The 555,426-nt window shown below is 55.1% G+C and overlaps 29 protein-coding genes and 1 pseudogene across 39 annotated transcripts; 16 read left to right on the top strand and 14 right to left on the bottom strand.

The window, feature by feature from the left end:
* Window positions 1-14,221: 14,221 nt before the first annotated feature.
* Window positions 14,222-15,238, bottom strand: FUT2 (fucosyltransferase 2 (H blood group); the record flags this gene model as incomplete). Its single annotated transcript, XM_081106837.1, has 1 exon — window positions 14,222-15,238. The coding sequence occupies one exon, from the start codon at window positions 15,236-15,238 to the stop codon at window positions 14,222-14,224; it is 1,017 nt and encodes a 338-aa protein (XP_080962963.1).
* Window positions 15,239-24,407: 9,169 nt separating this feature from the next.
* On the top strand, window positions 24,408-29,757 carry NTN5 (netrin 5; the record flags this gene model as incomplete). The annotated part of the gene is made up of 6 exons (XM_081107346.1): window positions 24,408-25,035; window positions 27,969-28,157; window positions 28,271-28,420; window positions 28,827-28,880; window positions 29,085-29,165; window positions 29,399-29,757. The coding sequence occupies 6 exons, from the start codon at window positions 24,408-24,410 to the stop codon at window positions 29,755-29,757; spliced, it is 1,461 nt and encodes a 486-aa protein (XP_080963472.1).
* Window positions 29,758-39,034: 9,277 nt separating this feature from the next.
* On the top strand, window positions 39,035-44,822 carry CA11 (carbonic anhydrase 11). 2 transcript variants are annotated; one of them, XM_081106914.1, is made up of 9 exons: window positions 39,035-39,643; window positions 39,731-39,805; window positions 40,799-40,911; window positions 42,320-42,505; window positions 42,701-42,796; window positions 42,983-43,055; window positions 43,378-43,532; window positions 43,738-43,903; window positions 44,694-44,822. In XM_081106914.1, exons 1-9 carry the CDS (start codon window positions 39,577-39,579, stop codon window positions 44,717-44,719), a joined length of 957 nt encoding a protein of 318 aa, XP_080963040.1. In that variant the 5' UTR covers window positions 39,035-39,576; the 3' UTR covers window positions 44,720-44,822. The 2 variants fall into 2 exon arrangements, with proteins under 2 accessions (XP_080963040.1, XP_080963039.1); XM_081106913.1 differs by having other exon boundaries at window positions 40,769-40,911.
* Window positions 44,823-45,721: 899 nt separating this feature from the next.
* Window positions 45,722-51,213, top strand: DBP (D-box binding PAR bZIP transcription factor). Of its 2 annotated transcripts, XM_081106915.1 has the most exons (4): window positions 45,722-45,991; window positions 46,944-47,354; window positions 48,957-49,168; window positions 50,712-51,213. In XM_081106915.1, exons 1-4 carry the CDS (start codon window positions 45,853-45,855, stop codon window positions 50,925-50,927), a joined length of 978 nt encoding a protein of 325 aa, XP_080963041.1. In that variant the 5' UTR covers window positions 45,722-45,852; the 3' UTR covers window positions 50,928-51,213. The 2 variants fall into 2 exon arrangements, with proteins under 2 accessions (XP_080963041.1, XP_080963042.1); XM_081106916.1 differs by lacking the exons at window positions 45,722-45,991; window positions 46,944-47,354 and adding an exon at window positions 47,444-48,283.
* Window positions 51,214-51,391: 178 nt separating this feature from the next.
* Window positions 51,392-60,584, bottom strand: SPHK2 (sphingosine kinase 2). 2 transcript variants are annotated; one of them, XM_081106911.1, is made up of 7 exons: window positions 60,567-60,584; window positions 59,230-59,375; window positions 54,731-55,205; window positions 53,810-53,959; window positions 53,617-53,711; window positions 53,410-53,525; window positions 51,392-53,031 (listed from the first exon to the last, which is right to left on the bottom strand). In XM_081106911.1, exons 2-7 carry the CDS (start codon window positions 59,260-59,262, stop codon window positions 51,936-51,938), a joined length of 1,965 nt encoding a protein of 654 aa, XP_080963037.1. In that variant the 5' UTR covers window positions 59,263-59,375; window positions 60,567-60,584; the 3' UTR covers window positions 51,392-51,935. The 2 variants fall into 2 exon arrangements, with proteins under 2 accessions (XP_080963037.1, XP_080963038.1); XM_081106912.1 differs by lacking the exons at window positions 59,230-59,375; window positions 60,567-60,584 and adding an exon at window positions 56,522-56,729.
* Window positions 60,585-61,001: 417 nt separating this feature from the next.
* RPL18 (ribosomal protein L18) lies at window positions 61,002-64,821 on the top strand. Its single transcript, XM_081107837.1, has 7 exons — window positions 61,002-61,161; window positions 62,278-62,364; window positions 62,692-62,799; window positions 63,185-63,283; window positions 63,880-64,003; window positions 64,192-64,261; window positions 64,706-64,821. The coding sequence occupies exons 1-7, from the start codon at window positions 61,159-61,161 to the stop codon at window positions 64,779-64,781; spliced, it is 567 nt and encodes a 188-aa protein (XP_080963963.1). The 5' UTR covers window positions 61,002-61,158; the 3' UTR covers window positions 64,782-64,821.
* A 1,898-nt stretch (window positions 64,822-66,719) lies between these two features.
* On the top strand, window positions 66,720-75,503 carry FAM83E (family with sequence similarity 83 member E; the record flags this gene model as incomplete). Its single annotated transcript, XM_081106835.1, has 5 exons — window positions 66,720-67,187; window positions 68,133-68,300; window positions 68,685-68,809; window positions 72,674-73,118; window positions 74,696-75,503. The coding sequence occupies 5 exons, from the start codon at window positions 66,720-66,722 to the stop codon at window positions 74,969-74,971; spliced, it is 1,482 nt and encodes a 493-aa protein (XP_080962961.1). The 3' UTR covers window positions 74,972-75,503.
* SPACA4 (sperm acrosome associated 4) lies at window positions 70,865-71,504 on the bottom strand (the record flags this gene model as incomplete). Its single annotated transcript, XM_081108313.1, has 1 exon — window positions 70,865-71,504. Exon 1 carries the CDS (start codon window positions 71,321-71,323, stop codon window positions 70,865-70,867), a length of 459 nt encoding a protein of 152 aa, XP_080964439.1. The 5' UTR covers window positions 71,324-71,504.
* Window positions 75,504-75,789: 286 nt separating the features above from the next.
* Window positions 75,790-87,623, bottom strand: SULT2B1 (sulfotransferase family 2B member 1). Its single transcript, XM_081108025.1, has 5 exons — window positions 87,160-87,623; window positions 84,126-84,252; window positions 83,628-83,722; window positions 78,694-78,874; window positions 75,790-76,004 (listed from the first exon to the last, which is right to left on the bottom strand). The coding sequence occupies exons 1-5, from the start codon at window positions 87,355-87,357 to the stop codon at window positions 75,811-75,813; spliced, it is 795 nt and encodes a 264-aa protein (XP_080964151.1). The 5' UTR covers window positions 87,358-87,623; the 3' UTR covers window positions 75,790-75,810.
* A 65,775-nt stretch (window positions 87,624-153,398) lies between these two features.
* On the top strand, window positions 153,399-172,812 carry LMTK3 (lemur tyrosine kinase 3). The gene is made up of 15 exons (XM_081107660.1): window positions 153,399-153,507; window positions 154,406-154,539; window positions 154,761-154,911; window positions 155,871-155,947; window positions 156,418-156,536; window positions 159,397-159,484; window positions 159,827-159,975; window positions 160,607-160,691; window positions 160,776-160,897; window positions 161,028-161,177; window positions 161,678-164,202; window positions 167,253-167,659; window positions 168,910-169,045; window positions 169,358-169,495; window positions 172,303-172,812. The coding sequence occupies exons 1-15, from the start codon at window positions 153,432-153,434 to the stop codon at window positions 172,317-172,319; spliced, it is 4,374 nt and encodes a 1,457-aa protein (XP_080963786.1). The 5' UTR covers window positions 153,399-153,431; the 3' UTR covers window positions 172,320-172,812.
* Window positions 172,813-176,994: 4,182 nt separating this feature from the next.
* On the bottom strand, window positions 176,995-184,699 carry CYTH2 (cytohesin 2). 2 transcript variants are annotated; one of them, XM_081107671.1, is made up of 12 exons: window positions 184,507-184,699; window positions 183,579-183,726; window positions 183,411-183,477; window positions 182,296-182,414; window positions 181,149-181,229; window positions 180,570-180,682; window positions 180,323-180,471; window positions 179,736-179,847; window positions 177,754-177,830; window positions 177,576-177,647; window positions 177,327-177,481; window positions 176,995-177,244 (listed from the first exon to the last, which is right to left on the bottom strand). In XM_081107671.1, the coding sequence occupies exons 1-12, from the start codon at window positions 184,523-184,525 to the stop codon at window positions 177,157-177,159; spliced, it is 1,200 nt and encodes a 399-aa protein (XP_080963797.1). In that variant the 5' UTR covers window positions 184,526-184,699; the 3' UTR covers window positions 176,995-177,156. The 2 variants fall into 2 exon arrangements, with proteins under 2 accessions (XP_080963797.1, XP_080963796.1); XM_081107670.1 differs by lacking the exon at window positions 184,507-184,699 and adding an exon at window positions 183,966-184,258.
* Window positions 184,700-189,110: 4,411 nt separating this feature from the next.
* On the bottom strand, window positions 189,111-192,064 carry KCNJ14 (potassium inwardly rectifying channel subfamily J member 14; the record flags this gene model as incomplete). The annotated part of the gene is made up of 2 exons (XM_081107669.1): window positions 189,111-189,698; window positions 191,354-192,064. 2 exons carry the CDS (start codon window positions 192,062-192,064, stop codon window positions 189,111-189,113), a joined length of 1,299 nt encoding a protein of 432 aa, XP_080963795.1.
* A 6,334-nt stretch (window positions 192,065-198,398) lies between these two features.
* On the bottom strand, window positions 198,399-205,248 carry GRWD1 (glutamate rich WD repeat containing 1). Its single transcript, XM_081107668.1, has 7 exons — window positions 205,053-205,248; window positions 204,730-204,847; window positions 204,386-204,545; window positions 201,104-201,317; window positions 200,830-200,972; window positions 200,259-200,456; window positions 198,399-199,369 (listed from the first exon to the last, which is right to left on the bottom strand). Exons 1-7 carry the CDS (start codon window positions 205,237-205,239, stop codon window positions 199,052-199,054), a joined length of 1,338 nt encoding a protein of 445 aa, XP_080963794.1. The 5' UTR covers window positions 205,240-205,248; the 3' UTR covers window positions 198,399-199,051.
* A 1,297-nt stretch (window positions 205,249-206,545) lies between these two features.
* Window positions 206,546-246,162, bottom strand: GRIN2D (glutamate ionotropic receptor NMDA type subunit 2D; the record flags this gene model as incomplete). The annotated part of the gene is made up of 12 exons (XM_081107661.1): window positions 206,546-208,908; window positions 209,104-209,336; window positions 209,532-209,719; window positions 228,501-228,661; window positions 230,787-231,016; window positions 231,226-231,351; window positions 233,715-233,868; window positions 234,806-234,974; window positions 235,742-235,953; window positions 236,151-236,265; window positions 241,278-241,897; window positions 245,698-246,162. The coding sequence occupies 12 exons, from the start codon at window positions 246,160-246,162 to the stop codon at window positions 207,571-207,573; spliced, it is 4,011 nt and encodes a 1,336-aa protein (XP_080963787.1). The 3' UTR covers window positions 206,546-207,570.
* Window positions 246,163-253,722: 7,560 nt separating this feature from the next.
* KDELR1 (KDEL endoplasmic reticulum protein retention receptor 1) lies at window positions 253,723-261,773 on the top strand. Its single transcript, XM_081107677.1, has 5 exons — window positions 253,723-254,032; window positions 254,642-254,742; window positions 254,927-255,085; window positions 259,588-259,840; window positions 261,046-261,773. The coding sequence occupies exons 1-5, from the start codon at window positions 253,942-253,944 to the stop codon at window positions 261,078-261,080; spliced, it is 639 nt and encodes a 212-aa protein (XP_080963803.1). The 5' UTR covers window positions 253,723-253,941; the 3' UTR covers window positions 261,081-261,773.
* A 2,676-nt stretch (window positions 261,774-264,449) lies between these two features.
* SYNGR4 (synaptogyrin 4) lies at window positions 264,450-273,083 on the bottom strand (the record flags this gene model as incomplete). The annotated part of the gene is made up of 4 exons (XM_081107676.1): window positions 264,450-264,683; window positions 264,976-265,115; window positions 266,134-266,371; window positions 272,991-273,083. The coding sequence occupies 4 exons, from the start codon at window positions 273,081-273,083 to the stop codon at window positions 264,450-264,452; spliced, it is 705 nt and encodes a 234-aa protein (XP_080963802.1).
* A 1,389-nt stretch (window positions 273,084-274,472) lies between these two features.
* TMEM143 (transmembrane protein 143) lies at window positions 274,473-297,090 on the top strand. Its single transcript, XM_081107667.1, has 8 exons — window positions 274,473-274,507; window positions 274,841-275,081; window positions 276,600-276,704; window positions 285,803-285,997; window positions 286,966-287,096; window positions 288,678-288,957; window positions 295,413-295,602; window positions 296,141-297,090. The coding sequence occupies exons 1-8, from the start codon at window positions 274,485-274,487 to the stop codon at window positions 296,338-296,340; spliced, it is 1,365 nt and encodes a 454-aa protein (XP_080963793.1). The 5' UTR covers window positions 274,473-274,484; the 3' UTR covers window positions 296,341-297,090.
* A 493-nt stretch (window positions 297,091-297,583) lies between these two features.
* EMP3 (epithelial membrane protein 3 (MAM blood group)) lies at window positions 297,584-301,568 on the bottom strand. 3 transcript variants are annotated; one of them, XM_081107679.1, is made up of 6 exons: window positions 301,227-301,568; window positions 300,942-300,998; window positions 300,265-300,357; window positions 299,926-300,028; window positions 298,640-298,780; window positions 297,584-297,836 (listed from the first exon to the last, which is right to left on the bottom strand). In XM_081107679.1, exons 3-6 carry the CDS (start codon window positions 300,340-300,342, stop codon window positions 297,667-297,669), a joined length of 492 nt encoding a protein of 163 aa, XP_080963805.1. In that variant the 5' UTR covers window positions 300,343-300,357; window positions 300,942-300,998; window positions 301,227-301,568; the 3' UTR covers window positions 297,584-297,666. The 3 variants fall into 3 exon arrangements, with proteins under 3 accessions (XP_080963805.1, XP_080963806.1, XP_080963804.1); XM_081107680.1 differs by lacking the exon at window positions 300,942-300,998 and having other exon boundaries at window positions 300,265-300,430; XM_081107678.1 differs by lacking the exon at window positions 300,942-300,998.
* Window positions 301,569-305,373: 3,805 nt separating this feature from the next.
* Window positions 305,374-318,041, top strand: LOC308530906 (outer dynein arm-docking complex subunit 1-like). Its single transcript, XM_081107673.1, has 5 exons — window positions 305,374-305,438; window positions 306,005-306,085; window positions 307,859-307,958; window positions 308,187-308,376; window positions 317,451-318,041. The coding sequence occupies exons 1-5, from the start codon at window positions 305,414-305,416 to the stop codon at window positions 317,751-317,753; spliced, it is 699 nt and encodes a 232-aa protein (XP_080963799.1). The 5' UTR covers window positions 305,374-305,413; the 3' UTR covers window positions 317,754-318,041.
* Window positions 318,042-325,789: 7,748 nt separating this feature from the next.
* Window positions 325,790-333,226, top strand: ODAD1 (outer dynein arm docking complex subunit 1). The gene is made up of 8 exons (XM_081107666.1): window positions 325,790-325,971; window positions 326,214-326,348; window positions 327,151-327,233; window positions 327,350-327,518; window positions 331,434-331,597; window positions 331,684-331,787; window positions 332,034-332,112; window positions 332,202-333,226. The coding sequence occupies exons 1-8, from the start codon at window positions 325,803-325,805 to the stop codon at window positions 332,667-332,669; spliced, it is 1,371 nt and encodes a 456-aa protein (XP_080963792.1). The 5' UTR covers window positions 325,790-325,802; the 3' UTR covers window positions 332,670-333,226.
* Window positions 333,227-337,802: 4,576 nt separating this feature from the next.
* On the bottom strand, window positions 337,803-348,895 carry ZNF114 (zinc finger protein 114; the record flags this gene model as incomplete). The annotated part of the gene is made up of 3 exons (XM_081107345.1): window positions 337,803-339,608; window positions 340,857-340,983; window positions 348,749-348,895. The coding sequence occupies 3 exons, from the start codon at window positions 348,893-348,895 to the stop codon at window positions 338,560-338,562; spliced, it is 1,323 nt and encodes a 440-aa protein (XP_080963471.1). The 3' UTR covers window positions 337,803-338,559.
* A 7,878-nt stretch (window positions 348,896-356,773) lies between these two features.
* On the bottom strand, window positions 356,774-368,904 carry ZSWIM9 (zinc finger SWIM-type containing 9). Its single transcript, XM_081107665.1, has 4 exons — window positions 368,890-368,904; window positions 367,594-367,878; window positions 365,252-365,564; window positions 356,774-359,647 (listed from the first exon to the last, which is right to left on the bottom strand). The coding sequence occupies exons 2-4, from the start codon at window positions 367,866-367,868 to the stop codon at window positions 357,515-357,517; spliced, it is 2,721 nt and encodes a 906-aa protein (XP_080963791.1). The 5' UTR covers window positions 367,869-367,878; window positions 368,890-368,904; the 3' UTR covers window positions 356,774-357,514.
* A 1,662-nt stretch (window positions 368,905-370,566) lies between these two features.
* LIG1 (DNA ligase 1) lies at window positions 370,567-404,036 on the top strand. Of its 2 annotated transcripts, none has more exons than XM_081107662.1 (28): window positions 370,567-370,633; window positions 371,802-371,888; window positions 375,299-375,440; window positions 378,689-378,818; window positions 380,574-380,669; window positions 382,379-382,486; window positions 383,546-383,665; window positions 383,870-383,945; window positions 386,261-386,287; window positions 386,429-386,509; window positions 386,778-386,834; window positions 386,915-387,087; window positions 389,674-389,840; window positions 390,275-390,351; window positions 391,190-391,281; window positions 391,495-391,594; window positions 392,436-392,521; window positions 393,118-393,233; window positions 394,123-394,218; window positions 394,479-394,589; window positions 395,370-395,441; window positions 397,513-397,657; window positions 397,781-397,863; window positions 399,525-399,677; window positions 401,528-401,581; window positions 402,233-402,376; window positions 403,595-403,687; window positions 403,813-404,036. In XM_081107662.1, the coding sequence occupies exons 1-28, from the start codon at window positions 370,617-370,619 to the stop codon at window positions 403,900-403,902; spliced, it is 2,793 nt and encodes a 930-aa protein (XP_080963788.1). In that variant the 5' UTR covers window positions 370,567-370,616; the 3' UTR covers window positions 403,903-404,036. The 2 variants fall into 2 exon arrangements, with proteins under 2 accessions (XP_080963788.1, XP_080963789.1); XM_081107663.1 differs by having other exon boundaries at window positions 370,574-370,633; window positions 382,382-382,486.
* A 7,306-nt stretch (window positions 404,037-411,342) lies between these two features.
* CABP5 (calcium binding protein 5) lies at window positions 411,343-420,381 on the top strand (the record flags this gene model as incomplete). Of its 2 annotated transcripts, none has more annotated exons than XM_081107683.1 (6): window positions 411,343-411,405; window positions 413,230-413,257; window positions 413,994-414,137; window positions 415,347-415,456; window positions 416,786-416,933; window positions 420,356-420,381. In XM_081107683.1, 6 exons carry the CDS (start codon window positions 411,343-411,345, stop codon window positions 420,379-420,381), a joined length of 519 nt encoding a protein of 172 aa, XP_080963809.1. The 2 variants fall into 2 exon arrangements, with proteins under 2 accessions (XP_080963809.1, XP_080963808.1); XM_081107682.1 differs by having other exon boundaries at window positions 413,227-413,257.
* Window positions 420,382-424,679: 4,298 nt separating this feature from the next.
* Window positions 424,680-446,096, bottom strand: ELSPBP1 (epididymal sperm binding protein 1). 2 transcript variants are annotated; one of them, XM_081107674.1, is made up of 7 exons: window positions 445,917-446,096; window positions 438,804-438,892; window positions 432,898-433,035; window positions 432,323-432,469; window positions 429,794-429,952; window positions 426,427-426,591; window positions 424,680-425,079 (listed from the first exon to the last, which is right to left on the bottom strand). In XM_081107674.1, exons 2-6 carry the CDS (start codon window positions 438,871-438,873, stop codon window positions 426,434-426,436), a joined length of 672 nt encoding a protein of 223 aa, XP_080963800.1. In that variant the 5' UTR covers window positions 438,874-438,892; window positions 445,917-446,096; the 3' UTR covers window positions 424,680-425,079; window positions 426,427-426,433. The 2 variants fall into 2 exon arrangements, with proteins under 2 accessions (XP_080963800.1, XP_080963801.1); XM_081107675.1 differs by lacking the exon at window positions 432,323-432,469 and having other exon boundaries at window positions 424,685-425,079; window positions 445,917-446,091.
* A 496-nt stretch (window positions 446,097-446,592) lies between these two features.
* Window positions 446,593-457,656, top strand: LOC308530912 (binder of sperm protein homolog 1-like). Its single transcript, XM_081107681.1, has 6 exons — window positions 446,593-446,959; window positions 451,387-451,407; window positions 451,778-451,798; window positions 455,130-455,159; window positions 455,964-456,095; window positions 456,790-457,656. The coding sequence occupies exons 1-6, from the start codon at window positions 446,893-446,895 to the stop codon at window positions 456,951-456,953; spliced, it is 435 nt and encodes a 144-aa protein (XP_080963807.1). The 5' UTR covers window positions 446,593-446,892; the 3' UTR covers window positions 456,954-457,656.
* A 22,738-nt stretch (window positions 457,657-480,394) lies between these two features.
* LOC308530647 (binder of sperm protein homolog 2-like) lies at window positions 480,395-488,569 on the top strand (the record flags this gene model as incomplete). Its single annotated transcript, XM_081107344.1, has 5 exons — window positions 480,395-480,447; window positions 480,493-480,533; window positions 480,759-480,899; window positions 481,662-481,817; window positions 488,487-488,569. 5 exons carry the CDS (start codon window positions 480,395-480,397, stop codon window positions 488,567-488,569), a joined length of 474 nt encoding a protein of 157 aa, XP_080963470.1.
* Window positions 488,570-489,156: 587 nt separating this feature from the next.
* On the top strand, window positions 489,157-501,432 carry SULT2A1 (sulfotransferase family 2A member 1; the record flags this gene model as incomplete). The annotated part of the gene is made up of 6 exons (XM_081107342.1): window positions 489,157-489,289; window positions 489,973-490,181; window positions 492,799-492,925; window positions 497,444-497,538; window positions 498,082-498,262; window positions 501,320-501,432. The coding sequence occupies 6 exons, from the start codon at window positions 489,157-489,159 to the stop codon at window positions 501,430-501,432; spliced, it is 858 nt and encodes a 285-aa protein (XP_080963468.1).
* Window positions 501,433-518,530: 17,098 nt separating this feature from the next.
* CRX (cone-rod homeobox) lies at window positions 518,531-521,570 on the top strand (the record flags this gene model as incomplete). Its single annotated transcript, XM_081107672.1, has 3 exons — window positions 518,531-518,630; window positions 519,841-519,992; window positions 520,923-521,570. 3 exons carry the CDS (start codon window positions 518,531-518,533, stop codon window positions 521,568-521,570), a joined length of 900 nt encoding a protein of 299 aa, XP_080963798.1.
* Window positions 521,571-530,339: 8,769 nt separating this feature from the next.
* On the bottom strand, window positions 530,340-531,672 carry LOC308530644 (large ribosomal subunit protein uL4-like; annotated as a pseudogene). The gene has a single exon. The product of its transcript is annotated as a large ribosomal subunit protein uL4-like (transcript).
* Window positions 531,673-555,426: the final 23,754 nt, after the last annotated feature.

Here is a 555,426-nt window from a genome sequence, read left to right as displayed (position 1 = left end):
AGAGTTAGAAACATCCATGAGAGAGAAACATCGATCAGCTGCCTCCTGCACACCTCCTACTGGGGATGTGCCCGCAACCAAGGTACATGCCCCTGACCGGAATCAAACCCGGGACCCTTCTGTCCGCAGACCAATACTCTATCCACTGAGCCAAACCAGTTAGGGCGGGAGACAGGTTTTATTTTTATTTTTTTTAAATGTATTTTCATTGATTTCAAGGAGGAAGGGAGAGGGAGAGAGAGAGAGGAACATCAAGGATGAGAAAGAATCATTTATTCATCGGCTGCCTCCTGCAGGCCCCACACTGGGGATTGAGCCGGGCATGTGCCCTTGACCGGAATTGAACCTGGGACCCTTCAGGCTGCAGGCCGACGCTCTATCCACTGAGCCACACTGGCTAGGGCTGTCTTGGGGCGTTTGATCTCTCTCTGGCCAGTGGAATCCTAGGGGCGGTCTCAGGGGAAGGTCTTAACAGAACATTCGTGAGCTTTTTAGGTGCGTCCTTCAAAGTGTGGCTTCATCCACATGTGGGTCTAGAGCCCTGGTTGGCAAACTGCGGCTCGCGAGCCACATGCGGCTCTTTGGCCCCTTGAGGGTGGCTCTTCCACAAAATACCACACGCAGGAGCGCCCGTACAGTGCGATTGAAACTTCATGGCCCATGCGCAGAAGTCGGTATTTTGGGAAGAGCCACACTCAAGGGGCCAAAGAGCCGCATGTGGCTCATGAGCTGTGGTTTGCCAAGCCCCAGTTTGCCTACCACTGGTCTTGAGGAGTCAGGTTTATTTTCTAGTTGGTTTCTTTTTTTTGTTTTGTTTTAATCTTCACCCGAGGATATTTTTCCATTTTTATTTTTAGAGAGAGTGGAAGGGAAGGAGGGGGAGGGGAGAGAGAGAGAGAGAAAGAGAGAGAGAGAGATGTGTCAGTTGGTTGCCTCCCATACACGCCCTGACCAGGGCGAGGGATTGAACCTGCAACCCAGGTACTTACCCTTGACTAGGAGTCGAACTGGAGACCCTTCGGTGTGAGGGCCGGTGCTCTAACCATTCAAACACACCAGCCAAGACTGGTCAGTTTTTTTGAAAGAAGGTCATCAGCCCTAACCAGGTTGGCTCAATGGATAGAGCGTCGGCCTGCGGACTGAAGGGTCCCGGGTTCGGTTCCGGTCAAGGGCATGTACCTGGGTTGCAAGCACATCCCAGTAGGGAGTGTGCAGGAGGCAGCTGATCGGTGTTTCTCTCTCATCGATGTTTCTAACTCTCTATCCCTCTCCCTTCCTCTCTGTAAAAAACCAATAAAATATATTAAAAAGAAAAAATCAAAGCTTGGATTTTCTTTTTAAAAAAGGTCATCAATAACATCACTGAAGAAGGACGGGGACTGAGGCGGGTCCGGTCTGCAAAGTGCACACCATCTGCTCCTCGCGTGCTGGGTGGGGGAAGATAAGGCCTGTGATTCATCAGCTGCCTGGAAATCGCTCGAGTTCTTTGGCCTTGTTCAATTATATTGTGTCAACTTCCCTTACTCCGCTGGCCCAGGAACCCCCTGGCTTCCGCGCACCTGCCTCAAGCTGCGTGTGGCTGCAGGGGAGTGGGCAGCAGGGCAGGGGACGGGCCCGCTGGCTGTCGCGGGCCTGGGTTCGAGTTTTGGCCGTGCCACAGGGAAGCCGGGGGGCTGTGGGTGAGAGGGTGGCGTCCCCCCGCCTGGGAAGCAGCCAGCCCGGCTGCAGAAGGCCCTGTGGCTCAGCAGGGAGGCCTCGTGGGAGAGGCCCCGGGAGGCCGGCGCTCAGAGTAACCCACCCCGGTGCCACCGAAGCCCCTGTAACGGGCGGTGATCACAGACAAGGCCCTGAGCGAATATGCTCCCCATTTCCTGAACTGACACCTGGTTCCCAGGACGCCCGCCGCCCCCCCACGCGGCGAGGAGGCCCCGCCTGTCCTTCGGGAGAAAGGCCCCAGGGACGTGGCCCAGCCCGGCTCCCGGGGAAAGGAGCTGCCGGAGAGACCTCAGATGGCACCACGTGGCTCAGTGGTTAGAGCGCCCGCCTCCGCACCTAAGGGCCTTGGGTTCGAATCCCCGTCCAGGGCACGTTCCTGGGCTGCAGGCTTGCTGCCTGGCCCCAGTGGGGGTATCTGTAGGAGGCAACTGATGGATGTGTCTCTCTCACATCCACGTTTCTCTTTGTCTCTGTCTGTCTCTCTCTCTCTTCCCCCCTCCCTCCTTCCCTCCTACTCTCTCTAAAAATCAATGGAAAATATATCTTGGGGTGAGGATGAACAAAAATAAAGACATAAATAAAATAAAAGCAGCTGCACGAGAGACCTCAGGCGACACCACGTGGGGAGAACGACCCAGACGATCCATGTGAACTGTGAGAAGAGCAAGTTCTGCATTGGAAACCATTCTGTTTTGGGGTGGTTTGTTACGCAGCATTAGCTAACTGACACACCTCCCACAGCGGTGACAGCTCTTTGAGGGTAGGAACCATGTCTGACTTGCTCCCTACTGTGTCCCCCACTGCCTAGAACATTTCCGGGAAGATAGTAGGTGCTCTGTACATATTTATTGAATGAATGAATGAATGGATTTTCAGAAGTCCATGTCTTGGGATGATGTCATGATTCCAGTAACGGCCCACCAGGCTCTATGTATGTATCTACAGCAGCGGTTCTCAACCTGTGGGTCGCGACCCCTTTGGAGGTCGAATGACCCTTTCACAGGGGTCGCCTAAGACCATTGGAAAACACATATATAATTACATATTCTTTTTGTGATGAATCACAACGCTTTCATTATGTTCAATTTGTCACAATGAAATTGGGGGTCACCACATGAGGAACTGTATTAAAGGGTCGCGGCATTAGGAAGGTTGAGAACCACTGATCTACAGTGTGTGTTTAGGCGGGGTGAATACATGCTACTCACCACCTCATTTCATGACCAGGGTGGGGGACGCCAGAAGTGAAGAACTGTCCCGCATCCCCACGACTTTGGAACACTTTGCCAGAAGTGCCTGTAGGAGAAAATGTTGTTGGTTAAGTATCTGAGCCCAGGACGTGCTTCGCTTATTACCGTGGAATCAGAGGGCCTGGGTGTGTGGGAATGTGGGCGGGGTGCCCCCTGTGACCGCAGGGAAGGGGCGTGGACACTGCCGAGGAGGATGAACCGCTGGAGACTCCTCGGACCCCTGCCGTGCGCGGGCGGCCTCTGCCTGGGCCAGGAGCCGCTCAGCGAAAACTGAAGGCTCCTTTCGAACATTCTTCTACCTCCGCCATCAAGGTTACCTGTGGCCTCGGCCAGCAGACGGGTGCCCTACAGGGTGGGAACCGGGACTGGACCACCCTAAGCTTATCTCCTGGAGCACAAATGGGTGACTTTTTAAAAAAATATATTTTATTGGTTTTTTACAGAGAGGAAGGGAGAGAGATAGAGAGCCAGAAACATCGATGAGAGAGAAACATCGATCAGCTGCCTCCTGCACATCTCCTACTGGGGATGTGCCCGCAACCCAGGTACATGCCCTTGACCGGAATCAAACCTGGGACCCCTCAGTCCGCAGGCCGACGCTCTACCCACTGAGCCACACCGGTTTCGGCAATGGGTAACTTTTGAAAGAATGTTTTATGGATTTAAATCGCACAACATGCACAAACTTAGCACAGGACAGCAAAGTCCTGCCCCTCCGTTTCCCACACGTTGCCAGTCTTGTCTGTACCTCACCCACATTTAACGATGTGTAACAGCCCTAGCCAGTTTGGCTCAGTGGATGGGGCATAGGCCCTCGGACCGAAGGGTCCTGGGTTCGATTCCCGTCAAGGGCACATACCTCCCCGACCCGGGTCCTGGTCAGGGTGAGTGCAGGAGGCAACCAATCGATGTGTTTCTCTCACATCGATATTTCTCTGTCTTTCCCTCTCTCTTCCACTCGCCCTAAAAATCAATGGGAAAATAAACCCAGGGGAGGATTAACAACAACAACAAAAATGTATAACAGCTTGCTCTCCTTCCTGGGAGCTCACTCCAGCCTTTCCTTTCCCCCTCTTCTTCCCCTCCTCTTCCCCCACAGGCACATACCTCCTAAGCTCGAAGACTTGCACCCAGGGGAGCAGCGCACAGTGGCCGCGTGTCCCCTGGGACTGCAGGGCGCCTGAGTGGCCCCTCGCACTGAGCCTTCGGGCAGATAACGAGATTGCGTCACTGCCAAGTGCTTAGGATAGCAGTAACCCACACGACAGGAAAAGCGGACACAGCTCTAAAGCCAGATCGGAACCTGTGACCCTTGTCACTCCGGAGCCGAGTGAAGGCCTTGAACCTGTCCGCAAGGTTTCTCTGTCTCTCCCAGGCACTGACAGCAGCCTGTCACTTGTGACTTTGTAAAAATATGTTTTTATTGATTTCAGAGAGGAAGGGAGAGGGAGTGAGAGAGAAACATCCATGATGAGAGAGAGTCATTGATCGGCTGCCTCCGGCACGCCCGACACTGGGGGTCAAGCCCACAACCCGGGCATGTGCCCCGACTGGGAATCTAACCGTGACCCCCTGGTTCATAGGTCAACGCTCAAGCACTGAGCCACGCCGGCCGGGCTCACTGTGACTCATTTCTCAGTGAGCAAAGCAGCCAGCTGCTGGTTATTTTTTAATAACAGCTTTTTGAGAGCGATAAAGACTATGCAGAACTTTAAGCAAACCTGGCAGGGTCCACGGGAAAAGCGGGGACTCGCAGAATCCGGAGCCATCACGAGAACCCTGCAGGCAGAACCCTGGTCTATGGTAGAGCTCTGGGTGCCAGCTCCCCCTCCTCTTCGCCCCCTTTTCCTTCTGTTATCACCCCTCCATCTGGTGCCCAGGCTGGAGTGTGTGCACGGAGTCACCGGCCGTGTCTGCGTGCCCTGGGCGGCCACCCTTCCCTTTTCCTGAATAAATCCTCATTGGTGACGAAACACCTCGTTGATATTATTTCTCAGTCTACAAGATATCAGCCACATACTATGAAACTCACCCATTTAAAATAGACAATTCCTTGGTTTTGAGCTTCTAAGTTAAAATGAGTGCCTGAGCCAAACCCGTTAGGGCAATGAGTGCCTGAGACAGGCTGGTAAGCCAGGACAAGCAGAACAGGGAAACTGGGACAGAGAGTTGAACAGTTTGCAGACATCCAGTAAACCCTGTCTTCCCTAACCGAGGACACTTCAGATGGCTGAGCTCTGGCCTGTGTGGGTCAGTGGTTAGAGCACCGGGCTCTGATTCAAGGATTTTGGGTTCGATTCTCAGTAAAGGGGTCAAGGGAATGTCCCTGGGCTGCAGGTTTGATCCCTGGGCCCGGTCTGGGTGTGTGTAGGAGGCAACCAATCAATGGGTCTCTCTCACATCTCTCTCCTCTCCCTCTCCCCCACTCTCTCTAAAAATCAATGGAAAAAATATCCTGGGTTGAGGATTAAGCCCCCCTCCACCCCCCCAAAAAAGTAAATTACTTACACTTCTCCCCAACCAGCGGGTAAATAGCTTAAATCACCCTACTCAGGGAGACAGAGAGCAGAAATCCAATTAGTGCCGTTTGCCGACCACACCCAAGGACAGATGAAGTTAAGAGAGTAAGTTTCATTTTGGTACCGCAGCATAAAGCTGATGATTTTTTAAAAAATGTTTTTATGCCCTAGCCGGTTTGGCTCAGTGGGTAGAACGTTGGCCTGTGACCTGAAAGGTCCCAGGTTTGATTCCGGTCAAGGGCACATGCCCGGGTTGTGGGCTCGATCCCCAGTGGGGGGACTTGCAGGAGGTAGCCGATCCATGGTTCCCTCTCATCATGGATGTTTCTCTCTCTCTCTCTCTCCTTCTTCCTTCCTCTCTGAAATCAATACAAATATATTTTTTAAAAAAGCAAATGTATTATTCCACCTCCATGTAGTAAAAAGTATACTTACTTGTACAATGTTTAAAAAAAATGTCTTTATTCATTTCAGAGAGGGAGAGGGAAAGGGAGATAGAAACACCAATGATGAGAGAGAATCATTGACTGGCTGCCTCCTGCACGCCCCACCCTGGGGATTGAGCCCGCAATGGGGCATGTGTCCTGACCGGGAATCGGACTGTGGCCTTGTTCACAGGTTGACGCTCGACCGCTGAGCCACACCGGCTGAGCAAGCTGATGAAAATTATACTGATCCTCCCCTGCGACCTCCCCTAAATGCGGGGCCTTAAAACCCCTCAAAACGAAGGTCTCCCCAAGCTCTCTCCCTCCTGGGAACATGCGTGTGCCTCTCCCCTCCCTCCCCCTCTCCCCCTCTCCTTCCCCCTCAGGCCTGCATCTCCTAAACTCTAAGGGGCCCCAGGAGGCTTGCAACCAGGACGGCAATGGGCAGCGGCAGCTCATCCCAGTCACCCCCCCCCCCCGAACCTGACCCCGAGGCCCCCTGTCCTCTGACTTCTTAGTGAGACAGAGCCACCCAGCCCAGCTCACTCCCCCACGTAGTCCCTCTCCTCTTATCCCAGGCCCCTCCTTGTTGTACTGTCCCCAGCTTTCCTAAAAATCCTCTCAAACTCATTTGGACTCACAGTGTGAAAATTTTCTTGCACAAAGTCAAGAACCCACACACTGAGGGCCGGCCCTAGGCAGACCCCCCCAAGGGCCAGGCCCCTGCCCGGTAACAGGCGAGCTGCGCACCCACAGCCACCATCAGCTGTAATGCGTTTCGTCATCCCCCAGAGACGCCCCGGGCCCAAGAAGGGCTCGCCCCCTATTTTCTCTCAGTTCCCACCCTCCCCGCCCTCGGCAACCACCTCCTGTCTGCGTCTGCCTCTACAGACCGGCCTGGCCTGGCATTGCCCGCGAGGTGCGGTCCTGGCCGGCATTGTTCTGCTCCTCAGACACGTGCAGCCGCGCGCAGGGGCCACACAGCTGGTGAGCGTGGGAGCCTGGAATCGGCAGCGTGTCCAGAGTCGCTGAACCACAGAGTGGTGTGTCCTCCCCGAGCGACCACGTGAGCACATCCCACGCGGGGCTCCGTGAACGGAGCGGAGTCCGCGAGGGAAGGGGCCTTATCTGCAACTTTCGGGGATGAGACAGGACCTCCCAGTGTCCGCTAAGCTGCGAAATGAACCTTATTCAGCAACGCAGCTACCCTGGCTCCCTCCCGCCCTCCCTCCCTCCCTCCCTCCCTCCTTCCTTCCTTCCCTCCCTCCCTCCTTCCTTCCTTTTTGATTTTAGAGGATGTTTATTGAAGCTGGGACAGTGAAACCAGAAAGGGCTGGGGGAGTGACCTGGGCTGGGCAGCTCTGTCTCACTAAGAAGTCAGAGGACAGGGGGCCTTGAGGACAGGCCCAGGGCGTGTGTCTGGGATGAGCTGCCACTGCCCATTGCTGCCCTGGTTGCAAGCCGTGTGGGGTCCCTTAGAGTTTAGGAGATGCAGGCCTGTGGGGGGAGAAGGGGGGGGGAGGCTTGGAGGGTGCTCCTGGGAGGGACAGCAAGCCTTACTGGCTCCTTTCGGTCAAGTTCAAGGGGGTGGAATCCCCCAGGAGTCCATTTCCGGTTGGGTTCAACACCTAGGGTGACCCAAGGGGCCAATTCAGGCCCTGGCATCTAGTTAACAAGCTGGAGTTTCTTCTAGAGCAGCGGTTCTCAACCTGTGGGTCGCAACCCCTTTGGGCGGTCAAACGACCCTTTCACAGGGGTCGCCTAAGACCATCGGAAAACACATATATAATTACATATTGTTTTTGTGATTAATCACTATGCTTTCATGATGTTCAATTTGTAACAATGAAATTGGGGGTCACCACAACATGAGGAACTGTATTAAAGGGCCGCGGCATTAGGAAGGTTGAGAACCACTGGTCTAGAAGAAAAAAAAAAAATAACAACTCTCAGGTGATCTGGATGGGCCAGAGCTTGGAGAGACGGAGTTGGGGGCGGCCCGTTGCCATGTCAGGTCCACACCTGCACAGCTCCTGGCAGCTCCCCAGGTCCAAGCAGGTCACGCCCGCTTGACTCAGCCAGGCCTGTTACCGGCCACTGGGAGCCACGATCTGACCGGGACACAGGCCCTGGGCCAAGGCAGCCGGAAGGCTGTGTGTGGTCTCCGGCCGGCCTGCTGAACCCGGAGTCACAGCGGCCCAGTGCCTACTCAATCCCTTCGGTAAACATGCCTGACACACCATCCACTCCCCGGGCTTGCTGTAACAGCACAGTACAAACGGGGTGGCTTCAAAGAATAGGACATGTTTCTCTCACGGATCTGAAGGCTCGAAGCCGACCCGTGTGTGTGCCGTGTCGCCCACCCTGCCGGGCGAGGGCAGGTCCTGCCCGGTGAGGGCCCGTCCCGCCGGGTGAGGGCCCGTCCTGCCCGGTGAGGGCCCGTCCTGCCCGGTGAGGGCCCATCCTTCCGGGTGAGGGCCCGTCCTGCCCGGTGAGGGCCGGTCCTGCCCGGTGAGGGCCCGTCCTGCCCGGTGAGGGCCCGTCCTGCCGGGTGAGGGCTGGTCCTGCCGGGCGAGGGCAGGTCCTGCCGGGTGAGGGCCCGTCCTGCCGGGCGAGGGCAGGTCCTGCTGGGTGAGGGCCCGTCCTGCCAGGTGAGGGCCCGTCCTGCCGGGTGACGGCCTGTCCTGCCGGGTGACGGTCCGTTCTGCCGGGTCAGGGCCCGTTCACTCCGGTATCACCTCCTTTTCCTCATCGCATCTGTAAAGACCCCAGTTCTAAATCACATCACATCCTGCGGTTCTAGGGGGTTAGGATTTCAACATATCTTTTTGGGGGGACACGATTCTACCCATAACAAAGGCACACTGGGCGCTGGAGACCGTCCGGAGCCCTGGCGGTGAGAGCTCTGTCTTCGGGGACCTGACAGAGCGGGGGGGGGGGGGGGGGGCGGGGGGTGGAGGTCAAGGGCTCGCCATCTTCTGCTTTGGACTCACACCCAGGAAGGAGCTCGGTAAATATTTGTGGAAGGAGTTAGTGCGATTGATTAGTGGCCGCTGCTCGGCTTCTGCTGTGGTTCCCATAAAGCACAGGCTGTGACCTTCCTCTTGCCAGTCAGGCAGGTCGCACAGGGGGACGGGCTGCACCCCCGTGTGCAGATGAAACAGAACTACAGACGGCATGTCGCACTGCGGCGCCCGGCTCCTGGCAGCTGCCACCAGCCGGGCCCCTTCTGGGGGGAGACGCATGGAGGACGGCCGTGAGGACGGGTCTCCCGGATCTTCCCCGGCACCGCCTTCGCCCCCGGATGCGCAAGAAGAGCCGTGCAAGAACCTGGGGCTCGGCTCCGCAGCCCTGGGGGCTGGGCTGTGGCCGCTCCTCGGTTTCATCCTTTTTACTTTTATGTTTAAAGATATTTTGCCGAAGCCGGTTTGGCTCAGTGGCTAGGGCGTCGGCCTGCGGACTGAAAGGTCCCAGGTTCGATTCCGGTCAGGGGCATGTGCCTTGGTTGCGGGCACATCCCCAGTGGGAGATGTGCAGGAGGCAGCTGATCGATGTTTCTCTCTCATCGATGTTTCTGGCTCTCTATCTCTCTCCCTTCCTCTCTGTAAAAAATCAATAAAATATATTTAAAAAAAAAAAAGATATTTCATTGCTTTCAGAGAGGAAGGGAGCAGGAGAGACAGAAACATCAATGGGGAGAGACAATCACGGATCGGCTGCCTCCTGCACGCCCCCACTGGGGATCGAGCCGGCAGCCCAGGGATGTGCCCTGACCGGAATGGAACTGCGATCTCCTGGTTCGATGCTCAACCACTAGCCATGTGGATTGGGCTCATCTTTTTTTTTCTTTCTTTTTTAAAGATGTTTTTATTGATTTTTAGAAAGACAGGGAGGGAGAGGGAGAGAGAGAAACGATGTGAGAAACATTGATCGGCTGCCTCCTGCGCGCCCCACACTGGGGATCGAGCCCGCAGCCCAGGCACGTGCCCCGACCGGAATGGAACTGGCCATCCTTTGGTGCATGGGAGGACGTCCAACCAACTGAGCCACACCGGCTAGGGCTCGGCGAGTTCATCTTTGTCTATCAAGTCTACGAGAAATATCGCATCCCTTCACTATTTTCTGTGAGTCAACTGGACTTTGAGAACAAATCGTTTCACTCAGCTGGCAGGAAATTCAGCAAGCGATCTCCGTCTGAGCCAAATGCCAGCGTGGGAATTCCTCTGTAAATCACCCCAATCCCGGTGGCCTCACTCAGGGTCCCGGCGGGAGGAGTCTGATAGGATGATTGGCAAAGGTGTGGGTAGGTGGGGTGAGGGGGTGGGGGTGGGGGGGCACTAAGAGAGCCGCTGCGAGCTGGGAGCACCTCTAGGTCCACAAGGACAGATCCGAGCTTCACTCTCCTTTCTCCTCTGAAACTGAGCTGCAATCCCACAGCCAACAAGAAGCCAGGGGGTGAGGGAGCCCACAGTCACTGTCTAGTCAGTTCGGGCTACTGTGACCACAACCACAGCTTCCTCCCAGTGCTGCAGGCTGAGGCGTCCAAGGTCACAGTGCCTGCAGACCCACTTCCTTGTTTGCAGACCGACTGGCAGAGAGAGAAGTTACCTTTTGTGTGTCTCTCTCTTTTAAAATATATTATTTATTTCTCTATGTATTTTAAGATATATATATATATTTATATGTAAATTTTTAAGATATATATACCGATGTCAGAGAGGAAGGGAGAGGGAGAGAAAGAGATAGAAACCTCAATGATGAGAGAGAATCACTGATCGGCTGCCTCCCGCACACCCCCCGCTGGGGATTGAGCTGGAAACCTGGGCACGTGCCCTGACCGGGAATTGAAGGGTGACCCGATTCGTAGGTCGACGCTCAGCCGCGGAGCCATGCCAGCGGGCTGTGTGTCTATAAGGGCAGCAGTTCCACTGTCGAGGCTCTACCCGCACAGCCTTATTATCATCTCCCGAAGGCCCCACTGGGGATTGGGGCTCCCACCTGTGGATGTGGGGCGGACACAAACATTCGGCCCACAGCACATGGTCCATCAGACAGCCCGCCAGGCACAGAGCAGGGCGGAGAAAGTCGGAGTAGAGACTTGACTGACAGGAAGGGACCCCACAAATATTTCATTGAAATGTGAGGGACAGCTGCCATCCATGTCTGTACACCAACGTTGTTGCATTTGAACTTGACCGAGGGCCAGGCTGAGGACTGCGGGTCCTCTCTCCTTCTGGCTTGAGTCTCTCTCCAAAAGGGATAATCTGGGGAAAGACTCTGGCTAAGGTCAGTCATCCGAGGAGCTGGGAATGGAGGGAAAAGGAAGGGGAGTGAAGCCAGTCCGACTGTTGGGGGAGGGCTGGGCGTGGAGGTGGGAGCCTGTAGGACCAGCTGTTACGGGCTGAATTGTGTCCTGATCCCCAGGACCTCAGCCTGGGACCACATTTGGGGACAGAACTGTTATAGGTGTGATTAAATTAAAATGAGGTCAGGCCCTGGCCAGGTAGCTCAGTGGGTTGGAGCATCATCCTGATATGCCGAGGTTGTGGGTTAGATTCCCAGTCAGGTCACATACAAGAATCCGCCAATGCCTGGCCAGCATGGCTCTGCGGTTGAGCATCGATCTATGACCCAGGAGGCCACGGTCCGATTCCCACCACATGCCCGGGTTTGGGGCTTGACACCCAGTGTAGGGCATGCAGGAGGCAGCCGATCAGTGATTCTCTCTCATCATTGAGGTTCCTCTCTCTTTCTCTCCCTCACCCTTCCTCTCTGAAATCAATACAGAGATATTTTGAAAAAAGAATCTACGAATGAATTAATAAATAAGTGGGACAACAAATCAATATTTCTCTCTCTCTCTCTCTCTCTCTCTCAAATAAAAAAAGAAATTTAAAAAACTTCAAATTTAAATTAAAATGAACTCATTAGGTGGCCCTAATCCATTATGACTGGTGCTCTTTAAGAAGAAGAGATCAGGACACAGGCGTGTACAGGGGGAAGACGTAAAACAGGGACAACTTGGCATCGATAAGCCAAGGAGAGAGGCCTGGGGCACACCCTCCCTCTTAGCCTCAGAGGAAACTAACCCTGCTGACACCCTGATCTTGGACTTCCAGCCTCCAGACGGTGAGAAAATAAATTTCTGTGGTTTCAGCCCTCCCCTCGGTGGTACTTTGTTATGGCGGCCCCCAGGTGGCCCTCAAGGATCCCTGCTTCCTGGTATTCACCCCCTTGTGCAGTCCCCTCCCACGGAGAATCACTGCCTGTGTGATCAATAGCGTAAGACGGAGTAACAGTGTGTGACCAGGTGAGGTTCGGTTGCAAAAGGCATCGCAGTTTCTACCTTGGCCTCTTGGGTTTCTCTCTCTGGCGGAACCCAGCGCCACGCGGTGAAGACACTCAAACAGCCCCACGGAGGCTCACACCAAGAGGATGTGACCGAGAGCGAGAGCCAGCACCAATGCCAGCCGTGAGAAGGGATCCCCCGGCCCCGGTCAAGCCTTCAGATGACAGCAGCCCTGGCTGGCACCTAACGGCAACCTCACTGGGCATCCCAAACGGAATCATCCATCTAAGCCCCTCCCACACTCCTGACCCCCAGAAACAATACAAAAAAAGTATTACTGTCATTCTACGCTACTGGGTTTTGGGTTACTTGTTACACAGTAATAGATAGCTAATACAGGACCTCCCTCTCTACTCCCCCTCCCCCTCCCCCTCCTCTCCAACCCTCCTCCTGCTTTCTTCATTGTCGGCCCCACACCTTGACGACGCCATCAAAGACTCAAGCAAGTAGACTGAGGCCCAGAATGGCTCTGGGGAGCTGAAATATTATTAATACACGAAAGAAGAGGTGCCCTCCTCAGACATATGCACAAAATGGGGATTCAAAGAAATAAGACACTTGAAAAGCACTTAAAACGGGAAAGAGATGTGATCTAAATGCTTTCTAAACCAGGGCAATTGTTTGGTGGAAATTTTAAATGAGTATAAATGATTGTTGTTAAGAGTTTTTCTTTAATATCCAAAAAGGAGAATTATACCAGTAAAAAAGACTGGTTATCTCCACACTTCAAAACGCACTGAACACAGAAAACCAATCATCATTAAATTCAACTTTGGTCCATATTGGCGTTTCTCAGAGTGGATGAAGTCCTGGGCACAGCAGTGCCCAGCGGGGAGGGGGAGGTCACCTGTGCACACAGCAACAGCTGACCTGGCCATGGTCTCCGTGGCCCTCTGGGTCTCTGTGGACCTACCTCACAGGAGGGGACGCCGTCCACCTGGCCACCTTCACCCTGCCCCGTGCCCGCTCCCGCATGAGAGCCAGGTGGACGGCGCCTCCCCCACCCTCCCCCACGCTGCTTCTGTGACCTGTGGATGCGGTGTCTTTGCCAGTCCTGCCTGAGTCCTGCCATCGCTGTGAGGCCCTCCCCCCACCCCCAATTCAGGGGACTCCCTCGCCACCAAGGGTATCTCCCTGAGATTCAGCCCCTCAAATCCTGTTTTCTCTGTCTTTTCATAATAAAAGGCTAATATGCAAACTGACTAAATGGCGGAACGACCAGCCGCTATGACGTGCACTGACCACTAGGGGGCAGATGCTCAATGCAGGAGCTGCCCCCTGGTGGTCAGTGTGCTCCCACAGGGGAGTGCCATTCAGCTAGAAGCTGGGCTGACGGCTGGCGAGCGCAGCGGCGGCGGGAGCCTCTCCTGCCTCCACAGCAGCTCTAAGGATGTCCGACTGCGGGCCTAAGCCGTCAGTTGGACATCCCCTGAGGGCTCCCAGACTGCTAAAGGGCACAGGCCAGGCTGAGGGATCCCCCCCCCCACCCCCGCAGTGCACGAATGTGGTGCTCCAGGCCTCTAGTGTCTTTTCATAAGGCCCCATTAAACCCGAAGCCTGAATTCTTAGCTGCCAAAAACACCCACTCCCCTTTAGTTGAGGGCAGGGATGGCTTCATCGCCAAACCCTCCCAGGAGGCAAGGGCAAAATATCTGGCCTCTGTGCTCCCAGAGCCACAGAGGAGAGAGCAAAACTCGGCTCCCATCTCCTGGCCGCTAGCACTCACCATGTTTCCAGGCTCTTAAAGAACCGAGTTCTCAGGAGCGGCTGCCGAGGTAGCTTCTGTATTTCGTCCATTTCCCAGGTGGCACTCTAAGGCACAGAGAGGTTAAGTCACTTGTTCGAGGTCACCCAGCCGAGAAGAGCAGCCTGGATTCAAACTTGGGGGTCCAATTCTGAGCCCCTGTGCTGGACCCCATACACCGCCTGTCCCCCGAGGATGAGGGAGGGACACGTGCAGGGCTAGGGGCTGTTTTCTCCGGCGGGCCCAAGGTTGGCGGCGATGCCCACCCACTGGGGCAGGAAGGCCGCCTGTGGCTTGAAGATCGTGCGGAGGCGGGAGTGGGGCAGGGTGAAGTTGGCCAGGTAGACGGCGTCCCCTCCTGCAAGGTAGGCGGCCCAGACCCCGAAGGTGCCCACGGTGAAGACGGTGTGGTTGCACTGCGTGAGCAGCGCGAAGTCCTTGGCGGGGGAGCCCTGGCGACCGTCGCCCGCGAACACCACGTCCCCGAGGGAGCTGTTGATGTTCCGCCGGCACCAGGCCATGTCATCGCTGGTGACCACGAAGACGGGGGCGGGGTGGCGGGCCCGGAACCAGTCCAGGGCCTGTCGCAGGTACCCGCGGTCGGCCAGCACGCCCTTCCACACCCGTGGCATGACGTGGACGTAGTCCCCACGGCGCACGTGGACGCCCACGAAGGTCAGCTGTGGGGCTCGCGTGGCCTGCAGGCCCCGGAGGAACCGCTGCGCCGTCTCCCGCACGTGGTCGTGCAGCGTGAACTCGCGCAGGATCTCGGGGCGCAGGTGGTGGTAGAAGGTCCAGGAGCAGGGGTAGCCCGTGAGGCGCACGTACTCCCAGGGGAGGTGGCGGTACTGCTCCTCCATCCAGTCGTTGAGGTGGTAGTTGCGCCAGGGGATCCTGCTGGCCACGGCGCCATGCAGCACCGGCAGGGAGATCCTGAAGATGGGCGCCAGCGCGCTGTGCATCTGGGCGGGGATGAAGGCCGGCCGCCCGTTCATCTTGGCCAGGGCGTACAGCGTGGCGTACTGGCCCATCTGGTTGCCCAGGCGGCCTTGGGAGTTGATGGTCCACATGCCCCCCTGGGGGAGGTGCCTGGGGCCTAGGACCACGAGGCCGCGGGAGGCCCAGGGGGCGGGCACCAGGGCCAGGCGCTGGAGGCAGTGGAAGATGACCGACACCACAAAGACGAAGAAGAAGAAGATGGTGGAGAAGGAAGGGCGAGTGGTCCAGGATCCCATGCTGGCTGCGGGGGGAGAAGGGACCCAGGTCAGGAGGGGTGGCTGGGCACTCCTCTGGGTCTCACTCCTCCCCCACCAGGTCATACATGTATTCACTCACTCTCTCATCCTCGGGGGCGCTCAGGCCTGGGTCCGAGTCCCAGTCTGGCCCTCACTGGCGCTGTGTGACTTTAGTCAAGTCACTTCACCTCTCTGAATCCAGTCTCCTGAACCGTCTGACAGTGCCCATTTCTGACCTTACCCCATTGCACATGGTCCGAGCTAACAGGCCACCTCACTAGGTTTGCGTGAGGATTAAAGGAAGTGGCATTGTCATTTGCAGGCCGTGCCTGGCACGTAGGAAGTGCTCGCTAAGTGTGTAAGGCAAGTACTGCCAGGCTACTTACTGGTGCAGCTGTGCTCTGGGACGTTCACAGGCCAGGAAGGCGGCACAATAGGAGGTCAGGAGCGCAGACAGCCCAGGTTCAGGGTGGGCTCTGCCTCCCGCTGGCTGGGCAACCCTGAGCACGTCACTTAACTCCCGAGGCCTCAGTCTGCCCCTCAGTACAATGGGGTCGCCCATAGCACCTCCAGGAACTGCGCCCGAGACCCCGCCACGGTGAGGGCTTCCTGTCGCTGCTGGTGGGTGTGGTGGATTCATGCCGGTCAGGCCCTTCCCCCTTCCCTGCCCTTGAATCCGGGCGGGCCTGCCACTGCCTCGGCCAATCAAACATGGCGGAAGTGAGGCTGTGCCTTTTCTGGGCCAGGACTTAAGGGACCAGCAGTTCCCACCTCCTGCTTCTGTAACATTCTCTCTGCATTGCTTTAATATTAAGGTCTGGGATGAACCCATTTTATGTTTTGGGTAATGACTTCATTGAGATGATATTCAAATATTCACTCATCAACTGTGTGCAGCCCTGGCCAGTTGCTCAGTGGTTAGAGCACCAGCCTGCGGCCCGAAGGGTCGTGGGTTCAATTCCCAGTTAAGGGCACGGGCCTCAGTTGTAGGTTCATCCCCGCCCCGGTCGGGGTGCTTTTGAGAGGCAACCCATCGATTTGTCTCTCATGCTGATGTTCCTGTCTCTCTCTCTCTCTCTCTCTCTCTCTCTCCCTCTCCCTCCCTCCCTCCCTTCCATTCTCTCTAAAACTCAACGGAAAAAACATCCTCAGGTGAGAATTTTTTTAAAAAGTGTGCAATTTAATGGCCTTTTAGTATATTCAGAGTCGTGCAACCATTACAATTTTTAGAAAAATTTTATCACCCTGAAAAGAAACCCTGTGGTCCTTAGTCATCCCCCCAATCTTCCCACCCTCCCTGCCTCCATGCTTTAGCTGCTCTATATAATTCATATAAATGAAATAATTCAATATGTGGTTCTTCGTGACTGGCTTCTTTCACTTAGTATCATATTCTCTCTTTTTTTTTAATATATTTTATTGATTTTTTATAGAGAGGAAGGAAGAGAGATAGAGAGTTAGAAACATCGATCAGCTGCCTCTCACACATCTCCTACTGGGGATGTGCCCGCAACCCAGGTACATGCCCTTGACCGGAATCGAACCCGGGACCCTTCAGTCCGCAGGCCGACGCTCTATCCACTGAGCCAAACCGGTTTCGGCTCATATTCTCTTTGAGAGGGTGAGAGAGAGAAACATTGATGTGAGAGCAAAACATCAATCCTGCCGCCTCCTGCACACCCCGTACTGGGGGCCGAGTCCACACCTGGGTATGTGCCCTGCCTGGGAATTGAACCGGTGACCTCTAGGTGCCCAGGACAACGCCCAACCGACTGAGCTACACTGGCCATCGTGTTCTCAAGGCTCATCCATCCTGTCACATGAGCCGGTACGTCACTGGCTTCTTTTTATAGCGAACTACTATTCCAGTGCTCGTTTGTTTATCAGTTCATCAGTCGATAGACATTTGGTTGTGCCCCCTTTTGGGCTCTTATGCCTAGTGCTGCCGTAAACACGTGTGCACCAATCTGTGTGGGCCGACGTTCTCACTCCCCCGGGGATTCACCCAGGAGTGGGATTGCTGGGTCACGTGCTAACCGGTGAATAGTTCCAGCAGGCTGTTTTCCACAGCAGCTGCCATTCCATTCCCAGCCGCGTGTGAGGGTCTGATTTCTCCACACCCTCTCCGCACTCGCTAACGCCCGTCTATGTGCCCACAGGAAGTGTGCAGTGCTCTCTCCTGGTGGAGCCTGCACGGTGGAGCCGCCCCCATCGCCTCCCGACTCCACCGGGCTCTGCTGGGCTCCGTGAGCCGCGGTTTCCTGTCCTTGTAATGGGATGAGTTACCTTCTTCAGGAGTTGCTTCTTTTTTTGTTTTGTTAATTCTCAGCTGAAGATAGTGTTCCCCATTGCTTTTCAGAGAGAATGGAAGGGAGGGAGAGGAGGAGGGGAAGAGAGAGAGAAAGAGAGAGAGAGAGAGAGAGAGAGAGAGAGAGAGAGAGAGAGACAGAGAGACAGAGACACAGTGTGATATGAGAAAGACACATTGACTGGTTGCCTCCCCCTCTCGCCCCAACCTGGGGCAGGGCTCGAACTGCAACCGAGGTACATGTCCTTGACCAGGAATCGAACCCATGACCCTTTGGTGTGGGGGCTGGCCCTCTAACCACCAAGAAACCCTGGCCAGGGCAGGAGTTGCTTCTTTTTGAGTCGGTCTCTCCTCCAGCTCCCCGTGGGCTCCCAGGTCTCCAGTGCGTCCTGATCCGCTTTCTCCCCTCCACCCCCCGCCCCTCCACTGTGGTCATCCCAGTGGCTACAGCTCAGGCGTCCCCCAAGCCCCTGCAGAAGCCCTAGACTGTGCAGCCTCCACTCTGGGTCAGCTGCCTTCCACCTCGCCCATCTCTACTTCCGCTGGCTCCCTTGAATGCTGGGGCTCTGTGGGCCTTGCCTCAGTTCCCCTCCTATAATCCAGGGCTCCTCCCTTGACTAATCTGACCATCTAGGGCCCTCCTTGACTGAAGCATATGTGGCCTGGGTTCCCAGCGAGGTCAGCTGGCTCTCAGCACATGAGGACTAAGTATGACATCACACTCCTTCCACTGAGGTGCACAGATTGTTCCCGAATTACTATTTTTCGACTTTACAATGGTACGAAAGCAATACGCCTCCAGTAGAAACCATACTTCCAATTCGGAATTTTCATCTTTCCCCGGCTAGTGATATGTGGCAGGATACTCTCTCATGATGCTGGGAGCAGCAGCGAGATGATTTTGCCCAACTGCAGGCTAAGGTAAGGCTGGCTAGGCTGAGCTATGATGTTTGATAGTTTAAGCTATTTTTCTTTTTTAAAAAATATTTTTATTGATTTCGGAGAGGAGAGAGATAGAAACATCAATGATGAGAGAGAATCATTGATGGGCTGCCTCCTGCAGGCTCCCTACTGGGGATGGAGTCTGCAACCCAGGCATATGCCCTGGCTGGGCATTGAGCCCTGACCTCCTGGTTCATAGGTTGACGCTCATAGGTAGTTTAAGTCTATTAAACGCATTTTCTTGAATTTTATCGGATGTAACCCCATCGTCAGTCCAGCAGCATCGGAGCAAGAAACGTCTTGCTTGCTGCTTTAGTTTCCCAAACAGCAAGTGAAACCTGCCCCAGAGCCCCTCTTCTCATTGGGACAACTCTGTCCCCATCTTTATCTCGCTGCCTGCCCTCAGCTCCTGCCTGGGTCCCCACGGGGAAGGCTTCACCTCCAGCCAGCTCACTGGCCCTGGGCTCCTGGGGCGGAGGAGCCAGCTCAGGACAAAGGTACCACCACCCGGGGCCACCTCCACGGTGTGTGGTCCGTGCAGTCACACAGGCCCTGACCGCAAAAGGGCCCTGTGTTTGGTTTAATGCTCTGCTCTGGGCCTCTAGAAATTCTCGGTAAGTTTGAACAAGGCATCCACGGTTCCATCTGGCACAGGGCCGTGCAGATCAGGCAGCCAGACCCGCTGCCACGCTCAAGAGCTCCCTCTCCTGGCTGCTCATCGGCTGAACAACGGAAAGGCCGAGGCAAGCAGGGAATGGAGGCTGAGGGCTGAGGCGCCTGGGGTCCCGCCACGCCCAGGCTCGGGTCTCAGCGCTCACGGCCCTGGGCTACAGTCCTTACAGCTGCTTCCCTCAGGGGTCCTCAAACTATGGCCCGCGGGCCACAGGCAAATACAAATATTGTATTTGTTCCCGTTTTGTTATTTTTACTTCAAAATAAGATATGTGCAGTGTGCATAGGAATTTGTTCAGTTTTTTTTAAACTACAGTCCGGCCCTCCAACGGTCTGAGGGACAGTGAACTGGCCCCCTGTTTAAAACGTTTGAGGACCCCTGCCTCAGATGGTGGCAAACCCCCACCCGAACTGAACTCATTAGCGGACGAAATCTGGCCTGACCCCACGTGCGGCCATTTGTAGGCGTCTCTCAGTGTGAATGCTGGGTGTGTGGCTGCAGAAACAATAACGTTTGCTGAGGGATGCTGTCAGACGCAGCCAGTGGGCTACGTGCACGCTGCCCCCGTACCCCACGATGGTGCCAAAACACAGCTTCTAGAATGTCTGGTCCAAAGAGCTTCAGATACGAGACTGTAGGCCTTGGCCTGTCTTCGCTCCTTCAGTCCTCACCACCGCCCAGGAGAAAGGTGCATTTTATGCCCATTTCACAGATGAGGAAACTAAGGCACAGAGAGGTTAAGAAACTTGCCTGAAGCCTCACAGCTAGGAAGGAGGCGGAGCCTGGACTGAAACCCAGGCCGTGTGTTTTAGGGGACTGTGCTCTCAGTTACTGTCCTGGGTTTTTCGAGCATGTCCTGAGGGTGCACACGCTCCCTGGGTGACACGGAGGGTTGGACCTGCCTGCCTCACAGGGCCTCTGCTAGTTCTGGGTTGGGTCCCACCCTGCTGAGCCACCTCAGAGCTGTGCCCTGGCGGGGCCTCTCTCCGTTCCGGGGCGCTATGAGGGTGATGTGCCCAATACTTGAGGAAACCGCCCACCCAAAGTCTCCTTTCCGACTTGGGGGGGATGGTTTCCTCCCCCTCTGGCTGCTTCTGCCCCTTCCTCCTCCCCGGGCACCTTTGTGGGTACTAATCCCCTCAGGCAGCTCAGGCTATTGAGAATGGAAAGGAGCCCTGGCCGGTGTGCTCAATGGTTAGAGCATGACCCGTGCACCAAAGGGTCATGGGTTCAATTCCCAGCCAAGGGCATGTACCTGAGTTGTGGGTTCACTCCCAACCCTTGTCAGGGGTCAGGGATCAGGGGTCAGGGGTCAGGGGTCAGGGCACTGGTTGCTGGAGGCAACCAGTGAGACATCAATGTTTCTCTCTCTCTCTCTCCCCATCCCTCCCTCACTCCCTCCTTCCACTCCCTCTGAAAAAGCAATGGAAAAAAATATCCTCCGATGAGGGTTAACAACAGCAAAAAGGAACAAAAGGGAGGACAGGAATAGCTCCCCTCCGGATAACATCAGCGTAAGGAACCTCTGTCCCTCGGTGGGGAGGAGAATGTGAGACCTAAGCCTTACCCTTGCATCTTCTCTGGCAGCAAAACCAGCCTTTGCACCGCCCGCTGCTCCCCTGCCTGGGCTGTTCCTGCCCCGATGCCACGCCGATGCCCGATGCCCTTCAGGTCACAGCCCAAACGTCCCCTCGGACCCCTGACCTTCCACCATGTTCTAGAACGAATGGTTTATTCCTTTCCAGTAGCGACCTCTCCTCGCTCGAGACGGTGAGCCTGACATGGACGGGCTCTGTGCGTGTCCACCTGTGCTCACCTGTGCTCAGTGTCTGCACAGGGGGGCCTGCTGCACCTCCTTATCCTGTCACTCACACCCCCACTCTCAGGGCCCACGTCCCCCTCTGACTTCAGGGTGCCACAGCCCCCAATCCCTTTCTCTGGCAGCTAACTCCTCATTACAGTTTACTTTCAAATCCGAAGTCCCACCCTCGCTGGTTTAGCTCAGTGGATAGAGCGGCAGCCTGCGGACTGAAGGGTCCTGGGTTCGATTCTGGTCAAGGGCACATGTTCGGGTTGTAGGCTCGATTTCAGAGAGGACGGGAGAGGGAGAGAGAGATAGAAACATCAGAGATGAGAGAAAATCATTGATTGGCTGCCTCCTGCGCGTCCCACAACCCAGCCATGTGCCCTTGACCAGAATCGAACCCGGGACCATTCAGTCTGCAGGCCAATGCTCTATCCACTGAGCCAAACTGGCTAGGGCTAAAAATATATATATTTTTAAAATCCCAAGTCCCTGTCCTGGCTCCTGCCAGCCAGCCCCTCCCCCGGAACCAGAAGCGCGGATTGCTCGGACTGCACCATGTGGCCTCCCGCGTCCAAGGCAGGCTCTGGACAGAGGTCCGGACCCCTGTCGGGTCGGGCCCATGCGGTGTCACAGTCAATGCCGAGGTCCTGGAGGCCACAGCGGCACATCCCGGTGCCTCATCCTCCCAGGCCCTAGCTTTTCTCAGTGGAGGTGATGGACAAAACCATTCAGTAGGTAATAGAGTTGACAGCAACATTTGCATGACAATTTCACGACTGGAGCCGAGGCCTCGCTGGAAACTGGCCCTGGGGGAGGCTGGCTTTGAGCTCTGTCCTCCTCAGGGTCCCCACTTTCAGCTGCTAGAGCCACTGAGGCCCCAAGCATGCCAGCCTCACCTCCGTCCCCACCCTCAGAAAGCAGCTCACGGCTTCGGGTTCCCCAGCGGCCACTCCGAGCCTTCCAAGGGCCCCGCGCTTTAGGGCTTGCAAGCCCCTGACCTGACCGCTCCGTTAACCCACAGCTGACAGAAGGTTCCAGAGGGAGGAGGGGCTGGCTTGGGGTGACGTCCCACCTCAGTGTGAGGGGCCCTGACCCACAGCACCGCGTGGTGGGGCTGAGCTGCTGGCTGTTCCCGGGGGCGAGTGTGAGTGTGCGGAGACCCCAGGCCCGGCCCATCCTACCTGCCCGGAGCCCCCTCCTGGGGGTTCGGTCCCAGGGCGACGGCTCTCAGGGCCCACGCAGGCCGGGCGGTGGTGCGGCTGGCAGGGGTCCCTGCGGGGAGAGGGAGGCTGCGGTTGGTGAGGGGATTGGGGCAGGGGGGCGGCAGTGGTGTTGGATTCTGCAGCTCAGCTCTGAGCTCCCGCCCAGAACCCCCACTAGCCGGGGGCCTGAGAACAGCCACTCGGCGCTCACTCCCGAGGGCCCAGGCCGGCGCTGCTGCGGGAAGGCTGGTGAGGAGGACGTTCTCTGCCTGGGCGCAGGTCTGACCCATGTCAGGGGTGAAGGGCGGGTGCTTGCAAACCAGCAGGGGGGCGCGGGTCGGGGGGCGGAGGGCGGGGGGGGGGGGGCGGGGAAGGAGCCTGAGGCCCAGATGGACCTCCACGCTGCCTGGGGTCCCTTGATCTGGGTCTTTTGGGAGCACAACCAGATTCTGTTCCTTAAAGGGGCTGGAGGTGGGCTCCAGCTTCCAGGAGGGGTAGGGGCGGGCCATGTGGGTCCCCGGTGGGCAGGGGTGGCTTCTGGGTTCCTCAGGGGCAGTGGGGGGCCGGGGGGGGGAGCTCACGGTCTGGTTGCCCAGGGTGCTAAGGGCCTGAGCCACCCAGGCAGGGCAGGAGAGCTGGGAGGGGTGCGGGGCCAGGCCCTTCACGCGCTGGTGCCCAGGGACTCGGGGCAGATGCCGAACGCCGGCCGCCAGAGCACAAAATGGCGCCAGGCTCCTCTGAAGGGGCGGAGGGTGGTGCCCGTCATGGGGGGCGGGAGGGGCAGTCTCTGCACTGGGGACACTGGAGACTGTGAGATCGGGCTGAGGGAGGCTGGGACCCCACCTGCACCCCCAGGTGCCCCCCAGACTCCCAGCCCGGGTCCCGATTCAGAGCCAGGGCACTGGGCGGTGGGGCCCAGAAAGGCTCCAAGACCCCAGACCTGAGTGGGCCTCACTAGGGGCTGCGCGCCCGGGAGGGGAGGGGTGGCATCCCAGCACCAAGTCCGTCCCAGCTGCCATCCTGAGGTCTGGACTTCTGGCCCCATGGACGCCCCGGCCTGGCCCTGCCGCGCTCTCCTCCCTCAGCACACACCACCCCAACATCTGTTCCCCCATCTGCTCGGGGGACCTGAGATCAGTGTTGAACATGGGGGCTCAGATGCCTGGACCCTGAGGCCTAAGACGGCAGACGGCAGGCTGAGCCGATGGGAAAGTCCTCAGACCCCAAGCCCAGGGCCCTCCCACCGGGCATCCGGGGGGAATCTGCCATCTGCCTCCCCTGCCCCTCAGGGCTCCGCACCCGCTCCTCACCGCCCCCCACCCCCACCCGCCTGTCCTCGCCCTCAGCACGGTTCTCTGGGCTGGCACCTGGGGGGAAAGGGTTAAGGGCCGTGGAGGCTGGGGGTGGGTGGCGGGGAGGCCCAGTGGTTTGGCGATAATCCCCTCCGTGCCCCGGGTGTGGAGAACAAGGTTAGGGCACCACGTGGGAAAGGGCCTCACTCTGATCCCTGTGGGCCGGGGTCTGGCCTCCAGCTTCTGATCGCCCGCCCGCCCGCCCGCCCGCACCTTCCCTCCTCCCCTTCCCACCGCCAGGCCTGGCCGGGTCTGCTGGGCTGTCTGTGCTCTGGATTCCAGATGCCTCAGCCGCAGCCTGTCTGCCTGTCTGTCCCAGCCCGTGGGCGCCCTGGGCCCTGCCCGACTCCCCGTGGACGCTGGCTGCCCGGGCCTCCCGGCCTCCCCTCGGTGCCTGTGTCTCTCCGCGGCTTGCTCTCCTCTCGTCTGTCTCTGCGGCTGTGCCCTGGCCCGTGGTCTAGTCCTTTGTCTTGGAGCTTCATCCATTTCTAAACGCCCCTCCCCGGCCCAGCTCTGACCCACTACCCTGATCTGATGCCCTCCCTCAGGCTCGCCACCTGCCCCCCTCCCCCCGTGCCCTCTCCCCAGGGCCCCTGCCCCCCGACACTGACAGATCACTCTGGGGTGTTAAGCTACGGATTAGTTCAGGCAAAATTCTCGATTTTGCTTGCGTTCTTTCCCCTTCGGGCTGTGTAAACAGTAATTCTCCCCAGATGGAACTATTTTCCTCGCTTAGAGCAGCCGGGAGGGGCTCGGGCAGGGCTGGGTGGAATGCCGGGGTCTCGGGGGGCCTGAGGGAGCTGGTGGAGGCTGACACTTGAGGACAGCCGGAGGCTCCCAGCCTGGCCCCTCCTGTCCTCCCCAGGTACTTGCCCTGCTGGGACCATGTCCGTGACCTTCGCCCTCTTGCTCCTCCTGAGCCAGGCCACCTCAGACCCCTGCTACCACCCGGGGGGCCGCCCCCGCTTCTGCCTCCCACCCGTGACCCAGCTGGCTGGCGTGGCGGCCTCCTGCCCCCAGGCCTGCACCCTCTCCACAGGGGCCGAGGGCAGCAGGGCGGCCTGCAATGGCAGCCTGACCCTGGCCCTGGGGGGCTCCTTCCTCCTGGCGTCCGTCAGCCTGCGCTTCTGCACCCCAGGACCCCCAGCCCTGGTCGTGTCGGCCGCCTGGGCCACGGGGGGCCCCTGGAGATCGCTGTGGCGCAGACCCGCCTGGCCTGGCGCCTTGGGGGGCCCCGAAAAAGTGACCTTCCGTGCCCCACCAGGCTCTAAGGCCAGCGTGGTGGCCAGTCACCTCCGGGTGGAGTTTGGGGGCCGGGCAGGGCTGGCAGCAGCTGGAGTGAGAGGACGCTGCCAGTGCCACGGCCACGCCGCCCGATGTGCTGCCCGTGCCCGGCCCCCCCGCTGCCGCTGCCGCCACCACACCACCGGCCCCGGGTGCGAGAGCTGCCGCCCATCCCACCGAGACTGGCCCTGGCGGCCTGCCACACCCTGGCACCCCCACCCTTGCCTACGTGAGTCCTGGGCCCGCTCTCCCCAACCTCACCCACCACCAGGCCCACGGTCCCTCGTCCCTAAGGGGCAGGATGCGCTCCCGCCCCAGAGCTGCCTGCTCCTTGCTTCTCCCCTCTCTGTTCTCCAGCTGGGGGTCCCCTCTTCATCTCCCCCCACAGCCTCCCGCTGCCTGCCTCGCTTCTCTGCTGCCTACCTGCCCAATAGGGGCTCCTGCTCTCCTTGATCCTCGATCACAATGATAATGATAATGACACGAATAAACACCCAGCCCAGGGCCTGGCTTGCTGCAGGGGTTCCGATAGCACCTACTGCAGCTGGCCCTTTCCTGACGCGTTCATTGTGCAGCTGTCACCCGCTACGTGCCAGGCAGGCACTGTCATCAGGCCCATCTTACAGATGAGGAGGCTGAGGCTAGAGTTGGGAAGTCCCTTGCGCAAGGACACACAGCCAGTAAGTGGCCGGGCCAGAAGCTGGGCTGGGGGTCTTGGCTTGTCCCTGCCAAGCTCCTGTCCGGCACTGTCACACTGTGTTCTCGGGCAGCAGACAGGACTCGCATTCCGGCTCCCCTGGTGTGATCCTCGCAAGTGGCCTAACCTCTCTCTGCCTCCGTTTCCCACCTGTAAAGTGGGGGCAGTAACAGTATCTCCTTTACGGGCGGCAGTGAAACTTCAACGAGCTCATTCATATACCGGGAGTCCTTAGAGCAGGGGTGGGGAACGTCCGGCCCTCGGGCCACCTAAGGCCTGAGAAATCATTGGGTCTGGCCCTGCCAAGGCATCAGGGATGAGTTCACTGAATGTCTGCCAACTATAGCAGGCTGGTTTTTAAGTCGGTAATATCGCATGGCCCGCGAATGATGTTACACATATCCAGTGGCCCTTGGCAGAAGAAAGGGCCCCCACCCCTGCCTTGGAGTAAAGCCTCCTGGGGCACCTGGCACCAAGGAAGAGCTTGCGGGGTCTCTGTCAATGCTGCCATCCCCCAGACACGGAGGCGAGGCCTGCCCGCATCCATCACCTGCCCTAAGTCTCACTGCCAGCAAGTGCAGCCCCCAGCGCTCCCCAGGCCTGGCCCCTGGCCCCTGGCCCCTGGCCCGCTCAGCGCCTTCTCCCGCCTGGTGCTCCCAGACTGCAGCTCTGAGTCTGGCCCCCCCTCCCCCTTCCCTGCAGAAGCCCCTCCTCAGAGACAGCCCCCCTGCTCCTCCCACCTCCAGCTGGCAGCCCTTGCTAGCTGTCTGAGGCCCTGGGAGGTGACCCCACTCCACTGAGAGATACACACAGAGGCACAAAGACACACACACACTCACTCCAATTCCCTGAACGTCCCTCCCTCTACCTCCCACGTGCTTTGCCCTTTTCACCCTCTATTTCTTCCTGCAATGACTGACCTACAGACTGTCCATTGTCCTCAGCTCCCACTCTATCCTCATCCTAACGGGGGTCCTCCTTGACCCTCTGCCCCCACCACCTCAGGGCCTCTGTTCAGTGGATCCATTCCCACCAGCCAGATCTGAGGGAGGGAGGGGAGACTAACTTGGCCTGGGGGTGCAGCGGGGCTCATCCTGGGCCTGGGAAGAACCTGGGAGCAGGCGGAGGCTGTCCCTCTGCGAATCACACCCCCTTCCCCTCCACCACCCCCCACACCAGGCTGAGCAGGGCACTGCCCTCTGCACCTGAGTACGAGACCAACTGTTGTGACGGAGAAGGGTCCAGACAGGATGGGCTCACTCCTGTGGTGAAGCTCCAGGCTTCCCGGAAGTGGTGGCCCGAACCCCTTCCCCACCTGAGTTCTCCCCAGGGGAGTGAGGTGATGCGATCACCCTCTCGTCAGAAAGGACCCAAAGGAAACTAACTGCCCGATGACCAACTGAGATCCCCACCGAGCAGGGGGGAAACCGAGGCTCAGAGAGGCAGCGTCAGCTCCCCAAGAACACACAGACACCCCGGCTCCCCGATGACCTTCCCACTGTCCCTCTGGGTCTCGGACTTGCCAGCCCAGCCTCTCCACCCTCCTGGCGTCCACAGCCCCTTCGACCGCTCCGGGGAGTGGTCCTCGGACCCCCACATCAGCATCGCACTTTGGGATGTTTGCTAGAAATACAGACCCCTGGGCCCAGCAGAAGCCCCGGGGCTGGGCCCTGGAATCTGCATTGTTCATTTTCACCGTCTCACCCGGGAATCCTGATCAACAGTAAGATTTGAGAGCCACTGCCTTCGGACACCTGATCAGGGCTCCCGGGTCAATGTCCACAGTCCTCACAGAATCCTGTGACCTATGTAGGAGCCCGAAGGCCTGGGTTCCAATCCTGCCCCCGACCGCCCCTTAGCTGAGTTACCTTGGGCAGGTGCCCTCACCTCTCTGTGCCTCAGTTGTCACATCTGTAAAATGGGGATGGTGATAGCGCCGGCCTCACAGAGCTGCCGCGAGAATGCCACACACCTGGCACCTGGCAGCTGGCACCTGGCACGCGGAAGCTCTCAACGGGCAGGTACATGCGGTGTGTCAGGCCCTGAGTTAAGCACTTTATATCTATTAGGTTTCATTTAAACTGCACGAAGCAGGTATTGTAAGTGTCATTTTTCAGCAAAGGCAGCCGAGCTACAAAAAGGAGAAGTCAAATAAATGCCCAAGGAACACAGTGGGACATGAACACGTAGGGTCTGACTCCATAGCCCATGCCCAGAGCTGCCACTCTGTAAGGCCCCTGGTTTCACACCATCGAGGTTCATCAGTCCCCTGGGGCTTACCCGGCTCCGGAGCCCCCATTTTAAAGACGAGAATAAAGAGGTTCTGAGACCCAGGCTTAACCAGGTACCCCCACCAGGCAGTCCCTCTTACGCTGTAGCCTCAGTCAGTATCCCGAGGGCAGTGGGAGAAAACTGGGGACAGGGAACAGAAAGCCTGGGTCTGACGGGCCCCATCTCGCTCCCAGCCTGTTCCTGCAACCAGCACGCCCGCCGCTGCAGGTTCAACTCGGAGCTGTTCAGGCTGTCGGGAGGCCGGAGTGGCGGCGTCTGCGAGCGATGCCGCCACCACACGGCTGGGCGGCACTGCCACTACTGCCAGCCAGGGTTCTGGAGGGACCCTGACCAGCCTATCACCAGCCGTAAGGCCTGCAGGGGTGAGTGCAGACCGAAGCCCAGCCTCGGCGGGTCTGAGGCCGGAGGGGCTGGGGAACAGAGAGGGAGCGTCTAGGGCCCAGACACCCACATCCTAGATCCTCTCTTCACACAGCCTGCCAGTGCCACCCTATTGGGGCGACGGGCGGCACCTGCAACCAGACCAGCGGGCAATGTTCCTGCAAGATCGGGGTCACCGGCCTGACGTGCAGCCGCTGTGGCCCTGGCTACCAGCAGAGCCGCTCCCCCCGGATGCCCTGCCAGCGTGAGTCCTGAGAGGCCACCGTCCTGCGTGGGGTTGGAAGGAGACATCACAGATCTCCAGTGGACAAAGCAGGACGAGGGCTGGGTCCTGGGATGGGGGCGAGAGGCAGGAGGCCGGACTCTGGGTTCCGGGGGGAAATAGGGACTGAAAGTCCAGCCTCCTCGGTCGGTCTCAGGGTCTCAGTGTCGGAGAGGAAAAGGCTGGGGGCCTGGACTCCTCCATCTGAGGGGGGCGGGGCTGGGGGTGCAGATTCCTGGGTCTGAAGGAAGAAGGTCCGGAGAGAAGGGCAAAGGGCGCTTGCCCTCTTATGCCTGAACAGCTGGACTCCTAGGGGGTGGGGTGGGGTGGGGATGGGGGTCAAGTGGGGCAGGAACTAAGGTCAAATTTCTCCTCCGGTCTCTCCTAGGAATCCCAGAGGCAACAACCACCCTGGCGACGACCTCCAGTGCTTACGGCTCCGGTAAGACAGGCGGGCGTGGAGACCCCCACCAGCAAGAGGGGCTGATGGGGCTCCCCAGTGGGGACACGGGGGTGGCCCATTGAGCTCAGTCCCGGGGTCTGAGCACCCCAGCTGCCCATCAAGATGGAATGCGGGGCTGGGCAGGGACAGAAGGCTGTGGTCCCGGCCTCGGGAGCCCACGGCAGACAGCCCGACCCTCCCCAGACCCTCAGTGCCACAACTACTGCAATGTCTCGGGCACCAGGGTACACATGAGCCTGCGGAGGTTCTGCCAACAGGACTACGGTGAGTGATGGGGAGAAAAGGGCCTGCGGCTGCAGAGGGGCCCGGATGACACGCCAGCCCTGTCTCCTCTTTCCCTCTGTTCCTGGCCTCGGCCCCATCCCCACAGAGACGCACCCTTCCTGATGTGACCCCGGAAGCCCACCCTCAGGTCCCCGCCCCTCCCCATCAGAACCGACCCCCGGGGCCCTGGAGGCTCCCCCACCACCCAGGCCTGACATCTCTCCGCCGCGCAGTTCTCCACGCGCAGGTGCGGGCGGCAGAGGCGGAGGCGGCGGGCCAGGCCTGGCAGCGGCTGGCCCTGCACGTGCTGGCCGTGTACAAGCAGCGGGCGCGGCAGCCCGTGCGCCGCGGCGGCCAGGAGGCCTGGGTGCCCGGCGCCGACCTGGCCTGTGGCTGCCTCCGCCTGCAGCCCGGCTCCCACTACCTGGTGCTGGGCAGCGCGGCGGGCAGCCCCGACCCCGCGCGCCTGGTCCTCGACCGCCACGGCCTCGCGCTTCCCTGGAGGCCGCGCTGGGCCGGGCCGCTGCGGCGGCTGCAGCGGGAGGAGCGAGCAGGCGGCTGCCGCGCCCTGCAGCCTCCAGCCCCGGCCTAGCGCCCCGGAAGCGGCGGCCTCGAAAGCCAACGGGTGCGCTAAGAAGAGCCCGGGAGCAGAGCCTTTTACCTCGCCGGAGAGGGTCCCTGAGCCAATCAGACCTCGCGGTGCCTCTGACGTCACTGGCCGGCGCCGGCGCCGTGCAGGCGCGGAGGCCTCTTCACCCAAGGCCGCAAACGGGACCTTTGGTGCTCCGGCTGGACTTTTGGCCTGAGTCCCGTGAAACTTGTCTCCTCAATAAAGTCTTAAATCTTGAGGGATGTTGGCTGCAGACCCCTGATCGGTGCCGGGATGGGATCTGAGGGGCAAATGAAGTAGGCGTCGAGTAGAGCTGCGGGGCCCAGAGATGGCTGCCGCTCCCTGAGAAAACAGCCAATCCAATGAAAGAGATGATATGACGTCACTAAGTGCTAGGCAGATTGTGTTGCCTAAGAATTGGGTAAAAGCGAGGGGGTGGGGACAGTGGCTGGAAAAGGCGGGAATGTGTCTTTTCAGGATAGCCTGACAGCTTTCCGGAAAGTTCCAGATTTAGGAACTTTCCGTTCCAGAAGGATCTCAAGATGGTTTCTGAGAAGGGAATAAAAAGACTCTGAGTAAATACCCAACAATGGTTCTGAGTGGGGTCCACCACATCTGGAAGCATAGACTAAGGCCCAGTGGTTCTCAACCTGTGGGTCGCGACCCCTTTGGCGGTCAAACGACCCTTTCACAGGGGTCGCCTAAGCCCATCCTGCATATCAGATATTTACATGATGATTCATCACAGTGGCAACATTACAGTTATGAAGTATCAACGAAAATAATTTTATGGCCGAAACCGGTTTGGCTCAGTGGATAGAGCATCGGCCTGCGGACTGAAGGGTCCCGGGTTCGATTCCGGTCAAGGGCATGTACCTGGGTTGCGGGCACATCCCCAGTGGGAGATGTGCAGGAGGCAGCTGATCGATGTTTCTCTCTCATGGATGTTCCTAACTCTCTGTCTCTCTTCCTTCCTCTCTGTAAAAAATCAATAAAATATATTTTAAAAAAAAAGAAAAAAAAAAGAAAATAATTTTATGGTTGGGGGTCACAACATGAGGAACTGTATTTAAAGGGCCAGAAGGTTGAGAACCACTGGCTAAGCCCTTTCCCCGAGAGAATAGCCAATTGCAAGCCACAGAGTAGTATGACATCACTTGGTGCTAAGCAGAATTCCATCCTACCCAACAACTGGGTACCTACAGGCCACAGGGATGGGGTTTAAAAGGCCGGACACAGTAAATACGATGGAATGGAAGGTTGTCATGGCCTAGGATCTTCTCTGCCACCCTGACCTCTGCCCCCTGCACGTAAAGTCAACAACACAATTTCCATTTGGGTGACCTTTGCAGGAAAGCCACTAAGAGAGTCCTTTGAGGAAGTCTCAGAAGAAGGGATATGACTTAAAGCCCATTTGGGCTTAGGGAACAACCCTGTTCCTTCCTTGAGAGAAAGTGGCCTCTCAGCCAATGGGGAGCTAGGGTGGGCCATAGTGTTATAGAGAGAATGGGTCCTCCAGCAATAAATGTCCGGGGTATGCTCCTGACAAGACTGAAAAAGACAGGACACAGCCTCCAGGAGGACACTGATCCCCAAGCTACCGATAATCTGTACCAATAATAGCCTAGGTGGTCATCATGCCCTCACGTCACAAGATGGCTGCGTGAGGCCTGGGGTTCCTGTGGCTCCGTGCAGCGTGGAGGAGGCAGGTCACAGTGGAGGAGGTGGGTCGTGGCAGGGGAGGGCAGTTGTGGGCGATCAGGCTGGCAGGCTGAGCGGCACTCCCCCCTGTGGGAGCACACTGACCAGCAGGGGGCAGGTCCTGCATTGAGCATCTGCCCCCTGGTGGTCAGTGCACGTCATAGCGACTGGTCGTTCTGCCATTCGGTCGATTTGCATATTAGCCTTCTATTATACAGGATAGTTGTCTTTCTTTCTTTTTTTTTTTTTTTAACCATTTCTCCATCTCTTCCACTAGAATGTGAACCCCATGGGAGCAGGGATTTTGATTTGTTCATGGCTGTATCCCTGGTATCTAGAAAGGTGCATGACACATGGTATATGCTCAATGAATACTTATTGAGAAACATCAATGAATGGTCTAATTTGCAACCCAGATGAACCTGAAGTGATGCCTCAAACATCTGTAGTGTTAGGAGTCATAGTAAACCCCAAGTAACTGTGGCTTAAACAAGACAGAAATTTACTTCTCTCTTGCATAGCAGAGGTTTGGAGATCGTCAAGCCACCAAGAACTCACTATCTTTCCTCTCCACCATCTTCAGAATGGCCCTTGTCTTCGCGGCCCAAGATGACAGAGAGTGCTCCCGCCATCATGTCTGTATCCTTGCAGCAGAAGGAAGGAAGGAAAATAAATAAAAGGCCAACACAGCTGATTTATAATGATATTTTCCAAAAGCAGCTACACCATCCCTCTGTTCTCATTGTCCAGAAGTTAGTCACATGACCAGACCTAGCTGCAAGAGAGGATGGAAACATAGACCCCAATGCTGGGCTCTCTTGGACCCGGCTAAATAGGCTGTTTCGATAACAAGGAAAGAGAAAAGAAAGGATATTTGGAAAAAATTAGCTTACCAGGTTTATGTCAGGCCCTCAACCAATCAGAATCCAGAATATACTACAACATCATGGGGTGCTAGGCAGAACAGTTTTTGGCGTTTGCGCAAGGGGTGGGGGAGGGGGCGGGAAGAGAGGCTAAATAAATATTTGTTGAATAAATAGGCAGGTCTTATTATTTTTCACATTATACAGATGAAGGACTTGCGGTACCCAGGGGGACTCCACCTTGAGATGAGGGCAGGGATTCAAACCCTGGTGTGTTTGGCCAGAATTATTATTATTATTTTTAGATAAATTTTTAAAAAAATGTTATTGATTTCAGAGAGGAAGGGAGAGGGAGAGAGAGATAGAAACATCAATGATGAGCGAGAATCATTGATTGGCTGCCTCCTGCACGCCCCACACTGGGGATGGAGCCCACAACCTGGGCATGTGCCCTGACCGGGAATCGAACCTTAACCTCCTAGTTCAGTGATGGTGAACCTATGACACGCATGTCAGAGGTGACACGCGAACTCATTTTTTTGGTTGATTTTTCTTTGTTAAATGGCATTTAAATACATAAAATAAGTGTCAAAAATATAAATCTTTGTTTTACTATGGCTGCAAAGATCAAAAAATTTCTATATGTGACACGGCACCAGAGTTAAGTTAGGGTTTTTCAAAATGCTGACACGCCGAGCTCAAAAGGTTCGCCATCACTGTCTAGTAACTAGACAGGGGTGGGCAAACTTTTTGACTGGAGCGCCACAATGGGTTCTTAAACTGGACCGGAGGGCCGGAACAAAAGCATGGATGGAGTGTTTGTGTGAACTAATATAAATTCAAAGTAAACATCATTACATAAAAGGGTATGGTCTTTTTTTTTTGTTTGTTTTATTCATTTCAAACAGGCCAGATCCGGCCCACGGGCCATAGTTTGCCCACGGCTGGTCTAGTTCATAGGTCCATACTCAACCACTGAGCCACGCCGGCCAAGCTTGGCCAGAATTCTTTTTTTAAAAAAATATATTTTTTATTGTTGATAGTATTACAGATATTTCCCCCTCCCCCCCTCCCCCCACCTCCCTTGGCGAGAATTCCTAACCACCTCTTCAGTGAATCAACCAGCTCAGAGAGGTGAGGGGTCAGCAAGCAGCTGGCACGCAAACTTAGCTGTCTAGAGCTGAGCTGTCCAATACAGTAGCCCCGTTTCAATTCAACGTAACTAAAATGAAATAAAATTTAAAATGTCGTTCCTCGGTCGCATTCGCCACGTTCCAAGTGGCTGGCGATGAGCGGGCTGGGCGGAGCCGAGGCAGGACATTGCCACCATCGCAGGAAGGCTTGTGGGTGGCCTTGCTCTAGAGGCCATGTTCACGACCATCACAGACTCTGGAGCCAGGCTGCCTGGGTTCCCATCCCACCCCTCACTTTGCTCATCTATAAAATGGCGATGATGGTGATCATGACAGGAAGCAACCCACGGGCATATGGTGAGGGTTAGATGAGTTAATAGCGTACGTCATGGGCCTAGAGCAGTGCTTGGTTCAGAGTAAGAGCCTTTTGAGTTTGTTGTTCTTATTTAAACACACAGTGGCCACATCTCTCCCAGAAGAAGAGAGCTCAGGAGGCTAGAACATGATGGAGAAGAACAAGGAAAGAGGGTGGAAGAGGCCAGGGGGGTGGCTGTGGGAACCACCCAGGCCTGAACAGCCTGGCCCTCCTGCCTCCCACCCAGGGGCTGGGAAGGTGGGAGATGAAAGTGAGGAGCAGGCGAGCCCCATATGTTCCTCGGGACCCAAACTTTGTTCCCAGCACCCGAGACGAATAGGCGTGAAAACCACATCTGGGACCCACTTCCGGCCTGGCCATTCCCTCGGGCACCGCGCCCAGCCTGTCTGCGCACTGTAACGGAGGCGGCACAGGTGGCGGCCTGAGCGCAGAGGAGGCCCCTGCCCACCTCAGCACGGCCAGTGGCTTCCTGCAAGGGCAGGCTCCCAGGTGCAGCCAAGTCTGGGAGGCATTTGCCCAGCAGGGAACTGGGAAGAGCAGTTAGAGGCAACCATTTCTGCAGAGGCCCCGAGGCCAAGGGGCCTGGTATGGCAAAAGGGGAGAGATGAGGCTGGGAACTGGGGGTGTCCAGATCGGGGCGGGGGGCTCTAGGCCCAGGCTGAGGGCCTGGGCTTTTCCTCAGGGGCACTGGGGAGCCATGGGGCGTCTCTGAGCAGGGGCGGGGCAGAGTCAGCTGTGTAAGAAAGTGATACGGACAGTCACTGACGTGGATCAGCTCACTGGAGAGCCCAGGGAAGGCCTTGAACCCAGCCTGGAGGTCAGGGAACTCCCCTCAGAGCAGGTGACATCTCAGGTAGGCCTTGAAGGACAGGAGGAGGATTTGGTCTTGCCTGGAAAGGCTTAGGGTGGGAACTTTGTCCAGCACCCTTGGAGCTATGGGGTAGCTATGGCTAGGGAGAGGCAGGCTCAACCCTAGATGTATAAAGACCACTCTGGCCCTGACTGGTTTGGCTCAGTGGCTAGAGCATTGGCCTGCGGACTGAAGGGTCCCAGGTTCGATTCTGGTCAAGGACACATGCCTGGGTTGCAGGCTCGATCCCCGGCGGGGGGCATGTGGCAGGCGGCCGATCAGTGGCTCCCTCTCATCATTGATGTTTCTCTCTCTCTCTCTCTCTCTCTCTCTCTCTCTCTCTCTCTCCCTTCCTCTCTGAAATCAATAAAGGTATACTTAAAAAAAAAAAAGAAAAAAAAAAAGAGCACTCTGGGGTCTGTGGAGGGTAGACTGGACGGCGAGGGAGCCTGGAAGGGGAGTGAATTGTAGGCAGACCCTGTTTTCATGCACTGTCAGTTCACCGTCTCTCCCTCTCCTCTCTGGTTCCTTCATTGTCTCTGCCTCTGAGAAAGTCCATGTTTTTCTTATTTTCTCCCATCCCTGGGGTCGGCTGCTGTAAAAAATTACCACAAACGGTGTCGCTTAAAATAACAGACATTTATTCTCTCACAGTCCTGGAGGCCAGAAGTCCCAAACCCAGGAGTTGGCAGGGCCAGAGCCCGTCCGAAGGCCCTATGGGCCTCCTTGCATCTCCCAGCTTCTGGTAGCTCCCGGCGTCCCTTGGCTCGTGGCCGCATCACCCAGACCGTCCTCACGTCACTGGCTCTGTCTCCAATCCCCTTCTGCCTTTCTCTTAGGAGGACCCTTGTGACTGGATTCAGGGTCCACCTGGGTAATGCAGGATGAGCTCATCTCAAGGTCATTAACTTAATTACAGCTGCAAAGACCCTTTGCCAAATAAGGTCCATTCACAGGTTATAGGTGGACGTATCTTTTGGGGGGAGGGGGTTTGCCCATTCAGCCCACTGCAGCCCATTCAAGTCACATCCCTCTCTGAGCCTCGGTGTCCTGTCTGGGTAGTGGGGCTTATACTAGCCCCACCGCGTCGGGCAGCTTTAAGGGTTGAAATGAAGCCTCGGACCGAGTGCGTGGCCCAGCCCCGGGATCTGGGAAACTCGGTCAGGGCGGCTGCCGTTTCTTTCTGGTGGAGAAACGTCTCCTTAGAGCTGGGCACTTCTGTGGGTCTCTTTCTGCCACTTTCCCCAGCTTCTCTGCACATCTGTCTCTGTCATGTTCTCTCCATCCTTCTTTCCCCCGTTTCCCTTCCCTGCTCCGCCCTTGCTAAGTGTAACTGGGCAAGTCCCCGATGACTTGGTTTCCTCATCTGTAAAATGGGCAGCTGTGCGGACTACAGGAGTGGCTCAGAGCCATGCTGTTTTGCCGGGTATGCAGCAGGTGCTGGCTGTTATCATCGTCATTGTCATCACTGTGGTTTCCTGGTCTCGCCTTTTTCCCGTCTCCACAGCGCCCTCTGTCGCTCGGACTTATTTCTGCGTTTCTGAGTACCTGTCTCACCAACCTCCGGGTCTTGAATGGTCTGTCCCTGCCCATGGCTCTGTCTCTCTCCCTCTCCCCACCTGTGAGGGTCTCTAAAGAAGCCCACACAGCCCTAGTCGGTTTGGCTCAGTGGATAGAGCAGTGGTTCTCAGCCTTCCTAATGCCACGACCCTTTAATACAGTTCCTCAGGTTGTGGTGACCCCCAATTTCATTGTTACAAATTGAACATAATGAAAGCATAGTGATTCATCACAAAAACAATATGTAATTATATGTGTGTTTTCCGATGGTCTTAGGCGACCCCTGTGAAAGGGTCGTTTGACCCCCAAAGGGGTTGCGACCCACAGGTTGAGAACCACTGGGACAGAGCATCAGCCTGCCGACTGAAGGGTCCCAGGTTCAATTCCAGACAAGGGCACATGCCCGGGTTTCGGGCTCCATCCCCACTGGGGGGGGGGGTGCAGGAGGCAGCCGATCAATGATTCTCTCTCATCATTGATGTTTCTACCTCTCTCTCTCTTGCTTCCTCTCTGAAATCAATAAAAGAAATATATATATATATATTTTTAAAATATATTTTATTGATTTTTTACAGAGAGGAAGGGAGAGAGATAGAGAGTTAGAAACACTGATGAGAGAGAAACATTGATCAGCTGCCTCCTGCACATCTCCCACTGGGGATGTGCCCGCAACCCAGGTACATGCCCTTGACCAGAATCGAACCTGGGACCCTTGAGTCTGCAGGCCGACACTCTATCCACTGAGCCAATCCGGTTTCGGCAATTTTTTTAAAAAAGAAGCCCACATATTTTTAGACTCTTCCTTCCAGAGGAGTCTACTCTCGTCCCCTCTGAGTGTGGGTGGGACTCAGTGACTTTTTTCCCATGAAGGAGACTTTTTTAAAAAACATATTTTTATTGATTTCAGAGAGGAAGGGAGAGGGAGAGAAGCATCGATGATGAGAGAGGATCATTGATGGGCTGCCTCCTGCACGCCCCCTACTGGGGATGGAGCCTGCTACCCGGGCATATGCGCTGACCGGAATCGAACCATCAAACCATGACCTCCTGGTTCATAGGTCGATGCTCAACCACCGAGCCACGCCGGCTGGGCTGTGTGTGACTTTGGAGATCAGGTCACACAAAACATCTCTCCCCCCCACCCCCACCCCCCATGGCTCACCCTGGGGAGCTGGCAGCCATGTGGTGAGGACGCTCACGCAGCCCTATAGAATGGCCCCTGTGAAGAGGAGCTGAGGCCTGGGGCCCAGGCCGTGTGGAAGAGCTTGGACGTGGACCTTCCAGCTCCAGTCAGGCCTTCAGGCGCCTGCAGCCCAGCCCACAGCCCGACTGCACCCGCCAGAGACGCCCTGGCCGGGACCACCCGGCGAGACTGCTCCCAGGTTCCCCACCCTCGGGAACTGTTAGACGATGACGAATGTTTGTTGCTTTAAGCCAGCAGATTTGGGGGGTGATCCGTTATGTGACCATGGATGACTGATATACACCTTTCTTTCTGGCGTTTTCTCTGTCTCGCTCCATCTCTGCTCTTTCTGGGTGTCTCCGCCTCCTCCACCTCTGGGCCCTTAAACGTCCATTTCTTTCTTTTTTTTAAATTTTTTTTTTTTAACGTCCATTTCCAGTTCTCCATCTCTGATGCCTCCTTCTGCTCCCCTGAGGCCCGTTTGTCTGTCCCATCCCCAGGCCCCGCTCCCTCTCTCTCTGGGTCGCAGCCTCCGCCTCCCGGTCCTCCCTGTTGAGATCTTTCTCTGCACGAGTGTCTCACCTCTGGCCCTGGACCGAGGTTTTTTATTTCCCTGTCTCTCTTCAGTGCTTGCTCTGCCCTCTGTCTCCCCATCTCTTTTCTGCTTCTGCCTCCGCCCACCCCCTCCTGCCTGGCGGCTGGTGTTTCCCTCTCTGCCCCGCCGGGGTCCCCCTGCTCTGTCTCTAACTGTATCTCCACGTCTCTCCGTGTCTGTGTCCTTTCTTCGCCTCCATCGGTCTCTCTCATTCCTCTCCCCTCATTCTGCCTCTGTCTCTCTCCATCTTTAATCCGCTCGCTCAGCGAGTGTCCCTGTCTCTCGCCCTCCCCGCTCTAGCCTGCCATCTCCCTCCGACCGCCTCTCCGCCTCTATCTGGGCTCCCCTTCCCTCCCGCAGCCTCCGCATTCCCCCTTCCCTCCCCGGCCTCCCCTGATCCTCCTCCCCCTCCCCTCCCCCTCCCCCTCCCCCTCCCTCTTCCCCTCCTCCTCCTCCTCCCCTCCCCTCCTCCCCCCTCCCCTCCCCTCCTCTCCCTCTCCAGGTCTCTGCCTCCCCCTCCTGGTCAGCGGCCCTCACCGCACCCCAGTGTCTCCCAGGGGATCCCCGGCCGGGTTAAGGCAGCCCCTGGCGGAGGCCGGAGGGGAGCCCTGGGCGGGGGCTCAGACGCTGGGTGCGGGCTCCAGCCGGTGTCTCCGAGAGCGGGGGCACCCCGATCCTCCGGGGCCAGGGCGCTGAGCACGCCCACGGGGGGCCTCTCCCAGCTCCACCTTAAGCGCCCCCCTTCCCCCTTCTGCGGAGGACCGGAACGGCCAGCTCCGGCCCCAGGTGTCCGGGCCACCCCCCCCACCCCCCACCCCCATCCCCGGCCCCAGCGACCCCTGGAGGCACCCTGCCCCTTGGGCGTATCACACACACACACACACACACACACACACACACACACGCACACCCCTACCTGCCCGAGGCGTGTTCGCTGCTGTGAGAGCACCCGCCCCGCAACAACCACAAAAAAAAAAAAAAAAAAATTAAATAACGCCGAGAAAGGGAGGGGGAGGAGGGAGGAAGGGACAAGAGAGAAGAGAGAGACAGAGAGACAGAAGAGGCAGGAGAGGGGGAGGAGGGGGAGAGAGAAGCTTGCAGGGGGGAGGGAGGAGGTGAAGAGGGGGAGAAGGGAAGAGGAGGCAGGGGGAGAGGGAGGAGGAGGAGGAGGTGAGAGGAGGATGGGGACATGGAGTTAGGTGGCCTGGGGGAGCTTCATGAAAAGAGCCAAGAGGGGGTGTGGGTTAGAAAGCGAGAGGCAACCTCAGGCAGAAGCAGAAGGCAGAGAGCGGGGTAGAGAGATCGGGAGGCGGCGGGAGGCTGGAGGGTTGGCGGAAGGAGGAGAGACACAGAGGGGAGGAGAGGAGTGGGTTTGGGGGCCTCCGTCCCTGGCTGGCTTGGCATTTGGGGGTCCGGGACTCCCTGTGGGGAGAAGAGGGAGGCTGGAGGTCCTGGAGGGACAGGGTCCCGCCGACAAGAGAGGGAAGAGCCGAGAGAGGGGCCGGGCGCTGGGCAGGGGTCGCCCAGAGGCCTCCCGGGGATGGGCGGTGCGGCCAGTCTGAGCGCCCCCCGAGCGCTGGTACTCTGGGCTGCCCTGGGGGCGGCAGGTAAGGCCTGGGGTCGGGGCAAGAGCCCCGAAGGGAGGGGCGGGGCGGGGGTGCCAAGGAGAGGGGTTCAGGCGGCTCTCTCCGCAGCTCACATCGGACCCGCACCTGACCCCGAGGACTGGTGGAGCTACAAGGAGAATCTCCAGGGAAACTTCGTGCCAGGTGCAGCCAGGGAGGGGGCCCAGCATCCTTCCTGGGACCCGGAACCCTCTCCTCCCTGGGAGTCCCAGCCCCTCCCTTCCTCCCCCAGGAGCCCAGCCCAGCCTCGGAACCCCAGTGGCTCACCATGGGACATTATACATGCGCATTTCAAGTAGTGAGTGGGAGTGAGTGGAAGGAGAGCGTGTGGGGGTGGAAGAGTGAGTGTGTGTGTGTGTGTGTGTGTGTGTGTGTGCAGGGGAAGAGGCAGGCAGGTCCTGGCTCCCGCTGGCAATCAGAGGTTCAGTGCCCCCCTCCCCTGCCGGGTCCAGCCCTCTCTTGCAACTCCTCTCCCCGGTACATTATTACCCAGCTGTGCGGCAGGGGAGAAGGAAGGAACTACAACTCCCATAGGCACGGGGGGCAGTCTGGCATTGGACGAATAGGCTGGCAGCCCTAGAGCCTGCTGGGAGTTGTAGTTCCTTCTCCCAATGACTTCATTTAAGATAGGTTTGATCAAGGAGAGGATTGGAGGTGTTAGAGCAGCGGTTCTCAACCTGTGGGTCGTGACCCCTTTGGGGGTCGAACGACCCTTTCACAGGGGTCGCCTAAGACCATCGGAAAACACATGTATAATGACACATTGTTTTGGTGATGAATCACTATGCTTTCATTATGTTCAATCTGTAACAATGAAATTGGGGGTCACCACAACATGAGGAACTGTATCAAAGGGTCGCGGCATTAGGAAGGTTGAGAACCACTGTTTAGGGGGTCTTAAGAAACTCCTCCAGGATTCTTCTAGGACCCAGGATTCTGGATCCCAGCTCCCTTCTCCCTCAGACCCAGGAGTGCAGATTCCTAGGCCTTCCTCTCCTGGGATCCAGGAGCCCAGACCGCGGCCTTCTCAGCAGATGCCAACATTGGGATCCAGTCCCCATTTCTGACTCCCTTTCCTCCCTGCCCTGCCCCTGCCCCTGCCCCCAGGGCCTCCCTTCTGGGGCCTGGTGAACGCAGCCTGGAGTCTGTGTGCAGTGGGGAAACGGCAGAGCCCCGTGGATGTGGAGCTGAAGAGGGTTCTGTATGACCCCTTCCTGCCCCCACTGAGGCTCAGCACTGGGGGAGAGAAGGTAAGGGGCCTGGTGGGAGGGGTTGCCAAATCCACAGCGGTGGGTGTGCATGGAGGCGGGGGTGGGACACTGAGGTGGGAGGCCGGCCTTGGGGAAGAAGGGGTACACCTGGGCGGAGAGGCCCCTTCCACCCTAAAATGGATCACCTGTTCTTTTCTCCCCACACAGGGCTAGCTAGCCTCCCCATCTCTGTAGAAGCATCGGTAAAACAGGTTTCCTGTGCCAGGCATTGACCTAAAAGCTTGTTAAACCCTCTAATCCTCACAGCAACCCCATGATATAGGTGCTGCTATCCTTATTTTACCGATGCACAAACTGAGGCACAGAGAGGTTAAGTTATTTGCCTGAGGTCACACAGCTAGAGTGCCAGCACTGGGATTCAAACCCAGGCAGCCTTGTCCCAGAAATCGACGCATGCCTCTTGCCCACTTTGCAACACCGTCTCTTATAAAGGCCAGCACCGTTCTTCGCTCACCTGCCCCAGCTAAAAGCCTCAGGGCCATTTCCCATCCTGTTCTCTCCTTCATTCCCATTTCCACTGTGTCCTTTCAGTCTCCCTGCTGAATAGCATTCAAAGCTTTTCACTTCTTGTCGCCTCCGCTGCCCCCACCAATGTCTTGCAGCTGGACGGGTGCCCTGGCCTCCTTGCTGGCCTACCTCTCTGCCTCCTGCAATCCATTCTCCACCCCACAGCTAGAGAGATGTTTAAAAACACAAACCAGATCATACCTCCCCTGTTCAAAATCCTTCTATCAGCATAAGTAATAATATATAAAATATATAATGCCCCACCTAGCTCTCATCACCATTCTCTCCTTTGCTCATGGCTGTAGGCCCACCGGTCTCTTCGCTGTCACAAAAATAGTCCACCTCCGGGCCTTTGCACTTGCTGTTCCCTCTTCCTGGAACGCCCTTCTCGCTGCTCTTTGCAATGAACCCCTACTGCCTTTTCAGGTCTCCATTCAAGTATCACCTCCTCATGGAAGCCTTACCAGACACCGCCCTGCCCCTCCCCCCCCACGCCCACCTAGGCCAGATTTCCCATTATACTTTCCCAGCACGAGAACAGGATGTAATTAATTAAGCAGTTACTCCTGTGAAATCAGTATTTGTTGTCTGTCTCTGCCCAGTCAGAACATAAGCTCCATGAGGCCCAGGAGTTTTTGTCTGCTTGTTCATCGTTCTCTTCCTGGCATCCATGGCACATAGCAGTAACTCAATAAATCTTTAATTAAGCAAATTCACCAACACTGAGCGCCTACCACGGACCAGCACACAGCCTGGAAAGTCGTAGGGGCTCAAACTATGCTGAATGGTTAAGTGATTGTCGGAAGCAGGAAATGTAGGAGCGGAAATGGGGGGCAAGAGATCTCTCTGTGTCCCATGTCGTCTTCCGTCTCTCCCACAGCTCCGGGGAACCCTGTACAATACCGGTCGCCACGTGTCCTTCTTGCCTGCACCCCGGCCCGTGGTCAATGTGTCTGGGGGTCCCCTCCTTTATAGCCACCGACTCAGTGAACTGCGGCTGCTATTTGGAGCACGTGATGGAGCAGGCTCTGAACATCAGATCAACCACCAGGGCTTCTCTGCTGAGGTGCTGGCCACCGACCTCTGACCCTTGCCCTGAGTCACCCTCACCCTCTCCTTGCCTCACCACATCCTCCCTACCGACCTGCCCCCCCCCCCGCACTAATCCTTAACCTGACTTGGGACCCCCCAAAGGCCCAGAGCTGCACCCATTCTCTCCTCCTTCTGCTGGGGAACCCCACTCCCTGCGTTGCCCTCCCAGGTGCAGCTCATCCACTTCAACCAAGAACTTTATGGGAACCTCAGTGCTGCCTCCCGGGGCCCCAATGGCTTGGCCATTCTCAGCCTCTTTGTCAATGTGAGTCCAGGCAAGATTCGGAGGGAGGGAGGGAGGGAGAGAGGGAGGGAGGGGCTGGGCACCTGGAACCTGGGGTCTGAGGAAGAGGGAGGCTGGGGGCCCAGACTCCTGGGTATTGGGGGAGGAAGGGCTGGAGGGCTTGGACTTCTGGGTTCCTACCTCCTCACCTCACGTACCCCCACACAGGTGGCTGGCAGCTCAAACCCATTCCTCAGCCGCCTCCTTAACCGTGATACCATCACCCGAATCTCCTACAAGAGTAAGTCCGTGGTGCATTAGTGGGGGTGTGCACATGATGGGGAGCTCAAGTGGGGAACCCTCTTTTTAAAACAAAAATTTTTATTGATTTCAGAGGGGAAGGGAAAGGGAGAGAGAGATAGAAACATCAACGATGAGAGAGAATCATCGATCGGCTGCCTCCTGCACGCCCCACACTGGGGACCAAGCCTGCAACCCAGGCATGTGGCCCCGACCAGAATCGAACCCGGGACCCCTCAGTCCGTAGGCTGGTGCTCTATCCACTGAGCCAAACCAGCCAGGGCTGGGGAACCCTTCTTCACTCCGGCATAATATGCCCACAGATGATGCCTACTTTCTCCAAGACCTGAGCCTGGAGCTCCTGTTCCCGGAATCCTTCGGCTTCATCACCTATCAGGGCTCTCTCAGCACCCCACCCTGCTCTGAGACTGTCACCTGGATCCTCATTGACCGGGTCCTGAATATCACGTCCCTCCAGGTGACCCTCTAGCCACCCTCCTTCCCGAGGTTGACTGGAAACTCCAGGGGGTCAGAGGGTCAGATGACACTTGGTGCTGGGGTGGAGCTGAGCCAGGCCCCTCCGATCGGCTCCCAGGGGCGGGGCTTCCCGTGTGACGTCACCAGGACCCTTCCCCCTGGTGGATTCACTCCCCGTTTCCTACTCCTCTCCCCTCTCTTGGCAGATGCACTCCCTGAGACTCCTGAGCCAGAATCCTCCATCCCAGATCTTCCAGAGCCTCAGCGGTAACGGCCGGCCCCTGCAGCCCTTGGCCCATAGGGCCTTGAGGGGCAACAGGGACCCCCGGCACCCCGAGAGGCGCTGCCGAGGCCCCAACTACCGCCTGCATGGTATGGACCAATCTGCACCCCCACCCACCACCACCACCACCACGTCTTGGTCTGACCCGCCTATGTGTCTCCCTACGGTGTGTCAATATGATAAAGTCCTACCCTCCTCTGCTGCTTCCGTATGGTCCAGCCTCCTGAGTTCTCGCTCGCTCTTACTCCCTCCTCCCTGTGTGTCCACGTGCTACAGTCCAGCTCCCTACCATACACCATTGCCGGTCCATGATTTGTCTTTCCTCTCCGCTGCTTGTAACGTGCAACTTGGTATATAACCCGACACCCCTGGCTGCTTTGTGGTACGGTTACCTATGGGTCTGTGGGTTCCTCTTCCAAAGCGGTGGAATCCGGACCCACTTCCGGTTCCCACGTGGTGTAAACCCCAAGCTGTTCCATAATCTGACAGCTCCCCCCCACCCTTTCCTGAGAGTCAATATGGTTCAACCCCCTTCCCTTCCGACTTCCTCCGCTCCCTTCAGCCCTGAGATCTAAACCGCCACCTCTCTGGCTTCTCAACATGGTACAGTCCAGGGGGTCCCCCCCCGCCCCCCCTTCAGGAATACCATCTGGTAGTTCAGCCTGATGCTGACACTGAGCGTCCCCATGCCACCCTCCTGCCGCCTCGCTGCGGCTCCGCCGACTGCCGGGCCATGTCTACCAGCTTCTCCACCTGGTACCTTCCGGTCCCCCCTTCTCAGCCTCCCGGTGGTAGAGCCCGACCGGCCCCGGCCCCTGCACAGCCCCGGCGACTGTGCCCCGCAACTAACGTCCTCCATCGGTATCGTCTGTCTTGCAGTGGATGGTGCCCCCCACGGTCGCTGAGGCTCCCCACCGAGGATTGCGCCTGCCCTTCCCAACCCTACCCAAGAGGGGAGGGGAGTCACCCCCAAAACAAAGCTATTAAAGGGACAGAATACTTCCTGTTTCTCAGTGGTCTGATTCGAGGCGCGGCCGGGGGTTGGAGAATAGCCCCCTTCTTCTAGAAACCCATCTCCCGTCTTCCTGAACCCCACTATTCGGGTTTTTTACTTCCTAATTCCCAAAACAATCGTTTGGATATGCGGCTCCATTAAGCGGCGCCTCTCCCACCCGCCCCCACCCCGTACCCACTCCGCGGGTCAGGCAGCACGCGCAGAGCCATGTGCTTCCTCCTCCTGCCTGTCTCATTGGCTCGAACTGGGTCACGGTCCCGCCCCCAGCGCCGTCTCCCATTGGCCAAATGTAGGTCAGGGTCCCGCCTCCCACGAAAAGGCGGGGCAACTTCACGCCCCGAGCCCCTCCCGTATCCCGGGCCTTGGCGGAACCACAGCTCCCATTGGCTGAGCGTGCCGAGGGGTAGGGACGCGATTGGCCCGTGCTTTCAGCCCGAGGGAGGCACGCGGCTGGGGTGCATGGCCCCAGAGACGGGCGGGGCCGGGCGGGCGCGGGCGGGGGCCGAGAGGAGGGGTGCTCGCTGTGGCGTCGGGTGTTTTGGTTTGGCTTTTTTTTTTTTTTTTTTCCGCGAAAGAAGTTTGCTTTGGCCACGCCTCAAGGCTGCCGCCTCCTCCTGCCCCCTCCCCCGCCCCTCTGCGCTCACCTCTTGGTGCAGATTGCAAAGCGCCTTCCGCTGAGAGAGCTGCAGATTTTGCAAGAGCCAGGCTCGCCCACCTTATGGAAGGAGCGCCTTGAGTCCCCTTCAGCCCTCCGTTGCAAGGAGCTGGCCGTCGGATTTGATCCTCCCCTCACCCAGACTGCATGGTCTCCCGGGACCCTCTAGAGTTGCACGTTTCTGCAGCGAGGACTGCAAATCCCCGTCGCGCCTAGGATTTGCACTGTTCTGGATACTGGAATTTTGCAAGCTACGCTCGCCCGCCCCTGGGCAAGACACTCGCCCGAACCACAGGACGGTACCGCTGACGGCAGGCCAGCTCTTCGCCTCTCCATGAGCCCGTAAGCCTGCGGGCAGGTGCCCGGCGATGGCGCGGCCCGTGAGCGACAGGACCCCGGCCCCCCTGCTGCTGGGCGGCCCGGCCGGGGCCCCCCCGGGCGGGGGAGCGCTGCTTGGGCTGCGGAGCCTTCTGCAAGGGACCAGCAAGCCCAAAGAACCAGCCAGCTGTGAGTTCTAGCCCCCACCTCGCCCAACTCAGACACCCTTCTCCTTTAGGGACTCAGGTGCTGGAGGAGGAGGGGGGTCCACAGCTACCTTCTCCGTGCGGGGAATCCATCCTCCCAACCTTTACCCATGTCACTTAAGGTGTTTAGGTCCTCAGATCTTTCAGGACCCACGACCCAAAAGTCCCGGCTCCCAAGCCCGTCTACCGCGAGGACCCAGGAGTCTAGGCCTCCCCCGCACCCCCGACCCCCAGTGTCCTCCTCCGGGAGGGCCCAGGAACCTAGGCCCTAACCCCCTGTTCCTTTGGGTTCCGAGAGTCTGGACCCCTGAGGTCCAGGGAGGAGAGAGGGGGTGTGTCTGATGCTCACACGGTAGTGACACGGGCTTGGGCGGGGCCTCCTGGGGTCACATGGAGCCTAGGGATGAGGAATGTGCCCCAGGAATAGAGCCCCTTCCTGTCCCTTGCGGAGTGTGGGGGTAGGGAGAGGGGGTACAGGGCGCGGGGGGGGGGTGTCGGGTAGGTTACAGAGGAATCACAGAGCTGTCTTTCTTCTCTCACCTGCCCAACCCTCCCCTACCTCTGTCGGAACTTCCGTCCCTCTTCTACGTCTGCCCCTTCCCGGGTCTCTGTCCCCATCTCTCTCTGCATCTCTGGGTCCCTGTCCCCCCTCTTTCTGAGTTTCTATCCCTCTCTCGATCTCTGTCCCCCTCCCCGCTGTGGACCTGCGGCCCCCGTCCCTGACCTTTCCCTGTGGGTCTCTGTCCCTCCCTGGGTCTCTGTCCCCACCTCTTTCTGGGTCCTTGCCCTCCGTCTCCGGTCTCTCTGCAACCCCGTCTGGGGTCCCCCCTTTCTCTGGATCTCGGTCGTGTGGGTCTCTGACGCGGGGCCTCTTCTGCATCCCTATCTTCCTCTCCCCCCTTCCCCGGACCCTGCCCTGTCTTCCTGGCCCCCAGGTCTCCTGAAGGAAAAGGAGCGCAAGGCGGCTCTGCCCGCAGCCACGGTTCCCGGGCCGGGCCTGGAGACGGCGGGCCCGGCGGATGCCCCCGCGGCGGCGGCGGCGGGCGGCGGGTCCCCCCGGGGACGCCCAGCGGCCGCTCCGGGCCCGAGTCTGTTGGCGCCGCTGCTGTGGGAGCGGACGCTGCCGTTCGGCGACGTGGAGTACGTGGACCTGGACGCCTTCCTGCTGGAGCACGGGCTCCCCCCCAGCCCGCCGCCCCACGGCGGCCCGTCGCCGGCACCCTCGCCGGTGCGCACGCCCGCACCCTCCCCCGGACCCGGCTCCTGCGGCTCGGCTTCCCCTCGCTCCTCGCCGGGGCACGCCCCCGCCCGGGCCGCCCTCGGGGCCGCCGGCGGCCACCGCGCAGGTGCAGCGGAGGGGGCGGGGCCTGGGTGGGCGAGGCTTCGTCGACAGGGGGCGGGGCTTCGTCGACAGGGGGCGGGGCTGTGGACACCCGGCGCCGGTCGGTGGGACCCGGGCCGCGCTCCTGGATTCGGAGTCCTACCTAGTTGAGAGATGCGGGGAGAAGAATCGGATTTTGTGTCCCCTAGGGGGTCAAGGGCTGGGTCTCCGGGACCCATAAGAGAGGAGGGACTTGGGGCCCCAAATTCCAGGAAGTCTGCCCAGTGGGGCGATAGTGTGGATTTCTCTGTGGGGCGCCGGGAGAGGTGGAGCCGGGACTGGGGAGCCCACAACACCGGAGTTATTTAGTGAGAAGTGGACTGTACCCCCATATTCCGGGCCCGGAATGGGTGGAACTGGGATCGGACCTAACTTCTAGACCCTCTACTGGGGAGAAGGCGAGGGCTGGGCACAGACTTCGTTTCCCTACACATAAGGGACTGTCAGCCTGGTTTCGGGGTCCCCCCCATTGGAAAGGGCCTAGGGCCCCGGGTCCTGCACTCCAGAGGGGAGAAGGCCGAGGAACTTCATTCCAGGTCTCCCATGGAGGCGAGGGCTGAGCTTCTTATATTCCTGGAAAAGGGGGGGGGGCGGGATTGCAGAATCGTGTGCACCCCAGTGGCGAGGGGATTAGGGCGCAGGGGAGAAGGTCGAGGGGGCCGGTTTTCCCGTGTTTCCCAGAGAGCAGGGGGGACTGAATCCTCGGAGGTTGAGAAGTTCGAGCCGAGAGACCCGAAGGAGCGAGAGGAAAGGGGTGCTCCCTCTGGCATCTTGGGGTCTCCAGGGTCGGGCAGCCGGTCGGTCGGTCGGGGAATCCCGGACACACCTGCCACGGGTCCAACCTCCGGGCAGAGCCAGGGCCCTCCCCCTGCCAGCCGCACACTCCCGCGCCACGTGAGTCCTCTCCTAACCTCCTCCGTGCTCCGCGCACGCGCGGTCACGCGCGAGGGGGCGGGGCTTGGGGAACGTGAGGGAGCCCCGGCGGCTGGCGGGGTGCGGAGGAAGCAGGCGCCCGCACGTGACTCGGCCCTGAACCGGTGTCCTCGGCTGACCCCGCTCGCTCGCTCTTAAAGGCGCAGGCCACCTGCTCCCCCTTGAGCCAACCTCCTGGGATCTCGGAGCCCTTTCTGCTTCCCTTCCCTAACGCCTGGGAGCTAATTGTTCTTTGAGAGGCTCTTGGGGTCTTTTCGGTGCCTTGGATTCCATTTTTCCCGGACAGGTCTAGGCATTGGCCAGGGATTTGGGAAGGATTCAGGCTGGCGGATGGGGAAGAAACTAACACGGACTCTGAAGGTTTTAGCAGCAATAGCCCAGGCTCAAGTATAACTTAGGGCAAGTTAAGTAACGATTGGGCCTCAGTTTCCCTGTTTGTAAAAGTGGAGTTGGTTTCATTATTTCTAAGCCTCCTTATGGCTTAGGGAACCTTCCTATTTATATTAGGATTGATGCCTGGCGAGCTATGGTAGCCTTCCTTGTGGTGGATATGATACCTGCCTGGAGGGTAGCATCTGGGAACCTCCTTCCCAAAATCACTACGCACTCAGGGGATACATTTTATTTCCCAAAGGCCTGACCTCTCGGGACACACCCAGCCCTGTGGACCCAGATACCGTGGAGGTGCTGATGACCTTTGAACCTGACCCTGCTGACTTAGCCCTGTCAAGCATTCCCGGCCATGAGACCTTTGACCCTCGGAGACATCGGTTCTCAGAGGAGGAACTTAAGCCCCAGCCCATCATGAAGAAGGCGAGGAAGATCCAGGTGCCAGAGGAGCAGAAGGTGAGCACCGCCGGATGTAGGACGCGGGCTTGGCCAGCACAGCCCCCACCGCCAGGGTCCCTCACACTCAGGATTAACTCTCCGGTTCTCCTGCAGCCCAGGGCCAGTCCTCCTTGGCCACGGGATGCAAGGGGGCAAAGTGTTGGGCTTGAGATTTATGAAGATGGCGTAATTAGGGAACACAGACGTAGCCAGCCCTGCTGGACCCAGTTGTACAGATTTGGACCCAAACCTTTAGGTGGGGCAGGCAGGCTTCAGGCTGCTGGGCTCAGTTGCTGAGGACAGCATTTTTCAGCAGTGGGTTATCAGCCTGTCTCTCATCAGCCAGCCAGGCGAGGGCTTGTCTCTTGATCTCTGATTTGAGGCATCCTTTGGTGTGATTGCATCTGCCTAGGATGCAGACTTTGTCAGCTCTCTAGGCCTCATTTCCTGGGTCTGAGCTGCCTCGTTGGCGAGAGGCCTCAGGTTCTGATTGTCAGCCAGGACCACATTCCGATTTGGGTGCTCTGGGCAGTGACTCATCTTTCTAGCATTCTATCTCTTCCAGTTCTGGGGTCTCCCCCAACGGGAGGTGTCTGGGCTTCTCTCACAAGACTTGGCCCTGCCTTCATGTAAGACACCACTGCTCGAAGCAGCTAGGACGGGCCCACAAGCCCGATCCAGAGCAGTGTTTCTCCTGCCACGGGGTCCTGTTGCTAGGGACTGGATTTGCCCTAGCACGCAGGAACTCGGCTTTAATTAAATGGGGGTCAGGGGGCATGTTTCAGAACTCTGGGTGCTCCTTGGCAGTGAGGAGGAGCCCGCCTTTGCAACCCAATTCTAGGGCTGAAGACCCCTGGGCATAGTCTGTGGGGAGGGCTCAGCATAGCTCCCTCACTAAAGCACAACTGGGACCTGCTGGGTGGGGGAGAGAGGGCGCAACTCCCTGGCTTATTTCTATTCAAGGCCAGTTCAGAGACCAGCTGCAGTCTTTGGGACCACTTAGACTTTACTTTTGTCTGATGAGGAGGGATGAAGTTGCCTTGGCAACCAGGGCCAAAGGGACCAGCTTCCGGGAGGACTTTATCAAATCCCGGCACTGGGGAGGCTGGACTTTCCTTAGCAACCAGGATCTGGAAAGGTGATGTATAGGGCAGTGCTTTTCACCCGGATCTCACACCCTGAAAGCCCTGTTGCTAGGGAACAAGCATCCTTAGCAACCAGGAGCTAACTGTAGCCCTTTGTCAAGTGAGGAGGGTGGCGTCTGCTTTGCACTCTGGAGACTTGAGGCCCAGTTGTTGGGGGTGGGAGGCCTCTCATGCCCTAGCCTTCGCTAGGGTCCCGCTCTCCTTAGCAACCAGGGCCCGAGAAGGGCAGACCCTTGGATACCCGTCTCGGGGGGGACCCGGTGTCCTTGAGACCCCACTGCCGGGCAAGCAGCAGCCGGGAAGTTCCTTTAGATCCCCTCAGGTCCTTGAAGGAACAAGCAAAGCTGCTGCTCCCTTCTTCTTCCGCCGTGGCCGGGCCCCTCTGGACCAGTGCTTCTCCACCTCTGCACCCCCAGGACGAGAAGTACTGGAGTCGGCGGTACAAGAATAACGAGGCAGCCAAGCGGTCCCGCGACGCCCGGCGGCTTAAGGAGAACCAGATATCGGTGCGGGCGGCCTTCCTGGAGAAGGAGAACGCCCTGCTGAGGCAGGAGGTGGTGGCCGTGCGCCAGGAGCTGTCCCACTACCGGGCCGTGCTGTCCCGCTACCAGGCCCAGCACGGAGCCCTTTGAGGCCGCGCCCCCCGCCCCCCCACCCGGCGGAGCTCTCCTCCGCCTCACTCAGACTTGCGCCCTGACACCCCCTCTCCTCCCCATCCTGTGGTCCACGGGCCGGCCAGCTGGGTGCCCCAGGGACGTGATGATGCAGATAAATACATTTATATTTTTAAGAAAAAGCGAGCCTCCCCCCTCCCTCGCGGGGGCGGGGAGGGTCCTCTGTGTGTGCCTCCGGCACGTCGGGGACCCCACCCTCCCACCGCCTCCGTTAACACTATCCTGAATAAATCTTGATAACCCCAGAGCCAGCTGTCGTGGGGAGGAGGCAGCTCCCTGGCCCCGGGGCCAGGCCAGGGGGTCACACTGGCCGCGGTCTGTGGGTTCGTCTGGGCTCCGGGCCGTGAAAGGCAGGAGCTGCTGCAAGTGCCGACCCTGACCCCCTCCCACGGGCTGCCGGACGGAGGCAGGGGCGAGGGTCTAAGAGGAATGTAGCGACTGCCTTTATTGCATAGACCTTTTCAATTGCTTTGAAGATTGGGGTCTGGAGACGCACAGGAGACAGAAAACGGTAAATGAACTTCCCGCCCGCGCGGACGGGGCGGAACCTTAGTGCAAATGTGAGCGTTGGCCCAGGGGAACCTGCCCCTCCTGGCCAGTTCAGTGGAGGCACCGGAGTGGACAGGGCGAGACCGGGCCCTGGCGGGCCAGCCCGGACGCGGTACGAGAGGCTCCGCTCCCAGCCGACCTGGTCTTCCAGCAGCTGGAAGCGAGGGTCCGGACTGAGCTGCGCCCTCATTGGCCAGGCACTACCCTCCCGGGCGGGCCCACTTTCCTGTGGCCCTAATGGCCCTCACCCCCCTGGCATTCGGGCCACCCTCTAGCATCACCACTGGTCCCTGGGAGGCGGGCACAGTCCTGAGACAGGGGCTCCCCTGCACGTGGGGCCTCCGACCTAACTAGCAGCCAGGCCCCGCCCCCTTGGAATGTAGGCCCCGCCCATTAGCAGGCTCCAAGTTTCGAGGTTCAGGGCTCTCGCCCAGGGCGGCCTGGAGGCCCAGTGAGTAGCGTACCTAGGCCCGGATGCACCTGAGCCTGCAGGGGCCCGTACTCCACCTGCTCCCCATCCACCGTGAGCACCCCGCGAGGAGTGAGCGGCTCGAGGCGAAAGGCACGCGCTGCGGCATAGCCCAGCTGCGGGCAGCCCAGGCTGAAGTGGCTCCCGCGCTCCATGGCCAGGAAAAGGCGCAGCAGCGCCGCCCGCGAGATGCCGCCGCGCACCCAGCACAGGTGCACCAGGCCGTCATCAAAGCGCGCGTGGGGGACGGCCACGAGGTCAGCCCCCAGGTGGCTGGGGGAGATGGCCAGCATGAGCACAAAGTCCCCCTCCAGCGTCACCCAACCTGGGGGTAGTGGGGTGCCCAGGGGAGGAAGCAGGTGGTCTGGCGGGCCTCCAGTAGAGATGGCGACTGGGTCACCATCAGGGGTGGGAGGCAGTAGCCCAGAGGATGCTGGCATTTCGGGTGCCCCCTCGGTGATGGGTGAGAGTAGAGCTGATCTGGGGGAGCCAGGGGGCGAGGGCAGCAGTGGGTCTGGGGACAGTGGAGGATCCCCAGCGCCGCCCCAGTCCCTGGCCAGCTCTGGGCCTCCACCATTGAGTGACAGGACGGGGAGTGGTTCCGGGGAGTCAGGGGAGGTCAGGGCAGGCTGAGGCAGTGACAGGGGCAGGTCAGACACAGAGCGATGAAGGGGTGAGTGGGCCACGGTTCGAGCTGGGACGGGGGCCAGGGTCAGCTCTGATTTGGCACGGGGCAGGCCATGGGCGGGGGCGGGTGAGGCAGGCTCCACGGTGGCAGGTAGGTAGGAGATGCGTCCACGGTAGGTGTGCAGTGCGGCAAGGCCCAGCACCGTGCCCAGTGTGAAGCGGGCACTGCCCAAGGCCCTGAAGCGCTCACTCTGGATGTCCACGTCTGACACGAAGCCCCAGGCCACAGACAGGAAGGAGAAACAGCGGGAGCCCGAGGCCAGGGTCACAGAGAGGAGGTCCAGTGGGCGGCAGCCACCCCGGCAGAGCAGCAGAGAGCAATTGAGCAGCAGGTCAATGCCCAGGGCCTGCTCAAACCTTCAGAGCCAGAGACGGATTGACAGTGAGGAAGAGTAACAGGGTTCGGGGGAGAAAGAGTGCAGAGTGGGGAGGAGACAGGCAGACGGCAAGGGGACCAGGCCGGCCTTGTCCCCAGGCCCACCCACAGCCATCTGGCCACCTCCAGATGGACTCTTCTTACTGGGCCAGGTTCCTTCTCCATCCATCCCACAAGCACTCACTAAGTGTCACCTGTGTCCCAGGCACAGTTCTAGGCTCTGGGGATACTGGGAACAAGACCCGCAAACATGCCAGGCTGATGAACCTGACAGTGGACTGGCAGCGGGAGGGGAAGATGTGCCCGGCCCTCCTTCAGGGTACCCCCAGGCTCACCGGAGGCAGGAAAAGTCCACCTACCCCCCATGCTGGTTCACAGCTCCAGCCAGTGCGTTGCCAGAGCCACAGGGGAGGATGCCCACGGGCGTCTTCATAGCCTCTTCCCAGTCAGGGCGATCGAGGAGTCCATTCAGCACCTGGAGGGCCGGAAACCAGACACCTGGGTACTGATCCTGGCCTCCACAGCCCCCCTCCCCCAGGGCTCGGGGCCCAGGCCTCCTGCCCTACCTCATACAGCAGCCCATCTCCCGACACTGTGACGATGCCATCCCACTCGCTCAGGCTCAGTCCCTGGACCAGCTCCCGAGCATGGTTCTGTCGTTCTGATGTGGGAAACCAGGAGGTGAGGCAGGCTCTTCCACCCCCAGGACTCGGGAGTTCGGCCCCAAGCCCTCACCTTCCGTCCTGACACCGCCCTTACCTGTCTGGATGAGGTTGAAGGACAGCCCAGCTTCGGAGATCATGGGCAGCACGTGGTTCTTACACAACTGCCAGGCCAGGCCCCTCCCACCAAAGGGATTGACCAATAGAAGCAATCGGGGTGGCCTTGGCAGAAGATGGGAGGTGATTTCTGCAGAGAGAGGGGAAGGCGTCGGTAGAGGCCAGAGACCCAGACCCCTGACCTCAGAAACAGCAACTCCAAACAGCCCCCAGTAGACGGCTGGGGGGCGGCACCAGAGCCTCGTTCTTTTTGCCTCCCAGGCTTCACGTGCCCACGCCACCCCCTTCTGAGACAAAGACAGGGCTTGGGTGTCTAATCCCAGTGCCCTTTGGACCCACGTGTGGGAGGAAGGAGAGCTCCGTTCCTCACCAACAACACCCAGATCCCAGATCAGGTTGCTCCACTCTGCGAGGCTCCATGACTGTCACCATCCCTTAGGACCGTCCCCCAGGCAGCCAGCGGGACCCTGGAGGACCAAGTCCCACCAGATGGGGACTCTTGAACCCTGACCTTCCTGTGCCAACTGAGGCCCCTCGGGTGGGGGTCCTCCGCCTGAAAGCCTTCTCTGGGCCCCCCTCGGCTAATGCTCTGGCTGCCACTTCTGGGCGCCCTGGGTGGTGACTGATCACGTCTCGGTCTGCTGCTCTCATCGGCCCGGGAGCCTCTGACTCACCCGTGGTCGGGACCCGTGGAAGGGGAAGGAAGAGACAAAACCTAGCGAGAGAGCAGCAGACACAAATAGCTTCCTGCGGCCCGTGCTTTCGTTCCTCCTGTAGCCTAAGCCCGTCTGGTAGCACTTCCATTACAGACTCACAGGCATTCCACAGACACACAGAAAAGTAGACAGAGATGCCCGCAGAGGGAGATGCGCAGAGACTCCGAGCTTGCCCGGGACCTCACCCCCGTTCCCAGGCAGCTGCAGTCCACGGAGCAGACACGTGAGGACGGTGGCCCAGCGCTGGACCTCGGCCCGGTTCTCCTCATAGGTGGCCGCCCCGTCCGCCCCAAAGGTACGCGTGGCCCTGCGCCGGCCCCCACGCCGGCCCCGAGGATACGTGTAGATGCAGAGGTAGGCCGCCGGGTCAGAGGGGCTGCGGCTGCGCAGGGTGCAACAGCCTGAGACCTCGGCCAGCAGGACCAAGCCGCCCCGGGGCCTGGCTTCGGGCTTCGGGCGCAGCCGCTGGATGTGCAGCGCCTGTGGTGTGAGAGTGAGGGCGAAGCGTGGGCCTCGGGCTGGGTAGGAGCCAAACTCGCCATGCAGGAGTGGAGTGCTGGTGGCCAGGGGTGACAGCGGCGGCGGGGCCATGGCTCCAGCCCTGTCCTGGACAGTCCTAAGCCTGGGGCCCCAGCTCCAGCTCAGCTCCTGCTCTGGCGTCTGTGGGAAAGAAGGACAAGAGTCAGAATCCAGGACCCCTACGTCAGGTAGAGGAAAATAGGCAGGGCCTGTGGACAGGGAGAGACAATGAGGAACAATCACAGGTGCACCGCAGACAGACAGGCCCAGACAAGTGTGGGGAGACCCCGAGGCAGCAGGGAAGGCATCGGTTGGACAGGAAAGCCAGCATCCCGGAGGGTCCACACCCAGGCATGCAAACATTCATTCATTCATTCATGCATCCCCTAAATAATTATTCAGTACTCCCCATGTGCCAATCACAGTGCCAGGCCTAGCAAACACAGCAGGGAGCAAAATGGACAAATCCCGCTGCCTTCATAAAGTTTATGTTTTAATCAGAAAACAGAAAAACAAGATAGAGAAAGACAGTGTGTTGGATGATAAGGGCTTTGGGGGAAATCAGGCAAAAAGGGACATGCAGAGGCAGAGAAAAACAAAACCCACACACCAATCACCTCCAGATGGAGAAAGGAACAAGGGAGAGACACCTGGACACGAAGAAAAAAAAGGGGGACGAGATCTGAGAGCCAGAGAAAGGCTGAGAGGAGACAGACAGCTTAATTAAATGAAACCAGGCTGATGCAAGACACTAAGGGGAGCGAGAGCGTAGGGTCGAAAAGACAAGGGGGGGAAGAAAAGAGAAGACAGAGGCAGGAGGTAGAAGATGCCGACACCAGTAACGACTGAGAAAGGGATGGCCGGCGGAGGGACCAAGGAGTCCGAGAGCCACAGGAGCCACATGCAGGCACCTGCAAGGGACAGGGTTTCCGAGCTGGGCCCTGAGCACTGACCTGGGCATCTGGCTGCCTGCTCTGCAGGGAGGGACCCGGAGCCAGGCCTGAGATCCCCTCCCCAGCGGCTCTCCCCCTGCCCTCGGCCTGGCTTCTGCCGCCTCCGCCTCCTTCCTCACCTTTGTTCCCCTCTGCCCCGCCCACCCAGCCACCTGCCAGTCCTGCTCCTCAGCTGCCCCAGACACACCCCCATCTGTGGCCTCACCCTAGGGAGTCACCTCTGCCCCCTGCCCTGGCAGCTCCCGCAGGCTCCTCCACCCCACCCCAATTCAGGTGCCCTAGATCTCCCCCAGTCCTGGGTCCGAGTCCCCTGTCTCTACTCCGCAAGTCTCTGGCCTGGTTTCCATTCTCCCCACCCACCCCCGCAGGTACCCCAGACCCGGGCCTGGGTCTCTATCCATAGGTCTCCCAATCCATAAGCCTGAGTCTTTGTCTCCGGTTCCCCATGTCCGGGGCCTCCTCTCCCCCACGCCCCTCCCCGATTTCCACCACCCGGCCCCAGACCTGGGTTTCCATTCCTGGATCCTTCAGCCCCGGTTCTGCTTCTCCATCTCCATCCCACAGCCCTGGTACCCCAGTCCCGGGCCTGCGTCTCTCCGTTCCTCTTGGTCCCACGGCCCCCTAGACTCGGGGCCCTGCCCGGACCCCCGCAGCCTCCTCCCAAGCCTGGTCCTCCTCCAAGCTGCCCCTCCAGTCGGCACCCACCGCCCCCATCTGACCCTGGGGTGTGTGGGGGGGGCGGGCGGGGAGTGTGGCTCCGCTCAGCCAATGGCCTTGCGGCTGGCCTGAGACGCACCAATGAGGGGGCTCGGGGGGCGGGCCCAGCGACGAGAGGCGGAGCGCTCGCGAGACCCGCTGCCATTGTAGTTGAGGGCACGAGCGCACCTCGCCGCTGTCACGACTCCACCGCCAGGGACCAGGCGCCATGTTTGTTGAGGGCACAGGGGCCGGTCCAGCCAAGGGATTTAAGAGAGAGGTGGGGCCTGGAGGGAGGTCTTTAGAGGCTGATAGAGGGACGGACCCTAACCCGGGCAACAAAGACCCAGAGGCACGCAAAGGGCGTTAGTAAGAGACCCAGAGGAGCAGTGCGAGGCCATGGCGGACTTGGAGAGAGAGTGTTGTCTCTTAAGATAGAGTCAGCCCTGGCCGGTGTGGCTCAGTGGATAGAGCGCCGGCCTGCGGGCTGAAGGGTCCCGGGTTCGATTTCCGCCAAGGGCACATGCCCGGGTTGCGGGGCTCGGTCCCCAGTGGGGGCGGGGGGGGGGCGCGGCTGCAAGAGGCAGCCAATCAATGATTCTCTCTCATCACTGAAATCAATAAAAATATATATTTTTTTAAAAAGATAGAGTCAGGCAGACACAGAGAGATAAACAAAGACAAAGACAGTAGAATTAAGAATGTGCAAGGTTAAGACTCAAGAAAACCCAGAAGCCCTAACCGGTTTGGCTCAGTGGATAGAGCGGCGGCCTGCGGACTGAAGGGTCCCGGGTTCGATTCCGGTCGAGGGCATGTACCTTGGTTGCGGGCACATCCCCAGTAGGGAGTGTGGAGGAGGCAGCTGATTGGTGTTTCTCGCTCATCAATGTTTCTAACTCTATCCCTCTCCCTTCCTCTCTGTAAAAAAAATCAATAAAATATATTTTTTAAAAAAAGAAAACCCAGAAAATGACAGAGAGAGAGGACTGACACTTCTGGAATGAAAACCAGGGAGGAGAGGCTCTTTAATTCACAAATTATTAATAAGCCATAGGGATGCATTGTATAGCATGGGGACTACAGTCACATATTGTATTAACTCTGTAGGAGTGACAGGCGGTAACTGGATGTGTGGTCATTTTGTAATATGTGCACCTGGAACTAATGTAATACTGTATGTCAACTTTTTAAAATGTCACAAACTATTTACCTTGGGCCCAAACCAGAGTGGCGCAGGACATAAACTTCCGCCTAGTGAGTGACTCAGTTACGTGACAAGACAGAGACACGGAAGGAAGATGGGAGATACAGTGTCTGTGAGACCACTAGGTCAGGGGTGAACAGGGAGGGAATATTTTTTAAAAAAATGTTTTTATTGGTTTCAGAGAGGAAGGGAGAGGGAGAGAGAGAAACATCAATGAGAGAGAATCATTGATGGGCTGCTTCCTGCAGGCCCCCGACTGGGGATCAAGCCAGCAACCTGGTCGTGTGCCCTGACCGGGAATCGAACCCGGGACCCTTCAGTCCACTGGCCGACCCTCTATCCACTGAACCAAACTGGCTAGGGCCAGGGGAGAGAATATTGAAGGCTCAGAGGCTGAGAGGAACCGAGACCAAGAGACAGAAAGCAAAGATGTTGACAGAGCCGAAACCGGTTTGGCTCAGTGGATAGAGCGTCGGCCTGTGGACTGAAAGGTCCCAGGTTCGATTCTGGTCAAGGGCATGTACCTGGGTTGCGGGCATATCCCCAGTGGGAGATGTGCAGGGGGCAGCTGATCGATGTTTCTCTCTCACTGATGTTTCTAACTCTCTATCTCTCTCCCTTCCTCTCTGTAAAAAATCAATAAAATATATTTTTTAAAAAAAAGAAAGATGTTGACAGAAACAGAGAGAGGCAGCCCTGGCCGGTTTGGCTCAGTGGACAGAGCGTCGGCCTGCGGACTGGAGGGTCCCAGGTTCAATTCCGGTCAAGGGCATGTGCCTTGGTTGCGGGCACATCCCCAGTGGGGGGGTGTGCAGGAGGTAACAAATCAATAAAATATATTAAAAAAAAAAAGAAACAGAGAGAGGCAAAGATCTGGCGAAGGTGAAAGAAATCAAGGCAAGAATAATATCGGGAGATGTAGAAACAGACAGAATTGTAGAAAGAAAGGCACCTGCTAAAGGAGGGAGGGGCGGAGCTTGCTCTCTAGAAGGAGATGAATGGAGGAAGGAGTTCACTTATGGCCCACAATGTACCTGGTGTTCAACCCAGAGTAGCAACAGCACCAGGTAAGATGCATGCCTGCCAAAGGACGACCCAGAGAGAGAGGAACAGAAGCCCCGTGAGACCGAGAGACAGGGACACAGCACTTGAGCTTGGGGCCCAGGGAGAAAGGCAGGCAGACACACGGACCAAAGAGGCTGGGACTCAAAGACAGAGAACCAAGTTACAGAGATGAGGGCACAGGGAGGGGCCAGGAGGAGGAGGGAACTGTCCCCTGGTACGGTGACCTTGACTGTAGATAGACCCTTACCTGGTCCACACTCCTCTGCTGGGAGATGTCCATTCGCCTGCCAGCCCTCTGCTGTGTTATCGACAGGACGCTGGGCCTGCGTGGGAGGCCATGGGAGGGTGGTACCGTCAGGAGTCAGGCCTCATGGTTCAGCCCGGCCCTGGGCGCTGTGGAGGAGAAGTGAATAAGTAGGAGTATCAAGGGCAGACGACAGGAGGCCAGGCTGGATGGGTTTGAAGCCCAGGGCCTTTCCGAAAAGGGAGAAACGGAGAAGAGGTCAACTTTTTCACTGCCCCAACCAGTTCATCATGTCTGGGCCAATCAATCAATAGGGGTGGAGCCTATTTTTATTATTTTTTTAATCCTCACCTGAGGCTATTTTTTTCCACTGATTTTTTTTAGAGAGAGGGAGAGGGAGGAAGGGAGAGAGAAAAACACGGATACTAGAAAGACACATCAATTGGTCGCCTCCCACTTGCGCCCAAACCGGGGGCCTAGGGGTTGAACCTGCCACCCAGGTATGTGGCCTTGACCGAGAATCGCATCTGTCACCCTTTGGCCCTTGTGCTGACGCTCTAACCACTGAGACAAACTGGCCAGGGCCTAATTTTTATTGAGCACTTCTTATGTGGGAAGCATTGTCCCATGCATTTTTACTAACTTATACAACGCAGGAGAATATCCTATGTGCCAGGCCTATGGTCACCCCCTCTTTGTAGATAAGGGAAGTCAGGCACAGAGAAAGTTAAATGAGTTCCCCAAATCACTGTTATTGGAATTTTAATATTCCTATGTCTCTGCTCCTCCCTGGATCTCCTTTTCTCGCCTCTTTCTAGGTCCCCTCACCCCCCCCCCCAAGGCCAGTGTTTGTCCACTACCCTTCTGGGTGCCTCTTCCTTCTCCCCTCTAAGTCAGCGGTTCTCAACCTGTGGGTCGCGACCCCTTTGGCGGTCCAACGACCCTTTCACAGGGGTCGCCTGAGACCATCCTGCATATCAGATATTTACAACACGATTCCTCACAGTAGCAACATTACAGTGATGGAGAAGCAACGAAAATAATTTTATGGCTGGGTCACAAGGTGAGGGACTGTATTTAAAGGGACAGAAGGTTGAGAACCACTGTAAGTCTCTCCTCCCCGCTCAGAAATTTTTTTTTGCCCATCCCCACTCTCGACCCCACCCCCAAGCCCGAGACCTCAGTCGGCCTCCTCTGCGCTCCAGCACCGTGCACATCCCTCACCACGAACCCGCTGGGCCATTTGAATCTCTCTGGCTGAGAAAAGCCGCCCCCCCCGGTGGCAGAGGCTGCAGAGGGATCAGGGAAGGGCCCTCTGGGGGCAGAGGGAGCAGCGACACCTAAAAGGTAAAAATGCAGGCTGGGCTGCAGCAAGGAAGATCTCGGGTTAGACCTCCAGCAGGACTTCCCAAGCTGCGGCCGCGCCTGGAAGCACAACACCCGATAAGACAGTCTGATAAGGAAATGACCCGAGTGCGGAGTCAGAGGTTTCCCCGCGGTCTAGACCAGCCCCTCCTGCCCCGCCTCCTCCTCGCCAACATTCTTCCTGCCCAGTCCTCCTGAAGTCACAGAGAGGTTGTCGGCTTCGGGCCAGAGAGTCCCGGCGCGACCAGTCCTCCCAGGTCCGCGCGCGACATCTGTCTCGCTCCCAGATCCCTTTCTTCCGGAAGAGCATCGAGACCAGGGCCTGGGTAGGGCTAGAGAGGCCCCGACGTGCTGGCCCTTTTTCCTCTTTGGTTGTCCCGCCCCCCCCCCTTATTCCGGAAACGCCTATCTAGCCGTCCGTCCGATTCACCATAGAGAAGCCCTATTCGCCTTAGCGTGCCGGGGCGCGCTAGTGTGACGTCACGTAGGCGCCGCTCGCTGCAGGCTTTCCCCGCCCACCCGGCGCCGCTCTCTCTTTCCGGACCTGGTGGAGCAGAAGGCGCCATCATGGTGAGTGCGCTTTGAAGGCGTCTGGGGCTGGGCCATCCGCCTCCATCCACCGCGGTTTCGGGCTGGGGGCGCGCCAGTAGAAGGCAGGGGCTCTGGGGGATGTCCGAAGGAGGCGATTCCCGTGGTGGCGGGGCTATTTCGGGGCCCCCGAAGAGCAGGGATGCGTCAGTCCTGACAGCGTCCACCCCTCCCGTATTTCCCATGATAGCTCCCATTGAATAGATGCCCGAGGTGAGGTACGAGGTGGCTAAGTGATACCACCGGGGTCGAAATGCCAGGAAGTGGCGGAGCCAGGATCCTAGGCGCTGGTGCCACAGCCATTCAGCCTCCGGCCTTCTGCCGCCCCTGCCCGGACCTGTCACTCCCCAACCCGAAAAGCTGGGTTCTGGGGGGCTGTCGAGCGTCCCGAGCCCGGGTTTGGGGACAGGCAGGCCTCCGTGCGAGTCTGGGCCCCCCGCCCGCCCTGTGATCTGGCTCCCCCGGCCTGTGCCCGACTTGCCCCATCTTTTTAATGGGAGCACAGCAGTCCTGCCTCTCAGGTTCGAGTTTGGGGAGAGGTTGTGTGACGTGCTCACCATGGACTCGTGCATAAGTGTTGGTGAAACGGCAGCTGGCATAACAGTCTGCAGAGGAAACCTCCCCGAAACAGGCCGGGGGATCGTGGCCATGGTGGCCCTTCCTGCGTTTTCTTAACGCTCAAGTGGGGACCTTCTCAGTAAAGGTTCCTCCTTAGCGCCGGCCGGTGGTGGGACTGTTTTCTTCAGCCCTTCTCCATGCGTGGGAGCAGCATCGAGAACTTACGCGCCTTATCGAAAAAGTCAAGTTATAAAGAAATAAAAATGTTGGCTGAGTCAATGTGGCTTCTGTGTTAAAACTTACCGCAACGGGCTGGGTGCCACGTAAAGGCTTTGCATGTAGGATTAGCCCCTTTGTACAGGGGGGTCCTTTTGAAGTCCAGAGATTTGGAGCGACTTTCCCGGGGGTGGACCTGGGATTTGTTGTGTCTGCAGGGACGGGGGCTCTGGCTCCCTCTGGGAGAAAAGCATTGGTAACGGTCACGGGGTGAGTAACCTGCAGCTCACAGTGGGGTCTACGGCCCCCCCCTTTACCCTGCAGGGAGTCGACATCCGCCACAACAAAGACAGAAAGGTTCGGCGCAAGGAGCCCAAGAGCCAGGACATCTACCTAAGGCTGTTGGTCAAGGTGAGGTGGGGCCCGGGGGCCCTTGGGCAGGGCCACCCCAAACCTGCAACGTCCAGGGCTTCCATGCTCGTGTCGCTCCGGGCTCACATCTCAAGAGCTTCTGGAAGTTCGTGCTTCCAGCTTCTGTGTTGTGTACAGCTGGGGGGTTGGGGGTGAAGGGGGGTGAGGATTTTCTGGGGCCCTGACCAGGATGGACCTGGGCTGGCTCTCCCTGGAGCTCCCTGAGATCGGGGAAAGCCAGAAGGCATTTGTTTGGCCCTAGAATGTTGGGAGGCAGGGGAGTCTGGCCTGGAAGTTCTCGTTCCTCATTTTCCCTTTTCCCTCCAGCTATACAGGTTTCTGGCCAGAAGAACCAATTCCACCTTCAACCAAGTGGTGCTGAAGAGGTTGTTCATGAGCCGCACCAACCGGCCGCCTCTGTCCCTTTCCCGGATGGTGAGGGGCTGCCAGGGGGACAGAGCAACTGGATTGTGTCTGGAGCTGGGCTCTGGGAGGGAGGGTGGGCTTGGAGCTCTGACCCTCGGGTTATAGTTCAGTTCAGCTGGCTTGGCTGCTTGGCCTTGTGAGGTGGGGTGGGGTGGCTACAGTGGCTTCATGAGGTCATCCTGAGGCTTCGGGTCATGCAACACAAGTCTTAGATGTCAAGGACCCTCCTGGGGGAGGTCTGTTGAGAAACCTGGAACCTAGCTTAGGCCTGTGCTAGTGTGAGAGATGGGTGAGGGTGGGCTTAGGGCCAGCTGTCCTGGTCCTTGGTTGCCTGAAGCTGCGGGATTGGATTCAGACCCCAGGCAGGACTTAATGTGGATCTCCTCCCCCAAAGATCCGCAAGATGAAGCTTCCTGGCCGGGAGGGCAAAACTGCCGTGGTTGTAGGGACTATAACCGATGACGTGAGGATCCAGGAGGTGCCCAAACTGAAGGTGAGTGGGGAGGGGCTCTGAGTGGGGTGACGTCCTGCGTCCCTGGGCAAGCCCCTCTGGGCGCTGCTGACTGCTGGCTCTTGAGCCAGACAACCTGGGTTTGAGTCTAGATCTTTCTGTCACTTTGTCATCTTTGGACAAAGTCCTAAACCTTTTTTCTTTGTTTAATATGTTTTTTATTGATTTCAGAGAGGAAGGGAGAGATGGAAATATCAATGATGCGATCATTGATTGGCTGCCTCCTGCATTCCCCACTCTGGGGATTGAGCCTTCAACCCAGCCATGTGCCCTTGACCTGAATCAAACCTGGGACCCTTCAGTCTGAGGGCCAGTGCTCTATCCACTGAGGCCCTAAATCTTTTTATGCCTCAGTTTCCGTAAGGCGTAATGGCTTTGAGTTGCTGCCTTCTAAGGAGTTTCTGGAAGTAAAGTGATAAAAACAGCTGTTGTCCACTTGGGTTGCTCCCTCTAACAGGAGTTATAGGGCTGAGCAAGCAGCAGGGCTTCTCTGTGGGGCCAGGGCAGTGAACGTAAGTCCCAGCAGCCCCTGGCGGCCATGCGGCGGCTCTGGCTGGACCTGTCCTCTGTGCCCCTAGGTGTGTGCCCTTCGTGTGAGCAGCCGCGCCCGGAGCCGCATCCTCAAGGCTGGGGGCAAGATTCTCACCTTCGACCAGCTGGCCCTGGACTCCCCCAAGGGCTGTGGCACCGTCCTGCTTTCTGGTGAGCGATGCTTAGTCTCCATGGCGGGGCCAGGTGCCCGTGTGAGTGAGGGGGTGAGCCGTGTGACCGCTGACAGACTGGGACTTCCCCACCCCACCTCCCATCATCCTGAGCCCAGGAAAGGGCCTCGTTGCAGGAGCCCTGGGTGCTGGGTTTCTGCCTGATCTGCCCCTCCCTCCCTCCCCCAGGTCCTCGCAAGGGCCGCGAGGTGTACAGGCATTTCGGCAAGGCCCCAGGAACCCCCCACAGCCACACCAAGTGAGTATGCCAGCCTGTGCTTCAGCCCTGACCCCCGCAGTGCAGTCGAGGCCTTGCCATGCTTCCCTTTCTCGCACCAGCCAGCCTCGGGCCTCCCTACAGCTCCCCGCCTCGTCCTACCCACTCGCCTTCCAGACTCACAGCTGTGCTCCCTATGCAGCTGGTGTTAAAGGGGCAGCTGGTGTTCAACGGGCAGCTGGTTTAGGCCGCGTTGGCATCTCCCAGGTGGGGTCTGCATTTTACCCGCCTCCGGGCTCTCAGGTTGACCCCCAGGACCTGGTGCTGGCTTCACCCACTTTGCCATCTTGGCTTCCTGCAGGGCCAGGCTTGCCCAGTTGGTATCAGTACTGGGCCCCCTCCTGTCCTGTGCTGCTCTGCTAGAGGCAGCGTCACTGGCGGTGTCCCCGCTACCATCGGCACTGACCTCCTCTCTCTTCCCCGCAGACCCTACGTGCGATCCAAGGGCCGGAAGTTCGAGCGTGCCCGAGGCCGCCGGGCCAGCCGCGGCTACAAAAACTAACCCTAAATCCTATCATGTTATTAAAGGTTTTGGATGCTGATGGCCTGTGTGTGTTACTGGGGGTGGAGTTGGGGGGTGAGCCTGTGGGCCAGGAGGCGTTCGTTCGGGGGAATTGGACACCCGCGCAGGTCTCCATGGAGACGAGCCCCTCCTCCGCCAGGTGCTCCTCCGCCAGCCTTCCTTCCGCCTCCGCCTGCGGGCGCCCTCTGGCGGTCAGGTCTGCTCAGCTGCTTCAGGGCCCATGCACCTGTTGGACCATTGCAGCCCGCTATTGAGGAGGCCCCGCCTCCTTCCCAAGAGCCAGGTGTCGGGTGTTCCTGCACCTGCTTCCTGGGAACAGCCACACCCCTCTTAAAGGACCCGTGGTCCCCTCCCCTGCACTGAAGATACTGGCAGGCTTGGACAGGGAAGTGTGGAGGTGGGGCTGCTGTGGGGGCAGGTGAGGCACCCCCTTTCCTGAAACCTGAGTCTGGCGGGCCTCTGGCCTCGGGAGGCAGCCTGGTGAGTGCTCCCGGGTCGGGACCTCATACCCTGGCCCCCACACCCCAGGCCTCCCCGGGACCTGCGTGGGCCCTCCCTGTGTTTACACAAGGGGCTGGGTTCCCAGGATGCCTGGGTGAAGCCTGATGAAGGAGGCCAGTCGGCCGGAGGAAGAAGCAGAAATAAGCTCAGGCTTGAAGACCCGGATTACATTGGCCTCCCCAGAAGGCAAGAGGAGCGGCAGGGGGTGGCGGGCTGGCCGGGCAGGAGGGAGAGGGGACCTGGCTTTATTCCTCTTCCTTCTCTTGCAGGGCTAGTCGCTGTGCCCTGGAGGAGCGGGGCATCTGGGTGCTGGGATTGGAAGGCGGGGTTGCATGAATTGGGGTCCACAGGTTGGGTTAGGAGCCTCAAATGACGTAGAGTGGTCCTGTCCAACTTCCATTAGGCATAAGTATGCAGTCAGCTAGCAGGAGATAGTGGAATTCAGGCCCCCAAACCAGGGATCAGCATAGATCAGAGGACAGGCAGGGGCACCCAGTCCCGGGAGGTGGCCCTATCTAGGCTGCCCTCAGGCTAGAGGGGTTGAGGAGGTCATGGGCCGGTAATGAGACCCCCTGTGGAGCGCTCTCCCCACTAGTGGGTGTGAAGACCCACCCACTGGGGAGACCGAGCTCCTGGCTGGGAAGGGCGATGCCCAGGCTGAGGGCTTGAGTACATTTCCCCAGAGCTCAGGAGGGTCCAGAGTGGTCAGCCGGTGAGAGCTGTGAGCTAGCCAGCCAGTTGTCGGGAGAAGCATCCCCTGGACACAGCGGGGAGTTCCACGGGGTGGTCAGGCATTGAGCCTGTTGGTCTTCCAGCCAATCGAAAGGACGGCCAGAGGGTCAGTTAGACGTGCTGTCGGCCGGGGGGACACAGGCAGCCCGCTCTCCCTTTGGTGAGAGACACTCAGGTGGTTGCAGCCAGGCAGGTAGCCTGTTGCCTGGAGATGGCCAGGCAGTAGTGGGCCTTGGGCCAGGACAGGTAGGTGGTCAGCCTGACCACGCCTGAGCCCGCGGGAGGGCCGGTGGGCACCGTGTGGCCAGCAGGCTGGAGGCTGTCGTGTGCCGGAGCAGAGATGGGCAGCTGACAGGTCACCGAGTTGGGAGACAGTGCCAGGTGCTCAGCCAAACCCACATGCAGGACCACTTGTGGGGGCAGCCAGATCGTCACACAGCTGACAGCAAGGTCGGATGGCCGGCCAGCCATGGCGGCTGCAGGCTGGCGGGCAGTTGGTCTGAGCAGCGTCGGTCGGCCGGTCATTTGCGCAGCCTGATGGTCAGGACAGCACAGTGAGCCACTGGATTCCTCAGCTGCCCTGCAAGCCTGGCATAGGAAGCTGACAGGAGACCCTGATGGTCAGTGCCTGGGAGACGGCCACACCCTCAGACACCCAGCCTCAAGGTCCGCCCCGGGGCCCCCATGGCGGCCTCGCAGCTGGCAGCCCTGGAAGGAGTGGCGTCGGCGGCCGGGGAGCCGCCCCTGACGGAGACCAGCCCGGGCTTCCTGTATTCCGAAGGCCAGCGGCTGGCGCTCGAGGCTCTGCTGAGTGAGGGCGCCGAGGCCTTCGAGGCGTGTGTGCAGCGCGAGGAGCTGCGGCCCTTCCTGAGCCGGGCTGAGCTCCAGGGCCTGGCCGCCGCGGCTGAGGACTGGACGGCGGCCAAGCAGGAGCCCGGCAGCGCCGAGGGAGCCGTGGCCAGCGGGGACCCCCGCAGCCTGACCTACTGGCCGGGACAGTCGGAGGAGCCGGTGCCGGTGCTGCGGCTGGGCTGGCCGGAGGACTCGGGCTGGAAGGGCATCACCCGGGCGCAGCTGTACACCCAGCCGCCGGGCGAGGGCCACCCGCCCCTCAAGGAGCTGATGCACCAGGAAATCCAGGCCGCCTGCAAGGTGGGGGCAGGGCCTGGGGCGCCTGGAGTCCATTCCCCAGACCCAGACATCCTCCCTGCAGCTCCCGGCCCAGGAGCACCATCCCCTGGGCCAGGGATTAGCACCCAGGCCCTCCGGGGACTGTCAGGTTCACATGCCCGGACCCAGGAGTCCACACCCCCAGACTCCGTCCTCAGCCTCTTAGATATGAGGGACCCCATCCTCAGCCCTTACACATCCATGCCCCTTGGGCCTAATTTTGATCCCTCTTGTCTCAGTCATCGACCCTCCCCCCCTTCCCCACCCCCAGGGAGGGCCCGGTTGTCTCCCCTGCGGCCCCCTGGCCGGCCCCTTTTTATTTAAAAGGTTTGGTGTTTGCCAGGTCCCACGCCAAGTACCTTCCCTGGGTTAACGTGTAATTCTCACAAGGGCCCTGTGAGGTTGGGACTCACTATGCCCATTTAGGAGATGGGGAAACTGAGGCATGGGACGTTAAGTCTCCCGCCTGGAGTGGCCAAGCAGAGACTTGAACCAGGAACCAGAGCTCAGGGCTCATCCCCACACCTTCTGCCTGCAAGACCCAGGTCCCTGGCAGCCCCCCAGCCCCAGAGCTCCCCTTGCTGACCCAGCAGATCAGCCCTCCCTCCGCCCCTGGCTCCAGGGCGCCCCCAGGACCCAGGTGTGCAGGTTCCCACAGTGCACTGCGTTGCACAGGCACCCAGCCCACGCCTGGAGCAGGCCCAGCTCGGGGACCCTGTTCACCACTGTCGACATGATGACAGTGGCGCAGCCGAGCCCGGGGGTTCCAGAGAGTTCTGCCCCTTGTTCACGTGCAGGCTCTATGTAAACATCCCACAGAGCCGGGCCCTTAACCTCAGCCCTCCAGCATCTCACCGCTAGGGCCCCACCTTCTGAGGGTCCCCCAAGCCCCAGGCTCCATCCACAGCCCCTCTCCCCGCCCCCCAGCTGGTGGCCGTCGTCATGGACATATTCACCGACCCAGACCTGCTTTTGGACATGGTGGATGCTGCCACCTGCCGCTGGGTGCCCGTCTACCTGCTCCTGGACCGCCAGCAGCTGCCTGCCTTCCTGACCCTGGCCCAGCAGCTGGGGGTGAATCCCTGGGCCACTGAGGTAGGGCCTGGCGGAAGGGACCTGAGTCCCCATCCCCCTGGTGCGGGGGGCAGCGGAGGGAGACCCGTCCCCGGGGTGGGTCCGGGGGCAGCGGAGGGAGACCCGTCCCCGGGGTGGGTCCTGGGCCAGCGAGGTGGGTGCCAGTGGAGAGGGTCCCCAGGGATCTGGTGCCCATGGCACTGGGGGAAGCAGGTGGGCCTTCCCACAGGGTCCCTCTGAGTTGGGGGAACCCCCAGGAGACCCCTGAATCCCACGATTGGTGGCCCTGGGGAAGCTGGGACAGACTCTCCACAAAGTGATGGGGGGGGCGGGCAGCCTGGAGGACCCCCCAGGTGGAAGTCTGTGAGGTCTGCCTCAGCGAGGCTGTGTCCCCCCACCTCCCAGAACCTGGACATCCGCGTCCTGCGGGGCTGCAGTTTCCAGAGCCGCCGGCGACGGCAGGTGACGGGCGGGGTGCGGGAGAAGTTCGTGCTGCTGGACGGCGAGAGGGTCATCTCAGGGTCCTACAGGTACAGCCCTCACCCCACGTCCTGTCCCCAGTCTCTGAGCACGCGGATCCCCGCCCCGCCTCTGGCTCCTCGTCTGTGAAATGGGTCTGAACACCTGCCAGGAAAGGGGTTGTCGTTGGGACCGGGCTTAGGGTTGGAGCCAGGCCTGGCCCCCACCCGGGCCCTGCTACTGGCCTGGCTGGTGGCCTGGGTGTGTCTTCACCTCTCTGACCGGCTTCCTCTCTGGAGAATGGGGCCTGCAGTGTGTATGTAGGACTTTCCAAACCGGGAGGCCAGGCCTGGAGTCCCAGGCGGCCTGGGTGAGTAACGCCACCTCTCAGAGTGTCCGGGAAGGAATGAGACCTGGTGTGCCAATGGCTCGGTCCTCGGGCTGTCGGATGGCCGGCCTCTGCTCTCTTTGGGATCCGACCGCCCCTGGGCCCTGGCTCTGCAGCTTCTTAGCTCTGTGACCCGGGGCCTCCCCCACCTTGAGGAAAGCGTGGATAATGAGCAACCACCTCACTGGGTCACAGCATGGGGGGGCAGGGGCGCGGGGATCTGGGACAGACGGGCTCAGTTTAAGCCCTAGCTCTGCCAGTTACTGGGGGTGTGACTTTGGGCACCTGACTTCACCTCTGTGTGCCCCCTGCTCACCAGAATGACACGCTGAGTGACTTTAGGGCAGGGGTGGGGAACGTCCGGCTCTCGGGCCGTAGAAGTCCCTCAAAATCATTTGGTTTGGCCCTGCTTGCCACAAGACATTCGGGGAGAGTTAATTAAATGTTTGACCAAATATAGCAGGCTGATTTTTGTTTTTGTTTTAAATTCAGAGAGGAAGGGAGAGGGAGAGAGAGACAGAAACATGAATGATGAAAGAGAATCATGGATCGGCTGCCTCCTGCACGCCCCACACTGGGGATCGAGCCCGCAACCCGGGCATGTGCCCTGACCGGGAATCGAACCGTGATCCCGATTCATAGGTCGATGCTCAACCACAGAGCCACGGCGGCCAGGCTAGCAGGCTGATTCTTAAAAAATATGGTTTTACTGATTTTAGAGGGAGAGGAAAAGAGAGGGAGAGAAAGAGAGATCAAAACATCAGTGATGAGAGAGAATCATTGATCTTGATCGGCTGCTTCCTGCACACCAAAGCATCAAATCATTGATTGAGCCCACAACCCAGACCTGCGCCCTGACCGGGAATTGAACCGTGACGGCCTGGTCGATGCGGAACCATTGAGCCACACAGGACGGGACGGGCTGATTTTTAAGTTGAGAATTTTGTGTGGCCCGAGAATGATGTTATAAATATCCAAATGGGCAGAAAAAAGGTCTCCCACTCCTGCTTTATAGAGTGAGGTTTCCCGGCGAAGGTACTGCCTCTCCTGGGCTGCATCCCTGGCCTCCATCCAGTAGATGTCGGTAGCATCCCCCGTCAGGAACCTTTGCCAAAGACCCTGGTGTGTAGCCTTGAACATGACTCAGGCTGACTCAGAGGACTCGTTACAACCCAGATTTCTGGGCCCCACGCCCATCCAGCCGGCCTGGGCTGGGGCCCGAGGATTGGCCTTGCCGGCAAGTTCCGGTTTGTCGGGGACCACACCTAGAGCAGCACCAGGGCCAGGACTGAGACCTTCCAGAGGGAATCTGCCTTCCCAGCTTCACGGGAGATTCGGTGGGAGAATGGTCCCTGGCACGGAACATAACAAGTGCTTCCTACACATCAGCTGTTGTTTATTAATATTATTTTGACCGGATTTCATCGACTCTAAGGGACCACAATGAAAGGGAGCATCCTGATCAAATTGGGGAAAGATATGGCGTCTTAGAAGCAACGAAATGCAATATTACAGCCAAACCCAGGGGCGCGTCCCACCGCCAAGCCAGGCTCTGGTGTGGCAGAGCCCTGGGTCCTGGGGGGGTGGGGGAGGGGTGGACAGCCGAGAATGGATGAAGCCAGGGCCACGGGGGGGGGGGGGGGGGTTGTCTAGGGCCTCTGGCCTTTGATGGGGGGAAGGGGGGAGCAGGCAGGGGCACAAGGAGCAGCAGAGCCCGGGGTCCTGCCCTCCGCGCTGGTCACAGTCCGTGAAGCAGCCGCCGGGCGCCCAGCGCCAGGCCGGTGGCGGCCCCCGCCCGCAGGCCGCCTGCAGGGGTGGGGGCCCCGTTGCACAGGTTGCCGTCGCAGCATTTGGAGGTGAGGCTGTAGGTGACGCCCTGGTAGGTGACGGGCTCCTCGCGGCCACACTGCGCGGACTCCAGGCAGCCTTTGTTGATGACGGGGCCAAGGTCGGGGGCCGTCCCCTGGCCCATGAAGCACTCCTCGTCGTCGCCGCAGGTCATGGGGATGCCGGGGCAGTCGGAGGAGTCGGTCAGCTCACAGAACATGCAGTCCTTGGCCCCTGTCGTGCCGGGGGGCAGAGCCAGCAGCAGCAGCAGTAGCCAGCCGGGGACCACGGTGGCCTGGCGGTGGAGACAGGGCCCGAGCCGGGCCCTGGGCGCCGGGGACCTCCCGGAACAGCTGAGAGACCTCCGCATGCCCACGAGGCCTTTGCCCCTGGTTCTGGCCTCCCAGGGTCAGCAGCTGGAGTGTCCTTGGGTCGCCACCCTCCGCGTCCCTCTCAGAAGCTTCGTCGTGACCGCGGTCTCCAGCCCCAGGGTCTCAGAAGCGTTCCCGGGACAGAGACCAGCCAGCCGCTGCTGTCCGACCAGCCTTTGTGGAGCGGAATGGGGTGACCTCACAGACCCCCCCTAGGGTTCCACTGGCCACTCTGGGGGTGAGGTCATGGGTGGGCGAGGGTGTCACAATCTGAGGGGCAGGTTGGCCCGCTGACCTGCCAGGGATCAAGGTCACAGCCACCCTGCCCAGGTAAGAACGCACGGCCCAGCCTTTACCGTCCTGGCCACTCGGCTGACGGCCCTGCTGGGTGCCGGGAGCTGCGCCTGCCGGGTGCCCCTGCGAGCCCATTTCTCAGATGAGCAAACCAAGGCTCAGGAGGAGAACGTGGCGTGTCCAAGGCCCTAGAGCCGGGATTAGAGCCCAGGTTTATTTAATCCCAAAGAGGGCATTTATTGAGCACCTGCTGTGTGCAGGACCAGTGTTTACAATATTATTTTTATTGATTTCAGAGAGGCAGGTAGAAGGAGTGAGAAACAACAATGATGAGAGAGAATCATTGATCAGCTGCCTCCTGCACGCCCTACTACTGGGGATCGAGCCCACAACCTGGGCATGTGCCCTTGACGGGAATTGAACCTGGGACCCTTCAGTCTGCAGGCCGACGCTCTATCCACTGAGCCAAACCAGCCAGGGCAAGCCCAGTGCTTTAGATAGCAAGCGCCGTGATGGCAGGACTGGGAAGGGCACGGCTCACCGCAGATCCAGGCCTCTAGCGCTGGGCATGTGCTGGGCACGGTGCAGGGAGCTCGACCCACGTTCTCTCCTCGAATCTTCCTGCGTTTTAGCTCCAGCTTCCAGCTGAGCAAACGGGCACACGGAGCAGGCACAGCCAGAGCCTGGCACACAGCCAGCGCTTAACACATGGGGGTCACCACAGGAAGCAGCTGCGTCTCAAAACAGTCCCCGTGGGCGTCAGAAAAGGAACCCCATCTCGTTTCAGAGGGGGAAACCCAGGCAACCCTGTGCGAACCGGCAGAGCCCAGGTTTAAAGTCAAGTCTGAGTTCAGATGATCATTTAACTTTCTTAATGCGTTGTCCTCACAGGGAAGGCGGTCCCATTCTACAGAGGGGGATGTTGAGGCCAGAGGGCGGCCGGCTTTTCCTGAGGGCCTGGTCACACAGCCTGCCCTGTGAGCAGGTTGGGGACGGGTGATGGGGACTGGATCTCGGGCTGAGCAGAGGTCCTCACCCCCTCTCCGTGCCCCCAGCTTCACATGGAGCGACGCACGCCTGCACCGCGGCCTGGTGACCCTGCTGACGGGCGAGATCGCCGACGCCTTCAGCCGCGAGTTCCGGACACTGTACGCGGCCTCCTGGCCGCTCCCGCCGGCGCCCACCCCGGGCCCCTTCGTCAGCACCCTGGGGGGGCTGCAGCTGGCCCGCGGCCCGCACAGCGTGGCCCGCCGCCGCTCCGTGGCCCCCGTGTCGCCGCCGCCGCCTGACGTGTCGCCGCTGACCCAGCGCCTGGCCGCCTGCCGAGTCCTGGACAGAGGCGGGCGGGAGGCCCAGGCCGTCCCGGGGCCTGCGCTCAGCGACATCCTGAGGACCATCCAGCGCGCCCGGCCCCCCAGCGGCCCTCCCGCCCGGCCCAGCCGATCCCTGTGGGACCTGAGCCGCCTGTCCCAGCTGTCGGACTCCAGTGACGGTGACGAGGTGAGCCCTGAGACCCGTGGCCACCTGAGAATGACAGCAGCTGGTGGGGGGTGGAGGCGGCTAAGGCCATGAAAGGGGGAGAAGGGGCTTGCTGGTTCAAGGTCATCCCATTGGGCTCAAGGGCCCTTACTGTTTTCCGCGGGCCTACTATGTGCCTGGCCCCCGGGAGGTCGGGAAGCCAAGCTGCTTGCCTGAGTTTCTAATCACAGGGCGTTTCCTGAGCCCACACTGTGTGCTGGGCAGGGGAGTGCCGGGCGGCAAGGAGCAGAGACCCCCAAGAGCCCGGGGTGTGAATCCTGCCATGATAGACCAGCCGTGAGAACCGGGGCGGGGGTGGGGGTGGGGTGGGGCGTGGCGGGGACTTGCCGTGTTCTCATCTAGGAAATGGGCTGAGCGGTAGCTTCCTCCTCAGTTTGGTTGGGAGAAGGAGTCAACAGAATGAAATAGAGTCACATTCGCTCTTTCACTAGAAATTCCCCAAATGGAATTTATTTCACAACGTCCTCATCCCAGGTCAGCGAGGCAAGATGCTCACCGTGCACATTGTTGCGGAGGGGAAAGCTGAGGCCCAGGGAGGTTGGGTAACTTGCCAAGGTGGAAACAGGGGTCTTTCCTGGGCACCTTCCCATGCGCCAGGCCCCAGGCCAAGCGCTTTCACAGAAGTAGTTACATTTAACCTTTGCCACAGTCCTCAGAGGCGGATGTTATTGCATCTCTCCACCCATCCATCCATTTCACAGATGGGAAACTGAGGCACCGGGGAGGCTTGGGACTCAGCCCTGGTTGCCTCCCGGGTGGGGCTTTGACATTCTCTCTGCCCTGGCTTCCCAGATTCCAGTGTCATGAGCTTAGAGGGGACCCTTCTCCCCCTGCTTAGACACTTGGGGTTCAACAGGGCCTGCCCAATTCTCTGGGGGACCCTGGGCAGGGCCTCCCATGTCCCAGGCTGTCAAGGAGGCTGTTGAGAAGGTCAGAGCAGAGCCATGTGGGAGAAACAGGCCGACCTGGGGGCCAGGATCTCTGAGCTGTACCCCCTCTGAGCTGTACCCCCTCCAAGCCTCAGTTTCCCCACCTGCCAAGAGGCCGGTCCTGAGGGTGAGGGAGAAGGAGCCCAGGAATTGCCTCCCTCCGTCCCAGGGGAGAAGGGGGATGGGCAGGGCAGGGCCAAGGTCCTCGCCTCCACCCGGTCCTCTGCCGCCCTCACCCAGCATCACCTCCCTTGGCAAATATTTGCTGCCCCCACCCGGGCGGCTGCTGGCTGCTTCCTGTTCCTCCCCAGCTGCAAACTGCAGGGTCGGGGGGACACACCTCCTAGCCCCTTGGGAGCTCCGGGGGTCCCAGGCCTCCCAGCTCACCTCCCTCTGGTTCTGGAGCTCAGGGGCCTTCTCCCCTCCCCTCCGTGTCATGCCCTCCTTCCCTCACCTCCCTCTTCTGTGTCTTTCTCTCTCCTGTCTCATCTTCTTCCCCTTTATCGTCTGTCTCCCTCACCTCCTCCAGCTTTCACCTCCCTCGCCTCCTCCCTCCCTGGACTCAGCCCCCAGGAGCCTCCGCTCACCTCCTCCTCTCTCCCTCCACAGCTCAAGAAGTCCTGGGGCTCCAAGGACACCCCAGCCAAGGCCCTGATGAGGCAGCGGGGCACTGGCGGGGGGCCCAGGAGTGAGGTGGACTCCCGTCCGCTGGCCAGGCCCCAGCCCTGGGGCGGCCCCCTGCCCCTCATCCCTGCCGGCCGCCTCCACTACCTCTCCCCGACCCGAAGGAGGTTTGGAGACGATGCTGCACCCACAGCCCTGGAACCTAGGGGTGGCCGGCAGCCAGGCTGGGCCACCCAGGCAGGACTCAGGGGGCGACCCTGACAGAAGCCAGAGCCACGCCGGGCTGGACGACAGTGCCTCCCGCCTCATAGTCTGGGAAGCAGGGGGGATTTCCCCCCAATGATCCTAGAACTTGGGCAAGTCCCACGCCCACCCCAGACCTCAGAGTCCCAGTCTACAAAATGGGCAGACCGTCTGGAGGAGCTGGGATCCCAGAACATTGCACATCCTCCCCCCTCCACCCCCCTGCAATGTGAGGACTTCTCTGAGGGGAGGCCTGGCGGAGGGCCCCAGGCTGGGCTGTGCGTGGGGACCCTGGGGGGCGGGGTGTCCCTGGGGCCACCTGCTCAGAAGCCCGGGCAACTGAGCTGGGTTCAGGGGAGGAGGGACCTCAATCCAGGGGGCTGAGCTGAATGAGGAGGGACTCAGATGGGGGGGGGGGGGGGACACGCCTGCTGGGGGCGGCTCAGGGCCCTGGTGACGGGCTGGGCAGGTGCTGGGACAGTTTTATGGGCGCCGGGGGGTTAGTTGTTGGGGCTCCCTTTGACCTCTGCCCAGAATAAACCTGCCTCCTGCCCACAACTTGCATTCTCCGCAGCCTAGTGGGGGACCCCGGGGTCCCGGCCACTCCTCCCTCAGATCCAGGGGTCCAGGCCGCAGCACCCCGACTCTGGGAAGTCAGGCGCCGGGCGCTATGGGGCTTCTGAGTCACCCACCCCATCGGGGCGCCAGGTGGGGAAGAGGGCCCCGCCCTCGGGAGGCCCTGGTGCCGGTGAAGGGTCCCCGCCCGGCCTCGCGCGCCCCCTGCCGCCCGCCCGCGGTATGCCACCGCCATAGCACATCGAGGAGCCGGCGCAGGAGCGATGCGTTTATTCTCGGGGTCACGGGTGCGGGTGCTCGGAGGCCTGGTCTGGGCTGGGGCTGGGTGCGGGGCTGGGTTCGGGGTCCGGACTGGCATCCTCGGGGTCCTCGTCCCAGGGGAAGGTCGGCATCCCCCGCATCTGCTCGCGGTAGACGCGGTCGAAGGCTTCGCTCTGCGCCACCGTGAAGTGGTTCTTCCAGTCTCCGCAGACCCCTGCGGGGAGGGGGGCGGGGTCAGCATCCGGAGCGTTGCCCCGACATCCCAGCGCCCCCTTCGGCCGGAAGCCCCGCCCTCCCCCCGCCCCGCCCCATCTCCACGCCGCCCCCTCCCCTCCTGTGGTTGCTGACTCACGCCCGCCGCCTGGACCTGGCAGACCCCGGGCACCATTCTTGCCTCCTCTCTCTTGGGGTCCCCCCTGCCCTGCTCATCCCGCCTGCAGACCTCTGTCCTTCCGACACTGTACCCCGAATCCCTTAAATCTCTGCCCAGAACATCCCCCCGCCCCACCCCCACCCAGCGCTCTGCACACCCTGCTCAGCCCCGGGGGCACCACGTCTGCGACCTGCCACTAACCCCAGGGCGGCTGCAGCCCGGGCTCTGCTCCCGTCTCTGCGCTGGCACCGGGCTGCTTCCCGCGCTCGCGGCGCCAAGCACTGTGCCCCAGGTTTGCGACAGAATCGCTGGGGTACAGCAACCCAGCCGGCAAGGGATCCCCCGGCCTCAAGTTCCTTCCTTTCTTTTTTTTTGTTTTTTAACTCCTCACCCAAGGGAAGGTTAATTGATTGTTGTTGTTGTCAATCCTCACCCGAAGATATTTTTTCCATTGATTATTATTTTTTTATATATTTTTATTGCCCTAACCGGTTTGACTCAATGGATAGAGCATCAGTCTGCGGACTGAAGGGTCCCAGGTTCGATTCCGGTCAAGGGCATATGCCTGGGTTGCGTGCAGGAGGCAACCCATCAATGATTCTCTCTCATCATTGATGTTTCTACCAGTATCTCTCTCTCCCTCTCCCTTCCTCTCTGAAATCAATTTTGATTTCAGAGAGGAAGGGAGAGGGAGAGATAGAAACATCAATGATGAGAGAGAATCACTGATGGGCTGCCTCCTACACGTTCCCCATTGGGGATTGAGCCTGCAACCCAGGCATGTGCCCTTGACAGGAATCCAACCGTGCCCTCCCGGTTCATAGGTCGACGCTCAACCACCAAGCCACGCCAATTGCAAGCCTCAGGTTTCTTATCGTGGGGCTCCACCCCGTCCCTGAAATCCTGGGGCCAATGTCACTTGGTTCACATTGAATTTTAGGTGCACATATCACATCTTACATGACGCCCCTAATGAGCTGAATAATGACACCCCCCTCCCAAGGTGTCCGCATCCTAATCCTAATCCTTGGAACCTCTGAATGACCGACCTTTTGTGGCAAAAGGGACTTTGTAGATGAGATTAAGTTAAAGGCCTGGAGATTGGGGGAAAGACCCTGATTATCCAGGTGGACTTCATGAAGTCACAAGGGCCTTTGTAAGAGGAGGCGGGAGGGTCAGAGTCTGAGAAGATGCTACGCTGCTGGCTTTGGAGATGGAGGGAAGGGGCCAGGAGCCAAGGAATGCAGGCGGGACCTGAACTGGAAAAGGCAGCGGCCGGTTCTGCCCTAGAGACTCCAGAAGGAACGGCCGGCTAACACTTTGCTTTCAGCCCCAGTGAAACTGACTTTGGACATCTGACACCCAGAACTACAAGGGAATAAATGTGTGTTGTCTTAAGCCACTAAATTTGTGGTGTTTTGTTATAGCAGCCGCAGGAAACTAATACACTTCCACCTACAAATGTAATGCAACATTTGAATGTTTATCTAGCCTCCCATGGCCCTAGCCGGTTTGGTTCAGTGGATAGAGCGTCGGCTCACAGACTGAAGAGTCCCAGGTTCAAATCAGGTCAACGGGCAGGGACCTCAGTTGTAGGCTTGATCCCCTGACCCCAGTCAGGGCATGTTCGGGGGACAACCAATTGATGTGTCTCTCCCTCTCCCTTCCACTCTCTCTGAACAAAATAAAATAAAAACCAGCCCAGTCAAGGTGGCTCAGTGGTTGAGCATCTACCTATGAATCAGGAGGTCAGGGTTCAATTCCCAGTCAGGGCACAGGCCCAGGTGGTGGGCTCGATCTCCAATGGTGCAGGAGACAGCCGATCAATGATTCTCATCATTGATGCTTCTCTCTCTCTCTCCCTCTCCCTTCCTCTCTCAAATCAATAAAAATATATATTTTTTAAAAAAACCAATGGGCCCTGACCGGTTTGGCTCAGTGGATAGAGCGTTGGCCTGTGGATTGAAGGGTCCCAGGTTCGATTCCGGCCAAGGGCATGTACCTTGGTTGCGGGCACATCCCCAGTAGGAGGTGTGCAGGAGGCAGCTGATCGATGTTTCTCTCTCATCGATGTTTCTAACTCTCTATCCCTCTCTCTTCCTCTCTGTGAAAAATCAATAAAATATATTAAAAAAAATAAATAAATAAAAAAACCAATGGAAAAATATCCTCGGGTGAGGATTAACAACAACAACAACAATAAATAAATAAATAGCCTCCCGTGGGTTCAGAGCTGGCTGTGGTCTTTTGTTCCCATTTGCAGCTGGGGGAGGGGCAGGAGGGGCGGGGAGTGGGGGCGGTGGTAGGCCTGGGGAGACAGGCACACCCCCAGCACCTGCTGTGTCCGCCCCGTGCTAAGCCCTGTGTGTGGCGTCAATCCTGGGCCCAACAGGACGCAGTGAAGGCATTTCTGTTGGGAGCACCCCCAGGTGACAGTGGGGAAACGGGAGCCCAGAGAGGTTGAGGAATGCGCCCGAGCCACACAGCCAGGCCGTGGCCTGGGGAGCGTGGAACCCCAGGGGCCCCGTACCTTTCCGGAGGAAGGCACCATGGCGCTGGTCCAGCAGGCTGGGGGGCAGCAGCGAGAAGTTGGACATGGTGTTGGCCTTCATGGCATCGAAGGCCGAGTGAGCCACGACGGAGCCCAGCGCCTCCTCGCCCAGCTGCCGGCCCAGGAACTGGCAGACACGCTGCACGGAGCCGGGGAGGTCCTGCGGGCAGGAGAGAGGGGTCAGGTGGGAAGGCAGGACGGGGGGAGGGGGGGGGGCAGCGGACGGAGGGGACCCAGGCAAGGACAGAACGCCACACCCAGACTTGTCTGGGTGACTCCACCTCTTTGCCTCGGTTTCCCCAGCTCCAAGCCAAGGGGTTGGGCTGTGGCCTCTGAGGGTTTTGGGATTGGGGAGGGTGCTGTGGGTGGGAGGGGAGGGGTGAGGCTGGGTCAGAGGTCACAGCAGGGGGCAGGGGGTAGGGGGCAGTCCAGCCCCTTATGTAGAATCCTCCTCCTTCAGGTTAGAAATGGGGCGTCAGCCAGTCTGTGCCCCAAACCTGCTCCTCCCCCAGGTCCCCAGCCCAGAACGGCCCCAGATTCCTCCAGATACACAGCCAGACTCTCAGCCGCCCCCCACCCCCCGCCGCCGCTCCCCTTCCCGCGCTCCCCTTCCCGCGCACACCCCTGTCCTGGCAGTCATCAGCCCCTTCCCTCTGCCCTGGACTCTCCCTGCCATGTCCCCTCTGTGTCCCTGTGGCCCCGGCGCTGGTCAGGCCTGATTCTCTCCCGTGGACTCTTGTCCTGGCCTCCTCCCTGCCTCCCTGCCTCCAGTCCCCACGCCCAGGCCCCAGCCTGCTCCCAGCCCCCCTGTGGCTCCATATGCCCTGACACAGTTCCAGTCCCCAGGCCTCACTTCCAGGGACCGGTGCTCCCCACCCCCTCCTCCTGGGACTCACCGTGCCCTGCACTTCCTCCCTGTGGCCCTGGGCACGGGGCTGCCAGGCAAGCCCTGTGCCACCCTCCCCCCTGGCAGACACCCCTCCAGACGCAGCACCAGTCTCTCCTCCCCGTGACAATGACGGTCCCAGTCCCCGTGGCCTGAGCGCCTACTGTGCGCCACGCTCTGCTCCGAGCCGCACCGGTACATCTGTGCCAATCCTGCCCACGGCTCGCCGAGAGGAGTGAGTGTCCGGCATCAGTCCATGGAGGCCCAGAGCGGGGAGACACGGGCCCAGGGTCCCGCAGCCGGGGAGGAGCTGAGACCTGGGCCCCAGAGCCCGCAGTCCTCCCTCTGCCTCGCTGCCTGGCTCGACCTGCACCTGCCGGTCGGCCTCCCGGTCAGCTCTGCCAGCCCCGCCAGCCCCGGCCCCGACGTTCCAGGTCATTCCTGGTTTCATAACCACCCACCCCTTTCTCCTCTTGAACCACAGGCTCGGCCCAGAAAGCCTCACACGTTGGCAGCTCCTCCCACCCAGGGGCAGCCCAGGAGCTCAGTGGGGCTGCGTGGCCCAGTTTTGGGTTCGGAGGATGGAGCTGGATGGGAGAGAGGGGGCGGGGTGATGCCGAAATCTTTTCAGGGGTCTTCCCGTCCACAGAAACGAGCCCCGGGGGCCCCAGGGAGGAGCCCTGTGCCCCAGCCAGGTTCCCACTCCCTTCGGGTTATCAGCCCCATTTCCGCCTCTAAATCTGGGACAGCCCTCGCCGGTGTGGCTCAGTGGATAGCGCATCGGCCCGCGGACTGAAGGGTCCCGGGTTCGATTCCGGTCAAGGGCATGTACCTCGGTTGCAGGCTCAACCCCTGGGCCTGGTGAGGACACGTGCAGGAGGCAACCTAATCGACGTGTGTCTCTCACATCAACGTTTCTCTCTCTATCTGTCTCTCCCTCCCCCTCCCACTCTCTCTAGAAATCCATGGAAACATATCCTCGGGTGAGGATTAAAACAGAAAAACCTGGGATGCTAACAATACTGGGGTGAGCCACATACAATTACCAAGTGTCGGCCGTTCCGTGCGGCTCAGCCCCGGGTGGCGCACCCGCCTGCGCTTTGTGAGGGTCAAATGAGAGGATCGTGCGCAGCCTTCGGTGCCAGCCTCGGCCGTTACTGTTACCACTAATCAGATAGGCCCTCGCACGGAGCCTGGTCGCCCTTACTTTACACACGGTACTGGCACCCGGGAGAGAGAGAGAGATGCCTTCGGGCTGGAGCAATCAGGGAAGGCTTCCTGGAAGAAGAGGCCATGCAGCGTGCCTACAGCTTTGCCCGGCTGCAAGGAGGATGCGCTGCGGCTTCTGACCTGGTCGGGGGTGACAACAGGCCGGTGCCAGGCGCTGTGGTCCTCACAGTGGCCCCGTGATCTGGCGTTTCCCTCCCACTTTAAGGACGAGGCCTCCGAGGCTCTGAGAGGTTTTAACGGCTTCACTGACACCGGGATCCAGGCTCTTCCCACATGAAAAAGGGACTGACAGGCCCGCCTGGCGAGGCTCCCTATGGACTCTAGAACCGGGAGGTCACGGTTCAGTTCCCATTTGGGCTCGATCCCCGGTGTGGGGCGTGCAGGAGGCAGCCCGCCCATGATTCTCTCTCGTTATTAATGTTTCTCTCTCTCCCTCTCCCTCTCCCTTCCTCTCTGTATTAAAAAAAAAAAAAAAGTAGCGACAGAACAGAGAATACAAAACACACACGAAGAGAGGGGGCGAAAGGGGCAGATGGGGGACACCTGTGATACTGTCAAGGATGAAAAACGCCAAGTGCGCGCGCACGCGCACACACACACACACACACACACACACACACACACACACACGAAGGGAACATGTCAGGCCGTGGGTGAGGGTGCCTCCCAGGCTCCTGGGCTCTCAGGACAAACCTTCGCTCTAAACCTAGCACAGCTGGGCACGTGCACGGTGGGTTGTCCCACCTGGAAGCCCAGCGCATCCTCCTAGGAGCTGGGCAAAACCGTAGGCGCACTGCATGGCCTCTTCTTCCAGGAAGCCCTCCCTGATTGCCCCAGCCCGAAGGCATCTCTCTCTCTCCCGGGTGCCTGTCCCAGGTTATGTCTGATGGGGCCCAGACAGGGTCCCAGTCTAACTCCCAAGGGTGTTCCCTTCCACTGCTTCCCTCTTCCTTCCAGGTCACAGCCACCCACGAAGCTCACTTTCTGTAGCCGCAGTTCAACATGAGGTCATTGCTCCTATGGCCTCCCCTGCTCAGAAGCCACCTATGGCTCCCCCCGACTCAGAGGAAAGCCGCAGTCCTCACTGTCTGCCTTCATTCCCCCCCACTACCCCCTCCCCCACACGCACACACACTCACTCGGCTCTGGCCAGGAGGCCTCCATCCAAGTACATGCACGCTCACCCCAGGGCCTTTGCACTGGCTGGTCCCTCTGCCCAGGACACTTTCCCCAGGTTGCCCGCGGCTCCCTCTCCTCCCTTAGATGGTCGCTGTTGTCTTCTCTTGGGGGCCTCCTCCTCCACTTTTTTTCCCCATAGGCCTCCTCCTCCCCCTCCCCCTTCTTTTGTTTTTTTCTTTTAAAATATATCTTTATTGACTTCAGAGAGGAAGGGAGAGGGAAAGAAACATCAATGATGAGAGAGAATCATTGATGGGCTGCCTCCTGCACGCCCCCTACTGGGGATCAAGCCCACAACCCAGGCATGTGCCCTTGACTGGAATCGAACCCGGGACCCTTCAGTGCACAGGCCCATGCTCTATCCACTGAGCCACACCAGCCAGGGCTCCACCTTCTTAAAATCCCGCCCACACAGTCCTGGCCCTTCTCTCCGCCTGCCCTTCTCCAGCTCTTCTCCCCTCGGCCCCCTAGTTTATCTCTGTCCCTGGTCCCGCTCCCGCTCGCGGCCTCAGGGACCCGGTTCTGCTCACTGCTGTGGCCCGGTACCTGGTGCATCATCCACCGTGGAGGAGGCCTTACGGGAGGGGAAGTGGGGGGCGAGAGGAGGGGAGGAGAGGGGGGTGCTGGGCCAGCACAGGGATAGGGGGGCGGGGGGGGTGTAGGGGGACGGGGGGGTGTAGGGGGGCGGGGGGGTGTAGGGGGACGGGGGGGTGTAGGGGGGCGGGGGGGGGTGTAGGGGGATGGGGGGGTGTAGGGGGGCGGGGGGGGTGTAGGGGGACGGGGGGGTGTAGGGGGGCGGGGGGGGTGTAGGGGCGGGGGGGTGGTGTAGGGGGGCGGGGGGAGGTGTAGGGGGGCGGGGGGAGGTGTAGGGGGGCGGGGGGGTGTAGGGGGGCGGGGGGGGGTGTAGGGGGATGGGGGGGTGTAGGGGGGGGTGTAGGGGGACGGGGGGGTGTAGGGGGACGGGGGGGTGTAGGGGGCGGGGGGGGTGTAGGGGGGCGGGGGGGGTGTAGGGGGATGGGGGGTGTAGGGGGGTGTAGGGGGACGGGGGGGTGTAGGGGGCGGGGGGGTGTAGGGGGCGGGGGGGGGTGTAGGGGGCGGGGGGGGTGTAGGGGGGCGGGGGGGTGTAGGGGCGGGGGGGGTGTAGGGGGGCTGGGGGGTGTAGGGGGCGGGGGGGGTGTAGGGAGGCGGGGGGGTGTAGGGGGCGGGGGGGGTGTAGGGGGACGGGGGGGTGTAGGGGGCGGGGGGGGTGTAGGGGGACGGGGGGGTGTAGGGGGCGGGGGGGGTGTAGGGGGGCGGGGGGGGTGTAGGGGGGCGGGGGGGTGTAGGGGGGTGGGGGTTGTAGGGGGGGGTGTAGGGGGACGGGGGGGTGTAGGGGGACGGGGGGGTGTAGGGGGCGGGGGGGTGTAGGGGGATGGGGGGGTGTAGGGGGGGGTGTAGGGGGACGGGGGGGTGTAGGGGGACGGGGGGGTGTGTAGGGGGGCGGGGGGGTGTAGGGGGACGGGGGGGTGTAGGGGGACGGGGGGGTGTAGGGGGCGGGGGGGTGTAGGGGGACGGGGGGGGTGTAGGGGGGCGGGGGGGTGTAGGGGGGCGGGGGGGGTGTAGGGGAGGGGGGAGTCACCTCCTGCAGCTCCTCGTAGGTGATAAACAGGAAGTTTTCTTTGCCCTGCATCCGAATCCAGCCTTTAATGTGGTCGAACCAGGAGCCGAACTGCACTGCGGGCAGAGGGGCGGAGGGGTGAGGGCCAGGCAGCGGGGCCCCCGCTGGCGCTCACGGTGTGTGGGGGGGCGCCTGACTAGCCCCCCTTGGCCCAGGCCTGGCCCCTCGGAGCTGGATGCCCCCCCCTCCGACCCCTGACACCTGGTGCCCGTGTCCCTCTGTCCCCCTGTCCCCCTGTCTCTCTGTCTGCATCCCTTTCTCTGCCTCCCTCTGTCTCCGGTGCTGTCCCTGCAGCTCAGCCTCTCTCTGGCTCCCTCTCCCTTTCTGTCGGTGCCTTTGGTTCTCTCTCGGTCCGGTCTCCTGGTCTCCTCTCTCCCTCTCTCTCTCTCTCTCTCATCCCCCCGCTGCCCCTCTTCCCTCTGGGCCACAAGGGGCTCCCACCCCCGCCCCCGTCCTCACCTTCGCCTTTGAGGAAGTTCTGCAGGAACTGGTCAGGGGTGCCGGGGTCCTTCAGCTGCCCGGCGATCTTGGAGTAGTGATAGAGCGACACGGCCACGTCCCGGGGGTTCCGGCCCATGTAGATGACCTGCATGTGGTGTTGGGAGAGGAGAGAAGGCGTCTGTCACGGCGGCCGGCCCCCCGGCCCCGAGGCTGTGTTTTGAGCTCTGTTCCTGGCCCTGCAGCAGGAAGGACTCAGGGTAGACTTCCCAGGGGACTTCCCAGCTTCTGGCAGCTCAGATCCTTGCACCTCGTCCCAGAGATGGGGAGCGCTCCCTCCAACCGCATGCTGGGGGGAGGGAGGGAGGGAGGGAGGGGCTGTTTCTGGGTCAGGAGGAAGGACGGTTTGGCTTCAGGGGACAAAGCAGAGGAGGAAAGGCACGGAGTTCAGGATGGGGGCGATCAGGGTGAGAGGCGTGGACCAATAGAGGAGGGACGCCGCCCCTCCTTCCTGTCCCCAGGGCCAAGGCCCCAGCCTCATCCTCTCCTGCCTGGACCTCCGCCCCAGCCTCCTCCCTGACCTCCGGCCTCCACACAGCCGCAGAAGGTCTTTCTTCACCCGGTGAGGACCCCGCCCTCCTGGGTTCCCAGTGCCCCAGGACAGAGTCCCAGCCCCTGGGCCTGGCATTTGAAGCCTCAATTCCCTGTCTCCAATCTGTTAACCAGGTTTATATTCTACTAGAGGCCCAGTGCACGGCATTCGTACATGGGGGAGTCCCCTCAGCCTGGCCTGTGCCCTCTCGCTATCTGGGACCCCTTGGCAGACATCCCCCGAGGGGTCCTTAGCGCTGAGGTGGAGGCAGGAGAGGCTCCCACCACCGCTGCTGCACTCGCCAGCCGTGAGCCCGGCTTCTGGCTGAGCGGTGCTCCCCCTGGTGGTCAGTGCACATCATAGCACCAGGTCATTCCACTGTTGTATCGATTTGCATATTAGGGTTTTATTCTATAGGATGAGCATCCCCTCTTCCAGTCCCAACAGACATGCCCTTCCCTGCCAACGATCTCCTTTCCCAAGACCGAGGTCAGCCACATGGTGGTCAGCCACGTGCATATGACCAACCTCCAACAAAGCCCTGCCCGGCCGGCGTGGCTCAGTGGTTGAGCACTGACCTATGAACCAGGGGGTTGCAGTTCGATTCCCGGTCAGGACACATGCCCCTTGGCGGGCTCGATCCCCAGTGTGGGACGTGCAGGAGGCAGCCCGTCAAAGATTCTCTCTCATCATGAATGTCCCTATCTCTCTCCCTCTCCCTACCTCTCTGAAATCAATAAAAACATATTAAAAATCAACCACAACAAAAAACCCCGGGCCCCATGGCTTGGGTGAGCGTCCCCGGGGGCACTGCTCCGTGCTGGCCGCCACGCATCATCGCGAAGGGCCTGGGCGCTGTTCATGCGAGTCCACGGGGAGAGGCCACGGAAGCTGGCACCACGTCTCTGCTCACCCCACAGGTCTCCACCCTTTCGCTAGGCTGACCGTGACTGTGGGTCTACCAGCTTTGCCAGCTTCTGAGTCCCTCTAGTGAACCAGGGAGCCTGAGGGGGGCCTTGGGGACCCCTGGATTGCAGGCCCCATCTTGTCTCTATCTGCATTACTCGTCTACCTACCTACCTACCTACCTACCTACCTATCTATGTATCTATCGTCTACCTACCTACCTACCTATCTATCTATGTATCTATCGTCTACCTACCTACCTACCTACCTATCTATGTATCTATCGTCTACCTACCTACCTACCTATCTATCTATGTATCTATCGTCTACCTACCTACCTACCTACCTACCTATCTATCTACCTACCTACCTACCTACCTATCTATGTATCTATCGTCTACCTACCTACCTACCTATCTATCTATGTATCTATCGTCTACCTACCTACCTACCTACCTACCTATCTATCTACCTACCTACCTACCTACCTACCTACCTACCTATGTATCTATCGTCTACCTACCAACTATTTATTGTCTACAAATTGCAAACATCTGTGTCCAGCCCAGATCTCTCCTGTCAAACCCAGATTCATCTCTCTCACTGCCCACTGGCAACCTCCACCTGGACGTGCAGAGCCCCCAACATCCCTCCCCGCCCCCCGCCTCTGCTCCCTGCCCTCCCCATCTCAGTTGGTGACAGCGCAGCCCCATCCTCCCACTTCCTGAAGCTGAACGCCCTGGAGACACCCTTGACTCATGTTTCTCTCACACCCACATCCGATCTGTCGCCACATCGTCCTGGTTCACCTGAGAAAGCCAGCCTTTCTGCTTCACCTCCGCGGCCACCACCCAGGGCACCTCCCCCCTGGACTCTCGCCTCCTCCCAGCTCCTGCCGCCTTCGCGGCGGGCAGTTCCCCTCCTCGCCGCCAGAGGGCGCCAGTGAGCACCGCGGTCGGCCCCCCGCGGGGCTGGCTCAGCCTCCCCGGCCCCTGTCTCGCTCACCATAAGCCGCAGCCAACGCGGCCCTGCGCGGGTTTGGCCCGGTTACCTCCCTGGCCTCATTTCCACTCCTCCCCACCTCCCTCGCTCACCTGGTTCCGGCCACACAGGCCTTCCTGCTGGTCTTCAGACACATCACACCCACCAGAGGGCCTTTGCACCGACACCCCCCCGCCCCCATTCCCCTGCCTGGGACCTTCTTCCCCCAAACACCCCCCTGCCTTCTTCCTTCACCTCCCAGGTCTTTCCCTCAAAAGAGACATTCTCACTGCGAACACCCTTGACCACCTATAACCGCAACCCCCACCCTACCTCTAACCCTCACCCTCTGCTCTGCGGCTGTGAATTTTTCCATCTTGGACCTATTCAAGATTTTCCTTTTCCAGCCCATCTGTTCGCTGCCTGTCCGCCTTTAGAATGCGGACTCGCATTTATTTTTATTTTTTTTTACTGCTGTTCTAGGTCAGGGCCAGGACGTAGTAGGTGCTCACTTAACGATGTGCCAACCTCATCGGTTAGCTATGTCCCCCCCCCCTCCTCTCCCTCCGGCCGCACCTTGGCCTTGGAGTTGAAGAAGGCCTTTGTGAAGAGCTGGATGGGGAGGTGGGAGCTCATGAGGCGGGGGCTGGACTGGTCCGAGAGGCTGAAGGCTCCCATGATGGTCTCACACCAGGGCGCCCGCTTCCAGATGGGCACCGAGCGGATCCAGGAGGGGTCCCCGTCCTTGACGATCAAGCTGAGGATCTCGATCATCCAGTTGGTGCCTGGAGGGAGCAACGGGGGCAAGTGAATCGGAGGTGGGGACGGGCGAAGGGGGGGGAGGCGATGGGGCCGAGCCCGGCTCCTTTCACTGCACAAATGGCTGCGGGTTTCCGCACAACCGGCGGGGACGGGGTGGAGTTGGTTGTCTTTATTTTCAGAGCAGGCGACAGCTCGGAGAAATAGGGTCGCCGGCCCAGGTGGCGGAGCCGGGCCTCGGCGGGCACGTGGCGGAGCCTGGCTAGCCCTCCGTCCAACCCCGTTTCGTTTTCCTGCGGGGACTGTGTGGTTCCTGCAGCTGTGTGGGCCCACGTGACTGAGCTGTAGCCAAGGACATGCAGGTGGCAGTGACGTGCGGCCGGTGCCAGGCCTGGCCCACTAAAACCTCCCACGTGACTGACTCCCCCCCCCCCACCCCCGCAGAGATGCCAGTGGAAATTGAGGCTCCCAAGGCAGGCAGAGCCACAGCCCGAAGGAGCCAGGCCACTGGGATACACCCCCCCCCCCCACTCACACTTCCCTCCCTGTAGGACGAGAAATAAACATCTATTGGGCCCAGCTTCTCAGGTTCTGGGCTTATGTATTAGGGCCGAAGGACTCGCTAATACATGGGGCGGCGGGGGCGGGGGGGGGGTGGTAGGGGGAGGAGGGGAGCTGGAATTGAATCCAGGCGTCGACTTAAAAAAATCTCAGCTCTTTTCACTGCCCCTTCTTGGGAGTCACCCCCAGATTTGGGGGGGGGACGCGCAAATGACATGTAGGAGGAAGGGGCCTCATCAGTGATCCAGTTCACAGGCGTGGATTCTGGGAGACCACAGGCAAGTCAGACCAGAAGTGATGATGGTGATGGTGATGCTGATGCTGCTAGCAACCGCCTCTCGTTAGTATTATGTTGCCTGGGCTTCTAACAGGGACCCTGGGCCAGTTCTCCGGGCCCTGCCTCTCGGCTCCAGATCCCCTCTCGGGTGCCCTGTGCTGAGATGCTGAGATGCTGAGATGCTGAGATGCTGAGATGCTGAGATGCTGAGATGCTGAGATGCTGAGATGCTGAGATGCTGGGGCTGGACCCCGCTCCCCGCCGCGCCCGCCCCGCCCGCCCCGCCAACATTTCTCCTCTGCCGCCGGCGCAATGCCCAGGGCCGTCAGTAGAGGGCGCTGGAGGAACCCTGCAGACAGAGGATGGGTCTTTCAGAGGCTCCTCTCCCGGGCTGCGTGATGGACAGAGGCCCGCGCTGCCAGGGACCCGGGGACACTCACTGTCAGCCCCCCCACCCCGGCCCCCGCCCCCCCAACGCCCGGCTGGGGTGGTTCAGTGGGTACCGGTTCCTGCTGGGGTGATGGGAATGTTCTAAATTGGACGGTGGTGATGGGTGCCCAGCTGTGAATATCCGGCAGCCACAGAATTGCACTTTAAAACGGGTGAATCGGCCCGGCTGGCGTGGCTCAGCGGTTGAGCACCGACCTATGAACCAGGGGGTCACGGTTGCCTTCGCCCCTTGGCAGTGCCACCCCCTGTTGCCAGGGAAGAATGCTTTCTTGGTGGTACAACATACGGAACGTGAAACTGGCCAGCGCTCCCGTTTGAAGCGTACAGTTCGGTGGCTTTAAGCCACTCCCTGTGGGTGCCAGCGTCACCACCGGGCACCTCGGGCACAGCCTGCTGTCTGGGGGACAGGTTGCCACCGGGTGCACGGAGGGACCTTGGCCGTCTCCACCACCATTGCCAATGCACAGCCCTTCGACCAAGCAATTCCGTACCCTGGAGTTTATTCTCCATAATAAAAACAAACAAACACGTGTGCAAGTGTGTACGCGTGCACGTGATGCCTGTGCGAGAAGGGGGATCGTGCATACAGTTCACACCGTGGGCCCAGCCGGCGTGGCTCAGTGGACAGAGCGTCGGCCTGCGGATTGAAGGGTCCTGGGTTCGATTCTGGCCAAGAGCACATGCCCGGGTTGCGGGTTCAACCCCCCAGCAGGGGGCGTGCAAATCAATGATTCTCTCTCATCCTTGATGTTTCTCTCTCTCTCTCCCTCTCCCTTCCTCTCTGGAATCAATAAAAACATATTTTTTAAAGAAAGCTTACATTGTGCTAAAGGCAAAGGATTGGAAGGTGGTGAGCGCGCGTCAGCGAGGAGCTGGTGGAGACGGACCAGGCCAGCGTGACGCTGAGTGAGAGAAGCGGTCAGAGGCCGCGCAGTGTCCGATTCCAATGATTTGAAATTTCCAGAGCAGGCGAACCCGGGACAGAAGCGGATTAATGATCCCCGGGGCCTGGGGGCAGGAATGTGGGGCTGGGAGGTGATGGCTGGTGTGTACCTCTTTTCTGCGGGGGTGATGGGAATGTTCTAAAATGGACGGTGGTGATGGGTGCCCAGCTGTGAATGCCCAGCAGCATAGAATTGCACTTTAAAACGGGTGAATTGGCCCGGCTGGCGTGGCTCAGCGGTTGAGCGTCGACCTATGAACCAGGGGGTCACGGTTCGATTCCCGGTCAGGGCACATGCCCGGGTTGCGGGCTCGATTCCCGGGGGGTGGGGGGGGGCGTGCAAGAGGCGGCCGATCGATGATTCTCTCTCATCACTGATGTTTCTTTCTCTCTCTCCCTCTCCCTTCCTCTCTGAAATCAATGAAAATATTTTAAAATGGGCGAAAAACCTCGCTCCTCCCTCCCTCCCATCTTCTTTCCCCCTCCCCCTCCCTCCCCTTTCCTCCCCTTCCCCCTCCCGCCTCCCTCCCTTTCTTCAACAAACATGCATTGAAGGCTTATGATGTGCCCGGCCCTGTTTCAGGCTCAGAGAACCCAGCCCTGAACAAGACAAACGAAAACATTTGCCCGCATGGAGCTCAGATTCTAGTGGGAAACCAGAGGACAAATCAAGATAAAATATGCAGCTGCTGGCAGCATTCCATGGGGCAGAGGATGAGGAGGTTAAGGGGATGGAGAGGGACAGGAGGGGGACGCTCTTTTATTTATTTTTATTTTTTAAAAATATATTATTATTGATTCCAGAGAGGAAGGGAGAGGGAGAGATAGAAACATCCGTGATGAGAGAGAATCATTGATCGGCTGCCTCCTACACGCCCCCTGCTGGGGATCGAGCCTGCAACCCAGGCACGTGCCCTTGACCAGAATCGAACCGGGGACCCTTCAGGCCACAGGCCTACGCTCTACCCACTGAGCCACACCAGCCAGGGTGGGCGGCGGCGGGGGCGGGGATGCTGTTTTAGCCACGGAGGTCAGGGAAGGCTCCCTGGGGACCTGAGCGCTGACCTGGGGCAGGAGAGGGACCTGGGAGAGGGGTGCTCCTGGGGGGCGGGACCCGCCAGGACAAAGGCCAAGGCCACCCCCTTAGGAACAGCCCATTGTCCTGGGTGCCCCCCCCCCCCCCGCAGGTACCTGACTTGGGGTAGGTGACGATGAAGATGTCGTCGTCCTGCACCTCCGCGTTCTCCGTGATGCTGATGCTCTCGGGGGAGTAGATGCCCACGGGGAAGGGGATGCCTTTGTACCGGAAGTATTCGCCCGACAGCTTCTGTCTGCAGGAGTGGGGGAGACACCGTGAGAACGGGGAGCAGGGGAGGTCAGAGGTCGCCGGGAGGGTGCAGGGCCTGGGCCTGCCCGTGTCCAGCTTCACCGCTGAGGTCACCGGGACACACGTGGCAGACAGCAGACTCTCCGCGGGGGGGGGGGGGGATAGGGGGGGAGGGGGAGGGGGGGAGGGGCACCCCCTCCTGGTGGGACCTTGGGGAGGAGCTTTCTCCGTGTCTCGTTTTGGCATCTGTCCGGTGCCAATGGGGGACTGAAAGCCCGCAACAGCCCTGCGAGGTGACAATGATTATCATCCTCTTGTTATGGGTGAAGAAAGCCAGGCACAGAGAGGGTGAGTGACTTGCCCAAAGCCACACAGCTGGCGGGAGGTGGGGCACCTCCCACGTGCACAGTGGGGCTAAGGGCTTTCCAGACACGGACTCTTCACCCCACCTCCCAAGGCGGACGCTAAGGCCCCACCGCTTTCCCCAACGGGGAAACCGAGACCCAAGAAGCCAGCCAGGCCCCCCCGCGGCAGAGCCCCCCTGCCAACCCACACGCCCAGCCACTGAGAAGCTGAAACAGTATTTTTTTTTTAAAAAAAAAGAGAAAGAAAACTATATTTTTATTGGTTTCGGAGAGGAAGGAAGAGGAAGACAGAAACATCCATGATGACAGACTCATTGATCGGCTGCCTCCTGCACGCCTCCCACTGGGGATCGAGCTCACAACCCGGGCAGGTGCCCTGACCGGGAATCGAACCCTGGCCTCCTGGTTCATAGGTCGATGCTCAACCACTGAGCCACACCGGCCGGGTCCCTCACTCCAGCTGCCCTCCCAAACCACGGCGTGAAGCTGCCCGAAGGGAGATGGTTTAAGAGCTCCCTGCTTCCTCTGCACGCCCCCCTCCCCCGCCCCCCGTCCCCTCCTGTGTGTGCTGTGGGAGAGGGACCAGGGTTTGGGGACCCGACGGAGGTGACGTTGCGTGGGGGACACGCTTCGCTGGGCGCCCGTGGGGGCTGATACATTCACAGTCACGTCTGTGTGGTTGCAGCGAGCCTGCCGGGCGCGGGCCTGGGGCGTGAGGACCCAGGGCCTGGGATTACGGGGTCACGCGTTCCCGGGCTCCGGGCACCGCAATCCACGGCGAGGAGGCGCAGGGTGGAAGCATGTCAACCGGAAGCTGGCGCGTTCCGCCTGGGCTGTGCGGAGTGTTGGTCAGCTTTCCAAAGGAAGCAGGTCGCTGTCGTCTAGTCTTGTCACATTCTCAATAGCCAGTCCCTCTACCTAACGGTCTTGTCACCTGTATTGGTTCTTTTTCGTTTTTTTTAATTTTTGTTTTTTTATTGATTTCAGAGAGGAAGGGAGAGGGAGAGAGAGACAGAAACATCAATGATGAGAGACAATCATTGATCAGCTGCCTCCTGTACACCCCACACTGGGGATCGAGCCCGCAACCCGGGCATTTCTTGACCGGGAATCAGACTGTGACCTCCTGGTTCATAGGTTGATGCTCAACCACTGAACCATACCGGCTGGGCTGGTTCTTTTTCTTTCTTTCTTTTTTTAAAATATGTTTTTATTGATTTTAGAGAGGAAGGGAGAGATAGAAATATCAATGATGAGAGAGAATCATCAACCGGCTGCCTCCTGCACGCCCCACAATGGGATGAAGCCTGCAACCCAGGCACGTGCCCTTGACCGGAATCAAACCCGGGACCCTTCAGTCCGCAGGCCGACACTCCATCCACTGAGCCAAACCGGCTAGGGCTGGTTCTTTTTCTTAAGGAGAACCCTCTCAAAAGGATATAAGTCTCAGCAACCCTCTCCCCCTCCCCAAACCCAGATCTGCCCAGTCTTAGCTGCCACACTGCGTGACTGTCCATTTGTCCTTATAGTACACTTAGACAATACACTGAACTGAGGGGGGGAAATTGTAAGTAGGTTATATCGTCTGTGGATTTTATTTCAAGTTATGGAAGATAATGTTTCAACTCTTCTGTTGTATAAGGAGGGTTGGAGTTCAACCGCACAGACAAAAACTCAGAAACATGCCCTGGCCAGTGTGGCTCAGTTGGTAGGAGCACTGTCCCGCGCACCAAACGGTTGCAGGTTCGATTCCTGGTCAGGGCACATGCCTGGGCTTTGGGTTCGACACCCAGTTGGTGCATATGGGAGGCAACTGATCAATGTTTCTCTCTCACATCGATGTTTCTCTCTCTCTATATCCCTGTCCTTTCCTCTCTCTCTAAAAATCAATAAAAACAAAAAAAACAGCCCGGCCGGTCTGGCTCAGTGGTTGAGCATCAACCTATGACCCAGGAGGTCACGGTTCGACTCCCGGTCAAGGGCACATGCCCGGACTGCGGGCTCGATCCCCAGTGTGGGGCGTGCAGGAGGCAGCCGATCAATGATTCTCTTTCATCGTGGATGTTTCTATCTCTCTCTCTCTCTCCCTTCCTCTCTGAAATCAATAAAAATATATTTTTTTAAAAAAAACAAACAAAAAACCTTGAAACAACGTTGAACGAAAAATGAGGGACCCAAGAGCATCTGTCCACTTACGGGAAGTTCAAAGCCGGGACAAAGTGGCCTATGGTGTTAGAAGGCGGGTGCTGGCGGCCCTTGGAGGGCTGGGTGATTGTGGGTAGAGGCAGACCAGCGCTGGTTATAGATTGTGCCCACTTTGCAGAATTCATCGAGCCATTGCACGGCACTCAAGTGCGTTTTACTTTAAGAAAACACTCACTGAATGAATGAATGAATGAATGAATGAATGAATGAAGCATTAAAGGGAAAAAAAATACTCTTCCCATGAAAACAACTGCCTTTAACAAAAAGGAGGCGAGGGGTTGTGCCCAGTGAGGTCGAAAACCCAGTGGCTTGCAGAGGCCTTTTCTGTTAGTTCCTCCTTGTCTGCCCAGTTGACAGATGAGGAGACTGAGGCCGCTGAGGGCTGCGACTTGCCCAGCAAGCTCCAGTGTCTTTCCTGAAGGCCTCCCTCCCCAGCTGCGGAGCTCTGTGGGATGGGGGGCCATGGGGGGGGGGGGTCAGGTTGGAGGAGAAGGACAAAGCTAGAGAACTGTGCCCTCTGCCTGGGGTCCCGGGAGGGCTCGGGGAGCCTGGTGAGGCCCAGCCCGCCAGCCAGGGTTCCCAGAGGGGAAGCCGGCCTGTGCTCTATGGTCTGCTAGTGCAGGCCCCCTTGTCCCTGGCTGGGGCTGCTCCCCAGGGAGCAGGGAGGGAGGGCTGGCCACCTCAGAGGGGTGGGGGTGGGGACTTGCAGGCCCAAAGCGGTACCGGCGTGAATAAGAGTACTGTTCTGGAGCTGGGTGTCACGTGCTCTGTGCCTCAGTTTCCTCAACGGTAACACGGGGTAAGAGGAGCAGCACAGTGTCTTGGTTAACTGTATAAACCCTGGAGCCAGAATACGTGGCTTTGAAGTCCATGTCCCAGCAGCTGTGTGGCTGTGGGCAAGTCGCTGAACCTCTCTGTGCCTCGGTTTCTTCATCCATAAAATGGGAATAATAATAATAATCATTACCTCCAGGAAAAAAAAGTGCTTAGAACTGTGCCTGGCACGGAGTGAGCACAATATAAATGCTTGTTAGTTTTTAACAGTAGAGCTAGTGGGAGGGTTTAATGTGTCAATAGCCATAAAAATGATTGGCTCATGGTCTGCAGCAATAAATCAGGGCTAACGTTATTATTATACTCAAGACAGAGGCGACACTGGACATCGGGTGATTCAGAGGAGGGGCTGCTTAGCACAGCATGGCGTTTGGCACTTAGTAGGCCCTCATCACATCATAATGACTTTATTGTTCGGTGACGCTATCAGGTACCCCATAGGTTGAGCCTGGACGGTAGTCTTAGTGATGTCACCGGTTGCCAGGCAGATTTAGCCCCGCGGATGGGCGCTGTGAGGTCATCAGTTACCAGGCAGATTAACAGCTTAAGTGCCTGGGCCTGGGCGCTCTCTGTGCCTCTGGCAACAGCTCACACTTCTTTGAGCCTCAGTTTCCTCATCTGTCCCACGAGGAAAAGGCACTTTCTACCTCGGGGATCTAATCCTACCTGAGGGTTAAAAGGAATAAAAATGTGAAGCGCCTGGCTCCTGACAAATGCCGAGGAAGCCGACGCTGTGGTTGGCCGCCAGCGTCAGCTCAGTCTTTGATCTCCAGACAGACAGCTCCTCGGGGAAAATGTCCTCCCCAGTTTACAGGAGAGGGACACCGAGATGCCGACGAGGAAAGGATCCTGTGCCCTTCAGGGGCGCCTGGGTCTTCACTGAACGCTTAAACGAGCCGTGACCATCTCCAAACCGGCCCGAGCCACAGCCCAGGCAGCCAGGGCAGGATCCACAGCGCTGGGACATGGCCCGTGCACAATCAGTATGTGGCTGAATGAATGACTGATGAATGAGTGAATGAATCTGTGTGAGTGAATGAATGTGTGATGAATGAATGGATGAATGAATGTGTGCTGAATGCGTGAATGAATGAATGTGTGATGAATGAATGGATGAATGAATGTGTGATGAATGCGTGAATGAATGAATGTGTGATGAATGAATGAATGAGTGTGTAAGTGAATGAATGAATGTGTGATGAAGGAATGAACGAGTGTGTGAATGAATGAATGAATGCGTGATGAATGAATGAGTGAATGAGTGTAAGTGAATGAATGTGTGGTGAATGAATGAGTGAATGAGTGTGTAAGTGAATGAATGAATGGGTGATGAGTGAATGAATGAGTGTGTGATGAATGAATGAATGAATTTGTGTGGGTGAATGAATGAGTGTGTGAGTGAATGAATGAATGTGTGATGAATGAATGTGTGAATACATGAAGGGCTTTAGCAGGGAACAAGTGAAGGAAAGTCACAGAGCACTGGTTATGTCCTCCACCCGCCTCCCTGGTTCTCCGTCCCGGGCACTTTAGAGTCCTCCGTGGGGCCCTCAGAGACCCGCAAAGCCAGGCCTCCTTCCAGGCCAGCAGCGTCCACACACCTGTGCCCTCGGAGCGCAGAACAACCAGCTGCTCAACAAATAACCGAGCATCAATATTCACTGAATACGAGGCAAATGGGGGAGCGGCCCAAATCTCCTTGTACGTGATGACGCTACGGGTGAGAACATGGGGGTGCGGGGAGCGGAGCGACACGGCCAAGGCCACACAGCACGCACCAAGCCGGGCCGGGATTTGAACCTCAGTCCTCTAGACAGTTTCTGTCCCGGCCCCTCCTTGGACCCCACACTCCAGCTAAAGCCCCCCCCCCCCCCCACTCCCGCCAGGTACTGAGCACGATTCCCATCTCCGGGCCTTTGCACCTGCTGCTCCACCTGCCAGGGGTGCCCCCCCCCACCTTCCCCGCCTGTCTCTGTGCTTGTGCACCAGGGGGGCCCCGGCCGGATTCCTGCTGGGCCCAATCGCACGGAGTGTCCTGAACACGGGTGCTGTGCGCCTTCGCTCCCACCTCGGACCTCCCATCTGGCCCAGGGTGACCGTCCTCCCAGGGTCGCGAGCCGTGGGGTTCCCACACCGCGTCCGTCCGGGGCCTGGCGCGCCGCTGCCGCTTGATCGGAGCAGAGGAATGAGGAGGACACCTGAGCCGCCCAGAGGCCTGCGGCGGGCGGGGCGGGCCATGTGACCAGCCACCGGCAGGCACCCACGGAGCCTCCTAGCAGGTGCCCGGCCGCCCCTGCTCAGGGGACCCCAGGACCCGAGACTCTGAGAATGGCCCAGTGTGTCCACCCTCCGGCCTCCCAATCCAGAGTCCGCCCGGCCCTGGCCCTCCCTCTCCGGCCCCACTGCCCCAGTCCAGCTCCGGGCTCTCCTTGCCCCCTCGACCCTCAACCCAGCCTCCTCCCTCATCTCCTGGCCACCATTCTCTCCCTGCTGCGTGGCCACAGCTCCTCAGCCCGGAACTCAAGGCCCTACGTCGGCTGGGCCTGCCCACTCCTATGGCCTCCGCAGGCCTCAGACCCTGTCTGACTCCCCTCTGGCCCCAGCAGTGAAGGTGGGGGGTAGGGAAAGTCTATGCCAAGGACATGCATTATCAGGCTCCTCCCAGAACCCCGGGAGGTGGGTATTGGGAGCAGCACTTTGTGCCAGAAGAAATGGAGCCCAGAGAAGTTAATATAGTTCCCCAAGGCCACACAGCAGTCTCCAAAGGATGCCTCAGCACATAGCTGTCCTTGAGCTGCCACCCCTCCCTCTGCCTCTAGGACATAGTGTCTGTCTCATTCAGTGTCTTACCCCCAGTGCCTGGCACAGAGCGGGTGTGCAATAAATAAACCGGTCCCGGCTCAGGTCCCCTGGCGGCCGGGGCTCAGTCACCACTCCAGAGGCAGCCCTGCCCGCCCAGTAGGGAAGGAAGATAGGCTGAAGCCGCACAGATGTGGATCGGAACCCCAGCTCTGCTACCAACCAGCTGTGTGACCTTGGAGACGTAGCCTAACCTCTCTGGGCCTCCGTGTCCTCATCTGGAGAAGGAAAGGGAGGCCTCCCTGGAGGGAACTTGGTGAGGGTTGAAAGCTGCTTGCCTCTCTCCTGGGCTATGGCTGCCGTCTCCTTACTGACCTCCCTCCCTCCATGCTGCCCCCACGGTCAGTTCTCGCCCCGCCGCTGCCAGGGGGCTGCCAGAACCCAAGTCGGCTTCGGTCCCCCCTCTGCTCAAAGCCCTCACCGTGACTGCGAAGCCCAGCACCAGCTTCCCTGGTCCCTCCTGCCTTTAACACCCCCCCCCGCCCCCCGCCCCCCCCCCCCCGCCCCTGCTTACTCAGCTCCAGCCACACTGACCTCCTGGCCGCCACACTCCAGGCGGAGTCCTGCCTCAGGGCCTTTGCACGGCCTGTGCTGTCTTCCATTCAGGCCTGTGACTGGCATCCTCACAGGTCTTTGCTCCAACATCCCCACTTGTCACTGAGGCCTCCCCTGTCGCCCTGTTGACAACTGAACCCATCTCCCCCCTCCACCTGCCCCCTGCTTGCTCCCCCCCACCCCACCCCCTGCTTGCTTTCCCAAGCCATCCGTCACCTCTGAGAAGCTCTCATGGTTTACATATTACATTGAGTGACTGCCTTTCTTCACTTGAGAACAGCCCAAGTATCCGTCATCAGGTGAGCGGGTGAACAGCGGCGCACACGGGCGAGCCTACCTGGCAAGGACGAGAAATACGCCCCTCGGACACCCACCGCCACACGATGAGGCTCAAAGGCGCTGCGCTTTCAGTGGGCGAAGCCAGATTCAGAAGGTCACAACCTATCACCCCATCAATTTGGCTGTTATATGCCCTGACCGGTGTGGCTCAGCGGATAGAGCGTCGGCCTGCGGACTGAAGGGTCCCAGGTTCGATTCCGGTCAAGGGCATGTACCTGGGATGCGGGCACATTCCCATTGGGAGATGTGCAGGAAGCAGCTGATCGATGTTTCCCTCTCATCAATGTTTCTAACTCTCTATCCCTCTCCCTTCCTCTCTGTGAATAATCAATAAAATATTTTTTTTAAAAAATATGGCTATTATATATGGGGAGCTGAAGAATGGCCCCCAGGATGTCCACGTCCCAGTCCTGGAAACTGGAAGATGCTACACCAGGGGTCCTCAAACTTTTTAAACAGAAGACCAGTTCACTGTCCCTCAGACTGTTGGAGGGCCGGACTATAGTTTAAAAAAAAAAACTATGAACAAATTCCTGTGCACACTGCACATATCTTATTTTGAAGTAAAAAAACAAAACAGGAACAAATACAATATTTATATTTGCATGTGGCCCGCGGGCCGTAGTTTGAGGACCCCTGTGCTACACCCGCACAGGAGAAGGGCTGCGGCAGCTGCGATGTTGACGTGAGGGGGGATGTTGAGATGGGGAGATGGTCAGGGAGGGCCTGTAATGGAATCACAGGGGTTCGAAGGAACCGCAGAGAGAAGGTGTAATAACGGAGGGAAGTGGGGGTCAGAGAGGAGAGAGATTGGAAGATGCTATGCTGTGGCTTTAAGGATGGAGGATGGGGCTACGAGCCAAGGGAAGCAGGCGGCCTCTACCAGCTGGAAAAGACCCGGAAACATGCTCCCCCAGAGCCTGCAGGAGGAATGCAGGCCTCAAATGGAAGAGAGTGAATTTGTGTAGTTGGAAGCCACTCTGAGGTCACTTATGTCCACAGCCATAGGAAACAAATACAATGACATTTCCAAAAAGACATAACTATATGGACAGAGAATAGATGCGTAGCTGTGTGGGGTGGGGAGGGCAATTGGGGATGGGAAGGACAGGACTATAAAGGGATGGTGAAAAAGTTCTGTGTCCGGATTGTGGCGATGGTTACACACATCTACACGTGTGTTAAAATCCATAGAACTATATACCGCCACACATACACACACGCAAATCAATTTTACTGTGTGATTTTTCAAAAGAACCTCATCCGACAAACGCTTAAGGCCCACTAGCCATGATTATAGTCAAACATTCAGTTGGCCAGTGCCTCTTGGCTACCCAGGGATGTGCAGAGACGCAACTCCTGGCTGAGTTACCGCCTGCCTGGGCTTGGCTGTGTGGCCCTAGGCCGCGCTCAAGCCCTCTCTGGTCTCATTTGAAGGATGAGCAGCGGCAGGAGGGTAACCGGGACCTCTTGCCTGGGGGGCCGCCCAGCCTGCTGTCCAAAGAGAGAACTCCCCATCCCCAGGAGCTTTGCACTTTTTTTTTTTTTTTTTAAACCTGAGATGGGGCAAATGCTTCCTCCATTCAGCCCACAAGTATTTGTTGAGCAACTACTATATACCGGGTGCTGAGGGGATACAACCAGGAGGGCAACTGACGAAAACCCCTCCTGCAGTTGCTGTTAGAACAGCGGTTCTCAACCTGTGGGTCGCGACCCCTTTGGGGGTCAAATGACCCTTTCACAGGGGTTGCCTGACCCTTTCACAGGGGTCGCCTAAACACATCCTGCAGATCAGATATTGACATGACGATTCATCACAGTAGCAACATTACAGTGATGAAGTAGCAACGGAAATAATGTTATGGTCAGGGGCCACCACCACGTGAGGAGCTGTATTAAAGGGTCGCGGCATCAGGAAGGTTGAGAACCGCTGGGTTAGAAGGAACCATGAGATTAACACACAGTGTCTCCGTGGACTAAGACATGGAGCAGATGGTGACGGGGAAAGCGAAGCAGGTGTGGGAGGGAGAGGGGGTGTCTGGGGTGGGGGTGCGGTTTAGGTGAAGGGGTGGGGAGGGCCCTCTGAGGAGGGGACACTCCAGCAGCCCTGCGGGAGGTGAAAGGAGGGGCCGTGCGTGCAAAGAAGGGGAGCGGGTGGGCGCCTGGGCGCCTGCGGTCTGTGCGGGGCCGGAACTGCCCCCTCTTCCTGTGTGTGGCCCACCCTTCCGAGAACGCCTGTGGGGCCCTGACTTTCTCAGCGGTTAGGGTGAGGGTTAGGGGCGCCCGCTCACGCTCAGCTCGCCCCCCTCCTCTCTCCGGGGAGCGTTGCCCAGGCTCGCGGCCTGAGCTGGGTTCAACTCCCAGTCCTGCTTGGGCCAGCGCCCCCCCTCCCCGTCCCCCCCTTCCGCTGGGCCCCTCCGCTCGGGCAGAATGACTCACGCCTTGGCCAGGGCGCAGGTGCCAGCAGCTCCCACATGGATGCGGGTGTCTGGATGCCAGTGGGAGAGCAATTGGAGTAGCCACGTGGGCATTTGCTACTCGGGCCACCCCCACAAAGCCGGGGACACCCCTCCATGTGCCTGGCACCCATCTACCCCAGCCTCCTGCTGGCTCCCTTCTCAGCCCTTTTAATTCTAAGTAATTATTTTCTTTTTCTAAAATATATTTTTATTGATTTCAGAGAGGAAGGGAGAGGGAGAGAGAGAGAGAGAAACATCAATGATGAGAGAGAATCATGGATCGGCTGCCTCCTGCCCGCCCCCTACTGGGGACTGAGCCCGCAACCCAGGCATGTGCCCTTGACCGGAATCGAACCCGGGACCCTTCAGTCCGCAGGCTGATGCTCTATCCACTGAGCCAAACCAGCCAGGGCAATAGTAATTATTTTCTTTGTGTATTGCCTTCTCTCTTTTTTTGAGCTTTTTATTTATTGATTTTTACAGAGAGAGAGAGAGAGAGAGAGAGAGAGAGAGAGAGAGAGAGAGGCTTGCTGTTCCACTGGTTTACACATTCATTGGTTGCTTCTTGCAGGTGCCCTGACCGGGGATCAAACCCACAGCCTTGGGGTATTGGGACGATGCTCTAACCACTGAGCTACCTGGCCAGGGCCTGTTTATTATCTTCTTTAAGGATTAAAAAAAAATTTTTTTTTTAAAGAATAGATTTTTGAGAGAGAGAGGAAGGGAGAGGGAGAGAATCACGAACATGAGGGAGAAACGTCACCTGGCACGTGTCCTGACCTTTGGGTGCACAGGGCGACGCCCAACCAACCGAGCCACCCGGCCAGGGTCACGACCTGCTTCTCATCGGTCTCCGCTAATAGGGGAGCAGAAATCCCCCCTCGACTCTGCCCCGCCTCCAACAGCCAGCACCTGGCACGCAGGCAGCACGTCAGTATAACTTCTGGAGGCACACACGACCGTGACCCCAGAAACTCGGGGTACAGAGAGGCGCACTAGAGGAAATGCCCAGTGAAATCTACACCAGGGCGTTCACAACGACATTGTCTGCAAGAGGAACCTGAGCCGCAGGGAGACTGGATCGGCCGCCAGCGCGGGCATCCGGCCATTTCAGAAGGAGGTGTTTCTGTCCTGATAGGGGTTCGGGTGGCACACGCATTGCTCAAAGCGGGCGCTTGCAGATTTGTGCCGTATACGGTACAGGAGCACCATCTATTACAAGAAAAACCCATCAGCACATATTGGGGTCTATTTAACGACGTGCAGCCTGGAATGTTTCGGGGAGAAACGCTCTAATCGTGTCTGCAATGGACTCTGAAATGCAGCACCGATGAGCAGTACCGATGGATGCCCTGGCCGAGGGCTCAGTTGGTCAGAGCATCACCCCATACACCAGTGGTTCTCAACCTTCTGGCCCTTTAAATACAGTTCCTCATGTTGTGACCCAACCATAGAATTATTTTCCTTGCTACTTCATAACTGTAATGCGGCTACTATTTTGAATTGTCATGTAAATATCTGATATGCAGGATGGTCTTAGGCAAGCCCTGTGAAAGGGTCGTTCGACCACCAAAGGGGTCGCGACCCACAGGTTGAGAACCGCTGCCATACACCAAACAGTTGTGGGGTTGATTCCCAGTCACAGCACATGCCTAGATTTCAGGTTGAATTCCCCATCAGGGCTCGTATGGAAGTCAGCCAATCAATGTTTCTCTCTCTCTTTTTCAAATCAATGAGCATGTCCTCGGGTGAGGATTAAAAAGATAATGATAATAAGTGAAGACAAGACACACACAGGAAGAGACATTTCTGGCAGGCACGTGCACAAAAAGTGGTTACTCCGGGGATGGGCCTGGGTGGTTGTGGGAGCGAGGAGGTCCCACTTCATGCCTCTCTGCAGGTCTTGAGCTCTGAATCGAGAACACGGCACAGTGACTCTCATGTGCTTGCCCTCCGCCCTCTCGGCTGGTGGGACCAGAGCCCTCTAAGGAGGCTTGGGAGCCATGGGTGGGAGGGAGAGAGAGAGAGAGAGAGAGAGAGAGAGAGAGAGAGATAGAAACAGACTGAGCCGGCAACCCCGGGCCTGTGCCCTGACCGGGAATCGAACCATGACTTCCTGGTTCATAGGTTGACGCTCAACCACTGAGCCACACCAACCCTGCTTTATTCTTTTATCTTATTTTATTTATTTAGTTTTATTTTATGATTTTTAAAAATATGTATTTTTATTGACTTCAGAGAGGAAGGGAGAGGGAGAGAGAGAGAGAGACATCCATGATGCGAGAGAATCATTGATCAGCTGCCTCCTGCACGCCCCCTACTGGGAATCGAGCCTGCAACCCGGGTGTGTTCCCTTGACCGGAATCGAACCTGGAACCTGGGACCCTTCAGTCCACAGGCTGACGCTCTATCCACTGAGCCAAACCTGCTAGGGCTATTCTTTCTTTCTTTCTTTTTTTTTTTTTAAATATATTTTATTGATTTTTTACAGAGAGGAAGGGAGAGGGATAGAGAGCCAGAAACATCAATGAGAGAGAAACATTGATCAGCTGCCTCCTGCACACCCCCCACTAGGGATGTGCCCGCAACCAAGGTACATGCCCTTGACCGGAATCGAACCCGGGACCCCTGAGTCCGCAGGCCGAAGCTCTATCCACTGAGCCAAACCGGTTCTGGCTCTTTCTTTTTTTTTTATAAGGAAATTTATTTAGGAAGTTACAGAGGTCCTAGAAGTGAGCCAGCTGGGCTGCGTTTGCGCAGGAAGCAAGACTCAGAGGCCAAAGAAGGGCCCTTGCAGCTTAGAGTTTAGGAGAGAGAGAGGCAAAGGGAACTGCGGAGGGGGGGGGAGGCGGGGGGCGTGGAGGGTTTGGGGGAGACGGGGGGGGGGGCGCGTGGGGGCGGGGGGGGGGAGAAGAAGGGAAGGAAAAGGCGGGGAGGCTGCCCAGGGAGGGCAGGGGCAGGGCCTCTCCTCCACCTTCGGAACCACAGAACAATAGCGAGGCCACAGGTTACACCCTCCCGGGCGCCCTGCCTAGTTCTCAGTCACTAACTCCATCAGCAGCAGGACAATCTTTCCGGTCACCGGCCACCCCATTCTGTTTAAAACCGGCTGCACGACCCCCCACTTCCATTCTTTCACGTTTATTTTCCGCGCCCGTCGCGTGGCTCAGTGGTCGAGCATCAGCCTAGGAACCAGGAGGTCGCTGTTCGAGTCCCAATCAGGGCACGTGCCCGGTTGCAGCTCCATCCCCAGAGGGGGGCGTGCAGGAGGCAGCCGATCGATGATTCTCTCTCGCCACTGATGTTTCTATCTCTCTCTCCCCCTCTCCCTTCCTCTCTGAAATCAATAAAAATATATTTAAAACAATTATTTTCCTCTTGAGGGAGCGCACAAACTTCCACACCGGCCGGGCTTGAGTGGATTTTGACCAACGCGTGGTGCCCTCCGTGCCACCCACCAGGGCCTCGGGCACCCCAGTGGGGCTCCGTCAGCACCCACCCCAGCTCTATCCTCTGCCCTGAGCTGCCCTGAGCTGCCCGGCACACGCCCCACTGGCTGCGGCCGCCTCTCACGGAATCTCCTCTGTGCCTCTTGGCTCCCTGTGCTCAGCATGGCGTTCTTGACATTCATGCGTGTGTGTTTGCGGGTGTGTCAGACTTTGTTCCCTTTTATGGCCGAGGACTCCATCAGCCACGCGAAACTCCCCCCCCACTCCTGGGGATCGGGCCCGCAACCCGGGCATGTGCCCTTGACCGGAATCGAACCCGGGACCCTTCAGTCTGCAGGCCGACGCTCTATCCACTGAGCCACACCAGCCAGGGCCCTCCCGGTCTGTGTGCGGAACCTACGCTCTCATTTCTCTTGGGCCAACAAGTCGCCTCAAAGTGGGGGTCACAGGGTTTGGCTTAGCACCCCTTCAGGGAGGTTTTCAGGTCTGATTGGGTCATCCCCCCCTCCCCAGCCTCCCCAAGAGCCATGCAAACTTTTAAATGATTAAAAAAAAACCACAGTTGATATATGTCACTTTGATGATGACGGTGATGCTGATGGAGAAAAAAACCCAGCTAAAGAAAGGACTCACGACCTGCAAGCCCCCGGGGCTCCGTGACTGGGTCCCTGGCTCTGGCCCTCACAGCCCAGCAGATGCTTTGCACCCCATGTGCCCGCGAGCGGCCCCACCTCCCCAGGTCTCCGCGCCAGCACAGCCCGTGTCATTCAGTTCTCACTGCCAAGTTCTACCTGTTCCCGACACACTGCCCGCTCCGCTGCTCCCCGCACGGGGCTCTGAAGCTGCTGCCTTTAGCCTGAAGGCTCTTCCCAACCCTTCCTTTCTCTCTAAACACTCTCTCTCTCTCTCTCTCTCTCTCTCTCTCTCTCTCTCTCTCTCCCCTCCCCACCGTCCCCCCAGCCAGCAGACATTTATTAAGCTCCTACTATGTGCCTCTCCCTGCCCTTGGTGCACTCACGGCCTGGCCCCATCCTCCAATGGGACTTTTCCCGATGATGGAAACATCCATTCTGTGCCTCCGGCCACATGTGGCTACTGAGCCTTTGAAATGTGGCTGGTGCGACTGGTGACCTCTCCACCTTTTTTTTTTCTTCTTCTTCCTTTTAAAAACACGTTTTCAGAGAGGAAGGGAGAGGGAGAGAGAGAGAGAGAGACATCCATGATGAGAGAGAATCATGGATTGGCCGCCTCCTGCACGCCCCACACTGGGGATCGAACCCTCAAACCCGGGCGTGTGCCCTTGACTGGAAATCGAGCAGTGACCTCCTGGTTCATGGGCCGACGCTCAACCACTGAGCCACACCAGCCGGGCTGGTGAGCTCCGCTGTTTAAATGGCATTTAGTGATTATTGAATACTGAGTATTTCAATGACTCCTGCAACCCTGGCAGCCAAGTCAGTGGTTGGGAAACTTCTCGGGCAGGATTGGAATCACTCAGGCCCTGGAGGCGTCAGGGTGATGAGGTCTGAATGCAGACCCAGCCTTTCCGGTGGGAGTTAGCGGCCATCTGCGAGCATGCCATCTCCCAGCGTGCAGGGGAGGATGGAAGATACCTTCTTGGTAATGTTTGCTGTGGGTGGCATGATTCATGGCACTATCTCAGATAGTGCAGGTTCAATAAAATATAGAATTAAAGTTAGTTTCACCTGCTTTCTTTTACGGTGTGTGTGTGTGTGTGTCTGTTAGATAATGTTTACTTCCGGGGCTCATGCTACGCGTCTGTGGGAGAGCGTGGGTCTGGAGGGTGGACCAACAGACAGACAGACAGACCACAGACACGCTGATCCCATATGGGTGACAGGCCCCCTGGTGAAGGCTGTGGCTGTTCGGATGCACGACCCCTGGCCTCCCCTGTTTGGCTATGTTTTCTTTTTCTTTTTTTTTTAATGTTTTTTTTTAAATATATTTGTATTGATGTCAGAGAGGAAGGGAGAGGGAGAGAGAGAGAAACATCAATGATGAGAGAGAATCATTGACTGGCTGCCTCCTTCATACTCCCTACTAGGGATCAAGCCCAAAACCCAGGCATGTGTCCTTGACCAGAATCGAACCCAGGACCCTTCAGTCCACAGGCCGACGCTCTATCCACTGAGCCTAACCAGCTAAAGCTGTATATATATATATATATATATATGTAATTAATTTCAGAGAGGAAGGGAGAGGGAGAGAGAGAGAAACATCAGTGAGAGAGAATCATTGATCGGCTGCCTCCTGCACACCCCCTACTGGGGACTGAGCCGCAACCCGGGCATGTGCCCTTGATGGGAATCGAACCCAGGACCCTTCAGTCCACAGGCCGACGCTCTATCCACTGAGCCAAACCGGCCAGGGCAAGCCGTGTTTTCTGTGATGCATTGCTCTAAGTGTTTTTCCGCAGCTTGAAGCAAATGGCCTGCACCTGCGGACGATACACTCCCAGACAATTCGGGCGCGCCCTCGGCCTGACCGAGTGGTACGCGCCCCACCCCATCCCACATCCCGCTGTCTTCCAAGGATGTCCTGCTGTTCGGCAGCTCCCTGAGCTGGTGCAGCCTGACCCAGTCCCCACGTAACAGAACATACCCCGCCCTCGGTGCCCCGCCCTGAGAGGATGTAACACAGATTCTTAAACTCTCACAGCGCCTCTTGGCCTGGCTCCTGTTGGCGGGGACCTGACAACGGCCACAGAGGGACAGCCTCTTCGAGGCCCCTGTCTGACCCCTTTTCTCTAGCGAGGGCTTAACCGTGACGTTTCTGGAGCAAATCTCAGATGCGCCGTGCCTCCCTGGGCCTCGGTTTCCCCATCTGTAAAATGGGCTGACGCCGGCTGCCTCTGGCTCTCGGCAACCGCCCGGGAAGGTCGCAATTATTATCAATCTTCACCCCGCCCCCGCCCTGCCCGGCACCCCGAGTTCCTGGCCGGAGAGGAGTCAGGGGAATTAGAGAAGGAGGAAGGACAGCCGTCCAAACCCTGACTCAGCAGAGGGCCCGTCAGGCCCCGCCCCAGGCATCACCGGCCGCGCCCACTTCACAGATCCCGCGGGCCCCAGGGAGCGAGCGCATGGGTGGGACTTGAACTCAGGGTCGCCTGCCGGGGAGCTGTGTGACCCGGGCATTCTTATCGCGTGGCAGGTCCTTGGGTCCTGGCTCGGGTCCCAGCCTGGGCCCAACTCCACCTGCAAGCCCAGCCGCTGGCCTCCCCTCCCCCCAACTGCACCTCCTCCCTGAGCCAGGCCTCGCTGCCCCCTCCCCCCTCCCCCCTCAGGACCGGGCACCCCAGTGGGGCTCCGTCCGCACCCACCCCAGCTCTATCCTCTGCCCTGAGCTGCCCCGCACACGCCCAGCCTTGCCTTGGCCTTCGATGCTGCTGATGGGCTCCGGCCCCTTCCCCAGAGCCTCCCTTCGGCAAAATGGGCTGCCCAGCTCTTCCCAAGTGGGTCCTGGCTGTTCCCACGTCCCTGTCCCTAAGCACCCCCACCCCTCCCCGCCCCCAGAGAGCAGGCAGGAACCAAAACCCGCCTTCCCTCCACTCCCCAAGGCCCCAGTCCCTTGCAGAGGGGAGTGGGGAGAGGGGAAGGGGGGCTGTGAGCATCTTTTTCTTTTTTTTCCATCTTTTTCTAATTCTCACCAAAGCGCCTTAATTACTAGTGGCGGCCCAGGCCCCTCCCCCCCCCCCTCCCCGCCAGCCCGAATTCCCCCCGGGGGCCAAGGTCTTACTATTTATTTATTGCTTAGAGCCTTTTCCTAGCGCCTGCCTTCCCCTCCGGAAAAGCAGCTCTGTGGGGGGCAGGGCTGTGGCCATAAAGTCATTGGAGTGACTCTGGCTCGGGGGTGGGGGGGGGGCAGGAGGGAGGGACTGGGGTTGTAAAACCAGGGCTGACAACTTCAGTCATAAAGAGGCCAAGATCTGGAAGGGCCTGCACGTGGACTTCAAGATCAAAGGGGCGGGGGGTGGGGGGGCGGGGGGGCAGGGAGGAGCAGCAGCACAGGTTCGAATGCCGGCTTGGCTGCTTCTGGCCTTGACCCTGTCCGGAAGGGGCCGGTCAAGGCACAGCCCAGGGCTCCGGATTCCCAGGAAATGGGGAAGCTCTCGGACAACCCATTCAGCCTCCCTGTCTGGGCAGGGGCTGCCTCCCGGATCTGCCCCTCCCTCATCTTGCTCACCCTCTCATTCCTTTCACACCTGCCCGTCCTGTCCAGTCAGCCTGCCTCAGGGGAAATCCGGCTCCACCCCACTTGGCAGCTGTGTGACCCTGGGCAAGTCACTCAACCTCTCTGGGCCTCGGTTCTCTGTCACGAATGGGTGATCACGGTCCGTCTCCAATGGGGCTGTTGTGAGGGTTGAATGAGGTCAGATGGGAAAGCGCTGAGCGCAGGGAGGACTTAAAAGGTTCTTTAGGGCCCTGGCTGGTGTGGCTCAGTGGATTGGGCGTCGTCCCTAGCACTGAAAGGTTGCCTGTTCAGTTCTGGTCGGGGCACATGCCTGGGTTGTGGGCTCGGTCCCCAGTAGGGGGCGTGCAGGAGGCAGCCCATCCATGATTCTCTCTCATCATGGATGTTTCTCTCGCCCTCTCTCTCTAAAAATCAATACAAATATTTAAAAATAATTCTCTCTGGATTACTGTCCCTGGCTTTGTCCCCCCCCATTGGCCACGGAACCTGTCAACCATCCCTAACCATCTGTGCCCTGCCTACCTCCTGCGTCTAACATTTCCTCTTAAAATACTTATTTGTGCCTTTATTATTCCTTTTCAGTCTGCCGCGTGCATACAAGGTACATGGAACCCACACGACTCATCAGGTAGAATTGGTAACAAAGCCCGTGAACTAGAACATTCTGAGCCGTGAGTCTTGCTGGTGTCCCTGGGCTCGCCCTTGTCCCCTGGGCCTCTCCCCGCAACCCCTGCCCCGAATTAAATCCTTGTCCGTTGCTCGGTTTGGGGCGGGGGGAGCGGTTTTATCACAGAGGCCTGTAACCCCGAACAACATAGGGCGTAGCTTCTCTTGGGGGAGATGGGGACTTGGACATGGAGTCGCTCCTGCCGCTGCCCGGGGGGTCCGCTCGGACCCACAGCCTCTCGCCTCCCCCCAAGAGCAGCTTCCCCCCTCGGTGTCCCCCCCCCACCCGCCCGCCCCCCCGCGCCCTGCCCTTCCTCACCATCTTCTCATCCTGATCGCCACCCAGCAAGCTCCAGCTCAGAGGGTGCCGGCGCCTCCATTCATTCCCTGACACCATTCCCAGAGCTGTCACAGCCGCCACCCGAGCCCAGGACCGCCAGGTCCCCACGCTGGCCCTCCCTGGCGCCGCGGGGACGGGTTGGAGATGACAAGCATGACCAGGACTTGCCTGTGGTGGCCGCGTCTTAAAGTGCGAGCAGAAACTTGCCGCGGGAAGGAGCGAGATCCTCCCAGGCAATAGAAACTTCAGGGGCCCAGGCCCAAAGTGGGCGACCCAGGCCGGGGCGGGGGGATGGAGGGGCAGCCAGATGGGGCCCAGTTAGCGAGGGGGGTGAGGGCTGTGGGAGCAGAGTGGCGAAGCCACAGGAGAAGCCGGTGGTGGGAGCCTAGGCCCGCTCCCCCCATTTACACGAGGGCAGCTCTGTCTTGATCTCTGCGATGGATGTGGTTCCGTTTGGGAGCAAGATTCCTCTTGGCCATAGGTCTCCGCGTCTTAAAAATGTTTTGGAAACCATCGCCCTGGGCGCTGGGGAGCCATGGAAGGGGCTGGAGCTGGGGCTGGCCGGGTGAGATGTGGAGATTAGAAGAGACTTGTGTGTGTGTAGGGGGGGGGGGGGAACCCCTGCAGAGGGAACAGGATATGCAAAGGCCCTGGGGCAGGGAATGGTGAGGTGTGGCCAGGAAATTCAAAGTCAAGGGAGGTGACTGAGCTGGGAGGCCAGAGTGCCAGGGACCGGAGTGCCAGGGCTAGGAGTCGCTTGTGGACTGGGAGCAGGGGAGGGGCAGCTCTAGGAAGGACTGGAGGCGGGAGGCCAGGGCGAGGCTCCGGGGGCTAAGAGGAGGCCTGACTGAGCTGGGGCCACGGGAATGGAGAGAGTCAGGTTAGAGGGGAGTGGGGTTGGGCAGGGCCAGGCTGTGGGAGGCAGAGGGAGGACGTGGCAAGGACAGTGCGTGGGGGTCACCCTGGTGACCGCTGGGCCCAGCCCTGAGATGGCGACCCCGGAGGAGGAGCCACTCTGGGAAGCCGCGGAGTTCAGTGGGGATGTTGTGTGCGGAGGGGTCTGGGATGAGCCCCCAGAAGGGATGTGAAGGGCCCTCATGAGAGGCCTCCCTCCCTCCGGGTCCAGGGGATTCTAGAAGCTCGTGGAAAAGAAAGTTGGAAGCCCCCGGAGCAGCACCCAGGGGCGCAGACAGTCCGGTCCAGACGTGTCTTACAGGGGCAGGTTATTTGTGCCCATTTCTCAGATGAGGAAACTGAGGCTGCAACCACCCTAGAGGCGGGAGCCCAGGTGGGACGCTGCTTCTCTCTGGAGGAGAAACCGCAGAACCCGCGGGGCCCGGAGAAGGGAACACCCGGACCTCCCTCAAGCAGAGCTGGGACCAGCCCGCTGGCTCCCCCGGCCTGGGAGGCCCAGAGACACCATGAGGCCTGCCTGGATCACACAGCAATTAGAACCCAGCTGCTCCCATCTCTGGAATCTGGGGCACCGGGGAGGCCTCTCGGTGCCCAGCTTGTGGGTGAGGGCGGGGAGCGGGGGGCCGGATGCAGTGTTCCCACAGGGGGGAGACCCTGGCCTGGGAGCTGGAGACCATGTCAGCAGCTTGCTGTGTGACCCTGGGCCGGCCGCCGGCCCTCTCTGAGCCTCCGCTGGCTCGGCTGAGAAATGGAGCCACGGGGAGGGGGTGTCCCCGAGGCTGCTGAGGAGACAAGAAACCACAGACTCTGGGGGCAGACCGACCGGGCTCGCACCTGCTCCTGGCTGGGTGAGCACAGGCACTTTCCCTGGGAGCCTCAGTTTCCCCATCAGGAATGGGGGGGGGGTAGGGGGGGCTCTGACAGTGTCTGCCCCTCCCCAGGGAGGAAGGAGTCAGGCTCCAGCGGCGGGGAGTGCTCTGTCCCAACCTCCCCGATGAGATGTGGGGGGGCCGGGCCCCCGGACACACAGCCTAGGTTCTGGGACGGCCGGTCCCCCCCCCCCACACACACACACAGCCTCGGTTCTGGGACTCGGCTCCATCCTGACCCCCACCCACCTCTGCGCTCCCATCACCCCAGACAGAGCCGGAGCCGGGGTGCCTTCTGAGCTGCTGCGAGGAAGGGCACCCCGACTTGAGGGCTTGCTGGGGCGTCCAGGGAAGAAAGGGTACAACAGGTTCTCTGTTTCGTGAGCAACTACTGCGCCCCAACCCTCCGCTCGCCGCGCGCGCGCCCCGATCCAACCCCTCGGCAAACGGAGAGCTCAGCCCCGCGAGGGACGCGCGCCCCGCACCCCGGCCGGGGCCTCGGGGCCGCCTCGGTCCCCCACTCCCTCGGGGCGGCACCAGCGCCAGCACCCCGAGTGGCCGCGGCCGCCGCCGTCCAGCCGAGTCCCGGGGCTGAGGCTGCAGGAGGCCGGACCGGCTTGGCCCGAGGCCCCCGGCTCTCCCCTCAGGCCACCTCCTGGGGCGCGCGAGGTGGTGGGGCGGCGGGGGGGGGGGGGATCCTCACCCGATTTCCGAGATGTTGTTCTCGTAGGTGCCCCACAGGCCCGAGGTCCGGGGCTCGGCGGGCCCGTCCATGGCGGCGGGCGCGGGCGGGGAGGGGAGGACGTGCAGGGAGCAGACGGCGCGGCGCGGGACCCGTGTGTGCAGCGGCGGCGTCTGCCACCGGGGGAACCCGCCAGGTGCCTACCTCCGCGCCCAAGGGGAGGGGCAGCTCCCAGCCGGTTCTCCCAGCTGCTACCCACGCCTCCGACCGCGGGGAGAGGCCGGGAGGGAGCCTCCCTTCCCCGAGAGTGGGGAGGAGGGGTGGCGGGCCGGCCCTGGAGCGCGTGGGGCAGAGTCCAGGGGTGCAGCGTCTCCCGGCTCTGGGGCCTCCAGGCTGCTGCTCTGGGCTCGCTGTGCCCCCTGCAGCCTGTGTCTGCTCATCTGGCTAATCCCGTCTCAGAGACTTCATTCATTCACTCACTCACTCATTCATTCACTCACTCACTCACTCATTCATTCACTCACTCATTCATTCACTCATTCACTCACTCACTCACGCACTCACTCATTCATTCATTCATTCACTCATTCGTTCACTCATTCATTCACTCACTCACTCACTCACTCACTCACTCATTCACTCATTCATTCACTCACTCACTCATTCATTCACTCACTCACTCACTCATTCACTCATTCATTCTCTCGTTCATTCGTTCCTTTATTCGCTCAAGAAATATTGACTGACCCTTGACCGGTTTGGCTCAGCGGATAGAGCGTCGGCCTGCGGACTGAAGGGTCCCAGGTTCGATTCCCGTCAAGGGCATGTACCTGGGTTGCGGGCACATCCCTAGGGGGTGTGCAGGAGGCAGCTGATCGATGTTTCTCTCTCATCGATGTTTCTAACTCTCTATCCCTCTCCCTTCCTCTCTGTAAAAAATCAATTAAAAAAAAAATAAAAAGGAAATAAATGTTGACTGAGCGCCTCCTGTCTGTGAAACACTTTGCTAAGCGCTGGGACCCGGCTGGGCACCGCCAGGCAGATGGGGAGAGACACGGAGAGGCAGAGACGGTGAGAGACAGAGAGACCCAGGCAAAGACCGACGCACAGAGACGCAGGAACTCACAGCGGGTCAGAGACCGAGGGAGACACAGAGAACAACGGAGAGACAGAGACGCGGAGAGACAAGAGGGCCGGAGACCGAGGGAGACACCGAGGCACAGAGACACCGAGGCACAGAGACACCGAGGCACAGAGACACTGAGGCACAGAGACACCGAGGCACAGAGACACCGAGGCACAGAGACACTGAGGCACAGAGACACCGAGGCACAGAGACACCGAGGCACAGAGACACCGAGGCACAGAGACACTGAGGCACAGAGACACCGAGGCACAGAGACGCCGAGGCACAGAGACACCGAGGCACAGAGACACCGAGGCACAGAGACACTGAGGCACAGAGACACCGAGGCACAGAGACACCGAGGCACAGAGACACTGAGGCACAGAGACACCGAGGCACAGAGACGCCGAGGCACAGAGACACTGAGGCACAGAGACACCGAGGCACAGAGACACCGAGGCACAGAGACACTGAGGCACAGAGACACTGAGGCACAGAGACACCGAGGCACAGAGACACTGAGGCACAGAGACACCGAGGCACAGAGACACCGAGGCACAGAGACAACGAGGCACAGAGACACCGAGGCACAGAGACACCGAGGCACAGAGACACCGAGGCACAGAGACACCGAGGCACAGAGACGCCGAGGCACAGAGACACCGAGGCTCAGAGACGCTCCGACGTGGGAGCCTGAAGGTCACAGCGCCCCGTTGGACTCCCAGCTCCAGCACCTCCCGGCTGTGGCGCCTGGAGCCCGTCCCCTGGCCTCCTGAGCCTCAGTTTCCCCAGCTGTGAGAGGCGCCGTGTCACTGGCTGCTGTGAGGACCGGATGAAACACTTCTCAGGTGGCGGGCTCCGTAAGCCAGTGACCCCTCCGCTCTATCCCGCCCCCCACACCCGGCTACCCCAGCGCTGGTCTCCCCGCCCTCCGAGACCAATCTCCGCACCAACAGCGACTTCTTTTTGGAGGCGAAGAGGAGTGTGTGAGCCTCGCTGTTGTTTTATTTTTATTTTTATTATTTTTAAAAATATATATTTTTATTGATTTCAGAGGGGAAGGAAGAGGGAGAGAGACAGAAACATCCACGATGAGGGAGAATCATGGATCGGCTGTCTCCCGCACGCCCCCCACTGGGGATCGAGCCCACAACCCGGGCATGTGCCCTTGACCGGAATCGAACCCGGGACCTTTCAGTTCGCAGGCCCACCCTCTATCCACTGAGCCACACCGGCCAGGGCTCGTTGTCGTTTTGATGTCTGAGCAGCTAAATCTAGAAAGAAAAGAAGGGTTCCTGGGACCCTCCTTCTGCCCACAGAAGCAGCCATCGTGAATTAACATTTCGGTTGAATCCTTCTAGCAATTTCTCCTCGTTTTCCTAGTATGGGCCAGAGGAATCTTGGTTGAATGAGTCAAAACAAAAAACAAACAAACCCTATTTAAAATTCCATTTGCTGACCAGTTAGTTTGCAAGGTGAGCCCGAGGAGGTGGGTCCGACTCGTGTAACAGACACAGAGGGGGCTCAGAGAGGCGGGGTGACTGGCCCAAGGTCACACAGCATTGGCCGCCCTCAGTCTGAGGGTGGGCAGAAGACAGTCATCTTGGGGTGTCCTGTCCACTCAGCTCATCTGCCGAAAGGCCGGCCTGGAGGCTGTGGTGTGAGGACCCCCCCCACCCCCCCATGACTGAGTTTGAATCCTGTCTTGGTTGCTTTCAGTCTCAACCCTGCTGTTCTCATCTGTGAAACGGGCTCCCTTGCAGGGCGCGGGGGACCCAGGGGGCCAGCTGGGCCTGCCCGGGCTCTGGACTGCCCTGGCGGCAGGATGGTGGGCTGCGTGGAGACCCGCCCCTGGGTCGGGCCTGGGCCACCTCGCCCTTCTCCACCTTCAAAGACCCTTCGTTCCTGGCTCTGAGGAGGTGGCCCCCTGCTCTGTGCTTCCTGTGGGACCTCCGCTGACCTCTGTCACCTGGACCCCCCAGCTGTGGGGACCCCAGGGGGGCACCGTGCCAGCCAGAAGCTTGGAGTTCCAGGGGGAGGGAGAGTCTGAGGGGAGCAGAGCTCCCAGGTCCCCGAGGGAGACGGGAAGGGAAAGGCAGAGGCAGTGCTGGGGGACAGAGAGACCCAGGGAGACCCCATGGGGGTGTAGGAGATGCTGAGGGGAGAAGGCGGGCCTGGAGACTGTCTCGGGAGGATGGGACCTGCCGAAGGAGAGGACCCGGAGACCCAGGGAATGTACCACCTCCGGCCTTCGCACCTGCTGTTCCCTGCCTGACATGCTGTTCCCTGCCTGACATGCTGTTCCTTGTCTGACATGCTGTTCCCTGTCTGACATGCTGTTCCCTGTCTGACATGCTGTTCCCTGCCTGACATGCTGTTCCTTGTCTGACATGCTGTTCCCTGTCTGACATGCTGTTCCCTGTCTGACATGCTGTTCCTTGTCTGACATGCTGTTCCCTGTCTGACATGCTGTTCCCCAGCCACGGCCCTTCACCAAGTCGGCCCCTCACGCCCCCTCCGAGCTCTCCTGCCACTGTCTCCACCCCCCTCTCCTGTTTGACTTTCCTCCGTAGCTCTCACCACATGGACGTCCTGAACGGGTTCCTTCTTGGTCTTGCTGACTCCCTGCCTGTCTCCTCATCGGACGGTCAACCCCTTGGAGACAGGGCTCGTCCCCTGTTGGATCCGGGGGCAGTGCCTGGAAGCGTGCCCCGAACGCAGCCGATGTTCAGTGAATGCTGTTGGTAGAAGAAATGAGTCATCACAGGCTGATGGGGAGCAAGTGGCTGGTGGTCCGTGGAGGACCAGTTAGAGCTCAGGGAGTGGGCTGGGGAGGGTGAGAGGCCCAGGCTCCCAAGGAGGTGGCAAGGAGAAAAAGACGACACCAGAATAGCATCTTCCTCAGTGTCAGGAGGGGAGGGCCAGTCATGGAGGCCACTGACCCACAGAAGTGGATGGGGGGTTGGGCATCCGGAGGACAGGGAGCATCCTTCCACCCATCCTTCCATCCTTCCATTTATCCATCCTTCCATCCTTCCATCCTTCCATTTATCCATCCTTCCATCCTTCCATCCAACCATCCATCCTTCCATCCATACATCCTTCCATCCATCCTTCCATCCATCCTTCCATCCATCCATCCATCCTTCCATCCTTCCATTTATCCATCATTCCATCCTTCCATCCATCCATCCATCCATCCATCCTTCCATCCATCCATCCTTCCATCCATCCTTCCATCCATCCTTCCATCCATCCATCCATCCATCCATCCATCCATCCTTCCATCCTTCCATTTATCCATCCTTCCATCCTTCCATCCATCCATCCATCCTTCCATCCATCCTTCCATCCTTCCATTTATCCATCCTTCCATCCATCCTTCCATCCTTCCATTTATCCATCCATCCATCCATCCTTCCATCCATTCATCATCCATCCATTCATCATCCACCCATACTTCCATCCATCCTTCCATCCATCCATCCATCCTTCCATTTATCCATCCATCCACTCATCATCCTTCTATCCATTCATTCATCATCCATCCTTCCATCTTCCATCCTTCCATTTATCCATCTATCCATCCATCCTTCCATCCTTCCATTCATCATCTATCCATCCATCCTTCCATCCATCCTTCCATCCTTCCATCCATCCATCCTTCCATCCTTCCATTTATCCATCCATCCACTCATCATCCTTCTATCCATTCATTCATCATCCATCCATCCATCTTCCATCCTTCCATTTATCCATCCACCCATCATCTATCTCTCTGACTAATATCTGAGGAGGCCTCCTCTGGGTCAGGACCTGGCATTGCCTCCCCATATGAGATAGGTAAGTAAACACGGCTGAGAGCTGTGCCATCCAGCACAGGAGCCACCGGCCGCCTGAGCCTGCTGACCACTGGAAATGGGGCACGCGTGGCCCAAGGCGTGAACACTTCCGATCTTATTTAACTTTCATTTAAATTTAAAACCAGGAACAGTGTAAAGTGCTTCCCTTTGGTAAGACCACGTCTCAATTTAACTCTTGGAAACGGAGCATCGGCCTGGAGACAGCATGTAAGGTGTCCCACGAGTGAGTTCACCCTGATCACACACGGGAATGCGGGCATGTCGGATGTATCGGATTAAATACAACACATTCCTAAAACGAGTCTCACCAAACAGGTGAGAAAAAAATAAATGAAACATTCTTTACTTTTTTTAAAAAAAAATGTGGCTTCTAGGAGGTTGAGGATGACACAGGCGGCCAAGTCCCAGCTGAATAGACTGCTGGCCTGGGCAACTTCAGCCCGCTTGGCGTCCTGCCTGGAGATGCCCAGCCTCTCTGGGAGGTCCGGGCAAGGACGCCCCCGGAGGGACACTCGCCGGGTGAGGGCCCGCGTGGAGAAGGCATCGGTGGAGGGCCTGGTGCAGGCAAAGGCCTAGGGCAGTGGTTCTCAACCTTCTGGCCCTTTCAATACCGTTCCTCACGTGGTGACCCAACCATAGAATTATTTTTGTTGCTACTTCATCACTGTCATGTTGCTGCTGTGATGAACTGTCATGTCAATATCTGATATGCAGGATGGTCTTTGGCGATCCCTGTGAAAGGGTCGTTCGACCGCCAAAGGGGCCGCGACCCACAGGTTAAGAACCGCTGGTCTAGAGGCTGAAGAGGAGACAGCTGGGAAGTTTCCCCTCCAGGCCAGAGGGCCAGCTGGAGACATGGTGGGGCAGGGGGATTGGGGGGGGGGCTTTCCTGGGCCCTGGGGTGGGAGCTCACACCCGACCCTGGGGAGTGAGGGCAGCAGGGAGCAGTGGCACACAGGGCTGGGCTGGGCCGAGCCGGGGACATGCCCTCTGCCCCAGTGAGCTCCCGGGAAGATGCACAGGATCACCCACCACCTGTGGGCACCGCCGACCACCCACGGGTCCCCTTCGGCCTCACACCTCCTCGGGTGGGAAAGGGGAGCAGGAGGCGGAGGGTGGAGGTGGGGAGTCCGGAGCACAGCCCCCCGGCCCCGGCCCCATCGGTCCCTGGGCCTGTCTCCCGGCCCCAGGATGTGCTATTTTGCTCTTGGAGTTCAGATCTGGGCAAAGGGAGGTCACTGGGTCATGAGGTCTTATTTCCACAGAATCGAGGCCATTGTCACCTTCAGAGCCTGACCTTTCCATTAAAAGCTAGTCATTGCCAGGGATTCTGGGAGCGCTGAGGAGGGCAGCTCTGGCTGCTTAGAGGCAGACTTCCCAAGAGGGCAGAGCCTGGGGGCAGGGCTCCCAGAGCGTGGGGCTGGGACAAGGAATCTGAATGGAGGTGAGAAGCAGGGCTGGAGCTGGGGGCCTGGACTCCTGGGTCTGAGGGAGGAGGGGCTGGGTGCCTGGACTCCTGGGTCTGAGGGAGGAGGGGCTGGGGTCTGGACCCCTGGGTCTGAGGGAGGAGGGTCTGGGGGCCTGGACTCCTGGGTCTGAGGGAGGAGGGGCTGGGGGCCTGGACCCCTGGGTCAGAGGGAGGAGGGGCTGGGGGCCTGGACCCCTGGGTCAGAGGGAGGAGGGCTGGGGGCCTGGACCCCTGGGTCTGAGGGAGGAAGGAGCTGGGGGACTGGACTCCTGGGTCTGAGGGAGGAGGGGCTGGGAGCCTAGACCCCTGGGTCTGAGGGAGGAGGGGGCTGGGGGCCTGGACTCCTGGGTCTGAGGGAGGAAGGAGCTGGGGGACTGGACCCCTGGGTCTGAGGGAGGAGGGCTGGGGGCCTGGACCCCTGGGTCTGAGGGAGGAGGGCTGGGGGCCTGGACTCCTGGGTCTGAGGGAGGAGGGCTGGGGGCCTGGACCCCTGGGTCTGAGGGAGGAGGGGCTGGGGGCCTGGACCCCTGGGTCTGAGGGAGGAGGGGCTGGGGGCCTGGACCCCTGGGTCTGAGGGAGGAGGGGCTGGGGGTCTGGACCCCTGGGTCTGAGGGAGGAGGGGCTGGGGGCCTGGACCCCTGGGTCTGAGGGAGGAGGGGCTGGGGGCCTGGACCCCTGGGTCTGAGGGAGGAAAGCTGGGGGTCTGGACCCCTGGGTCTGAGGGAGGAGGGGCTGGGGGTCTGGACCCCTGGGTCTGAGGGAGGAGGGGCTGGGGGCCTGGACTCCCATGACCCAGGCAGAGATGAAACTGGGACACTGTGACAAATGGACCTGGGAAGAGGGTGGGCCGTGGGTGTCTGGGTCACGGGTGGGGGTGCCAGTGTCTCCGAGGCCATGGAGGCTCCTTTGAGAAGGAGGAGAAGACCTGCTGGGCGGGGTGGGAGGAGGGCGCTGACACCTGCCAGCCGGCACGACGGTCCCCCCACCTCCCCTCTAATCAGCGGGTCCATCTTGGGGTGCGCAGGTTGTAGAAACCTCCCCTGCTCTCCACCCTGATTACTCCATCCCCATCGAGGAGCCTGCCCCAGGGCCGATACTGAGACTGCAGCCCCAGCCCCACCCACACACTCACAGGCCGCCCCGCCCACCGGCTCCCGGCTGGGCTGGGGCTGGGCGGCAGGCCTGGTGGGGGCGGCCACTCCTGGTCTCCTCTAGGGGCGTGCATGGCTGGGGACCCCGACCCTGGGCTCGGAGGTAGACAGAGACTGAGGAGGGATGCTGGGGGCGGAGGGAGGGTGATCTGAGAACCTCGTCACAAAAGAAGAGGGGAACAGGTACCCAGGCAGGGGTTTTGGGAGGTAAAGTGTGAAGAACCCGAAGTCTTGGGAGCCTGGACTCCTGGGTCTGAGGGAGGAGGGAGGGGCTGGGGGTCTGGACCCCTGTGTCTGAGGGAGGAGGCATGGGCTGGGAGCCTGGACGCCTGGGTCTGAGGGAGGAGGCAGGGGCTGGGGGTCTGGACGCCTGGGTCTGAGGGAGGAGGCAGGGGCTGGGGGTCTGGACCCCTGGGTCTGAGGGAAGAGGGGCTGGGGCTCTGGACTCCTGGTCTGAGGGAGGAGGGGCTGGGGTTCTGGACTCCTGGTCTGAGGGAGGAGGGGCTGGGGGTCTGGACTCCTGGTCTGAGGGAGGAGGGGCTGGGGGTCTGGACCCCTGGGTCTGAGGGAGGAGGGGCTGGGGTCTGGACCCCTGGGTCTGAGGGAGGAGGGGCTGGGGTCTGGACCCCTGGGTCTGAGGGAGGAGGGGCTGGGGGCCTGGACCCCTGGGTCTGAGGGAGGAGGGGCTGGGGGCCTGGACCCCTGGGTCTGAGGGAGGAGGGGCTGGGGGCTGGACCCCTGGGTCTGAGGGAGGAGGGACTGGGGGCCTGGACCCCTGGGTCTGAGGGAGGAGGGCTGGGGGTCTGGACCTCTGGTCTGAGGGAGGAGGGGCTGGGGGCCTGGACTCCTGGTCTGAGGGAGGAGGGGCTGGGGGCCTGGACTCCCGGGTCTGAGGACAAAGGCTGGGAATGGGAGTCAGGTTCCTGGTCCCTGAGGCTGGGATGGACTGGCCAAGTGAGGTTCTGGGGTGGGTGGGGGAGTTGGACATGAGAGTCTGGGGTCCACAGGGATGGACCAGTGAACAAAGCAGCCGCCCCGCCCCCGCCTTCCGGTCCTCCTGGCTGCTCCCAGCAACATCCTCACTTATCCCCAGCACTTTTCTCTGCCAAGATGCCAGGACCTGCCAAACCAGCTGTGCCAGTTGGGCATTCGGGCATTCCCTCAAGCCCCCCCCCCCCCCTACACACACACACTCTTCCTCCAGGGCGGCCTGGGCCCAGCCCCGAGGGCGAGGGCGGTGAGTAGGTGGGCGGGAGGCCACCTCAAGTGGGAGAACAGGACATCCAATCACTGCTTCATCATCCGCCTCTCCTCCGGCCGGCCCTGCTGGTCCTGCTCATCCCTGCTTCTCCTCTCATACTGCTCATCCCTGCCTCTCCTCTCGTCCTCCTGCCCTGGCCAGGGGTGCTGCCCCACTTCCTCCTGGGGCTGGCACTTCCTCTTTGGCCCTCAGTCCCCCAAAACCGGCTCCACCCAACATCCAACCTGCCCTTTGTGCTCCTTGTGATTCATTCATTCATTCATTCATTCATTCACATATTCAGCTACTCCTACAGAACAGCGCCCATTCAGCGCCAGGCGCTGGGAAAACAGTGGTGGACAAATGAGTGACCCCCACTCCCCCAAGACGTCCTCCCTAACAATCCTGGAACCTGGGAGCATGGGACATTACAAGGCAAAAGGGACATGCGATCAAGTTAAAGATCTTTCTAGTTGATCACTTATTTATTTAAAAAAAAATTTTTTTCAATGTTTTGTATTGATTTCAGTGAGAGAGAAGCATCGATCGGCTGCCCCCTGCATGCCCCTTATTCGGGATCAGGCCAGAAACTGGGCATGTGGCCAGGCCAGGAACCAGTGACCTTTTGGATGATGCTCCGCCAACTGAGCCACCTTGGCCAGGCCCAGTTAAGGATCCTGATATGACGAGACGACCCAGTGTAATCTCAAGAGTCCTTATTAATGAAAGGGTCGCAGTTGGAGAGGGAGAAATGGTGATGGTGATGGACACAGAAGGTGAGTGATAGAGCCTCCCTCCCCCAGCTGGTGGGCGGGGTATGACGTAACCTGCAGCCCAGAAATACCTGCGTGACTAACCAGGTACCTTATATGGACTAGACATTGGACCACCCATCCACACCTGCCAAATACCCTAAGCCCTTGTCCTCTATGGACAATGCAGTAAGCCGCCAATCAGTGTGCGCTGTGTACACTAAGCCCCCACCCCTTCCCATTCCGCCCCTCAAAAGGCGTGCCCACCCCTGCACGTGCTGCTGTCCTCCCCTTGCGAGGCAGCCCTTCTCCTCTAATAAAGCCTGTAGTCCTGGTTTTCGGCCTCCGTCTGATCTTTCCGTCAGAATGAGAGCGATTTCGTGAAGGGGCACCGTTGCTGGCTTCGGAGACGAAGGAAGGGGCCACGAGCCAAGGAATGCAGGCGGCTTCTCGAAGCTGGAAAAGGCCAGGAAACAGGCCCTCCCTGGAGTCTCCGGCAGGACCTAGCCCTGCGGACACACTGATTTTAACCCTGTAAGAACCGCTTTGGGCCCCTGGCCTCCAGAGCTGTGAGGTAATAAGTCTGTGTTGTTTTCAGTCACTCACTCAGTGGCCATCGGTTACAGGAGCCACAGGAAACTGACAGCAACAGAGAAAGATGACAGGCCGTTAAAACCCACGTCCAGGGCAAGGAGGGACGAGTACTAGGAAGGAGATTTAAGCCAGGCAAAGGGGTTAAAAGTGCACCAGGTGCTGTTTTCTTTCTTTTTTTAAAATAAAATAAAAAAATTGTTTTAATTGATTTCAGAGAGGAAGGGAGAGGGAGAGAGGGAAATATCAATGATGAGACAGAAGCATTGATCGGCTGCCTCCTCCATGCCCCCCACCTTCCCCACTGAGGATCAAGCCAGAAACCCCCGGCATGTGCCTGACGGGGAATCGAACTGGTGACCTCTAGGTGCCCAACCAACAGAGCCACACTGGCCGGGACCATTGGCCGAGTCTTGTATGCGCCCTGACTGGGGATCGAACCTGCAACCTGGACGTATCCAGACGATGCTCTGACCGACGGAGCTGCCCGGCCAGGGCTGAATGACAACGTTAAGCCGAGGCGGTGAGATCTGAGCCAGCACAGAATTCAGAAGGCGGGACAGTGCCTCTCCGCCAGCAGAAGAGAAAGACGGGGTGGAGGGGGGGGGTCCGGGGGGGGGGCTGTGAGGGGAGCTGGGTCCGGGCCCACTTTGCCTCTGTGACCTGGGATTGATCCCCGATGTGGCAAGCGCTCTCCCAGCTCGGGACACCGACACGCCTTGCCAACATACAAACAGCCAGGGACACCCTTGTCATTCCAAGGCGGGGAGTCATAGTTTTACTGCATGTGTCAAACCCTGGCGTAGCGCTGACTCAGTGCCAGGCGCGGTGCCAGGTCCACGCAGCTGTGCGGTTCGTCCCCTGCCCAGCCTGGCGCTCGGATCATCCCCCACTTTACAGAGGCCGACGTCACTCGCCCACACTGCGGGCCTCGGCGGGGCTCGGGACACAAAAGGCGGTGAACATCTCCTGGTCCCCAGGAGACACGCGTCCTCCGCGGTGGCCGGGGGAGCCAGGCCTTGTCCGTCACAAGCCCCCTGGACACCTTTCCAAAGCCAGTGCCCAGGCCGGGGCCGTCGGAAGCCTGCGTTGTCCCGTGCAAGTGTCCGAGTCCCCTGTGGGTCGGCCGGCTCTGCGGAAGGCGTTGTGCCCACCCCCCTCGCCACGGGAGGCCCACTGCTCTCGGGACAGACCGGGAAGGCGTCACCCCGCAGAAGTTGACCCGGCGGTGCTCAACAAGGGGCGATGCTGTCCACCGAGGGGACGTCTGGTCCTGTTGGTGGCACTTCTGGGTGCCACAGTGTGACGGACGACCGGAGACAAAACCAAGCCACGCTTCGAGGAAGGGGGTTTTACCTTTTAATTCTGCGCAGGCCCAGAGCGGAATGTGTCTTTCAAATTCTGAGCCCCCCCAACATGGAGGAAGCTCTCTCTATTGACACTTTTTCCAGCCCTTTGTCTCCGAGATTTGGAAGGAAACTCCTGGGCCTTCTGAGAAAGACGGCCTGCGTGCTGGGAAGGGGCCATGAGGCCCCATCTCAAGGCCTGGCCTGGTGTCAGCACCGACAGCTCTGTCTGGGGCATAGTTTACGCCTCTCTGGATGGGAGTGGTCTTATTTTCCTTATTATTTCAGCAGGCAGGTGTTTACAAAAGCCAGAATAGCAGGGTTAAAAATTTCAACAGCAGTTTTTGTTTTGTTTTGTTTTGGAATATATTTTATTGATTTTTTACAGACAGGAAGGGAGAGGGATAGAGAGTTAGAAACATCGATGAGAGAGAAACACCGATCAGCTGCCTCCTGCACACCCCCTACTGGGGATGTGCCCGCAACCCAGGTACATGCCTCTGACCGGAATCGAACCTGGGACCCTTCAGTCTGCAGGTCGACGCTCTATCCACTGAGCCAGGGGTCCTCAAACTTTTTAAACAGGGGGCCAGTTCACTGTCCCTCAGACCGTTGGAGGGCTGGACTATAGTTTAAAAAAAAAAACTATGAACAAATTCCTATGCACACTGCACATATCTTATTTTGAAGTAAAAAAACAAATGTTTTCAGCAGGCCGCATGTGGCCCGCGGGCCGTAGTTTGAGGACCCCTGCAAACCGGTCAGGGTTCCAACAGCAGTTTTTGCATAAGATGGGTGCTTCAACAGGTGGGGGTAATGGGTCAAGGTCAGGGACACTGACCAACATCCCATGGGGCACAGGACGGCCCCTCAATGCCCTGGTACCGAGATGAGAATCCTGCTCTAGACGCACAAGGGCGAGAAGGCGCCAGGCTACAGGAATTTGAAAGGGAGAGACGAACCGGAAGGTGGGGCTCTTTTTTAAAATTGATTTCAGAGAGGAAGTGAGGAGAGAGATAGAAACATCAATGATGAGAGAGAATCATCATTGATCGGCTGCCTCCTGCACGCCCCCTACTGGGGATCGAGCCCGCAACCCAGGCTTGTGCCCTGATTGGGAATCGAACCATCGCCTCCTGGTTCAGAGGTCGATGCTCAACCCCTGAGCCACGCCGGCCGGGCGAGGTGGGACATTTTATACAGGACACTGTGCCGGGCTCTTCAACCCTCAGGTCGGGGACAGCAGCAGGAAGGCCACATGGGCCAGGCAGGTCTCTCTCGGAACGCTTGAATTAAGATTTGTGCGTGAACCGGTATGTATGTCACCCCACAAAACACACAGCTGGGAACAAACACACCTCTTACTAATGATATGCTCATTGGAGGGCTTAGGGGTGAAGTGGACTGGTTTCTGCAACCCACTTTGAAATGCATCAAAAAGTTCCACGCGCCCGGCCGGCGTGGCTCCGTGGTTGGGCATCGACCCCTGAACCAGGAGATCAGGGTTCGATTCTGGCCAAGGGCACATGCCCCGGCTGTGGGCTCGATCCCCAGTGTGGGGCGTGCAGGAGGCAGCCGATCAATGATTCTTTCTCATCATAGATGTTTCTATCTCTCTCTCCCTCTCCCTTCGTCTCTCTGAAATCAATAAAAACATTTTTATAAAAAGCTCTATGCATGTTCTGATATTGTGGTTTAGAATAACATCCATTGGCCTTTTCCCTCATTTCTGACACAGAGCGCCTAAAACCCTTGGAATTTCCCGAGTGATAAGGGCGCCTTTTATTCACAGCAACCCCTTTCCGACCACATCCGCGTTATGTGAATGAGGTGACTCTCGGGAAGCACCTAAGGGTGGGGGCTGGTTGCCAAGGGAACCAACCACACGGTTAGAGGGTTGGAATTTTCAGTCCCATCCCTGACCTCCGACCTCCGACCCCCGACTCCCGGGGAGGGGAGAGGGTCTCGAGGTGGAGCTCAATCACCAATGGCCGATGCCGTCATCCACCAGGCCTGGTAACAAAGCACCATTCACACACACACACACACACACACACACACACAGACACACACACAGACACAGACACACACAGAGACACACAGACACACACACAGACACACACACAGACACACACAGACACAGACACACACAGACACAGACACACACAGACACACAGACACACACACACAGACACAGACACACACAGACAGACACACAGACACACACACAGACACACACAGACACACACACAGACACACACACAGACACAGACACACAGACACACACAGACACACAGACAGACACACAGACACACACACACACAGACACACACAGACACACACACAGAGACACACACAGACACACCCACAGAGACACACACACACACAGACACACACAGACAGACACACACAGACACACAGAGAGACAGACACACAGACACACACAGACACACAGACACACACACACACAGACACACACACACAGAGAGACACACACACAGAGACACACACAGACACACACAGAGACACACACAGAGGCACACACACACAGACACACACAGACATACACAGACACACAGACACACACAGACACACACACAGACACACACAGACATACACAGACACACAGACACACACACACAGACACACACAGACACACACAGACACACACAGACACACAGAGACACACACACAGACACACCCACAGAGACACACACAGACACACACACAGACACACAGACACACACACAGACACACACAGACACACACAGACACACACAGACACACAGAGACACACACACAGACACACCCACAGAGACACACACAGACACACACACAGACACACACAGAGACACACACACAGACACACAGACACACACACACAGACACACACACACCAGGCCCTTCCCCAGGCCTGGCCCCCTGCCCCCGATCTCACTCTAACCCCAGCACCACACTATTTCTGTCGGGAAACACAGATAGAAAGGGACGGCTTCCCAAAGCCATCCGGCTGCTCCTGCGTCAGACCCTCTTACAATACACCCGGGACCGGTCGGCAATGCCTTCCTCTGAGTTCTGTGGGCCGCTCTCGCACATTAACCAGACCAGCGGAGGGGGCCCTGGAGGCTCCCCTGTGCCTGTCAGAAGCAAAGCACAGGGACCGGCCTGGACATACCACGGGCAACAAGTGCGAGGAACCAGCCCTCAGCCCGCGGGCTCTGACGCTGTCCCCAGGTGGGAGTGTCGGAACCGAGCTGGACTGCAGGACTCCGGCCGCTGTGGGGGGATGGCCGGGTGTGGGGGGAACCCCCACACAGTGGCGCTAGAATCGGTGTCTGAATATCACACACCCATGAGAGCGGCTAAAACTTGAAAGGCCTAGCCTGGCCGGTGGCTCAGTTGGTTAGAACGTCGTCCCCATACAGCAAGGTTGCGGGTTCGATCCCGGTCAGGGCACATGCAAGCATCAACCAATGAATGAGTGGAACAAACACCAAATCAATCTCTCTCTCTCTCTCTCTCTCTCTCTCTCTCTCTCTCTCTCCCTCCCTCTCAAACAAATAGAATTTGAAAGACCCAGGAGAGAGAGCAGTGGAGCTCCCCTGCTGCTGGAAGGGGTAAGAGTGGTTCTGCCACTTTGGGAAACAGTCTGTCTTGACCATGTTAAACACCACTCACGCGGGCCAGCAATCACACGCCTGGGTGTTTACCCAGGGGAAGAGGAAGCCGGCATGTCATGGTCAGACCAGGGCTCGTGCACGTGCTCACAGCTGCTTTGTTTGCTGTAACCACACGCTGGACACAACCCAAATGTCCGTGAGCAGGCGGAGCAGCCAACTGGCCGGCTTGGGCCGGGGAATGCGGCTCAACACCCAGAGGGATGAACTGAGGAGGCACGCGGCACCGCGCTTAGCGAAAGAAGCCACACAAACAATAAGCCCTCCATTCGACTCCACTTACAGAAAAGTCTAGAAAAGGTGAACTAATCTTCACGGACAGAAAGCAGGTGGTGGGTGCCTGGGGGTGGAGGTGGGGTGGGAAGGGAGAGGAAGGAGGAATTACACTGGGGCACAGGAGGCTTTGTAGGGGGGTGACGACGTGTTCACCATCTTGATTGTGGTGACAGCTTCACAGAGGGGTGCACGTATGTCAAAATTTACCCAATGGACGTACAGTAAGCTATATGTTCATTTCTTCTCTGTAGAGCTTTAAAAAAAATAAATGAAAACAAACTTGCAGCTGAAGCAAGATGGTGGCATAGGTAAACACAGGAAATTGCTGCCTCCCACAACAAATTCAAAAATACAACTAAAAGACAAAACAGACATCATCCAGAACTACAGGAAGGCTGGCTGAGTGGAAATTCTACAACTAGAAGGAAAGAGAAAAGCACACTGAGACTCAGAGGAGGTGTGGTGTGGAAGTAAAGTGCAGAGGTATGGAGGCGCATGCGGCAAGGGCTGGCGACTGAGGACACGGCTGTCTTTTTGAATCGGGAGGGAGCCACAAGCCCCCGACTGCTCTGAACTCCAGTTCCGGGTGAGTCTCTGGGGACCTAGACTCATACGGGGAGAAACTGGACTGTCTGGCAGCGGGCAGAACTTGGAACTCGAGGGCGGCTTTCTCTCAAAGGTGCTCGCAGTGATTACCGGGACAGTGAGACCCAGGGCCTCTTAGGGCTGGGCTGAGGATCAGCCATAGCTGCTTGCTCCGTCCTGTTGACCCCCTGAGTCCCCTCCCCACCCAGGCTGCGGCAGAGGCTTTTGCATATGAATGCCCTTGCCCTTTGCAATCTGAAAATTACCTAACAAACTGCAGCTGGGCCAGACAGACCCAGAACATCCAAAAGAAGGCCCAAGGCCCCACAGCAGCTTGCATTGCTTCACAGCTGGGCCTCATCTGGGCACCTCCAAACCCCAAACAAGGAAGGGGAATCTGCAGATCTCTCCGTAGCTCCTGCTGGGTAGCCTCAGGCAGAGGCTACATTAGCACCTCCTTAGATCCAAGAGTCAGTGTACTCAGTGGTCAGAGTGGGACCATCCAGATTACAACTCCTCAGATCCATAAGGGACACACTCAGGGGGCAGACTCAGTGAGCACCAAAGCCCCATTGAAGCAAGTCTTGCCCCATAAGGGTGTCTTCAGCACAGAAGTTCTCCCACCATAGACACAGCTGATTCTCACAGCCAATAGGCCTGGAGGTCAATTCCTCTCAGTGATACCTACAACAATCAAGGCTTAACTACAACAAGACTGTGCACACAGCCCACAAAGGGGTGCACCAAGAGTGTCCACCTCAGGTAATTGGAGAGGCTGAGACACTGGGCCCTATAGGACACCTAGCACACAAAGCCACTCTACCAACACAGGGAAGCATAAAAAATGCGGGGACAAAGAAACAGGTCACAAATGACAGAAATGGAGGAAAGAAAACTACTGGATATAGAGTTCAAAACCACACTTTTAAGGTTTTTCAAGAACTTTCTAGAAACCGCCGATAAATGTAGTGAGACCCTCAAAAATCTAGTGAGACCCTCGAGGTTGTGATTAAGGACCAACTAGAAATTAAGCATCCACTGACTGAAATAAAGGATATTATGCAGAGTTCCAATAGCAGACTAGAGGATCGCAAGAATCAAGTCAAAGATTTGAAATACGAAGAAGCAAAAACACCCAACCAGAAAAGCAAAATGAAAAAAAGAATCCAAGCATAAGGAGCCTCTGGGACAGCTTCAAGCGTCCCAACATCTGAATTATAGGGGTGCCAGAAGAAGAGAGAGAGCAAGATATTGAAAACCTATTTGAAGAAATAATGACAGAAAACTCTCCCTACCTGATGAAAGAAATAGACTTACAAACCCAGGAAGCGCAGAGAACCCCAAACAAAAGGAATCCAAAGAGGACCACACCAAGACACATCATAATTAAAATGCCAAGAGCAAAAGACAAAGAGAGAATCTTAAAAGCAGCAAGAGAAAGACAGTCAATTACCTACAAGGGAGTACCCATACGACTGTCAGCTGATTTCTCAACAGAAACTTTGCAGGCCAGAAGGGAGTGGCAAGAAATATTCACAGTGATGAATGCCAAGAACTTACAACCAAGATTACTTTATCCAGCAAAGCTATCATTCAGAATTGAAGGTCAGATAAAGAGCTTCACAGATAAGGAAAAGCTAAAGGAGTTCATCACCACCAAACCAGTATTATATGAAATGCTGAAAGGTATCCTTTAAGAAGAGGAAGAAGAAGAAAAAGGTAAAGATACAAACTATGAACAACAAATACACATCTATCAACAAGTGAATCTAAAAATCAAGTGAATAAATAATCTGATGAACAGAATGGACTGGTGATTATAATAGAATCAGGGGCATAGAAAGGGAGTGGACTGACTATTCTTGCGGGGGAAAGGGGTGTGGGGGATGCGGGAAGAGACTGGACAATAATCGTGCACCTATGGATGAGGACAGTGGGGGGGGGTGAGGGCGGAGGGTGGGGTGGGAACCGGGTGGAGGGGAGCTATGGGGGGAAAAAAGAGGAACAACTGTAATAATCTGAACAATAAAGATTTAATTTAAAAAAATAAATAAATGAAAACAAACTCATGAATTGAATGCTTTAGATTAGAAGCTGCACATGCCCTGGCCGGTGTGGCTCAGTGGATAGAGCGTCGGCCTATGGACCAAAGGGCCTGGGTTCGATTCCGGTCAAGGGCACATGCCCGGGGTTGTAGGCTCGATCCCCAGCAGGGGGCGTGCAGGAGGCAGCCGATTGATGATTCTTTCTCATCATTGATCTTTCTCTCTCTCCCTCTCCCTTCCTTTCTCTCTAAAAATCAATTTAAAATTCTTTTTTTTTTTTTTAGGTAAGATAAAGATAAACTCCCCACCCCGTAAAGAAGTCCTGGAGATGGAATGCCCAGCATAGTGATTAGAAGCAACAATACTGTATTATAAACGGCAAAGTTACCGAGAGACTAGACCTTAATTGTTCCCACCGCAAGAACCAAATCCTGACGCAGTGACGGGATCACGTGATGGGGGTGTTGGCCAAGCCGGGGCGGTAATCCTATTGCGATACATACATGTACCCGATCAACACACCGTTCACCTTAAACTTGCACAAGGTTTTATGTCAGTTACATCTCTTTTTTGAAAGTGGATGGATAGATAGACCTTGCCCTAGGCACCTTAAAAAAATTTAATACATTTTTATTGATTTCAAAGAGAGGAAGGGAGAGGGAGAGGGAGATAGAAACATGAATAATAAGAGAGAATCATTGATCACCTGCCTCCTGCAGGTCCCCTACTGGGGATTGCGCTCACAACCTGGGCACGTGCCCTTTCCTGGAATTAAACCTGGGACCCTTCCGTCCGCAGGCCAACGCTCTACCCACTGAGCCACACCGGCTAGGGCCCTGAGTACCTCTTCATCAGGCTCTTCACCTGTACCCTTCATCACATCCTTGGTAATACACGGATAAACTATAAGTAAAGGGTTTCCCTGAGCTCCGTGAGTTGCCACAGAGAATGACTGAGCCTGCGGAGGGGGTCATGGGAATTCCCGATTTATAGCCAGTTGGTCAGAAGTACCTGGGACTTAGGGGGATTGGTGTCTGGGGTGGGGGCTGACTCGGGGACTGAGCCCATAACCTGGGGGACCCACGCTCCCTCCGACAGCTCTGGGGAGCATCGGAATTAAATTGAATTGTTGGACATCGGCTGGTATCTGGAGGCTTGGAGAATTGGTTGGGGGGGCTGGGGAGCTTGGGGGGAGGTGGTGGAGGGACGGGGGGCCACAACCTCTGGTGAGAGAGGGTTGTGAGTGGAGCCCGAGAATTGGTCCAGGACAGTCCCCAGACAGCTGGTCTGGAGGTGTGGACCCCTCAGGGGGTAACCAGGGGCCACCTGATACTCTCTCCAGGCATGGACACGGGCCTGGAAAACAAACACTTACGTTCCCAGGCGGGCGAAAACCAGAATAGGCGCATTTCCTCATACCTCGACCTACTTGGATTTAGTAATTTAGCAATCTGACCACAGTGACTTCATTTTATTTCTTCACTCCGTTCCGCACCGCATTCCCACAGTCCCCTGCCCCCGTCCTGTCCCTCCCACACCCTGCCCCTGCCCCTGCCCCTGCCCCCAGGCCCTCCCAGGGCCCGGTCTGAGTGCCCCCTGTCCCCCTGTCTCCCCGCCCCCCTCTGGCCTCGCCGCCCTGGTTGGCTTAACAGTGGCCCCCAACAGAATCCGGGCCCGAGTCCCCAGAACCTGTTGTTCTAAAATTTGGATGTTAAAGTGTGCAGGTGATTGAGTGATGACAGGGAGTGTCAATCTTCTTGAAAGATGTTTGTTATTTACATTTCCCAGGCAGGGCCACAGGGGGGAGCACCAGGTTTGGCCCGTACAGAAAAGAGGGAGTAGGGATGGGGTGAGGTTTTGGGGGAGGCCTAGTTGAAGCCTTTATTGGGGTTCCTTTGGGAAAGGCAAGTCAGGGCAGGGTAAGCAGTTTAGAATTAGCTATTTATGTAAATTCTGGGGGCAGGGGGTGGGTCATAGGGGGGGTCTCTGGCACCTGATACCTGGCCCTGGATGACTTAGGGCAGGAGACATATTGGCTGGGGTGTGAGATTTATTTTATTTTATTTATTTTTTTAAAATATATTTTATTGATTTTTTACAGAGAGGAAGGGAGAGAGAGATAGAGAGTTAGAAACATCGATCAGCCGCCTCCTGCACATCTCCTACTGGGGATGTGCCCACAACCCAGGTACATGCCCTTGACCAGAATCGAACCTGGGACCTTTCAGTCCGCAGGCCGACGCTCTATCCACTGAGCCAAACCGGTTTCGGCTATTTTATTTTATTTTTTAAATATATTTTTATTGATTTTACTACAGAGGAAAGGAGAGGGAGAGAGAGAGAGAGAGAAACATCCATGATGAGAGAGAATCATGGATCGGCTGCCTCCTGCACGCCCCACGCTGGGGATCAAGCCCGCAGCCTGGGCCTGTGCCTTGACTGGGAATCGAACCGTGACCTCCTGGTCCGTAGGTTCATGCTTAACCACTGAGCCACGCTGGCTGGACTGGTGTGTGAGGTTTAGATAAAGGGGGTGAGTGGGGAATTTGGGCTCAGGATGGTTTGGTTTGCATCTGAAAAGCATTCTAGCAGTATTCATTTAATTGTTTTAAAAAATATGTTTTTATTGATATGTTTAGAGAGAGAGAGAGAAACATTGATGAGAGACAGAAACATGGATAGATCCGCTGTCCCCCGCACCCCTCGCCCCCAGGAATCAAGCCCCCAACCCGGGCATGCGCCCTGACCGGGAATCGAACTGACAACCTTTGGGTGCCCGGGGTGACATCCAACCAACTGAGCCACACTGGCCAGGCTGCTTATATTTTTTTAGGTATAGCTCTATTGTACATTTTAAAGTCAGATTTATACTATTTTGCTTTCATAATTTTTTCTATGCCTCTTGGCTTAAAGTGGGGTAATTTTTCAACTTATCATTTTAATTGTTTTTTAACTTATTGATTTGAGAGAGAGAGAGAGAGAGAGAGAGAGAGAGAGAGAGAGAGAGAAACATCAATTTGTTGTTCCACTATGGATGCATTCATTGGCCGATTCTTGTCTGTGCCCCGACTGGGGATTGAACCAGCAACCTTGGTGTATTGGGGCGATGCTCTAACCAACTGAGCTACCTGGCAGGGCTTGCAGTGGAGTCTTAAGCCAAGTTTTTATGGATTGTCTCCATGGAAGTCTGTGAACTTCCTAAATTCATGTGGACAAATCCCATCATTATTATTGTTATTATTGTAGTAGCATTCTGACTCATCTATTTCCAGATATTGTCTTTGTAAAATTGTGTTGTTAGTTCCTAGTCCCCCCCCCCAATTTCATATGCATATTTCACAGTGACATACAGTATGTATATCTATACTAATAAAACGGTAATATGCTCATTAGGCTGGGTCAACAGGACATCTTCTGGACGTCCGACTTCCTTCCAGACAAAGCCACGGTGGCGGGGGCCGAGGCTGAGGTGGTTAGGGGCGATCAGGCCAGGAGGGGAGCAAGCAGGTAGGGGTGAGATCAGGCCAGCAAGGGAAGGCAGTTGGGGGCGATCAGGCCGGCAGGCAGAGGTGGTTAGGGGCGATCAGGCAGGCAGGCTGGCAAGCGGTTAGGAGCCAGCAGTCCTGGATTGTGAGAGGGACTTGAGGGGTCCCAGATTGGAGAGGGTGCAGGCCGGGCTGAGGGACACCCCCCCCCCGCATGAATTTCGTGCACCGGGCCTCTAGTAAGTATGTATGCATCTATCTATCCCTGTGTGTATAAAGTCCCCTCTGTGTTGTGTATGTGTTTGCATATTCTCCTCTCCCTGTGGGTATATGTATAACAGAGGAGATTACGTACATCTGTACATTATGTGTAATATACACACATAGACACACACAAACAGGCACGGAGAAGGCGGCACCCTGTGTCATTTGATACCCTGTGGTTTTACACATGATTTGAAGCACAAATAAGCACTCCCCAAGGTGCCTCACGCTCTTCATAACTCTTCACGTCCACCCCGCGATCTCGGGGCCTGCGATTTGCATCCCCAGCCCCTGCTGTGGGGTGTTTGCGCCGTTCCCACTGGGGTTCCCACTGGGATAATCATGTGTGCGTTTTGGCTCCATTCCCCACCTCTGGTGCTGAGTCCCGGCAGGTCAGAGGACGTAGGCTCTTCAGTCTGCAGGTGATTTCCCTTCTCTGTGCTCCCCGTGCTGGTGTAGAGAGCTTGGCAGCTACGGTAAGCCACAGACAGCCCCAGCCGGCTTGGCTCAGTGGATAGAGCAGGGGTCCTCAAACTACGGCCCGCGGGCCACATGCAATACAAATATTGTATTTGTTCCCGTTTTGTTTTTTTACTTCAAAATAAGATATGTGCAGTGTGCATAGGAATTTGTTCACAGTTTTTTTTTTCAAACTATAGTCCGGCCCTCCAACGGTCTGAGGGACAGTGAACTGGCCCCCTGTTTAAAAAGTTTGAGGACCCCTGGAGCATTGGCCTGCGGAGTGAAGGGTCCCAGGTTCGATTCCGGACAAGGGCACATGCCTGGGTTGTGGGCTCCAGTGGGGCGCGTGCAGCCAATCAATGATTCTCTCTCATCATTGATGTTTCTATCATTCTCTCCCGCTCCCTTCCTCTCTGGAATCAATTTAAATATATATATATATATATATATATATATATATATATATATATATATATACCAAAGACAGAAAGAAAAACCAGTGGTGGTTCCATCACCGTTATTTGCTATGGGTCCAAATCATATAAAAATTATAGTTTTCTTCCATTTCTTGTTGCGAGTAGTACATTGCACAGCACTTCTAGGTCCTGCTTGTCATTACTTTTTTAATCCTCACCCGAGGACATGTTTTTATCGCTTTTAGAGAGAGAGGAAGGGAGAGAGAGACACACATTGATCAGCTGCCTCCTCTACGCGCCCCAAGTGGGGATCAAACTGGAAACCTAGGCGTGTGCCCTGATGGGGGCTCAAACCGTAAATCTTTTTTTAAATTTGTATATGGATGCCCTGACTGGTTTGGCTCAGTGGATAGAGCGTCGGCCTGTGGACTGAAGGGTCCCAGGTTCGATTCCGGTCAAGGGCATGTACCTTGGTTTCGGGCACATCCCCCGTAGGGGGCGTGCAGGAGGCAGCTGATCGATGTTTCTCTCTCATCGATGTTTCTAACTCTCTATCCCTCTCCCTTCCTCTCTGTAAAAAATCAATAAAATATATTTTTAAAAAAAGAAAAAAAAGAAAGGAAATTAATTAATGGGTTCAGAGTTTGTTTTTGGGATGATGAAATGTTCTAAAATTAACAATGGTGACGGTTGCCCAGTTCTGTGAATACACTAAAAACCACTGAGTTGTACCTCTTAAAAATGAATTTAATGCTATGTGAATTTTATCTCAATAAAACCATAATAAAATGTGGAAAAAAAGAAAGGAAATTAATTAGAAGAAATATTTTTTAATGTATATTTTATTGATTTTTTTTTACAGAGAGGAAGGAAGAGAGATAGAGAGTTAGAAACATTGATGAGAGAGAAACATCGATCAGCTGCCTCCTGCACATCCCCCACTGGGGAAGTGCCTGCAACCCAGGTACATGCCCTTGACCGGAATCGAACCCGGGACCCTTCAGTCCGCAGGCCGACGCTCTATCCACTGAGCCAAACCGGCTTCGGCTAGAAGAAATATTTTAATATCGCTATGCACTTTTTCTCCATAATAGAAGTGTCAGCGATGAAAAAAAATTAGTAAAATGTATATGAAAATAATATATAAATCGATTAATAAATAAACAATATCAACATGATATAACCACAAAGACATGATGTAAAAACAATAAAAACAACAAAAACAGGATATAAAAACAACATTGATAAAAACAATGGCTAATACATTGCTTATACTTATTCTAATGTCTCCCTGTACTGCACATTAAGAGTAAAAACACTTCCAGGTGCTGGACTAACTTCCCTTGTGATGAAGTATTTACAACTTTAACGTCGCACGCTCTTCGAACGCGAGAGAAAGCAGCACACGCGAGCTACTGGCCCAGAGAGCTTTATGTGTATTGCGCATGCAGGAGTCAACGTTTATTTTTACTTTTATTTTTTTAAAAAAATATATTTTATTGATTTTTTACAGAGAGGAAGGGAGAGAGATAGAGAGTCAGAAACATCGATGAGCGAGAAACATCGATCAGCTGCCTCCTGCTCATCTCCTACTGGGGATGTGCCCGCAACCCAGGTACATGCCCTTGACTGGAATTGAACCTGGGACCTTTCAGTCCGCAGGCCGACGCTCTATCCACTGAGCCAAACCGGTTTTGGCAACGTTTATTTTTAAATTGCCAGTGTGCGTCATCTGTACGGGCCGGACGATCACTTAGCCTTTTATATATATAGACTAATGGCCCGGTGCACAAAATTTGTGCACGGGGTGGGGGGGTGTCCCTCAGCGCGGCCTGCACCCTCTCCAATCTGGGACCCCTCAGGGGATGTCTGACTGCCGGTTTAGGCCCGGCAGTCGGACATCCCTCTCACAATCCGGGACCACTGGCTCCTAACCGCTCACCTGCCTGCCAACCTGCTTGCCCTCAACTGCCCCCCTGTTGGCCTGCTCGCCCCCAGCTGCCAACCCCCTTCCAGCCTGATCGCCCCTAACTGCCACCACCTCTGCCTCGGCCCCATCATCATAGCTTTGTTCAGAAGGACGTCTGGAAGGTCTCCTGGTCTAATTAGCATATTACCCTTTTATTAGTATGGATTATTATTTTTTATTGATTTCAGAGAGGAAGGAAGAGGGAGAGATAGAAATATCAATGATGAGAGAGAATCATTGATGGGCCGCCTCCTGCACGTCCCACACTGGGGATCGAGCCTGCAACCCGGGCATGTGCCCAGATCGGGAATCGAACCGTGACCTCCGGGTTCATAGGTCGACACTCAACCACTGAGCCACGCCGGCCGGACCACAATTACATTTAAATAGCTCACTGTGGACAGTGCAGCTCTAGCACAATAAGGAGCCCACTTACCGGTCAGCTGACACGCTGGGCACCGGCAGGCCAGCTGCTGTGCGGAAAGGGCCACAGAACTGTTGTAGGTTTTGCAGCCCCGATAGGGTCGCTGTCACCGCTCAGCTCTGCTCTCGTGGTGCAGAAAGAGTAGAGACAACACATAAACGAATGGGCATGGCTGTGTTCCAATAAAACTTTATTTACCGCCCTGACCGGTGTGGTTCAGTGGGTAGAGCGTCAGCCTGCGGACTGAAGGGTCCCAGGTTCGATTCCGGTCAAGGGCATGTACCTTGGTTGCGGGCACATCCTCAGTGGGGGGTGTGCAGGAGGCAGCTGATTAATGATGTTTCTCATCGATGTTTCTGACTCCCTATCCCTCTCCCTTCCTCTCTGTAAAAAATCAATAAAATATATTTTTTAAAAAAACACAAAAGAACTTTATTTACTGAGACAGGCCGCGGGCCAGGGTTGTCCTGTGGGAGGTAACGTGCCAGTTCCTGCTCTCGGGGGATGTGTGGCCTACGGTTTCATCCTCTGTTTGACTAAGGGCCGCCTTTGCCCCTCCCAACACCACCACCTCCTTCTCCTGCCTGGAATAGAGACACGAAGGCTGGAGCTGCAGCAGCCACCTGGGACCGCGAGCCAAACCTCGACGGAGGCAGCCACACACATGGAGAGGCGGAGCAGGAAGCTGGTAGAAGCTGGCCGGGTGCCCTTCTCTATCGTGAGCAAGAATCAAATGCTCATCCTGTTCATGCCCCGGTTCTCTCTGGGCTGCCAGCAGCTGCACGATCGTGAACTTGATCCCCTCTCCCAGGGTCCCATGCCCTCCCCACTCCACTCCGTGTGCACACCCACACCCGCGTCTTGTACTCTGGGTGCCCCCAACTGCTCCTGCCCTCTCACCCCTCCTGGCCTGGCACCTGCCGTGCCCTCCTCCCCGGAAAGCCCTCCGTTCTGTCTGGCAAATTCGCTTCCCTTAAGGACCCACAACCCCTGCCCTAGTAGAAACACTTACTTCCACCTCCGTCTGTCCCCAACATCGGTTCAGACTTTTATTCGCATCCTTAGCGTTATCTGAGCTTTTAAATTAGCAACAGAAATTGTAGAGACACACAGTAGGTACGAACACTTCAAATTGTTTTATTGATTTGACAGAGAGAGAGAGAGAGAGAGAGAGAGAGAGAGAGAGAGAGAGATGAGAGATGAGAGATTGAGATTTTTAAAAAATATATATTTTATTGGTTTTTCACAGAGAAGAAGGGAGAGGGATAGAGAGCCAGAAACATCGATGAGAGAGAAACATCCACTGGGGATGTGCCCGCAATCAAGGTACATGCCCTTGACCGGAATTGAACCCGGGACCCTTTAGTCCGCAGACCGACGCTCTATCCACTGAGCCAAACCGGTCAGGGCAGAGAGATTGAGATTTGTTCCACTTATTCATGCATTCATTGGTTGATTCTTTTCTTTTTTTAAATATATTTTATTGATTTTTTACAGAGAGGAAGGGAAAGGGATAGAGAGTTAGAAACATTGATGAGAGAGAAACATCGATCAGCTGCCTCCTGCACACTCCCCCTGGGGATGTGCTCACAACCAAGGTACATGCCCTCGACCGGAATCGAACCTGGGACCCTTGAGTCCGCAGGCCGAAGCCCTATCCATTGAGCCAAACCAGCTAGGGCCATTGGTTGATTCTTGTGTGTGCCCCGACTGGGGATCGAACTCACAAACTTGGTGTATCAGGACGATGCTCTAACCAGCTGAGCTACCTGGCCAGGGTGACCACGTCCTTCTTTAAAAAGATCCAGGGACCTACTGTGCACCGTAGTAGCTGTAGTTAGCTATGCTATTGCAGCGATTTTCAACCGGGGTGCTGCAGGAATTTTCAAAACATGTACTGTCTGACTCCTCAGCCAGGGACACTGACCTGTCTCACTTAGATTGTCCAATAAAAAATGACAGCAGCCAACACAGCAACAGCTGTCCGGTGGGAATGAACTTTTTTATTTTTGGTCGGATTGGCAAAAAATAGAATATATTTTTGGTGTACTGCGGGATTTTAGTAATTAGCGTATGTGTGCCATGAGATGAAAAAGGTTGAAAAATCATTGTTGTATTGTGTACTTAAAAATTTGGTAAGAGCAGAGATCTCATGTTAAGTGTTCTTACCACCAAAAATAAAAAAATAAAAATAACAAAAGTGTCCCTAGCTGGTTTGGTGGCTCAGTGGATAGAGGGTCGGCCTGCAGACTGAAGGGTCCCAGGTTCGATTCCGGCCAAGGGTACATGCCTGGGTTGCGGGCTCGATCCCCAGTGGGGGGTGTGCAGGAGGCAACTGACCAGTGATTCTCTCTCATCATTGATGTTTCTCTCTCTCTCTCTCTCTCTCTCTCTCTCTCTCTCTCTCTCTTCCTCTCTAAAATCAATAAAAATATATTTTTAAAAAAATAACAGAAGTGAAAACACACACACACATAGGGACACACTGGGAAACTTTGGGAGGTAATGGGTATGTTTGTTACCTGGACTGTAGAGATAGTGACATGAATGTATACCTATGTCCAAAGTCACCAAATTGTGTACATTATGTGTGGTATTTTGTATACCGATCACACCTCAGTAAACCTGGAAAAAATTAAGTGGGTTGCTTATGAGCAGAATATTAGAAAATTCAAATGGCACAGACTTCACATTTCATGCCCACTCCCCTTTTCACTACTGTAGGTTTGTTTCATATCCTTGCATACCCTTTTCAGAGCCTATATATGTGTGTGCCTCAAAAAGCAGCTTTGGATTGTTCTTGCTATTTTTTCTTTTATAAATAGCATCACACTGTCCTGATGGTTCCAGAACTTGCTGTTTACAGACAACAATACATCTTAGAGCGCTTCCTTTTTGCTGGTCCGTGGTGTTTTTTCCTTTTAACAGCTGCATAGTATTTTTGTAATGTTTTATTATTATTATTATTAAGATATATATTTTTAATTGATTTCAAAGGGGGAGAGAGAGAGAGAACCATCAATGATGAGAGAGAATCATGGATCAGCTGCCTCCTGCACGCCCCCTTCCGGGGATCGAGCCCGCAACCCGGGGAATGTGCCCTTGACTGGGAATCGAACCCGGGGCCCTTTAGTCCGCAGGCCGATGCTCTATCCACTGAGAAACACCGGCCAGGGCTGCATAGAATTTCTTTTTTGCAGGATGAATGTACCCTGCTTCCCTACTGATGGACATTGAGGTAGCTTCCAATGTTAGTGGCTTTGACATAAATGACGATCAAAGAGAAATCAATTACCGGAAGCCAGAGGGGGCCTGGGTGCTGGATACGGGGCCTCAGAGGCAGTCGGCAGATTTGTACAATGTCTCCTGCTCTCTAGATGAAGTCAGTAACAGCTCTGGATTTGGTGGCACAGCCCTCGGGCCTGAGTTCAAGTCCAAGTCCCGTCACTTCCTGCGTTAGTGGCCTTGGGCAGGGACTGTAACCTGTGTGAGCCTCTATTTTCGCTTCTGCACCGTGAGCGGGTCACACCATCTGCCTTTGAGGATTGCTGAGGCAACACAGGATGCCAGGTGAGTGCTCCTCCTCAAAAAGTGCTGCCACTCTTGCCCTGGCTGGTGTGGCTCAGTGGGTTGGGCGTTATCCCGTGTATCAAGAGATCGCTAGTTCGATCCCGCTCAGGGCACATGCCAGGATTGTGGGTTTGATCCCCGGTAGCAGGCACGCAGGAGGGAGCCAATTGATGTTTTACCTCTCTAAAATCAATTTTGAAAGCATATTAAAAATGCTGTTACCGCCCTAGCCGGTTTGGTTCAGTGGCTAGAGCGTCGACCTATAGACTGAAAGGTCCCTGGTTCAATTCTGGTCAAGGGCACATGCCCAGGTTGCAGGCTCGATCCCCAGTAGGGGGTGTGCTGATCAATGATTCTCTCGCATCACTGATGTTTCTATCTCTCTCTCCCTCTCCTTTCCTCTCTGAAATCAATAAAAATATATTTTTTAAAAAATACTGATATCTTTCTTATCAAGTTAGACATGCCCCCACCCTCTGACTTGGCAATCCCACGCATCGGTATTCACGTAAGCGTCATGGAAACATAGATCCACGCCCAGCCTGCCCCCACATGCTCACAGGTGTGGCTAATCGCCCCAAACTGAAAAAGACCCAACAGGAGATGGATGAACAAACTGTGGTCCAGCCATAAACAGAACCCGCCTCAGCAATCAAAAGGAACAGACCAGCCCTAACCGGTGTGGCTCAGTGGCTAGAGCATCGGCCTGCGGACTGAAGGGTCCCAGGTTCGATTCCGGTCAAGGGCATGTACCTGGGTTGCGGGCACATCCCCAGTAGGGGGTGTGCAGGAGGCAGCTGATCGATGTTTCTCTCTCATGGATGTTTCTAGCTCTCTATCCCTCTCCCTTCCTCTCTGTAAAAAATCAATAAAATATATATATTTTTTAAAAAGGAACAGACTATTGATACACTCGACACCTCAGAATCATCATTCTGTGCAAATGGAGGCAAACGCTGGTTCCACTCGTACGCCGTTCTAGAACGAGCTAAGTTACCCGATGGTGACGGATGCAGACTGACGGTCGCCTGTTGGGGGCCGTGAACTGGGAAGGGGTGCGAGGGAACTTTCTGGAGAACAGAGTTTTCTGTATCTTCATGGGGGCGGTGCTTGCACAGGTGTGTGCACCTGTCAAAACCCATCCAACTGTCCTTGTGAGATCGGCGCATGTGACTGGGGGTAAATTATTGCCTCGATGAGCAATGAAGCAAAATATTGTTATCAATAGTGTTATCCTTGCTGCTTCCTTCTTCCTGTGCACGCGGACTGTTTGCTGAATGAATGAATGAATGAATGAGTGAGTGAGTGAATGAATGAATGAATGAGGTTTGAGGCAGCACCCTAGACTCATGGACTTTTCCTCCCGGGCCCTCACACCCCAGGGGCCCTTCGATTTTATAAAGAAGGAGGAGCTGTGTGTCCCCCCACCCTGGTCACCCTGGTCAAGGCCCCCCCAGCAGATGCTCAGAGCCTCCTGGCAACCTCACTGCTCCCCAATACCCCAGCCTCGCTCCTCCAAACACTGGGCACACAGCCCTGAGCCCCTTCTGCGCCCAGGCCCCGGAGAGCACTGAACATGAGGCAGGCACAGATCCTGCCCCCCAGGCCCCATGAACGTGGGGCCAGGTGTCAGGTGGAGCTAAAGGCATCGAGGTAAAAGGAAGCAAATGAAGTAAAACCCAGCGGGCTGAGGGCCTGGAGGAGCCAGGGGGCAGGGCTGCAGCTTGGGCGGCTGGGAGGGCTACTTGCAGCCCGAGGTCAGCCAGGTGGGGACGGGGTCAGCCAGGTGGGGACGGGGTCAGCCAGGTGGGTACGGCGTCAGCCAGGTGGGGACGGGCTCAGCCAGGTGGGGACGGGCTCAGCCAGGTGGGGACGGCGTCAGCCAGGTGGGGACGGCGTCAGCCAGGTGGGGACGGGACGGGGTCAGCCAGGTGGGACGGGACGTCGTCAGCCAGGTGGGACGGGACGGGGTCAGCCAGGTGGGACGGGACGGGGTCAGCCAGGTGGGACGGGACGGCGTCAGCCAGGTGGGGACGGGGTCAGCCAGGTGGGGACGAGGTCAGCCAGGTGGGGATGGGGTCAGCCAGGTGGGGATGGGATCAGCCTGGTGGGGACGGGGTCAGCCAGGTGGGGACGGGGTCAGTCAGGTGGGGACGGGGTCAGCCTGGTGGGGACGAGGTCAGCCAGGTGGGGACGGGGTCAGCCAGGTGGGGACGGGGTCAGCCAGGTGGGGACGAGATCAGCCAGGTGGGGACGGGGTCAGCCAGGTGGGGACGAGATCAGCCAGGTGGGGACGAGGTCAGCCAGGTGGGGACGGGGTCAGCCAGGTGGGGACGGGGTCAGCCTGGTGGGGACGAGGTCAGCCAGGTGGGGACGGGGTCAGCCAGGTGGGGACGGGGTCAGCCAGGTGGGGACGAGGTCAGCCAAGTGGGGACGGCGTCAGCCAGGTGGGGACGGGCTCAGCCAGGTGGGGACGGGCTCAGCCAGGTGGGGACGGGGTCAGCCAGGTGGGGACGAGGTCAGCCAGGTGGGGACGGGACGGGGTCAGCCAGGTGGGACGGGACATCGTCAGCCAGGTGGGACGGGACGGGGTCAGCCAGGTGGGACGGGACATCGTCAGCCAGGTGGGACGGGACGTCGTCAGCCAGGTGGGACGGGACATCGTCAGCCAGGTGGGACGGGACGGGGTCAGCCAGGTGGGGACGAGGTCAGCCAGGTGGGGGACGAGGTCAGCCAGGTGGGGACAGGGTCAGTCAGGTGGGGACGGGGTCAGTCAGGTGGGGACGAGGTCAGCCAGGTGGGGACGAGGTCAACCAGGCGGGGGACAGGGTCAGCCAGGTGGGGACGAGGTCAGCCAGGTGGGGACGAGATCAGCCAGGTGGGGACGGGGTCAGCCAGGTGGGGACGAGGTCAGCCAGGTGGGGACGGGGTCAGCCAGGTGGGGACGGGGTCAGCCAGGTGGGGACGGGGTCAGCCAGGTGGGGACGGGGTCAGCCAGGTGGGGACAGGGTCAGCCAGGTGGGGACAGGGTCAGCCAGGTGGGGACGAGGTCAGCCAGGTGGGGACGAGGTCAACCAGGCGGGGGACAGGGTCAGCCAGGTGGGGACGGGGTCAGCCAGGTGGGGACGAGATCAGCCAGGTGGGGACGGGGTCAGCCAGGTGGGGACGAGGTCAACCAGGCGGGGGACAGGGTCAGCCAGGTGGGGACGGGGTCAGCCAGGTGGGGACGAGGTCAGCCAGGTGGGGACAGGGTCAGTCAGGTGGGGACGAGATCAGCCAGGTGGGGACGGGGTCAGCCAGGTGGGGACGAGGTCAACCAGGCGGGGGACAGGGTCAGCCAGGTGGGGACGGGGTCAGCCAGGTGGGGACGAGGTCAGCCAGGTGGGGACAGGGTCAGTCAGGTGGGGACGGGGTCAGTCAGGTGGGGACGAGGTCAGTCAGGTGGGGACGAGGTCAGCCAGGTGGGGACAGGGTCAGTCAGGTGGGGACGGGGTCAGTCAGGTGGGGACGAGGTCAACCAGGCGGGGGACAGGGTCAGCCAGGTGGGGACGAGGTCAGCCAGGTGGGGACGAGGTCAGCCAGGTGGGGACGAGGTCAGCCAGGTGGGGACGGGGTCAGTAAGGTGGGGACGGGGTCAGCCAGGTGGGGACGAGGTCAACCAGGCGGGGGACAGGGTCAGCCAGGTGGGACGGGACGGCGTCAGCCAGGTGGGGATGGGGTCAGCCAGGCGGGGGACGGGATCAGCCAGGTGGGGACGGGGTCAGCCAGGTGGGAACGGGGTCAGCCAGGTGGGGACGGGGTCAGCCAGGTGGGGACGGGATCAGCCAGGTGGTGACGGGGTCAGCCAGGTGGGAACGGGGTCAGCCAGGTGGGGACGGGGTCAGCCAGGTGGGGACGGGACAGGGACAGGGCATTCCCTGGGGCGGGCTCCGGCTTACACAGTGTATTCAGGAACAGGAGTGGGGGAGAGGGCCAGAGATGAGGGCGGAGAAGTAGTAAGTGAAACCATTTAGGCTCGGTGGTTCTCAACCTTCTGGCCCTTTCAATACAGTTCCTCATGCTGTGACCCAACCATAGAATTATTTCCGTTGCTTCTTCATCACTGTAATGTTGCTACTGTGATGAATCGTCACGTCAATATCTGATCTGCAGGTTGGTCTTAGGCGACCCCTGTGAAAGGGCCGTTCGACCGCCAAAGGCGTCGCGACCCACAGGTTGAGAACCGCTGATTTAGGGCCTCTGGGGCCCGGAAGGGCAGGGAGATGGGAGCTGTGGACGCTGGGGCAGGGAGGGATGTGGCCGGACAGAGATGCTGGAGGGCTTTCCTGGTTGCTTTGGCAACAAGAGGCAGCGACCAGAGCGGGTGTTTTCCGTTGTTTTGTTTTTTACTGACTGATTTCAGAGAAAGAGGGACGGAGAGGTATGCACTCACTGATGCATCGTGGGTGGACTCCCGTGTGTGCCCTGAGCGGGGGATTGAACCTGCAACCCCAGCTTAGCGGGACGGCGCTCTAACCACTGAGCACCAGCCAGGGGCGAGAGGGGTGTGTGTGTATGTGAGACCTACTGCCCCAGTCCCAGCAGCAATGGGGGCAGAGGTGGTGAGCGGGCTGGGGGTGTGCAGGCTCCGGGATGTTTTGAAAGCAGAGCCAGCTGACAGCGGGGCATGGGGGTGTGGGAACGACACAGGAGTCGGCCATGATGGGAGGCTTGGGCCCCAGCCGCTGGGCTGGAGAGGCAGTGGGTGGGGCAGGGGAAGTGCCTGGACACCCTCGCTGTTTCTCCCCTCCAGGCCTTTATGCTCCATCCCCGGGGCCTGGAGTGCCTCCCTTCTCCACTCCCACCCCGGCCTCAGCCTCCCCCTGATCCCTCACGGCCCAGCCCCCGTGGCACCAGCTCCTCCGGAAGCCTGGGGCGTGCCTCCTGCACCCCCACGACACCCCGCTCGTGCCAACTGGGAGACACCCGGCTGCCTGGGGAGGGGCCATGGCTTTCATCCAGCAGCAAATGCATCAACAGGCCATGGCCTTGGATTCCTTCCTTCCTTCAGCACATACTTCTCGTGCCAGAAGCTCTAGAAGGCGCTGGAAGAGGGCAGGGGACAGAGAAGCAGAGCTGGGTCCTTCCGGGGCTCTCCTGGGAGGGATGGCAAAGGGGCGAGAGATCTAATGTGTCACGTGGCGATGGAGCGACAACAGGGACCCGGAGGCAAGATGGGGCTGTGGGGATGCGGGTGTTAGGAAGGTAATCTGGAGGGCTTCACTGAGGAGGTGACACCTGCGCCTCAACATAAAGGAGGTGAGGGCCTGGCTGGTGCGGTTCAGTGGTTTAGTGTTGACCTTTGAACCAAGAGATTGTCGGTTCAATTCCCGGTCAGGGCACATGCCCAGGTTGTGGGTTCAATCCTCCGTAGGGATCATGCAGGAGGCAGCCAATCAATGATGAGAGAAAATGATGTGTCTATCTCTCTACCCTTCTCCCTTCCTCTCTGAAATCAATAAAAATATATTTTTTAAGATGTACACTGAGCCCTGGCCGGTTTGGCTCAGTGGATAGAGCATCAGCCTGCAGACTGAAAGGTCCCAGGTTCGAATCTGGTCAAGGGCACACGCCCGGGTTGCGGGCTCGATCCCCAGTAAGGGGCGTGCAGGAGGCAGCCAATCAAGGATTCTCTCTCATCATTGATGTTTCTCTCTCTCTCTCCCTCTCCCTTCCTCTATGAAATCAATAAAAATGTTTAAAAAAAAGAAAAGAAAAAAATATACCCTGAATGGCCAGATTATTATGACCGGCCAGATTACTAAAACCACCCCATCAGTACAATGAAGTGAATTAGTTATGCAAACAATAATAATAATAATAAAACCTTGAAAGTATTTGCTTAGGAAGTTTTTAATATTCAGTCTTTTTGGAAGTGTCAATGAAGTACTGATGGGTGGTCATAAGAATCTGTCCGGTCATAATAATCTGGCCACTCAGTGTATATATCTATAATAATAAAAGCGTCATATGCTAATTAGACCGGACGTCCTTCCGAACATCCTTCTGGATGACCTTCTGGACGGAGCAGGGGCGGCAAGGGAAGCCTGGTCCCAGGTGCCAGAGGGAAGCCGGTGCCGACAGCCGGGGGAAGGAAGTCCCACCCTTGCATGAATTTTGTGCATCGGGCCTCTAGTGTATATATATTCACCGAGTTTTACAACCATCCCCACAATCGATTTTAGAACATGGTCATCCCCGCAGGAGGAAATCCCTGAGCTCTCCCCCCTCCAAGGCAGCCACCGAGGTGCCTCGGGTCTGAGCTGCCTGATCCGGACAGTTTCCTGTCAACGGGACCCTTCGTTATGTGGCTTCTCTCACGCAGCGAAAGGCTCTCCAGGTTCGTCCCTGAGGTCGCATCCCTCACGCACGCCTTCCTTTTTGTGGCCGAGTCATATCCTGCTGCCTGGACAGACCAGACCGCCTTTGGCTTATCCGTCATCAGAGGACGGGCATTCGCGTTTCTCCCGTGTCTGGCTTCTTAGATCTGTGTTTGCCTCTCGGGGATCTGCCAGGCTGTTTTCTAAAGTGACCGCACCGTCCCCCCAAGCAGACTCCCAGAGTTCCGAGTTCTCCACATCCACGCTGACGCTTGTCATCGTCCTGAAGCCGTTCGCTCCTCTCCGCCTCCACGGCCCCTCGCTGGCCTGAGCCGCCACCGTCTCTGACCTGGACACTGACATTGCCCCATCCCTGGGCGCAGGCTTTGACCCTCAGTCTTTCCCTGCACCACAGACAGAGGGCGCTGTTGGCACCCAGGGAAGATCCCGTCCCTTCCCAGCTGGGAATTCCTGGGTAGCTCCTCACGGGCTGAGAATAAACCCAAACTTCTCCCCACGTGGCCGACTGAGCGGCCCCTGCTCCACTCCCCGACATTACTCATGCCCCCATCTCCCTGCCCCTTCAAACCCAGCCACACGAGCTGCCCATCCTCAGAGCCACCCGCAGTACTGTTCCCTCTGCCTCGGAGCTCTTTGCCCTGCTCTCCCACCTATTCCTCCCCCCCACCCCTCTCAGTTCTGGGCTTAACACTCAGCTTCCTAGAAAAACCTCCCCTGATTCCACCTCCAGCCTGAAATCACAGCCCTATCCTCTGCCTCAGGGCGTTCAGCACCATTTCAAGTTGCACGTCTGTTTGTGGAAACCCCCACCCCAGGCGGGGCTCCAGGAGGGAAGGTGAGCGGCCGAGCGCGGCCTGCGACGAGAACAAACGAAGTCTATGTGTTCATGTCACCCCTTCGACGGCACCTCTTACCTTCTTCCTCTTTGCACGTGCTGTTCCCTCTGACCACACACATTCCTTCCCTTCTTCTCTGGCTGGTTCACCCTGGGCCTCCGTTACCTGTCACTTTCTCTCAGGCAGTATTTCCGCTGAACTCCGTTCTCCCTTGTTTCATAGGCACAAGCAGCAGTTCTCAAATCTTCACACTCTCAAAATTAAGAACCCGGAAGGGCTATTGTTTTTTTTAAAAAATATATATATTTTTTTATTGATTTCAGAGAGGAAGGGAGAGGAAGAGAGAGGTAGAAACATCAATGAGAGAGAATCACTGACCGGCTGCCTCCTGCACATCCATCACCGAGGATCGAGCCCGCAACCTGGGCGTGTGCCCCTGACCAGAATTGAACCTGGGACCTCTCGGTCCACAGGCTGACGCTCTATCCACTGAGCTAAACCGGCTAGGGCGGAAAGGGCTATTGTTTATCTGAGCTATATCTAGCAACATGTTAGAAATGAAAACTGATGCATTTTAAATATACTTGTTTATTAATGCATTTAAACTAACAATAATAATCAAAGAATGTGTGCACGCCTATGTTCATAGCAGCACAATTTACAATCGCGAAGAGCTGGAAACGGCCCAAGTGCCCATCAGCAGATGAGTGGACAAAAAAGCTGCGGCACATGTACACCATGGAATACTATGCAACAGTACAAAAGAAGGCTCTCTTACCCTCCGAGACAGCATGCAGGGACCTGGAGAGTGTTATGTTAAGTGAAATAAGCCAGTCAGAGAAAGACAAGTATCACATGATCTCACTCATATGTGGAATCTAATGATCAAAATAGATCCAGAGACATAGAAGCACAGAACAGACTGCGGAATCTCAGAGGGAAGGCAGGGGAGGGTGGGTAGGTGGAAGAACTTGTATGCACATATGCATAACCCATGGACACAGACAATAGGGTGGTGAAGGCCTGGGGCAGGGAGGGGGCTGGGGCGGGCTAGAAGGGGTTAATGGGGGAGCAGGGGGACATGTAATACTTTCAACAATAAGGACTTAATTAAAATTTTAAAAGATAACAATAATAAGCTGATTGCAGTTAACATTTAAAACAATCTTAATAAAAATGATTTTTCCAGGCCAAAAATTTAGTGAGAAGAGTGGCATTTTTAAAAGCCATTTTGCAAATCTCTTTACTGTCTGGCTCAATAGAAGACAGCTGGATCCCTTGTAGCTGCTTCTGTGTTAGTCACCATGCTGCATGCTGTGTAGCTTCTGGAAAATTCCACTGCACACTCATGACAGAATGAGAATGAAAAAGACAGGTAACGTCTCGGTGTTAGTATGAAAATAATTCTGCCCGGCTGGTGTGGCTCAGCGGTTGAGTGTCGACCTATGAACCAGGAGGTCACGGTTTGATTCCCAGTCAGGGCACAAGCTCAGGTTGCGGGCTCGATCCCCAAGTGTGGGTGCGTGCCGGAGGCAGCCGATCAATGATTCTCTCATCATTGATGTTTCTATCTTTCTCTCCCTCTCCTTTCCTCTCTGAAATCAATAAAAATATATATTAAAAGAAAAACAGCCCTAACCGGTTTGGCTCAGTGGATAGAGCGTCGGCCTGCGGACTGAAGGGTCCCAGGTTCGAATCCGGTCAAGGGCATGTACCTTGGTTGCGGGCACATCCCCAGTAGGGAGTGTGCAGGAGGCAGCTGGTCGATGTTTCTCTCTCATTGATATTTCTGACTCTCTATCCCTCTCCCTTCTTCTCTGTAAAAAATCAATAAAATATATTTTGAAAAAGAAAAAGAAAAAGAAAAACAAAAGAAGAAAACAATTCTGACCTCTCAAATAATCTGACAGCGTCTTGGATACCCCTAGGGCCTAGGGGACCCTGAACCACACTTTGAAAACCTGCTGATCGACAGTTCCACTGTTGTTGTCTTTTAATTTTAAAATATATTTTATTGATTTTTTACAGAGAGGAAGGGAGAAGTTAGAAACATCAGTGAGAGAGAATCATGGATCAGCTGCCTCCTGCACACCCCCCACCGGGGATGTGCCCGCAACCACGGTACATGCCCTTGACCAGAATCGAACCCGGGACCCTTCAGTCTGCAGGCGGACGCTCTATCCGCTGAGCCAAACCATTAGGGCAAAGCGTCCTATATTTTTTTAAAAATAATATGCCCTGACTGGTTTGGCTCAGTGGATAGAGCGTCGGCCTGCGGACTGAAGGGTCCCAGGTTCGATTCCGGTCAGGGGCATGTACCTTGGTTGCGGACACATCCCCAGTGGGGAGTGTGCAGGAGGCAGCTGATCGATGTTTCTCTCTCATCAATGTTTCTAACTCTCTATCCTTCTATCCTTCTCCCTTCCTCTCTGTAAAAAAAAAAAAATAATAATAATAATAATAATAAAAGTTCCCATACATGGACTTTTCCCCTGCAGCGAATTTGCTCTCGTTTGTTCTAGTTTATTATTCCAAAAGTATGGTTGCAACCCACAAGCTTGAGGTCACACCTCAGCAATGCTCACTGCTCATAGTTTGAAAATCTCCAGCGGACCTTCTGGGAGCCCCTGTGACACCCCCACCCCAGGGAGGGCAGGGAACTGGTTTGACTGTTCCCTGTGGCACCCCAGCTTCTGGCACAGGGCCTGGCTAAGCACGCAGTAGGCGTTTAATAACTGTTTGTTGAGTGAATAATGAACACATGGCGAGCCAGGGACAGAGTTAGGAAGGTAACCCCGCCTGTGCCGCGCCCTGGGACTCACGAATCCTGCCCACACCGCTTTCAAAGGCCTCGGCAGCGGGCTCCGGCGCCTCTTACCCTCATCCAGCCGCACCGCCTCCCCGGGAAATGCTTAACCCGCGTCTCCCTTTTGGATGAACCAAAACTACACTTCCCGTCCCCGTTTGGCTCAGTGGATAGAGCGTCGACCTGCGGACTAAAGGGTCTCAGGTTCAATTCCGGTCAAGGGCACAGGTACGGGGTTGTGGGCTTGATCCCCAGTGGGGGGCGTGCAGGAAACAGCCAATCAATGATTGCCTCTTATCATTGATGTTTCTCTCGCTCACTCTCCCTTCCTCTCTGAAATTCAAAATATATATATATATATGAAATGATAGACTTCGGCCCAATTTTACCGAAGCCTTTCATTTCTTTTTAAAAAAATATATTTTATTGATTTTTTACAGTGAGGAAGGGGGAGGGATAGTTAGAAACATCGATCTGCCGCCTCCTGCACACCCCCCACTGGGAATGAGTCCGCAACCAAGGTACATCTCCTTGACCAGAATCCAACCCGGGCCCTTCAGTCCGTAGGATGACGCTCTAACCACTGAGCTACCAGCGAGGGCAAAAATATATTTTTTAAAAAACTACATTTCCCACAAGAGCCAGGGCTGGGACTACACTTCCCATAAGCCCCTGCTTCCGCCAGGTTCTTTGCCCTTCAGCCAAGGGGTCAGAGCATTGCACATTTGCTACCCCAACCCCCTGATTCCGTTCTCTCTGCGCCCGTAATGGCCAATCCCCTCCCCTCTCCCCCCCCCCCCCTCCTCGAGCACTGAACCGGCCTCAGTTTCTCCAATGAGACCCCGCAGCCCCCGCCCCTCCCATGGGGTCCCCAACGAGGAGGGCTGCGCACTGCGGGGTTGGGGAGCCGCCAGTCCCGGTGCGTGGACCGGCCAGGGCTGCGCGTCTGCACCCGCGCGGGGAGGCGGCGGGTCGCGCCGGAGCGGGGGAGGGGGGCGTCTGAGCCGCCTCCGCGGCGTGTTGTGCGGCTGCGTCGGGGCAGCGCGGCGCCGGGCGGGCGGGCGGGAGGGACGCGTCCCAGGTGCCCACCGGCCACCGAGACGGCCGCGCGCAGCGTGGGAGTCCGCGCTGGCGGTGTGTCTGCGGCTCGGGGCGCCGTGTGACCCCGAGACGGCGGCGGCGGCCTGGCACGTGGTGTGTGCGCCCTTGTCTGTGTTGCGTGCGTCCCCGACGGGCCGAGTTCCAGTCCCCGTGCTGCCCCTTCCTGACTGTGCGCCGGGGGTGCAGGGGCCTGTGCCGGGCCGGGTCTCAGTTTCCCGCTCTGTGCGATGGGCGCGGTAGCGGTGCCACGTGTCCCAGAGGGCCGCCGTGAGGAATAAAAGGTAAACGCTGTGCAAAGCGCAGAGAACAATGCCCGGCGCAGGGCAAAGGCTCCAAAGAATAAACATATGAAATAAACTGTGATGATGTATCTTTTGCGCGAGGGGAGTGCCCGTGGCCGTGTTGGCGGTGTCCTCTCCCCGGTGTGTGTCTTTTGTGGTTTGCCCCTGGGCGTGTGTTGTGTGTGCCCCGGTGTGATGTGTGGCCGTGGAGGGGTCGTGTGGCTTTTGTAACCTGGTCTGAAATGGTCTGAAATGTGTGTGTGTATTGGTGAAGTGCCCGCCTGTGTGCGTCTCTGTCCTCGATGTTTGTGCCTGTGCTGTGTTTCCGTGTGTGCATGTGTGTGTTACATGTGGCCACAGCCGTGTGTGATACACATTTGTGTATTTTTGTACGTGGTTTGTATGGCTTTGTAGGTCTGCGACGCTTTGAATGTGTTGTGTGTGTTTAACCGTGTATGAGTTGTGCCTGTTTTCAGGGTTTGTGTGTCTGTGTGTTTTGGGGTGAGTGGAAATTGGGTCTCTGTGAGAGTTGTGTATCTTCTATGTACTCGTGTCTCTGTCTGTGTGCTGTGTGTGTGTTCGTGAGTGTGATTTGCTTATCTCTTCGTGTATCAGCCGTGTATCCGTGCAGAGCTGGGCATGTGCTGTGGGTCTATGTGAGTGCGTGTCATGTGTTTACATGTCTCCGAAAGTGATGCCTGTGCGTCTCTGTGTGTGTGATGCGGTGCCTGTGAGTGTTCTTTGTTGCCCGTTCGCCTGTGGAGCGCGCGTGTCTGTGAATGTGTGCCTCGGCATGTCACCGTGGAGTCCGCGTGGATCTTTGTCTGTGGCATGCGCAGCTGTGTATTCTGAGCTCCCCTCCGTCTGTGGCACGCGTGGGTCTTTGTGGTGCTTTGCCGTTCCTGCGTGGCTGGGTGCCCCCGTGCTGAGGGCCAGCCTGCTGGGTGCCCAGTGCAGCCCCTCATCCCTGCGTCTTTGTGTGCGACGTGTCCGTGTCCCCGTCTGCCGATGGCTGTCCACCTTTGTATGTGATGTGCTTGTCTGCGAGGGTCTCTGCGACGCGTGTGTCAGCCGTGTGTGGGCTGCGTGTGCCTGCCTGACATCTGCAGCTTGGCGTGGGACACACGTGTCCACGCCGGTGACATGTCACAGTGCTGTCCGGGACGGGCACAGCGGGCCCTGCGCCCCCCACCCCAAGGGTCTGCTGGTCCCTGTCCGTCCCTCTCCCTCCCCTCCCTCCCTCCTGGCAGTCAATGCTACTGGGGAGCCAGTTGCCATGACGACGCTCCATCCTCCCTCCATCCTCCCTCCTCCCACCCTTCCTCTGACAGGCTCTCCGCTCCCCCAATCCTGGCTGCCCTCGGGGGCGGGGCCCTTATTCTCCCCCCCTCCCATCCTACCCTCTCCCCCCACCCCAGCAACCCCGGCTCCCCAGCTCCTCTCCTCTGTCCTCCTCTCCATCCCTTCATCTGCCTGTCCCTTCAGAGCGGGGGAGGGGGGTACCTGAGCCAGCAAGCAGCCCCTCCCTCCCCCTGTCCTGCGTCTCTTGCCCCGCTCCTAGGCGGGGGGAGGCCAGGGTCGCGCGGGTCCCCATGGCTGGGGGCTAAGGGCCCGCCCCCCCTCCTCCCCAGCCGCCACCTCCTCCACTTCCCTTCCATCACCGACAAGATGCCTGCCCCTGGAGCCTTCATCTTCCTCGCGGCCGTCTCCGCCTCCGGCTGCCTGGCGTCCCCGGCCCACCCCGGTGAGTCTGTCTGTCCGGCCATCCGGAGGCCCGGCGGCCCCCACCCCCACCCCGGCCGCCCGGGGGTCTGCCCGTGGGGCTCCGGCCCCATCACCTGTGTGCATGTCTCCCGGCCGCCGAGCCGGGGCCTGGGGAGCCGCGGAGACGGAGCCTCTCTCTGTCCGCAGGGCCTGTGGGAGGCAGGCCGGGGGCTGGGTGGGGAGGGGGTCCGTTTGGGCAACATGTGTCTGTACACGCATGTGTGTGTGTGCAGGTGTGTGCGGGGAGCCAGGGGAGGACGGGGCCTCCGGGAGAGCTGGGCCGGGGGGAGAAGACTGTCTCAGGCAGACCCAGCACAGGCAGCTGCTCTAGCTTTGGGGAGACCCGGGGCTGGCCGGGTTCCCTTCGCAGGGGCTTGGGCTGGGGACGGAGGGCATGTGCGCGCTCCAAGTGCCCCTAAAGGAGACATGCCTCACCCCTGCTAACTAGGGGGACCAGCATGGGGCAAGCGCCTTCTCCCAGACTGCAGCTGGGGGCTCATCCTCACCCCAAACGGGGGGGAATGAGGCTGTCCGGGGGAGCAGATTGTCCATCCTGGGTGCTCCAGGCTCCACTATTCCTTCTCCTTTCCTCGGTCCTCACTGGGATTCTTCCCAAGTCTGGGGTGATGTGATGGAGGGGGGGGGGTGGTGGTGTCCCAGCTTGGAGGGAGAGGAGGGACCCCACCCCCAATCACCTGAGAAGGCTCCAAACTACAATCCCCACAATGCTCTGCACCATCCGGCTCCTTTGCCAAGAGGCCGCCGGTTGCAGTGCGTCATGGGAGTTGTAGTCAAGACTGGCCCGGATGGGAGGGGCACGGAGTCGGGGAACCAGGGGCTTGAAGCGGGGACGCCAGCCCAGCCCTGTGCGCCCACAGATGGATTCGCCCTGGGCCGGGCCCCTCTGGCTCCTCCGTACGCCGTGGTCCTCATTTCCTGCTCCGGTCTGCTGGCCTTCATCTTCCTCCTCCTCACCTGTCTGTGCTGCAAACGGGGCGATGTCGGCTTTAAGGTGAGGTGCACGTGGGGAGGAAGACTCCAGCAAGGCCTTTGCCCCCAACCCAGGGGGTGGGTGAGGGAGAGTGGCGGTCAGTCCGGGAGCACCTTTGGTCCTGAGGTTAAGGCCAGATCCGGAGGCTTGGGATGGACATTGGACTGGGACTGAGGACAGTTATGAGAAAGATGGCCTGTCTCAGCCCTGTCTTCTCCCCTCCCCACCCCTCCCGGCTCCAGGAGTTTGAGAACCCCGAAGGGGAGGATTGCTCCGGGGAGTACACTCCCCCGGCCGAGGAGACCTCCTCCTCGCAGTCGCTGCCTGATGTCTACATCCTCCCGCTGGCCGAGGTCTCCCTGCCGATGCCTGCGCCGCAGCCTTCGCATTCAGGTACTGCCCCTGCCCCGAATAGGATCCCATGGTCTTTTTTTTTTTTTTAATATATTTTATTGATTTTTTACAGAGAGGAAGGGAGAGGGATAGAGAGTTAGAAACATTGATGAGAGAGAAACATCGATCAGCTGCCTCCTGCACAGCCCCTATTGGGGATGTGCCCGCAACCGAGGTATATGCCCTTGGCTGGAATCGAACCTGGGACCCTTCGGTCTGCAGGCCGACGCTCAATCCACTGAGCAACACCGGTCAGGGCCAGATCCCATGGTCTTGAGAGTCTTCTCCTGGAGGCCCCAGGCAGCCAAGGGAACAGGTGGAGGTGGGAGCCCAGGGATCTTGACCCTGGATGGGGTCAGAGATCATCTGGGTTGGAAGCAATTGCTTAATCCAAAACCAGACTTGGCGAAACCAGATTTGGGTTTTGGATTACGCAATCAGTGGTGGGGCAATCCGTGGTGAGGGCAGCCTCGATCGCCATCTCAGCGGCCGCCAGTGGCAGGCTGCAGTCCCCCACAGGCCCTGGGGATGCCGACGGGAAGGACGGGTTGGATGCTGGAACCTGTGGGCAGCCAGTGAGGAGGCTGAGGCCCCCTCTTTGTTTTTGTTTTTTTAAATATATTTTTATTGATTTCAGAGAGGGAGGGAGAGGGAGAGAGAGAGAGGGGGGATCATTGATTGGTTGCTTCCTGCATGCCCCTTACTGGGGACCAAGCCTGCAACCCACGCATGTGCCCTTGACCGGAATCGAACCCGGGACCCTTCAGTCCGCAGGCCGACGCTCTATCCACTGAGCCACACCAGCCAGGGCTGAGGTCCCATCATTGGAATGTTGGGGGCAGCCAGTGAAGAGAGGGGTTGGTGCCTGCTGTGACCCCCAGTCTCCACGGAGTTGGGAGGTGTCATGGGCACTTGGGAGGGGAGAGAGTCTCAGGGGCCTCCCCCTTCTGCCCCCCTAGACATGACCACTCCCCTGGGCCTTAGCCGCCAGCACCTCAGCTACCTACAAGAGATTGGGAGTGGCTGGTTTGGGAAGGTGAGTGGGCTGCGGGGGTGGGGGGCAGGGGCTCCATACCGTCCGGGGCTGTACCCCTGTGCTGTGTCCATCCCCCTGCTCCTACCACTTCTCATCTGCTCCCCGCCTGCTCCCTGGCCCCCTCCGTTCACCCATCGCCCTCACCTCTGTCCACCTCCCACCCACTCCCACCCACCCCATCCCCCCACATCTGTCCGTCAGCGCCTCCCTCCTCACTCCATTGATCACTCCGCCTGGCCACCTGGCTCTCCACGCGTCCGTCTGTCCATCCTTCCATCCGTCCGTCCCTGCATCCATCGGACTCTGGGCTTGTGAGTGTCTGCCCCGGCGCGCCTGGTGGGGGACGAGGGTGGGATGTGAGGGGAGGGCCTGGAAAGGGGGGGAAGGTGGGAGCCTGTGGTGGGGGGAGGGGGCTGCAGGGGAGGGGGCGGGGGAAGCCACACACTCTGACTCCGGGTCCCCTGGACCAGGTGATCCTGGGAGAGGTGTTCTCAGACTACACGCCAGCCCAGGTGGTGGTGAAGGAGCTGCGCGCCAGCGCGGGGCCGCTGGAGCAGCGCAAGTTCATCTCGGAAGCGCAGCCCTACAGGTATGCCGGGCGTGCGCCCCCTGGGGGTGACCTTTGGAAGTGGGCGGAGCATAGTGTGGGGTCAAACCAGGGTTCGAATCCTGGATCTACCCCTTCCAGGCTGTGTGGCTCAGTCAAGAGAGCTCCCCCCCCCTCTGAGCCTCGGGCTCTGTCTCTCTCGGGACGGAGCCGGGGCTATGAGAAGCAGAATGGGGAGGGCAAAGGGAGGGCCCGGAAGCAGAGCTGCAGGCCTGCCCTGTCCACTCTGAACCTCGGCATCTTCCTCTGGAAAGTGAGCCCAGGAAGCCCGAGGGTTCTCATGTAGAGGGCAGCGGAGGGGGGCTGGGCAGGCGAGGGAGGGTACCCCGTGGTGAGCACTGGGGACATCTCAGGCCCCTGCTTCGTGGGTGAGGACGCGTGGAATCAGAATCACAGCCCAGGGCCCTGAGCTGGCGTCCGAAGTGGCCACTGAGGGGCTCCGTCCCCTCTGCCCGCCCCCATGGACGAGGAGGTCTGAGCAGGCGGGATCCTGGCCCCTCCCTGCTGGTCTCCCCGCCGCCCTAAGGGATTCCAGACAAACACTCACTAGAATCACTTCTGCCGTAATAAGCTCCCCGTCACGGAAGGGCTGTGTATAGGGAGACCCCTCGTCAGACAGTTTAACCGTGGGGTTTACCCCGAAAGACCCGGGCCTCGGACGTTGTCACTCCCTCGCTCTAAAACCGCCGTGGCTCCCTATTGCCCACAGGACCAAGTCCCACTCCCCTGCACAGCCTGACCCGGTGCCCTTCCTGCCACTGGACCCCCCGCCCCCGCCACCCTCCTCACTAACCCTCCCACCGGTCAGCCTGTTTCTGCCTCAGGACCCTGGCTGTTGCCCCTGGGATATCACTCCAGGCTCACACCCCCAGCTCGGACCCTGCCCTCCTGGGTCCCAGCTCAGAGAGGCCTGTGTGCACATGTGCATGCGTACACTCACGCACACATGCATGCACACACTCATGCACACACGCATGCACATACTCACACACACACATGCACATCCAAGCAGGCCCTGGGATTCCCCCACACATCAGCTCGTGTGTTTTCATAACACATATCCAGTTTGTCGATTTTCTTTTTAAACATTTTTTTTAAATATATGTTTTATTGATTTTTTACAGAGAGGAAGGGAGAAGGATAGAGAGTTAGAAACATCGATGAGAGAGAAACATCGATCAGCTGCCTCCTGCACACCCCCTACTGGGGATGTGCCCGCAACCCAGGTACATGCCCTAGACCAGAATCGAACCCGGGACCCTTCAGTCTGCAGGCCGACGCTCTATCCACTGAGCCAAACTGGTCAGGGCCAGTTTGTCGATTTTCCTCTGCTTCGTTGCATATTTGCCCGTCTCTGCAGGCAACCGCTAGCCGCGTAGGGCGATTCACATTGATGTCCGATCCACTCAAATTAAAAACTCACTTCCCCCGCTACACTCGCCACCTGCACGGGCCCAGTGGTCACACAGAGCCAGGGGCTGCCGCGGAGACAGCCGGGGCTAGAGCGTGTTCACCTGCACAGAACGCTCTGTTGGGGGCGGGCAGGACTGCGCCGGCCACTGGGGGTCCTCGCTGTCCCCTGGGCACAAGTGCCGCCAGCCCTCGGGAGGCTGAGCGAGCCAGCCCTGAGATCCCACCCCAGCTCAGCCGCCACGCCTGCTGTGTGACCCTGGGCAAGTCGCTCTGCCTCTCTGGGCCTCCGAGTGCCCTGGCCCCCACGGGCACAGCGTCCTGCCGCGCAGGGTGGCGGGAGGATCTGATGGCAGGAGCGGCCGCCTGGGCTCCGATTGGCAGGTGTGCAGGGAGCCCAGCTTCCTTCTACGTCTGCCAGCCAGTCGCCGGCACGGGGCGGTGGGGGGGTGGGGAGGGGCTCTGGCCGCTTTTCGGGCCCCAGCACAGACCCGGGTCCGTGGGAGAAGCAGGAACGAGAGGCCCATTCTCCCAAGCAGAGCAGGTTGGAACACGGGAACGGGGATGGCCGGGCCCGGGGCCCTGGACCCCGCAGTGCATGAGCGGCCCCTGCCTCCCGCGGGCGCCAGAGGGCAAACGGCTAACCGGCTAACCAAGCACCTACTCGCGCCAGGCGCTGGGCTGCAGGCCTGGACCGGCTCATGTCCCCCAGGCCCCAGGCCGTGTGGCGAGATCAACCTTTCCTTCCACACGTGTTTATTGAACACCTACCGGTCTGAGGCACTAGGGGTGTGGCTCTATGTACAAAAAGCCCCAAGTCCTTGTCTCCGTGCAACTGGCTGCCTAGTGAAAGAAGGGGCACCCCCGGTGTTGGGGGTCAGTGCGGTTTCGTGGGCAAATGATGTTGCGGCTGAGGCCTGAGGGCTGAGGAGGACTCTGATAGGGAGGGTGTGGGACTGTCCGTGCCAAGGCCGGAGCAACACGGGGGGGGGGGGGGGGCGGGGGGGGAGTGATGCTGGGGGAGGCAGTGCGGCCAGCCGGGGGGCCAGGTGGGATCTAGGGAGCACGGAGAGCTGTGAGGTCAGGGACACACTGAAAGGGAGAGGGGGAGGCCGGGAGGAGGCTGAGCAGCGAGGCCGGGGTGTGAGGAGGAGGCTTGAGCTGGGGCTGTGGGGGGAGGAGGGGGTGGAGACCAGGAGGCTGGGGTGAGGAGGAAGGTGGGAGCAGGAGACACTGGGGGCTGGCCCAGGAGCGGGGGGACAGTGGGCGGTCCTGACAGCGAATGGGGAGGGTGTCTGTGTGGTGGGGGAGACCTGAGGTGAGGAAACTGAGATGGAAAAGGCTGAAGCCCCAGTTTGGTTTTGCTGGGGGCTGGGCTGGGCGGGGCCGGGCTGCTCTCTGACCCAGCCGCCCGCCCCCCCCCCCCCACCAGGAGCCTGCAGCACCCCAACGTCCTGCAGTGCCTGGGCGTCTGCGTGGAGACCTTGCCTTTCCTGCTGATCATGGAGTTCTGTCAGCTGGTGAGGCTCTGCCGGTGGGGGGTGGGGGGGGGGCAGGGGAGCTGGACCGGGGGCTGGGGACGCCTAGGGTCCTAGGACTCGGGCCATAACATCGTCGTCATCACGGGACACTTGTGTGTGACAAGCGCTGGCAGCGGTCAGTCAGGTGGGCCCTCCGCCCGCAGGTGGTGCACCGAGCCCGCAGCCAGGCCAGCAGCGAGGCTGCTCTGTTAGCTCTGTTATTAGCCCCCTGCCGCTCGGAGGGGCTGCCACTGGGTGCAGGGGGCCCCCACCCTGGCGGGGATTGGCTGGAGGTGTGGCTGCTGGGAGGGGCGGTGCTGAGCCTCCTGCCCTTCCTCCCAGGGGGACCTGAAGCGCTACCTCCGGGCCCAGCGGCCCCCAGAGGGCCTGTCCCCTGAGCTGCCCCCACGCGACCTGCGGACCCTGCAGCGGATGGGCCTGGAGATCGCCCGGGGGCTGGCGCACCTCCACTCCCACAACTACGTGCACAGGTGCCAGCGGGGCCTGGGGAGCAAGCGGGGGTCTGCTTAGGGGAAGGCGGTGAGGCTGGGGGGCAAACACCAAGCAGGAAACCTGGAGGGTCCAGGGAGGGGAAGGGACAGGAGAGGAGAGGGAGGGGTTAGGAGGGGGGCAGGGGTCACAGGAGGGGGACAGGGGTCACAGGAAGGGAGTAGGGGTCACAGGAGGGGGGCAGGGGCTACAGGAGGGGAGTAGGGGTCACAGGAGGGGGACAGGGGTCACAGGAGGGGAGCAGGGGTCACAGGAGGGGGGCAGGGGCCACAGGAGGGGGGCAGGGGTCACAGGAGGGGGACAAGGGTCACAGGAGGGGGCAGGGGTCACAGGAGGGGGACAAGGGTCACAGGAGGGGGGCAGGGGTCACAGGAGGGGGACAAGGGTCACAGGAGGGGGACAAGGGTCACAGGAGGGGGGCAGGGGTCACAAGAGGGGGGCAGGGGTCACAGGAGGGGAGGGGACAGGAGAGGGGAGGAGTCAAGAGGAGATGGAGGGGGCTTGGGGCTGGAAGGAGGGCAGGGGGGTGGGGAGGAAGTGGGCAGGATCTGGGCTGGGGGTGAGCTGCCCAGGCTGCCCCTTCCTCACCGGGCCCCCTCCCCCGGCACCCAGCGACCTGGCCCTGCGCAACTGCCTGCTGACCTCTGACCTCACCGTGCGCATCGGAGACTACGGGCTGGCCCACAGCAACTACAAGGTGGGCTGCCTGCCCTCCTGGGGGCTGAGGGCGGTGGGGCCGCCCCGACCCGCCCCGCCCGCCTGACCCTGCCCGGCTCCCCAGGAGGACTACTACCTGACCCCCGAGCGCCTGTGGATCCCCCTGCGCTGGGCGGCCCCGGAGCTGCTGGGCGAGCTGCACGGGACCTTCATGGTGGTGGACCAGAGCCGGGAGAGCAACATCTGGTAGGGCCGGGGCGCCGGCGGCCGGGCAGGGCAGGGCGGGCGGGCGGGCGGGAGGGCCACAGCCATCACCCGGTGCCCCAGGCTGGTCAGGGTGGGGCTCTGACCTCTCGCCGCCCTCTGCTCCCTGCAGGTCCCTGGGGGTGACGCTGTGGGAGCTGTTTGAGTTCGGGGCGCAACCCTACCGCCACCTGTCCGACGAGGAGGTCCTTGCCTTCGTGGTCCGCCAGCAGCACGTCAAGCTGGCCAGGCCCAGGCTCAAGCTGCCCTACGGGGATTACTGGTGAGGGCCCCCCCCCCGGGACGGTGCCAGGACCCCGCTTCCTTCACACACACCCCGCAGCCTCAGCACTCGCTGCCGCCCGCAGAGCGGGGCAGGGTGCCCCAGCCCTCCGCCAGCACCTGCTGCAGGAGCCGGTGCGCCAGCGCTGGTGTCTGAGCCGGGGCTCCTCACCCCCAGAAGCCCCCGGCTGCTGGCCTTTCTCTGACCCCGAGCGCACGGCCAGACACGAAGGCCGCCCTAACCCTCTGCCCTCACAGGGCCTCGCTGTCCCCTTCCTCTCGGCCCCCCTCTCCCCCTGGGTGCCTGGCCCCCTCTCTCTGGGTCTCTGCCCCCAGGGCTCGGCCCACACCCCCCTCTCCCCCTGGGTGTCCGGCCCCCTCTCTCTGGGTCTCTGCCCCCAGAGTTCGGCCCACGCCCCCCTCTCCCCCTGGGTGTCCGACCCCTCTCTCTGGGTCTCTGCCCCCAGGGCTCGGCCCACGCCCGCCTCTCCTCTCCCCCAGGTACGACATCCTGCAGTCCTGCTGGCGGCCTCCGGCCCAGCGCCCCTCGGCCTCTGACCTGCAGCTGCAGCTCACCTACCTGCTCTCCGAGCGGCCCCCGCGGCCCCCGCCCCCCCCACCCCCACCCCGGGACGGCCCCTTCCCCTGGCCCTGGCCCGCCACCCACAGCGCGCCCCGCCCGGGCACCCTCTCCTCGCCGTTCCCCCTCTTGGACGGCTTCCCCGGGGCCGACCCCGACGACGTGCTCACGGTCACCGAGAGCAGCCGCGGCCTCAACCTCGAGTGCCTGTGGGAGAAGGCGCGGCGGGGGGCCGGCCGGGGTGGGGGGGCCCCGGCCTGGCAGCCGGCGTCCGCGCCCCCGGCCCCCCACGCCAACCCCTCCAACCCCTTCTACGAGGCGCTGTCCACGCCCAGCGTGCTGCCCGTCATCAGCGCCCGCAGCCCCTCCGTGGGCAGCGAGTACTACATCCGCCTGGAGGAGCACGGCTCCCCGCCCGAGCCCCTCTTCCCCAACGACTGGGACCCCCTGGACGCCGGCGTGCCGGCCCCCCAGGCGCCCCAGGCCCCGTCCGAGGTGCCCCAGCTGGTCTCCGAGACCTGGGCCTCCCCCCTCTTCCCGGCGCCCCGGCCCTTCCCGGCCCCGTCCTCGGCCTCGGGCAGCTTCCTCCTGAGCGGCTGGGACCCCGAGGGCCGGGGTGCGGGGGAGACCCTGGCGGGGGACCCTGCCGAGGTGCTGGGGGAGCGGGGGGCCGCCTGGGCCGAGGAGGAGGAGGAGGAAGAGGAGGAGGAGGGCAGCTCCCCCGGCGGGGACAGCAGCAGCCTCGGGGGCGGCCTCAGCCGCCGCGGCCACCTGCCCTGCCCGCTGTGCAGCCGGGAGGGGGCCTGCTCCTGCTTGCCCCTGGAGCGGGGCGAGGCCGTGGCCGGCTGGGGGGGCCACCCTGCCCTGGGCTGTCCCCACCCCCCAGAGGACGACTCGTCCCTGAGGGCCGAGCGGGGCTCCCTGGCCGACCTGCCCATGGCCCCCCCCTCCTCGGCCCCCCCCGAGTTTCTGGACCCCCTCATGGGGGCCGCGGCGCCTCAGTACCCCGGGCGGGGGCCACCACCCGCTCCCCCCCCCCCGCCGCCACCTCCCCGGGCCCCCGCGGACCCCGCCGTGTCCCCAGACCCCCCTTCAGCCGTGGCCAGTCCCGGCTCAGGCCTGTCGTCTCCGGGCCCCAAGCCGGGGGACAGCGGCTACGAGACCGAGACCCCTTTTTCCCCCGAGGGAGCCTTCCCAGGTGGGGGGGCGGCCGAGGAGGAAGGGGTCCCTCGGCCACGGGCTCCCCCCGAGCCCCCCGACCCGGGAGCGCCCCGGCCGCCCCCAGACCCGGGTCCCCTCCCGCCGCCGGGGGCCCGGGAGAAGCCAACCTTCGTAGTTCAAGTGAGCACCGAGCAGCTGCTGATGTCCCTGCGGGAGGACGTGACGCGGAACCTCCTGGGGGAGAAGGCGTCGGCCGCCCGGGGCGCGGGGCCCCGGAAAGCAGGGAGAGGCCCCGGGAGCCAGGAGAGAGCCCCGGGCCCGGGCGGGGACCCCACAGCCCCGGGCAGCGGGAGGAAAGCCTCCAGCCCGAACGAGGACCCGAGCCTCCCCGTGAACGGGGTGACAGTGTTGGAGAACGGGGGGCAGGCAGCCCCAGGCATCCAGGAGAAGGCGGCAGAGAATGGGGGCCCGGAGTTCCCGGAGAGAGAAGAGACAGCGCTGGAGAATGGGGAGCTGACGCCCCCAAGGAGGGAGGAGACGGTGCTGGAGAATGGGGAGCTGAGGTCCCCGGAGAGAGAAGAGACAGTGTTGGTGAATGGGGGGCCGACACCCCCAAAGATGGAGGAGACGGTGTCAGAGAATGGGGGCCCGAGACTCCCCAGGAACACCGAGAGGCTGCCAGAGACTGGGCCCTGGAGAGCCCCAGGGCCCTGGGAGAAGAAGCCCGAGAGTGGGGGGCCAGCCCCCACGATAGGGGAGCCAGCCCCAGAGACGCTGCCGGCGAGAGCCCCCGCCCCCGGCACAGTGGCCTTGCCCCAGAACGGCGGGGAGACGGCCCCTGGCCCCCCTGGCCCAGCCCCCAGGAGCGTGGTGTTGGAACTGGGGACCAAGAGGAGAGCCCCCGAGACTGGGGGGGCATCGAGAGCCCCCGGGGCTGGGAGGCCGGACCTCGGGAGTGGGGGCCGAGCCCCAGCGGGCACGGGGACGGCCCCCGGCGGCGGCCCCGGAAGCGGCGCGGACGCAAAGGCAGGATGGGCAGACCGCACGAGGCCACAGCCGCCCCCGCCGCTGCCCCCGGAGCCGAGGAGGCCGGAGCCAGCGCCCCAGAAGGCCAGGCCGGAGGCGGGCCCCGAGGGAGAGGCCGGGGCGCCAGACAGCAGGGCCGGAGGAGACCCGGCACCCAGCGCAGACGGGGAGCCCCCCAAGCCCGAGAGGAAGGGTCCCGAGATGCCACGGCTGTTCTTGGACTTGGGACCCCCTCAGGGGAACAGCGAGCAGATCAAAGGTGAGGAGGCCGCTGGGAGCGTGGGGGCGAGGTTGGGGGGGGGGGGCAGGGGGTGCAGGGGAGAGGCTGGGGCTCCTGGCAGCAGACGGGTCAGGCCGGTGGTGACAAGTGCAGACACTGGAGCTGGGCCACCTGGGCTCAGAGCCCGAGCTCTGTGGCCTTGGGCAAAGGACCTTACTTCTCTGTGCCTCGGTTTCCCCATCTGCCAAAAAATGGGTGGCAAGGAGGGCACCTACCTGCTAGGGTTGTTGTATGAGTGACACCCTTAAACACCTGCTTTTATTATTGCGATTCACAGACCAGGAGGCTCGAATTCAGATGCCCAGGGTTGCCAGCCAGTATTGAGGCCTGAATGAGGTCAGGGGGGGAGGTGGGGGGGAGTTGGAAGTACAGCCACTTGGCTCTGTTCAGGAATGCCCACTGGGCGTTGCCAAATTTGCTGCTTTCCCCTTTTAAACCAGGGTTCTCGGTGTTTCAAAGGTTGAAATCAATTCAAAGGGAGCGTACCTGAGGGCTGGGCTGGGCTGTGGACACGTGATCTCTGCTGTCCACTCCGCAACAAGCTGAGGCCTCTATCCAGCGTGCCGGGCCCTGAGCTGCCCAAGGCTGGGCCGCAGGGCGTCTCAGGCCCGGCCCTGCCTCCAGGGTATCGGTGACCTGAAAGCGGCAGACAGGCCTCTTTCTGGAAATTGCATTTGGAAAGGAACACAGGAAGTGTTGTGTCACAGAGGGGACGAGTTAGGAGAAGATAAATGAAGAGTAAAGATAAATTGAGTTAGAAAAGGAAGGCCCATCCAGGCAGAAGGAACAGCCTATGCAAAGGCTCAGAGGGGGGAAGTCAAGCCTCTATTGAGACATAGGCAAAGGGACTGTGGTTCCACTGCAATCACCCACAGGCCCGATTTCCTTAAATCCCGGTATGAAAGTTACGATGGCCCGGCCCTGTTTTATTTTGACAAACGCACAGCCACACCTGAGTGAAGACGGCTGACATCTGCGTCTACCAGAGGAGCCTGTGGCTCAGGAGGGAAAGGCTGGGAAGAGGTCTGGGCAGACATGTTCCTTCTTCAAACTCAGTTTATTTTTTAAAAAAATATTTTTATTGATTTCAGAGAGGAAGGGAGAGGGAGAGAGAGATAGAAACATCAATGATAAGGGAGAATCATTGATTGGCCGCCTCTGGCATGCCCCCCCGCTGGGGATGGAGCCTTCAACCTGGGCATGTGCCCTCGACCAGAATCGAACCCGGGACACTTCAGTCTGCAGGCTGATGCTCTATCCACTGAGCCAAACCAGCTAGGGCTCAAAGCACAGTTTATTGGAACACTGTCACTTCCTAGAGGTTGTTGTGGGGAGTTTGCAACCAACTGCGCCAGGAAAGACCCAGGGCAGGTTAAACATGCCAGGAGATGAGCAGCTAAGATGCCTCTGAGACGGTGGGGGTAGGGGGTTGAGGGTTGATGTTGCTGGGTGAGAAGAGGCTAGAAATAGCCTGCTTTTTAAAAATATATATATATTTTATTGGTTTTTTACAGAGAGGAAGGGAGAGGGATAGAGAGTTAGAGACATCGATCAGCTGCCTCCTGCACACCCCCCACCAGGGATGTGCCCGCAACCAAGGTACATGCCCTTGACTGGAATTGAACCTGGGACCTTTCAGTCCGCAGGCCAACGCTCTATCCACTGAGCCAAACTGGTTGCTTTTTTTTTTTTTAAACCAGTGAACTCCTACACATCCTTCAAGACCCCATTCAAATTTCACCTGCCCTGGGAAGTCTTCCTGACTTCCAAAGGCTGTTACCCTGTCCTTCCTCTGGGTATCCATAGCTCTCTCTATATAGCACACGCCCCCCATCCTATCACCTTGAGATGGGTAGTCAGAGAAAGCCTCAATATGGAGGTGACTTTTGAGCCGACAAGAAGAAAATGAGTCAGGTAGGCATCAGGTGTAGGGCACTGCGATGGGCCCTAAGTTGGCAAGATAAGGGAGTAACAGCCAAAGGCCAGGGACGCAGGAGTAGAGTGAATGAGGGAGGAGGTGACCCGGGCCACATCCATCTTCTTTCTGCCCCCGCTCACCTTCCTCTGATCCCCACCATCGCCCCCCACAGGGCCTGGCACACAGTTCACTTACGCACGAATGAATGAGCAGCCCCTGCCATTTACCAGTGAGGAAACAGCGGCTCAGAGAGGTGGATCTGCTTGCCCAAGGGCACACAGCCAGTGGGCAGGTTTGGGATTCGAAGTCAGGTTCCCGTCTCGGGCACCTGGAGCCCTTCGCTCCCAGCAGGATGAGATCTGGGAGCCTCAGGGCGGGGAAGGGCCTAGCGATGGTTAGACACGCCCATTTTGTCTGGTGATTGGGGGCCAGAGAGGGAAAGTACCTTGGTAGACATCACATAGCGGGGATTAATGTTTCCATCAGCCCCACAAACATTGGCTGCGTACGTCTGTGTGCTTGGGGCTTGGGGATGCAGCCGGCAGGAGCGGGACTCGGTCTCTGTTCTGTGGAAAGGCCAACACTAATCGCGTCACCTGCTTTTGAAAAATACAGTTATATACTGAGGTGATCTCTCGAAGGAGAGGTGCTTGATGCTGGGGGGTGCAGAGCTGGGGGTCTGGCCCGAGGACCGCCTGGGGCGGGGGGGGGGGCTCTCTGAAGGCACTGGGCGCCCCGATCTAGCTGGAGGATGACCAGGACTTGAGTTAAAAAAGGACGTTCCAGACAGAAGCAGCAGCCCAGGCACAGGCTCAGAGGTGGGAGGAAGAGGGAGGTGGCCCTGCTGGATGGAAGTCAAGCCAGAATGAGGTGGGGCCGGGGCTTGCAGAGGTCGGCAGGGCCCGGTGGGTCGGGGGGGGGAAGGTGGCACGGGGGTCGGGGGGGGGGCAGGCCTCTCGCCCTGCGTGGAGGAAGACCCCCGTGCAGCCCGGGGCTCACCAGGAGGGAAACTGAGACCCCGACTGTGGTCCGAGATGACCTGAGGACACGCCAGGCGGAGGCATGTCTCGGTTCCCCAGGATGGGGGCTCACCCGGTCTCTCCTCTCGCAGCCAAGCTCTCCCGGCTCTCGCTGGCGCTGCCGCCGCTCACGCTTACGCCGTTCCCGGGGCCGGGCCCGCGGCGGCCCCCGTGGCAGGACGCGGACGGCGGGGCGGCTGGCGGGGAGGCCGGCGGGGCGGGGGCGCCGGGGCCGGCGGAGGAGGACGGGGAGGACGAGGACGAGGAGGAGGAGGAGGACGAGGCGGCGGGCGCGGCGGCGGGCCCGCGGGGCCCCGGGAGGTCCCGGGCAGCCCCGGTGCCGGTCGTGGTGAGCAACTCCGACGGGGACGCGGCCCGCCCGTTGCGGGGGCTGCTCAAGTCGCCGCGCGGGGCCGACGAGTCCGAGGACAGCGAGCTGGAGAGGAAGCGCAAGATGGTCTCCTTCCACGGGGACGTGACCGTCTACCTCTTCGACCAGGTGCGCGGCCGGGGCGGGGCCTGCAGGGTAGGGGAGGGTACGTGGGCGTGGCTTTCAGGGTAGGGGCGGGGCACAGGAGCGGGGGCGGGGCCTGTAGGGTAGGAGCGGGCACGGGGGCGGGGCCTTCAGGGTAGGGGCGGGGCCTGCAGGGTAGGGGCGGGGCACAGGGGCGGGGGGCGGGGGATTGGGGCGAGATTGAAGGATGAGATGAAACGTTGAGTGTGAAGGCGGAGCCTGGGAATGGGCGGGGCCAGCAGGATGGGCCGGGCCCGGAGCGTGGGTGGGTCCTGGAGAGAGAGAGGGGGAGAGGATCTGGAAAGGACACAGGTTTCCCACTTTGAATTCATCCCTTTGCAAACTGACTTTGCTTTGCAAAAGGGTGACTTTTAAGTGGAATACCTGCATCTGGGAGAGACCAGGGAGAAAATGTTGAGAGGGGCGCGGGGGCCTGGGCTATGGGGGCGGAGCCTCGTGCGTTGGGGGCGGGGCTTGCGCACCAGCCCCGGGGTGGAGGCTAAGGGGCTGGCTCGGGATTGATCTTACCCGCGAGGGGCGAGTCCTGGAGAGGCTGCGGGTAGGACGGTTTAGAGTGGGTTCAGGGGTGGGCTGAGCTAATGAGCGGGGGCGGGCCTAGAGAAACAGTGGGGGTTGTGTCCCTAGAGGCGGGTAGTGTTGTGGAGACACCGAGAGGGCGTGATGGTGCCTGTGCACTGGGGCCCGACCTAACTGAGCCGGACGCGGGGCGAGCCGAGCTGAGGCCCTGAGCGGAGGGGCCGGAAACAAAAGGATGGGGCTTGGGCGGGGCCCAAGGGGAGGGTCAGGGGGTGAGCTAGATGGGGTGGGGGTTTGGAGGACCACAGCCACAGGTAGTCCTGGGGCCCGAATTGGGACTTTGCAGCCGAGATCTCAGAGGTAGGTAGGTAGGGGCCCCGCAGACGGGCGGGGTGCACGGAGGTAGCATGGGTTCGGGGGGCCCCTGGAGGCAGCGCGTGGAGCCAGGAGGATATTCCTGCGGGGGGCTGTCTGGGTGAGTGGGCGGGGCTCCGCCGTCGGGGGCGCGGCCTCGGGAGGGGCTGCGGTTAAGGCTGTCCCGCGGCTTCGAAGGCAGAGTAGAGAAATGAGGGGGTGCAGGCATCCCCAGAGCGTTTAATATAAACTGAGAAATGTTCGCGGGGCTTGTTGCTTGCTGGGGTGCAGTGGTAAGACGTGACGGTTCGCCCTCTCTCGCCCCCCCTCCTCTGTCTTCATAGGAGACGCCAACCAACGAGCTGAGCGTCCAGGGCCCCCCCGAGGGGGACACGGACCCGTCTACGCCGCCAGCGCCCCCGACACCTCCCCACCCCGCCACCCCCGCAGATGGGTTTCCCAGCAACGACAGCGGCTTTGGTGAGGGGCGGGGCCTGGGAGGAGCGGGGGCTTGGGAAGGGGCGGGGCCTGAGAAGAGCGGGGGCTTGGGAAGGGGCGGGGCCTGAGAGGAGTGGGGGCTTGGGAAGGGGCGGGGCCTGAGAGGAGTGGGGGCTTGGGAAGGGGCGGGGCCTGAGAGGAGTGGGGGCTTGGGAAGGGGCGGGGCCTGAGAGGAGCGGGGGCTTTGGGAAGGGGCGGGGCTGGGGAAGGGGCGGGGCTGAAGGTGGACGGGCTCCCGGAGCATCTGAGGATCTGACCTCGTCCTCTGCTCTCCCCTGCACCCCCTCCCGCCAGGAGGCAGTTTCGAGTGGGCGGAGGATTTCCCCCTCCTCCCCCCGCCAGGGCCCCCCCTGTGCTTCTCCCGCTTCTCCGTCTCGCCTGCGCTGGAGACCCCGGGGCCGCCCACCCGGGCCCCCGACGCCAGGCCCGCAGGTAACGTGCTCTCTCTGTCCCCATCGGCCTCCCTCCGCAGTCCTGTCCCCACGTCTGACTCCCCCTGCCCCCCCCACCTCAGTCCCCTCCTTCCCCTCTGTCAACGCTGCTCATCGCCGAGACCCCCCCAAACTCTGGACCCGTTCGGACCAGGCGGTGTCCATTAGACGGGCCTCCCCGAGCCTCGGTTTCCCCTTCTGCAAGGATCTCCGCCGAGTCCTTCCCTTCGTCGCCCCATCTCTGGGTGGGGCTCCTGCCTGGCCCTTCCAGGCTCCTCAGCCCCCCTCCCTTCAGACCAGGAGCGGGGCCCCGGGGCCCAGCTGGGTGGTATGAGCCTGAGCAGACAGAACCTGGCCAGGACCCCACAGCAATAACAATGGTTGCACTGCTAATAATAATAATAATAATAATAATAATAATAATAATAGCAGGCGCTGGCAGAGGCCCTACCCTGTGCTTGCCGCACCTCGGCCCATTTAATCCTCGCTGCGATCCCGCCGGGTGGATTCTGGTCTCATCCCCGGAGAAAACCCAGGCAGGAGGGGAGTGGGGAGCCGGGGTACAGACCCCAGCTGCCTGGCCCGCTCCCGTGGTCAGTGTTTGTCAAGCCCTTTTCTGTGGGCTTAGAAGAGGCGCACGGCACCCTCAGTTTTTGATGTCCCAGAGCTAAGGGCACAGCCCTGGCTCAGGGCGGGACTGGGACTAGAGAGGGATGAGACCCAGGCGCTCTGCTGCCGACACCGAGAACTGCCCTGGGCCAGGCAGGTGCAGGCAGGCAGGCAGAGCTGCGAAGGTAGGAGGGACCACGGGGTGGGTTCCATTCCTGCTTCCCCAAATCGTGCCTGCGCCCCACGAGCGGGCCCTGCTAAGTGAGGTAAGGCGAGCTGCTCTCCCTCCCTGGGCCTCGGTCTCCTCATCTGTGGAATGGGGGCGATCACACGCTCCATGTCGAGAGGGTTTACCTGGCTTACTGCTCCCCCTGCATGGAGCACGGAGCCAGGGCCCAGAGCAGTGAGTGGTCTCCAGCTGGTAGCTGCTTCTGTGCTTAAACGGTAGGCGTTTATTGAGCATCGGCCGTGTGCAGGTGCGGTGCTGGGCACCGGGATTCCCAGCTGAGCCAGGTCGATGAGCCCGCCCCGCCCCCTGACGCTGACCCCACAGTCATCCAAGAAAGCAGGTGACAACAGGAAAGGGCTTTGTCCCCCCGGCGAACCGTGGACGTGCCCCTTAACCAGGGATTTGAGGGATGATGGTCGTTAACTAGGTGAAGAGGAAGGGGAGAGCGAGCTAGCAGGCTGAACAGCTTGCGCAAAGGGCCTGAGGCAGGAGAGAGCTTGGCCAGCTTAAGGAACAGAAGGGAAGCGGTGTGTGGGGGTGACTAAGAGAGTTGGGGCAGATGGAGGGGAGGGGAAGGCGACAGGGGCGGGGCAGACCATGTAGGGCTTGGGGATGGGCTGAGGGATGGGGCCTTCGTCCTGGGGAGTTAGGGCGCCATGGGAGGGCCGTGATCAGGATGGGCCAACTCAGCCCCGGGTGTAGCAGGACCCCCCTGGGGCCACATGGGGCCGACGGGCCTGGGAAGGAGGCCGGGTCACAGTCCAGGAGGGAGACGCGAGGACACATGGAGGCAAGGGCAGAGGGAGGGGGCCGAGGGCTGACTTCACTTGGCTGCATTGTCAGCTTTCACCCCAAATGTCACTTCCTCCCAGAGGCCTTCTCTGAGGCCCCCGTGAGGACAGGGTGGGTTCCAGGGCGTGGGGACGGCGGCCAAGTGGTGAGTCAGGGCTCGGGCTGCCGGGCCAGCAATGAAGATGACTTTACCTTTAATCACCGGGAGCGAGAGGGAGGGCGGATTGTCTGAAACCCCAAGTGCCTTCCTCAGGCGGCAGCCGGTCCCCTGCCGCTGGGCTGGGAGGCTGGGGAGCCTGGCAGGGCCCCCTGACTCCGCCGACCCCTGGGCTCACGTGGCGTTGCCCCCCCACTCAACAAATGCCCCCTGGGTGCTGAGGGATGCCTCGTATCCCAAGGTCTCCCCACTCCTTTGAAAAGGACATGAGGGTTGTGCTCCCCGCTTAACGAGAAGGAAGCTGAAGCACAGGGTTGGGGAGCGAGGGCAGCGACCTGACCGAGACCACGCAGGGAAGAGGTGGGGTGGAAGGTGAGGGCGCCGGTGAGGGGCCCCGGCGAGGTCCTCCACCCAAAGCCCTTGTTTCTCTGGCGTGTGGAATGGGGCGGGGACCGTCCCTTCCGTTTGGAGAGGAGGGGTCCGGGGAAGGCAGGTGGGAGGGCGCCCTGTGGCAGGCCCGGTGCGGGACGCTGGGATGCAGCAGGGACCACGGACCTGACCTCCTTGAGCGTACGTTCTAGAGTGGCAAGCAGACAGGAAGCTCTGGGATTCTGACTGGGATGATCCCAGAGGAGGACGAGAAAAGTAGCCATAGGACAATGCCATGGGGGGGCGGAGGGGGCATCTGCTTGACTGAAAATGGCCAGAGGAGGCCTCTGGGGAGGGGGCGTCCAGCAGCGGCCTGAGTTCATGGAGGGCTAAGGGCAGGGGTTCTATGCAGTGGGAACCACACGTGCAAAGGCCCTGGGGTAGGACTGAGCTTGGAGCCTAGAAGGTGCAGCGAGGAGGCTGCTGGCTGCAGCAGAGTGAGCGAGGGGAGGGGCCAGGTGGGGACAGGAAGGGGCCCAGCAGATTGGGGGGGGGGTGGCACCTGGGAGCCGCAGTAAGGGATTTGCGCTCCCTCCCAATGAGCCTTTCCTCCCAGTAACCCTGCTTCTCTCTCCACTCCCTTTGTCGTCAGGCCCTGTGGAGAACTGACCCCCCAAAGACCCGAACCCCCTGTGCCCCCAGAAGAGGGGTTGAGAATAGAATCTTCTGTGGACGATGGAGCCACTGCCACCACCTCAGACACCGCCTCTGGGGAGGCCCCTGAGGCTGGGCCCTCCCCCTCCCCCACCATGTGCCAAACAGGAGGCCCTGGCCCCCTGCCCCTCAGCCCCCCGGACGGCTCCCCTGATCCCCCCGACCCCCTCGGTGCCAAATGAGGCAGGAAGCCCCTCCCCCTCCCCGGAGAGCCACCTTCTTGGAACTGAACTGGACTTTTTCGGGCCCGGAGCCCCTGGGCACAGCGGAGGCCCCTCCTCACCCTCTCCCGCCTCAGACGGGGCCGCAGGCTTCGGGGGACCTGGACCCCCCATCTCGCGATTCCCCTTCCCCGCCCCAGCCTGGCCCCTGGAGGGGCTTCTGGTTCAAACCTTCGCGTGGCATTTTCACATTATTTAAAAAAGACAAAAACAACTTTTTGGAGGAATGTGGGGCCTCTGTGTGTTTCGGGGGGCGAAGAGGGGAGGATGCAGGGAGCAGGGGCCACCCAGGAGACGCCGCCATCCTCACCACCCAGGCGGACAGACAGGAACATCCAGGCCCAGGAGGGCCGAGACGCCCGGCTCCGCTCCCCTGCACCCCCGCTCCGAGGTCAGCGTCACTGACCGGCTGCAGCCTCACCGGCGGCCCGGAGGCACTGGTAAGGGCCAGGGAAGGTCACAGGTGGGGGCAGGGCTGTTTCCACAAGGCGGCCTGTGGCGGGGGCCAGAAGCTGCCCCGGGGCCAGGCCTGGTGCGAGGGGTGCCCAGGAGTGACCTGCCAGCAACCTACGCTGACCAGCCACATCCCACACGCCTCAGCAAGGCCCTGCCTCAGTTTACCCGTTTCTGCATGTGACCTCCCCGGCATTCTGGCCTCTGGCCTTCCCCTGACTGCATCTCTCCATGGGCATCTCTCCCTTCGGTTCTGTCCCTTTCAGCTCCGCGTCTCACCGGCCCCAGTTCCGGTCACCACCTGCCCTGGAATCTTCCCATCTCTCCGTCTGTGTCTGTCACTCCGCCTCTTTTCTCATCTAGTTCTATTACTATTTCTTTGAGTTCGCTGTCTCTACTTTTTTTATATATATTTTATTTTTATTGATTTCAGAGAGGAAGGGAGAGGGAGAGAGAGAGAGAGAAACATCAATGATGAGAATCATTGATCGGCTGCCTCCTGCAAGACCCACCGGTGGGGATCAAACCCGCAACCCGGGCATGTGCCCTTGACTGGAATGGAACCTGGGACCCTTCAGTCCGCAGGCCGACGCTCTGTCCACTGAGCCACACCGGCCAGGGCCACTGTCTCTGCGTGTTCCCTCGGCCGTGTCTCCCGATGGCCTTCCTGTCTCCCCTGTGCCTTTCTGCCTTGTTTTTGTCTCGATGTTTTGCTTCTTGGTTCCTCCTGACTCTGGACTGACTGTGCTTCCATCTCTCTGACGGGGTCTCTGTTTTTAGCTCATCTCCTGGTTTCAGCCTGTTCCCCATCACCTTGGGACCGGATTCATTTGCGTATTTGAGGGATATCGTTTGGATACGAGAGGAGGGAAGGGGCCAGAAGGGACTGAGCGAGGATGCTGTGGACTCAGGGCATGAGGGTCACGTTCGAGTCGGGGGGATGGAGAAAGGGGGGGAGAGGACATAGTGGGTGCCTGTTCCCGCTGCTGCCACCAGTAGACCTGCTGGTGCTTGAACTGACCTTGGGACATGGCTGCCGGGGCAGGGGCTGCATGGCCCACGCCAGGCGTGCGGTGAGGGCCTGGGGGGGAGGGGTGCGTCGGTTCGCTAGGCCTTTAACCAAGCACCGCAAGTTGGGAGGCTTAGGGCACAGACGGTTATTGACTCGGTGCTGGAGGCCAGGAGGCCAGGATCAAAGTGCCAGCAGGCCTGGCCTCCTGAGGCTGAGGGCAGGGCCCGCCCCCTGCTTCTCTCCCAGCTTCTGGTGTCTTGCTGGCAGTCTCTGGGGTTCCTTGGAGGAGGCATCGCCCCCACCCCTGCCTTTATTTTTCCCCAGCATTCTCCCTGTGTGTCTGTGTTCAAAATATCCCTTGGGAGAAGGAAGGACATCAGTCATACTGGATTAGGGCCCATGTGAGTGACCTCATCTTCACTAATTTTATCCGCAATGATGCCATTTCCAAATAAGGTCACATTCTGAGATCTTGGGGGCTCGGACTTCAACATGTGGATTTTGGAGGGTCACCTATAACAAGGGGGTTAGGAGTTTGGGGTCCTGGGAGAGGAGGGAGATGGAAGCTAGAATTCTTAATCCTTGGAGGGATTGAGGTGGGGGGGGGGGTTGTTGAAGGGCAATTTTGAGATGACTGGAGTCTCACTTGATCCGCCGACAATCCAGCTTAATTTGGCTAAAACAGAACCACTGATGTCCCAAGACACACACACACACACACACACACACACACACAATCCCTCTTTGATCATCTCACTCAATGGCAATGCCGTTCACCAGATACTCAAGCCAGAATCCCAGCTGACCCAGCCCTCAGCAAGTCCTACTGGCTCCTCGTCCGAAACGACTCACAGGGGCCACTGTCCCGCCTCTGCAGCCACACCCTTCCCCTGGCTGACTGCACAGCCTCCTAGCCTCCCTCCCTCCAGCCGCTCACGTCCAAACCTCTCTGCAGCAGCCCGCGGCCCTGCCTACAGCCTCCACCCAAATGCACCACATCAGCCCTTGGATGGCCTCCACCAACTGAGAATACATTCCACGTACTGGCCCCGAATGATGAGGCCCATGTATCCCCTTCATTTCCATTCTCTCTCCTCTCTCTCTCTCTCTCTCTCTCTCTCTCTCTCTCTCTCCTCCCTCTCTCTCTCTCTCTCTCTCTCTCTCTCTCTCTCTCTCTCTCTCTCGTTGTTAATCCGAGAGTGGAAGGTAGGGGGTGGGAGACAGAGAGAAACATTGAGGTGAGAGACACATCGATTGGTATGCCCCAACCCCAGGGGGCGGGGGGGTTGGGGGGGGGGGGAAGATTGAGCCTGCAACCGAGGGAAGTGCCTTTGACCTGAATTGAACCTGCAACCCTTCCGTCTTCAGGCTGATGCTCTAACACTGGAGAAACCGGCTAAGGCTGTCCCCTTCATTTTCTGTCACCCTCCCCCACCACCACCACCAAACAGGCAGACTGGTCTGTCAGTTACTCCAACCCACCGTGCGTCTTCTTGCCTTTGCACATGCTGTTCCCTTTGCCCGAGATGCTCTTCCAGGGCCTCTCCGAGCCAGCTGCTTCCCACTAGTCGGCACTAAGGACCCATGGAGGAGTGCAGGGTCCGGTGAGACAGTGTCGAGACCCTTAACTTACCCAAGGTTCCCATTTACCACAACCTTCTGGGGTGGATGACTCCATTTCCCTGGAACCTTGGGGAGGAGTCAGAAAATCCATTTCCCCTCAGCCCCTGGGGGTTGAAGCAGTCAGGGCCTCTTTTCCCAACCTGGTGGGGCACCAGGCTACCGTAAAGCTGACAGCATTGTCTTGAGAAACTACAACTCCCAGGAGACCTCGGGAATGACTCTCCCGGCAGTGGGGCGCCCAGAGCAGCACAGCCTGCCAGGAGTTGTGGTCCGGCTCTCGCTCTCGCAGGAGGGTGACTGCTATGGCACTTAGCCCTGCCCACGGGAGAGGCGGCGGGTGTGTGTGTGTGTGTGTGTGTGTGTGTGTGTGTGTCCCCACCCCACCCCACCCCACCAGGAGCACTCAGTCAGGGATTCGACGTCCGGAGGATGCAGGGTGCGGCAGGAACTGCATTCTGTGGGGCAGTCAGCCCAGGGACCTGCCAGAGCTGTGGTCCTTGGAGTCTCCTCGGCTGCACATCTGGGCACAGGAGTGACATGGGGTCTCCCAATTTGCCACACCACCTCTTTGCTCCAAGGGGACACCATGCGCGCCTGGAGCTCGAGGGCACAGGTGGACAGGCCCGGGCCTGGCTCTTGGGGGCGCCCTCAGTCCTTGCACTCCAGTCCTTGTGACTCCCGGGAAATGGAGGTGGTTACAGAAGCACAGGCTCTCGGCGCTATCGCTGCCGGGTGTGCAATGTCCTCACGAGGAGGTTAATCCCGGCTGAGGAACCGGTCCATCTACCGCATTCCTGCCTCTTGGCACCGTCCGGGCCCAGCCCACTCCCAGCACCAGCAACCTCTTCCCCCACCTGCTGCGTCCAGTGCTGGGCCTCCCCCTTCTTTCCTCCGGTCCCCCCTTCCCAGGCCTCCCCAGGTCCCCTCCACAGCCCGTCCAGCTCTCTGGCTGCCCCTCAAACCAGCTCACAGCCCCACAGCTATTAACTGTCACCCATCGAAGACCACAAGCCGCTACAGGGACCAGCGCCCGCGGCTCCGGCTGCCAGGTGGCATCTGAGCGGGTGCCATACCTCGCCTGGGAATACCTGCGTGCCCGTGACATTCTAAAGCAACACCAGCTCCGGCTACACCAACCGCCTCCATTACCACCCTTGCAGGCTTGGGGTGCAATGAGAACGGAGCCACCCGAGAGGCCCCAGGGGGGTTACCCTCTTGGCCAGCACCCTTCGCTCCACTGACAGCTCCCAATAGACACCAGCACTCCTGGCCCTGGATGGACAGCTGTCAACCCCGAGAAATGAGAGGTCAGCAGGCCGCGAGCAGTTCAATAATTATTACCAACAGTGCGTTAATTACAAATAACGAGAGAGGAACCAGAGGTGGTAGTTTTCCACACGGGGAGCCAGCATCCACAGCCCCAGCCCCAGGGGTCCGGCCCCCCGGGCGGGCGGCGCGGTAATAAATAACGGGGGGGACGGGGTCAGGGCTGCTCCTGCTTCTTCTTGACAGAAATCCGCTTCTTCCGGGCGGCCAGCATCTCGTAGAAGGGGTCCACGCTCACAGCCGCCCTGCGGGAGGGGAGGGGCCAGGGTGAGGCCCGGGGGTCCGGTCCCAGCCACCCCCACCCCAGGGCCCCGGAGCCCAGCTCACTGGATGGACTTGATCCACTCATCCTTCTCCTCCTGCGTGGGGGCCGAGATCCGGTACACCATGTGGTTCCCCTCCACCACGCGCCCATCTGCCTCCGTTTTGCAGGCTTTGATGAGCTGCCCCTTGTTGTTGGGGATATAAAGCTCAAAGCAGTTCTGGGGAGACACCGAAGAGGGGCGGTGGGTAAGAGCCGGCCTGAGGGCAGAGGAGCCGCCGCTGCGGCAGGAAGGGGTACGGGGAGGGTCTTACTGGTTTCCGGGGGTCGTCCACCTCCCGGATGCTCAGATTCTCCAGGGGGATGATTCCTCGGGGCTCCTTGTCCTGAGAGAGCAAGTCGGACAGGACTCGGACCTCCCAATCCTCACCCCGGCCCCGCCCCCAGGCCCCACAGCTCAGCCCCGCCCGGTCCTCACGCCCCGGTCCTCACCGTGGTGTACTCAAAATAGTAGAGGCAGTTGTCAGTGAGGATGAACCAGCGCCGCTTCCACGTCTTCACCCGGCCCCCTGAAAGGGAAGGGGGGAGGGGGCCTGGGCTCAGCACAGGGTCAGGGCCTCTGGGAGGGGGAGGGGGTGAGAGGCAGAGCAAGCGCAGGGGCGCGGGCTGTCGGGGCCTGGGACGAAGCAACGCGTGGGACAGACAGACAGACAAGCAGGGACAGGCGCGCTTGGGCCCCAGGAACTGGTCCCCCCCGGGTGGGCTTTCCGCTCTCTAAGCCTGTTGGCCAGCCCGGGCCCAGGAGTCTGAGCCCCCAGCCCCCTCTCCGGTAGTGACGGGGAGCGAGGACGCCGTGTACCTACCTCCTGGGGCAGACAGCGAGAAAGCAGGCAGGACCAGGCGAGAGGCAAGGCAGAAGAGTGGGGTGCCCCCAAGAGCCACAGGCAACAGAAATAGGGTGGGCGAGGGAAGGGATGCGCAGGGGGTAGGACAGAGAGAGAGAGAGAAACAGCAAAGAGAAACACGCAGGGAGGGAGGGAGAGAGAGGGAAGAAAACCAGTTACATCCACATGAGGGAGGATGGGCCAGGCCCTCTCCCTCCCGGGAGGCGAGTGCCCTGAGCCCAGGAGGCAGCCATGAGCACCCCCTGCATCAGTGCCAGGCCCCAGACCACCCTGCCCACATCCTCGGCCAGGAGGCCCTCCGCTGCCGCCATGAACACGTCTGTGCCCTGGAGGCCCTCCCCACAGGGGAGCAGACAGAACCCCGCCTTGGCCCAGGTGGCGTGGGGACTCAGTCAAGTCCAGCACAACTGCCCAAGTGACCTCAGCACCACCTCCTGCCCTCTCAGCCACCTCCCTGCTGTGGGCTCCTTGTGGGCCAGAGGGACTGAATAGCAGCAGTGACCATGGCTTTAACCACCGTGAACAGAGCCGCCGCAGGCCCCCCTCCTGCCTGTCCGTGTCTAAGAGGCGCCTTTCCCTAATGATCACAAAGCAGAGATGTGCTCGGGTCAGAGACCAAGCCTCACTGTCCTCACCCGGGAGAGGGGAGGGATGGCTGCTGAGGGAGGCGTTTGGAGGGGAAATCGTTGGTGACGCTGCCCTCCCGACACCCTCCCTGCGGAGCCAGAATTCCCCCCAGGAACCAGGCACCCAGCACCTCGGCTGGAGGACGTGATTTGCATTTTTCACGAGCACCAGAGCCATCTGCACCCGGGCAGGACCTGCTTCTAATGCTGGAGAAGGCTGCCTGGGCCCGGCACAAGCCCACACGGGGAGGGGAGACGACCCCAGGAGCGCGGTACCGCCCCGGCCTCGTGCTGGGCTGCAGGCTTCCCGGGCCCCCCCGCTGCCCTGCTGTCTGCACTGTGCACACTGGACTGTGGCGCTGTCAGTCTGCCTCCCAGAGCAGCCGTTCAGGGCTTCTCCATTAAAAAGCCGCAGCTAACACTCCCCTGGCACCTACCATTGCCAGGCCTGGCTGCAGACCAGCTCACAACCTCAGCTCTGCATTAGGGCCACCTGGGGAGCCTTCACCATAACTGACGGCTGTCCTGCCCCCTCCTGGCTTCACAGGCCAACCACCGGGTGTAAGAGCTCCCAGGTGACTCTCCTGTGCAGCTGGGCCGAGGAGCACCATCCTCAGACAGAGGCACCGCGTGACCCCTGCTAACTGACCGTGACCCCTGCTAACTGGCCGCATCTGCTGGCACCACGCCCCCTCCCTTTCCGGTCAGGGACTCCATCCACCCGCACAGCCTGGCAGTACCCTGTGCCTGAGCCCTTCGCTTCCCCCCAGTGTCTGCGGAGCCCCCAGCCGGGCCAGCACACGGGCCAGCACGTCCTCAGCCTCATGACGCAGACGCATGAACAGGCCAAGAGGTCGCCTCGCTTGCCTGGGGTCACACAGCGGAGCCCAGGCCCACTGACCTCCCCCTGCAGAGCAGCCAGCAGGGTCAGCAGGGGACGTACCCAGCTTAAGGAGCCAGCCCTCCCGGTCCGGGTTGAAGAAGGTGTGGGTCAGGTCATTCCCGTCATCCTCCGGGATCTTGAAGGGCTCATTTCGAATGCTGTCGTAGAGGTTCTGAGGGGCGAGAGCCCAGTGAGCAACGCCAGGCCCCTGGGACCCTCCCGGGCCTACTTGGCAGGGGCAGAGGAGGGGGAGGGGACGGCAATGAAACCACAGGTGGGACAGCCATGGATCGAGAGAGGGAGGGGGAGCCTGGGGAGAAAAGGAAAGCGGAAGCAGAGGAGTGGAGGGGGCCCTGGGGAGGAGAGAAAGGAGAGAAGATGGAAAAGATAGAGAGAAGACCCCACCGAGCTCTTAAAGACAGAAACAGACAGAGGTGGAGAACGAGGGAGACCAAGACCCTGGAAGTCAGAGGGCCGGGGACGGAGACAGGGAAGAGAAACAAAGAAAGAGGCAGCGGGGAGAGAGACAAGAAATGGTGCCCGTGGAAAGGCGGGATCCCAGGTGGAGTGCCCAGGCACGGGAGGCCCACGGGGAGGGCTGTGCGCTGTGGGCTGTGGGGAGGGGAGGGGAGGGGAGGGGGCCTGACCCTGAGCAGCTCCTCAGGCAGGTCCCCGCCCTCGTTGATGCCCCGGTTCATGGCCACGAAGCGCTCCAGGCCCGGCTTGTCCCGGACGTTGGGATTGTGAAGGCTGGTGTTCAGCATGATCACAGCAAAGGACAGCACGTAGCAGGTGTCTGCAGCAGCCGGGGTGTGAGGACACAGGTCAGTGGCCCCACGGCCTCCTGCCCCGGGCCCAGCCCCTCCCCGCAGGCCCCAGGGTCCGGGCGCCCACCTGTGGACTGGAAAACGCCGGGGTTACACAGGCAGTAGCGCTGGGCAAAGGCTTCCATCATCCGGTCAATCTTCTGGGCCTCTCCAGGGAGGCGGAAGCTCCACAGAAACTGCCTGCGTGCGAAAGGGGCCAGGTGCCGTCAGGACCAGGGAACCCCTTTCCCGCGCTCAGTCCCACCAAACCTGTGGCCTCAGCAGCTGTTCCGCGTATGGACACATGACCCAGTCGGACCAATGAGCACGGACTCTGGGACTTGTGGTGGACTTAAGGAAAGTGCTCTTTCTCCTCAGTTTGCTAACGAGCCTGGAGGACAGCAGGGGCTCTGTTATCCTGTAAGAGCAGGCCGCAGCCAGCAATGCCAGCACAGGGGCGAGCACAACCAAGAGGTAAAGCTGACCTCCTGGTGCCGTCGGAACATCTGGAGACAGCTGCGCCTGAAGGCCCCACCACGGGCTTCTGTGTCACATGCAGCAACCCAGTCCCGGGTTTTTGCTTCTATTTTAGTTTTGAGCAGGTGTCATCGCTTGTAACGGAGGCCTGACAGGCACGCTCCTGCCCTGCCAGCCCCGTCCCTCTCACCTGAGGGCCTGCACCAGATTGAGGTCGGTGAACTCATGCAGATCCACGAAGGCGTGCAGCACGGCCAGGTTCAGCTCCTCCCTGGGAGGACAGGCACGGGCATTCAGAAAAGGGGTCCGGGAGGGTGGGCGTGGACCCAGCACTGGGGAAGCCAGCACTCTGCACCCAGTGCTGGCCCGGCCCACGGCAGGGCGCTCAGACCATGCCCTGGTGTGGCTGACCCTTTGCACAGAGAAATGCAGCCAGCATGTGCTCCGCCTACGGTCACCTCTCAGCTAATCCCCAGGCTCCTCAGATGTCCAGAGGTGGCCCCCAACCCCCCAGACATCCACGGTCAGTCCCCACCTTCCACATGTCCACAAGACGTTCCCCACAATGACAGATGTCCCCAGTCGCCACACATCGCAGCTGTCCACAGATGGATCCCACATACAGAAGGTTCCTAGACATCAGTTCCCACATTCCCAGACAGTCGCCACGCACCTCAGATGTCCAGAAAGTTCCATACACTCTAGATCCCCACACCCTCCCAAAGCGCCCAGACACCCAGAGTCCTGTGCACCTCGGACGTTCAGACGCTCACAGACGGTCCCAGGCCTCCCCGACTTCCCAGCATGCCCTCCTGCACCTTAGGGTCAGACAGTCCGCGCCTTCCCTACACCCACAGATGGTGCCTGTGCACTGACCTCCAGGCTCACGTGCCCTAGACTTCTAGGCAGTCCCCGTCCTCCCCAGAGTTCACAGAGGTCCTCCTGCCCCGATTTCCACGGGGTCTCCAGGCTCCACAAATACCTGCTGCTAGTCCCCATACTTCCAAGCTGTCCACACGGTTCCCATGCACATCAGTGTCTACCCAGTTCTCACATTCCTGTGACACATTCCTACAGACTTTCTCCTGTCCCCAGGCATAATGGTCCCCACACTTCCCAGATGTCCTCAGAAGGTCCCCATGCCCCCGAGATGCTCCCAGACGGTCCCTAGGTTCCCCTGATGGCCCCAGGCTCCCCAGGCCCCGGCGTCAGCCCAGCCAGTCATAGTCCAGCTGGAAGGTTAGTCTGTCAGGGTCTCTCCTCGGGAGAGCAGCTTGCAGTGAGGCGGATGCAAGGGGCTGTGGGGAGAGGCCTGGAGGAGCGGGGCGGGGCCTCACCTCTCCCCCAGGTAGTCCCCGATGGCTGTCTTGTTCAGGCCCTCGCCCTTGTACAGGAAGCGGGCGATCTCCTCAGGTGTGTTCTGCAGAAGTTCGTTCTCCACCAAGAACTGGATCCCCTAGTGAGCGGGGACCGGGTCTCAGTGCTAATACGCTGACAGCCACTCCCACCACCTCCCCAGGAACCTCAGCACCCAAACCCACCCACGCTGCCCGAGCAGGGCCAGGTGTCATTTCCAGGCTTCTCACAGGCCTTTAAATAGCCTCCCTCCCGCCTCACCGCATACAGCCTTGGCACCCACTGTTCCCTCTGCTCCGCCTGGTTCATTCCAGCCCCGAGAGCAGGGTCTGGCGAGAACAGGAGTTCAGTGGCTGTTTGCTGGAGGACTGAACAAGCTACACTGCTCGGGGCAGGAGGAATAATGCGAGAAACTCAGTGAGCAGCAGGCCCTCAAGCACTGTGAGGGCCAGCCCTCGGGGGGGACCCCGGCCTCCTCTGGCTCTCCCAGCGCCATGAGGACCTCCACTACAGCTCCTTCTCGCCCTGGACTGTGGTGACCAGGTCTCAGGGCTCCCTGCAGGCCAAGCAGAGTCGACCATCTCTAGGGGCCGAGCACTGGCTAGCAGAGGAGCAGGCCCAAGGCAGGCAGGAGGCAACGGGCTTCAACTGCATGAACGAACAAATGCCTTCCTCCACCGGGTGAACACTGGCTCTTCCCTCAAACCTGCCCTGAGCATCCCCTCCTGGAGGGAGTCCTCCCCGACGCCCCGGCTCCCGCCTGAGTGTCCCAGCCCCGGGGCCTCTTTCACGCCGCCGCTGAGCATGTCACTGTCTGCTTCTACCAGACACCAGCTCCTCCTGGGACTCTAGGTGACACCAGAAGTGGGTCCAGAAATACGAACAAGCAGGGAAAGACGACGGCCGGCGGAGGACACAGCACAAGCAAAGGTCTGGGGGCTGGAGCACTTGGCTCATGTTCAGGGAACAAATGGACAGTCAACCCCGCGAAATCCAGGGATTGGGACCAGGTCTGTCCCCCTAAAATAGGCCTTTAAACCATCACACCCCGTCAGCATGTCCGCCAGGCTGACCCCAGCCCCGTGGCCCCAAGCACCTTCTTGGGGTCCATGTTGAACTTCTTCCGGCCCATTGCCATCTTCCGGTTCCGCTGCAAGGTCTTACTGCAGAGGCAGAGAGCAGGGGGGTGGAGGGTCAATGTCTGGGCAGCCCTGGCCCCTGGCCTGGCCCCACGACCCCCCAAGTTCCCGGCTCCAGTCCTCACCTGCCCTCATTGGCCTCCAGACCCTCCACCTCGCTCATGGCTTCGCTGAGCTCCTCGCGCAGGCGCTGGATCTCCACCAGCAGCTCCTGCTTCCGCCGCCGGATGTTTTCCAGCTCCATCCGCTCCTCTGGAGTCAGGTCTGGGGGTTCTGGGGGGGTCAGGGGTTGGATGGAGGTCAGTTCTGGGGGGACGGGGAACCTGTGTTCCTGCAATCTGGATTTTTACAGGGCCGGGGGGCATGACCCCTGCCTGGGTTCAGGGGGAGGGTGAAGATGAGGGTCAGGCCTCTTATGTCTGCCGGGGGAAGGGGCTGGGGGCCTGGCTTGAAGAAGGGGACCCGGGCCTGAAGGAGAAGGCGGCTGGAAGTCTCAACTGTGGGCTCATTACTTGCAAAGGGGCCGAGGCCTTGGCTTCCCACTTCCATTCTCAGCGATGCAGCCGCGGGCCTGGGTGTCCGGCCTCCCGGGCCCATGAGAAGTAACTACGGCGGGGGACGCCGATGACAGCTCGCGGGAGTTGGGGCAGGGGGCGGGGCACCAGAGGCCACGGTCTCCGTGGGGTCTCTGGAGCCCCAAGATTTCTCCCTCACCCCTCGGCCCCCAGGAGCGCCCCCCCACCCCTGCTCCCAGCAGGCCCTGGGCTTGCCCGGCCCCTCCGGGGGGAATGGTTCCGCCGCGGCCTCCGCTCCACCGCTCATCCCGCCCCCTCCCGCCGCCACCGGAAACAGGATCGGCCCAAACAATGGCCTGGAACGCCCCGCTCTCGGGCCCCGCCGGAAGCCCATCCCGAGCCCCGCAAAAACGCGGCGGCGGCGGCGACGGTGCCGAGCAGCTCCGAGCGGCGCGCGCCGGGGGCAGCGTTCGCGGCGGAACGTGGAGGACGAGGGCCTTCATCCGCCCCTAGCCGGCCCCACCCCTCGCCGACCTACCGTAGACGCCGTCCTCCATGGCGGCGAGGAAGCCCCGCGGGGAGTCCGGGGCGGTCCCGCCAGTCGGGCCTGGTTCCGCGTTGGCCCGCGGGCTCGGGTGAGCCCGCTCAAACGCCCCGGGAGCCACCGCCGCCTCCTCAGCGCCCGTCCTCAGCGCTGAAAAGACTCTCCCTTCGCCTCCCAACCGCCCCGCCAGTAGGGACCGCCCCTCGTTTTGACACCGCCCAATCCAGTCCGGGCCCTCCCGTCTGCTCCGCCCTGGATGCCGAAGGACCGTTCTCCTGGGCCAATCAGCGCGCAAGGAGCAGGCGTAGCAGTGTCGGCCGCAGAGAGACGGTCCCTCGGACCAATCAGACTGCGGGCCGAGGGCTGGGCACCGCCTCTGAAACAAAAGAAGTCACGTGGCTGGCTTGCCCGCCTATGAGGAGCCTCGGAAAGGACTTGCTAGGAGGTGGGGCTGCGTGGGAGCCGTGAGGGCTCCGCGGGCGCCGGGACTTTGGGTAACGGGATGCGATTTCCGCCGAGCGCGCCGCTAGTGGAGCGTTGCTGGGGGTCGGCACTTGTTCCAGGGGGCGGGGCCCCAGCTGTCGGTTGTTCTCCGAGCCACAGCTCCTTAGCAACCAAGCTTCCTTTTGACGACAGCTGTTGCCAAGCAACCGGGAGCAGCTTTGGCTCACTTTTTTTTAAAATTTAAATTCTTTATTGTTGAAAGTATTACATATGTCTCCTTTCCCCCCCCCCATTGACCTCTCCCTGGACACTCCCACCCCCAGCACATGCCCTCACCGCTCTGCTGTCAGTGTTCATTGGTTATGCGTATATGCATGCATACAAGTCCTTTGGTTGATCTCCGCCGCCCCTCCCCCCCCCCCCAGGCTCACCTTTCTTTTGGCCTCCTGGCCCCTCCGTTCTCCAGACGCTTTTCTTACCCCCTCCCATCTACCCCAGCCTCTCCAGAATTAAGAAGTGGTGCAAAAAAAGACTTATTCTGTCTTTTCAATGTTACACTATTTGGTCCGGCTGGCATGGCTCAGTGGTTGAGCATTGACCTATGAACCTGGAGGTCATGATTCGATTCTGATCAGGGCACGTGCCCGGGGTTATTGGGGCGTGCAGGAGGCAGCCAATCAACGATTCTCTCTCATCATTGATGTTTCTCTCTCCCCCCCCCTCCCTTTCTGAAATCAATAAAAAATATATGTATTTTAAATATTACGCTGTTTGGTACCTGTCAAGGAGAATGGGATAATAGGAAAAGGCCAAATATAGTGAAAGCACAGGCCCCGCCTTCCTGATGCCATCTAGCTCCTCCCCTGATTGTAGCATCTTCCCTGGACAACTCCCTTTTCCTCAGCACCTTCTCACCTTCTCTGATTCCTAGACCCTTCTCAGGGTCCTTTCCCTTCTCTCCAACTCGCCTCACTTTAGGTGCACCCCACCTCTCATACTCTTGCTCCCCTCCCTCCTCTCAGAGTCCTCCTGCATCAGAAGCCCTAAAGGTTAGGGCCTAACCCCATCCCACTCTCATTCCCAGGCCTTGCAGCCAAAGCGGGTGCAGGACCCTGAGCAGAATGGAGAAACCGGGCACCCTGTCATTGGCAGGTCCCTAATGGGGTCTGAGGTGGTGTCTGGGACTTGTCCTCATTTGCGGCCCATGAGCTAGGCAGGGGGAGACAGATTCAGAGCTGGGATCTGGTTAAACTGACAGATTAGACATGGAGCGTCCTAATCTCACTGACCTTTAGGAGTGGCCCAGCCCCTGCCCTCCCCAATGGAAACCCAGGCTGTGCCTGCCACGACCCCACTCTCTCTCCTTCCAAGCAGAACCCTGTCCCTGTCCCTTCACCTCACACTTAGCATTCTCCTCCACCCCTATTTCTATGGTCCCGAGGCCCTATCCCAGACTCCCTGAGCTGGGGGGGGGGGGGCAGCCAGCTAATTAATCCCATCCGGTTATTACGTGGGGATTCTGAAGGATCAAGGGAGGCAGGGAAGCCAGAAGGGAGGACCTGGGTTGGTGCAGCACCTGGGCAGGCTGAGGGGCAATGGCAGTGCCCGCCCTCAGTCCTGGGACACAGGGGTGGGGACGTATCCTCACAGGCATTGGTTCCTTTAGCAGCTGGCTCCCTGCCTGCTGGGCACTTAGGTAGATAGAAGCAAGGGCAGAGGCCAGGCCCCAGAAGCACACTCACAGACACACCACCAGACGCCAATGGTTTAATCTGGGGGACAAGTCTCCCCCTAACCACCTACTTGCCCCTGGTATCCAGAGCTACCTCCTGTCCATCAAGCTGGACGAGGGAGGTGTTGATTCTGGTCCTTAGCCACAGCCCACACTGCACCCAGCCTGCCCTGTCCTTCAGAGGTCCAAACTCAGAGCTGGCCTCCAAGAGCGTCTCCCATCCCTGGGAATTAAGATCCAGTGTGTCCATGGTGGGTCCATGCACCAGGGAGAGCTGGGAAGTCTCTAGGACCCTCCCCGCACTTCCCCCTCCCTGAAGTGAGGAACCATTCCTGAGGAAAGGCCCTTGGAGAAGTTCAAGTTCCAGTGCCCTGATTTTACAGATGAGGAAACCGAAGCGAGGAAAGAGGAGGGATGTGCCCAGTCACACAGTCCTTAAGCAGAGCTAGGATTTAGAGCAAAGCTTCCTGGATCCTTATGAAAGATCCCATTCCAATGAGCTCAAACTCCATTTCTAATCCTTCTGTAAGAACCATGGGGTGGGGGTGGGGGAATATGTATATATCTGTATTTATATTATACTAGAGGCCTGGTGCACAAAAATTTGTGCACTCGGGAGGGTCCCTCAGCCCGGCCTGTGCCCTCTCCCAGTCTGGGAACCATCGGGGAATAACCACCTGCTGGTTTAGGCCCACTCCCTGGGGAATTGGGCCTAAGCTGGCAGTCAAACATCCCTCTGGCAGCCCGGCAGCCCTCAGGGGATGTCCACTTGCCAGCGGGGAGCAGGCCTAGCTGCAGTCGGACATCCTTAGCGCTGCTGAGGAGGCAGGAGAGGCTCCCACCACCACTGTACTGGCAGCCATCAGCCTGGCTTGTGGCTGAGCAGAGCACCCCCTGTGGGAGCGCACTGACCACCAGGGGGCAGCTCCTGCATTGAGCATCTGCCCCTGGTGGTCAGTGTGTGTCATAGTGACCAGTGATTCCCAGTCGCTCTGCTGTTAGGGGCAATTTGCATATTACCCTTTTATTATATAGGCTACTAGAGGCCTGGTACACAGATTCGTGCACTGGTGGGGGGCATGGCCTGTGGGGATCAACCCGCCGTGGGAGCACACTGACCACCAGGGGGAAGCTCCTGCGTTGTCTCCCCCCCTGGTGGTCAGTGCACATCATACCAAAAGGTTGACCGGCCGTTCTGGTCGTTCTGCTGTTCAGTCATTGGGCTTTTATATATATAGATAACACACACATATATAACATCTTTAAGAAATAGGTACACATCGCTAGGTGTAGGGTTCCAGAGCATTGCAGACTCACCAGCCATGGCCCCCTCCCTTCCCGTGCCCGTTCACTAGCCCTGTTACCCACAAGGTCTTGTCTGGGCCCTCACCTTCAGGTCAGCCCAGAAATGCTGTCTAGCAAGTCCTGAGTCCAACTGTTCCAGGAGCCGCTTAGAACTTCCGGGTTACGATCATGGACAACTCTGCCTCCCTGAAGCCTTGGTTCCTTTTGGCATTACAGAACCACAAAGAAGTCGTCTAGGATCGCCACTCCTTCCCTGACTCTGTGGTCGATCCAGAGCCACGGAATCTTGGTTCCTTTGGACATTCTAGAATGGCACTTTAAAAACACACACCTGTGGGTCATTAAGAAGCATCGATTCTCCCCTTGCTTTGACGTTCTGTAGCCACTGGTCTGGCGTTATCTAATTAAGAACTCCCCATCTGTCACTGCAGTCCTAGACCAGCAGACTCTCCGTTGTTTTGTGCATTCTAGAAACCCAACTCCTTAGTTCCTGGAGTACTTCTACTATCTAAGGCCAGTCTAGATGAACAATCTCAAAACATGGGCTTTCTGGAAGCACAGCTCTTTTCTTGACTTGCAGTCAACATTCCAGGTCAATCAAGTTAGTCCTGAATTCTTGGAGCGTCCCATACTTTTTCCTCCTGAGGTGGTCTAGAAAAAGATGACTTGCTTCTTGGTTGGCTGAGCCAAGACGCAATAGTCCCTTGACTATTAAACCAATCCAGCCTATAAACTCTCGATCTCACTCGCTGCTGGAGAACTGCTGACTTCCTCCCCCAGAGGCACCCTATGTCTCTGATTCCGGACCCTGCTCAACAACCCATGCCAGCTATATAGAAGAATCTAGAACCACCAGTCCTTGCCTCTTGGGTGGTCCAGAATCCTGAATCCCTTAGCTCTGGTCAGACTCAGGAATCAGGCCGATACAGGGGTCTCAGGGGGGAGCACACAACACAGAGGAATTAAGATCCAGTGTGTCCATGGTGGGTCCACTAGGCAGGCAGAACTTCACCAGCTAATCATTTACCCAGCAGGCCTGTCGGTCCCAGGAGAGGACCCGGGCTCTCCATTTTGCTACCTCTGGGGAGGGGATACAGATGGGGGACACCAGCTGGCATCATGGGGGCAGGGTCAGAGACAGGGTGGGTGTGAGTACTCGGGGGCTGGCAGCCCCCTCTTCGGCCTCCGACTCATCTCCCCCCTCGGCGTCCTCTTCCTCCCGGCAGCAACTCAGAGCAAGTTCATTCTCATAACAAAATGCCGTCAGCGAGTCAGGGAAGCTAGACTTGGGGCTGTGGGAATCCCGCTCTGCCCGCTCATCCAGCTCCTTGGCGCTGCAGACCGGTGTCCCCGGGACCTCGTAAGTGCGGTGGAAGTGGCGATAGTCCACCTCGTACTGGGAGCCACGCTGGAAGAGGACGGGCTCAAAACGATGGCCCCAGAGCAGCTCACCGGGGAGGTAGGAAGAGCGACACTGCGTGGTCATAGCCGTGGCCTCCACCATGCCCTCGAGAATGACCACCAGCTCGAAGTCGGCCTGGGCCAGCTCCGCACGCCCCAGCTCATAGAGGGGGCTGGAGGAGTCGATCTCGTGCACGATGGTGATGGGAGACACCAGGAAGATGCGGTCCGTGCCGCCATCAAAGCCCACGTCCACGTCCCGGTGGTCCAGGGGTATGTACTCCCCTTCGGGGGTCACCCGAGGCTGCAGCAAAAGACAAGGGGCCCAAGACAGATGCAGGGAGATGAGAGGAGACAGAGATGATGATAGAAAGCAATGGACATGCAGAAAAAGAGAGGAGTAGAGGCTGGGAGGGGAGAGGGAGGGGTGACGAGAAGAACCCAGAGAGAGGGGGATGAGGCCCAGGGAGAGGAAGATGGGGGCTCAGAGAAAGAGGGGACAGAGACCCAGAGATAAAGAGAGAGGGACAGAGACTCGGGGGGGTTGGGGATAGAAACCCGAGGAAGAGGCAAGGGAGAGAGGAAGAGAGGGACAGAGTGACGTTGGCAGAACCACAGACATCAGCAAAGCAGAGACCAAGGTAAAGAAACAGGAGATAAGAATGACATCCAAGCAGCCATTGGAGAAGAGGAAAAGAAAAATGGCTTTCAGTAAACAGAGAGAGATAAACCAGGATGACAATCTAGGTCCAATATCCTGTGTTCCCCGCTGCTTCCTGCCAGCCCCTGGGCGCTCTGCACCCCACCCCCACCCCCACCCCCACTACAAGCCCTGCAGCCCCTGTGTATCTGTGTGTGATGGAGAGGGCACGCAGTCCATAGGCCAGGTATTGGCAGTTTCACCCCACCTACCCATCGGTTCCACGCCCACCTCCCAGGCCATGTCAGCACCCCGTAGGGATAGACAATATCCCTCCCAGATCATGAGTCCTGCGGTCTCAGTCAAGTGGGAGAGACAGGTGGGGGGTGGGGCCCATTCTCCCCCACCTGTCTGTCTCGGGGAGACCCCAGTCGCTGCTGGGAGCTGTAGTTCCCACCACCACCTTGTTCTCCCTCTCTCCCAAGTACAAGCTCCGCCCAAGGTCAAGTGTCTACCTGGACAAGGGCAGCTAGCCTCAGAATTTGGGCAGTTCGACCACAATTCTAGAAACACGAAAGCAAAAAGCGCCTTTTGCAGAGCGTTGGAGGGCGCCAATGGGAGTTGTTTTGTTTGTTTGTTTGTTTGTTTGTTTGCCAAGAAGCTACAATTCAAGAGTGTCCCAACCACGGCTCTATGCCCCTCCCAGCAGGAGGCCGGTGGGAGAGGCTGGGCCGCTGAGGTGGGGAACGAAGGCTGCAGGGCCCCATGCCCAGAGGTCATGAAGCATTGTGTTCCACGGCTGCTTAGGTGTGAGCTGCACCCCACCCGGGGACCTACATCTCCCACCATCCCACAGGGGCCAGGCCTCAAGTCATAGCTGTTGGAACTGGAAACCTGAGCGGCGATTCACACCATCCATTTACACCACCCGCAAAACTGCACGTCCCCACACCACCTCACCCGGGCCCTTTCCCAGACCCCGGAGGTGTCTGAGTTCAGAGCCTTTACAGGCCCCTCAAGGTTTAGATTTCCCAAAATTCCATGGGGCGGGCGCCCCCAAACCCTAGAAAGCTCTTTGTGTCTCAAAATCTGTCTAAGTCTAAGGTTTGCATCTCCTACAACTGCTCCTCGGACTCAAACTCCAGCCACCAGCAGAGCAAGAGGGTCCCTGCCCGAGAGACTGCTGGGACTTGTAGTCCACGCACCCTCCACGTCCAATGCACGCCTCGCCCTCAGGCCTACATCTCCCACCATCCCCCGGGCCGGCCCCACCCCCTGTGCCCCTTCCTGCCTCCCTGGGGGGCCGCGGCCTCCCTGACCTGCAGCAGCTGGGCGCGCACGTGGGCCTCGACCAGGTGGCTGCGGCGCAGGTTCCCCACGCGCCACATGAGGCAGAGGCGGCGGTCGCGCAGCGCCACCACGGCGTTCTCGCTGAAGATGAGCGTCTCGTTGCGCTTCTTGGGCTTGGCCATCTTGGCCATGACGGCGCCCACCACGAAGGCGTCCAGGACGCAGCCGGCGATGCACTGCAGCACCACGGCGGCCACGGCGGCCGGGCACTCCTCGGTGACGCTGCGCACGCCGTAGCCGATGGACGTCTGCGTCTCCAGCGCGAAGAGGAAGGCGGCCAGGAAGCTGGCCACGTGCGAGAAGCAGGGCGCGGGCGGCGGCGGCGCGGCCAGGTCGCCGTGCAGCGAGGCGATGAGCCAGAAGGCCAGGCCGAAGAGCAGCCAGGAGGCGAGGAAGGCGCAGGAGAAGAGCAGGCACATCCAGCGCCAGCGCACGTCCACGCACGTGGTGAACAGGTCGCTCAGGTAGCGCGCGCCCTGGCCGCCCAGGTTCACGAAGCGCACGTTGCAGTGGCCGTCCTTCTTGACGAAGCGCCCGCCGCGCCGCCCCGCCGCCGCCGGGCACTGGGCGGGCGCCCACCCGTTGCGGCACAGCCCGGGCCCGGCCTCCTCGTCGCCCGCCCCGCCGGCCCCCGACTCCAGGGCGCCGCTCAGGCGGCGCAGGGCCTCGGCCAGGCCCATCGGCGGGGACAGCCCGTCCACCGGGGCTAGTCGGGGGCGGGCGCCCCGCACCTGCGGGGACAAGAAGTGGGCAGAAACGTCAGGGGTGCCAGGAATGGGGGGCGAGGGGGGGGGAGGGCATGCTCCCTGGGCAGGCAGATGGGTGGACGATGCTCACCTTGAAAGTCACAGCAGTACCGCTGCGACAGTGATACTTGTAACGACAGGAGGCACTTGCCCCGCAGCCACGGCCACAGAACTGTAGCTGTAACAACGCCGTGGTATAAGCCACAATAATGTGCAGGCCGGCATGTGCAGTGCGCACGCTGTCGGGGACACTGGCCGTGAATTTTCTTATTTGAGCCTCACAACACTGTAAGGCCTTGTGTTCCCAATTTACAGATGAGGAAATTGAGGCACAGCATGTTTGACTTGCCCAAGGCCACAGCTGATTAAACGGGCTTGAGTGCTAGCAGGCTGGCTCCAGAGCCCAAGCTCATAAGCCCCAAGTCAGTGGTTCTCAACCTTCCTGATGCCGCGACCCTTTAATCCAGTTCCTCATGTTGTGGTGGCCCCCAATTTCATTGTGACAAATTGAACATAATGAAAGCATAGTGATTAATCACAAAAACAATATGTAACTATATGTGTGTTTTCCAATGGTCTTAGGCGACCCCTGTGAAAGGGTCGTTGGACCCCCAAAGGGGTCGCGACCCACAGGTTGAGAACCGCTGCACTAAGTGGTCACTGGCTCTCAGCATGGAGTCAGCGTGGGGAGATGAGCTGCAGCGCTGAGGTCCCCCTATGGTTCAAACACAAGCTCAGGCCCCGGCCGGGTGGCTCTGTTGGTTGGAGCATCCTCCCCTACACCCAAATGTCTCGGGTTTGATTCCCAGTCAGGGTACAAGCCCAGGTTGCTGGTTCGATCCCCGGTGGCGTGCATGTGGGAGGCAACCATCAATGTTTCTCTCCCTCTCTCCTACTCCTTCCTCTCCCCCTCCCCCTCCCTTTCTCTCTCTCTCAAATCAATAAAAATATATCCTCGGGTGAGGATTAAAACAAAACAAACAAAAAAACAAGCTCAGAAAGCACAAGCAACAAAAGGGAAAAAAATAAATAAATTGAACTTCATCAAAGTAAATATTTTTGTGCTTCAAAGGACACTAACAAAGTGAAAGAGAACTCACTAGTGGGAGAAAATAGTTGCAAATCATACATCTAAGAAAATTCTATCCAAACATATATAAAGAGTCCTTAGAACGCAATAACAAGACAACCCAATTTTAAAATGGGCAAAGGATCTGAATAGACATTTCTCCAAAAAAGTTAGACAAATAGCCAATAAACACAGGAAAATATTGGCATCAGCCATCAGGGATGCTAATGAAAATCACAATGAGATACCACTTCACACCTACTTAGGATGGCTGTAGTAATAAACCATACAAACCCCCAGAAAATACGTGTTGAAAAGGATGTGGAGAAATTGGCACCCTCAAGCGTCCAGCAGTTCCTTAAATGATTAAACAGAGAGTTGCCATATGATCCAGCAACTCCATTCCTAGGTACTTCCCAAGAGAAATAAAAAAAAGTGTCCACACAACACTTGTACACAAATGTTCATAGCAGCACTGTTCACTAGAAACAAAAGATGGAAACTACCCAAATGGCCATCAGTTGATAAGTGGGTAATAAAATGTGGTAGTTCCACACAACGGAATACATACAACCCAGCAGTGAAAAGAAATAAAAGTAGACACACGCTACAACATGGTTAAACCTTGAAAACATTATGTTAAGTGAAAAAAGCCAATCACGAAAGACCATCTATTTTTTATAAGTGTTTTTTATTGATTTGAGAGAGGGAAACATCAATGATGAGAATCATTGATTGGCTGCCTCCTGCACGTCCCCTACTGGGCATTGAGCCTGCAACCTAGGTACATGCCCTTGACCAAAACCGAACCAGGGACCCTTCAGTCCAAGGACTGACACTCTATCCACTGAGCCAAACTGGTTAGGGCAGTGGTTCTCAACCTTCCTAACGCCACGACCTTTTAATACAGCTCCTCATGTTGTGGTGACCCCCAACCATAACATTATTTTCGTTGCTACTTCATCACTGTAATTTTGCTACTGTTATGAATCGTCATGTAAATATCTGATATGCAGGATGTATTTTCATTGTTACAAATTGAACATAATTAAAGCATAGTGATTAATCACAAAAACAATATGTGATTATATATGTGTTTTCTGATGGTCTTAGGCGACCCCTGTGAAAGGGTCGTTCAACCCCCAAAGGGGTCGCTACCCACAGGTTGAGAACCGCTGGGTTAGGGTAAGACCACATATTTTATAATTGCATTTACATGAAATGTCCAGAATGGGCAAATTGAGAAAGTAGCCTAGTCACGCCTAGGATTGTGGAGATGGAAGGATTGGGCAGTAATAGCCAGAGGACACAGCATTTCTTTTTTAAAAAATATATATTTTATTGATTTTTTACAGAGAGGAAGGGAGAGGGATAGAGAGTTAGAAACATCGATGAGAGAGGAACATCGATCAGCTGCCTCCTGCACACCCCCTACTGGAGATGTGCCCACAACTAAGGTACATGCCCTTGACCAGAATCGAACCTGGGACCCTTCAGTCGACAGGCTGATGCTCTATCCACTGAGCCAAACCAGTTAGGGCACGGCATTTCTTATTGGGGAGATAAAAATGTTCTAAAATTGACCCTGGCTGGTTTGGCTCAGTGGATAGAGTGTTGGCCTGCAGACTGAAGGGTCCCGTTCGATTCTGGTCAGGGCACATGCCCGGGTTGCAGGCTCAATCCCCAGTGGGGGGCGTGCAGGAGGCAGCCAATCAATGATTCCCATCATTGATATTTCTCTCTCTCCTTTTAAATCAATAAAAATATATTTTTTAAAATGTTCTAAAATCGATTGTGGTAATGATTACACAACTCTGTGAATGTACTAAAAACCCTGGAATTGTACACTTTAATGTGTGAGTTGTATGGTATGTGATTATATTTCAGTGAAGCTGTTATAAAAACACACATACACACAAAACAAACCAACCAACCCAGGCTCCCCCTGACTCTCAGACCTTGGGCAAGTCTTTGTGAGCCTGTTTCCTCAGCTGTAAAATGGGGAAACCACTTCTTCGTCAAGATCAGGAAGGGCTTCCAGCCATATAGACCCAGGGCCCAATCCTGGCTCAGTTGCTGACCCACTATGTGCCCTGAGACGACTGACTTGCTTTCCTGGAGGCTCCATTTACTCATCAGTGGGATGGGGATAAAAACCCACCGCCTTGAAAGGAAGAAGGATCCAGAAGAAAGACCTTGGGCTTTTGAATGAATCCGGCTCTGCCATTTACTAGCTGAAGGACTGGTGGTGAGTCACATCCCTTCCTGAGCCTCAGTTTCCTAATCGGTGAAATGGAGAGAATCTCATCAGCTAGACCAGCGGTGCTCAACCTTCTGGCCCTTTAAATACAGTTCCTCATGTTGTGACCCAACCATAAAATTATGTTCGTTGCTACTTCGTAACTGTAATGTTGCTACTGTTCTGAATCATAATGTAAATATCTGATATGCAGGATGGTCTTAGGTGACCCCTGTGAAAGGGTCGTTTGACCGCCAAAGGGGTCGCGACCCACAGGTTGAGAACCGCTGAGCTAGACAGTGTGGAGAGGAGGGGGGAAGGGGCTGGACCTGCAGACCTCATCACCCTCCAGCAGCTGCAGGGTGACCTCTGGCACGCTGGTGGCAGGACCAGGGGTGAAATATTTGGCAGATGGGTTCCATCAGTGTGTACCAAGCACATGCATATGATGTGCCCCTGTGCCAGGCTCTGGGATCCTGATGGGCTTCCGGGCGGGACTGGGGGCACTCAGTTTGAAGAGAGGGCTGTCAGTCAATGTCAAGTTCAATACCAAAGGGTTGTCCTCCTCCCTTCCCCCGGGCCTCCAGCTCTGCACCTGCTGCCTGTGACCACCTGGACAGCCCAGCATCTGGGCTTCATTGCACCCATTCCAGAGGCAGAGCGGAGGCTCGGTGGGTGCCCTGGGCCTGGCTGCGTCCAGCACCCAGGATGTAGCCCAACTCCGCTTTCACCCATCATTACTCTGGCTGTGAAGAGATGGTTTGCCAAAAACGGGAAACTGAGGCTAGTCCCTGAAGAGGCCGTTTAAGGTCAGGATCCAGGTTCTGACCTAGACATTTGTCATCCTCCCCTGCCTGGAAGTCCCCACTATGGACTGAGTGCCACGGATGACAGGGCCTCCCACCGACCCAGCACCCACCCCAGCCGGGGCCTCCTCACACCCCCTCACCCGTCTCTACCCACAACCCTGGGGACTTTGCTTTTCTCAGGCAACAGCCACTGGTCCGTCCCTGGGCTCAGGTCCCTCCCACCTGGGCCCTTGGGTGCCAAAGCCGGAGGCTTGGAGCACGGGCCCCTTATCATAGGCGGGTCTGAGCACCTGCCCTGTGCTGGGCTGCAGGAGAGCTCCTTGGGTGTCCCCGCCCACCCACTGGCTCCACCGGACCCCACCACTCAGGATGCTGGGAGGTCAGGGTCACGGCTCTGGGCCACGGGCTGAGACCCGGCCAGACCCAGGCGGTGTGAGGGCGGGTGCCAGTTTGGGTTCTGAGCCTTTCCAACCCAGGACTCTGCCTCCCAAGTAAACCGAGGCCCACACTCAGCCCAAGGCCGACACGACCGTGTCCGTTTCCCAGAGCAGACGGGGCAGGGGCTTCCCCTCCTGCCTGCACCCATGGCCCAGCTCCCATGGGTGGGTGCTCCTCGGACTCAGGGCGACCCCCTGCTCCGCAGAGCAGACCGGAGGGAAAGGCTCCAGAGCCTCAAGTCCTCCCCGCCCCCCCTGACCTGCCCCAGGGGAGCAGCTTAACGTTTCCATATAAAGGAGACGGGGCTTAAGGTGCCTTAACTTCGGTCAAAGTCACTGCCTAATCTGAGGCCAAGAGGCTCCGCCCAGGCCCAGCCTCCCTCCCTTCCTCCCCAAAGAAACACTCACACACTCTTCCCGAGAGCCCGGTATTTCCCCCACCCTCACTCCCCGCGGGGTCTGGGGAGCAGGCTGGGGGGCAGAGACTGACAGGAGGGCGTGTGGGGGCAGAGCCTGGGCAAAGACAAGGGCACAGGATCGGAGATGAGCAGGAAGAGAGGGAGCCTGAGAAAGAGAGAGAACAGAGATGGGGGGGGGGGGGGGAGACCCAGAGGGACGGGCATAGGGACAGAGAGAGAGGGACAGACAGAGTGACAGGGACCCAGAGACTCAGAGGGAAGCAGACAGACAATGGGGAGATGGGTGGGGGGCAGAGGCCCAGGGAGAGAGAACAGCAACACAGGCAGATGAGGAGCAATTGGGAAAGTCATGGAGATCGTGTCTTAGGAAAGGGCAAGATGGGAGATGGCAGGCAGAGACCAACGGAAGACACAGCGACGGGGCAAGAAAGAGGCTCCGTTGAGATGGAGGATGCGGGGGGCGGGGGGCAGGGGGGAGGAAGGCGCAGTGAAAAAAAGCACAAAATGCCGATGGGGTCAGTCAGAGGCACCAAACGTGAAGGGATTGTTCTGGGGCTGGACCGTCACCGAGGGTAAGACTGGACCTCTCCGACGGGGCGGGGCAACAGCAAGGATGGGGGGCAGGGGATGCTGGAGCAGATGCCCAAGCAAGCAGGGCGTGGGAGGAGGTGGGGTGGCCCTCAGCCCCGGGACCCCGGCCCAGGCCTCTGCATGGAGCACGTACCTGGTGGGGCGGCCCACCCCCATGCCCTCCACGGGGGGCTCCTCGGTGGGTGCTGATGGCTGCGGTCTGTCCTCAGCCCCAGGGGCCTTGTGCCGGACGCCCAACCTCTGTGTCCACAGGCGGATCAGAGGCCTGGCCGAGGGGGGGACGGGGTGGGGCCAGCTCAGAGCCGCAGAGGGGGAGCCAGGGATGACAGCCAGGCAGGCGGCTGGGCTGCAGCCCAGGCAAGCTGGAGAGGTGGCAGAGACACAGGAGGGGGAGGGACAGAGCCTGGGGGCCAGGAGACACGGGAAGACGGGGACATGGATAAGGGACCAAACGGGGTGAGATTAGGATAAAGGAGACAGTGACTGAAGGAGAAATGGGGGGGCCTGGTTCTCTCTGAGACAAAGCCTTAAAAAGTTGGGGGTCACAGGTGAGATACCCTCCGGAGACCCGGAGTGAGTCCCGGATGGAATCAAATGTAGGGAAGGCAGACTGGGGTTGCACCCAATGGGGTGAAGGCTGGAGCAGCTGCCAGATTCCTGCTCCTCCCCGTCTCCTCTCAGGGAAGCGGCCAGGAGGATGAGTCTCATACATCAGGCCTATTCCCTCCTTTATTGGCTCTTAGGACCCCCCCCCCCCGACTTTCCTCCCTCCACGGGGCCTGCCTTCAGCACAGAGGAGGGGAGAAAGCCCACGCAGCCCCCCCCGGGGAGTCCTGGCAAAACCTAATCCTCCAGGGGGGACCCACCCCTCAAACTCGGTCCAGTCATTGCAAAGCACTTGAGTTCCCTGAGGTCAAAGGGTCAAGCCAAGTGCCTCAGCTGACAAAATATCCCTAGTAATTGGGGCCACACAGGCCCACCTTCGAAATGGGCCAACAGCGTCCCCTGAAGGGTGGGGGTGAGTCACTGGGCTGCACCACGTCTCTGGGTGGGTGGGGCCGCTGGAGCCAAACCCAGTGGTTTGAGAGCAGTGGTCGCCAACCAGTGGTGCTCCTGGTGCTCCGCGAGGTCTGGAAGGCTGGCGACCGCTGTCTCAGAGCGCCATGGATCAAACCAAGTCCTGCGGCTGGAGGGGTCCTCAGACCAAACCAAGGCCCTTTAAAGAACAGCAAGTCAAGCAGAATCCATCCTGGTGCCAATGGGCCGAGCGAAGTCCTTGTTTGGAGGAGGGCCGGTCCGCAGATCTGAACGAGTCCCTTCCAGGAAACCAACCTCACCGCCAGCTCCCAGGCCGCGCTCAGACGCTGATGGTGCGGAAGACGGTGAAGCCGGACAGGGCGGTGCTGACCAGGACCCCGGGGCACTGCGGGTGCCAGTGCAGCTCCTTCAGGTCGGTCTCGCCCTGGTGCACAAACAGCAGCTGCTGGGGGAGGTCCGCCAGCCCGGGGTCGGTCTCCGCGTCGCCCGCCTCGGGGTCCCGCTCCACGGCCAGGTCCCACTGTGTGATCTGGTTGTCTGCACCCGAGGCTGCGAAGACCCCGCTGTCCTGGGGGTGCCACTCGACGGAGGTCACGGGGGCCACGTGCTGCTTGAAAGTGGCCACCGGGGAGCCAGACTGTGGGGAAACAGGAGGCAGGGGCTTTGAGCACCTCAGCCGGAGTCCTGGGGTACCCCAGGCAGAGCCCCAACCCTCTCCAGCCTCGGGGTTCAACCAGGGCTCCACCCTTGAGCCCCCACAAGCCCAGATTCTCTGATAGCGACAGAGGGGGAGGTACAGCTGGTAACAATGGCCTATGTCCTGGGGGCTGCTGGGAACCCAGCTTTCACCTGCCCAGGAGCCCCTCCCAGGAAGGGGGTGTCCTCCCCACTGGTCCTATGGCCTTAAAGAGGCAGAAGCAGGGCTCCCAGGCTCCAGGAGCAGCAGACGCAAAGAACCAAGAAGCTGCTTTTCCTACCCAAAGGGGCTGACTTGGAGAAGGGTCTCCAAAGTCCCAATCAGCTCGGCCATGCACCTGCCTTGGGGCTGGAATCCTTTTCTAGAAACTTCCCAGGGGTGATGCTAGGGAACCCACTACACGGGCAGGGAAAACAGATTAGGACACGGTGGCCCGGGAAGGCGCAGGGCCCTGTGAAGTGGGGGCTTTGCTCAGAGGGATCCCAGACACAGCAAGGCTTCCTGCCCAGAAGCCCTCTCAGCGCGACAGTCGGCGCGTAGCTGGGCCATACGCCCCGTCGGCTCCCGGCCTTGCTATGCCTGTCTCCTCTCCTGCAGCGAGGGAGCTGGGCTCCGGAGGTCTTTGCCTCTTCTGTCTCTTGTCAGCTCTCCGGCTGGAAGACCGGCGCTTCCACATCAGCCCCAAGCCACCCTCCGGCTGAGCCCGCTCCCCCATCGTCGCCCGAAGGGGCTGGGCCCAGTGAAGGGCGCTCCCAGCTCTGGCGTCGAAGACCACGTCAGAGGGCAGACCCACACATCCCAGCGGCTGGGCGCCCAGCTGGGAGCGTACCTTGAACTGCCGCAGGTCCCACACCTTGAGGGCCCCGTCATCCCCGCCGCTGAGCAGGAAGGGCTCCCGGCGGCTCCAGTGGATGACGTTGACGTCCCCATCGTGGGCGGCGGCAGTGGTGAGCATGCAGGCCTTGCTGGGGGCGGCCCGGATGTCCCAGATGCGAATGGAGGCGTCAGCTGAGCAGGAGCCGAATACCTGGAAGAGGAGTCTGAGCGACCGGGGCTCCCTGCACCCCACCCGAGACCAGGTACTAGGAGTGGGCCCCTCACTAGGACCTGCCCCAGCCCCTCCTCCTTTAAGACCCAGGAATCCAGCCCCGCCGGTATGGCTCAGTTGGTTGACTGTTGACCCAGGAACCAAGAGGTCACTGGTTCGATTCCCAGGCAGGGCACATGCCAGGGTTGCAGACTGGGTCCCCAGCAGGGGGTGTGTAGGAGGCCGCCGATCAATGATTCTCTCTCATCTGATGTTTCTCTCTCTCTCCCTCTCCCTTCCTCTCTGACATCAATAAAAAGACATATTAAAAAAAAACCCAAGACCCAGGAATCCAGCCCCAGCCCTGCCTCACCGTGTCCTCGGTCGGGGACCACTGCAAGTCCTCCACGGAGCGTGTGTGGCCCACGAATGGCCGCTGGTCTACATGCCAGGAGCCGCCGTCCGTGGGCGTCCAGAGGTGGATGTTCTTCTGACAGTCACCGGTCAGCAGGCGCCCTGGGGGGACAGGAAACGACCTGGTCCCAGCTGGCCCAGCGCAGTCCCCTCCCTGGAGTCAGCACCCACCCCTGCTGCCGACCCTGCACCCTCTGGCACCCCAGGACCAAGTGCATACCCCAGGGACTCACCGGGCACACGGGGGGACCAGTCCAGGGCAAAGCCCTCGCCCATATGGCCAGCGAAGGCGAAGATAGGCTTCACGCGAGCCTGCTCGTCCCGGAGGAAGGCGGCCAGGGCCTGGGGGTCATCGACCACCTGCAGAAGCCGCCGCAGCGCGAACACCTCCACCTGGCCCTTCTCTGACCACACCCCAGCCACCGGCTCCTCGCCCAGCCAAGACACCTGGGGGTGGGGGAGAAGGAAGGGGAGGTGAGTTGGGAGGGGCAGGAGGCTCAGGTTGGTGACCACAGCTTCTAGCATCCCCGAGAACTAGGACTGCAGTTCCTCAGACGCCCCCCCCCCCACACACCCCCAGGGCTGGGACAACAACCCCCAGAATCCTTTGCAGGAAAGGACCACAGTCTGCAAGACCAGCTTGGTACCTGGGACAACTCCCCACCCTGCAGTAGAGGTGGTGGTGGGAGAACAAAGCTCCTTTAAGACTCCTGGGAATGAAGGCTGTAGTCCCCACCAGCCCTCGTCAGACCCCTGGTCTCTGCTACCCTCTCAATGTCGGAGTCACAGGCCTCAGGCCTCAGTCCGTTTGCTCGCAAGGAGGTCCCGTCCAGCCTTAGGGTTTCCAGCAGCACCTAGCTCCCACCTCCTCCTTGAACTCCAGACTCACATCAAACTTCACCCGATCAGAGCCAAGCTCCTAGCCAAACCGGTTTGGCTCCGTGGATAGAGCATCGGCCTGCGGACTGAAAGGTCCCAGGTTCGATTCCGGTCAAGGGCATGGACCTTGGTTGCGGGCACATCCCCAGTGGGAGGAGTGCAGGAGGCAGCTGGTCAATGTTTCTCTCTCATCGATGTTTCTAACTCTCTATCCCTCTCCCTTCCTCTCTGTAAAAAATCAATAAAAAATGAAAATAAAAAATAAAAAGCCAAGCTCCTAATCGCCGACTGCAAACTTTCTCTTCCGCTCTCCCTAAAAAAATCCAATGGAAAATTATCCCCAGGTGAGAACTGGGGAAGCAAAAAAAAAAAAAAAAGCATCACTTTTATCCCTCCCACCACCCCTATTGCTGTCTCGCACGTTGCTACTGATGTCACCCTTCTCCCGAACTACAGCCCCCACAGGACTGTCCGCCGCCCTGCCTTCCTGCAGCCTCTTCTCAACAGAGCAGGTAGAGGAATTAAAACACAAGTCAGGGGGAGTTACGGGGGAAAAAAGAGGAACAAATGTAATAATCTGAACAATAAAGATTTAATAATTAAAAAACAAAACAAAACAAAACAAAAAAAAACACAAGTCAGATCCCACCTTGCCTGTGCTCCAAACTCTCCCATGGCTTCCAACGTCTCCCCAAGTCCTTACAATGGGCTACAAGGCCCTGAACAATCTGTCTCGTCTGGGCCCGCCCCCGGAATCTTGTCGCTGCACCCCTTGCTCATTCTGCTCCAAGCACACTGGCCTCCCCAGCGTCTCTCAGCAACTCCTCCAACGTGCAAGTCCACCCCGGGCCTGTGCACTGGCTTTCCTCGCCTGCAAACCTCCCACACACCCTTGGCTCACTCCCCCACTTCCTGTGGGTCTCTGTATGAACGGCTCCTTATCAGTGAATACTTCCCAGGCCACACTATTTAAAATAGCAACCCACACAGGAACACCCTACACCCTTACCTGACTTCATTTTTCTCTCTACAACATTTAGCACCTTGACACAGTACACATCTCCTCGTTTTGCTCTTGTCCCTTTCTCCAGCAGCATATAATTCCAAGCAGCCAGAGACCTTCTGCTCCCTGTTAAATCCCTAGAGTCCAAAACAGTACCTAAAACACGTTAACACTTCAGTGGAAACGCACAGCAAGAACCACCGGCCTGCCGAAACCGGTGTGGCTCAGTGGATAGAGCATCGGCCTGCGGACTGAAAGGTCCCAGGTTCAATTCCGGTCAAGGGCATGTACCTGGGTTGCGGGCACATCCCCAGTGGGAGATGTGCAGGAGGCAGCTGATCGATGTTTCTAACTCTCTATCTCTCTCCCTTCCTCTCTGTAAAAAATCAATAAGATATATTAAAAAAAAAAAAAAAAAAAAGAACCACCAGCCAAGCACTGCTCCAAGTGTCACCTCCTTTAACTCACACATCAACCCAGCCGTGGGCAAACTACGGCCTGCGGGCTGGATCCGGCCCGTTTGAAATGAATAAAACTATTGAAAAAAAAAGACCGTACCCTTTTATGTAATGATGTTTACTTTGAATTTATATTAGCTCACACAAACACTCCATCCATGCTTTTGTTCCAGCCCTCCGGTCCAGTTTAAGAACCCACTGTGGCCCTCGAGTCAAAAAGTTTGCCCACCCCTGCATCAACCTGATCAGAAGATGAAGATGCTATAACCCTAAACCACAAGAGTAACCTCAGGACAGTTCCTGAAAAATAACAGAAAACACACAGACACTCACATTACAGCCAGGTGCTGTTTCTAAGCACCTGAAATAACTGTATTTCAGTTACAGAAAGAATTGTACGCTATTCTATGTGATCCTTACACCAGGCAAGTTTTGCAACTCTCACCATTTCACAGAACATAAAAAAAACACAAAATATAGCCCTAACCGGTTTGGCTCAGTGGATAGAGCATCAGCCTGCGGACTGGAGGGTCCCAGGTTCGATTTCGGTCAAGGGCATGTACCTTGGTTGCGGGCACATCTTCAATAGGGAGTGTGCAGGAGGCAACTGATCAATGTTTCTCTCTCATCGATGTTTCTAACTCTATCCCCCTCCCTTTCCCTCTGTAAAAAAGCAATAAAATATATTTTTAAAAAAAAACCCACAAAAAATATAACCTGATGAACAAAAAGATAGATACAGAGGCAGAGAAGCATGGAACAGGCTGTCAAATTACAGCGGGGAGGCTGGGCAGTGTTGGGGGGTGGGGGTGGGGGTAAGAGATCCACTGAAGGACTTGTATGCATGCATATATAAGCATAACCAATGGACACAAGACACTGGGGGGGGGGGGAAAGGGGCATGTGCTGGGGGGTAGGGGTGGCCGGGGGAAAGTCAATGGGGGGGGGGGGGGGGGGAGGAGACATATGTACTACTATCTGTAATACTTTAAACAATAATAATAATAATAAAACACCCCACAGCACCCAGCGACAATTCAGAATAGCTAAGACATATATAAACTAACATATAAAATTATGTGCCCGATGCTGTCCCAAAAGCTGACGGGCGTGACAGACGGGAGAGTAGGGGCGTGCCCCAGAGGCGCAGAGCAGACTGGGTAGGCTGCGCTTACCCGGACCCGGTTGATGCCACCGTAGTGGGGCACCATGGCCAGCTCCAGCTGCGGCTTCCGATCTTCTTCATCCTCTTCCTCTTCCTCCTCCTCTTCATCGCTGCCCTCTGAGGGTGGGGGCTTGGTCCCGTGCAGATTGTGCATCCGAAGCATCATCAATCTGGGGGAGAGTGGGGTGTGACTGAGGCGCGGGGACACCCCAACTGCTGGGTCTGAGGGAGGCCGAAGCCAGAAGCCCTGCCTCCTGGGTCCCTGGGGAAGGGGAGCCGGAGGCTGAGTCCTGGACTCGGAGGCAGGAAGAGGCTGGGACTTGGACTCCTGGGCAAGCCTCAGGTCCCACTCACCTGTTGCTCTGGGCGCTCTCCGCCTGGGTCCCGGCACACAGGTAAAGTGTCAGAGGAAGCTCGGAGCGATTGTCCCCCAGGTGGTCCCGGACGATGTCAAAGCTGAGACAGGGGGCGCCTGGGGAGGAGGAGCGTTGGAAAGCCATGATGGGGCGGCGGGATCTCAGCGCCCTCCAGTGTGACGCCACCCCTCTCAGGACCCCAGTCTTCCCTTTCAGAGCGCCTCTTACTAGTAAGTTAAAGGCTCAGGACCTGGGCCCCCCAGGACCCAGGATTCCAGCTCCCTCCTTCCCCGGGGGCCAGGGGTCTGGGCGCCCACCCACCGGTCTGCGCTCGGTGGTACAGCACGTAGGCCTCCTCGTCCATGACCAGCTCCTCTCCTTCGCGCAGCGGCGGTCCCCGGCCGGGCAGGTAGACCTGGGTCGGGCCCTCGGACCCAGCGTCGCGGGACTCGGCCTCCATGGGCTCCTCGGTTTCACACGTGCGCCGCCGACCCTTGCGCGCCGCCATCCTCGAAGCCTCTAGCTGTCGGCGCGAGGGGAGAGCGTCACTTCCGGTTTGCGCTTTTCCCCCGCCCCCACCCCTTCGGAGATCCGCCAGGCGGCGCCGTTACCTTGGAAACTCTCCAGTTCACCAATTAGAGAGGGCAGTGGGGAGAGGGAGAAGGAGAACAAGGTATCCGCGCCCTGGTTTAGCCCTGGAGGCGGGTGGTGGATACCCGGAGACCACCAGCCCCGCATAACTTTGAGGCGCTCTTCCGCGGAGCCGTCGCAAGGCCTCCTGGGAGTTGTAGTTCTCTGGGAGGCCTGGCGCCCCATCCACTTGCGGTTCTGAACCTGTGGGTCGCGACCCCTTTGGGGGGTCGAAGGACGCTTTCACAGGGGTCGCCTAAGACCATCGGAAAACACATATATAATTACATATTGTTTTTGTGATTAATCACTATGCTTTAATTATGTTACCAGACTCAGTTCAGAGCCTCCACTCCATTTTTCCACCTTTGATTCCCAGAGCTTCCTTTTCGCTCAGATGATTATTCATGTATGCAAATAAGAGCTCTTACTGACAAGGAGTGTGGGTTTCTGTTCTCTGAAGACCCATAACGCCGGTTTCTTCTCCCCTCCTTGTGATGATGGCTTTAATTTATTTCAAAATGCTTAATGTAAGCAGGATGATATTACGCGTGAGCTAGTCGGTTGAATCTACCCTCTCGGGGCAGTCAAGTGCCTAACCAAGGACTTCACATTGCAGCTATGGTCAGCGAGCACTTAATCAGAAAGTCCACCCTCTGGAGGCAGCTGTTACGAGTGCTTCTCCTTATCGCCCATCAGCAGCAGAGGTTTGGCTAATTGGCATAATGAAATGTTAGGAATAGATTCTCCTTGGTGAGATTAACGCTATTCAAGATATGTGGATTGGCTGAAATGTATTAGACACGCTCCGCACTTGCATGGACAGGATATTAAGAATCTTGCACGCCTCGTTGACCGTAGCCATAGGAATGGGACCCTCGACTTGATCCTGAAATGGTCTGATCCTGGATCTTTCCTGAGTTCTCTGTCCCCCATATCTCCAGGTCTCTGTCCACCCCTGCCCCTTCTCAGGCCTTCCCTTCTCAGGGTCTTTTTTCACCTTCTCTTTCTGGGTCTTTGTCTCCCGCCTCCCTCCAGGGTCTCTGCTCTCGCTAATTCTCTTTCTGCCCCTTCCTTCGGTGGGACTTCTCTCAGTTTGTTTCCTTCACAGGTTTGAGGGTGCTGGTGCTGGGGGTGGGGGTGGGGGCTACGAGACAGACACGGAGCTCACACTTGGACTGAGGAGGCATAAAAACATGGTTTATTCCAAACACTGCAAGGTGGACCAGGAGAGAGGGAAGGAAGGTGGGTGTGAGTGTGGACTCCCAGACCCTCCCCTCCACAACCCAGCTCCAGACCCGGCTGGAGATCTGGGAAGAGGAGGCTTTGGGGGGTCTGCCGGGTCATCACTGAAGGGTCCCAGATAAGGGTGAGATTTGGAGAGGGTGTGTTTGGTGGCACCTGGGGTAGGTAGTGAGGTGCGACTGGATGGGAGGTTTTGGCCCCTAAAGGGTGGGATCAACGCTGGGGGCAGGGGGGCGGGGCGGGGGAGGCGGGGCTTCCGTTGGGGGTGTGTCCTAAGTCAAAATAGGGAAATGTGACCCGGGGTGGAAAAGGAGAGGGGGGGGGGGTGTCCCGGTTTGACGTCAAGGGGCACAGTCTGGTTGGGGCACAGTCTGGGGTTCGGGTCACAGTTTCGGGTCAGAGGTCACAGTCTGGGGTCGGATGACCATTGGTAGGGGTCGGAAGTCACAGTCTGGGGTCAGGGGTTTCTGTATGGCGGGGCCAAGGTCTAGGAGGGTCACAGTTTGGCGAATGCGTCTCACAGTTTTGAGTCCCAATGGATGGAAGGTTAAAAACGGGCTTCCCCGGAGGCGTGGCCGGGGCCGGGGAGCTGCACAGTGATGTGGGGGCCACGGCCCCGGGCGTGGGGGTGGGGCGCGGGCGTGGCGCGACCCCCCCACCTCCCGCCCCATCTGGTGACGTTAAAAAGCCCTTGTCGGGTTTTAAAAAATGTCCAGTGGGCTCCGAGACCTCCGCCCCCGCCCCCCCCCCGCCCTTGCTCCCAAGCGGGGTGAGATTCCGGGGACCAAATCCCCTCCGGCTCACGGTGCCCCGAAAACGAAGGGGCACAGGACGCTGCTCCAGGCGGGGTCCGGCCAGTGCCACCTTTCTCTTTCCCATCCCACGCGGGTCCTCTCCGCTGCGCGCGCCCCCTCGGGCCGTGGCCTGCGCTGACCGAGGGGGCGGGCGGGCCCCCGGGGCCGCGTCATACCTCGGACTCGAGGCTGGAGAAGTGCGCCGAGCCCCGGCGGGTCCCCAGGTCCCCGCCCCGGTGTCTCCGGTGGGACGCGGCGGGCAGCGGCGGCCCCCAGTGCGCCGCGTGCATGCACCGGCGCGCGTGGCGGGAGGGCCCGGTGAGCCGGCGCGCGGGGGCGACGCGGGGGCACGAGCTGAGGTCCTCGAGCGAGCGAGAGGTGGGCGCGGGCGGCGGGAGGTCCCAGCCCCCCGCGGCGCGCCGGTGCCGGTGGTGGTGCGGGGCGGGGGGCGCGGGCACCCGGTGCGAGGCGCGCGGGCGGTGAGTGTGCGCCCGCGGGCACCCGCAGCGGGCCCGGCGCCGGGGCGGGGGTCCCGCGGCCCAAGGCGGGGGCGGCGGCGCCCACCAGCCGCCGTCCAGGCCGTCGTGCGAGCAGCTGAGATGGCGCGGCGGCAGCAGCTCCAGGCTGGCGCAGTGGCGGCAGTGCCAGGCGGCCGGGCCGCCGCGCGGGGGCAGGTAGTCCCAGCTGCCGGCGCGCCAGCCCCCGAGCTTGTCGACCGACCAGTAGCGGCCGGGCGGCGGCCCGAGGCGCTCGGCGTACGGGTAGGGGAAGTCGGCGTACCACCAGGGCTCCAGGCCGCCCAGCGACGCGCCGCCCAGGCTCTCCGAGTCCTCCGAGTCCGACGGCGATGGCTCCAGGTCGAGGTACGGGCACGGGGGCGGCGCGGCGCGGCGCGGCGGGGGCGCCGCCGGAGCCCCGCCGCCCGCGCCCCCCGCGCCCCCCGCGCCGCCCGCGCCGGGCCCCAGCAGCGGCTGGCTCTCGGGGTCGGAGCGCGGCCAGCGCGCGGGCGGCGGCGGGCTCTCGTCCTCGTAGGCCAGGCGGCACAGCGGCGGCCCGACGGCGGCGGCCGCGGCGGCGGAGGGGGGCGCGGGCGGCGACGGGAAGCCGGGGTAGGCGCCGGCGGCGGGCTCGGCGGGCTCCTTGTCCCGCACGATGGCGAAGTAGGAGGGCGGCGGCTTCTGCGGGGGCTGCGCGGCCGGCGGGGACAGCGGGCGGCCCCCCGCGCCCCGGGGCGCCGCGCGCGCCTCGCCCACGCCCAGGCCCTGCGGCTCGATGGGGCCGTAGTAGCGGTGGAAGCCGTCGGCCAGGCCCGCGGCCCCCGGCGGCCCCGCGGCTTTGGCGCGGCGCCAGCGGTCCACCGCCGCGCGCTCGCGGGGCAGGAAGGGCGCGGGGCCGGGCGCGGGGCGCGGGGCCGGGTACACGGGGCTGGGCAGCGGCTGCGGCGGCGGCGGCGGCGGAGGCTTGGCGGGCGGCGGGGCGGCTTCGGCGCTGCAGCAGCTGTACATGCCCTGCGGGGCCGCGGGGGAGGCGGGGTCAGCTCTGGGGGGGGGGGGCCGGAACCCCGGCCCCACCCTCCCTCCTTCCCCGCATCCCCGCCGGGTCCCTCCCACGCCTGGGCCTCCCTGCGGGTTTCCACCTGCGGGTCCCCTTGCCTCACTCCCCCCTTCCCCCTCCCTCCCCCGCCCCCCAGGCCTCCCCCCTACCCTGGAGAAGGCCAGCAGGAAGTCCATGCGGTGGGTGGGCCCCAGGCAGTGCCGCAGCCGCCAGTACACCAGGTGCTCCCAGGCGAAGACCAGCAGCGACAGGCCCATGGCCACCAGCAGCATGTAGAAGACGCCTGCCATGTTGTCGATGTCCAGCTTGCTGCTCATCACCTCGATCTTGTCGTTGTGGCAGATCCCGGAGAGCCACAGCCGCTCAAGCATCTCGATCTCATCTGGGGGGCGTGCAGTCAGAGGTCAGAGGTCACCTTGGTAGCGATCCCTGGAGGACCCGCCTCTGATAGAGGAGTCTAGGCCCTCCGCCCTGGTGCCCTGGTCCTCATCCCCTCCTTCTGCGGGACCCAGGGCTCCCCGCCACCCCCACCTCACCCCCCGCCCCGGGCTCCCCCAGGCCCCCTCTGCAGCCGCACCGTCCCCCAGGAACTGCAGGAGCGCCAGGTCGATGGGCCGCTTCCAGCGGGAGCCCTTGTGCAGGGCGATGCCGTAGCCCGTGGTGGCGAAGACCTTGCCGGACCCGATGGTGACCAGCTTGCAGCCCTCGTCCTTGCGGGCCATGTAGTTGAGCACAGCCGCGTCATAGATGAAGGCGTCCAGCTTCCTGGGGGCAGGGGGGCATAAAGGGCAGGGTCAGTCGCACCCCAATGCCCTCATGGCCCAGCCCCGAACCCCGCCACCCCTCACCTCCAACTGCTCCCGTCACTGATAAGGCTCCTTGAGCAAGCGGCACCTCTCTGTGCCTCAGTGTCAATATCTGTAAAATGGGGACAACAGCCGCACTTCCCCGGGGGTTGCTGCGAAGGTTAGATGGTGCTTGGTGCAGAGGGAGGGCTGGAGAGATGTTAGCTGTGACCGTGACGAAATAATTACTGGTTGAATCCTCACCAGAGTCCTCCAGAGGAGGCCTAAATGGAGGAGGCCTCCCTTTTGAAGGGGGGCTGAGGCTCAAAAAGGGAACCATAGAAATAATAATATATTACTGGTTGCTAATACTGTGCCAGGCACTGTCCATCTAGTTAAATAACTCGTGTAATCCTCACCATGTTACCAGAAGGTAGAAACTATTTTTAATTAATTATTACTTAATTTTTAATTTTTTTAATTTTAAATATATTTTATTGATTTTTTACAGAGAGGAAGGGAGAGGGATAGCGAGTTAGAAACATCGATGAGAGAGAAACATCGATCCGCTGCCTCCTGCACACTCCCTACTGGGGATGTGCCCTCAACCAAGGTACATGCCCTTGACCGGAATCGAACCTGGGACCCTTGAGTCCGCAGGCTGACTCTCTAGTCACTGAGCCACACCGGTTAGGGCTTCTTTACTTATTTTAAATACATATGTTCTTATTGATGTCAGAGAGGAAGGGGAAAGGAGAGAGAGAGAAACATCAATGAGAGAGAGTCATGGATCGGCTGCCTCCTGCACGCTCCACACTGGGGATGGAGCCCACAACCGGAGCTTGTGCCCTGGACCAGGAATCGAACCCCGACCTCCTGGTTCCTAGGTCGACGCTCAACCCCCGAGCCACGCCCGCCGGGCAGGGTAGAAGCTAGTATCCCCATTGTTCAGACCTGGAAATGCAGGCCCAGACACACCCTCTTCATTTGCTTGCGTTCCCCCACGAGGCCCCCACGTCTAAAACTTGCTGGGAAGAGGGTCAGGGACGTGGAATCAGCTCTCACAGAAGGGCGCATGGGGGGCCTTGGCGCTTCCTTCACAACCGCTGCCATGGTGCACTTATTTCCGTGATGACTGCATTCACCTCAGCCTCTCCCCAGGGCTCCAGCCCCTGAGGGGAGGGCCCGAGGGCACCACGTTCCAGGCCGGGACCTCGCACCGTTCCTGTACCTACCAGGTGGCTGTAAATCTTTGCAGAATAAAGGAATGAGTAAGCGAATCCACACCACGGAACACCGTGTAACTATTCTATGAAGCAAGATAAATGCCTGTGAGCTGACATCTGAAGATGTCCAGGGAGTGTTACTGTGAAAAAAACAAAACAAAAAAACAAAACAAAACGCAAACCACTCCCAGAAGCCCATATAGTGTATAACTCTGTATGTACTTTAAAATATATATATATTTTTATTGGTTTTTAGAGAGAGGAAGGGAGAGGGATAGAGAGTTAGAAACATTGATCAACTGCTTCCTGCACAACCCCCACTGGGGATCAAGCCTGCAACCAAGGTACATGCCCTTGACTGGAATCGAACCCAGGACCCTTCAGTCCTCGGGCCAATGCTCTCTCCACTGAGCCAAACCGGCCAGGACTGTATGTGCTTTTTCTTTTTCTTTTATTTTTTTAAAATATATTTTATTGATTTTTTACAGAGAGGAAGGGAGAGGGATAGAGAGTTAGAAACATCGATGAGAGAGAAACATCGATCAGCTGCCTCCTGCACATCTCCTACCAGGGATGTGCCCGCAACCCAGGTACATGCCCTTGACCGGAATCGAACCTGGGACCTTTCCGTCCGCAGGCTGACGCTCTATCCACTGAGCCAAACCGGTTTCGGCTTATTTTATTTTTTAAAAAATATATCTTTATTGATTTCAGAGAGGAAGGGAGAGGGAAAGAGAGAGAGAAACATCGATCAGCTGCCTCCTGTACAAACCCCACTGGGGATCAAGCCTGCAATCAAGGTTCATGCCCTTGACTGGAATCGAACCCGGGACCCTTCAGTCCTCAGGCCAACGCCATCTCCACTGAGCCAAACCGGCCAGGGCGCTGTACTTTTTAAAATGACATACGTATGGGGTGAAATGTTGGTCATCTTCACTGCAGACCCCTGGCTAGCTCCCAGAAGGGGGCGCTTGTCCTGTCTAGACCAGCATTGTGGGAAAGAACATTCTGTGATGATGGAAATATCCCGGTCGCCCGTCTGGCGGGGCAGCCACCAGCCATCCGTGGCTCTCGGCCTCTCAAAATGTGCCAGTGCCACGAAAGGATGGAACTTTCCACTTAATTTGAATTAATTTAAATGGAAATAGTATTGGACAGTGCGGGGGCGGGGAGGGGGGGGAAGCAAGAGAGAGAAATCAGAGCATGTGGCCGGACACTGGGTGGCAGCTGTTTGCCTGTCCATGTAAATACCTCTATGCCTCCCTCCCCCGCCCCCCACACACACACGTGCACCGGAATGCCTGTGTACGTGTTTGGTTGCAGATAAATTATTATTTTTTTAAATATATTTTTATTTTTTAAAAAATTATATTTTTTAATTGATTTCAGTGAGGAAGGGAGAGGGAGAGAGAGATAGAAACATCAATGATGAGCCCTAACCCGTTTGGCTCAGTGGATAGAGCACTGGCCTGCGGACTGAAGGGTCCCGGGTTCGATTCCGGTCAAGGGCATGCACCTTGGTTGTGGGCACATCCCCAGCGGGGGGTGTGCAGGAGGCAGCTGATCAATGTTTCTCTCCCATCGATGTTTCTAACTCTCTATTCCTCTCCCTTTCTCTCTGTAAAAAAATCAATAAAATATATTTAAAAAGAAACATCAATGATGAGAGAGAATCATTGATTGGCTGCCTCCTGCACATCCCTCTGGGGATCAAGCTCACAACCCAGGCATGTGCCCTTGACCAGAATCGAACCCGGGACATTTCAGTCCGCAGGCTGACGCTCTATCCACTGAGCCAAACCGGCTAGGGCAGTTGCAGAGAAATTAACGAAAAGGAGAGAATTAGTCCATGCACCCCAAATAGGGATCAGCCTTGGGGGCGGGGCAAGGAAGGCTCTGGAGAACGAGTGGAAGCTGTTGAGAAGCGTTTGAATGAACTTTATATAGATCCGCACGGGCAGGGAGATCCCAGCTGACATCTGGGAACATATGTAGATAGGCAAGAAAAATGCCAGCGCTGCCCGCGGGCACTGCTGCCTCGTAGGCAGATGGTAATTTCTCTAACTTTCTCTTGGTTTAGCTAAATGCCCTTGAGGGTGAAAGGTGAACCTCATCCCCGTTGAAGTGGGAAAACCTGAGAGTTTCCAGAATCCGCTGAAGAGGCGGGATGGAGGCTCTGGGGATGAGGATAAGATGGAAGGAGAGTCTTGGGGTTGTTGGGGGACAAGGGAGGGGTATGGTGGGGAGAGACCGAGAAGCATTTTAGAGAGAGCCCCCAAACCAAGGCCTCCAGAGGTGGGAAGGTTTGAGTGACTTACAGGAGGAGGGGACCTAAGAGCCTTCACTTTTAATCATTTGCTCTGTTCTTCTGGAATACTAGAGGCCCGGTGCACAAAATTTGCGCATGGTGGGAGGGGATCCCCCTCAGCCCAGCCTGCACCCTCTCCAATCCGGGACCCCTTGGGGGATGTCCCGGGGATCGGGCCTAAACCGGCAGTCGGACATCCCTCTCACAATCCGGGACCACTGGCTCCTAACTGCTTACCTGCCTGCCTGTCAGCCTGATCACCCCTAACCGCCTCTGCCTGCTGGCCTGAACACCCCTAACTGCCCCCTCTGCCAGCCTGGTTGCCCCCAACTGCCTCCCCCTGCCAGCCTGGTCACTCCCAACTGCTCCCCCTCTGGCCTGGTTGCCCCCAACTGCCTCCCCCTGCCAGCCGGATTGCCCCATGCAGTCTGCTGTTCAGTCATTTGGTCGTCCCTCACTAAACCCCCTGCCAGCCTGGTCGCCCCACACAGCCTGCTGTTCGGTCGTTACTGTGACGGAGTCCCGGATAATTTGCATATTCCTCTATTATTAGTATAGATAATGCTGCCCTCCCTTCCCCCCACTTCCCACCCACTCCCATTGCCCTTAAACCTCTAGTAAAACTCAGCCGTGTCCTACAGCCTTTGTTTAGACGCAGGTTTGGGAAAAAATAAAATACCCTGTGTCTGTCCTTACGTCCCTGTTTAGTCTGCCCTGTCCAAAGGGATCTTAGCATCTGAGTCAGCTCCCGCCCCTCCTTGGCTCACAACCCTCCCCTGACTGCCCACTTCACTCAGAATCATTAGAGTTTCCTTGAGCTACAAACAAAGCCAGGAGCCACCAAACTCCCCCGCATCCCTCCTGACTCCTCGGGCCTCATCTCCCACACACACCTCCCGCACTGCGTCTGCTCCAGCTACCCATCTCCCACACACACCTCCCGCACTGCGTCTGCTCCAGCTACCCATCTCCCACACACACCTCCCGCACTGCGTCTGCTCCAGCTACGCTGGCCTTTGCACAGCTCCCGACTGCGGCAGCGTGCTCCGGCCTCAGGGCCTTTGCACTTGCTGCAGCCCCTGCTGGAGCGTTCTTCTCCCAGATACCCGCCTGGCTCACTCCCCCGCTTCCTTCAAGTGATGGCTCAAGAGACACCTTCCCAAGCACACTGCTTAATACTCAACCGGTGGCTTCCTCCCAGGGTCCCCCACACGCCTTCATTCCCCCTCTCCCCATTTTAGTCCATAGCACGTATCCCCTTGTAATTATAAAATGGTCTTGGTGATCGTTTTGTTGTTAATCCTCCCCCAAGGATATTTTTCCCATTGATTTTTTCCCCTCTATTGATTTTTAGACAGAGTGGAGGGAGGGGGAGACCGAGAGAGAGAGAGAGAGAGAGAGAGAGAGAGAGAGAGAGAGAGACATCGATGTGAGAGAGACACATCAATTGGTTGCCTCCTGCACACGCCTCAACCAGGGTCGGGGAAGTGAACCTGCAACCGGGGTACATGCCCTTGACCGGAATGGAACCCAGGGCCTTTCAGTCCAAGGGCCGATGCTCTATCCACTGAGCCAAACCTGCTCAGTGGTTAAGTTTACCGGGCCTCACCCCGCTGGAATGTAAATTCCCTGAGGGACGGACCTTGCCTGGCCGATCCCGGCTGTGTGCGCCGGGTCTGGAACACCACCTGGCACACAGCAGGTGCCTCCTGGCGAGAGGCGGAACGAATGAATTCAGGCCGCTTGGAGGAGGGTGTTCTGTGGGCCGGGAGCCGCAGCCGGGAGGGAAGATTTCATGAACGTGGGAAAGACGCCAAGAGTCGTTCCTCGTGGAAAAGGCAAGAGGGAACAGCGTGCGCTTTCAGCGAGGAGTGCGCGCAGATGCGCGTTTGCAGACACGGCGTCCCTGATCCCAAGGAAATACACAAGGCTGCTTCCTTAGGGATCGGGGCTCCATGCTTCCTTTTTGACCCCCCCTCCCCCTCAAGTGAGGGAGGAGAAGCCGTTTCTTTATTTCTTTGGAAGAAATGCGTTTCAGCCGCCTGCCCGGTCGCTTGCCCTCAGCGGCAGGGCAAGCCCCCGGCTGGCTGGCGTGTGAGCCCGCCAAGGCCACGCGAGCTGCCAATTCCCGGCGCTTCTCTGTACGGGTGGAATGTTCTAGTGCTGTTCTCGGTGGTCACCGCCAGCCACGTGTGGCTGTTGGAATTCAGATTTTAACTAAAGTTAAAAATTCGCCCTAGCCGGTTTGGCTCAGTGGATAGAGCATCAGCTTGTGAACTGAAGGGTCCCGGGTTCAATTCCGGTCAAGGGCACGGACCTCGGTTGCAGGCTCCCCCCCCCACCCCCCCCCACCCGGGCCCTGGTCAGGGCTCGTGCAGGAGGCAACCGATGGATGTGTTTCTCTCACATCGATGTTTCTCTCTCTTCCACTCTCTCTCTCTCACAATGAATGGAAAAATATCCTCGGGTGAGGATCAAAAACAAAACCAAACTAAAAAATACAAAAAAATAAAATAAAATAAAACATTCAGTTCCTTCGTCGCAGCAACCACATGGCGAGTGACGGAGAAGCAGTCGCTGTGCTGGATGCGCTGTGGGGACGTTTGCACCCCCGCAGGGAAGGCCACCGGAGAGCTGCTCTCACACCCGTCTGTCTGCCTCCCACCCGGACTGGGGGCCCCCCAGGAGCAGGGACTTGGGTCCATCCACTGCTGTATCCTCGGCCTAGGCCGGTGCCTGGTGCGAGAGCTTGGTGAAGATTTAGTGGATGAATGAGCGCCTTTTAGCTTTCATAACATCAGGGGCTGTCTTGTCAGGCTCATTATTAACCTTTTAAAAATTGATTTGAGAGAGAGAGAGAGAGAAACATCGATTTGTTGTTCTACTTAATCATTGGTTGATTTTGAATGTGACTTGACCGGGGATCAAACTTGCAACCGTGGGGTATCAGGACGATGCTGTAGCCAACTGAGCTACCTGGCCAGGGCATGGCTCATTGTTTGTTTTCTCTTTTGTTCCTTCTCTATATTAAAACATCATATCTAGCCCTGACCGGTTTGGCTCAGTGGATAGAGCATCGGCCTGCGGACTGAAGGGTCCCGGGTTCAATTCCGGCCAAGGGCATGTACCTTGGTTGCGGGAACATCCCCAGTAGGGGGTGTGCAGGAGGCAGCTGATCGATGTTTCCCTCTCATCTATGTTTCTAACTCTATCCTTCTCCCTTCCTCTCTGTAAAAAAATCAATAAAATATATTTTTTAAAAAACATCATATCTATAATAATAAAAGTGTAATATGCTAATTAGACCAGATGTCCTTCCAGACGACCTTCCGGACGAAGCTGGGGTTGCGAGAGAAGCCCAGGTCCCTCCGTGCCAGAGGGAAGCCGGTGCCAGCAGCTGGGGGAAGGAAGATCTACTCTTGCACAAATTCCGTGCATCAGGACTCTAGTATATATTACTATTTATCAAAGAGACTGAAAGATACTAACATTGGGGATTTCCCCCCCCCCAAATCCTCCAGACAGATCACCCCACAGTGAAGTGCAGAGTCAACAACCCCATTTATATAATCACAGACCCATCATTTCGAGAGTTTTGGACCCACCACTCCCCAATATGAACAGACTCCCGAGGATTACCAGCCATCAAATGAAGCCTCTAGTAAGACAGACAGGAACAAACAGCAGGTGCCTTGAAGGAAACAGGATGCAGACAGGAGCTAATGCAACCCCTCCCCCCCAGCCATGACCATTAACATCATCAGGGAAACGAGACAAGGTACTGCAGCTTCCAACCATTAACAGGATACGACAAACTAGGCCGCTCTAAAATAATACTGTAAAGTTTGCAAAGCGCCGTACAAAGTTCAGAGATCACAAAAGCGCTTAGAAATGAAAACCACGCCCGCAGAAATGGAAAGCTGAGTAAAAGGGCGGAAGCTAACATGAAGAAAGTCTCGCGGGAAGTAGAGCAGGGAGCTGAAGAGAAGGATAAATAAGAGAAGGAATAAAAGAAATGGGCAGTCCGGGAAGCCCCCTGTGAAATTCAGTGAGAGTTCCAGCAAGAAAGAACAGAAAACTGGGGGGGGGGGGGGGGGGGGAGGGATCGTGATAGAAAAAAATGAGAAACTTTGCCCGAAGAAATGACATGACTGGAAGGCTCTGTCATGAGGATAGCTGAAGACACGCTGCCTCGGACCGGAGAAAGAAAAAGAGGTCACGGACGAGCCTTGGGGATCAGCATGACTTTGGATTTTTCAACAGTAACTTCGAAGTTAGAAATGAGGAGGGCTGCCTTTACTATATTTTATTGATTTTTTTACAGAGAGGAAGGGAGAGGGATAGAGAGTTAGAAACATCGATGAGAGAGAAACATCGATCAGAGAGAAACATCGATCAGCTGCCTTCTGCACGCCCCCTACTGGGGATGTGCCCACAACCCAGGTACATGCCCTTGACCGGAATCGAACCTGGGACCCTTGAGTCTGCAGGCCGACGCTCTATCCACTGAGCCAAACGGGTTAGGGCAGGAGGGATGCCTTTAGACACCTGGAGGAAAATGATCTCCAGCCCCGAATTTTACAGCCAGCCAGCCAGGCAGATGGCCCACAGGAGTACAGATGTTTTGCCCTGGCCCGGGAGCTCAGTTCCTTAGAGCGTCAAGAGTAAGACTTGGGCCGTAGCTGGTTTGGTTCAGTGGATAGAGCGTCGGCCTGCGGACTGAAGGGTCCCAGGTTCGATTCCGGTCAAGGGCATGTACCTGGGTTGCGGGCACATCCCCAGTGGGAGGTGTGCAGGAGGCAGCTGATCGATGTTTCTCTCCCATCGATGTTTCTAACTCTCTATCCCTCTCCCTTCCTCTCTGTAAAAAATCAATAAAATATATATATTTTTTTTAAAAAGAGTAAGACTTGGGAGTTGATATGGTCTGAACCTCCGGGGAGGGAGGGGATCAAGTCAGGGTGCAGACTGGAGCAGGCCAGAAGGTGAGGAGAGAAACTCCTTCGAGGAGATGACATTAATGGGGTACCTGAGGCCCTGAGAGAGGTTCATGTAATTCATAGAGACTGTGGGTTGGCATTAGTTAAGCACAAAGAAAACTCAGGCACTAAGTAACTGGGAGGGGAGGGGTGCAGGGGGGAGACAATTATTAACTCCAGGAAAAACAAAGACTTGTGTGGGAGCGGGAAGTCGTCTTGGTTTACTACTGGCGGCAGCTGTGGGAGTGGAGACGCAGTCATAACTGTAAACACTGCGTGTGCATCCAGCCAGGATCCCGGCGTGGGAGGCTGCAGCGATTTAAACCAGAGCATGAGTACGTGTCTTCCGTCGTGAGACGCGAACGGAAAAGGCCTGAAGTTGGAAAAACCAGGAGGCAGCCAGTCCAACGTGCTATTTAGAGACCAGGACGTCAATCACACAACGACACAGTAAATGAGGGGACAGCGGATCCCTCCGGGGGGGGGGGGGTGTTGGGGGGGGGATGGAGGCAGGCAGGTGGGGCTGTGGTCTTTCATTATTTTTAATCGTGTATCTGACGCTCCAAAGTATGTGAGCATATAACTCTGATAAAAATAGAACTTGCCCTGGCTGGTTTGGCTCGGAGGATCGAGCGTCAGCCTGCGGACTGAAGGGTCCTGGGTTCGATTCCGGCCAAGGGCACATATGCCTGGGTTGTGGGCTTGATCCCCAGTGGGGGCGTGCAGGAGGCAGCCCATCAATGATTCTCTCTCATCATTGATGTTTCTATCTCTCTTTCCCTCTCTGAAATCAATAAAGATATATATTTCTTTTAAAAAAATAGAACTAAAAGCCCTGGCTGGTGTGATCAGTGGTTAGAGCACCAGCCCCTGCAGAAGGGTTGCATGTTCGATCCCTGGCGGGGTGGGGGTGAGTGCGGGAGGCAACCAATTGATGTGTCTCTCTCTCCTCCTCCCTCCATTCCTTTCATACTCTAAACATCAATGGGGAAAAAATATCCTCAGGTGAGGATTAACAAAAACAACAAAAATAGAACTAAAAATTAGGGGGGAAAATGTGAAAAGGAATAGTGGAGAGAATAGGATGCAGCAGAAGCCAGAAATCCGCAGAGGTGACAGTGTGACACACAGGGGTTTGTATCCCTTGTGAATTCACAAGGCTTCTGGGTCTCTCCCTGCCCAGCAGGCAATGTATTGGAGTGGCCGAGACGCTGGGCTGGGAGTCGGATGGCCGATGATCAAGTCCCAGCTCTGCCACTCAGCAGCTATGGGAATCTTGCTGTGCCTCAGTTTCCCCATCTCTAAAATAGGAATAATAATATTCACCTATGAATACAGGCTGAATGGTGTCCTTCAACATTCACTTATATATATATATATTTTAAATATATGTGTATTGATTTCAGAGAGAAAGGGAGAGGGAGAGAGCGATAGAAACACCAGCGATGAGAGAGAATCATGGATCGGCTGCCTCCTGCACGCCAACCTGGGCGCCTGCCCTGACCGGGAATCGAACCCGAAACGTGACTTCCTGGTTCATAGGTTGATGCGCAACCACTGAGCCACGCCGGCCGGGCTACATTCACGTACTGAAGTCCTACCCCAGTGCCGCGAAAGGTGACTCGAGTTGAAATGAGGTCATTGGGGTGGGCCCGCATCCAACAGGCCGGGAGAAGTCGGGACACAGAGACACACACAGATGGGAGACGTCGTGAGGACACGGGGAGAGGACAGTCACCTACAAGCCAAGAAGAGAAGCCAGACACAGATCGTCCCCTCACCGCCTCGGCGGGAGCCAGGAGGACTTCGCCTCCAAACGGTGAGACAATGCATTTCTGTTACAGTAGCCCGAGCAAGCAAGTAATGAACTTGAGTGAGTGTTGATGGATAGTAAGCGCTGTTGTAAATTTAAAAGGTTTGGGAATGATACAGGCCTTGGCAAGGACCCGGGACAAGCGGCACCTTCCCGCACGGCGGATGAGTGAGCATGGCACAACTGCTTTGGAAAATGCAGTATCTCTTGAAGCTAGGCGTCCATCGCGCTCTGACCCAGCGGTTCCACCCGTGGGAATTTACCCCAGAAAAAGGAACATGTACGTCCTGGTGCAAAAACGTGTGTAGTGGAGTATGCATCGTGGCCCAGCGCTGGCGACAACCCCAATCCCAGCCACAGTAGAATGGGTGAATCCTGTGCTCAGTGGGATACGGCCATGGACCAACAACCTGGCGGTAGCGGGGGGCAGAACAGGCCAGACGCACAGGCTGCTGTACACCCTGCTGGACCCTGTTTGTGGGATCGATAGTCAAATCCAGGCAAAACCAGTTTACAGTGAGGCTCTGTGGTGACTGGAGGCCCAGAGGGGAGCTTTCTGGGGACTTTGAGTGAATCTAGGCGGCCCCATGGAGGTATGATGCCTGGATAGACAATCAATGAGTTTCACACTTCGGATCTGTGTGTTGTATCTCAATAAGAAAAGATAAAATATGCCCTGGCCAGTGTGGCTCAGTTGGTTGCCACACATCAGCCCATGCACTGAGAGGTCGCCGATTCAATTCCCAGTGGGGGCAGATGGTCCGGGCACATGCCAGGATTATGGGCTTGATCTCTCTCCCTTCCCTTCCTCTCTCTCAAATCAATAAAAACATATTTTAAAAGAAAGATCTATCTATATTATAAAAAGCCAGTGGCCCTAACACCGTAACAACCAAACGACAGGTCACCATGAAGTGCATGGAGCACCTCTCGGTCCCTCCCCCGCGGCCCACAGGCTCCAATCACAGCAAGGCTGGCAACCGGCGGGCGGGTGGGCATGGTGAGGTGGGCGCAGCGAGGTGCCTGTGGGTGGGCAAGGCTACGTGATTTCACAAGCTGGGCCTCTAGTATATATATAAAAGCCTAAGTGACCAGCAGACTGACCGACCATCTGACTGGTAGCTATGACATGCACTGACCACCAGGGGGCAGACGCTCAGCGTAGGAGCTGCTGAGCTGCAGTGACTTGGCAGCTGCGGTTCTCGGGTGATGGAGAGAGAGGGGGTGGGGGGAGGGAGCCTGATTCTGGGGTGTGTCACCCGAGAACCACCCTCTCGCAATCCGGGACCCCTTGGGGATGTCGGAGAGCCTGTTTCGGCCCAATCCCCACAGGCCAGGCTGATGGACCCCACCAGTGCACGAATTTGTGCACTGGGCCTCTAGTAAAATATAAAAAGACACATGATGAAGTCTCAAGCTATTTTTACTCACTAAGGACTGGGGTTGGGCTGACATTTGGATGAAAAAGAAATAGTACAGGGATTCCCCTGTTCTCTGAACTTGAGGACAGGATAGATTTGAATTCATTTTTTTTTTTTTTTTAAGATGGGGTTGGTCTCCTTTGCTGGTCACACAGTTAACTGCTCTCCCCAAGTCAGGAACCAAGTAGATTCGGGATATGGGATTCCCCCTCCCACACACAGGTCTGAATTCTCGCTCTCTGAAAGTAAGGACACAGAACCCTGGGGAAGGGAGGGCTGCCTGCAGAAGTGAAAGAGGAAGTGCCCCTTGCCTCCCGGGGAAGGGCACTGTGTGCCAGGAAGTAGGCGTAGGTGGGCGGAGCCTAGGAGAGACCAGAGGGGGAGGATCCGGAAATCCCAGAGGCCTTCCTGGAGGGAGGGCAGAAGAGGACAACAGGGAAGAAGGGGAGAGGGGAGAGATGAGTCAGCGGGATGGCTGGGAGGAATCTGGGGGTGAGGAAGGAAGTGGGAACGTCCAGGGAGGGGGCGGGGTGTGTGGCCAGAGCTCTTTTTTGTTTTATGTTCATTATGAAACTTTTTGCATTTGCTTTATTCTTGAGTATATTTTTATTGATTTCAGAGAGGAAGGAAGGGAGAGAGACAGAGAGAGAGAAACATTAATGATGAGAGAGAATCATTGATCGGCTGCCTCCTGCACGCCCCACACTGGGGATCGAGCCCACAACCCAGGCATGTGCGCTGATGGGGAATCAAACCATGACCTCCTGGTTCATAGGCTGACGCTCAGCCACTGAGCCATGCCGGCGGGGGCGAAACTTCTTGCATTTGCATGCTGTATACCCGGGCGGCCCCTTATGGTAGCTTCACGCCACGGTGGCTGTTCTGAGCTCCTGAACCGTGGCAAGTCTGACCAGAGATGTGTGTGGGTATAAAACGCAGGCCGGACTGCAAAGATTTCATGTGGGGAAAATATGTCAAAGGTCTCAACTATTTTTTTCCTGATTACATGTCACAATGATATTTCGAATAACCGGGTTAAGTAAAATGTATTATTAAAACGGATTTCATCTGTTTCTCCTCATGCCTTTTCTGTGGCTACTAACAAATGCAGACCCACAAGCAGCTGAGGTTGCACGTCTACTGGTCAGTGCTGGCGCCAAAGCCCTCTACCAGCCCAGTCTCTTCTGCCTGGCATCAGCAGGGCCAGGGAGGGGTGGGTTCCATTCAGGTGAAGAGGCTCTGGAGCTGGGCAGACACATTTGGGCTGGTGAGATGGTTCAGAAAGTGAGCTAAATCCGGCAAAAAGGAGCTTGAAGCCAGGGTGACCCTGGAAAGGCCAGGCATTTGCAGAATTCTTGGGGTGGGGGGTGGAGTCAACGCTTTTTAGATCCTAAGGTGAGAGAAATTTAGATGACACCTGGGGATCAGGCCAAGCAAAGGAAGGGATGGAGATGGGGGAGAAGGGGAAGAAGTACAAGTAAGAGAAAGAGGAGGAGGGGGGAAGATTATGCGGGGGTGGGGGGGGTGGGAGGGAGGGCCTGGCTGGTGTGGCTCAGTGGTTGGGCATCGACCCAATAAACCAAGCTTTCCCTGGTTCTATTCCCTGTCAGGGCACATGCCCGGGTTTTGGGATCACCAGTAGGCAGCCAATTGATGCTTCTCTTCCCATCGATGTTTCTTTCTTCCACTCTCCCTTCTTCTCGCTCTAAAAATCAATGAAAACATTAAAAAAAAAAAAAGGAAAAAGAAGATAGAGGAAGGGAAGGAAAATAGCAAAAGAAGTAAGAAGACATTGTCGGGAGTGACAGCCACGAGCCAGATGTGGCTACGGAGCCCCTGGAATGGGGTCAGTCCGAAGGGGAGATGCTCTGAGTAGAACATAAACTCAAAATACAGAAAGAGAAAGAAAAAAGGGAACCATTTCCGTGAATGTTTATATTACATGCAGAAATGGTGACACATTGGAGATCCTGGGGCAAGTAAGACGCACAGTTAAAACTAATATTGCCTGTTTCTTCTGCTGTGGACCCTAGAAAAATTTTAATTAAATCTGCAGCTCCCCAGCTCTGCTCCAGGAAAAACTGCCGGAGGAAATGCATCGAACCATCAGCAATGAATCAATACGGGGTGGCGGAGGGGAGAGATCTGTCACCTTCTTATTTTCACCAAGAAGCAAGTGTTGGGTGTCGTCCAGACGGGGGGGGAGCCCTGGGCAGGGCGCTGAGGGGGCCACCGGGTTTCGCAGCTCAAGCAGAAGCAAGAGGCCCCTGGAGGGCCCTAGCTGGTTTGGCTCAGTGGATAGAGCGTTGGCCTGCTGACTGAAGGGTCCCGGGTTCAATTCCAGTCAAGGGCACATGCCCAGGTTGCAGGGCTCGATGCCCAGGTTGCAGGGCTCGATCCCCAGTGGGGGGCGTGCAGGAGGCAGCCGATCCATGATTCTCTCTCATCATGGATGTTTATCTCTCTCTGCCTCTTCCTTCCTCTCTGAAATCAATAAAAATATATATAGATATATATATTTTTAAAGAGGCCACTTCGAGGAAGGTGTTCCGGAAGCCCAGCGAGGCGTCCCTCGCCCGCAGGCCCCCAGGGCACCTTTGAGAACCTGCAGGGAGCAGGGACCTGGCAGCCCGCGACCCACGTGACCAGCTCTCGCCCTGCCCGCCGCTGATTGGCCCTGGCATGGAGCCTGACTCCCAGCTGGACCCATCGGACTCTCACTCGCAGGATGTGAACTTGACCATAGGCGTGCATCGGCTCAGATTGGACCTTGCAGCTAGGAGGCTGCATGGAAAGCGGGGTGCATACAGAACCCGTGGGCTCGGCTGACGCCAAGGGCCGACATGTGCAGAGAGAGCGAGACGAGAGCAAGTGGCCCCGGGAGGGGAAGAGGCGGAGAAGAGAAGCCGGGACCTCGGCTGCTGAGGTGCCTCGCGCCAGGGCCACGGGGGGACCCGGCGGGGCTGGGGACCCCATAGTACGGAGGTGAATGTGAAGGCTCGGGGACTGACTTAACTTGCCCCACGGCCAGGAAGGGGTTATGGCCCATCCCAGCCCAGGACCATCTGGTTTTAAAGCCAGGGCTGTTAAGCACCCCAGGAAACCGTTAGGAACCCACGGGCTTCGGGGGACACAGGAATCCCGGCATTATCCGGAAAGATGTGGAAACCGGTCCCTAGGGAGAAGGAGGAATCAATGCACAATTTAAAAGCAACTGTTTTTCCTGTTCTGTGCTGTGTCCTAACACCTCTCCTCATGATTCTCCAAACTCAGTATGCACCCTAGACCTCCAGCAGGCAGTGCTGCTCGGGGACCCATGTTTTTTTGTGTGTTTTTTTAAAAATATATTTTATTGATTTCTTACAGAGAGGAAGGGAGAGACTCTGATAGAGGGTTAGAAACATCAATGAGAGAGAAGCATCGACCAGCTGCCTCCTGCACACCCCCTACTGGGGATGTGCCCACAACCAAGGTACATGCCCTTGGCCAGAATCGAACCTGGGACCCTTGAGTTCGAAGGCCGACGCTCTATCCACTGGGCCAAACCGGTTAGGGCAGGACCCATGTTTTTGAGAACTCTTCTCTTCACCTCCCCCTGCCGGAGTCGCTGGGGCCAAGGGGCTGTGCCCTCCCGGAATCTCTAGGAAACTCTGGTCGGTAGGATAATAGCTCCCCACCCCCCACCCCCAAAAAATATATCCACACCCTAACGCCTGGACCTGGTGAGTGCGTTATGTTACATTTCGAAGGAGGATGCAGATGTGATTAAATTAAGGATTTTAGGATGCAGAGATGAGCCTGGGCTATGCAGCTGGGCCCGATATAATTGATCTCAGGGGTCCTTATAAGAGGGAGGGGGAAGGTCAGTCAGGGAAGGCGAGTCCACGCCAGCGGCCCGAGCGAGTGGTCCGGGGCCCCGAGCCAAGCGAGGCAGCTGGAACTAGCAAGAGAACGGGTGTGGGCAGGAAGACAAGGAGCCAGGGTCCGTCATGGAGCTCTGGGAATCCTAAACTTGGACTTCCGGGCCGTTCTATTCGTTAAGGCATATTTGTCAAGGCAGGAGGGTCCAACACGTGGAATGGTTTGCAAGCTTGGTTTATAAAGTTTAAATAGTTCGACTTACAGTATGTGAGCCTGCATGTGTGCTCTTGGGCCGGCCCTGCCGATGTTAGCAGTGGGCCTGCCCAAAGTCTTGATTAAAGAAGAAAAGCCTGTTACAAAACCAGCTCGCGTTAACGGTGCTTCAAGGGAGAAGGTCGAGGAGAAAGTGGCAACCCCGTGAAGGGGCTGAAGTTGGGCAGAGAAAACAGTAGTCACAGGAGATGAGAGAGAAATGAGGTGGCCGATAAGAAAGTGCTGAAGTTCACAGTATCAGAAAGGGGAGCCTTGCAGGGGAAGCAGAGAGATGGGAGGCAAGGGACCATGTGACACCGCCCCCCCCCCCCCCCCCCTCAAATTGCGAGAGAGGACAAGATGCCGGAGAGAAGCTGCTGGGTGGCAAAATACAAATCGCATGAGGGCACGGCCCTGGCTGATGGCTTGGCTGCCGTAATCTCTATTTACGACCTCTTTCTTGGCCATTTTCTGCAACGGAGGCTGGAAGGCTCACATAATTCGCCAGCCTCCCTTGCAGCTAGGAGTAGGCATCTGATGACTTCTGAGATGTAGCCAGAAGTCCCTGCGAAAAGCATACTTTTCCCAAAATAAAGGCGAAATCTGCCGGGAGCAAATCCTCCTCTCTTTTACTCTTCCTCCTCCTTCTTGCCTGGAACCAAGATATGCTTCGGAGAGGCAGCGGCCATGTTGTGGTCACGAGGCAACCAAAAGGAGCAGGAAGGGCTGTCGCCAAGGTTGACGTAACAAAGTTTGGGTTGTTGGTGGTATCTCTGAGCTATCACACAAGCCCTGGGCTTCTTGTGAGAGATTAAAAACAAGCAAGCAAACAAAAAAAAACCCCTCTGTCTGTTTAAGCATGCCTAACAGATCCAAGAAATGTAACTATTTCGTTGACTACCATTATCCAGTGCAGAACTGTGCCTGGTAATCTTAAATATTTTTAAAATGAATGAATGACTTTCACATTCATTTAAAGCCTAGCTGTACTTTCTTTCTTTCTTTTTTAAAAAATATATATTATTGATTTCAGAGAGGGAGAGAGAGAAACATCAATAATGAGAGAGAATCATCAACCTGTTGCCTCCTGCACGCCCCTCCCTGGGGATGGAGCAGGTGCCTGACTGGGAATCGAACTGTGATCTCCTGGTTCATAGGTGGACGCTCAACCACGGAGCCACGCCGGCCGGCTTCACTTTCTGCAACTAGTGCTAAGAGACGCTGCTGGATCTGTACGCAAACCCATTCACTTTACAGAGACCAAACTGATCGGGTTTCTTATCTTGCAGCCCAGCAATTCTCATCAAAACAGGAGTAAATAGGATCTGGTTAGGAGTGGCTGCTGGGGGGTGAGCAGAGGGTGGGCCTTGGGGAAAGGTGCTCTAGACCAGCGGTCGCCAACCGGTGGTCCGTGAGGTCCAAAAGGATGGCGTCCGCTGCTCTAAAAGACATGATAGCTGGTCCCACTGGTCCCACTGAGGCCCCCCCGAGGCCCCCCCTCCATCCATTCTCCACATGGCAGCCAGAGGGGGCATTTACAGACAAATCAAATCACACCTCTCTTCAAAGTCCCCCTCCCCATGGCTTCTCACTGCCCTTTGAATAAAACACAACCATGACCTCTGACTCAGGGGGTCACACCCCATGTCTTCCTCTCATCTGCCCTCTAACCTTAGCTCTCCATAATTCAGCCATGTTAGCCGTTTGCTGATCCTCCAAAAAGCCAAGGCCACTCCCGGCTCGGCCCCTTGAAACGCCCTGTTCCCTCTGCCTAGCTCCCTCACTTCCTTCAGGACTCTCTCTGCTCAAGTCACCTCCTCCGAGAGGCCCACCCTGAACACTCTGGTGACCATATCCCAGCTCAGTCATGCTCCAGCTTACCATGACTTTCTAAAACCACCTTGCTGATTTTTCTGCTTCCATGTTTATGGTTCATTTCCTACTTCTAGACCAGTGATGGCGAACCTATGACACGCGTGTCAGAGGTGACACGCGAACTCATTTTTTGGGTTGATTTTTCTTTGTTAAATGGCATTTAAATATATAAAACAAATATCAAGAATATAAGTCTTTGTTTTGCTATGGTTGCAGAGATCAAAAAATTTCTATATGTGACACGGCACCAGAGTTAAGTTAGGGTTTTTCAAAATGCTGACACGCCGAGCTCAAAAGGTTCGCCGTCACTGATCTAGACCCTAAGCTCCCGGAGGGCAGGAACTGTGGCCTAATTGTCCACTGCCTGGTGTAGAATAGGGGCTAAGAAAGAAAATGCATGCTGAGTGACTAAGTAAAGGAGGGGCAGGGAGAGAGTTACTGTGCTCAACCTGGACTGTACTCTGGGGCCAGAACTTAATGTTACTCCTATTTTTTTGGGGGGGAAACTGAAGTTAAAATAAATAAATTTACAAAATAATAATACAAATATTCATTCCATTGAGTTTAGTTCTGATGATGATAATGATGATGACGATAGCAGCAAACACCTACAGCACGCCAGGCTCTGCTCGGTTTTGCATGGATTAACTAACGATAATAACAAAATAATATGTTAATTAATGATAATAACTACAGTAGTTCTTATAACAACCTTACGAGGTAGGTCCTCCTGTTATCCTCATTTTACAGGGGAGGAAACTGAGGCTCAGAGAGGTTGAGTGACTTGCCCAAGGACACACAGCCAAGAAGAGACAAATCCAGGATTTGAACCGGATCCCCGAAAACCATCACAAGGACCCTATTTCTGGGAGTTCACTCCCACTCTCAGTGCCCTCTGCCCTCCAAGCTGACCCACCCCGCATTGACCTCTAATGCCAATAAATCACCCCTCACCCCTCACCATCTCCAAGCATCCGCAGGGCGCCCGGCCCCACCCCGCCCCCTCCCGCTCGAGTCTGCGCTGACCCTGCCTTGAGATGCGTGAGCGCTTCCTCCACGCGGGGCTGGTTGTAGCGCACCATGTAGCTGTGCATGTCGGGGTAGTTGCTGCGGATGTTCTTCTCCGTGGACCCGTTGGGCACCGTCCCGAACTTCAGGGGCGGGTACTGCTCCTGGGGCCGCTGGAACTAGGGCAGAATGAAGAGTTACTAGGGCGCCCCCTTCGGGCCGTCGGGGTGAGGATGTACTGCATCCAGATGTCCACCCCAATGCAAAAGTGTTCCTCAAACTTGCTCACAGTGGCCTATAGCAGGAAACACTACTGCCCACCCACAGATATCTATACATTTGCAGGTATATACCTATACCTATACCTATACCTAAACCTAAACCTATACCTAAACCTAAACCTATACCTATACCTATACCTAAACCTATACCTATACCTAAACCTATACCTATACCTATTCCTATACCTATACCTATTCCTATACCTATACCTATTCCTATACCTATACCTATACCTATTCCTATACCTATACCTATTCCTATACCTATACCTATACCTATACCTATACCTATACCTATACCTATACCTATACCTATTCCTATACCTATACCTATTCCTATACCTATACCTATACCTATACCTATACCTATACCTATACCGATACCTATCTTTATATATAAAAGCCTAAGCCAGTGGTCGGCAAACTCATCAGTGAACAGAGCCAAATATCAACAGTACTTCTTCAAAATAGACTCGCCCAGGCCGAAAACCGACTTCTGCGCATGGGCCATGAAATTTCCGTCGCACTGTACGTGCGCCCGCACGTGGTATTTTGTGGAAGAGCCACACTCAAGGGGCCCAAGAGCCGCATGTGACTCGCGAGCCACGGTTTGCCGACCACGGGCCTACGCGACTGGAATGCGAGAACAACCAGAATGACCGGTTGCTATGACACACACTGACCACAAGGGGGCAGATGCTCAATGCAGGAGCTGCCCGGTGGTTGTCAGTGCGCTCTCACAGCCAACATCCGCAGCTGGCCAACCTCCCCTGGCCCCTCCCCGTGGCTGGCCAACCTCCCACGGTCCCTCCCCCCGGGGTGGCAGACCCCAGCCAGGAGCCTGCAGGGGAAGGAAGGCCCCAGCCGGCCCTGATCGCTGGCCAGGCCTAGGGACCCCACCCGTGCACGAATTACATATACACATAGTCAGTAATATTAAAATACTTAACACCCAGCAGGGCCTGGTCATGGTCCAGTCAAAAAAGACACTGGCTGCAGAGTTTCAAGAAGGGCCCCAGAGGTCCCTGATATGCAGGCATTAACCCTTAACTTGCGGGGTCCATGGGAAGTCCCAGGGGCAGGGGCTGGCACGGGGAGGAGGGGAGCCGGGCAGCTGTTATTACCGATCTGTTCAGACATAGTTCACTGTTTTAGCAACAGACATAGCCAGACAGGTGTGTGCTGGCTCAGGGTCAAGTGTGTATGTGACTAGACAAACATTTCCTAAGCCATACTCATCCTTATTTCGTAAGATGCAGTCAGATGTATTTTCTCTTCTATTCAATTGCATTAAACAAATTGCTGGTGGCCATCCATTGAATGGATTGCTCAACCTTCTAAGGCAGCGTTTCTCAACCTTCCTAATGCCGCGACCCTTTAATACAGTTCCTCATGTTGTGGTGACCCCCAATTTCATTGTTGCAAATTGAACATAATGAAAGCATAGTGATTCATCACAAAAACAATATGTAATTATATATGTGTTTTCCGATGGTCTTAGGCGACCCCTGTGAAAGGGTCGTTCGACCCCCAAAGGGGTCGCGACCCACAGGTTGAGAACCGCTGTTCTAAGGGGTCCTGACACCCAGTGAACAGTGACCCCCGATGCGGCAAGTACAGAAATCGAGAGTCAGCGTTTAGAGCAATTTAACTCTGCATGGCTCCATTTTTAAATTTCACTTTTCTAGTAATGCATTTCGATTGTATTTCATAAAGGCACTGGTCTCCACTGGGTTAGAAATTTCAACAATTAGTTCTTCATCAGAGTTTGAGGGGAACAGTAGTCTAGACTATCCCATTGGGCACTTCTGCCCCTGGAACATTTGGCAGCACTCTTCCCCTGGGAATATTTAAACAGTTCATTGCGGGGCTCCAGAACTCTACCATTTTGGACCTCTTTCTGGGAGGAGAACCGCGCCCCCCCCCCCCCCCCCCAGGAATCCCCCTCTGCCCAACCACGTGACAAGTTCTGTGACCTCCGACCCCAGCCAACTCCCCGCTCCCCAAACACACACACACACACCTTCCGGTCACTGAGCCCAGACACGGTGTCCACGTACTCCTCCTGGATCATGAAGGCGGCCAGGTTGGCTGTGTAGCTGGCGAGGAAGATGACGGCGAAGAAGGCCCACACCAGCACCATGATTTTGCTGGTAGTGCCCCGGGGGTTCTCCACAGGCACTGAGTTATTGAACACCAGGGCCCAGAGCAGCCAGATGGATTTTCCAATGGTGAAGGTTGAGCCACCAGGGCCTGCAGGGGGCCAGGAGGGGGGAGGGGGGGACATGGACCCCAAATCCCTTTGGCTCCATGAGGGAGCAGAAAGAACTACAATTCCCAGTGGCCCCTGAGGCCTCTGCCACCTCAAGGGGCCATCGCTCTACCGCAATGCCCGCTGGGAAATGTAGTTCTCTCTGTGGTCCAGGTGCTCGGAGGTAGGGTGATGGAGGAAGGGGACTCACGCTTGCCGGTAGCCAGGCTGCGGTTGTAACCCACAGGACTGAGGTACTCGAAGATGAAAACAGTGACAGCGACCACGGTGAGGCACATGACGAACATCATCACCCACACAGCGGGGCTGTAGGGCTCTGGGGACAAGGGGTGGGGGTGGTCATGGCTCAGCCAAGCTGAAGATTGGGGGACCACAGACACGTGACGCAGGTGCAGCCCAGATCTGGCCCTGTCCTCCCCTCCCCCTTTCCATGGCCCTGGAGGCCCTTCCCATCTCGGGAACAGCTTTGCTGGCCACACAGGCCCCTGAGAGCCAGTCTCTCTCAAAGACGGCCATCTCAACCATTCCTGTGGTCTCAGGCACCAAATAGGAACCCTCTTCGAAATATGACTCCAGAGCCCCAACCGGAGTCTCCATCTCCCCTGGCCATCCTGCTCCCCCGCCACCCCCAGGCCATTCATGCCCCACACCCTGGCACCAGCTCCCAGGTTCCCCATCCTGGGAGTCCCACCCTCCATTCGGTCACAAACCAACCCCCTGTTTACATCCTCTCTCTCTCCCTTTCTCTCCCTCACCAGCCACAGCCTATCAGTCCCCAGCCCCATCCTCCCGTCCCCACTCCTGGATCAGGCCTTGCCCCCTCTCCTGGGCCACCTCCCCAGTCTCTCCCTTCAAGCCTGTCCCCCCACTTCCATGGCCCTGGAGGCTCTTTCTACACTGAGAGGTGACCTGACCCCTCCCCAGCTCACAGTCCTCCGTGGCTCCCTAGCATGCCAGGACAAAGCCCCACTCTCAGCCTTGCTTCCGCCCTCCTCTCCAGAGAACCCACTGCTTCACCCACCCAGACCTCACAGTTAGCCACACCCTCTCTGCCTCGGTCTCCACAGCTCCCCTCCCATCCGGATCCTGTGCCCCCTCCTCACCCGGCCTCTGGGAGTTCACTGACAACAAGCCCTTCCCCTGAGATTCGTACCGGCTGCTTTGATCTCCCTGGGCCGAGTGCAAGCGGCCAGGCCTGCCCCTGTCAAGGCAGAGTCGCCACCCCAGACTGTTCCTGCAGCATCTGGGGACACGCCTGTCATCTCCACTGGGCAGCATGGTGGGTCATGCCTACGACCCTGTCACTCCCCTGCTGAGAGCGGGGCCCACGTGGTGCATCTCAAGATGCCCGGCAGACCTCGGTGCCCAGAGGAAGCCACGAGAGACATCGCTGGGGAAAATACCAGGAACAAAACACGCAGAAAGCTGTCCCTTCTCCCAGCACCTCCCCCGCCAGGAGCTTTGCTGCGACTCAGACAGCAAGTGGGAAATGACAAGACTTTTCCTTCTATTTCCCCTGGCTGAGGAAATGAGCTCTCTATCCTGTTCCCATCCAGCTCAAAGCCCAACTCACCGGGGTGTCAGCTTCCCAGCCCATCTCACACTGTCTCCTTGTCTCACCCTCGCTGCCATTTTTCTCCCACAGCCCGCACCCGCGGTTAAAACCCTTGCCATTTCAGTAAGAGGAACACCCGGTCTTCCTGCCACGCCCACTGCCCACCCCTCTCACTCGCTCCGTTCCTCCGGTCACACAGGCCTCCCGCTATCTCGCAGATACTCCATGCACATCGCCACCTTTGTCCTTGCTGTTCCCTCTGCCTACAATGCTTTTCCCGGCAGATCTACACAGGACTGAGTCGCCTCCGCAAAGGGGCCTTCCTGCCCGACCACCGCAGCACCAATACCATTCCTTCCCTTCTCTCCCCGACCCCCAACTTAATTTCTTGTGGTATTGGTCACCCACCATGTTAAGTGATTTTGTCCCTGGACCCCTTTAAGAATTTATTTTGTCTCCCCCAGGAGGCCAAGAGCTCTTAGAGGGCGGGGATTTGTGTACAGCTCAGAGGTGCTCAAAAAACACTGTCTGGTGGGTGAATTGGGCACCGACCCTGTGCCGGTACCATGCTAATCTCTTCCTCATCTCATATGTATATACTGGGGGGACTTGGATTTTGTGGGGCCTGAAGCTCATACAATTTGGAGGGTTCTCTGTAAGAAAAAAAGAATACAGCCTGACCAGGGAGGCTCACTGGTTGAACCATGATCTATAAACAGGAGGTCATGGTTCCATTCCAGGTCAGGCCACACGCCTGAGTTGTAGGGGGCGTGCAGGAGGCAGCCAATCAATGATTTTCTCTTATCATTGATGTTTCTCTCTCTCCCTCTCCCTTCTTCTCTGAAATCAATAAAAATACATATTTTTTAAAAAAAATACAAAATCATGACTACAAAACCAGGCCCAGGGCCTTGAGGAGGCTGTGCGAGAGAAGGCTCCCGAAGCTCATTATTAGCTTCATGGTCAAAATGCTTCTGGTAGTGGACATGACTTCCCCCATATTACAGATCTGGAAACAGGCTCAGAAATGAAGCCACTTGACGGCGTCACCGCGAGTCCCGGCAATACCAGATGGGACTGGGCACGCAGCGGCCCCAGCCTGGCGCCCCAGGGCCCCCGCTCACCGAGGAAGGCCGAGGGGGACACGGTGCCGTTGCTGCGCGCCACCATCACGCTGATGCCCGTCTCCACGAAGGGGACGGAGAAGTCCACGATCTCGGAGCGCTCCTCGTTTATGGTGAGGGAGCCGATGGCCATGTCGGCGCGCTGGTAGAACACCTGGGGTGAGGGCGCGGAGGGGTGAGGGCGCCCCGCTGGCTCGGGCAGATAGACGCGCGAGGCGGGTAATACCGGCCCCGGGAGGAGGCCAGTGACAGCGCAGGAGAGAGGCTGGGTGGGTGGGTGGGTGCGGGGGGGAGGGGGACGCCGAGCGGGGCAGGGAAGGTGGAGGTGCGAGCCTGGGAACAGGGGTGGGAAGAGGTGACTGACCGCATCCTGCTCCTGCAATTAGGTTTTGGGCTCCATCCCCCAGGTCCCGCCCCTTCTAGGAGGGCCACCTTCCAAGCCCCGCCCCCTCCCGCCCCCGCCCCAAGGTCCCTTCTCCTGGCCCCGCCCCCGACCCGCCCCAAGGTACCTTCTCTTGGCCCCGCCCCCTCCCCAAGGTCCCTTCTTCTCGCCCCGCCCCCGCCCCGCCCCAAGGCACCTTTTCCTGGCCCTGGCCTCGCCCCCGCCCCAAGGTACCTTCTCCTGGCCCCACCCCAAGGCACCTTCTCCTGGCCCCGCCCCCACCAAGGCAGGTCCTTCTGGTGGCCCCGCCCCTTCACATTTGGGCGTTCCCTTGGTTTAGTCCAGTCCTTCAGCCCTGGCCCCGCCCCCGTCCCAAGGCACCTTCTCCTGGCCCCGCCCCCACCAAGGCAGGTCCTTCTGGTGGCCCCGCCCCTTCACATTTGGGCGTTCCCTTGGTTTAGTCCAGTCCTTCAGCCCTGGCCCCGCCCCCGTCCCAAGGCACCTTCTCCTGGCCCCGCCCCCACCAAAGCGGGTCCTTCTGGTGGCCCCGCCCCTTCACATCTGGGCATTCCCTTAGTCCAATCCTTCAGCCCTAGAGCCCGCCCCCCCCCCGGGGGCCCCGCCCCCTGGGGCCCCCTCCTAGGTCCTATCCTCGCACCGCCCCGCGCAGTCCCTGTCCGCCCCTCCGCGCCCTGTCCATGCGCCTCACCTCCCCGATCATGCCGTTCCAGACGCCGTCGATCTTCTTCCCGTGCTTGCCGTTCGTGACCAGGTAGAGGTCGTAGCTGAAGCCGATGGTCTGCGCCAGCCGCTTCAGAATGTCGATGCAGAAGCCCTTGCAACACCGCTTTTCCGGGCGGGGGGCGTCCGGCGGAGGGCTGCGGGGAACAGCAGGCTTGGGGACCCTGGGGGCCGCTCGTCTTAAGGGAGGGAGGGGCAAGCAGCCGCTAAAACTCGGGTTAGCGCTCTCGGGGTAAACTGAGGCTCAGAGGAGTTACGGGACTCGTCCAAGGTCGCCAGGCTGGAGGGCCGTGAGGGTCCTGGGTCCCAAGGAAGGAGGGGCTGGGTCAGGACCCCTGGGTTTCAAGGGAGGAGGGTTTTTTGTTGTTAATCCTCGGACATTTTCCCATTGATATTTCTATTTATTTTTTGTTAATCCTCACCCGAGGATATTTTTCCATTGATTTTATAGAGAGTGGAAGAGAGAAGGAAAGAGAGAGAGAAACATGGATGTAAGAGAAACACATCGATTGGTTGCCAACTGCACGTGACCCGAGGGTGGGGCAGGGGAGGAGCCTGCAACCAAGGTACCTGCCCTTGACCGAAATCGAACCTGGGACCCTTTGGTCCACAGGCCCATGCTCTATCCACTGAGCCAAATCGCCTAGGGCTCTATTTATTCTTAGAGAAAGTGGAAGGGAGAGAAAGCGAGAGAGAAACATGGATGTGAGAGACACATCAATTGGTTGCCTCCTGCACGTGCCCCAACCAGAGCCAGGGATGGAGCCTGCAACCCAGATACGTGCCCTTGACCGGAATCGAACCCGAGACCTTTCAGTCCACGGGTGACGCTCTAACCACTGAGCCAAAGCGGGCGGGGCAGGGGAAAGATGCTGAAGCTGGAACTCCCGGCCCCGGCTGTCACCTGTGGGTGCGGTTGAGCTGGCTCCGGCAGGGCACCGAGTCTCGGATGCAGGTGCCGCTGATGGGGTCGGCCGGCTCCACAATGACGAAGGGCCTCTCCTCCAGCGTGGCCACCGTCAGGTGTTGCGTGTCATCCACCGGCTGCAGGAAGCGGCCATAGCGGGACCACAGCGGGTACTTGAGGCGCAGCGTCTGCTGCTCCCAGCTGCCCACCTTGGCGGAGAGATGGGGACTCAGGCTTCCTGGGCCGGGGCGGGGGGGGGGGGCGACTTCCCCAGCTTCTCCTTCTCCCTCAGATCCAGGAGTCTGGGTCCCATCTCCCTCCTTCCCCTAGATCTGGGCTCCCAGTTCTCCCCCGGGGACCCAGCAGTCCAGGCCTCTCCCAAGCCGCGGTCAGGGCGGGAACTCACCACCTCCCAGGTCCTGTCCCTGGTGAGGGAGATGACCACCAGGGAGGGGTTCACCAGGAAGCCATCCTCATTGAAGGAGTAGTCCCGGTTGTCCCAGGTAATATTCATGAAGTACCTGGCCAGGAGAAAGGGAGGGGGCATGTGGAACCTGGACCGGACGTGGTGGCCGAAAACAGAAGACGTCCCCTTTCTACGGACCAGCCCCAGCTCCCAGGTGGAATCTCCTCCAAGATGTTGAAAACTCCCATAAGCCTCTTTTCTGCCAGGTACTCTCCCCTCGCTGCCCAGCGCCCACACACAGGGTCCTAGAGCCTCAGCCTGGGTTTGGGGTGGTGGAGACCCTGAGTGTTCCGCCCCTGCCATCTCTGATTGCTTCCCATCCTCAAACTCTTTCGCCCAGCTGGTGTGGCTCAGTGGTGGGGCATTGACCTATGAACCAGGAGGTCACGGTTCAATTCCCGGTCAGGGCACGTGCCTGGGTTTCGGGCTCCATCCCCAGTTTGGGGCATGCAGGAGGCAGCCGGTCAATGATTCTCTTTCATCATTTTTTTTTTAATATATTTTATTGATTTTTTACAGAGAGGAAGGGAGAGAGATAGAGAGTTAGAAACATCAATGAGAGAGAAACATTGATCAGCTGCCTCCTGCACATCTCCTACTGGGGATATGCCCGCAACCCAGGTACATGCCCTTGACCGGAACCGAACCTGGGACCCTTCAGTCCACAGGCCGACGCTCTATCCACTGAGCCAAACTGGCTTCGCCATCTCTTTCATCATCGATCTCTCTCTCTCTCTCTCTCCCTTCCTCTCTGAAATCAATAAAAAATATATTTTAAAAAGCCAACTATTTCTACCCCAAACCCACTTTGCGTTCCACTAACACTGAGTGTCCCCAAACATGTCAAGCGGTTTCCTGTCTCTAGGCCTTTGCAAGTGCTGTGCTCTCTGCCTGGAAAACATTTCTTCTGTCCCTTCTCATCCTGACCAATCCTTTCGTCTTCAAGACCCAGCTCAAATGCCCTTCCTCTGGGAAGGAACCCCGAGGGTCTCTGGACCCCACACATCTGCACCCTACACTCTGAAGGCCTGTCACATTGCCCCAGTCACTGGGCCAGATCATCAGCTGGTCCCCTTCCCCCTGCCCAGGCCGTCGGTCCCCAAGCCCCGTCCTTCCTGCCCTTGGGATCTCCCTGTCCCACCTCCTCCTCTCCATCCTCATAGCCACCCTGAAGCCCTGGCCCAGCCTCTGGCCTGGCCTCCAGCCTCCAATCTCACTCCTTCAGTCTGTTCCCCGCTCTGCCCCAAAGGGGTCTCCTTATGCCCCAAATGGACAGCATCTCTCCCTTGCTCATAAACCACCCATGGCCCCCTAGTGCCCCATGTCCAAGACTCAACCTGGGGTTCAAGGACCTTGTAGCCTCATCTACCTCCACAGCCTCATCAGCCCCAAACCCTAATTCTCCTGCCTTCATCTACCCTGAGCTGTTGTGTACCACTGACCTGCCCGTTTTTCTCCCCTCTGGGCCTTTGCCCAGTGCCTTTCCCTGCCTGGAATACTCTCTCTTCCTGGTGAACTCCCAACTGCTTTTAGAATCAAACCCAAACCCCTTGACCTGGCCTAACAGCTGAGCCCATTGTGCTTCTCCATCCGCTCGTCATAGCCATCCACCCATGAAGCTCCAGCCACACTGGCCTTTTTTTTCTCTCTCATTTTAAAATTTAAAAAAATTAAATTTTTTTTCCCTTTTTCTTGGTGGCCTTCTTTCAGGCTTGCAAGCAGGCAATTCCGGCCCCAGGGCCTTTGCACCTGCTGCGTCCCTCCCTTCTTTCCTTTTCTTTTTTTAAATATATTTTTTATTAATATTTTACAGAGATGAAGGGAGAAGGATAGAGAGTTAGAAACATCGATGAGAGAGAAACATCGATCAGCTGCCTCCTGCACGCCCCCTACTGGGGATGTGCCCGCAACCAAGGTACATGCCCTTGACCGGAATTGAACCTGGGACCTTTCAGTCCGCAGGCCGACGCTCTATCCACTGAGACAAACCGGTTAGGGCCTCCCTTCTTTTCACTCAGATCTTCCAGTAGTTGGCTCCTTCTCTTTATTTTTTATTATTTCATTTTTGTTAACCCGAAGGTAGTTTTCCATTGATTTTTAGAGAGGGTGGAACGGATGGGGAGAGACAGAGAGAAACATCGATGTGAGAGAGACACAGTGATTGGCTGCCTCCTGCACGTGATGTGCCTCCTGACCCAGGCCTAACTACAACCTAGGTACGTGCCCTTGACTGGAATTAAACACAGGACCCTTCAGTCCTCAGATGGATGCCCTATCCACTGAGCCAAACCGGCTAGAGCTCTTTATTTTAAAAAATATATATATATATATTTTATTGATTTTTTTACAGAGAGGAAAGGAGAGGGATAGAGAGTTAGAAACATCGATGAGAGAGAAACATCCATCAGCTGCCTCCTGCACACTCCCCACTGGGGATGTGCCCGCAACCAAGGTACATGCCCCTGACCGGAATCGAACCCAGGACCCTTCAATCTGCAGGCCGATGCTCTATCCACTGAGCCAAACCGGCCAGGGCCTTTATTTATTTATTTTTTATCTCCATAGTTCTCCTGCTCAGAAAGACCTTTCCTGATGACCTCACCTAAATAGCATCCTAGGCATTTCTTATCACAGCCCACCGGTTTGATTTTCATCTGAGAAATTATCACCTGCTGGCATTTTCTTCTTCCTTTTCTTTTTTGTCCCCTGTGAGGCTGTCATTGTTCAACTCCACACACCCTTGCGCCTAAAAGCAGTGCTTGGCACATAGTCGACTATGTAAAGGGCTTGTCAGTGAACGAATGAGTGAATTGAGTGAGTGAGCAATTCATCCTTCAGGTCTCAGCTCACGTATCTCCTCCTCCCGGAAACCTCCCTGTCTCCACAGGATGAGCCAGGACTTGCGTAGCCTAGTTTGGAAGGCTGATTTGGGCCAATCGAATTCCTCTCCTGGGAGGAGATGAGCTGTAACATTTGGAGGGATGGGTGGTGGACAGGATGAGAGACATGATGCGTTTGGGGAGGAAGCCGAGTCCCGGGTAAGCGGTCGTAAGAAAGGAACTGGACAGCCTTCGGGAGTGGCAAGCCAGGGGATGGGGGGGTGGGGTGGCGATTGTCTTGGCCTCAATTCCTGACACCTGGGTCTCTGTGCGAGTTTATCTTTCCGATAAACCCCCCTTCCCCTGAGGAAGTCTGAATGAGACTCTGCTTCTTGCAACCAAAAATGTCCTGGCTGAGACAGCGCTCTGCTCGGGGCTCCCAGGATGCCCATTTAACCTCCATTACTGCAAGCCCACGCTGTGCTGTCATTATCCCATCCGTGTCTGCCGCCCCTACAGGACCCTGCGTTCTTTGAGGAGAAGTCCATGGTTTTTTTTTCATCTGTGTTCCCAGCGCCCAGCATGAGCCCTAGTTCCTAGCAGGCAGAACTCAGTAAGTATTTATGAACGAGGGATGTTTTTCTCGCTCTCTTGTCTCCCGGATCCTGATTCCCAGCGCACCGGTTCTCAAAATGCTTGTCCCCTACGGCTTCCTTTCTCACCCATCGCCTCTTCCTAAGCTCGTTTCAGGATGTAGGCCTCTCCTGCCGCTGTTCGGTCCCCCAACCTATCAATTTCCCCTCTCAAAGAGCTCCCTGTGGTGGAGGCGCTGTTTTCCACCACCCCGTTCTCCTGTTTTAAAATAATAGCGTGTACGCTGGGCGCACAGCTACCCAGCTGGAGTCGGCATTCCCCAATCTTCTTTGCAGCTCGCCCAGGGCACGGCGCGTGCAGGAGCCACATTCAAAACATCTAACAACCGGTAAGGCACAGGCATTAGCCAATCAGGATCCACATCTAACCAACGCGCATGAACGTGGCTGAAAAAAAGCCAATAAGCCAGCGCCGGCCAGGTGACTTGACCACGTGCTCACCAATGGGGAGTCAGACCTGTCCCTTCCACCTTACTTGTCCAAAAGGAAACGGCTTGCTCTCCACTTCCTCTCCTTCCCCCTTCTCAGGACCTGCAATGCAGGCTTGCCCACGACCCAGCTTTGACTGAGAAGAAAGGAGGTGGCAGAGCAACAGGGTGGGAGGGGCCTGGGTCCCTGAATGGTCACATGGAGCCATGGGGTCTCCTGATAACCTGGACCCCAAATCTCTGGATCGTTAAGTGATAGAGGAACAAACTTCTATCTTGTTTGGGGCATTGATTGCTGAGTCTTTTTATTACTGAAGTTCAGCTTGTACTCTAACTAGGGTATTTCCTAAGATGCTATCAACTAGAAGATGCATCATTCTTTCTTTCTTTTTAAAAAAAATATATTTTATTGATTTTTTTACAGAGAGGAAGGGAGAGGGATAGAGAGTTAGAAACATTGATCAGCTACCTCCTGCACACTCCCTCCTGGGTATGTGCCGGCAACCAAGGTACATGCCTCTGACCAGAACCGAACCTGGGACTCGAGTCCGCAGGCCGACGCTCTATCCACTGAGCCAAACCGGTTAGAGCTATCATTATTTCTTTTTCTTTTTTTAAAGATATATATTTTTTATTGATTTCAGAGAGGAAGGGCGAGATGGAAACATCAGTGATGAGAGAGAATCATTGATCAGCTGCCTCCAGTGTGCCCCCTACGGGGGATGGAGCTTGTAACCTGGGCATGTGCCCTTGACTGGAATCGAACCTGGGACCCTTCAGTCCGCAGGCTGACGCTCTATCCACTGAGCCAAACCGGTCAGGGCTATCATTTTTCTATGTAGCATAAAGAAAGAAGCACTTCCACTTAAGCCATGATAAGACATCAATTTTAAGACACTGTCTTGATTTCAAAGACATTAAACTGTGAACAAATGCGCATCTTATAATGATGAAATACAGTAATACACTCACTGTGTCTCAGGTGCTTTCCCCAAATTACCTGATTGAACCGCAGAAAGGGAACCCGATTACTCAATTGCACCCCTTCCTTTACAGAAAAGGAAACCGAAGTTCAGAGAAGACGTGACCCATCTGACAGCATTCAGGCAGGGACCCTGTATCAGGCTCGGAGTCTTCCCACACCCCTCCCACCCCTGCCCCACTCACCTATGCAGACTCTCCCCTCGATGGGTCCGGTTCTGGGCACGACAGTCATGGCCGAGCTCCGGCAGGAAGCCATAGTCACGCAGCAGGGCCTGGGCACCTCTGGCCACGACGGCCACGCCAGCTGCCACCCGCCGGGCCAGGTCATCCCTCCAGCCAGCAGAGCGCACTGCAAACAGCCCGGCAGGCAGCGGGGTGCCTCCTGGCAGAAGAAGGGGCTCTCCAGGGCCGCCGGAGCCCCCACCTCCAGCCAGCTGGGGCCCCACTATGAACCAGACGTAGCCAGGCCCCGTGAGGCCAGCTTCCTCGGCTGCCCGGAACACAGGCTCGGCCTCCTCGCGGGCACAGAAGAGCAGGCGGATCTGTGCGCTGAGGCTGCGGAGCTGGGCGCTCAGCACGGCCTCACCCGCCCCGGGGTCCAGCGTCAGCGCCCCGCGGTGCTCCCAGCCCACCAGGCTGCCATCGGTCAGCACCTCGATGTAGGATAGGAAGGCGCGGTGGCCAGGGGCACGTGTGGTCACGGCTACGAAGGACGTCCAGTCGTACTCCTCCAGCACCTCGAAGATGACCTGGAGCTGCTGCTCTGTGGAGGAGCCCAGCTGCAGGAAGGTGGAGCCCTTCTCCTGCGGGGAGAGGGGGGGTGTCAGGCCTCCGGATGTGGAGACCACAGCTCCCAGGAGTCCATAAGGAGCCTTCAGCCACCAGCCAGGGGATCACAGCTCCCTGGGGCCGAGAGGGGACCTCATTGCCCAGAAGCTGATAAAAGGACACACCTCCCGGCCACCGCCCGGGGGGTCACAGCTCTCAGTATGACAGACTGACTAGCTGTTCCAACCCGTCTCCTTTTCCTGGAGGGTCAAGGGCGAGACCTGGGTGAGGTTCAGCCCCATGACGGAGCTCATTCTGGGCTCATCCATTCAAACTCTCCCCCATGCACCTTATTTCCTCCCTATCTGAGGTCGGCACACTCATTAGTCCACAGAGCCAAATACCAACAGTACAACGACTGAAATTTCTTTTGAGAGCCAAATGTTTTAAACTTAAACTACAGAGGTAGGTACATGGTTATTAACTTAACCAGGGTACTCCTAAGGCTTAGGAGGAGCCACGCTCAAGGGGCCAAAGAGCCGCATGTGGCTCGCGAGCCGCAGTGTGCCGACCACGGCCCTGGGGGATTACAGAGGTCCCAGGGAAGAGCCCGGCTCCCTAAGTCACCACTTGGAACACCTGTTTGGATTTTACGTAAGAAATACCTTTTATTGGGGTGAGCCACGGAGATGGAGGGATTTAGCTGTTAGAGGAGTAACGTGACCGTAAGGAATACGCCAGCAGTGAGGGAACTACAGGTCCCAGAAGACACTGAGAAGGACCACATCTCCCAGCATGCAACGAGGGTGCTGGAAGTGCTGCCTCTCCCAGCTGGAAGAGGCTGTGCAGAGTGGACTTGCCCTTCCATTTCCCTGTCCCCGTCTCTGTTTCCTTTGCTGGACGCTCTTCCTCAGTCAGGAGTGCCCTGGTCTCCTCTTTCCTTCCATGTCCCCTCTCCCTGGTGATCTCATCCATACCCATGGGTTTAAACACACTCTCTTTCTTGCACTCGCCAATATGGTAGCCACTAGCCAGCTATGACTATTCCAATTTTATTTCACTAAAATGTGGTTCCCTGCAGCGCTAACCACGTGTCACGTGTCCAACACCCACGCATGGCTAGTGGCCACCGTTTTGGACAGAGCGGCTGCAGGCCATCTTCATTGCAGAGAGTTCTGTCGGACGGCCGGCGCTGGAGGTGTTGGTGATTCCTGTCTTCAGTCACCCCCTCCCCTGTGAGCTCTGCACAAAACTTTCTATTCAACATCTCCCCTTGGGTTTCCAAGCAGCTCCTCAAAATTAACATGTGAGAAACAGAATTCTCGATCTTCCCCTCACCTCCGACCTGTTCCCTGTCTTTTCCTTACTCACCCAGCTGCCCAGGCTTGGAAGCTAAATCATCCTTTCTCTCTCTTTCCCTCATGCCCACATCCGGGCCATCTCCAAGTCTTCCGGGTTCCCTGTCCACTCCCCATCACTGCCCCTGCCACACCCCCCCCCCTGTCACCGCTGTCTTGCTTAGACCATGACAACAGCTTCCCAACCCATCCCGGCTTCCATTCTTGGATCTTCCAGTCCGTTCCCCAGACAGCAGCCAGAGTGATCTTTGCAAAATATTAATTGGATTGTTTCCCTTCTTGGTTGAAAAGCTTCCAGCGATTCTATCTTAACAGCCAAAGCCAAAGCCGTCTCTGTGGCCCGCAAGGCCCTGCACGAGATGGGCCCCGTGGCCTCTCTGACTTCATTTCCCAGCACCCGCACCTCTCTGCTCTTTCTCAAACACATCAAGCTCCTTTCTGCTTCAGGGGCTTTCCAACACGGTAGCCGCTGGCCACCTATGCCTATTCAAACTGGCTGTTACCTCGCGTTGTCACCATCTCAGGGAGGCCTTCTCCGACTGGCATCTATCGAAACCCCATCGCAGTCATTACAATATCCTGTTGCTTTCTTCCAGCACAGATTTTATTGCATTATTTGTTTCTGTCCTTTTTTGTCTTTGTCTCCCCATTAGAATGCAAGCTCTATGAGCAGGGACTATATATATCCCTTCACAATGGTATTCTCCAGAACCTAAAACATCCCTGGCACAGGACCAGCCTTTAATAAATCTTCCAGTAAAGCCATGAGAAGAGCAAGTGGACTCACTCCTAGGTGTGCGCCTGTGGTTATATGTGCAGGGGACACGGCAGTTGTCCTGGGGGGATGAGGTCTCCCAGCACGAAATGAAACCCTGAAAGGACCTCGCCCTTTGCAGGTGGAGGGGTGCTGAGGGGACCACGTTCCCAGCATTCAATGGGGGCACGGATGGAGCTAGGAGGACCACTCTTTACTTCATCCGAAGACACACCGAGGGACTACATTTCCCAGAAGGGGATGGGTGTACACTGAGCGGGCCACAGCACCCAAGAGACAATAAACAGAGCAGATCACGCTTCTCAGCAATGGAGGCACAAGGGACCACACCTCTTGGTCTATCATGAGGGGGCAGCCAGGAAGTTGTAAGTTCACCTTGAAGGTGATCTGCCCACAAATCTGTGGACAGCTCCAGGCCAAAGACCAGCAGCAAGGTGGACAGAGACCTTTCCCAGAATGCTCTAGACAGGAGAGAACTATGAGTCCCAGCATGCAATAGTAATCTAGTCACAAAGCCACCCACCCTCACAGCTGGGGGCGGGCGGAGACTTAGGCTCCACCCACTCAGGTGGCGCTATCCTCTGTCACATTGGCTCCACACCTGAATAGGCCCCGCCCCTTCTCTGCACCTCCTAGTGCAGCGGTTCTCAACCTTCCTAATGCCGCGACCCTTTAATACAGTTCCTCATGTTGTGGCGACCCCCCAACCATAAAATTATTTTCGTTGCTACTTCATCACTGTAATGTTGCTACTGTTATGAATCATCATGTAAATATCTGATATGCAGGATGTATTTTCATGGTTACAAATTGAACATAATTAAAGCATAGTGATTAATCATAAAAACAATATGTAATTATATATGTGTTTTCCGATGGTCTTAGGCGACCCCTGTGAAAGGGTCGTTCGACCGCCAAAGGGGTCTCGACCCACAGGTTGAGAACCGCTGCCCTAGACTCCCCTCTCACCAGAGAGCCCTGCCCCCTCACTGGCTGCCCACGCCCTCAAACCCACTCACTTGCTCCAAGGCTCTACCTGCTGCAGCCCATGTCTCTCTAATGGCTCCTCCCTTCCTCATCCTCCTTCCACCGACGGCTCCGTCCTTCTACCTAAATCTCTAGACCCCGTGCTCGGCCGGGCGAGCCTCCCTGTCCCTCTGTACCCGATAACCCGTCTTTCCTGGTCCCTGTCCCTGCCTTCCTGGCTCCCGCCTCCTCACTAGACCTCACCCCTTTCTGAACCCCATTCCTTTCCAAGTGACTCCTCCCTCACTGATTCCAGATCCCACCCCTCCCTCAGATCTCGCCATGTCGGGCTGGTCTCTTGTCGTTCCGTCCCGCCCCTTCCTGGCCGGTCCCTCCCCTTCCCCAGGTCCTGCCCCGTCCCTTGACTCACCTCTACTGCAGAATCCTCAACCCGCCCCTTGACTGGCCTCTCTCAGACCCCACTTCTAGGGTCTGGTTCTCCATCACTTGTCCCCCAGCGCCCCACGCTCATCCTACAGACCACGCCCCTCCAAGGCAGCCCCACCCTCACCGAGACCTGACCCCTACCATCTGGCCCCGACTGGTCCCAGAAGCTGACCCTTAGGACGGGCCCTGCCCCAAGCCCCGCCCTCCAGAGGCCCCGCCCACGACTGGGCCCGCCCCTAGCATCTGGCCCCGCCCCCATCACCTGGCCCCGCCCCCAGGGCGCGCGCACCTTGGGCGTGAGCACGAGCGCGGCGCCGCCGTGCACGGCCACGATGGGCAGCGAGGTCTGCGCCGAGAGGAAGTCGAGGATGGGCGCGACGGCGGGCGCGCGGGAGTCGTCCTCGAAGACGACGCCGTGCACGCGCAGCCCCGACAGCAGGTCGCAGAGCTGCAGCACGAGGCTGCGCGGGTCCGAGCCGTTGAGCACCAGCGCCACCGGCCGCACGTCCAGGCCCGGGCTGCGCACGGCCGCCGCCACCGCCGGGCCCAGGCGGGCCGCCTCCGGAGCGTACGCGGGGCCCGAGAACACGAGCGCCACGTTGAGCGGCCGCGCCCCGCCGGCGCCCCCGCCGGGCCCGGCGGCCCCGCCCGGCCCCGGCGCCTCCTCCGGGAACGGGCTGGCGCAGGCCAGCGCCAGCAGCAGCAGCATCTTAGCGGGGCCCCGAGGGCCGCCGGGGCCACCGGCTCCGCGCATCGCCTGCGGGCCCCGCCGGGCGGCCTCTGAGCTCCCGGGCCGAGGAGGGAACCGGGAGCAAGGAGGGGGCGCACACAGAGACGGGGAGACACCGGGAGCAGAAGCAAAGACACAAATCAGAGAGACACGGCGGTGGGAAGACAGAGACAGGGAGACGAGATACAGAGAGAGAGGCACGAAGGGGAGATGGAGGGAGGGAGGGGTGCAGAGATCGGAGGAAGAGTGGGGAGACAGGCGGGGAAGAGAGACAAGGTAGGGATGGGGAGGATCACGAGGCAGGACAGACGGGAAACAGACCCACAGAGATGGGATCAAAATGGGAGCAGAGAGAGAGAGCGAGCGAGCGAGCCAGGGAGATGGGAAGAGAGATGCAAACCATGGAGAGATAGTCCCGGAGAGCGCGCGACAGAAATAAGGAGAGAGATGGAAGGTCAGGGACAGAGGGGCTCAGAGGGCGAGGCAGGGAGATGAGGTGGGGAAATAAGACGGAGTGACAAATGGGGAGGGAATAGTAGGGAGCCAAGGAGAGAGGCAGGGATGGATGGATGGATGGATGAAGGGAGGCAGGAGAGAGGAGACGAGAGAGGAGAAAGTTGGACAGAGCGAGGAAGACGGGAAAAGACACGGAGGAAGACAGAGACCCCACAGCCACCAAGGGACGAGCACCCACAAGTGATGGAGAACCAGGCAGGACCAGAGATGGAGGGAGGAGGCGGGCAGAGCAGACAGAAAACAGGAAGACAGAAATAGCGGAGGCAAGGCCGAGATCAAGACCCCCGCCAGGGAGGTGCCCAGCACAGACATGAAAGGGAAGGCGCGTGGCAGAGGGATCAAAAATGAAGACAAAGATGAGACAGGGAAAGGGGGTCAGGTGTGTGGGGGGAAGAGAAAGAGAAAAAAAAATTAGTGGGGCATTCTCTCCTTAGGATGCCTGACTTCACCCCTCACCCAGCTCCGCAGCCCCCAGCCCACAATTGTCCCCTTAATCCTGCCCCTATCCCGCCTCCCCCCATTCTCAGAGCTAGACAGAATGATGGCCCAGGGTGGCGGTGGGGTTGGGGGGGGGCACAGCTGTGGAGAGCTGGGGGACAGGGGTCCCTGGCTCCCAGCCCAGAGCAATTTTGTAAATGAGAGGAAATAGAGCCTTCCTGCCCGTGGTGTCCCCTGTTGAATGCTAGCTGCCTGGGGTGGGCGGGCTAGGAGCCCAGACTCCTGGCTTCTGGGTCCGAGGGAGGCGGGCATGGGGGGGGGGGCGGCTGGACCCCTGGTTCCCAGAGAGGAATGACAGCCGGCACTAGGGGCTTCCTGCAGGGGTGAGGGTCCAGACAGGGGAGGGTTCTATCTTGGCTGTCAATCAGGCTCCTGTCCGGTTGCCATGGTAGCACAGGCCTGTCTACCCCACTGATAGCTGGAGTGGGGGAGAGGCCCACAGCCCCCTCCCCGGCCCAGAGGCCCCCCACCCCCACCTCACCCAGCTTCCCAGAGATCCTGGGCCACTGTCCTCCCAGGAAGGGGGGGGTGGGGGCTCCTAGCATGCCTGGCTCTCCCAAATCCTGCTCCCCATGTCCCTCCTCTCCTCTGCCCTTCCCCGAGCAGCTGGCTCAATCAGTGCTCAGAATAGCGCCCCCCCACCCCAAAATAACCCACAGCTGTGGCCTGGCCCCCGCGGGGTTAACACTTCGCTCTCCTCCATTCCTGGTGGCTGCTCACCCCTCAGCCCCTCCTCTGCCTCTCAGACCAACACCCCTCCCCCCCCCCCTCTGCCCTCGGGGGTCCCCAGGGTCCTGCTCCCCACTGAGGCCCAGGAGGGCAGCTCCAGCCCCGCCCTTCTGAGGAGCCTTGGTGCTCAGTCCGCTCCCCCATGGGTTCAGAGGGCAGTCTCCCAGCCCCGGGGGCAGAGATGCGGTATCCCCAGGCTCAGGGGACTCTGGAGGCCCAATCCCCAGAAGCTGCGCCCCCAGGGGCCCCCAGTCTCCACCTTCTCAGGCCCCACTTTCATCCCCACGAGGCCAAAGAGAGCCCTGCCCACAGCCCTGTCAGGGACGGGGGAGACTGAGCCAGCCCCCTCCCCCCTCAGACCAGAAGCCCTCCCCTCTAACTTCTCCAACAGGCTCCGGAGTCCTGGCCTGGGCTCCCTCCTGCCAGCACCCAGGAGTGCGGGTGCTCAGCCCTGACCATTCCCAGGACCCAGGAGGCCCGGCTCCCTCCGGCCTGGCCTCAAGGGTCCAGGTGCCCAGCCTCCTCCGTGCCCAGGAACCAGGCGTCCAGGCCCAGAGCCCCCTCCTGCCTTAGGGACCCCCTTTTGTCTCAAATCCTATCAGTCCCCACATCCCGGGCACCCCCAGCTCCAGGCTCCCCAGTTGCCCAGCTCATCCTGTATACAGCATAGCCTGACCCCCAGCCGAGGAGGAGGAGGAGGAGGGTGCCAGAGATTCCTGGGGCGCCCCTACCCCCCCCCCACCCCCCTCCCCAAAATCCATCACAGAAGACAGGAGAGGCCACTTGGATCAACAGCCCGCCCTCCCCGCGCGTCGTGCTGCAGACGGCTTGCCTCCCCGTTCCCGCACCTACAGCACCCTTCTCTCCCCTCCCCGCCCCGTGCCCAGAGGCTGGGAGGGTCCTCTGGAACCCTGAGGGGGGGGTGCCAGCCTGAGGCGAGGGGTGCGGGCCTGGACGCCCTCAAGGTCCTTGGCAGGGGTATTAATAGCAGACTCATAGCTCTGAGAAGGGAGGGGAGAGCAGGCGGAGAGAGGGCCAGGCCGGCGAAGGGGGAGAGGGATGCGGACAGGGTGTGCGGAGGGAAGGGGAGATGGGGAGTCGGGGGACAGCCTCTGGGGTGTCAGGTAGGTGGGGCTGGGGCGGGGGAGCGCAGTGTCAGAGAAATGGGGGGGGTTAGGAAGTCTGAGGGGCAGCGACCAGGGAATAGGGACTCAGAGGGGACAGAGGAGAGTCCCCAGGGACAAGGGAGCTGGGGGTGGGGTGGGGGGCCAAGACCGCTAAGCAACCCCCTCCTTCCCCGAGGCCCGAGGCCAACTTTCCCTGCCCTAGATCTGGGGGTCCCCGTCCCCCCCCCCCGCTGCATCCCCGACCCCCGGACTTACCTTTTCATGACCCTGTTCTGTCGGGGGGGGAATGCGGGGGGCTAAGACCGGAACCCGGAGTCCAGCGACCCGCAGATTCCGCGGAGGGCTCGGGCGCCGCGGGGGGCAGGCCCCGGGGCGGCGGCGGCGGCGGGCGGCGGGCGGCGGGCACCTCGGCTCGTCCCTGGCTCGGCTCTCGCTCTTCCCAGGTCCGTCCTGCCCTGTCTGTCCCCCAAGGTTGCGGCCACCCCGACCGGGCGCCTAGGCGAGGACGCCGCCGCTACACATGTTGCGCTGGAAGTTGGGCCCCGGACATTGCGGAGGCTGTCGGGGTGTCCTCTCGCCGCCCGGACCCCGTGGGGATCCCCCCTCCTCCGCCCACCGGGGGTGCCCCCCTCCGCGGCCTCAGCGCCGGCTCCTCCCCCCTGTCCATGTGTCCAGTCCCGCCTCTCCTTGGCTCATCCGCGCCCCCCTCCTTTGTGCCCTCGGCGCCCCCCCCCCCCCACCTCAGCGTCTGTGTCTGTCTGTCTGTCTGTCTGTCTGTCTGTCTGGGTCACCTCTGGAGCCCGCGGCCGGCGTGTGTGTCGGCGCGAGGGGCGGGAGGCTGCGTGTCTGCGGGGCACCGCTTGCCCTTCTCCGCTCGGCCGCCTCCAGACCCCCGCCCCCTGGCGCCCCGACTCTGAAACCCGGGCAGGAGCGCACACACACAGCCTCACCTCCCTGGGATTCCCTTCCACACGCGCGCGCACACACACACACGCACACACACACGCACACACACACACACACCCCGGGGTCCGGCCGCCGCTGCCGTCAGGGGCTGTGCGACAGACAGCGGGACACAGGCGGCCGGGAACGCCAGACGCCCGGCCGGACGCAGGCGGGAGGCACCGAGCCCAGGTACACACCATCCATTCGGGTTTGGGGGCTGCTGGGAGGAAACGGGGGTCGGGGGGGCCCACGACACCCACGCAGGCGGCTCAGGGTCGGCACAGACAGACAGACAAACGGACCCTCCCTCCCGCCCTCCCCCCTCCCGCCGCCGCAGCCCTTGCAGACACACCCCCCCTCCACCAGCCCAGCCCGACTCCCGGACCCACCGATGCTCACCCGGCGGAGAGCCGCTGCACGAGAGACCCCTGGGGGCCGGGCGGACCCACCCAGGCCGACCCCCCACCCCCCAGCGGGGGCCGGGCCGGGGCCGGGGCCGAGGGAGGCTGCGGGCGGCGGGCGGGCGAGGGTGGCGGCCGCGGCTCGGAGCAGCCGGAGCGGGAGGGACCCGCACGCTCGCTCCGCTCTCGCACACACACACTCACTCGGGATGCGATTAATATGCAGTCCCCGTCTGCCCTGCCGGGAGAGCCACAGTCCCCCCCTCGGCCTCCCTGGGGACCCCTCCTCCTGCCGGGGCGGGGGCCGGGGGCTGCCCCCCAGCCCAGCTCCCAGCCCCTGCCTTCCTCCCGGGGCGAGAGAGTGAGGGGCCGCAGATAAAACGGGAGGAGGGGCGCGGGGGAGGGGGGGATGGGGGGGGGGGAGGCCGGGACTCAGAATCTGGCGCTGAGATATCAGCCTGGGACCCCGACTTCGGGGCCGGCTCCCTCCCACTCGGAGGCTGGAGGGGCAGGAGGCCATCCCCTGACTTGGGGCTCGGATCCCACACCCCAGGACCCAGCTTTCGGTGGGTGTGGAGGTACAAGGCCAGGACTGCAAAGTAGGTCTCCGTGAGGCCAGGAGTCCAGGCCCCTCCTCCATCAGACCCAGGAGTCCAGGCCCCGTCCTCCCTCAGACCCAGGAGTCCAGGCCCCCAGCCCTCCTCCCTCAGACCCAGGAGTCCAGGCCCCTCCTCCATCAGACCCAGGAGTCCAGGCCCCTCCTCCCTCAGACCCAGGAGTCCAGGCCCCGTCCTCCATCAGACCCAGGAGTCCAGGCCCCCACCCCCTCCTCCATCAGACCCAGGAGTCCAGGCCCCCAGCCTCTCCTCCCTCAGACCCAGGAGTCCAGGCCCCCTCCTCCATCAGACCCAGGAGTCCAGGCCCCTCCTCCATCAGACCCAGGAGTCCAGGCCCCCAGCCCCTCCTCCCTCAGACCAGGGGTCCAGGCCCCCAGCCCTCCTCCCTCAGACCCAGGAGTCCAGGCCCCCAGCCCTCCTCCCTCAGACCCAGGAGTCCAGGCCCCCAGCCCTCCTCCCTCAGACCCAGGGGTCCAGGCCCCCAGCCCTCCTCCCTCAGACCCAGGAGTCCAGGCCCCCAGCCCCTCCTCCCTCAGACCAGGGGTCCAGGCCCCCAGCCCCTCCTCCCTCAGACCCAAGGGTCCAGGCCCCCAGCCCCTCCTCCCTCAGACCCAAGGGTCCAGGCCCCCAGCCCCTCCTCCCTCAGACCCAAGGGTCCAGGCCCCCAGCCCCTCCTCCCTCAGACCCAGGGATCCAGGTCCCCAGCCCCTCCTCCCTCAGACCCAGGGATCCAGGCTCCCGGCCCCTCCTCCCTCAGACCCAGGGGTCCAGGCCCCCAGCCCCTCCTCCCTCAGACCAGGGGTCCAGGCCCCCAGCCCTCCTCCCTCAGACCCAGGAGTCCAGGCCCCCAGCCCTCCTCCCTCAGACCCAGGAGTCCAGGCCCCCAGCCCCTCCTCCCTCAGACCCAGGAGCCCAGGCTCCTGGTTCCTTCTCCACTGGGACCCAGTAATCTAGGCCCCCTCCTCCTGGCTTGAGTCCCTTTTCAGCACTCAGACAACTTGACCCCCTCAGGTGTCCACTAGTCCAAGGCTCATGGATGTGTATCCATCCCTCTGAGGAAACCATACCTCTGTACCCCTTCTTTTATTGAGGGGCCTAGGCCTGCATCACCTGTGGGTACTCAAACATCAGAGGAAAGCAGCATCTACCGGCTAGTAGACACAGCCTGGCAGATCCCCCCCACCCACTGCCCCCCACTGCCCAGGTCAGCTGCCCAGCTCCTCCCTCCCCCCCCCGCCCTGCTAGAGAGCCTGGGCCCAGCACCTCTATAAGGTGTTGGGGTGCAGTGTGGCACAGAACACCTGGGCTCTTGAGGAGTGTGTGTGTGTGTGTGTGTGTGTGAGGGGCAATTCTGCATTTGGGGCTGGAACCAGGGCTGTGGGCTGCTGCTGACTCCAGGGTCCAGGAGAGCAGGGGTGAAGGCTTATGTTCTTGAAAAAGAAGAGACCGGGGCCTGCATTTATGGGCCTTAGAGGGGGGGCAGGCATTGTGCCCCTAGATTCCTGGGTCGAGGGTGCTCATAACACAAGATGGTTGAGGTGGAGGTGGATGGTCGACCCTTAGGAAGGGGGGCTGGGTCCCGTACTCCTGGGTGTGAGGGAGGGGCTGGGGGCTTTCTTGTCCTTTTGGGTGGATTCGAACTTGGGGCCCGTGAAAAGCCAGCCTCTGGGTCTCTGTCCAGGATTTTTAAAGCTCAGAGGCCAGCCTCCCTAATCGCTGTCGAGGGCAGACGCGGAGTACAGACCGCCGAGGACAGTGATGGCGAGCCTATGACACGCGTGTCAGAGGTGACACGTGAACTCATTTTTTCGGGTTGATTTTTCTTTGTTAAATGGCGTTTAAATATATAAAATAAGTAGCAAAAATATAAGTCTTTGTTTTACTATGGTTGCAAATATCAAAAAATTTATATATGTGACACGGCACCAGAGTTAGGGTTTTTCTTTTTTCTTTTTTCTTTTTTTTTAAATTTATTGCTTAAAGTATTACAAAGGGTATTACATATGTGTCCATTTTATCCCCCCCGCCCTAGACAGTCCCCTAGCCTCCCCTATCCCCCAATGTCTTATGTCCACTGGTTATGCTTATATGCATGCATACAAGTCCTTTAGTTGATCTCTTACCCCAGAGTTAGGGTTTTTCAAAATGCTGACACGCCGAGCTCAAAAGGTTCGCCATCACTGGCCTAGGTCCTAGGGCCTAGGCCCTAGGGCAGTGGTCAGCAAACCGCGGCTCGCGAGCCACGTGCGGCTCTTTGGCCCCTTGAGTGTGGCTCTTCCACAAAATACCACGTGCGGGCGCGCACGTACAGTGCGATTGGAACTTTGTGGCCCGTGCGCAGAAGTCGGTTTTCGGAAAGGAGATGGACGAGACGAGTGTGCAAGAGGAGGGTGGATGGGAGAGTTGGAAGGGGGAGACCTCAGCGAAGGTACCGCAATCAGACTGAGGACGTTCTTAGCCAAGGCCAGCTTAGGAGCACCCTAACGAAGTTAATAACAATGTACCTACCTATATAGTTTAAGTTAAGAAAATTTGGCTCTCAAAAGGAATTTCAACCGTCGTCCTGTTGCTATTTGGCTTTGTGGACTCATGAGTTTGCCGACCACTGGCCTAGGGGAGCAGTGCCAGATTTGGGGGTTCTCAGATCCCAGGGACCCCGCCACGATCATCCAGGAGGCGGCCCTTGGGGGTGCATTCACGGACGCCGGCGGGTGCCGGTAGGGGGCGCCCGAGAGCCGGGACTCCGCCCCCGGGGGTGGAGCCTCCCCGCCCGGGCCCGCCCCCTCCCGCCCTCGTCCCTCTTCCCAGCTCCGGCTCCGCCGCCGCTCCCGCCTCGGCTCCCCCTCCCAGAGCCCCCCTCCAGGAGCGGAGCCCACCCAGGGCCCCTCTCCCGTCCTCCCGCCCAGCCGCCCGGCCGGAACCGCAGCCCCGGGGGGCAGCCCCCTCCAGCCAGCCAGAGCCCCCCCAGCCATGAATCTCTTCCGATTCCTGGGAGACCTCTCCCACCTTCTAGCCATCATCTTGCTTTTGCTCAAAATCTGGAAGTCCCGCTCGTGTGCCGGTGAGACGCCCGCGGGAGCCGGAGGGGGGCGCGGGGAAGGGCTGGGAGGCAATCGGGGGACGGGTCCCTCCCCCTCCCGCTCGCCGGGGGTCCCCCCTTTCCAGCTCCGGGGTCACCGGGGGGTCAGCTCGCTCCCCCCCCCAGACTGGGGGTGCGTGCATCTTGGCGGGGGAGGCTCCGGGCACCCCGTGCCGCCTCCCCCAGCTCCACCGCGGGCGGCCCGGGTGCGGGGAGCCGTGGCCCGCAGGGAGGTGGCTGCGAGTTGGTGACGTGGACCCTGGCGGCCAGGAAGAGAGCGGGAGGGAGGCGGCCGGTTCTGGGGGCCACTGAGGTCAAGTGGGGTTCTCCCGAGGCCCCACCTGGAGCCTGGACCTGGGGGGACCCCGCGGGGGCCCGGGGTGGCCGTGAGGCCTAGCCGGGGACGGAGCCTCGGGCTGGAGTAGCTCTGGGGCCGGCTGCCCCCTGGCTGTGGGCCGGGAAAGGACTCTGCTCCCGGCGGGGCGGGCAGGGCCGGCCTCCCGGGACGGCTGCGTTCCGGGGCAGCTCCGGCTCGGCCTGGGGGTGTCCTGTGCAGCCCACCCCGACGCCCCCACTCTGTCTGCACCGCAGGGATTTCAGGGAAGAGCCAGGTCCTGTTTGCCGTGGTCTTCACTGCCCGCTACCTGGACCTTTTCACCAACTACATCTCCCTCTACAACACGTGCATGAAGGTGAGGCTCGCCCCACCTGCGGGGCCCTCCTGCGGGGGAGCCCGGGGGGCCCCCCGGCTTCTGGATTGGAGGGAGGAGGTGGCAGGGGCTGAGATCCCTGGGGCTGGGGGTGCAGGCTCCCGGGCCCCAGCCCCGGGGGGTGCCGGAGCTGCGGGCTGAAGCACCCTCCTCGTCCCCCCGGCAGGTGGTCTATATCGCCTGCTCCTTCACCACAGTCTGGATGATCTACAGCAAGTTCAAAGCCACTTACGACGGGAACCACGACACCTTCCGGGTGGAGTTTCTCGTTGTGCCCACGGCTATCCTGGCATTCCTGGTCAACCACGACTTTACCCCGCTAGAGGTAGGCTGCCTGGGAGGGCCCTGTAGTGGGGGGCGGCTGGGGGGTGGGGGGAGGGGAGGGGGTTGTGGAAGAACAGCTATGGTCAGTGGTCCCCCTCAAAGGCTTCCTTCTGCAGGATTTGCTCAAACTTCCTTATTTCAGGACTAAGTGCGGCGCATGGGCTCTGGAATCGGGTGATGTTAACGCAACAGCAGCAGCGCTCGCTGCTCTAAGTACTTCGTGTGCATTGACCCATTGGTTTTCCCAGCGGCCTCAGGGTACAGATGAGGAAACCGAGGCTTAAGGAGTCTAAACTGACTCTCGTCCAAGGTCAACAGCCTAGGGAACAGCCCAGACATTGGGAACAGGGGCTGGGGAGCTGGGCTGCTTGGGTTGGGATTCCACATCTGCAGCTTTCGATTAGCGTGACCTTGGGCATGTGCCTTGACCTCTCCGTGCCTCGATTTTCTGATTGATAAAGTTAGCAGGTCATGTGAGGGTTTACTGAGGTTATACCCCATCGCCCCGGGGTGAAACGCGTGGCCTCTAGACCCAGAGAGCGGGGATCCGAAGCCCACTTAGCAGCCGCAGGACTTTGGGCGAGGCAGTTTCTCCGAGCCTCAGTTTTTTTGTCTGTAAAATGGGGAGGATCGGTTCCTACGTCAGAGGCTCTGATGAGGGGTTGGACTCGGCAGAGCACAGTGTCTGGCGCGAGGTAGGAAGTTCCGTGTTAATGTTTCTTCAGTGACTGAAACGTCTGGGACCAGGTCGATACTTGTACTCCTAAACGCCAGCTGTCATGCTTGTGTTCCGTGGCATTTTGGTGGCACGTGTGCAGATTCCTGGGAGGAGTTTGGGGAGGGCTTGTGTGAAGTCTGTGCTCTCCTGGGCCCTGAGGCCTGGCAGGCGTCAAATTCAGAGCAGCCCGTCCTCCCCCAGCCTCACCCCTGCCTTGGAGAAAGCTGGCCCTGAGCGGCCAGGTGGGCTGATGTTTTCAACAGCAGCTACAATTTAGGAGTTTTCCTGCGAGATCTATATATTTTAAATACAGATTCAAAATATCTTTCTGTATTTTATTGATTTTTTACAGAGAGGAAGGGAGAGAGATAGAGAGTCAGGAACATCGATGAGAGAGAAACATCGATCAGCTGCTTCCTGCACACACCCCACTGGGGATGTGCCTGCAACCCAGGTACATGCCCTTGACCGGAATCGAACCTGGGACCTTTCAGTCCGCAGGTCGACGCTCTATCCACTGAGCCGAACCGGTTAGGGCCAAAATATATTTCTAAAGTACCCTGTAGGCCAGACAAATCGGACAGAAGGTGACTTTGGCCCACAGGTCCCCGAAATGTCAGAGGGAGGCGGCACCGTGCTGTGGTAGGAACCCCAGGCTTGGCTGCACGCCCTGGACTTCGCAAACACATCACCGCCTGGCAGGGAGTGCTCACCCAGCCTGCGCCCATTTTACAGACGGGGAGACTGAGTCTGGTAGAGGCGGTGGGGCTTGCTCCAGGTAGAAGAGGCCAGATCAGAATCCAGGCCAGTTTTTTTGTTTGTTTGTTTCATTCCGAGGGGGGAGTTCACTTGTGCAAGGTTTTGGCACCGACTGTGTGCCCAGCTCCATGCTGGCCACTCTAAATATGCCATCATCCAGTCTGACCTCTCCGCCGCCTGGGAAAGCGGACATCCTCACCCCCATGTTTTGGAGAACTAAGGTGAGGCTCAGGAGAGAGCTTACAGGATTTAAACCCAAGTCCTCCTGCAGGCTCAAATATGATTTTTAAATTATATTTTTTAAAAGTTCAGACGTCACGAATAGATTAAAAATAAACATGATAAAAACGTGACCTCCCACCTCCCCCTATGCTATGATTCTAGTCCCAGGGGCTAACAATTGGGTGTGCACCAATTTAATTGTAACTTTTCTAAGAGCCTCCACTGAGCTGACTTGTGAGAGCCTTGCTGGAGGATTCTGAGCAATTATAGGAGCAAGCCCCGGAGTCCAGCTCTCTGGAGAGGAATCTACCACATTTTATTTATTTAATTAAAAAAATAGTCCGAGCTGGTTTGGCTCAGTGGATAGAGCATTAGCCTGCAGACTGAAGGGTCCCAGGTTCGATTCCAGTCAAGGGCACATGCCCAGGTTGTGGGCTTGATCCCCAGTGTGGGGCATGCAGGAAGCAACTGATCAATGATTCTTTCTCATTTATGTTTCTGTCTCTTTCTCCCTCTCCCTTCCTCTCTGAAATAAATAAAAATATTTTTTGAAAAATAATTTTTTGGGGGCCAAAGTTACTATTTTTATTGACTTATAGAGGAAGCAAGGGGGAGAGAGTGTTAGAAACACCAATGATGAGAGAGAATCCCTGATCTGATCGTCTGCCTCCTGCACGCCCCACACTGGGGGTCGAGCCCGCCACCCAGCATGTGCCCTGACCAGAATCGAACCGTGACCTCCTGGTTCATGAGTCGACGCTCAGCCGCTGAGCAACACTGTCTGGGCTCTACTCACACTTTAGCTGTGCAGCCTTGGGCCTCAGTCTCATCTGTATAATGGGGATAAGAAAGGAACTTACAGCCCTAACCGGTTTGGCTCAGTGGCTAGAGCGTCGGCCTGCGGACTCAAGGGTCCCAGGTTCGATTCCGGTCAAGGGCATGTACCTGGGTTGCGGGCACATCCCCAGTAGCGGGTGTGCAGGAGGCAGCTGATCGATGTTTCTCTCTCATCGATGTTTCTTACTCTATTCCTCTCTGTAAAATATCAATAAAATATATTTTAAAAATGTATTAAGAAAAAAAAGAAAAGGACTTACCTCATAGGGCGAAGGCAGTAGCCCATGAATACCTGCAAGGTTCGGGGGGCAGTGCCGCCTGCCGAGTGCTCTATGAGCACACGTTATGAGTGTGTCCTGACGTTCCCCACTCGCCTCCCATAAACCGGAACGGCCGAGGAGGAGCCGTACCTGCCACCGGGCCTTGTTCTCTGCGGGGAGGTCTCAGTGTGTCTGCGGATCACACCTACCCCAGGTGGACTGGCAGGTTGCGAGGACGGAAAGGGGGCTGACCGATGTCGGCAGGGTCTTCGTCCCCCTCCCAGGGTGCCCTGTCCTGCTCACGAGTGATGGCTGTCGCTGGCCCCTAAATGGTGGCCCCTGGCAAGCCCGTGGAGCTGACTCCCGTTCCCTCACCCATTCACCCAGGCATCGAATATGTGCCAGGCACTGTGCCAGGGGTGGGTCATGGGGTGAACAAGATGAAGGAGCTGAGCCTCATGACTCACATTCTGGTGAGCGCTGCCAGGAAAGATAAGATGGGTGATGTGCCAGTCCTGGGGGGACGATGGTCAGGCAAGGCCTCTCCCAGGAGGTGACTGGTAAGCTGAGCCTGGAAGGAGGTGGAAGAGGCAGAGCTGCGGGCATAGCAGGTGCAAAGGTCCTGGGGCGGGAAGGAGCCTGCGTGTTGGAGGGCCAGATAGAGGGCCTAGCTGCAGCCCAGAGATCTCAGGAAGGGAGCAGGAGATGAGGCTGGGTCGGGGAGGGCCTTAAAGACCCAGGTTAGGCCCTAACCGGTTTGGCTCAATGGATAGAGCGTCGGCCTGCGGACTCAAGGGTCCCGGGTTCAATTCCTGTCAAGGGCATGTACCTTGGTTGCGGGCATATCCCCAATAGAGGGTGTGCAGGAGGCAGCTCATCGATGTTTCTCTCTCATCAATGTTTCTCTCTATCCTTCTCCTTTCCTCTCTGTAAAAAATCAATAAAATATATTAAAAAAAAAAAAAGAAGTAACGACTGGATGGGTGGTTGTTTTCTTAAATATATTTTGATTTTTAAATTTATTTTTATTGATTTCAGAGAGGAAGGGAGAGGGAGTGAGAGATAGCAACATCAATGATGATAGAGAATCGTCCATTGGCTGCCTCCGGCACGCCCCCCACTGGGGATCGAGCCGGCAACCCAGGCATGTGCCCTGACTGGCAATCGAACTGTGACCTCCTGGTGCATAGGTTGACACTCCACCTCTGAGCCACGCTGGCCCCGCAAGCTCCTGGATGGTTTTAAGCCAGGAAGTGACACAGTCTGATTTATGTCCCTAAAGATCATACCTAGAATGTCACCCCTACAAGGGCAGGGAAAAATTCTCTCCATTTCAGAGATAGGCGGAGGCTCGGAGGACCTGGGTCTCTTGCCCAAAGTCTCATAGAAGGGGAGTCTCAGGGCCGAGGTGCACCCTGGGCTGCCTTTGGAGAGGCACAACTGTCAAGTGCTCACGGGCACCGACTGGGAGCTGGCTCCGGGTCCCGCTCTGCCCCTGACGGGCTGCGTGGGCTTGGGCAAGGCTCTTCCCCCCTCTGGGAAGGGGGTGCTCACAGCAGCAGCTCCAGCCCGGGGTTGTGGAGGGTGAGATGAGAGTACACGTGGCGTGGGCCGGGCGCTGTCTGGCGCAGAGGGCGTGCTGGTAGGCATTGCTGCCGCTCTCCCCCCACATCCCTGCCTGCGCCTGTGTCTCTCCCGCCCCCGCAGATCCTCTGGACCTTCTCCATCTACCTGGAGTCAGTGGCCATCCTGCCGCAGCTCTTCATGGTGAGCAAGACGGGCGAGGCGGAGACCATCACCAGCCACTACCTGTTCGCGCTGGGCGTCTACCGCACGCTCTACCTCTTCAACTGGATCTGGCGCTATTACTTCGAGGGCTTCTTTGATCTCATCGCCATCGTGGCCGGCCTGGTCCAGACGGTCCTCTACTGCGATTTCTTCTACCTCTACATCACCAAAGGTAGCTGGGGGGGGGAGGGCCGGGGAGGGATGGCCTCCTCTCTCAGGCCCTGGGGTCCCAGGCCCCCCCGCCCTTGTAGGAATTCAGCCTTCCAGCCCTGGCCTCCCTAAGGACCACGGAGTCGCTCTCCTCGGCCCCTACGTCTCCGAGGGGAGATAGCAGGGCGGGGGGTGGGGGGTGGGGGGGGCGGGGGTCGCCTTCTCACACAGAGGGGCTTCCTGCTGGGACCACACGGAGACCAGGCGGGCCCCCCTCCCCAGCCCGGGAGCATTTTGGGAAGAGGAGACAGGACAGAGAGAGGGGCAAGGTGGCCTCTGACTTTTCCCTGCTTGCAATTTGTCTGAAGCCCTCCGCCTGCCCTGAGATCCCAGGTCCATAGGATTTCAGTCTCACTCCCTAAAAAAATCTGGAATTCCCAGGTCCCCAGTCCCAGCAGCGCTTAGAGAAAGGAGGGCCTCATCTTTGTTCATTGATCTCTATCTCACCCTCAGGGAACTCAGGCCCACTAACATTGATTGGCTGATTGATCAATCAATTCATTCATTCAACCAAGAAATTTATTGAGCACTTTCTGTGCAACAGTAGGAAAAAGGGTGGATGAGGCCCTCCCCGCCCTCGCCTCCCCTTATAATTCTAGTTGGGGGAGATGGTGAATGAACAGGTAAAGAGCGATGATTGCCAGGAGCGTGGAGAGTTACAGCAGAAAGACACCAGGGGTGTGAGCAGCTGTGGAGGCTGAGGGGCCCCTTTACATGGGGGGTGCCTCAGGGGCGGCCTCTTGCTGGAGATGATGATGAAAGCAGAGACCTGAGGAATCGGGCACCAGTCGGTGTGAAGGAGAGAGGGGGCAGGAGGACAGTGGAGGCAGCCCTGGGACTCTCGGGGTTCCGGCTGGGCTCCCCGGCCAGCCCCGCCACACCCTCTGACCCCCGCTCCCTCTCCAGATGAGCCAGGGCCTCCAGCCAGAGTCCTCCACGAGCAGAAATGGGGACCCCAGGGAGACCACTGCTCAGCCCCTCGGACGAGACTGGGGTCCCCGCACCCCACCCCGCAGGATTCAGGCCCCTTTCCCCAGTTTATAATCCAGGGTCCTTGGCCAACCCTCCTGGCATCTCTGTCCAGCCCAGTGTCCCGCTCTGGGTGTGGGAGGCCGTCCCTGTGAGCGGCCCCGTGGTGATGCCTGTCCCCCCCCTCTCTCCTCGCAGTTCTGAAGGGGAAGAAGCTGAGTTTGCCGGCGTAGCCCTGGTCCTCGCCATCCCTCTCCCTGGCAGCGGAGGACGGTGATGGGAGACGAAGAGCCTTCCTGTCCAGGGGTGACTTTTTTAAGAACCAACTTTTCCCCACTCCCCACCTTCCTCCTGCCGGGTTCCAGGGGGTGGTGGAGGACCCAAGACTTGGGGACGCTCAGGACCTGGGCTGTTTGTAGTTTTTTGCCTTTTAGAGAAGAAAAAAAAATAATCTTTCCACGATTTAGTTTTTGATTCTGATGACTCCTTTCTCTTCTACTCTCTGGCCCCGATTTTTATAAACCGTTTCAAGTATTCTGTATGAGGGGGGGACAGGGGGGGAGATCTTTGCTCTCTCCCAAGCCCCTTAGCTCCCTTCCAGACCCTACTCCGAGCCCCACTGTTTGCCAAACACTAAATCTCCCTACACGGCCTTCCCGACCTCCCACCACCCACCCAGGACACAGCGCCTGCCCCCCAAACTTCTGGGCTGGGGATAGGCGGAGGGGAGGAATGGTCCGCCCTGATTTTTCATAATTTCCCCCAGAGTTGGGGGTTTTTAGTCTGGTCCTCGTTTTTTGGGCATTTAGGGGGCTGGCTCCAGGGTCACCGTGACTCTGCCACCATGTTTTTTGTACAGAATGTATGGTTGATTCTTTGTTCTCTTGAAATAAACCGAGGAAAATGATGCCTCTCTTTTGCTACTCCTTGCCCTCTCTCTGGCGTTTGTGGGGTCCCGCCCCAGGCCCCATCTGCTTCTGCTTTGCCCCGTTGACCGTCCGCAGGCGGCTGAGGCCTGGGAGGAGCAGGGAGACGAGAAACTGGGTTTCCTGAGACTCTGAGCTGTACCCCGAGTCCTCACGGGGGAAGATGCTTTGGAGAAAAAACCCCCAAGATTCCTCCTGTCGTAGCGCAGAGCTTCCCTGGCTGTTCCCCGGAACCTCAGGGTTACAGGGGGCCTGGGGAGGCCACCCACCAGGCAGCCCCGTCCCACCCTCATCTGGCATTTTATGGAGCCATTCTGTTTCTTACAAAAAAAAAAAAAAAAAAAAAAAAAAAAAGGGATCAGTTGCCAGTCTTTAAAAAGCAGAGTTTCACATGAAAATCGGAATTTCTGGCTTCTCTTGAAAGAAATCCGTCAGTGACGATGCCTGGTCCTCCCTTCGGGCGGCAGCAGCTGGCTGGGCTGAATGGATGGGGACAGGCTTCCCGCCCCGGCCCAGGGCTTGGCCGAGGGTCCTTGCTGTGCATTATTGGCCTGACCTGTCATTTTCTGGTTTTGTTTGTGGAGCTAAAAGGGGGCTGTTTTCCACGCCTCCCTCCAGATGGGCGGGACCCCTGGCCTGTCCCCGTCCTTTGCCTTCCCTGCCTGGCCCTCAGAAGCTTTGGGGGTCGGGCCCCCGGCTTCAGACTCCCTAGACGTCTGCTGAGACCCCTCGCCGCCCCAGGGCTCCGGAAGCTTCAGGAGGCAGTAGCGGCCGGCCCGGAGCGTTTTGCTAGTGCCCGGCCACGTGGGTTTTCACGGAGGAGCCCACTGGGCCCTCAGCACCCCTGAAGCGGGCACTGGAGGGGGAACCCGAGGCCGGGAGGGCGGGTGGCAGAGGGGGTCTGTGCCGGCTTCCTCACGCTGAGCCTGTGTTTCCTCACTGCTGTGGGCTATTTCAACTATTCCTGTCTTTCCACTATTCATTCCTCTGTTCAGAGGAATGTTGCCCAGAAGCCTGGGAGACAAGGGGACAGGGGCAGCGGGGACAGGGCTGCGAGGGTGGTTTGGGGCTGGGAGCCGCACCTCTTTGAATGTGTGGGGTCTGGAAGCCATCACTCTCAGGGGTCCCAGTCCCTAGCGTTCCAGCCAGCACAGATCGGGCCCAGATAAGCCAAGTGAGACGTCCCAGCTTATCCAGCTGGCCGCACAGTGAGGACGAGAGCCCGAATCCTCCCTGCCCTCCGCGCCACGTCTCCCCATGCCCACGGGGACCGCCCTGTTCTGTACCCCCAGAACTGAGCACGGGGCCTGCCACGCAGGAAACCTCACACAGCGACCAGGGAGCCCACATCTGACCCCCCACGACTTGCATCCCTTTGTCCGGTTTGTAAATGGATGCTCTGCAGGCCGCCGTGCGTGACTCTCGTGTGGGTGTGTTTTGTTTGGCCGGCATGACGTGAAAAAAGCTCGCATAATGTCCGATTGTTCTGGAAAGACCGGAAGGTTCTAGCTGCATGGTCCAATGTGGTGGCCGTCAGCGACACGTGACCATCCGCACTTGAAATGGGTCCAAACTGAGATGTAAAATACGCAAAGGATTTCGAAAGCTCGGTATGAGAGAATGTAAGATACCGGGGAATTTTTTATACTGATGACATGTTGAAATAATATTTTGGATATACTGGGTTAAATAAAATATATGAAAATTCACTTCACTTGTTTTGTTCTACTTTTCTATTTAAAATTCCATGCCCTGCCTGGCTGGTGTTGCTCAGTGGTTGAGTGTCGACCTGTGAACCAAGAGATCACAGTTCGATTGGTAGCTAGGGCATCTGCCTGGGTTTGGGGCTCGATCCCCAGTGGGGGGCATGCAGGAGGCAGCTGATCAATGATTCTCTCTCATCATTGATGTTCCTATCTCTCCCTCTCCCTTCCTCTCTGAAAGCAATAAAAACATATTTTAAAAAAAATTTCACGCCCTGTGGCTCCCATTATATTCAATGGGCCAGTGCTGCTCTAGGCACCCCAGGCCCATGGTGCCGAGTGTGGGTGCTGAGTGAGGGCTCCCCTCCTCGACACGGCCCCTCCCGCCCCTATGCACTTACTGGCTACCTTAATGGGGTTACCTTTTTGGTCCTACACACAGGAGCATTTTGTGGCCGGTGTGTGAGTCCTCCGTGAGCTTGGGATTCTCCATAAAACCACTCCCTCTTCCCCATCAATCCTCCAAATATTTGAAGATAAGGATCCCCCCTCCCTGACCCGTCACAGACTCACCACCCTGTTCCCTTACCGACTCCTCCGCAGCCAGCTTTTGACTTGGGTCCCTTGTCACTGGAGGGAGTGAAAGGGCTTGGGCTTTGGGGTCACAACAGGGCTGGTCCCACGGTTGACCCTGACTCTCAGCGCTCTCTCTGAATTTGAACTTCCTCAGCTGCCCCCTCCATGGCTAACTGAGGAGCGACGTCCCTCTCCTGTCCCCACCTCTAATGTGCAGCTATCATGGTGGTGCCGGATGGAGGGACCCGGAGGTGGTAGGGACCCCGGGGGTGACCTTGTTGGGTTTCTCCCCACCCCTGGCCGCGCCAGGAGCCAGCGAGGCCCAGACATGAGGACAGGGGGCTGTTTTCAGAAACCCTTCTGCAGGGAGAGCTCTTTACTGAGGTGATGAGGCTGTCTAGTTGTCGGGCATCATGACGAGGCGGGGGACCTTGGCCGTGGTCAGATAGGGGGACAGGGCGGAGCTGGCGTAACTCATGCTGTTGGGGCCAGTGGTGGGCGTGTTGATGGGGCTGGCGGCGGAGGGCGGGGAGAGGGTGGTCAGCACCACGCCCCCCTCATCCAGGGAGCGCTTGTAGGGCACCGGGGCGTCATCGCGGAGGTCCTGGAAGGCCAGGTAGGCCTGGAATATCTGTGGGCAGAGAAGGGGCGCCGAAGGCTGGCGTGGGCTGGGCCGGAGAAAGACGGAGGGGGCCGGGGCCTGGCCTGGGAGGGAGACGCAGGGCGCGGCTGTGCCCACTGCTCACTAGCCACCCAGCTCAGCCGCCACCCACACCGCCTCAGGCCGGCCCGCGTCTGCTCTCCGATTTGCCTGGGGGCCAGGGAAGGGGCCAGCGGAGGCCCAGGGAGCTGCGGCAGCGGGTGGACGGTCCAGCCCTCCCACCCTGCCCTGCAGGGGGTGCCCGTGAGGGGCTCATCCTCACCCAGATGGGGACAGAGAAGAAAGCGAAGGCGATGGAGGCCTTGGCGCTGCTGTTCCCCAGGAGGAACTGTTTGGGCGGCGAATGGTGCCACTGGTTGGCCAGGAAGCAGAAACCCAGGAACCAGATGCCTGCCCAGAGGACTGGGGGCGCAGGAGAGAAGAAAGGGGGGAGGGGTAGAGAGGTTCAGAAAGGGCTGCTGGGCCTGGAAAGGGCCTCTCCCTCCAGCCTCTGTAAGATGTGCTGCTGGAGTGGAGCTGTTCAAATAAAATTCAAAGTAAGTCAGCTCCGCCCGGCCAGTGTGACTCAGTGGTTTGAGCATCGACCCACGAACCAGGAGGTCTCGGTTCGATTCCAGGTCAAGGGCACAGGCCCAGGTTTTGGGCTTGATCCCCAATAGGGGGCATGCAGGGGGCAGCCGATCAATGATTCTCATCATTGATGTTTCTATCTCTCTCCCTCTCCCCTCTTCTCTGAAATCAATAAAAACATATTTTTTTAAAAATATATTTTATTGATTTTTTTTACAGAGAGGAAGGGAGAGGGATAGAGAGTTAGAAACATCGATGAGAGAGAAACATCCATCAGCTGCCTCCTGCACACCTCCTACTGGGGACGTGCCCACAACCGAGGTACATGCCCTTGGCCGGAATCGAACCTGGGACCCTTCAGTCCGCAGGCCGACGCTCTATCCACTGAACCAAACCGGTCTGGGCAATAAAAACATATTTTTAAAAAATTCAGCCCCAGGGTCCCACTTCAAGAGCCGGCGGCCCCTGTATGGGAAGCGCAGGTGCCAAACATCCCCCCTCACAGGAGGTTCTCTCGGAGGGCGTGGACTCAGTGCCCACCGAGGGCCCTCCCAGCCCTGCGATGCTGGGACTGGCCCTGAGCAGAGGAGGAGGGAGGGGAGTGGGAGGAGGGGGGGGGGGAGGAGGGAGGGGAGCAGAGGGCGGTTTCTAGAATTGGCCCGGGGATCAGAAGAACGGACCCTTAGGTTGAGTCTAAAGGACAGAGTAATAATTCCCAGGGGAGGGAACCGCAGGTGCCAATGAGGGTGAGAAGGGAGGGACGGCGCTTTGGGGTTCCACGTGGCCGGCTGGGCGGGGGCGGGCGGGGGCGGGCGGGGGGGGGGGGCTGTGGGCCGTGGCCCTGGCTCACCGGCCAGGATGAAGTCCAGGAGCTGGAAGGCCGTCCGGAAGCGGGTGCAGGCGATGTGGCCCTCGTGGGCGTCCAGGGCCAGGAAGGCCAGGCAGCTGAGCAGGGCCAGGAAGCCGGCGCCCACGGCGAAGCTGCAGGCCACGTTGCTGCTGTTGAGGACACAGCGGAGCTGCGAAGAGTCCGTCTTGTTCTGGTAGCCGTCGGTCAGCAGGGAGGAGAAGACGATGAGGGCGAAGATCTGTGGATGCGGGAGCAGGTCCCAGGGCCCTGAGTGGCGCTCAGCCGCTCCCCAAACTCTCCCGTGCCCCCCTGGGCTCCCCATCTGCAGGCCGGACCCTGCCATCCACCCACCCGGGGGCAGCTCTGGCCCCTCCCTCGCGCCCAGGCCTCAGAGCCTCCAAGCCCTGTGCCTGCTGTTGCCCCTCGACCACCTTCCCGTCCTCCCAGCTCGGCCTCCTCTCCCCCTGGGCCCTCGCCACAGCCCCTGTGAGGCCCAGCCTGGTCTGTGCTCTCCCCACTCACCTGGCCTCACCTGCTCCCCTCCCGTCACCCCAAGCTGGTACCTTGCCACCAAGCCCAGGTGCCAACATCAAATGCTTTGCCCAGCGCCTGCCTGGACGGACGCAGCAGCAGCTCAGTGTTGGCGGCGCGAGATTCTCTGCGTCCGGCTCTTCCCGCGGCCTGCGACGCCCTCCTCCCGCCCAGCCTGGCTAATCCCTATTCAGTTTTTATTTTTTTTATTTTCATTTTTTAAAAATATTTATTTTATTGATTTTTCTACAGAGAGGAAGGGAGAGGGACAGAGAGCTAGAAACATCAGTGAGAGAGAAACATCACGTGGTACATGCCCTTGACCGGAATCGAACCTGGGACCCTTCAGTCCACAGGCCGACGCTCTATCCACTGAGCCACACCGGTTAGGGCCCTATTCAGTTTTTATTTTTTTATTTATTTTTTTCATTTTTATATATTTTATTGATTTTTTTACAGAGAAGAAGGGAGAGGGACAGAGAGTTAGAAACATCAATGAGAGAGATCGATTAGCTGCCTCCTGCACGCCCCCAACTGGGGATGTGCCCGTAACGAAGGCACATGCCCTTGACTGGAATTGAACCTGGGACCCTTCAGTCCGCAGGCCGACGCTCTATCCACTGAGCCAAACCCGTTAGGGCCCTATTCAGTTTTTAAAATAAATTTACGAGATATTCCCAAAATACAGACAAGTATGGAGAGAGATGTCACAAGCACCCGGGACCTAACAAGCAGGACCGTGTTCTTTCTTTTCCTGGTTTGTTTAGTACAATTGTCTGCGTCCACGCTCGTCTCCCGCGAGGTGTTTATGAAGCGCCACTGGAGTGCTCCCCACGCCCCAGCCTGCGCCACCCTCACAGCCACCCCGGATGTGGGTCCTTCCAACAGCCCCGATTCTCAGGTGATGGAACTGGGGCACAGAGAGGCGAGGAGTCACCCAAAGCCACCCAGTTAGCAGGGGGCCGTGCTGGGTTCGGACCGAGCTGTCCGGCGCCTGAGTCTGCCTCAGCCCCCTGCTCTACAGCCTCCAGCCGGACCAGGTGCCTGAGGGCAGAGGTTCCTCTCAATGCCACTCCGTGAAAACGTTAAGTCCCAATTATTTGTCCCAGACAGTCGCACTGCAGCGTGGGAGTTCCGAACCCAATAGGAAAGGAACCGGGGAGCTATGGGGTGGGCGCTATGGGGTTGGGGGCGGGGGGGGGGGGGAATCGATCCAGGAAGGCGGCCTGGATGAGGCGATGGCTGTGAGGAGTGACGCAGGCTGGGAAAGGCGGGAGGATGGGGACGTTGCCAGGGGGGCAATAGGGAGCCACAGCAGGGCGCTGGGCAGCAGAGGGGCCGGGACAGCTCCGGGTGCATGAAGACCCCTTTGGGGCTGTGTAGAGATGGACTGGAGGGGGTGAGAGTAGAGATTGCAGGCTGGGAGGTGCCTGGGGCCTGGGGTCAGGGAGAGAGTCAAGGTGTGAGCCGGGGCGGAACTCGTGGGGCTGGGTTCAGGGGGAAATAGAATGAGATCTGAACTGCATCTTAAAGAATGAGGACTTTTCCAGGCAGGCAGAGGAGGAAGGGCATTCCAGGCGGGACGCAGTGTGTGTGCTCAAGCCAGCTGCTGCAGAGCGGGGCCCTTCAGGGACTGGAGAGAAATTGCATAAGAAGGAGCCGGTGTGAGGAGGCTGCAAAAGTGGGCGGGGGCCCAGGCTCAAAGGTTGAACACCAGGCAGAGGGGTCCGGTACTGGGAGCCGTGGAACGTGAAACTTCTTACTTGGATTTGATTACATGCAGGGAGCGGTTCTGGGCAGAGGATGGCCGGGGTCAGAGCCGGGAGTTAGCGCAAATCCGCAGGGTCCTGATGGTTCGGAGAGCGCAAGGCAAGAAGCCTGCAGATCAGAGAGACGGGTGGGAAGGCCCAGGCTCGTAATGCCGAGGACTGAGCTGAGGTTGGGGCTCTGAGGAATCCAGTGATAGGACCTCAATCAGGAGTTGGGGATTGATTGACGTGGCAATGCTGGCTGGGACCAGAGCCAGGGGAGGGGGGTGGGGTAGGGGAATCCATAAAAAAAAAAATGTTTTTATTGTTTTCAGAGAGGAAGGGAGAGGGAGAGAGAGAAATGATGATGAGAGAGAATCAGGGATCGGCTGCCTCCTGCACGCCCCGTACTGGGGATGGAGCCCACAACCCCGGCATGTGCCCTGACTGGGAATCGAACTGGGGACCTCCTGGTTCATAGGTCGACGTTCGACCACTGAGCCACACCAGCCGGGAGGGGGGATCCGTTTGGATTTGAACTCCTTCTGGGCAGGTCCACGGGGGACCTTCTGTCCTGAGCACCCAGCACCAGAATGCACCTCAGCCAATGTGTGTGAGAAAGGGAATGACCTTGGGCCTTTCTTCTGCGCTCTGGCCCTGACCTTCAGCGTGGGGACTAGGGAGGCAACGGATGGACGCCTGAACTCTCAGCCTCTGTTCCTCTTCGATCCGTTGTCTTGCCTTCTCTGAATAATAATAATGACAACAATCATGACAACGACAGTGAGTCCCCTTTTTTGTCCAGAAGGAGTTCAAATCCAAACGGATTCCCCTCCCGGCTGGTGTGGCTCAGTGGTCGGACGTCAACCTATGAACCAGGAGGTCCCCAGCGCGGCGGCACTGACTAAGGGTGTTTGCCTCCATCTGCTTCAGTTTGAAGAACAGAGTCCATAAAGGGGGGGCGTCTTGCCTGATGGTCTGGGGCAGAGCCAGGCCAGGGACCAGCAGGCCCATCCATCATTTCGGAGCCTGTGTCCGTGTTACCTGCCTCACCTCCCCGAAGGCTCCCGCCGGCTCCACTCGCTAGCCGGTACCAAGCCACCCCTGCCTCACAGGTGATCAATCGAAGCCGTTAGGGTGGCGTGCAAAGAGCCAGACACGGCCGACGCTGCCGGCTGCGTGGCCTTGGGCAAGCCCCTCACTTCTCGGAGCCTCAGTTTCCCAGTCCGTGTCCGTGCTGCTGTGAGGAGGGGGTATGCGGGGGTGGGGGCCTGGCCCTGATGATGGCTCTCGGGAATCACCCAGGGAGGGGACCAAGGGTCCTCTCAAGGTCAGTCCGTGGGGGAGAGGGCACGGGGACCCAGCCCTCCTGACTTCTAGCTGCGGGGGTGGGGGGTTGTCCGTCCACTGACCCCCCCCCCAAACCTTGGGCTGTGGCCCTGGAGACGTGGGGAGGTGGCTCTGCCGGGCCGGAGGGACCCGAGATCTCAGAAGCCCGGGTCCAAACCGCCTTCCGCGCCCTCTCTGGCCGGTCCCCGGGGAGGGAGCAAAGATTCATCAGTTAAGGCACCAGCTGGCAGGCGGCAGCCAAGACAGGCGCCAGCTGCCCAGAGAGTCCCTCCTGAGGAGCCAGGCCAGGGGGGAAGGAGGAGAGCTGGGAGGGAGGGAGGGTGATGCAGGCAGCGGGCAAAGTCTGTGACCGAACCTTCTGGCCGGCAGCCCTTCCCCCCCCCCCCCCCCAGTCCGCACCAGCTGGGCCTCCTCCTCCCTCGCCACCCGCCCTTCCTCCTGGAGTTCGGAGCGTGCAGCTCCTCTCACCAGCTGCGCGGTGTCCTTGGGCAAGTCGCTCAATCTCCAGGGACCTCAGTTTCCCCTGGGGGCAGCCAGGGGTCATAACGCCCTGGAACTAGGAGGTGGGGTTCGTAGTTCCCCTCGTCCCCTGGCCGAGAGCGGCAGTGGACACAAGTCCCCATCACCCGAGGGCCCCCGCCCCCGCCCCCCCAAAAAAACTCCTCGCTCTCCTCGCTCACAAGTAATACTTTGTCCCGATAATAATCGCTATTTGACGAAAGCTGACCACGTGCCGGGCCCGTGCTGACCAGTTCAGGGACAGTAACCGGTTTCGTTGTCACCGCAGTCCTTCCCGCGAGCGGACAGCAGGGCCCACGTCTTACCCACGAGGGAGCAGAGGTTCAGAGAAATCAAGCGCTTGCTCAAGGTCACACAGGCCGAGGTGACTCAGGACGTTATCAGACAAGTCCGGGTGCTTTTGAGAATAAAAGGGGTGCTGTAGATCATGACACCAGGCACACGGGGGCGTACGTCACCCTCCGTGGACCTGCAGGGGACCCAGCCGGGACGCCGAGCCGGGCCTGCGGGCTCTTCCCACCACAGGCTCCGGAAGGGGCCGCAAGGGGAGGCTCTGGGTTCGGTCCCTGGGGTTGATCCAGGGCCCCCCACCTGCTCCCATGACCCCGATTGTGTCTCATCACCTCCCTGGGCTTCAGTTTCCAGCTCTGTCAGAGGAGAGGAACAGAGAGGGGCAGTGACTGGCCCCAGGCCACACAGCAGAGTTTGGGCTGCATGCAGATTGGAGCCCAGGTGTCTCGACGCTTCGGGAACGGGGTGCGGATTAAACGCAGGCCCTTAAAGCCCTTGCCTGGCGCAGTGCCCGCCCAGCATCTGATGTCTCGGGTCCAGGTGACACACTCTCTTCCCGCCTCTGTGGGCCACTCCCTTCCCCGAGGCCCCAGTCCCTGCCCCTCTCCTTGTCCCTCGACTGAAAGGTGGAGAATGAACAGGCGTTGGCACCTGGCAGACCACGGCCAACACCGGGGGCCATGATGGAAATGTCCTCCATCTGCCCAGGACGCGAGCCACCAGCCCCTGTGCCTGTGGGGCGCCGGAATGTGGCCCCTGTGCCTGAGGAACAGGACGTTTGATTTTAATTAGTTTAAGTTCAATCAGTCACATGGGCCCTTTTATTCTCAATAAAATTGACCCGGGTTCAATTCCGGTCAAGGGCACATGCTCAGGTTGTGGGCTCAGTCCCCAGTAGGGAGCTCTCTCATCATTGATATTTTTTTAAAAAACATGTTGGCCTATGAATTCCAAAAACACACACATTGGCCCTGACCGGCTTGGCTCAGTGGAAGGAGCGTCGGCCTGCAGACTCAGGGGTCCCAGGTTCGATTCCGGTCAAGGGCATGTACCTGGGTTGCGGGCACATCCCCAGTAGGGGGCGTGCAGGAGGCAGCTGATCGATGTTTCTCTCCCATGGATGTTTCTAACTCTCTATCCCTCTCCCTTCCTCTCTGTAAAAAAACCAAAACACACACACACACACACACACAAAAAAAAAAAACACACACATTGATGTTTCTCTCTCTCTCTCAAATCTCCCTTCCTCTCTGAAATCAATAAATCCTATATGATAAAAGGCTAATATGCAAATAGACCGAACGGTGGAACTGAACTGGTTGCTATGACGTGCGCTGGCCACCAGGGGGCATGCACAGACCAGGGAGGGTGCCAGACCAAGGCAGGGTGCCGGTGGCTCTCATTGGGGCAAGGCTCTGGTGGTTACTAAAAATTCTTTGCTCCCACACGCCGTGGTCTGCCCGGCGCTCACCCCCATTGCCAGCGCCCCTCAGGGCTTCTCCACCTACCCCTGCTCCTGAGGGGCGATCAGGGCAGCAGCCGCCACTCACACCCGCTGCCAGTGCCCGGCCCCAATCCCTCCGTGCTGTCAGCAGGTGCGGGCGGCGCCATCAGGGTGCGGGAGCCGCAGTGGCAGGAGCGGGGCTGCCAGCAGACAGGACGCAGGGCGGGGGGGGGGGGGGCGTGGAGGAGGGGCCGAGCCCCACCCCTGTGCCCGCCACAGCCTCCAGCCCACAGTTCCTTTCAAGGTGCATGAATTTGTGCACCGGGCCCCTAGTCTATATACTATAGGCCTGATGCATGAAATTCGTACAAGAGTAGGCCTTCCTGCCCTGGCCGGTGTGGCTCAGTGGATAGAACGTCTGCCTGTGGACTGAAGGGTCCCGGGTTCGATTCCAGTCAAGGGCATGTACCTTGGTTGCGGGCACATCCCCAGTAGGGGGTGTGCAGGAGGCAGCTGATGGATGTTTCTCTCTCATCGATGTTTCTAACTCTCTATCCCTCTCCCTTCCTCTCTGTAAAAAATCAATAAAATATATATTTTTTAAAAAAAGAGTAGCCTTCCTTCCCCCGGCTGCCAGCACCAGGCTTCTCTCACAGCCCGGTCAGGTCTAATTAGCATATTGTGCTTTTAATATTACAGATATACATCTATATATCTATATCTATATCTATATCATCTATATCTATATCTATATCTATATCTATATCTATATCTATATCTATTTTTTTTTAACGAGTCTCCCAGCACCTGCTCTGCAGGGCGGTTTCCTCCGTGAGAGCAGGACGTGCCCGGAACAGCGTGGGCAGGTGCTCGGGAAAGGTGACCCGTTATCAGCTGCCTCGGCCCCGTCCGGCCCCTCCGTGTCTGCGGGGGGAGCCCCGCTTCCCGCACCCACGGCCGCCGGCGGGGCTCACCCCTGCGAAGATCCGCGCCCCCGTCTTGGGCCGCTTCAGGAACTGCACGGCCTCGCTGTCCGCCAGGTCCTGCAGGCTCTCGGGGATGTGCATGGCGGCCGCCGGGCTGCCGGGGCCCGGGGGGGCGGGCGCGGGGGCGCTCTGCTGGCTTCCGGGGGCTCCGGGCTCCCCCTGGGGCTCGGCTGCTCGGCGACAAGAAGTGGGGGGGCGGTCAGGGCCAGAGGCACGGGGGAGGGGGCGTCCGGGGGTCCCTGGAAGGGGGTTGCGTGGGGTGCAGGGTTCTTGGGAGCTGGGGGACGGGGTGAAAGGGCTGCTGGGGGGGTCTCAGGGCTGGGGGTGGAGGGTGAGGGGTTTGCCGAGGACCCCATGAGTTGGGGTACAGGGTAAGGGGGTCCTCAGGATTCTAGAGGCAGGGGCACCACGGGACGGGGTATGGGGGGGCACAGGGAGGGGGTGCTGGCGAGGAAACCCCAGGCAGGGAGAAGGGGTGGACAGAGGGCTGGGTATGGGGGTCACGTCACGGACAGGGGAGCCCAGCGCCCCTTTGAGGGACACAGTGGGGTTTCCAGGGAGCGGAGGCGCTGGGTCGCACCTGGGAGACCTGAGCCAGGGGGACCCCTTTCCGGTTTGGGGTGTCAGCGCCCATAATGGAGAACCGTAAAGGTAGAACAGGGCACGTTTTAGGCTAGTCCTTGGGGTTATTTCCTTAGCCCACAGGCCTGCACCTAGAATGCAGCCCCGTCTTCATAAAAGGGCGTTTTCTCAAGTTGGGGGGGTCTGGCCCTCAGACGTGTGGGGACCGGGGCTGCCCCCTCAGAATGAGGCGGCCGAGCCCCCCGGCACTCGGTTACCTTCTTAGAATCAGGGTCTTCCCTTTAAGGACGTGAAATGGGGGTGGTGGGGCCTGAGGGGGGCACTGCCTGAGAAAGGGTCACCCCCACTCTGAGGCCCGGCCTGCGTCACCTGGGGGCCCGCTCTTCCTCTCGCCCGCCCTCCCCATCCCGGTCCCCGGCGCCACCTCTGACTTCTTTTGCTTCCGCCTTTTCCCGCCTTTTCGCTCCTCCGCCGCCGATTGGCTGTGCCCAGGCCCCGCCCCCGCCCCTTTCCCTCCCACTCAGGAGCGGGCGCGAGCGGGGGCGTGGCCTCGGCGGACGTTGGGCTCCCGCCGTTGGCGGGCTGCGCGCGCGGGTCGGGGCGTGGGGGGGGGGGGGCCGACCCCGCCCCTTTGCTGCCGGGAGTCTCGCGCCCGCTGCGTCCCCTTCTCTCTGCAGCACGGGGACAAGGAGACGTTCCCGCTGCGCATGCGCGCCGCCAACACCAGGCGCGTCCCGGAGGAAGGCGGGCCTATTGCTCGTGCGCAGTGGGGACGGCTTCAGAGGAAAGAAACGGGACCGAGCTCAGGGGAGACCCCGGTTTTGCGCATGCGTCCTGCTGCTGGTTGAAGCTGAATCTTGGGGGACCTGAAAGCCTTCCTGCACATGCGCAGGAGGCTCAATGACAGTCGAGCGTTGGCTAAGGTGAGGGGAGGGAGGGGGATTGCATGGCCAGGGCAGGACGGCCCTGCACCCTCAGGGTAGCCTTTCCGAGCTTCTCCTAAGCTCCAGTGATCCACCTCATCGCCTAGACCCCGCAGAAACCAGTTGTACCACGCCAGGGTGTCTAGGCCCTCAACACGCCCCGGGACCTCAGACCTCTGACCCTTCCCTGGGACCAGGGTCACCGGAGCAATGTGGGAGGGGACCCGCGAGAAGGGCGGACGGGCTCTGCTCCTGGAGGTTTGAGACAGGGAGGTGGAGAGCGCGCTTTTCCACCAGATGCCCTTTGACCCTCTACCCATTTCCCTCGTTTAGGCTCCGGGCACAGGGGCTGGCCATGTTGCATGTGACCCGGGGGGTCTGGGCATCCTGGGTCCGAGGATGGCCAGTCTTGCCCGCGCTCCTGGGGCCCGCCCGGGCCCTGTCCTCGCTGGCGGCCAAGATGGGGGAGTACCGCAGGATGTGGAACCCCACGGAGCCCCGCGACTGGGCGCAGCAGTACCAGGAGCGGTTCATCCCACTCTCCAAGGAGCAGCTGCTCCGCCTCCTGATGCAGGTATCGCCCGTCCGGGGTCCAAGAGCCCGGGGCCTACGACTCCCGGCAGGCCTTGCGGCGGCAGGGCCGTGCCTGCTATGGAGGGCTGCCCTGGCCCCTCCTGGGAATTGTAGTTCCAATTCCCCTTACAGTCCCTAGTGGGCGCCAAGTGAATTGGAACGTAGGGGAGGGGGAGAGGACCTCTGAGATGCAAATGTAGCAGCGATTCCGACTCTAGCTTGTTCTGGGGCTTGAACAAGCACTCTCTGGGGCATGGTTTTTCCCTTTGCAAAATGTGTAGCATCATCCTCATCATTACTATTACTGCTATCTAATAATAATTATACCTATAAAAGCATAATCATAATTATTAAACACGGCGTGAGCTCTTACTACATGGCACTGTGCTAAGCATTTCCCATGTATGGAATCATCAGAACAACCCAATAAGAGATATAATACCACCATCATCTCCATTTTATAAATGAGGGAACTGCAGCAGAAGAAGGGAGGTGACAAGCATACATAATTGGTTAAATAAGTGTGCTCTGGGGTCAGGCAGGCCTAGAGTGGATTTTCAGTCTCTCTTTATCTAGACCAGTGGTTCTCAACCTTCCTAATGCCGCGACCCTTTAATATAGCTCCTCATGTTGTGGTGACCCCCAACCATAAAATTATTTTCGTTGCTACTTCATAACTGTAATTTTGCTACTGTTATGAATTGTCATGTATATATCTGATATGCAGGATGTATTTTCATTGTTACAAATTGAACATAATTAAAGCATAGTGATTAATCACAAAAGCAATATATAGCCCTGGCTGGTTTGGCTCACTGGATAGAGCGTTGGCCTGGGGACTGAAGGGTCCCAGGTTTGATTCCGGTCAAGGGCATGTACCTTGGTTGCAGGCACATCCCCAGTAGTGGGTGTGCAGGGGGCAGCTGATCAATGCTTCTCTCTCATCGATGTTTCTAACTCTCTATCCCTCTCCCTTCCTCGCTGTAAAAAAAATCAATAAAAAAAAATATATATATATATATTTAAAAACAATATATAATTATATATATGTTTTCCGATGGTCTTAGGTGACCCCTGTGAAAGGGTTGTTCTACCCCCAAAGGGGTCGCGACCCACAGATTGGCGACCCACAGGTTGAGAACCGCTGATCTAGACATTGTGGTCCTCAGCGGGTGACTCCCTGAGCCTCATTTCCCCCTCTGAAAAAAAGGGGGTTATCATTCCATTGGCCCCCTTGCATCTCATGTGGGCAAGCAGCGCCCGGTGCGCAGTAAGCACTGTGTGAATGTTGGTGAGTCAGCATCAAAGGGAGAACTTGAACTCTCAGCTCTTTCATTCATCTTTTTTACTATGCCAGGCTACCTCCGTTTCTTGGTCAATAAAATTGACACAACTCCCCCAAACAAAATCAAAAAAGCCCAGAGCTCTGACTGTCTGTATGCGCTGCCAGGGAAAGAATTCCTTCCCACGAGGAAGGGGAGAGAGGCCTAATGGTCAGTCTTGCTTCCCGAGGTAACAGGAATTCCACTCCAGTCCTGCGGAGAAGGTGGCTTTGGAGGAGTTCTCTGCCCACGTGGACCTCTGCACCTTGTTCCACTACCATCAAATCCTGAACCGGCTGCAGGTGAGGGCGGGGCCCCTCCTGCCCCGTCATGCTTGTTTGCTCATCCCTTCATTCAGCAAAAGTTCTCGGAGCACCTACGTGGAATCTGGCCCTGTGTTAAGCCCCGGGGGTGCTGCAGGGAACGGTTCCGGTAAAGCCACACCCTCAGGGAGCCGGCATTCCAGCTGGGGAGATGATAAGCAAATATGAAATATGATACCCGGAGTGGCAAGCGCTGTGAGGATCAATGAGGCAGAGGTTGAAGCAGGTTAGACCGGGATGAGATGGGGGCCCCGGTGGGAGGCAGGACACGGGAGCACAGGGTGTGCAGGGAAGGCTTCTCTGATGAGGAGGCGACAGGCAAGCTAAGACCTGAGTGAAGAGAAAGGAGCTTGTGAGACGAATGTCTGGGGAGGACATTCCAGGCAGAAGGCAAAGCAAGTGCAAAGGTCCTGGGGTGAGAGAGGGCCTGGGGCGTTGGAGAAACAGCAAAAGGTCAGCTGTAGCTGGAGGGGAGGGAGAGGGGGGAGAGAGGCGGAAAATGAGAGCAGAGGAGGAGTGGGGGCACATTGTGCCTGGCCGGGTGGACCGTGGTACGGACGTTGCTTTTACTCTAAGTGAGCTGGGAGCCGCGGGAGGGCTCTGAGCAGAGGAGGAACTGATTTAGTTGTTAACAGGATCCTTCTGGCTGCCGGGGAGGGAACAGACTGTCAGAGGCAGAGCGGTCTAGTAAAGAGTCTATTATGCTTGTCCCGGAGAGAGGTAATGGCAGCTCCGACAAGAGTAATAGCAGTGGAAGTGGTGAAAAGTGGGCAGACGCTGGTAATAGCTGGAGCACGCGGTGGTGTGGGCCGGGTGGCGAGGGAAAGAGAGGAGTCCAGGGTGCCTCCAGCAGTTCTGGCCTGCTCCCCGGAAGGATGGAGATGCGGATGACGGGGCAGGGGCGAGAGGCAGATCTGCAGGGAACATTGAGAGGTCAGCTTTGGACTTAGGCATTGGAGCCACCTGTCAGGCAGGTAGAGAGAGAGAGATGGACTTGAATGTGGGGTCTGGAGGTCAAGGGAGGGGGGTCTGGGCTGAGAAGCAAGCCTGGGAGGATCCTAGATGGTACCAAACGGTACCATAAGGGGAATTAGCCGAACCCCGGGGTGTGCCAGCCTTGAGATCAGGAAGGGGAACTGGAACTTCGGAGGAGGGTGGACAAGGAGCCTCAGAGAGAGAAGTAGAACCCAGGAGGGAGTGGTGTCAGAGATAAATTCTTTTTTTTGAAATAGATTTTTATTGATTTCAGAGAGGAAGGGAGAGGGAGAGAAAGATAGAAACATCAGTGATGAGAGAGAATCATTGATTGGCTGCCTCCTGCACACCCCCCACTGGGGACCAAGCCCACAACCTGGGCATGTGCCCTTGACGGGAATCGATCCCAGGACCTTTCCGTCCACAGGCCGATGCTCTACCCACTGAGCCACACCAGCCTGGGTGGAAGATACATTCTTAGCCGCCTTCTCCTTCTCCTCCCTGGGTCCTGCCTGGGCTGAGCGTCCCCAAGACCACCCTCAGGTTCATTGATTTTCTAGCGGGACTCCCAGAGCTCAAGAAAGCTGTTGTGCTTGAAGTGGTAGCTTATGACACACTGAAAGGCTGGTGAGCATCGTTAGCAAAGAAAAAAGGCCACGGGCAGGGCCCAGAAGAGACCAGGCCAGAGCTGCCACCTGTCCTCTCCCAGCATTGTCCCTAGGACAGGACTTATTCTCCCACCAACAATATATGACAACACGCAGGGAAGCTCACCCGGGCTTTGTCCAGCGTTTGATTGGAGGTTGGTCACGCAGGCCTGGCTGGCCACCTGTGTCACTATCCTAGTTACTCAGCCTCCAGCCCCTCCAGCGGGCAGACTACCTCATGGCCCAAGCCTCCCACCGTCCATCACATTGTTAGCATAGACATGCAGTGTGGCCCAAGGCCCTGGGTAAACCAAGGCACTTTTTATTATTTTATTTTTTTAAAATATCTTTTTATTTATTTCAGAGAAGAAGGGGAGGGAGAGATAGAAACATCAATGATGAGAGAGAATCATGGATCGGCTGCCTCTTGCCTGCCCCCTACTGGGGATCAAGCCCACAACCCAGGCATGTGCCCCTGACCAGAATCGAACCCAGGACCCTTCAGTCCACAGGTCGACGCTCTATCCACTGAGCCAAACCGGCCAGGGCCCAAGATACTTTTTAAAAATATATATATTTTTATTGATTTCAGAGAGGAAGGGAGTGGGAGAGATAGAAACATCAATGATGAGAGAGAACCATTGCTCACCTGCCTCCTCCATGCCTCCTATTGGGGATTGAGCCTGCAACCCAGGCATGTACCCCAACTGGGAGTCGAACTGTGACCTCCTGGTTCATAGGTAGACGCTCATGAGCCATGCCGGCTGGACCCAAGACACTTTAAAATAAGTAAGTAAATAAATAAATAAATAAATATATTATTTATTTCAGAGAGAATCATTGATTGGCTGCCTCCTGAACGCCCCCCATTGGGGATTGAGCCAGTAACCCAGGCATATGCCCTTGACTGGCATCGAACCTGGGACCCTTCAGTCCACAGGCTGATGCTCTATCCACTGAGCCAAACCAGCCAGGGCCCAAGGCACTTTTTAGAAAATATACATGTTTTTGTTGATTTTAGAGAGAGGAAGGAAAAGGTGATAGAAACATCGATCAGCTACTTTCTGCATGCTCCTATTGGGGATGGATCCCACAACCCAGGCATGTGCCCTGACCAGGAATTGAACTGGTGACCTCCTGGTGCACTGGATGATGTTCAACTAACTGAGCCACACTGGCCAGGTGTGCTAAACTAAGACACTTTCATCAGGCAGGACATTCCAAGGTTCTCTCCCAGGAGCCCTTCAGGGGCCAGTCTTTTGTTTGAAATGTGCAGGGTTTGTGCAACCCAGGCCTGCGGAGTTAACCCTTCACTGCACACCGTGTCCTCCTCCAGGTCCTCTCTCTGCTTTGAATAGCGGCAGCGGACAGTGGCCCTCCCTGCTGAGCACTCGCTCACTCTGCGCTGGGCTCATTGACTCCCTCCTGCGGCCCCTCCTCCTGCCGTCAGCCCCATGTGCAGAGGCAGAAACCAAGGCCCCGAGCGGGCCCAGGATGCGCCCAAGATTGCACAGTTCACCAGCGGCAGAGCCAGGATTGACGCCCCACTTCATCCGCCTCCAAGCTCTTCCCTGGGCACTTGTGGCCTCTGGAGTCAGGGTTTTTGTTTTTATGGTGGTTATTTTATTTTTTTTTAATGACTTCTTTTTAAAAATATTTTTTTATTGATTTCAGAGAGGAAGGAAGAGGGAGAGAGAGATAGAAACATCAATGATGAGAGAGAATCATTCATCTGCTGCCTCCTGAACACCCCCTACTGGGGATCAAGGCCAAAACCCAGGCATGTGCCCCTGACTGGAATTGGACCTGGGACCCTTCAGTCCGCAGACCGACGCTCTACCCACTGAGCCAAACCAGCTGGGGCTATTGTTGTTATTTTAATAAATATTATATGAACATTTATATAGAAACATAGAAAGAATAATCAGTGAAGATGCATATTCCCACTGAAGCAGGAGATTTTAAGATTTTTTTTTTTAAATATTGATTTTTAGAGAGAGAGAGAGAGAAAGAGAAACATCGATGTGAAAACGAAACATCCATCAGCTGCCTCCTGCACGCCCCGTACCAGGGGTCGAGCCCACAACCCGGGCATGTGCCCTGACCAGGAACCCAACTGGCAGCCTTTCGGGGCACAGGACAACGCCCAGCCAACTGAGCCACACCGGCCAGGGAAGGCAGGAGGTTTCTAACAGGTACTGAGGGGGCGGGTGGAAGCAGCAGAGGGGCATGGGGGACTGGGGGACCAGTTGTTGGTGACCTAAGTCCCTTGAGGAAGCAGCCTGGGACAGGAAAAGAATAAAGTTGGCAGGGTCCACAGCGGTTCCAAAGCCGGCTTTGTTGTTCGCTAGTCCTGCAGGTGACCTTGGCAGGTGACCGCTCTCTGTTCCTCCTCTCCCTCCCTCATTCACTCATTGAATTTTCTCAGTATATATTTAGTAAGCACCTACTGTGTTCCCCAAATGGTCCGAGGCCCCAGGACACAGCAGCGAGCCTGACAGAGGTGTGTATCTGCCTCATTTGGTCATGTTCTAGTGAGGGGGGCAGGCCCGCGACAAAGGAAAGGAGAATATGTGCAGATGCTGAGTGCTGAGGGCAGGGTTGCCGGGTAAAGTACAGGAAGCCCCATTTATTCATTTGTGCCTGCTGCTGTGAACTGGCGGCTTAAAACAACAGAAATGCATTCTGTCCGCATTCAGGAGTCCAGAAGGTGTGGGCGGAGTGAGTTTCTTCTGGTGGCTCTGAGGGGGATATCAGTGGCTGCGGGCAGCCCTTGGCTTGTGGACACATCACTCCATCGCCATCTTCACATCGTCTTCTTCTCTGTGCCTCTCCATGTCCTTTTCTGTCTCCTATAAGGACACCCTCATTGGATTTAGGATCCGCCTCAATCCAGTCTGATCTCATCTCACTCCTTATCTTAATTACACCCGCAAAAACTCTATCCAAATGGAACATCCTCTAAGGTTCTGAGCGGGCATGGATTTTTAGGGGACACCATTCCACCCTCTCTACCCAGTTACAGTTGAATTTCAGATAAGCTGTGAACGATTTTTTAAGTATAATTATGTCCCATGCATATCAACTATTGCATGAGACACACTTACACTGCAAAATTATTTGCCGTTGATCTGCAAATCAGATTTAACTTGGTGTCCTGTATTTTATTTTTGTCTAAATCTTGTAAGTAATGAAAGAGAAAAAGAAAGCAGAAGTGTTTTGCAATTTTAGGTGTGGTGATGAGGGAAGGCCTCCCTGAGGGGCTGGAGTTTGAGCAGAGACCTGAAGGAGGCAAGAGTGAGCCATGTGGAGAGCTGCAGAAACAGTAAGTGCAAAGGCCCTGAGGCAGGAGTGCAGGAGGAACAGCAATGACGTGGGCGGGGCTAAAGCTGAGTGAGTGAGGCAGGCAGGCCTGGAGATGAGGGCAGGGAGGGGAGTGGGGCCCGACCTGCAGGGCCTTGTGGGACACAGGTGAGGACACAAGGGTGAGGTGGCAGCCACAGGAGGGCTCTAAACTGAGGAGGGACGTGAGTGGACTCAGATTACAGCAGGCGCCCTCTGCTGACCAGGTGGGGTATCGACGGGATGGAGGCTGGGAGCTGGGAGCCCAGTGGTGTGGCCACCTCACCCGTCCAGCGTGTATGGGTGGCTCCTACAAGGGTTGAGAAGTGGTTGGATTCTGGATCTGTTCTGAACGTGCTGGCTCCGGATTAGCTGGTGCCTTGAATGTGTGAGAAAGAGGGGTGTCCAGGATGACCCCAGACTTTGGGCCTGAGCACCTAGAGCAGTGGTTCTCAACCTTCCTGATGCCGCGACCCTTTCATACAGCTCCTCATGTTGTGGGGACCCCCACCCATAAAATTATTTTCGTTGCTACTTGATAACTGTAAGTTTGCTACTGTTATGAATCGTCATGTAAATATCTGATCTGCAGGATGTATTTTCATGGTGACAAATTGAACATAATGAAAGCATCGTGATTCATCACAAAAACAATATGTCATTATATATGTGTTTTCCGATGGTCTTAGGCGACCCCTGTGAAAGGGTCGTTCGACCGCCAAAGGGGTCGCGACCCTCAGGTTGAGAACCGCTGACCTAGAAGGATGGATCTGTCCTCTTCTGAGCTGGGGAGGCTGGCGGGAGCAGCAGGTGTGGGAGGAGTTTCGGGGCCCCAGTTTGGGACGCGGAGTCTACAGTGAGTTTGAGAGGACGCCGCTGGGTATCCACGCGGAAGCATCGGGAGGCGGGTGGCCACCCGTGGGGAAGTGCTGAGCAGGCTCTTGCTGGGTGAGTCTGGACTGGAGACCAATCTGGGGTCCTCAGGAGGTGGATGGGGTTCGAGGCCCCAAGGGGATGCTGGGGGATAGAAAACCACAATTGCCACAAAGACACGGGGGTGTTTTACTTTTTTATTTAAATAAATGTATTTTTATTGATTTCAGAGAGGAAGGGAGAGGGAGAGGGAGATAGAAACACCAATGATGAGAGAGAATCATGGACCGGCTGCTTCCTGCACGCCCCCCAGTGGGGACCAACCCACCCCTAGTGCATGTGCCCCGACTGGGAATTGAACCGTGACCTCCTGGTTCAGAGGTCGATGCTCAGCCACTGAGCCACACCGGCCGGGCCCCAGGGACATCTTTCATTCTTTCAGCAGATGTTTGTGGGTGCCAGGTGGCAGCCGCCGTGAATCAGACGCTCTTTCCCAGTGAACGGACACGTTCAGGCTGTGAGCTCGAAGGGCACCGTCCGGAGAGCGGGTGACAAAGCTGGCCTTGGCCTCGGTCCCGGGCCTGAGTGCGAATTAGGAAAAGGCCCCCCTTTCCCTGGCCGGAGGCAGTCTCACAGGATGGTCCCTCTCCACGCGTGGCGGTTTACGTTTGGAATCATTGACAGTAAATAAGGTTTTAGAATTCTGTTCTTCAGTAGCGTTCATCACATTTCAAGTGCCCGGCAGCCAGCCTCCTGGGACCAGGGGCCACCGAATGGGGGTGCAGATCCAGGTGTTCCCGTCACTGCAGGGTGTTCTGTTGCGGGAAGTTCCATGCGAAAGGGTGACTGTTCGGATGAATGTCAGGGCGACAGCATCTGTGACGGTGCCTCTTAGGCCTGGCGCCTCTGTACAGTGCACGCCCCGCCCAGGCACCGGGCAGGGGAGGGAAGCTTCTAGAGAGGGAGGAGGGAGCTGGGACACAGGAGGAGGAGGAGGATTCAGTCGTGAATGGGAAGGAGGCAGGGAGGGGGCCAGGGGGAGTCTCCCAACAGCGCGTGCCGAGTCCCTGGGCCTGGAGGAAGGAAAGCCAGGGTGGCCGGGGCAGAGGGAGCACAGGGGGGCTTGCAGGCCCCAGTGCAGAGCCTGTCCCGTGAGGGCGGCAGGAGCCCGGGAAGGCTTCTGGCAGGAGAGTGACGAGTTGGATGTGTAATTCCTGATGCATCACCTCCTGGCTCTGTGAACTTGGCACTTACTTCATCTCTCGGTGCCTCAGTTTCCCCATCTAAGTGAGGCTAACGGAAGCACCATCCTCACGTGGCGAGATGTGTGTAACGTTCTTCTAATAGTGCTGCCCAGCGTGCGCCGTTCTCAGGTGTTACTGTGATCGCTTGATAAGCTCGCCCGGCTGCTGTGTAGGGAACAGAGGGGCGGGGGAGCGGGGCAGAGGGCTGGGGAGGCCACTGGGCAGGCTGGACTCACCCAGGCAGGGAGGTGGGATGGGGGGGTACTGTACGAGGGGAGAGAGCAGCCAGGGTCACCTGCGGCACCCAGGCTCCTGGCTTGAAGCTGGTGGACGTGAAATTCCCAGAGAAGAATCTGGCTCGCAGGGGATGCTCGGAGAATATAGAGTTCTTTCTCCTCCACCTCTGAGGTTCCCTCGCTCTCAAACTGCAGCTCGGCGCTGGGAACAGGATTCCTCAAGGTCACTCCTCCAGCCTCGATGTGGCCTCTGGGGCCTGTTCCGTCAGCCGGGGCTGAAGGACTCAGACACAGGCCTTGGCTCCGGCCTCGGGTCCGTCCTCTGCCAGCGCGTCCCGGCCCCGGGAGTTAGTTCCGAAGAGGATTAGCTGGGCATGACTCTCCCGGCATCACCCGGCTCCCTGCTCAGTTGTTCCTGAGGCCCTGGGCCTTCCCCCCTCCAAACCATTGCCCAGGTCATTCCTCCCGCTGGGTATGTGCCACGGTGCACCCAGCCGGAGAGGTCAAAGAGATCACGGAATCGAAGAGTCCGGCACTCAGGGAAGAAGCCAGGGGTGATTGAGGGGAACCGGTTTGAGACAGGAAGTCCAAAATGGTGGTTTTATTGGAAGTTTGGGAATGGAGGGGGGGATGGTAGGCGTATTGGATTCGAGGTGATTGTGACATCCAAAAGCCATTGTCAAGTAGGGAGTTTGTATCAGTTCATATAGAGGCTGAGCTGCTGTGACAAGCAGACCCCACAACCAGATGGCTCAAAGGAGGTGGGGGATTATTTCCCTCCCACTGAACAGCCTGTGGTAAACGGGCCAGGGTGCAGAGGCCACCTTGTTCCACACAAGTTTATGCTGGGACCCAGGTTCCTTCCATTTTGTTGCTCTGCCAGCCCTTAGGGCAGCGGTTCTCAGCCTTCCTAATGCCGCGACCCTTTAATACAGCTCCTCATGTTGTGGTGACCCCCAACCATAAAATTATTTTCGTTGCTACTTCATCACTGTAATGTTGCTACTGTTATGAATCGTAATGTAAATATCTGATATGCAGGATGTATTTTCATGGTTACACATTGAACATAATGAAAGCATAGTGATTCATCACAAAAACAATATGTCATTATATATGTGTTTTCTGATGGTCTTAGGCGACCCCTGTGAAAGGGTCATTTGACCCCCAAAGGGGTCGCGACCCACAGGTTGAGAACTGCTGCCTTAGGGCATTGTCTTCATCTCTGTGTGGTCAAAACGGGGTCATAGGTAGGACAGTGTTCTAAGCTAGCAGAACCAGAAAAGAGGGGACGGTCCGGGGCAGGGGGGCAAGAATTGAGGGGGAAGGTGCACCCATCAATTCTGCTCACATTCTATGGCCTTCGTCCCCCTGGCTACCCCTTGCCTCAGGGAGGCTGGGAAATGTAGTTTATTTGGGCAGTCTGTGTCCACCTTTGCTTTGATTCCTGTGGGAGAACAGGAGAATGCATGCTCACGCACTGGAGTTGGGCATTAGGCCTGGAACGTGGAGGAGAGGTCCAGGCTGGAGATGTGAGTGGGCAGTTATCCGCAAGAGAAGGTATTTGAAGGCATGGGGATGGCGAGGCCACTGAGGGCAGGCTTGGAGGGAGAGAGAGAGAGAGAGGGAAGAGGGGCCCAGAGTCAAGCCCTGGGGCACCCCATCATTTAAAGGAGGGGGCCAGGAACATCCTGAAGTTTACCCATGGTCCCTTACACTGTGACCTCGCCTGTTTCTCTTCTCTCTGACTCTCTCCTCAGGCCTTATATGACCCCATCAACCCGGACAGGGAGACCCTGGACCAGCCGTCGCTAACGGACCCCCAGCGCCTGTCCAATGAGCAGGAGGTGCTGCTGGCGCTGGAGCCCCTGCTGGCCCAGGCCAACTTCTCCCCGCTCTCCGAGGACACCCTGGCCTATGCTCTCGTGGTCCACCACCCTCAGGACGAGGTCCAGGTACCCGTCTTCCAGGGAGGACCACACGCCCAGGGGGCCTTGGGGCAGGGGTGGGCCTTCGGGGGAGGCAGACGCCGCTGGGAGTTGGAGTCTTGGGCCCCGGACACTTGCCCACGTGGCCCGTTTGGTGAATTAGAGAAAGACTCCTCTTTCTCAGGCCACTTCACTGCCCGCTGTTGGGAAAGTAGCATAAGATACGGATCTTCTTAGAACCCAAGACTTTATTACCAGCTGCCAGAACGTTGTAGTAATAAATAAGACAGAACGCTCATCCTCAAAGTCAACAACATTATCATGAAAATGCTAAAAGTTTCCCAAGTTCCACATTTTGGGGCTTTAAGATGTATTTTTTAAAAAGATTTTCTTGTCTCTGAAATTAGGATGTGACTTATAAGTGGTGGTGTGATATAGTTTAATTGGCAGTATATCTTCTCCTTTAATTGCTTTATAAAATAAGGGAGTAGCCCCTGATCGGTGGATAGAGCATCGGCCTACAGGCTGAAGGGTCCCGGGTTTGAGTCCAGTCAAGGGCACATGCCCAGGTTGAGGGCTCAGTCCCCAGCAGGGGGCCTACAGGAGGCAGACAGCCAATGATTCTCTCTCATCATGGAGGTTTCTATCTCTCTCTCACTCTCCCTTCCTCTCTGAAATCAATAAAAATATATTTTAAAAATAATAATAATGGAATGGCTTAAAGCCAGTGGCATCTTAGGTTCAAAGGAATGTGGCGGCGGTGACTGTCACGTGAATGGTGCCATCTGAGGTGGCACGCCCTTGTGCAGTGTCTCACAGCAGTGACCATGCATGGCTGCCCTGCCCGGGCAATGGGGGATGACAGGCCTGGGGGAGGGGCTGAAATCACGGGAGTGGGGGTGGGGTGGGGGTGGGGAGAGACATCTCCTGTCAGCACCCTGCACTCAGGCTCCAGCCCATGCTCAGCTACTTGCTTCCCCTGGCCCCCTTGGCAGGTGACGATCAACTTGGACCAGTACATCTACATTCAGTTCTGGGCCCTGGGCCAGAGAGTCGGGAAGATGCCTCGTATGTCCAGCGTGGGCTCCAAGCGTTACTACTTCTTCAAGGCCACCCCTGCGGAGAGGTGAGGCAGCCCTGTCCCCCAGCTGCAGCGGGAGGGAGCGAGGTTAGAGCTGAGAGGGGACTGACAGGTCAGTGGCTGGGTTTGGAGGTCTGGGCCCGGTGGGAAGTCGAGAAAGGGGGAGGGGTGGGTCATCCAAATGCAGCTTCTTTTAAAAAAAATATTTTTATTAATTTCGGGGGGGGGGAGAGGGAGAGAGAGAGAAACATCACTGATGAGAGAGAATCATCGATCGGCTGCCTCCTGCACCCCCCACACTGGGACCAAGCCCGCAACCCGAGCCTGAGCCCTGGCCGGGAATTGAACTGTGACTTCCTGGTTCAGGGGTCCACGCTCAACCACTGAGCCACGCCGGCCGGGCAATGCTGCTGTTCTTCCCAAGGGAAAGGAGGAACTAGCCTTCGCAGGGGAAGAGAAAGGGCAGGGACACCTCTCCCGTTTTCCAGATGCGCGAGCTGGGCTCAGGGCGGGAAGGCCACGGGCGGGGTGCTGGTAACGTCATCTTTGTAACCGGATATTCCAACACAGAGCGAGTCAGGGCAGCCAGACTCTTGCAGTCACCGCTGGGCCGGTCCGTGACCCAGACTTTCTGGAAATGCGTTTATCAAATATGGTCACGAATCCAGAACACCAAACCAGAACAAAAGCCAAAGACAAAGAACCCCTTACATCCCCTGAACCAGTAATTCCACTTTCAGGACTCGTCCAAGCAGATCCTTAGACTTGCAGTGGGAGCTTAACTGTGTCTCTCCGCTGCGCACACGGGCCCTGACGCCTCATTCTGTTGCCTCTCCAGAGCCTCGCAGCCCTGCCTGGCTCCGAGCAGCCACGGCCAGAGATGTGGGATTGGACATTGAAAGTGCACTCAACGAAAGCCTTTTACTCAGCTCCTCTTATCAAGTGCATACCGTCAGCAGCAACCCCGTGCCCGGGAGTAGGGACTGTATGATGTACCCGATCCCCCGTTGCTGGGCACTGAGCTCAGAGCTGACTTCCCTCCCACCACCGTTCCGTGGCCTTTATTTATTTATTTTTAAATATTTTTTAAAACATATTTGTATTGATTTTAGAGAGGAAGGGCCGTAACCGGTTTGGCTCAGTGGATAGAGCGCTGGCCTGCGGACTCAAGGGTCCCGGGTTCGATTCTGGTCAGGGGCATGTACCTTGGTTGTGGGCACATCTCCAGGGGGTGGTGAGCAGGAGGCAGCTGATGGATGTTTCTCTCTCATCGATGTTTCTGTCTCTCTATCCCTCTTCCTCCCTCTCTGTAAAAAGTCAATTAAAATATATTAAAAAAAAAAAAAGAGAGGAAGAGACAGGGAGAGGGAGATAGAAACATCAATGATGAGAGAGAATCATTGATCGGCTGCCTCCTGCACGCCCTCTATTGGGGCTCAAGCCCGCAACCCAGAGAATCGAACCCGGGACCTTTCAGTCCGCAGGCTGACACTCTATCCACTGAGCCAAATCAGCCAGGGCCGTTCAATGGCCTTTAAAATGACTGTGACGGCAGAGCCGAGCGAGTGCCCTGGGCTGGAGGGGCCCCTGGGCTGTGCTGACCGCCGCCTCCATCCCTGTCCCCAGGAGATACTTTAAGCGGGTGGTGCTAGCGGCCCGCACGAAGCGGGGGCACCTGGTGCTGAAGAGCTTCAAGGACACGCCCCTGGAGGGCCTGGAGCAGCTGCTGCCCGAGCTGAAGGTGCGCACGTCCGCCCTGCAGCGCACGCTGCTCAACCTCTTCCTGGTCGTCTCGGGCACGGCGGTCTTCGTCAACGTGGGCATGGTGGTGCTCACCGACCTGAAGATGGGCACCTCCCTGCTGCTGCTGTTCTTCGCGGCCTTCATGGGCCTGCGGGCCACCAAGGTAAGCCGGCCGCCGGCCGCGCCTCCTGGGTCCCTGCTCCTCGGCATTCCGCCGGAGGCCAGGACACCCTATGTTTTCGCTTATTTCATGTACTATTCCTGCCTCATGGGGTGCCCCTTCCCTTCCCTTCCCTTCCCTTCCCTTCCCTTCCCTTCCCTTCCCTTCCCCCTCCCTTCCCCTCCCCTCCCCTCCCCACCCCTCCCCTCCCCTCCCCTCCTCTCCCTTCCTCTCCTCCCCTCCCCTCCTCTCCTCTCCTCTCCTCCCCTCTCCTCTCCTTCCCTCCCATGTCCTCCCCTCCCCTCCCCTCCCCTCCCTTGCCCTCCCCCCCCTCCTTCCCTCCCCTCCCCTCCCCTCTCCTCTCCTTCCCTCCCATGTCCTCCCCTCCTCTCCTCTCCTCCCTTCCTTCTCTACCTTATTTACTCGCTGCAACCTTGGGCAGGTTTCTTGATCTCTCTGTCCTCCAGTTTCCTCATCTGGAAAATGGGGGTAATAGTGAGACCCACCTCACAGGCTTGTTATGAGGATTAAATGCGCGAAGCCACGGAGAGCACTGGGCACCACGCCTGGCCTGTGGTAGGCGCTGCAGTTGTGTTCCCAGCTGCTCACTGAGAGGCACTTAGCGAAGGGGCGAAGGTTGTGTGTTTTAGAACCAGACGGCCCGGGTTTGGATTGAGCTCTACCGACGTCTAGCTGTGTGACCTTGAATAAGACGCTTAACCTCTCTGTGACCCGCTCCCGCATCTGCAGGGTGGGGATGTCAGCAGGACTAGCCCTAGGGTTGCCGTGGGGTTAAATTAGTGAATGCGTACGGTGCTGAGAACGGAGCCTGACACCAGCACAGAAGGTGCTGTCTGAGAGGTGGCTGTTGCCGCTGTTATCATCACTACTCCCTGGGAAACTGCGTCCTGAGTGTGGCTCTCCCATTCTGGCCGGGTGTCACTACCGCCAGGGCAGCTGTTTGAGAAATAGACAGTTTTTTCTTTTTCTTTTATTGATTTGAGAGAGAGAACCACATCGATTTGTTGTTCCACTGATTTATGCATTCATTGGTTGATTTTATATATATATAATTGATTTTTTACAGAGAAGAAGGGAGAGGGAGAGGGATAGTTAGAAACATCGATGAGAGAGAAACATTGATCAGCTGCCTCCTGCACACTCTCTACTGGGGATGTGCCCGCAACCAAGGTACATGCCCTTGACTAGAATCGAACCCGGGACCCTTCAGTCCGCAGGCCGACGCTCTATCCACTGAGCCAAACTGGCCAGGGCATTTGGTTGATTCTTGTACGTGCCCTTACCTGAGTTGGAACCTGCAACCTTGGCGTATCTAGACGGTGCTCTAACCAACTGAGCTGCCCAGCCAGGGCCAGGGGAACTGTCTCATTTTTATTTTTCGAATATGCTTTTTCTTTTTAAAAAGAATTGACTTTAGAGAGAGAGGGAGAAGGAGAGAGAGAGAGAAACATTGGGGACTGAGCTCACAACCCCGGGCATGTGCCCTGCCTGGGAATCAAACTGGCAGCCTCCTGGTGCCTGGGATGATGCTCAGCCAGCTGAGCCGGCGGATGGGAGCTGTTATTAATGAGCCTTTTGGGCTCCGGCCCAAATGACTGAATTGGAATCTGTGGGCCTGGGGCCCAGGACACTATTTTTAACGCGCTCCCTGCTCGCTTGGGCCACGTGTGAGCGAGTGCAGGGCGGCTGTTCAGTTGTGCAGGTCGCTCACCATCTGAGGGTCTGTGGCCAGAGGACAGGTGGGGGCTGACACCCAACTTGAGCTCTGATGGCTGAGCCCTGTGCCCTGCCTCGATGCCCAGCGGGCCCCAGGGCTGCCTGGTACCGATTCTCCCCTGGGCCGGGCCGGCACCAGCCCTGGGAGTGTGCACTGGCAGGAGGCAGCTGTTGTACCCGCTCTCTAGTCTCGTCGGTTCATTGGTTTCCAAGCTGTTTGCAGCCATCCCAGCGGGCTGTTAGGAAGACTGGCAATAAATTCCGCAGATAACAGCCAGCTATGCGGCCGAGACGGGGCAGGGCTGGGGGAGGGCGCAGGGAGCAATCCCTAGGCCCAGGGAACGCTTTGAAAGGGAGGGTTGGACCTGGTGGAGAAGGGGCTGGGCGAGCATGGTTTGTGGGAAGGCACAGGGCTCCGCCCAGCGTGCAGAGGGGGGAAGGGAGACCCCGTAAGTGGCGGGGCCTTGGACGCCCAGGTAGAGCCCTGGGTTTTATCGTCAGGCCGGGAGCCATGGGAGGGTTGTAAGCATGAGCGAGTGTCTGACCCTGGGTCTCTGAAGGCCCAGTTTAAAACCCAGTTCACTAGTTAATTAATTAACGATTTTAAAAATATATATTTTTATTGATTTCAAAGAGGAAGGGAGAGGGAGAGAGAGAGAGAGAGAGAGAGAGAGAGAGAGAGAGAGAGAGAGAGAGAGAAACAGCAGTGATGAGAGAGAACCAATTGTCCGCATCCCACATGCCCTCTACCGGGGATCTAGCCCATAACCAGGGGCATGTGCCTGACCAGGAATCGAACCATGACCTCATGGCTCATAGGTCGGCGGTCAACCACTGAGCCACCCGGTCCGGGCTCACCAGTTAGTTTAGTGTATCTGTTCAATGCCCCCCCCGCCCTGCCTCCCCCCCCCCCCCCCCCCCGGCTGAGCCTCCAAGCCCTACATGCTGGCCCTCTGCACCTCAGCCCAGCTGCCCCCGCTCTCTACCCACTTGCTCCCTCCTGCAGGTCACTCCTAGATTGTGGTCCCCAAGCTCCTGTCCCCACCTGCTCCCTGGGCATGCCCAAACCCTTCCCATGTGCACCCCGCCCCCCCCACTGGGCTCAGCATCTGTGATTCCAAAGCCCCCTCCCTTTCTGGAGTCCCCATCCCGGGACAGGCGCTCAGATCACACCCGGAGAGGCCAGTTTTGCTGCAGGATGCGCGCCCGCTTTCTCTGCCCCGAAAGCGCTCGCCCACTTCCTAGTTCCCACAAGCAGCTCTCCCGTCTCCTCGATCAGGTGCTCTGTGCTCAGCCCTGCGTAGCCAGCTCGACCAGGGACCAGGCGGAGCAGCGCGGCCCCCTTCCCACTGCTTCTCCTGGTTCTCCACCTGCAGATGGCCCTGTTGCCCCCCACTCACTGGCTAGACCCCTGAAGTTGCCCTGGCCCTGCCTCCAACCCATCCGTCCCAGGCTCTCCCTGCTCCCCGAGTCTCTGTGCCGGCTCCTCCCCTCTGTTCCAGCCCCAGCACAGACCCTCTTTCCAGCCTCCCTGGTCTCCAGTCCGTGCTGATGGCCCCAGGCTGGCCCTGCTGCCATGCTCACAGCCTAGCACCAGGGACCCTGGCTCCCCAGCACCATTCCACGCTTCAGCTCCACCAGAATATGCTGGTAGCGCCGCCCCGCTGCTTCCCCTCCCTTCTCTCCCTTTGCATATGCTGTTCCTCTACTGACACGGCCTTTCCCCCTTCGCTAGGCTGACCAGTCCCGCCCACCCATCACCCTCAGTGCAGAGGCTCTAGAGAGCTTTCCTCCATGTCAGGGCAGGGTGGCGCTCCTGTGGGCCCCGCCATACCCTGGTTCTCTGTGGGTCTCAGCACAGCACAGAGCAGCCCGGGGGCAGCCTGGGGAGGCAGCCGAGCTGGTGCCCCAGAGACACATCAGGCGGGTCCTGCCCTGGAGGGGGCGGTGCCAGGCACCCCGACACCCTGCCACGTACCTGATGGAGGTAGAAGTGGGTCCTTCAGGAACCCAGGCACACAGCTGCTCATCTGTGGTAAGCGAAGTCCGTCCTGAACATTGACATTGAGGCAGGAATGTTTTCTAAGAATGGCCCAGAGGTGCTTGGTCTGATCTGGAGGCCTGAGAGCAGGCGTGCTCGGGGTTAACTGGTTTGTTCCACACGGGGCTGCGCTCAGAGGGGAGGAGTGGAAGGGGAGTGGGAGCTCCGGCCCTGGGGGCACTGGGAGCCATGGGAGGCGCTGGGAGCAGGGGAGGAGCAGGGTCGCCTCTAGCTGTGCAGGGACAGACTGGAATGAGGAGTCTGAGGACAGGGAGGAGGTTGGAGAGGAAGGAACGGCAAAGAGAAGACAGGAGGACGGGCTGGGGACTGACAGGCTGGTGGGGGTGGGTAAGGACGGAGCCAGGGGTCTGGCCTGTGCCTGGGTAGATGGTGGGGTTACCCCAGATATGGACCCCAGGGGAGGAGGGAGGGAGGGTTCGGTGAGGGGAGACCCCCTTCCTCAGTGTGGCCGCGGTGAGTGTGAAGGGCACATGCAGGTGCAGGTGGAGAGGTCTCCAGGGAGAGGCCAGGTCGCATCTGTGTGCGGAGAGGAGCGTGACCGGCTCGTTAACCTGTGAGAATTCCGCACCCTCGGCTCGGCGGGAGCAGACACAGAACCCGATGTGTTTTCATGTCAGCGGGTCCCCGATTCCTGCATCTGCCTTCAGCCGTGGGAATGGCGATTCGTTCCAATGCAGGGACATAAGCCGACTGCAGGGCTTGCAGAAGAGAGCACAGTCCGCGCTCAGCCGTCATCACGTGCGTCGTCAGCGCCGGCCAGGCCAGGCCAGCGGTTTTGCAGGGCGGGGTCGGCTCCAGGCATTTTACGTTGGGCCTCGGCCTCAGGCGGGCAGCGCTCGGTGGGGGCAGAGACTTGCACCTAAAAGGCGGCCCCAGCCCAGTGTGGGTGGAGATCCAGTCGTAGCTAATGTGTAAAGGCTTCTCTGGGCCCTGGCTCTGTGCCAAGGGCTTCATTAACTGAGTTTTGACTTCCTGAGCACTTCCTGTCATCTGCCTCATTTCACAGATAGTGCTGCCTGTCTTAGGTCGTAGCCCAGCGGGGCCACAGCCGGTAGGGGGCAGAGTTCAGACTCATTTCAAGGCCGGCAGCCTGGAGCCTGTTTTGTGGATGAACGGAGGAGTTTGGTGGGAGGTTCCAGTGTGAGCCCCAGGCATGGGTGGGCTCTCCTTCCCCTCCGGAGGGACATCAGGGCTGGGGAAGGAGTCCAGGCAAGGAGGGGTTGACCAATGGGGACGGGTGCAGCGAGCGGACGGCTGGGCCCAGGCCTGCCCTTCTCTTCTTCTCCCCTCAAAGCGGCTTGTGCTTCAAATATTGTTTTTTAAATCCTCACCCAAGGATATGTTTTCTTTTCTTTCTTTTTTGTTGCTGTTAATCCTTACCCAACGATATTGTCTCCATTTTTAAAAATATTTTTATTGATTTCAGAGAGGAAGGGAGAGGGAGAGAGAGAGAGAGAAAGAAACATCAATGAGAGAATCATTGATCGGCTGCCTCCTGCACGCCCCCTACTGGGGATTGAGACCACAACTTGGGCATGTGCCCTTGATCAGAATCGAACCTGGGACCCTTCAGTCCGCAGGCAGATGCTCTATCCACTGAGCCAAACCTGCTAGGGTTATTGTCTCTACTTTTAGAGAGAGTGGAAGGAAGGAAAGGAGAGAGAGAAAAAGAGAGAGAGAAACATAGATGTGAGAGAGAGAAACATTGATCAGTTATTGATCAGTTGCCTTGGGTACACGTGCCCCGAACTGGGGATTGAACCTGCAATCTAGGTATGTGACCTGACCAGGAATTGAACCTGCAACCTTTTTGATTTATGGGAGGATGCTCCAACCAATGAACCACCCAGCCAGGGCTGCTCTTTGAGTACTTTTGTCTGTTAGCACTTCTCTTTAACAGTTACTATTTTAAACCTTTTTTTAAAAAAATTATGGAAAAGTTTTTAAAATGCAGAAATGAAATTATATGACGAGCTCCCAGGCAGCCAGCATCCAGCATCTACAATTAGCAATCGTCAGTTGCGTTTCACCTAAAGATCCCCGCTCTCTCACTACTGAATTATTTGGAAGCAAATCCTAGCATGTCGTCTGCAAATACTTTAGTATGTGTCTGAAAGATAAGGACTTAAATAATTGTAGCAAAAAGTTCCAAGGCTAAAGCCTGTGTCGACTGAAAATCCTTGAACCAATCCATTAATGCATGATTCCGCTGCTGCAAAATATTGTTGGCGGCCTCAGAGTCACCGGCTTGAAAGCAAGTGGATTAAAAATACAAATAGCCGGCCCTCGCTGGTTTGGCTTAGTGGATAGAGCGTTGGCCTGTGGACTGGAGGGTCCTGGGTTCGATTCCAAAGGCACATGCTTGGGTTGCGGGATTGATCCCTGTAGGGGGGTCATGCAGGAGGCAGCCAATCAATGATACTGTCTCATTGATGTTTCTATATCTCCCTCCCCCTTCCTCTCTGAAATCAATAAAAATGTATTAAAAAATACAAATAGTTGGGCCCTGGTCCTGGGGACCTGCACCAGCAGATCTGGGGAGGGCTCGGGAGTCCGCCCAAAGGGCCCTACCAGCGAGAGTGACCGAGGGGGGGTGTGCGCGGGTCCGAGCGCGGCCCTGCCCCTCCCGGTGGCCGAGCTGCAGCTGTCCCGCCTGCAGATGTTCGGGCAGCAGCGCAGCGTGCACGCGCTGGAGCTGGCGCACATGCTCTACTACCGCAGCACGTCCAACAACTCGGAGCTGCTCAGCGCGCTGGCCCTGCGCGCGCAGGACGAGCACGTCAAGGAGGCGCTGCTGGCGCACACCTTCCTGGCCCGGCGGCCAGGGGGCGCGAGCGGCCCGCCCGAAGGTAGGACCCGACCCGGGGACGCCCCCTCCCACCCAGGCCCCTCCCCCCCTGAAACGGCCTCCCCACGGTCACTACAGGGTCGCGACTCCCCTGGATCCCAAGGACCTGCCCCCGTGAGGCACCGTCCCCACGCTGCCCGCCCCCACCCCCTGCTCCAAACGGTCGCCTGGCCCATTCCGAGGTGACACCGGCCCTCAGAGGGGACCCCTGAACCCAGTTAACAGTCTTGATGGACGTGTTTTTTCCTGACCTCAACCTCTGGGTGGCATGTCCCCCCTCCCCGCCCCCCTCCCCGCGTGCGCCTTCCTATACGAGCCTCCACTTTCCCTACAAGAGACCCCTGTCCCTTCCCTTTCCAACAAGAGCCCCCACCCCTCCTGGCTCGTCCCCACATCTGCGCTCCAGAGCCGAGCCTCCCAGGCCTGGCCCCGCTCCCCTCCTCGCCCCTCCCAAGCCCAGGCCCTTCCTCTTCCTGGCCCTGCCCACCCCGCCTTCCAGGTCCCCCTGGCTCCTCACAACTCCCGCCTCTCCCCTACAGAGACCTCCCGCTGGCTCCAGTCGGAGGTAGAGAACTGGCTCCTGACCCAGACGGGCTGTGCCGTGACCTTCAACGGAGCCCGGGCTCTGGGCCACCTGCAAGCCCTGACGGAGAGCGTGGGGACGTACCCGCCTTCGGGGTTCCCCAAACCAGACCCGTTGGCGACCGACACGTCCCCCGCAGGCCCCGCCCAGCAGTGACCACCGGGGAGAAGCCTCTCCGCGCCGCCACCTGGTTAGGAGCTCAGCCCCGCCTCCTCATGACAAACTGCTCATCACAGCTACCATGCATGGCGGCTCTAGTTCCCAATGTTACACTTTATTCCTAAAGCAAAGTCCCCAATCAAGACAGCCTGCATTCCCCCCCCCCCCCCCAGCTGTAAACAACCAAATGGGGGTTCGGCTGAGGAGGGAGTCAGCCGCTCACAGCTGCTAACCCTACTGACCACCTGCGCGCCCCTCCGGCTGCGCCCTCCCGAGGCCACATGTCATTGTCCTTTCAGCCCGCTCCGGGCACAGCGCCCGCCACGGCCACGCTCACCACGGCGGGGCCCAGCCCGCGGCCAGGGGCGCCGCACTGCCGGTGACAGCGTCTGGGCGCTTCGTTTGGGGGCGGCCAGTGGTCGCTGCATGGAAACGATCAGAATTCCTAAAAGAAACCCGAGCTTTCCATCAGTCGCACGACTTCTAAGGCAGGCCGGCCGCCGGGCCCACGGCTCCTCAGCTCGCCCAGGCTGAGGGGGGAGCCGGGGGCCAGCAGGAGCCGGGGGCCAGGCGGACCCGCCCTCACCAGGATGCGATTCCCTGCAGGCCCCCCAACCTCAGGTGCCTTCCCCGCCCTGCGCTCCCCTTTCTACACAAACTACCTCGCCGGACCTTCCCTCCTGCAGGGGCCTGTGCGATATTTATTGGTCTATCATTTCCCTCTCCCGGAATAAATCATGTCTCAGACTCCGGGTGAGTGGGCGGTGTGCAGCGGTGCCATCTAATTCTCACCAAGGTGTCCGGCAGAGAGCGTTTGGGGATGAGGGGCAAGAGGAGGCGGTGGGTTGCAAAGGGGGAAGACTGCGTTCTAAGGGGAATGGAAACGTGTCTCCCAGGGTACGCCAGGGAGCGAGAGACCAACAGCCTAGAACAGCACCCAGGCCTGCCCAGCGGAGTGAGCCCCGTGCACACGGGAGGGGGGGGGGGCCCAGACTCGGTCCTTCCCCGGAAGCCAGTGTCTGGCGGTCCCACTCGGGGGGATCCTGAGACTTGAGATGGCAGGGCCCGTGGCCTTGGGACCTCGGGCTCCTGTGCCCAAGTTTGGAGGGACCAGGGCGGGGGGGCGGGGGCAGGAGCGGGACATTCTGAAGGCGGCACTGCGGGGGGCGGGCTGTCCCAGCTCAGGAGAGCTCAGGCCTGAGCAGCCCGGCCCGGGAGGAGGAAGGAAGGAGCAAAGGCGGGCGGTTAAACGGTTTTATTTTCGGGAGGCGGGCGAGGCAAAGGGGCCGGGAGTGGGCAGGGCCGCAAGGCGCCGCTCAGCGCTCACTCCCGCTTCCGAAGGTGGATGTAGATGATGCCGCTGGCCAGGGCGAGGGGGAAGGCCACCCAGGCCAGGGCGAAGCAGTAGCCGAAGCTGCCCCCAGGCGGGTGCTTGGACAGGATCTCGTTCACGTGAATGGCGTAGATCAGGGCCCCCGTGAACACTGCCAGGCCTGTGGGGAGACGGGACCCAAGAAGACTGCGTATCCCAGCAACCCATGGGGCGAAGGAGCCGCCGGAGGGCAAGCGGGCAGCACCGCTGCCTGCTGGGAGTTGTGGTTTCTCCCCCAACTCTGCGCGCCAGGCTGCTGCAGACCGGCCTTGGGCGCTTTCATCTCTGCGTCTCCTTATCCATAAACATGGGTCGGTAATAGCTCCTCACCCATCCAGTCAAGGAATATTTTTGAAGGTCTACCAGCCAAGCACACAGAGTGCATTAATAAAACAAGAGGGGCTTGCGGGAACATAGGAAGAGAATGTTCCCCAAACCGAGGACTATGATTAATTTAGCCCTTTGCACTTGAAGTAAAAAAAAAAAAAAAAAAAAAAATGGAAAAGTACATAAAACTCCCTGAAGTGTCTGATACACGGTAGGTCCACCAGAAACAGCAGCTGGCTGCCATTATAGTTACAAGACCACTATGATGACTCAGAGTTCTGGGATATTAATCAGTCACCTATCCCTGATTCCCCCCCACCTCCATCTCGGGGGATTTAGATGATCTGCCCACCACCTTCCTCAGCCCTGGCTCCTTGAAGCCCCAAGTGCCAGCTCCCCCATGACTCAGCGACACAGACCACCACGGAGTCGCTGAAGGCTGCCAGTCCCTGGGGGCAGAGCGATGCCACGGAGGCACCTCACATGGTCCTCGGGCTGCTGGGAATCGTCTCCTTTCACCAGTTGTCCATTCTCGGGGTCCCCAGCATCCTGATTGGCCCCCCCCCTTCCCTTCGGTTCCCGGGGAAGCGTGCTTACTGGTGCACAGCTGGCAGAAGCCAGTGGCATAGAAGAGCCCTCCTCGCCGCATGGTGTAGAGCTGGAACATGAAGAGGACGAAGGACAGGCAGCAGAGGATGAGGGAAAGCACCATGAGGGCCTGGACGGCCTTCAGCCAGGCTGCAGGGAGAGAGAGGGGGTCACGGCCACCCGCCCGCTCCCCGTCTCCAGCAACCCCCTCCCCTCCCCCCAGTTTAGAGCCATGCCGGCTTGGATACGTGGGAATGACACAGTCACAACCTTCATTCCTGTCGCTTTGCTAACACCCCCTGATCAGTTTTAGAAGCTGCTTTGCAGAGTCTTTAGGGTTTTCTACAGAAACATGTCCACTGGGAATAGAAACAGCTTTAGTCCCAGGGGTTCTCAACCTGTGGGTCGCCAGCAATGAAAATACATCCTGCAGATCAGATATTTACATGACGATTCATAACAGCAGCAACATGACAGCGATGAAGTAGCCACAAAAATAATTTTATGGTTGGGGGTCACCACCACATGAGGAACTGTATTAAAGGGTCGCGGCATTAGGAAGGCTCTTGCCTTGTCGCATTGGCTACCTCCAGTACAACACTGGATCTAAGTCAAGAGAACAAAAATTCTTGCTTCACTCAAGGGAAACTCATTTCATCTTTTACCTTCTTCTGACTTAGAAATTTTGATAGATGCAAATTGCCCCTTTAGAACTCGGGTGCATCTGCCACTGCCCCCCTCCGTTAGAGCCTGGGAAAGATTCAGCCCCACCTCTAAAAACTCAATGTGGCCCTGGCCGGTTTGGCTCAGTGGATAGAGCGTCGGCCTGCGGACTGAAAGGTCCCAGGTTCAATTCCGGTCAAAGGCATGTACCTGGGTTGCGGGCACATCCCCAGTAGGGGGTGTGCAGGAGGCAGCTGATCGATGTTTCTAACTATCCTTCTCCTTTTCTCTCTGAGAAAAATCAATAAAATACATAAAAAAATAAATAAAAACTCAATATGGTCCTTAGAACTTTGGAGACATAGTCCGAGCTTTTCAGAATCCTGGGAACATTCTCCCAATTTCTTAAACCTCTGAATCATAAGGGAAGGGGGGCTTTTAGCTTGTCCGCTTTAGAACACGAGCATGTTGCTCCCTACCATAGCGATAGGGGGGCCCTACATCGGCCCCCCTCACTCGGCACTGGGAGCCAGACCTGCCCACTCCAACCTTGGCGCCTTTGAGACTTGGTCCCGGGGAAGAGACTTGGGGTGACCCCTCCCCTTTGCAGACCAGCCCCCGCTACCCCTCACCGTTCTCGCTGACATCCTGGCAGAGCCACGTATCGTTGTGACTGATCCACGTGCAGTCAGACCAGAGATTCAGGGACTCCTTCCCGGAGAGGGTCCACCAGGACTGGGATGGGCGAGAAACAAGGGCGGGAATGGGAAAGTGGGCGGGGCCAGGGAGCCTGTGGGCAGGGTTAGGACAAGGGCGTGGTGCCGAGAAGGGGCTGAACTGGGGCAAAACGTGGATTTAGTCAGAAAGGGGAAGGGGGGTGGGGGTGGCGGCATCAGAGGCAGAGGCTGGGGGGAGGGGGCGGGCGCCTTTAGAGGAGGGGTGTGGCGGCGTCTGCAGGAGAGCAGGCTTACCTTGTCCAGAGTGGCCACGAAAAGCAGGATGAGGATGAGGATGTGCAGGGCCGAGACCACCAGCAGGAGGAAGGACATGGCTGCAGTGGGAGCCTGGGGTAGGGGACGTCAGGAGATGGTGGATTCAGGAGGTTGGCACAGGGGAGGGTGAGATGCCCAAATCCTCCTGGAGAAAGGGGCTGGTTCCAGACTCCGGGGTCTGAGGCTGGGAGCCCGGAATCCTGAATCCCCCAGGGGCCGGAGAGGGCCAGGGATGGACTCTTGAGTCCAGGAATGATCGGAACTAGCACTGTGCTTCACTCCGAGTCCCCAGGGCCCCGTCCCGGGTCAGGGCTAGGAACGTGCAAGTTGCAGCCCCTCCGGACGCAGCAGAAGCTGCCCCCAGAGACAGGCATCCTCGACTCACCCCACCCCTCTCCGTCTCTGGGTTCCGGGTGAATCATCGGTGACTCATCCCACCCTCCAGCCTCCGAGTACCAGGGAAACCCCAGCCCCTGGCTGTGCCCACGAGGTCCCCGCCCCACCCTGCTGCCAGACTGGTGCCTGCTGGGCACCCCGTTGGGGAAATATGGACAGGATCTGTGTTTGGGGAGAGAGAGGGGCCTGAGAACAGGGAACCAGCCTCCCACCAGCACGCAGTGCCCAGAAAGGGGAGGGGGCCCGGAGGTGGCCCAGACCTGGGGTGTTCTCAGGCAAAGTTCCCCTCTCGGGGTCCCCCGGGGAGAGCGGACATCCTTGGGGAAAAAATTGCAGGACATTATCCGGTGGAGGGCTCTGCTGGGAACTCGCCCCCCCCCCCGCCCCAAACCTTGCTGGGCCCCACCCCTTTCTGAATCTGCACCCCCAGGGCTAAGAGATCATTTCCGAAATTCAAAGTATCTCCATGGGGGTGTCCTTCCCAAACGGCTGCACTCCCGAGTAAATAAAGGAATCCCAGTCCAGATAACGGACTGGAAACTTACCCCGCGCGGCGGAAAAAGTCAGAGTTGGAGTCTGTCCCTCGCTTGGGCCTCCGTGCCCCGCCCTTCGCCTGCCTCCTTCCACCCTCTCGGGGACCCCGCCTCCCTCGCCGCCTTCCTCCCTCCCTCTCTCTCCCCTCTGGCTCTCTCCGTCCGTCTCCTCTCCAACCTTAGAACCCTTTCTCTCTTTCTCTCTTTCTTTCTCTCTCTCGCCCTTTCTCCCCTGTCCTCACTGCCTATACCTTTTCCCTCTCTCTCTCCTCACTCTCCGGGTTTCTCTTCCTCTGCTCCTCTCAATATATATACCGACCCTTTTATACCCACCCGCACCGCACCCAGCTGAGGTTTGCCGCCAGAGGGAGGGCCCAGGCACTCCGGTTCTTCATTCTCTGAGCCCGCCCACTGCCCCCACATGCGAATCTGTTGGGGCTCCCTCCCAGGGTTGAGATGAGAAGTCCTTGGAGGGAGTGGAGAGGAGCCGGGGCCCTGGGGTGGGGCGTCAGGGGTGGGAGGGCCAGATTCTCAGGCCTCCGCTCTGGGTCTTGTCCTGGGACCTGGGACCTGGGACCTGGGACCTGGGACCGGATGTCTGCTTTTCTTTTCTTTTCTTTTTTAAAAATATATTTTATTGATGTTTTACAGAGAGAAAGGGAGAGGGATAGAGAGTTAGAAACATCGATCAGCTGCCTCCTGCACACTCCCTACTGGGGATGTGCCCGCAACCAAGGTACATGCCCCTGAGCGGAATCGAACCCGGGACCCCTCAGTCCGCAGGCCGACGCTCTATCCACTGAGTCAAACCGGTCAGGGCTGTCTGCTTTTCTTGATGGGACTTAGGACTGGATACTCCCGAGGGATGGGAGCCTGAGGGAGGAGCCCAGATTCCTGCAGTGGGGAGTGGGCTGGTGGGCTGAGGGCTGGTGGACTTGGCACCATGGGGGCGGGGGGGGGGGGGGGAGGGGGGTGTCGGTCAGGGATGGGAAACTGAGGGAGCAGGGAGTGGAAGTTAAGACCACCATTTCCTGCCTTGGGGGGGCGGGGGTGGGGGAAGGCCTTGACTAATTACATCCACTCTCTGAGCCTCAGCTTCCTCATCTGTGGGAATAGGAACACTAATAATACTGGCAATATACTAATCCTGAGAATGATAAGTCCGATATGCGTTCTAGACGAATAAGGTGATACCAGTACATTAACACACCTAACACGTTCGTTCCTTTTTCCATCAAACATTTATTGAATATCGATTATGAACCAGGAGTTAATGAAAAATAAAACAACAACACACAGATGGAGCCGACTATTACTGTGGGCTTACCTTCCTAGGGGAGGGAGACAGACAATCAAGAGGAAACATCACTACACCAGAGACATCTCAGACCGTGATAAAGACAATGAAGGAAACAGAACAGAGTGATGGAGATAAGGACAGTGTGAGGGGAACCTACTTTGAACAGGGTGATCAGGCCAGGCCTCTCCTAGGAGGCGACATCTGAGCTGAGACCCGAAGACAGGAGCCATTTGAATGCTGGGCGGAGAGCAAGCGCAGAGGCTCTTGAAAACAAACTCAGGTTGTTTGGGGAGCAGACAGAAGGGCCAGTGTGTCTGGGATATAGGGAGCTGGAGGGAGGGTAGGCAGAGAAATCAAAGAGGCCCCTTGAAGACTAGGGGAGGAGCTTGGATTTTCATTCTAAGCGCAATGAGAAGTCATAGGAAGGTTTGAAAGGAAGTGCAGTGCCAGCCATTTAACCGTTAACTATTATTCTTGGATTATTTCTTGGATTATTGCATTTGGGTGGGTGGGATGGTTTCAGTGTAGCTGGGTCTCTTAGCAGAGTTGGGTGGTGGTGAATAGTGAGGGACAGGGGTTCTGATAAGAAACCGAGAGCTGGAAAACTGAAATTTAGGGCCCCTGCATCGGAAGGAAACTGGGCGATAGCATGAATGGGTATCTGATGGGGCCAGAGCTGGGGGAGGGAGCGAGATTGGTCATGTGGGCTCCCTGAGGGCAGTTCAGCGATTGGGTGGGTACTTGGGAGAAGACTTGGAAGCTGGGGTACCAGTACAGCACAGATTCTAGAAACACACTGGCTGGCTTCAAATCTAAGATGCTTTACTCACTAGCTGTGATTTTGGGCAAGTTCCTAATAACCTCTCTATGCCTCAGTTTTTCTATCTGTCAAATGGGGATAATAGTGAGTGCACCATAGGGTAGTTTTTAGAGCAGTGCCTGGCACATTGTAAGTACTGTTGTATGTGTTAGCTATACCAGGTATTGGGGCCCTGAGTGGATTCAGTGCTGGGGGACCTTAGATCAAGGTCTTGAGAATCTGGGAAAGGGGCACATTATTGGATCCCAAGACGAAAAAGTTGGAGTACAAAATGAGGGTCCCTCGGGTTAGGGAATAGGTAGGTAGTCTTAAATCTGCCTTTCAGAAGGAGAGTAACTGGGGGGTCTGAACTCAGAACCTCAAGCAAGTTAGAAAGTCTGGGTCACTAAGGGAAACACTGGGAGCTAGAGGGTCACATGCTTTTCAGGGAGTGCAGGCAAAGGGGGCCAAGGGGCTGGACCACAGGTCTGGGGAGGAGTCCAGGGACCAGGGGTTAGGGAGACGGAAATTTGAGCGGGGGAGGTGGAGAACAGCGGGGTACGGCTCTGAATCAAGTTCCCTGAATGGTATCAGCACGGTCCTTGGTATCCAGGGGTTGTTCAGGGGGTCCCCCGTGTTAGGGCCCTGTGCAAGGGGAAGAGTCAGAGGATCTGAGAGCGGTGGAGGGATCCCCCTTCCTGGGCCTCCAACGCTGCGAGCTGAGCTGAGTGCCCGCGAGCCGCTTCCTCCCACAGGAAACCGCAGGCTTCAGGCACACCCAGCTTGCAGGGCGCTTCGCCCACTGCCAGCCCGCTCTGGGGAGGCCCACGTGGGTAGCAGCAGTCCGCTGAGGGGGCGTGCCCTGCGAAGCGAGGGGGCGTGCCCTACGAGGGGCGTGGACGGAGAACGGGGCTGGCGCGGCACGCGAGGCCACGCCTACTTCCGTCTCAGTGGGCGGACTCTGGGCAGCAAAGGATTTGTGGCGGCTTCTCTGGAGGCCCTGGGCCGCGCATGCGTAGTGAGCCTCTGCGATGACCTGAGGTCGTGAGCGGCCCCGCCTCCCTGCTAATGAATCCTCAGAATAACTTGGTCTTAGTTTAAGACACGCTTCTCTCGGGCTGGTGCAGAGCCTTCCAGACGTTTCCCTCTCAGGCCTGCCATCGCAGGCTCTTTCAGCTCCTGCCTCCCACTCCCGGCTACACCCCCCGCCCCCCCGCTTCTCAGGCCCGTGCTCGCAGGTTGGCCACTCCGACCACCCACAGGTCCAGCCAGAGCGCCAGTCGGTTAGCTCCGTCCCATCAGGTCTGGGGAACTGGAGTCCTTTTCAGCGTCCTCTCACCAGGTTCCTCGTTGGTTCTTCCAGGCACGCCCCTAGCTGGCCCCTGACGCCCCGCCCTCCTCAGGTACCCTGTCCCACCCCTCACCGCCCCAAACCTCGCGGCTACGTCCCTCAACACCTCCCCGCCCCGCCCCTCAACCCATCCCAGCCCCGCCCCTCAACTCACCTAGGCCCGCCCCTCAACACCTCCCAGTCCCGCCCCTCAACCCATCCCAGCCCCGCCCCTCAACCCATCCCAGCCCCGCCCCTCAACACCTCCCCGCCCCGCCCCTCAAAGCCTGCCAGCCCCGCCCCTCAACCCACCTCGCCCCGCCTCTCAACACCTCCCAGCCCTGCTCCTCAACGCCTGCCAGCCCCTCCCCTCAACACCTCCCAGCCCCGGCCCTCAACGTCTGTCAGTCCCGCCCCTAAACCCACCCCAGCCCCGCCCCTCAACACCTCTCAGCCCCGCTCCTCAACGCCTGCCAGCCCCTCCCCTCAATGCCTCCCCGCCCCGCCCCTCAACACCTCCCAGCCCCGCCCCTCAAAAACCTTCCGGCCCCGCCCCTCAACGCCTGCTGGCGCCGCCCCTCGCCGGGCTCCTGTTTAAAGCCTCGAAGATCCCAGCTCGTCTTCTCCCGCCTCCTCGGCCACGCCTTCCAGGTTCCCCTCCCACGACCTCCCCTCTGGTCCTGGTCCCGCCCCGGCCGCTGTCCTCAGGCCCCATTGGCCCCTTATCTCCCCAGTAACCGGACCACAACACTGAGCTCGGAGCACCCAGGATGGACAGGTTAGGCATTCCAGCAGGTAGGGACTGGGCCTCGCTCTGCACAGGGTCCCCTTTCCTCTGTGATTCCTCCCCCAGACAGCCCGCCTCGGAGGTGTGAGAGCCTCGGGGACCGCCCGACTGGCTGGCTCAGCGGTTGAGCCTCGACCTATGAACCAGGAGATCACGGTTCGCTTCCCTGTCAGGGCATATGCCCGGGTTGCGGGTCCGATATCCAGTGTGGGGTGTGCAGGAGGCAGCGGATCAATGATCATCTCTCATCATCGATGTTTCTATCTCTCTCTCCCTCTCCTCTCTGAAATCAATACAAATATATATATATATTTTAAAAAAGAAAGCCTAGGGGACCTACCCCCGTCAGAGGCCAGAGTCAGAGCCAAGATGCAAGACTGAATGCAAGGGGCGGGAGGTTGAGAGGAGTGGGGGGGGGGCTAAGAGGTGCCCCCTCCCATCCCCTGGAGGAATTGCCGGTCAGAGAGAGGCCAGAGCTGGCCCTGGGGTGGCCTTCTCATTCCTAGTCCCCGGCTCATTGCCCACCTCCTCCCACCCTCCGCCTGAAGGGGTGGGTCCTGTGTCGCCTCTACAGGACACTCGCAATCGTTGGCTAAGCTGGCCACAATGAGCGCCCGCTCGGAGGAAGGAAGCGAGGCCTTCCAGGAAACACTAGGTAATCCTGACGCCCCTTCTTCCCCTCATTCTGGTCCTTGGCTCCCCCAGGTTTCGGGTCCTGAGCTGCGGGGCTCCGGGGACAGGGAGGCCTTCCGGGAGCGGCCTCTAGTGGGGGCAGCAGCTGTGCGCGGATGGAGGTGGCGCTGGGCATAGGTATGGGCAAGGCCTGGAGAGTGGGGTGGGCCTGGTGGACTTCCTGCAGGAGGAGACGTGTGAGTGGGGCCCAGAGTTCCCCCGAATTACCAAAGCGGGGAAGGCAGGGGAGAGGTTCAGCAGAGAGAACAGCCTGCGGCCCGAGCAGGGGTTTCTCAACCTCTGCACTGCGGATGCTTGGGCTCAGGTCGTCAGTCCTTGTTGTGGGGGCGGCCTCTACCCGCTTGCATGCCAGTAGCACCCTCTGGACCTCCCCCGCCCCCACCCCCACATCACGGCAATCAAAAATGTCTCCAGACATTGCCAAATGTCCACGGGGGATAGAATCGCTCCAGGTTGCCCTGACCGGTTTGGCTCAGTGGATAGAGCGTTGGCCTGCGGACTGAAGGGTCCCAGGTTCGATTCTGGTCAAGGGCATGTACCTTGGTTGCGGGCACATCCCCAATAGAGGGTGTGCAGGAGGCAGCTGATTGATGTTTCTCTCTCATCGATGTTTCTATCTCCCTTCCTCTCTGTAAAAAATCAATAAAATATATTGGGGGAAAAAGAAAAAAGAATCGCTCCAGGTTGAGAACCACTGGGCTGTGCGTGGTAGGCGGGGAGCTGGTGGAGGAGACCCGGAGAGGAGGGTAGGGTCAGGTCATGTGGGGCCTTGAACACAAGGCTGAGGAGCTGGGATTTGGTCCTGAGGGCACCGGAGCAAGGAAGAGGCAGGGTCCACGCTGGTTGTAGAAAGCCCCTCGGGGGCTGTGAGGGGAGGCGGGGAGGCAGGGGAGGAGGCTGGGGTGATGGTCCAGGCAGGAGGGGATGAGGCCTGGGCCTAGGACAGTGGTGGGCAAACTCATTAGATTGAAACACAAAGTTCCAATCGCACTGTATGTGCGCGCCCGAACGTGGTATTTTGTGGAAGAGCCACACTCAAGGGCCCAAAGAGCCGCATGTGGCTCGCGAGCTGCAGTTTGCCGACCACGGGCGTAGGCGATGGGCTGAGAGTGAGGAGGCGGGAGAATGGGACTGAGGGTGGCTGGGCAGTGGAGGCTGAAGGCGAGGGAGGGAGCCAGAATGCAGCCCTGGTCACCTTGCTCAGCTCCCCAAGTTCCAGTCTTGTGTGGTGGGTCCCAGGCCTCCCAGGAGCGCCCTCTCGTGGGTGAAAAGGGTCGGTGCCCAAGCCGGCGAAGGTGTGGGTTTAGTGCAGCGGTTCTCAACCTGTGGGTCGCGACCCCTTTGGCGGTCGAACGACCCTTTCACAGGGGTCGCCTAAGACCATCCTGCATATCAGATATTTACATGACGATTCATCACAGTAGCAACGTGACAGTTAGGAAGTAGCAACGAACATAATTGTATGGTTGGGTCACCACATGAGGAACTGTATTTAAAGGGCCAGAAGGTTGAGAACCGCTGGCTTAGTGGCTCCAGTCTCCAGGTCAGCTTGGGGTACAGGGGCGTACGAAGGGATGAGAAAGCTCGAGGCAGTCCTGGAGGGGCGCCGGAGGCTGGGTCTTCCGTTCAGTTGCAGCTTGTGAGATCCCAAGGGATCCAGGATCCCTAGGATCCCGGGGAGGAGGGGGCCAGGGTCTGGATTCCTACTGAGCGGCTTGCCTGGCCCCTCACTCAGTGGATTGGGAGCTGAGCCGACTGCAGCGACAGTACAAAGTGATGGAGGTGGAAAGGCGGGCCTACAGCAAGGAAGTCCACCAGCGCATCAATAAGCAACTGTGAGCCAAGTGCCTGAGTGTGTGTGGGTGTGAGTGAGTGTGTGTGTGTCTGTGTGTGTGTGTGAGTGGGGGGGGGAATGATGGGGGGAGGGAGGCTATTAAAGAGGCTGGGGGCTGGAATCTTGGGTCCGACAACGAGGAGGCAGGCCCAGTGTGTCTGGCCTTTATGGATGCTGAGCTCTGCTCCTCGCCGGCCACCCCCCCCCCCCCCCCCCCCCCCCCCGGCAGGGAGGAGATCCAGCGCCTGCAAGGCCTGCAGAACAAGCTTCAGGTGAAGATCGGCATTGCCCAGAGCCAGGTCAAGCGCCTGCGGGACAACGAGAGGATGGAGAACATGAGCCACCTGCTGAAGTGCCGGGCGCAGGTGGAGGCCGAGGTCAAGGAGCTGCAGGAGCAGACCAGAGCCCTGGACAGGCAGGTGGGTTCGGACACCAGGCTCTGTGGGTCCCCCTTAGGGGCAGATGCCCTCGCGGCTCGGAGCCTTAGCTTCCTCCTCTGGAAACCTGGGCTATTGAAAGCATGCGCCTGGGAGAGTGGTGCTCCAGAGGGCGTAGGGGTGTGAGTGATGAGCACAGTCCCAGATGCTGGGGGGGGGGGGGGGGGGGGAGGGGGGAGCTGGGGCAGCGAAGGGGAAAGGCCCGGCTTCCGGAGTGGGCGGAACCGGCATTGGAATCCCAGTCCTGCCTCAGCAGAGCTGTGTGAGCACAGGCCAGTGTTCACCTCTCTGGACCCTAGTTCCTTCCTTGTCTAATCCCTCCTGTCTCAAGGTCTTGCTAGTTGACCTTGGAAACAATGTGACTTTTCCATGCCGGTGTTCTGTGTGGGATTCACGGTCATCGTTTTCCCCCTACTCCTCATGAAAAAGGTCGCTTGCGCCCTGGATGGTATCACTCAGTGGTTAGAACATCGGCCCATGTCCCAAAGGGTCTTGGGTTTGATTCTCGGTCAAGGACACAGACCCGGGGTATAGGTTGGATCCCTGGCTTCAATCGGGATGAGTGTGGGAGGCAACCAAATGATGTGTCTCTCTCACATCAATGTTTCTCTCACTGTCCTCTCCGCCTCCCTCTCTTCCATTCTCTCTAAAAAGCAATGGAGCCAAAACCGGTTTGGCTCAGTGGATAGAGCGTCGGCCTGCGGACTGAAGGGTCCCAGGTTCGATTCTGGTCAAGGGCATGTACCTGGGTTGCGGGCATATCCCCAGTGGGAGATGTGCAGGAGGCAGCTGATCGATGTTTCTCTCTCATCGATGTTTCTAACTCTCTATCTCTCTCCCTTTCTCTCTGTAAAAAATCAATAAAATATATTTTTAAAAAAATAATAAAAAATAAAAAGCAATGGAAAAACTATCCTAGGGTGAGGATTAACAACAACAACAACAACAACAACAACAAAAGTTGTTAGGCTAGACTAGTGGTCGGCAAACTGCGGCTCGCGAGCCACATGCGGCTCTTTGGCCCCTTGAGTGTGGCCACGAAGTTTCAATCCCACTGTACGTGCGCGCCCGCACGTGGTATTTTGTGGAAGAGCCACACTCAAGGGGCCGCAGTTTGCCGACCACTGGGCTAGACTAGGTGGTTTCTTGTATTCCTATGGGATCACAAGCAGGAGGTTGAAATGTATGTGCCTTGGTGGTCTGCATTCGTGTCCTATTGCTGCTGTAACAAATTATCATCAACTGGGTGACTAAAAATGACACACATCGCCCGGCCGGCGTGGCTTGGTGGTTGAGCATCGACCCATCAACCAGGAGGTCACGGTTCGATTCCCGGTTCAGGGCACGTGCCCAGATTGCGGGCTCAGTCCCCAGTGGGGGTTGTGCAGGAGGCAGCCAATCCATGATTCTCTCTCGTCATTGATGTTTCTATCGCTCTCTCCCTCTCCTTTCCTCTCTGAAATCAATAAAAATATATTTAAAGAAATAATACACAATTATCTTATGGTGCTTGAGGACAGAAGTCCAAAACGGGCCCCCACTGGGCTGCAGTCAGGATGTCAGCAGGGCTGTGCTCCCCCTGGAGCAGCGGTTCTCAACCTGTGGGCCGCGACCCCTTTGGCGGTCGAACGACCCTTTCACAGGGGTCGCCTAAGACCCTCCTGCAGATCAGATATTGACATGACGATTCATCACAGTAGCAACATGACAGTGAGGAAGTAACAACGGAAATAATTTTATGGTTGGGTCACAGCACGAGGAACTGTATTTAAAGGGCCAGAAGGTTGAGAACCGCTGCGGAGGCTTCAGGGGAGAATCCATTTCTCGGCCTTTTCTAGTTTCTAGAGAGGCCACGTGCGTCCACAGACTCGGGGCTCCTTTCTTTACCTGCTGAGCCATCCGTGATCAGCTGCGTTTTCCTTATGACCGGCTGAGCCTTTCTCTGACTTCCGCTTTTGTCATCTCTTCTCCTTTGCTGACTCTGGCTCTCCGCCTCCCTCTTTCACGTGGAAGAGCCCCTGTTATTACTTTAGGCCCGCCCAGATAATCCGGGAGACCCTCCCGCTCTCGACATCCTTAATGCGTTACCTCTACAAAGTCCTTTTTGCCACTTAAGGTCACACAGTCACAGGTTACAGGGATTAGAACAGGTTACAGGCGAACCTATGACACGCGTGTCAGAGGCGACACGCGGACTCATTTTTTGGGTTGATTTTTCTTTGTTAAATGGCAATTAAATATATAAAATAAATATCAAAAATATAAGTCTTTGTTCTACTATGGTTGCAAAGATCAAAAAATTTCTTTTTTTTTATTATTCAACTTCTTTTATTAATAAAACAGGCAGAAGAAAACACAAACCAACTTTACAAATGTAATTTATCAAAGAGAACCAGAATTATTAATTTTTTTTGCTTAGATTTATTTTTTTTATATCTTTCAATTTTTAAATTTTTTTATTTTTATTTATTTATTTTTTTATTGCTTAAAGTATTACAAAAAGTATTACATATGTCTCCTTTTTTTTCCCCCCGCCCTTGACAATCCCCTGGCCTCCCCTACCCCCCAGTGACTTATGTCCATTGGTTATGCTTATATGCATGCATACAAGTCCTTTGGTTGATCTCTTACCCACCCGATCAAAAAATTTCTATATGTGACACGGCACCAGAGTTAGGTTAGGGTTTTTCAAAATGCTGACACGCCGAGCTCAAAAGGTTCGCCATCGCTGGATTAGAATATGGACATCTTGGGGGGAGGGGGATGACATTGTTCTGACTACCGCATGGTCTATAATGATTACATTTGACTTCCAATCAGTCAGTCTGTTCAGCTCTCAATAGCACCTCAGCTGCGGTTTAGAAGCTGAATCTTGATTCATACACACCAAACTTTTTTTTAAATATATTTTTATTGATTTCAGAGAGGAAGGGAGAGGGAGAGAGAGATAGAAACATCAATGATGAGAGAGAATCATGGATTGGCTGCCTCCTGCACGCCCTCCACTGGGGATCGGGCCCGCAACCGGGGCATGTGCCCTTGACTGGAATCGAAGCTGGGACCCTTCAGTCCACAGGCCAATGCTCTATCCACTGAGCAAAACCGGCTAGGGCCACGCCAAAATTTTGACTGCTTCTTGGTAGTTCCGTGGCTTAGTGGGTGTTGGCTGCTTGATTGGTTTTCCTTCGTCTTTCATGGAAACTCACCAGAGTCAGGCCCAACTAGGATAATTTTATGATCTTGGCCCCATGGATTCCGTTGCCCTGATAATCTTGATTACAGATAATTGTAAGTCAGGTGGCGGATAGGGTCCCTGGAAGAGAGCTCTGTAAAATTCCCCATAAGGTCAAGAAAGGATGTAGGTATCTGATAGCATTCATCCACTCAACAAATATTTCTTTTCTTTTTTTTTTAAATTTTATTTTTAGTTTTATTGATTTCAGAAAGGAAGGGAGAGGGAGAGAGAGATAGAAACATCAATGATGAGAGAGAATCATTGATCGGCTGCCTCCTGCACATCCCCTACTGGGGATCAAGCCCACAACCCAGGCATGTGCCCTTGACCGGAATCGAACCTGGGACCCTTCAGTCCGCAGGCTGACGCTCTATCCACTGAGCCAAACCAGCTGGGGCGCAACAAATATTTCTTGAGTGCCTGCTAAGTGCCAGGCACGGTTCTAGGTAGGTGTGGAGGACACAGCAGTGGACAAGACAAGGGCCCTGCTGTCCTGTAATTTATATTCTCCTGGAGAGACAGGTAATAAGCCAGGTGAAAGCTGAAGGAAGAATTTGTTCAGAAAAACTCACCCAGGGTCCAGCACAGAAAGACGAAAAGATAGGAAATATGGAAGGGTGCTTAAGAGACACTGCAGATACAGTGAGTGTAAGTATATATCAAGTAAGAGCTTAAGAAGAAAGAGAGTGGGGACAGGGGTAATGTGTGACACCATAGGACCTGGTAATATTCTGGAACCAATGAAAGAACAAATCTACAGATTCAAGGATGTCTTAGAATCCAGAACAGGGAAAACTGGCAATGTAGAATTCTATAACCAGTGACAATATCATTCACAGACCAGGGAGCAGGGTAGACATGGTCTGGCGAAGGAAAACATAGAGTGAGACAGGTGTCTCGCCAAAGGCTTGCGTCTTGTATGACTCGACACGTGACTTCAACAGAATCTAGAGACGCTGTTTCTAAATGTTCACTCTCATTTCTTGAACCCATCACATCAGAGACTGATGACCATCCTTGAACTTGTACCAGTTCATAGTACCAGTCTGTATAGATATAAAAATATATTTGATAAAGTTCAGCATCTACATTTATGTTAAAAACTCTTGGAGAGCCGGGAATAAAAGGAAGTTCCCCAGATTTGAAAAAGGGCAATTATAAAACACCTAGAGCAAACATCATATATATATATATTTTTTAAAATATATTTTATTGATTTTTTACAGAGAGGAAGGGAGAGGGATAGAGAGTCAGAAACATCGATGAGAGAGAAACATCGATCAGCTGCCTCCTGCACATCTCCTACTGGGGATGTGCCTGCAACCCAGGTACATGCCCTTGACCGGAATCGAACCTGGGACCCTTCAGTCCACAGGCCGATGCTCTATCCACTGAGCCAAACCGGTTTCGGCGCAAACATCATATTTGATAGCGAAACTTACAAAAATTACTTTTGAGATCAGTAGCAACATAAGGATGTCCAAATAGCATGACTTCTATTTGACATGGTACTGGAGAATTTAGCCAATGCCATATGGCAAGGAAAAGAAAAATAAAATTAAGATTGGAGATGAAGACATGAAATTGTCATTATTTTAGATGGTATATTTGTATACATAGGAGATCCAAAAGAATCTAATGCTAACTTATAATTCACAAGGTATTTTAACAATGTGACTGTATACAAAATTAATATGCACAGTTAATGATATTTCCCTGTATTAGCGTATTAGCAGTCACTATCCTATTAATAAAAGGCTAATATGCAAATTGACCAAACGCCAAATGACCGGTCACTGGGGGCAGATGCTCAACGCAGCCTCTCCTGCCTCCACGGCAGCACTAAGGATGTCTGACTGATGGCGGGCTTAAGCCGAGGGCTCCTGGACTGTGAGAGGGCACAGGCCAGGCTGAGGGAACCCATCCCCCCACCCCGGCCCCCAAATTGCACAAATTTCATGCACTGGGCCTCTAGTTAGAAAATACAAGAGAAGAAAAGACATTTATAACAGCCAAAAGAAGTAGCTAAAAAGAAATCTAGCAAAAGTGTACAAAACTCCTATGGAGTAAATTATAAATGTTGTTGATACCAAAGAAGAATTTAATAAATGTAGAGCTATACCATATTCATGGATTGGAAGAGTTTGTGTTGTATAAGGTCACATCTCCAAATAGATTTATAGATTCAATGTAATCCCAGTCGAAGTACTCAAAGCTTTTTTAAAAAAATGTATGGAACTGACTAGCATCTCCTAAGCTTTATAGGGAAGTGCAATGAAACAGTAAGACTAAGATTGACTTAAAAGAAGAGCAATGTAGAAGGATTTGCTCTACCAGTTCTCAAGATTTATTATACAATTCTTGTAATTGGTGCAGGGCAAATCCAATGGATCAGCAGGACAGGATAGAGATTCCTAAAAGAGACTTATGTGGACACTGATATTTGACTCCAGGAAACGGGAAAAGGAGGATAGTGTGGGTACCCTCACACTCCGAACCCCTAAAACTAATTCCAGATGGGTCAAAGGTCTAAATGTGGGGAGGTGAGGGAGAACTTCTCAAGTTATAGAAAACTCTACTTATAAAAGAAAAGGTTGATATATCTCATAATTTTAAAGTTCATAACAACTGTCAAAAGAACCAAAAAGGGTGTGCAAAGTCAGTCTAGGAAATGGAGGTTATTGGCTACACATACAGCTGACAAGGGACTCGTATCAAAACCACGTAAGGCACTGCTACAAATCATTAAAGAGTAAGCACAATTTCTTTTTAAAGAGATGCCAAAGAATTTGAGCTGACCCAGCACACAATAAGGAACTCCAATGTCCAATAAATGCAGGAGTTACTCATCACTCATGAGTCATCAGAGAAAGGAAAAGGAGAATCGTGAGATACCATCAAGCACTCATTGGATTTTCAAAAATTAGTGTCCGAAAATACCAAGTGCTGGGGGACAGTGGAAAGCAGTGGGAACTCTTACAAACGGTTGGTGAGAGTATACATTGTCATGTGTAGTTTGGAAAGTGTTCCTTCTATTATCTACTAGAGGCCCAGTGCACGAAATTCATGCATGGGTATGGTCTCTAGCCTGCAGCCAGCCCCACCCCCAGTTTCCCATTCCAATCAGGTGATTGGAGCATGCTAGCTGAGGGGAGGAACTGGGAGGTCAGCCGTCCGCCCACTCACCAGCCCTGCCCCCGCCACGGGTTGCCCTCTGTGTGTGGGGCCATTAGGGTCAATTTGCATATTACCCTTTTATTATATAGGATTACATCGGAAGATAGACATGCCCTGAGATCCAGGGTTGCATCCGCTCGGCACAGTCCCCAGAAGCGGTCTTTGGGATCCAGGAGGCTATAATTGGGCATCGAGTTCAATGAATTTTGCAGAAGGGTGGAGGACAGGAAGCAACAGCATCTTAGCATGAGAGCATCGAACACATCTTTGCGGAGTGTCCAGGGCTGCTGCTCAGCACCTCCAGGTGGCTGATACTACATGAGTGGGCAGGCATTGCCCACCCTGGCTGACTGGCTGAGGGAAGCTTCATGCACAAGAGGAACTCTCTCTCTCTCTCTCTCTCTCTCTCTCTCTCTCTCTCTCTCTCTCTCCCTGTGTGTGTTTTGATCCTCACCCAAGGATATTTCCCATGGATTTTTAGAGAGAGTAGAAGGGAGGGAGAGACAGAGGGAGAGAAACATCGATGTGAGAGAGACACATCGGTTGGTTACCTCCCACACATGCCCCAACCAGAGCCAGGATGGAGCCTGCAACTGAGGTATGTGCCCTTGACCGCAATTGAACCTGCCGCCCTCCAGGCCACGGGCCGATGCTGTGTCCACTGAGCCAGAAGGGCTTGGTGAGGAGCCACCCCTTGAGGGTAGCTTCCAAGCCCCACCAGGAGCATACTCAGTCGTAAGAAACACCCCGCAGAGAAATCAAGGTTTCTATTCAGTCTCCGTCACACAGGCCCGTGGGACCCATGGACCCACTCACAATCCTTTCCGGGGTCATTTTCGTAGTGAACATTGCTGCCTGGGAACATAGCTAGCATTCCATATGTACCTTAATCCAGTTTGTTTCCATGGAAACAGTGGTTGGAAGAAAGTTTTAACCAAAGTCATGTTCCAATAGAAAGCAGGTTTGTCTGTCAGTGTTTTCTCCCAGCAACTGCACTTCTGAGATATATCCGGGAACCAGGATTCATGTAAAAGGAGGTTGAAGAAGCATTATTCATGCAACCAGCTTCAAACTGGAAACAACCAAATGTCCATCAATATTGAGTGAATACATACATCGTGGTGTATGTGTATAATGAAATAGTATACAACGGCCAAAAAAAAAAAAAATGAATGAGTCACAATTATACACAGCAACAAGGATGCATTTGACATGTGAAGGAGGCAAGCAGAGGATATAGGTCAGTGGTTCTCAACCTTGGCTGCACATGAGAATCACCTGGGAATCTTTTTAAAATCCTGATTTCTGGGCCCCATCCTCCGGAAATTCTGTCTCTTTGTTTATAGGGTGGGGCCGCAACGTTAGTAACAAAGAAACAGAATTTCCTGAGGATGAGGCCCAGGAATCAGGATTTTAAAAAGATTCCCAGGTGATTCTCATGTGCAGCCACGGTTGAGAACCACTGATATAGGTAGCATTTTTTTCATTTACATAAAATTCAAAATCAGGCCAAAACAAACTTTTGATAAAAAAAAAAAGAAAAGTTTAAAAAATGAATTTCACTTAAGGAAACAAAATAATGACCTCCCCCACTTCCTCCCAAAGATGCCAAGGTTCCAATCCCCAGAACCTGTGAGTGACAAAAGACTGCAGATGTGATTAGGGTTTTGAAATGGGGAGAGCATCCTGGATTCCCTGGGTGGGTCCAATGCCATCACACGAGCCCTTAAAAGAGACGAGTAGGGAGGACGTGACGATGGAGAGAGGAGGTGTAACAACAGAAGTCGAGGGTGGAGTGGTCACAAGCCCAGGGATCCCTGAGCTCAGGAACCCAACCGCTAGCAGCTGGAAAAGGCCGGGAGCAAGTCCTCCCTTGGAGCCTCCAGAGGGAACACAGCCCAGCGGACGCCTTATTTTCTAACCCAGTGAAACTGATCTCAGACTTCCGACCCCCAGGCAGGGACTCGGTGGTACTTCCTTACAGCAGCAACAGGAACTGACACAGGCAAGAGAGGGGCACCGCTGTGGAGAGGAAGGTGGTAGTGATGAAAAGGGGACAGTTACAGTGTTGTCCTCGAATTCTTGACCTGGGTGATGGCCCAAGGATGTTCACTTAAAAAAATTATATATAAATATACATACACATACATACTAGGGGCCCAGTGCACGAATTTGTGCACCTGGAAGGGAACTGTGGGCCACGGAGTGCTTGGGGCCAGTGCCAGCAGCGGTTTCGAGCAGGGCCAGCACTGTCGGCGAGTGCCAGTGGCAGCTGCTGGCCCTGATCACCCCTCAGGAGCAGGAGGAGGTGGAGAAGCCCTGAGGGGCAATCAGGGCTGGTGCTGGGTGTCGGCAGTGGGTGTGAGTGGGGATGGCGCTGGCAGCCAGTGTGAGAGCTGGGCAGGACTGTGGCACCTGGGAGCAAAGAGCTTTCAGTAACCACCAGAGGCTTGCCCCGATGACAGCGACCCGTGTCCCGCCTTGGTCTGGCGCCCCCACTCACCGGCTCCACCATCTTGCCGCGGCCAACGCCTGCCATGTTCCGCGCTCTGCCACCTGCTGCCGATGCCTGCCATGTTCTGTGCGCGCCCCCTGGTGGTCAGCGCACGTCATAGCGATTCCTTGTTAGGTTTCACGCATACAGAAGGCCAAGAGGCATATGACAACATGCTCAAAATCACCCATCATTCCAGAGATGCAAATCAAAACCACAATGAGGTACCACCTCACACCTGTCGGAATGGATATCATCAACAAATCAACAAACGACAAGTACTGGAGAGGATGCGGAGAAAAAGGAACCCTCTTGCACTGCTGGTGCGAATGCAGACTGGTGCAGCCACTGTGGAAGACAGTATGGAGAGAGAAACATCAATCGGCTGCCTCCCCCACCCCCTCTCTGGGGATCCAGCTTGCAACCCAGGCATGTGCCCTTGACCGGCACTGAACCCGGGACCCCTCAGTCTGCAGGCCAATGCTCTATCCACTGAGCCAAACCAGCCAGGGCCAAATGTCTCCTTCCTATGAAGGCACCAGTCCTATTGGATGAGGCCCACCCTCAGGACCTCGTTTTAGCTCGAGGTCCTGCGAGGTCACGGTCTGAAGTCTTGGGGATTAGCTCTTCAACACACAGATTCTGCGGGACACAGGCCACCTATACTAGCGCACAGCCTTAAGCAAGTCACGAGTTTGTGTCGTGGGGCAAGCTTCGTTGAGCACCTATTCCGTGTCAGGCAAAAAAAAAAAAGACAAAGGTTGGCCCTCCTGGAGCTTCCAGCTTAGCTGGGAGACAGCACACCCCACGTCAGTGAGGATGACTAGGGCAACGAGAGCAGCAGGGAAGCCGGGATCAGCACAACAGACCTGGGACTCCAATGGCTGCAGGGCTGGCTCTTGCCACCTCGGCCTCTCGCCTCCACTCTGTCTACTGGCCTCACTGCCCCAGGATGCTCGGTGCGGCGGGGGCTGTGACAGCCCAAGTCCCGGGGGCCTTCCCCCCAGCTCACGGGTTTTCCCCAAATCCAGGGAAAGGGTGCAGGCTGGCTCCGCCTGGGTCACATGTCCTCCTGGCGGCCAGTCACTGTGACTGTGCAGGGCTAGGTGGGTCCTGGGCCGGCAGGGTGGCCTGTTGTGGTTGGAAGCCAGATCCACGTGGAAGGTGGGGGGCTGTCCGCAGAAGGGTAGAGGGGGGAGGCTGGGGCCCCCAGGGTGGCAGGTGCCAGCCGCAGGCAGCCACTCAGCCTCCCACGCGCCTCCTTCCTTGGTCTCGAGGCCTCCCCCACATCCAGCCCACACCCAGGCACCACCCTCCTTCCTCTAGATCCAGGAGTGGGAGGCCCGGCTCTCTGCCTGCGGTAAGGATCCCAGGGCCCCAGGGGTCATCATGGACCAGAAGGCCAAGACCCGGAAAAGGATCAAGATCGTGGAAAGCCAGCTGGACAGGGTGAGGGCCAGCCTCCTGGCTCTTTCCAGGCCTGACCTCTGGGGTTGGGGGAAGAATGAGCATGGGGTCAAGTTCTGGAAATGGCCGGCGGTGGGGGGGGGGGGAGGGGCGGTGAGGAGGGGGAAGGAGGCAAGGGGGCCACACAGAGGCCTGCATGCCGGAAGGCCTGGGTGCTGGGCTCCCTGCGGGGGTCAGGAGACAGAATCCTGGAGGGTGGGGTGTCCCTGGGGAAAGGAGACTGATGCTCGGGCTCTGCCGGTGGGGCGGGCCGATGCTCTCAGGACCCCCACATGGGAAGCGGGCTCCCTGTCTGAGTGTGGAGGAGGGTCTCAGACAGACCCTGGCACCCTGTCCCACACCTGCCCCCCCCCCCCCCAGGTCACCTGTCACTTTGACATCCATCTGGTTCGGAACGCAGCCCTGCGGGAGGAGCTGGATCTGCTGCTGGTGCAGAGGAACCACTATCTGAACATAGACCGCAAGCTGCACAAGGTCCGTGGCCCCCGACCCGGGCCCCCCCCGGCCCCGCGGGGGAGGAGGCGAGGAGGAGAGGAGGCGAGGAGGAGGGTCACCTGCTTGTTTCCCCGCACTCGGGCCTCGGATACACAATGGACGAAGCCATAGGTTTACTTTCGTTCAAAGGGAATGGAGACCCGGAAAGTGCTCCCGGACGCCTTTAACGTCTGGGAAGGCAGAGATGTCGTTTTGACTCTTACCACCCAGGGCAACCACGGAGCCAGCCCAGCCATTTCCATCCCCTGGGTTTCTCAATAGCCCCCCCTCCACCCTCCCTTTCCTTCAAGAATAGGACAAAGAACTACATCTCCTTCACCAAGACCCACCATTTGCCGCATTTATTCGGTGTAATTATTTTTTTAAAAATATATTTTATTGATATTTTACAGAGAGGAAGGGAGAGAGATAGAGAGTTAGAAACATCAATGAGAGAGAAACATCGATCAGCCGCCTCCTGCACATCTCCTACTGGGGATGTGCCCGCAACCCAGGAACATGCCCTTGACCGGAATCGAACCTGGGACCCTTCAGTCCGCAGGCCGATGCTTTATCCACTGAGCCAAACCGGTTTCGGCCAGGTGTAATTATTATCTCGACTGAAAATAGCTTATTTCTATATTGGCTGAACTACTTGCGGGCACACAGCAGACACAGTGTCTCTGAGAAATTCAGTGTGAATTTCCTAAAAACAAGATCATTTCTTCCCCCTCCCCCACCCCTTTATCCTCACCCAGGGATATGTTTCTATTGATTTTGACAGAGAGAGGAAGGGAGAGAGAGAGAGAGAAACATCGATCAGTTGCCTCTCATATGCACCCCAACCAGGGATCGAACCCGAAACCTTTTTGGTGTACGGGATGATGCTCTAACCAACTGAGCCTCCTGGCTGGGGCTTTTTTGTCTTTTTTGTGGTTACTAGAGGCCCGGTGCATGGATTCATGCACTGGTGAGGTCCTCAGCCTGGCCTGCGCCCCCTTGCAATCCAGGACCCCTCAGGGAATGTTGGATAGCTGGTTTCGGCCCGATCCCCACAGGCCCGATCCAGACAGAAGGGAGCCTGATCCTGCGCGTTGAGCACCTGTCCCCTGGTGGTCAGTGCATGTCCTAACTAACGGTCAGCTGGTTGTTCGGCTGATCGGTTGCTTAGGCTTTTATACATATAGGTGCTCTTTGTTTGAAATACAGTTAGGTTCATTTGCTTCGGCTGTGTCCAGTTTTAGGTTGTATCTCTCCCCTCTCATTGTTGGTTTAATTTTCTCTGTGAGTCTGTAGAGCAGTAACGGGGTTCCCAAATCCAAACCACTCCAACAGGCATCCCAGGCCCAAACCGTTTCCTCCCCAGCTCTGCCCCGTCCCCACCCAGACCCTGTGGTTTCTGGCTATCCATCTGGGTTTCTTTTTGCAAAAGTAAATGCGTGTGCGTGTATATGTATATAATGTATATGTGTGCAGTATGTATGTGGTTATGTATGTATGTGTGTATGTTTGTGCATTTTTATTATTTAAAGAATACTTTATTGATTTTTAGAGAGACAGGAAGGGAGAGAGAGAAACATGGATGTGAGAGTGCAACATGGCTTGGCTGCCTCCTGCACACCCCCCACCGGGTTCGAGCCCGCAACCCCGGCACATGCCCTGACCAGGAATCCAACCTGCACTTTAGGTGCACGGGACGACACCCAGCCAATGAACCACACCGGCCAGGGCTCTCTGTGTCTTATTAATGCACACACGATATACTGTGCACACGCACATGCATGTATGCATATGTGTGTCTATGTATATTGCATGTGCATGAGTACATAGACACAGTGTACAGGTGTAAAAATATACCGTTTCCTCCCTTCTTTCTCCCGAAAGAGCCCTTTTTGCTCATAAACTGCAAAGACATTTCTATGGAAGCAGAAAACGGACGAGTTTGGTCACAAAGATGAGAGTCACACACGTAGATGCCTGAACCCCAGCAGCGGAGGTCGGGGCGCTCAGGCATCCTCCGGCTGGGGGCGGGGGTGGGGGGTGGTCAGCCCGGGGCACCACAGCCGCTCATCCCGTGGCTTCCCGCCGCCTCCGTCCCGAAGATCCCCGCCCGCGGCCGCTCATGGGGAAGCTCCGTGCGCTCAGGCGCGGGGCCCCGCTTCTCCGGGAAACGCGGGCGCTGAGACCCGCTGCTCCCCTCCCGCAGGAGATGCAGCTCCTGCGGCGCACGATCAACGGGCTCACCGTGTCCTCCATCTCCGCCTACTCCGTCAGGTAGGCCGCCGGCGTCCGGGCGGCGCTCCGGCAGGGGAAGGGGCGTGGGGGGCGGTTCTGACCCCCGGCAACGGACCATCAGAACCGACACTGTTTTCCATAAGGCGGTCCATCCTCCGCGCGCCTCTCCCCGCGGCCTCGGGCGAGGTCCCGCTCCTGGCGGGTAGGGTTCACCTCTTCGCCCCGGTCTGTTCCTGGCTCGTGGCTCGGAGGGGCCTCGAGGGAATGACTTGAGGCTGCACGTAGCACCCGCTGCACGGGGCCTGGACGGCCCGGCATGGGCGAACGGGAGTCATTCTATCGGTTGACAGGCACAGTGTCCCTCAGGCCACCCTCAGGCCTGGAGAGCCCCGCGCTCTGCGCATCGGCTTGTGTGTGTGTCTCCGCGACTCTCGTGGGCTCCCGCTCCCTCTCCCTCGGCCCTGCTCCTTCTGAGCCCCGCCCTGGGGTCCGGCGTCTTCTCAGGATCCCGTTTCTACCCGGTGACTTCCGCTTGCTCCTGGTTCATGATCCCTCCTGCCATGGGCTGGAGCCCACGCCTGTCTTGTGGTTTCTGGGATGTGTCAGGAGGCTCAAACAAACTTGCTTTGTTTTTTAAATTACCTTTATTGTTGAAAGTATTACAGATGTGCCCCCTACTTCCCCCACTGACCCCCTCCAGCCGGCTCCTGTCCCCTCCCCAGTCCTTCACTGCACTATTGTCTGTGTCCATGGGCTATGCATATGTGCATATAAGTTCTTTGCATATAAGATATCTCTTTTTTAATATATATTTTTTATTGATTTCAGAGAGGAAGGGAGAGAGAGAGAGAGAGAGAGAGAGAGAGAGAGAGAGAGAGAGAGAGAGAAACATCAATGATGAGAGAGAATCATTGATCAGGTGCCTCCAGCACGCCCCACACACTGGGGATCAAGCCTGCAACCTGGGCATGTGCCCTGATCGGGAATCGAACCATGACCTCCTGGTTGGTGGACACTCCACCACTGAGCTCTTCAGTTAAATCTCTTCCTGCCTCCTACCCCTTCCCTCTGAGATTCATGGGTCTGGTACATGCTTTAATGTCTCTGGATTTATTTTGTTCATTAGATTCCACACATAAGTGAGATCATGTGATACTTGTCTTTCTCTGGCTTATTTTACTAAGTATAATACTCTCCAGGTCCCTGCATGCTGTCTCTAAGGGTAAGAGATCCTTCTTTTTTTACTGCTGCATAGTATTCCATGGTGTAAATGTTCCACAGCTTTTTTATCCACCCATCTGCTGATGGGCACTTGGGCTGCTTCCAGATCTTAGCGATTGTACATTGTGCTGCTATGAACATACCAGTGGTGGTGCATACATTCTTTCTGATTGGTGTTTTGGGATTTTTAGCATATATTCCTAGAAGTGGGATCACTGGGTCAAAGGGCAGTTCCATTTTTAATTTTTTGAGGAAACTCCATACTGTCTTCCATAGTGGCCGCACCAGTCTGCACTCCCACCAGCAGTGCATGAGGGTTCCCTTTTCTCCGCATCCTCGCCAGCACTTGTTGTTTGTTGGTTTGTTGATGGTAGCCATTCTGATCGTGTGAGATGGTATCTCTCTGTCATTTTCCAGTGCATCTCTGTGATGATTCGTGCCCTTGAGCATTCTTTCATATGTCTCTTGGCCATTTCCCGTCCTCTTTGGGGAAATGTCTATTTAGGTCTTTTGCCCATTTTTTAACTGGGTTGTTTGTCGTCTTTTCGTTAAGTTGTATCAGTTCTCTACATACTTTGGAGATTGACCCCTTATCAGATGTGTCATTGGCAAATATGTGGAACATGATCTGTGGCTCCTCTCCCTACATGCTTTCCTTTCAGCTTCTGGTCCCATTCTGAGCATTTCCCAATGACCTTCCCGAGGGAGAGAGTGTGACTGGCCGCTCATCTTTCCCGTGGGCCCACAGGTGATGCCTGCTGGCCCGTCTGAGCATGGCCAGGACCCAGGCTCCACCGCACTCCCCAATGATTGCCGCGGGCAGCCCCGCTGGGTCCAGGGCCCGGAGGTTTCAGATGGAAGGCGGGCGGGTGTCATCACCGACACGTCCTGTTGGAGAGGCAGTGTGTCCACTGCTTCCTCACCTGGTAGCCTGGGCCAGTCACTTCCCTCCCTGAGCCTCCCCTGGGACATGGCAGTTATGATGGTGTCTGCCTCACGGGCCCTGTAGAGCACCCCCTGCAAGGCCTGGATCTCAGGTGGTGGGTTCCCTCTCCCTGCCCCTCGTTGGCATGGAACCCAAGGCACAGAAAGAGCTGAGTCCTGAGCCCCGAGGCGCTGCCACCAGAGGCAAAAGGGGCCACCGGGCTGGGGGTGGGGGTGCCCGGGAGGCTTCCCGTGGAGGGGTGACCCGAATAAGCCTTCACGGACTTTGAACAGAGCAGGAAGCTGGTGCTCTGGGGAAAGGCAACTGAGGTTGGCAAAGGTGTGGAGGTGGGAACCGAACAGCCCACGGTCAGGGACCCGAGCGGACTGGCCTGCTGGCCTCCCCACCTAACCCTCTGACTTTGACCCTGTGACCTGTGAAGTACGACAGGGGCACTCTGCATGCACAGATGGCTGCGTCACATTGAAAAGTCTAGAACAGCGGTTCTCAACCTTCTGGCCCTTTAAATACAGTTCCTCCTGTGGTGACCCAACCATAACATTATTTTCGTTGCTACTTCATAACTGTCATGTTGCTACTGTGATGAATCGTCATGTAAATATCTGATATGCAGGATGGTCTTAGGCGACCCCTGTGAAAGGGTCATTCGACCGCCAAAGGGGTCATGACCCACAGGTTGAGAACCGCTGGTCTAGAAGCTACGTCCTGGCCGGGTAGCTCAGTTGGTTAGGGCCTCGTCCAGATACACCAAGGTTGTGGGTTGGACCTCCAGTCAGGGCACATGCAAGAAGCAGCCAATGAACGCATAAATAAGTAGAACAAATCAACGTTTCTCTCTCTCAAATAAATAGATTTTTATTTTATTTTTTTAAAATATATTTTTATTGATTTCAGAGAGGAAGGGAGAAGGAGATAGAGATAGAAACATCAATGATGAGAGAGAATCATTGATTGGCTGACTCCTGCACACCCCCTACTGGGGATGGAGCCCTCAACTGGGGCATGTGCCTTTGACCAGAATCGAACCTGGGACCCTTCAGTCCGCAGGCCGATGCTCTATCCACTGAGCCAGACCAGCCAGGGCTGAATAAATACATTTTTAAAAAGCAGCTCAGAAGCTACGTTTTCAGATGTGCAGCCAGGGGAGGCCCAGTGAGTGAGGCTTCTAGGGTCCCCAGAGTCCTAACAGGGTGTGTGCACAAGTGCTGGTGACGTCGCCTACCTGTCCCACGTGAGGTCCTGGGTGGCCCCAGCCCCTTATATTTCCAACCACACGCCCCCCGCACACTCCAGCACGCTGACCTCATCACCTGGCTGTCCCCTTCCTGGCTGGAGTGTCTTAACTGTGCCAACCTGCCCCCCCCCCCTCCTCCATCCTCCCCCACCCCCCAGTTCCAGGCGCCACCCCGCAATAACCCCCGCCTCCCGGTGCCCCTGCGCACTGTTAGCCAGAGAGGAGGTTCAGGCTGAAATAAAGAACAGAAAGCTCTTATTTGAGCAAAAGGATTACATTCAGGGAGCAACTCAGAGGCTCTGGAGAGACCAGAGAAGGGCAGGTTCATACCTGAAGGCAAAAGCCGCGCAGCGTCATTCTCTGACGCAGGGGAGGCGGGCGGCTGGGCTCACCGCGCTCGGGAGGGAGGAGGCCGAGTCCATGTGCCCGGCAGTCCGCGCAGCAGCTGGTGGCCAGGACGGTTATGGCTCCGGGCTGTCTAAGGCTCGGCCTCGGACTGCGTTTAGCAACAGGTTTAGCAGCTTCATAGCAGCTCTGCGGACGGAGGCGGATGCGCCCCCGCCCCGCTCCCTAATAGCCTCAGAGCTCACGTCAGTGGCTCCCTGAGCAACGCCTGTTCCATTTCACTGTTTCCATGATCAGCTTGTGGGCAAGGCCGTCAGCCCCGTACCAGGCCGAGCACCCCCCAGGCCCTGACTCCCGACCCACCTCGAGAACCTAGAAAGTGTTCTGTCTTTTGTCACCTCAGGGTAACAGCAGACTAATGCTACCCCATCCCTGGGACTCCAGGCTGACCCCGCCCATCCACCCCCCAACCCCAGACTGCGCCCACCCGCCCACCCACCCCTGGGACCCCACGCTGATTCTAATCCAACCTCCATCTCCCGACCCGACGGACCTGCCCAGGGAGGAGGCGAAGACCAAGATGAGCTTGCTGCGGGAGCGGGCCGACAAGGAGGGCGCCCAGAACCAGACGGACGTGCAGATCTTGCAGCGGCAGATAGCGCACCTGGACCATCTGCACCGCTTCCTCCAGTTCAAGAACCACGACCGGCAGCCGGATCCCGTCGTCCTGGAGAAGCGCGAGAAACGCGGTGAGGCCGGCCGCCCCCTCTGCGCCCCACAGGCCCGCCGGGGCCGCGGAGAGGGGCGAGCGCCGGTCTCCAGGTCTCAGGGCGCACGGCCGGGGCCTGTCTGCAGGGGGCGCTGGGGCGCGCAGAGGCCTGGCGGCCCCGCCCTCGTAGCCAGCGGGGCAGGGGCCTGGGCTCCTCTTCCAGGGGCCCTTGGGGCTGGTGGCCGCCCCGGGGCGCCCACCTCACTGCCCCCCTGCCCCCAGCCCGGGAGGTGGCCGAGGGCCTCCGGAAGACCTCGCAGGAGAAGCTGGTGTTGCGGTACGAGGACACCCTGAATAAACTGGCCCAGCTGACCGGGGAGAGCGACCCGGAGCTGCTGGTCAAGAAGTACCTGGATAGTGAGTGCCTGCGCCCCGCCCCGCCCCGCCCAGGTCCCCGAGGGCCTAGGGACCCTCCGTCCGCGGGGAGGAGCGGGCGGTTCCGCACCCCCCTCCTGGGGCGCCTCTGCGCCCTCCCGTCTCTCTCCTCTTGCTTCTGTCTGTCTGCCTCTCCTCGGCATCTCTCTGTCCCCTCCGAGTGTCTGTATCGCTGTCTTTCTTGTTTTGTTTTGTTTTAAATATATTTTCATTGATTTCAGAGAGGAAGGGAGAGGGAGAGAGAGAGAAACATCCATGGTGAGAGAGAATCATGGATCGGCTGCCTCCTGCACATCCCCTGCTGGGGAGGGAGCCCGCAGCCCGGGCCTGTGCCCTGGACCGGAATCGAACCGGGAACCTGGACGCTCTATCCACTGCGCCAAACCAGTAGGGCTGTTTCGCTGTCCTTTTGTGTCCGTGGCGTTTCTCTGGGTTTGCCTGCCTCCCGCCTCCCCCACGCCCCTTCCCCTCCCCTCTCATCCCCGATCCTGGGCATCGCTCTCCGAATCGTCCCTTCCCCCGGCGTCTCCCCGTGTGCCCGCTGCTGTGTCTCCCGCCGCTACTGTTTTCTCTCCCTCACTTCTGTGTGTCCGTGCCTCTGGGTCTCTCCGGGTCTTTCCGTTTGCTTCTCGGTGTCCCGGTTCTCTGGGTGTCTCTCCGTCTGTGTCGCCCCGCCTGGCCTCTGCGCCCCTCCCTCCCGGTCCCGCGCGCCTCTCTCCGCTTCTGGTTTGGTCTCTTCCGCGCGTCCCTGACTCCGTCCCCCGGCCCCGCCTTCCCCGCTCAGCCGAGGAGCGCAACTTCGCCGAGTTCAACTTCATCAACGAGCAGAACTCGGAGCTGGAGCGTCTGCGGGAGGAGATCACGGAGGTGAGTGAGCCCCGCGCATCCCGAGTCCTTGCCCCTGGCCTCGGCACCCGCCGCCACCTCCGCGGGCAGCCCCTCCGCCGCAGGCAGCCGGGCCCAGCCTCGCCCTCGCCCCGCAGATGAAGGACGCCATGAAGAAGGCGCGCTATGGCGACGCCGCCCGCCTGTCGCTGAAGGAGGAGCAGGAGGCTTCGGTGCAGCAGCAGATAGGAGAGGTGCGCAACGAGGCCGACAGCCTGGAGGCCCGCGCCCAGACGCTGAGGGAGCAGGTGGAGAAGTTCAAGGCAGGTGAGCGCCTGCCCCGCCTCTTCATCTGGGCGGAGGCGATGAGCACGCGGCGGGCCAGGCCTCTGCTGGCCGTTTGGAGATTTCCGGGAGTTACTTTGCGCACTCACTCATTCACCGCATATCCGTCATCCATCCACCCATTCATGCACCCAGTATTCATCCATCCATTCATCCATCCCTCTAGTATTGATCCATCCACCCATCCATCCATCCATCTAGTATCCATCCATCCATCCATCCATCCATGCACCCAGTATTCATCCATCCACCCATCCATCCATCCATCTAGTATCCATCCATCCATCCATCCATGCACCCGGTATCCCAGTATTCATCCATTCCTCTAGTACTGATCCATCCACCCATCCATCCATCCCTCTAGTATCCATCCATCCATCCATCCATCCATGCACCCGGTATCCCAGTATTCATCCATCCATTCATCCATTCCTCTAGTACTGATCCATCCACCCATCCATCCATCCCTCTAGTATCCATCCATCCATCCATCCATCCATGCACCTGGTATCCCAGTATTCATCCATCCATTCATCCATTCCTCTAGTACTGATCCATCCACCCATCCATCCATCCCTCTAGTATCCATCCATCCATCCATCCATCCATGCACCCGGTATCCCAGTATTCATCCATCCATTCATCCATTCCTCTAGTACTGATCCATCCACCCATCCATCCATCCCTCTAGTATCCATCCATCCATCCATCCATCCATGCACCTGGTATCCCAGTATTCATCCATCCATTCATCCATTCCTCTAGTACTGATCCATCCACCCATCCATCCATCCCTCTAGTATCCATCCATCCATCCATCCATCCATGCACCCAGTATTCATCCATCCATCCATCCATTCATGCACCCAGTATTCATCCATCCATTCATCCATCCCTCTAGTATTGATCCATCCACCCATCCATCCATCCATCTAGTATCCATCCATCCATCCATCCATCCATGCACCCGGTATCCCAGTATTCATCCATCCATCCATCCATCCATGCACCCGGTATCCCAGTATTCATCCATCCATTCATCCATCCCTCTAGTATTGATCCATCCACCCATCCATCCATCCATCTAGTATCCATCCATCCATCCATCCATCCATGCACCCAGTATTCATCCATACATCCATCCATTCATGCACCCAGTACTGATCCATCCATCCACCCATCCATCTAATATCCATCCAGTATTCATCCATCCATCCATCTAGTATTTACTTATCTATCCATCCGGAATTCCTCTATCCACCCATCCATCCCTCTAGTATTGATCCATCCATCTATCTATCCATCCATCCCTCTAGTATTGATTCATCTATCCATCCATTCATCTAGTGTCCATCCATCCATCCAGTATTCATCCATCCATTCATTCATCCCTCTAGTATTGATCCATCCATCCATCCATTCATGCACCCAGTATTGATCCATCCATCCACCCATCCATCTAGTATCCATCCATCCAGTATTCATCCACCCATCCATCTAGTATTTACTCATCTATCCATCCAGTATTCATCTATCCATCCATCCATCCATCCATCTAATATTCATCTATCCATCCATCCATCCATCCATCCATCCATCCCTCTAGTATTGATCCATCTATCTATCCATCCATCCATCCATCCATCCATCCATCCATCCGCTACTTATCCTTCCAGTCTAGAGCACTCAAGAGCAGGCTGCCCTGGGTTTGAATCCCAGCTCCACCATTTGTGGGCCTTGGTGTGTGGCTTCCTCTGTGGGATCCTTTCTGGAAATGCAATGCTGTGCCTTTGTAGGGTGGCCACGAGAATTAGATGGGGTGACGGATGGAAAGCTGAAGGTGGAGGGAGGCAGAAAGGTGGCAGTGGTGATGGGGAGCAAGCAGAAAAGCCACCTCCGGGCGCACAGTAGGAGCTCAAGTAGTGGCAGACCCGCCTGTCCTGTGCGGAGCGATGAGACCTGCTGGGAGTGGTGGGCGGAGCCTGACATGGACACCCCGGGCACATGGAAGCAGGAGTGGGCCCGAACTCAGTGTGGAGCATGGGGCCATCATTTGGGGGGCCCAGCGCAGAATGAAACTGTGGGGCCCCTTGTTTAAAATTCGCCAAGGATTTCAAGGTGGCAACAGGGGAGCATCAGACCCGGTGCAGGGCCTTCTGAGCAGAGGGCCCTATGCCACGGCTCAGGGGGCACACCCAGGCCACGGCTCTGTGGGTGCAGGGCAGGCCCCCTGGAAGCAGTGATGATTGGGGCCGACCTGGAAGGATGAGCATTTAACTGAAAAGCCGGGAGCGGATGCTCCCCACAGGTGGGCAGGGCCTAGAGGTGCCTTCGTGGCTCCGCGTCCTCAGTGCAGAGGGGGGAATGCAGAGTGCGGGTGGGGGCGGACGAGGGCCTGGGCCTGAAGGGATGCCAGGCTGAGGCGCTTCCTGGAGGTGCTGGGGGGCCGTGGAGGGTTGTGAGCAGGAGAGGGGGTGCATAGGGAGGCTAGGGGAGGAGAGTGAGGAGGAGGGGGGCAGGTATGAGATTGAAGGGCCATGGGGATAAGGGACAGGTGCCCTGGGGCTGGCCTGGTGAGCTGGGGAGCCGGGGAAGGAGTGCGGTGGGGAGGACCCTGAGCTCAGTGTGGGCTGGGGGTGCTCAGGGAGGGACCCCAGGGGGGAGCTGTCTGCATGAGCCTGGTTCAGGGCGAGGAGGCGCAGGGATGGCTGGTGGGGGTGCCGGACGGTTGGGTGCAGACTTTTTAAAGACCCTCACCCGAGGATCTTAGGGGTTTTGTTGTTGTTTTTCAATTGATTATTAGAGAGAGAGGAGCATCGATTGGTTGCCTCTCACACACACCCTGACCAGGGATCAGACTGTAACCTTTTATTTATTTTTATTTTTTAAATATATTTTTATTGATTTCAGAGAGAAAGGAAGAGGGAGAGAGAGATAGAAACATCCATGATGAGAGAGAATCATTGATCGGCTGCCTCCTGCAAGTCCCTGACTGGGGATCGAGCCCACAACCCCAGGCGTGTGCCCTTGACCGGAATGGAACCTGGGACCTTTCAGTTCGCAGGCCAACGCTCTAGCCACTGAGCCAAACCAGTTAGGGCGCAAACTGCAACCTTTTAAAAAATAGGATCTCAGAGGGGAAAAGGGAGCGGGAGAGAGAGGTAGAAACATCAATGATGAGAGAGAATCATCAATCGGCTGCCTCCTGCACGCCCCACACTGGGAATCGAGCCCCCAACCCCAGGCCTGTGCCCTGACCAGGGACCAAACCATAACGTGCTGGTTCATAGGCCGACGCTCAACCACTGAGCCCCGCGGCCGGGCTCTCACGGCTCCTGTGGGGGATGGGACGGTGCTCTAACCCACGAGCCGCCGGCCAGGGCAGGTGCAGATTGTGCCGCGGCGGCGGTGCCTTCATTAGCAGCAGCAGCAGCGAACTCACTGAAGCCAGCAGGCCAGGCCGGCCAGCCCTCCGAGGGGCCCGTGACCATGGCACCTGGATATGAACACAATGCCAGCCCGCCTGCGGGTGTTTCTGGGGGCGGGGCCGGAGCTGGGGGATCAGAACCGGATGGGGGTTCGGCCCCTCGGCTGGGCTGTGTGGGGCCTCCCAGGGGAGGGGCCTTCAGCTTGTCCCCGCCCCCTCACTGCCCGCCTTCCTTTGCCCTGGAGCCCTGTGCCGGGTGTACAGCGATGCCCTCCCGCGGCCTGGTGTCTGCCCTTGGGGACGTCTGCCCGCCTTGCTCGCCGTCTCATAGACGGGGGGTGGGGGTGGGGGGGTGGGGGGGGCCGTGGGGACTTGCGGGAAGGAGATGGCGGGCCCCAGCGGCCCGGATTTGACAGCCTGCCCCCCCCCCCTCCATTGCCCGCGCCCCGCACCCCCCCCCCCCCCCCCAGCCATCCAACAGCTCTTCACCAGGGCCCAGTGCGACAGCACCATCATCAAGGACCTCCTGGGGGTCAAGACCTACATGCGGGACCGCGACATCAGCCTCTTCCTGGGCCTCATCGAGAAGCGGCTGGTGGAGCTGCTGACGGTGCAGGCCTACCTGCACGCCCAGGTGGGGGCGGGGCTGCGGGGGGCGGGGGGCGGGGCCTGGAGGCCGGGCCCCCAGGACCTGGGCTGACCAGCGGCCCCTCCCTGCAGAGCTACACCACGTCCAGCTTGTCGGTCGCCGCCCTCACGGTGCTGGGCAAGAACCCCGAAGACCTCCCCAAGAAGGTGGCCCCGCCCCAGCTCCCTGACAACCTGTGAGCGCAGGGCAGGCGCGGGAGGGGACAAACGGACCGCAGGGATCTGGGGGCGGGAGGCCTCTTTGGGACCAGAGGTTGCTGTGGCTCTGGGGGAGGAGGCGAGGGAGTGGGCGCTTTGGGGACCAGAGGGGAGAGGGCCCTCCGGCGGGCAGAGCGCGGCTCCGGGCCTCGGTGTGGCCGCGACGAGCCATCGGCCGGGTGTGGGTGCAGAAGGCAGCCCCTCCCTGCCGCTCCCCGCTTTAGGGAAGAGCCCCCAGGCTTCGAGGCCAAAGAAGACTATCCCCTGAGCAAGGAGGAGCTGCTGAGCTACGTGATGAAGTCGGTGAGAAGGGGCGGGCGGCCGGGGCAGGGGCCGGGCTCAGCCCTCCCGGGGCCCCCCCCCGCTCACCGCCCCCCCCCCCCGCCCCCCAGATGGAGGCCCGGGAGCTGGCGAGGGAGCAGCACATGAAGGAGCTGATGGAGATGGCCAAGAAGATGGACAGCGGCCAGCCCCTGAACCTCTCCGCGAGCCAGCGGCCCAACTCGGGCACACCCCTGGCCATCTCCCGGAGCCCGAGTGTGGGGCCCGGGTCCGTCCTGAGCCACAGGACCAACGGCATCCTGGTGTCCAGCCGCGCCACCAGCGCCAACGTGGGCCACGTCACCTTCGGCGACCCCAGCGCCATGGGCTCCGCCAGCGGCAGCCAGTTCTCCGCGGGCGGCCGCGTGGCCTTCAGGCCGGTCAGCTCCAGCAGCTACCTGGGCTCCACGGGGTACCTGGAGTCCAGCGGCGGCTCCGAGAGCTTCGGCGGCCTGCCGAGCAAAGGCACCGAGTCCGAGTCCAGCCCTGGCCCTGCTTCCAGCACTGGCCCAGGCTCCCTGGAGAGCAAAGAGTCCTGAAGCCACAGCTGGGCGCCTACCCGCCCTCCCCGCGCTCTGCAGGCTGTCTCCCCTCGAGTGCTTCTCCCCCCCCCCCCCATCACCCCCTATCGTCACTGTGGCTCCATCTTCTCCCGGCCCCAGCCTCTGCCCCCACAGTGTCCCCTCTTCCCCTTCCTGTGTCCCTGTGTCCCGTCCCATCGGCTCTTCCTCATCTCCTCTGTCTCCTGGCCTCTCTCCCTGTTCCCCGCCCTCTTTCCCTTCGGTCACCCAGTCTCCTGTTGTCAAAGTTTCCCACTCGCTGTGTGTCTGTCTTTCTCGCATCTGTCTCCCCGTCTCTGCCGACTTCCCTGGCTCTCCTCCCACCTCCCGTTTCTGCTTCCGCATTTCTAGTTCCTTCTCCTCACCTCCATCCCCCTGGCTCTCCCGGCCGAGGTCCCTGTCTCAGCGGCTCCTCATTCCTCGCCCGCCCTGTGAGCCCCCAGCACTGACCCCGAGGAGAGAATTGGAGCAGAAAGTTCAGGGTCAGCATGAGCTGCGACCACAGGAAATAAAGGGCAGAGCCCAACTGTACCCCAGCCTGGCGACAAGTGTCTGTGCGAGAGAGGGATCTGTAGACATGGCTGTTTCTTGAGCTCCAGCCCAGAGGAAAATTTATGGCCCTATTCACTCATTCATTCATTCACTCACTCATTCATTCATTCATTCATTTTGTTGAGGCCTCCACATTTCAGGCTCTCCTGAGAACTGGGCACTGTATCAGTCAGGACAGGCTGTTATGCTGCAGTAACAAACAAGCCCAGGTTCTCCGTGGCTTAATGCAGCAAAGGTTTACTACTGGCCAGTGCTGGTAGCCTATTGGGGGTCACTCAGGGCTCTGCTCCATCCATCCTGGTGTCCCAATCGCTGTCACTGGGAGAGAGAACGGCAAAGCTGCCATGACTTCTCAGTCTCCGGCCTGGATACGACACATATCACTTCCACAAACATTTATTGACCCCCAGCAGGTCATGTGACCACACGACTTCAAAGGGTGGTGGGAAGTGCAGTCTGGAAGGAGAGGGAAATGGACATTTGTGGAGGCCCTGTGCCTGCCCCCGGCTCACAGAGATAAAGTAGATTGTGTCCCTTGCCTGCTGGGGCGGGTTTGGGAGTGAGACTGATTCGAACGTCACAGATAACTCTTTCCTGCCATTTTCCTGTTTGATGTCCTGTCAAACATTTTTTTAAAAAATAGTTTTGATTTTTAGAGAGAGAGGAAGGGAGAGAGAGAAACATCGATGTGGTAGAGAAACATTAATTGGCTGCCTCCTGCACCCTCCCCGCCCCCAACTGGGGTTGAGCCTGTAACCCAGGCATGCACCCTGGCTGGGAATTGAACTGGCAACCTTTCGGCGCACCAGACGACACCCAACCAACAGCCACACCAGCCAGGACACCCTGGCAACATGTAATGCAACCAAATCAAGGCAGATAATCCATCCGCCTCCTCCCCAATCCAGGAAGGTAATTCTCTGGGCCCCCTTCCCCTCAGATGGGTTGATAACAGTCCACACCTCTGAGGGATTTGTTTGAGAATGAAAAGAATCCCTTTTCATTGAGAACGAAAAGAATAGGTACATGGAAAGCCTTAGAATGGCATGCAGTACATGTAACACGTCTGTGATTCTGCGTGTGACGACGACAAATTGAAAGCTAAGTAGCATTTCTTCACCTGCCAGACAATCAGTCTTGCTCTCCCTTCACCCGACCCTACGACCTGGGGAGGCTTACCCAGGGGTCCCCGGTAAATGCGTAACAGCGGGCTCTTCAGGGAAACAATCCTGACTTGCAGCGTGGACCCGTTTCTGCGGTGTCGCTATTGCCACCTCGCATTTATTTTGTCCCACATGAAGACTTGCATTTTTTAAAAAAATATATTTTATTGATTTTTTTTACAGAGAGGACGGGAGAGGGATAGAGCGCCAGAAACATGGATGAGAGAGAGACATTGATCAGCTGCCTCCTGCACACCCCGTATTGGGGATGTGCCCGCAACCAAGGTACATGCCCTTGACCGGAATCGAACCTGGGGCCCTTCAGTCCACAGGCCAACGCTCCATCCACTGAGCCAAACCGGTCAGGGCAAGACTTGCATTTTTAAATCGGAGTTCTGGAACGCCATCCTATAGAATAAAAGCCTAATATGCTAAATGTCCAACTGTTTCTTCAACCAGTTGTTATGATGTGCACTGACCACCGGGGGCAGATGTTCCAACCGGTAGGTTAGATTGCTGCTGGGGTCTGGCCAATCGGGACTGAGCGAGGGGCCGGACATGCCCTAGAGCCAACATCCCGCGGTCCTTCCCTGGCCTCTAAAATATTTCTTCTAGCCCTAGCTGGTTTGGCTCAGTGGATAGAGCATCGGGCTGTGGAATGAAGGGTCCCAGGTTTGATTCCGGTCAAGGGCACATGCCCGGGTTGGGGGTTCGATCCCCAGTTGGGGTTGTGCAGGAGGCAGCCAATCAATGATTTTCTCTCATCATTAATATTTCTATTTCTCTCTCCCTCTCCCTTCCTCTCTGAAATCAATAAAAAATATATATTAAAATATTTCTTCTAATTAATTTCCTTTCAATGTGCACCAATCCATGCACCCGGCCTCTAGTTAATTTATATATACAGTGTAAGAAAACAGCTGACCCATGCAAACTCAATCTTATGGGCAAAAATGGAGAAAAGGCTGAATTACATTATACTCAATAGCAGTAAAATGTGGAGTGTTTAGCATTTCCCCAGGAAGGAGGCTGAAACTGGCCCTGCGACATGCAAGCTGTGTGGCCTTGGACGCGTGTCTGCACCTCTCTGAGCTCAGTTCCTCTTTTGGAAATCAGAGCTGGCAGCGCGTCCTGAGAAATACCACTGGGGCGTGGTCGGGGGACCAACCCTTTCCCACCGTAATTGGTGACCAGGGATCATCCAGGACAGTGGGACACTCTATCTGGCCTTGTCAGTGGAGACTCGGAAATGTAGCCAGCATCTAAAAATACGAACGGAGTGGAATAAAGAAGCATGATGCAGCACGGGGGTATTCCACGAAACCATGTTGTCGATGTGAAATGACTTCTGGATGTGCCTCAGAAAAGTCTGGAAGCCACTGGTCGAGGGATCCCAGCTTCGCAGACTGATTCCCAGATGACTGACCCTTCACGCGGGACAGTGACTCCCTTGGCCCTAAAGCAAACATTTCGGTGCCGGCCGCGCTGTCCTACAGCAACCCGCCGCCAGGGGGCGCCCGCGTCCCGCCGCGAGCGGGTTCTGCTCTGCCTCGCTGTCTCTAAGGATGTGCCTTTTGCGGAAAATTCCTTAGGAATGGAATCATACAATCCGAGTTTGTGTCAAACACTTCTGTATGCGTCATATGTGGATCGTACAACCCAGCGATTCCACTCCGACTCCACCCGGAGACCCACTCAATGCCAAGGCAGTCTTCGCAGCAGCGTTTGCAGAATCTACAGTGAGATACGCAGGGTCTCTTACGCGAATTTAACTAAAAAGTAACCCACAGGGCAGCGAAGAAGAACAGGTAACATCTGCAGCGCACCTGGGTTCATCTTTCTTTCTCCGAATGAAGCAAGATACAGAAGGATCAGCCCAAACAGAAAATATGATATTCGGGGATTTAGCACAGGTGGTGAATACAAAGATGAGCAAGAGGATGAAGAATCTAAAATGTAAGACAGTGGCTTCCTCTTGGGGGTCAGGGGCCATCACCTGTAAGGACCAGAAAGAACCGCCTGGCATTTCAGGATAAATGTGCGTAGACACGGATGGTGGGGGTGTGGCCATCACCTTACTGACTTTTTTTTTTTTTAAATATATTTTATTGATTTTTTACAGAGAGGAAGGGAGAGAGATAGATAGTTAGAAACATCGATGAGAGAGAAACATCGATCAGCTGCCTCCTGCACATCTCCCACTGGGGATGTGCCCACAACCCAGGTACATGCCCTTGACCGGAATCGAACCCGGGACCCTTTAGTCCGCAAGCCGACGCTCTGTCCACTGAGCCAAACCAGTTTCGGCACCTTACTGACTTTTAACTCTGTGTGGACATTTTCATTCGCTTTTGGTTGTCTCATTTCCCAATCTTTACATTATTATTATTATTATTATTATTATTATTAAATAAGTGAACTTTATAGTGTTTTTCAATGTTTACTGATTTGGGGGGGGGAGGAAGAGAGGGGGAGAGTGAAACATTTGTTGTTCTGCTGATTCACACATTCATTTGTTGATTCTTGTATGTGCCCTGAGGATCGAACCTAAACCTTGGCGTATTGGGACGATGCTTTAACCAACTGAGCTACCCGGCCAGGGTTCATTTTCCCAATCTTTAAAAAATTGAAAGAACAGCAAAGGAAACCATCAACAAAATGAAAAGACTGGAAAAAAAAACAACAACAAAAAAAAACCCCCAATAACACTGAATGGAAAAAACAACCCACTGAATGGGAGAACATAGTCACCAATGATAAGGGGTTAATATCCAAAATTTATAAAGAACTTATATATAACAACACCAAAAACAAAACAAAACACACAAAATCAATTAAAAATGGGCAAAGAATGTGAACAGGCACTTCTCCAAAGAGGACACACAGATGGCCCATAGACATGAGAAAAGATGTTCAGCGTCACCAATCATCAGATAAATGGAAATTAAAACCACAATGAGATATCAGAATGGGTGTCATCAATAAATCAACAAACAAGTGCTGGCGAGGATGTGGAGAAAAGGGAGCCCTCGTGCACTGCTGGTGAGAACGCAGGCTGGTGCAGCCACTGCGGAAAACGGTGTGGAGTTTCCTCAAAAAATTAAAAATGGAGCTGCTTCGTGACCCCGTGTATCCACTTGTGGGAATATACCCCAAGAAACCTGGAACCCTAATTCAAAAGAATGTGTGCACCCCCGTGTCCATTGCAGCATTATCGGCAAGCACCAAGATCTGCAAACAGCCCACGTGCCCATCAGTAGGTGAGTGGATAGAAAAGCTGTGGTACATTTACACAGTGCAATACTATGCAGCTGTAAAAAAGAGAAGGAAATCTTACTTTTTAAAAAATATATTTTTATTGATTTCGGAGAGGAAGAAAGAGGGAGAGATAGAAACATCCATGATGAGTGAGAATCATGGATCAGCTGCCTCCTGAAAGTGCCCCACGGGGGCTCGAGCCCAAAACCCCGGGCATGTGCCCTTGACCGGAATCGAACCTGGGACCTTTCAGTTTGCAGGCCGAGGCTCTATCCACTGAGCCAAACCGGCTAGGACAGAAATCTTACTTTTTATGACAGTTTGTACGAACGTGGAGATTATAATGTTAAGCGAAATAAGCCAGTCAGAGAAAGACACATACTGTATGATCTCATTTATATGTGGAAGCTAATGAACAAAATAAACTAGCAAGCAAAATAGGGCCAGAGGCATGGATACATGGAACAGACGGACAGATCTCAAGAGGGGATGGAGGGTGGGGGCACTGGAAGAGATTAGCCAAAGAACATCTATGCATATGGGCATAGCCCGTGGATACAGACAACAATGAGGTGAAGGTTGCGGGAGGGGGAGAGGGACCGGGACTGGGTAGAGGGGAGCAAAGGGGAAAAAAAATGGGAGACATCTGTAATAGTGTCAACAATCGAAAAAAAAAAAAAAAAAGGATGAAGGTTAAAAGCTTTCCACAGATCTTATCTTCACCGGCTTTCTTCCCAGTGTGCAATTCCCCATTTCTGTACGATGCGAGGGCTAACAGAAGACTTTCCCCTGTCCGTTGACTTATGGAGCTCCCTTCCAACATGTCCTCTCCACTCACTCAGGATTTGGAGAAGAGCGAAGCTTCCCCCACCTCCCTTTCCTTCGGAGGGTCTGTCTTAGCTGTGCTTCTTCAGATGGCTCTTAAGCGATGAATTATTCGCGTAGCCCTGCCCACACTCCGCACACTTATAGGGCCTCTCTCCAGTGTGGATCCTCGTATGCATGGTGAGCGTCCAGGACTTGTGGAAGGCTCTCCCACACTCCTTACATTTATGGGGCTTCTCCGCAATGTGTCTGAAGAGGTGTTTCTTGAGGTGCAGCGAATATCGGAAGGTTTTCCCACACTTCTGACATGCATGGGGCTTCTCTCCAGTATGAACGCTCCTGTGTTTCATAAAGTACGAATGATAAGCGTAGTATTTCCCACAATCTTGACACCTATAGTTTTTCTCTCCGTTCCACGTGCCCCTGTGTGACTCAGCATGTGGAACCTGGGCGAAGCTTTTCCCACTCGGATTATTCCTGTTCTTCGTCGGCGCTGGGTAAGATTGCACCGGCCCAGCAGGCGTGGGGTTCCGTTGGGGAATGTTCTCACGCTCACTGGACCCGTAAACTTTCTCTTGAACGGGAGTCTCGCGTGCCCTAAGGACACAGTCTTCCGGGAAGACTTTCCCCAATTCGTAGACGTGTACCCCCCGAAATGTTTTATCAGGCGCACGAAGCGCAGGATTCCGATTCTTGACCCGCGCGACCGATCGCCGCTCTGTTGGCGTTCTCACACTCGGAGCTGACCGAATGTGCTGCCGCAATCCTCTCTCGCCCTCGCTGTTTTCAGAGGTTTTGTGGCTACCCCTTAAGACACAACCTGGATGCAAAATATCTTGGGGGGTGTGTTTTCTGGTGGGATCTCCCTGCGGAGGCAGGAGCTTCTCTCTCGTTTCACAGGCTGGAACCAGACAGCCGTCTTTCTCTTGGGCAGCCGCCACGCACCTCCCCCTCCGCCCCCTCCGCCTGTGTGGCTCCTCTGCTCTGAGGCCGTCCAAGTCTCCTCCTGGAGTGGGATGGTTGCTCGTGAAACACACTCTGTCGGCTTCACGGACTGTGTTTTTAGCAAGAACGTCCTGCCGAGAGGCCGAGTCTTCGGTTTTCTGTCGGATCACCTCACCTGAAATACAGCGTCCAAGAGTTAAGTTCTTGGTTGAGAGTGAAGACGGGCTGGAGAGGATAAAACGGGTAAATGGCCGTCTGGGCTTCTTTCCTTTTTAAATATGCTTTAACGTTATTTTTATTGATTTTAGAGAGAGGAAGAGAGAGGGATAGAGAGACAGAAACATCTGTGAGAGAAACATCGATCGGCTGCCTCCTGCACGCCCACTACTGGGGATTCAGCTCAAAACCCAGACATGTGGCCCTAACCGGTTTGGCTCAGTGGATAGAGCGACGGCCTGCGGACTGAAAGGTCCCAGGTTCGATTCCGGTCAAGGGCATGTACCTGGGTTGCGGGCACATCCCCAGGAGGGGATGTGCAAGAGGCAGCTGATCGATGTTTCTCTCTTATGGATGTTTCTAACTCTCTATCCCTCTCCCTTCCTCTCTGTAAAAAATCAATGAAATATATTAAAAAAACAAATCAAAACAAAACAAAACCCAGACATGTGCCCTGACTGGGAATTGAACCACGACCTCCTAGTTCATGGTTTGGCAACTTTCAACCACTGAGCCACATCAACCAGGCTAATATGCTTTTTTAAAAAAAAATTGATTTTGCCCTGGCCGGTTTGGTTCACTGGATAGAGCGTCGGCCTGGGGACTGAAGGGTCCCAGGTTCGATTCCGGTCAAGGCCATGTACCTTGGTTGCGGGCACGTCCCCAGTGGGGGGTGTGCATGAGGCAGCTGATCGATGCTTCTCTCTCATCGATGTTTCTAACTCTCTATCCCTCTCCCTTCCTCTCTGTAAAAAATCAATAAAATATATTTTTTTAAAAAAAATTGATTTCAGCCCCGGCTGGTGTTACTTAGTGGTTAGAGCATTGCCTGCGAACAGAGGGGTTTCAGGTTCGATTCCCGGTCAGCGGGCCCCTAGGTTTGCTTTCGGCTGACTCAGTTTCCCCACTCAGACGATGTCTGAGTGCATTCCTTTTCCGCAAATCAATTCTCATCGGCTTTTGCTGCCATTTATCTCTTGTTTGAATTCATTCCCATGAGCAGACAAGGACTGCGGACGCAGAGCAGGGTCTCCGGCCGCAGGCCACCACCCTGATCACCGCTGACAAGATGTCCAGTCCCACGGGGGAGACCCTAGTCTACCAGCAGCAGCCGTGTCTCTGGACCGTAACAAGCCGGGTCCCATGTCAGCTGCCCCCTGAACACAGGAGGGCTCGGCTCCCCTCCGGGCGCAGGACGGGCCCTTACCGACAGAGGCCAGGTTCCGGATGTTCTCCAGCATCACATCCCGGTAGAGGGCCCTCTGCTCCGGGGCCAGCAGGGCCCACTCCTCCTTGGTGAAGTTCAATGCCACATCCTTGAAGGTCACCACGTCCTACAAGTAAACACCCTTAGGCTCACTGCGGTGCTCTTACAAGGTGAACTGTGTCCCCTCCCAAAGATATGCTGCAATCCTAACCCCCAGGCCCTTGAATGGGAACTGATTTGCAAATAGGCCCTTTGCAGATGCAAAGGAAATAAGATGAGGTCACCCAGGGCTGGAAGCCAAGATCAACAGTAAGGAATATAAATGCAAGAAGTCCCCCAGAAGGCTGAGTTTGGGCTTTGATATTCACAGGGTGAATATTTGCATTTTATTACCTACTCCTGACTCAATGGCCTGACTGCAGTGGTTGGCAACCCCTGGCTCAGGAGCCACATGCGGCTCTTTGGCCCCTTGAGTGTGGCTCTTCCACAAAATACCATGTGCGGGCAACAACATACAAACCTGACTTACCCAAACTTTCCAAGGAGATGCAAGGCCATTGTTCACATTAGTGTTTGTCAGTCATTGTCATGATTTAATTTTATGGATATTGTAAGGTAAATTGTAAGGAATTTAATTTTATCAATAAATAATATCGTTATTAAGTATGATATCGAGTTTTATTACCTATAGTCATACCTATAGTTTAAGACTTAAAACTTTAAGTAAAGTTTATTAATTTTAGGGAACGTTGTGGAGTGAAAGAAGATATAGTGTCGAGGATTGAGAAAGGTAGGTTGAGATGGTTTGCACATATAGAGAGGATGAATGAAAGGAAATAGACGAAACAAGTAAACAAGATGAGTGTGGATGGGAGAGTTGGAAGGGGTCGACCTCAGCGAACGTACCTCAATCAGACAGAGGACGTTTTTAGCAAAGGCCAGCTTAGGAGCACCCTAATTAAGTTAATAACAATGTACCTACCTATAGAGTTTAAGTTTAAAAAATTTGGCTCTCAAAAAAGAAATTTCAATCATTGTCCTGTTAATATTTGGGTCTGTTGACTCATGAGTTTGCCGACCACTGGCCTAAGGCAAACTCCCCCCAAACCTGACCATCTTACTGTTTACTAAACATTACCGTTGATGTGTCTGTTTGGATTCCTAAAAGGCAATTGTGTATTCCAGTAAATAAAAGCAGCTGGGAACGGAGACTCAGAGGAACTTGAGGACTACAGGGAAGCTTTCCCTGGCTTCCCCCCATAATTCCAAGTTAATAGTTCTTGTCTTGTGTGTCGATTTGCGCGTCAGCTCTTTCTCCAAGCCTTCGAACCCGAAAGCCACGCTGGCCGGGGCCTTTCACCACACAGGAGCAGGGTGGGAAGAGGAAATCTGGACAGACCCACAGAGGGAAGACGTCACATGACAACGGAAGGGGAGGCTGGAGTGATGTGTCCACCAGCCACGGAACGCAAGGACAGGCTGTTGTACACAGGGTGTCCCAACACATGTATGCACACCTTAGCGGCTGGTACCGCAATGGAGGTTTCCTTCCTTTCAGCCAGACTAACCTCTGAGGCAAGGAAATGCATCCTAAAATGCTACTGGAAGTCTGAAAACGCAGTGGCAGTGCACACACTGTCCCTGTAATTATTCAGAGTGTGGGTACACACTTTAGCAGCTGATAACTCACTTGATTGTCACTCCTTTTCAGGTTCAACGGATTTGAAATACTGGGTGAAGCCAGACTAAGTTTTAAACAAGGAGCATGTATCCGCTAGAATTTTTTATGGGGTTACATCAGAGAAAAAGTTGACGGCACAAAATTGGCAGCGGTTGATGAATTGAGGGCCCGCAGGTGCCAAACGAAACGATTCTTGATGTTAGTGATTCCATTGCTTCGCGTTATCAGCAGCGCCTGAACCAGAAGGTCACCAGTTTGAAAACAGGCATTGAACAAAAAAATTGTTATTTTAAAAAAAAATATTGTTATTGCTCTAGCTCAGCGGTTCTCAACCTGTGGGTCGCGACCCCTTTGGGGGTCGAACGACCCTTTCACAGGGGTCGCCTAAGACCATCGGAAAACACAGGTAGAATTACATATTGTTTTTGTGATTAATCACTATGCTTTAATTATGTTCAATTTGTAACCATGAAAATACATCCTGCAGATCAGATATTTACATGACGATTCATAACAGTAGCAACATTACAGTGAAGAAGTCGCAACGAAAATAATTTTATGGTTGGGGGTCACCACCATATGAGGAACTGTATTAAAGGGTCGCGGCATTAGGAAGGTTGAGAACCACTGGGCAAGCTGGTTTGGCTCAATGGATAGAGTGTTGGCCTGCAGACCAAAGGGTCCCAGGTTCGATTCTGGTCAAGGGCACATGCCTGGGTTGCAGGCTCGGTCCAACCTGCAGGAGGCAGCTGATCAATGATTCCCTCTCATCACTGATGTTTTTATTTCTCTCTCTTCCTCTCCCTTCCTCTCTGAATCAATAAAAATATATATTTTAAATATATTTTTTTATTTATTTCAGAGAGGAAGGGAGAGGGAGAAAGAGATAGAAACATCAGTGATGAGAGAATAATTGATCGACTGCCTCCTGCATGCCCCCTACTGGGGATCGAGCCCGCAACCTGGGCATGTGCCCTTGACCAGAATCGAACCTGGGACCCTCAGACCTCATGCCGGCGCTCTATCCATTGAGCCAAACCAGATAGGGCTCCAGGTTATATTTCATATTTTAAGTGAAAATTTTAAAAAAGGGCAGAGGATCTGTATCGCAAAACACAGGCTTATCAGTAGGCAATAGGCTGGAGGAGACAGGATAGAAGCAAGACATCCAGGCATAACCTTATTATGTAGCTTTTAACTGGGAAGCATGTAGTGTTTGCCTCTTCAAACACAAGAAAACAATCTGCCATATGGAAAGGCTGAAATAAATACAGTAGGCAGCCCTCGCTGGTGTGGCTCAGTGGGTAGAGCGCCGGCCTGCGGACCAAAGGGTCCCAGGTTCGATTCCAGTCAAGGGCACATGCCTGGCTTGCAGGCTTGGAGATTCTCTCTCATCATTGATGTTTCTCTCTCTTTCCCTCTCCCTTCCTCTCTGAAATCAATAAAAATATATTTTAAAAAGGAAATCAATAAAATAACTGTATTTTATAAAGAAAAATGTCCATGTCAACAGCCCCTTATATTCGCTGCAGAGAGCATACAGGGAGCTCATTTTCATGACATGAGGGGCCTTGAAAAGATGGAAGGAACTAGAGGGATGGTTATTCCCGGGTGGCCAGGAGCCGTGAACAGGGTGTAAGCACCATAAGGCAGGACAGAGGAAGGATTTCCAGGTTTGCCCTCATCATCTCCATTTAAAAAAATATATATTTTTATTGATTTTCAGAGAAGAAGGAAGAGGGAGAGAGAGAGAAACATCAATGATGAGAGAATCACTGATAGGCTGCCTCCTACAAGCCCCCTCCTGGAGATGGAGCCCGCAACCCAGGCATGTGCCCTTGACTGGAATCGAACCCAGGACCTTTCAGTCCGCAGGCCGACGCTCTATCCACTGAGCCAAACCGGGCAGGGTTTATTTTATTTTTTAATCCTCACTTGAGGATATTTTTTCATTGATTTTTGTGGAGAGAGTGGAAGGGAGGGGGGAGAGAGAGAGAGAGAGACATGATGTGAGCCCCTGACCAAACCTGCAACCCAGGCACACGGCCTTGACCAGGAATCGAACCTGCGACGCTTTGGTGCTAGGGCGGACGCTCTAACCACTGAGCTTCGTTTGACTTTTTTGACTTTGAAGTCCTATTTTCTGGCCGTGAAAGAGAAAACCACAGGCCCAGAAAGGCGAGCTAAAATCCTATGATCCCAAACCTAAATTTAATACCTGACGAAGCGCCGTTTTGACCTTCCCCAGAAACCTCATCTGAATGCGGACCAGTAGTTTTATTGCTAGCTTTACCCCGTGGCCTGGTAAGTTTCTATCGCACGAGTACAAAAAAACGTTTCTACATAAATGTTAAAGGCACGCCTTAAAATTACATACCCAGTGCATTCTTGTTGGGGTCCAACCCCAGCAGGTCCAGGGGTTCCCAAAGGTGTGGACGGAGTCGGCGAAGATGGAATGACACGGAGACAGCGTTCAGTTGATCAGCATGGCGAGGTTCTTCCTTTATTCTCCTGTTACATCTGTATTTATACCAGTTGATTTTAATCCTACCCATTCCATTCCAAAGGTTAGGGCGTTTGTTATCTCCATTCCAAGGTTGTTCGTAGTTAAAGTGATTAACTACCCGCCTGGCACTTAGTTAAGGGGTTTTACTGATTTATTCCCTTCCTTAGTCCTGTTCATCCCCTGACTCCAGGGAAAAATCCCCACCTGGGGAAACAACCTTTCCCGGAGAGGTGACCTTGGTTAAAACACATAGTACTAAGTAGGGGAGCGAACATATTAAGAACAGTAGGCCATATACGCCAGGTCCCTTGAAACATATGCTGAGCAGATGTTTCTTCCCTGCAGCGACTGTGCCAAGCAGCAAGGATGGACCGGCTTCGGGCACATTTTGAAGTTATTTGTTACATGTTCTTACAAGCTAAAATCTTTTTGAAAGTATGATACTTTGTAAAACACGGTGCAATATGAAAACACAAGAATTCTCGTGATCCGCCTGCAATGCGGTCAACCGGGGCGGAATTTTTCTGAGCAAGCAAGCACCTGCCTTCTCCAGGGCTCACGTCCAGAGCGGCAAAGTGTAAGATCAAAACAGCTCCCATTCCCTTCCCCCAAAGAGATGGCCCCGCCCCCAAAGAACCTTTCTTTGCTTTTATCAGCAGCTCCCTCGCCCCACCCTGATTCCTAGAAAGCCTCCCACTTGGTACAGCCCTTGGGGCCCTGCCGGTAGCTGGGTGGGCTGCTGCCCCATTCACAAACCACTTAATTTGCTCTTTATAATCTTTTTTTTTTTTAAAAAAAATATATTTTAAAATATATCTTCATTGATTTCAGAGAGAGGAAGGGAAAGAGAGATAGAAACATCAATGATGAGAGATAATCATTGATTGGCTGCCTCCTGCACGTCCCCCACTGGGGATCGAGTCCGCAACCCAGGCATGTGCCCTTGGCCAAAATCGAACCCAGGACCCTTCAGTCTGCAGGCCGACACTCTACTCACTGAGCCAAACCGGATAGGGCTAAAAATATATTTTTAATCATTTCAGAGAGAAACATCAATGATGAGAGAGAACCCTTGATGGGCTGCCTCCTGCACGCCCCACACCGGGAATCAACCCGGAATCGGACTGCAACCTTCTGAGTCATAGATCGATACTCAACCACTGAGCCTCGCCGGCTGGGCTCATTTGCTCTTTAAACGGTTGAATTTTGGTTTTCAGCACAGCTAAAACGGCCCTGTCGTCTCAAAATTCTCTAGGGCCACAAACAACCCGTATTCTTCCAGTCGGAACGGTGCTTCTGTATCTTAAATACATCAATTCCATTTCTCGAGAAATATGCAACCAAATTTTTGGAATCCAAAGATTCAGATATTGATGTTGATACCCGAACACCCTAGCCGAGGTTCTTCCCGGGACCGTGTCTCTCGAAGTTGAAGAATAAAAATCTTGGCCCGTAGTGGGTTTGGCTCAGTGGATAGAGCGTCGGCCTGTGGACTGAGGGGTCCCGGGTTTGATTCCAGTCAAGGGCACATGCTCAGGTTTCAGGATTAATCCCCAGTAGGGGGTGTGCAGTAGGCAGCTGATCAATGATTCTCTCTCATCATTGATATTTCTCTCCCTCTCTCTCTCTCTCTCTCCCCCCCTGTTTCTTCCTCTTTGAAACCAATAACATATATTAAAAAAAGAATAAAAATCTTGGACCAGAAGATTTTTATCATAGGATTCATTGGACGGGGAGGGGGCCCTAGAGAGGGCGGCCGCCAATGGCCTCTTATGGAGGGGCTTATATTTGCTAGAGCTTCCTCATTTCCTCCTGTGCGTTACCTCCCGATTGGCCTACCCTTTGGACAGTCCTAGTTTACTTAAGTCTCTCCAGCCACATTGTAACTACGCGCTCCTCCTGTGCCACCCATCAGCAGCATTGTAACTAGGCGTTCTGCTCTGCCCGTGTGGTTTGGCGCCTAGAACTTTCTTCTTCCCCCTTCCCGCTCCGCCTCTCTGCCTAACTGCCCCTCACTCCTCTCAGGGTTGGGCCTGAAGACCCCCGAGCAGTCACTCCTCTGAAGCGCCCAGGACCTCCCGTTTCCACGGAACAGAAGTGTGACACTGAAGGACAGCGATGAAATGCTTGGGGGCAAAACTAGACGCCAAAGGCAGAGAATCTAGGTTTACGCCCCAGTCGCCCAGCTGGAAATGTCAGGCCTGGGCGACATGGCCTGCAAAGTCAAAAATGGCTCTCTCTCTCTCTCTCTCTCTCTCTCTCTCTCTCTCTCTCTCTCTCTCTCTGTCTCTCGTTTACTATTTTAACTCACAGAGAAACCTTGTGCTCTAAAAACCCTATCCTACTGCCCTACCCCGGTTTCCTCAGTGGATAGAGCAGTGGTTCTCAACCTTCCTAACGCCGCGACCCTTTCATACAGTTCCCCACGTGGTGGTGACCCCCAACCATAACATTATTTTCGTTGCTACTTCATCGCTGTAATGTTGCTGCTGTTATGAATCGTCATGTAAATATCTGATCTGCAGGATGTCTTTTCATGGTGACAAATTGCACATAAGGAAAGCATCGTGATTCATCACAAAAACAATATGTAATTCTATCTGTGTTTTCCGATGGTCTTAGGCGACCCCTGTGAAAGGGTTGTTCGACCCCCCAAAGGGGCCGCGACCCACAGGTTGAGAACCGCTGGGATAGAGCCTCTGCCTGCCCGGTTCTGGGCTCCATCCCCAGCAGGGGGCGTGCAGGAGGCAGCCGATCAGTGGTTCTTTCTCATCATTGATGTTTCTCTCTCCCTTCCTCGCTGAAATTATATATATATATATATATATGTAAAAATCCTAGCCCACCTAAAACGTGGCTGTGTGCATCATAACAGCAAGAAAAGGACCTCCCACACTTGCCTGGGGCAGCCGGGCTTTGAGATAAGGGGCCGGCATTCCGCCGTTATCTTGAGTTTGTGGTTTCCAAGGAAACAGCCAGCAGGGATGATAAACCCCCCGCCAAGGGCTCAGCGGGTGCCTATCTCAGCGGCGGCTTCGTTTAAATCGAGCCTCCCCCCCCCCCCCCCGCAGTGAAGGACCCCAACTCTCCCTGGATCAGGCAGGTCCCGTGGGGCGCGGTCTCCCCGCAGTACAACCGGGGCCCCAGTTTCCTCCCCGGGGATCCCCTGCGCGTCAGCTCGGGGCGGCGGGGGAGGGAGGGAAGGGGCATCAGGCGGGGCCGCTGGGGGGAGCCCGAGGAAGGAAGCCACGTCTGGCAGCCGACCCCCCGGCCACCCCCTCCCCTCCACCGGGCCCCTTTGCAAACTCCCTCCGCGGGAGCCTCCGTTCACCCAAAGGAGGCGCGTGCCCCTCGGACCCAACTCACACCCCGAGGCCCTTTCTCTGGACGGTCGCCGGCTGCCCTTTCTGCCGGCCCGGGGTCCCCAGCTCACCCTCCGCACCCCCGGCTCCAGCGCCGCGACACGTGCTCGCAGTCCGGCCGCACAGCTCCGCGGCCGCCGCCCTCGGCGTGTCCCCCAAGGGCGTTTTGCCAGGTGGGTGCACCCCCGCCCCGCCCCCCGGGGGAGGGGAACTCCGGCGCAGCACGTGGGGCGCTCCCGGCCGCCCTCGGGTGCCCGCAGAGGCTCGGCTTTGGCAGACCCAGCTCCCGGCTGCCCGCCCCGCCCCGCCCAGGCTGGAGGCGCCCCGCGGCGGGCACACTCACCATCCCCGCGGCGGGCACACTCACCGTCCCCGCGGCGGGCACACTCACCGTCCCCGCGGCGGGCACACTCACCATCCCCGCGGCGGGCACACTCACCGTCCCCGCGGCGGGCACACTCACCGTCCCCGCGGCGGGCACACTCACCATCCCCGCGGCGGGCACACTCACCATCCCCGCGGCGGGCACACTCACCATCCCCGCGGCGGGCACACTCACCGTCCCCGCGGCGGGCACACTCACCATCCCCGCGGCGGGCACACTCACCGTCCCCGCGGCACCGGCTTCTGGCGCCGTGCGCGAGCTCATTCAGGCGCCGGAGGGTTGCGGAGCGGGAACCAGAGCCCGTTTGGAACCGAACGAACCAGAAGAATCAAATAAACCCATGCGAACACCCCTCCCCCGCCCCGGGAGGGGGGAGGGATCTGGGCGGGCGCTGCCTACCTGCTTCCCACCCCCTTCCTCCAGATGCACGGGTTGCAGCCCGCGGGCCGGATCCGGCCCGTTTGAAATGAATAAAACTATTGAAAAAAAACAAGACCGTCCCCTTTTATGTAATGATGTTTACTTTGAATTTATATGAGTTCACACAGACACTCCATCCATGCTTTTGTTCCGGCCCTCCGGTCCAGTTTAAGAACCCATTCTGGCCCTCAAGTCAAAAAGTTTGCCCACCCCTGTTAGGGGGTGAAGGGGAGGAGGAGGAGCCTCGCGGGAAGGGGACCCCCGGGAACCGCACCCCTGCCCTCCCTCGGACCGGACCGGACCGGACCTCTCGGAGCGCAGGGCCTGACCCCGCCCCCAGCAGATTTGCATCTCCCAGGCCCTGGGTGCTCCCAGGCACCGGCATTCCTGCGTCCTCCCCGCCTCCCAGCCGCGGACCCGCACTGCCTCCTGGCCCAGGAGCACTCGGTCCAACCCAGCTTTCCGTCTTTGTAGCCTAAATGCACGGCGGGCGTAGCTGCTTCTCCCCGGTTTTATTTGATAAGAACCCAGCCAAGCCGCTTAGCAACTGAGCTGCTCAGACTTCATCAGGGACAAGGGATGAGGCAGCTGACTTGGCTTTGATAGCAAAGCCATCTTATTCTTTTATTTTTCTAAAAAGATTTTCATTGATTTCAGAGAGGAAGGGAGAGGGAGAGAGAGAGAAACATCAATGATGAGAGAGAATCACTGATCAGCTGCCTCCTGCACGCCCCCTACTGGGGATTGAGCCGGAAACCCAGGCATGTGCCCGTGAGCAGAATCGAACCTGGGACCCTTCAGTCCAGAGGCCGAAGCTCTAGCCTCTGAGCCAAACCAGCCAGGGCAAGCAATCTTATTCTTTTTTTAAAAAAATATATATTTTATTGATTTTCCACAGAGAGGAAGGGAGAGAGATAGAGAGTTAGAAACATTGATGAGAGAGAAACATCGATCAGCTGCCTCCTGCACATCTCCCACTGGGGATGTGCCTGCAACCCAGGTACATGCCCTTGACCGGAATCGAACCTAGGACCTTTCAGTCCGCAGGCCGATGCTCTATCCACTGAGCCAAACTGGTTTCGGCAAGCAATCTTATTCTTAAAGACTTGATTTTTGTCATAAACAAGTGGATTTGAATCATATCAAACCAATATACATTTTTGAATGAAATGTCTCTTCATTTCTACTAATGCAATTCTACCTTAAAGCTTATGTGGTCTAATATTAATATATATCTTGTTAATAAACAAAATTCAGCCCTAGCCGGTTTGGCTCAGTGGATAGAGCGTTGGCCTGCAGACTGAAGGGTCCCCAATTCGATTCCGGCCAAGGGCACATGCCTGGGATGCGGGCTTGATCCCCGGTGGGGGGGCGTGCAGAAGGCAGTCGATCCATGATTCTCTCTCAACACTGATGTTTCTATCTCCCTCTCCCTTCCTCTCTGAAATCAGTAAAAATATATTTTAATAAACACATTTCATTAACTACCAAGAATTAAAAATAAGAATATCCTGACAAAACTTAGAGTCTAAAATAGTCATCGTTCCGTAGCTAAGCACGTTACAGGCAGGGGCAGTTTCAGTTCTCCGTTTGGTCAGCCTCAGCCACAGGAGTGTAGCAGATGTCGGCCCAGACAAGGCCTGCAACATCCTGTCCCCAGGCATCAGCAAGGAAACCCACAGAGAGAAGAAAGCGCCAGACACTGACACACAGGAAAGAGAATATCAAAACCACCGGAGAGCTGAAACGGGAAACTGCTCGTCACCACTATTCCTTTGTTCCCCTCTTCCCACGATCCCCTTATAAACGCCCTTGGCCTATCCTGAGATGTTGAGATGGCTGCTGAGGCGGGAGCCTGCCATCCTCTCAGGTTTTCGGCACCTGAATAAACCTCTTTCCTTCCATCTGCACCTGTGCGGTGTGTTTGGCGTCATGGCCGCAGGCAAAAGAACTGGAGGCTTGCTTAGGCTGGTTTCAGTTCTACTCCCTACCCTCACACATGCATAGCCTCTCCCCTTACCAACACCGCGCATCAAAATGCTATATTTGGTTTTTTAAAAAAATATATTTTATTGATTTTTTACAGAGAGGAAGGGAAAGGGATAGAGAGTTAGAAACATCAATGAGAGAGAAACATCGATCAGCTGCCTCCTGCATATCCCCTACTGGGGATGTGCCCACAACCAAGGTACATGCCCCTGACCGGAATCGAACCTGGGACCCTTGAGTCTGCAGGCCGACACTCTATCCACTGAACCAAACCGGTTAGGGCTTTAGTAATTATTTTGATGATGACAGATTCCATGTGTTACCTCAGATGATCTGCAAACTTGTGAAATGACTATTATTGTTCCCATTTTACAGATGAGGAGACTGAGGCACTGGCACTTTAATAATCCTACAGATAACAGTGAATTCTATAGAACATCCCAAGTCCTCCTCAGCCACCTCCCCATCCATTTGCTAATGTCTTCCTTGCCTCCTTGTGCCCCAATTCCTCCTTTATCACCCCAAATTCCTGGTTAGCAAATCCTCTCCTATGTCCCTTCACCTCCCATATGTCTCTTTCTCTTAACCCCCTAAAATATCACTGCTCCTTTATTCTGAATAGCCTCCATTCATTTAATCAACATCATTCATGGAGCGTTCGTTTCCTCTGTGCCAGGCACAGTTCTGGGCACTACAATTTCCATGGTGAACGGAACAACGCCGCCCCCTAGTGGAGACGATGGACAATGAAAAGGCACACGATCAATGAACAAGATTAATTATAGATCGGGAGACGGTTCTAAAAGAAATACTACAGTCCTGGCTGGCTTGGCTTAGTGGACAGAGTGTCGGCCTGCGGACTGAGGGGTCTCAGCTTCGAGGTCCCAGGTTCGATTCTGGCCAAGGGCACATGCCTGGGTTGCGGGCTCGATCCCCAGTTGGGGGTGTGCAGGAGGCAGCCGATCAATAGTTCTCTCTCATCATTGATGTTTCTATCTCTCTCTCTCCTTCTCCCTTCCTCTCTGAAATCAATAAAGAAATATTAAAAAAATAAATAAATAAAAGAAATGCTACAAAGGGCTGGGATAGCTGCTGGGGTGGGAAGGGGGAGGTGGTTACTTTAGCTAGGGCTGTCCAAGGCAATGAATCCTCTCCTGGGAGGTAACATTTTTTTTTTTTTTAAATCCTGGCCCGAAAAAAAAAAATAAATAAATAAAATCCTGGCCCGAGGTTCTTTTTCCTCTCTGAAATCAGTAAAAATATATTTTAAAAATATGGTGCGCACATAAAGCACAGATAGTAAAGTAGCTCATTGTATCATCTGTTCTACTATTTTTCTTTTGTTTATATATTTTATTGATTTTTTTTACAGAGAGGAAGGGAGAGGGATAGAGTCAGAAACATCGATGAGAGAGAAACATCAATCAGCTGCCTCCCGCACACCCCCCACTGGGGACATGCCCGCAACCAAGGTACATGCCCCTGACTGGAATCGAACCCGGGACGCTTCAGTCCGCAGGCCGACGCTCTATCCACTGAGCTAAACCGGTCAGGACTGTTCTACTATTTTTTAAAAAAATATTTTTATTGATTTCAGAGAGGAAGGGAGAGGGAGAGAGAGATTGAAACATCCATGATGAGAGAGAATCATTGACCGGCTGCCTCCTGCACGCCCCACACTGGGGATGGAGCCCGCGATCCGGGCATGTGCCCTTGACCGGAATCGAACCTGGGACCCTTCAGTCTGCAGGCCTGCGCTCTCCCCATTGAGCCAAACCAGATAGGGCTGTCCTACTATTGTATAAGGTTGGCAATTTTCAGAATGAAGTTTTTCAAAACAAAAACACTTAGCATAGCCCTGAGCACACGGTGAGCGCTGATGCCAGCGTCGGCTTCAGCACTCCTCTTTTTCTTCAGTTCCCCAGCCCCTCTTCCTACCACCCAGGTACCCTCCAATGCCCCATGACCCCTATAATAACTCACGCTCCCCAAACACCCCCATTCCCCCAAATTATTGTTCCCAGGTTAAAACACAGGATGCCTGACTGCGTTTGCATTTCAGATAAACAACAAATAACTAAAACACTGCGTGCTGTGAAACTCGAATTTAACCGGTTGCTTTCCCCCGACATCTGGCAATCCTAGCGACAATGGTGACTTCGCTCACTCAGGTATCCCCAGGGCTTGCCAGGTGGTGTTCAGTTGATCTTCTAAAATAGTACCAGAGCCCTAGCTGGTGTGGCCCAGTGGATAGAGCATCAGCCCTCGGACTGATGGGTCCTGGGCTCAATTTTAGTCAAGGGCAGGGATCTCTGTTGCAGGCTTGATCTCCGGACCCAGGTCAGGAACGTGCAGGAGGCAACGGATCGATGTCTCTCTCACATCAATGTCTCTCTCTCTCTCTCTCTCTCTCTCTCTCTCTCCTCTTTCTCTCTCTCTCCTGTTCCCCTCCCTTCCTCTCTCTCTTAAAAAAAAGATGGAAAATATTCTTGGGTGAGGATTAAACATTTTTTTTAAAAAATAATAAAATAGTACCAGAATTCATTTACATTATCCACCAATTCCTTGTCAAACCCCCAACGTCTCCATGTCACTGTAGTTCCTCTTCCTAGAACACCCTCCTTTTCCTAGAAGCTCCTCCTAACTCCTCTGTAGTCACACCGCCTGCTCACCCCTGCATATACGGAGTCTAGCTGTGCCTGGCCCGAAATAGGAGCTCTACAGATCATTTCTGAAGACAATCGAGTTTAACAGTCTATTTTCCCCACTGCATTTCCATTGCCCCCAAATCATCCGTATCTATTAGCATGCTGATTTTTCCAATGACCACCTAAAGCCCCTTATTACATACGAATTCACTAAAACACTCCCCCTCCTTCAAAACCCCAGTTCCCCTAGAATCACCCCGGCTCCCCTTATCTCGAGCCGATGCCTCCATCACACTCTCTAAGGCGCTTATTTTCCCATTATTCTGATGCCTCTCCTGTTATCACTAATCCCAGCGGTTCTCAACCTTCCTAATGCCGCGACCCTTTAATACAGCTCCTCATGTTGTGGTGACCCCCCAACCATAAAATCATTTTCGTTGCTACTTCATCACTGTAATGTTGCTACTGTTATGAATCGTCATGTAAATATCTGATCTGCAGGATGTATTTTCATGGTGACAAACTGAACATAATGAAAGCATAGTGAGTAATCACAAAAACAGTATGTAATTCTTTATGTGTTTTCCGATGGTCTTAGGCGACCCCTATGAAAGGGTTGTTCGACCCCCAAAGGGGTCGCGACCCACAGGTTGAGAACCGCTGACTAATCCCTTTGCTCCCACCCCGCCTCCTTTGGCTCTAAGGTTACCATGGCAACGTCCACCTTTGGCTTCCTCTCCATCCTCCTGCATTAATCCTCTTTGGTTCCGAGCCCGGCCCGTCACCATGGAGACCGGAGCGGTCCCCTCTGCTCCCCTCATGCGGCCCTTGAACCAGACCCCTCCCACCGGCTGAGTCGAGGGGCCCTGCAATGCTCGGCGAGCAAAGGATTCACGTTCCTCTGTCCCTGACCCCATCCTTAGCGCCCCCACAAGTACTCAAGAGCCAGGGGACAGCTGATTGTACTGCGCAGGCGCACAGCTTGGAAGGTGCTGGCGGCGCTTAGCCTGCTGGGAGTTGTAGTTTTCAGGTACACGTCGCCAATGGGCTGGGGTTTATTGAAACGGAATCTCCTGGCAGGCTCCGTTGTCACCATAGCAATATGAAGCACGATGAAGCGCTAGCTCTACTAGCCAGCCTGCCATTTATAGACTTTCATCTTTCTAACCCAGTGCTGACTTGGGGAGATGCTGGAAAACAACATAGAGCTTATATTTTGGTGGGGGCAGATTGACTATTAAAAATGGGGAACACAGATCATTGGAAAACAGGGTATGTTAATAGGTAATTGAGAGCCTTTTGGGGAAGCGGAAGGCTAGAACACTGGTACACACACTCATTCATCTATCCTCAGACGCGTACTATTATTATCCCCAAACTGTAACGAAGACAGAATGAGCAACCACATGTCACATAGCAAGTAAGTACCAGAGCTGGGATTTAACTGAGATAGTTTGGCTTTAGCCTCTGCATGCTTACGCACTGCTAAACTGGTCAATAGCGACATGGTATAATCTCAGGAAGTGCTAAGGTTGTAAAGAATAATGTTGAGACCGGCCCATGTGGCTCAGTGGTTGAGTGTTGATCCATGAACCAGAAGCTCACAGTTCTATTCCCGGTCAGGGCACATGCCTAGGTTGTGGGCTTGATCCCCAGTGGTGAGCATGCAGGCGGCAGCCGATCAATAATTCTCTCTCATCACTGATGTTTCTCTCTCTCTCCCTCTCTGAAATCAATAAAAACGTATCTATAATAATAGAAGCATAATATGCTGATTAGATAGGACGTCCTTCCGGATGACCTTCCGGACGAAGCTGAGGCTGCGAGGGAAGCCAGGGTCCTGGGTGCCAGCAGCCAGAGGAAGGCCTACTGTTGCACGAATTTCATGCATTGGGCCTTTAGTATGTATGTGTGTATGTATACACACACACACATCTACACTAATAAAAGACAAAGATGCTAATTGACTATACCTTTGCTATGCCCATCAGCCAATCAGAAGAGTATGCAAATTAACCCAACAAAGATGGCAGTTAAATTTGCATACTGCAGGTGGGGCGGGCAGCGTGAGACGCCGTCCGCAGGGTCCGGGCCCCAGATTGGGACAGGGGAGGCGGGGCAGGCAGCGCCAGACGCTGCCCGCGGGATCCAGGCCTCTGATCTGTGACCCAGGGAGACTGCGAGAGGGCACAGGCCAGGCTGAGAGACCCCCCCGAGTGCACAAATTTTTGTGCACTGGGCCTCTAGTGTGTATATATATATATAATATATATATATATATATATATATATATATTTATATTTATATTTATATGTGTAGATATACACACATACAGTGGGGCCTTGCCTTATGAGTGTCCCGACTAATGAGTTTTTCAAGATACGAGCCGTCTCTCGGGCGATTTTTTGCTTTGAGTTGCGAGCTAAAATTCGGGTTATGAGCCAGCTTCAGATACCCCACCGCTAGTTGGTGCAGCGAGCGTCACAGTGAACGCCACAACATCAGCCTAGCATCAGGTGTCTCACTCGTTCCCTGTTGATTTGACATACGAGTCATTTGAGTTACGAGCTCCATCATGGAACAAATTAAACTCGTAAGTCACGGCCCCACTGTATATAATGTGGAGAAAGAATGGAGTGACTTTATTTTTTTATTTTATTTACTTATTTTTTTGGGTGACTCGCTCCTTAGATGAACTGTTCAGGGATGGAGGTGACCTTAGGAGGCGACACTGAGGAGAGGCCTGAAGGGATTGAGCTGAGCACGTGGATCAGGTAGAGGTACAGGAAGCCTAAGCTGCCGTGAGAGGGATTCATTTTGGCCCCCTGGCGCCACCGGTCCCCCACAGGCCCACTGAAAGAACGCAGGGATGCTGGACCACCTCAATTTCCCTCCCCCAGAAGGCAAGAACTCAGCGTGGAAACCAAAATAATGCTGTTTTATTCCAATCTTGAAGCACAATAGCCCCGATGGCTCCCCTCCCCCACCGGAGGCCCCCAGGCCATCCCCAAAGACCCTCTGCGCTCCCTCTTGTTCCTGCTTCTGGGAATGACCAACCAGAAGGCGAAGGGATCCAAGCCTCCAGTCCTTGGGGAAAGGACTCAGACCACCCCGCTCTTGTCTTCTCTCCCACACTTTTCCTGTGCTGGGTCTCCCTGTGTTCTCCCCTCGCCTCCGCCTTGTCTCCCCTTCCCGGCCCCTCCTCCTGCCTCCCTGGGCTCCTTCCTGTTTCTTCTCCATTTCCGCCTCCTTTCCTGCGCTCTCTCCCCCATTTCTATCTCCTTGTTGGCTTTGCTTCCCTTACTGCTCCTCCATCTGTCCTCCTTCTCCCTTGCCTTGCCCGTCTCCCGCTGTGCTGCGTGGACTTGCCCAGTCTGCTCCTGCCAGGCTGTCCCCGGAGCCTGGCGTCCTCCCCTCCCTCGGTTGTCCTTCCTTCCTTCTGCCCCGGCCTGACCCTGTCTGTGCCTGTATTCCCTCAGAATCCACCCTGGCCACCGCCTTCCTCGCCTGTGGCTCCAGGACCTTGGAGAGCACTGACCACGTTCCCGCGGACCCAGGAGGTGGCCAGAGGGGCTGGGGCGGCCTCCTTGGCCTCGGCCTTGTTATCTTTGGGATAAAAGAATGCCCTCCGGCCCTCGCAGGGAGGGTGGCGGGCAGGGGCTGAGGGTCAGGACTCTGGGGCTCTCCCCCAGCAGTCCCTGAGCAGGTCCACGTGGAATAAGGCTGCGCCCGTGAGGAGGCGCGCCGCGAAGAGGTGGCGGCAGGGCAGATGCCGGGCGGCGTGGATGGAGCAGCTGCAGCGCGTCAGGGCGCCGTCCAGGAAGAAGTCGGAGGTGCCGTCCTTCAGGGCAAAGCCGGCTCCAGTCACGTGGAAACCCCGGGTTCCGTGCTGCCTGGCAAAGGACAGCTCCTCCGCCACCAGGTCCGCCAGCTCCGGCCCGCAGGCCGCTCGGAACTTGGCCAGCGGCTCCCAGTCCACCTCCTTCTCTCTTGAAGGGCAGCGAGGTCTCTTTGGTTCCCTGGGGCCTTCGCCTTCACTTCCTTCCTGGAGTCTGTCCCCTGGCCATTCAGGATCACCCTCAAACACAGTGCCCGTGGGGGTGCCGCCCGCGACTCCATTCCCCAGCCCTAGACACCCCCCTCCTGCGTCCAGACACTCCCTTCCTTGCCCTCCCCGGTTCTGGGGACCCCCAGACCGAGCCCCCCCTCCCTCTCCGTCCTCCAGGCCTGTCACCCTCGTGTCCCCTAGCTGGACCAGAACCACGTCCTCCAGGTCCCTTCTCCTTTTGACCCCCGACCTCACTCCTCTCTCTTCTCTAACTTCCGGCCCTCTCCTCTCCTGTCCCCAATGGGGCGCCCTTTGGTCTCTGTTCTCAGGGACCGGCTCCGGGGGCTTCTCCAAATGGACCCCCCTCCAGTGCCTGACCTCCACCCTCCCTCCCTTCTCCGCTTCCACCCGGAGCCCCTTCTGGTCTCTGGGTTTCAGTCCAGAGACCTTTGCATCAGGCGCCTGCGCGCCCCTGCGGCTGCTGCTGCCTCCTTCCAGGCCCCTGGCCCTGGCGCAATCCAACTGGCTCCTCCCGTCCGCGGTCTGCAGAAGTCGAATCCGTCGGTCCTCCAACTGCGCCATCCTCCAGGCGTACCCTTCCAAGGTCCTCAGCCCCTGGTCCTCCGCGGGGGCCCCCCTCCAGACATACCCTTCCAGCCCCCAGTCCTGCTCACCCTCCAGCTGGGCCCCCCTCCAGCCTCTGTGCTCGCTCTCCAGCTGGGACCTTCTCCAGACGCTCCCCTCGAGTCCCCTCACCTTCTGGTTCTCCAGCTGCACCCCTCTCCAGTACCGGACTTGCACGCCTCGCTCCTTCTCCCTTTCGGACTGAGCCTCGCGCCGGTCTCTGGTCTCCAGTTCCCTGGCCCACTCCTCTAACGGGGCGCCTCTCCAAAGACTCCCTTCAGGGGGGGCCCCTCCCCAGTCTCCGTTCTCCCGGCCCTTGGCCCTCTCATTCTCGACCTGGGCTCCCCTCCACCGCTCGCCCTCCAGCCAAGGCCCCCCGCCGTCGAGCGCCACCTCTCCGGACCCGTCGGCCCACTGCATGGCCACCAGGTCGCGGAGGCACTGCGCCATGCTGCGCGAGGGGCTGAGACGGCGCAGCAGGCGCCGGCGGTGGCCGCGCACCAGGGCGCACGCGTCCAGACCGCGGGCCGCCTCGAAGGCGCGGAAGCGCACCCACATGTCGCGGCGGGACGCCCAGTTGCGCTCGAAATAGTCGACGAAGGCGGCGGGGCCGTGGGCGCGCAGCTCCACCAGCGCTTCGGCGTAGGCGGCCGGCGACGGGGCGCCCACCAGGCGGCACAGGCGGGGCCACAGGCCGGGGTCCTCGCGGCCGGCGCCGCCCAGCTCCTGCGCCTTGCTGAACAGCGTCTCCAGGCCCTGCGCGCGGCAGATCTGCACGCGCGCGCCCGGCAGCAGCTGGCGCACGGCGGGCAGCTGCGCGGTCACCTCGGGCCCCGCCGTCAGGCAGCGCACGCGGCCCTTCACGTCGGGCACGCTCTGCAGCAGCGAGGCCAGCGCGAAGCGCAGCAGGCTCGGCGTGCCCGGGCGCGCCACGCAGCAGGCGGCCTGGCGTGCGCGCCCCGCGCCGTCCACGCACAGCACCGCCAGCAGGTCCAGGGCGCCCTGCAGTCCCGGCAGCCGGTCCACCAGGAGCAGGCGCGGGAAGCGCCGCAGCAGCGCCCGCGTGCGCGATGTCAGGAAGAACACGGTCTCCACCACCGCCTGGTTCTCCATGAACACCAGCTTCACCTGAGGGCGGGGCGGGGAGGCGGGGAAGGGGGTCAGGGTCGGCCGGGCTTGCCACGCCCAGCTCCCTTACCGCCGCTTCCCCGGCTGGGGGATTGGGAAATCCAATTCTTCGCGTGGGCATGCAGTTCTGATTTTGACCGGCAGGAGGCAGTGCAGGGCAATGGTTAAGAATGTGGGCCCTGCCGAAGCCGGTTTGGCTCAGTGGATAGAGCGTCCGGCCTGCGGACTGAAGAGTCCCGGGTTCGATTCCGGTCAAGGGCATGTGCCTGGGTTGCGGGCACATCCCCAGTGGGGGATGTGCAGGAGGCAGCTGATCGATGTGTCTCTCTCATCGATGTTTCTGACTATCTCCCTTCCTCTCTGTAAAAAAATCAATAAAATATATTAAAAAAAAAAAAAAAAAGAATGTGGGCCCTGGAGGCCAAGCGCCTGGGTTTGCGACCCTGGCGCCACCGTCTGACAGCTGCGTGACGTTTGCACACTAGACAGCCCCTCCGAGTTTCCGAGTTTCCGTTTCCCCCGCGGGAAACAAGCCAGCCACCCCTTCTTGCGCCGAGAGGCAGCCTAAGGCAGCGGTTCTCCAGGTGTGGGCCCTGGCCCAGCAGCACCCGCGTCACCTGTCAGGGTCCGGGCAGAAATGCATATTCTCAAGCCCGCCCCCCTCCACGTGCTAAGTCAGAAACTCTGGGGGCGCGGCCTAGCAACCTACCGTGACAAGCCTGGAAGGAGATTCCCACGCTGGCTCAAGCGTGAGAGCCACTGGTCTGGTAAAGCCCATAGACCATGGAGCCAGACTGCCGAGGTTCGAGTCTGGGCCTCACCACTTTCCAACCTTGTCACGGAACCTGTGCCTCAGTTTCCTCCTTAACCTCCTTCCCCCAGTTCCCCTTTCTGGGAACCGAACATTCATTCCCTCGTGCACAGAGAGGCAGATCCGGGAGTGCCTCTCGAGTCTGCTGCCCCGGCTGAGATGCTGGAGACCTAACCTGTGTGGCTTCCGGCAACTGCCCCGACCTCCATCTCATTTGTGAAATGGTGATGATGAGGGCATCTCTGTGATGCGAAGGCTGAAATCAATGAAAGCATTTAGCATGCTGCCTGGCACAAATAATATTACTGTTATTCAACAATACCCACTCAAAAAGTAAGTGTTCTCAAAGCATTTGTTTTCACTATAATTATATAGTAACTAGAGGCCCGGTGCACGGATTTGTGCACCAGTGGAGTTCCTTGGTCTGTCCTGCGGGGACTGGGCCGAAATTGGCTCTCTGATATCCCCTGAGGCAGTGGTTCTCAACCTTCTGGTCCTTTAAATACAGTTCCTCATGTGGTGACCCCCAACCATAAAATTATTTTCGTTGCTACTTCATAACTGTAATGTTGCTACTGTTATGAATTGTAATGTAAATATCTGATATGCAGCATGATTTTAGGCCAGTGGTCGGCAAACATGCGGCTCTTTGGCCCCTTGAGTGTGGCTCTTCCACAAAATACCACAGTGTGATTGAAACTTCGTGGCCCATGCACAGAAGCCGGTATTTTGTGGAAGAGCCACACTCAAGGGGCCAAAGAGCCGCATGTGGCTCGTGAGCCGCAGTTTGCCAACCACTGTCTTAGGCAATCCCTGTGAAAGGGTCGTTCGACCACCAAAGGGGTCGCGACCCACAGGTTGAGAACCGCTGCCCTGACGGGTCCTGGATTGCGAGAGGGCGTTTCTCAGGTGATGCACCCTAGAATCGGGCTCCCTCCTCTCTGGTTCCAGGTGTGTTACCTGAGAACCGCAGCTGCCAAGTCACCGCAGCTCGGTAGCTCCTGCATTGAGCATCTGCCGCCTGGTGGTCATTGAATGTCATCGCTACTGGTCAGATTGTCACTTAGGCTTTTATATATAGAGATTATATAGTAAAGACCACGTCCCCTTAATGGTCTTCTCTAACTGTCTTGCTGAGCAAACACTCTGGCTCTCTCACTCCTCCTGGCCATGGCACTGACCCCCCTGAAGCATGTCACCTCTTTATTGGCTGATTTGCTTACTGCCCGTTTGCCCTGCCTAAGATGTGAGCCCCACAAGGATTTGGTGCATTTCAGACACCTGGCCCAGAGCGAGGGCTCAACACATCCTGCCTGTGCGCACACCAGTGCGTGGGTGTGCAATGACGTCCAGGGCCCACGTGTCGGGAGTGGAGGTCAGGGTACACAGTGTTTGACTCCTGGCTTTGCCTCTTAGTAGCTCTGAGTCCTTGGGCAAGTGACTTCCCTTGCATTTTAGCCTGTTTCCTTGTCTGCAAAATGGAAATAATAAAGCCTGTTGAACAGGGTCCTGGTGCAGATAAAATGAGACCATCTGTGTCCAAAGTTTGGAAGGCTGGCAGGAATCAAATCCCAGCTATTACTACTGTCTTGCTCGAGCTCTCAGCAGCCCTCAGCTGGTGGCCCTGCCTCCTTCCTGGAACACAGGTGGCTCTTGGCTTCCGTCACCCTGAAGAGGCCTGGCGTTCCTCCTTCCCCCCAGGTACAGTGGGACCTTGACTTACGAGTGTCCCGACTAAGGAGTTTTTTGAGATACCAGCTGTCTCTCGGCCGATTTTTTGCACTGAGTTGATAGAGTAATTTGAGTTAACGAGCTCCTTAACGAGCTCAGTCTCGGAACGAATTAAACTCGCAAGTCAAGGCCCCACTGTATCTCCTCTGCCGGCTCTTCCCCTGCTCCACGTCTAAGTGCCGCAGAGCCCTGGCCCTCTCCTCTCTCCCTGCTCCAGGCTCTGCAAGGGGATCTCACCCAGTCACAGCCGTCATCGCCTCGAAGCTGACAGCTCCAGTTCTGGATCTCCAGGTTCCAGACCTACCTACTTAACAGCCTCTGCACCAACATGGCTGTCAGGACAGCTTGCGTGACCTTTGAGACTAGTGCCCCAAAGCCCTCAAGTTGCCTCTCACTCTTCCAACCTGCCCCTCCCTGGTCAGCCCCATGTCCATCGAGGGCTCCACCGTCCACTCCATAGCTCAGGCCCAGACGGTCAGGGCTGATTCTTGGTTTCCCTCTTTCTCCACCCTCTGCGTGCAATCCATCCCTGAGTCTTAGAAGCGACCTTCAGAATGAGTCCAGAATCTGACGGCTTTCCCGAGCCCTATGGCGACCACCATCTCTCACCTGGGTTTTATAGCTGCCCCCTCACTGGGCTGCCTGTCTCCATCCAAATATCCCTCTGATCCCCACATGGGTACCTGAGGGGCATTTTCAAAACTCCCATCAGGCCCTAACCGGTTTGGCTCAGTGGATAGAGCATCGGCCTGCGGACTCAAGGGTCCCGGGTTCAATTCCGGCCAAGGGCATGTACCTTGGTTGCGGGCACATCCCCTGTAGGGGGTGTGCAGGAGGCAGCTGATCGATGTTTCTGTCTCATCGATGTTTCTAACTCTCTATCCCTCTCCCTTCCTCTCTGTAAAAAATCAACAAAATACATTTAAAAACAAAGAAAGAGGCTACACACAGAGAGAACATTTCCGTGTGACTACAGAGCAGGAGGAAGTGCCCAGAGGCAGACAGGGCTCAGGGAAACGGCCCTCGGCAAGCCTGTGGCTGTCACTTGCTTGGCAGGCTGGAGCCTCTCTTAGGCAGGTCATGTGACTTGCCCTGGCCCACAGAGCGCGACTAGAAGCCTTAGCAGCCCCTCCTGACAGATATGGTAGGTATGTGTGACGGTCCCCATCTTCCTGAACCGGCGCCACCGCCAGGGTGTTCTTACGGCTCTGTGATACCTCCAGAATCGGGCCACAGCGCTCCCATCTGCCCTGCGGGCTCAGGCCTATCTTTCCTCCGTGCATGGAAGAAAAGCACAGCCAGGGGGACAGGCCAGTTTTCCTTCCTTCTTCTCTTCCCTCCTTCCTTCCTGGCTTCCCGTCATGCCCACCCCAGCCCTGAAGTTGGGTCAAAGCAGCGGAGAGATTCCTCGGAGGCCCAGCATTCTCGCTGTCCCTCCAGCACAAGGGCTTGCTCCTGCCTCTGACCCTGTGCCTTGGCTGGTCCCTCTGCCTGGAACTCACTTCCCTCGTGATAAAACTCAGCACCCGCCCTAGCTGGTGTGGCTCAGTGGGTAGAGCGTCAGCCTGGGGACTGAAGGGCCCTGGGTTCGATTCCAGTCAAGGGCACATGCCTGGGTTGTGGGCTCTATCCCCAGTGGGGGGTGTGCAGGAGGCAGCCGATCCATGATTCTCTCTCATCATGGATGTTTCTCTCTCTCTCTCTCCGTCTCCCTTCCTCTCTGAAATCAATAAAAATATATTTTAAAAAATAAATAAAATTAAAAACAAAACTCAGCACCCTCTCATCTAATGCTTGATCTGGGTGCTGGGTACAGGGGTGTTTTCACTTCGTGAACACGTGGCACACTGTGTATTTATCGTTCATGCATTTCCTGTACGTGTCGTTCACTTTTACAAATGTGGGTGTGGGTGTCGTCTCAGACACACAGGTCAGGGCACTGGGGGGAATCCATCACAGAAGGGGTGTTTCCACGAGAGTGGACACCAGAGGCCACCCCACTCAGCACTTTCCACCCGCTATTTTATTTATTTATTTATTTTTAATTAACTCTTTTTTTTTTTTTTTAATATATTCCACTGATCCTCCACAGAGAGGAAGGGAGAGGGATAGAGAGCTAGAAACATCGACGAGAGAGAAACATCGATCAGCTGCCTCCTGCACACCTCCCCACTGGGGATGTGCCCGCAACCAAGGTACATGCCCCTGACCGGAATCGAACCTGGGACCCTTGAGTCCGCAGGCTGATGCTCTATCCGCTGAGCCAAACCGGTGAGGGCTTTAATTAACTTTTTAAAAAATATATCTTTATTGATTTCAGAGAGGAAGGGGACGGGAGACAGAGATAGAAACATCAATGATGAGAGAGAATCATGGATTGGCTGCCTCCCACAAGTCCCCTCATGGGGATCGAGCCTGCAACCCAGGCCCCGCAACCCGGGCATGTGCCCTTGACTGGAATCGAGCCCGGGACCCTTCAGTCCGCAGGCTGACGCTCTATCCACTGAGCCAGACCAGCCAGGGCCCATCCACTATTTTTAAAATAGTGCCTCCCATCACCTTGAATCCTCCTCTTCCTCGCGCCCACCCCTACTGACCTGATGTCATATCTGGATGCGTGTGTCTAGTGTTGGTTTCTCCCTGTGACTGCGAGCTGGTGTTAGCAGTCACTTCTGCGAGTGATGGCCAGCAGCCAGCAGCGGCCATCTGCATTGCAGGTAGTTATAATGAAATAAAATCTAAATCCCAGTTCCTCGGTCCCACTGGCCACGTTCAAGGGCTCCATAGCTAACCGTAGCCAGGGCTTCCCTGCCGGGCAGAGGCCGTTTCCATCACGGCAGGAAGTTGGACTGGGTGGTGCTGGCGCTGCACTAGAGGGCGCCTCTGAGGGCAGGGACCACGTGTGTCTTCTCCGCTGCTGCACCCCCAATGCCACCAGAAGTAGTTATTGAATGAATGGGCAAAGGAATGAATGAATGAATGAATGAAGGAGTGAATGGATGAGTGCGAGGGTGAGTGAATGCATCCCCCCCCCCCCCCACCTGCCTCTCCCGAGACCGCACCTTGGCCTCAGGGTCCTTGTGGAAGAGCCCCTGGAGCACGCGCAGGGCGTCGATGACGCTGTGGTCGCGGTCCTTGCAGTAGGAGAGCAGGCGGTGCACGTCGGCCAGGACCAGAAACTGCTTGGAGATCTTGTTGGTGGTGCGCACCGGCAGGCAGGTGTTGGCCAGCAGGCGGCCGGGGCGGAAGTAGTAGGCGAACTCGATGGGGCAGGCCGGGTGCGAGTGGGTCAGCCGGCACTCCGTCACCACCAGGCGGTCCCGCAGCGGGCTCAGCTTGACGATGATGAAGGCCGGGCAGCCCGCCTCGTGGTGCCTGCGGAGGAACACACGGCCACCGCCCGCACTGTCACCCTCTGCCCTCTGCTTCCCTCCCTCTCCTTCTCATCGTTATTTTTAAAAAGAATGGGCCCTGACTGGTGTGGCTCAGTGGATAGAGCGTCGGCCTGCGGACCGAAGGGTCCCAGGTTCGATTCCAGTCAAGGGCATGTACCTGGGTTGTGGGCACATCCCCAGTAGGGGGTGTGCAGGAGGCAGCTGATCCATGTTTCTCTCTCATCGATGTTTCTAACTCTCTATCCCTCTCCCTTCCTCTCTGTAAAAAATCAATGAAATATATTTTTTTAAAAAAAAGTAAGAATGGTTTCAAGCATAGGGTACAGTAGAGGGCCTTAGGCATACGCCGGGTGCACGACTTCGGGCAAGTCACTTCTGCCATTTTCCGAGGGAGGAAACTGACGCCCAGAAAAGGTGAGTCGCAGCCTCAATGCCATCGGCTAATCAGCAGCAGAGCCATGGTCTGCACCCAGAAGTCTGCGCTCTCCATGCCTCCTGTAACAGCTATCATTTACCCAGCCGCCCCGAGTTCCTGCGCATAGTGTGACGGGAACCTCCCAACAGCCCCACGCGGTAGGCACGGTGATAGCCCCATTTCACAGATGAGGAAACCGAGGCCTGGGCATGTGAAGTCTGTTGCCCAAGACACCCACCCAGGAAGTGGGAGGAGGCCAAAGATGGGGGGAAGGCTTATTTCTAGAGATGAGTGGGGGTGTATCCCGCCTGGGGCTCCATCTGCATAGAGACCCCATCCTGGGGCACCTGGCTCAAGCGGCCGGAGTCTGTGTTCTAGGGACTCTACTCTTGTCTGTGGCTCCTCAACCGGGGTCTCAAACTCATGCACCTACGGGGCCCAGGCAGGCAAAGCAAGGAAGCGGCAGTGCCAAGCATGAGCAGCAGGGAGTGGGGGGGTCTGGGGCAAACCTGAGTGCCGGTGCCCGATGCCCGTCTAACTGGGGTGGCATCTGCCACGCGGGAACGTGGGCTCCGCCTCTCCCTGTGCTTCACGCGGAGCCAGAAACTAAGCTTCTATGGGGAACGTTCCCAGTTTAAAATTGGGGCCAATTGAGATACTCTTTGCCATCTGGGCGTGTTTCTTTCTCTCTCTCTTTAAAATGTATCTTTATTGATTTCAGGAAGGAAAGAGAGATAGAAATATCAATGATGAGAGAGAATCATTGAATGGCTGCCTCTTGCACGTCCCCCACTGGGGATCAAGCCCGCAACCCAGGCATGTGCCCTTGACCGGAATCGAACCTGGGACCCTTCAGTCCACAGGCTGACGCTCTAGCCACTGAGCCAAACAAGTTAGGGCCTGGGTGTGTTTCTTAGCTCTCTTGGATTTCTCCCTTGCCCTACCCTAACAAGATAGTTGGAGGGAGTTACAAGTGGGTTTGTTCACACAACGTCCATCTTCCTGCTCAGTCTGAAGTTCCAGACAGGCAGGGAATTGGTCCGTCTTGCTCAAATAACCACCTCCCCACCTCATCCCCCCGCCCAGTGAAATATCCCAGCCCCCAGCCCGGGGCCTGGCCCTGCATTTACTGAATGCATGGATTCTTTTCTCTGTCCTGTGGCTTTCTCTGCAGCTCTGTCTCTGATCTCCTTGTATGAGCACAAAACCTGGCTTTCACCTGTTTTTCTGGCTCTGTCTGGTATCTCTGGCTCCAAGCCTCCACGTTTCCGGAATTTGTCGAGTCTTTTTTTTCTTCTTCTGTCTCTTGGGCATCTATCCTAAGGTCTGTAAGTAGAGCCCGTCCCGTCTCTCACTGTGCGTGACTTTGTCCCTCCAGCTCCATCTCTCTCTCTCTCTCTCTCTCTCTCTCTCTCTCTCTCTCTCTCTCCAAGCTTCCCTTCTCGACCCTCTCAGCCTCTCTACAAGGTATATTTAGCTGTTTTAGTTGGCATCTCTCTCTCCCAATCTCTGGGTGTGGGGCTCTGTGCTTAGCCCTCCCCCTCACTTCCCTCCCCCTCTAGCACGCAGCAGGGTGGCGGCTGAGCTCACTTACCCCATGGCGGGCCGGCTGGGAGCACGCACATCCTTGCACACCAGCCGCACGTAGCTGTACTTGAGCACGTCGATGAGCGTGTACAGGGGGGGCAGCCTGGCCCAGTGGCAGCGGGTCAGGTGCATGGAGCTCTGGATGAAGAAGAGTGCCAGCCGCTGCTGGCACCAGGCATCGAAGAAGCGGCTGAACTCAGCCCAGGAGAAGAAGGCCCGTTCCAGCAGCTCCTGCTCCTCCCGCTCCTCCTGCCCCACCGCCAGGCCCCGCGGGCGCTCCATCCTGGGGCACCTGAGTCAAAGGTGGGAGGACGTGTGCCTAAGGCCGCAGACCCACCCCCACCGGAGGCATCCTACTCCCTGAACTTTAGACCTGCCTCTTCCGTGCTGGTGCCTCTATGCAGGTGGGGGGTGGGGGGGATAGAACCCCATTCATCTCTAGAAATAACCTCCACCCCATCCTTGGCCTCCTCCCACCTCCTACACTATCCACGGACGGCTGGAGCCTGTCATCCTGGCCCCTCATGCTGCGTAGACGGGACCCCAGGTGCAGTCGGGGTCCCTCGCCCAGAATAGGACTCTTAAGCTCGGTGGCGGACACTTCCTCAAGCAGGTTCCCAACTTCCAGCTAAGACCCCCCCTGCCCCCCATGTGCTCCTACATGTGGCAGTGCCCCCATTCGCATGGAACTCTCCCCTCCCGCGTCTCCGCGTGGCTGTAAGCTGTGCCACACCCCTGCAAAGGTGTCCCACCTCCAGATGTGCTCCCACATCCAGATGTGCTCCCACATCCCGCCGCGGACCCCTGCCCCGGGTCATATTCTCAAACACCTGCAGCTGCTGGCCCTTCCCCAGGCGCAGCTCCTAGGAGTCGCCTCGCCCCGCGGTGGCCCCTGTTGCCTGGAAATACTTGCACGTCCAGATGTCCTCCCCACAGACAGCAAGTCCTCACTCCTCACGGGCGTGTACCCCACTCCCTGTGGCCAATCTCAGGAGTGTCACTAGTATTCGTCTGTGTCCCCCTCCTGCCCAGTCGCGCTCCCCCCACCCCCACCCCCACCCCTGTCCCGCTGGGGCCGCCTCCTTTCATCCACAGGTATCATCCTCCAGGGGTGCGTGATGGTCCGAGACATGGCCCCTGGTCCCGATGCGCTCCATCACTCCGATGCTCCAGCGTCCAGCTGCGCGACCCCCGCCCCCTGCAGCCCCTCCCCGCCCCGCCCGCCGTCGCCCGCCGTCCCACCCAGTGGTACCTCCTCCCTCCCCCAGATGTGCACCCTTCCCGCCCCTCCCCACTCACCTACCCGCCCCGGAGCGGCGTCCACCTCCCACAATGCCCCGCGCCAAGGCCCTTGCTCCCGGGATGCCCCGCGCGGCCTCCGGCCTCTCTTCCCGCCGTGCCTCGCGCAGCGGCTTTTCCCCAAGTCTCCCTCTTTCCCCGTCGGTCACTCCGGGGACCCGCAGGCACACCCGCCGGTCCCGACCGAGGAAAGGCGCGGGCCTTCTCCCAGCGTGCTCTGCGGGAGGGCTCGCCCCTCTTCACCCCTCCCCTAACAGCCTCCCGCCCTGGAGACTACAACTCCCAGCATCCACCGAGCGGCGGCGGCGCGGACGTCGCCCTGGCCCCGCCCCTCAGCCCGGCCCCACCCCCGGCCGCCGAGGTCTGCGCGCGAATTCCGTGGCGCGAATTTGGGAGCGCAGTCGAGTATTCGGGGGTTCCCGGTGTGACGCCCAGTGCTGCGGCGCGCGGGGCCAGCGCGAGGCAAGTGGGGCGCGCTCGCGGGGACTGAGGGGCGCCCGGGGCCCGCGGCTTTGCGGGGACTGCCGGCTCCAGCGGCCCGGAGCGCGGTGAGGAGAGGAGCGCGCCGGCAGCGCGTCCGCCGGAGGGAGAGGGCTGGGTGAGAGGTAGACGCGCGGCTGGAGCCACTTGGACGAAGAGGGTTTCGTGCGAGGTTTGGAGGGACCGGCCACCTGGATGGGGGCACAGTCAGGAAATGGCTAAGTGGACTGGGGCGCCGAAAATTGGAGGGGCCGGGGGAGGCGGGCCACCTGGGAGGCGGGGCCACCAAGGAGGCGGGGCCACCCGGGGCGGGGCCACCAAGGAGGCGGGGTCACAGGGGAGGCGGGGCCACCTGGGGCGGGGCCATCTGGGGGAAATGGGAAAAGTTCCATAGTGAGGGGGGGGTGAAGGGGGGCCGGGAAAAGTTGGAGGCGGGGCCAGCTGTCAGGGGCGGGCCAGGGAGAGGTCAGCGGTGAGGCCTTGGTCTAGGCACGGGGAGTGGTCTGGCCTCGGTTACCTGTGAGGGGGCGGGGCCAAGGGGAGGGCTGTGAAGGCTGGACAGGGAGGAGGAGGCCTGGGTCTGGGAAGGGGTGGGGCCGTAAGGAGGTTTTGGGGGATGGGGCCACAGGGAGTGGGGTACATGCCGGTGAGGAATGAAGACTTGCTGTCTGTGGGGAGGACATCTGGGTATGGAAGTATTTCCAGGAAACGGACCACCGCTGGGCGAGGCGACTCCTAGGGGCTGCACCTGGGGAAGGGCCAGCAGCTGCAGGCGTATGAGAATATGACCGGCACTTCTCACTGGCAGATGATTCTGGTCCGGAAAAGGGGGAGTTTCTTCTCGAGGGGGAAATGCATGTTTCTGATCTTGTGGATTTTTTCTTCTTTCTGCAAGTGGGAGGTTTATGGCCCTGGCCCGTTAGGTTCAGTGGATAGGGCATCAGCCTGCGGACTGAAGGGTCCCGGGTTTGAGTCCCGTTGAGAGCAGGTACCTGGTTTGCGGGCTTGATCCCCAGTTGGGGAGGAGGGGGTTGCAGGAGGCAGCTGATCAATGATTCTCTCTCATCTTAGATGTTCCTATCTCTCCCTTTCTTTCTGAAATCAATAAAAATATATTTTTTAAAAGAAGGAGGTTTATGAGTTTTGATATCTGCACAAGCAGTCTTCTCACCAAGTATTTGGATTTCTGTTCCAGAACAGCAGACAGGAGAAGAGGAGGAGGAGCGGGGAAGGGACACTTTTGCCGCCATCATGCAGCGAAGCATCATGTAAGGAAACCTCGTCCCCCTTCTCGCCTTAAACTCTCCGAGTCTCTGCTTGTCTCTGCAACTCTGCCTTTTCTTAGAAAAACTCAGGCTGGCATTTTCCAGAAGCTGATCAGTACGGGAAACGGGGAGTGAGTTAACGAACATGTTAGGTGCAGGGTTCGGAAAGCCTAACCGGTGGTGCTCAGGCCGCGGCAGTTTCGCCTTCCACATCTGGCAGTGTCTGCAAATGTTTGTGGTTGTCACAGCTGGGTGAGAGGGCTAAAGGCCAGGCTGCTAAACATCCTGATGCAACAGAGAATGGTCTGGCCTGCCACGCAGGCATGCCGAGGTGGGGAAGCCCTGTCCCAAGGCAGGGCTCAGGGAAAGCAGAAAGGGGATCACCTGGCTGTGTCGTTGGAACCTTCTGCAGTCAACAGTTGGATCTAGTTGCCAAAGCTTTGCCCCTGGGAATCCGTCTCTCCATGTGTCAGCTCTGCTTGCCCTCAGGTTGCGTCGTGTTGGCAGGCCCTCTTCCTCGGGCTCTGGCACCAGAGGGTTAGCAGTCCCAGTGGGAAGAGGCTGCCCCCTCCCAGCTGTTCCAACAGTGTCTAGGCTCCTGTTTCCATTGGCCCAGCTTAGGCCCCATGCTGGTCCCTGATCTGGCCACAGGGATGCAGGGCTCTGATTGGCCGGGCCTTGGGGCATGTGCCCGCCCCAGTCATGGGTGAAAAGACAGGCCTATATGCAAATCTCAGGTACTGAGAGAATTGGGGGAAGAGGCCTCCCAAGAGAAAAGTGGAGGGCTGTTACCAGGCGCTAGGCAGACCCAGACCTCACATCCACCACACAGACCTGGGAGAGGGTGGCTCAGACAGATCTCAGGCTGGATTTTTCCCACGTGATGAGGAATCTGGGGCGAATCTGTCCTTTGCTTATACTAAGTGCTTAGTTAATACTTGTTGATTGACAATGGGGATGTGGCATGTCAGGTGGAGTTAGGGCAGAAAAATAAGCAGAGGGCTGCCTCCTCATCGGGGCTTCAGTTTCCTTATCAGAAGGGGGTTGTTTGGAATCTCCTGTTACAGGCGAGGCTGGGAACTGGTGTCGGAAGCTGTAGAGGACGTCCTGTATCGGGGGAGTTATTGGTGCTGTTTTCATTCCCGTTCTTCCCCCTCCTGTGCTCCTCCAGGTCGTTTTTCCACCCCACGAAAGAGGGCAAAGCAAAGAAGCCGGAGGAGACACCCAGCAGCGCCAGAGAGGCCGAGCCCCCTCCAAAGCACGTAACGGGCCTGGGATGTGGTGAATTTGTTCCTTTGTCAGTCAGGACTGTTGGCTGCAAGTGTTAGAAACTCGGCTCAGACTATCTCAGGATCTCAAAGGGAATTTTTGACTTCAGTAACTGGAAGTCCAAAGGGAATGTCCAGCTTCAGGCACAGCTGTATCCAGGGCCTCAGAGCTGTCTTCAGGGCTCTGTTTCATGTCTCGAGAGCAGCGGTCGCCAACCTTTCAGCCCTCATGGACCACCGATTTGGAGCAGCGGTTGCCAACCGGTGGTCTGGACCACTGTGAGGTCCGAAAGGTTGGCGACCGCTGCTCTAGGGCAGACTGTTTAAGAGGAGAGAAGCTGGCCACTGGCCTCATTTTGATGCCAGCTTACCGAATTCAGTGATTTTCAACCTTTTTCATTTCATGGCTCACATAAACTCATTGCTAAAATTCTGCAGCACACCAGAAAGGGTATTTTTTGCTGAACTTACAATTTTAATTCATTCACAATTGATGGCTATTGTGCTTTTTTGAGAATTTAAGGGAAGAAAGGTCAGTGTCCCTTGTGCTGCGCCAGCACGGCTAAGGGTGAACCCAAGTGGGGGCGACGAACGGCTTAGAAAAGACGGACAAGAGAATGAAAGCTGGGTCTTGGCGGGACGCTGTCCTCTCGGGTGGAGAGAGACAGCGCCAGCGCCCACAAGCCGTGTATTTTATAGCAGATGCCATGAGGCAAAGTAAGGGCGTGATCAAGATGTTTACAACATTTTTGTGGGTTTCAGTCCTACTCAACTCCATGCACCTGAACTCTGTCAAGCCCACATCACTCAGGCACGTGGGGCCACGTGTTCGGACCATAGGTTCAAGCTTACCGCTATAGCTGTTGGCTATAATTGTGCTGGGCGGGCTCTGCCTTCCAAGCTGGGACTTGCACGTGCCCTCTCCTCAGTCCAAGGCTTGAACCTGTCCAAAACCCTGGAGCCGCACCCCACAGCCCCTGATGAGTCAGGTGCTGCATGTTTTAAAAATTCTTGCAGCACATCAGTGTGCCTTTCGTGGCACACTGGTTGATAATTGCTGATCTAAGAAGAGAGCAGTGGTCTCTCCTCCAGCATCTACTGCACAAGTTCGTGGGAAGGCCCTGCTTGGGTCACATGATTACCCCAATCGGCTTTCCCAAACATGGACTCAGTCTAGATTTCGTTCATGTCCCCAATTTGGGACCCCGGGCAAGTAACTTTACTTCATGTGTCCCAGTTCCTGGCGTGTAACAGGGAATCTTAATCTCTGTTAGGCTTTCTGTGTGGGTTCAATGAATTAACGGATGTACAATGTGTAGAATAGTACCCAGTTCATATACTTACAGGCTCAGTAAGTAGCAATAATCAAGTAATATTCTTTTTCAACACTTGATTTTCAGATCTGCCCCTGTTGTGTATACATAGCTATATATCTTATACTAGAGGCCCGGTGCATGGATTTGTGCACATTGAAAGGAAATTAATTATAAGAAATATTTTAGAGGCCGGGGAGGGACCGAGGGAGATTGGCCGGCTGGGGAGGGACTGTGGGAGGGCTCTAGGGTGTGTCCGCCCAGTCTCACCCAGTCCTGATCTGCAGACTTCAGCAGCAAGCTAACCTACCGGTCAGAGCGTCTGCCCCAGGGTGGTCAGTGAGCATCATAGTGACTGGTCGAAAAGTCGGACGGTCAGACACAGCATATTAGGCTTTTATTATATAGGATAATAAAAGCCTAATATGCTAAGTGTCTGGTCTGGTTGGCCATTCAACCAATCGAAGTGTAATATGCTAATGATATGCTAAGGCTGCTCAACCGCTCGCTATGATGTGCACTGACCACCAGGGGGCAGAGAGTCGACTGGTCTAGCATGGATACCCTAATGTGGAATTATACAAGGTGATTGTTAATATGTCAACTCAGAGAAGTAGGTAAACATTTGAAGTCTTTCTAATCACTTTCCAGAGGAACTACTTTTACAAGTTTGAGGTATATCCTTTCTTCTGTGCCTATAAACATATGTGCACCTACCAGAGTTATTAACACATAATAGGTGCTCAATAAATATTTGTTGAGTGTTTCCCATACTTACATATTGCACATATTGCACAGCAGGACTGTCATGTTGGTTGCTAATCTAGCCCAAGTAGCTGGCACATGCCTGATACATACCAGATGCTCAGTAATATACACCCTTATTTTTAAATAGCAAAAGCTGGGTTATTATATATGCAAGTTGCAGGTACATATTGGCAAACAGATATTTTTTACACTCATGGACTCATACTATACATATTCATTTTTTCAAGAACTATCTATTGAGTATCTTCTACGTGTCAGGCACTGTCTGGATTCTGGGCTCCTCTCGTGGTGTTGATCACCTGCTTTTTTCCTCACGAGAATGTCTTTTAAAGCCCTCCCGTGATGCTTTGTATAAACCCACTTTATTCTTTTTGAGGGTCCATACAATGAGTGTGCCATCTCTGAACTAGGGAGATGTCTCCATTCATCATCCAGACCGTGGGCTCTGGGAACGCAGACACCTGTAGGAATCAGCCTTGTTCTCATACCGTAAGCGACCTCCCCACTGCTCTGTGTTTGATGGTCTGTGCCCGTGCTCTGCACCAGGCCGGGCGCTCCTCAGAGCCAGTGTGGGGGCGCAGGGGGCTGCATAGGCTGGTAGGCAGCTCTATGCTAGTAGGTTGCCTTGAGGCCCAGGTTCCCTCCTTGCCCACCCCCCAGCCCAGCCATGCCCTCGTGAGCATTATCAAAGCAGGCCAGCGAGTTCAAGTTCCAGGGCTAAGGCAAGGTGAGGGCAAGTTGCTTGTCAGTCATGGCCACTTACCTTCTATTGGTCAGAACTTACCAGGTGACCATGCGTAGCAGCAGAGGAGGCTGGGAAGTGTAGTCCCTAGTCGAGTGGCTATGTGCCCAGCTACAACTCAGGGGCTTGTATGACTAAAGGAAAGAGGGTTTTCAAATGGCTGTTGAGGCCAGTCTCTGCCCTCAGTAGGGACTCCACTTGTTCTCAGATTCACCCATCACAGGGTGGGCACATAGGAGGCCTCCAGAGATCCATGACGGGTAGAGGGATAATTCAGAGTATATGCCTAGGCCTGGCTGGGTGGCTCAGTTGGTTAGAGCGTCATCCCAAAACACCAGGGTTGCTGGTTTGATCCCTGGTCAGGGCACATGCCAGAAGCATAATAAGTGGAGCAACAAATTGATGTTTCTCTCTCTCTCTCTAAAATTAATAATTAAAAAAGAGTATATGCTTAGGAGGCCCCTAGATGTTCATTGATGGTTGAAAGGAAAGGAAGGAGGCAGACATGGTGAAGGAGCTGGAGTGTTTGTCTGGCCCACTCTGCCAGCCAGAACACCCCCATTTCCCCCCCTTCTAGGGTGGCGCTGAAGGAGCGGAACAGGGTGGTGCCTGAGAGCGACTCTCCGGTGAAGAGGTCGGGCAGGAAGACGGCCCGGGTCCTGTGCAGCGAAGGGGAGGAGGAGGAGGACGATGAAGCCATCACGTCCCCCAAAGGCCAGGTAGGTCCCTGTCCACTTTTACGGGGAGCAGCCCTCATTCCCATTAGCCTTCGGAACCGAGTGCAGCAGTTGCTCAAGGGGGCCCTGGAGACATGCCCCAGGACGGGGAGGGGTTCGTGGTTGTGCCCTGGAGCAGGCGGGCAGGCAGGTCTCCACGGTCCTAAGTCCGCCTCAGTCGTGGGACCTGGGGCAGGCCCCCCGACCTTGGTGCGCCTCACCTGTGACATGCAGCTCATGGTGGTGCCTGCCTCTCAGGGTGGCTGTGAAGAGGATGGGCGTCAGCTCACATACGGATCTGAGAATAACGCCTAGAAAATGTCCATTGGTGGTTGAAAGGGAAGGAAGGGCCCAAAGATATGTAGTCTCTCCCGTTATCACAGCTTGTCGTCTACTCTACACTTTGGCTCATTTCCTTCCCGTTGAAAAGTAATTTAATGCCTGCCCTGACCGGTGTGCTCAGTGGTTAGAGCATCAGCCCGCGCACCGAAGGGGTCTCAGGTTCAATTCCTGGTCAAGGGTACGTGCCTGCGTTGCAGGTTTGATCCCCTGCCCTGGTCGGGGCATGTGCAGGAGGCAACCAATTGATGTATCTCTCTCACATCCATGTTTCTCTCTCTTTCTTTTTCCCCCTTCCTCCCTCATGGGGCGCGGCTGCAGTGTTTTGGCTAGGATCAAGCCTTGGACTAATGAAAGGACAGGGTCCTCTCACTGCCACGTGCAAGTCCCAGCTGGAGGGCAGGGCCCTCCCAGCACAATCATAGCCAACGGCTGTGGTTGTAAGCTTGAACCTATGGTCCAAACACGTGGCCCCACGTGCCTTGTGGTAGAGTTCAGGTGCATATAGTTGAGTAGGGTTGAAATTCACTAGAATGCTGTAAACAACGTGATCACGCCCCTACTTTGCCTCGTGGCATCTGCTATAAAATAAAGACACGGCTTGTGGGCGCTGGCGCTGTCTCCTCATCAGGGAGCAGCGTCCCACCTAGATCCAGCTATTATTCTGTCTGTCTTTCCTTAATCCTTTCGCCCCCCCCGCCCCCCCTCAGTTCACCTTTGGCCGCAACACTCCCTTCATTCCACTCTCTAAAAATCAATGGAAAAATACCCTCGGATGAGGATTAACAACAACAGAATCACATAAACGCATTATGTCGCGGTTCTGGAGGTTGGGGGCCCGACGCGCGTCTCACAGGGCTAAAGTCAGGGTATCGGCAGGGCTGCATTTCTGGGATACGAGGAGAGACTCATCTCCCTGCCCTTTCCAGCTTCTAACGGCCGCCTTCTCTCTCTGTGCAAACGTAGCAACGCTGCCCTTCTGTAATCACGTCTCTCTCTCCTGCTCCCTCTTGTACTTTCTGGCTCCTGTGATTGCATTGGGCCCAGCGGATGATCCAGGATCCTGTCCTTCTCTCAGGGTCGCTGGTTAACAGCCTTACTTGCCCCTGCAGCCTGGATTGCCCTTTGTGGTGCCTCCAAACACTCAGATCCCAGCGATTCGGACAGGGACCTCGTTAGGAGCTCGGACTTGGCCCCGAGGCTGCGAGGCCGCTGAGGAAGGGCTTGAGCAGGAGAGGGAAGAGGTGGCCTTGGCTCCTGGGCTCCCGTGGGGCCTGTGGGGAGCTGTGGAGCTGACATTCAGACCTTTGTGGTGCAGATGCTGGCTGGTGGGTGCCTGGCCTCTGGGTTTGGAGGAGCCGCCTTGGGGCCTGGGGCTCAGACCTTTGAGGAAGGGGCACTGGGCAGAGGCTGCCGGTCTCCGTGGGGCACCAGGCAGCAGGCCCTGCAAGTGTTGGAAGAACTGGAAGTTGGATCCCCGGGCACCTTGTGCTGACATTCCTGACACAGAGCAGGAAAGGGGTGGCAGAGTCCCAGCATCACACGGGGGAGCGGATGGGAGCTGAGGGGCAGTCGCTTAATCCCTGGCACAGGGCCCTGTATGAAGATGAGTTAGTAGTTGAAACCAAGACACAAATAACAGAGGCTTTCATTTTTTTATTTTTTATTGATTTTTTACAGAGAGGAAGGGAGAGAGATAGAGAGTTAGAAACATCGATGAGAGAGAAACATCGATCAGCTGCCTCCTGGACATCTCCTACTGGGGATGTGCCCGCAACCCAGGTACATGCCCTTGACCGGAATTGAACCTGGGACCTTTCAGTCTGCAGGCCGATGCTCTATCCACTGAGCCAAACCGGTTTCGGCAAGACACAAATAACAGAGGCTTAAGCAAGGTAGGGCTCTCGCTCTCAGCACAGAAGTCCCGGATTGGCGTGGGAGTCTCTGAGTCTGGGGGGCTCTTGTCCAAGGGAATATCCACGCTGGGAAGAGGGCACTTCCCTTTCCACTGATGAATGCTGTTGGGACCGAGGGAAGCGTGCGTTAGTTCCCCTTACCTTGCATTGTGTAGAACTGAGGGGCATGGCCACACTAGCCGCAAGGGAGGCTGGGAAGTGTAGTCTTTAGTTGGGCCACCACATGCCTACCTAAACATCAAAGATTTTGTCTCTTTAGAAAAAAGAGTTGTTATTGGTGTCCAGGAGAATCTGGGACCATGAACTCTACATGGAGGGTGGAGTGAGGGCCCCCGTGAGAGGGGCCGCGGCCTGAGCTGGGGCTGGGACTGTGGCATGGAGAGGAGGAGTGGGGAGAGCAGCTTCAGTGTTGGGACAGGTTCAAGCCTCAGACTAATGAGAGGGCACGGTCCTCTCATGGCCACGTGCAAGTCCCAGCTTGGAGGGCAGAGCCCTCCCAGCACAATTAGAGCCAACAGCTATACCTGTAAGCTTGAACCTATGGTCCGAACACGTGGCCCCACGTGCCTGAGTGCTGTGGGCTTGATAGAGTTCAGGTGCATGTAATTGAGTAGGGTCGAAACCCACGAGAATGTTGTAAACATCTTGACCACACCCTTACTTAGCCTCGTGGAAACTGGCTATAAAATAAAGACACGGCTTGTAGTCTGAGGCGCTGTCTCTCTCCACCCGAGAGGGCAGCGTCCCACCGAGACCCAGCTTTCTTCTCTTGTCTGTCTTATCTAATCCTTCACCGCCCCCTCTCAGGGTCACTGAACTTGGCTAAGCTGGTGGGGCACATGAGGTGCCCAATGTGGGGCTGAGTATGCCATGGCCATGCCCGCCCGCCACAGGGGAGAGACACAGAGTCCCTCTGCTTGGGAAATGAGATAGCTCGGCGCTCTCTCTCCTCCCCCCACCCCCCACTCTGTAATTGCTCTTTCTTTCTTCTTCCAGAAGCCTGCCCCCAGCTCTCCACAAGTCTCCCCTCCCGCTCCTGTCACGTCCCCTGAGAGCAGCCCTTCCCTCTCCGGCCCCTCTCCGGCAGCGACCATCTCCCCGTCAGGGATCCCGAAGCGGCTCACAGGTAAGGACACACGGCTCTGCCCTTTCGGTTGCTTGTCCTTGTCCCCACTTGGATTTCAGCGCCAGGCAACCGTCCTCATGACAGCTCTGAGCTTGGCCTTGTGGTTAAGAGCACAGCTCCACCATCCACCGGCTGTGTGACTGGGCAAACGGCCTCATTCACCTGTTTTTGTCCCTCTTTTCAGTGTAGATACTAGAAGATTTACGATGATTGTGTGGCTCGCATGTATTTTCATTGGATGATGTGGTATAAGGAATAATAGCGGTGACGCGGGCTGTGGGAGCGCAGAACTGAGCCCGCCCATAGGAGGCGACCCGGAAGATGGGTTAGGGTTCGCTGTGCTGGGAAAGGGCGATGGGAAGTGTTGCAGCCGAGAACAGCACGTGCAGAGGCCAAGAGGCAGAACAGCCTGGTGTGTTTGGGGCGGCCATACGCTTCAGCGTTTCTGGAGAATACAGTGCTATTTGGAGAGCGGGGAGAGTCTGAGGACGAGTGGGGAGAGGTGAGCTGAGGAGGAGAGTGGGGGCTGGCTCCCGGAGGGCCCTGCACGTGAGGCTAGGGAGCCGGGCTTTAGCCTGCGGTGCTGGGGAGCCCTGGGGGCGCTGCGAGCTGACGGCTGGTCAGGCCTGCGGGAGAGGTGGTCCTAATAACATAACTGAGTGGCTCGGGTGTGTCAGGGATTCATTTTAGAGGAAGTGACATCTGAGCTTTGTCCCAAAGGGCTGGGCCACGAGCTCAACACCACGTGCAAAAGCCCAGAGGTGACTGCGGAGTATTTGGGAATGACAGCCATTCAGAGATGCTGGTAAAGAAAGTGGATTGTGTGGCGTGGGAGTTAGGGGGTCAGGCGGAGAGAAGTTAGGGAGGATGGGAGGACAGAGTGGACACTAAAAGGCTGTCCCGGAGTGGGGGCGGGGAATGTGGGAAGCTTTCGAGCAGGGCAGGGACAGTTCCCGCCACAGCCGCTGAAGGTCCCTCTGGGGTCATGGGAAGAATCCGAGACCAGGGAGAAGGTGAGAATTGATGAGAATCATTACAGCTGCCTTTTCTTCGCCATGTGATCTCAGCTTGGCATCTTCTAGAAACAGGCTCTGAAACTCTGTGACAAGGATTCAGTGCAGACCATTTCTTGGGAAGGTGGGAGGTGCAGAGAAGACAGACAGTGATTCAGGGGAGGGGAGTCGCGCCCGCCCCCCCCCCCCCCCCAGGGGTGCTGGAGCGTCATTCTCTGGGGAAGCGCTGGGAATTGGCCTAAATGTGTGCAGAATGATCTGCCGGAAGTGCGGGGAGCTGGGTGCTTATACACCAGCACCGTTAGTCTCTGGGTGAGGGAACTCCCAGGGTCTGTAGATTCCGGGTGCACCAGGCTTCTGAGGTCCTGGAAAATGTGTCCAGGACACACGGAGATGGTCAGCTCCTGGGGATGCAGGCACGGAGTGCACTGGCTGCAGTTGGGACTGGCTGAGTCTGTTGCACCCGTGCTTAATTTTTGGGATTATTTCCGTCCTGCGGATGTGGGAGAGTGAGGCCCAGAGAGATTAAGTAACTGCTCACCGTCATGCAGCCAGGAGGCAGCGGGAGCTCCAGGGACAAGGCTCCCACTGGGCAGTAGCTGTGGGCAGGAGGAGAAGGGGGGGACCCAGGGCCTTTCAGGAGCCCCATCACAAGGGGGTTGGGTTGCTCGTGGTGCCGAGTTCTCCCGGGCGGGGCAGATTGGCCAGCGAGTCAGCCACACCTCAGCCTTTGCCTTCCCAGCTCGAAAGCAGTTTTCTAAACGGAAGATTCAGGATGTCCTAGAAGAGCACAGCACGGACAAGGGCCAAGAAGCCAAGAGGAAGAAGGTGGAGGAAGGTGAGGCACCGGGCGGAGGGGTGTGTGCGCATGTGTGTGTCTGTCTGTGTGTCTGACTGCACAGAGGGAAGTCTGGAAGGGCGTGGCCCATCTGGGAGGACAAGGTGTTAGGACCCCACTGATTTGATGCCTGTGTCCATGAATGTAAATACGTCTGTCAACCCACACACCAATATGGGGCTTTATTAGGAGAGCATTTTGGAATATAGTCACTTGGCTGTCTCAGTGTAGCTTCCATACAGTTTCCCACTTTTTATTGTTACTTTTTGGAAATACGTTCCTCTAAATCAGGGGTCCTCAGACGTTTTAAACAGGGGGCCAGTTCACTGTCCCTCAGACCGTTGGAGGGCCGGACTATAGTTTAAAAAAAAAACTATGAACAAATTCCTGTGCACACTGCACATCTCTTATTTTGAAGTAAAAAAGCAAAACAGGAACAAATACAATATTTGTATTTGCATGTGGCCCGCGGGCCGTAGTTTGAGGACCCCTGGTCTAAATGATCCCCTTTTTCCTTGTAAATTTTACCAGGAAGCAGAGGCTCCCACGTTTTCCCAGACCCCGCGGTGTCTGTCATTTTTTCATGGTGCCCGCGGCTGGTCCCAGACCAGTTCTGTGTACTAAGTAGTGGATATCCAAACCACTGTTTGTTCTAGGAGCTCGGGCACTTGAGGAAAATAACACACATACGTGGAGAGGAAAATTAATATTTCTGTTTTATTCTTAAGTAGTCACAATGGTTTATAATAGGATGTCTCCTGGGCGCTGCACCGCTTCTCAGACTGGAATCCAGTTGCAGACTGCCACCCTCATTTCCTGTTTCCTGCCCCGTGCTGATTTCTGTGCAGTGCTTGGTTTTTATCACTGCAACTAGTGAAAACCAGCTTTGCAAAAACTGTAACATCAGAAACTGCAAGGACCGTGACCCGCTACTGAAAACGAAAGTACCTTGACGTAGCAGTTCATCAGTGTGGCGCCCAGTCCCCAGTTTCCTTTGAAAGTGTCAGGTGTCCTGCGGTGTCCCTGTGAGTTCCTGCGTCTTGGTGACGGGGGAGCTGCAGTGATAAATGTCTGATCGATCGATCGATCCTTTGGGGCCTGAGATTAGACCAGCTGCAGCCTTTGCCACTGTCGGTTTGTTTAATAAAAGGTCTTTATTAAGCTCATCTTTCCCGGGGGAGATTGCATTTCCTGTTGGCAATTTTTAGTCAATAATGAATTTTACTATGAATTAATTATCAGTGTCTGGGGATGTGGGGGTGGGTGGCTTTTTCTACTAAGATAAATTTTTCCCAAGTTTATACAACTTTTATTGTTTCCCTGATATGATTTTTTTCAGTCAGTTTAATTTTTTTAATTATAATCTGTAACAAGTTATCACATACAACTCCTATTCTCTGGTCTCTAATTCTAAAATAATTGTTTATAAGAAAAGGCTGGCCTTGCTCAGCTGCACAGGTGAACACGGGATTGGCTTCCCTTGGGGGTCCCCACCTCCCGTTCCTGTACAGCAGGCATGTCAAACTCAAAGGCTAACACGGGCCAAGTAAACGAGGCATGTGGCCCGTGGGCAGCGAGTTTGACATGCTTACTTTACAGACACACTTGATTGGCTCAAGAAAGAATAAAGGGGCAGAACGTCTTAGGAGGTGAAATGTCCTTGGGGGTCAAAGTGACTTTTTGCCTTCTCTCTTCCTGTGTGTCCTCAGAAGCAGAGACCCCAACAGAAAACCTCCCACAGCCGGAAGGGGCCAAAGAGAAGAAAGCAGAAGAGGGGGACCTGCCCATGACGCCCCCCGAACCCCAAAACGCCTGCAGTGAGTTTCAGATCCTCTTCCCCCTGCAGCCCCATCTCTGCTTTTGGGGTCAGATGTCTTGGTTGGACAATTCATTTAAATGAGACGTAGATTCTCAAGTGTGCTGTTTACATGTGGATTCTGGGTTTTATTATTGTTATTGTTTTATTGCATGCACGTGAGAAAGTGCCAGTCATCCTGCAACAAAATACATCTCAGGAATCATAGGTACTGAGTAATTAGTTGAGCGGTAATTTTTAAGTTGGACAACCAGGCTGAGTGCGGGGTTCAGAGGCCAGCCTGCCCCTCACCAGCCCCGCCATCCGGTGTCTGTGAGCCCCCTGAGTTAGGAACAACCCGTGGGCCGTTTCAGGATGCAGAGTGGTACCTGATTTTCCGCAGCTGCAGAAGTGGGGACATTTTCTCATCGGGCTGCGATGTCTTTTACCCTTTCCATAGGTCTCCAGTTTGGGGTTAAATGCTAGAATCCCCTGAGTTAGTACCGACAAAAAAGCATCAGGCTCAAAGCTTGCTCTGGGCCAGTGGTTGGCAAACTGCGGCTCGAGAGCCACATGCGGCTCTTTGGCCCCTTGAGTGTGGCTCTTCTACAAAATACCGACTTCTGCGCATGGGCCACGAATTTTCAATCGCACTGTACGTGCGCGCCCGCACATGGTATTTTGTGGAAGAGCCACACTCAAGGGGCCAAAGAGCCGCATGTGGCTTGCGAGCCGCAGTTTGCCGACCACTGCTCTGGGCAGAGGAAAAGGGCCGAGTTGGTGAGGTTTTCCATTTAGAGCAGTGGTTCTCAACCTTGGCTGCACATTAGAATCACCTGGGAATCTTTTTACAATCCTGAATTCCGGGCCTCATCCTCCAGAAATTCTGTTTGTTACTAATGTTGTGGCCCCACCCCATCACAAAGAAACAGAATTTCCGGAGGGTGAGGCCCAGAAATCAGGATTTTAAAGATTCCCAGGTGATTCTCATGGGCAGCCGAGGTTGAGAACCGCTGGGTTAAACAGTAAAAAGCTTCAGGGTGGAAAGTTCGCAGCAGCATCGTCCGACCTCTCACTTTAGAAGCCGAGCCGCCGACAGAAAGTGGCTCAGAGCCCGTGGTGGTGGTGAAGCAGGAACCCCAGGACGAGGACCAGGCCAAGCCGCCCCCCAGAGCTCCCAAGATGCTCAGCAGTTTCTTCAGTGAGTTTCTCCTCCTGCCTCCCCTCCCCGGGGCGGTGCTGGGAGGAGGCGGGCCGGCCTTTCTCCAGCGAGAGCGCAGGCCCCTTATGTTAGAAAGTCTGACGACTGCGTCTCCTGGCTTGTCGCTGGCTACTGAGAGTCGGGGAGGGGTGTGGGATGGGGCTGTCAGGAGAAGGACCCACAATTTCCTGGCTTCCTTCCCAGCCCCCCGGAAGCCGGCAGTCAAACAGGAAGTGAAAGAAGAGGGGCCTGACACCCCAAGAAAGGAGGCGTCCAAGGGGTGAGTCAGCATCTGTTGAGTAGAGAGGACAGTGGATTGAAAAGATCCACTGTCCTCTACTGGGGCTGTGCCCGCAACCAAGGTACATGCCCTTGACCGGAATCGAACCCGGGACCCTTCAGTCCGCAGGCCGACGCTCTATCCACTGAGCCAAACCGGTCAGGGCAGCGAGCTCCTTTTCTTGAACGCGTGCTGTGTCAGGTCCAGCTACAGGCTCTCTTCCTCTGCGGCAGTCCTGCGGCGGAGGCGGGTAGTTTAGCCTTTTCACAGGCATTGGAACCCTGAGCCCAGAGAGGTTAGGTCGGCTTCCCCGAGTCCCACAGGGAGGTGGGGGTAAGGCCAGGCCTGGGACTCCTGTCCCCCAGTTCCTAAGCCTGGGCTCCCTTCACCACTGCCCCGCCATGCCGCCTGGGCGTGCATCTGTGCTTGTGCATGTGTACAGGCGGTTCTCTACCATCGACGACGTCTTATGTCTCCTTCCTTATTTCCTGTGATCCTGCGACCCTTTTTCTTACCTCACTCCCAGCCCGGTCACGTGTCTGTGCCTGATGGCTGCCTGTAGGTGACAGGCCGACCTGCGGGACCTCCAGTTCTCACCTTTGAAGTGGGACGTATTGATGACAGGAAGTTGACATCCACTGTTATCGTGTCCCAGGCGCTAGGCCGTGGGCCTCTGCTCCTCACGGCACCAGGGTGTGTGGATGCTGTTGGTACCCTTTTCGCAGCGAGGGGAGTGAGCGTGGAGAGCTGAGAGCCCGCTCCACCCTTGCCAGCTGTGTGGCCTCGGGAGTGACGGCCTCTGTGCCCGTCTCCTCCTGAGGGCGGAAGCATGTAGACTAGGCTTCGGCTCCGGCCAAGCTCAGCAGGTTTATAGCGGCTGCTGTTATTACCGTTATTACTATTACTTGATTTTAGGGCCTTGCTTAGGCTGCAAACGGGGAGTGTGGCAGAGTTGGGATTTGAAGCAGGCAGTCTGGCTGTAGTTTCCTACCCAGCATGCTCTGCTGCCTCTTGTTGAGGTAACAATAGAAACAGCCAGGACGGCTACATTTATTCGACACGGAGTCTGTACAGTTCACCGTGCACAGCCCTGCACCTGCTCCATCCACAGTCCTGTCTGCAGGAGAATCGGCGGAAGAGCTGAAAAATCTGGAGCCTTCCATGTGCCCTTCGGTCCCCAGTTTTGGAATAGATACAGGCCTGAGGCTGGGAGTCAGGGTTACATTGATTTATTTAAAATATCCTCGCTGGAGGATATTTTTTTCCATTGACTTTTTAGAAAGAATGGAAGGGGGGTGTGGGGGAGGGAAGGGAAGAGAGAGAGAGAAACATCAAGGAGAGGGAGACATTGATTGGTTGCCTCCTGCATGTGCCCGGACTGGGGTCGGAGATCAAACCTGCAGCACAGGTACCTGCCCTTAACCGGGAATCGAACCTGTGACCCTTCGGTTTGCAGGCAGATGCTCTAACCATTTAGAACCACCGGCCAGAGCATCAGTGTTGTGTTTCAAATAATCCCCACAAAATGCACCTCGCGAGAATCCTTACCCTATTTCTTCCTTAACCCGTATGACAACATGTCACTGTAGGATTTCGGTGGCTTCATTGTACAGATGGAGACACTGGTTTGGGGACGGAAGCCACTTCTCCAGGTGACACCGCTGGTTGGTGACGCAGCAGGGATTTGAACCAAATGGTCTGGCTGCAGTCGGGGCTGTGCTGGCTCTGACAGGGTCATCGTGAGGCTGTGATGTAGGGGTCAGCAGTCTGGAGCCCTGCTACTAGCTGTGTGACCGGGGGGAACTGCTTCACCACTCTGGGCCCCAGTTTCCTGGTCTGGAAAATGTGGAAGAGCCCGTACCTGCAGGACGGATTGCTAACAGCTGTGTGCTCTTAGCACAGTGCCTGGCACTCATGGCGCCCTGTGACCCCCTCCTCGTGCTGCCCACCCAGAGTGAGCGAGGGAGGGCTGGTGAGAGGCCCAGAGGGATCGTAGGTCTCGTAGTGTGGACTCCAAAAACCATGCTCCACTATAACCACGTGGACCCCTTTTCTGTTCCTCAAATGTGTTGAGCATGTCTCTACCTCAGGGCCTTTGCACTTGCTGTTCCCCCTGCCTGGGATGCTCGTTTCCCTGATAAACACTCTGCTCACCCTTCGCGTCATTCTGCTCAGATGTATCTGCTCAAGCCTTTCCCCACGCCCCTCTGAAGTAGCATCTGTCAACCCGCTTTCTCCCTGTACTTCGTTTTATTTTGTTTTCTGAAATATTTTTTATTATCTAAAGTTACTTGTTTTTATGTTTTCTCCCCCAGACTCTCCCACTCGGATGTGAGCTCCAGGTTAGCAAACTTTATTTTCATTTACTTCTGGGCCTAGAACAGTGCCTGGCCGTGGTAGGTGCTCAGGAAACGTTAGTCGGAGGAGCGGGCTTCTCTTCAATCCAGCGTCTACCTCGTCTAATCTCCCTTTTGCCTCCGCAGCCCCCTGGACCCATCCAGCTACAACCCTGCCAAGAAAAACTACCATCCCATCCAGGACGCGTGCTGGACGCAGGGCCAGAAGTGAGGCTTCGCCCTGGCCGCCCTGCCGTACTCCAGTCCCTGTCGCTGCAGTGGCCTCTCAGGAGACCAGTCGCAGGACACTGTCCAGGGTCTCCTCTGTGTTTTGGGGACACAGCAGCATTGAAGGGGACAGAGAGAGAACCCCGGGGAGCAGGCGGGAGCAGGGGTGGGCATGCTTTTGGGTATCACAAGGCCGCCTCGGGGAGGCAGGTGGGTGGAGGACAGCGCGGGTTTACATGCTGCTCTTGTGTCTCCCTGCCCTCCCCAGGGTCCCTTACCTGGCTGTGGCCCGGACGTTTGAGAAGATCGAGGAGGTTTCTGCTCGGTAAGGAATCAGCCGGCCGGCCGGGCGGGGCGGGTGCCTCCGGCTCTGCCCCTGGCCTGGCAGTCCCTCTCCTCCTCCAGGCTCCGGATGGTGGAGACGCTGAGCAACTTGCTTCGCTCCGTGGTGGCCCTGTCGCCCCCAGACCTCCTCCCCATCCTCTACCTCAGCCTCAACTGCCTCGGGCCCCCCCAGCAGGGCCTGGAGCTCGGCGTCGGGGATGGCGTCCTTCTCAAGGCGGTGGCCCAGGCCACAGGTGAGGAGGGGCTGCGGTGGACGTTCGGCGGGAGGGAGCGTGGAGAGGCGGGAGGGTCTGAGATGGTGGAGAGGGCTCAGGAGGCAGTGAGTGAAGAGGACCTGGGACAGATGGCAGGGTGTGAGGGCGGTGCAGGTGATGGAGACCTGGACCCGTAGTGCTACGGGCCTGGGCCTGGGGCAGAGAGGAGCAGCCGGGGAAGATGCCACTGGCAGAGCGCAGGATTTGGGGGCGGGCCTGGGGGTTGGGCTTAGGCAGGTAGTGGAGCTCCTAAAGGGCCGAGCAGTAGAGCCCGGAGGGGCCCAGAGGTGAGGGAAGAGAGGGGTATGGAGCTGGCGGCCTGCAGGGGCCGCGCCCGTGTTTATGGAGAGGCTGGCGGCGTGTGGGGCGGACCTGCCTGCCAGGGCGTCCAGGGCTTGGTGTTTGTTGTGAGGGACTTGGGAGCCACAGAGGGATTGTGAGCTGGCAAGGGGCAGGGGCCCGGGCAGTTCTGAGCCCATGTGGAGCACGGACAGGAAGCTGGGAGTCTGGGGAGGAGGCTGGGGCGAAGGTCCAGGGGGAAGGGGAGTGGGGCCCAGGCCTGCAGGAGCAGAGGCGAGGGTGGTGTGGAGAGAGACAGGACAGGAGGGACCTGCGGGCTCGGGGGTCAGGGATCTTGCTTGACTGGGAGGATGGCGGAACCACCACTAGGACGGCACTGGTGAGGCGGACACGTTCAGGGAAGTGCGTCGTTTCACGTGGGCCTGTGTCGGGGCCGCCGACACGTGGGGAGCCACGTCCTCAGCACGTTTGCGCCCACTTGCGAGCGCCTCCTCGTGGCCCAGCCGCAGGCTTGTGAGAGTCGGGCAGCACTTTGGAAATGCTTCCACCGTCGGCAGGTCGTGTCTCCACATCGCACGCAACAGGAGGGTCACACTTGTCGCTGCCCCTTCCGTGCGGTTCCACGTACAGGCACGAGCCCGACCACTCCGTCTGTCTGCTCACGCCTTGCAGCGCTGGGGCCGGGCAGCCCAAGACGGAAGTGCCTGTTTCCTTCTGAGCTGCTTTCCCTCCATTCCTGTGTGTGTTAGAGTCAGGATTGTATCGAAATGACGTGTCGATAGGGCGTCAACTCTGCGTTTCTTTTCAGCGTAGAAAAGAGACACAAGGTACCGTAGCGGTGAGGCGCCAAGGACGGGGCACAGCGGGCAGTGGCTTCAGCCTCGCAGCTGCCTGCTCCCAGCCGCTGTGCTGTGAGGAAAGGGGCAGTTGGCTCTGATGGAGTGAGAATGTGGTCTCAGCTGTGGCAACTCACGGCTCCACTTCCCAGCCCCCGGCTCTTACAGCGAGGGGTGCCCGTAGGCCCAGTCTGGGCAGTGAGTGAGGCCAAGACACATCTGTGTGTTTAACACTAGAAAGACTGAAATTGAGTATATCCCTATATTGCCCAAAAGCAGTCAAAATGGCTGCATTGTGAAAGAATAATATCGGAGCACTCTTCACTTATGTTCCTTAGCTTTTCCAAGAGCTCACTTCTATTCGACATTTCTTTCATGAATTTAGGGCGCAAAAGAAATAAAATAAACAACTTATTAGAACAAGTGTCACTGCATAAAGATTCGAATAACAAGTATTAGTTTAGCTTATTGAGCAGCTGCAACTAATCAAGTATCAACAATTTATCATGTACTTGTATGTTATCATGTGACGGTAATCGAAAAAAAATGAAAACTGTTATTTCAATACAGAGCCGAATTGGTCATATAAGAAATTTACTCAATTCAATAATAAGAGTTAAAATGTCCCAAGCAGTCAAAATGACTGCTTTTGGGCAATATAGGTATAACACATATATATAAGGTAACTACAATTATTAATAAACGCATTTATATGTTGTACAAAAAGTCACAAAATTCTAAGACATTGTGTCCTTATATACATAATTGTTTTTCTAATTGAAATTAAAAAGCAGTCAAAATGACTTCCTTGGGCAATCTAGTGTTAAATTGGTGACTTCACGAAGTTCAGTGTGGCCCTGGCTGCGAAGCTCCGTTGGTTAGAGTGTCATCCCGATACACACAGGCTGCGGTTCGATCCCCGGTCAGGACACGTACAGGAATCGACCAATGAACGCATAACTAAGTGGAGCAACATATCAATGTATCTCTCTCTCTCTTTTTTCCTCTCTCTAAAATTAGTAAATAAAAATTTAAAAAAGGCTAACAAAAGAAAAAGCAAAGGCCTTTTGGACACTGTGGGATAGTGTTCACGGTCAGCTAGGGGGCAGGCAGAGGGTCCTTTGGCCTCCTCTGTCTACACTCGCCCCTGGTAATCTCATGCTACCCCGTGGCTTTGACTCCCATGTGCACACTGACGCCACCACTCCAGCCTCTCCCCTGGTGCGGACGGGTCCGTCCCGCTGCTCCCCGCACTCCACGTGAACGTGCAGTAGGCCTCTCACACCAATGCAGTGGAGACGGGTGTGGGATGAGCCCCTTCAGGAAGTGGGCGGGCTCCGGGAATGGGGAGGTTGGGGGCTGGAGAAAATGCCAGAGAGTCGCCGTGCAGCCACGGGCCTCACCCTGCTCCTCACGCTCTGCCCCCAAGGTCGGCAGCTCGAGTTGGTGCGGGCTGAGGCCGCCGAGACGGGCGACGTGGGGCTGGTGGCCGAGAACAGCCGCAGCACCCAGAGGCTCATGCTGCCCCCGCCCGCCCTCACCGCCTCCGGGGTCCTTGCCAAATTCCGAGACATCGCCCGGCTCACTGGCAGCGCTGTGAGTGGGGGAGCGGCCCTGCCCCGACCCCCGACCCCCGACCCTGTGCTCTTCGCCTCCGGGACCCAGGGCCAGGCCTGTGGCGGGGGTGGGGGCGGCTGGTCAGACTTTCCGGGGCTGGATGGCATCAGCTCCGGGAGGGGTGCAGAGCTTCCTTCTCCTCCCCGCTCAAGGCTGCGGGAACCTCCTCTTGAGATCCTGGCACCTGACCTAGTGTCAGCTGCGTGACAGGACTCGGTCATTTGCTGACCAAAGCTAGGGAGGCAAGGAGAGCAGGCCCTTTACTGAGCATGCGGCTGGGGGAGCGGGGAAAGGGTGCAGCGAGGGGGCAGGTGCTCCAAGGGCGGCATCTCTCCAGGCAGCTGGATGGCCGGGAGGAGGTGGGGTCCTCTCCCCGCCCCCTGGGCCTGACTGCTCTGCCCCCACCTCTTCAGTCCACAACCAGGAAGATGGACATCATTAAAGGCCTCTTTGTGGCCTGCCGCCACTCAGAAGCCCGATTCATCACCAGGTGAGTGTGTGGGCTGGGAGGCGGGGAGACGGGGAGGCAGGAGGGACAGGCAGCTGGAGCCCCTGCCGGTGCCTGGAGCCCTGAGATGGGAGCAGCATGCGCTGGGGAAGAGCCAGCCCGTGGGAGTGGGGACACAGGTCCCCTCGGGCCAGCTCCTCCTGGGTGGTCCTGCCCGGGGAAGAATCGGGCTCGTGGGTGGAGAGTGCCACGATCGATTAGTGATGTCTGCCTTGGCCTGAGCCTGGCAGTAAGCCTGGGGGCCAGGTGGTTGCCATGGCAGGGAAACGCCATTGACATCCTGGAGCGTTTCTGGTGCCCTGTCCTGGGCCACATGCGCCATCCCATCAGTGCCTCCTGCAGCTCTCAAGGCAGGCGCTTTCCTCACCCAGATTACAGAGGGGAGGCGGGGCGCAGGGAGGGTAAGCCTCGCCCTCCAGGTTGCTGGCTCGGGTGAAGGCCTGTGCCCGCGACAGGTCCTTGCCCATCACACACTTGTCACCACTGGGGCAGGCTGCTGTGTTCTGGTTCCAGGCTGGCTTTGCCCCTCCCCTCCCCAGAAAGCCTCACCCCTTTCTCAGATGAGATGAGAGGCCACAACACCAGCGAGGCACGTGGTTCTGCCCCAGGAGGTGCCAGGGGTGCTTGTTCTGGCCTCGGTTTCCTCACCTGTTAAGTGGGGCTGTGGTGTTTGGGGCCCCTCTGGCTCTGAAGCTGGTTTTGGTGTGAGGATAAGGTCTCCAAAGGGTGGAGGTGGGGGAGCCTGGAGGAGAGGAAGGTGTGGGGGGCAGGATTGGACAGGTGTGCTCAAGCCCACTGCCTCGTACCCGCTCTCTCCCAGAGCCCTGAGTGGACGGCTGCGCCTCGGGCTGGCAGAGCAGTCGGTGCTGGCCGCCCTCGCCCAGGCCGTGAGCCTCACGCCTCCAGGCCAAGGTGAGCCCCCATGGGGTCCAGTGCCCACCCCTTGAGTAAGCCCGGGCATCCCTTCTTCTCTGAGCCCACACACCCCTCCCTGGTGGCTCTGCCTCCTGCTGCCACTCCAGACCTTCCCTGTTCCGTTCCTTGTCTGCAGCACCCCACCCTGTGGACCCTGGGGTGGCTGGGGGGTGGGCATCCCAAAGCCTCTTCTGTTGGCTCTTGTCTTAGAATTCCCCCCGGCCGTGGTGGATGCTGGGAAGGGCAAGACAGCAGAGGCCAGAAAGACGTGGCTGGAGGAGCAAGGCATGATCCTGAAGCAGACGTTCTGGTGAGACCCGGGGGCCGTTGAGGACCGAGGCACAGTGAGGGGTCAGATACGTGCGGCCTGACAGGCTCCAGGGAGGGCCATGTGGGGGGACCGGGCCTGCAGCCTCCACAGCGAGACGGCGGCAGCCTAGAGAGTGTCAGCGGCAGGAGGGCCGATGAGCAATTCCACACATGCCCACGGGCACCTGCTCTGGGCCGGGACCACGGTGCTGGGCACCGGGCAGTGAGCAGCCCTGCAGAGCCCCCAGGCCCGGGCAGGGGTCTCAGGCCTGCCTGCACATGGGGATTGCAGACGTGCTCTCATTCTCCCCCTCCCTCCCCAACCAGTAAATTGACACCTCTGGGAGGTGGATCCCGGCCTGGAAGAAATACTGTGTTTTGTTTTGCTTTTAATGTCCTTGAGTGCTTCTAGTGTAGTCAAGATGACAGATGGCTGAAGGCAGCTCAGACTGAGGGACATAGGGTCAGAGGGATGTGTAGGGACACAGGGAGGACGGGGGCAGATAGCAGAGGCAGGGTGACGAGGAGTCAGGGAGAGGGGAGCCGACCAGGGGCCAGGAGACAGGAGGAGTCAGGGAGAGGGGAGCCGACCAGGGGACAGAGGAGTCAGGGAGAGGTGGGGGCCGACCAGGGGCCAGGAGACAGGAGGAGTCAGGGAGAGGGGAGCCGACCAGGGGACAGAGGAGGGAGAGGTGGGGGCTGCCCAGGGACCAGGGGACAGGCAGGCAGAGGTGAATCTTGCAGCCTGAGAGCAGAGCTTCTAGGCTGCCAGACTTTTGAGCTCTGCAAGGACACCTCCCACCTTGTTCCACCCACCCCCTGCCACCCCCCCCCCCCCCCAGCCAGGTGCCTGACCTGGACCGGATCGTCCCGGTGCTGCTGGAGCACGGCCTGGAAGGGCTGCCGGAGCACTGCAAGCTGAGCCCAGGTACAAGCCGCCCGGGGCCTCGGAGGCCTGACCGCAGCCTCTCCCTGTGCACCGCTGGCTCGGGGGCGCTGGGGCTGCCCCTCCTTCAGGCTCCCCTCCCTCCTCTGGGCCTTGGCTTCTGCCTCCGGGGGCTGTGAGGGCCACTCCTCTAAGAACCCGAAGAATCTTCTTTGTCCCCAGGGTGGAGTGTTCCCGGGGGCCCAGACCCATTGCTTCCCCCGGGAGCTCCGCTCTGTGCTGGGTCGGGAGGAGGCTGCTGTCGCCAGGATTCCCCAGGGGCAGTGGTCAGGCCGGACAGAATCTCACACACGAGTCCAGAGGAAGGCAGCGGCCAGGGAGGGCAGCCAGCTATGCTCTGGGATCCCCAGGGACCCAGGTTTCTTCCCCTGCCACCCTGTCACCCCAAGGTTGTCACCCTAATGCACGTGGTCACAGATGGCTGACGTCTCCGTTCTAGATACGGAAAGAGAGAGGGCACAGCCAGGGTCCTGTGGGTGTGACCCAGACCCTGCACGCACCGCTTGTGTGCAGTCAGCAGTCGCACAGCTGGTGGTCCCTCTGCCCCTCTGCCCTAACGCTCCCTTCTCCCCTCCCAGGGGTCCCCCTGAAACCAATGTTGGCCCACCCGACCCGGGGCGTCAGCGAGGTCCTGAAGCGCTTCGATGAGGCAGCTTTCACCTGCGAGTACAAATACGACGGGCAGAGGGCACAGGTATGGGGGGCGGGCGCATCCCTTCAGCAGAACGGACAGGGCCGGAGAGCAGGGGCTGGGGGCAGTCAGAGCCAGCCCAGACCCGGCCCGTCTGCCCTGCACGCCTCTCGGGGCACGCCTCCTCTGTGCAACGGGTGCAATAACCACCCCCTCACTGGCTGATTTGAAAATCGATTTTATTTGGTAAAGTCGTCAAAATTCCTGACCCACAGCAGTGGGCGCTCAGGAAGGGTCCGCTGTGCTCGGGCCCTGCTGGTGGGTGTGTTCCTGTCACAGATGCCATGTAGCTGTAGAGAGACAGGGTGAGTCCTGTGACCCGGGCCTGGAGGCGGCCTGTCGGGCCTAAGGGTGCTCAGGTGGCTTTTCTGTTCATCGCCTGCGGCTGGCTGGGCCCCAGGTCACAGGTGGATCTTTAAAACACAGAGAAAAAATAAGACACAAAATGACTTACGGCAGTGACAGTGACTTGAAATACATATACATCCAGGTTGTAAGTCATATATGTGTTACACCCCACATAATTATTTCTCGCGATAACAAACGTATAAAATGGCATCGATGTAGCTCTGCTTGAGCACTGTGACCAGGCTGTATTACAGTAAATACAGTAACAGGAAAACCCAGGACCATAGTCACAGCATAACATTCAGCCAAATCGCACAGCAAGACCCTTGTGCGGACGGAGGGGGGTGGGCCTGGGATGATGAGAGGACGAGGTGGGGGTGGGGGGTGGAGATCTGTTCGGAAGGAGACAATTTGCTCAGGTCTCTGCACCAGTCCTTCAGAGCTTCTGGGACCTTCCGCCAGTACAGTGGGGTCAGAAGAGAGAGGAGGGGCTGCCTGGGCTGGACCGGGCTCTGACGTCCTCTCCCCTCCCCCACTGCCAAAGATCCATTTTCTGGAAGGCGGGGAGGTGAAGATCTTCAGCAGGAATCAGGAGGACAATACCGGAAAGTACCCGGACATCATCAGCCGCATCCCCAAGGTGGGTGTCTGCCCCCCCCCCCCTTCTCTCTCTCCCCTCCGGCGGGGGCTGCAGTGACCGCTGCAAGGAACCGGGTGGGTCCAGGCCAGCTCGGTGCAGCCGGGATATGGGTCTGTGTGGACGTGTCTCCTTGGGTTCTGTTTCAAGTGGTCAGTGGACCTTGAGAGCTACAGCAGGAAAAGGACATTTGTTTCCCCGCGTCTGCCTTTTGGCCTCGGCTCCACCTCTCACCAGCCCTGGGCTCCCCCTTCTACTTTCAGATTAAACTCCCGTCAGTCACATCTTTCATCCTGGACACAGAAGCCGTGGCTTGGGACCGGGAGAAGAAGCAGATACAGCCGTTCCAGGTGCTCACCACCCGCAAGCGCAAGGTAGCCTCAGCCCCCTCACTGCCTGCCGCGGCCCCGCCCGCCCTCTTCTTCCTCCCAGTCCTGCCCCAATCCCCAGAGGGTCAGAGTGTTCGTCAGGACGCAGGTCTCAGCCAGTGCAGTATGGCTGTCACAGCTCCAGCCATTGCATCCTCATCCCAGCAGGCCAAGTAGAAAGCAGGAAGAGCTATTTTCCTACATCTCTGTGTTTTGTTTTTTTAAAATATATTTTTATTGATTTCAGAGAGGAAGGGAGAGGGAGAGATAGAAACATCAATGATGAGAGAGAATCATTGATCAGCTGCCTCCTGCACGCCCCCTACTGGGGATCCAGCCTGCAACCCCAGGCATGTGCCCTTGACTGGAATCGAACCTGGGACCCTTCAGTCTGCAGACTGATGCTCTATCCACTGAGCCAAACCAGCTAGGGCTACATCTCTGTGTTTTATTATGAAAGAAGGTCTGTTCCAGGAGCCCCCACGCCTACACCCCAGCAAACTTCTTTATTCTCATTGGCCAGCATTGTGTCATGTCACCACCATTAGCTGCAAGGGAGGCTGAGAGAGCAAATACAAAGGGGAAGAGGTTGGGATCAGCTGAGAGCCATCACCGTCCGGTGTCTGGGGCCAGCAGCATTGCCACCCTCGCAGCTGTGTGGCCCGTTAGGTGGGAGCAGGGGAGAGTGGTAGGTGACAACAGTGTCTGCCTCAGGCAGGATGGGAGGGGACCCAGTCAGGCCCGACTCACCTTTCCCCACCCCTGCTCTCTTCTGCCCCAACCCAGGAGGTGGATGCAGCGGAGATCCAGGTGCAGGTGTGTTTGTACGCCTTCGATCTCATCTACCTCAATGGAGAGGTGAGTCCCGGCTTCGCTTCCCCGGGCAGCCGAGGGGTGAGCTTGGGAGCCAGGGGCCTGAGTTTCACTTCTCTGTCACGTCACTGAGATGGGAGGCCACTCCTGGGCAGTCGTGCTCCGTGGTCCAAGGAGTTGCATGGGCCCCCGGGACCCTTCAGGGCTCTGGGAGGCCCTCCCTACCCAACTGCACATCTGTGAGGCAGGCTTTCCCCATGTGGTGTGGCTGCCTGAAGCAGACGTGAGGATCCAGCCCGTGTTAAGACAATGTTTTTGAGATCATCACTTTCATTATATATTTATTAATTAATTATTATTATTATTATTATTTGTAGTGTGGTCACTTTCTCTTTTTTAAATTTTGTTTTATTGTATTATTTTTTTAAAATTTATTTTTATTGATTTCAGAGAGGAAAGGAGACAGGGAGAGAGAGAGAGAAACATCAGTGAATCGAACTGTGACTTCCTGGTTCATAGGTTGACACTCAACCACTATACCATGCTGGCCAGGCATCATCATCATTATTATTTAAATATGTGTTTTTTTTGTTTTTGTTTGTTTTTTAATATATATTTTTATTGATTTTTAGAGAGGAAGGGCGAGGGATAGAGAGAGAAACAACAATGATGAAAGAGAATCATTGATTGGCTGCCTCCTGCTCGCCCCCTACTGGAGATCAAGCCCACAACCCAGACATGTGCCTTTGGCTGGAATCAAACCTGGGACCCTTTAGTCCGCAGGCCGGTGCTCTATCAACTGAGCCAAACTGGCTAGGGCTGTTTTGTTTTGTTTTTTAAGAGAGGGGGGGAAGGGAGAGGGACAGATAGAAACATCAATCGGGTGCCTCCTGCACACCCCCTACTGGGGATCCAGCCTGTAACCTGGGCATGTGCCCTGACTGGGAAATTGAACCTGTGACCTCTTGGTTGTTCATGGGTCGACACGCAACCACTGAGCAGCAGTTAGGGCTCCCTGCTGGTTTTTATAGCGCACAGTTATGGGGACTTTTCTTCCCAGCCCTGGAACTCTGGGCTGGGGGCCTGGTGTGGGGCTGGGACCCCTCGCTCCCCAGGGAAACCTCCACAGCCAAGATATCCCTCCCAATTTTAAACCGCCATGTGGATATGGCACCAGCTGTTTGCTTGATTCTGCCCCTCCTACCAGTCTTGATGTGCTGCTGCTTTAATTCCTTAGTCGTAGGACTTCCAGCTAGATTTCAGGTGGTTCTGAATGATGGTGGTTCTGTATTTTAGTTGTAAATTTCGATGTGGTTGTGGGAGGTGGTGAGTACTGCGTTTACCTATACTGCTATTTTCCCTACTTTTTCAAAAAATGTTTTTTATTAATTTGAGGGCGGGGGGGTGGGGAGGAGAGAGGAAATAACCCACATTGATTTGCTGTTCCATTTATGCATTCACTGGCTGGTTCTTATATGTGCCCTGACTGGGGATCGAACCCAAAACCTTGGTGCATTGGGACAACACTCTAACCAACTGAGCTACGTGGCTCCAGAAATTCCAAAGTTAAAAAGTGGTCACACTGTGTGTCTATTAGTTCCCAGCACAGTGCCTACCAGGGCGGGCAGTCAGTTGCACATTCAGCTTCTTTCTGTCCTAAGGGGGCAGAGTTGAGGTGCTGTGACAAATATGGGAGTATCCTGCAGAGCTGAGAATATAGTAGAATTTGGTTCTTTATGGGAAGAGGTTGCTGGCTTTGCATTAACATAGAAAATACCCTCTCAGGAGCATGTCTGTGTTACAGCAGAATGATCGTAGGCTTCTTTCTACCTTGATTCAACTGGTGTTTAAAAAGGAACCGTCGTCTTAGTTACAAGAGACCTATCAAGCTCCAGCAGGGCTGTGGCTCCTGTCTTATGCCCCTGGGGCCCCCGGGATCTGAGTGGTCTCCAGCCCCCGGGCCCTGGCCAGCCTGTACTTAGACTCTCAGGACCTCATGTTGGCTGGTTCTCCCCTCTCCAGGCTCTCCTTAGCTCCCTGTGACTTGTGCTCCCTGTTTTGGGGACTTTTCTCTTTCTTTCCACAATGACATCCCTCCCTCTCGCCCGCCCCTCAGTCCCTGGTCCGTGAGCCCCTTTCCCGACGCCGGCAGCTGCTCCGGGAGAACTTTGTGGAGACGGAGGGAGAGTTTGTCTTCGCCACCTCCCTGGACACCAAGGACATGGACCAGATCGCGGAGTTCTTGGAGCAGTCGGTGAAAGGTGAGGGCCCCGCTCCCCTCCCCTCTGCTGTGATCTGACCCACCCTGGACGGTTCGCCCCGAATCCTGCCTGCTCCGGCCGCTGTGAGCCCTGGCTTCACAGGGCGGCACTGTGTCTCCTCAGACTCCTGCGAGGGGCTGATGGTGAAAACCCTGGACGTCGACGCCACCTACGAGATCGCCAAGAGATCGCACAACTGGCTCAAGGTGACTGTCCCCCCAGCCTTCCCGCTGAGCCCTGTCCCCCCCAACCTTCCCGCTGAGCCCTGGACCCCCCAGCCTTCCCGCTGAGCCCTGGACCCCCCCCAGCCTTCCCGGTGAGCCCTGGACCCCCCCTCCCCCAGCCTTCCCGCTGAGCCCTGGACCCCCGCAGCCTTCCCGCTGAGCCCTGGACCCCCGCAGCCTTCCCGCTGAGCCCTGGACCCCCCCAGCCTTCCCGCTGAGCCCTGGGACCCCCCAGCCTTCCCGCTGAGCTCTGGGACCCCCCACCCCCAGCCTTCCCGCTGAGCCCTGGACCCCCCCAGCCTTCCCGCTGAGCCCTGGGACCCCCCCCCCCCACCCCCCAGCCTTCCCGCTAAGCCCTGGATCCCCCCAGCCTTCCCATTGAGCCCTGGACCCGGAGATCTTTCCCTACCGGGACGTTGACTTCAAGTCCTGTACTTCACCCTGTCTGAGCTCAGGAGCCTTTTCCTGAACCCTCTGCCTCGCGCTGCAGCCTCAGGTCTCCCCCCTGCAAGTCCTTGTTAATGAAATCGCCCGCTCAGTGCCCCGAGGCCGCAGTGGGAAAGCCCGATGAGGTTTCTCTTCTCCCTGGGCCTGCCTTCCATGTCGGGCCGTCCACATCACGTCGGGCAAGGCGGTCAGCAGGGCTCAGGGAGGCAGAGGCCAGTAGTGATGTCCGCTGAGAATGGACATGGAACGGGCATCTGAGTGAAGAAAGAAGTCAGCTCAGGGGCAGCGAGGGCAATTGGAAAAGCCTCTCCAGAGGCCACATTTGCGTCAAGACACAGACGACAGGAAAGGTCGGCCACGTGAGGATCAGAGCAGCCATCCAGGCAGGGTGCGCAGCAAGTGCAAAGGCCCTGGGGTCGGAACAAGCTCGGTGTGTAAGGCAGCGAGGCAGTGGCTGTGGGGTCGGGGTGGAGAGCAGGCCCCGATCACAGCGCATGGGGGCCGTGGAAAATAACACTGGGGCTTCCTCTGGGTTTCGGAGGCCAGCAGAGGTTCTGGGCAGAAGGCACGTGACCTGCTTGTCGTTTTGCACAGGTGCTCTGGCTGGTCCGTGGGTGGTGACGGGTGTGGGTGCTGGGCAGGAACAGGAGCACAGGCGGGAGGCTGTTGGGTAGGAATGACGGAGGCTGGATGGAGAGGGACATGAGGGGCAGGAGGACCGGAGCAGGGCAGGGCTTGGAGTTGAGCTGGCCAGGCCTGCACCTTTATGAATCGTCTGTGGTCTGTCTGCCCCCACAGACTGTAAGCAGCTCTGAGGGCAGGAACCTTTCCTGTCTCAGGACACAGCCCCTATGCGTCCCCGAGGCCGAGCTCCTGCCCGGCTCACAGTTGGCACTAACTATTGTTTCCGGAACGAACGGATAAGTGTTCTCTGTGTGAAGGAGTGAGTGGAACCGGTCTCCGTCTGAGGGAAAGGGGATCCAGCATGGCCCCAGGTCTCCCCGTCCGGCCTGGCCCCCTCCCCAGCCCCCGTCGCACCTGCTCCTCCCGTGGCATCGCCTCTTTCAGCCTAGGTGCCCGTTCCGTGTCCATTCTCAGCGGCCACGCTCGGTCTTCTTTACGGAAACTCCTCTCCAGCCTCTCCCAACCCACCCCTTCCGCGATCCCCCCTCACCGCCCGCCCTCCCTCCCCCCAGCTGAAGAAGGACTACCTGCAAGGCGTGGGGGACACCCTGGATCTCGTGGTGATCGGCGCCTACCTGGGCCGCGGGAAGCGGGCCGGCCGCTACGGGGGCTTCCTGCTGGCCGCCTACGACGAGGAGAGCGAGGAGCTGCAGGCCATCTGCAAGGTGCGGGCTGGGCAGGGCTGGGCAGGCGCCGGGGTGGGCTCCACGGCCGGGGGCTGGATCGGCGGCTCTCACCTCTGCTTCCCCTCGTTCTTATTTACTTTTACTGGAGACTTGCTTCATGTAGAAAAACGGGCGAGAATAGAAAGATGCGAGGGAGCCGTGTGGGTTAGGAATGGAGTCAGACAATGAGGCCTAAGAGAGAGAAGGGTTTCTTTTTCTCTCGTGTAATGGAAGGCCTGGAAGGGGCAGGCCACTCGCCGGTGGCAGGAGGGACACAGGGACACGGGCTGCTGCTCTCCCCGCAGTGGGCTTGCCACGCGCTTCAGCCTCTGCTTCACAGCGCGGCTGCAGGAGGGACAGGGGCCTCCGGAGTCCGCCTCAGCCAGTGAGCAACTTCTGGGAAGGTGCGTTGGTCAGAGCTCTGCTCCTGCCCAGCCCCTCTGCAAGGGATCCTGGGAAACATCATTTCTTTTTTCCTTTGTTTAAAGCTGCACACATTTGGCACAGAGAGTACGCTGTCACCTACAATCCCAGTACCTGGAGGGAACGCTTTATCTTTACAAAATAGTGATCCTTCTCCACCAGTAGTTCGCTTTACTGCTTTTTGCCCTAGGGCAGCGGTTCTCAACCTGTGGGTCGCGACCCCTTTGGCGGTCGAACGACCCTTTCACAGGGGTCGCCTAAGACCATCGGAAAACACATATATAATGACATATTGTTTTTGTGATTAATCACTATGCTTTAATGATGTTCAATTTGTAACAACGACATTGGGGGTCACCACAACATGAGGAACTGTATGAAAGGGTCGCGGCATTAGGAGGGTTGAGAACCACTGCCCAGAAGTACTGTGTTTCAGTGCTATCCCTGCCTGAGTCCTAGAGATGGAAAGCGTGGGGTTTCTCCAGGCCATTCAGCACTTCACGTGCCCATGACGGGACTGCGGCCCTGATCGTTTAGCCGCAGCCGGGCCCCGGTTTCCCGAACCAGCGCCCGCGGTTGGCGGGGTGGGGGTAGCTGTTGCATTGCCACCTGTTCTCCTAAGTCAGCACTGCGCGTGCGTTAACTCTTCGTCTGTGAAGAAGAGACTTTACGATTCACAAGTATCTGTGGCCGCCAATCTGTCACCATTTTACATAATTTATTAGAATAGTTTTCTGCAAGAGCTGCTGCTGGGACAAAAGTGAGAAAAGTTTTACTTTTATTAAAAAAATGTTAAATATATTTTTATTGATTTCAGAGAGGAAGGAAGAAGGAGCGAGAGATAGAAACATCAGTGATGAGAGAACCATTGATCGGCTGCTTCCTGCATGTCCCCTACTGGGGCTTGAGCCTACAACCTGGGCATGTGCCCTGACCAGAATCAAACCATGACCACCTGGTTCATAGGTCAACGCTCAACCACTGAGCCACACTGTCCAGGCAAAAGTGAGAAGATTTGAAGGCTCTCAGTTCAAAGGGCTTTCTGTTGACATTTTAGATCAGTGGTTTGAAGTTGTCCATCTTGCTATTTTGCCCGCATCAAGGGGTATTTTTTAGCCTTGACTGTCTGGGTGGGTGAAGAAAAACTCTTGGCAGTGTTCTGATTGGACATGACACCAGTTACGGGGCAGGTGGGATGTCGGGCCCAAGGAAGTGACTTCCGGGCCAGGGAGACAGAGCAGAAGGAGCAGGGACCCCGAGATTTGTCTCCACCCCGGGTCTGGGAGGGGTTGGCTGGATGCTCAGCACCCGGTGGTTTCTGTGGGTGCTGGTTAGGCTGGAGCGGGCTGGGGGCTGGTGTGCGGATTCGGGGCCTCAGTGGAGCAGGGAGGCAGTGCCGGCCGCTGACCTGCCCCGTCCTTCCGCAGCTGGGGACCGGCTTCAGCGACGAGGAGCTGGAGGAGTATCACCAGACCCTGCAGGTGAGCGGGCGGGCCTGCGCCTCTGCGGCGGGCTCTTGGCTCTGGTGAGCTCGGGCTCTTGGCTCTGGTGAGCTCGGGCTCTGGGTGCCACAAGCAGGGGGCAGTGCAGCCGGCTTTGGGGGTGCAAGTCCCAGCCGTGCCGGCTACTAGCCAGTGCTGCCCGCCAGTCAGGGGCCCCATCTCCCCAAGCTCAGGGCTTCGGCCGCAGCAGGGGGCGGTCTCGGGGGAGGGCGCTCTTGCAGGGTTCCCCAAGCCGATCCTTAGGGTGCTGGCTGAGCTGCTAAGTGGGGGTGTTTGTGGTCATGGTCACAGGTGTTTTGGGTGTGACTGTCTTTTGTGTTGGTGTCTGTGATTCGATTCCTGTCCATTCTTTGGTGTTCTCTCTCTCTCTCTCTCTCTCTCTCTCTCTCTCTCTCTCTCTCCCCACCTCTTGGGGTCTCTGCCCCTCTCTCTGTCAGTCTCAGCTCCCAGGGTCTCTGTCTTTCGTTTATTCCTTCTCCCATTTCTCCCCACCCCCACTCCTGGCCCTGTACCTTAAGGAGTGTCTGTGTGTCTGTCTTCCCCCATTTACCTCACTTCCCAACCCCCCAACCCTCCATCTTGATTCTGAGACCCGAGACCCTCTCTTCCCCCTCCTGCCGCTGCCTGCAGGCCCGGGTGCTGCCCACCCCTCGCTCCTACGTCCGGGCCGACGGCGCCGTGGCCCCCGACCACTGGCTGGAGCCCAGCACCGTGTGGGAGGTCAGGTGCGCGGACCTCTCCCTCTCGCCCATCTACCCCGCCGCCCGCGGCCTGGTGAGTGACTGCGCCTGGGGGAGACGCTCCAAAGAATTCCAGACGGGACTGGGGGGGCCCTGCGGACGGCCGCCCTTCCTGGGGGGTGACTGGGGAACCGCGAGCTTGCATTCTATTTGGGAGTCAGATAACAGGGTCAAAAGTCTCTTTTTTTTTTATTTTTTAAGAGAAATGCCCCAGGAGTAGAAAGAAAACTGAAATTGCTGTTTCACACTCAGCTCTTATGTAATTTTTGAAAACACAGTTCTTTTAAGTAAAAGCTGATGACACATCCTGTTACATTTCTTTAACCGTATGAATTCCCACAGCACCTCGTTGTCCAGTCCCTTCTCTCACTGGTGGTTCAGCCCTCGCCACGCGCTGGGGGGCCGGGGCCGCGGAGGCGCTGGGCCCAGCGCGGGCTCTGAGCTTCCTCCTCCTGCGGGAGAAGGGGTCTCGAATTTAAGTGTGCCTCCTTTGAGGTTTCTTCGGATCTGTCCGTCTAGCCGCCGCTTTTCTGGTTGGAAGCGGGCTCCGTTCAGAGGTGGAGCTTGTGTTTGGGATCGCATTTCTTCTCACTCATGAGGTCAGGGTCCCGGGACCCAGTGCTGGGAGCAGGCTGGGCAGCGGGCGCTGTGCCAGCAGCAGGGCACCTGTGTGCACGTATTTAGTCCTCAGGACACTGAGCAGCCCAGCCTGCAGGTGGGGAAGCAGAGCCGGGAGCTGAGGGACTGGCCCCGGGTCTCATGGCTCCTGGGCTTTGGGAGCTGGGATTTGACCCCACAGTCTGGTTCCAGAATCCATACCCTGACTCCGCTGCTCCCTGTCCTGGCCCTGATAATGCCAACCGCCTAAAACACAGCTGCCACAGCTGGCGTTTCTTTTTTTTAAAATATATGTTGATTTCAGAAAAGAAGGTAAAGGGAAAGAGAGAGAGAAACATCAGTGATGAGAGAGAATCACTGATCGGCTGCCTCCTGCGCGCCCCCCAATGGGGATCGAGCCCACAGCCCGGGCATGTGCCCCCGACCGGAATCGAACCTGGGACCCTTAGTCTGCAGGCTGACGCTCTGTCCACCAGCCAGGGCACAGCTAGCGTTTCTTAAGCGCTGCCACGTGCCAGGACTGTCCCAAGGGCTTATCACCTTATTGAACCCTGACAACAGCCCATTGCTAGCCCCACTCTATGGGGACGAGGCTGGGCCACAGGAAGGCCCCCATCATCGCCCTGCCCCCCAGGTGGACAGTGAGAAGGGGATCTCCCTTCGCTTCCCGCGGTTTGTTCGCGTCCGTGAAGACAAGACGCCGGAGCAGGCCACCACCAGTGCCCAGGTGAGGCCTCGAGGGGGTGTGCTTGCCTGGCCCGACCAGCTTCTGGGAGAAGTGGCCGCCGACCTGCCGGGGCGAGGGGTGGGGGGCAGCCCTGGCTCCGACCCCCGCCTGCCCTGTCTCCTCAGGTGGCCTGGCTGTACAAGAGGCAGAGTCAGATTCAGAACCAGGAGGACACAGACCAAGACTCCGACCCGGACCAGGAGTGTTTCTACTAGGCCCTGCCCTCCGGGACGGGCAGGGCCCGCGCCTCTGGCGTTAATACGCAGATCCAGTGTGCAGTGTGTGTGAGGGTGTGGTTTAAAGTGGGATTTAGTCATTTTTAAAAAAATAAATAATTATCAACCCCCTGCTCCGTGTCCAGGGCTTGCCGGGCTCTGGGGGTGCTCTGATAGCTCCACGTGGAGGGCACGTGCCAGTGTGCCAGGGGCTGTCCGAAGCAGCGCCTTCCGGCAGAACTTGGCAGCGACAGAAACATCTTCCACCCGCCGTGCAGTGTGACAGCCACCGGCCAGCTGGCGAGCACTTGAAATGTGGATGGTGCAATTGGGGACATATGTTTGTTTTTACTTATTTATTAAAATACTAGAGGCCCAGTGCACAAAATTTGTGCACTGGAGTGGGGGTGGGGGTCCCTCAGCCGGGCCTGCACCCTCTCGCAGTCCAAGAGCCGTTGGGGGATGTCCAACATCCTTAGTGCTGCCACGGAGGCAGGAGAGGCTCCCGGCACCGCCACTGCGCTCACCAGCCATGAGCCCGGCTTCTGGCTGAGCTGTGCTCCCCTGTGGGAGTGCACTGACCACGGGGACAGCTCCTGTGTTGAGCGTCTGACCCTGGTGGTCAGTGGGTGTAATGGTGACCGGTTGTTCTGCCAGTCGGTCTATTTGCCATATTAGCCTTTTATTATATAGGATGTTTTTATTGATTTTTAGAGAGAAGAAGGGAGAGGGATAGAATCATCAATGAGAGAGAAGCATCAATAGGCTGCCTTCTGCATGCCCCCTACTGGGGATTGAGCCTGAAATCGAGGCATGTGCCCTGACCAGGAATCGAACTGGTGATCTCTTGGTTCCTGGGTCAGTGCTCAACCACTGAGCCACACTGGCTGGGTGCTATTTCTTTTTAATTAAATTTCACTTAAGTAGCCTCATGTGGTTAGTGGCTATTGCATTGGACAATGGCAGTCTCAACGTTATAAACTCATTTAACCTCCCAGCCACCTAACCAGGGGGCCACTGTCCCAGAGGAGGACAGGGACACACAGAGGAGGGAAGGGGCTCGCCCAGGGCTGTAGCCGGGAGAGCTGGCTCCAGGGTCTGACTCCAGTCTGGCTCTGGGCCCACACCTTTCAGGGACGGACCTCCTCCTGTGGGAGACAGGAAGTGCAGTGACGTGTGAGACCCAGCTCTGCCTCGCACCTCTGGGGCCAGGCCTGGCCTCAGCCCTCACATCCTGGACCTGACCGCGGGGGGCCGGCAGTGGCTGTATGTGTCTTGCTCACCCTAATAGCCCCAGCCCCCAGCACCACGCCTGGCCTCAGTCTGATGGAAAAGGAGCCAGCCCTTCCCTTCCTGCCTCACCTGTGCGCATGATGGTGGGGTCCTGAGGGACGAGTCCCTTAACCAGGGCAGCCGCTGTGGGCGGCGGCTTGTCCTGGGGGAGGCGATGACCCTCCAATAAAACGGTGTTTGTTTCTCAGCTAAGAGTTCCTAACAAGCTGTAACTTAAGGGACTAGTATGCACCCATATTCATCAAGTTCAATCAAATGTTTAAGGCAAATAGTATTTGTCTGATTGGGTGTTAAACACTGTATGTCTGGGGACCCCGGTGTCCGTCTTGCTCTGAGTAGAGCCCTGTGGTTCCTTTAGGTGTGCAACTGGGTCTTCCTCCCCACACCCCGCAGGGCCTCTGGGAGCACTTCCCCGAGCAGCCAGGCCGCCATGTCCTGCCAGGGCTGGGCAGGGCCATCCTCACTCACCGAAGACCCTCATGACACCCCTCTAGGTCGGTACTTTTTTTTTTTTTAATATATTTTATTGATTTTTTACAGAGAGGAAGGGAGAGGGATAGAGAGTTAGAAACATCAATGAGAGAGAAACACCGATCGGCTGCCTCTTGCACACCTCCTACTGGGGATGTGCCCGCAACCAAGGTACATGCCCTTGACCGGAATCGAACCCGGGACCCTTCAGTCCACAGGCCGACGCTCTATTCATTGAGCCAAACCGGTTAGGGCTAGGTCAGTACTTTTATTATCCCATTTAACAGATGAGGACACTGAGGCACAGGGGTGGAAGGTACTTTCCCTCGGTCCAGTGCCCAGGAAACAGGACCAGGATGTGGTCCAGGCCGCCTGCAGGAGCCCCTGCGTGCATTGCCACTAGTGTCTCCCGAGAACTTTGTGTGCCCCTGCCAGGAGGTGGCGCCTTCTGCCCAGGCACGGAGGTGGCAGGTCTGGGCGGGAAGAGATCGTGCTGAGTGAGGGCTGGAGTATAAGACACCGAAGGGGCGAGCCTGGTGTCTGAGGGAGCAGAGACCATCGTCCCCCTGGTGAAACCACATTCCTTATAAAAACTGTTGAGACCCATCAAGGGGAGAGGATGCTGGGAGCTGGGCTCTGGGATCGTGTGCCTCCGGGAGGTTTGCAGGAGCAATAACTCATAATCGCATATGAATTAAAGAGCGTCATCTCTATTTGACACGTTAATGGTGATGTTCGTTTTTTGTGTTTTTTTAATATTTTTTATTGATTAAGATATTACATATGTGTACCCTCTACCCCCCCCACCCCCCCGCTCATCCCCTCACCCCCCCGTTGTCCATGTCCATTGGTTAGGCCTATATGCTTGCATATAAGTCCTTTGGTTGATCTTTCCCCCTTGCCCCCACCCTCCCCTACCTTCCCTCCAAGGCCCGACAGTCCAATCAATGCCTCTCCGTCTCTGGATCAGTCCTTGTTCATCAGTTTATGTTATTCATTATATTCCACAAATGAGTGAGATCCTGTGGTATTTATCCGCTCTCCAGTTCCATCCATGCTGTGGCAAATGGTAAGAGTTCCTTTTTCTTCTTCCTCTTCTTAAAGGATACCTTTCAGCATTTCATATAATCCTGGTTTGGTGGTGATGAACTCCTTTAGCTTTTTCTTATCCGTGAAGCTCTCTATCTGACCTTCCATTCTGAATGATAGCTTTGCTGGATAAAGTAATCTTGGTTGCAGGTTCTTGCTATTCATCTCTTTGAATATTTCTTGCCACTCTCTTCTGGCCTGCATGGTTTCTGTTGAGAAATCAGCTGACAGTCGAATGGGTACTCCCTTGTAGGTAACTGACTGTCTTTCTCTTGCTGCTTTTAAGATTCTCTCTTTATCTTTTGCTCTTGGCATTTTAATTATGATGTGTCTTGGTGTGGTCCTCTTTGGATTTTGGGGTTCTCTGCGCTTCCTGGACTTGTAGGTCCATTTCTTTCACCAGGTGGGGGAAGTTTTCTGTCATTATTTCTTCAAAAAGGTTTTCAATATCTTGCCCTTTCTCTCCTTCTGGTACCCCTATAATTCTGATGTTGGTACGCTTGAAGTTGTCCCAGAGGTTCCTTACACTATCTTCATATTTTTTGAATCTCTTTTCTTTTTCGGTTGGGTATTTTTTGTTTCTTTGTATTTCAAATCTTTGACTTGATTCTTGGGATCCTCTTGTCTGCTGTTGGATCTCTGTAAATTATTGTTTATTTCAGTCAGTGTATGCTTAATTTCTAGTTGGCCCTTTTTCATGTCCTCCATGGTCTCACTATACTCCTTGAGGGATTCATTAAATTTATCGGCGGTTTCCATAAAATTCTTGAAAAACCTTATAAACGTGGCCTTGAACTCTATATCCAGTCGTTTGCTTTCCTCCGTTTCTGCCATTTGTGACCTGTTTCTTTGTCTCCGCATTTTGGCTGCTTCCCTGTGTTGATAGAGTGGCCCTGCGCTCCAGGTGTCCTGTGGGGCACAGTGGCTCAGCCTCCCCAGTTACCTGGGGTGGACACTCTTGGTGCACTCTTGGTGCCTTGGTTGTTGTAGGATCACTGGGAGGAATTGACCTCCAGGCCAATTGGCTGTGGAAATCAGCCGTGTCTGAAGTGGGAGAATGGTCCCCCTCTGACCACTGGGCACAGTGGCTCCTGGATCTAAGGAGGTGCTAATTCAGCCCCTGCCTGAGGCCACACAGCAGGAGCCACGAAGAGGCTCAGCTGTGAAGCAGTGCAAGCCGCTGCGGGGCCTTGGGCCTTCTCTTGGAAGTTCCGGGTCTGCCTGGCTGCGCTGTAGTTAGTTACATTCACATGCAAAAGCCTCTGCCGCAGCCTGGGTGGGGCGGGGTCTCAGGGAGTCAAAGGGCGGAGAAAGCAGCTATGGTGATTCTCTGCGCCTGGAGTCGCGCGTCTCAGTGTCCCGGTAACGGCTGCAATCACCTCTGAGGGAAAGCCGCCCTCAAGTTCGCCCGCTGCCGCCTGACAGACCAGCTTCTCCCCGTATGAGTCCTGGGTCCCCAGAGACTTCCCGGAACCAGAGTTCAGAGCAGTCAGGAGCTTGTGATTCCAAAAGACAGCCGCGTCCTCAGGTGCCACCCCCTTTCCGCGCGCGCGAGCCGCCGCCGTACCTCTGCACTTCACCTCCACAGCTCCTCTGGCTCTCAGCGTGCTTTTCTTTTCTTCTAGTTGTAGAAATTACACTCAGCCAGCCTTCCTGTTGTTCTGGACAATGTTTGCTCCGTCCTTTGGGATATTTTTCAATTGTTGTGTGAGGCGACTATTTCCCGGTGTTTATCTATGCCGCCATCTTAGTTTCTTACATATTGTTTTCATTGCTCTTATTATTACAACTAGAAGCCCATTGCAGGAGGATTCCTGCAAGAATAGGGCTTCCTCCCGCCAATTGCTCTGCCAAGCGCCGCGGCCCAGGGCCACAGAGAGGGGTCCCGCCTGCCGTGATGTTCGTTTTAATCCTTTGGTTAAGATAGTGTCTGCCTGGTTTCTGGGGAGAGCGGCTACAGTGTTTGGACAGCTTCAAGCCTCGGACTAATGAGAGGGCACGGTCCTCTCATGGCCACGTGCAAGTCCCAGCTGGGAGGGCAGGGCCCTCCCAGCACAATTATAGCCAACAGCTGTATTTGTAAGCTTGAACCTATGGTCCGAACCCGTGGCTCCACGTGCCTGAGTGCTGTGGGCTTGATAGAGTTCAGGTGCATGTAATCGAGTAGGATCGAAACCCACGAGAATGTTGTAAACATCTTGACCATGACGCCCTTACTTTGCCTCATGGAAACTGGCTATAAATAAAGACACGGCTTGTAGTCCGAGGTGCTGTCTCTCTCCACCCGAGAGGGCAGCGCCCCACTGAGACCCAGCTTTCTTCTCCTGTCTTTTTTAAAAAAAATATCTTTTATTGATTTTTTAGAGAGAGGAAGGGAAAGGGAGAGGGATAGAGTGTTTGAAACATCGATGAGAGGAACATCGATCAGCTGCCTCCTGCACACCCCCCACTGGGGATGTGCCTGCAACCAAGGTCCATGCCCTTGACCAGAATCGAACCTGGGACCCTTCAGTCCGCAGGCTGACGCTCTATCCACTGAGCTAAACCGGTCAGGGCTCTTGTCTTTTCTAATCCTTCACCACCCCCACTCAGGGTCACCGAACCTGGCTGAGCTGGTGCGGCAGTTTCCTCTATAAAGCAGCTCTCCTTCGACAGTATTTTATCAGGAGGTATTTGAGCTGGGTAAATATTGTCAAACTTTCCACCGATCTTTTTAAAACTGTGTGGCCCAGCCAGCGTGGCTCAGTGGTTGAGCATCAACCTACTAACTAGGAGATCTCGGTTGGATTCCCGGTCAGGGCACAGGCCCGGGTTGCAGACTTGCTCCCCAGCGAGGGGCATGCAGGAGGCAGCCGATGGATGAGTCTCTCTCATCGTGGATGTTTCTCTCTCTCTGAAATAAATAAAAATGTATTTAAAAAAAAATCTGTGTGGACTCCCAGTTTCCTGCATTATCCGATATAATTAGTTACTGTTTATTTTGATTTTCAATTTGCCCTGATGTGGCCGTGGCACTTCCTCAAGCCGACCTGCGTTCTGACCTGTCTCCCTACCTGCACACCCTGCGTTATGGCAGGACGGGATGTCCCAGGCCCATCTTACACGTGTCCTGCCCTGGGCTCGGAACCGGCCATTTCTCCCAGGAGCTGGCTTCCTTTTAGCGGAGAGTGGCATTTAGAAGTCAAGAGCTGGATGCGAGAGGTGCTCACTGACATCGGGTGTCGCTGCTCCCCCTCTGAGAGAGCTAGAGGATTCACAGTCAAGTTCCCTGCACACCCCTGCCCCCAGCTCCAGGCCAGCACCACGGGGGGTCCTCCCCCCCCCCCCCGTTTCTGTATTAACTCCCTTTCCGGCTGTGAGAAGCCGGACCTCCGTTACCCTTCACGTGATCCACATGTGTGACCAGTCTCCTGTCTCCATTGCCACCCCACCTCTGTGGGGACCCCTTTCTCACGCTGATCTGGCTTCAGCAGCCGACACCATGCCACCCCCACGAGTGGACGTCCTCGGGACACCCCCCAGGCTAGGCGATGACACCTGCATAGATTCCCTCCTCGGCTCACGCTCACGCTCCAGCTCCCACACCGGCTGCTGGCCTGTGGCCCATCCTCACCTTCCCGGGCCCAGACCCTCAGGCCGGGCTGCCTCTGTGGGGACACCTCCCTCGCTCCAGACCCTATTTGAACTCTGGCTCCCCACAGTGATGGCCCCCACTTCTCTCCCGACCCTCATCGCCTCCTTGGGCTCTGATGACGTGACATCTCTCCTTGACCCCTGTGCCAGCCAGATGCCCGCCTTGGTCCGTTCCCCCCCACCCCCACCCCTCCGCCAATTCCCAAATTATCCAGAAAGAAAGGAAGGGAGGGGGTGAGCACGGGAAGAGCAAATACCAACCTCTGAACCACTGCGCACACCTCCTTCTTGAAGGCGGCCGCCTAATTCTTGCATCCTGCCCGTCGGTGCACGTTCCGGACGTACACAGAAGCTCCTCGGGGTCTGACGAAAGGTGCCCGTTGGACTCAAGCAGGCCTGGCCCTGCCGCTCACCGATTGCATAAGCCTAAAGCAAGTGGCTTCGTGACTCAGCCTCAGTCTCCTCATCTGTAAAATGGGAAAGTGTTACCGGCCCCAGGAGTCGTTCCGAGGATTAAGTGACATCAGGGACGCAAAGCCCTTTGCACAGGGCTGGGCACGCAGCAAGCGATGCAAGGTCATCGCTGTGTGAAGTCCTCTCCGTCTTCACAGGCCCAGAGGCCAGCGGGGGCCACGCCTCGAGTGACGCCACACTAGTTGAGTCACCTAATGAACGGCTGCCCTCCGCTCGAACCCCCACTTTTTAAACTCTAATTCCATTCTGGGGAGAAAAGGTCAGAGCCTGAGGCCAGCTGCCCCTCCGCCTCACTCAGGCCAGATGGGGAGGCAGGGACGCTCTGATCCCTCCCCGGCCGGAGGAGATTTCCGCCCCAGCTGCCACAGCTCTGTGCCCCAAAAGCCAGGAGAGGCAAAGAGGTGACAGAGAAGAGAAGGAGGCTGAGCCACCGAGGGGGACCGGGAGGAGGTGAGCTCCGCCTGCCCGCCCGGCCCCTCCATGCAGTTCCCCACGGGCCCCGCCTGCATCTTCCTGCGGAAAAGCATCGCTGAGAAGCAGCGGGTGAGGCGGGCACAGTGGGAAGGACGGCGGGCGGGGCAGCATGGGCGCAGTGGGTCTGGGAGCAGGTGGGGGGAGCGTGAGCTGAGGAGAGGGGGCTCCAGGAACACGCTGGGGACATGCGGGGCCAGTGGAATGGGTGAGGGTGAAAGGGGGAAGGTGCAGGGGGCGAAGAAAGTGAAAGGGGACTGGGGTGATGTCAGTATCGGGGCCACCATTTTTTCCTGTGGACGCCCTCAGTGGTGATGATGATGAGGGTAGCTGCCACTCACTAAGTCACTGCTATGTGCCCAGCCCTGTGCAAAGGGCTTTGCATCCCTGATGTCATTGAGTCCTCAGAACAACTGAGGTCGGTAACACGTTCATTCCCATTTTACAGATGAGGAAACTGAGGCTGAGTCTGAAGTCACTTGCTTTAAGCTTATGCAATCACTAAGTGGCAAGGCCAGGTCTGTTTGTTCCAGTGGGCACCTTTTGTTAGGCTCTAGATCTATATATATAAAAGCCTACGCGACTGGACGACCGGTCGACCGGTTGCTATGACACGCACTGACCGCCAGGGAGCAGACGCTCAGCATAGGAGCTTCCCCCTGGTGGCCAGTGCACTCCCACAGCGGGAGTGCTGCTCAGCTGACCGACGGGCAGCCAGACACCGGGCTCACGGCTGGCAAGCACAGCTGTGGCGCGAGCCTCTCCCGCCTCCACGGCAGCGCTACCGAGAGGAGGTGGCAGGCACAGTGGGGCCGGGCTCGGGCTCTTCTCCGGCCGCCTGCCACTTCAGTGGACTACTACATCCCTCGGGGGATGTCGGACTGCCGGTTTCGGCCCGATCCCATAGGTCTGGCCCGGAAACCGGCAGTCCGACATCCCCAGAGGGAATGTGAGAGGGTGCAGGCCAGGCCAAGGGGCCCCACCGGTGCACGAATGTGTTAGCAAGTCTAATAGTAATAACAGAGAGAGGGAGGGGACAGGGGGGAGGGGATGACAAGAAAGAAGGTACGGGCAAGGCTCCAAGGATAAGGGGAAGCAGGGGTGAAAGAGACCCGAGGTGGGTGGAGTTTCCCAGGTGGCGGCCTCGTAGCCAAGCCTGGCCCTTCAGGGGTGCCCAGGATGGTGGCCGCAGAAATGACGGGGAATTCTTAAAGGTTTTAGGGATTGGTCCTGCTGGCACGGATCATCCCTCCTGGCCGCCACTGGACACAGGTCCCACACAAAGGGATTCTAACTCTTGGGAGAAAGGATGATGGGCTGTCGTGGAAAGAATTCCGACCTGGGAGCCAGGAGCCCCGAATCCACATCTCAGCGCTCGCGGCAGCCGGAGCTGTGTGACCTGGGCAGGCTCCCTTACTTCCCTGTCCCTCGGCTCCCTCGTCAATAAGATGGGCATGGTCTTTGGGTCGACCTCACAGAGTGGTGCTGGGGTTCGAATGAAGTGATTGTGGGAACTGCCCGGCATGGTCAGCCATCAGAACACACTAGCTGTGATTGTAAGACTCACCTTCTCCATCTGGAGGAGGAGGGGGCTGGATTCGGTGGCCTCTGAGATCCTGGTCGGTCGGTACAATGGGATGGCTGTCTCTTTGGGAAAGGCAGAGGGAGAGAGATCAAGATTCATGGATGGGAGAGAGGCAATGAGAAGGGTGAGGAAGAGGGCGGTAGCTGTGGTACGGGAGTCAGGAGACAGGAGAAGGAAGATGAGAGGGTGCAGGGAGCAGGGACTGGAGGAGGGACAGGGAAGGGGAAAGAATAGCTTGGGAGACGGTGGGCACATGTTTGGAGAATTGAATGTTGGATCCCTGAGCCTCTCTCCAATTCCATCTCCAGGAAAGACCACTCGGACAAGATGAGATCGAAGGTAACAACACTCTCTCCCCCAAATGCCCCCTCATCACCATCCACCCACTTGCCTGCTCGCTGTCCTTTCATGCTGTTCAGTGTAAGTCCCCTCACGTGAAAATTTCACATAGCTCTCTTTCCACTCAGTGGTGATTTTGTGGAACCCTTTCTCATGGCAGTGTAGGTACCTCCCGAAGCATGTAGAAGGCATACCCATCCCTGGGTGTCTCAGAGACCCAGGGGTGACACCTGAGTTTTAGAATGAATAGAAAATTATTGGGTTTTCTTTTTTTTTTCTTTTTTTAAAAAATATATTTTATTGATGTTTTATAGAGAGGAAGGGAGAGGGATAGAGAGTTAGAAATATCGACAAGAGAGAAACATTGATCAGCTGCCTCCTGCACACCTCCTACTGGGGATGTGCCCTCAACCAAGGTACATGCCCTTGACCGGAATCGAACCTGGGACCTTTCAGTCCGCAGGCCGACGCTCCATCCACTGAGCCAAACCGGTCAGGGCTGGGTTTTCTTTTGATGGTTTTGAACTTTCCCATAACTTCACCCAGGAATTCAGTGCCACCGTTTGGCGGCCTCCTGCTAACACATTTCATACATCACTCCTTTTTGAAATACTGGCTTTTAAAAACGTGTTCTCCTTCGAGGAGTCTCTAGTCTGGGCCTCATTGATGGTTTCAAGGGACACCACTTTTCCCCATTGACGGTTTTGAGTTTTTCCGAAGTTCTTCCCTCTTTCAGAGCTCCGGGAGGCATTTCTTGAGTTCGACAAAGACCGAGATGGGTTCATCTCTTGTAAGGACCTGGGAAATCTCATGAGGACAATGGGTTACATGCCCACGGAGATGGAACTGACTGAACTGGGCCAGCAAATCCGCATGAACTGTGAGGCTGGAGAACGGGGGGGTGGGGGGGTGGGGGGGGTGGGTGGGTGGGTGGGGTGGGGATTACCAGGGCGAGGGGAGTGCTGAGGGTGTAATTGGTAAGGTTAGAGCGGCCGAGAGTAGTTGGAGATAGGGAGGAGGGTAAGAGGGGCTGTTCTTAGGGAGGCAGCGTTGAAGGGGTTAAAATGGTGACTCTTAGGGATAGATTTGGGTTCAAATCCCAGTCTTTTATTTACTAATGTGGTCATTTTGAAAAGTGGAGTTAAGCCCTGGGACTCTCAAGTCTGAGTTTCCCCATCTGTCGAGTGAAGATTATATCACTCCTTACTTCATGAGACTGTGGGTAGGAAGGGATAAAGATGCTAATGCAGGTAAAGGGTTAGCTTCCAGTAAATGCTTATTAAATCTTGGTTATTACTGTCACCACTAAGAGTCATCAGTGGAGCACAAGATTGGAACTGCCTTAAAAATATATATGTATATATATAATATATAATACATATATATATATAATTTCAGAGAGGAAGGGTGAGGAAGAGAGAGATAGAAACATCAATGATGAGAGAGAACCATTGACCAGCCGCCTCCCGCACACCCCACACTGGGGATCGAGCCAGCAACCTGGGCATGTGCCCTGACCGGGAATTGAACCGCGACCTCCTGGTTCATAGGTCGATGCTCAACCCCTGAGCCACACTGGCCGGGTCAGGCAAGGTTGGAACTGCTTTTGATGCTGCAAACGAAATTGGACTTGGAGCTAGTGCCGATGAATAGCGCTAGGAAAGGGATGTTTATTTATTTATTTTTTCAGATAGCAACTAGAGCGGATCTGGGGATGGATGCTGGGTTTGCCTCTGGGCATGTTACTGAGTCAATGAGCTTGAATCTAAGGACAGGGAGGTAGTCACGTCTGGAAGAGACTTTGCTCATTCAATTCACACTCATCCTACAGATGAGGAAGCAGAGATGTGAAGCCATGAAGAGACTTATTCCAGGCTACACGGACAGTTAGTTCCTCCCCCCACACCACGCCCCTCCGCCCCCGTTCAGATCAGAGAGACCCCAGGGCTTGAGTTGGCCGAGAGAGAAAGGTCCGAAGGCAGAGAGACTAGAGAAGGTCTACATCTCGGACAGACCCGCAGGGCAAAGCGAGGTAAGGTATTGGGGGGCTGGGCGTGCGGACCTCACCGTGCTGCCTCGCCTTCCCCAGTGGGCGGCCGCGTGGACTTTGACGACTTTGTGGAGCTGATGACCCCCAAGTTGCTGGCAGAGACGGCGGGGATGATCGGCGTCCAGGAGCTGAGAGATGCCTTCAAGGAAGTGAGTTGAGGTTTCACCATGCGGGGGTGGCTCAGGGACACCCAGGGGCCAGTGACTTGTCAGGAGCCATGGACAGAGCCCACCCAAACCAACTGTTTCTCTAGCTGTGGTGGGTTTATAGGGAAGGGAAAGAACATTGTCGAAGACCTGGCCATGCACAAAGTCCTCTGGCTATTTTATCTAATGTAACCCTCACAGATCAGGGCAGGAGTTAGTAGTCATTTATCTCTCTCTGTCTCTTTTTAAAAATTGTTTAAAGTATTGCATATGTGTCCCTTTTCCCCGACTGACACCCCCTCCACCACTCCCACCCCCCCAGAACAAGCCCCCACCGCCCCAGTGTCCATGTCCATTGGTTATGCTAATATGCATGCAAGTCCTTTGGTTGACCCTTGAACAACACAGGTTTAAACTGCGTGGGTTCACTTTTATGGGGTGTCCCCCCAATATATACACACACTTTGAATAATGATAAAGGCAGTGGTTATTAAAATACATTTCATTTCTAAACCGAGCTGTCAGCTGCTAAAGTGTATATATACATTTTTGGGGCGACACCCTGTCTGTGGCTTTTTTTCAATACATATATTGGAAAGTTTTTCGGAGATTTGCGATGATTTGAAACAACTGACAGATGAATCTTATGATTTTTTAAAAACTTATTTATTTTTTAAATATATTTTTATTGATTTCAGAGAGGAAGGGAGAGGGAGAGATAGAAACATCAATGATGAGAGAGAATCATGGATCAGCTGCCTCCTGCACGCCCCCTACTGGGGATCATGCCCGCAACCCGGGCATGTGCCCTTGTCTGGAATTGGCAGTTCACAGGCCAATGCTCTATCCACTGAGCCAAACCGACCAGGAGGTGATTTTTTTATACCGCTTTCTTTAGCCGATTGTGCACATATAACATAGGTGTTGGCGGACGGGTTTCTGTATCAGTGAAGCTTGCGGTCAGCAGGGGGCTATAGTCGTTGAGTTTGGGGGGGAATCAAAAGTCACAGGCAGGCCCTGACCGGTTTGGCTCAGTGGATGGGGCGTCGGCCTGCAGACTGAGGGGTCCCAGGTTCGATTCCAGACAAGGGCACATGCCCGGGTTGCGGGCACATCCCCAGTAGGAGATGTGCAGGAGGCAGCTGATCGATGTTTCTCTTTCGTCGATGTTTCTAACTCTCTATCCCTCTCCCTTCCTCTCTGTAAAAAATCAATAAAAAATATTTTTAAAAGAAGTCACAGGCAGGCTTTTGACTGGGCAGGGGGTCAGCGCCTCTCGGCCCCCGGTCATCCAAAGGGTCACCTGCACCGGCCCTTCCTGCTCCTCTTCAGTTTGACAGCAACGGGGACGGGGCCATCTCCCTGGGGGAGCTGCAGCAGGCCATGCGGAGGCTGCTGGGGGAGGAGCTGAGCGCGCGGGAGCTCGCCGAGGTGGTCCGGGAGGCCGACGTGAATGGAGATGGCACCGTGGACTTTGAAGGTGACGCTGCCGACCCCCGACCCTGTGTGATGCCCCAAGTCGGCTGCTCCTTCCCGCTCCTCCCCCAGCTCCAGGTTGGGGGTGGGCAGGGTTGGGGAGGGTTTTTGCTGCAGCCCTTTCTGCCCACGTCATTTCAAAGAGCTCGGTATTGCCCCGGCTGGTTTGGCTCAGTGGTTGGAGCGTGGGCCTACACACCAAGGGGCCCCAGGTTTGATGGTTTGACTCCTGGTCAAGGGCACATACCTCGGTTGCAGGTTCCATTCCTGACCCCGGTCAGGGCGTGGATGGGAGGCAACCAGTTGATGTGTCTCTCTCACGTCGATGCTTCTCTCTCTCCTTTCTCCCTTCCTTCCACTCTCTCTAAGAAATCAGTGGAAAAAATATCCTCAGGTGAGGATTTAAAAATTAAATAAACGACAAAGCCCTCAGTGCCTCTCCCCTCCCCTCGCTTCTGCCCCTGGCTGCTCCCGGCGACACCGTGTCCAGGAGCCCAGGCTCGGGCAGGACTCACGGCCACCGCCCCCTTGCGTCCGCGTTCACTGGGCGCCTTTGTCCCATCAGAGGGAGAGTGGACTGGCGAGCAGCTGAGACTCCGGGGTCAGGTTCACGGGGTTTAAGTTCAGTCCCTTACTAACTCTGTGGCCTTAGCCTCGTCACTCATTCACTTCAAGTGTCAGTTTTCACATCTGCAAAATGGGCGTGATGACACTTTTCTCCCAAAGCTTTGGAGCCATATCCTGCCCTGGGGGGTGTAGCTCAGGGATGAGAGCGCCGGCCCCTGCACCAGAGGGTCTCAGGTTCAAATCCCGGTCAAGGGCAGGTTTGATCCTGACCCTGGTTGGGGGGTGTGTGGGAGGCAACCAATCGATGTGTCTCTCAGGTAGGTGTTTCTCTCTCTCTTTCCCCCTCTTCCCTCCCTTCCAATTTCTCTCGCTAAAAAAAAAATAAAAAAATAACATAAAAGGAAGCATGCACCAATTGCTCCTTTTAAAAAAATTCCCACTCAAGGAAATGTAATTTTTATTTTTTTAAAAATATATTTTATTGATTTTTTTTTTTTTACAGAGAGGAAGGGAGAGGGATAGAGAGTTAGAAACATCGATGAGAGAGAGACATCGATCAGCTGCCTCCTGCACACCCCTCACTGGGGATGTGCCCGCAACCAAGGTACATGCCCTTGACTGGAATCGAACCCGGGACCTTTCAGTCCGCAGGCAGATGCTCTATCCACTGAGCCAAACCGGTTAAGGCAGAAATGTCATTTTTAAATTGATTTGAGAGATAGAGAGATAGAGAGATAGAGAGAGAGAGAGATCATTGATGTGAGAGAGAAACATGGATTGGCTGCTTTCCGTTCACGCCCTGACTGGGATCGAACCCAAAATGTTGGTAATCAAACCAGCAACCTTTCGCCTTTTGCTGTTGGAGCTGATGCTCCCACCCGCGGAGCCGCCGGCCAGGGCTCCCAGCCGACTCTCAGTTCTGCTCCGGGAAGGTGTCCTGCCTCACTTGCCCGGCTCAGCGACCCCACGAGCCCCGTGCGTGCCTCTGCAGGGGGGCTGGTCCGTGACACCCGACCGCTTACATTAGCTTCCTTCGGAGCCCACGGAGCCAGGCTTCCATCGCTGCTCCCCCAGTTCCCCGCCCGAGTAACGAGATTCTGTACATGAAAAAGTTGGAGTCCTGGGCAGATGGGAGCGAAGCTCATTTATGTGGGAGACAAATAGGGCCGTCAGGTTCTGCCGATGACACTTTCTGATGGAAAAAACCTCAGCATCTAACTGCTGCCCGAAGGCCAAAGTCCAGCACCCTTCGTCTGATGGTCAAGGGCACCCAGGACCTGACCCCTTCCCTTCAGCCGTGTCTTCCACCACCGCCTCTGAGCTTTCACGTCCCGGTGCACCCCGGGCACCTGCTCTGCTCCCCCCAACTCTGTTCCTTTCTCCTGGGGTTCCTTCCACTGTCAGTGCCTTCCAGGCCTTGCCCCTCCCTGTGCTAGATGTACCCCTTTGGCCTCAGCTGGGGGGGGTATGCACCCCTCCAGCCTCAGCTGGGGGTCAGTCCCAGCTGGGGAGCCTTACAGACCTTTCTGCTGGTCTCCAAAGGAAGTTATCGCCGCAGGCCTTGCTGTGTTGACTTGTGTTTGCCCCCTCGGCTGTGAAATCCTGGGGGCAGCGAGGGGTCTTCCCTGAACCATCTCTGCCCTGTAACTCCCGATACTTAGTCAGTATTTGCTGCACGGCTGCGACTTCGCAGGTGTGGCCAGGTGCCTGCTGGTCTGGGCAGCCCCAGGTGACCAGTGGGCATCACTGAAGATGTGGAGGAGGCAGGAGATAGACCTTTGAGGAGACAGCCTCGGGCCCACCACAGGCAAGGCCAGGACAGGCTGACCTCCAGACCTGGATGGGACCGGTGAGCTCATCGCCGTTGGGTGGCACGCAGCAAAGTCAGGTCAACTGTGCCCATGTCAGGGCTCACCACTTGCCACCCACATGACCTCAGGCGTCCCATTGGCTTTGGTTTGCTTATCTGCGAAGTGGTACTTACCCCTCTGGGGCAGGTGGAAGAGATGAAAGCAGATACTTGTAATTACTATTTATTTAACACGTACGGTGACTTATCCTAAATAATAAAAGCATAATATGCAAGTTGTCCCCTCAACTGGGAGTTCGACCAGGAGTTCAACCAGGGGGATGGGGTCTGTAGGCCAACTTCCTGTAGACCCTCCCCCAGCTGGCCCGGCCCCGATTGGCCCCAACTGGGGCAGGCTGGCCAGACCACACCTCTAGTAAGCATTATATTATTTAACCACTGTAAAAACCATATAAGGTAACGTGTCTTTTTAAAAAAAAATAATATATTTTTATTGATTTCAGAGAGGAAGGGAGAGGGAGAGATAGAAACATTAATGATGAGAGAGTATCGTTGATCGGCTGCCTCCTGCACGCCCCCCACTGGGGATTGAGCCTGCAACCTGGGCATGTGCTGGGACCGGAATTGAACCCTGACCTCCTGGGTTCATAGGTCAACGCTTAACCACTGGGCCACTCTAGCAGGTGGTAACTTCTCATTTTTTTAAAAAAATATATCTTTATTGATTTCAGAGAGGAAGAGAGAGGGAGAGAGATAGAAACATCAACGATGAGAGAGAATCACTGATTGGCTGCCTCCCGCACGCCCCCTATGAGGGATCAAGCCCACAACCCAGGCATGTGCCCTTGACCGGAATTGAACCTGAGACTCCTCAGTCTGCAGGCCTACGTTCTATCCACTGAGCCAAACAGGCCAGGGCCTCATTTTTGTCGATGAAGAAATCAAGGCTAGAGGGGTCAAGACATTTCCCAAGGACCACGTGGCTTCTGACTCGTAGGAAGGGCTCAGCAAGGTGATGTTGCTGCTCTTACCAGGACTTTTGTCCGCAGAGTTTGTGAAGATGATGTCTCGCTGAGGAGGTTCTGGGAACGCCAGCCGCTCCCCACCTGGTGACGGGGATCAAGCATGAGGATGAGGACCCAATGCTCTTGGGGAGGGGGGGAGGCGGACTGGGAACTGGAATGAGGTTGGTGGGGAAGTGAGCGCCTTGCCCTGGTTGGGGGTGGGGGTGGGGGTGGGTGACATCTCTAGGATTAAGGAGGAAGAATCCATGAATGGAATGGGAACGGGACTGGGGTCCAGTTGCCGCTCCAAAAATTCCAGCGGCGAAAGCCGTCTTTTGAGGCTACATCATCCCATCTCCCTGCCACCTGCCCGCCTGTCCCCCAGCCTCCTCTTGCGTGGAGTGGTCTGTTCTCACCAAGCTCAGCAGGTAGTTCGACCTTCCCCTGCCTCCTCCCTCTGCCTCCCAGCCCTCCCTCCGTTCCCGGGGCAAGAGGAGGGCTGCCCATTGCAGGCCAGACGCGGGGCACCCGGTAAGACTGGGCTGGGAGATGGTTCATTCAAGGTGCGTCCACGTGAGTGTACCCTCCCCCTCCTGTCCTTGATTTTGGGGGCGCGCGTTCCCCTCTGGCTTCCGGCTTCCTTGTCCTGGTGTAAGAGACTCCGGCCACTGAATTAAACCACAGTTCAGATTATCAAGGTTTAGGCTAAGCCGATCCCCAGGGAACTAATCCCCCGCGGAATGTCATCCTGCAAAGAGAGAGAGGGCACCGCAGCCTCCGAACCCGTGGCCGCGCCTGGTTCCCGGAGCCCTGGCTGGGAGCCCCGCCCCGCCCCGCCCCGCCGTCTGCCGAGGCTGCGCGGGGAGATCCCTCCCGGGAGCCGGGCAGTGGGCTCCGGGCTCCACCCCCGCCCCCCCGGACACAGGTCCAGGCTGCGGAACCGGAACCGGAGGCGTCGTCCTCCTCGCCTCTCCCCGCGCGCAGGGCAGGACACAGCGGTAACGCAGAGCCCCTCCCGGTGCAGAGCGCGGTTCACGCCTCCTCCCCGTCTCGCTCACGTCGGAAGTCCAGCAGGAAGATGTGCAGAATGGCTCACCCGGCCCAATAGCCTTGTTGCATAGAATTAAACATTTTAAAAAGTGGATCAGCCCTGCCGACGTGGCTCAGTGATTGAGCGCCGACCTAGGAACCAGGAGGTTATGGTTTGATTCCTGGTCAAGGGCTCATGCCCAGGTTTCGGGCTCCATCCCCGGTGGGGGGCGTGCAGGAGGCAGCTGATCAATGGTTCTCTCTCATCACTGACGTTTCTCTCTCTGTTTCTCACTCTCTCTCTCTCCCTCTCTGAAATCAATAAACATATTTTAAAAACACACACTAAAAGTCTGTGGGTTTTTATTTTTTTATTTTTAAAGTGGAATCAGACTAATGTATTTCCTAACCCAGTGGTTCTCAACCTTCTGGCCCTTTCAATACAGTTCCTCATGTTGTGGCCCAACCATAACATTATTTTCGTTGCCACTTCATCACTGTCATGTTGCTACTATGATGAATCGTCATGTCCATATCTGATATGCAGGGTGGTCTTAGGCGACCCCTGTGAAAGGGTCGTTCGACCGCCAAAGGGGTCGCGACCCACAGGTTGAGTAATAATTTCTGAGGCCTGTCATGGTCCTTCTTCACCATCCTGAGACCATTGCGTTTTAAGCTTCCCACCCTTCACTCCCTTTCCCTTCCCTCTACCCTCCTGCTACCCTTCATTTGCTCAGCAGCGATGCATGACATGCTTGTCATGTGCAAGGCTCGCCTTCAAGCCCACACCCCAGGCCCAGGAGCTTGCATTGTAACGGGAGGAGACAGCAAAGTAAAGGAGCAAATGTAACTGTACTGAGAACGTTGGAAGGTGGTAAGAGATATTGGGGGGGGGGGAGGGGGCGAATGGGACAGAAAAGGGGCTTGAGGGGCTCTGGGAAGGCAAAGGAGTCCTCATCCCACAGGGGCCCCGGGGGCATGACTGTGAGCATCGGGACACGGTGCAGGGTGCGTGCAAAGGCCCCGAGGCAGGAATGTGCCTGGAGTGTTGGAGGAATGGCTGGGAGGCCAGGTGGCTGGAGAGGGTGGGCGGTGGTGTGGGAGGCAGCTAGACAGACATGAGCAGAGCAGGGACGATGGGCCAGGTACAGAAGGTCAAGGGTGAAAAGCCCTAAGGGCCCAACAACAGACAACTGTAGGGGGGAGGGGGGGCTTGTCCCAGGGTGATCTGTGCTCCCGTAGCACATTGCTGGCCGTGCGGTTTGGACCCCCTGACCTTTTCCTCCCTGGAGACAACATCCAGGCCTCCGTGTATCTCAGCTCCAGGCCCAGAAAACCAGACACGGGAGACCAGGGCCATGGCTCCTCTCAGGACCAACTACATGGAATAATGACTCTTGTCCTGGTGCTGGCCAAACAGTGGGGGCCCCAATCCTGAAAGGACACATCTGGAAAGCAGCTGGATAATCTATTGAGATCTTCCCCTGGGACCTCCCCCCAAATCTCCACCCTCAACCCCTTAGGATGGAGGACCCACTCACTGTGTTCTCCCTCCCAGGAGCACACCCACGTCTTTCCCTTCTCCCTCTGGCTCCCCTAGGCGTGTTCCCATTCCCTTCCTTGCTCCCCAGCTCTGAGGGCCCTTCTTTGGCTGCCGTAACTTGTTTTCTGAGCCCATTGCTTCACCACTCATTTCTTCCACCTCTGTGATTTTCTAAATAAACTAGAGGCCCAGCGAGAGAAATTGAGTGCCCCGCCTGACCATGCCCGCCTTGCCATGCCCACCTTGCCGCCCCGCCCGCCCACGGGCCACTGGCCTTGCTGTGATCGGAGCCTGTGGGCCGCAAGGGAGGGACCAAGAGGTACTCCATGCACCTCCTGGTGACCCGTGGATTGGTTGTTCCGACGTTATGGTGTTACGGTGTTACGGTGTTACGGCCACAGGCCTTTTATAATATAGATGTCCTCTTATGGTTTGAGTCTTGGCTCTGAATTCTTTCTCAGCCAGAACTCAAATTCCAAGGTTGCTGAACCCAAATCCAGTCTGACCCACCGGTCTAACACCAGGTGCCGTCCCCACCCCCGCCAACAGCAAGGGGTCAGCGCGGATCAGGGGTTCCATCACGCGAGTCTGTTCTTCGAGGCCATTTTAAGGATCTTGGAGGGTTCAGAGCAGAGGAGTGACATGATCCAGACCTGCCTTTCAAAGCTGACTTCTGCTTCCTGTCCCAGCTCCATCCCATTCCATCTCTACACCCACCCACTCACCCACCCACCACCCACTCCCTCCCTCACCCAGTCGGTATCATATTTGCTGAGTCCCTACTGTGTGCCTGGCACTGTCAGGTGAGGGAAGTAGAGCAGTGGTAAGGGACTTGACCTCCAGGAGCTTATATTTTATTTTATTTTATTTTATCTTGCCTCATGATGAGTGAGGCGGAGAAACGGATTTAAAACTTTTTTTATTGTATGAAGGTAATAACATTTCATTCATAAGTTATTGATCTTATTTATGAATGAGTTCAGTGAATCCTATGAATCTGGCCTCCCCACCTGTGTCTCCCGTGTGGCTAGTGGCTCCTGTGTTGGCCAGCGCATGCCCCCGCCATAAACCTGGGTTATTCTAGGTCCTGGAGACAGCCCAGCGGCAAGGCCTTTCCTTTCTTGGAGCTTACAGTCCAGGGTGAGGGGAGAGGAAAAGGATCATGACTTAAGAGAAGTTCAGATCAGGAAGGTGCTTTGAGGAAGATAAAGTGGGGTGGTGAGATAGCAAGAGAATGGGGGGAGGAGGCAGGGTGGTTGAATCGCTGGAGTAAAGGAGGAGGGAGGACGGGGAGGGGACGAAGGGGTCGAGGGATGGAGAGAGGAAGAGGAGCAGGAGGAAGAGGAGTAAAAGAAGAGGGGAAGGGGAGGGAAAGAGGAGGAAGACGAGGAGGAGGGGGAGGGGAAGGGGGGGAGGGGGAAGGGGGCCCTGGCCAGTGCGGCTCAGTTGGTTGAGCGCCATCCTGTGCATTGAAATGTCACCTGTCAGGTCAGGGCACATGCCCAGGATCTCAATTCCCTCAGCAAGGGTGATCGTGGGAGGCAACTGATGGATATTTCTCTCTCACACTGATGTTTCTCGCTCTCTCCCCCTCTCCCTCTCTCTCTCAAAGAAAATCAATAAACACATATTTTTAAAAAAAGAGGGAGAGGGAGAGGCAGAAAAGAAGGAGGGGAGGGGGAGGGGAAGGACAAGAGGTTGCATCTGGGAAACAGAGTCTGTAATGGATTGTTGATGTCTGCCACGGTCACAGGGAAGGAGTCACTCAGGCAGCTGTGCAATGAATTGTCTACCCTTCGTTTACTTACTCGTTTATTTATTAGTGATTTCATAAGTACCTACGCATGCTCCACCCAAATCTGTGATTTTCCCAGAAAGAAGCATGAGGCTGTACTCACTGCCAAGGCAATCTCATCTCCCCACCGCACCTGCGTCTCAGCAACGCAGCCACCACACACTCGCGGCCCTCACCACGTCTCTCCTTCTAGGAAGCAGGAAGGGCAGCCCCGGTTCATTTTCGGGCTCCTTTATTGGTGCTTAGGCCGCCTTTCCCCTCTGTTTTTCACAAGTGACCGAGGGATGAAGCGAGATAGTGGGCAGGGCATTTCTAAAGGTGATCAACGAAGCTTGAAAGATGACAAGAAAAGGCGAAGCTGGTCCCACACTTCCTCTTCCTCGGAAGACGTCTCTCCTCCCCCTTGAAAAGAAAACCCGGAGCCAGCGTTTAGGTAACAGATATGCGTGGACTCACACTGCGATCAATACAAAGGGCATTGATTTTCAAGCATTTGGACAGCCCCGCCCCTCCCCTGGCTCCTGGGAGCGAGCCAGTCAAAGACCCGTGAGCGCCTCAGCTCTGTCGTTGGAGGTGTGGTGGGAAGGGACCTGCAAGAAGCTGGTTCTGGCCCTAACCGGTTTGGCTCAGTGCATAGAGCATCAGCCTGCGGACTGAGGGGTCCCAGGTTTGATTCCGGTCAGGGGCATGTACCTTGGTTGCGGGCACATCCCCAGTGGGGGGTGTGTAGGAGGCAGCTGATCGGTGTTTCTCTCTCATCGATGTTTCTAACTCCCTCTCCCTCTCCCTTCCTCTCTGTAAAAAAATCAATAAAATATATTTTTTAAAAAAAGTATTCTGTCTTAGACACAGACTGGGGACCACGGTGGGTGCTCCACACCCATTCTTGCCGCTCCTCCATTCAGGGGAGAGAGTTTTCACCGCCAGGCCACAACGGAGGAAAAGCCACGGATGTTGGCATCACCCGTAAGCCACGCGCATGAGGGAGAAAAGGAGAAATACTGGCAGCGCTTTCCATCCTGGAGGGAAGGGGCGGTGGGGTTTGGCCCACACAGCTCACGAAAGGGCTTCTCTTGACGCTTAAATCCCAGCATGTCATTGGTTAGGCCGGTGGATCCATGCGGGGGATCCGGGGAGGATTTCTCCGGCTTTAGAAGGAAGGATAGAGTTGGTCCCGCAGAGAGAGTTGACTTAAGCGCTGAGGTGGGGAGGGGCCCGGAGGACAGGGAAGAAAAGCGAAGCGCGCCTTTTCCTTGGTTCGCCCCTCCGCGATGGGGCAACGGACCGGACCGACCACACTGTGCCAGGGCTGCCGGGGACCGGAAGGCGGTCTGATCCTGTCCAGTTGGAGAAATCCCACCTCCCTCCTCCCGACCCGTTCACACTCAAAGCTCCCAGGCCCGCACTTGGAATTCCGGGTCTGCGAAGCTGCGCCCACCTCCTCCCCCTGCTCTCCTGCTTGCCATGGGCACCCCGATTTCTCCCCGCCTTCCCATATGGGAAGTTGCCCCCCCCTTGTCTCCCCCACTCCGCCCCCACACACTCCATCTCATCCCCGGGAAAGGCCGCTCGCCTGGCTGGGAACCCGGGCAAATCACACACTGGGAGGAACACATCCTACCTTCCCATCAACAGTGCCCCCCCAACACACACACACCCGGGGTGCTCCCTGACCCCGCGTTCACATCAGCCACGCCCCCAGTTGGGGCCCCTGCGCCCGTCTTCGCCCAGGCGCGCGGCCCGTCTCACCTGGGCCTCAGCAGTACACCCAGGTGCGGTCCTGGTCGTAGGCGTAGGAGGTTGCGCACCATCGGAGGTTCTCCTTGGACCCTTTCCGGGTGCAGTTGAAGTAATTCTTGTTTTTGTAGATGAAGGGGAAGTGGCAGGGGGAGCCAGGCAACAAGGAGGTAATCCCTGGGGAGAAGAAGGAGACCGGAGAGGGGTTATCCGCGCGCCTTTACGCACCCGCGGAAGCTTTGGCACAGGGTGCGCGCGCGGCCCGGGCTCCCGGGGGAGGGGGTGAAACGCTGGCCTAAACCTAAATGCCAGAGGAGTTCTCTTCCTTGGGAAACGAGATGAGTTTAGGACTTGGGGAAGGTGGGGGTGGTGCTGGGGGAGGGCAAGGGGAAGCACCAGGGGCCGGAGAGGGACAGAGTTTTGTCGCTGGGAGAACTAGGGCCTGGAGCGAGGCTCGCAGAGGACAGCGACAGTGGGTCCTCTCTATTCACAGACCCCCCGAGGGGAGAGCTCGCCTGCTCGCTGACATTTCTTTGGGGCCCCTAAGTCCTTGCTGGCGGTGGGTCTGCAGTCCTGGGTGGACACACTGAGCGGTGAAAAAAGCAGCCGTCCAGGCCCGCGCCCCCAGCCCAAGGCCAGCTGGCCACGCTCCGCCATCTCTCGCTCTCCTGCTGCAGACAGGGCCCTCCCGAGGCACACCCCGACTGTCCCCTTTTGCCTTTCTGTGCTTCTGGTTGGCGATGTCCCCGTTTTCAATGGCCCCGCGCAGAGAGCTGGGGTGCTGGCTCCTTCCCCAAGCTCAAGGCGGCTGCCACGTGTCTCTTGGAGAAAACGTGTTAATGAAGGAGCCCCTTCGGGGGCACCGGTTATTGGCCATTAACAAAAACGATCTAAACCCTGAGAGAGGCTAGCGTATGGCCATGTGACCTTTTCATGTCGCTCCAGACCAGTGTCTGTGGACAAGGTCAAGCCCGTAAGGGTCACCTGGTTCTCTAGCTCAGCGCCAGCAAACGTTCCGTAAAGGGCCAGATGGTCCACATTTGCAGCTCTGAGCATCATGCAGTGTTCGCCACGCTCTTCACGCCGCCATTGTGGCCGGAAGGCAGCCACAGACAATCTATAGTATAAAAAGCAAGTGGCCCTAACACCGTGACGCCGTAACAACCAAACGGCGGGTGGGTCAGGCTGTGCGTGATTTCGTGCGCTGGGCTTCTAGTCTGTAAATATTGGGCATGGCTGTGTGCTAATGAAACTTCATACATGGACCCTGGATTTTGTTCTGTTTTTGTTTATCCTCACCCAAGAATATTTTTCCCATTAGGTTTTAGAGAGAGTGGAAGGGAGGGAAAAAGGGGGGAGAGAGAGAGAAAGAGAGAGAGAGATGAGACACATCACTTGCTTGCCTCCTGCATGCACCCCAACCGAATTGTGTATTGAACTTGCAATCCAGGTATGTGCTCTTGGCTGGGAATTGAACCCCTGACCCCCTGGTGCATGGGCTGACACTCTAACGACTGAGGTGGACCCTGAATTTTGAATTTCATGTCATTGTCACCTGTTACAAAATGTGATTCTTCTTCTTCTTTTTTTTAAAACCATATACAAAAATGTAAAAACTATCATTAGATTGGAGGCTGTATGAAAAGAAGCATTTGTCCAGCCCTGGCCAAGCTAGTCAGGTGGTTAGAGCGTCGCTTGATACACCAAGGTTGTGGGTTCAATCCCGGGTCAGGGCACACACAATCAACCAATGAATGCATAAATAAGTGAAACAATAAATTGACGTTTCTCTCTCTTCCCCCTCCCCTCTCTCTTTCTCTCTCTCTAAAAAAAAAAAAAAAAAAATCATCAATTTATAAAAGAAAGAAAGAAGAATTTGTCCAGATTTGGCCCATAGGTGGGAGTTTGCAGATGACTGCTCTAGGGAAATATAACTTTGTTTGACTTACTATCTGCTATGGATTGGAGGCCCCGACTCTATAACTTGTAGAAGATTGATGTGCTGCAAATAATTTTTGTTCAATAGAGATGTCAATAGTTTCTATCTGGTAGATAGGATAACCCCAAAGGTTTGATAGCCCTTTAGATGTGAATGGATTTTATATCTAACGTAGCAATCTTGTTTCTGCTCAGCATTCTTTTCTTCACTGATTATATTATTTCAGTGAAGAAATCTGTCCTTTGAACTGGCTTTCTTATCCTTCTAGTTTTCTTATTAATAGACTTGGTGCCTGGTGCACAAATTCGTGCACCAGTGCAGTCCCTCGGCTTGACTTGTGGGATCGGGCTGAAATCGGCTCTCTGACGTCCCCTGAGGGGTCCTGGATTGTGAGAGGGCACAGGCCAGGCCGAGGGACCCCACCGGTGCATGATTGGGGCTGGGGATGGACACGGGAGGTTGGCCAGCCAGGGAGGGACCGAGGGAGGGCTCCAGGGCCTGTTCAGCTTGTCTTACTCAGTCCTGATCAGAGGGACCCCAGCAACAAGCTAACTTACCGGCTGGAGCGTCTGCCCCCTGGTGGTCAGTGCATGTCATAGCGAGCAATTGAGTGACCTTAGCATATCATTAGCATATTACACTTTGATTGGTTGAGCAGCCAACCGGTCAACTGGACACTTAGCATATTAGGTTTTATTATGTAGGACAGTGATGGCGAACCTACGACACGCGTGTCAGAGGTGACACGTGAACTCATTTTTTTGGTTGATTTTTCTTTGTTAAATGGCATTTAAATATATAAAATAAATATCAAAAATATAAATCTTTGTTTTACTATGGTTGCAAATATCAAAAAATTTCTATATGTGACACGGCACCAGAGTTAAGTTAGGGTTTTTCAAAATGCTGACACGCCGAGCTCAAAAGGTTCACCATCACTGATATAGGATTTAAAAAAAAACACCTTAAATATTGCCCTGGCCAGTGTTGCTCAATGAGTAGAGTTTTGCTCCATGCACTGAAGGGTCTCAGGTTCAATTCCTGGTCAAGAGCACGTACCTGGGTTGCAGGTGCAATATTTGGCCCTGGGCGGGGCACACGTGGGAGGCAACCTATTGATGTGTCTCTCACATCAATGTTTCTCTCTCTCTCCCCACTCTCCCTCTCTTCCACTCGCTCTAAAAAAAAAATCAATGGAAAAAATATCCTTGGGTGAGGATTAACAAAACAAAACAAGACAAATAAACAACAAAAAAACCCGATTAAAAATCGTATTTATGCTACTTGTTCATCAAACCAATGAGAACAGGACTCTGCCTCATTCACCGTATCCCCAGAGCCCCGCACAGTGTCTGGCTCACAGTCGGGCTGGAGTAGCATTTGCTGAGTAAATAGATGAAGGGGTGCCCCACGCCCACCCGGTCCCCACCCCCAGATTACTGATGTCGGCACAGAAACTCCACAGTCCATCCTTGTCCATGTTCTCTGTGGTTGGACACCAGAGCTTGTTGTCTTCGTTCTCAATGCATTCAGAGATCACGGTGTTTCTGTAGACGGAGGGGAAGATGCAGGACTTGCTGAGGGAGTTCCCCCCGAACTCTGAAAATGACCGTACAAAGGTTACGGGTCAAGAGGACGAAAAGGGCTTCCGTCCATTCATCACACACCAACGATGGGCCTTGCTTTGTCTCACTCCCAAGCAACATCTCGTGATGTTATTATTTCCGCCTCACAGATCAGTGAGAACCCAAAACCATGGACACCCACACAGTTTGCTGTCTGCATTCACTGGGCTTTCTTGTTCCATGGGCCTCATCAACAGGACTCTACTATTCTAAGAACTTCTTGCCCGGGAAGATCAAAGTTGCAAATATTGTAACGTTCGGTAATATTCCGAAAAACTGTTTAAATAAACATCAGACCTTTCAACTTTCCAATAAATTATGTCAAAAGGACTATTTACTCTTCAACTGTAATTGAAAAATAAATTTTAAAAAGTTTAAAAGATTATTTACTCTTTAAGATACTTTGAATCCTTCTCAGAAACGTCACCTTGTCGTGACCACCCGTTCTAAACTATATTATTACCCACACCCAATCCTCATCACACCCCCACATTGAAAGACCCCCAAAACCTAACTAACATCCTGACTTTGCTCTCCTCCCTCCAAGATGCTATTAAGACATTGCCAAGGTGGTGTTCTCCCTTACATTATGCAATAAACTCAGCATCGCCTAATTAAAAGGCTGCTTTGGTGGGTTCTATGGGGAATCAGAATTACACCAAGGGGCCTGGCCTGGGTTTAGAGGCAGAGGGAAAGAGAGAGGAGGAGCAGGAGAGGTAGATCTAGACGGAGAGGGAGAGGGAGAGGGAGAGGGAGAGGGAAAGGAAGAGGGATTAAGTGATTAAGAGAACAATTTCTGAAGCTTGGACTTCCTGGGATCAAATCACAGCTTTGCCATTTAACAACCGAACATCTTTGAGCCTCAGTTTCCCCATCTGTAAAATGGGGCTACTATGCCCTGACGGGTTTGGCTCAGTGGATAGAGCGTCGGCCTGCAGACTCAAAGGTCCCAGGTTCGATTCCAGTCAAGGGCATGTACTTTGGTTGCGGGCACATCCCCAGTAGGGGGTGTGCAGGAGGCAACTGATCGATGTTTCTCTCTCTCTATCCCTCTCCCTTCCTCTCTGTAAAAAATCAATACAATATGTTTAAAAAATGGGGCTACTGGTCATATATATATTTTTTAACCTCATAGGGGTTGTTGTGGCATATAAATGAGTTCTTGCATGTGAAGTTCTTAGAACAATGCCAGGCACATGGCAAATGCTTACTATTGCCCTTCAAATGCTGAAAGGTTTGCTATATTATGACCATTATTATTATTTGTATTATCTAATGTGCCCAAGATCACACAGCTAGTAAATGGTAACAGCAGGAGTCTCACTCAGGTCTGACTTCAAAGCCCATTTTTCAGATGATAGGCAAGGTGGAAAACTCCTATTTCTGAGGCATGTGGTATGTTTAAAACACAGTGACAGACCTTTCATAAAAATGAACTCTAATCTTTAAAAAAAAACACCTTGAAGTCAGCCTTAGTGTCCTCATTTTGCAGGTAACAAACTGACCAAGAGATTTGATAACTTTCCCAACGTAGTGGAGGAAGCCAGAGCTAAAGAGTACCTTTTCTTCCAGGACCTATTCTCGGGCATCTGTTTGGTGATTTAAGCAAATTCTAACCTCTGTAACCCACCACACCATTCTTTTGACATTGTTCTGTAAATGCTTGCTCTGACTAATATGTAGTTGTAGGTAATCAGCGTGTTGGTATAAGAATTTCAGGACCTAACTTTAAAAGATAACAGACTCTGACCTTCCGTCATCCCAGTGCTGGGAAGTTTGTTGACCTTCAACCGTAAAACCAGGAGGACATAAAACTAGGATGACAGAAACCCAGAAGGGTTTCACTCGATCAGTTTCAAGGACCGAACAAGGATAGACTGTGCTGGGGAGAACTTCCATCTTCTCAGGTTGCTGGCTCTTGAATAAACCACTTTCCTTCTCACCAGCGCCTGTCTGACGAGTCCTTGTGCTTGTCACCGTGTACTCTCTGAGAAGACCCTTGGTGTCTGGCCAGCGTGGCTCAGTGGTTGAGCATCGACCTATGCACCAGGAGGTCAGGGTTCGATTCCCGGTCAGGGCACATGCCCGGGTTGCGGGCTCGATCCCCAGTGTGGGGCATGCAGGAGGCAGCCAATCAATGATTCTCTCTCATCACTGATGTTTATATCTCTCTCCATCTCCCTTCTTCTCTGAAATAAATAAAAAATATATATTAAAAAAAAAAGAAGACCCTTGGCTCCTAGAGTAGTGCTCAGCTCTCCACCTTGCCACCATCCCGTCCTGAGGACCATTGACTTCCACTCTCCTCTCCACTGCGCACCCCATCCTGGCTCCAGTGCCTCACCATTGATTTCACAGTATTTCCACTGCTTCATCTCATCATAATTGGAGGTGACTGAGCACCACAGCTTTCCAAAGAAGCTGCCTTCCGTGATGCAGTTGCTGTAGGACTTCCCCCGATAGATGAAGGGGAAGATACATCGTGGGTAATCTGTATGGGAAGCATGCAGGAGGCAACCAATCGATGTGAGAAAGACACATCAATGTTTCTCTCTCTCCCCCACCCCCGCCCCAATCCCTCCCCTCCACACTCTAGAAACCAATAGAAAAAAATATCCTTGGGTGAGGCTTAGCAAAAAGAACATAAACAGAATCTTTCTTTTTTTTTCTTATTAATTTAGAAAATTAAGAAAGAGACAAAGAATACAATGGTCGACTGGTTACAGTCCCTCCATCCAGAGACCACTCTTTGGTGAACATTATTACCCATCATTAACATTATGTTTAGTTTCCCAGAGCATTTTCCATGCACAAATGTATATTATAACCTGTCTGCAAACAATACATACACGCACACTGTCTCTTCTGTAGCCCATGATTTACAGAAACCCGCTGATGGGACAGTGTGGCTCCACTCACCTTCCACCAAGCATGGCTTCCAGTGTCTGTCATATACCGCTTTGGTTGCACACCAAGGTGAAAGGCTACCTTTTTTGGTGCAAGAGAAGTAAACAGACCCCTTGTAGATGAAGGGAAAGACACATGGAGCCTTGCTATCTGAAGAACAGAAGACAAAACAGGAGGGGATGTCTTGATTCTTGGAAAAGTTAAACCATATGCACATGTAAACAACTAGTTTTATATATATATATATATATATATATATATATATTTATTGCCCGACTGGCGTGGCTCAGTGGTTGAGCGTTGACCTATGAACCGGGAGATCACAGTTCAGTTCCTGATCAAGGGTATATACCTGGGTTGCTGGCTCACTCCTTGCACCCCTTGTGGGGCGCATGTGGGAGGAAACCAGTCAATCTATGTGTCTCTCATTTCTCTCTCTCTCTCCTTCCCTTCCACTATCTCTGAAAGCAATGGAAAAAATATCCTTAGGCGAGGATTAACACACACACACACACACACACACACACACACACACACAAATGATGACTCAGAATCTGGGCGGAAATGGTGTTCATTTTCTGGCTCAAACCCCCCCCCCCCAAAAAAAAAAAATAACATCCCAAGCAAGCCTTCATGCTCCCATCTTCCTCTGTCTGGCAGCTGACAGAAGAAAGGCGATGATGGCCCTCCCCAGCGGACGTTAGACAATGTTTGCAGCCATTTTCGGTGGTTACACCTGGGAAGGGGGGGCTGGTAGTGGTGCTGCTGAAACCTCTGGGTAGAGACCAGGGATGTTGCTAAATATCTCGCCAGGCACAGGGCAGCCCTCCAGAGCAAAGAGTCATCCGCCCAAATGTCAGTAGGGCCAAGGCTGAGAAACTCTGATAAAGAGGCGCTGGTAGAGAACGCTGGCTCCCTCCCCCCCGGTCCCCCCCAGGATGGTGGGGCCACACAGCAGAAGGACCCGGTGTCTCTGAATCAGATGAGTTCGACTTGAACCCCTTCTTGGTTCAGCCACTGACATTCGGGACTTGTTTGTTATAACAGTTAGTCTGTTACTCACACAGGCGGACAAGACACAAGCCCCTATCTTCAACCTAGTAGCCCCCTCTTGTTGGGGATCAGACCCTTGCCCTGGATACCTGGCAATGACCATGACAGGGATAAGGAATGTTTTGGGACAGAACGGAAAAGGTAGACCTCCATCTTTGAGCCTCGCCAATGGGTGGGTACAACTAAGGTTCCTTAGCAATATGGCATTTCCTACCTCTGGGTCTCAGAACTGCTTGGTCTTGGGTTTCTTTTGCCAAGTTTAAAGAGTTAAGATTTAGGAAGTACTGAGCAGGGTGCCTGGAGCGTGGCAGCTGCTCAACAAATGTCAGCTATCATCATCATCATCATCACTGTCATTGTCATGGTCATCAGTGACTTTCCTCAATGATGGGCAGTACTGGGTCAATGGGGTGCTGGTGGTGAGGGGGAGGCAGGCAGGTGCCCCCTGTATACAGCATTGAGGCTATCCTTGGGAGCTGTGAGTAAGAATCAGCACATAACAGACCCTATTAGCCATCTGCAAAGTAGTCCAGCAGATGGTCTAATCTTCTTAACTCCTCCATAATCCAGGCCCCGCTGATCTCTCTGTTCTCGCGCCCCGATGAACGTCGCCTTGACCTTACTCCACGCTCTTGCTTGCCTTTGGGGGCTTTGCTCATGAACTCCATCCTGCCCTGAGTGGCTTTCTTCTCTTCCCAGCTTTACCCCCTGCTCCTCCCCCTTGAAGACTTGGTCCAGTCTAGATTAATACTCTTCTTTACTCGTATAGTACTCTGAGCCGATCTCTGAAAACGTACTCACCAATTTTTAAAAGAATATAATGATTTGCTTTTGTATTTATCACTCCTATTCACTGTGAGCTCTCTGAATATAAGGCCTGGCCTTTTAAAAAAATATATATATTTTTATTGATTTCAGAGAGGAAAGGAGAGGGAGAGAGAGATAGAAACATCAATGATAAGAGAGAATCATTGATTGGCTGCCTCCTGCACACCACCTACTGGAGATCGAGCTTGAAACCCCTGGCATATGCCCTTGACCAGAATCAAACACAGGACCCTTCAGTCCACAGGCCAATGTTCTATATCCACTGAGCTAAACTGACTAGGGCAAGGCCTGGTTTTTATTTATTGCTGTGTGTCTGGCCCATAGTATTGTGACTGGCACTTAGAAATCACTCAACAAGTATGCACGGAATAAATGAGTTTATGAATATGTGTGGAGGGGGTTTTGGGGGTACCAAGTTTCAGTACTGGAATGTGGGTGTGGGCTCAGGAAGGTATGGCTGACCAGAATGAGACCCATAAGTGGAAAGGCTGACATTTAATCAAGCACATTGTTCCCTGTGTGAATAAATTGGGTTCTTGACCTTTTGGGGACTTGTCTGTTGTTTCAAGAAACCAGACCTTCTCTCCAGGAAAAGGTTCGTATGCCCTTCTGGCAGAGACTGCAGTGTGTTCACCAAAACCAGCTTCATTTTCCTCCCAAATGCGCTGCTGAACTACACTGCCCAGACTCCCTTGCAGCTAAGTATCATGTGAGTTCTGGCTGGTGGAAATGGGAAGAAGTGATGGATGTTACTTCCTGGCCTGGCCAAACATAGGCTTTCCTCCAAAGTCTTCCAGACTCTCTTGGTCTTTGTCTATCAGCAAAGAATCCACAGAGCATTCTGAAGTCCTTGGGGATGGTGGTCCCCAAGATAAAAGAAGCTGGATCCCTGCCAACTAGATGCACCCTCATTGGATTTCCTATGAGCAAGAAATAAAATGCTCTTGGGTGAAGCTTCTGATACTTTGGAGTTTGTTACAATAGCTTTTCTCACTACCCTGATAAATGCATACTTTTAAAATACAAATCCAGGGTCTCATGGACACGAGTGCTTGCCTAGTGGCCCCAAGTTAGGAATCTCTGGAGTATAGAATGTGATCATTGAAAAAGAACTTCATGGGCCTGGCTGGCGTGGCTCAGCGGTTGAGCTTCGAGCTATGAACTAGGAGGTCATGGTTTGATTCCTGGTGAGGGCACATGCCGGCTCAATCCCCAGTAGGGGACATGCAGGAGGCAGCCAGTCAATGATTCTCTCTCATCAGTGATGTTTCTCTCTCCCTCTCCCTCTCCCTTCTTCTCTGAAATCAATAAAAATACATTTTTTAAAAAAGAAAAGGACTTCATGGAATTAAAGTGCATGGATATGAGTGTTTTTTGAGTTTTAGCCAAGGGACAAGGACGTGCCAGGCAGAAAAGGATTCTAATTGTAGAGAATGTTTCACCATAACTTGCATGATTAAATAGATAATCAAGGTCTCATTATGCTGACCATACAATCTTTGGGTGGTTAATTAATTAAAACTTTTTTTTTGGGGGGGTGGCTAATTTCAATTCCTAGATACATTAAGAATGTGGCTAATTTCAATTTCTAGATACATTAAGAGTGTAGGCCTGGCTGGGTGGCTCAGTTGGTTGGAACATTAATCCGTGCACCAAAAGGTTGCAGGTTTGATTCTCAGCCAGGGCACATACCTATGCTGCAGGTATGGTCTCCAGTTCAGGCACGTATAGGAGGCAACCGATCAATGTTTCTCTCTCTCTTCCTTCCTCTCTCTTTAAAATCAATAAAAAGCATATCCTCAGGTGAGGAAATAACATTATACTAAGCCAGTGGTTCTCAACCTTCTGGCCCTTTAAATACAGTTCCTCATGTTGTGACCCAACCATAAAATTATTTTCGTTGCTACTTCATCACTGTAATGTTGCTACTGTTATGAATTGTAATGTAAATATCTGATCTCCAGGATGGTCTTAGGCGATCCCTGTGAAAGGGTCGTTCGACCGCCAAAGGGGTCGCGACTCACAGGTTGAGAACCGCTGTTGGAGAAAGATAAATATCACATGATCTCACTCATATGTGGGATATAATGATCAACATAATTTGATGAGCAAGAATTGATCGATCTAGAGACAAATGGTAGGGATGGGGGGCGTTTAGAGAGCAACCAAAGGACGTGTATGCATGCATATTAGCATAACCAATGGACACAGACACTGGGGTGGTGGGGGCTTGCCCAGGATGGGAATAGCTGGGGCGGGGTGGGGGGCGGTCAATTGCGGAAAGAGGAGACATATGTAGAACTTTAGACAATAATAGCCCCCACATACTAGAACGGCTACTATGGAAAAAGAGGCAGAGAATAACAAGTGCTGGCAAGGATGTGGAGAAATCGAAACACTAGTGCCCTGTCGGTGAGAATGTAAAATGGTACGGCTGCTGTGGAAAACAGTATGACAGTTTCTCAAAGAAAATTAAAAAATATATATAATTATTGTATGACCCAGCAGTTCCACTTCTGGGCACACGCCCCAAAAAACAGACAGCAGGACCTCAAAGAGATGTTTGTTCACCCGGGTCCATGGCAGTATTACTTGCCAAAGCCAAAGGGCGGAAGCCACCCAAGTGTCCATCAATGGGCGGATGGAGAAACCAAATGTGGTATCTATGCAGACAGTGGAATATTATTCATCTTTGAAAGGAAAGCAAGTGCTGACACATGCTACGACATGGATGAGCCTGGAGGAAATGATGCTGAGTGAAGTAAGCCAGTCACAAAAGGACGAATATTGCATGAGTCCCTTTATGTGAGGCACCTAGAGCAGCTGAACTCATAGAGGCAGAGAGTCCAGTGGTGGTTGTCAGAGTCTGGGGGGTGGGGGCGTGGAATAGAAGTTGTTTAATGAGGACAAAATGAGAAGAGTCCTGAATACTGGCTACCCAGCAATATGAATGTACTTAACATTACTCAGCTGTGCACTTCAAAGCGATTAAGACGGTAAACTTTATGTTCTGTATATTTTACTACAATTTAAAAAAATAGTGTAAAGGGAATGTTTAAGGTATGTAATTAAGTTAAAAATAATGTAAAGAGAGTCTGAGGGTTCAGTCAATTGAAATTATAGAGCCCCCTCCTTCTAAAAAATTGAGCTTATTTTAGAGTTGGAGAAGGGAAGAGAGAGAGAGAGAGAAAGCATCGATGTGAGAGAGATACATTAGTTGGTTGCCTTTCCCTATACAGACAGTCCTCTGGTTAGGTCAGACTCGACATATGTCGTTTCGTGGTTAGGTCACCACCTCCCATTTATTTATAAAAAAAAAAGTTCCGTTATTTTGACGTATGTACATGTGTGCTTTATGTTTTTTATTATTTATTTACCACAAGTAAAGGTCAGGAATTGTTATCTTTCTTTTAATTTTTTTTTACTGTGTCACTTCATTACTGCTGTGTGTGTGCTCCATGTGAGTGACGTAGGTGCTTATGTAGGTGGGTTCCGACGTACGGCGAAAATCGCGTTACGTCGCGCTGTAGGAACGGATCTCCGACCTTCCCGAGGACCTACTGTACACCCCAACTGGGGATCGAACACGCAACACAGGTATGCACCTGACCAGGAATCAAACCCATGACCTTCTGGTGCAGGGAACGATGCTCCAACCAACTGAGCCACACCAGCCAAGGCTAGAGCCCCCTCCCCCCCCCTTTAAATGAACATCGTATTTGCATTCCCCCCACCATAGACTGAGCATCTTGGAAGATGCTTGTGTCTATTCTATTTAGTTTTGTTTTTCTTTCTTTCTTTCTATTTAGTTCTCAAAATGGCCCCATGAAGTAAAGGCCACTGCTCCTCTTCAACAAGCTGAGAAGTGACCTCAGAGAGGTTGCCTTGCTTGGTCAAGGTCACAGAGCACAGACGGGTCCGAGCCCCAGGTCTGCCTGAGGTTTCTACCAAGCCTTCTTGGATTCAGGAGTCGTTACTGCGGCCCGTTCATCCTTTCCAGTTTCCAAATCCTCCCTGTCATGTCCCAGGACACTCACCTCCATTTGTCTCACAGGAGTAGAGGAGGAAGGTCGTCCATCCCAACAGGTAAGTGGACCATCGGTTCATCTTGGCCAGCCTCTTCTTGCTGGATTGACGGAAGAAAAAATCACTGTGCACCCGTGGGTCCCTTTCCTCTTCCACCAACACCCAAGTTTGATGTCATGCCTGCCATCCCATCTACCGTGATGACTCACTGGGATCCTGGAACAGAACAGGTAATACTCACTGAGCTCCACACACAGGGCTCTAAATGGGTTAAACTCCTGATAATAGCCCAAGGCCCTGGATTCTATTATTACCCCCATTGCATAGATGGGGAAACTGAGGCACAGAAATCACAAGCAGCCTTGCTGAAGACCACGCACATTGTAAGTGGTGGGGCTGGTAACTGAACCCTGACAATCTAATTCTGGACACTGAGCTCTTGGCCACTGTTTGATGCTGCCTCTAGGCTTGGCATGGGACCTACTGTGTGCTAAGCACATTATGAATGTCAGACCAATGTTATCATTGTTCAGAACAGGCACGTCCAGCCATAAACTAATCCAGCTGTGGGCAAACTACGGCCCGCAGGCCGGATCCGGCCCGTTTGAAATGAATAAAACTAAAAAAAAAAAAGGCCTTACCCTTTTATGTAATGATGTTTACTTTGAATTTATATTAGTTCACACAAACACTCCATCCATGCTTTTGTTCCAGCCCTCTGGTCCGGTTTAAGAACCTACTGTGGCCCTCGAGTCAAAAAGTTTGTCCACCCCTGAACTAATCTCTAAAATTCTGCGGCAGAATCGTCTTTTTTTTTTAAAAAAAAACAAACCCCAATATTTTATTGATTTTTCACAGAGAGGAAGAAAAAGGGATAGAGAGCCAGAAACATCGATGAGAGACAAACATCGACCATCTGTACCTGCACAGCCCCACTGGAAATGTGCCCACAAACAAGGTACATGCCCCTGACCGGAATCGAACCCGGGACCCCCCAGTCCACAGGCCGATGCTCTATCCACTGAGCCAAACCGGTCAGGGCCAGAATCGCCTTTTCAACTGCCTCCTGGACATGTCCCTCTGGGTCAAGCACCTCAAAGTCCAACATCTGGCATTTGATGGATAGCTCCAAATATCTTATCCTCCCCCTTTACTTCATCTATTTTTAAAAAATATATTTTTATTGCTTTCAGGCAGGAAGGGAGAGGGAGATGCTCCAACCAACTGAGCCACACCAGAGAGATAGAAACATCAATGATGAGAGAGAATCATTGACCGGCTGCTTCCTGCATGCCCCACACTGGAGATTGAGACTGCAACCCGGGCATGTGCCCTGACTGGGAATCAAACCTGGTTCAAAGGTCAAAACTCAACCACTGAGCCACACTGGTTGGCACCCCACCCCCAGGACTTAATTTCGTTGCACTATGTTTGCTATTAAGTGTTTGTGTCTCCTCAAAAGTCTTATGTTGACATCCTAACCCCCAAGATGATGGTAGTAGGAAGTAGAGCCTGTGGGAGATGATTAGGTTATGAGGGTGGGGCCCTCTTGCATGGGATTAGTGCCCTTAGAAAAGAGCCTGGAGAGCTCCCTCGTCGATTGTGAGGATAATAAGGAGACAGTGACTTCTCACCAGATAAATCTTCGGGGCCATGATCTTGGACTTCCCAGCCTCAGGACCAGGAGAAATAAATGTCTGCTGTTTATAAGACATCTGGTCTACCATATTTCTGCTACAGCAGCCGGAAAAAGGCCAAGACAATGCTTTCCCTAATCTCTCAAGCTATCACCCCAAAAGTAAGGCTCTCCTCTCCTTCTCCCCTCCCTGTGCCCTATCAGTCACCAAATCCAACTGCTTCTACTTTCTGAGCAGCTCTGGCATCCATTCCTCCCTCCCTGCCTCTGCTGCTACTGACCAACGCCAGGCTTTTATCATCTCTCCCTAAGCTGTTGTCACGTTCCCCGCCTGATTCCCTGGCTCCAGTCTCTGCCCTGTCCACTCCTCCACGCTGCTGGCAGGGTCTCTCTCTTGGGGCATGTCCTCACGGTCTCAATCAGACACAGATGTTTATTGAGCGTTTCCACTGCGTGGGGTGCAGGGCTTGAGGGTGAGTGTAGAGCAGCGTGTGAACCGGGCATGGTCCCTGCCTTCACTGGGCTGTCTACGAAGGGCACGGACAGGAAGTGAATGAACCAGAGACAAACGTATAACTCCCAGCTGTGATCCCTGCCATGAAGACTGAGAACAAGGGCGGCAATAAAAAATAACGGTGCAAAGTTACTTTTTGATCGGGACGCCGAGGAAAAGGATGTGTAAACGGAGACCTGGAAGCCGAGAAATAGGAGGTAGATGTGGGGGGAGCTGGGGTGTGTGGAGGCGGCGGGGGGCTCATCTGGCAGAGATTGGCATGGGAAAGAGCTAGTTGTGCTCAAGGAACAAGTCAAACTGCTGTGTCTGGGGCTGGGAGCAGAGAGGCTAGAGAGGTGCCGGGTGAGGTGGGTGGGGCCGCACCCTGCAGAGCCTTCTTTAGATTCTCAACCACGGGCAGCTGGAAACCAGGGGAGGAAGACAGTGGGGGGAGGCGGCATCTTTCATTCAAATCTCCCCATCAGGTTTACAACAGAATCCACAGTCCACACCATGGCCCTCACGCTCCCTTCCCTGGATCTGCCCCAGCTACACTAACCTTTCCACTGTTTCCTGCACCAGCTGAGCTGGCTGAGCCTCAGGGCCTTTGCACCTGCGCTTCTCTCCTCCCTGCAATGCATCCCTCCCCTCCGCCCCTGACCATCCGTGCCATCTGCATGGCTCCCTTCTTTGAGCTGTAAAGGATTTTGTGCAAACGTGAGGAGCTGATATGGACTGACGTTCTGGGACGGTAATGAGTCCGCTTGGATCACGATGTGGATATTAACAGGAAATATTCTGCAGGCAGTTCAAGACAGTGGCTGAAGCGTAAAGGGAGCCTTAATAGCCACACACCCACGTCTGGAACATTCCCCTTAGGGCTGAGGATGTTCAAACGCAAGGAGGACCCTCTGTCCCAGGCCGTGGGGGCGTCGGGGCTGGCATCCGGCCACTGGCCCGCGTTTGCCGGGCGCTCAGAGAAAGGGGTGCTGCGGCTCTGGAGTCAAAGCACAGTCAGACCAGGGTGCGTCTCCCGATCATCAAATGTGGGAGCATAGAGCCCACCTCAAGGCCTTATTCTAAGCCAGCGGTTCTCAACCTTCCTAATGCTGCGGCCCTTTAATACAGTTCCTCATGTTGTGGTGACCCCCGATTTCACTGTTACAAATTGAACATAATGAAAGCATAGTGATTCATCACAAAAACAACATGTCATTATATATGTGTTTTCTGATGGCCTTAGGCGACCCCTGTGAAAGGGTCGTTCGACCCCCAAAGGGGTCGCGACCCACAGGTTGAGAACAGCTGTTCAGTGCAGTCGATGCTGAAAAGTCCTGTGCAGACGGCAGAGGGCGTGCAAGGGGGACGCTCAGGGCTGCTGATGGACAGGAGAGAGGCACGGTGTGCCCCTTGCTCACGCCCTTAGCCTCCCAGTTTCATGATTCCATGCCTGACTCACCAACAATTCAGAGCTGCGCCTCAGTGGGCTCATTAACATGAGCCCCGGGGTGGCCCTTGAAGGCCCCCTCAGCTCTCTGACCTCCGGTGTCCAATGTCCTCATCGGTTACGTGGACATAACAATCCGACTATGTAAGCCACTGTGCGGGGGACAGGCGCCCGTGGGCATAAGGTCACTGGAGAGAGTGTGTCTCCAAAATACTGAGTCCTGCCTGGCCGGCGTGGCTCAGGGGTTGAGCGTCGACCTATGAACCAGGAGGTCACGGTTTGATTCCCGGTCAGGGCACATGCCCGGGTTGCAGGCTCGATCCCCAGTGTGGGGCGTGCGGGAGGCAGCCCATCAATGATTCTCTCCCATCCTTGAAGCTTCTAGATCTCTCTCCCGCCCCCTTCCTCTCTGAATCAATAATAAAAATATATTTTAGCCCTGACCGGTTTGGCTCAGTGGGTAGAGCGTCGGCCTGGGGACTGAAGGGTCCCAGGTTCAATTCAGGTCAAGGGCATGTACCTTGGCTGCGGGCACATCCCCAGTAGGGGGTGTACAGGAGGCAGCTGGTCGATGTTTCTCTCTCGTTGATGTTTCTAACTCTCTATCCCTTCCTCTCTGTAAAAAATCAATAAAATATATTTAAAAAATGCATTTTTTAAAAATGACAACAGCCAACACAACAGTAGCGGATCAGGGTAAATGAGTCAGAATACCTATTTATTTGGTCAGGTCGGCAAAAAAAAAAATAATATTTTTTTTGGTGTGCCGCAGAATTTTAGTAACAGTTTCTGTGCCGTGAGATAAGAAAGGCTGCTGCCTCAGAGGGTGGGTCTAAAGACTCAGAACCAGGAAGATGCTCACAGGCAACGTGTCCAGCCTCATTCCCTTTTCTTCCATCTCTTTCCCCCAAACTCAGGACGCAGGCAGACTCCCGCTCCTTCAGGTGTCTTAGCAGCGAAAGGACCCAGTCTGCCCCCCGGCCGCCTTCCCACCTTCTCGGTGCTTCCTTCCCAGAGCTCGGGAGGCCACTGTCCCCCATGACGGCCGCCAGCCTCGGGGCTCTCCGGGCCCTAAGACCTGAGCTCTAGCTGCCATTTGCGTAAAACAGGCATAAGACACGCATTGGGTTCTGAGGATCGAGTGTGAAAAAAGAAGGTAAACATCTCCATCATTTTTTGTCTCAATTGCATGTTGAAACGGTCTGGTGTGGGGTACCATGATTCACCAACACATGCCATTGAAATAAATGGCACCTGCCCAGCCGGGTGTGGCTCAGCGGTTGAGCGGCGACCCAGGAACCAAGGGGTCGCTGGTTCGATTCCCGGTCAAGGGCATAGGCCCTGGATATGGGCTTGGTCCCCAGTGGGGGGCTTGCAGGAGTGATTCACTCTCATCATGGATGTTTCTCTCTCTCTCTCCCTCTCCCTTCCTCTCTGAAATCAATAAAAATATATTTAAAAAGAAAGATAGCAATGTATCATTAGTTTAAAGAAATAAAATCAATAAATGCCCCCTGTTCCGATGACTTTCTAAAAAGGAGGTGGCTCCTAGAAAGCGCCCCGTGAGCCAGGTGGCTCCCGTGACATTTCCCCAGTGGACAGGCTGCCCCAGACCCCCCTTCCTTGCTGTGGGGGCGCAGGCCTGGCTTCTCACCCACCCCCAGGTTTCTCATTGAGTTGTACCTGTGAGAGCGTCCTTCTTGGCCCGCGTTCGGGTCCTGCTCCCACGGCCTCTGGGCTGTCTGGGGGCTGGCCCTCCCGCGCGGCCCCGGCCTATCTGTAGGATGAGCTATAGCCCCGGGGGGACGTTTTGAGTGGCTGCTCACAAGGGGCCCTTCTGGACGGGGTGGCCCTGTGGTGAACGTGGCCCCGACCTGCGCGCATCCATATTCATCAGCCCATAAAGTTCAATCATGGGTGCATGAATGCGCTTTACGGGGGCTGGAGCCTCGGGCAAGAATAGTAATGAGCAGAGGGGAAAGGGCTCCTCCATCGACAGTCACGAGGAAGAGGGTGGGGAGCAGCTGAATAATGAGAGACAAGTGCCCCAGGAACCAGGACCGGCCCTCGGACACACGGCGTCTGCTTTCGCCTGGTGTTGGAACTCTGTTCCGCCATCGGAAAGCTCCTTAGCCGCCCACAGGCCCTCCCTTTGGCATCAGAGGGTGGGCGCGTGGAGTCTTACCCAGGGGCACCGTGGGTCCCAAGCAGGACTCCTCGGTTTGCAGATGGGGGAACTGAGGCACAGATGTGTTGAGGGACTTGCCAAAAGCTATACAGCCAATGGGTGGGGACGGTGGGGCTGAAACAGTGTGGTTGGGGGTCTCATTTTATTTTTATTTACTATTTTTTTAAAATACATTTTTTATTGATTTTAGAGAGGAAGGGAGAGGGAGGGACAGATAGAAACATCAATGATGAGAGAGGATCATGGATTGGCTGCCCCCTGCATACTCCACACCAGGCATGCGCCCTGAATGGGAATCGAACTGTGACCTCCTGGTTCACAGGTCAAAGCTCAACCACTGAGCCACGCTGGCAGGGCAATGTCTCTCTTACATGTTTCTTCCCCCCACACACCCCCGATTAACCCTCCCACCCTTCGTCACTCCCCGATTTCAGAAGGAGGAAGGGAGAGGGAGAGAGAGATGGAAGCATTAATGATGAAAATCATTGATCGACTGCCTCCTGCACGCCCCCTACTGGAGAATCGAGTCCAAAACCTGGGCATGTGCCTGATCGGGAATCCAATTCTGACCTCCTGGTTGGTGGGTTGATGCTCAACCACTGAGCCACCCTGGCCGTGACCTGGACTTTTGGTCAGACAGTCCGATTGCCTCTCTCAGTATCTGTCCTGGAATCCCCAAATGCTTGGACCAATATTCTTCGCGATCATCGAGGCTGTTTTCATTTTTAATATGCAAAACCTCAGCAGTGCTAAAAAGTCATGTTTTAAATTCATTTCATTATGTTAACATTTACCTTTATTTTATATATATATATTTAATATATTTTTATTGATTTCAGAGAGGAAGGGAGAGGGAGAGAGAGATAGAAACATCCATGATGAGGGAGAATCATTGATCAGCTGCCTCCTGCACACCCCCCAATGGGGATCAAGCCTGCAACCCAGGCATGTGCCCTTGACCGGAGTCAAACTCGCAGGCCGATGCTCTATCCACTGAGCCAAACCAGCCAGGGCAACATTCACCTTTAAATATGAGTCTGCATTGTAGACCCACCAGCAAGGGCATCTCATATACTTTAGATGTAGAAATGATGTCAGTAGCCTTGGCCAATGTGGCTCAGTGGGTCGGGCATCATCCCGTCCATCAGAAGGTCGCTGCCGCCGGTTCGACTCCCGGTTGGTACATGGGCCCTCGTTGTGGGTTCCACCCCCAGTTGGGCTCCGTATGGGAGGCAACCAATCGATGTTTCTCTCTCCTTCTCCCTCTCTTCCTCTCTCTCTAAAATCAATAAAAAGCTTATTTTTTTTTTTTTAAAAAGAATACAAGGCAGTGTGTTTCAGAATATGCAATTAGTCTCACGTGGGTTGGGAAATGTCGGTGACTGTCCATCTTGCGTTCCTCACTCCTGAGAACTGCAAGGCCCCGCGGCCCTTTAGGCGAGTCGCCAAGCGTGGCCGGGGCACAGGGTTCTTGCACGGAGGCTCCGTGGGACAAACACGAAGAAGAAGCAAACCCGCTGCTCTTGCAGCCTCCCCGAGCCGCCCCGAGCCTCCCCGAGCCGCCCCGAGCCTCCCCGAGCCTCCCCGAGCCGCCCCGAGCCTCCCCGAGCCTCCCCGAGCCTTCCCGAGCCTCCCCGAGCCGCCCCGAGCCTCCCCGAGCCTCCCCGAGCCGCCCCGAGCCGCCCCGAGCTTCCCCGAGCCTCCCCGAGCCTCGCCAGGGACGTCCGCCCGGGCCCGCGGACACCCGGCTCGCAGACACCCACTGGGTCTAGGGCACAGATATGCCTGTGGCTGCTGTGATTCTTGAAGACCCTTGTCCTGGCAACAACCTGAAATTCTTCATCGGGAATTTCAAATCCTCGTCTATATTCATTTATTTTCTTTGTATTGAATGTATTGCGGTGGCACTCTTGTCTATATTTAGTGCCAATTAAGTATTTTTTTTCCTTCTGTGTTTCTTCCTGTGCAGAGTAGGTTGTCTGGCTTTGGGGCAGCGAGAGGGAGGGAGGAAAGATGAAAAAGGAGAAGAAAGAGGAGGAGGAAGGAGGGAGGAGGGGCAGGGAGAAGGGGAGAGAGCAGAGACAGACAGAGGGCGGGAGACAGAGAGAGGATGAGGAGGAGGAGATGGAGCAGGAGGAGGAGGAGGAGGAGGAGGAGGAGGAGGAGGAGGAGGAGGAAGGAGATGAGAAGTAGGAAGGGGACGAGAGAAGGAGGAGCTGCTACAATGGAGCCCGGGAGACGGGGAGGAGGAGGGAGGGGGCAGTAAGGGGAGGCCTGGCTGTGGTTATAAACCCTGAGGGTGAACCGGGCGCCCCAGTCCCGGCCGGAGGAGGAGCATGGGACGGCGTGCGGGGCTCCTGCTGGCGTGGGCCTGCGGGCTCCTCAGCGCCGTCAGCGCCGAAGGTGAGGAGTTTGGGACGGTGTGTGGGGCTGGGCACAGGTGCCTGGGCCACCGAGCCCGGGCCCCGGGAGGGCGAGGCTCACCCTTCGGTCTTGGGCTCTGAGAAGGAGAAAGGCGCTCTCTACTTTGTCCAGTTCACACACATGGTCCACTGCTGGGCTTGAAAACCAAACCAAACCAAACACAATAAAACATAAAAGGGGCTCCAGTAATAAATACGAAAGCCCGGGAATGTCAGCTGGAAAGTTCTCCTGACATAAGCGGTGCCTCCCTCCATCCCAGTCTGTGTTAAATGCCTCCTGTAGGGGTTTGCAAGGAAACGAAGGTTTGGGACGCCTGTCTCATTCCTTTACCAACCATGTCACCTTCAACCACGATAAGGTGCCGACGGAGGAAGAGATTTCGTGGCCGATGCATTTCCCAGGAATGTGGCGAGGGTTACCCAGAGCTGCCCAAGCCGTTTTTTTATGGGATGGCCAGGGACCAGGATCTTGCATGAGTGACTTTATTATATTTTTAAATATATTTTTATTGATTTCAGAGAGGAAGGGACAGGGAGAGAGAGAGAGAAACATCAATGATGAGAGAGAATCACTGATCGGCTGCCTCCTGCACACCTCCTACGGGGGATCAAGCCCGAAACCAGGGCATGTGCCCTTGACTGGAATCGAACCTGGGACCCTTTCGTCCGCAGGCGGACGCTCTATCCACTGAGCCAAACCAGCTAGGGCGCATGCACGACTGTAAATATTTCCAGGCCATCTTCGCAGAAAAAGAAATCAAACACGGGGGTTGATAAAGGTCTAAAAAACCCCCAAAACAACCAGAAAAAACGAAAAGATAGTCTTCAGTGAGCTGTGATCACTGCTTGCTTATCAGTTGGATGTTTTATTTCACGCCAATTGAAAAAGAGCAGTTTTTGACCTAGACAAACATCCTTTTATGGGATATCACTTCTGTATGTGCATTTAAAACACCCATGGAAGGGAAAGAACTGGTGAAGATGGCCCTAAATCGCTTCCATGTGAGTGTCTGGCCTCCTGAAACATCATGTCATGTTTTCCCGCATATTATCTCCGTGCCCTGGCCGGTGGCTCAGCTGCATGAAGCATCGTCCCACCCACCGAGAGGTTGCAGGTTCCATTCCGGGTCAGGGCACATACCTAGGACTCCGTGTATACAGGAGGCAACTGATCTCTCTTTCTCTCTCTGTCTCTCTCTCAATTTATCTTTATTGTTGAAAGTATTACGATGTCCCCTTTTCCCTCATTCACTCCCTCCCCACCACCCCGCCCTCCCCTCACAGGCTTTCACCACACTGTCTGTGACCGCGGCTTATGCATACACGCATACGAGTTCTTTGGTTTATCTCTTCCCACCCACCCACCCTCCCTCACCCCTGCCTTCCCTCTGAGATTCTGAATTCTGTTCTTTGCTTTCATGTCTCTGGACCTGTTTTGTTCATCCGTTAATTTTGTTCATTGGGTTCCACAGAGCAGTGAGATCAGGTGATACAGCAGCCAGACCCACTCAGCAACATTACGGAGCTCAGTTGCGTCTTCGGGATGTTAGCTCTCTGGTCTGTGCGACGGTGGAGAGAATGCTTGTCTCCCAACGTTCTGATGCGTTCGGCGTCGCGCCCGGGTCTGGGAAGATGCTCAGTGCCTTTGCCTCCCCTCCGTACCCCAGCGGTCTCGTCTTCATTTCTCTTTCCTTGAGGAAGGGATTTCCATTTAGGCAGCGACCGCTCCAAAGGCATGAATCCCTAAGAGGAGAATTCAGGAGGGAGTGAGAAGGGTGACAAACATGGGAGAAATATGTTGTACTCCGTATCAGAAACACCACCAAGCCCTCCCCGAAGTCTAGCCTGAATCTCGCTAGTGACAGACAGTGGTGATGAAGAAATGGCGACGGTGATGAAGATGGTGCTGCTGCTGCTGACAGTTCAATGGTTATGACATTGGTGGTAGCAATAGCAGCTCTCAGTTAAGTGCTTTCTTTGTTCCCGACGCTATTCTACGGAGTCTATATGCATAAAACATCTGTTCCTCCTAATAACCCACCAGGCAGGTGACAGCATGGCCCTAGTTTTGTAGCAGAGAATCCAAGGCACAGAGGGGCTGGGTCATTTTCCTAAAGCCACTCAGCTTGCGGGTGACAACTGGGATTTGCGCTAAAGATTCTGAGAAAGCCTATTTCCTTTCTCTTTCTTTCTTTCTTTCTTTCTTTCTTTCTTTCTTTCTTTCTTTCTTTCTTTCTTTTTTTAAAAATATATTTTATTGATTTTTTACAGAGAGGAAGGGAGAGAGACAGAGAGTCAGAAACATCGATGAGAGAGAGAGACATCGATCAGCTGCCTCCTGCACACTCCCCACCGGGGATGTGCCCGCAACCAAGGTACATGCCCTTGACTGGAACCGAACCCGGGACCCTTCAGTCCGCAGGCCGACGCTCCATCCACTGAGCCAAACCGGTTTCGGCTCCTTTCTCTTTCTTTATTTTTATAATCCTCACCTGAGGATATGTTTTCATTGATTTTAAAGAGAGAAAAAGGGACAGGGAGAGAGAGAGAAACATCGATTGGTTACCTTCCAATGCGCCCTGCCGGGGGATGGAATCCACAACCTGGGCATGTGCCCTGACCTGGAGTCACACCATGACCTCCTGGTTCATAGGTCGACGCTCAACCACTGAGCCACGTCAGCTGGGCAGAGAGCATCTTTCTTTCTTCCTTCCTTCCTTCCTTCCTTCCTTTTTTTTTTTTTTTTAACATTTTTTCTCTTTTTTAATTGTTTAAAGTACTACAAATAGTAGTACATATGTCTCCCTTTTCCCCCCAATTGACCTTCCCCCAGCCACCCCTACACCCTGCACATGCCCTCACCTCCCTCCCAGTGTCTTGCGTCCATTGGTTATGCTTATGGGCATGCAAACAAGTCCTTCGGCTGATAGCTTACCACCCCCTGCCCCCCTCAACCCTCCCCTTCTTTAGCCACATCTCCGCACTGTCCATGCATATTTGTGTCCTCCTACTGGCATCTTTCACCTGTAAGGGACTCTCTCCCTCTTGCTGCCGCATTTCCTGCTCCTAGAGAAAGAAGTTTCATCTTTTGTACAGGTTGCCTGTTTAACACCTACAGGCATTGAGATGCAGCCTGCATCCTGGTCTTAGAGAAGCAGTTGAAGTTCTGCAAACAATGGCCAATGCCTTATTACTTTCTTTGAGATTTCCTGTAACTTCAATATTTGCCAGACATGAAAGGCCCCTAAGCTTGAATTCTGCAGCAATTTTTAGTGGCTATAAGTGCTCTATGGTTTGTGAAAATGTATGGCCAACCTGAGCGAGTCATCGGATAGGGGAGGAAATAATAACGATTTCTGTAAGAAGGGAACTCCTTATCCTTGCCACAAAATTGTCCCCATCTGCTACGTGCTTTCTATGCTCCGTGTGTGCCTCAGAGCCCTGAGGTACCTGTTCATTCACAGTATTTAAAATTTATTTTATTTTTTTGAGAGAGGAAGGGAGAGGGAGAGAGAGAAACAGGGATGTGAGAGAGAAACATCGATCAGCTGCCTCCTGCTGGTCCCCTGCTGGGGATCGAGTCCACAACCCGGGCATGTGCCCTGACCGGGAATCGGACGGGTGGCCTCTGGGTGCACAGGACGATGCCCAATCAACTGGGGCAAATATGTGTTCATCTCATCCTCACACCGAACCGATCGAGTTGAATGCAAAGGTTCTTTTTTAGCAGATGCTAAAACTAATTTGATCTCATTGTAAAAGCCAAGGATACTTCCATAAAACGTTCTTCAACTTGTACCTTTCAGAGAGGACCAAAAAGAAATAAGAACAGAAAAGAAGGGTGAAATGATAGGACACATATTTCCTACTATGATGTGGTTTATTCTGTAGGAAAGTGTGGGAAAAGTTAATTGCTGTTGCCTGCTGAATTTTTTGTTTTAAAAATAATTTTAATTTTTCCTGTTCAATAACAGTATTTGGAAACTATAGTTAAGGCAAAGGGGAAAATTAGAAATCTAATTTCTAATCACGCTATTAAAAATGAGCACTATTGCCGAAACCGGTTTGGCTCAGTGGATAAAGCGTCGGCCTGCGGACTGAAGGGTCCCGGGTTCGATTCCGGTCAAGGGCATGTACCTGGGTTGTGGGCATATCCCCAGTGGGGGATGTGCAGAAGGCAGCTGATCGATGTTTCTCTCTCATCGATGTTTCTAACTCTCTATCTCTCTCTCTTCCTCTCTGTAAAAAAATCAATAAAATATATTTTTTAAAAAATGAGCACTATTGAAATTTGGATGCATCACCTTTAAAATATTATGATTACTAGGATATAATTTGGTAAAATTTATTTTATTTCCAAGGCTAAATCTAATGAAATAAATATTTGTTTAAAATTGTGTCTTTCAGATTATGATGTGGCAACTACAGGTGAGTGGCTCAAAACTCTTTTATTACAGTTTCTTTATATATTTTGCAATAAAATGTGAAGTTGTTGAACATTATATTTTTTTTCCTGTAAGAAATCATATTTTTCATGAAAAACTGCTACTTTATGTCCTCGAACTTAAAAAAAGTACATTTTACGTTAAAAATCATTAAGGAAAAGGAAGAGAGCAATCAATTTTACTGTTAATATTTAAACGTGATCAAATATTTCATTAAAAAATGAGCACTATTGAAATTTGGATGCATCACCTTTAAAATATTATGAGTACTCGGATATAATTTGGTAAAATTTATTTTATTTCCAAGGCTAAATCTAGTGAAATAAATATTTCTTTAAAATTGTGTCTTTCAGTTTATGATATGCCAATTGCTGGTGAGTAGCTCAAAACTTTTATTACAGTTTCTTTTTTTAATTTATTTTTTCATATTTATTGTTCAGATTATTACATTTGTTCCTCTTTTTCCCCCCATTGCTCCCCTCCACCCAGTTCCCACCCCACCCTCTGCCCTTATCCCCCCACTGTCCTCATCCATAGGTGTACGATTTTTGTCCAGTCTCTTCCCACACCCCCACACCCCTTTTCCTCCCCCAATAATTGTCAGTCCACTCCCTTTCTATGCCCCTGATTCTATTATATTCACCAGTTTACTCTGTTCATCAGATTTTTTATTCACTTGATTTTCAGATTCACTTGTTGATAGATGTGTATTTGTTGTTCATAATTTTTATCTTTACCTTTTTCTTCTTCCTCTTCTTAAAGGATACCCTTCAGCATTTCATATAATGCTGGTTTGGTGGTGATTAACTCCTTTAGCTTTTTCTTATGAGTGAAGCTCTTTATCTGACCTTCAATTCTGAATGATAGCTTTGCTGGATAAAGTAATCTTGGTGGTAGGTTCTTGCTATTCATCACTTTGAATATTTCTTGCCACTCCCTTCTGGCCTGCAAAGTTTCTGTTGAGAAATCAGCTTACAGTTGTATGGGTACTCCCTTGTAGGTAACTGACTGTTTTTCTCTTGCTGCTTTTAAGATTCTCTCTTTGTCTTTTGCCCTTGGCATTTTAATTATGATGTGTCTTGGTGTGGTCCTCTTTGGATTCCTTCTGTTTGGGGTTCTCTGCGCTTCCTGGACTTGTAAGTCTATTATTTCACAAGGTAGGGAAGTTTTCTGTCATGATTTCTTCAAATAGGTTTTCAATATCTTGCTCTCTCTCTTCTTCTGGCACCCCTATAATTCAGATGTTGGTACACTTGAAGTTGTCCCAGAGGCTCCTTACACTATCTTGATCTTTTAGGATTCTTTTTTCTTTTTCTTTTCCGGTTGGGTGTTTTTTGCTTTTTCGTATTTTAAATCTTTGACTTGATTTTGGGATCCTCTTGTCTGCTGTTGGATCTCTGTATATTATTCTTTATTTCAGTCAGTGTATGCTTAATTTCTAGTTGGTCCTTTTTCATATCCTCGAGAGTCTCACTAAATTTATCGGCGGTTTCTAGAAAATTCTTGAAAAACCTTATAATTGTGGTTTTGAACTCTATATCCAGCAGTTTGCTTTCCTCCATTTCTGTCATTTGTGATCTGTTCCTTTGTTTCCGCATTTTGGCTGCTTCCATGTGTTGATAGAGTGGCTTTGTGTGCTAGGTGTCCTATAGGGCCCAGTGGCTCAGCCTCCCCAATTACCTGAGGTAGACACTCTTGGTGAACCCCTTTGTGGGCTGTGTGCACAGTCTTTTGTAGTTAAGCCTTGGTTGTTGTTGGTATCAATTGACCTCCAGGCCAATTGTCTGTGAGAATCAGCTGTGCATACAGTCGGAGAACTTCTGTGCTGAAGACTCCCTTATGAGCCAAGACTTGCTTCAGTGGGGCTTTGGTGCTCTCTGAGTCTGCCCCCTGAGTGTGTCCCTTATGGATCTGAGGAGTTGTAATCTAGATGGTCCCAATCTGACCACTGGGTACACAGGCTCTTGGATCTCTAAGGAGGTGCTAATTTAGCCTCTGCCTGAAGCTACTCAGCAGGAGGTACACAGAGATCTGCAGATTCCTCTTCCTTATTTGGGGTATGGAGGTGCCCAGATGAGGCCCAGCTGTGAAGCAATTCAAGCTTCTGTGGGGCTTTGGGCCTTCTTTTGAATGTTCTGGGTCTCTCTGACCCAGCTGCAGTTTGTTAGGTAATTTTAGATCTCAAATGGCCAACCTATTCATATGCAAAAGCCTCTGTTAGCAGCTTGGGTGGGGCGGGGTCTCAGGGAATCAACAGGTCGGAGCAAACAGCTATGGCTGATCCTCAGCCCAGCCCTAAGGGGCCCGGGGTCTCAGTGAATCATCTCAGTGTCCTGTGGTTATTGCTGCAAGCACCTGAGAGAAAGCCGCCCTTGAGTTCTGCCTGCTGCCAGACAGTCCAGTTTCTCCCATATGGGTCTGGGTCCCCAGAGACTCTCCCGGAACTGGAGTTCAGAGCAGTCTGGAGGTTGAGACTCCCTCCTGATTGGAAAAGACACCAGCATCCTCTGTTGCCAGCCCTTTCCTCAGGCGCCCGCCTCTGTACCTCTGCACTTTACTTCCGCACTTCCCCTGAGTCTCAGTGTGCTTTTCTCTTTCCTTCTAGTTGTAGAATTTCCACTTAGCCAGCCTTCCTGTGGTTCTGGATGATGTCTGTTTTGTCTTTTAGTTGTATTTTTGAAGTGGTTGTGCGAGACAGCCATTTCAGGTGTTTACCTATGCCACCATCTTGGTTTCTCAACCTACACTTTCTTTTTATATTTCGCAATAAAATGTGAAGTTGTTGAACATTATATATTTTTTTCCTGTAAGAAATCATATTTTTCATGCAAAACTACTACTTGATGTCCTTGAACATAAAAAAAGTACATTCTATGTTAAAATGCTTAAGGAAAAGGAAGAGAGCAATCAATCTTACTGTTAATATTTTCACGTGATCAAATATTTCATTATATACAACCTTATAATGTGACTTTCCTTTTGCAGAACTAGTCTTATAGAACATAAGGGAGATGCCTTTTGTCACCTACAGATGAAGTCCAAAATTTTCCATTCCTATGTTATATCTCCTGTTTGCTCGTACGACATTATAAAGCCATATTTTACTTTAAAATTCCCGTAGTGATGAACATTTTTGGATTGATTTCTATTTGTTGTGCTATTATTCGCCATGCTAAAATGAACATTCTTAACCTGAATGTCATTCCAAGCAAAACCAGGGAAGTACAGAGCTCAGGGGTGTCTACTTTGACCAGTGCTCGTTAACCTTATCGGGGGAGGGGGTGTTCTAACGTAGGTGATACTACAAAAAGGAAATAGCCTGTAAGCCTACAGAAAATTATGGGCAGCATTATTTTATGATGGTAAACTTAAAAGTGCCTAGGAACACTGGGAAAGATGACGAGTTTTAAGAGAAGACGCTGGCTATGTGGCTGGATATAAGACAAACATACACAGTCAATCGTTTTTCTCCTTGCTGGTAAGAACTTACTACATGTTGATGAAAAGGAAGCACTCTACTTTACATCAATGGTGAAAACCGCCGTGGAGTGAAATCGGCAAGCAATGTGCAGGACTTAGGGGAAGTCAATGATAACATCGTCCTGAAGAACATAAAGTGATTCTAAAACACAGACTCTCACGCCGTGTTCTTGGTTGGAAGACATAAGAGCAAAATAAACATCAGCTTCAAATTTTATTTTTCAGAAACGATGCCATACTTTCCAGAAATGAAAGGTAGGTTGACCATAAAACGTTTACTATGGCCCTGGCTGGTGTGGGTCACTGTTTAGAGCACTGGCCTGCCCACTGAAGGGTCGCTGGTTCCAGATGTTTCTCCTTCTCTCCCTCCTTTTCACTCTCTCTAAATATATATATTTATTATATATTTATTATATAGGTGAGCCTGGCTTCTGGCTGAGTGGTGCTCCGCCTGTGGGAGCACACTGACCACCAGGGGGCAGCTCCTGCGTTGAGCATCTGTCCCTTGGTGGTCAGTGCAAGTCATAGCGACTGGCCGACCGGTCGTTCCGGTCATTCTGGTCATTCGGTCATAACGGTTGCTTAGGCTTTTATATATACAGAGAGAGATGGGTAGATTCAGACATCCATATGGACCTGGAAAAAGTGTGGAAAGATACAAGCCTACATTCTGTGTGTCTGTGTGCACGTGTGTGTGCACATGGGTGTGTGTGAAGACGGAAGAGGGTGAAGAAAAGAGGCAGAAGGGAAATCGTTTAATAGATAAATGGCCACATGTATGTTTCTAAGCTTAGGGTCGGTTTCTGGAACTGAGGCTGGATGCTAAGCAAAATGTCAAGGCCGTTCATGCGATGGGAATAGTGGGACAGGGGTGCGTGTCTAAAGCTAACCCTTCGTGGGGAGAGAGGCCCAGCAGCCCCGCTTCTGGGGGTGGATAAGCTCCAGCAGAACGCAGGTGGGGGGCTCCAGGCAGGGCGGAACCACCCTTCTGAGGAGAGGGGCATGGCAGCACCTCAACCCGCCGCCCAGAGATGGAGGCAGTGTGTTCGTTTTCTCTAGATGGCAAGTGTTTCTTTCCGTTCCGCTATAAGGACAACCTGTACTACGACTGTATCAAGTTCAAGGCCAAGCACAAGTGGTGCTCCGTGACGGAGAACTTTGAAGGCTACTGGAAGTACTGCTCCGAGAAAGGCGAGTGCCTGCCTCTGACGACCTCAGGGGGCATCTTCAGCCCAGCGCTGAGCGTCTCTGTGGTCCTCATACGGTTCTGCACATGGGATGCACAGTCCTAGTAGCCACTTGGCTCAGTGGTGGGAGCGCTGACCTGTGGACTGAAGGGTTGCAGGTTCGACTCCAGTGAAGGGTGTGTACTTGGGTTGTAGGTTCGATGCCCAGCCCTGATTGGGGACACCTGGGGAAGGCAACCAACTGATGTGTTGCTCTCACATCGATGTTTCTCTCTCTCTCTCTCTCTCTCTCTCTCTCTCTCTCTCTCTCTCTCTCTCCTTTCCCCTTCCCTGCCACTTTTTCTAAAAACCATTGGGAAAATATCCTTGGGTGAGGATTAGCAAAACAAAAGAAAACAAATGGAATGCACAGGCCATTACATTGTGAAAATAAGTTGTGTGCAGGTCTCTGATGGTACGGAAACCACAGGGCACCAAAGACAGATGAGTGCTTCAAGCGCATTCAGATACATCTGTGGGCAGCAGAACCCCCACCCGCCACCAATGCTGCTGCCGTATGCGCTGGGTGGAATAGAGCAAGAGTGGAAAAGTGTGGGTGCTCTCGTGCTCGTGTGCGTGGGCGTGCGTGGGTGTTAGGATGAAGAGGAGGCACCGGATAGGAAGGTTTCTTATTCCCATGGCTTCTTTCTTCTCCGCAGACTTCGCAAAATGCGTGTTTCCCTTCTGGTTCAGACGCACCATCTACTGGGGATGTACCGACGACTCGGAAGCATTTGGGAAACGATGGTGCTCACTGACCCGGAATTTCAACAAAGAGAAGGTCTGGAAGTATTGCGATAACATGTACTTGCCTCAACCCTGAAGGGGTGCACGGACCCTCAGGGGAGCGAACCTACAGCGTTTGCTGGGGAGGGGAGGGGAGGTAGGACGCTCCCTGAGATGCGATTTGAAGGGGATCCAGCTGGTGGAAATGAGAAGAAGTGATGGATGTTACTTCCTGTCCTGGACAAACATAGGTTTTCCTCCAAAATCTTCCAGACTCTCTTGGTCTTTGTCTATCAGCAAAGAATCCACAGAGCATTCTGAAGTCCATGGGGATGGTGGTCCCCAAGATGAAAGAAGCTGGATCCCTGCCAACTAGATGCACCCTCATTGGATTTCCTATGAGCAAGACATAAAATGTTCTTGGGTGAAGCTTCTGATACTTTGGAGTTTGTTACAATAGCTGTTCTCACTACCCTGATAAATGCATACTTTTAAAATACAAATCCAGGGTCTCATGGACACGAGTGCTTGCCTAGTGGCCCCAAGTTAGGAATCTCTGGAGTATAGAATGTGATCATTGAAAAAGAACTTCATGGGCCCGGCTGGCGTGGCTCAGCGGTTGAGCTTCGAGCTATGAACTAGGAGGTCATGGTTTGATTCCTGGTGAGGGCACATGCTGGCTCAATCCCCAGTAGGGGACATGCAGGAGGCAGCCGGTCAATGATTCTCTCTCATTACTGATGTTTCTCTCTCTCTCCCTCTCCCTTCTTCTCTGAAATCAATAAAAATACATTTTTTTAAAAAAGAAAAGGACTTCATGGAATTAAAGTGCATGAATATGAGTGTTTTTTGAGTTTTAGCCAAGGGACAAAGACGTGCCAGGCAGAAAAGGATTCTAACTGTTGAGAATGTTTCGCCATAACTTGCATGATTAACTAGATAATCAAGGTCTCACTATGCCGACCGTACAATCTTTGGGTGGTTAATTAATTAAAAATTTGGGGGGGGTGGCTAATTTAGATTCCTAGATACATTAAGAGTGTAGCCCTGGCTGGCTTGCTCAGTTGGTTGGAACCTCAATCCGTGCACCAAAAGGTTGCAGGTTTGATTTCCAGCCAGGGCACACACCTAGGTGTCGTTTTGGTCCTGAGTTCAGGCACGTATAGGAGGCAACCAATCAATGTTTCTCTCTCTTTTCCTTCCTTTCTCTTTAAAATTAATAAAAAGCATATCCTCAGGTGAGGGAATAACATTATACTAAGTGAAATAAGCCAGTCAGAAAGATTAATATCACATGATCTCACTCATATGTGGGATATAATGATCAACATAATTTGATGAACAAGAATAGATCGATCTAGGGACAAATGGTAGAGGATGAGATGGGGGGCGGTTAAAGAGCAACCAAAGGACGTGTATGCATGCATATTAGCATAACCAATGGACACAGACACTGGGGCGGTGGGGGCTTGCCTGGGGTGGGAATGGCTGGGGAAAGGGGGGGGGGCTCAATTGGGGAAAAAAGAGACATATGTAAAACTTTAGACAATAAAAAAAGAGCGTAGCCCCCCACATACTAGAACGGCTACTACGGAAAAAGAGGCAGAGAATAACAAGTGCTGGCAAGAATGTGGAGAAATCGAAACACTAGTGCCCTGTCGATGAGAATGTAAAATGGTACGGCTGCTGTGGAAAACAGTATGACAGTTTCTCAAAGAAAATTAAAAATATATATAATTATTGTATGACCCAGCAGTTCCACTTCTGGGCACACGCCCCAAAAAACTGACAGCAGGACCTCAAAGAGATGTTTGTTCACCCGGGTCCATGGCAGTATTACTTGCCAAAGCCAAAGGGCGGAAGCCACCCAAGTGTCCATCAGTGGGTGGATGGAGAAACCAAATGTGGTGTCTATGCAGACAGTGGAATATTATTCATCTTTGAAAGGAAAACAAATGCTGACACATGCTATGACATAGATGAACCTGGAGGAAATTATGCTGAGTGAAGTAAGCCAGTCACAAAAGGACGAATATTGCATGAGTCCCTTTATGTGAGGCACCTAGAGTAGCTGAACTCATAGAGACAGAGAGTCCAATGGTGGTTGTCAGAGTCTGGGGAGTGAGGGCGTGGAATAGAAGTTGTTTAATGAGGACAAAATGAGAAGAGTCCTGAGTACTGGTTCCCAGCAATGTACTTAACATTACTCAGCTGTGCACTTCAAAGCGCTTAAGACGGTAAACTTTATGTTCTGTGTATTTTATTACAATTTTTTTTAGCAGTTAAATTTATTTTTATTTTTATTTTTTTTATTGCTTAAAGTATGACAAAGGGTATTACATATGTCTTCTTTTTCCCCCCGCCCTTGACAATCCCCTGGCCTCCCCTACCCCCCAATGCCTTACGTCCATTGGTTATGCTCATATGCATGCATACAAGTCCTTCATTGATCTCTTACCGCTCCCTTCTGCCCCCCTACCCTCCCCGGCCTTCCCACTGCAGTTTGACAGTCTGTTTGAGGCAGCTCTGCCTCTGTATCTATTTTTGTTCATATGTTTATAATGGTCTTTATTATCCATGAATGAGTGAGATCATGTGGTAGTTTTCCTTCATTGACTGGCTGATTTCACTTAGCATAATGCTCTCCAGTTCCATCCATGCCGTTGCAAATGGTAAGAATTCCTTCTTTTTTACGGCAGCATAGTATTCCATCGTGTAGATGTACCACAGTTTTCTAATCCTTTCATCTACTGATGGGCACTTAGGCTGTTTCCAGATCTTAGCTATGGTGAATTGTGCTGCTATGAACATATGGGTGCATATATCCTTTCTGATTGGTGCTTCTGGTTTCTTGGGATATATTCCTAGAAGTGGGATCACTGGGTCAAATGGGAGTTCCATTTTTAGTTTTTTGAGGAAACTCCATACTGTCTTCCATAGTGGCTGCACCAGTCTGCATTCCCACCAGCAGTGCACGAGTGTTCCCTTTTCTCTGCATCCTCTCCAGCACTTGTCGTTTGTTGATTTGTTGATGATAGCCAATCTGACAGGTGTGAGATGGTACCTCATTGTTGTTTTGATTTGCATCTCTCGGATGATTAGTGATTTTGAGCATGTTTTCATATGTCTCTTGGCTTTCTGAATGTCCTCCTTTGAAAGGTGTCTATTTAGATCCTTTGCCCATTTTTTGATTGGATTGTTTATCTTCCTTTTGTTAAGCTGTATGAGTTCCCTATAAATTTTGGAGATTAGGCCCTTATCAGATATGACATTGGCAAATATGTTCTCCCACGCAGCAGGCTTTCCTGTTGTTTTGTTGACGGTTTCTTTTGCTGTGCAGAAGTTTTTTATTTTGATGTAGTCCCACTTGTTTATTTTCTCTTTAGTTTCAAGTGCCCTAGGAGCTGTATCAGTGAAGAAATTGCTTCGGCATATGTCTGAGATTTTGTTGCCTTTGGATTCTTCTAGAATTTTTATGGTTTCTTGTCATACATTTAAGTCCTTTATCCGTTTTGAGTTTATTCTTGTGTATGGTGTAAGTTGGTGGTCTAGTTTCATTTTCTTGCATGTATCTGACCAATTTTCCCAACAGCATTTATTGAAGAGACTATCTTGACTCCATTGTATGTTCTTGCCTCCTTTGTCAAATATTAATTGAGCATATTGGTTCGGGCCAATTTCTGGGCTCTCTATTCTAGTCCATTGATCTATATGTCTGTTCTTGTGCCAGTACCAGGCAGTTTTGAGAACAGTGGCTTTGTAATACAGCTTGATATCTGGTATTGAGATCCCACCTACTTTGTTCTTTCTCAGGATCGCTGCAGCTATTCGGGGTCTTTTTTTATTCCAGATGAATTTTTGGAGAGTTCGTTCTAAATCTGTGAAGTATGCCCTTGGTATTTTAATGGGAAGTGCATTGAATTTATAGATTGCTTTGGGTAGTATGGACATTTTAATGATATTGATTCTACCAATCCATGAACACGGTATGTTCTTCCATCTATGTATGTCTTCCTCTATCTCTTTTTTCAACGTCCTGTAGTTTTCTGAGTAGAGGTCTTTTACCTCTTTAGTTAAGTTTATTCCTAGGTAGCTTAATTTTTTTGGTGCGATGGTAAATGGGATTGTTTTTTTAGTCTCTCTTTCTGAAAGTTCACTATTGGTGTATAGAAATGCCTTAGATTTCTTGGGGTTAATTTTGTATCCTGCTACATTGTTAAATTCATGTATTAAGTCTAGTAGTTTTTTGATGGAGTCTTTAGGGTTTTGTGTGTATAATATCATGTCGTCTGCAAATAAGGACAGTTTTACTTCCTCTTTTCCAATTTGGATGCCTTTTATTTCTTCTTCTTGCCGAATTGCAATGGCTAACACTTCCAGTACTATGTTGAACAGGAGTGGTGAGAGGGGGCATCCCTGTCTTGTTCCTGTTCTTAGAGGAAATGGTATTAGTTTTTGTCCATTGAGTATGATGTTGGCTGTGGGCTTGTCATATATGGCTTTTATTATGTTGAGGTATGATCCTTCTATTCCCACCTTGATGAGAGTTTTTATCAAAAATGGGTGTTGGATTTTGTCAAATGCTTTTTCTGCATCAATTGATATGACTATGTGGATTTTTCTTTTAATTTGTTTATGTGATGTATCACATTTATTGATTTTTGGATATTGTACCATCCTTGCATCCCCGGAATAAATCCTACTTGGTCATGGTGTATGATCTTTCTGATGTACTGCTGGATCCGATTTGCTAAGATTTTGTTGAGGATTTTGGCATCTATGTTCATGAGGGATATTGGCCTGTAATTCTCTTTCATTGTGTTGTCTTTACCTCGTTTTGGTATTAGGGTGATGCTGACTTCATAGAATGAACTTGGAAGTGTTCCTTCCTCTTGAATTTTTTGTAGTAGTCTGAGGAGGATAGGGTTTAGTTCTTCCTTGAATGTTTGGTAAAACTCCCCTGTGAAGCCATTTGGTCCTGGGCTTTTGTTTGCTGGAAGCTTTTTGATGGCTGCTTCAATTTCTTCCGTAGTTATTGGCCTATTGAGACTTTTAGATTCTTCCTGATTGAGTTTTGGAATGTTGTATTTTTCTAGGAATTTGTCCATTTCCTCCAGGTTGTCTAGTTTGTTGGAGTAGAGTTGTCCATAGTATTTTTTAGCAATCATTTGTATTTCTGTGGGGTCTGTTGTTATTTCGCCTCTATCATTTCTGATTTTGTTTATTTGGGTCCTCTCTCTTTGCTTCTTGATGAGCCTGGCTAGAGGTTTGTCAATCTTGTTTATCCTTTCAAAGAACCAGCTCTTGGTTTCATTGATTTCCTGTCTTGTTTTTTTGGTCTCTATGTCATTTATTTCTGCTCTAATCTTTATTATCCCCTTCCTTTTGCTCACTCTGGGGTTTTCTTGTTGCTCTCTTTCTAATTTCTTGAGATGTAGAGTTAGATGATTTACTACCATTTTTTCTTGTTTTTTTGAGATAGGCTTGTAGAGCTATAAACTTCCCTCTCAGGACTGCTTTCATTGTGTCCCGTAGGTTTTGGATTGTTGTGTTTTCATTGTCATTAGTTTCCAGGATGTCTTTAATTTCTTCTTTGATCTCATTGGTAACCCAATCAATATTTAATAACATGCTATTCAGCTTCCAAGTGTTTGAGTATTTTGGGTTGTTTTTATTGTAGTTTATTTCTAATATTATGCCATCGTGGTCTGAGAAGATGCTTGGTATGATTTCAATCTTCTTGAATTTGGGGAGACTTTGTTTGTGACCCAATATGTGGTCGATTTTTGAAGATGTCCCATGAGCACTTGAGAAGAACGTATATTTTGTGGCTTTGGGGTGAAGTGTTCTGAAGATGTCAATTAAGTCCATCTGATCTAGTGACTCATTTAGGATTGCTGTTTCTTTGCTGATTGTTTGTCTAGAGGATTTATACAGTGATGTCAATGGTGTATTAAAGTCCCCTACTATGATTGTATTGTTGTCGATCTCTCCTTTGATATCTTTCAGGAGTTTTTTTAAATGTATTTGGGTGCTCCTGCGTTGGGTGCATATATGTTTACCAGGGTTATATCTTCTTGTTGTATTGATCCCTTTAGTATTATGAAGTGGCCTTCCTTATCTCTTGTTATGGCCTTCACTTTGAGGTCTATTTTGTCCGATATAAGTATTGCTACCCCAGCTTTCTTTTCATTTTCATTTCCATTTGCCTGAAAGATATTTTTCCATCCCTTCACTTTCAGTCTGTGTGAGTCCCTTCTTCTGAGGTGGGTCTCTTGTAGACAGCAAATGTATCGGTCATATTTTTTACCCATTCAGCCACTCAATGTTTTTTGGTTGGAGCATTTAGTCCATTTACGTTTAAAGTTATTATTGAAAGGTACTTGTTTGTAGCCATTTCTTTTTTTTGTGTGGCTGTTTTCTTTCTGAGCTTTTTATTTCTTCTTTTTACACCAGTCCCTTTAGCATTTCTTACATTGCTGGGTTGGTGGTGATAAACTCCCTTAGCCTTTTTTTGTCTGTGAAGCTTCTTATTTCCCCTTCAATTTTGAATGATAGCCTTGCTGGATAGAGTATTCTTGGATTCAGTCCTTTGTTTTGCATCACTTTGTAAATTTCCATCTATTCTTTTCTGGCCTGATGTGTTTCTGTTGAGAAATCATTTGATAATCTAATGGGAGATCCCTTGTATGTAACTTTACGTCTCTTTTGCAGCCTGTAAGATTCTCTCTTTGTCCTGAACATTTGCCATGTTAATTATAATGTGTCTTGGTGTGGGTCTTTTAGGGTTCACCTTGTTTGGGACTCTCTGTGCTTGTGTGACTTTTTTCTTCCCCACCTCAGGGAAGTTTTCTGATATTATTTCTTCAAATAGGTTTTCTAATCCTTGTTCCTCTTTCTGTTGTTCTGGCACCCCTATTATTCGTATGTTGTTTTGTTTCATGTTGTCCCAAACCTCCCTTAGGCTCTCCTCCTGTCTTTTATTTTTTTTCTCCAATTGCAGTTCAGTTTGGGTGTGTTTTGCTTCCTTGTCTTCTAATTCACTAATTCGGTCCTCCGCTTCTCCTAGTCTACTGTTGATACTTTCAATGGTGTTTTTTATTGCAGCTATATCGCTCTTCATTTCTTCTTGGGTCTTACATAAGTTATTGATTTTTCCATCTGTTTCTTCTTGCTTCTTGCATAAGTTGTTGATTTTTTCCTCCATCGGTTTATGCACTCTAGGACCCTTATTCTGAATTCTTTTTCTGTCATGTTGCATGCCTCTGTATCACTTAGCTGCTTTTCTGACAAGTCCTCCTTTTCTTTCCTTTGAGGGTTTCTTTGTCTACCCATGTTTGAGCTCACCAACATATCTAGATGTTGAGTCGTTCAGTGGCTGCTCCCTGGGTGGCATTGGCTCCTCGGGCTGTGGTTGCTCCTTGGGCGGTTGTGGTAGCAGCTGCTCCTCAGTTGGCAGCAGCTCCTCTGGTGGGTGCTGTTCACAGCTGTGGTGGCTCTTCTGGCTGGTGCGGGGAGGCTTCACATACAGCTGCTGTTCCTCAGACAGAGGGTGTGGTGATCAGGCGGCTGCTGTTGCTTGGATCTGCTGCATTGATTTAAAGGCACAAAATACAACACAACAAGGCACAACATAGCAGGCACTGAACACAAATGTATTTACAATATTAATAACCCCAAATAAAGGTGACCACCCGAGTTAAGAGAATTGAGGGATAAGGAAGAAAGAAGAGAAAAAGATAAAAGAGAAAAAAGAAAAAAGAAAAAAAAAAGAGTGCAAAAATGAAATTGGGAAAAAGGAGGGGAAAAACAACAACAACAAAAGGGTGAAAAGAGAGAATGAAGTAGAAGAGGGGAAGAGACTATTTATATGAGGAGGAAATCTCTGATAGTACCACCACTAATCCCAACAAATTCCAGCAACAGATCCCTGGAGATGATTGCAAACGACAAACAATAATATCAAGTGAGGCAAAGGAAAACAGAAGCACAAAAATAACCGGGCAGGGGGGATGGGGGGACCAGCAGAAAAATAAAAAGCAAAAGCAAAACAACCTCATAACCAATCCTAAAAAAACACACAAAAAACCAATATACTCAACAATCAAGCAAACAACAACAAAAACAATAGAAAGATAAAAGAAAAAAAATTTTGGATAGTGAAGAAAGATAAGGGAGAGTAGTGGATTGGAAATAGGATATATAAGTAGGGTGAAATTTTGACAGGGGGTAAAAAGAAGGAATAGGGAAAATCTAAAGCAGGAATAGGGTAAGAGAAACAGGACAACAAAAGGGGAAAAGTGAGGAAGAGGGTTTTAGCATAAAGGTAAAATTGAGGTAGAGAAAAATGATGCTAAGGGAATGATGAAAATAGAATGTAGAACACTAATCCCAAAATAAAATAAAGAGAAAATAAAATGGCACTTTAAAAAATGGTAAAATGGCAGCAGTAATAATACTGGTTAAAAATAAAAATGTAGTAATTAAAAGGGTAAAATCAGGTGATGGAAAAAGAAAAAGAAAAAATTGGTTTCTTAATTAAAAGGTGAAAAAAGAATAAAAAAATAAATAAAAATTTGCAGTAGTGAAGGTCCTTCGGTTCTTCTACTCTTCAGTCTGGCTCGCCTTAGTCCTGCCAGGTATTCAGGAGAATGTTGAATTTCCCTGCAATACACTGTTCCTCCATGTTGTAAACCACAGTCCTGATTTTAAAGCAGGCCGTTTTTGTGTCCCAGACTGCCTTAATTTGTGTTTACCTAAGAGTCAGTTTGTGGTTCAGCCTCTGGGTGGCAGTGTTTCTGGATTGGCCTCCGAGGCTATATGGCTTCTCTATCCAGTAGCAAGGGTTTATTTTCTCTATTGCACTTAAAACTGGTTTGGGGAGGTCAACTGTCCGGAGCTGGTTCTATAATCATTACCCTGCTCTGTGTTGTTGCTGGGACTGAAAGTCCCTCTATAGGACAGACCCTGTTAACTCCCAGGGACTAATCAGATCATTTTATTTTTATTTTTTTTTTTAAATTAAATCTTTATTGTTCAGATTATTACATTTGTTCCTCTTTTTTCCCCTCCATAACTCCCCTCAACCCAGTTCCCGCCCCACCCTCCGCCCTCACTCCCCACCCACTGTCCTCATCCATAGGTGCACGATTTTTGTCCAGTCTCTTCCCGCATCTCCCACACCCCTTTCCCCCCCAAGAATAGTCAGTCCACTCCCTTTCTATGTCCCTGATTCTGTTATAATCACCAGTTCATTCTGTTCATCGGATTATTTATTCACTTGATTCTTAGATTCACTTGTTGATAGATGCATATTTGTTGTTCATAATTTGTATCTTTACCTTTTTCTTCCTCTTCCTCTTCTTAAAGGATACCTTTCAGCATTTCATATAATCCTGGTTTGGTGGTGATGAACTCCTTTAGCTTTTCCTTATCTGTGAAGCTCTTTATCTGACCTTCAATTCTGAATGATAGCTTTGCTGGATAAAGTAATCTTGGTTGTAGGTTCTTGCTATTCATCATTTTGAATATTTCTTGCCACTCCCTTCTGGCCTGCAAAGTTTCTGTTGAGAAATCAGCTGACAGTCGTATGGGTATGCTTCCTTGGTGCACCCCCTAGTGGTCTTTGTTTGCAGTCCTATAGTTAAATCTTGATTGTTGTAGCTAATTCCAGGGAGGGTTTGACCTCCAGGCCAAGTGGCTATGAGAATCAGCTGTGTCTGCAGTGAGAGAACTTCTGTCCTCTAGGGAGGTGCTAATCTAGCCTTTGCCTGAGGCTATCCGGCAAAGGCCTCTGTGCAGGGCTTGGGCAGGGCGGGTCACACAGGATCAATAGGGTGGGCCGGAGAGAGCAGTTATGGCGGCTCTCAGTCCTGTCCCCAGGGGCTCTGCCTCTCTGAGTCCCAGCAACGGCTGCAAACCTTGGAGAGAAAGCTGCACTCGCTCTGACCGAAGCCAGACAGTCCCACTTCTCCCGTTTGAGTCTGGGTCCCTAAAGACTCGCCTGTATCTGGAGCTCAGAGTCTGCGACTCCCTCCCGATTGAAAATGCCAACCGCGCCCTCCGCCGCCAGCCCGCTTGGCGCACTCCACGCCTCAGAATTTGACTTCAGCACTGCGCCTCCTCTGAGTGCGTTTCTCTTTCCTCCTAGTTGTAGGACTTCCACTCAGCCAGCGTTCCTGTGGTTCTGGGTGATGTCCCTTCTGTCTTTTAGTTTCACTTTTGAAGTAGTTGTTCAAAGCAGCAAACTCCGGCGTTAACCTATGCCGCCATCTTGGTTCTCTCCTAATCAGATCATTTTAATCCTTCATCTCGTTTAGGAGGAATCTAGGTGTGGATGTGCTCCTTGCCTGGGGGCTGGAGGGAGGAATCCTAACCTCCGGAGAGAATGGCTGCCCCAGTTCTGGGCTCAGGGGTGACTCAGCACTCAATTTGCTGCTACCTCTCCTGGCTCCCCTTCTCTCCGCAGCCTCTCCCCAGATTCCACTCGTCTGCACCTTCTCCCTCTCTTCAGCACAGGTGAGTGTCTGTATCTGAAATGTCCTATGAACATGGTTCAGTGAAAACAAACAAACAAATGCCAGCAGTGGAAACGGGGAAGGCTGAGTCTCTGTAAGCTCCTCCCTTACCGGCACTGCATGGTCTGGTCAGCTCTTCATGCTGCCCCTTTTAGGCTCAGTCCTCCGTAATTACAGAACCCAGATCTCAAATCCCCCGGCGCCAACAGTCCCACGGATCTCCTTTCCCCAGTCAGTGGCTGTGCCTGTCCCAAGAGACGCGGCTGTCTGCCACGCGGTCTCCCTCTGGCCCTCTGGGCTCAGAGGTCTGGCAAACTTTCCTGCCCAGATCCCTGTTTTTTTTACCTTTCCAGGGGAGCTCTGCCCTTCCCGGCTGTAAACTGTCTCACCAGCTGAGTAATTTCACCAATTTGGGGTGGGTGTTATTAGTTTCAGCTGCTTACTCCATTTGCTCTGTGACAAGACCTGGGATGCATCTGCCTATACTGCCGCCATCTTGAATCTCTCTTTATTCAGGAATAACATTCTTAACATTAAAATAAACTATGATACCTTAGCTGGTTTGGCTCAGTGGATAGAGCGTTAGCCTGCAGACTGAAGGGTCCTGGGTTTGATTTTGGTCAAGGGCACATGCCGGGGTTATGGGCTTGATCCCCATTAGGAGGCCAGCCGATCAATGATTCTTTCTCATCATTGATGTTTCTATCTATCTCTCCCTCTCCTTTCCTCTATGAAATCAATAAAAAAAATTTTAAAAATCAATTATGCTGATGGTTTTTTTGGGGGCAGACGTGAGAATCAAACTCAGATGAATAGGACTTGAGGGTTCACAGTATTTGCCGTCAAACTAAACAGCCTCTCCCCCTTCCCCCCAATACATATATATTTTTTCATGCAGTGTCCCACACACGCAAGAAACACGAGGACATGCAGGCATGCTAAAAAATGCCATTGGGCCCCACGCAAGGCAATCTTTGCCTTTTGCAAAGTGCCAGAGAGATTCACTGGACAATTTTAGTGTTGCCATCAGCAAGGCCCAAACTGGCTCTCACATCTTCAGAACCAGAAATGCTAGTTTCTCACACAAACCTAAGTCCTTTGTTCTGAGTGTCTTGGGAACGGTTCCTGTGACTGGCCCTGGGAAAGACTTAGAAAGTCATCCCACCTCCTGTCTGCCTCCCAGCGCCAGCAGTGACTTTCCGATGATGACAAAGCGAGTCGCAGTCCGCAGACTGACGACAATAACAGTGACCACCGTTAAGACTGCTCATCTTGCCGAAACCTTTTTGGCTCAGTGGATAGAGCGTCGGCCTGAGGACTGAAGGGTCCCAGGTTCGATTCCGGTCAAGGGCATGTACCTGGGTTGTGGGCACATCCCCAGTAGCGGGTATGCAGGAGGCAGATGATCGATGTTTCTCTCTCATCGATGTTTCTAACTCTCTATCTCTCTCCCTTCCTCTCTGTAAAAAAATCAATAAAATATATTTAAAAAAATAAAAAAAAAGACTGCTTATCTTGCCTGGCTGGCGTGGCTCAGTGGTTGAGCATCGACCTATGAACCAGGAGGTCACAGTTCGATTCCCAGTCAGGGCACACGCCTGGGTTGCGGGGTCGATCCCCAGGAGGGGGTGTGCAGGAGGCAGCCCATCAATGATTCTCTCTCATCATTGATGTTTCTACCTCTCTCTCCCTCTTCCTTCCTCTCTGAAATCAATAAAAATATATTTTTAAAAAAAGACTGCTTATCTTGCACCACATTTTGCCCTGGCTGCTTCACCACATTGTCTCATAAACCCTCACACCAGGCCTACGAGGGAGGCCTATCATGGGCCAATGTCCCATCCAGTGGCTACTGACCATGGCTGTCTGTCAGCCCCCTCTTTATTTTCCTGAGATAGCAATGAACACGAGGAAGTCCTCGCCTTCAGAGTCTGCAGCCTAGTCGGGGAGGAAGAGCATAAACAAGCACACACACACACATTCATAGACAGGGACGTGGGACACAGGTGTGAATGTGGAGAATTACGTCAGGGACAGACGACTGCAGTGTCAAATCCTAAGTCAGGGTCCGGGGCAGGGAGGGGTTGTGGGAGCGCCTGCTTTACAGAGAGTGGCTGAGGAGGGTCTCTGAGCCGGTGGCATTGAATCCCGGAGACCTGAAACAAGCGCGGAGGGGGTCCTGCCTGAGGTGTCCTGGGGTAGTGTTTCTGGCAGACAGACACACGGATGTGGATGCCCTGAGAAGGCATTGTATTTGGGGGGAGGAGGGGCGCTTGGGTTGAGTGAGGGATGGGGAACGTCAGAGGTCAAGTCAAGTAGGGGCTTTGGCGCTTTCCCTAAGAGTCGTGGAAGGCTGTCTGGGGTTCTCACCACAGCAGCAACACGATCTCGCTCCAGCTACGTGTGGAGAGAATGAATGAAGGGAGGCAAAGGCCAAGAGTGCTGGGGGGCGGCTCGGGGAGAAGGCTGGTTGGGCAGGGGTCCTGGCACGTGGGAGAAGGGTGGTGGTTGCATTAGAGAGGTAGCGTTGGCAAAAAAGGGAAGCAGCTGGATCCAGGACATAGTTCCATGGTGAAGTGGGTAGGATTGGCTGGTGCACTGGATACAGGGTAGGAGGGAGGAACCAAGGGTGACTCTGGTGTGACCCATGCATCTGGCTGAATGGTACTGAGAAGAGATGGCGGGATGAGCAGGTTTGGTGGGAAGATAAAGGGTATTTTCAAAAATCCTCACCCAAAAATATGTTTTCATTAATTTTTAGGGAGGGAGAGAGAGAGAGAGAGAAACATCGATGAAAGATACATGCCCCGACTGGGGATCAAACCCTAGGTCTGTGCCCTGACCAGGAATGGAACCTGTGACCTTTTGGTGCACGGGACAACGTTCCAACCAACTGCGCCACCCCCGGCCAGGGCAATGAAGAGTATGTTGATGACTCCAGGTTTATAGATGAGAAAAGCAAGCTCGAATGAGGTTAAGCCAGCTGCCCAGAGTCTCACAGAGAGAAAGAGGTGGGCATTCAATTCAAACCCGGGCATTCCTGACTCTTAAAATGCTCGTCCACTTTCTTGTCACCGCCTCTCTGTGTGCCAGTGAATTGCCACGTCTCTAGCTCTCTCTCTTGAAACCCTCAACTCCGTGAGCGATAGATTAAAATTAAGGACTAGTTGTCTAGATGTGCATATGGTTTAACTTTTCCAAGAATCGAGACATCTTTGCTTTTTATATGTTGACTCTCAATTCATGCCGGTGATCTCAGATCTTCCCAACACGCAAACAAGGCTGAGACCAACACTCTCATTCAGCAGAGACGAGTCAGGGTGTTATGGGTAGAACTGTGTCACCTCACCCAGTTCATATATTGACACCATAACCCCCTGAAGAGACAACAGAGGTAACTCCCTCTCTCTCCATATGAGCACAGAGGACACTACAAGAAGGTGGTCGTCTACAAGCCAGGAAGAGAGCCTGCACCAGACAATATTCTGGCACTTTGATCATGAACTTTTAGCCTCCAGAACTGTGAAATATTAATGCCTATTGTTCAAGCCTCACAGCCTGTAACATTCTGTTATGACAGCCCTAACAGATGAATACATAGGATTTCAGGGAGATTTATGTATCTTATCTACAAGTATTCAGTTTAAAAAAATTTTTTTTTATTGATGTTAGTGAGGAAGGGAGAGGGAAAGAGAGATAGAAACATCAATGATGAGAGAGAATCATTGATTGGCTGCCTCCTGTACATTCCCTAATGGGGATCGAGCCCGCAACCCAGGTGTATGCCCTTGATGGGAATCAAACCTGGGACCTTTCAGTTTGCAGGCCGACACTCTATCCACTGATCTAAACTGGCTAGGGCAGTACTCAGCTTTTGAAAGCAACAAAATACCAGTGAAGCTTGAATGCTTGGTGTTCATCTTGTGCTGTGCATCTATGAAGCATAGATATCAAACTACCCCCCGTAAAAAAATAGTGGGCAAGTTATTGAGCTAATGTTCCCAACGAATCAGCAGGAAATCTAGGATTTTAAAGTTAGTCTATTGGATATCGATGCTCATGTATTTCCCACTGGTTTCAGAGCTGGCATTGCCAGCTGACATTCTGAATCCATACCCAGCGCTATCTATCTTTCTTTTCTTTAGTTTATTTTTCTATCAGCATTTATCCCCCCCAGGACCTTCTTCCACCTCCACCCCCACCTCTCCCCTCTCCTCTGTCTTTTCATTTTTGCAGAGGATAAAACCGAGCCCCACATAGCTCCCGCTCTGCTTGTAATCACTGGTCATTTCTCTCCAGTTGCCTGTGATGAGTGCTGTTCTCAGGGAAGCTCTGGAGTCCAAGCCCATCTTGGTTTATGACTTCGGGAGATTTTTCTTTCATCCTCACCCAGCCCTCCCAACACCATTGGCTGGACACCAACTTCAGTTCTGAGAAATATTTGATCACAGTTGGTTGCGTGCCTGGAGATGTAATGACTGTTCAGTTAAGCAAAGAAGGAATAATGGGTTCTTGCTAACATTCACGGCGGCCCTTCAGTGGGTAGGGTGTGCTGGGCTCGGAGTGTCCTGGCCATGCCTCTGGGGTGTGGGGTGGGTGAATCTCTAGAACGTGCCTCAGCAACTTGGCACGCATTCAGCGCCACCCCCGTAAACCATGAATACTTGGGAATACAACTTCCCATCCTCTTTGGGAGACATTACAAGTAGAATTAAGAACATTTTGTAAAATGCACCAAAGAGAAAGACAGAGAGAAATCAAAGATGCCCTATCTTCCCTAATAAATAACGACAGCTTATCAAATTAAGAAATATGGGAAAACTGGACTCACATTCCCACTGAATTTGTTTGTATGTGTCCTGATAATGCTAGCTGTGGATTGGAGACTGTGGCAGGATGGAAAATAATTAAGTGGAATTAACTCGAAAGGAAGAAAGAAAGGGAAGAAAGAATATTTGCCGAGCTCTCCAATCAATGCATGTAGCCCAAACATTTTGAGACATGTGGCTGCAGGCTTGGAAAACAAAAGTCACTTTTGCAGAGTCACTCAGCTGGCAGGTGTCAGAAACGAGGTCAGGTCTGCCTTGGGGACCAGGCAAGAGTGGGCCTTGAACCTGTGACTGTGGAGGGACCGGCTTCCGCTGAAGGCTCTTGGCCTGTGAGGCCCCCGTGACAACGGGGCGAGGAGGCGCAAGAAGGCTTGACATCAGGTCGCCGCTTCTGTTCTGACAGGCGATGGAGGCTCTCTGAGCCTCCGTTTCCCCAGATTTCAAACAAGGAATTCGATGCCCAGGTCTTAGAGTCGTAGGGGGGACTTCTCCCAGCGCTCGCAGGGGATGCAGGGATGCCGACCCATGTTGCCTACTCGTGATTGATTGACAGGTGGCCTCATGACCTGCGAAGAGGACAGACGCTGTGTCACTATCCATCATTTCAGCAAAACAGCAAAAAGCCACAGCTTGCGTGTCAGACAGGAGAAGCTCGGTGTCTCCAGTGCCTGTGCCTTTATCAGGGTTTCTCCACGTCTCTCCTCTCTGTTTGGAAAAGGCAAATATGTGTAGAAGCAGTACCTGTCCCTGTATGTTTACAAATGTGCATAACAGACGGATGTCAGCACAGACGGATGCTAAAGGATGAGTCAGTCCCTTCCCTTCTCATGACGCTTGGTCTCCAGGGCGGTCTGTTCCTCATCTTGGGTTGCCCTCTGTCGGGGGTGGAGGGGATGGTGGGAGGGGGGGCGACTAGAACACCTGCCTCTTTATTGGTTCTCACTCTCCCAACCTCTTCTCTCTCATAAAGTGCTCTTTCCTCTTCTGCGCTCCCAGATCCCTCTGTCCTTCCCACATACTGGCAGACCACAGCCATGATGCTTGGCCGTTCTGACCTTACTTATCCAGGAGGCTACACTGGCTTTGGCTTTCTCACTGGACTTTCTTTCTTTCCTTCCCTCCCTCTCTCCCTCCCTCCCTTTCATTTTTTAAAATCCTCACCTCAAGATACGTTTCCATTGATTTTAGAGAGAGAGGAAGGGAGAGAGAGAGAGAGGGAGAGAAACATTGATTGGTTGCCTCCCGTACCCACCCAACCGGGGCTCATACCCGCAACCTGGGTATGTGTCCTGATGAGGAACTGAACCCACAACCTTTTGGTGACAGGAAGGTGCTCAACCAACTGAGCCACCAGCCAGGGTGGACTTTCATTTAAAAAAAAATAAGGAAGGGAGTAAATGAGATGAGGTGGATATGAAAGTATTAAGCCAGAGCGATGGTGCTCAGACTTTAGCAACCACTGGGCTCACCTGGAGGGCATGTTACATACAACCCAGGCCCTGGGTCCCTTCCCCAGAGCTTCAGAGTCTGGAGTGGCGCCTGAGGATTTGCGTTGCCAACCAGCTTGCCGGTGAGGGGGATGGAGCTGGTCTGGGGCCACGCTTCTGAGAGGGATGTTCCTGATCTTTGCGTGCGCCCTGAGGTTCAGGGCAGGGCACACGGTGCTCTGGAGTAAGTCTGTGTGCCCCGGAGCAGCTGGAGCAGCTCGAGTAGGAGGGGCGGGCACTGGGGAGTATAAAGTCAGAGGCAACCTGTGCCGGGGCAGGCCACCTGCAGGTCGATGGAGGTGATGAGAAAGCTGGCAGGCTGGGTGTCCCTGGTGCTCTGTATGTGTGGGCTGCAAGCAGGTGAGATGGCATGGGCAGGGGAGGAGGGGAGCAGGAGGAAGGGGAGACCTAGGAGGCGGTGGTTTGGGGTGAGACGGGCAGGAAACAGCAACTATCCATTGTCCCTGATATCTTTTATTTTATTTATTTATTCTTGTTGTGGTCAATCCTTACCCGAGGATATATTTATATTAATTTTTAGAGAGAGAGGGAGAAACAACGATGTGAAAGAGAAACATTGATCGATTGCCTCTCGCACAAGCTCCAACCCGGGATGGAACCCGAACCCTAGGTATGTGCCCTGAACCCAGAATGGAACCTGAAACCCTTCGGGTGCATGGTACCACTCTCCAACTACTGAGCCACCCGGCAGGGGCGCCCGACGTCATTTAAATGCAGCACAATGCTTGGTGCAGAGCGGAGGATTTGGAGAGCCCCGAGTTCAAATCCCTGCTCTTCCTCTTGCTGGTTGGGTGCTCACGGGCAAGTCACTCGGCCTCTCCTGACGCCTCAGTCTTTCCATCCAGAGAATGGCAAGCGCTGTTAAGAAAGAGGGAGCTCCTAAATCCCGCCTTCCTTCAGCGTGGATGAACCCAGGGACGTTATGGCAAGTGAAATCAGCCAGTTACAGAGGGACACAGGCTGCCTGCCTGACTCTACTTCTCTGAAGGATCTAACGTAGTCAAACCCACAGGCAGAGAGAGTAGAACAGTGATCGCCCGGGGCCGGGAGAAGGCCGATGGGGAGTTAGTCGTTCCAGGAGTAGAGCGTTTCAGTCACCCAAGAGGAGTAAGTCCCACAGACCTGCTGTGCAGGTCGCGATGCCTGGAGTCAGCGATGCCATCCTGGGCATGTCAACATTCCCTAAGGAGGCAGCGCTCTTGTCAAGAGCTCTTGCCACGATTCAAAAAAGGAGAGAAAGAGGAAGCTTACGAGGGATTGCTAAGATCTTTGGTTAAGGGAACAAGGTTCAAAATAAACCGTACGAAGGCTAGGCTATCCTTTGTGTAGAAAAGCGTGAAAGGCTGTTAATACTTGCCCTTGAGCCCTGGCCGGACAGCTCCCGTTGTTGAGAGCATCGCCCCAATACGCCAAGGTTGTGGGTTCAATTCCGGGTCAGGGCACCTACAAGAAGCAACCGATGAAGGTGTAATGAGTGGGAACAGCTGATGATGTTGCTCTCTCCTCCTCCTTCTCTCTCTCTCTCTCAAATCAATTTAAAAAAATACTTGCCTTGAATATTCATAAGGTGACTCTGCAGGTCACAGGAATGACAACACCGTTATCTGTGGAGAGGGGGACAGGGTAGTGAAGCCGGGAGGATTTTTATGGTTTTCCTCTTATAACTTGTGTGAAGTTTGAGCTGTGTGACTTGCCTCCCCCCCCCGCCCCCCCCCCCCCCCGCAACCCTCGAAAACAAATGCAACAGAGAGGACGCGATCGTTGCCTCTCATAGTCCTCCTAAGGGTTAAGGTAGAAAAGGTGGGTGAGGCCCTGGGAGCTGTGGACGCCTGCAGCTCAAGCCCCCGGGGAGCCGGTGGGAGCTGCACAAGTTGGTGTATCACTCGCTGGAGCCAAGAGGACCACGCACCTTGGGGTGCCATGGGGCACCTGGGGGTTCTAAGCAGGACGGCGTCAGAAGCTGTTCTAGGCTTTGGGCTCTGGTTGGGAGGTTTCGGGGGGATTAAGGAAGACGGGTCCACTCAACAGTGGATGTTGTCAGAAAGGGGTAGCTCACGGGGTCTCTACGGAGAAGGGCAAGGAGGAGGAGAAAGGCGTCCTGGGCAAAGAAGTGCCATCACTCATGCGTTCGGTCATTTGGGACATGGTGACCTTGTCTTTGACTGCCTTCAGGCGAAGTTCTGAAGTGGACTTGCCTTATCTTGTTTCCTCGAGATCTCCGAGGGCTCTCGTCTGAGGTGGTGATCCTGTGAGGTTGTTCAGTCCGCAGCAGAATGACAGCGTGGCGCTTTTTTGGGGGCGGGGGGGGGGACTTTTGTGTCCTCTGTCTCAGAACACATTGGACACACTAAGTCCTCAGTCAGTATTGGGGATGGTGCTGCTTCGTGGTCATTAACTGGAGGAGGAGGCAGGAGAAGGGGGAGGGGGAGAGGGAGGAGGGGGAGGGAAGGAAGAAAGGGAGACGGAGGAGTCCGGGCTGCACGCATTGTCACCGAGCGGACAGTGTTTCAGGGAGAGCATCTCTGTGTCCTTTCACCTGTGACATGAGGAGCCGGCTGTGGGGCGTAAGGAGAGGAGAGATAAGAGGTTTTAAGGATTAGCCTCGGTGACTAGACAAAGCAGGACACTCATCCGGGGACAGCCGGTGCTTACAACACAGCGCGACCCTGCCCTGCGCAGGGGGAGGCCCCGCCTGGTGGCAGCACCTCTTTAGAAGAGCTTCTGGGCCCTGGCCGGCGGCGGCTCAGTTGTTTGCAGCATCGTCCCATACAGCCAAAGCTTCAGGTTTGATTCCCACTTGGGTGTGGGGAAGACAACCCATCAATGTTTCTCTCTCTCTCTCCCTCCTCCTCTCTTTCTAAAATCAATAAAAACGTATTCTCCGATGAGGATTAAAAAAAAAGAGTTTGGGGGTGAGAAACAGCGCCCCCTCAAAGGGAGGGTTATTTTAGGGCAGTGGTTCTCAACCTTGGCTGCACATGAGAATCACCTGGGAATCTTTTTAAAATCCTGATTTCTGGGCCTTATCCTCCGGAAATTCCGTTTCTTTGTTACTAATGTTGTGGCCCCCTCCCCATCACAAAGAAACAGAATTTCAGGAGGATGAGGCCCAGAAATCAGGATTTTAAAAAGATTCCCAGGTGACTCTCATGTGCAGCCAAAGTTGAGAACCACTGTTTTAGAGGCTCAGTTTCTGGAGTCTGAGGACCTGGACTGCTTCCGAGTCCGGTGGCTTTGAACAAGTGACTTCCCTCTCTGAGCCTCCCTTTCCGCGTTTACAAACTGGAGATCACCGTTAACAACACATCACCTCTAAATGCAACAGATAATAAGCCCTGACTGGTGTGGCTCAGTGGATAGAGCGTCAGCCTGCGGACTGAAGGGTACCGGGTTTGATTCTGGTCAAGGCATGTACCTTGGTTGCGGGCACATCCCCAGTGGGGAGTGTGCAGAAGGCAGCTGATGTCTCTCATCGATGTTTCTGACTCTCTATCCCTCTCCCTTCCTCTCTGTAAAAAATCAATCAAATATATTTTTAAAAAAAGTTTAAATGCAACAGATAATAAGACGGACCTTCCAGGGCCATTGAAAGCTTCGCTTTCCTGGAGACAATTAGCATAAGGCACTACAACTAATATAACATTGTATGTCAGCTATCACTGAATTCCTTTTTAAATTTTAAATGTTGACAGCTCGTTAGCTGCTTTCTGACGAGCAGGGCCACGATCAGCTAACACAATGCCATACTCACCACACAGCAGCTCCCAGTTAGCGCCTGGCGCAAACCGTAAATGAGTAACGTTTTCTCGAAGGTACAGAAAGGGAGGCACATGCGTTAAGTCACGTGCACAGTGACAGGTAAGTGACGTTCCAAGGTGCTATCAGTACTGTGTGCGGGTCACAGTCTCAGAGTCAGACTTCTTGAGTCTGACCTTGTTCCCACCCATCAGGGGTCACGTACATTCCAGGAGCTCTCCGTGGCCTGTGTCCTCTCCTCCCACCTGGCAACCTTGGGGGATGGAAGGAGAAGAGAGCTCTGTTATAATTTCTCCTTCCAAGGGCTGTGGCGAGGGAAACCAAGGACAATGATTGGAACACAGGAACGGCCAATTAAAGGTCGGCTGATGTTACTGGATAAAACAGCTTCATATTTCCTGGCTGGTCTTGAACCCGGTCTAACCTTTTTTTTCCTCTTTCAGAATTGAATGTCCATCTACATCCTCCAGCTCCAGGTGGGAATACATTTCTTTATTTGTTAGCATCTGAAATGTTAGGCCCCCTCCCCACCCCTACCCCCCTGTGCCTGTGAGACAGTATCATCTTCCTGAAAGTTCCTTGCATTTCCCGGCTGTTTTACTCTTTCCTTTGCTTTTCTTCTGGCACAAAAGGCCCTCCCTGGTCATGGCAGCCAAATCCTGTATTTCAAGATCCATTTCAGCCAGCCCTCCCAGATGCCCTCCCTCACCCTTTTTCTGTGGTCCTGCCATCAGCATTTGTGGGTCTTGTTGTTTGTTTGGTTGTTACTTTTAACAACCTATTCTATGTAGAGGTATAACCCACACACCATAATATTCACCCATTTTAATATACCATTTACTGATTTTTAATAAATGCTCAGAGTGGTGTAAACATCACCTCGATTCAACTCTAGAATATCCTCCCCCCCGACCCAGAAGAACCCTGTGTTCATTTCCTGTCACCCCTACTCCCATTCCCACCAACCACAAATCTGCTTTCTCTTTAACTTGGTCTTTTCTGGACATTTCAGATGCATGTGACCTTTAGTATCTGTTTTTTTTTTTTTGTTTTTTTTTGTTTTTAAGTTAAAAAGTTAACCATGGAGCTCATATGGATCCACTGTAGATAACTATGCCTCAGTGTCTCCATTCTTGGAAGAGAGGAGCCATATGCGCATGTAGACAGCTGGTGCTCAGTTGTAACCTGTAGCTCTCATGAAGTTGAGAGTTTTAGGAGAGAAATGCAGATGTGGGAACACTGTATGGGGGTAGTCAAGCCAGTGAAAGGGTTACAGATATGGTGGTTGGTTTCTAAAACTATTTCAATCAGCAATTACTTGTTTGGGGGTTTGGCCAACATGGCTTAGAGCCGTGGTTGGCAAAATTCAGCTTGAGAGCCACATGCGGCTCTTTGGCCCCATAGTGTGGCCCTTCCTAAGCCTTAGGAGTACCCTAATTAAGTTAATAACAATGTATCTATCTATATAGTTTAAGTTTAAAAAATTTGGCTCTCAAAAGAAATTTCAATCGTTGTACTGTTGATATTTGGCTCTGTTGACTAATGAGTTTGCCAACCACGGGCCTAGAGTATAAGGTGGGGAACCGTAGCCCTTCAGCTCTCTTGCTTTTGGCGTCTGAAGGACGCTATTTTCAGAGCAGCGGACAGCAGGGTTGCTCTGTCTGCAGAGAACACAGGCTGAGGACCAGAGTGGGCCTGGGGAGGAGCCCAATGACAGGACCCAAGTCATTGGACTGAAGTAAAGAAATCATTAAACGCTGGCGTTTGTAAATCATGCACAGCACTATGTCCCACAGCACAGGGCAAGCTATAACATAGCTTCTTATACGAATAATAGTCCATTAATCATGAACATGGTAATAAGTAATTCTAATAAAATTGTTATAATAATCTATATAATAAAAGCTTAAGCGACTGTTAGGGTGGAACGACTGGTCTCTATGATGCTCACTGACCAACAGAGGCAGACGCTCATTGCAGGAGCTGCCCCCTGGTGGTCAGTGTGCTCCCAGAGGGGGAGCGGCTGCTCAGCTAGAAGCGGGGCTCATGGCTGGTGAGTGCAGCAGCAGTGGTAGGAGCCTCTCCCGCCTCCATGGTAGCGCTAAGGAGCAGCAAGCCAAGTGGTAAGGAGGGAGGGATCCCGGATTGTGAGAGGGATGGCCGACTGCCGGCTTAGGCCTGATCCCCAGGGATATTGAGCCTAAGCTGGCAGGCAGCCATCCCCCGAGGAGTCCTGGACTGTGAGAGGATGCAGACTGGGCTGAGGGACTCCCTCCACCCCCCAGTGCATGAATTTGGTGCACTGGGCCTCTGGTTTTAAATATTAAATGATAAACATAACAATATAATTAAATAGTAAAATAATAAAAGTTCTGACTTTTATTCATTTTAAAAACGAATCTTGCATCAAAATCATTTCAGGCTTATTATGAAAGATCAACCAATACTTATTAAGTTTCTGTTCTGTGCCAGCTCCTATCAGTTGATAATATGGGTCTAGCGTTGAACAGGAAACCTGTGGCCATTCCTGACAAAGGAGAAAGACTCTGAACAGGTCACTACACGTCAAATAAATGGAAAAAAAGGGGCACCAAGACGCAAGTTCAGTACAAGTGGATCTAGCATAGTGTGGACGTTCAAGGAGGTTGCATGGAGATTCACCTACAGGCTGAATAGGAGCAGGAAGGGGCGTGGCCTTGCCCGCTCCCAGAGCGGGTCACAGGTAGTCAAGGTGAGGCTGGAGGTGTTTGGGGAACCAGATCAAGAGGGAATCCTAGCCATTTCAATGCCAATTCTTGCCTTTAGAGCAATAAGTCGCTGGCAAGGTCAGGTTGAACCTTCAGAAAGAACATTCTCGCGAAGAACGATGGGAGGAGAGGTTGGGAGTATCCAGGAATAACTTACTGCCGGGGTCACGGCAAAGGCGCAATGCTCGCTGGTGACCAATGGCGCGCAGGGAAGCGAGTCACCCTGAGCGAAGCGTAGGGGCAGCCGCCTTCCGGAGGCGGAGAGATCGCTTTTCCTAGGAGAGGGCGCAAGGGGACCATAGGAAAGACCAGCATTTCAGGTTCGCAGACGGGTGTCCAGTCTCCGGGGGGGCTTGCCTGCGACGGAAGCCACCTGCTCCAGGCGGCTCCCCGCTGCGGGATGAGGTCAGGCCGCCTCTGACCCACGTGCGTTCTGTGGCGCGCACACGGGAGGGCGCCAGGGCCTGGCCACGTGGATGGGGGGCAGCGGAACGGCCACTCCTCTCGGAAGCGGGACCCGTTGACCATGTCCCCCTCTGTCCCAGAATATTTCAACGCTCCCTGCGTCTTCCCGTTTACGTACGATGACCTGACGTACTACAGCTGCATCTCCGTGCACAGCGATTATGCCTGGTGCTCCCTGGACGACAGGTTCCACGGCAGGTGGCGCTACTGCACGGCCAATGGTGAGTGTCCCTCGCGGCGGCTGTCGCGATGCCTGGGGTCCAAGAGGCGATGGAAGGCAGCGGGCTTCGCGATCTGGGGTGTTGGATACAATGGGGTCGGATCCTGGCTTCTCTGCTTGCTCTCACCACTTGGAGAGCAGTGGGTGCGGGAGAGGAACCCGGCGCTGTTAGTCTCACAATGGTCAGCCACACGGCTTCCTTTTATTATTATTATTTCTTAATCCGCACCCGAGGATATTTTTTTCCATTGATTTGTTAAAAAGAGAAACACGTGTTTTTTTTAAAAAAAAAATTTTTTTTTTTTTATTGATTTCAGGGAGAGGGAGAGAGAGATAGTAACATCAATGATGAGAGAGACTCACTGATCAGCTGCCTCCTGCATGCCCCCTACTGGGGATCGATTCTGCAACCCGGGCATGCGCCCTGGACTGGAATCAAACCCTGGACCCTTCAGTCCACAGGCTGATGCTCTATCCTCTGAACCAAACCAGCTAGGGCTTTCCATTGATTTTTTGTTGTTGTTTTTTTTTAAGAGAAAGTGGAGGGGAGAGGGGGCGGGGGAGAGAGAGAAACATTGATGTGAGAGACACACATCCGTGGGTTGCCTCCCGCCCACAGCCTGGAACCGAGGTCTGTGCCCTTGATCAGGAATCGAACCCGTGAGCCTTTGGTCCGCAGGCTCTAACCACTGAGCACTGGTCCAGGCAACCTGGAGACTCTCTATGTTCATGTTTCTCCTCCTGCTTCCCCCTCTCTCGGCAGACCCCCCCATGTGCACCTTCCCTTTCCGCTTCAGGAGCAGGCTCTTTCAGACGTGCACCAAGGCAGGCTACATTTTTAATCGGACGTGGTGCTCGCTGACCGGTAATTACGACGTGGATGGCAAATGGAAGCAGTGTTCTCCTTACAAGTACGTTGGCTGGGGAAGGATGGTGTGTGTGTGTGTGGGGGGGGGGGGTCATAGACATCTCTGAAAGTGGGGAACCCTCTGGATTGGTGGAGAGGGAAGTTGAGGTCTAGATGATCTGCTGATGGCTCAGGCCAGGGGTCAGCAAACGTTTCTGGAAGGGCCCAATAGTGAGTCACTCTGGCTTCGAAGGCTGTATGGTCTCTCACATACTCAGCTCTGCCTTGTGGCACAAACAAACAAACAAAAACAACAGCAACAAAAAACCCTGGCCGGAGGGCTCCGTGGTTAGAGTGTTGGCCGAAGGGTCTTGGGTTCAAGTCCGGTCAAGGGCACGTACCTGGGTTGCAGGTTCCCTGCAGGAGGCAACCCATCGATATGCGTCTCTCATTCAGTGTTTCTCTCTCTCCTCTTTCCCTTTCCCCACTCCCTTCTACGCCCCAAAATCAATGGAAAAAAATAGCCTCCAGTGAGGATTAACCAAAAAAAAACAGAAAGAAAACAAATAAACATGACTGTGTGCCAATAAAACTATCAACAGACCCTGACATTTAAATCTCATGTTTTTTCAGGTATTACAAAGTATTTCTTGTCTTTTGATTTCTGTTTTTGTCCACCATTTGAAAATGAGAAAACCATTATTTCATGGGCCATATAAAAACGGATGGGGTGTGGGTTGCATTTGGCCTCTGGGCTCCAGTTTGCTGGCCCCTGATTTGAATGATCTGTCCTTGACCCCACACATTGCCCCTCACCCTTGCATTTTCCCTTTTCTCTCTCCCTTTTCCCCCCTCCCCCTTACTTTCCCAATTTTTTTAAATAAAGAGATTTATTATATTTAATATATTTTTTTTATTGACTTTAAAGAGGAAGGGAGAGGGAGAGAGAGATAGAACATCAATGATGAGAGAGAATCATGGATCGGCTGCCTCCTGCACATCCCACACCAGGGGCTGAGCTTGCAACCTGGGCCTAAACTGGCAGGGGACATCCCTCTCGCAATCCCATCTGGGACCGCTGGCTCCTAACTGCTCACCTGCCTGCCTGCGTGATCACCCCTAACTGCCCTCCCCTGCTGGCCTGATCGCCCCTAACTGCCTCTGCCTCGGCCCCCAGTCACCGTGGCTTTGTCTGTGTGACCAGGAATCGAACCGTGACCTTCTGGTTCATAGGTCAACACTCAACCACTGAGCCATGCTGGCTGGGCAATAGAAAGAGATTTAAGATGGAGTGCATGGCCATATAAAATTAAACTTAATATTAATTAGAAGAAGGTGATATATGGGAAAGTGCTCATAGTCGGGGCTTGGAAGGGATGAGTGGACGCAGGACGGAGCCTTCCCTGAAACTAACGCACTAGAACAGAACACAGAGCCTCTGTACCTGCTGCAGGTGAGCAGGATTTGGGTGACCTTCACTCTCTTTGTCCATAAACATCCTTTCCCTCCACCCAGCTATTTCCGTTCTATGATATATACCATAGAAAACCTTGGACAACTGCACAAATATGTATGTAAGACGATGGCCATCACAGTGACCAAAAAAGTTAGTACAGCCATCTATACTAATAAAAGAATAATATGCTAATTAGACCAGGTCTACCGGACATCTTCTGGTCATCCTCCCTTTCTTCCAGACAAAGCCATGGTGACTGGGGGCCGAGGCAGAGGCAGTTAGGGGCGATCAGGCCAGCAGGGGAGGGCAGTTAGGGGTGATCATGCAGGCAGGCAGGTGAGCAGTTAGGAGCCAGCGGTCTCAGATGGGATTGTGAGAGGGATGTCCAACTGCCAGTTTAGGCCCAATCCCCTTTGCCCTGTGGCTTGATTTTCATGATGGAGAATTTTCCACGTGAGGACATAAATCTACACCACCTTTCTGCATGCTTTCCTAAAACTTCGAAATATGGATATACTCTTCCCCAAGTAAAGCATATTTGGATGGCTTTTAATATTTTGCTATGACCTTGACCAAATGGATACCTTCTACATTGATTTTTGAGTAAGTGTGTGAGGGTGTTTTTGTGGTATTATCAGATTATCTGAGTGAAGTCACTGGGTCAGTGGATGCGTACATGTTAAGTGTGTGTGTGTGTTAAACTTTTTAATTCTAAATTATCCTCAGGAAACATATGAATCTGCCCATTTTTAAAAACTTCCTTAACACTGAAAATCATCAATTTAATAAATTTGCTCCAAGTATGGACTACATAGCTTATGTTAATGTAATCAATTAAAATAATCAAGTAGCCTGGCCAACGTGGCTCAGTGGTTGAGCATCGACCTATGAACCAGGAGTTCACGGTTCAATTACCAGTCAGGGTTACGGGCTCGATCCCCAGTAGGGGGCATGCAGGAGGCAGCCGATCAATGAGTCTTTCTCATCATTGATGTTTCTATCTCTCTCTCCAGCTCCCATCCTCTCTGAAATCAGTAAAAATATATTTTACAAAATAACCAAGGACTGAAATACTCAATAATGGCATACTGTGCTTGAGAGTGAGAGAGAAATACTTCCACCTATCCTTTGGCCACTGACCTCTAACGCCCTTCCACCTTCCCCCATTCCACGTGCCCATGTTAGTTCTTGGGGGTAGACCAGATCTCCCACTGGGGAGAGGTTATCCTGGGAGATGGAGACGGATCCTGACCCTCACCTCTGCTTTTCTTCCACAGTTCATAGTAAGTCTCGGTGTTCACGAATGGACAGAAGTTATAGGATTCACCAGCTGCCTCTCAAAATGGATCTTCTCCCGGATCATTCTGACCAATAAAGATTTGATCCCTCTCCCACGTGGATGACTCCCTCTCTGAAACCAGGCACAGCTGAAGCTCGGTGGTAACCAGTGCCTTCCTGGCCCTGGGGGCGGGGGACCAGCAGGGCGTTGGTGGGGAAGAACTTGCATTCAAATCAAGGTCCTGAGGAATCGCTGGCAGTATCGGCTTTGGCAAGTTAACTTCTCAGAGAAACTCCAGCTTCCCCTCACACAATTCTTGAAATGTTTAATTAAGTTTAATGTACCCTTTTAATTATTGGAGGTAAAGTTCACGACGTACAATGAACTGCTTTAAAGATAGCAATGCAGTGGCACTGAGGACAGTTGCAAAGTTGTGCGAACATCACCTTTACTTCCAAAAGGTTCTCATCACGCCCTGGCTGGGTAGAGCAGTTGGTTAGAGCATTGTCCCGATATGCCAAGGTTGTGGGTTTGATTCCCAGTCAGGGCACATAGCTAGGTTGCAGGTTCAATGTCGGGCCAATAGGGGCACATGTGGGAGGCAACCAACCGATGTCTCTCTCTCTCTCTCTCTCTCTCTCTCTCTCTCTCTCTCTCTCTCTCTCTCTCCTCCTCCTCCTCCTTCCCTTCCCTCCCTCTCTCCAAAAAACCAATACCTTTGGGTGAGGATTAAAAAAAGAATCTATACTAATAAAAAGAGTAATATGCAAATTGACCAAATGACCAAACAGCAGGACGACCATCCTGATGGCCTTCCAGACAACCATGCTATGACACCCACTGGCGCCAAGCCAGCCAAGGCAGGTGCAATGCGATTGGTTGGGGGCCTGGCCATCGCCCCATGATCACCCTGCAGAGGGAGGCCCAGGCCACAGGCCATCTGGGTGATTGATCAATTGAGGGGCTCCATGACCGCCCCAAAGAGGGAGGCCCAGGCTATCCTGTGGTGGTGCTGCAGCAGGTGGGCGGAGCTTCCCTCTTGGAAGCAATCGATCGTGGGGCTCCTGTACTGTGAGAGGGCACAGGCCAGGTTGAGGGACTCCCCCGTGCCCTGAGTGCATGGATTCCGTGCACCGGGCCTCTAGGAAATAAATAAAATGATAACACTAGAATAAACTCTGTTTCATGGACTCACAACTGTAAACCTACTTTTGCCCACCCTGTAGATAACATACAACACACACATTACAGACACTCAAGATTTTCACATACAACACAGAAAACACCACATGTTGTCCATACACAACTGACACACAAGAAGACACACATCCAGTGTGTCCACAGACTACACACACAGCCATATGCATAACACATACAATACCACAGACAACATACACTCATGTACAGAAAAAATATATGACAGTACACACCCACACACATGCGTATGTACAACAGCCACACCTCACAGTTGCAGGACATATACGCACAACACACACATATACAACAGACACACCTCACATACACAAAACACATCCACACACTCTATACACACAAAATCCATAATATGTTCACGTCATCATCACACAGCTCACGCTCATGCACAAAAGACTTGCACGTACCAGCCACACAATGCAGCCATATGCAAAGCACACACACACACACACACACACACACACACACACACACCACAACACGACACTTACATCCTTGGAAAGCCCTGAGGGCCCCGCCTGGGCAGGAGCCTGGGAAGGGCCCCTGCACCTTCCCCTCCTCTGTTGCGCTCTCCTCTTTCCCCGGCTGTGGGTGATGAAAAGGGGTTAAATACATGTGATTCCCGAGGGGCTGACCAAGCCCTGGCCCTGACCTACCAGCCAACCAGGAGGGGGCTGGAGTCCAGTGGTTACGGAGCCGCAGCCCCTCCTGCCCAGCAAGCACCTGTGCAGTCACTAACAACAGATCCCTGGTCATCTGTGACCTCTGGAGGTCAACACGGGGCCCTCAGAGTGTGCGGTCTGAACCTGGGGCACCTGGGCCCGAAGTGACCCCCTCAGGCTGGCCATCAGCTGTGAGTGACCCCGAGCCTGGACCTTCTCCCCTCCTCCCTCCCTCGCTTTTCGTCCTTCCTCTCTCCATTCACTCACAGTGATGGACACCTGCTCTGTGCCAGGCACATCCGGGCTCCGGCAAGACCAAGCGCCTGTCCTCATGGACCTTACGCTCGGGTGGGGGAGACAGACTTAGCAGCTAAGCAAGGGAGACACACGGTGTGACAATGGGGCCCAGGCGAAGGGGAACCGTGAGGCAGTGAGAGGGACAGGGAGGCGGGAGGGGAAGGTGTGCAGTCTTAGCTGGGGTGGTCAGGGGAGGCCTCCCTGAGGAGGTGGCATTTGTGCGTAGACAGAGGGAGGCAGGGCATGAGCCGTGCAGGCGGCAAAGGGAAGAGTCCCGGGGCAGGGAGCAGACTGAGCTTGGCATGTCAGAGGCCCGAGGAGGCCAAGTGCCCAGGGAGGTGCATCAGGGGGGAGTGGAACAGAGAGGTTGGAGGTGACAGGCTGGGGCAGCGCGTAGGGCCCTGGGGGCCATGATGAGGTGCCGGGAGCCACAGAGGCTCTGGGCAGAGGAGCGATAGGACTAGACAAGTTTCACGGTCCCCTGGACCTTGTCTACAGAGTGGAAGCAGGGGAGAGGGAGGAGGCTGTAGAGAGAGTGCTAGTCCGGGTCCTTGGAGAGGCAGACGCCGAGGTGGGGTTAAATGGGATTATACACCAAGGACTTTTTTTAGGGGAGACGCTCCTGTGAGAACAGTAGAGAAGGAACCGGGAAGGCTGGGAGAGCCATGGGCTGAGACCCCTAGGGAGAGAGAGGAAGAGAGAGGGTGGAAGTGTGTGGACCACCACGTGGTCTAAGGGACATTGCCGAGGCTGTCAGAAGTCCCGCGTCTCCCAGGAAGGGGCCTGCCTCAGTCTCCCCAGCGCACTCAGGCATTGGCAGGGCGCAGCCCACGGGGGGTGGGGAGGAGCGCTGGGAGTGGATTTCGGGGGACAGCTGCTGGGCTTGTGGCTAAGTAAACTCCAGCCATTGGAGGCTGCAAGGCGCCCTCTGGTGGTGACCGAGCACAATGACCCATCAAGAGATGATGGGGTGGCCAGGATGGCAGCGGTGGGTGAGGAGAAGTGAGGGGACCACGGAGATGTTCCGAATATCAAACTCACAGGATTTGCTGCTGGTGGACATGAAGCAACAGAGAATGAGAGGAGTCATGAACAAGCCCAAGGGTTTTAGCCTGAGCTACTCTAAGGCTACAGAATCCATGAACTGAGGTGAGAAGATTCGGGGAAGGAGTCTGTGCAGGGGCGGGAAGCAGGCCCACTTTTACATGGTCACGTAGCAGGGAGATAGAGACAAAGGGTTACATGCATCGATTTTCCTCCTCTTTTCCTCCTCTTTCCTTCCGATTTCAGTCATTAAACCAAAAAGATCTATTTTGTTCTCTCTCTGCTGATCCACGTGTGGGACGCTTGGTGGTAGACAGCCATGGCTCTCAGAGCTCACAGCTACTCGGGGCGAGGAGAGCGAGCCTCAGGCAGGGAAAACACAGTGTCCTAAGTGCTGCTGGGGCAGGAGAGGATTTGGGGAGCCCAAAGGCAGCCCCCCTCACCAGTCAGCGGGATGTGGGAAGGCTCATGGTGAGAGGTGGTGTCTACCATGAGGTCTGAAGGCCCAGTAAGTTCGTGAGGGAGAGCAGTCTCGGGGAGGAGCCTTCCAGAGAAGGAAGAGGAGAGGGGGTGGTTTTGAGGCAAGAGGGAACATGAATTGAAGCAGGATTTTGCTCCTGGATTGAGAGTAGGTGTTGTGGAGGGGTGAGTGGTGGGGCTGGAGGAGTCTGCAAGGGTGAGTGAGGGCAGCTGAGCCTGAGTTAAGAACCAGAGAGATCTTCCCCTGGGACTCCCCTGTGCCCTCCTTTGAGCACACCCTCACTTTCCCTTCTCCTCTCCTTCCCTCACAGGCACGCATCTCCTCAACTCTAAGGGACCCCACGGGCCTTGCAACCAGGAGAGCAATGGGCGGCAGCAGCGCATCCTGGGTTAATCCCCTGAACCTGTCCCCAAAGCTCCCTTTTCTCTGACTCTCCGAGCTGACAGCCGCCCCACCCACCGTGGCTCCCTTCTTTCCCGTGAAGTTTCTAGAGCCAAAGCAGCCCCCTCCAGGCTCTCCCCTTGCTCCCACCCTTGGCCCTTCCTTGTGTCACAGTCCCGGCTTTATTTAGGAAATGTACCCTCACAACCACCTGAGCTCCTGTCGTGAAACCTTTCCCGCACGAAGTCAGGAGCCCACACACTACAGCTCCAACCAATTGAGCTCAACACATTTGTAATCCACCCATGTTTCTACATCCCCTGAGCTCTCGTTGTTGCATTCCTGGTTCTCTCCCAAGAATTCAAACTCAGATTACCCAATAGTGTGCTCCGAATGACTTCACGGTTGCTCAATATCCTCAACCGTGTGGTCATCTATTCGTTACGATATCTACTTCTCTCTGGCAGCAGGCAGCACCTCCACACACTGGAGCGGTTAATGATTGCTCTGTCTTTGCTATAAAAGGGGATCTGGCGACAGCTGCCACCGCGGGTGGCTACGGCTGGCGCTCTCACAGCAGCTACAGAGAGCTCGCGGTGATGTCAGATGGGTATGTGTGGTTTGAAGGGATCCCTTTCCCTGTGGTGGACTGCACCCCTGAACACCTGAGAGCAATGCAGGATTTCGTGTTTAAGGATGAAGATGTCTTAACAGTGTCTTTCCCCAAATCAGGTAAGGAAGCCGGACCAGACACCGAGGCTGGCTGGGCCTATGTCCCTCCGCCGTTCACTAAGGGCATGGAGAGCTTTCTCTTTGCCAGCCAATGACATGGCTGTGGGGGCATAGAGCTCTGCCCGGATGCCAACGATATCCAGAGAGGAGGAGGTGGCCAGGCTGTTACACAGGAAGATGAGTGTTTGGAGGGGGTCATGGAAGGCCTTAGGGGAACCCATAGGAGCACATCCTAGAGCGGATTTGGGTGCTTGCATGCAGAAGTGGAGGCGATGAACAGTGACGTCCTTACAGAAAAAATAGAAGGAAAGGGGCCCTGGCTGGTGTTGCTCAGTGGTGAGAGCATCAGCTCAAGCACCGAAGGGTCTCAGGTTTGATTCCTGGTCAAGGGCACGTATCTTGGTTGCAGGTTTGATCCTGGCCCCAGTTGGAGCAAGTGCCAGAGACAACTCTCTCACATCAATGTTTCTCTCTCTCCTCCTCCTCCTCCTCCTCCTCCTCCTCCTCCTCCTCCTCCTTCTCTTTCTCCTTCTTTCTCCTTCTCCTTTTTCTTCTTCTCTCTAAATTCAATCAATAAATAAAATTTTAAAACAGAAAGTGGTTAAGAAGGTGCAGTTTATCACACTGTTTTTAAAAGTCAGATTGTAAGAATGAGTGACCATCCTTTTTCCTTCTTTATCCAGGAACTAACTGGTTGGTTGAAATCCTCTGCCTGATATACTCCAAGGGAGACCCCACGTGGGTCCAATCTGTGCCTATCTGGGAACGCTCTCCCTGGGTAGAGAACACGCATGGGTATCAAATCCTAAAGGATAAGGAAGGCCCACGCCTCATCACCTCCCATGTCCCCATCCACCTCTTCCCCAAGTCTATCTTCAAGTCCAAGACCAAGGTCAGTGCACAATGGTCGAGCTATGTTTGATTCCTGCTTTTCCACCTCCCACGTGCCTGGAGACCTGGCGGAGTGGCCATGCCACCCAGTAGGTCTGGGGTGGGGCCGAGAGTGCGCATTTGGCGAGGCCACGGTCCATACTTGCGCCAGAGGTAAACCAGAGGCAAAGCGAAATGGTGATGCCAGGATCTCAGAAAACCACGTTTTAAACCCCAGCGGAATTTATAACTGTGTTCCATACTAGACGACTCCCCCTTTTGTCGCTCTAAAAAATAATTAGCCGATCTTAATTAAAAAACTGCCTCCTGCCACTCAGGTAGAAGCAGCAGACACTGAGTTCGGCTGCTAGAGAGGCAGGAAATTCATAATTCAAGGCTAAGTCTGGGTTGAATGCTCGGGCATCATGATGGTTTTACTAACCGCTCTGTCTTCCTATGTCTAGCTGTCTATTGGGTGTAGCAGCCACACGAATCTCTCATGGGCTAACCGATGATCCCCAGAAGGGATGTGGAAATCCAGGACCTGGCATAGCTCAGATGACTTTTAGAAACACCCCTTCCTGGAAGGTGCTCATTGGTTTGTGACTTAAAAATACGTTTAATGCTTAAATTCGATGGCGAAGCTCAGAATAATGTTCTCTTCTCTCGGAGAGTTCACAATGTGTGACAGCACCATGAAGCTTTTTTTCTTTAATTTTTAATTTTTCAATTACAGTTGCTAGTCAATAGTTTCAGGTGCACAGCATAATGGTTAGACATTTGTATAACTTATGCAGTGGTCCCCAATAAGTCTAGTACCCACCTGGCACCAGACATATTACCACAATATCACTGACTATATTCCCTTTGCTCTACTTTACATCCTCAAAGAAATCTAAAACACTAATTTGAAAAGGCACATGTATCCCTGTGTTCATTGCAGCATTATTTACAACTAGAGACCCAGTGCATGAAATCGTGCACTCAGGGGCAGGGTCCTTCAGCCCGGCCTGCACCCTCTCGCAGTCTGGAAGCCTTCAGCGGATGTCTGACTACCAGCTTAGGACATCCTTTGGGCTGCCGCGGAGGCAGGAGAGGCTCCTGCCACCGCCGCTGCCCTCGCCAGCGGTGAACCTGGCTTCTGGCTGAGAGGCACTCCCCCTGTGGGAGCACACTGATCACCAGGGGGCAGCTCCTGCGTTGACTGTCTGCCACCTGGTGGTCAGTGCGCATCATAGCAACCGGTCGTTCCGCCGTTTGCTTGATTTGCATATTAGCCTTTTATTATATAGAATAGTCAAGACATGGAGCAACCCAAGTGTCCTTCAATAGGCAATTGGAGAAAGAAAATAAAGTGTTTTTTTTCTTTTTAACTTGTCACTTCTCAAGCTTGTTTATGACACACCTATTATTATAAATGGTGTTAAGCATATTCATATTGTGATTTCTCGGTGTTTGTTAAATCCCCGTGTGGGGAAGCTGAGGCCTAGAGAGAGCTGGGGCCTGGAATCACGTCACAAAGAAAGTTGGTGCTGAATCCGGATTCTTGCACCTGTGTGCCTGTCTGTGTGCCAACCTGGAGTATCAGCTTGTTGAATCCTTGCCTATGCACACAGCTGCGTAACTGCCTCTCAGATCCAGATGTGGCATTTTACTCCCCCCCAAAATTCCCTCACGCGCTTCCCAGTCAATGCTCACCCACAGCGGCGACCACCCGCTGACTCTAACTCTATAGATTCGTTTGCTCATCCTCCAACGTCACTTACATACACTTAGACCATACAAACGTCTGCTGAGTATTGGTGAATGTAGCATGATTTCTTAGTCCTCCCTCCTATTAGTAATCTTTAAACTATAGAAAGTAAATATAATCCCGCTCACCTTCCAAAGCCTCTGGTTGCTTCCCAATGTGCGTAGACATAATGTCCCCGAAGGAAGGGACGATGCTTTCTTTTTCCATTGTTATATTCTTGATATTATCCCGGGAACTTTAAAATATGTATTTGACTAACGAATGCAATAGCTAACTTATTAAAAGAATCCATTGAGCCTTAGCCAGTGTGGCTCAGTGATTGAGCGTCAGTCGACCTATGAACCAGGAGGTCACAGTTTGATTCCTGGTCAGGGCACATGCCCAGATTGCAGGCTCGGTCCCCAGTAGGGGGCATGCAGGAGGCAGCTGATCAATGATTCTCTCTCATCATTAATGTCTCTATATCTCCCTCTCCCTTCCTATCTGGAAACAATAAAAATATATTTTTTAAAAGAACCCATTGAGCCTTAGCTAGTTTGCTCAGTGGTTAGAGCCAATCACTGAAGGGTTGCAGATTTAATTCCAGTCAAGGGCATGTACCTCCGTTGCAGGCTTGATCCCTGTCCTTGGTCGGGGCATGTGTGGGAGGCAACCAATTGACGTGACTCTCACACCTCAACGTTTCTCTCTTTCTGTCTCTTCCCTTCCCTCCCACTCTTTCTAAAAATCAATGGAAAAACAACCTCAAGTGAGGATTAGCAAAAAAATAGAATAAAGAACCCATTGACATTTAATCGGCATTTCCTAGGAACTGGCTTTTTGTTCTCTGTTTTTGTGAAGATGAGGAAGGATGGGAAACTTCCATCGTCCCACTTTTGTCTTCCAGGTGATTTATCTCATCCGAAATCCCAGAGATATTCTCGTGTCTGGTTACTTTTTCTGGATTATTTCCAAGTTTGTGAAGAGACCAGAGTCCCTGGAACAGTATTTCGAGTGGTTCACCCAAGGACACGGTGAGTGAAAATCTGTAAAATATGGCAGCTGGGGGTTTGTCAGGGTCCTTTGTCAGACCCCATCACATAGCCCACCTGCTGCTCCACATCCCACTCCCCCGGGGGACAGGGCGCATCACCATTGGAACCCAAGGCTTCCAATTCCACGGCCTCTCTCCGATCAGAACCCCAGCCGGCCTTTCAGCTTGCCCCTCCCCACACCCCAGCTGCCTGATACTAACACGGAGCACTCAGCTTCTTCTCCTCTCTCTTCCCACGTGTGGCTTTCTAAGGGTCAGCTTTTCATTGGGCTGCTGAACAACACAAGCCTGACTTGCCACTGTTTTTCCAGATGCATCCTTACCAAGCTCCCTTTATCCTCTTGTCCTTTTGGTCGCAAAGGTGTATGTGTCACCCTCGGATCTCCATCCTTTTCATTTCGCAGAGACTCTAGGCTTTCTCAGATCATTGAAATTTTTCACTTTCCCCCAAAACTATATGATGAGCCCCATAGTTCAGCAGTGACATGTCTCCCTGGCTTCAGACCTGTTTCTTTAAAGCCTACGGACATCTACCTGGAGAACCACAGGAACCTCGAATTCAATATGTCCAAGATGGAACGCATTGCCCCCAATGGCTCCTACTGCGTATTTATCTCATTAAATAAACTAGAGGCCCACTGCACGAAATTCGTGCACTTGGGGGCAGGTCCCTCAGCCAGGCCTTTGCCCTCTTGCAATCTGGAAGCCCTTGGAGGATGTCCTAAGCCATCAGTTGGACATTGGACATCCTTAGCGCTGCTGCAGAGGCAGGAGAGGCTCCCGCCACCACCGCTGCACTCGCCAGCCTTGAGCCCTGTGGGAGCGCACTGACCACCAGGGGGCAGCTCCTGCGTTGAGTGTCTGCCTCATGGTGGTCAGTGTGCATCATAGCAACCGGTTATTCTGTTGTTCGGTCGATTTGCATATTAGCCTTTTATTATATAGGATAGAACCATCCCTCATCCAAGGGCATGAGTCTGAGGTCCCCAAGTCTCACCTTTTTTCCGCTCCACTTCCCCAGGCCCCCCACCTCTTTCCTTTACCCAAATCCCACAACCTTGAGTAATGTCTTCATCCTGGTCTCTGCTAAAATGCCTCCATATTTAGAGAAATCTCCCTTTTCAACACAATATAAAATAGCCCCCCTCCTCATCTCTATAGTAGTATTCCCCTCCCCCTTAGTACTCATCACCGATGAGTATGTATTCTGACTCTGTTTATTCCGCCTGTCTCCCCGACTGAAATGTGAGCTCTTGGGGTTGTTCGTTCTTGACCCCAGGTCCTCCAGTGGTGCTTGCTACACAGCACGCAGCTGATACGCCTTCCTAAATAATGAGCATTTATTTGCGATCCCTTTCACTATTACTCCCCACCTAGATTAACGTAACAGACGTGGCGGTGTCCTCGTCTACATGCCCTTTAGTCTTTCTAGGCTATGTTGCAATCACCTGTTACGTGTGGACAAGTACACAGTCCCTGAAGTGTTTGCCCTCGGCATAAAGGTCACTTTTCAAAGCCCACAGTCGTGTTTCTCTCTCTTTTTTGTCTAAAGTTTTACATATGTCTCCTTTTCCCCCAATTGACCACCCCCCCCCGCCCCCTTCCCCAGCCATTCCCACCCCGGGCAAGCCCCCACCACCCCAGTGTCTATGTCCATTGGTTATGCTAGTATGCATGCATACAAGTCCTTTGGCTGCTCTCTAACTGCCCCCGCCCCCCCGCCCGCCATTTGTCTCTGGATCTATTCTTGTTCATCAAATGATGTTGATCATTATATCCCACATATGAGTGAGATCATGTGCTATTGATCTTTCTCCGACTGGCTTATTTCACTTGGCATAATGCTCTCCAGTTCCATCCATGCTGTTGCAAATCCACAGTCATATTTCTTGTTGAGCTGATCCTGGCTGAACTCTTCAGCCCCATCTCCTGCTTTGCTGCAGGCTACTCTTTCAGAAAAAAAAGGCCAAGTGAAGCCCAATGGGGCAAGCCAGAGAAAACAGGCCTTGGAGACAGGTTCAGGGGGTTAGCCTGGGAGGAGCCCATTGCTGCCCTGGGTGCAAGTCTCCTGGGGACCCTTAGAGCTTAGGAGATGCAGGCCTGTGGGGGAAGAAGAAGGGGAGAGGGGAAGGGAAAGGCACAGGAATGCTCCTGGGTGGAGGAGAGTGAGCCTCAATTCTTTTTTGGATGCATTTCATTTCTTCTTAGATCATGACATCTTTATATTACACTAGAGGCCTGGCGCACAAGATTTGTGCACTCAGGTGTGTGTGTGTATAGGGGGGTCCCTCAGCCCAGCCTGCACCCTCTCGCAGTCTGGGAGCCCACAGGGAGCAGGCCTAAGCCCCCAGTCTAATATCCTTAGCACTGTTGCGGAGGGGGAAGAGGCTCCCACCACTGCCACTGCACTCGCCACTCATGAGCCTGGCTTCTGGCTGAGAGGTGCTTCCCCTGTGGGAGCGCACTGACTGACCACCAGGGGGCAGCTCCTGTACTGAGCGTCTGCCCCCTGGTGGTCAGTGCGCATCATAGCGAGTGGTCGATTTGCATTTATTTTTTTCCCTCCAGCTGGGGCCAAGGAAGTGCCCGATTGCGGCCCTCAAGGCTCCGAGGCAGGGCGTCCAGCCTTTTATTATATAGGATTTTCCAGTTGTTTGTGCCTGATTTGGGGGGGATGTAACTGATTTTAAATGTTGATTGGGGATTCACCAATCTGAATGAACTCTATTCTTAATTCTAACTTTGGTTCTCTAGGAAGCATAAATGTAACCTTTAAGCAATGACTATTATCTTAATTTCTAATACCTATATATTGTCTTTACTTTTTCTCTTTTACCTCATTGGCCCGGGCTCTGGGACAATATTGAATAGCAGTGCATCCCATAGTGTATAATTCTCTCAATATACTCTTGTATGCAAGTTGATAATATTTTGTTGAAGATTTTAAAAAATGTTTTTATTATTGATTTTATAGAGAGGGAGGAAGGGAAAGGGAGAGAGAGGTAGAGAAACATCGATGTGAGAGAGTAACATTGATCAGCTTCCTCTTGCATCCCCCAACCAGTGATCAAGCCCACAACCTGGGGAACTGAACCGGTGCCCTCTCAGTGCATGGGATGACACTCAACCAACTGAGCCACACCCGCCAGAGCTTCGCTCATTTTTAAGTGATAGATTAACTGAGTAGAATTCTCAGCTGATAATTCCCCAGTACACTTTGGGGTCAAGAAGGGGTTAGGTATGGTAGGCAGCCATTAAAAAGCATAAAATAGTTAAAATATAGAGGATGGAGTGAGAAGATTTACCTCCTGGGAAGATAATATAAAATACAGGGAAAGGCAGTTTTCAAGGAGATGTGCCTGAGAATTTCCTGCATCGATGAAGTCTCAGGTTGAAGAATCACACCAAGCCGCACAAAGAATTATGACAAATTATTCTTCACCTGGTCTCTAGGAAAGCTGCAGTGGGGAAAAAGGAAAGAAAATCTTAAACCAGAGAAAAGGCAGATAATTTCCAAAGGAACAGTAAGTACAACAGCAACAATGATAGCAAGAAGACAACCCAAAATTCTAAATGGTGAACAGATTTGGGGCAGCAAGAATACCATTCTTGTATGGCTCTGACAAGGTCTTCTTAGAGACCCTTGGAAATTGGGTACAGCCTTGGTTGGTAACTCGGTTGGAGCATCCCCCTGATACACCAAAGTTGTGGGTTCTATCCCTGGTCCAGGCACATACAAGAATCAACCAATGAGTCCTGGCCAGTGTGGCTCAGTTGGCTGAGTGTTGTCTGTGCACCAAGAGGTTGCTGGTTCAATTCCAGGTCAAGGCACATGCCATGGTTGCAGGCTTGATGCCCAGTAGGGGGCGTACAGGAGGCAGCCAATCAATGTTCTCTCTACCTCTCTCTCTCATATCAATAAAAAAAACATAAAAAAAAAAATAGAATCGCCCTAACCGGTTTGGCTCAGCGGATAGAGCGTCGGCCTGCGGACTGAAGGGTCCCAGGTTCGATTCTGGTCAAGGGCATATACCTTGGTTGAGGGCACATCCCCAGTAAGGGGCGTGCAAGAGGCAGCTGACCGATTTTCTCTCTCATCGATGTTTCTAACTCTCTATCCCTCTTCCCTCCTCTCTGTAAAAAAAATCAATAAAATACATTAAAAAAAAAAAAAAGAATCAACCAATGAGTACACGAATAAGTGGAGCAACAGATCTCTCTCCCCCTCCTTTCCTCTCTCTCTCTCTCTCTCAAATCAATTCCAAAAATTTTTTTAAATAAGAAAACTGGGTACAGAGCCTGCTCTCAATGACCCAGGCTCAGACAAGGTGAATGCCTGATGTTGGATAATAATTTCCCATCTCTGCACTCATTCATTCAGCAAATAGTTATGTGCCAGGCATGGTGTGAGCAAGTGTGCCCACAAGACTGAACGTGACAGGTGGGTCCCTGCTGTCACAGTCTGTAACCCACAGCTCTCTCTGCCTCCCCCGCACAGTGGCGTTTGGATCGTGGTTTGACCACACCCGTGGCTGGATGTCCTTGAGAGGGCAGGAGAACGTTTTGATAGTGAGTTATGAAGAGCTAAAACAGGTAACTATTGCTCCTGTGGTTCGCACACAGTCTCATCACCATCGTCACTCCCTCTAGCTTCCATCCACTCCTCTGTGTCTCTAGTCCACCTTCTCCGTCGAAGTTTAGCCTTGTGAAGGGTCATTGGGAGTGAAAGAAGCTCCCTGGTCTCCATCGCCCCACTTCTGGTTGGCACCCCCAAGCGCCATGCTCTACTTCTTCATGTGTTCTTTGTTCCCTCTGATACCTTTTTATTTAATGTTTGCATTGGTTTTAGAGAAAAAGGAAGGGGGAGAAAGAGAAACATGGATTGGTTGCCTCCCACATGCACCCCAACTGGAGACTGAACCCACAACCTTGACATTTGCTCTTTCTTTTCACCTCCTCCCCTTTCTTCATCCTGGTCACGTTCAACTCACCACTTCTCATTTCTGTGCTGCTCCTCACTTCCTCTCCCTCCTCCTTCTCCTTCTGCTCCTCATTATGCCATTCATTCCCTCCTTCTCATCTCCTGTCTATGCTCTTTATCTTTCATATCCTTTCTTTTGCTCTTTCTTCTTCTAGGACACAAGAAGTGTTGTACAGAAGATCTGTCGCTTCCTGGGCAAGAAATTAGAACCAGAAGAGCTGAACTCACTCCTCAAGCATAGCTCCTTCCAGGTCATGAAAGAAAACAAGATGTCCAATTACACTCTCCTGCGTGGTTGGCTTATAGAGGATAAGAATGGGTCACTTATGAGAAAAGGTAAAAGCAAATGGTCCGACTTCAGAAGGTATCAGAGCATGTAGAGGGCATTCTTGTGCTTCCAGCAGGACACCAGCAGCTGGGACTAAGGGAGTGTTTGAACTTATCAACCTTAACTGTTCATCACCCAGAGAACTTCTCACATGCTCTTATCAGGGAGTCTCTTTTCAGAGTACTGATGTGGGCTGCAGACACCTGGAGGAAGTTGGTTAGACCCGGAATGGTCATCTGAGTTAGGCAGGTCATTCAGATTCTCCCTTCTACGAATTTGGTGTGGGGGATATCCACTCTGCTAGTGGTGCCCAGGTGAATTCTCCACACCTGCCAACCTGCCAGCTGTGATTGTCCTGGGAAGTGAGGACAGGAGTGGGGTTGGTCATGGTGCCAGCCCATGGCTGAGTTAGCATAGAGAATGATTCTGAACAACGAAATGTATAAACAATGACTCAACTGGAGAGAAGAAAGACAAGAGAGGAGAGACTTTTCTCTTCGCTGAGAGCCTGTCTTGCGATCAGACCCTATGGGGAATGATTAATCATGTTCATATCTTTGGGCTAAAGATTAGTGAAGTATTCCACTGCATGGAAGAGGAGGAGCCCATTTCCCCAGAGCCCTATAGTTCAAGTATATCCAGGATGATCCATGGAAGAAAGAAATTAAATGCTTCAAAAGACCTCGAATAGGTGGGGCCACCACCCAGGGCAGAGGGCATGGGGCCACCACCCCAGTGGGCCAGGAGGTCAGAGCATCAAGACAAAGAGGCTGATTCTCCATCCTTACAATGGTTCTCAACCTTCCTAATGCTGCAACCCTCATGTTGTGGTGACCCCCAACCATAAAATTATTTTCATTGCTACTTCATAACTGTAATTTTGCTACTGCAGGATGTATTTTCATTGTTACAAATTGAACATAATTAAAGCATAGTGATTAATCACAAAAACAATATGTAATTATATATGTGTTTTCCGATAGTCTTAGGCGACCCCTGTGAAAGGGTCGTTCGATCCCCAAAGGGGTCGCGACCTACAGGTTGAGAACCGCTGTTTTAGAGAGAGGAGAAGGGAGAGAGAAACAATGATATGAGAGAGAATACTGATTGGTTGCCTTTGGTATGTGCCCCAACTGGGGAATTGGACCCAAAACCTACGTATGTGTCCTGACTGGAAATAGAGTCCAAAACCTTTTGGTGTTTGGGTCAACACTCCAACCGACCGAGCCACACCTCTCAGGGCCCATTGTAATTTTTAAAATGTTTATTTATTGCTTTTAGAGAGAGTGGAAGGGAGAGGGAGAAACATTGATTTGTTTTTCCACTTATTTATGCATTCATTGGTTGATGTTTTTAAAAAGATTTTAAAATTGATTTTTAGAGAGAGAGGACAGGTGAGGGGGGGGGGAGAGAGAGAGAGAGAGAGAGAGAGAGAGAGAGAGAGAGACACTGATTGGCTGCCTCCCGCATGCACCCACTGGGGACCACGCCTCCAACCCAGCTTATAAAGGAGACATGTGCCCTGACCAGAAATCAAACTGGCAACCTTTTGGTGCACAGGACGATGCCCAACCAACTGAGACACACCGGCCAGGGCCATTGCTTGATTCTTGTATGTGCCTTGACCAGGGATCCAACCCATACCTTGGCGTACTGGGACAATGCTCTAACCAACTGAGCTACCTGGCCAGGACCATACCATTGTATTTGGGAAGCAGACCACATGTTTGGTTCCGCAGGTTCACCTGCACAGAAACATTCTCTCGATCTGATGCTGCATCCAGGGTAGCCATATTGAATTTACAGAGGTTCTGGTTCCTCAAGTGCTCAATCTGGCTCACTCAAAGTCAGGTGTGATACGGAGGATAAGAATCTAGTATAATAAAAATTGTTCTGGTAATGAAGGTGATGAACGCAAGAGTAACAGCAGATGTTTATAGAGTACCAATTATTTGTTAGACATTCTGTTATATGATTTCTATGCCTATAAGTATATAATATATTTTACTAACTTACATATGATTATATATTATTCTGTTGTATATTAATTTAATCAATTTATTAATTTAGTTAAGATATTAATATAACATCAAAGTATTAATTTATATGATATAAAAATAATATAATAATAAATTAAGAGCATGGCTTCTGATGTCAAAATCTTTTGCTTCAAATAGTCTGAGGAGGGGGATGCCTAGCATGTTTAAGGCAGAATGAGAAGACTCAACATGATGGAGCTGAGTAAGCAAGCAGATGGCCATAAGAGGTGGAGTCAGCCCTAGCCAGTTTGGCTCAGTGACTAGAACGTCGGCCTGTGGACTGAAGGGTCCTGGGTTCAATTCTGGTCAAGGGCACACGCCCAGGTTGTGGGCTTGATCCCCAGTAGGGGGCATGCAGGAGGCAGCCGATCAATGATTCTTTCTCACATTGATGTTTCTAAATCTACCTCTCTGAAATCAATAAAAATATATATTTTAAAAAAAGAGATGGAGTCAGAGAACTGAGAGGGGACCACATCACCAGAAGCCCCGTGGAAGCCATAAGCACGCTCACTGAGTGAAACCTCAAGTCCTTGGAGAAGTGGAGCAGGAAGTGACATGATCTGGAATCAGGTCATCTTGTTTCTCTAGGAATCTAGGTAGCTGATGTGCTGAGGAAAGCTTATAGAGGAGACAGACTCAAAACAGAGAGACTAACTAGAAGTCTAATACAATAATCCAGGTGAGAAATGAGGTTGGCTGGGGCCAAGGTGGTAGCAAGAGAAGTGGTGAGAAGTGTCGTGCTTCTAGCTGCATCAGAACGCAGAGCTGCATGTATCACTGATGAATTGTGTACATGGTAGGCTGGGAGAGAGGAGAAGGTAGGAAATAGTTTCCAGACGAGGTGACCGTGTAAATGGGTAAGACTGCAGGCAGTCAAAGGCCCACCATGACCACTGGCCTTTCTGCTATATCAGCTGCAATTTCCATGTCAAGGGGAGAGAGGGATAGGCCGAGAAGGAGATGTCTTGGGGCCTTGGGACCTACCCCTCCATCTGATATGAGTCTCTATTCTATGTTTGCCAGGCATTTCTGGAGACTGGAAAAATCATTTCACAGTGGCCCAAGCTGAAGTCTTCGAAAGGATATTCCAGGAGAAGATGGCGGGCCTCCCTCCAGAGCTGTTCCCATGGGGATAGTGCTCAACGATGTCTAGAGCTCACGGAGATAAATATTTGTCCTCCTGCCTGTGTACATGTGAATGACTGCTGGCAATTGCATAAAACCTGTTACTTCATCCTGGAGCTTTGAATCATCAGCTTTCTGAACTTTGACGACGTGACTGTTAAAAATGACTAGGGTAGTCCAGTCAGTGTGGCTCAGTGGTTGAGCGACAACCTATAAACCAGGAGGTCACCGTTGATTCCCGGTCAGGGCACATGCCCAGGTTTTGGGCTCGATTACCAGTAGCAGGCCGTGCAGGAAGCAGCTGATCAATGATTCTCATCATTGATGTTTCTCTCGCTCCCTCTCCCTTCTGCTTTGAAATCAACAAAAAATAAAATGAAAAAAAATTACCAGGATACCTATAATTCACTGTATGGCATCCCAGCTTTAAAAAAAAAACACATTTAATACATACAGAATGCAAGTATTACCCAAAGCTATGCCAAATTTTTTTTATAAAAATAAAAAATTAGCCAAAACCGGTTTGGCTCAGCGGATAGAGCGTCGGCCTTTGGACTGAAAGGTCCCAGGTTCGATTCCGGTCAAGGGCATGTACCTGGGTTGCGGGCACATCCCCAGTGGGGGATGTGCAGGAGGCAGCTGATGGATGTTTCTCTCTCATCGATGTTTCTAACTCTCTATCGCTCTCCCTTCCTCTCTGTGAAAATCAATAAAATATATTTAAAAAAATAAAAAAATTAAAAATTAAATGACAGAAGTTAGGTATCTTCCCAATTGGTTATTATTATCATGACCTTGCAGTGTATAATTCCTTACTATGTGGTGTTTGACCATAAACAATATGTGGTATCTATGGAGGCTTTTAGATCTTAGATAAATGGCATGCTGTATAATGCATTCATCAACTAACGTTTGAATTCAGTATTTTATATGTGGTTTTCACCCATGTTGCTTATATAACTGGTTTAATATTTAGCCTTGAGACATATTTTCGTGATCCCTTCTCCTGGGGATGAATCTGGGCTCCTTCCCTCCCAAGTTTCCCCCTGTTTAAAACACTGCTTTGGCCTAACATGTGCTCTATCCCAGAACACGTTCGACAATGAATGGGTAACGGCAATGTGATCTCTGCAGCAATGGAGGATTATCCAGCGTTCGGGAAAGAAATTCTGCTCATTGCGACAACATGGATGAAGCTGGAGGCCACTGTGCTGAGTGAAATAAGCCAGACAGAAGGACAAATAGCGCATGGGTTCACTTAGGCGAGGAACCTGAAAGCCAAACGCACGGAAAGAGAGTCGAATGGTGGTTGCCAGGGGCTGGGGGAGGGATAATGGGAGTTGCTGTTCAAAAGGTACAAAGTTCCAGTTATACAAGATGAAAACTTCGAGAGACGGCTGCAGAAGTGTACCCACGCTGTACCCTTAGTTAACGATACCGTATTGTGCATTTACAGTTTGTTAAGCTGGTACATCTCACCATCTTAACTGTTTTGAGCTCACATAGGGTATTTTATTGGGTGATTGTACCGAAATTTACTCGGTTCATTACATCGTTCATGGGCACCTGGGAAGTTCCTAGTTTGGGCTGATAATCCGTAATGCGCGTTTGAATGTGCCTTCTTGTGTGTCTCTTGGTGAACATTTCTGTTGGGTAGGCGCCCAGGACTGGAACTGCGGGTCCATAAAGCCGTGGGTGCGTCAGGGTTCAGTCAGTGTTCCAAAGGGGCTGTTTCAACTTAAATTCCCACCTGCCGTGGACCCAAATGCTTGCCAAATTAGCATTTCCCAGCTGTTTGGTTTTAGCTGGGAACAAATACTAGGGTAATGTCACCCCCGTGTCTTTTCTCTGCCTTTCTCCCGCTTGAATGTGGAACAGCTCTCCCATCTCACCCAAGGTCTCCGCTCTGGAGCAGTGGCGTATTGGTGCCCCCTGCTGGCCAGAAGGCATCACAACAGGTATGTGGACACCCAGTCTCTCCCAGTCCTACGGGTGCCCCTGAATGAACCCCATCTTTGATCTGACCCAACTGTGTCTCTTGCAAGTTGTTCACTGTGACAACAATTTAAAAATGGCATTAGTTTAGAGTTATTTCCTGTTTATTTAGAGGAATTTCAAGTATAGCACCAAACAATGCTTAAAAAAATATTTTTACACGCAAAATTATGGGCAGATACTGTATTCATTTACTATAAAAAACAGTGGTGACCATTTAAAAAATCTTTCTTTTTATAGCACTTGATTATTTTTAGGTGGAATAAGATACAGTAAGTTTGAATTTTCTTTTCACGAAATAAAGTCTAGGTCTGGTCTCAATAATGACAGCAATATATTATCTGAGTCCATCGACTCCTCAGCAGAAATTTGACCAAGAGTTGCACCTTAAAATCCCTTGTGAACTTTTTGTTGTTGTTAATCCTTACCCGAGGATATTTTTTCCATTGATTTTTAGAGAGTGTAAAGAAGTGAGGGTCACAGAGAGAGAGAAACATCTGTGTGAGAGACACATTGACTGGTTGCCTCCCACATCCACCCCAACTGGGGCAGGGAGTGGAACCTGCAACCCAGGTACATGACCTTGACTGGGAATCCAACCTGTGTCCCTTCAGTGCTTGGCCAATGCTCTAACCACTAATCCACACCAGTCAGGGTCCCTTAGGAGCTTTAAACACACTGGCCCACGCCCAGAGACACGGCTTACCTGGCCTGGGGCATCAGAATGTTAAAACTCCAGGTGACAGCCCTAGCTGGTTTGGCTCAGTGGATAGAGCATTGGCCTGTGGACTGAAGGGTAGCAGGTTTGATTCCAGTCAAAGGCACATGCCCAGGATGCGGGCTCGATCCCCAGTAGGGGGCATGCAGGAGGCAGCAGGTCAAGGATTCGCTCTCATCATTAATGTTTCTCTCTCTTCTTCTCCCTTCCTCTCTGAAATCAATAAAATCCTATATAATAAAAGGCTAATATGCAAATAGACTGAATGGCGGAACAATGGAATAACCGGTCGCTATGACGTGCACTGACCACAAAGGGGCATGTGTGGGACATGGCAGGCGTTGGCTGCGGTGGGATGGTGGAGCCTGTGAGTGGGGGCGCCAGACCAAGGCGGGGCGCCTGTTGCTGCCATCAGGGCAAGCCTCTGGTGGTTACTGAAAATTATTTGCTCCCACGCACCACAGTCCCGCCCGGCGCTTGCACCTGCTGTCGGTGCTGGCCCCACTCGCTCTGTGCCACCAGCGGGTGGGAACAGTGGCGGCAGACCCTGATCGCCCATGAGGGCTTCTCCACCTCCCCCTGCTCCTGAGGGGTGATCGGGGCAGCAGCTGCTGCTCGCACCCGCTGACAGCACCAGCCCCAATCACTCCATGCCTTCAGTGGGTGCAAGCGGGGCCGGCGCTGTCAGCGCATGGGAGCAGCTGCTGGTAGACAGGGGACTGGGGCCACAGTGGGAGGGGCCAGTTGGGGGCTACCCACAGTCATGTGATTGATGGTGCAACAATTTATCTTATTTTATTATTATTATTATTATTATTATTATTATTATTATTATTGCTATGGGTACACAAACAAAGGGAAATTCTTGCTCTGGCACTAACCTGGAAGACCCAGATATGGGGACGTTCCAAGACCTGCCTTCAGACTGTGTATATAATGGAAACCTCATGCAGTCATAACACCTTGGGTTTAAATAACTCTCTTACTTTGTTGCTTTGACAAATGGCTTACTGTTTTAAAGCCTCAGTTTTTCACTCTGTAAAATGGGGTGAATAATAGCTACCTTTAAGAATGGTGTGAGCATCATATAATACAGCATCTATAACAGGCCTTCCATGGTGCCTGGTTAAAAAAAAAACAAAAAACAACACAAGAAAACAAAAAACAAAACAAAACAAAAAAACCTGCCTTCAACAAGTCACCACCCTCCTCCATCCTGAGCTGAGGGGGCAGTCTGGATGCTTTCATGGGGGATGGTCAGGGCGCAGCTGGGCTTGTGAGGAGAGGTGGGTGGAGCCTCCTAGGAGATGAGAGAATTCAGGAGGAGGTCCGAAGGGGTGCCGGTCCTGCTGGGGAAGAGCTGAGATGGAATTGAGAAGATGAGGAAGAGAGGGGTCTGGTTCCACTTACTGGCAATCCAGCCGTTTTCTACTCAGCTAGTCAGGACTAAGCCAAACTCTATCTCCATCCGTTAAAACATTTAATTCCGGTTCCATTCGCTGATGGTCCTTGGATGCTTGGGGGACCCCAGGGGCACCGCCCTCCCTGCCCCCTGCCCAGGGTGTGAACCTGAACCTCATCTCCTGCCTCCTGCCCCCATGGACGCCCCCGCCTCAGCTTCCTCTCCTGAGGAAGATGAAAATTTCAATTTCTGCCGAAACCGGTTTGGCTCAGTGGATGGAGCGTCGGCCTGCGGACTGGGGGGTCCCAGGTTCGATTCCGGTCAAGGGCATGTCCCTGGGTTGCGGGCACATCCCCAGTAGGAGATGTGCAGGAGGCAGCTGATCAATGGTTTCTCTCTCATTGATGTTTCCAGCTCTCTATCTCTCTCCCTTCCTCTCTATAAAAAAAAAAAAATCAATAAAATATATTTTAAAAAAAAAATTTCAATTTCTTCCTGCCCCTCCGACATACCGGGGTCTGAATGGAGTTGTGGTTTCAGTGATTTTAGCGTCAGATAAACAGGAGAGGCCTTCATTACATCCTGGTGGTCTGTCTTCTCCTCCCCCCAGCCAGCACTCCCCTCTAGAGTTGTTCACATGAGTGCCCTCCTCCCCCCGCCAGGCCCCCAAATCGGATCTAATTCTTTCTATTCTGGGGAGGCTGGCGGGGCCTAAGAGGATTGGAGCATTTGCTAAATGGGACCAGGACAGGGTCAGAGAACCAGCTGTGGGAGACGCAGGGGCCAGGACGGTTACCAGGGGATGGTAGAGGAAGCCAATGATGGAGAAGGGGTGAGCAGGGGTATCAAAGGAGGGGGCAACACTCACAGGCTCTGCAGGAAACAAGGCAACCATGCACTTTATTACATTTCCAACGATCAAGCCCCAAGCAATGTCCAGAAAAGTTACAGAGTTTTAACAATTTGAGATAGGTCCCCGGCTCTCAAAATTTAGAATCAACTGATAAAAAATAATATGTCAACCGAATCCTATAAACAGGACAGATTTTTTAAAATACCATCCAAAATGTTAGACAATAAAAAAGCATTAGAAATAAACCTTCAAAAAAATGTACCTCAGGCCTTGATGATTAAAAGAACACTTCATGAAGACTTCGTAAACAACCCAAGGAAGGAATATTCCACTTTGTTTGTAAAGCTCAGTAGTGTATAAAGATGTCAATTGCCGCCAGAAATGTTCATGGACTTAATGCAACTCAAATTAAATGGCCTACGAGGCTGGGCTGGGTCCTTTGGGAAGTTCAGGGGCAGCATCACTACAGCAGAACATGCACCGGGAGCAGCAATTCCGCTCCGAGCCCTGAGAACCCACCGTGAGGTCATGTGTCTTAATGCTGCAGAAGAGTAACCAGCGGGAAGAACCAAGATGGCAGGAGGCAGCTGATCGATGTTTCTCTCTCTCATCGATGTTTCTCTTTATCCTTCTCCCTTCCTCTCTGTAAAAAATCAATAAAATATATTTTAAAAACAACAACAACAACAAAAAAAAACTACAACTGAAATACAGAACAACTATCATCCAGAACCACAGGAAAGCTGGCTGAGTGGAAGTCCTACAACTAGAGAGGTGAAGAAAGCACCCTGAGACTGGTGGGAGGTGCAGAACGGGCTGGTCCGGCACCCGGGTGTGCTGCTTTTTTAATCAGGAGGGAGACGGCCTCTGTGGAGGCCGCCTGGAGGAGCCAGGAGTCCCAGCCCCACACCAGACCCCCAGCCCAGGGTCCCAGAGCTGGGGAAAGAAATCCCTATGGGCTGTAAGAACTACGGACTGTAAAAATCACTGCAGAGCCCTGACCGGTTTGGCTCAGTGGATAGAGCGTCGGCCTGCAGACTGAAGGGTCTCGGGTTCGATTCCGGTCAAGGGCATGTGCCTTGGTTGCGGGCACATCTCCAGTGGGGGGTGTGCAAGAGGCAGCTGATCAATGTTTCTTTCTCATCGATGTTTCTGACTCTCTGTCCCTCTCCCTTCCTCTCTGTAAAAAATCAATAAAATATATATTTAAAAAAAATCACTGCGGATTGGGACTGAGTGACACACAGGCTGTTGGAGACCCAGCTGCTCCTCTTAAAAGGCCACCCTTCCTTGCCCGCCCCTGTGGGAGCCACAATCATTAATCAGTTCTTTGATTGAGCAGCTTCTGCACCCAATCCCTGTCTTGGGGGCTGGGAGATCTCAGTGGCAAGGCTGCCTTGGTCCCAAGCTCTGGGGGCTCTAACTTAGGGGGACCCTGCATTGTGTCTGCGGGGCGTCCCCATCACAGTAAATAGTCTCTCCTGTAGACCAGTCAGTGCCCAGGGGTCATCCTCTCCCTTCCCGGTCCTGGGAGCCCCACCTCGCCCACCATCCAGCTGCCTCCTCCCAGGTCCCCAGCGCCCACTCCCACTTCTCCATCCATCCTCCACGTTTCCCCCCAGGTCCTGGAGGTGGGAGACTTCACACATGCTCGCCCTCACCATGGTTTGGGGTCGGGCTGGTTTCCCTGTGCGGTGAAGGGGAGGTGGGGTGCAGGTGGACAGTTAGCCGATTTCCCTTGTGAATGGATGACCTGGGTCTGGTCTCTGTGTCACTGGTCACCCAGTCCAGCCCCTCTGAGCTGCACAGGCCCGTGTCTAAATGTCAGGCTGGAGTCCTTGCTTGTCCAGGGTCTGCTGGGGACTCAGGTCTGGAGACGGGACAACTGGCAATGCTCATCCCCAGGGGACTTTTATTAGAATCCACGGGAGAGAGGATGACCTGGGTGATCAAATACAAAAACCCCCCAAAACTATGAGATCTCCTTGCTGGATTCAGCTCACCGTCTGAACTGCCTCTTCCCGTGTCAGGGTGGGGTCTCCCCTCACTGGACATGATTTCTGCTTCCTGGGAGCACATTCCTGGGACCTCATCTTCTTGTGGCAGGACCCTTGTGGGGTCAGGGGTCAGGGTAAGCCTGACTCACCATCCAGCAAGCTGGAAATGACCTGAAAGGTCAAAATCAAGTAAAACATATAGATATTTTTATTTATGTCTGGCTCTTCTTTTTGAACTGCTACTTAATGATCTGTACTGGAAAATCCACAATCCATCAACTCTTATCATCTAGCAGGTTTGCACACCTTATAAATGCTGGGAAGTGGGCCCTTGCCATGTGGCTTAGTTGGTTGGAGCAAGCCGGTCTTTGCAGGCTCATGGGAGAAGGTGTCAGCTACTCTGTGTCACCTCCTCCTGGAATGTTGGCACTAATTGGCCCTGAGGCTCAGAGTGTCCCCAGGGTGGGAGGGTGTGGAGAGCTGGGTTTCAGAAGGTCTTTGCATGCACTTGGCCCTGAGGTCAATTACACTGAGGCCGTTGTTAGCCTGGAGCAAGTTGCTTTCTTTTTCAACTAAACCCAGTGACTCAGAAAGAAATCTTGGTATTTAGCTTTGTTCTCCCCATTTTTTCCTCACCTCCCATGCCCAATCACCCATAAATCCTGTCATCTCTTCTTTCAGAGAATGGTCCTGTTGGAATCTACAAAATGCAGCTGGGAGAAATTTTAGAAGACCCAAGCCAATGATGAAATATAGCATGGTCATGGATGGGAAGACTCAGTGTGTCTTCCCTGGTCAGGGCACAGACAAAAATCAACCAATGGCCCTGGCCGGTTTGGCTCAGTGGGTAAAGCATTGGCCTGTGGACTTAAAGGTCCCGGGTTGGATTCCCATCAAGGGCACATGCCTGGTTTGTGGGTTCGATCCCCAGTAGGAGGCATGCAGGAGGCAGCGAATCAATGATTCCCTCTCATTTTGATTGGGATTGCAGTTAACCTAAAGATAAGTTTGAGAAGGATGGCCATCTTAACAATCAATATTAATTCTTCCCATCCATGAACATGGTATATTTCATCATTGACTTGGGTCTTTTAAAATTTCTCCCAGCTGCATTTTGTAGATTCCAACAGGACCATTCTCTGAAAGAAGAGATGACAGGATTTATGAATGGATTGGATGCCGGAGGTGAGAAAAAAAATGTGGAGAGCAAAGGTAAATGCCAAGAATTCCTTCTGAGTCACTGGGTTTAGATGAAAAAGAAAGCAGCTTGCTCCAGGCTAACCACCAGGGGTTTGGCCTCAGTATACTTGACCTCAGGGCCACGTGCATGCAAAGACCTTCTGAAACCCAGCTCTCCACACCCTCCCACCCTGGGGACACTCTGAGCCTCAGGGCCAATTAGTGCCAACATTCCAGGAGGAGGTGACACAGAGTAGCTGACACCTTCTCCCATGAGCCTGCAAAGACCTGTTAGTTCTTCCCTCTCCTGCATGGCCATCTGCCCTTCCCTGCTCCGGTGGGCCAGGTGGGTCTGTTGTCAGAAGGACCCTTCCACCAAGTAGTCTCCTGACTGGCCTCTGTGGGTCCGGCAGCCCCTCCCTCCCTCCCTCCTGGTCGTCCCGGGCTCCTCAAGCTAATGAGACCTGCCCTGATTCCCCAGCCAGGCTGCTGGCCTTAATCTCTCCCAGCAGGAGGTTCGGGGGAGGCAAGAAAGAAAGGGCCCCCTGATGGTGAGACACAAGGTCCCAGCCACAAGGCAGGATTACCATGATCTCATGCACGTATGTGTGGGCGAGCATGTGTGTGCGAACGTGCGTGTTTGGGTGTATGGGGAAGTAGAGGAGACTCATGTGGGGACCCGGAGCTCAGGGAGATATTAATATCCAAAGAGAGAGAGAGAGGGGGGGGGACAGAGAGAAGGAAACAGAGGGTAATAGAGACAAGGACAATCAGAAGTACAGAATGAGAGAGGTGCCTAGATAGGGAGAAAGAAATGAAGAGAGCCCGGCCAGTGTGGCTCAGTGGTTGAGTGTCGACCTATGAACCAGGAGGTCACAGTTCGATTCTTGGTCAGGGCTCATGCTCGGGTTGTGGGCTCAATCCCCAGAGTGGGACATGCAGGAGGCAGCTGGTCAATTTCTCTCTCTCTCTCTCTCTCTCTCTCTCTCTCTCTCTCTCTCTTTCCCTCTCTCTCCCTCCCTCCCTCCCTCCTCTCTGAAATCAATAAAAATAAAACGAAATGAAGAGAAAGTTAGAGAAAGAGAACAAGAATCAGAGGAAGAAGCAGGGAAGAGAGAAAGAAACAGGAAGAGAGATTGGAGCTTAAGAGGTTGGAGAAAAAAGGATGGAGGTACCGAGGGTGGACTGGAGTTACAGGGAGAGGTGGACAGGCATAGAGAGACACAGAGGCTGAGAGAGACAGATACACAGATGCCAAAACCAAAACACAGACAGACGGAGTCACAGAGAGAAAAATAGAAGGAGAGAGAGAGAGAATAAGAGAGACCAAGACAGGAATGTAGGGTAAAACCGATAAAGATAAGGGACCGGCACAGAAATGGAGAATGAGAGAGGGACACAGGCAAATTGGCAGAGGTATAATCTGAGGCCCAAAGAAAAGAGAAACTGAGGCACAGAGACCCCAAACAAAGACCATTGACATGGAGGGAAGGAGGGCGGGAGAGAGAGAACAAGCAAGTGTGAGAAGTTGATGTCTGGAGATGAAGACACAGGAACGTCAGAGACGAGAGTGATGGGGGCTGAGGCCAAAAAAAGGGAAACAGAGGCAGAACAAGAGCGCAATGGAGCAGAGCAGAGATGAATTCATCGGCAGACAGGCTGCTGGGAGAGAAGGGGTCACCCAGGAGAGGGCCCCAGAAAGCCCTGCTTCCTCATTTTTTCAAACGGTCTCTCAGGAATCCCAGCATTTTCCTCCTCTTACACCAGTAAGTCCTAAGGAAGAACTTGCCCGAGGAGTGGGGGCTCCTGGTCACAGGCAGGAGCTGGGCCCCCCTTTCCCTTCAGCCCTAATTGCCAAGATGTCACGGTGGGGAGAGGAGGGGATTAGGCAGATGGGTGCCCCTCCCCCTCCCAGCCAATGTCACCTCCCGGGGCCCAGGCCCCCACCCGGGCCAGGATTACCCTCCGAGATCCAGGCCACATGGCCAATGACATCACTGCCAGCCGGGGCTTAAAGTCTCCCCATGTGAGGGGACCCGTCTCCTTCAGCCTCTGCCATCTGACAACTGTCCTGGACGTGGGCCCTGTCCCTCCATCCTGAAGGTGAGTGTCTGCGGGAGCAACTGAGGGGATGGGGACGGGCGTGAGAGAGGAGACAGAAGCCGGCAGAAGTCGGGCTCATTGTATTCCAGACTGTCTCCATGTCTGATGGCAGAATCGCACGTGGAACAGAGGTTGCACCTGACGGCGGGGGACCCCACTGGGTTGTGACTGCAGCAGGAGAGAATGAGGGTGGATGGGGCAGGGGGCGGGGGGGGGGCATGGCTTGGGGACACTGGAGGAGTCAGAGGCAATGACACCACTGAGCTCTCTCGGTTCCCAGGGCTGGGGCCTCTCGCCCGCTTGACGGCACCTAGCGCACCTCCCTGTGGCATTTTCTTTAAAACTCCTCACCGCCTGAAACTTCCTCATCCTTTGTGCGTTTGTCCACTGACCGCCTGTCTCCCCCCGGAGCCTGGGCTCCCTCCCATGCCTGGCATGTGCTGGGGATGCCTAAGTATGTGTTGAATAGATGGATGAGTGACAAGTAGAACTGAGGTCACACAGAGGGCCAAGGTTTCGGGGCTACAGGAGGGAGGGAGGGGAGACTGAGAGAATGAAAGCCCAAGGGGCCTTGGGAAGGGGACGATTTGGGGGGTCACAGTGCTGGTGAACTGCTTACGTGGGGACCTCACTGCGCCCAGAGGCTCTGGCTTTCCCAGGTTCCGTCTCGGGTGGTGGCCCCTGCGCCTCCGGTCCTGGTCCCACGGATGGAGGAGCTCACGGCCCACGGAGATCTGAAGAAGGAGCACCTGGAATGAGGCTGAGCTGGGGGAGTCCTGCCGAGGCTGACGTGGGGCTCTTGAGTCTGGGAGGGAAGCCTGCCCTTTCTCGCTGTGCAGCCTTGGGCCCTTCACGTGCCCTCTCTGGGCCTCAGTCAGACGAGCCACGGCAAGCCCGTGTCACTGGCCTCATCCTGCTTTGGGGGAATCCCGGGTAGATTTGAGGGTCCAGGGCAGGGCTCTCTGGGTTCTGTTCCTGGCTGTGCCAGACACACCTTGTGTGACCTCGAGAATGGGCAGAACCACACTCCGCCTCAGTTCTCTCATTGGAGAATTGGACGCCCGAGCTCCGTGGGGTGGTGGTGAGTGTCCTAAGAGGCCGTGTCGCTTGGAGATCGGGAGGGCGCAGGCTCAGGGGACAGGCGCTGGCTCTGCCACCGAGGTGCTAGACGGGACTGGGACTCGCCTCTAAGCCTGTTTCTCCCTCTGGGACGTGGGATGATAACAATGTTTTCACTGGATTATTGTTCCCAAGATCTTGTTCTGAGGCCCTGGCTGCAGTGTCTGAGCAGTTGGGCACCCCAACTGGAGGTCGCCTGGTTGTGGCTGCCTGACCTTGGGGTGGGGGCCCTTCCTCCCCACCCTCAGCCTCAGTTTCCCCGCCTGTAGAATGGGATGATCTCCGTGAGTCCCCACAAGGTGGGTGTGAGCCTCCAGGCTGCACCTGTCAGAGCACCCTCCCAGGTAGGAGTCTGGACCCAGTGGCTGCTGAACCCCAGGAGCCCCGAGCACCCGCAGGTGGGTCCCCAGGGCAGGGACAACGGTCTCCCTCTTCCTACTCTTTGGGATCCTGAAACATCGTGGCCTTGAAGTTCACCCGGCAGGCTGGTCACAGGGCTGCTGCCAGGCTTGTGTAAGTTCTAACAAAAGGCGAACGTTGTTGTCTGAGCTCTGTCAGGCCGAGTGGCAACCGAGGGAAGCAGCCCTGACATCCTGAGAGCTTCGGCTGCCTCATTGCCAAACCCAGAGTCTTCAATGCGTGTCCACTGCTATTCTTGGTGTTATTATTTTTTTGAATATTTTATGTATTGACTAGAGAGAGAAGAAGGGAGAGAGAAAGAGAGAGGAACATGGATTTTGTTATATATATATAGATTGATTTCAAAGAAGAAGGAAGAGGGAGAGAGAGAGAGAAACATCAATGTTGAGAGAGAATCATTGATTGGCTGCCTCCTGCACGCCCCTCACATTGGAGTTCGAGCCCGAAACCCAGGCATGTGCCCTTGATTGGAATTGAACCGTGACCTCTTGGTTCATAGGTCCATGCTCAGCCACTGAACCACACCGGCCGGGTAGTTCCACTTAGTTATGCATTCATTGGCTGATTCTTGTATGTGCCCTGACCGGGATTCAAAGCCACAGCTTGGCGTATTAGAGCGGCACTCTAACCACTGAACTACTGGGTTAGGGCTTGTTGTTATTATTCCTTGCTCAAATCTTGTCTGCTGTCTGAGGAGTGGGCAAACCCTACGTCCCAGAGGTCATTATCATTATCAGCTGCTTGATGGGGAGCGAGGCTCACATTCCCTACCCACAGGATGGAATCCCAGTCTTTCTGGAAGGCCAGCCACTGGCACGATAGCCCGGCAAGGATTCCAGGGCGAAGACGCTGGAAGTAGATGCTCTTGTTCTGGGCCCAGCAAATTGTCCGGAACCGGACACGTTCGTGATTCTCCGTGTTTCCACTCTCTCTGGAGGTTCTGATGGAATATCATCCCTCCCTGGAGAAGAGAGAGAGGACACAGGGAAGCCGGGGGCAGGGGGTGGTGGAGGGAGGGAGGGGACTGGGAGAACAGGGCAGTCAGGAATTCTCCAGGAATCCCGGGGCCCCACGCACAGCCTGGGTGAGTCCCGGCACCTGAGCCTGCAGATGTTCTCATCTGTAAAATGGGGACATCCTAGTAATACAGGTTCTACCTCCATGGGTTGTGCTGAGGAGTCGGTGATATCTCCATGGAGGAGGCTTGGGTGTGAGTGATCTGTGGCTGTGTAACAAGCTACCCCCAAACCTTGAAGCTTAAGACAGTAAAGGTTTATGAAGTCCCACAGTTTCTGAGGGACAGGAGTCCAGGAGCAGTGGGACTGCCTGGTTCTGGCTCAGGTGACTCAGGCCGCCATGTTCAGAGTCCCACCAGGGCTGCGTGTCTGAGGGCTTGACTGCGGGCTCGTTCCCATGGCTGTTGGCAGGAGGCCTCGGTTCCCGGCTGCACAGATCTCCCTACAGGTGGCTTGAGCACCCTCCAGGGAAGGAGACAGTTGTGAAGTCTCGCTGTCATTTCTGACAGCCTGTTAGTTGCACACATCAGCCCTGCTCAGTGGGAAGGACGGTTCAAGAATGTGAAGACCAGGGTGTACTGTAGATGATTGGGTGCCGCTAGGACACCAATAGAGCCTTATGATTTAACTAGAGGCCCAGTGCACAAAAGTTCATGCACTCAGGGGGGTCCCTCAGCCCAGCCTGCACCCTCTCGCAGTCCGGGACCCCTCGGGGGATGTCCACCTGCTGGTTTAGGCCCACTCCCCGGGGGATCTTTAGTCGGACATCCTTAGCGCTGCTGCGCAGGTGGGAGAGGCTCCTGCCACGGCTGCTGCGCTTTCAGCCATCAGCCTGGCTTGTGGCTGAGCAGAGCTCCCCCTGTGGGAGTGCACTGACCACCAGGGGACAGCTTTTGCCTTGAGCGTCTGCCCCCTGGTGGTCAGTGCATGTCATTCATAGCGACCAGTCATTCCTGGTCATTCTGCTGTTAGGGTCAATTTGCATATTACCCTTTTATTATATAGGATGTTACTGTTTCTGCTGTTACTATTACTAGCACTGAGTCCCCCCCCCCCCCCTCCAGGACCTTCCTATCAGGTTCTACGTAACCTTAGTCCACGTTCCCCCTTGATTGCTCCTTCTAGTCATGCTGGACACCTTGTTTCTCCTCCAACAAGAAAGAGCCGACCCCAGCCTCCAGGCCTTTGTGCCTGCTGTTCCCTCTGCCTGGAACAGCATGGGTCCTGAGATCTGGCCATGGCTGGCACGGAGTCCTTCCCTTACAGAGAGGTCTTCCCTGATCTGAATTAGATGCCTCGCCCTCACCCAGAGCTGCCATTATGATATCACCCCTGTTTAGTTTTCCTCAGAGTTCTTGAAACTCTCTGAAAGCGTTTTGATTTTCTGAGGGGAAAAAAAATCAAATCTACTTCCTTGTTCACTGCCCGTTTATCTGACTGGAACCTGGAAATTCACTCCCATGAGAACAGAGAGGCTGTGTGTCTTGTTTCTTGTTGCACCCCTTGTTCTCAGAGCCGGGTGAATGCACTTGCTTTTCCAATATTTATTGGGGTGCTCGCTTCGGCAGTGCATATACTAACATTGGAATGATACGGAGATTAGCATGGCCCCTGCACAAGGATTATGTGCAAATTCGTGAAGTGTTCCATATTTAAAATGTATATATTTATTGGGGGTGCCGGGAACACAGCAGGGACAGAAATATATCTCGTTCCTGCACTCGGGTAGTTGACAGAGTTGGGGGAGACAGATGGGTAAACAAACATCTGTGTGTTCTACTTAATATGTGCAAAGTCCTGAGGAGCAGGAGAGAAATGAGCCCGTGTGTGTGTGTGTGTGTGTGTGTGTGTGTGTGTGTGTGTGTGTGTGAGAGAGAGAGAGAGAGAGAGAGAGAGAGAGAGAGAGAGAGAGAGAAACATCCAGCTGAAGGTGTGGGGAGGCCCCTTCCTAAGAGGTTATGCTTGAGCTGAAATGAGAGGAGGAGGGGTTCGCTACTGGGGGGACTTTGAACTGGGGACTGGTATTCCTGGCTCAGGGAACAGCACGTGCTGTCCCTGGGAAGCTGCGAGGTAACCTTAACAAGGGCAATGAAGGCCTGTGGAAAGGTTCTCATGGTTTTTTTCTTTATTTGCTTTTGTTTTGGTTTTGGTTTTTTTTAAGTTTACGGTTGCTTTTGTTTTTGAAAAGGTTACATGTATATATTGGTTAAAAAGTTATCCAGCCCTGGCTGGTGGCTCAGTGGGTTGGAGCATCATCCTGTACACAGAAAGGTTGCAGGTTTGATTCCTGGTTAGAGCACACACCTAAGTTGTGGGTTCGATTCCTGGTCAGGGGCATATGGGAGGCAACCAATGGATGTTTCTCTTTCACATTTCTCTCTCTCTCTCTCTCTCTCAAATCAATAAACATATGTTTGGCTAAGGATAAAAAAAATCACAAATGATATGCTGTACACCTGAAACTAATATATTGTAATATATTGAATGTCAACTGTAGTTCAATTTTTTCCCCAAAAAAAAGAATCTTTTTTCAAGTTTTTTAAAATATAATAAAACTAGAGGTCTGGTGCATGAATTCATGCACCAGTGGGGTCCCTCAGCCTGGCCTGTGGGATCGGGCCAAAACCGGCTCTCCGACATCCCCTGAGGGGTTCCAGATTGTGAGAGGGCACAGTCCAGGCTGAGGGACCCCACAATTGGGGCTGAGGAGGGACTGCGGGAGGGCTCCAGGGTGGTCCGGCCCATCTTGCTCAGTCCCGATCAGCCGTACCCCAGGAGCAAGCTAACCTACTGGTCAGAGCATCTGCCCCCTGGTGGTCAGTGCAAGTCATAGTTAGCGGTTGAGCAGCCTTAGCATATCATTAGCATACTATGCTTTGATTGGTTGAATGGACGACCGGATACTTAACATATTAGGCTTTTATTATATAGGATAATAAAATCGCAAATGGTAGCATGCTATACATACTGCTCAGAACCATATTTTTGAATATATATATTGTATATGTACATCTTATATAATTTACATTATATTTAATATGGTAGTATATGGTCTCTAAAATACACACACACTCATCCCTATTTTCAAATTGTAATTTAAAAATATTTCAAAATCTTTCAGACACATATGTAATAAACACAGGTGAAAGGTTTATTTAAGTCATTAGGGACCAGCTACTTCTGAGGTGAATTCAAGGAACAGAGGTAAACATAGTTATGCACCCACCTAACCATTCAATACATACAATTGCACATACATACATTCATGCAAACACATACATACTCATCCCTACGTCCATCTATCTCACCTCATACACACACAGATATATTCATCCACCCAATACATGCCTAAGACGTGGGCGTGGAAGAGCAACACCCGGTGCTTTAGTGTGGCCTTCCCTCAGGGTGACACGCAGCTGGTTTGGGAATCTTTGGGTTTGATTCTGGGTGCCCCACATCTCCAGAAACCTGTGTCCCACGTGACCGGGACAACTGGTCACCTGCTCTCCCTGGTTTGCGTGAGGCTGGACATCTTTTCCGGGGTCCTAGAAGAAAAGGTTTTGGTGAGGGAAAGGGCAGGGTCAGACTTTTTAAAGGACAGAGTAGGAGTAAGAACTTTTATTTATGGTGTCTGTTCACAGCTTCAGCTCTGCCCTACACACAGTCTTGGTGACACTTTTTTTTTTTTTAAATTTAAATTGGTTTTACCGGTATTTTTTGTTGCTAGTCCTCACCTGCGGATATTTTTTCCATTGACTTTTAGTGAGAATGAAAGAGAGAGAAACATTGATGTGAGAGAGAGAGAGACACATAGATTGGTTGCCTCCCACACACGCCCCAAGCAGGGCTGGGGACCAACCAACAACCCTTGGGTGCACAGGACCAACGTTCTAACCACTTCGCACACCAGCCAGGACACCAGAATGTTTTAAAATTTATTTTAGAAAGAGGAAAGGAGAGAGAGAGAGAAACATGGATTGGTTGCCTCCTGCACGTTCCCCAAAACCTGGGGAATAGCCCAAAACCTGGGTATGTGCCCTGATCAGAAATGGAACCCCCCACCTTTCAGTGTACAAGATGGTGCTGCAACCAACCGAGCCACACCGGCCAGGGCTCAGTGAAACTTTGGGACACTTAGCAGCAGGTAATTTTTATAGAGGGGAAACTGAGGCACAGAGGCAAAGAGACTGAGGCAGGATTTGAAGCCAAGCCTTCCTGTCACCACAAGGTAGCAGGGGAGAGTTGGAGTCCCACCCACCCCTTCTCTTGCAGGCCCACTCACCTGGTCCCTGGTGTCCGCGAAGATCATGATGGCGTATATGAACCCGGGGCCCCACTATTCCGTCAGCGCCTTGGCCCTGAGCAGCCCCAGCGTGGATCTGATGCACCAGGCTGTGTCTTATCCGAGTGAGTATAGCCCTTCTCCCCGACACCCGGGCTGGCCCCCTCTTTTGGGGCCTCTGGGGTCCCTTGACCTCAGGAAGACGATGGGCACCCACAGGGGTGACATCAGGCCCACAAGTAAATGCAAACACTACTCCATGCGGCTTGGAGGGAAGTGTATGGACATTCCTAGAATGTAGGACGGTGGTTCCTTCTGGGGTGGTGTTGGGGTCAAGCCCCAGAAGGTCCAGGGGTTCCCAAAGGTGTAGACGGAGGCAGGGAAGAAGGAATGACACGGAGACAGCATTCAGTTGATCAGCAGCCTAGCCAGAATCTCCAGCCAAGTTCTGTGTAGGCTCTATTGCCATGTTCTCTCGCTAGGTTCTCCAGCCAGGTTCTGTGTTTTATTGTCTTGTTACATCTGTATTTATACCAGTTGATTTTAATCCTATCAATTTCTATTGCAAAGGTTAGGGCGTTTCTTATCTCCATTCCAGGGAGTAAAGATTATGTAGCTTAAGTGTGATTGTTCATAGTTAAAGTGATTAACTACCTGCCTGGCACTTAGTTAAGGGGTTTTATTCCCTCCCTAACTTCAGGGAAAAATCCCTGGGGAAACAACCTTTCTCAGAGAGGTGACCTTGGTTAAAACACATAGCGCCAAGAAGGGGAGCAAACATATTAAGAACAGTGTACCATATACGCCAGGTCCCTTGAAACATATGCTGTGCAGATGTTTCTTCCCTGCAGCGACTGTGTCAAGCAGCAAGGATGGACTGGCTTCCAGCAGGGCGGGGGAGCGGGGAGCGATCTGGACCGGGGACCCAGTGGGATTCCAATCTGTTAGGGAAGTGAGCTCTCCATTTGGGGGCATTATTTGTTAGCTGGGCTTTTTTTCCCCATTAAATTGAACATTACAGACCGTGATGGGGGAGAAATGGTTGGATATCCACAACGTTATGTCTTAGTGCCTAAGGAATTTTGGAACAGGGACAAAAAAAATAAATCCATACACCTCCCTGCAAGGCTAAAGCCAGTTCTCCTCGGGGTGAGGCATGAGCCCCAATATGACAGGCAAAAGGGGGTCAGAGGGAGGCAGAGGGAGGTCTAGAAGGTCAGATGAACACCCAGAAAGGGCTTCTTGGGGTCCCACGCACCCTCAGGGCCTCACACCAGCTGAGGAAGAGAGTGGGAGGCCCGGTCACCTGAGAGCTCCATTGCCCCCCTTCCCAAGGCGCCCCGAGAAAGCAGCGGCGGGAGCGGACCACCTTCACCCGGAGCCAGCTGGAGGAGCTGGAGGCCCTGTTTGCCAAGACCCAGTACCCAGATGTGTACGCCCGTGAGGAGGTGGCCCTGAAAATCAATCTGCCGGAGTCCAGGGTTCAGGTGGGATTTCTGTTCCCTGGGCCCCTCCCAGCCCTTCCTGGGGTCCAGAGTGAGGGGAGGAAGGAGAAGTTCCCAAGTGGCCGCCACCGTCAGTCGTAAAGGGGCCTAAAGTCCTCACCCCCTCACTGGCCTTGCCTCTCCCACTCCTACCCCTCCCACTCCACTCCAGCCACTGGCCCCCGTTCCTCCTCTAACACGCCTGCAAGCACACTCTTGCCTCAGGACCTTTGCACTCTCTGTTCCCTCTCCCTGGAATGGCTACTCCCCATCACCTGTTCAAGATCTTTACCAGCCAATCAAGTCACTGTGTCAGTCAGTGAGACCTATACCAACGGTCAGATTTGCAGTTGCAATTTTCCCCTCCCACCAACTCTACTGCTCCCCCTTATGCTGCTCAATTGGTTCTTCGATAGTATTTATCACCTTCTAAAATACTCTGCGATTTACTGGCATACAGTTTATGATCTGTCTCTCTCAGCTAGAATGTCAGCTTCACTGATGTAGAAGACGGTTAGTGCATGTTTATTAACTGATTGAATGGATGAATATATATGTGTGTGTTTGGATGATTGTATGCATGTGCACGTGATTGGATGGATGTGTGTGTATGTGTGCACAGTTATATGTATATCTGTGTGACTGTATGTATGCATTGGATGGATGAATGTATTTATGTGCATATGGATGACTGGATGGGTGGACAGATGTGTGTTTGTATGAACGTATATATGTACAATTGTATGTATGAATGGTTGGATGGTTGGGTGGTTGGATGGATGGATGGATAGAGTGGCCCATATCTGACTGCAAAGTGAAGAGGTATGACTCTGGCGTGTCTCACCAATAAGCAGCATCATTTCTGAGCACCATGAGGGCCTCCTCCCCACTCACCGCCCCCCCCCCAACCGCACTCTCTTCTTAACCCCCCAGGTTTGGTTCAAGAACCGCAGGGCTAAGTGCAGACAGCAGCGGCAGCAGCAGAAACAGCAGCAGCAGCCCCCAGGGGCACAAGCCAAGGCTCGTCCTGCCAAGAGGAAGGCGGGCACATCTCCAAGGCCCTCCACTGATGTCTGTCCAGACCCCCTGGGCATCTCAGATTCCTACAGCCCCCCTCTGCCTGGCCCCTCAGGCTCCCCCACTGCAGGAGTGGCCACTGTGTCCATTTGGAGTCCAGCCTCAGAGTCCCCTTTGCCGGAGGCCCAGAGGGCTGGGCTAGTGGCCTCAGGGCCTTCTCTGACCTCAGCACCCTACGCCATGACCTATGCCCCAGCCTCTGCTTTCTGCTCTTCCCCCTCAGCCTATGGGTCTCCCAGCTCCTTCTTCAGTGGCCTGGATCCCTATCTTTCTCCCATGGTGCCCCAGTTGGGGGGCCCGGCTCTCAGCCCCCTTTCTGGCCCTTCCATGGGACCCTCCCTGGCCCAGTCACCCACCTCCCTGTCAGGTCAGAGCTATGGCGCCTACAGCCCTATGGACAGTTTGGAATTCAAGGACCCTACAGGCACCTGGAAATTTGCCTACAACCCCATGGATCCTCTGGACTACAAAGATCAGAGTGCCTGGAAGTTTCAGATCTTATAGAAGCGACGTCTCCACCTCTTGTTTAAGTCTCCTCCCTGAAGCTTAGGTACTTGGACGGCAGCTCTGAGAAAGCAGCAGGAGCCAGCCATCCTGCCAAAGGCTGTGGCCCCTTTGACTTCCTGAGCAGCTTAACACAACACAGTCCACCCCTTTCCTCCCTGGGAGAGGGGCTCCTTCAGCAGGGCTCAGTCATTCTCTCAACCCAGCACCATCTCACACCGATTCTAACGGGCATTTTCAAACATGAGCCCCAGACTCCAGAAACTGGCACGGAGAACTTTCCCCGAGATGAAACGAAACCAAACTCACAGTTGATTTGGGGGTAAGGTTTAGGTTGGAATCAAGATGCCCTTGAACAAACCAGTAGGGAGGTTTGATTTCCTAACTTTCCATTTTAAACTCTTCTTTAGCACATGGCTGGCGATCCTTCTAGAACTTCCAAAGATAGACTTTAAGAGGCCCCGTCATGGAAGCTTAGGCCATGTATTTGGCGATTATAACCAACTTTACAAATGACAGTTACATGGTAGGTACAGGGGCCTGTTTGCTATGTATCTAGTATCGATTTCTTAGTTTCTTCTTAAAGTACTTCATTGTTCGGTCATTCATTCATTCGGACGTTGGGAATGGACACATTTGGAAGGAGAATGGAAGGCAAGCTGCCTGCTCCATGTCTACCAGTATATTTTTTTCCTTTTGGTTTAGGGTTGTCTAAAGGTGACGTTCACCCAAACATGGGAGGAACTGGGGTAGTTTCAAGGGGTGGACCAGCCCTAGTTGTGGGTATTGCATAGAGAAAAAGAGGTGGACGGGCTTCCCGACCTATAAATACACAAAAGTAGGGGTGGGGTGAGAACCGGATTTGGAGGAAGGCCCACATTTAAAATAGACAATTCCTCTTGTAGACTGTTCACTTGCAGTTTCGATTGTGGGACTGGACAACAGTGCTTGGCCTGAGGATGTTTCCCTGGGGCAACACCATATTTCTTTCAACGTAATTTGACCCACAGCAAAGAGAAGAGCACTGTGAGAATTTTAGGGAAGCGTCAGGCATTTTGACACTCTTGGAAGTTTGGTGCTCTGGCCTCTTCCTCCTCATCTGACTTCTTTTCATTTCTAGTTCAGGGGAGGCAGGAGCCAGGAGCCTTTCACTTGTGGGTTTCGCCAGGTACGCGGTGAAAGAGAGTGGGGAGGGAGGCCGTGGTACGCTGGGAGATGGCTGACAACGTGCTCTCCAGGGAGAGGGAGAGCCCTGATTGGTAGCGTTTGCCAATTTCTGTGTTGTAAACCCTCCCACTATGGCTGAGTTCTGTGGTGTAAACCCTCCCACTATGGCTGAGTTCTGTGGTGTAAACCCTCCCACTATGGCTGAGTTCCAGGCACGAATCTGAAGTCACTGAACTCAGAGCTGGGAAGAAATGTGTGCAATCTGTGCTCATGACCCAGTAGGAACTGGCTCCAGGCCCCCAGAGCAGGAAGAGGGATCAGGAGGAAGCCATGGTGAGAAGAGAGGCTGGGAGACATCAGATGGTTTTTCTGGGTTCAGGCCAAGAGAGGTCCGTAACCCTGAACCCCCGAGGGGCACAGTGTGATCACTAGAGCCCACAGAAATGTTTTACTCAACACAACACTTGGTCACCTCTGTGGGCCTGAGACCTGCTGGGCTCTGGGACATTAAGCCCGGGAGAGGCTCAGGATCTAGACTGGGACACCGATAATCAGGATGGCACATGCTGGGGTGCAGGATGGGGGATCCAGACAAAATTCACAGGGGAGGGACTGGCAGAGGCGACACTGTGCTCTGGATCGGTGCCCAAGTGGGGACCAGAATGCAGTGTTAGCTATTCATTTCATAGACACTCCCACGCTCTGTGCGGGAGGCTGGGATCTCGGGCGTAAGCAGGACTGAGCTCCTCATCCACGGGGAAGGCGTGTCCGTGCAAACAATTCAAAGGCAGCCTGATAAGAGGGTCTGGGGAGGGCTTGGTGGATGGACACGATGTTCTGAAGGAGGCTGAAGGGCCAACAGGGGCTGGGGACACATGCATCCCTATCTGAGGGTCTTTCAAGACTTCTCCAGGACTTGGAAAGAGTCGGATAGATTTGTTCAGGAGGTTCCTGGGCTAGCCTTTGGTTCTCCAGTTGTCGATGTTAAAGGGTCTACTTTCCAAAACTGGGAAGAGTGACAAGGGAATTGGGGACGGAGGGAAGGGACCCCAGGCCCTCTGTCCTCCCCTTTTCCACACCCCAGAACTCTAGATCCCCCTTCCCTGGCCCCTCTCGGAGTGAAAATGATTAAAATGTTGAATCTCACTTAAAGTCTGGGTGATTTTTTAAATTTCTATGGAAGGGCAGGCCGAAAAGGTAGAAACAGGGGTCGCTCTGCTCGTGCCCTCTCCCCCCACCTTCTGTCTCTGTGGGCATGGGCCCGTCCATGGGCTTCCTCCCTCCCTCCCTCTCTTTATAAAAATCAATGGGGGGTAGGGGGTACAGAAATGAAGCTCTGACAACATGGATGGACCTTGAAAACATCGTGCTAAATGTTTATCTTTCCTCCCCTTTTATTGAATTTATTGGGGTGACACTGATTAACAAAATTTTACAGGTTTCAGGTGTGCGATTCTGCAACACTTCAACTGTAGACTGAATTGTGTGTTCATCACCCCAAGTCAAGTCTAAATGTTTATCTTAACCCAGTGGTCGGCAAACTCATTAGTCAACAGAGCCAAATATCAACAGTACAACGATTGAAATTTCTTTTGAGAGCCAGATTTTTTAAACTTAAACTATATAGGTAGGTACATTGTCATTAACTTAATTAGGGTACTCCTAAGCTGGCCTTTGCTAAAAACGTCCTCAATCTGAGGGGTCGACCTCAGAGAACATACCCCCACTTCTTCTAACGCCACTTCTTCAAAATAGACTCGCCCATGCTGAAAACCGACTTCTGTGCGTTGGCCACGAAGTTTCAATTGCACTGTACGTGTGCGCCCGCACGTGGTATTTTGTGGAAGAGCCACACTCAAGGGGCCAAGGAGCCGCATGTGGCTTGCCAGCCGTGGTTTGCCGACCACTGTCTTAACCTGATCTTTTATTTTTTTTTTTTTTACTGAACTTGTACTTGAACTATTCATGGCAGCTTCCTGCATAATGGCCTCAAACCGGAGACCACCCAAATGTCCGTCCACAGGCAAGTGGATAAACGAACCGAGGTGCATGCAAGCAATGGAATATTTCTCACCAATAAAAACCAATGAACCAGCCAACAGAGCAACATGGTGAAGAGCACAATAGTGAGGGAAAGACTTCAGGCTCAAAGCGGTCCATGCCGTGTGGTTCCATGTACATGAAATTCTAGAAAAGGGGAGCTGCAGTGGCAGGGAACAAACTGGTTGCTGGGAGCTGGGGATCAGCAGGCGGGAGTCACCACACAGGAATCTTTGGGGGCTAGAAACGTCCTATATCAGTGGTTCTCAACCTTCTGGCCCTTTAAATACAGTTCCTCATGTTGTGACCCAACCATAAAATTATTTTCGTTGCTACTTCATAACTGTAATCTTGCTACTGCTATGAATCGTCATGTAAATATCTGATATGCAGGATGATCTTAGGCGACTCCTGTGAAAGGGTCATTCGACCGACAAAGGGGTCGCGACCCACAGGTTGAGAACCGCTGTCCTATATCTTGATTATGGGGGTGCTTCCATGACTGTCTGCAACTGCCCAAACCCTCCAAGCTTTATGCTTCAAATGGGTGGATTTTGTTTTTATTTTATTTTTAATATTTATTTTATAGATTTCAGAGAGGAAGGGAGAGGGAGAGAGATAGAAAAACCAATGAAAATATATTTAAAAACAAAAAGGAAAAAAGAAAAATGTACTGAGCTGTTTTCCAGACACAGGTGAAAGCCAATCCTAACTCCTAATTCTCAGCACAACCCACCAGACATGCTGTTATATTCAGATGTATATTCTTATTATTCCCATTTCCCAGATGAGAAACTGAGGCAGAGGCAAGTCAGGTAGGTAACCTGCCCAAAGTCCACAACTAGGAAGAGGTAGAACTGGGATTTCTGTGTATCTTGTTGGGATGCAGCCCTTCCTGGCAATTCTTCCCCCCCCCCCCCCCCCATTTTTGGTCCTGCCATTCACTCCTGCTTCTCTCCTCCTGGGTTCTTCCTTCCTGGGCTCACTACAGGCCTGAGTATTTCTCTGCTTTCTTTTCCTCTCTCCATCTCTCCCCTCACCCCTCTTCTTCCTCCTCCCTCGTGTCCCTCCCTGATCTCTGAGACTGTCCCTGGCTGTTCCCTCTCCCTGAACAGCACTAATTCAGCAAACGCTCTAATCCTCTTAGGAGAGGGCCCAGCCTCAGCGCACCACAGGGAATTAGCGGGGATTGGGTTCAGGATCCAGACCCACGGGGGGAGGGGCTTCGCAGAGACATCCGAGTTTTCACCATCAGATACTTCCCCACCCCCTCCCACCCCCTCCAGGTGAAATCACGCCTGGGACACACAGGAAGAAAAAAATCGAGCCCTTGACACGTGCCAGGCACTGTTAGTGAGTACTTGTCATTTCTCTCTGCCTCTTCAGACACCTCATGAGGGAGGGGCCATCTCCCTGTCCCCTATTTTATGGGTCCAGAGGGGTTAAGTGACTTTCCCAAGAGAAACCAGAATCCAGTCCCAGCTTTCTGGGCGTCTCAGGCCCAGAGGTGGGAATGGAATGACCTTGTGGCCACCATCCTTGAGGGCAACTCCTGTTTGGTGACTTCAAAGATGCAGCTCTCAGTACACTCACAATATGGAGTGGATGAGAGGGAAACCCAGATGGGGGACAGGAGGGGAAAATGCCTTCCAAGGAGGAACAGTAGAAGGCAGAGGAAGAAAGGGCAAGCAGATGCCAGGAGTTGTTTGTCGTGAGGATGATTATGTATTTAATTCATTGACCAGCTATACAATTGTTCATCTTGTATTATTTTTTGAAAATATTTTTAGAGGAAGGGAGAGAGAGAGAGAGAGAGAGAGAGAGAGAGAGAGAGAACGCTGAGAAAGAGAAATATTAATCACCTACCACCTGGGATCAAACCCCCAACCTGGGCATGCGCCCTGAGCAGGAATCAAACCCCACAACACTACAACCAGCCGAAGGAAGTTGTATCTCTCACGGAACTTGTTTCTCTTCTCTAACTTGTCGAGTTTATTGGCATACGTTTGTTCATAATATTCCAACTTCCATTTCATTTATCTATAGCATTAAATGATATCACAGATGTCAGATAAGAAGAAAGACTAAAATCAACCATTTTAAACATCATCTCAAGAAATTAGGAGAGAGGGAAGAAAAAATAAAGATGAGAACAGAAATTGAGAAAATAAAAAAATGTACAGTAGAAAAAACCAAGACATGTCTTGTTAAAAACTAAATAAAATCAATAGCTCCCCCAAAACCAACATTAAGACTGAAAAAGAGAATAAAGATACAATAAAAAAGATTGAAGTTTTTTAAAAAAAAAATGAAAAAGAGGACATTACTAAAGATCCTACATTAGAGACATTAAGGATGGTAAGAGAATGCTATGGACAATTATATGCCAAGAAATTTGAAAATTTAGATGACAAATTTCTAGCAAAATATAACTAACCAAAATACAATTACCCAAAGCAAACACACACACAAAACAGGAAATCTATTAGCGAAGGGTAATCCATAATTAAAAATTTTCACACAAAGAACACTCCATGATCATTTGGCTTCCTCAAAGACTTTCACATAATTATTAAAAAAGAGATTACAGCCCTAGCCAGTTTGGCTCAGTGGATAGAGTGTTGGCCTGCACACGGAAGGGTCCCAGGTTCGATTCTGGTCAAGGGCACATGACTGGGTTGCGGGCTCGATCCCCAGTAGGGGACATGCAGGAGGCAGCCGATCAATGATTCTCTTTCATCGTTGTTGTTCCCATCTCTCTCTCCCTCCCCTTCTCTCTGAAATCAAATAAAAAATATATTTTAAGAAAAGAAGAAGGGAATTACGTTGGTCTAAAAAAAAATGTTCAGGGCCTTGAAAGAGAACAAGCATTTCTCATTTTATGTCATGAGACCTGCATAACTTTGATGTAAAACACCTGGCAGCAACATTAAAATAAAGGAAAATTAGTGCTGGCCCGAGTGGCTTCGTTAGTTGGGCATCGTCCAGTGCACTGAGAGGTTGCCACTTCCATCCCTGGTCAGGGCACATACAAGAAGCAACCAATGGAAAATGGTTCCTTTTCCCGCCTCTCACAAGTGTTCCATGCTGAGCCTCCTGCACCTCGCCGATTCCAGTTCTGACGGCCCTACCCCGGCACTGGTTCCCACGGAGTTTTCAACTGTGGGTTTCTCTCTGGTGGCATATTTCACGCAGGATCGAGAAGAGGCCTTTGGGGAAGTGGGCACTGGAGGACTGGGCTCATCGGAAACCACTGTGGCTGCAGATGTTGCTCTGAGACACTGTGATGTCAGCCCTGGCATTCTGGAGGCTCCAGTTCTGTCATCACGTGTGCCTACCTACTTTCCTCCCTGAAGTTTCAACGGAGTTAGTTTTCTTTGCCATCCTGGAAAGAAAAATAAAAAAGCTAATAAAGCCATGTCCAGTTAAAGAAACACAACAATAATGTAATGCATATTTAATGAAATTTTAAGCAATAAAGTGACTATACAAAAAGAAAAAGAAGCAATCAATGAATAAATGCATAAACAAGTGAAACATCAACTTGATATGCCTCTCTTGCTCCCTTTCTCTCTCTAAAGTCAATAAATAAAAATAAAAAAGAAATGAGGGTCCTGGACAGTGTGACTCAGTTTATCGAAGAGAGTCTGCCTGTGCAACAAAGAATCTGGGGTTTGGTTCCTGATCAAGGGCACGTACCTCGGTTACAGGTCTGATCCCCGGCCTGGTCAGGGTGGGTGTGGGAGGCAACCAATGGATGTGTCTTTCTCACATCCAAGTTTTTTTTTCTCTCTCTCTCTCTCTCCCTCCCTCCCCCTCCACCCCTCCCTTTCACTCCCTAAAAAGCAATGCAAAAACTATCTTCAGGTGAGGGTTAACAAAGAAAGAAAGAGAAGAAAGAAAGAAAGAAAGAAAGAAAGAAAGAAAGAAAGAAGAAAGAAAGAAAGAAAGAAAGAAAGAAAGAAAGAAAGAAAGAAAGAAAGAAAGAGAAATGAGGAAGAGAGTGAATTCCTTAATTTAATGAAGGGTATCTGCAGAATAATCCTGTAGGAAATATTATGTTTGATGTTGAAAGATTTTCTTCTGTTACTGGGAATGAGACAATTATCTAGTTCTCACCACTTCTTTCAACACTATAGTAAAGGTCCAGTCAATCCTATATAACAAAAGGGTAATATGCAAATTGTCCCCTCGACCCCGGAGTTCCCCCCCCCCAGCTGGCCCCACCCTCAATAGACCCCCCACACCCTGCTCAGGGTGGACCAGTGGCCAACCTCCCTCATCCCCTCCCCCCTGGCCAGCCCAGCCTATCGGCCCCAATGTGGGTGGGTCGGCTGAACGCTACCAGTGCACAAATTCTTGCACCGGGCCTCTAGTAAGGAAATAAAGATGCAATCAAGAAAGAAAAGGAAATAAAGGGTATATGAATTAGAAAGAAAGATAAAGAACTAGCACTATCATTTTTTTACAAATGACATGACTGTTTAGGTAGAAAACCCAGAAGAATTTATACATGCATAATTATTTAACAGTAATGAGAAAATTTGACACTGTTACTGGATATAAGTCAATAGAACAAGAACAGATTGTTTTTTTTATTATACTCCTGCCACAAACAGGAAACAAATTTGAAAAAACTGACACAATCAATAATAATATCAAATACTTTAGGAGGGAAAAAAGTCTAACAAAACCTCTACATAGATATAATCTCTACAATATAACAGAGGGTCAGGGGAGATTTACAGTAGAGTATAATGTCCTGGCCAGGTGGCTCAGTTGCTGGGAGCCTCGTCCAGTACACCAAAAAGTTTCGGGTTTAATTCTGGATCAGGGCACATACCTAGTTTTTTAGTTTGATACCTAGTTGGGTGGGTATGGGAAATAAATAAAATAAAGTGGACCATAATGAATGGAAAATGTGTTCATTTCCACTGGTTATGAGGAAAATACAGGCCCACAATGATCTTCATCTACATACCCATCCACATGGCTAAAATTAAAAGACAGACACTGCTAAGTTTTGGTGAGGATATGAAGTAAAATAACTTTGGAAATCTATTAAGCATTATCTACTCAATTTAAGCAAATGCCTCCTCCATGGCCTAGAAATTCCACTCAGGAATATACCAACAGAAATATACATATATTTGTGTGTGTCAGAAGACAGGCACAAGAATGTTCATAGCATCATTGTTTGTAATGATCCAAGCCAGAACCAATCTAGACTCACACCGATGAGACTGGATACAGTAATGGTGTTATATCATGTAATGGCAAACTACACCGACATCAGAACACAGACAGACCATTGCTAAGGCAAGAGGGATGACTCTTACAAACGATGGTGAATGAAAGAAAGCAAACACAAAGGAAGACACTGTCTATGATTCTATGCATGTAAAGTTCAAAAACAGGCAAAATAAACCTGTAGTATTAGAAAGCAGGATAATGATTACCTATGGTCAAGAATGAAACCTGCCATGAGAGAGCTTCTGTGTTGCTGGAAATATTCTGTGCTCACTTTCTTTTCTTTTTTTCTCATTGCCTTTGATCATATTTTTATTCAAAATTAGCTGTCCACAGTGATTTGACCGTTATGGGATAAACAAATGTAAGTTTATGCTGCCGGCTTCTTTCTTCAGTGGTGGGTTTCTTTTCTGCTGGCTTCTTCTTAGCTGCTGGTTTCTTGGTAGCTGCAGCCTTTTTCCCCACCAAAGGCTTCTTCTGCTTCTTAAGGCCAACAGCCTTCTTTCCTTTCTTCCCGACCTCAGGCTTCTGGCCTGGAACGCCCTTGTCATCTGATTTGGCTTCTATACTGCTGCTGCTGCTGCTTTATCCACCCGAAGCTTGTGGTTCTTGGCCTGATGAAGAATGGTGTTCCAGACATGGTCTTTGCATATGGGTTTAGCTTCAACATGATTCTCAGGCTTTTCAGTGGATTCTTCTTCAGGACTTTGCAGCGAATCTTCTTGTGTGGTGCTCGGAGGGCTCTTTGGATCTCTGGGCTTTTCAAGATTCTGCTAAGGTCTGTATTGCGCATCTTGTGCATGGGAAGGTTGTAGTTACTCTTAACGGGGGCAGCTTTATGCCACTGCCATACAGCTCATCTAACTTGCGGAAAGCACTTTCAGTCCAAATGCAGAAACGGCCCACATGCCCTCCAGGTGCAAGATTCAAAATGTTCAGTTTGCTGGCATTAAGCAGAGTAATTCCAGGGATGTTTCTGAAGGCTTTGATGATACCGTTGTCCTCGTTATAGATGATACAAGGTCCCCTGTGCTGGATATGACGACGGTTTCTCATTTTGCCCTTGCCAGCCCTCATTCGCTGAGAGGCGTAGACCTTTTTTATATCATCCCAGGCCCTAAGTTTCTTAAGAAGCAAAACAGCCTCCTGGGTTTTCTTGTAGCCTTCAACTTTATCTTCAACCACCAAAGGAAGTTCAGGAACTTCCTCAATACGGTGACCTTTAGACATGACCAGTGCTGGGAAGGCTCAGGCAGTGAGGGCAGAGCAGATGGCATATCATTTCTGTGTTGTGTTTACTCTGCAGTGCCAACGGCACCAGGTTTTGGTTAGTGCAAACATGCGGCCCCCACGACACACATTTCCAAAAGCACCCTGGCCAGAATGATGAGTTCCACCACCTCGGACTCTGGGAATTCGAGCCACAGCTCTGCCAGGACCCCAGGATTGGCAGAGCACTGATTTGATGACCTGCCAATTCACTGACAGCATAGGGCTGCCTATTGTTTTTGCGCAAGTTGGTGTGAACAAAATTCACAATATCTGGTCGAATGGGAGCCTTGAACATGGCAGGCAAAGTGACATTTTTGCCAGATGTTTCCCCCTTTTCAGAGTACACAGATATCAGCGGATGAGCACACGCCATGGCTGGGAGAGGAGAAAACCACACTCCTCTCTACCCGGCGGCTCCCACAGGAAAAGCGCTCACTTTCTGATAACCTATTAATCTGTGCATTTTTCTCAAGCAATGTTATCCTTCACTGAAATATTTATTTATTTGTTTACTTTGTTTTTTACGGATTTTTTTTAGAGAAAGAGAAAAGGAGAGAGAGAATAGCATTGATTTGTTGTTCCACTTATTTATACATCATTGGTTGATCTTGTATGTGCCCTGATTGGGATAGAACCTGAAATCTAGGTGTATCGGGTTAATGATCTAACCAACTGAGCTACCCAGAAACGGCCTTTTTTTATTTTTATTTTTTATGTTCCTCTGAAGATGAGGCTGAAGCCAATTTTTCCAGGGAGGGCAAAAAGAGGCCCAGATAGGTGGGACATTTTTCAGAGAAAACCGGAAGCACAGAGCAGTAAATGGGAAAAGGGTTCATTTCCGTGGTGTCACCCCGAGGCTCAGATGAACTTGAAGGGGGAAAGTGCCTCATTCCCGGAGAGATCAGAACATGGAACCCATTTTCCAAAAAGAGAATAGGCCTTATTTTATTTAATATGCATTTGATCATTAATAACTGCACGGTGGGGAATTGGTCACGAGAGCCGTGAAAGATCTCCCAGCCCACAGTTGTCCTCCCACAGGGCTGCCACTCTTAGTAGCTTCTCGTATGTTCTCCCAGATGCAGGCTAAGCATGTGGGAGCAAAATTGTACCTATGTCCTTTTTGTGAGGCAGGATAGTAAGAAACTCGGAAAATTCCTTGGCAAGTGGAATGGGGAAAGACAGGTAACGGAACAAACTGGTGGAGCAATTTACAGCAGACACAGAAGGTCACCTCCCTAGAAGTAACATCTAGGCCTCAGTTGAATTTCAGTTCCAGGCCCAGAAAAGCAGCCATCACCAGTTGCAATGACTAATGACCTCCTGCCCTGGTGCTGACCAATCAGTGGAGACCACGACCCTGCAAGAGCACACCTGGTAAAGCGAATGAATATTCTATTCAGATCTCCCCTTAGACCTCCCCTAAACTCTCAGCCTTTAAAAACACTCAAAAAAAGGACCCAGTTTATACTCTCCCTCCCTTTCCATTCTCCCTCTCTTCCCCGACAGGTGTGCACTTCCTGAACTCTAAGGGACCCCACAAGACTTGCAACCAGGGGAGAAATGGGCAGTGCCAGCTTGTCCCAGGCTAATCCACTGAACCTAACTCCAAGAACCCTTTTTCTCTGACTACCTAGTGAACTAAAGCATCCCGGCCTAAGGCTCTCCTGCTGCTTCTATGTAAGCTTTTTCTTGTTCACTGTCCACCAGCTTTAATAAACAAACTCTCGTAATCACCTGGACTCGTATTGTGAAATCTTTCCTGCACGAAGTCCATACTACTGCTGGCGCTGGGCAGACCCGCTCAGGGCCAGGTCCCCTGTGTGGTAACATCTTTGTTCAACGTGTCCTTGCTTGTCCTTTTGTTCCTCAAGTTTGGTTCAAGAAACCTCTGTTCTCAGAACCAACTGGGAGATAGACAGATGGGTAGATAATGCAAAGATATGTAGGTGGATGGATGGGTGGACTGAGCATGATCTTAAAGCCAACACTGGAATTTGAAGAGTGGATAGTTTGGGGGCAGGAGGGAAGATTTCGGAGGGCACAAAAGTAGAGAGAAAATTGATATGGAATGGAATGATGGGGCCACAAGAATTTCTGAGGGATAGAGAACCTGTCCATAGAGGAGGGTGCATGCAGGATAGAGAGTCTGTCATGATAGAGGGAGGATCTAAGGGTAGGGGATGCAGCCAGTGAGACCCCAGTGAATAATTATAAAACACCTAGAATAGTGCCTCACTTAAGAAAAATGCTTGAAGTGCTCTCTCTCTCTCTCTCTCTCTCTCTCTCTCTCTCTCTCTCTTTTTCTCTCTCATCAATACATAAAAAAATTTTCAGACCTGACCGGTTTGGCTCAGTGGATAGAGCATTGGCCTGCGGACCGAAGGGTCCCAGGTTCGATTCCAGTCAAGGGCATGTACCTTGGTTGCGGGCACATCCCCAGTGGGGGATGTGCAGGAGGCAGCTAGCTGATCGATGCTTCTCTCTCATCAATGTTTCTAGCTCTCTATCCCTCTCCCTTCCTCTCTGTAAAAAATCAATAAAATACATTAAAAAAAAATTTTTTCAAAAAGAAATGCAAATTTTGGAGCCCCACCCTGAACCTACTACATCTGGGAATAAAGCCCTCTGGGGGTTTCTGATACCCACAAGCCCATGCAAATTGCTGGCGGTGCTGTGGTAGGAGAGAGGCCGGATTTCCAGTAATAACGTCTGATCTGTATCTCCTGCAGGGCAGGGGCAAGGTGGAGCAGCACTGCCTTTGCCCTGGGCACAAACCTGGGAGACTACGGCAGTTCTCTCAGCTCTTGGGACCATTTCTCACCTGAGCTGATGTCAGCTTCCAGGTGGGTGTGAAGCCGGAGATAGACAATACACCCAAGTTGGCTGACGGGGTAGCTCAGTTGGTTAGAGTTGTCCATCTATGCCAAGGTTGTGGGTTTGATACCGAGTCAGAACACAAACAAGAATCGAGCAATGAACGTATAAACAAGTGGAACAACAAACCGATGTCTCTCTCTCCTCTTCTCTCTCTCTCTTAAGTCAATCAATAAAATTTTTAATTAAAATTTTTATTAAAAATAAGTAACCTCCTCCAAATAAACCCAAATTTGCTCAACTACTGGTCTTCCTTGTGGGCTTTGTCTGAGGGATGTAAACAGATAACACCAAGTCTGTCTCAGAAACCAGCCCGCACTCCAAGGCATGAGAGGCCGGGTTCTCCATCCCCTCGGGAAGGGAGAGGATGACCCCTGGGCATGGCGGGCGACTAGAGGGAACTTTTCATCCGGACAAAATACTGCGTCCCCTTGGGGGCAGTACCAAGGCTGTCTGGCCCCTGAGGTCTCCCAGCCCCCAGGACAAGGACCAGGTGCAATAGCTTTGCAATCAAAGGACTAATCAAAGATTGCGCTTCTCCCATCCCCCACGAGGCGGGGCCTGAGGGCGGGGCGAGGATGTTGTCCCTGGCAGAACCCTTAGGGTGGGCCCGGTGGGTGGTGGGTGCCTACCAGGTATTTAAGGCGGGACTGGCAGGGCTGATGTCAAGAGCTTCTAGGGCAGAGGACCCAGCAGCATCCAAGATGCAGGAACCTGAGTCGCCCCCGGGTGAGTCTGCCAACGCGGACGGTTGGGAGGGAGGAAAGGACAGCAGACAGGGCTGTGCAGGTGGGATCCCGGGGCCGGGGCTGGGGGCTCCTGGGCTTCCAGACCAGGGCCAGCTTCTCTGGGAGGCTTGGTGGGTTTGGGGGATGGAATGACACCTTCGGGGTGAGGGCCGCGGGAGGGAACGCCCACCCGGGGCACCAGCCTGGGTGAGCTTGAGGCCTCGGCGTGCCTGGCTGTGGGCCCCGCAAGAAGCACACAGGCGCTGTTCCCGGGCCCATTTCGGAGATGTGGACGCCCAGGCCTACAGAGGTCAGGGGTCGGGCCGGCAGTTGGGGGTGTGGGTCAGATGCCAGGCTCTTATCCACTGCGCGGTAGCCGCCCTGCGCCTGGGGACCCCACTCTCACAAGGGCCTGGAGAGCTGCGGACTGTCTGTGGGTGTCATCTCAGCCTGTTTCCCCTTCTGCCAGCCTCTCCACCTTCCCCAGCCCATCGGAGGAAGAGGCGGCAGAAGCGCACGGTGTACAGCAAAGAACAGCGGCTGCAGCTGGAGGAATTCTACAAGAAGAAACGCTACGGGACCTACGAGGAACGCGAGACGCTGGCGAAGCAGGTGAAGGTGCAGGAGCACCAAGTGCAGGTACACCCCACTCCCACCCCCACCCCAGGAATCACCCCACTCGCGCCCGCTGCCCGCCTGGCCCAATTCAAGCGCTTCCGCGAAGCAGGGGCGGGGGTTGGGGGGGGGTGGAGAGGAGGAGGGGAGACCAGGCCAGAAGGACCAAGTGCTGCCCTGGGTCAGCCCTGTCCCGAGTCCATCTCAGCCCTGTGTGGGGCAAACCCGACAACACAGTGCAGCCCCTTGCTTCTCTCCAGGCACGGCCCCAGAACTCCGGGCCTCTGGGAACCCGGGACCATGTCTCACAGACCCCTGCCTGGTCCCTGGGTGTCCAAGCCCTGCCCCTCCTTCCCTCTGCGCCTTCCCTGGAGCCCAAGCCAACCCCGCGCAGATAGTTGGGTCGGGGGGCGGAGGGAGAGGGGGAGGCCGGCCCTTCTTCCCTGAGCCTTCTCAGCTTGGAAGCAGGCGGTTGCGCCAAGCTTCTCCCCGCTTACACTTGCTCCCTGTCCCCTCTCTCCCCAGGTGTGGCTCAAGAACCGCAGAGCCAAAGACAGCAGGCTGCAGCGACTGCGCGGGCAGCAAGGCCAGGGAGCCCAAGCTGTGCCCCAGGAACCGGGAGCCCCGGCCCTTCAGCCTGCGCCTGCGCCTGGGGGCCCTGCATTCCAGGGGTACCCTGTGCTCCCTGCCAGCCATGAGCTGCCCGCCTCATCTGTGTTCCCTGAGGAGCCAGTGTTCCCAGCCGGCCCTGTGCTCCCCGCCGCCCCCCTGCACCACGGGGGCCCAGCTTCCTGCAGCCTCCCTCCGCACAGCCCCTTCGAAGTCTTCCCTGAAGCAGAGCACTGCGTCTTCAGCTACAGCCAGGCCTGCTGGGGCCCTGCGCAGGGCGTCCAGGGCATGGTCCCCGCTGCACTTGCTCCAGCTCCAGCTCCAGCTCCAGCCCAGGCCAGAGCCTGGCCTCAAGGCCCCCACCACTTAAGTTGCTCTATCAACCCTGTTGTGACCCCGAGAGTCACAGAGCTGCGCTCACCCGAAGGCCCCTGGGAGGGGCAGTTTTCCTCCTGCCAGCCTTGGGCTGAGCCTGAGAAGGATCCCTACAAGCTCCTGAATCTCTAAGGGATTCTGTCCCCCACATGTCCTGCAGATGCCGCGGGATGGACCAGAGGGGACCCGGGTGTGCGCCCATGCGGGTGCACGAAGCGCCGGTCAGTGCGTCTTGGCCGCCAGTAGTGCAGAATTGGCACACCTCTAAGCATCCACCTGGGGGAGGTGGCCTGGGCTCTGCCCCCTTCGTGGCCACTGCGCATGCGCGTGGCGTCCAGCTGCTCTGTCCATGGTCCTGGCTGAGCCCATTAGGGCGCACGTGACCTCGCTGCAGGTTCTCAGGCTGGGAGCACAATAGCTGCTGCTGCTGCGGGATCCCCTGGAGAGCTGCTGCCCAGAACTTTCCCAAGGACCCAGCCCAGCCTCCGCGCTCCTCCTGGCGGCGTGCTCTGGCGCCCGTAGGACTGGGCGCGCTTTCCCAGTGTGCGCATCTGGGACTCGCGGCTTCCCGGTGCTTTCCCATCGCATTCCCTGCACTCGGAGAATTGATCCCCTTCTCGCGGCATCATTGGACACCGGGAATAGTCAACTCATAAAGTATCTATATTTTTATTAATTTTTCGTAACATATTTTAATAGCTTCTACTTCTCGGCAATGAACGTGTTACAAACTTTGTCACATTTGTATTTTCCGTGGGTAGAATTTATTGGTTTTAATGTAATGTAATCATTGCCTGTTATTAGATTATGTCTTTGTCGTTTTCACCAGTGGAAAAATGGTGCTGCAAAATAATAAATGTATTAAAAATTTAAATGACTTTCCTAAGCTTCACTTTCAAGTTGCCATACACATTTATAGAAGTCGTGTTCATTGTATCTCCTCTTCTGGTTGCAAACTGGCCATTAATACATCTGGTCTTGATTCGGTGAGAAAGGAGTTCAATTTTGGGTTATTTTTTCATCAAGGATTTCCAACTGTCAACTCATAGAGTGGCTGGTGATAGGTCATAAGTGAAGGGTCCATTTAATCACAAGTCAACCTGGTGCAAGACATACACAAGAAACAGGAGGAAGGAATTTAAAGATAACACTACACAAAATCAACATACAGGAATAGAGCAGTAGAATAGGAAAGGAATGGAAGAAGATTAAAAGCAACAACAACAGCCAGGAAACTGGCAAGAATTACATGAATAGCAATGATTGTTTTATATATTTAAAATAAATTATATATATTATTGTGAATCCTCACCCCAGAATATTTTTCCTTTCATTTTTAGAATGAGTGGAAGGGACGGAGAGAAACAGCAATGTGAGAAAGACACTGCGATTGGTTGCCTCCCACAGGCACCCCAACCTGGCCCAGGTATAGAGCCTACAATCCAGGTTGGTGCCCTTGTTAAGAATCTAACCAGGGACCCTCAGTCCCTGGGCCAACAGTATAACCACTGACCCAAACCGGTTAGGGCTAACAATGACCTTATTTATTATTTTAAAATATATTTCTTTATAGATTTAAGAGAGGAAGGGAGAGAGAGCAAGAGAGATAGAGACATCAATGATGAGAGAGAATCATTGATCAGCTGCCTCCTGCACAGCCCCCTACTGGGGATCAAGCCCTCAACCCAGGCAAGTGCCCTTGGTCAGAATCGAACCTTGGACCCTTCATTCCACAGACTGATGTTCTATCCATTGATCCAAACCTTCTAGGGCAACAATGATGACTTTACATTAATCACTCCAATAGAAAGGCAAATAGTTAAAGAAGCTATGGCACACAGAAACAATGGAATATCACTGGGCCATAAAAAAGAAGGAAATCTTGCTCTGGCCAGTGAGATCGAAGGGTGTGGGGTTTGAATTCAGATCAAGGGCACAAACTGGGTTTCAGGTTTGATTGTCCACCCCATTTGGTGTGGGAACGAGAGGCAACCAATCCATGTATCTTTCTCACATCTCTCTCTCTGTCCCTCTCTCTGCCCTTCTTTCCCTCTCTTCCCCAGCCTCCATCCCTTCCAGCCTCTCTAAAAATCAATGGAAAAATATCCTTGGGTTTAGATTAACAACAACTAAGAGAATGAAATCTTACCATTTGCAACAACATGGATTGACCTAGAGAGGATATTTTGCTAATAAGTGAAATAAGTCAAACAAGAAAGGACAGATACCATATAATTTCACTTATATGTGGAATCAGAAAGTAACTCACAGATACAGAGGACAAATGGATGGTCGCCAGATGGGAGGGGTTGGCATGTCTGGGGTGAAAGGTGAAGAGATGAAGATGTACTAGTTGACAGGTATGGAATAGTCATGAGGATGTGAAGCACAGCATGGGGAATGCGCTCAGTAACATACTAATAGCTATGCATGGTTCCAGGTGGGCTCTAAACTTACCCGGGGAAATCACTTTCCAAGTTATATAAATGTCTAACCATCATGTTGTGCACCTGAAGGTAATATAATATTGAATGTCAACCCTAATTGAAAGTCTTTTTTTCAATGGAAAGAATAATAAGTCACCCGGAAGGTGTGTGGCTCAGTTGATTGGAGCCTTGCCCCTGACACTAAAATGTGGCAGGTTGGGTTCCAGTCAGGACACGGACCCAGGTTTGGGTTCCATCCCCAATCGTGGAGCATTCTGGAGGCAAGGGACCGATGTTTCTGTGTTTCTCTCTCTCTCCCTTCCTCTCTGTAAAATTAATTGTTAAAAAGAATCGTGTATAAATAAACAGTAAGTCAAGGGTCCATGAACATTGCTTTGTACCGCAAAATCTGTACAGTGGAACCTCCTTTTTCAAACTTCATTAGTTCTAGAAGGCCGTTAGCGAAGGGATTTGTTTGAAAACCCAAGCATTCCTCCCTCCCCATTAGAAATTATGTAAATGGCATTAATCTGTTCCAGACCGCCAACTGATAAAAAGGGTTTAACCTTTGTGTGAATAAACAGATTATTTAAATATATTGAGCCACACCCTACTAGCCCTGAAGGCTTTCCTTCCTCCAATCAACAACAGGGTTTCTATCTATTCAAGTGCCTGGGGTGGTTGTGTTGGGAGCACTTTCACACCCTTAGCAATGTCAGCACTCTTGATGGCCTCTTTATCTTTTAAAAATGTGCTAAGGGTGAATTTCCCCAGCAGCAAAAGTGTTCTATCTCCTTTGTTTGTTGCCTGAGAGGCGCTTTTTGTCATGCTGAGATATCAGCAGGAAGGGATTGTCTGGTCGAAAACTGAAGTTTGGGTCGACAACCAAGACATTTTTCTGGGTCCAGATCCTAGTTATTTGAGATGTTTGAGAACCGAGGTTGACTGCATTTTGGCTCCACATGATCTATAAACGTGACCGTCTACATCAAGCATGTCAAACTCAAAGGCTAACATGAGCCAAATAAACAAGGTTTAAGTTTATGTGTGGTCACAAAAAACAAAAGCTTCAATTTTCATAAAACGTAGGTTTATTTCGATAGAGACATGCTGAACACAAAGGGCTGAAATAAAGGAGTCATCGTTAACATAAAATAATAGAACATTTTAATAGAAATTGATATTTTTCCTTGGACATTAACTTACCAGACACTGAAGAACTGCACAAATTAATGAGCACGGTGCAAATAAACCTATTTCTCTTGTTCTCCGAAAGTGAAATATTTCCTGTTGCGCACACCAAACAAGTCAGTCCAAGACGAATGACGTGGCCATCGGCTGCTACAATATTCGCTGCTAGTATTAGTGGAGAGAAATGGTGCGCTTAAGGGAAATGAATGCAACACGATTGTAGTGCTCAGTCATTAGGGAACGTTGTATTTCGTTATTAATAATTATGCAGAACAGAATATTGTGAAAATTAGGTTACAGAATTTTTAGTAAAACGTTTCTTACATATCGTTATATTGCCTGGGCCACAAAAATATTTGTTGTGGGCTCCATGCGGGCTGCCCGCCCGGAGTTTGACATGCTTGAACTCCATGCTCCCTCTGTCTCCAGTCTCCAGCTTCCTCTGCCGCCCTCTGTGGCTGCCCTGGCCCCTGAGTCTCCCAAAGCCTTTCTCTGACCCTGTCCTGGTCCCATTTAGCAAAGGCTCCAATCCTCTTAGCCAGGCCAGCCTCAGCAAAACATAGGGAGACTTAGCAGGGATTTGGAGGGACATGTGACAGGCTGTGGTTGAGGGGTGAGCACAACCTCTGGAGGGTGGGTGGGCACAAAGGGAGACAGACCAAGGAGAAGGAGAGGGAACACAGAAAGGGAAACATAGGTGCAGAGAGGGGTGAGATGGCAATTAGGGAGAAAGGGGAAACCGAGGCAGGGACATTTCTTGATCTCAAAACCAGAAAAGCCAGGGTGCCCCCCTCTTGGGTCACTTCCCATGTCACAGCAGCTGTCCCATGTAGTCTAACGTCCCTATAAAATGTCCATTGAGGCCGCAGCCTAATCCCATGCTAACAGGAGGCTCCACCACACACCAGAGCATTCCAGTGCCTTTCTGAGAAGACAGCCAGCATCTGAGCTGTGGGAGCCGGCTGCCCAGCTGGAGAGCACAGCCCTCACCCTCTGCTCTGGGAGCTGGGCCCAGCCAAGCTGCTTCTTGGACTATTCGCAGAAGGACATGTGGGCAGCTGGACGTCCATGGGACTTTGGGTAACGACATCACCTTCTCCACGCATGTGGGGGTGAATGCCATGCAGTGTGTTGTGCCATTAACATGCTCAGCGCAGAGCCTGGGTCACAGGTCCTGAATCGATGGGAGTCTTACTATCCTGCCACTTAGATGCCACCTCTGTGACCCCTCCTCTGACCTGCCCCCTCCCACCTGTCTGTACTGTGTCTACCCTGCTCTCCCTTCCCTCTCCTCATGTGGTTTCTGTCCCTCCCCTCAGTCTCCGGGATTCTCCCCAGTGGGTTTCCCTGGCCTTGACCTGGTTTAACTCACCACCTGCTCCCACCCTCTCAGCCCAGGCCCGGGAAGTCAATGTCCACAGAATCTCAGCCAGGACAGAGGAGAAATGAAGGGGACATGGGACATATGGGCAGATGAGGGCACAACCCTTCTCAAGCCCTGCTCCCACCTTCTCCTGCCTCCTTGGGCTGCAGGTGCGTCGGAGTCTCTGGGATCCCCTCCCCCATGCGAGACCCAGGAGTCGCTCTCAGGAAGAGACAGAAGCGCAGTGTCTCCTGGCTGCGATTCATCTGCAGTGACGTGGGCAGAGGATGGACTGCGTAGAGATGTTCACAAACATCCTTGGTTGCATTTGCATTTTCAAACAAAAATTAAAGTCTATTTGTCTCCAAGCTCACCAAGTTGCATCCTTTGGATATATACAGCTTTGTATGTCCATCGTCCCTCAATAAAGTGGGTTTTAAAAGCCTACCATCTGACAGGGACACCTGCAACACTCAGCCTGAGTTGGAGTCATTTCTGGTGAAGCAGTTTCTGGCCATGTTTTCATCGCTGTCGCAGACACTGGCTTCAATGTGCGGAAGGCAGCCGCCATCAGTTACTTATTAGGCCTTCTGCCTGCCCCCAAGGTGCCTTTTCCTTAAATGAAGTATTTTACTTCCAAAAAAAATTTTTTATTGAAGAGAGAGAGAGAGAGAGAGAGAGAGAGAGAGAGAGAGAGAGAGGAGACACATTGATTGTTTGCCTCCTGGGTACACGGGTCCGGGATCGAACCTGAAACCCAGGTAGGTGCGCTTGGCTAGGATTCAAACCAAGACCCTTCCGTACCTGGGTGGCTCCTGTAAGCACTGAGCAAAACTGGTCCGGGCGAAGCCTACATAGTTTCATTAAGCAATGTCACCCCAAAACATTCTCTAAAAATCATGAGATTTAAAAAATGTTATCTATGTCAGCGTGTGTTAAAAGTTCATTCCTGCCCTGGCTGGTTTGGCTCAGTGGATAGAGCGTCGGCCTGCGGACTGAAGGGTCCCAGGTTCGATTCCGGTCCAGGGCATATACCTTGGTTGCGGGCACATCCCCGGTGGGAGGTGTGCAGGAGGCGGCTATTCGGTGTCTCTCTCATCAATGTTTTTGGCTCTCTATCCCTCTCCCTTCCTCTCTGTAAAAAATCAATAAAATATATATTTTTTAAAAAGTTAATTCCTGTTTATAACTGAGCGATATTTCATTGTCTTAATATCCCAAGTTGTCTATCCATCCATCAGTTTATGGACAGTTGGGTCGTGTCCACCTTTTGACTATTGTTAGTTGGGCTGCTATGAACCTTTGTGCACAAGTTTTTATTTCAGCCCTTGTTTTCCATTCTCTTGGGCTAGATTTTACTTTTTACATATAAATAGAACATCATTATACAAAATTCGTAGTAACTCCTGAATATCAAATAATCCTTGGCCCAATTTTTAATTTCTCAGATATTCACAAAAATGTCTTTTTTTAAAAAAAAAATATTTTATTGATTTTTTACAGAGAGGAAGGGAGAGGGATAGAGAGTTAGAAACATCAATGAGAGAGAAACATTGATCCGTTGCCTCCTGCACACTCCCCACTGGGGATGTGCCCGAAACCAAGGTACATGCCCTTGACCAGAATTGAACCCGGGACCCTTGAGTCTGCAGGCCGATGCTCTATCCACTGAGCCAAACCGGTTAGGGCACAAAGATGTCTTTTTATAATTGGTTTGGTTGGTTGTGATCTCAAATGTTGCAGAAGACCAGAGAAAAGCCAAGCCACGCTTAGAGAAAGGGAGTTACATTTTATTATTAAATTCCTTGCAGGCCCAGAGAAAAATGTGTCTTTCAAATTCTGGGCCCCCAACATGGAGGAAGCTCTCTCTATTTATACTTTTTCTAGTCCTTTGTCTCCCAAATTTGGAATGAGACTTCCGGACCTTCTGAGAAAGAAGGCCTGCGTGCTGGGAAGGGGCCATGAGACCCTATCTCAAGGCCTGGCCTGGCTCCAGCACTGACAACTCTGTCTGGGGCATAGTTTACGGCCTCTTTGGAATGGGAGTAGTCTTGTTTTCCCTATTTTTTAAGCAAGCAAGCATTTACAGAAGCCATACTATCAGGGTTAAGATTTCAAACAGCAGCTTTTATATAAGATGGGTGCTTCAAAAGGAGCTGGATGCATCTCATTCAGTCCAGATGTTCTTCAATGTCTTTCCACTGTCCACCTGGCCTCAGCTTCCTTTGTAGTTTATTCTGTAATTTAGTAAGTAGAGGCCAGCAACATAATCTTTACTCCCTGGAATGGAGATAAGAAATGCCCTAACCTTCGGAATAGAAATTGACAGGATTAAAATCAACTGGTATAAATACAGATGTAACAAGACAATAGAAGACAGAACCTGGCGACAGAACCTGGCAACAGAACCTGGCTGGAGAACCTAGTGAGAGAATATGGCAAGAGAACCTGGACAGAACTTGGCTGGAGATCCTGGATAGAACCTGGCAGGAGACCCTCTCTCTATGCTGATCAACAGAACCTGTCTGGAGAACCCAACTATGCTGATCAACTGAACACTGCCTCCGTGTCATTCCTTCTTCGCCGACTCTGTCCACACCTTTGGGAACCCCTGGACTTGTTGGGGTTGGACCCCAACAATTGGCGCCCGAACAGGGACCCCTAGGTAAGTGCCCCACACTTGGGACGGATAGGACTCCACCAGAGGAAGAGGGTGGATAGTCTTCACTGACTCCATCCACACCTTTGGGAACGCCTGGAACAGGATTCCCCTAGGTAAGCCCCCCTCCCATTGAGAACCCCCACACTTGGGACAGATAGGACTCCACCAGGGTGCTGCAGACCCCCCTACAGAGGATAAGTAGGGTAAGAAGGTGGATAGTACAGAACTTAGATTGAGAAGATGTGCCATACTGAGTCTAAAGAAAAAAGACTCCGTATTGATCTTTTAACACATATGCTTGCTAGCAGAGGAGTTAAGGTTACGCCCAGTCAGATGGAACGTTTTATACAAGAAGTACGTCCATGCTTTTCTGAGGAAGGAAAGGTAAATGTAAAGGCATGGGAGAAGGTAGGCCCAAGGAGCCTTATCCTTAACCCCACTGCAGCCTTTCCACCCCGGGAAAGTGCAGGATTGGCAAGCTCCCCCTGGGGTGATAGATCAGGACTCAGGTAATAGCGGAAAGCGCCAAGCCTACTCTTAAAATGGTTACAAGAGAGCATTTGGGGTTTTTCTTTTTAATGCCTTCTTTGGATTGAGTAAATGCATTACGTGCGTCACCACAATGGACCCAGAGAAGCTCTTTGTCCCATTGTTCCAAAGACTTAGAGTTGCCCCGATGACAGAAAAGCGGAAAAAAGAAGAAAAGAAAGGCTCTGCAAGGGACTGAGGTGCCGACATGGGGTCAGCTGAAGAAGTTAACAACTGAGGCCCAACAGATGGTAGAAAAGCAAGAAGTGGAAGCTACTCTCTCAGCCAAGTCCAAGGACTCTGAGTAAATCAGCAAAAGAAACTTTCATTTAGCAGAAACTCACTTATTTCGACAAATGGAAAGACTTACTTACAGGAGCCTGGAAGGAACCTGATGTACTTTTAACCTGGGGGAGAGGATATGCTTGTATATTTCCACAGGATGCAGACTCACCTGTGTGGATTCCAGACAGTCTAATCCGACCTTATGTCACACCACCCTCCGTCTTCTCCTCATCCTCCTCCTCCCCGGTATCATCCATAATAGCCGACCCAGAGGGCACAGCTGACTCCCCCCCAGACACCGACACCACCATCAAGCACAGCCCTGATGGACCCCATGATCCAACCCTTCAACACACTGACGCTCCGGGAAGCCCGTCGCCAATGACGTCGCCCACTAGCCAGATCAACAAGGACAACCAAACCACCGACTTGAGGACAGCTGAAATCCCTTGACTGAAGAGGCCAGCAACCTTCTACAGGAACAAGGCTCCTTGTGCAATCCATCCACTATGTTTATAGCTATGCTCACTATCATTGCTTGTCAGTCTTCTTCCGAGTCTTAAACAACCCAATCCGAGAGGTGGCTGCTGATTTACATGCACTATCATTTAAAAAAATAAAAAAGGGGGAATTTGCCGGAAGCGGGTCCATCCTTGCTGTTTGACACAGTTGCTGCAGGGAAGAAACACCTGCACAGCATATGTCTCAAGGGACCTGGCGTATATGGCATACTGTTCTTAATATGTTTGCTCCCCTTCTTGGGCTATGTGTTTTAACCAAGGTCATCTCTCCGAGAAAGGTTGTTTCCCTAGGTAGGGATTTTTCCCAGAAGTTAGGGAGGGAATAAAATCCCTTAACTAAGTGCCAGGCGGGTAGTTAATCACTTTAACTACAAACAATCACACTTAAGCTACATAATCTTTATTCCCTGGAATGGAGATAAGAAACGCCCTAACCTTTGGAATAGAAATTGACAGGATTAAAAATCAACTGGTATAAATACAGATGTAACAAGACAATAGAAGACAGAACCTGGCTGGAGAACCTAGCGAGAGAACATGGCAAGAGAACCTGGACAGAACCTGGCTGGGAATCCTGGATAGAACCAGGCAAGAAAACCCAACCATGCTGATCAACTGAACACTGCCTCCGTCATTCCTTCTTCGCCGACTCTGTCCACACCTATGGGAACCCCTGGACCTGCTGGGGCCGGACCCCAGCAGAGGCCCAGTGCACGAATTCGTGCACCAGTGGGGTCTCTCAGACTGGCCTGCAGGATCGGGTCAAAACTGGTTCTCCGACATACCCTAAGGTGTCTGGATTGTGAGAGGATGCAGGCCAGGCCAAGGGACCGCACTGGTATACAATCATGGCCAGGGAGGGACACGGGAGGTTGGCCAGCAGTGGGAAGGTTGGGGTGGGGGGTACCGCAGAGGGCTCCAGGGAGTATCCAGTCCGGATCAGCCTGACCCAAGTAGCAAGCTAACCTACCAGGCAGAGCATCTGCCCCCTGGTGGTCAATGCACATCATAGCGACTGGTCGACTCTGCCCCCTGGTGGTCAGTGTACATCATAGCAAGCGGTTGGGTGGCCTTAGCACAGGGGTGGGCAAACTTTTTGGCTCGAGGGCCACAATGGGTTCTTAAACTGGACCGGAGGGCCGGAACAAAAGCATGGATGGAGTGTTTGTGTGAACTAATATAAATTCAAAGTAAACATCATTCCATAAAAGGGTACGGTCTTTTTTTTTTTTTTTAGTTTTATTCATTTCAAACGGGCCAGATCCGGCCCGCGGGCCGTAGTTTGCCCACGGCTGCCTTAGCATATCATTAGCATATTACAATTTGGTTGGTTGAATGGGTGATGGGACGCCTGGATACTTAGCATATAGGATAAGGATTTTATTATATAGGATACCTGTCTCAGGAGGTTGTTATCCTGCCTGGTTGTAAAGCTCTCCAACAGCCCTAAATTCAGAGAGTCTTGACCTTGGCCACATGTGGAATCACCCAGGGAGAGAGTTAAACACTCTCAAAGCTCAGGCCACATTCAGGCTAGTTAATTCAGAACCATCCGTCATAGTGTCAGCCTCCTTCGTTTTTGTAAAATAGACTTTCTTTTTTGAGAGCAGTTTTATATTCATGGAAAAATGGAGCAGAAAGTCCAGAGATTTCCCATGTACCCCCACATGCACAGCCTCCCCATTGTCAACATCCACACAAGCATGGGCCATTGGGGACGATCCATGGAGTTACATGGACACCTCAGTATCACTCCCAGTCCACAATATTCATTCAGGTTCACTCTGGGAGCTTTACATTCTATGGATTTGGACAAATATGTAAAACAATCAGAAAACCATAAAATGGCAAGCATACATAACTAGCAATAATCCCTTTAAATATAAATGGATGACATGCTCCAATTGAAAGACAAACAGAGCCCTGCTGGTGTGGCTGAGTAGGTGAGAGGTCGTGTCATGCACGGGAAAGCTGAGAGCTCCATTCTGGGTCAAGGGATTCCTGGTCAAGGGCACATACCTAGTTGCAGGTTCTATCCCTGGCTCTGGTCAGGGTGCTTGTGGGAGGCAACCAATCCATGTTTCTCTCACATCATTGTTTCTCTCTCTCTCTCTCTCTCTCTCTCTCTCTCTCTCTCATCAATAAATAACAAAATTACTTTAAAAAATTCTTGAGGAGTTTAAAAATGGCAGTAGAGCAAGGGGATGCTCCAAGAACATGCCCCCAGGAACAAACTGGAATTACAACTAAAATACAGAAAAAACTTCCTGCATAATCAATGGAACCCTGACACCCAAGGACTGAAAGTGGAGACTGCAGAGATTGGTAGGCGGTGCGGAGGGGCAGGGGCGCAAGGGCTGGCCAGGTGCCCACAGGCAGCAACTGAAGTTCCGGAGATATCTCAGCTGTGGGGAGCTGCAACTGAGAACTCTTGGATCTAATCCCCAAGCTGGGGCCCCCTGCCAGAGCACCACAACTGAGATGAGTACCTACATAACTCCTGGCTGTGAAAAGCAGCGGTGTTGCTATATGACAGGGAGAGACGGCTAGAGATTCAGGCACCCTCGTAAAGGGCCAATATACAAAACTCCACCTTGTGCTGTGGCAGAGAGAGGGCGGAGTGGACTTGAGCTGTGTGAGCAGAACCCAGGACTAGGGACTTGGGGGTTAGAGCTCAGAAGGCAGAAACCCCCAGTTTCCTCTACTGAGCCATTCCCGCATACAGTGAAGGACATCTTTCCCACACAGGCATTTCCCTTGCCTGGTGGGGGCGGGGCGGGGCGGGGGGGGGGGAGACAGTTGACCCACTCTCATGGAAAATACATTGCCCCAAGGCTACTTAAGAGACCAAAAGAACAATTAGTCTCCAGGCAAAAGCAGTGGCCTCACCCTTTTGAAAAAACTCCCCCACACCTGAGGATGATTGCCAGGAGCAAATTCAAGTGGAAATCCTATCAGTCTGTAGGCAGTCTCTGGAGGCTTTGAGGCTTTGCCTGTCCTAATTAGTCAGAAACGGCATTTGACTGTGTCCTGCACTTCAGATTGAGAGCTGTAGAGGATCTACGACAGTGGTTCTCAACTTTGGCTGCACATTCGAATCACCTGGGAAGCTTTTTAAAATCCTGATTTCTGGGCCTCATCCTCCGGAAATTGTGTTTCTTTGTTAGTAATGTTGTGGCCTCCCTCCATAACAAAGAAAGAGAATTTCTGGAGGATGAGGCCCAGGAATCAGGATTTTAAAAAGATTCCCAGGTGATTCTAATGTGCAGCCAAAGTTGAGAACCACTGATTTATGAATACATAGTGACAAACCCAAACTGGGAGCCAAAATAAGGAGACAAACAACCCCCAAATGAAAAACAAGAGAATTCTCTAGAAGAAGACATAAAAATGTACTTGAAATATAGTTCAGAGTAATGATAGCAAAGATGCTCAACAGCATGAAAAAAAAGATATAAAGGCTATGAAAAAAAATCTTAAAAAGTAAGTAAACCCACATTTGCTCAACTACTGGTGTCCTACTCACGGTCTTTGGCTGAGGGACCTGGACAGATATCACCAAGTCTGTCTCAGAAACCAGCCCACACTCCAAAGCATGAAATGCCCAGTCCTCCATCCCCTCCTCCCAACCCCAGGCCTGGCCCATCTTCTCAGCTTTGCCCATCCAATCAGCAAAATGTTACACTTAGTATTTTGTTTGTGACACCGTGTTTTTCTTTATACATTAGAGAGAAAGCAGTGTCTAGTCACAATTTATAAACGGAGGAAATGGCTGCATTATCCCTTGTGGACATCAGAATCATCAACTGTCCCAGTGACCAACGTGCTCCCAGGAAGCAGAAATCATGACCAGTGAGGGGAGACCTCACCCTGAGACAGGAAGAGGCAGTTCAGATGGTGAGCTGAATTTAGCATTGAGATCTCATAATTTTGTTTCTTTCTGTATTGTCTCTCCCGTGGATTCTAATAAAAGTCCCCTGGGAATGAGCATTGCCAGGTGTCCCGTCTCCAGACCTGAGTCCCCAGCAGACCCTGGACAAGCAAGGACTCCAGCCCTATGTTTAGACACGGGCCTGTGCAGCTCAGAGGGGCTGGACTGGGCGACCAGTGACACATAGACCAGACCCAGGTCATCCATTCACAAAGGAAATCGGCTAACTGTCCACCTGCACCCCATCTCTCCTTCACCGCACAGGGAAACCAGCCCGACCCCAAACCACGGTCAGGGCCAGGGTGTGTGAAGTCTCCCAACTCCAGGGCCTGGGGGGAAACGTGGAGGATGGACTGGAGAAGTGGGAGTGGGCGCTGGGGACCTGGGAGGAGGCAGCTGGATGGTGGGCGAGGTGGGGCTCCCAGGACCGGGAAGGGAGAGGATGATCCCTGGGCACTGGCTGGCAACTAGAGGGAACCTTTCACCTGGACACAATACTGGGTTCACCTGAGGGCAGGGCCAAGGCTGTCTGGCCCCAGAGGTTTCCCAGCCCCCAGGAGAAGGACCAGGTGCAGTTAACTTCTCAATCAAAGGACTAATCAATGATTGCGCCTCCCCCAACTCCCACGGGGCGGGGCCTGAGGACAGGGTAGGAGGAGTCAGGGCAGAACCCTTAGGACCTGCCGGGTGGATGGTGGGTTACTAACAGGGATTTAAGGCGGCACATACAGGCCTGGGGGCCCAGCCTCAAACACAGAGGGCCCAGGAGCATCCAGGATGCAAGAACCCGGGTTTCCCCCCGGTGAGTCTGGGCCCACAGTGAGGGCTTGTGGACCAGAGGTGGGATCCTGGGGCTGGGGCTGGCGGCACCTGGGAACCCAGACCAGGCCAGCTTCTCTGGGAGGCTTGGTGGGTTTGGGGGATGGAATGACACCTTCGGGGTGAGGGCTGGGAGAGGGGAAGCCCACCCGGGGCACCAGCCTGGGTGAGTTTGAGGGCCCCGCCATGCCTGGCTGTGGGCCCCGCAAGAAGCACGCAGGCGCTGTTCCCGGGCCCATTTCGGAGATGTGGACGCCCAGGCCTACAGAGGTCAGGGGTCGGGCCGGCAGTTGGGGGTGTGGGTCAGATGCCAGGCTCTTATCCACAGCGCGGTAGCCGCCCTGCGCCTGGGGACCCCACTCTCACAAGGGCCTGGTGAGCTGCGGACTGTCTGTGGGTGTCATCTCAGCCTGTTTCCCCTTCTGCCAGCCTCTCCACCTTCCCCAGCCCATCGGAGGAAGAGGCGGAAGAAGCGCACGGTGTACAGCAAAGAACAGCGGCTGCAGCTGGAGGAATTCTACAAGAAGAAACGCTACGGGACCTACGAGGAACGCGAGGCGCTGGCGAAGCAGGTGAAGGTGCAGGAGCACCAGGTGCAGGTACAGCCCCCACTCCCACCCCCACCCCAGGAATCACCCCACTCGCTCCCATTGCCCGCTGCCCCCTGGCCCAATCCATGCCCTACCGCGATGCAGGGGGTTGCGGGCAAGACCAGACCTGAAGGACCAAGTGCTGCCCTGGCTCAGCCGCGTGGTCCGGGGCTGGACCCCGAGTCCTCCTCAGCCTTGTGTGGGGCAAACTGGCCATCGCGATGTAGCCCCTCGCTTCTCGCCAGGCACGCCCCCAGACCTCGGCCTCTGGGAACTAGGGGACCCTCTCTCACAGACCCCTGGTGTCCAAGCCCTGCCCCTCCTGCCCCCTGCGCCTTACCCAGAGCCCACCCCAACCCCGGGCGGACATTTTGGTCTGGGGGCGGAGGGAGAGGGTGAGGCCGGCCCTTCTTCCCTGAGCCTCCTCCGCCCTGGGCGCAGTCGGATGCGCCGAGCTTCTCCCCTCTTACACTTGCTCCCTGGCCCCTCTCTCCCCAGGTGTGGCTCAATAACCGCAGGGCCAAAGACAGCAGGCTGCAGCGACTGCGCGGGCAGCAAGGCCAGGGAGCCCACGCTGCGCCCCAGGAACCGGAAGCCCACACTGCGCCCCAGGAACCGGAAGCCCACGCTGCGCCCCAGGAACGGGAAGCCCATGCTGCGCCCCAGGAACCGGAAGCCCACACTGCGCCCCAGGAACCGGAAGCCCACGCTGCGCCCCAGGAACCGGAAGCCCACGCTAAGCCCCAGGAACCGGAAGCCCACGCTAAGCCCCAGGAACCGGAAGCCCACGCTGCGCCCCAGGAACCGGAAGCCCACACTGCGCCCCAGGAACCGGAAGCCCATGCTGCGCCCCAGGAACCGGAAGCCCACGCTAAGCCCCAGGAACCAGAAGCCCACGCTGCACTCGAGGAACCGGGGGTCTGTGCCCCTCAGCCTGCGCTCGACCCTGTGCCTGCGGACCCTGCGTCCTAGGAGGGTCCTGTGCTCCCTGCCAGCCCAGTGTTCCCAGCCCGCGTTATGCTCCCCTCCGGCCCAGTGCTCCCCGCCGCCTCCCTGCACAGGTTTCCGCAGCCTCCTTCCAGACAGCCCCTTCCAAGAGTTCCCAGCAGCAGAACCCTGAGTCTTCAGCTCCGTCCACGCCTGGTGGGACCCTGCGCAGGGTGCCCAAAGCGTGGTCCTCGCAGCACCTGCTCCAGCTCCAGCTCCAGCCAAGGACACAGTTGGGCCTCAGGGCCCCTATACCTTCAGTTTCTTTCCCGACCCTGTTGTGACCCCTGGATACACAGAGCTGCTCTCACCCAAAAGTCCTTTCGAGGCCCTGTTTTCCTTCTGCACGCCTTGGGATGAGAGCGATGAGGACTTCTACAAGTTACTGGAACGCTAAGGGATTCTGTCCCCGCCAAGTCCTGCAGATGCCGTGGGACCAGAGGGGACGAGGGTGTGCGCCCACGTGGGTGCAAGAAGCGCTGGTCAGTGCGTCTCCGCTGCCAGTTGCTCTTGTGCAAGAGTCAGCGGACCTCTAAGCATCCACCTTGGGGAGGTGGCCTGGGCTCTGCCCGCTTCGTGGCCACCGCACATGGGAGCAATCTCAGGCTACTCTGAGGTCCTGGCTGCACCCAATAGGGCTCACGTGACCTCGCTGCCTGTTCTCAGGGTGGGAGCGCAATAGCTGCTGCTGGTGCACGATCCACTGGAGAGCCGCTGCCCAGAACTTTCCAAAGGACCCAGCCCAGCCTCCACGCTCCTCCTGGCGGCGTGCTCTGACACCGGTAGGACTGGGTGAGCTTTCGAGTGTGCACATCTGGGACTCGTGGCTTCCTGGTGCTTTTCCCATCGCATTCCCTGGACTCTGAGAATTGACCCCCTTCTCGCGGCATCATTGGACACCAGGTAGACTCAGCTCATAACATATTTATAATTTTATTAATTTTAAAAATATATTTGAATTGCTTCTATTTCTAGGCAATGAACGCCTTACAAACCTTTGTCCCATGTGTATTTTCCATTGGTAAAATTTATTGATTTTAATATATTCTATTTCACTAGGACTCATTACCTGTTTTTATATTATGTCTTTGTCATTTTTATCAGTGGAAAACTGGTGCTGCAAAATAATAAATGTATTAAAAATTAAAATGACTTTCATAAGCTTCACTTTCAAATTGACATACAAGTTTATAGAAGTTGTGTTCATTGTGTCTCCTCTTCTGGTTGCAAACTGGTCATTAATACATCTGAACTTGATTTGGTGAGAGAGGAGTTCAATTTTGGGTTATTTTTTTTTATCATGGATTTCCAACTGTCAATCATGGAGAGGCTGGTGATATGTCATAAGTGAAGGTTCCATTTAACCACAAACCAGTGCAAGACATACACAAGAAATAGGAGGAAGGAATTCGAAGATAACACTACACAAAATCAACATACAGGAAATAGAACAGTAGAATAGGAAAGGAATGGAGGAATATACAAAATAATAAAAATAATGGGAACAATTACATAAATAGCAATGATTATATTTTAAAAGAAATTATATATTACTAGAGTCTCAGTGCATGAAATTCATGCACTGGTAGGGTCCCTAGGCCTGGCTGGTAATCAGAGCCAGCTGAGGCCTTCCTTTGTTCAGTGCTACCCCATGGTGATCAGGACAAGTCATAGTGAGTGATCAAACTCGCAGTCTCCCGGTCAAACTTCCAAGGGAGTTGAATTGCATATTAGCCTTTTATATATATAGATTAGGGGCCCAGTGCATGAATTCGTGCACCTTGAAAGGAACTGTGGGTCGCGAGGCTGCAGTGGGCATAAGGGTAGGTCACGGCCCATCCTCGATGCTCCTGCCCATCCCTTCCTGCTGTGGCCCTCAGTCCCCTGTCTGCCGGCAACCCTGCTCCTGCCATTCCCACACTCTGACAGCACCAGCCCCATTTGCTACTGCTAATGGCATAGAGGGATTGCAGCCAGCACTAGGCACCAGCAGCGGGTGTGAGCAGTGACTGCCGGCCCCGATTGCCCTCAGGAGCAGGGGGAGGTGGAGAAGCCCTGAGGGGCGATCAGGGCTGGCAGCCACTGCTCACACCGGCTCATGGCACCGAGCGATCAGGGCCAGTGCTGGGCACCAGCAACAGATGTGAGTTCCAGGCAGGACCACGGCGCATGGGAGCAAAGAATTTTCAGTTACCACCAGAGGCTTGACCTAATGACAATGACTGGCTCCCCGCCTTGGTCTGGCACCCCCGCTCACCTGCTCCACTGACGCTTGCCATGTTCCACACTCTGCCACCTGCTGCCGACTCCCACTATGTTCCATGCATGCCCCCTGGTGGTCAGTGCATGTCATAGCGACCGGTTGTTCGGTTGTTCCAGTGTTCGGTCTGTTTGTACATTAGCCTTTTATTATATAGGATTGTTAATCCTCACCTCAGGGTATTTTCCCATTCATTTTTAGAATGACTGGAAGAGACAGAGAGAAACAGAAATGTGAGAAAGACACTGTGATTGGTTGCTTCCCACAAGCACCCCAACCGGGCCCAGGGATAGAGACTATAGTCCAGGTAGGTGCCCTTGACCAGAATCTAACCTGGGACCCTTCAGTCCTTGGGCCAATGCTCTATCCACTGATCCAAACCTGCTAGGGCTAACAGTGATGACTTTAAATTAAACGTTCCAATAGTAAGGCTAATGGATAAAGCAGGGTTGGTGCACATAGACAATGGAATATCACCGGGCCATAAAAAGGAAGGAAATCTTGCTCTGGCCAGTGAGCCCAAAGGGTGTGGGGTTTGAATCCAGATCAAGGGCACAATCTGGATTTCATGTTTGATTCTCCATCCCATTTCGTGTGGGAATGAGAGGCATCCAATCTTTCTCACATCTCTCTCTCTCTCTCTGTCCCTTTCTCCATTTCCTTCCTTCTTTTTCTCTCTCTCTCTCCCCAACCCTCCCTCTCTTCCACTCTCTCTAAAAATCAACGGAAAGATATCCTTGGGTTTAGATTAACAACAACAACAAAAAGAAGGAAATCTTACCATTTACAGCAACATGGATTGACCTAGAGGGTATTATGCTAATAAGTGAAGTAAGTCAAACAGGAAAGGACAGATACCATATAATTTCACTTATATGTGGAATCTGGGGTGGTGGAGGGCAGCAGGGAGAGAAAGTAACTCATAGGTACAGAGGACAAATGGATGGTCGCCAGATGGGAGGGGTTGGCGTGTCTGGGGTGAAAGGTGAAGAGATGGAGATGTACTAGTTGACAGGTATGGAATAGTCATGGGGATGTGAAGCACAGCATGGGGATTGCGCTCAGTAACATACTAATAGCTATGCATAGTGCCAGGTGGGCTCTAAACTTACCTGGGGAAATCACTTTCCAAGTTATATAAATGTCTAACCATCATGTTGTGCAATTGAAAGTAATATAATATTGAATGTCAATCCTAATTGAAAGTCTTTTTTTTCTCTCTCTCTTCCTTCCTCTCTGTAAAATTAATTGTTAAAAAAGAATCATGTATAAACAGTAAGTCAAGAGTCAATGAACATATTGCTTTGTATCGCAAAGTCTGAATAGTAGAACCTCCTTTCTCAAACTTAATTAGTTCTAG

Source organism: Myotis nattereri (assembly GCF_964212035.1).
Source record: "Myotis nattereri genome assembly, chromosome: 15".
NCBI lineage: Eukaryota > Metazoa > Chordata > Mammalia > Chiroptera > Vespertilionidae > Myotis > Myotis nattereri.
Note: the sequence above shows the minus strand (reverse complement) of the source record. Positions and strands in the feature narration are given on the sequence as shown.

What these genes read in the sequence shown, in the direction of transcription:
- CA11 (XM_081106913.1), top strand. Translation starts at nt 39,577, where the DNA reads ATGGGCGGTGCGGCCAGTCTGAGCGCCCCCCGAGCGCTGGTACTCTGG. An exon ending in CCAGGGAAACTTCGTGCCAG is followed by an intron (nt 39,806 to 40,768) that starts GTGCAGCCAGGG and finishes CCCTGCCCCCAG; the next exon opens with GGCCTCCCTTCTGGGGCCTG. An exon ending in TCAGCACTGGGGGAGAGAAG is followed by an intron (nt 40,912 to 42,319) that starts GTAAGGGGCCTG and finishes TCTCTCCCACAG; the next exon opens with CTCCGGGGAACCCTGTACAA.
- DBP (XM_081106915.1), top strand. Translation starts at nt 45,853, where the DNA reads ATGGCGCGGCCCGTGAGCGACAGGACCCCGGCCCCCCTGCTGCTGGGC. An exon ending in CGCCGGCGGCCACCGCGCAG is followed by an intron (nt 47,355 to 48,956) that starts GTGCAGCGGAGG and finishes TATTTCCCAAAG; the next exon opens with GCCTGACCTCTCGGGACACA. An exon ending in AGGTGCCAGAGGAGCAGAAG is followed by an intron (nt 49,169 to 50,711) that starts GTGAGCACCGCC and finishes CTGCACCCCCAG; the next exon opens with GACGAGAAGTACTGGAGTCG.
- SPHK2 (XM_081106911.1), bottom strand. Translation starts at nt 59,262, where the DNA reads ATGGACATCTCCCAGCAGAGGAGTGTGGACCAG. An exon ending in AGCAGAGGAGTGTGGACCAG is followed by an intron (nt 55,206 to 59,229) that starts GTAAGGGTCTAT and finishes TCTTTCCCACAG; the next exon opens with ACGCCAGAGCAGGAGCTGAG. An exon ending in CTTCAACCTCATCCAGACAG is followed by an intron (nt 53,712 to 53,809) that starts GTAAGGGCGGTG and finishes TTCCCACATCAG; the next exon opens with AACGACAGAACCATGCTCGG.
- RPL18 (XM_081107837.1), top strand. An exon ending in ACCTAAGGCTGTTGGTCAAG is followed by an intron (nt 62,365 to 62,691) that starts GTGAGGTGGGGC and finishes TTTTCCCTCCAG; the next exon opens with CTATACAGGTTTCTGGCCAG. An exon ending in ACCCCCCACAGCCACACCAA is followed by an intron (nt 64,262 to 64,705) that starts GTGAGTATGCCA and finishes TCTTCCCCGCAG; the next exon opens with ACCCTACGTGCGATCCAAGG.
- SULT2B1 (XM_081108025.1), bottom strand. Translation starts at nt 87,357, where the DNA reads ATGATCGAGATCCTCAGCTTGATCGTCAAGGACGGGGACCCCTCCTGG. An exon ending in GAACTTCCTCAAAGGCGAAG is followed by an intron (nt 83,723 to 84,125) that starts GTGAGGACGGGG and finishes CTCTGCCCGCAG; the next exon opens with TGCAGTTCGGCTCCTGGTTC. An exon ending in TGGTGCCTTCCTCCGGAAAG is followed by an intron (nt 76,005 to 78,693) that starts GTACGGGGCCCC and finishes CCCTCCCCGCAG; the next exon opens with GGGTCTGCGGAGACTGGAAG.
- LMTK3 (XM_081107660.1), top strand. Translation starts at nt 153,432, where the DNA reads ATGCCTGCCCCTGGAGCCTTCATCTTCCTCGCGGCCGTCTCCGCCTCC. An exon ending in GCCGCAGCCTTCGCATTCAG is followed by an intron (nt 154,912 to 155,870) that starts GTACTGCCCCTG and finishes CTGCCCCCCTAG; the next exon opens with ACATGACCACTCCCCTGGGC. An exon ending in CAGCAACGACAGCGGCTTTG is followed by an intron (nt 169,046 to 169,357) that starts GTGAGGGGCGGG and finishes CCCTCCCGCCAG; the next exon opens with GAGGCAGTTTCGAGTGGGCG.
- CYTH2 (XM_081107670.1), bottom strand. Translation starts at nt 184,050, where the DNA reads ATGGGCCCGGGAGGCCGGACACCCAGGCCCGCGGCTGCATCGCTGAGA. An exon ending in GGGGACTACCTGGGGGAGAG is followed by an intron (nt 181,230 to 182,295) that starts GTGAGGCCCCGC and finishes CTGTCCTCCCAG; the next exon opens with GGAGGAGCTGAACCTGGCCG. An exon ending in CGGCGTTTTCCAGTCCACAG is followed by an intron (nt 180,472 to 180,569) that starts GTGGGCGCCCGG and finishes CGGCTGCTGCAG; the next exon opens with ACACCTGCTACGTGCTGTCC.
- GRWD1 (XM_081107668.1), bottom strand. Translation starts at nt 205,239, where the DNA reads ATGGCGGCGCGCAAGGGTCGGCGGCGCACGTGTGAAACCGAGGAGCCC. An exon ending in GTACCACCGAGCGCAGACCG is followed by an intron (nt 204,848 to 205,052) that starts GTGGGTGGGCGC and finishes CCTCCTCCCCAG; the next exon opens with GCGCCCCCTGTCTCAGCTTT. An exon ending in GGTCCCCGACCGAGGACACG is followed by an intron (nt 200,457 to 200,829) that starts GTGAGGCAGGGC and finishes CTCCTCTTCCAG; the next exon opens with GTATTCGGCTCCTGCTCAGC.
- KDELR1 (XM_081107677.1), top strand. Translation starts at nt 253,942, where the DNA reads ATGAATCTCTTCCGATTCCTGGGAGACCTCTCCCACCTTCTAGCCATC. An exon ending in GAAGTCCCGCTCGTGTGCCG is followed by an intron (nt 254,033 to 254,641) that starts GTGAGACGCCCG and finishes TCTGCACCGCAG; the next exon opens with GGATTTCAGGGAAGAGCCAG. An exon ending in ACGACTTTACCCCGCTAGAG is followed by an intron (nt 255,086 to 259,587) that starts GTAGGCTGCCTG and finishes CCGCCCCCGCAG; the next exon opens with ATCCTCTGGACCTTCTCCAT.
- TMEM143 (XM_081107667.1), top strand. Translation starts at nt 274,485, where the DNA reads ATGACAGTCGAGCGTTGGCTAAG. An exon ending in TGCTCCGCCTCCTGATGCAG is followed by an intron (nt 275,082 to 276,599) that starts GTATCGCCCGTC and finishes CCGAGGTAACAG; the next exon opens with GAATTCCACTCCAGTCCTGC. An exon ending in AAATCCTGAACCGGCTGCAG is followed by an intron (nt 276,705 to 285,802) that starts GTGAGGGCGGGG and finishes CTCTCTCCTCAG; the next exon opens with GCCTTATATGACCCCATCAA.
- EMP3 (XM_081107679.1), bottom strand. Translation starts at nt 300,342, where the DNA reads ATGTCCTTCCTCCTGCTGGTGGTCTCGGCCCTGCACATCCTCATCCTC. An exon ending in CCAGGATGTCAGCGAGAACG is followed by an intron (nt 298,781 to 299,925) that starts GTGAGGGGTAGC and finishes CTCTCCCTGCAG; the next exon opens with CCTGGCTGAAGGCCGTCCAG. An exon ending in CTTCTGCCAGCTGTGCACCA is followed by an intron (nt 297,837 to 298,639) that starts GTAAGCACGCTT and finishes GTCTCCCCACAG; the next exon opens with GCCTGGCAGTGTTCACGGGG.
- LOC308530906 (XM_081107673.1), top strand. Translation starts at nt 305,414, where the DNA reads ATGGACAGGTTAGGCATTCCAGCAG. An exon ending in CAGCGCATCAATAAGCAACT is followed by an intron (nt 307,959 to 308,186) that starts GTGAGCCAAGTG and finishes CCCCCCCGGCAG; the next exon opens with GGAGGAGATCCAGCGCCTGC. An exon ending in CCAGAGCCCTGGACAGGCAG is followed by an intron (nt 308,377 to 317,450) that starts GTGGGTTCGGAC and finishes TCACGCATACAG; the next exon opens with AAGGCCAAGAGGCATATGAC.
- ODAD1 (XM_081107666.1), top strand. Translation starts at nt 325,803, where the DNA reads ATGAGCTTGCTGCGGGAGCGGGCCGACAAGGAGGGCGCCCAGAACCAG. An exon ending in GGAGAAGCGCGAGAAACGCG is followed by an intron (nt 325,972 to 326,213) that starts GTGAGGCCGGCC and finishes CCCTGCCCCCAG; the next exon opens with CCCGGGAGGTGGCCGAGGGC. An exon ending in TGCGGGAGGAGATCACGGAG is followed by an intron (nt 327,234 to 327,349) that starts GTGAGTGAGCCC and finishes CTCGCCCCGCAG; the next exon opens with ATGAAGGACGCCATGAAGAA.
- ZSWIM9 (XM_081107665.1), bottom strand. Translation starts at nt 367,868, where the DNA reads ATGGAGCGCCCGCGGGGCCTGGCGGTGGGGCAGGAGGAGCGGGAGGAG. An exon ending in CCCAGCCGGCCCGCCATGGG is followed by an intron (nt 365,565 to 367,593) that starts GTAAGTGAGCTC and finishes GTTCCTCCGCAG; the next exon opens with GCACCACGAGGCGGGCTGCC. An exon ending in ACAAGGACCCTGAGGCCAAG is followed by an intron (nt 359,648 to 365,251) that starts GTGCGGTCTCGG and finishes CCCCGCCCTCAG; the next exon opens with GTGAAGCTGGTGTTCATGGA.
- LIG1 (XM_081107662.1), top strand. An exon ending in AGAAAGGAGGCGTCCAAGGG is followed by an intron (nt 383,946 to 386,260) that starts GTGAGTCAGCAT and finishes TTTCTCCCCCAG; the next exon opens with ACTCTCCCACTCGGATGTGA. An exon ending in TCACCACCCGCAAGCGCAAG is followed by an intron (nt 394,590 to 395,369) that starts GTAGCCTCAGCC and finishes GCCCCAACCCAG; the next exon opens with GAGGTGGATGCAGCGGAGAT.
- ELSPBP1 (XM_081107674.1), bottom strand. Translation starts at nt 438,873, where the DNA reads ATGAACCGATGGTCCACTTACCTGTTGGGATGGACGACCTTCCTCCTC. An exon ending in CTCCTGTGAGACAAATGGAG is followed by an intron (nt 433,036 to 438,803) that starts GTGAGTGTCCTG and finishes TCTGTTCTTCAG; the next exon opens with ATAGCAAGGCTCCATGTGTC. An exon ending in GAAATACTGTGAAATCAATG is followed by an intron (nt 429,953 to 432,322) that starts GTGAGGCACTGG and finishes GGTCATTTTCAG; the next exon opens with AGTTCGGGGGGAACTCCCTC.
- LOC308530912 (XM_081107681.1), top strand. Translation starts at nt 446,893, where the DNA reads ATGGGACGGCGTGCGGGGCTCCTGCTGGCGTGGGCCTGCGGGCTCCTC. An exon ending in TTATGATGTGGCAACTACAG is followed by an intron (nt 451,408 to 451,777) that starts GTGAGTGGCTCA and finishes TGTGTCTTTCAG; the next exon opens with TTTATGATATGCCAATTGCT. An exon ending in GAAGTACTGCTCCGAGAAAG is followed by an intron (nt 456,096 to 456,789) that starts GCGAGTGCCTGC and finishes TCTTCTCCGCAG; the next exon opens with ACTTCGCAAAATGCGTGTTT.